This window comes from Equus przewalskii, chromosome 25 (genome assembly GCF_037783145.1).
Source record: "Equus przewalskii isolate Varuska chromosome 25, EquPr2, whole genome shotgun sequence".
In the NCBI taxonomy this organism is placed as follows: Eukaryota; Metazoa; Chordata; class Mammalia; order Perissodactyla; family Equidae; genus Equus; species Equus przewalskii.
This window is the reverse complement of record NC_091855.1, coordinates 2246236-2750272: the sequence shown is the minus strand read 5'-3', so window position 1 is coordinate 2750272 and position 504037 is coordinate 2246236. Positions and strand designations below refer to the sequence as shown.

Here is a 504037-nt window from a genome sequence, read left to right as displayed (position 1 = left end):
GGGAACCAAAAAATCTGTGTGACTTACTTTATTGCAATAAGTGAGCCCACAATATCTCTGAGGTATGCCTGTAATTTAAAATTTTCTAGTAGCCACATTAAACAAGAAACAGGTGACATTAAATCTAACAATATATTTTATTTAACTCAATATAACTAAAATACTATCATTTCAACATGTAATCAATATAAAGATTGTTGATGAGTTCAGTGACAAAGAAAAAACTTTAGGACTGCAAGGCAGAAGAAAATAACCTGCAAAGGAACCCTTATCAAGCTTTCAGTGGACTTCTCTGCAGAAACCTTACAGGCTAGGAGAGAGTGCAATGATATATTCAAAATCCTGAAAGACAAAAACTTTCAGCCAAGAATATTCTATCCAGTGAAAATCTCCTTCAGATATGACAGAGAAATAAAAACTTTCCCAGATAAACAAAAGCTAAGGGAATTCACTGCCACAAGATCTCCCCTACAAGAAATCCTCAAGAAGGACCTCATACTTGAAAGGAAAAAAAAAAAGCAAACAGGAAAGGGGCTGCAAAGCCCTGAGCAAGGAGATGAATAGGTAGGCAATAATCAGAAAACAGCAGCTCTCTATCAGATTAGGTCGATAAACACTTAACTCTTACACCAAGGATAAAGAAAAGGAAAAGACTGAAATAAAAATTATATCATCGTGTTAACCACAAACTCACAACACAAGATGGAATAAGATATGATAAAAATAACTTAGAAGGGGAAGCAGAAAGGGATGGAATCAGTATAGTCTAAGGAAATAAGAGACAACCAGAAAATGGACTATCTCAGCTATGAGACTTTTTATACAAACCTAATGGTAACCACTAAACAAATAGAACAGAGAATATAAGATAAACAAGGAGAAAATGAAGAAAAATGTAGGAAACTACCTAATCATATTGGTAGCCCAATATACATGGGACAAAAAACAAAGGATATGCATAAGAACCAGAAATCATGTGATAAGATGGCAGTATTAAGCCCTCATATATCAATAACGACTCTAAATGTAAATGGACTGAATTCTCCAATCAAAAGACACAGAGTGGCAGGATGGATTGAAGAACAAGACCCAACAATATGCTGCCTCCAGGAAGCACATCTCAGTTCTAAAGACAAACACAGGCTTAGAGTGAAGGGATGGAAGATGATACTCCAAGCTAATGGCAGCTTAAGAAAGGAGGCGTTGCCATACTTATATCAGACAAAGTAGACTTCAAGATAAAACAGGTAAAGAGAGACACAGAGGGGCAGTCTATAATGAGAAAAGAGACTCTCCACAGAAGAGGTAACACTTATAAACATATATACACCCAACACAGGAGCATCAAAGTACATAAAGCATCTATTAAGAAACCTAAAAGGAGATATTACCAACAACACAATAATAGTAGGGGACCTCAACACCCCACTTACTTCAATGGATAGATCATCCAGACAAAAGGTCAACAAGGAGATAGTGGAATTAAATGAAAAACTATACCAGATGAACTTAATAGATACATATAGAATACTCCATCCAAAAACAGAAGAATACACTTTCTTCTCAAGTGCACATGGAACATTCTCAAGGATAGACCATATCTTAGGAAACAAAGCAAACCTCAATAAATTTAAGAAGACTGAAATCATATCTACTATCTTCTCTTACCATAATGCTATGAAACTAGAAATCAACTACAAGAAAAAAGCAGGGAAATGAACAAAAATGTGGAGACTAAACAACATGCTACTGAACAACCAATGGGTCATTGAAGAAATAAAAGGAGAAATCAAAAAATATTTGGAGACAAATGAGAATGAAAACACACCATACCAACTCATATGGGATGCAGCAAAAGTGGTCCTAAGAGGGAAATTTATAGCAATACAGGCCCACATTAACAAACAGGAAAAAGCTCAAAAAAAATTCTTAAACTATGCCTAACAGAATTAGAAAAAGAAGAACAAATAAAGCCCAAACTCAGCAGAAGGAGGGAAATAATAAAAATTACAGCAGAAATAAATGAAATTGAAACAAAAAAGACTGTAGAAACGATCAATGAAACAAGGAGCTGGTTCTTTGAGAAGATAAACAAAATTGACAAACCCTCAGCTAGATTCCCTAAGAAAAAGAGAGAAGGCTCAAATAAATAAAATTAGAAATGAAAGAGGAGAAATTACAACAGATACCACAGAAATGCAAAAGATTATAAGAGAATATTATGAAAAACCATATGCTAAGAATCTAGAAGAAATGGATAAATTCTTAGACTCTTACAACCTCCCAAAACTGAATCAACTGAAGATAGAGAATCTGAATAGACCAATCACAAGTAAAGATATTGAAACAGTAGTAAAAAACCTCCCCCCAAATAAAAGTACAGGACCAGACGGCTTCTCTGGAGAATTCTACCAAACATTCAAAGATTTATTACCTTTTCTTCTCAAACTATTCCAAAAAATTGAGGAAGATGGAAATATTCCTAACACATTCTATGAAGCCAACATCACCCTGATCCCAAAGCCAGATAAAAACAACATAAAGAAGGAAAATTACAGGCCAATATCGCTGATGAACATAGATGCAAAAATCCTGAACAAAATATTGGCAAACTGAACACAGCAATACATTAGAAAGATCATACACCATGATCAAGTGGGTTCATACCAGGGACACAGGAATGGTTCAATCAACATGATATACCACATTAACAAAATGAGGAACAAAAACCACTTGATAATCTCCATAGATGCAGAGAAAGCATTTGACAAGATCTAACATCCATTCATGACAAAAACTCTCAATAGAATGGGTATAGAAGGAAAGTACCTCAACATAATAAAGGCCATATATGACAAACCCATAGCCAACATCATACTCAGTGGGGATAAACTGAAAGCCATCCCTCTGAGAACAGGAACAAGACAAGGGTGCCCACTCTCACCACTCTTATTCCACATAGTACTGGAGGTTTTGGCCAGAGCAATCAGGCAAGAAAAAGAAATAAAAGGAATCCAAATAGGCACTAAAGAAGTAAAACTCTCACTGTTTGCAGATGACATGACTTTATATATAGAAAACCCTAAAGAATCCATCAGAAAACTATTAGAAATAATCAACAACTACAGCAAAGTTGCAGGGTACAAAGTCAATTTACAAAAATCAGTAGCATTTCTATATTCTAACAACAAACTAACAGAACAAGAACTCAAGAATACAATCCCATTTACAATATCAACAAAAAGAATAAACTATCTAGGAATAAATTTAACCAAGGAGGCAAAAGACCTATACAAAGAAAACTGTAAGACTTTACTGAAAGAAATTGATGACGACATAAAGAACTGGAAAGAGATTCCATGGACATGGATTGGAAGAATAAACATAGTTAAAATGTCCATACTACCTAAAGCAATCTACAGATTCAATGCAATCCCAATCAGAATCCCAATGACATTCTTCACAGAAATAGAACAAAGAATCTTAAAATTCATATGGGGCAACACAAGACCCCGAATAGCCAAAGCAATCCTGAGAAACAAGAACAAACCTGGTGGCATCACAATCCCTGACTTGAAAATATATTACAAAGCTATAGTAATCAAAACAGCATGGTACTGGTACAAGAACAGACACACAGATCAGTTGAACAGAACTGAAAGCCCAGAAGTAAAACCACACATCTATGGACAGATAATCTTTGACAAAGAAGCCAAGAATGTACATTGGAGAAAGGAAAGCCTCTTCAATAAATGGTGCTGGGAAAACTGGACAGCCACATGCAAATGAATGAAAGTAGACCATTATCTTTCCCCATGCACAAAAATAGACTCAAAACAGACCAAAGACTTGAATGTAAGACCTGAAACCATAAAACTTCTAGAAGAGAATATAGGCAGGACACTCTTTGACATCAGACTGAAAAGGATGTTTTTGAATACCATGTCTGCTCAAACAAGGGAAACAAAAGAAAAAGAAACAAGTGGGACTTCATCAGACTAAAGAGCTTCTAGAAGGCAAAGGAAATCAAGATCAAAATGAAAAAACAACCCACCAACTGGAGAAAATATTTGCAAATCATATATCCGATAAGGGGTTAATATCCATAATATACAAAGAACTCATAGAACTGAACTACAAAAAAACAAACAACCCTCATCCACTGCTGGTGGGAATGCAAACTAGTGCAGCCACTATGGAAAACAGCATGGAGATTTCTCAAAAAATTAAAAATAGAAGTACCATATGATCCAGCTGTCTCACTACTGGGCATTTACCCAAAGAACTTGAAATCAACAATTCAAAAAGACTTATGCACCCCTATGTTCATTGCAGCATTATTCACAATAGCTAAGACATGGAAGAAAACGAAGTGCCCATCAACTGATGATTGGATAAAGAAGATGTGGTATAGATATACAATGGAATACTACTCAGCCATGAAAAACGTGAAATCGTCCCATTCACAACCATATGGATGGACCTTGAGGGCATCATGTTAAGCGAAATAAACCAGACAGAGACAGACAAACACCAGATGATTTCACTCATATGTGGAATATAAACAAACTTCCAGACAAAGAGAACAAATTAGTAGTTACTGGGGGAAAGAGGGTGGAGGGTGGGCACAAGGGGTGAAGGGCATACTTTTATGCTGTATGACAAATAATAATGTACAACTGAAATCTCACTATGTTATAAGCTATTATGACCACAATAAAAAAATAAGTAAAAAAATAAAATAAAATATTGTGAGGTCCTCATACAAGATGACCCAGCAACTCAAAAAAAAAAAAAAAAAAAAAGATTATTGGTGAGATATTTTACATCATTATTTTTTTAACTACCAAGTTTTGAACTCTGGTCTGTATTTTACACCTATAGCACTTATATCTTATTTGGACTAACCATACTTCAGGTGCTCAAGAGCCACAAGTGGCTAGTGGCGACCATACTGCACAGTACAGGTCAAGGGGAAGTGAGGTCTGATTCTGTCACTTGAGCTTCCAAATCCCACAGTGGTTGTCGCCAAACGTTTTCGCTCAAGTAGCTGCAAGAGAATTTTGGAAATCTGTGTGTCCCTCTACCTCCCCCCGCCTCACACACACGTTGTTAGATTGATAACTAAAAGCTCCCTAAGATTAAATAGTTGTAAAGGATACAACTCACAGTGTATTTTAAACATTGACTTTAAAACACAACTGTGACAGCATTCTTAGAGCATCAATACTCCAGCACATTGTCGCCCACCACCCTAAGTTAGACAAATGGTTGAACAAGCCCTTCCTTCTCTTCATTTTTCTTCCTAAACTGATATTCTGTTCCTCTTCCCTCTACACGACCGTACCCAGCTTTCATATTTGATAGTCTCTCAGGGACCCCCCAGCAAGTCTCTCTGCAAATAGCATTTGTGAATAAATTTACATTAAAAACAATTCCTGTGACCATAGGGTTCTAGATGTTTTTCAAGCTATTCTGGAGTGAGTTATCTTTCCATATTAGTAGTATGTAATGTGGCACAAGAAAATAAATGTCACAGAGTTGGATAAGTATTAACAACACAGTTTTATTGGAAATCTATTTCTTAATGAAAGAACTGGTTCCCCCACTTGGTTAATTTACGTAGCGGGGATGAATATTATTTACTGCTAAAATGGGACAAGATGCAGAACCAATTCTATTCCAATTTCTATCTGTATAGATTTAAGCCCTGAATAGATGGCAATAGTAAAAGTTTTGTTTTAACAACAACTCTAGATTATTTACCTTGCCTCCAAATTATACATGAAAACTTCATAACGATTTATCACAAATTATCTTAAGTGATCTATTAACTGACAACATGATTAGATCCTCCTTTAATTTTGATGAAAGCAAATAATTGAGAGCCACTTCACTTGCAGAAGTCGTTAGAATTACTCGTTCTCTCTGTACATATGCCAACATTCTGAGTTGCCCCTTTGCAGGGTGCCTGGGGGGGTGTGTCATAGAAAGATATACCAAAGTCTGAGGCCGGTTAATTTCTTTTGGCACAGTCAGAGTAGGGCAGTTGTGAAAGAGGAGGTGGGAGAGGAGACGTGTCACAGGCAGATCACTATGGACAAAAGTCCTGGTGGACGTTGACAATATGGAAATTGGTGTGATCCCACTGGAATTTGACTTGATGCTGGGGTCTTAGGGTAAGGCGACAGGTGGTAGACACAGATGTGTGAAGGGAGGTGTCCAGGTGAGCATCTGGGCTCGTGGTTCTCAATCTTGGGTCTTCCGGAGCCAATCAGAAGTCAGAGGGAGCTCCTCCATTCTTTTTATACTGAGGCAGGTACTATATCTGGAAAGAGAAATTGCTGAGGACTTAACCGTCCTTTTTTCCCCTGGGGCCTGGAACAGTAGGTTGGTCCAGTTGTGGCTTTAGGATACTCTCCATCAGCTGAACAAATTACTAACATTCTGCAATTAAAAACCACTTTCTTCCTCTGTAAAATGGGAATAACAATCCTTGCCTCTTAAGGATTTGGGGACAGTTCCATGAAACCATGAATATAAAGTACTGTTTCCTGCTAAATTTCTCAGGTCCTTTTCCCCACTAATCACTCCTGTTTATTTCTTTAAATTTGGCGGCCTATTTTGATCTGTTCTTTTCAGCTGATAGCAATCAGATCCTACTTTTTCCCTAGGGTGTGGGTCAAGCCCAATTAAGCTAATTTTCAGATCTTGTTTAAAGATATATTTTGCTCCTCATAACTGTCTTCTCTTTTTTTTTTATATAGCCAACGATTAATGTTGTAGTTTAATTTTGACGCATCAGAAGGCGTCAATCTGGGGGACAGGGATCTGGCGGGTGGAGGGGGAGGTGGGTGGTTAGGAGTCAAGGGTGAGTATATTATGAAAATGAGGATTTCATTTTAAATGTCTTCTTCTGTGGGTTGCAAGAAACAGGGCCACTAATCAGGGTTCGATTAGATCAACAGGGCTTTGTTAGTCTCAGCTTTTCAATGGGAAAGTATGGAGGTCTTATTAGTGGAAACAATTTTAATCTAAAGTGGACACATGCAGACGTAAACGGTGAATGGGCCGCAGACCAGAGAGAAAGATTTCGGGGCATCTCTCGTGGGACACAGGAACTAGGGGACGTGCTCTGTAACAGCAAAACGGATCCTCCTCTACATGCAGTCAGATGTGGTTTTTTACACTTCCAGTTACTTCCTTCTCTGATGCTAATAACAGTATTTCTTAAATTCCCATGTGGGCTGTTAATGACATATAGAAGCTCAAAGCATTGGAACTTTTAAAATTGGGCTTCATTCTTACTCATTTCTCAATTACGTATCTTTCAACAGGGTTTAACATCTAAAATAGACAACAAATAACTGATGCACTAAGCACCTAGAATCTTTCAGGCACAGTACTAGGCCCTTTCGGGTGTTATTTCTTTCAATTTTAGCAAAATCCAAATATACGTATATACAGAAAAGTGCCCAAAACATAACCGTAAAGCTCACTGGATTGTCCCAAAGTGAATACCTGTTTAATCGCCTCGCAAGTCGTGCCCACACCCCAGAAGCCTGCACCGTGCCCTCTCCCAATCCAGACCCTCCCCTCTCCTCAAAGGCCGCCAATATCCTACTTTCTAACATCTCTCACGAGTTCTCCCTGTTTGTGGAACGTACATCATTGGAATCATATATGATAATATGTTATATTTTTAAAAATCATTTGAGCATCTTTGCAAGGAGGATATTGTCAGTCTCATTTCCAGAAGATGCAAATGAAGTACAGAGTGGTTAGGGACCTGCCCAAGGTTACAGAGCTTCTAACAAGTGGCTAAACTGGGGGGCTGGCCCCGTGGCCGAGTGGTTAAGTTCGCGCGCTCCGCTGCAGGCGGCCCAGTGTTTCGTTGGTTCGAATCCTGGGCGCGGACATGGCACTGTTCATCAGACCACACTGAGGCAGCGTCCCACATGCCACAACTAGAAGAACCCACAACGAAGAATATACAACTATGTACCGGGGGGCTTTGGGGAGAAAAAGGAAAAAATAAAATCTTTAAAAAAAAAAACAAAAACAAGTGGCTAAACTGGGATTCCACACAGGCCTGTCTAAATGCCAAACCGTGCTCTTTCCCTAGACGATTGCCAAAACCAGAGGCTCTTCACAAAGGACCCCCATCCTTTCAGTCTCTGCCACTGCTCACGGCTTCCACGTGAAGGCACGGTGAGCCTGGGCTCAGCTGGGACCTCCTCCCTTGGCTTGAAGGAGTGTGGTGAGGGGACAAGGGGTGAGCCTTGAGTTTGCCTGCATTCTGGTCATTTCTTGATTTCTGTCTGATTCTTGTTAATTTGGATACCACCTGCAGCCTGGTCACAAAAGGGCCTGCTCTCTTTCACGGTTTGAATCTATGTAAGGTTGGTGAGTATAACACACAAGGCTAAGAGCATTTTTGTGCTCCCCTCCAAGTTTTTGATTATATGAGGTAAAGCCTGGAGCTTTTAAAATATCCTGAGAAATAGGGGCAATCATGAGAACCACATGGTACTTGACCGATTGAATCTTGGAATATACTGTTTAAACAAGTGCTCCTATCATGGTAACATTCCGCAAAGTCTCACTGGTCTTCCAATTAAACTATGTCTCGCAAACCCATTCATAAATTTTACAACTTCCTACACCTATGTAATTCTGTGTAGATTTCAATAGGAATACATATATATATATATATATATATATATATATACACACACACACATACAAGGCACCTTGGAGAGGAAAGGTTACACAATTGTCCTTTTAGATTCTCCAGAACTTCGAGAATATACAGGCACACCGGATGCTTCTTCCCGAGCCCGGGGCTCGCTGCTGTTGCTAGGATACCCTCCTCGGCTCAGTCCAGCCTCTGGCTCCGCTGCACTCTCACGTAGCACATGGAAGCTGAAGACAGCTCTGTTCAGAGGCTGGAGGTGGGGGCTTCCCATGTGTTGGAAACTGAGGCACCGAGGCTGTCCTGCTCAAATATACCTCCCTACCAGGCTAAAAAGCAAGCACTTTTGTCTCTAGCATTCCTTGTGAAAGTCTCATGTAAGCCTGATCCCTGACCAGGACTGCACATTAACTCAGAATTTTTTCTGGGACATGATGGGTATAAACAAACACAAAAGACATTAGTATTAATTATCATATTCCTTAGATTTAGAAAAGCAATTGATATCATGCTGATTGAGCGTTGAGAAGTTGTTAGGGCTTTGGATTGTTAAATTAATTAAACGAGGAGGCCATTAGACAGAGGGGGCTTTAACGTGTTAGCAGCCTAAGTAAGCAAACCAAATGCTAAGCCTAGAAATGCCTCGAGGCTGAGAAATCCAAACTCAAGGACAACCAGTCACACAGTGAGCAAGGCTTTCCCAGGGAAGGCAACTGCTGCACGGCCGCCAATCAAAGCGTCGCCCTGTGGGGCCCCTGCCCTTCTCCGACTGCCCTCCTCTCAGGGGAGCCTCCTAACCACTTCCTGCCTCGTGCTGTCCCACTGGAATGGATTTTTGCTCAGATAAACTCAGAAAAATTTAACACGCCTCAGTTTATCTTTTAACAGAATAAACTCAATTCACACACTTTTGGTCAGGAGTTTCCTTTGTGGACCAAGCTTTTCCATGGATAGTAAACGATACAGAACTTCCACAAATTGCTGAAAGTTGGTTGTGGAAGCTTCCAGATTTTGAGATAATATATGTAGTGGAGGGAAAATGTAGTTTGAATTAATATAGAATTCTTTTTAGGGGAGAACATTGTCTATGATAAGCAAAATATCCTTTGGGAGCAGAAAGCACATGATCATGAAGGCTGAGCTGAGCTGACGCCTGGAGTAACAGACAAACTAACTCACATAATGAATGGACAGGAACATGGCCGTCGAGGTGGTGGACAAGGAGCTCACCTTGAGAAGAGAGGAAATTGTTGGAGGGACTCAGCATCTGGTGGGAGACAGGAGCCCATGTGGGGGTGAAGTGGAATATGGCTAAAGGTTGTCTGATATTTAATTTTCAATTATTTACAATGATGTTTGCATATTTTGTGCTATGTCAGGGAATTCTTACTCAAACTATCATAGTAGGTGGGGTGTATGACTGCTAATACAATAGTGTTATCACTAAAAATTTGACATGTTAATTATATCCATTGTGGTTAGGTTTAACTCATATAACCCAAACCCCTAAATAGCAATGGTATAAATATATTATACAAAAGATTAGTTCCTCCCTTGTAAAAGTCCTGAGGTGGACAGTCCAGGACTCCTGTGGTTGCTCTACAGTTATCAGGGGCCAGGTTCCTTCTATCTTTCTGATCTGCCATCATTAATGCACACATTCTCAAAGTTGCCTCATGGTCCAAGAGGGCTGTAGGAGTGCCAGTCATCACCTCTGAATTCCAGGAAAAGAAGTAGGAAATGGCAAAAGTGCTTGCCCCTGCTTCCTGTCCCTTTTCAGTCTTCCCATCCATCCAACAACTTCTGTTTGCATTTCTTTAACCAGAACTACTGCAACATGTTTCTGGGTGGGAGAAAGAGTCACATAAAAATTTCAGAAAAAGATAAGAAATTATGAGTAATTAGCATCCATTTCTTGGATTTGTCTTGTACTAAACTTCTATTCCACATAAGCCCCATTATCAAGGGAAGACTAAGAGGAAGTGAAGCCCAGGATCTGAGGGTTACTGTAAATATTCAACAAGAGCATCACGACCCTTCACCATTGTTCCCAAAACAGACACAAATGAAAAGAAGTTAATCTTGTTAATTTGCTGTTTTCTTGTTTAACCTGAGGGGTGACTCAAGGGTCACAAGGATTTATGAGTTTGTTTTGCAGAAGAACACCTTCAATGAGGTTACATCACCAGATAACCAGCCCCCAGCTGCCACGAGGCCCAGAAGTCTGATTGCCCAACGGCTCATCTGGAGGGAAAGAAACATGGATCTCCCTTTGTTCGTCAGAAACTCTTCCTTCCACATCCCTTAGCTCTATAAAGACCCCCTGCTTTCTCCTTTCATTAAGGCAGATTGGAGAGAGCCTATCCTCCGCCTTCTCACTTGGCCAATTCGAATAAACCTCCCTCCATCTCCAAGCAGCATGCCTCAGTGATGGGCTCACTGCACTGGCACATGAACTTGAGATCAAGAGGTTCGGCACTAGAAGAGTATAAAAGGAAGGGTAAGAAGCAACTGCTTAGCAACTTCTCTGGGTGATGAACACGTCATCATCTTTAAGATGCAGATCAAGTGCCTCTCCTCCAGAAGCCCTTTCCTAACTCATCCAGTACTTCAAATTACTTCTTCTTCCGTGCTCCCAAATAATTCACACTGACCTCTGTAACTGTATCTATTACACTGTATTGTACTGGGAAGCCTGGAGGGAGATGGTCCAGGGGTGGAGGCTTTGCTGTGTCATCAGGGACTCAAGATCTTATTTTTCTGCTCAGTTATCCTGAGCACATGCTATGGTCTCCTGGCTCAAGATGGCTATGCCACTTCTGCCATGGCCTCTGCATTCCTGGGAAAGAGAAAGAATGTGAAGGGAATAAGGCACCTATCAGCTCTGCCTCCTTTTAAAGGCTTTTCCCAGAAGCAGCACCAATTATAGCTCATTGGACAGAACTATGTCACATGACTATTGTGGCTGTAGGGAACTTGGAAGATGCGTATTTTTTGACAAGTCCAGGCACATTGCCTCTCTGAACTAAGTTGGAGATCTTTCAGTAGAAAAAAGGAAGAGAGAAAGAATGTTGGATAGGCATGCAGCAGTAACTGCCAGAAACTAATGGCCATCCAGCACAGGACTTCATCGCACTATATGGCACGTGTCTGATGGGAGATTGTGGCTGGCCTGGAAGGTGCGATCCTGCAAAGGACCAACCACGGTACTGAAAACATTAGATCATTACACATTCGCATGTATATTCCTAGACACGTCTTCTAGTAATAAAGATATATCCAATTTATATAGAATTCTTTCTCTGGTTATTTAACAAGTCAGTGGGATTAAAAATGTATTAAAATTGCTTTGGATCCATCACTGTCATGAACGATGTCAGGAAATATTTGCCAGAAGCCAAACATTGGAACATCTTTAACCTGGCATCAGAAAAACTACAATTACATTCAGGAAAGAACTGCTTGATGTGCGACATTAAAATGCAGTTTCCCCGGCAACTGACAGGGAGATACATTCAATAACAAGGCACTTCCATGAATTGCTGAGGTTTTACAGAATTTGCAACACCTTTTATTTATTTTTCATTGACAGTTAAATTACCACTTGAAAGCATCTGCTGACTAGAAAACAAGTCCTCTGCTCTGGGTGAACTAGACATCCTCCAGGAATAAGCGTCACGCTAATGGAGGGAGGAGGTTTGGGAGAAGGTGTGGCAGCGGCCGTGTGCGGCTGGGGCAGATGGACTGGCCGGGCGCGGCTGCACTGGAGGCAGGGCTCTTTGCAGATGTGTGCTGGTCAGTGTTCAGATCTTCTTTGTCTCACGACAAAGCGCCGTCCCAGTGTTCTGATCATACATGAGTGTGACCACCTTTCTTGTTGAATTGTTCCATTTCACAATGCCTGGCTGGGACCTCAACATATGGGCATTTAATAAGAAATGTTATTTGGGGGCTGGCCCCATGGCTGAGTAGTTAAGTTCGCGCACTTCGCTGCAGGCGGCCCAGTGTTTTGTCAGTTCGAATCCTGGGCGCAGACATGGCACTGCTCATCAAATCACGCTGAGGCAGCATCCCGCATGCCACAACTAGAAGGAGCCACAACTGAAAATACACAACTATGTACCGGGGACTTTGGGGAGAAAAAAGGAAAAAATAAAATCTTTAAAAAAAAAAGAAATGTTATTTAATGAAATGCGTCATCTGTGGTATAATTCTGTACTTCCACAATCAGAAGTTGCACAAAGGGAATTTAAAAAACACCAGACTCACAGGGCCAGCTCCAGTGGCCCAGTGGTTAAGTTCAGTGTGCTCCACTTTGGTGGTCCGGGCCCAGTTCCCGGGGGTGGACCTATCCTACTTCTCTGTCAGTGGCCATGCTGCAGCCGTGACCCACATACAAAACAGAGGAAGATTGGCACAGATGTTAGCTTAGGGCCAATCTTCCACAGCAAAACAAAAACAAAACAGAATACCAAACTCACAATATTTACAGTACAGTTTTACCTCACTTAACACAACCCATTACTGAAAAACTTGAAGCAAATCATATCCTTACTGACTTACGTTATAATTTCTGAAATATCTTATTTCAACATCAGATTTATTTTCAGTTAACAATAAAAGAAAACACTTTAAGTTTCTCTGGTCTGTACTTAAATACTCATTTTTCAAGGGATCTTTCTATAATTAAAATTTTTTTTGTATTATAAACATCTTTGCTATTAATAATGGCTAATATTTATCGCTCGGTTGTTATATGTTTAGTAGTGTTGCTAAGCTCTCTACCTAGATTATCTCAAACCCTCACAACAAGCCTAGAGGAAGATCCTATTATTGTAATATTCATTTTACAAATGAGGAAACTGAGGCTTAAAGAAGTTAGGAAACCTGCTGGTAACTGATGGAGCCAAGGTGTGAACTTGGAGAGCGTGACACCACAGGTTGTTTCTTTTTTTTAATTGAGATATAATTGACATATAACATTGTAGTAATTTTAGGTGTACACATAATGATTTGATATATGTATATATTGCGAAATGATCACCACAGTAAGTCTGGTTAACATGCGTTAGCATACATAGTTACAAATTTGTTTTTCTTGTGATGAGAACTTTTAAGATCTGCTTTCTTAGAAACTTTCAAATACACAATACGGTATTGTTAACTACAGTCACTATGTGTACATTGCATCCCCAGGACTTATACCTGGAAGTTTGTACCTTTTGATCACCTTCACCCGTTTTGCCAAGCCCCCACCCCCCGCCTCTGGCAACCGCCAATCCGTTCTCCGTATTTAGGAGGTTGGGTTTTTTCTTTGTGAGCTTCCACATCTAAGTGAGATTGCACATGTCGTCTTCCTCTGTCTGACGTTGCACTTAGCACAATGCCTTCAAGGTCCACGTGTGTTGTTTTGCACACAGGTGGTTTCTCAACTACCACATGACATGGCCCTTATTTTTTCTAATTTGTGAGCTTACATAGTTTTACTTTTCAAGTGGCAATAAAGTCTCCAGAATTTTTCTAAAATTAGTGAAATAAAAAGCACATACGCCTTAGAAGTGGCCACATCAAAGAACTTGTTGAATGAATGAGTGTACGCTTGAGAGCAGGGAGGTTTTGTTCCTTTGTGTTGTTCCCTGTGCCTCCCATAGAGCCTGTAGCAGAGACTTGCGCTAAAGATTTTTGAATGAACGAATGACACCTGATCCGGACAGCATCATGGGGCCAACCCTCCTCCATGGCAATGGAGCCCCCTTGAAGTTTACTAACTCTGATAGAACAGATTACAAGCTTAATTTTTGTTAATCTCTAAAACCACAAATATTTTGCACATTGTAGGTTACAGACTGAAAGTGGCCCCCTAAAATACAGCTGACTCAGGCATTGACTGAAATCCTAGAAAGAATCAGCTCAAAGTGAAAGCATTTGAACAACTACATGAAACTTTAAATTCCTCCTTCTTGGCTCAGATTTCCAACCTTAAGGTTCACATCTGACTTTGGATACAGTACAGAATGGGGGAAATTGTCTCCAGAGGGTCTTCTCTCAGTGTCTACTGACACGGACAATGTCAGATGGAACACGGGTGAGAGAGGCTCGTTGCCTTTATAGTGGGTGTGCAGGCGGTTCTGAGCCAGGGCAGACACCGAAGGAAGGGCTCCCAGGACCGGGCCCAACCCCTACACCTCATCGTCAGGCAGACTGAAGAATGCTTCACATCTAGCTCCGCGGATGACTTCAGCAAGCTGAGTGCAACTTAGGGTGGTGACAGCATGTGTTGCCTCACCTTTTTTTATAGATAACCAGGAAACAGACTTGCATTTTGCCCTCTGACCGTATTTCCTGTGCTGCAATTAACATGGCTCACGGCTTAGAAAAGAATCATGGCTCAATCAGCCTGCCCAGAGCGGCAGTGACCTGATTGCTGACTCTGGGCATCAAAACTCAGTCTCAGTTGGGGTTCCACATGGCTTATTCCCTACTTGGGACTTTAATGTGATTTGTAACTGAGCGTACCCTACAGAATGAGAACCACACACAGTTTACTGGATTGGGGACTATAAATGCCAAGCAATGGCATTCCAAAGTAAAATTCCAGTTCTCCATTAAAAGCTGTTTGAAACCCTTTGCTAAATGGCATCATATGAGAAATGTTGTCTTTAATAGAAACACTTAAATTCATTTTATTTGAATTTAATAGAAGAAAAAGGATCTGAAGCAAATCTGAAGGAATTGATTTTGAACAAAACTGTATTAGGGTTCTCCAGAGAGACAGAACCAAGAAGATATCTAGAGATAGACATATAAGAGGAAATTTATTATAGGAATTGGATCACAGGGCCACAGAGGCTGAGAAGTTCCACCATTGGCCATGTGCCAGCTAGAGGACCATGAACGCCGATGGTGTAATTCAGCCTGAGTCCAAAGACCTGGGAAGTGGGAGCGAGTGTGGGTGAAAAAGTGGGAGAGGCTGATGGCATTAAGTCCTGATTTGAGTCAGAAAGCTCAAGAACCAAGACCTGCATGTGCGACATCAGAAGGCAGACGAAGAAGGATGTCTCAGCTTAAGCAGAGAGAGGGAACGTGCCCTTCCTCCAGCTTCTTGTTCTATTCCGGCCTTAATGGATTGGGTGATGCCCACCTGCATTGGGGAGGGCAATTTTCTTTACTCACTTCACCAATTCAAATGCTAGTCTATTCCAGAAACACCTTCAGAGATGCACCCAGAAATAACATTTTACCAGCTATCTAGGCATCACTTAGCCCAGTCAAGTTGACACATAAAATTAACCATCACAAGAAATATTTGTTTTTTCAGCACCAGTGATAATTCTTTTTCTTTTTTGATGAGGAAGATTGTCCCTGAGCTAACATCTGTGCCAGTCTTCCTCTATGTTATATGTGGGATGCTGCCACAGCATGGCTTGACGAGCAGTGTGTAGGTCCACACCGGGGATCCGAACCGGCGAACCCTGGGCTGCTGAAGCAGAGAGCACACACTTAACCACTACACCATCAGGCCAGCCCTACCAATGATATTTCTTTAACAATTCCACTAAAGTTAAAAAAAGAAATTACAAAAACCATGAAGAGGTTTGAGTCGTTGTTTGATTTTTTTTAACTGCTATGTTTCAGTTTAAATAATATTACTGACTCCCTTTTATGAAAGATGAAAACTGTGCCCATCTCCCTTTCCCTAATTCTTGGTTTTGGTGAATTGTATTATGCTTCTTATACTGCCTAGGTTAATACTGTTCATGTACTGCTTTGTAACAATGATTCTTAAAGTTATTTAGTATTGGCTTTATACTTAGTATTGTTTTTACATTTAAATATTCAAAATTGGCTTTATATTTAGATGTTTACTATAGCATCTTCATTCCTGAGATATTTTGATTATGTCTTAATTAGCAGGATCTCATGTCAAGTGGTTTTCTTAAAAAGGACTGAAAGGAGGTATGTTTTCTGAGTTCATACATGTTTGAAACAGTGTACCCTTAAACTTGAATGCTTACTTGAGTGAGTATAACGTATTTTCTTTTTTTAAATTTTTAAATTTTTAAAAATTTTTTTGAGGAAGATTAGCTCTGAACTAACATCTGCTGCCAATCCTCCTCTTTTTGCTGAGGAAGACTGGCCCTGAGCTAACATCTGTGCCCATCTTCTTCTATTGTATATGTGGGACTCTTGCCACAGCATGGCTTGACAAGCGGTGCCATAGGTCTGCACCTGGGATCCGAACTGGCGAACCTCAGGCTGCTGAAGCGGAACGTGCAAACGTAACTGCTGTGCCCCAATAAATTGGCTGGCCCCAATAACTTACTTTCCTTAAAGCTATAAAGTTATCTCCTTCCAAAAATTTGTTTTTTTGGCAATGAATGTTGCTATGAAAAAATTGGAGGCTATGTCTTTACTCCTAACCCCTTTTAGGCAATTCATTGTTTTGTTTTTTGCCTGGATGCTTGCAAAACTCTATCCTTGAAGCTGTCTTTATCCTTGAAGTTTATCTAACTTGGGGTTAAGCATTCTGCCTCAAATTTTTCTAGAACATACTGTTCTAGAAAACTCTACATATATTTTGCAAACTATATTTTTAATTTTTAAGAGAAATATTCTTTATTGAGAGAGAATTTATACGCCATAAAACTCATCCTGTTAAATTGTACAGTTCAATAGTTTTTAGTATATTCACAAAGTTGTACAACCATCACCACTATCTAATTCCAGAAAATTTTCAACATCCCGAAAAGAAACCCCATACTTATTAGTGGTCACTCCCTATTTCCCATTGCCCCCAGGCCCTGGTAGTCACTAATCTACTTTCTGTCTCTATGCACATTTGCTTGTTCTGGACATTTCATATAACAGAATCATACAATATGTGGACTTTTACATCTGACTTGTTTCACTTAGTATAATGTTTTCAAGGTTCATCCATGTTATAGGATACATCAGTATTTCATTTTTATGGTTGAATAATATTCCAGTATACGTATATATCATGCCTATTTATCCAGTCATCAGTTGATGGACATTTGGCTTGTTTCCACTTTTTGGCTATGATGAATAATGGTGCTGTGAACATTCATGTTCAAGTTTTTGTGTGGACATGCGTTTTCATTACTCTTGGGTTTATACCTGCTGTAGAATTGCTGGGTCATATGGGAACTCTATGGTTAACCTTTTAAGGAACTGCCAGACTATTTTCTAAGGCAGCTGCACTATTTCATATTCCTATAGCAGTGTATGAGGATTTCAATTGTTTTCACATCCTCAGAAACACCTGTTATTATCTATTTTTTTGAATATAGCCATTCTAGTGGGTGTGTGGTAGTGTTCACTCATACCCTGACTTGCATTTCCCTGATGATTAATGATGTTGAGCATCTTTTCATGTGCTTATTGGCCATGTGTATATCTTCTTTGGAGAAATGACTATTTAAGTCCTTTGCCCATTTTTAAATTAGGTTAGGGGTCTTTTTATTATTGGGTCATAAGAGTACTTTATATATTCTAGATTCTCATCCCATACCAGATATATGATTTGCAAATATTTTCTTCCATTCTCTGGGCTGTCTTTTCCCTCTCTTGATAGCGTCCTTTGAAACTCAAAAATTTTTAATTTGGATGAGGTCTAGTTTATCTTTTTTTGCTGTCATTGCTCCCACTTTTGGTGTTATTTCTAAGAAATCTAATTGCTTAGTTCAAAGCCATGAAGATTTATGCCTATGTTTTCTTCTAAGAGGCTTATAACTTTTCTCTTACATTTAGGTCTTTGATCTATTTTGCGTTAATTTTTGTGCATGGTATGGGATAGAGATCCAACTTCTTTCTTTTGCATGTAGATGTTCAGTTGTCCCACTCTCATCTGTTGAGAAGACTTCTCTTTATCCCATTGAATCGTCCTGGCACCCTTGTTGAAAATCAATTGGACATAAATATAAGAGCTTTATATCTGGCAGACAAGCATGCTTACATTACATCTTTGACCACATTCTCTCATTTGTTGAGTTCTCTACCTCAGGAGCCCTAGATATTCTTATGCCAGATCATATTTGTCTTCTCTAGTAACTTCCATCCCCATCTTTTATTCTGCACTCATTCTCGTGCCATTCTTCAGGTCAGTAATTACATTTTCAATGGTGTCTATTTTGTCCATGATTCTTTCTAATTAATTCCATAACAATGATGGTCCTTAAGTTCCTTAGATATGCAACTACTGTTTTTCAATTCTATTATTTTATTATCTTGGCTTTTGTCTCAACGAATTCATGTTTTTATTAATTTGTTCTGTAGCATAACATCTGTGAGGAACTTTCTTCTGTTCCACGAATTTTATTTTCTTCTCAGTTGCGTTCTTTGTCTTTACGTCTTCCACATACTGTGTTTCGTTTTCTTTTGTTTGGCTGTTTATGCTTGCAGTTGTCGTGCTGTTTCTCTGCCTCCTGACCATGCCTGAGACTACTGAGGGTGATTTCTTTGTGTTTCCCGTTAGAGCGGAAGCCCTTTGTCTTCTTGACGCTGCTACAGTTTATAGCTTGAGGAGTTTGTGGTACATCCCTTCTCCCGTGAAGGACTGTGAAGTTTGGGACAATGCTAAGCTCTGGTAGTTTATGCTCTCTATCAATACCCCTCTTTTTAGCATCTGCTTGTTCTTCTGAGATGGTATTAAAGATCCTTTACCATGGACATGTGACTATTTGGGGTCTGTCTATTCTTCCCTTGTGAGGTAGCTTTGGGCTTTGGATAGTTTCCTCAACACAGTGTGGAGCCCTCAAGCCTTCCCTTTCATCTCAGAGAATCGGCTCAGCATTCATCTTCTCCCATTTCTCTCCCTTTCATCTCAGAGAATCAGCTCAGCATTCATCTTCTCCCATTTCTCTCCCTTTCCTCGCAGAGAATCAGCTCAGCGTTCATCTTCTCCCATTTCTCTCCAGAAGTTGGTCCATTGCTCTCCAGTCAGAAGAGAAGAAAGGTCAAAGCTCCACTCAGTTTGCTTTTCCCCATATTTGGGGGATTTACTGAGATATCTCAGGATTTCAGCGACTCCACTGTCATGCTTCTGGAAGTTAGGAGTGGGATAAGGACACTTCTCTCATGTAACTTTCCACCTTGATCCAGAATCTCCTCCAAAGTTTGAGCAACCTTCATCAAGTACACTTAAGGCAATTTGCTTTTTTCCAATTACCATTGCCAAATGCTTAATGTTAGTTTACCTGTTACCCTTGATAAGTGACTGCATATTTCTGTAGCCCCGTAGTGTTCAATTTTTGATGCTATGTATCTCACTCATCTGCCTCTCGGTTCTGTTACTGCCCTAGAAACAGGAGAATTAAAAAAAAATAATTCCTTGGCTTCTTGGTAGAAAGTAATTCTCAGTTTGGGTCCAAGGTGAAAATGGGTCCCTTACTGGGTTAGAAACATGGATGCTGTTACAATTCCTGGCTGGGAGTGCTCATAGTTTTACTGTTGAACCATTTTATGCTAATAAATTCTGTGGGACATAGCCCTCCTTTTTTAGTTTATTCCTCCTTTTTCTCCCATTTCTACTTATAACCACCTTTGCCAACTACATACATTACTGTTTATATAACGTTGGCAATTTTAAAGCTTTCTTGTATTACCTTTGGGCAATTGGCTGAAAGGCATTGCCTCCACTTTACAAGTAAATAGATCACAGAACAAATCCAGAGACTTTGTACTGGTAACTGACAACAAAAGTTCTGATGCCTCACTGGCAGTGCTCATAAGAAAATGTTAATTTTTAGGGTAACAATTTCATTAGAAATGGTCTCTAGGGAATATGATTTTTGTTAATGTTTATAAATGTTTTTAAAGAAAGGCAGAAGATTGCCACTAAAAAAATCTTACTGAAACCATTTCCATTGAGTCCCTCTGTTTTTAAAGTACCTCACTTGGTATCTTTGTTTTCATTTGTTAAACAAAAGGCCACCCTTTAATGTTGCCTCCAACTGTGCTTGAAACAGTTTGAGACCCAGTGGATAATTCGGACCAGGAAGTATCAGCAAACAGTGAGCAGTGCAGTTAGAGGGAAAAAATGTTGCAGGACCTTGCCGATGGGAAAAAAAAAACCCTTAAAGACAGTAAATCAATAAATATTAGGAGAGTAACAAAGAAGCTTTCCAAGGGATGTTTATATTTCTATGATTTATGTAATTTGGTATTTAATGTACAGAGAAACTCAATAACTATCTTTTAAAAAAAGATTGACATGAGGGGCTGGCCCCGTGGCCGAGTGGTTAAGTTCGCGCACTCTGCTGCAGGTGGCCCAGTGTTTCGTTGGTTCGAATCCTGGGCGTGGACATGGTACTGCTCATCAAACCACGCTGAGGCAGCATCCCACATGCCACAACCAGAAGGACCCACAACGAAGAATATACAACTATGTACCAGGGGGCTTTGGGGAGAAAAAGGAAAAAAATAAAATCTTTAAAAAAAAAAAAGATTGACATGAATATTCCTTCTAATTTAGACTAAGGGTGCCTAGGACGCCAGGCAATTTCCACATTTCTTTCCTGAATGTTTAGAACCGGGCTACACCTGGAGCAGACATCCAATAAACACTAATCACTAATTAAAATGACTGAGCTGTTTTACTAGTATAGATTCATTCCAGGTGCTTCCCTCCTGGTTTGTCTGACCCCAAGCCTACTAAAACTTGTTTATATGTCAGAAAACAAGCATTAGAAACTCTCTAGAGAAAATTATAAGGTATTAATTTGATACATGTTTTAAAACTCACCTTTGGCATTATGATATAACAATTCCTCAAGTGAGGAAAAAAGTCCATTTTTTAATCTTAAAGAAAACAATCAAGGGGCTGCCCATGTCTAATGGTGAAGTTCACTTGCTCAGCTTTGGCGGCCCAGGGTTCTCAGGTTCAGATCCAGCCCTGGACCTAGGACTGCTCATCAGGCCACGCTGTGGTGGCGTCCCACATAAAATAGAGGAAGACTGACACATATGCTGTTAGCTCAGCAACAATCTTCCTCAAGGAAAAAGAGGAGGCTTGGCAACAGATGTAGGCTCAGGGCCAGTCTTCCTCACACACACACACACACACACAAAGTCAGAGCAGATGTCGCTGGTTGAGTCCAGTCGATCAATAACATTTCACAATTTGTACCAAAGCCTGGGGAAAGGAGCTTAGCACGTCACTCTAAAACGATTGAGCACCAAATTTTCACAATTGCGTTTCCACAAAACGCACATGGGTTTTTAATGAAAGCTCTCACTTTTCTTCGCTTGTCAATCAATTTCTCCAGGGTCAAAGTTCTGGCCACCACAAATACCACCCCCTTAGATAGAGGGATTCACATAGGGCCGCTTGGAGTAACACTCGCCCTGACAGCGGCTGGGGTATTCTCTACGTGGCAGGTGCGCTGGCCATATTTTTAACTAACGAAGCAAGCGTTCCAAGGCATATAATTCTCTTGCCTTAAAAGCATAAGAGGTGGTTGCCTTTCCACCGGCTTAACCCTCTCTCCCCGGCGAGGCCACCTGTTTGCTCATCTTTCACAGGACGAGGGAACCGGAGCACGGCTGATGCAGCGCCCTCTTTGCGCCAAGAGAAGACGGCTGCCCGGGCGCCCAGACCGTGCCTCCCTCCGGATTCCATTCATCCCGCAACAACCCAGAGGGCCAGCGCACTCCTCCAGTGGCTCAGGAAGGGCCTCGAGCCGGGTCCGCGGCACCAGCCGGGCCGGCCGCCACTCTCGAGCGCCCAGCCGAGCCTGCCGCTCTCCGCCGCAGCCCGGCTCCCTCCTGGGCGCCCCGGGGAGGGCGGGGCGAGGGGCGGGGCGGACGCGTGACGCGAGCGGCTCCGGCCAATGGGAGCGCCCCCGGCGCCGGCCGAGCCGCCTGCCTATAAAAAGCGGGCGCCGCGGCGCGTTCCAGCCCTGGCGGTCCCTGGCTGGGAGGGTCTCTGCCGAGTCGCCTGCCGTCGTCGGGTGGCTCCGGCTACAGCCTCTTGCCTGCGGCCGCCGACGAACTTCCTTGCAGCCCCTGAAGCGCCCCAGGTCCCTCCCGAGCGGCAGCGGCGGGCCGATGGAGAAGGGCCCGGTGCGGGCGCCCGCCAAGCCGCGGGGCGCCAGGTGCAGCAATGGGTTCCCCGAGGGGGAGCCGCGGCCCGGGCCGAGCGGGCCGGCCGAGAAGCCGCCGCGGCCGGAGACCAGGAGCGCCCAGCCGGCGGACGGCTGGAAGGGCGAGCGGCCCCGCAGCGAGGAGGACAACGAGCTGAACCTGCCCAACCTGGCGGCCGCCTACTCGTCCATCCTGCGCTCGCTGGGCGAGGACCCCCAGCGGCAGGGGCTGCTCAAGACGCCCTGGAGGGCGGCCACGGCCATGCAGTTCTTCACCAAGGGCTACCAGGAGACCATCTCAGGTCAGTGCGCCCCGGCGGCGCGGCGCGGCGCGGGCGGGGGCCGCGGGAAGTTCCCGGAGTTGCCTCACTCTTGGCAGAGGGAGCGGAGCGCTGTCACCTTCCGGCCCCGCCGCCCCGCCAAGGCGAGGCCCTGAGCGGGCGCGTTTCGGGTGCCCCGGGAGGCCGCGGCGTCTCCACCCCGCTTCCCGCGCGCGGCCCCTCCCCGCGCGTCGTGTTGGCGCCGCGGTCGCTGAGCTCCCCGCGGGCCCCGCCTGCACCCGCTGTCATCGGAGCGGCCCGGGCCGCGTGCTGTGCCCGTGGTGAGGGTCACCTGGGCGCTGGTGGAAGGGGCGGCTTCCTAGGTCGTCCCTTCCCCCGAGGTCTCAATTTTTTGGCAGGTCTGGAGTGAAGCCTTGGTTTCGTGTGCTTCAAGCTCCCCGGGTGATCCTTCGCCCAAACTCGGGGACCCGCACTGTCTGGCTTGCTGGGGGACCTGGGTCTTCAGAGAGTTGTAATTCTCTTTTGTCCACATCAAGTTCACTCCAGCTCAGGGCTTTTTTAGAATCTGGCACAGTTCTGGGCACCGGCTTTCTCTGGAGTTTGGGGTGTGATGTTTTTAGGTTAGTTTGCTGCTTGGAGCCTTCTCCCCCTACTCTCCCCGACTGCAGGAAACCCCAAAGCAGTAAAGTGACCCCTTGGGAATCGGCGAGGTTCGCTGGGCTCTTGGAGCCCGGAGCTGAGTCCCTCTCTCGCTCGTCCCCCACCCCCGCGCCGCATCCGGGATAAGCCGGGCTGGTCCAGTGCAGTTGGCGCAGGAGACAAGTCAGGCTTTCCCCCAGAGGCAGGGGAGGGTCTGTGGGGCGGGGGTAGTAGGGGAGTGGAAAATGGCTGAGGACTTGGCTGGGTGAGCACGTTGATCTTTAAGAAAAGAGAGAGAGAAAGAAAACCTTCTGACTTCCACAGCTAGGACCAAGGACGTTGTTTTCCAGTTCATGTCTATGTCTCTTGGTGACATTTATTTCTTCGGCGTAAGAAGCCTTCTGCTATCACCATTTCTCAAAGAATAACAGTGCTGCTTCCCATGCTAACCTCCCTGCCCCTGTTATTTCTCTGATAGAATATCTGTTACTCCCTGAGTAGACCTAGGGAAGAACAAAGTTATTTTCACCCAGTCTTCCACACACCGAAGGAAGGGTGGGTAATGAGTGTGTGAGAGGGATGGGGCCCAAAAAGGAAATGATGCTACATCCTAAAACCAAGACACGGACCTCTAGTTCTCTGTCCAAGTTCACTTGTTACCCCTTGATGGTAAAAGTTTGGGGCCTCAAAAGCAGGATTTCAAATGAAAGACAGTAGAATCAGCGTTCTTCATTTGGTGAGTATTCTGTCATTTGGTGACATTCCACAGTGTAACAAGGAAACGTCTTCGTAGGGCCTTGCTCATTCTGCTTCTTGAGGACACAGAAAGTGGTCTCCACAGCACTGGTCAGCTTTGGGAGTCTTGCACTAATGGAATTCACGGGAGAGAAAGGGATTTCTGACCCAAGACAGGTCACAGAATTACCTAAAGTGGCTCACGAGATTTGCTTAACAAATGGTTAGCAGACGTTTGTCTCAGGAGCCGTAGGACTAATGACTGCAAAGCTGTTCTAGTCAAGTGTCAATTTATTGTTTAAAGAGTCCACAGGCCTAGAGACAGACAGCAGGTTAGGGATTGCCAGCGTGTGGAGCGGAGGTGGAATGGGAAATGACTGCTCAGTGGGTGAGGGATTTCCTTTTGGGGTGATGAAAATGTTCTGGAACTAGACCGTGGTGATGGTTGCACAAGATTGTGAGTGTACTAAATGCCACTGAATTGTACACTTTAAAATGGTTAAAATGATGAATTTATGTATATTTTACCATAATAAAAAGTCCACAGGCCATTTAAACATTAATAGCCATTTTTGAATACTGTTTATGCTCTAAGTGCTTTATGTGGATGGTCTTGGTTAATCCTCAGTTTTGAGGTAAACACTATTCTCTTTCCCTGTGACAAAGAAACTGAGGCAGAGCGGTTGACTGCTTACAAGTGGTAACGCTGGTGTTTGAACGCAGGCAGCCTGAATGCAGAACTCTTAGCTACTTCCTTATATTGCTGCTTAAGGAGAGAAATGAGTGTATTTTATCTACTAAGTGTTTTAAACTGTGAGTCATGACCTAATAGTTGGGCCCCCAGCACAAAAAAATAGTGGAGTAGATGGAGAAGATCAGTCAGCTACATGTAGTAACGGTAAAGGCTCTGAGGAACTTCTGTGTGGGTTTTACAGGTAGGATTTTTTTGTGTACGGGCTCCAGATGTAAAATTTATTTTTTACTGTGAGTTGTGGTCAAATGTTTGAAAGCCTCTGTCTAGAGGATCGTACTTAGGGACTTACTTATATTGATTATTATTTTTTCAGTTCCTCCTGAGTGGATTGATGCTAACCTCTGGTGTTTGGGGGAATTTCTCAATTCTCCCTGCACTGCAGCTTCCCTCTGTGAGCCTTGCCTGCTGCTCCTTTTCCCTGCTTTCCAAAGCGCACCTCTCTATAGGGCATCAGTGGTCACCTGTGATGGGGCTGTGTCAGGATTGTGCAAGTCTGCTGGTTACTGTTCACCCCTGCGCTGTAGCTTGTAGGCCAGGAGGGAGGGCTGGAAGAGACGCTGTCACCTCTCCTAGGAACTGGCGAGCCTTTGAATCTGGCTTCACAGGGTGATCCTTAGACCCGCATATCTTTATCTATTGCTGTCTCTTTTCTGTTTAACCACATCCTGGTTTTCTTACACATTCAACATTTTACTTCAATGAGGTCTCCTTTCTACACACGGAGACTTTCTTGCATTTCCATTCTTCTTTTATTCAGAACCTTAATTAAATTGGAGGGTCTGCCGTTCCCTCAGATCCGTGGTCTTCATGTCCCTGCGTCTGACCCTTCCCGTTCCCTGTCCTCTCCTGGGTGTAAATGGGAACAACCTCTTAGATGGTGTTGTCTACCAAAGGTTAAATGTGTATAACTTGGCCCATCAATGGATCTTTTTATGAGTTTATGGGAATACGTGAGTCTTGACTCTTCTGTCAAATTTCTAGTTAAAGTAGGTTTAGCTTGTTTTATCCAGGCTGCCAACCATTTCGTAAATCACGTTGACAGTGTCCCAGATGTTGGGAAGCCTGTGAGCTTGTATGTAGCGCAGCATGAAGAGACAACATGGACTCCTTGACTGTCTTCCTACAGGCTTGAGGAGGGATGTCCTTGCCTCAACCATTTTCACTGCAAGGTGGTATCTATTTTCTAAAGATAATACAAGGCAATTAGATATTTATTTATGCAAAAGAATCTCTTAACCACTTCACACTGAAATGTGCTAGCACTCACAACAGTTTTCTTTTACTCTTTGAATTGCAAGCCTCTTTGATTTACCAAGTCAGACTGCTATGGTGAACTAAGAATTGTGACAATTTCCAAGGTTTGAAGGGACAAAGAGTCAAATTATTTACTATTTCCTTCCATATTGTGGGTGAAAGTGGAGTTTATGTCCCGAGTTTTAAAGTATTTTATAGAAAAGTTAATTCATCCTGGAGAGGTGCCATTTTGGATGTTTGTAGATCATTTAAATCTTGATTCACGGGCTGGCCCCGTGGCCGAGTGGTTAAGTTCACATGCTCCACTTCGGGGGCTGAGGGTTTCACTGGTTCAGATCCTGGGCGCGGACATGGCACCGCTCAGTCGGCCGCGTTCAGGCAGTGTCCCACATGGCACAACTAGAAGGACCCACAACTGAAACATACAACTATGTACTTGGGGGATTTGGGGAGAAAAAAAAAAAGAAGATTGGCAACAGTTGTTAGCTCAGGTGCCAATCTTTTAAAAAAAAAATCTTGATTCACTAACAATTTTTGTTTTAATTTTATTTTGTTAGTGAATGCTTGGGTAGGGCTTAGTTCTGTTTATTGCCAGAAAGAGTACTGTGAATAAAGAAGATATAACAAGGCTGTGAAGTGTTATATGACTGGAATTTGGGAATAGTCAAAGTTGATTAAAGGTATTAAGAAGTTATTGAGAATGGAGGAGAAAAGCTAGTCCTAATAGTTTCTTTTAAAGATGTATTATCTATAAACAATTTTTGAGGCATAGGAGGAAAAGTCACTACATATCACTTTGAATTACCAAACACAGCCATTGAATTGGTGTTTGGATTAGTTTCATTAGGCTGCCGTAACAAAGTGCCAGAACCTGGCTGTGTAAACAGTAGAAATCTATTGTCTCCCAGTTCTGGAGGTAGAAGTCCAGAACCAAGGTGTTGGTAGAACCATATTCCTCTGAAGCTGTGGGGGCCCTTCCTTCCCTCTCCCGGCTTCTGGTGGTGGCCCGCCGTCCTTGGTGTTCCTTAGCTCGCAGCTGCGTTACACTGATCTCTGCCTTTGTCAGTATCCAGATTTCCCTCTTAGAAGGCACCAGTCGCATAGGATTAAGAGTCTGCTTTAATCCGGTCTGTCTCATCTTAACTGAGCTGATTACATCAGCAATGACTATTTCCAAATAAGGTCGCATTGTGAGGCGCTGGGGTCTAGGACTTCAACATATCTTTTTGGGGAGCGAACGCAATTCAGCCTATACCAGTGTTAAATATTATTATTGATAAGACTGATATATTATTGATAAGAATTGATATATTATTGCTATATATTATTGCTATATAATTGATATATTAATGATAAGACTGATATGTTATTGATAAGAATTGATATTACCATTTCATTCAACAAATTCACTAAGTGCTAGGCACTGCACTGAATGCTGGGAACACAGGATAAGCAAAACCAGATCTGGTTCCTGCCCTCATGGAACTTACAATCCAGCAGATAAAAACATATGTTCCTCAGAATCACACGAATGAGTGTATGATCATAGGTTGAGAAATTTAGTTATAAAAAGGACACAGCTCAATGGAAGCATTTAGCAAAGGAACTTGATCTGTGCTGGGAGATGGGGACTGCAGATGCTGGAGCCGATGTCTGAAGAACGAACACCGCCGATTCCTTACCCTGTGCTGAGCACTCTTCTGAGTTCTTGACATACATCGCTTCATTTGATCTTCACAGTACCCTATGGGGTAGGTAATACTATCCAGTTTTTATAGAAAAGGAAACTGAGGTACAGAGAGAACTTGCCCAAGATCATACCTTGAAAGTAGCTGCTTTGGGAGAATGATAGGAAATCAGAATCATCGTTATCTCTGACATTCTGTTTAATTTTAATCATAATATTTTACTGACTTATTTGAATTCCCTCCCATTCTCCTATGCTTTTTGTATTTTCTCTACTGTTTCCTTGTCCAGCTCCAGAAATTCTTCCATGCTTGGGCATTCCCCTACTGACTCATTTGCAGTATACTTCTGTGTTTGGACTAAGTTTAACTAAATTAAACTGAGTCAGACTGCAGTATTAAAATTTGCCAGGAGAGGGCAACTGTCTAATCTTTGGAGAATCCTAGATTATGAATCCTGGATTATATGCACAATTCTTAATTCCAGGTTATGCAAATAAATATGTTCCATACAGTTATACATTCTGTATTGAGTTTATGGCAATTAGATTGGGGGGGAATTTGGATTGGGTTTATCAAAGAGTATCTGAACAGAGGTAGATTGTTATGCTTAAGGTGGAGAGGACATTCGCTCTGTAGAATTTTGTCCTATTATAACCAGTGGCGGTTTTTTAGACCCTTTTTGGAGAATCTGTATTCATCTTCATATCCCTAGCAAAGTGCCCACCCAGCACACGTGCGTAACTTGGTGAATGTCTGAGTTAATTTCTTACAGACAAGGACACTTCTTAACTCTTGTCTTTCTCCTGCCTCAGTGCTCTGTGTGTAGGAGCTCAATAAATGCTGATGGTTTTATACACTAAAGAAAAACGTAGGGCATTTAGCTTTAAGAAAAAGCCACACAAGTTATTCCTACTGGATCTCCTGAACACTTCTAGCCAGAGGACATCCTTTAGACGCCCTTGTATCCGTCATAGGGCCTGCACCTGTGAAACTCACCTGTCTGGTAAGACAGCTCCCTCTATATCCAGCCAGCATATTATTCCAAGGTATCATCTGAAGCGACTGGCCTGTTTCCCTGGCACATCAAAATTCTCATGAGGAAGAATCTCTAGAAAACCTGTCAGGATTGCGATCAATTTTTAAACTATCGAAGAAATGTTCAAATGTACGCAAAATTAGGATAGTATAACAAGCTTCTGTGTGCCTGTCACACAGCCTCAAGTTAACGTAAACAGATCTATTGTGCTGCATCCTTCCTGCCTCACACACTTTCCCCACTGAATTATTCCATTCATAAATACTTCACTATATCTCTAAAATATAAAGATTTAAAAAAATCATCACACCTGAAATTAACAGTAATTCCTGAATATCAAATATCTAACCGGTGTTTACATCTTTCTTATTTTCTCAGAGGTTGGTATCTCTTTACCAATTGGTTTGTTGAATAAGTATTCAAACAAGATTCACACAATATATTTGATAAATGTCTTTAAGTTTCTTTTAATTTGTTAGTTTGCTGTTCCTTTTTTTTTTTGGTGAGGAAGATTGGCCTGGAGCTAACACCTGTTGTCAATCTTCCTCTTTTTGCTTGAGGAGGATTGTCGCTGTGCTAGTCTTCCTCTGTTTTGTGTGTAGGTCGCTGCTACAGCATGGCTTGGTGAGAGGTGTGTAGGTCCATGACCCGGATCCAAACCTGTGAACCCCAGGCCGCTGAAGCAGAGCACGCCAAACTTAACCAGTGTGCCACTGGGCCGGCCCTAGTTTGCTATTCCTTTTTTCCCCCTAACAATTTGTTGAAGAAACAGGGTCATTTGTCCTATAGAATTTCCCACATTCTGGACTTTGCTCGTTATTTCCTCATAATGTAGTTTAACATGTTCCTTTGCTCCTGTATTGCTTATGCACTAGCAGTTAGTTAGATTTCGAGGCTTGCCTCTCCCCCTCACACCCCCTAACCAAATAGATTTAGTCAAGAATAATTCATAGGCGGTGGCACATGCTTCCGGGAGGAAGCAGCTAAATATCCAGGTGTCTCTTTGTTTGTGACGGTAACATCCCTCAGCTTGAGGTGTTATCAGCCCATTTGTCCGTTACAAAGTTCCCTACCAGCCGTTCATCTGTAGGTTTTAGCAGTCATTGGTGATTGCCTAGATCCAGTTTTATTTAAGTTGCCAAATAGTGATGTTTGGTTCTTTAATTCCTTCTGAATTTATTAGCTTGAGTTCTTCTATAAAGAAGTATACAGGAACTCTTTAGGCTATCTTTGCAGCTTTTTAATAAGTTCAAAACTATTTAAAGCTTAAAAATATAAGGTTGTTAATTTCTGTAATACATTTCTTTAATTTTGCAGTGGAGATCTCCCTAATTATGACTCAATCTAGAAGCCATAAAAGAAAATAATTGTAACTTTAATTACATAAAAACTAAGAATTTTCATATACCAACCAGATACCAACACAAAGTCAAATGACAAACTGGGAAGAAATAATTACAACTTATGTTGTAGACAACGGTAATATAGACACACTAATTTAAAAAGAGATGCTAGACGGGGTGGCCCCGTGGCCGAGTGGTTAAGTTCGTGCGCTCCACTGCAGGCGGCCCAGTGTTTCGTTGGTTCGAATCCTGGGTGCGGACATGGCACTGCTCATCAAACCACGCTTAGGCAGCGTCCCCCATGCCACAACTAGAAGGACCCACAACGAAGAATATACAACTATGTACCGGGGGGCTTTGGGGAGAAAAAGGAAAAAAATAAAATCTTTAAAAAAAGAAAAAAAAGAGATGCTAGAAATTAACGTGAGAGAAAGGGCAAAAACACAGTTGAAAAATTGGCAAGACACATCAACAGACAGTTCACAGGAAAGGAAACACGGATGACTCTTAAGCACTTGGAAAGATGCTTGATCTTGATCTTAAAAATAAAACAGCGAGTTTATTTTACCAGCAAAATGAGTTTATTTGGGAGAAAACATAGAATTGAATTTGGGACCCACATGCTGTGACAAAAGCCATAGGCAAGTCCAACAGTCAAAGGAGAGGAACAATATTTTATAGGGAAAAAGGAGGAAATTGGGAGAGGTTGTTTGGAACAAAAGTGCATTGGAGAAAAGCAAGAGTTCAGGGTGGTGATGATTTCTCATTGGCTAAATTGCTGGGGTAGAAGATTTCTGTTTGGGACGCAATATACATTTCTTCTTGTAACTGCCAATTCTTTCCTATTGACTTCTTTCTGTTGGGGTCTGTAATTGACTATCTTTCCTATAATTGACCTCCAGTGATACTCCCTGGGAGCTCTGCCTTCAGGCCTTCTGACTCCATTTTAAATGAGCTTTCCCTTTATTAATTTTCATAACTTCATGCTCGAGAAATTCACACAGAGTAACCTAAGACATTTTTTCCTTGTTAGATTGGCACAAGTCCAGAAATTTGATACTGTATTATGTTATTGAAGTTATAGGGAAACAAATATTACTGCTGAGAGTGTAACTGTCCTTATGGAGGATAATTTGGCAAGATCTATCAAATACAAATGTATATATCTTACTTGAAAACCCTGCCTCTGGGAGTTGATCTTACATAGATACTTGCATATACGAAATCATGTGTGCTCGAGGTTAGTCACTGCAGCCTTGTATGGAAGAACTCTAAATGTCTAGTCCCTTAGAATGGCTAAATGATGCAGAGGAGTTATATTTGGTAGGAAAAAGGTGGGCAGGGGGAGACAATAAAATGTTGTTTGTATTGGCATTAAGAATTGGAGGATACACAAGCAGTTAATCAGGGCTTTGAACTGGGAAGATGGCAAACAGGAGCAGAAGCAAGACTTCTCACTCTATTTTCAGGTTATGATTTTGAAGTATGTGCATGCATTTTCAAATAGATAAATTTAAAATATTGTGACAAAGTTGTTTCAACTCTAGGAGTAAAAGAAATACAACTTTTCCTAATGGCTAGCTAACGAGAAAAATCTGGTTACTGAAAACCTTTACCCTGAAATCAGGGAAAAATAGATGTACATGTTTGCAGCCTTGATCTTCATTGTGATCTTTAATACATATAGAAAGAGCCTGAGTTTGAGTGTCAAACACTCAAACAGATGTTGCTTAACTATCTGTATAATTACTGGCATGTCGCTGAACTCAGTTGTCATCTTTCCCTTTTTGTCAAAGGTGGTAACGTCACCAGCTAACTGCCTGGAGTTGCTCAAAGGAAGTTTCAATAGCATTTAACAGTTGCTCAGAGTTGTTTTGTAGGAGGATGAAGAGCCACCGACTGGCTTATACCAGGTTAAGCTGGTCCAAACCACACCGCAAGAGTGACTCCTGTGTGGATGGACGGAAAAAGAGTACAAGAGTAACCTTTGCTTAATTTTAATGCTAAAATCTCCATCCCAGCAGGAACCCAAGTCTTATTAGCATAACATGCGATGCATGTGAAAGCATGATTTAAAACTACACCTGGGCGAGCTTATATTTGCCTCCATGTGTAATGACACAACTTCTTCCCTTTTGAATGTTCGTGCTCCACCGCTTGCTCGAGGAGCCACAGCTTTGTGAAATTATTCCCTGTGGTCGCTTGTTTGCTGCATGCTGCAAATAAAATGCTTTGTGTGACAACTGCTTCTGGTGAAGACTTTGTTTTCAACTCACCAACGGAGGACCCACTTTGGCCTGGTAACAGTAATACCTGCTTTGCCTGGGCTTTTATAAGAATTAAGAAGGTATGCAAATGGCGCTTGATGCTTAATATATTCCTTCCTTTATGGTGAGGAAGAAATGTGGGATTGGATTCAGTGGAGAGTGTTTTAAGAATGTGGGACACTTTTGAGCCCTGAGACACCATGTAAAAAGTCCACTTACTCTGAGGCTGCCATGTTGTGAGGAAGTCGTGCTACATGGGGAGGCCACAAGTGGGTGTTCTGGCTGACGGCTCTAGCTGTGGTCCCACCCAATGGGTAGCATCAAACACTAGACATGTGAGTAAAGACTCTTCCAGGTGCTTCTAGCCCCCAGCTGACTAGTTGTCTCCACTGGGGCCCCAGACATTGTGGAGTACAGACCAGTCATCTCCTCTGTGCCCTGTCTGAATTCCTGACCCACAGAATCCAGGAACATAATAAAATAGTTGTACACCACTAAATTCTAGAGTGTTTTTGTTGTTCACTAAAAGCAACCAGATTTTGAGATGAAGGTGGTTAGAATTTGCATTTATACAAAAGAAAAGGGAGTGACTTAAACAGGCCAAGAGATGGCATGATAGTTTAAGGCTCAAGATTTAAATTTGTGAATTATTGGAATAAGGCTAGGAGAGTACCAGAGCTCCTCAGAGGGGAGTCAGAGGAGGAGATGGGTACCCTAAACTTTAGGAGATGACTACATTCAGATAGCGAGAAGAGTGAGACAAGAACCAGCAGAGACAGCCCTACAGGGAGGCATCAGAGCCAGGACATCTGAGAGTACAAGTGTTGGCAGAAAACAGTTTTAAAAAGAACAAGGAACAAAAGGACGAGGTCATGAGACATAGACTCGAGCCAGATTGCCTAGCTTCAAATCCTGTTATTTACCAGCTGTACCCCAATCGCCTCATCTGTAAAATGGGGCTGTTAATAGTACCCATCCATCTGACAGGGGTATTGCGAGGAGTCAATGAGTTAGTACACATAAAGTGCTAAGAGAAATGTCTGACTTACATGAAGTGCTATAGATATTTGTTCGTGTTAGCAGTGAGTCCTGAGATTTGATTTGAGGGTGATGTTAGTAGTTTCAATAGCTTAATGTGGTCAGAAGGAAGTAATTTGATAAATTATAGAAAAGAAGAAATTTTTTGAAGTATTTTTTCCTGACTGGCAGGAGCAAGTGAATTTCCCTTTGGTGTGTATCAGTGCAGCAAAGTGCTGGGTGCTGGGTGCTGGCAGATGAAAGCCTTAGGTGTGGAAGAGAGGAGCATAGGAACCAAAACCCTGGGAGGGGAGGCCAGGTCAGGCACACGTGACCTCATATGGTCCTCCTGTCAAGTTGGAGGTCATACTCATTTCAAAGAGGTGAAAACTGAGGAGGCTCAGATTAAGTCACTTGCCAGAGGCCACGGAGCAGAATCCAGGCGTGTGTGACTACAACCCTCATGTTCTAATCGACATCATGCCCCCTCAGGTTTTAAGTGCCTATGTTACAATTTCACATGAAGGTCCATTTAATATTTGAGAATCATTATTCATAAGAATTCTGCTTTTCTTCCTGAATTCTAGCAAAGAGAAAGCTAAGTAGTTTTAGTTTTGAGGCATTTCTTAATATCCTGATTTAAAGATATTTAATGAATATCATGACTAATTGCAAAAGTTTTAGCTAAATTACATTCAATTCTAAGGTGGATTAATAACAAAGTTTCCCCTACTTAACCTTTTTTCTTTTTCTTCTTCCTGCTTTTTCCCTTCTCCTGCTTCTTCCTCCTCCTCCTCCTCCTTCTTTGCTGAGGAAGATGAGCCCTGAGCTAACGTCTGTGCCAGTCTTCCTCTATTTTTGTATGTGGGATGCTGCCACAGCGTGGTTGATGAGTGGAGCAGTTCTATGCCTGGGATCTGAGCCCACAAATCCAGGCTGCCAACGCAGGGCACATGGAACTTCAACCATTGGCCATAGGGGCAGCCCCCTTCCCAATTAATCCTTGAGGGAGACATTTGAAAACCAAAATTTTATATATTTTGTCTAAAGCACATTTAATTATATTGTGATCATTTGTACTTTATAAATATGAGTCTGTTTTGATGGTTTTACTGTTTGGAAACTTTTCAGTTCTGTTTTAAGTATTTGTTTTTAGGGCTTATATTTGTTAAATGCAGTTAAATTCTTAATGTTTCATTTAAAGTAGTTTTGTCTACAATTACAATGGTATATAAATTTCAGAGATAAAAATTTATCTCAACTCCTTTTTGAACAATTAGGCAAACATCATACAACATAATTATGTTCCATCTGTACTTAACATATCCACATTGTGTTCCCTACTGTATATTTGCACCTGTGTTGAAGTGCATACCCTTGAATGTTATATACATCCATATATTTTTGTTTGTTTGTTTCCTTCTTACTGTGGTAAAATATACATAACATAAAATTTACAATTTTAACCATTTTTAAGTGTTTAGTTCAGTGGCGTTAAGTACATTCACATTGTTGTGCAACCATCATCACTATCTCCAGAACTTTTTCATCTTCCCAAACTGAAATTCTACTCATTAACCAATAGCTCTCTAGTCCCCTTTCCTCGCAGCCCTTGGTAATCCTGTTCTGCTTTGTGTATGCATTTGAGTATTCTAGGTACCTCACATGCATAGAATCATACAATGTTTGTCCTTCATGTCTGGCTTATTTCACTTAGCATAATCTCTTCAAGGTTCATGTTAAGAACATCATTTTAAAATTAGAAAAGACCCATTTGGACCTTTTTTGAGCCAGTAACCCATTCTGTAGGATGCTGTATATTCTTAAGTTTATAAGTATTATATTTTTATTTCCTTATTTTAAGAAATTCTTAGAATTGAAGATACATTACCTGTGTGTGTATGTTTGTTTGTCAAACAGCAGCCCTCTGAAGGACCCTGTGCTAGCTGTTAAAGGGGAGGCAGAAACAGCTGGGCTGGCACGGGCCCTCAAGGAGCCAGTGGTCTGTGCTAAGCAGGGACCAGACACTGAGTTCCTGGGGAGAGGAGTAAATGGGAGTCTGTGTGGTCAGAAGGAAGATGGGTGCTTCTGCTGGAGAGACTTGAAACCACAGATGGCTATGGAGCAGGAAGCTTTTGAGCTGAACCTAGAAAGAAATTCATTTTGAGTATTACCTTTTTTTAACAGAAATAGTCTGTGCTGGTTTAGAGAAGATTATGGTCCAATTGTTTTGGAATAAAAAGAATACAGTGATATTCATAGTTGTCTTTACCATAGAGTTAAAATTACATGAAGCTTTCAGAGTAATTAGGTTTATTTTAGACTTTTTAAAGATCAGCATGGAAGACCATAGGGCTCCTTTCTCTGATGGGTTTTTTTGTTTGTTTTTTGAGGAAGATTAGCTCTGAGCTAACATCTGCTGCCAATCCTCCTCTTTTTGCTGAGAAGACTGGCCCTGAGCTAACATCCGTGCCCATCTTCCTCTACTTTACATGTGGGATGCCTGCTACAGCATGGCTTGACAAGTGGTACCATGTTCACACCTGGATCCGAACTGGCGAACCCTGGGCTGCCGAAGCGGAACGTGTGCACTTAAGTGCTGCGCCACCGGGCAGGCGCCTCTGATGGTTTTAAAGTCCGTTTTGGCCAGTCAGCCCTTCTAATGGACTTTATCGGAACACACCTTGCCACTTGGTCTAGTCTTTCTAATCTGGTCATTCATTTTATGTGTGATTCTTCCTTCTCATCAGTCCCTGTGGTTCCCCATGCTCCACGTCCTGACTCTCGGACTTCCTGAGTGTCTCTGGACTCAGTCTTCTCTTCCCTTGTTCTCTTAGTCATCTCTCACCTGAAGTGCAGGAGCTTCTTAACTGGTGCCTGGCCTCGGAGCTTGTCCTGCTCACATCCATTAGTACCAACGTGACTTCATGAAATCGAGTACATCTCTTTCTCTGAAAACACTTGACTGATTTTCTCTTGTCTTTCCTCACAATAACTGTGAGGGTCGTTTTGTTCCAGTGTCTTGCCTGCGCTTTTTTCTTAGTTTCCATCTCCTCATGAGGAGCAGTTTGGTATTTTAGTTTAGTGTGTAGTTATCTGTCTTGAAAAACTGTCACTGTACCAAAATGAGTCCTTTCCTTGGCTAGTTAAACCAGACTACACTAGAAGTAGTCGTCACACAGAGCACAAATTTTATTTACAGCATGCAGCAACTACAGTGGAGACCATAGGGAAGAATCTCACAAAGCTATGGCTCCCTGAGCACGGGGAGTGGGTGCCTTTTACTTGGGGTAGGAGATGAATATGCAAGAGGGAAGCCTTGTCATTCCATGTAGAGGCAGGCATGGCCTGGCACACATGCAGTTCAGACACACGCCTCCACATACATCGTGTGTTATGTTGACAGGACTTTAGCTCCTCCTGGGATGGTGCTTGTAGAGTTCTAATGAGGCGAAGGTTTCTTCTGTACATTTTCCCATTCTTCTGCACAGGCGTCGTTACTGCAGTGTGGTTTGGACTGGTCTGAGACAGTTCAAGCCAGTGGGTGGCTGTTCATTCTCCTGAAAAACAACTTTGAGGAACTGTTGACTGCTGATGGCACTTGTTACGCAGCTCTTTAAGCAACCAAGCAGCAAGCAACCCTTTAAGCCTACATACGTCTTTAAGCAACTTGGGCAGGTACTGGTGACAAAATCCCTCCTCTAGTTTTATCCTGATCCTCATCCTTGAGGGGCATGGGCAAAAGTCTGTTTTCTGTAACTACTTCCTATTGAGCATGGGTGTTATTATAGGGGTTAGCAGAGGAGCAGAATTTTCCCCTAACTAGTCTAAGATAGGTTTGTGAGTCACCAGGCATAGTTCGGAGCTGTTGGTATCCCTGTGTGACAACCATCTGTAATTTTATAGCCTCAATGAATTTAGTTGCAAAATGTACTAAACAATTAAGTATGCAGGGTCCAAAGAGTAAAAGGAGGGGAGGATAGCTACCAAGGGGCCCAAGAGTGGGAGGAACCAAGTTAGGCTGGGAGGGCTTGTTTGACTTTATTCCAGCGAGATGTATTTGTTAAGGCACAGACTCTGTCCTGGTTTGCCAGAAGGTCTAAAGAGTTAATGGGCTTTTGCAATATCTTAAAGTCTTAAACCTGATTTGCTAGCCATCATGGCCACTGTGGCAGGCCACTGTGGCAGGGACTTCTTTGATAGGGACCGTATTACAGTGGCACCTCCCATTAATGCCACCAGTGACCCAATTAGGGCAATTATCCCTGCCACCATTAGGCCCATTGGAATCAGGGAATAGGGTAACTGGGCTTAGGGTCTGACAGGGGATACCCTAAATTGTCCACATTGTCATAGGTTGGCCCATAGTCAGTTTTTCTGCATCTTTGATTAATAGGCAAGTGGCAGCTACAGGTCTCAAGCATGGGGGCCGTCCTTTCACCACGATGTTTAGTTGTTTTGAGAAACAGGCTGCCACTCTTTTTAAGAGTCCCAACATTTGGGTTAATACTCCTAGAGCTATTCCTGTCTTTCATGAATGTATTGGTCAAATGATTTATTCATATCTGGTAAGGCCAGTGCGGGTGCCTCCCTTAATAAGTTTTAAAGTTTTTAAGCTTATTAAAAGCTTGGTCACACAACTTGTCCCATTCAAAGGGGTCTGTTTCTGGCCCCTGTAATTTGTTTTAGAGAGGCTTAGCAATCAGTCCAAAATTAGGGATGCGTAAGTGGCAGAAGCCAGTCATCCCCAAGAATCCTCGTAGCTCCCTACATGTTCTTGGTGGAGCGAGAGCCTTCCTCTTGAGGGAGTCCACACTGCCCCCAATACTTGACATCTCTTTAGATATCTGTGCTTTTCCCTTAGGTACTCGGTATCCCTTACTAGCTAAGAAGTTGAACGTGGTTACAGTGTTTTCATCGGATTTCCGTAGCAGGGCTGGCTGTTAGGATGTCATTCACATACTATCACAGTCCTCTGTTTTCATTTTAATTCCCTTAAATCTCGGCCCAGGATTTCTCCAAAAATTGCAGGGGAATTTTTAAATCCTTGGGGTAAAACAGTCTAGCAGTACTGTTTCTGGTGGGAGTCTGGGTCCTCCCATTCAAAGGCAAAAGCCTCCTAGGACTTAGGGTCCAATGGGATGCAAAAGAAAGCATCCTTTAAATCTAGTACTGTATAAAACGTGCTCTCCCCAGGAAGATTAGCCAGCAGGGTGTAAGGATTAGGTGTTATAGGATGTATGTCTTGGACTGCTTCGTTGACGGCCCTAAGGTCTTGGACAAATTGTATTACCCTGGTCCTGGTTTTCTAAGGGGTAAAATGGCGGTGTCACATGGGGATCTACAAGGTCCGATCAGTCCTTATTCTAAAAGTTTGTTCATTACAGGAAGGACTCCTTTTACGGCTTCTGGCTTTAGGGGGTATTGTTTTACTCCAGGCCAGTGGTCCCCTTGTTTTAATTCCACCTTTACAGGTATGGCACTGGCTGCCTAGCCCACCTGTCCTTGTGCTCAGACCTCCAAGTTGACTTAGCTCAGAATGTTTTGGAGAATTTTTTTTCTTTTCAGGTGCCAGCATGTCTTGTAATAAGGCCATGAGCTCGACTTGCAATCTCTGGGAACTTCGATTTCTATTTACCTTGTTCCCAGTTTTTGAGTACCCTATTTCTTTTTTAATATGTCCCTCCTGAGGAGAGGAACAGGGCACTCTGGCACATAGAGAAAAGAATGTCTTAACGTTTTTGATCCTGTTTCACAGGTCAGGGGCTCCAGAAACCTCTGGGTCTCTCCTCTACTTGATACTCCTTTTATATCACTTTTTTCTTTTGAAAGGGTTCCTTTTTTGGGTATTCAACAATAGAATGTAACTCCAGTATTGAGCAAAAATTCACCCTGCTCTCCTCCCACTGCTAGGTTACCTAGGGCTCCTCAGAGAAGATGAGGATCTGGTTGCCTGGAGCCAACCGGGGAGCCCATGGCCTCGTCACATCTCACCTGTAGTCGAGCGAAGTTGCCATGGCTTGGTCTCGTCCAATCCCTTCCCTCTCCGGGATGGTTTGGACAGTTCTGCTGCCAGTGCCATTCCTGCTTGCGGTATGCATGCTGATTAGGTCCCAACTTCATTAGTGGCCTTTTGATCCCATGATGGAGGCTGGGCTCACGCACCCATGGCATTCTCTTCCTCTCCTTCAGGTTACCTTGAGCAGACTGGAGGGCTGCTGCAAGCAGGCCACTTGTCTTTGCATCTTTTTATTTTTTATTTATTTTTTTATTTATATTTTTTTTTATTAATGTTATGATAGATTACAAGCTTGTGAGATTTCAGTTGTACATTTTTGTTAGTCATGTTGTGGGTACACCACTTCCCCCTTCGTACCCTCCCCCCACCCCCCCTTTTCCATGGTAACCACCGATCAGATCTCCTTCTCAATATACTAATTTCCACCTATGAGTGGAGTCATATAGAGATCGTCTTTCTCTGACTGACTTATTTCGCTTAACATAATGCCCTCGAGGTCCATCCACGTTGTTGTGAATGGGCCAATTTCGTCTTTTTTATGGCTGAGTAGTATTCCATTGTGTATATATACCACATCTTCTTTATCCAGTCATCAGTTTCTGGGCATGTAGGCTGGTTCCACGTCTTGGCTATTGTAAATAATGCTGCGATGAACATAGGGGTGCAACGGACTCTTGAGATTTCTGATTTCAGGTTCTTAGGATAGATACCCAGTAGTGGGATGGCTGGGTCATAGGGTATTTCTATTTTTAACTTTTTGAGAAATCTCCATACTGTTTTCCATAGTGGCTGTACCAGTTTGCATTCCCACCAACAGTGTATGAGGGTTCCTCTTTCTCCACAACCTCTCCAACATTTGTCGTTCTTGGTTTTGGATGTTTTTGCCAATCTAACGGGTGTAAGGTGATATCTTAGTGTAGTTTTGATTTGCATTTCCCTGATGATTAGCGATGATGAACATCTTTTCATGTGTCTATTGGCCATATTCATATCTTCTTTTGAGAAATGTCTGTTCATGTCCTCTGCCCATTTTTTGATCGGGTTGTTTGTTTTTTTGTTGTTAAGCAGTGTGAGTTCTTTGTATATTATGGAGATTAACCCTTTGTCGGATAAGTGGCTTGTAAATATTTTTTCCCAATTAGTGAGCTGTTTTTTTGTTTCAATCCTGTTTTCCCTTGCCTTGAAGAAGCTCTTTAGTCTGATGAAGTCCCATTTGTTTATTCTTTCTATTGTTTCCCTCAACTGAGGAGTTACAGTGTCCAAAAAGATTCTTTTGAAACTGATGTCAAAGAGTGTACTGCCTATATTCTCTTCCAAAAGACTTATTGTCTCAGGCCTAATCTTTAGGTCTTTGATCCATTTTGAGTTTATTTTGGTGTGTGGTGAAAAAGAATGGTCAATTTTCAATCTTTTGCATGTGGCTGTCCAGTTTTCCCAGCACCATTTGTTGAAGAGACTTTCTTTTCTCCATTGTAGGCCCTCTGCTCCTTTGTTGAAGATTAGCTGTCCATAGATGTGTGGTTTTATCTCTGGGCTTTCAATTCTGTTCCATTGATCTGTGGACCTGTTTTTGTACCAGTACCATGCTGTTTTGATCACTGTAGCTTTGTAGTATGTTTTGAAATCGGGGATTGTGATTCCGCCGGCTTTGTTTTTCTTGCTCAGGATTGCTTTAGCAATTCGTGGTCTTTTGTTCCCCCATATGAATTTTAGGATTGTTTGTTCAATTTCTGTGAAGAATGTTCCTGGGATTCTGATTGGGATAGCATTGAATCTGTATATTGCTTTAGGTAGTATGGACATTTTAACTATGTTTATTCTTCCAATCCATGTACAAGGAATGTTTTTCCATCTCTTTATATCATCGCCTATTTCTTTCAAGAAAGTCTTGTAGTTTTCATTGTATAGATCCTTCACTTCCTTGGTTAAGTTTATCCCAAGGTATTTTATTCTTTTCGTTGCGATTGTGAATGGGATAGAGTTCTTGAGTTCTTTTTCTGTTAGTTTATTGTTAGTGTATAGAAATGCTACTGATTTATGCACGTTAATTTTATACCCTGCTACTTTGCTGTAGTTGTTGATTATTTCTAATAGTTTTTCTGTGGATTCTTTGGGGTTTTCTATGTATAAGATCATGTCGTCTGCAAACAATGAGAGTTTTACTTCTTCGTTACCTATTTGGATTCCTTTTATTTCTTTTTCCTGCCGAATTGCTCTGGCCAGCACCTCCAGTACTATGTTGAATAGGAGTGGTGAAAGTGGGCACCCTTGTCTTGTTCCTGTCCTCAGAGGGATGGCTTTCAGCTTTTGTCCATTGAGTATGATGTTGGCTGTGGGTCTATCATATATGGCCTTTATTATGTTGAGGTACTTTCCTTCTATACCCATTTTACTGAGGGTTTTTATCATAAATGGGTGTTGGATCTTGTCGAATGCTTTCTCTGCATCTATTGAGATGATCATGTGGTTTTTGTTTTTCATTTTGTTGATGTAGTGTATCACGTTGATTGACTTGCGGATGTTGAACCATCCCTGTGTCCCTGGTATAAATCCCACTTGATCATGGTGTATAATCTTTTTGATGTATTGCTGTAATCGGTTTGCCAAAATTTTGTTGAGGATTTTGTCTTTGCATCTTTTTAGCATCCTACTTCTCTTCTGCCTCATCCCGGTTGTTGAACACCCTAAAGGCTGTCTCCAGTGACTGTGTAGAACTGGTATTAGGCCCTATTGTTAATTTTTGGAGTTTCCTACAGATATCTGGAGCACTTTAAGATATGAAATCGGTATTAAGAACTGCTTATATTAATAACATTTACCCACACAATATAACTTAAGAAGGGTTTATCATCATTTGTTTGATAATATTTTCCATGTAATTTAACACACCAAACAAGTCTAATTAGTTTAATATCTTCCTCTTTATAGAAAGAACAAATTATTTTTAGAAGCCTCAGGGCCCCATTGGAAACCCCCCAAAAGAAAGACTTTACTTGGTGTTTGAACCTTAGGGAAATTTGTCAAAAATATCAAAAGGTTTTAAAACACTTGGCCAAATAGGAAATAATGTTTAGGCATCCATTTAATCAAGGTGACAACAGAAAATGTCAAGGGCAAGCAGAGAGAGTAAAACAGTCTAAAAAACGAAAACCCCAGTAGATGGACCTCAGCCTCTGTGAGCACAGGAAATTATTTTAACAAAACATAGATTTCTTTTTCTTTTAGATATACTCACTCAAAGGTCAAGAAAAAAACCTTTTATAATCTCTTTGTCAAAAGTAGACCAAAAGTTTAAGAAGGTTACCCTTTTAAGAGAGGGAGAAAGCCAAACTTTAACATTTTTTTTTTTAAAGATTTTATTTTTTCCTTCTTCTCCCCAAAGCCCCCTGGTACATAGTTGTATATTCTTTGTTGTGGGTCCTTCTAGTTGTGGCATGTGGGATGCTGCCTCAGCGTGGTTTGATGAGCAGTGCTGTTTCCGTGCCCAGGATTCGAACTAACAAAACACTGGGCCGCCTGCAGCAGAGCACGCGAACTTAACCACTCGGCCACGGGGCCAGCCCCAAACTTTAACATTTTTTTAACTTACTTTTGATATTGAAACTCATTAATTTAATTGAATTTATTTTAATCTTAGTCACCTTTACCATGTACGAAACCCTTTTTTTCCCTCTGGGTTTTACTTCCACAAACTTCCTGTCACTTGCTTTTTTTTACATTTAGAATTCGTCCCATGACTGACTTCCTTTTTCCTTTCCTGGTACTTTAGGACAAGTTTATTTATAATTAACAAAACAAACGAAAGTATCTCTAGTCTTTATGCCTCTTTTACTGAAAATGTGCATTTTATTTACCTTAAATACAAAGATTTTTTTATTAACTCTTATTAGTTCTAATTACATATATTAATCAGAATTTTTAACCCTTACAGACCTTAATTTTTATTGAAAACTAAGAAGTAAGCAATTATAAACTGTCTTTTTACATTAGCATTCTGTGGCTTAGCAAATTTATAAGTACTTTTTATACTTTCTAGAAACATGTTACTTCATAGCGCAGTCTTTCAGTAAAACATAAGATATGTTTACTAATAGACCTAAATAGCTTTTAGTTTCTCTGTCATAAGCCAAAAGTAGATAAACTTAGACATATTTATTAATGATGTTTCAGTATTTGTTTGTATTTGAAAATGACCTAGATATTTAATAAATTTTCTTATTTAATTTTACCTAGTGAAACTTTAAAGTTTCAAGTTAATAAAGAGATTTTGAAAGTTATTTTAAATTATATGTCATAGAATATAATTATTGTTAAAAGTTTATCCATAAACTGTTATTTCACTTATATCTAAACCATTTGTTTTAAATAATCATGTTTAGATTACTCACAAAAGCCTTGTCACACTAAAGCAGCAGCCATCATCTTAAGTTGCTTTAAGTACATACATCAGAACACATGATTTTTGTTAAAAAGTTCTCCCAAAAACTTTTACCTTTTTACATTTACCTTTTCTTACATCTATTTAGTTTACCTATTTCCAGTAATTAGATTGTCTAGAAACCTTATGAGACATCAGACACAATCAGCTATTATTCTAAGTTGTTATTCTTGTCCACAAATTTTGTAACAGAGATAATATGAGTTTATTTGACTTATAAAGGCTGTATGTTTACATCTTGTTGATAACTATGTTGCTATCTCTGAGGACATGTCTATTTTAATTAAACCAACAAACTTAAGCAAGTTTTTATTTACTAAAGATCATTTTATATCATGCTAACTTGAAAGACATCTGGTCTAGTTTTTATTACATTTAAAAATAATTTATATAAGCGCTTATTTTAAGTCAATTAAATAGAGCTCTCTTTAGAAATATGTCATCTGGACGCACATACCTAGACATGTAGACAGTCACAAACAGGAGCCTTAAAGTTTCAGCCGGGTCCAGGCACAACATTCAAAAGAACGCTGGGTCCAAATTAGGACCTGTTCACATGGCTAAAGATTGTTGTTAAAGATTTTTTTCTTTTTGCTGTAAGGATCTTTTTTAACAGCTGGTTTTAAAGTCATTTTATCTTTTAGAAGCGTCGGTATTTTGATCAAAGAATGCATTCCGTTTAAGAGGTTTCGAATTCTCTCTTTTTTAAGGTGGACTTACCTGAAACAAAAGTTCCCCAAAATGGCCATTACAATTTTAAAATATCTCAAAAGTTTGCTGATTTCCACTTGTTTAGTTTTAGATTTGGAACTTTGGAGAAGCTGAAGTCGGGAGCTCAGCAAGAGAGGCGTGAGGGGCAGGGCTGGTTTCCTTTCACTAGCACAGTCTCTGCTGCTGCTGCTTTTATTTAATTATTTTTTTCTTAAAGAGGCAGTATGGGATTCCTGATCTTGTTTAGAAGCCTCAAAAGTTAAAATAGGCCTCCTATTGGTTGTTAATTTTTTATAGCTGACTTTTTCCAATTGCATATGCAAATACACCAGTTTGGATAAACTGAAATGGCCCCATTTTGCCTATTTTAAAGTGAGATCTCCTTTAGCATGTTTAATTAACATTGCCTGAAGGGTGGATTTCTATGTTCTCACGATCCCCACAATATAATTAAAAATATAATTAGGCAAAATGATGTAGTCTTTTTACATAAAGTCCATCATTCCTGGCCAGTCCTGTTGAAAAAGGTTAGCACAACGACAAAACCAAAAAACTGTCAGATCTAATATCCAGGGCCGGCCCGTGGCTGAGTGGTTAAGTTTACGCGCTCCGCTTCGGTGGCCCGGGGTTTCACTGGTTCCAATCCTGGGCGTGGACATGGCACTGCTCGTCAGGCCACGCTGAGGCAGCATCCCACATGTCACAACTAGAAGGACCCACAGCTAAATTATACAACTAGGTACTGGAGGGGTTTGGGGAGAAAAAGCAGAAAGAAAAAAAAAAGATTGGCAACAGTTGTTAGCTCAGGTGCCAATCTTAAAAAATAAATAAATAAAAAGATCTAATATCCAGTAAAAGAAAAAAGTGCTTAGGGGTTGAGTACCTTGGCACCGTTGTGCACAAGTTCTGTTACTCACCAAAGACGTCTTCCCAAGGTCCTACCCTAGTTTCTTCCACCACCAAAAGCAAAAGTGGGATCTTGAAGGTGGATGATTAACTAAATGACCCCAGGAAGATCTAATCTGGTAGAGGAGAGGTCGATGGAAATTCCCTAGCAGAAAGTAAGAGGGGAACAACAACAGGAGGACCACGGGAAAGAACTTGAGGAACAGAAAGAGATCTGAGAGGCCTAGAAGCAAGTCTGTTAAGGAAATGGAAAAAAAATGCCAAGATAAAGTTTCTATTACGTTAAGGCAAAAGCTTCTGTCAGGCGTCCTCGACCAGCACCCACACAGATCACAGACATTCAAACCTCAGCCTGCAGGGGCCTGACCTCGCCTTTTACCACAGTTGCAAGACAAGACTCAGAGACAGACTAACCTCGGAGAGAATTAACCCCAACCATGGGAGATCAGCTTCTTCTGTCACAGACACTGCACAAACATACACATTCAGGGACTTCCGGGGGGACTCGAGCCCACCTCTGGTCACTTTCACAATACAAAAACAAAAGGGCCCTTAAAAGGGGCTTCAAGCCCCAGCAGTGACAAACTCAAACCCTCTCCGCCCAAAGACTAGTCAACAGGGATTGCTCCTGTTCGCCAGAGCCAAGCGTTGGTTCTTCTGGAGTGGCAGAGTTGTGCAGTCCTTTTAACCAAGGGAGACTCAAGCTTCCCTGAGCTAGGATACCTCTGGATGGGGACTTGAACCCCAAAGCCAGCCTCCAACAAGTAAACCCTGGGACTCGGACCCAACAAATAAACACTGGCACTCAAAACCAAGGCTAGGGCAGCCTTAAACCCAAGGTTTGGGCAGCCTGACTTTGTGAGACGACTTACAGGACTCTTATAGTGGTGCCATGGCGTCGGCATCACTTTCTTCTGCTGAGAGATCCTTTGAGCAAAATGCTCAGTGTGGCCACAAGGTCTCCTGATGAGAAAGTGACGTCAAGCTGGCAGCACCAACACCAAGAAGGAAATCCATCCCCATGAGGTTCACCCCTCAACCTCCCGTAGCGTGAACAGGTTAGCGCGGGTCACGCTGCTGCTGTCCACTGCTTGTCCATTGGGAACTGGATGGTTGGAAGAATAGACCCTCAGAGGGACAAGGGTCCCATCTGGGTTGCCAGATTTGTCACTGGACCAAAGTGAGTCTTCTCCTTAGCGAGTTAATCAAACAACACCAGAAGTAGTTGTCACACAAAGCAGAAATTTTATTTACTGTAATTTGTCATTTACAGTTTATTTACTGTAACTATCATTTGATTAACTCGACAAGGAGAGGACTCTCTTTGGTTTGGTGACAAAACCACTCTCTCTTCTTTGCACACAGAAGCTGGGGGCCGTGGGAAAAGTCCTCACTGAGGCTGTGCTGCTGCGGATTTTGCCCCTATTATCGGCTCTCTTCCACTAATTTTTCTTCACTTCTTTTTTTGTTTTTGGTCACTAACCCTGAGGATCCTCCTCCCCAGCCCCCCAAGTTTATCAGCAGCTGTTGCCTGTCTAAAGGTCTGAAGAAATACCCGGGTTTAGGTGCGGAGATCGGCTGTTGCTGAGATCTGGGTTGAGTTTTTTGCGGTCCGGTGGATCCAGGGCTGCTTCAGTGAAGTCCTCCGTCAAGAGCACACGGCTTCTGCTGTGAGCCATGTGTTTTATTGGCACTCTGTAGCTTTCATTTGTTTTAAGTAGGAATTAGATTCCAGTTCAACAGAGGCCGTTGACAAACATCCCAAACAAGGAATTTCTCGTTAAAATAGCTTAGAGTACAATTAAATCTATTGTATAATTTCTGCACTTGTGGTAAGACGTTCATGCGCAGTGATGCAGGCGCTGCCTGCCAGAGTTCAGCTGAGAGGCTGTTCGCCCCGTGAGGACTTTGCCAAACTCTAGATGGCTTTGCGGGAGAGCTGCTGCAGATCACACTTGCCTCACTGACCACCCCTTTCAAAATAGAAGTGCTTCTGTTGGATCAGGTGTGCCGCTCTGATTGCCCATCAGAAACGATTTGCCTTCCAGCCGCCAGCTGTTAGCACCTTCAGGCTTTGCCTCAGTCGAGGCGGTGCTCATCCCCTGCTCCTTTGTTTTTATTTTAATATCCATCTCTTTCTTCCTGCCTATCCTTCCCTCCACTGCGATAAACTGGTTTTTTTTTTTTGAGGGTGATGCCGTTTATAAGAGAAGTTGTTTATAAGAGGGAGATGCAAATCTTTCAGCTTCATGTTTAGTGTGTTAGAAACTCTGTTCACTAATATAATCTCAAGGTCCGTTTGGTGTTTCTTAAACCATTTTAGTGTGTCGACAAAGACTCGTCTTGATGTAATGGGAAGAACAGTTAGTCTGGACTAGTCACTGCACCCCCACTATTTTATCACCCTAGACAAGTCACTTGACTATTCTGGATCCGGTCTACAGGGAGAGGCAGTTGGACTAGGAGTCATTGTCTCGCCAGGATGTCTGTGGTATGGGCGCACCTGTCACTATTGTCTCACTGCTCACTCTGTTGACTTCCAGCAGCTGACAGGTGAGGTCCTAGCGAGGAGCTCAGGCTCCTTCCAGAGCTAGAGGTGCTGTTTTCCTTTGAAATCTTCAAACCACCCAGGTAGTTTCTATGGTAACAGGTCTGGTTGTTTTTTTTCTTGTGGTACAGATTTTTTCAAAGGTTCTTGGTCTGTATGCTCTTGAGCCTGTGGTCTTCTAACCTGTAGCTTCTTTGATTGGACAGAGCCTTTATTTCAAGACTTCCCCGCAGGCAGGAGGGTTGGAGACACTCCGACGAGGAGAATAAGCAGTGCTAGTCGTGCCAGCACTCAGGTTTAGTCTATTAATACGGCTTCGTACCATCTAGAAGAGGAACTGTTGGATCAGTTGGCAGAACAGTAATACCAAGAAAACTAATATTCTGTTAGGATCGTCACATTTTATTTTACTTTTAGTTTTTATTATGTAAAATTTTCAAACACAAAAGTAGACAAAGTTGTATAACGGAAGCTGTATGCCTCCTACCTAGATTCACAATGAACATTTTGCCATATTGGCATCGTCTGTTCTTTCACTGAGAGCAGATCAGAGATGAGCATTTAGTGTGACGTGTCTCCCTAGAAAGTCTTTACCTTCCTAACCACTTAAACCCTATTCTTACGAAAATTAACTATTAACTCCTTAATATCATTTAATACTTAATCTGTATTCGACTTTCCCCAGTTGTCTCAAATGTCTTTACTCGTGATTTGTTCAAATCAGGACCCGCTCGACATCACACGTCTGCATTGATTGCCGGGCTGTAATCCGGGGACTTGCCGCCGCTCCTCCCGCGCACTGATCTCTCGCAGGTGGCCGCTCGTCCTGTAGGATGGTCCACCTTTAGAGTTCGTCTGATGGTTTTCTTCTTGTCTTCATTTGACCTGTTTCTCTATCCCTCATGTTCCTGGAAACTGGACGTTAGGTCTAAAGACTTGATTATATTAAGGGAAAACATTTTTGGCAGGAATACTGTTTTCCTCATATGGTATCACAACCAGGCGACACAAAATAGTTGAATGTGGAAGATTTAAAAACTCTAGTTGGTTTGAAGACGATTTTTTACAGGTTTCTTAGGATAAACTTCTACAGAGAAGTTCCTTTTTTTAAAAAGGTCTTTTTATTAGTTTGAAGATTTAACGGATTCTCCTTTCCCCTGAAACTGTTTCAGTTTGATTTCAGAAAGTAAAGGTCAAAGTAGCATTAAATTACTGTTTCCCCTCATGTAAGCCAAGTAAATAGTTGATAGAACCTTGTGACCCGTGTGCCCCAGCTCGGGGCTGCAGCAGCCTCTGTCTTCTCTCTGGGCTGGCTGTTAGCTTGACCATCTCCTCTCCTTCAACTCCCTGTTTATAACTAATTTTACTTAAAAAGCGAATCAGCTTTGCTCTCTTCGTTTCCTTTGCTGTCATTTACTTCAGGCCTTGTCAATTCATTCGTGGCTGACTGTGAACTGCAGCCACTCCTGCTGTGGGCTTCCTGCCCCTGGGCTCTCCCCCTTCGGTCCGTCCTTCGGGGTTCCTGCCCCTGGGCTCTCCCCATTCGGTCCATCCTTCGGGGTTCCTGTCCCTGGGCTCTCCCGCTTCGGTCCGTCCTTCGGGGTTCCTGCCCCTGGGCTCTCCCCCTTCGGTCCGTCCTTCGGGGTTCCTGTCCCTGGGCTCTCCCCCTTCGCTCCGTCCTTCGGGGTTCCTGTCCCTGGGCTCTCCCCCTTCGGTCCGTCCTTCGGGGTTCCTGTCCCTGGGCTCTCCCCCTTCGGTCCGTCCTTCGGGGTTCCTGTCCCTGGGCTCTCCCCCTTCGCTCCGTCCTTCGGGGTTCCTGTCCCTGGGCTCTCCCCCTTCGGTCCGTCCTTCGGGGTTCCTGCCCCGGGCTCTCCCCATTCGGTCCATCCTTTGGGGTTCCTGTCCCTGGGCTCTCCCCCTTCTGTCCATCCTTCAGGTTTCCTGTCCCTGGGCTCTCCCCCTTCGGTCCGTCCTTCGGGGTTCCTGCCCCGGGCTCTCCCCATTCGGTCCATCCTTCGGGGTTCCTGTCTCTGGGCTCTCCCCCTTCAGTCCATCCTTCGGTTCAGAACCTTCTAGGCCAGGCTGACTTCTGGTGGCTGGTGATCAGGGCTCTCCTCTGGGAGTCAGAGAACAGGGGTCAGAAATGCAGCTCCCGCACTAATTAGTTGGCTCTACTTCAGCAGGTAACTTGGTGTTTCCAAATAGAGCATCGGTTTTCTCATCTGTAAATGGGGATGATAACTGTTTGGGCTAATGTGGAGTGTGGCAGGGCTTGAAAGAAGATATGCACTAAATGTAAAATTTAATTTGAAAATGCTCTAAAATAGGGGGGAGTCTGGTTTCTGCCCCATGTGTGCACGCACTCAGGCAGTCCATTTAACCTCTTATTGTTTCTCACTGTGTATTCCATCTCGTGTGGTAACTCTCTGCCTTACCCCTCTAGAAAACCTTCCCTCTTCCTTTTCTCCTAGCTATCGTTAAGGCCTGGCACAAATCTTCAATATAGCCATATTTTTCCTCCCAGCCCATAATTTTTCCTTTATGCAGACTATTGCCTTTGTGATTTAGCTTCTAGTCATTCTGCAAATGTTTTTTATGCTTAAGCCTCTTATTTCCTCAGATCTTAAGTTTCTTGAGGTCATGGTGGGATATATTTGTGTCCAGCTCAGGAACTCTAGTATAGGACCTTCTATGAAAACTTGATCATGTTATCCTTGAAACAGACTTCTAGTGAGTTGGCTGTAGGACCTAACTGGTTTCTGAAGTGGCTACTGTCTTCCAGGATGTGGGTGCCGAAAGTTCTTACGTGAGGCCCTCCTTCCTTTACCTTCTCTGGACCATGTGGTCATTTCTGCCGCCTGCTCTAGATAAAGTTAGCTCCAGCCTTTTTCCCTTGTCTTCGCCCCCTGTCATCTGTCCTCAATCTCAGTGTCTGCTCCAAGCTGCCTTTCCTGGCTGATGTGCAGACCTCACAGGGTTCCACAGGAGTTGTCACCCTCTGACTTGGTGACTTTAGTCAACAAGGGTTCATGGTGAGGAATCATATTGCCCATTGTTCAGCCTTGCTTTGCTGCAGATGAGGCCAGAAGTGGGTCCATTTTCACCCCTCGTCCTCTCTCACCCTCGAAAGCCTGTACTGCCAGCCTGACAACTGCTTGGGTTTTTTAAAGACATAATCCTGGGTTCACCCCTGCTCCTAGTGAATCTGACTTTCTCAGGGTGGCTTGGGAAGCTGTGTTTTCAAAGGCTCCCTGTGATTGGCCATATTTGAGAACCGCTGTTCTAAAAGATGATTCATTATCCCTTAATCATTTGTCACTGATCGTGGTGGCTTGCCCACCCTGCTGCTGCTTATTTGTCAGATAGCATTACAGATGGGTCCATAACATGCATCTGTATGAAGTCTCATGGTATAAGTGAATGTAGGATGAGAAGAGAGAAGCTTGTTAAGGCTTTTGAAGCAAATGCATGGTTTATGAGATTGGTGTGTCCTTTCTTTAGAACTGCTGTGAACCAGACCTTTTTACTACCATCTCTTTTGTAAATTCCATTTTCAGTTTAACAGCTGGATTGTGAAAGATATACAAAACTATCCAATTAGGAAACTAAATTTGGCAAATGTGCATCTTTTTTTTTTTTTTTTTTTTAATGACTCCTTAAACACACTGTGTTCTTTTCCTTCTAAGGCTCTAATTTTGGTCTACCAGAAGTTTTTGGAGTAGTAAACTAAGACCAGAATGAGAGTTCTTTGGCTTGGATGACTTCAAGAGTTAATAATGTATATGATTGGCAGCCTTCAGTTTTATCCACAAATAAATCTGAATAGTTTAAAACAGGTGCTTTTCTCTATCTCAGTACAGAAAGCTGCTGGCCATCACCATGCACATCTCAAAAGCTGACCCCTGGGGGCAGAGGCTGACTCTGTTGTAAGTTGGCATGGAGTTCCAGCACCCCCAGAGCTGTGTAAGCTGGGACCCTGGAGTTATGTTACACTCCTCCTCCAAAACCATCCGCTTACCTGTGAGGACCTTGACACCCAGGTCACAGTCCGTACAAAGCTTGATCTAGGACTCAGGTCTCTGGTCTCTTTTAATTCATTGCTTCTATTTCACCATTGTACTTCTTGAACCGTTGTGCATGTGGTTCCCTAAGAGCCAGTTAAGTAATTGCATCTGGGTGGAGAAATTATATGTGCTTTTATTTTCTCATTTCAGTATTTCTATATCTTATAAATAAACTACAACCAACATTACTGTAGTAATCAGGAAAATAGTCTTAGTTAGTAAAAATGACTGTATATGTGAAAACGAGTCCCTCACCAGTAGATGTAGTGTTCACAACAAGGCCAGCTGAGAGGGTGGGAATAGCTCACCCTTCCTGTGTTTGCTGAATGAAACATGCATATCAATACTGTTTTGAAGGCAGCCAGTACATTTATTTCACTAGCCTTGGTTAAATGTATTTTTTCCAGCTTCATTGAGATGTAATTGACATACAACATTGTATAAGTTTAAGGTGTACAGCGTGTTGATTTGGCACATATATTGCAATATCATGATCATAGTAGCATTAGCTGACACCTCCATCACATCACATAATTACCATTTCTTTTTTGTGGTGAGAAATTTAAGATCTACTCCCTTAGCAACTTTCAAGTACGTAACGGTATTGTTAACTATAATTGGAAGCTGTCCATCACTCCCCAGGACTTCTTTCTCTTCTGGCTGGAAGTTTGTCCTCTGACCAGCGTCTCCCCATCCCCCTGCCCCCATCTCCTGATAACCACCATTCTACTCTCTATTTCTCCCAGTTCAGCTTTTTAGTTTCCCAATATATGTGACACAGTATTGTCTTTCTCTGTCTGTCTTATTTCACTGAGCATAATGCTCTCAAGGTCCATCCATGTTGTCTTGGCTATATTTTAAATGCTTAAAAGCAATATAGGAGTGTATCTCTGCCAAGGATGACAGAAATGAAAATCTCCAAGATAACCAAACGTTTACCTTCTTTGCAACGCATTGGATCTCTCCTGCTGACAAACTTGTGGTTTATGGAATGAGTTCCTAGAGGGTAGGAAAGCGAGCAGCAGCCCTCCCTGCTCCAGCAGGCGCTGTGAACGGTTGGCTAAAGTCATCTTAGCTTCTGCCATTATATCAGTCTGTGGAATGTTTGGCTTAATACTTATTTCGGCCAAGTTTTACAAATGTTAGCTCTGTCTTGTTAAGTGCAAAAAGCTGTGAATGCTGGAAGCGTTAGCAGGAGGTGTACATCATGACAGAAATGAAAACAGAGATAGTGATTTTCTTCCTCTTTTAGTTTGTTTTAACATTGCTCTTACTCGTAGGACAAACTTTTCAAATAGGAGGTAGAAAGCGAAAAGTTTTAATGCCGTGCTTAGGGCAAAAGCCTTTGTTTGAATCCGGAGTGTGATTTGGGGCAGTTTCTGAAGGGGTTTGCGGCACTGCGTGAAGCGCCTGTCTTCCCTGTGTGAGCCTCCCCCGGCCCGGGCCACAGCCCGTGTGCAAAGGTAATCTCAGTTTCTTGATTTTGTTTTTCAGGAAAAAAATAGCAGCATGTGCATAAACACCTCAATTAACAATCTTTTTATTAATGAAATGTCTCAAGTATACAAGAAAAGTAGAAAGAACTAGTTTAACATCCAGTTTTAACAAATCTTAACACTTTACTATGATTGCTTTAAAAATGCAGATGTGGTTTAAGCTTCATAGTTCTCTCTTTCTGATCCTGTTGCCCTCCCTCCACAGAGTGACCCACTATCCTGAATTCTCCTACTTTCAGGCCTGTTTTTCTGCTTTTATTTTATATGTACGTCCACAAGAATGTGTAACAATGTGTAGTATTGTTTCTACTTCATTTAAATGGATCATATGATGTATACCTGCTGCTCCTTCTGATACTTGCTTTGTTCACTGAACATTGTTTCAGGAATTTACCAGTGCAGCTCAGATTGACTCACTTGCGCTGCTGGGTCGTACTTTATTGTATAATCGACCCAAACTGTGTAACTGTTCTTCTGATGTACGTCTAAAATTTCCAGCTTTTGCTGTTACCAATAATGCTGCAGTGAGAACTCTGATGTTCCCTTGGCCACATGAGTTTTCTTTGGAGTCCCTTAGTTTAAAGTCTGTTTTAAGGAAGTAAATCACAGGGTAAAGACTGACGTTAATTGGCTAAAATGGAAGATCTGTGTTTAACTCTGGCTCTGTGTGTAGTATATGGCGCACTGTATGGAGACGCCAAAGCCTTAAGCTACAGTGCCGACCCCTGAGGGTGGGGGAAGTGGGCTGTGGCCCCAGGAGGCATGGTGAAAGAGTGCTGTTTGCTGGTAGAGGCAGCTCCGATCTGACAGGACTGGGCCAGTGAGCCAACGTTTCTCCACTGATCAGGGTGTTAGCACCTTGAGTTGATTTAGTTCCAGTCAGGAGCAAAGGTACTGGATGGCTCTTTGCTCTTGCTTTCTCTCAGTTCTGAAACCCGTTCTCTCTTTCTTAGCCCTTAGGATGGAAGCACACTCAGTGTTCCGAGTCCTCTTCCTTTGTCTTTTGACAGTGTCCTCCCAGGAAGAGGCATCAGATGTGAAATTCTGGCTTCCTCAGAGATCTCTAATTTTTGGTGCTCATCACCAAACGTTCTAGATAGTGCTAATTCCTGTTATCACTCAATCAAAAGGAACTCCATAGAGAGAATTTTCCTCTTGTGGAGACTCTCTCCCAGGAATTTCCTTTTAGCTCCCCCGCCCCCCCCCCCCCCCCCGCTTTACTGCAGCATAAACAGGTCTATGTTTGTCCTTAAATGTATATCCATATGTTTGAGTAGGAGCATTTCGAAGGTGTGAAGATTCTCTGTGCAGCACACAACATGGAATACTGCAAAACGGGGACTCTCAGAGTGTGGTTCTCGGAGCAGAGTATTAGCATCCTCTGGGAACTTGTCAGAAATGTGAGTTCTCACGCCCACCCAGACCGATGAGAGTAGAAGCTCTGGGGATGGGATCCAGTGATTTGTGGTTTTGTTTTTGTTTTATTGAACTATAATTGACATACAACATTATATTAATTTCAGATGTACAACATAATGGTTCGATATTTGTATATATTGTGAAATGATCACCACAATAAGTCTAGTTAACATCCATCACCATACATAGTTAGAAAATTTTTTTCTTGTGATGAGAACTTTTAGGATCTACTCTGTTAGCAACTTCCAAATGTGCATTAGAGTATTATTAACTGTAGTCACCATGCTGTACGTTACATCCCCAGGACTTCTGTATCTTATAACTGGAAGTTTGTGCCTTTTGACTCCCTTCACTCATTTTGCCCACCCCCCGCTCCCCTGCTTCTGGCAACTACCAACCTGTTCTCTGTATCTATGGCTTGTTTTTGTGTTCTTTTAGATTGTACATATAAGTGAGATCATACAGTATATCATAAGTCTTTCTCTGACTTATTTCACTTAGCATAATGTCCTCAAGATCCATCCGTGTTGTCCTGAATAGCAGGATTTCATTCTTTTTAATGGCTGAATAATATTTCATTACATGTATGTATGTATATGTATATGGATATATATACACACACATACATCACATTTTCTTTATCCACTTATCTATCAATGGACACTTAGGTTGTTTCCTATTTTGGCTATTGTAAATAATGCTGTAGTGAACATGGGGGTGCATATGTCTTTTCAAGTTAGTGTTTTCATTTTCTTCAGATAAATACCCAGAAGTCAAATTGCTGGATCATACGGTACTTCTATTTTTTTTTTTTTTTTTGATGTTTTGAGGAACCTCTGTACTGTTTTCCATAGTGGCTATACATACAGTTTATATTCCACCAACAGTGCACAAGGGTTCCCTCAGCTATTTGTGTTTTAGCAAGCCCTCTGGGGAGTTCTGAGAACCCTTGCTTCAAAGGGCACTTAAATAGGTCCTTGGGATCATGTTGTGGGCCTGCCTTCTGTATTTCGGGAAGGGACTGAATATTTTAGGGAGGGCTACCCAGCAGGGGTCTTTGTTGTCATTGCTTAATCATTAACAACACAAGAAAGATGTACTTTAGAATTGACATTGTATGGCGTTGTTGTAGGCAAACCTTTAACTTTTGGAGGCTGCTTTGGTTTCCTTTGTTGCTTATGACCAACAGTAGGAAGTAGAATGCCATAAATCCTCGTTTCCAGGGTTACTTTCTTGCTGCTGATAACAGGCAGGAAATTAAAACAATCAGTGGTGGTGTTTTGTTCTTATTAGCTGCAGATGGTAGCTTTCAGATATGTTGGAGCAAAACATAAATCAATATAGCAGGGAAGGTTCATTATTGAAGAAATAGGATTTGGCTCGTTCAAGTTTATAGTCTGGGTTCATTTTAATGAAGTGGGATGTAGGCAACATATTAGTGTTCCATTGCCACACGAGGCGTTAAGATGTGTGAGGGTCTCTAGGTTTTTTCTTTTTGGTTTAATTTTGAGTATGTATAACATTTACATGGTTTCAAAGTCAAAACTATGTAACAAATTATATTCAAAGGTGTCTCACTTCTATCCATATCCCCTCTCTCCTTTTCTCTTAGGCCTTTATGGGTAATTGCTTTTATTAACTTTTTGATTTATTCTTCTGTTTCTCTTTGAAAATAAGCATACATATGTGTGTATATGTTTGTTTCCCCTTTTCACTGTTTTACAAAAAGGGTTGCATACTGCATGACAGTTTTTTAAAAATAAATATTTTTAATAGTTAGCTCTATTAAGGTATAACTTAAATTTTATAAAATTCAACTTTATGCGTACAATTTGAGTTTTGACAAATACATGTGGTTGTACAACAATCAGTACAGTGAAGGGGTAGATTGTTTCCATCACCCAAAGAAGTTTCTTCCTACCCTCTTGCAGCTAATCCTCTCTCTCACCCCTCTGGTCCCTCGTAAACCACCTGTCTGCTTTCTTTCGCTATATTTGCCTCTCCTAGAATCTCATACACAGTTTTTTTGTGTGTGTATATGTGGCTTCTTTCACTTCATATCATTCTCTGGCAATTCAGCACGTTAGTACAGGTATCAGTGGTTGTTCCATTTTGTTTCTGGGCAGCGCTCCGTTGTCGACACATTCCAGTTGATGGACGTTATCTTGTTGCTTTTTTCTTCGCTTTTTATCTTGAGATAATGTTAGAATAATTGCAGAGGTAGTAGAGAGAATCACTATATGCCCTTTCCCCCGCTTCCTCTAATGTGAACATCTCACACAGCTGTGGTACCGTTGTCAATCCTTAAGAAATTCCTGTGGGTACAATACTGTTAACTAAACTGCGGACTTTATTTGGATTTCAGTTTTTCCATTGCATTTAGTTGTCGTGTTTCTTTAGTCTCCTCTAATCCGTGGCAGTTCCTCAGTCTTTCCACGTCTTTTTAAAAGAACACTTGTTTAGATATTTTCTAGACTGTCCCTCAACTCGTCTGGTGACTAGACTGCAGTTAGGTTTTTTGGGAAAGAATACCACAGAGGTGGTATGCCCTTCTCATCCTCTTGTATCAGGAGCTGCCTGTCATCAATATGTCTAATTACTGATAACGTTAACCTTGATCACTCGGTTAAGGTAGTGTCTGCCAGGTTTCTTCACCGTAAAGTTACTATATTTCCCAGTCTGTTTCTTAGAAGCAAATCATTGCTTTTTTTTTTTAAAGATTGGCACCTGAGCTAATAAATGTTGCCAGTCTTTTTTTTTTTCTTTCTGCTTTTTCTCCCCAAACTCCCCCGGCACGTAGTTGTGTATTTTTGGTTGTGGATCCTTCTAGTTGTGGCATGTGGGACGCCGCCTCAGTGGGGCCTGATGACTGGTGCCATGTCCTCGCCCCGGATCTGAACCAGCGAAACCCTGGGCCGCCGAAGCAGAGCGCGTGAACTTAACCCCTCGGCCACGGCCGGCCCAAATTATTGCCTTTTGAATTCTGATATGCATCCGTGTGCATGGCACATAGTTTACAACCTCCTCAGCTTTAATTATTATAACAGTAATAGTGACAACTCCACCTTCACAGTTCTAAACACAGGTGGATTATCTCATTTAATTCTCATGGTACCCTGGTGAAGGAGGCATTTTTTTCATGCCCATTTTGCAACTGAGAAGACAGAGACACAGAGTGCTTTGCCCAAGGTCTAACAGCTAGTTAGTGATGGAGCCAGATACTATCTTAGACTAACTCGAGGGACAGCTTTTAACACACATGCTGTGGTTGTTGTCAGAGCTTAGAATGGGGATGCTCTCATTCTTTGCCAGAGAAAATGAATGAAGGCTTCCTACATGTCACAATTACCTTTTGTTCTTTAAGAAATATTTTTTGTTGTTCTTACTTTCAGGAAGTTTCCTGAAAGATTTTAGTAAGCAGCACATGGCAATAATACATTAACATTGTGGAGAAATCCAGGATACTCTAGGGAGCACTAAGAATCCACTTTTGGACTTGTTTCAGAAATGTGACTGAAGGTTAGGGCAGAGGATTCAGAATAGAAAACTACTTTTGGAGAAGGAGCATTTACTTAACGGATGGCACTGAACTCTCCTCCCTGGGTTTTATCAGCCTCTCCTGACAGGGGTGTCCTTTTTGTCTGTGCGGCTAAACTCCGCCTGTTCACTTTTGTTGACTACACTAATGACTTTTCTACTGCACAGCCTGACTCAGGGGATGATGACTGTGGTTAAATGATGACTCAGTATCGGTGAGCCTCTGTTCTAGTGGCAGCAGAGCCACTGAAGGTCCGGTGGTGTGGGTGGACGTGTGTACATCTTCTCTGTGACTCACTCAGCAGCCTGCCTTTCTGAAACAGCTGTAGGTGACTGCGAAGCTGTGTTCATCTCCTCCCTTCTCAGCGTCATCGTACTCTGTAATTGGGTAGCCCCAAATCCTTGAAATCATGCAGCTAGGTATCTTGAATGTATCTAGTCTGCCAAGCTGTCCAGAAATCAGTGCAGTTTTTAAAAATAAAGTTTTTTTGTTTCTAAATGTCTCTTGTGTGCCTAGCTGTGTGTGCCAGAGTCCACAGGTTAGACAAGACAGTGCTCCTCACCCAGAGCAGGTCTGGACAGGTGTACACATAAACACCGTAGTGTTTATTTCCTGAGGAAGGGAGGAAGGCAACTGTTTAGGTCTGATGTCGCATGCAATAACGCCAACATTTTACAAAGGTAGAAAATTACTTGGGGAATTGGTAACAGAGGTCAAGTTTACGGGTGTCTAGATCGGCCCTCAGAAATCAGAGGGCTAAGGATTAGTTTTTTTCTCAGATATGGTTTTCTACACATCCATGATAGAGAAAGTATTAGGTGCAAGAAAATGTAAGGAAGAAAGTGAAAGCAGCCCGTTTCTCCCATCAGAACTAGCCACTCTTTTGTTTTGCATAAATTCTTCCTCCCTTTCTCATGCTGCAAATATATTTATAATCCTGCATTTTTATGTAATACTATACCATAAGGCTTTTTCCCATCATTTAAAGAAAAACACTTTGCTAATTTGGTGGGAGAAAAATAACTAGTTTTAATTTGCATTCCCTTAATATTTTAGTAAGGATTAATGTTCTTTCTTATGTCGACTGTTAATTTGTATTTACCCATAGAGATTGTTAGCTTTTCTGCTTTGTGTCTTTCTATAAATTTGGAAATGTTACTAAAGCAAGCGTCTTATTTCAGATGTCCTAAATGATGCTGTATTTGATGAAGATCATGACGAGATGGTAATCGTAAAGGACATAGATATGTTTTCCATGTGTGAACATCATCTAGTTCCATTTGTTGGAAAGGTAAGGCTTTCTCTGTCGTTTCATAACAATTTACAAAAGCACAATCAAAGTTTTAAAATTAGGATAATTCTATTTAAAATTCTCTCCTGCTAATACCTAACGTCTCAGATATTTAGAATTACACATAAATGTTTACTCTTTATTAACTTGACTAGTAGCTTCAACTTAACAAAGCAGAAACAAAGTAGTAGAAGGCCCTGGGGCAAGCATTTCATAGTAAATACCATATTCATGAGTTAAAATAATGAGATTAAAATCACATTTTTTTCTTGGGTAGCTGCCTTGGGCTCTGAAAACCTTTGACCTTTATTTTGACTAAACAATGTTTGATCCAAGATATACTTTTGTATAATACAACATAAGCTGTAATGATTGCAGAATTTCTTGTGGAAGAGGTTATAGTATGAGTAGATTTAGTTTGTTTCCAACTCTTTCTTTATGAGGAAAAATGACTCTATTGCAAGCTAAATAATATTATCTAGCTTGTTGTAGTTAAACGTACCTTTAAGAACATGCGGGTTTAGGGCCAAGAGCTGTCCTGTTCTCTTCCCCTCCCCGCATATCATAATTTTATTTTATTTTGACTTTTTATTAATAATTTTCAAACATAAGACTTATAGAAATAGTGTTATATACCCATCACCTAAATTTAATGTGTTAATATTTGCTTCACATTTTTTGTTAAAGTATTTAATTTTTTATAAAGGAAAACAGACAGAAGAATGTACAAGTCGTAAGGGTATTCCTTACCACCTCTCAGATCAAGAGCTAGAACATTGTTAATATCCTGGAAGCTCACCTCATGCCCCTTCTTAATCCCCAGCCCGTTCCCTGTCCCCATTGGTAGCCAGTATATTGATTTCTAACACTATAGATTAGTTTTGCTTGTTTTTCAACTATATATAAATGGAAAGAATCTACAGCATATTCTGTTTTGTGTCTGGCTTCTTTTGTTCCACATCATAAGAGTTGTTGACGTTATTGCCTGTCATTGTAGTTTGTTTATTTTTCATTGCTGTGTATTATTCCATTGGACACACATACCACAGTTTATTTATCTGTTCTGTTCTTGGTGGATATTTGTGTTGTCTTCTCTCTCTCTCTCTCAGTTTTGTTTTGTTTTGCAATTACAAACAGTACTGCTACCAGCGTTCTTCTGGTGCACATATGCATGCATTTCTTTTAGAGATGTATTCGAGGAGTGGAATTGCAGGGTCCTGGGGGTATACCCATGTGCAACTTATTAGATATTGACCTTTAGTTTTCCCAAGTGGTTGTACTGATTTGCACTTCATATACTCTCACATGAATCCCAGTCTCTTCACATCCCTGCCAACACTTGGCACTTTCAGTCTTAACTTAAAAATTGAGCATTCTGATATGTGTGTAGTGGTATCTATATCTCTTTCTTAAACCTTTTACTGTAGAAAATTTCACACATATATACAAATAAAAAGACTGATATAATAAAGTTCCATGTTCCCATCAACTAGCTTCAGCAGTTATCAGTAAAGGACCAACCTTGTGATATATAGGCCCCCACTAGACTATTTTGAAGCAAACCCTAGATATCATGTATTTTTTCCATGCTTTCTTCTAGTATGTCTCTCTGAGAGATAAGGATTTTTTAAGAAACATAACTCCGGTTCGATTATCAGCCTAAAAACGTTAGCAGTAAATCCTTCAACATGTTAAAAAATATAAAGTATGTTATAGACAGCATGACTCTTCATCAGTAATTAATATGCATTCTAAAATAATATTTTATTATCCACAGTAGCACTACCATCAACAAAATTATCGGTAATTCCCAAATAGCATCTAATAACTAACCCAGATTTACATTTCTCCATCTGTCTCAACTCTTACTGTCGGCTTGGTTAAGCCAGAATCCAAATAAGGGTCTCATATTTGTATTTGCATTGCATTTGGTTGTTATGTCTGTTAAGTTTTTGATTCTAAAATAGTGTCCTACCCTCCCCCAATGGCATTCTCTCATTAAAGAGACTGGCCCAGTTATGCTATAGAGAGTGTCCCACCTTCTGGACTTGTTCCATTCAACTTCTAGATTTCCTATAAACTAGATTATATCTAAAACTTTCTAAAATTAAGGCTAAACATTTTTGAGAAGAGTATTTCATAGGAGTACTTGCAGACTCCGTATTTCATCACCTCAGGAGGCATGCGCTGCCTGGCAGTGCCACAGTTAATGACACTGGGCTTGTGATAGCAGGGCTCAGGACTTTTAAGAATGAAGGAACCTTTGAACTCATCACTGCCTTTTATTGTAAGTGACGAAATTAGGTCTAGAAAGCCTTTCACTTATCTAAGAAGCCACAGGGAGTTAGTGACTTGGCTGGGCCAGAGCCAAGAGCTTGATCCTATGCTCAGCTTCTCACGACTCTATCCTGTTGCCTTCTGCTATGATTACCTCTTTGTCTGTGTTCTTGCTAACTCTGTTTTTAAATATATTATTCAGGGATGATTTCCTAAAAATGGACATTTAAATGACTTAGGATCTTCAGGAAGATCAAAATTAGTACAAACAATGAACAAATTATAACTCTGCATATAAATATAAAAATTTCAAGTGGTACAGAGGACCTTGGTTCTATGGGAAAGTTTTAACTCTGGTTTTTCTTTGAGATACCCAACATTCGGGTGCAAATTTACTTTCTCCTTCTGCTGACCAGGAAGGCAATGAGTTGGTGTTCTCAAACTCCCAAAGCATAGTGCTAACAGGTGAAAAATCACTAATTACTACTAGGTCAGTTATTCCAGTGTACAGTAAATATTAGGTGAACAGATGCAGCCAATTCTGGCAAACCGTGATGCAAAGGAAGTTTTAATTTTACATTAGGTTAATTGATTGCTTACACATGACCATTTACTTTATTAGCCTTTTTGGAGAACTGGTATTTTTCTCATACTTAGTACTTGGTTAAAAGAGAGGTAACATTTACGTATTAGATGTTAATCAGTGCCTTTTAAAAATTAAAGAAATGGCTTTGCCTTCTAGCGGGTCCTGTAAGAACTTATGTCTGAAGATCCAGGTTCTTGCTGAGCCACATTTGTGGCTGTGTCTGTCTTCTCCTGTCAGGAGAATGGTGCTCTCCAGCAGCTTAGAAATGGGGCTGCCACACCAACACAGGGCATGGAGACCCTCTTTCAGTGCAGTGGGCCTCCGCACCAGGTGGAATTTTTAAGGTCGCCATGATGTGTGGAGTGGCAATATTTACAGTTACAGTTTCGGCCATTTAAAGGAGGTTTTCCTGGCTGCATTTTAATGTTGCTACAGAATAATTTGCCCTTTCTGGAGAATGTGTCCCCTCAGCAGAGGAAAGACTTTTAAGAATCGTATCGAGAGTTTAACCTCACCAGGAAATACCTTGACTGTACTTCAAACTTGCCATTTTATTAATTGAATCATTCTTATATATTTTCTTTTTACTGCATTTATGTACATTTTTAAATGCTTATATAATTGCTTCATTTTCTAAATCATAAAGCTTCTAGATATTTTAAGGATACATTTTCATTGTGTTGAATTACGTAGTAAGTGTACTGTATAATATTTACTTATTTCCTTATTTTGTCACAAAGAAGCACTATATTTTCACTTAGCTTATGATTTCTGTCTCGTCTCTGAAGGTCCATATCGGTTATCTTCCTAACAAGCAAGTCCTTGGCCTCAGCAAACTTGCGAGGTAAGTATGACTGTGTGGTGAATAGGAAAACAGGTTTCTAGGACCTGCCCCTATTCGGTGAGAGTCTCACCAGCGTTTTTCTCTTGACCAGTGTGGATCTAACCTGGAAGTCATATTGCAATTTAAAATTTATAGTTGCAGAGACAAACAGACTTAGAGGACCTGAAGCACAATGACCTTATCTTCCTGCTCCTCCACTGTCTGCTCTCCTCTCCTACCTCCCCCCTCTTCCTCCACCGACACATCCTTGAAGTCTTAGGTCACACCTTCCTCTGTAGACTTCCCTGACTGGAGAGGCCCCGAGAGTGTATTCAGGCAAGTCCCTGACCTTTAAGGGTGGTTTAGCCAGCAGGGAGGGGTGGGAGAGGACACCTGGGCAGGGGTCTAACTGCTCTGCACCGTTTTCAGACTTTTAATCAAACTGCCATTTGGGGCCTCAGCCCTGCCCTCTGCTGTCCCTGCGTACCTCCAGGCATTTCTCTGGCATTCTGCAGGGCCAGTCAGGTCACTTCTGCTTTCTTTGCCTCTGCAGACACAAGACTGTGCCTTCCTTGGCTTTCTCAGCTCTGTTCAGAGACAATGTTTGTTCTCGTCTCACCTAGTTCTCTCCTTTCTGCTACAGTCATCTTTTCCATTCTTTAGCCTTTTAAAAAATTCCTTTGCTACCATTTTTATTTTGGTTTTAGGAAGGAGAGGTGATATATAGGCGTGCTCATCTGTGTTTAACTGGAAGTCAATTTAAGGGTTAGTGTTCATATATCTCTGATAGACCCAACCACCAATACTTTATTGCTTCTAAATATCCTTTTCTGTAATTTCTTTGTATAGGGTTAATGAGTCTTGGGTGATGCGGAAATACTGGGAAGTGTGTATGTGTGTGTGTGTGTGTCTGTGTTGAGAGAGAGTTAAGAATAAAATGAAGGAACAGGTAATGAACATACAGTCACGTGTCTTACACCTTTTTTAAATAAAAAGCTAAGTTTGGATAACTCGATCGAAGTTTTTTAGTGGCCCTATAAAAATTGGAATAGAAGAATCTTTGTGACCATCTGACTGTTCTGTGGCTCTGATGTGTTCCGGCTTCTCCGCTTGGGCACTGGGATTCACCACAACCCTGAAGTGGTAGTCCAGACCTTTTCCAATTCCATGTTGGAATCTGCAACCACCACTCCAGCAATCTGACAGCTGCTCTCCACAGCTCTTCTTTTTACTTTGTTTTCACTTCCTCTTTCTTACTCATTTCCTCTAGGGATTAAAGAGAAAGTAGGTAGAAGAGAGAAATTTAACTTCCCTAATTTATGACCTCATTCCTGCTAAGCAGTCTTGCCACCAAACAGGGTACTTGGCACCGTGGAAGGAGGTTATTATGTCATAGCTGTAATCGCTTCACTGCAGCGAGGCACTTAACACAAATCTGGAAACATCTTGCTGCTTTTCAGTGATCTGTACCCAGTGGCAGTGCCGAGGGGTGGCTGAAAAAGGGTATTGGTGGAGACGGGGGTAATTAAATTCCTGTAGTTTCTAATAGTAGCCCACACCCCACTAACTTACTCTCAAATAATAAAGTCATGTCAACTGTGAATAAAACTGTCTTTACTAAAATTGTGTATCTTTATCATTTTAGAATGCATAGTCTGGGTGAAATCGGCGTGCTTGCTGTGCAGACGTAGCTGTAGGCCCCGTCTCCTGCTGCCCCCACTTCCAGCAAGATCGCCAACCCTACTCCTTTCCCATACAGAAATTCTGGCAGTGCTGATGCCTGTAACAGAATGTCCATATGTGGAAGGTGTGTAGTGGGTAGTTTTCACCTATGTAAAAGCGTGGCAGACCACACTAGGCCCGTCTTAATGTCAGTGGCCTTCTCTAGAAGACCACACTGTGTAGACCGTGAGTAACACCTTGTAGAAATAGATTCCGGAGTGAACCAGTGAGATCTTGAAATAAATCGTAACTTGGAGGTAGAAGAGAATAATCCCTGGTTGTTTCCTTTACTAGTGAAAGGAAAAGATCTCAGTAAGTAAGCTTTTATGAAACGATACAAAGGAGTTTATTAATGTAGGGATTTGTCCTTTCACTAATAGGATTAAAGCTTTAGAAAAAAATGGAACACTACACGAGAGAACTGAGTGTATGTTACTTTCAGATAGTTTGTAAAAAGATGTTTTTTATTGTAGTAACATTGGTTTATAACATTATATAAATTTCAGGTATACATCATAATATATTTCGAATTCTGGGTAGATTACATCATGTTCACCACCCAAAGACTAATTACCATCCATCACCGCACACATATGCCTAATGATTCCTTTCACCATCCTCCCCGCCGCCTTCCCCTCTGGTAACCACCAATCCAATCTCTGTTGCTGTGTGTGTGTTTGTTGTTGTTTTTATCTTCTACTTGGGAGCGAGGTCCTATGGTATTTGACTTTCTCCCTCTGAACTAATTTCAGTCAGCATAATACCCTCAAGGTCCATCCACGGTGTCATAAATGGCTGTCATTTCTTATGGTTGAGTAGTAATCCATTGTGTGTATATACTACATCTTCTTTATCCATTTGTCCCTTAATAGGCACCTAGGTTGCTTTCTCCTCTTGGCTATTTTGAATAATGCTGTGATGAACGTAGGGGTGCATGTATCTTTATGCATTCGTGTTTTCAAGTTCTTTGGATAAATACCCAGCAGTGGAATCATATGGTAGATCTATTCTTAATTTTCTGAGGAATCTCCGTTCTGTTTTCTATAGTGGCTGCACCAGTTTGCATTCCCACCAGCAGTGTACAAGGGTTGTCTTCTCTCCACATCCTCTCCAACACTTATTGTTTCCTGTCTTGTCAATTATAGCCATTCTGACAGGAGTGAGGTGATATCTCATTCTGGTTTTGATTTTCATTTCCCTGATAATTAATGATGTTGAACATCTTTTCATATGCCTGTTGGCCATCCATATATCTGCTTTGGAGAAATGTCTGTGCAGATCTTTTGCCCATTTTTTAATTGAGTTGTTAGTTTTTTGTTGTTGAGATGTTTGAGTTCTTTGTATATTTTGGATATTAACCCCTTATCTGATATATGGTTTGCAAGTATCTTCTCCCAGTTGTTAGGCTGTGTTTTCGTTTTGTTGATGGTTTCCTTTGCTGTGCAGAAGCTTTTTAGTTTGATATAGTCCCATTTGTTTATTTATTCCTTTGTTTCCCTTGCCCAGTCAGACTTGGTATTTGAAAAAATACTGCTAAGACAGATGTCAAACAGCATGCTGCCTATGTTTTCTTCTAGAAGTTTCATGGTTTCAGATCTTATGTTCAAGTCTTTATTCCATTTTGAGTTGATTTTGGTGCATGGTGTAAGATAATGGTCTACTTTCTTTCTTTTGCATGTGGCTGTCCAGTTTCCCCAACACCACTTATTAAAGAGACTGTCCTTTCCCCATTGTATGATCTTGGCTCCCTTGTCGAAAATTAGTTGTCCATAGATGTGTGGGTTTATTTCTGGGCTCTCGATTCTGTTCCATTGACCTTGTCTGTTTTTGTGCCAGTACCATGGTGTTTTAGTTACTTTAGCTTTGTAGTAGGGTTTGAAATCAGGGAGTGTGATACCTCCAGCTTTGTTCTTTTTTCTCAGGATTCCTTTGGATATTGGGGGTCTTTTGTTGTTCCATATAAATTTTAGGATTCTTTGTTCTATTTCTGTGAAAAATGTCATTGGAACTTAGATGAGGATTGCATTTAATCTATAGATTGCTTTAGGAAGTATGGACATTTTAACTAATGTTAATTCTTCCAATCTAAGAGCATGGAATATCTTTCTATTCTTTGTATCCTCTTCAATTTCTTTCAACAATGTTTTATAGTTTTCAGCTCACAGATGTTTCACCTCTTTAGTTAAATTTATTCCTAGGTATTTTATTTTTTTGTCGTTGCAATTGTAAATGGGATTGTATTCTTACTTTCTTTTTCTATTGCTTCTTTGTTAGTGTATAGAAATACAACTGATTTTTGTATGTTGATTTTGTATCCTGCAACTTTACTGTATTTGTTTATTATTTCTAAAAGTTTTTCAGTGGATTCTTCAGTGTTTTCCATATATAAAATCATATCATCTGCAAATAGTGACAGTTTCACTTCTTCTTTTCCAATTTGGATCCCTTTTACTTCTTTTTCTCGCCTGATTGCTCTGGTTAGGACTTCCAATACTATGTTAAATAAGAGTGGTGACAGTGGGCATCGTTGTCTTGTTCCTGTTCTTAGAGGGATAGCTTTCAGATTTTCTCCAGTGAAAATGATATTAGCTGTGGGTTTGTCATATATGACCTTTATTATGTTGAGGTACTTTCCTTCTATACACATTTTGTTCAGAGTTTTTATCATAAATGGATGCTCTGTCTTGTCAAATGCTTTCTCTGCATCTATTGAGATGATCATGTGATTTTTATTCTTCATTTTGTTAATGCAGTGTATCATATTGATTGATTTGCAGATGTTGAACCATCCCTGCATCCCTGGAATAAATCCCTCTTGATCATGATGTATGATCTTTTTAATGTATTGTTGTATTTGATTTGCTAGTATTTTGTTGAGGATTTTTGCATCGATGTTCATCAGTGACATTGGGCTGTAATTTTCTTTTTTGTGTTGTCCTTGTCTGGTTTAGGTATCAAGATAATGTTGTCTTCGTAGAATGAGTTAGGAAGCCTCCCCTCTTCTTCAGTTTTTTGGAAGAGTTTGAGAAGGATAGGTATTAAGTCTTCTTTGAATGTTTGGTAGAATTCACCAGGGAAGTCATCTGGTCCTGGACTTTTATTTTGGGGAAGTTTTTGATTACTGTTTCAATTTCCTTATTGGTGATTGGTCTATTCAAATTCTCTATTTCTTCTTGATTCACTTTCGGAAGGTTGTATGATTCTAAGAATTTATCCGTTTCTTCTAGATAATCCAGTTTGTTGGCATATAGCTTTTCATAGTCTTCTCTTATCATCTTTTGTATTTCTGAGGTGTCCATTTTAATTTCTCCTCTTTCATTTTTGATTTTATTTAAGCCATCTGTCTTTTTTTCTTGGTGAGTCTAGCTAAAGGTTTGTCGATTTTGTTTATCCTTTCAAAGAACCAGCTCTCGATTTCATTGATTTTTTCTATTGTTTTTTAAGTCTCTAATTCATTTATTTCTGCTCTTATTTTTATTATTTCCTTTCTTCTACTGATTTTGGGCTTTGTTTGTTCTTCTTTTTCTGGTTCCTTTAGATGCACTGTTAGATTGTTTATTTGGGATTTTTCTTGCTTGTTGAGGTGGACCTGAATTGCTATAAAATTCTGACTTAGAACTGCTTTTGCTGTATCCCATATATTTTGGCATGTCATATTTTCATTTTCATTTGTTGCCAGGTGTTTTTTGATTTCTCCTTTGATTTCTTCATTGACCCGGTAATGCAAAATTCAGTAGCATTTTGTGTAATCTCCACATATTTGTGGCTTTTCTGATTTTCTTCCTGTAGTTGATTTCTAGTTTCATACCTTTGTGGTCAGAAAAGATGTTTGGTATTATTTCTGTCTTCTTAAATGTATTGAGATTTGTTTGATGGCCTAATGTGTGATCTATCCTGGAGAATATTCCATGAGCATTTGAAAAGAATGTATATTCTGCAGTTTTTTGGATGGAATGTTCTGTTTATATCTTCTAAGTCCATCCGGTCTAACATGTCAGTTAAGGCCACTGTTTCCTTATTGATCTTCTGTTTGGATGATCTGTCCATTGGTGTAAGTGGAGTGTTAAAGTCCCCTACTATTATTATGTTACTGTCTACTTCTCCTTTTATGTCTGTGTAATAATTGCTTTATATATTTAGGTGCTCCTATGTTAGGTGCATAGATACTTACAGTGTTGTATCCTCTTGTTGGATTGTTCCCTTTATCATTATGTAGTGCCATTCTTTGTCCCTTGTTACAATTTTGTTTTAAAATTTACTTTGTGTGATAGGAGTATTCCTACCCCAGCTTTCCTTTCTTTGCCATCTACATTGAATATCTTTTTCTATCTGTTCACTGTCAGTTTGTGAGTGTCTTTAGGTCTGAAGTGTGTCTCTTGTATGCAGCATGTATATATATATGGGTCTTGTTTTTTTATCCAATCAGCCACCCTAAGCCTTTTGATTGGAGTATTTAGTCCATTGACATTTAAAGTAACTATTGATAAATATGTATGTATTGTCATTTTGTTACTTTTTTCTGCATGTTTTAGTAGTTCTTCTCTGTTCCTTTCTTCTTCTCTTGCTCTCTTCCCTTGTGGTCTGATGCCTTTCTTTAGTAATACGTTTGATTTCCTTTCTCTTACTTATTTGCTTATTTATTATATGTTTCTGGTTTGTGATTGCCATGAGGTTCATATATAATATTCTACATATGTAGCAATCTATATTAAGTTGATAGTCTCTTTAGTTTGACCTCTTTCTAAAAGCTATACTCTTTTACTCCCTTCCTCCCCCATTTTAAGTTTTTGAAATCATATCTAATCTCTTATTTTGTGTGTGTCTATCCATTACCCTCTTATCATCGAAATAGGTCATTTTAGTCTTTCGTCTTTTAACCTTCATATTATCTTCATAGGTGGTTGATCTGTACCTTTATGGTATTTTTGCCTTTACCAGTGATTTTATTACCAAGTTTTTTTTTTGTTTTTATATAATTTTCTTATTCCTATTTGTGGTCTTCTCTTTCCCCGTTAAATAAGTCCCTTCAGCATTTCTTGTAAAACTGGTTTCTTGGTGGTAAACTCCTTTAATTTTTGCTTGTCTGGGAAATTCTTTGTCTCTCCTTCCATTCTGAATGATAATCTTGCCAGGTAGAGTATTCTTGGCTGTAGGTTTATTCCTTTCAGCACTTTAAATATGTCGTGCCCATCTCTTCTAGCCTGTAGGATTTCAGCTGAGAAGTCAGCTGATAGCCTTATGGGGTTTCCTTTGTATGTCACTTGTTGCCTTTCTTTTGAAGCTTTTAGGATTCTCTCTTTATGTTTTATGTGGCCGTTTTAGTTATAATGTGTCTTGGTGTGGGCCTCTTTGGGTGTGTCTTGTTTGGTGCTCTCTGTTCTTCCTGTACTTGGATGTCTGTTTCCTTCCTTAGGTTATGAAAGTTTTTGGCTATTCATTCTTCAAATAGATTCTCTGCCTCTTTTTCTCATTCGTCTCCTTCTGGGACACCCATAATAAGAATGTTAATCTGCCTCATATTGTCTCAGAGTTCTCTTAGACTGTTCTTGTTGTGTATAATTCTTTTTTCTTTTATCTGTTCAGCTTGGGTGATTTCCTCTAGTCTTTTGTCCAGGTTGCTCATCTGTTCTTCTATATCATCTACTCTGCTATTGAGTCCCTCTAGTGAATTTTTCATTTCCAGTATTGTATTCTTCATTTCTGATTGGTTCTTTCTTTTTTTTTTTTTTTAAAGATTGGCACCTGAGCTAACATCTGTTGCCAATCTTCTTTTTCTTCTCAAAGCCCCCAAATACGTAGTTGTATATTCTATTTGTTGGTCCTTCTGGTTGTGCTATGTGGGATGCTGCCTCAGCATGGCCTGATGAGCAGTGGCATGTCTGCGCCCAGCATCTGAACCAGTGAAACCCTGGGCCTCCAAAGCAGAGCACATGAACTTAACCACTTGGCCATGGGGCTGGCCCCTGATTGGTTCTTTTTTATATTTTCCAATTGTTTGTTGATGTTCTCACAGTGTTCACCCAGTCTTCTCCCAAGATCAGTGAGCATCTTTGTCAAATTGTTTATTTCTCTTTCATTTTGTTCTTTTTCTGGGGTTTTGTCCTGTTCCCTTGCTTGGCACATATTCCTTTGCTCCTCATTTTGCCTCTTTCTCTGTGCTTATATCTATGTTTTAGGTGAATCAACTAAGTCTCCTGATCTTGGAGAAGTGACCTTTGGTAAGAGACACCTTTTGAGGCCCAGCAGTGTGCTTCCCTCTCATCAGCAGTCCAAATGTTCCCGGAGTGACCCCTGTGTGGGCTACTTGTGTCCATCTGCTGCGGCAGGGTTGCTCTTACTGCAGGTACCCAGAGAGTCTAGGCTTTCCCTCCCTGGCCGAGTGTTTGTGAATTGGGTTTGGGGAGCCTCAGCACCGTTGGCTACAAAGTCTATCAGCACACTTCTATGGCAGTTTTTCTTCTAAGTGAGTAGGCACCCAGTGGGGCTTATTGTTAGGCTCACGTGCTTACAATTGCTATAGGCCTCAGGCCTGCAAGGCTGTTGTCAGCTATATCACCTTGCAGCTGAGTGGGGCTGGCCCCAGGCACAGGAACACCCAATTGTTTCAGGTTTTGCAAGGGGCCGATCCCTTTTGTGGCTGTTCCTGAAGCACAGGTCTGCTGCTGCTGCTGAGCCCCACCCCCCACAGGTCCTCACACACCATCAACATGGTCCTGGCCCACGCACACTTCCCAACCCCTGGAGCGTACCCAAGCACCCCACTGCAGAAGCCACCACACTCTCCACCAATGCCCCCTACACTTCACCTGCTCTTCACGCAGGCCCTGCCCCACAGAGGCAGACACACCTGCCTGCCTGCAGAGGATCGAGGCACCCAGTTTATGCAGGCTGACGCTTAGCCTGAGGGCTTGCTATTGAATGGGGCCAGTCCCTAGGGTGGGCTTCCTGCCCTGGCTGAGCTGGATTAAATCAGTGCTCTAGTGGATGCAGCAGACCCCTGGGCTAACAGACCAAGAGAAGAACTTCAATGGCACCTGCCAGTGTCTTTATCAGCATACCTGCACTAGTTAAACAATGCTGCCGCCAATGTCTCAGACCTCAGAGAAGTCTCACCTCTTACCAAGATGTACCCATAGCCTACCAGGTGAGTCTCTTCACCAAAGGACTGTGCACCTTACTTTCTGGTGATTTTAGGTTGCTTTCTGAGATGGGTGAATTTGTGCATGAGCCCTTTAAGAGCCGGGTTTTTCTGCTTATGTCTGATAGCTTTTCTGGGGGTATTCCCCACTGCAGTTAATAGCCAGCCAAACCAGATAGTATGAGACTTGTCTCAGTTGTGCTGAGTTCAAAGGATGCTTGTAGTGGTAACAGAGGTCCCCACTCAGGTCCCCATTTCTCCAGGGAAGGCCGCATATCTTAGGGTGGCTCCCGCTGTGCTGTGAAGCTCCACGGCTTGCAAAGGTGGCTTTTTTTCTTTCCAGAAGGAATTTCTGCCTCTTCCACCTCAGTCGGGGCTGTCCCTTGTTATGGGGGTTGTTTCTATCCAGTTTTCAGTTCTGTCTCTGGGGTAGTTTTTCCAAGAATGGTTGTAACCTGGTTGTATTCATGGGAGGAGGTGAGTTCAGAGTCCGCCTATGCCACCCTCTTGACGAGATCCCCTAAAAAATTTGAATAGAGGATCTATTAAATGGGAAAGAAGACTAAGATTTTATCCAACTGATTATTCCTTATAAGAAGTAGCAATATTTAGCAAGTCAAGAGTAATAAAGAAAACTGAATGTCTTAGCAAAACTTCACTGCTCATTTTAATCTTGTATGTGAGGTTTGTTATATGCTTGCCTTTAAACGAATGACCTTTCAGTGCCAGGGAAGTCAAATATCAAACAGTAAAGCCTTAAGGAACAAGAAAATGCCAGAAGTGAGTTGATCTGGTTTAACTATAGTAAAATTCTAGAGTAAACTTAGGTTTGAATAGAAATTCCTTTTGTTGCTGAAAGTCCAGTGAATATGTATTAGTTTTCTTGCCTTCGAATAATTGAATGAACATAATTCTATCTTGAATATAGAATTGTAGTGCCTTGGGGTAGCCATTGCTGAATCTGTTTATTGAGCACTTGCTGTGAAGGGACGCTGTGCCAGCGATTGTGGTTGCTAGGGAGAGGTAGGACACAGCCCCTGCCTTCAAGGGCAGGGACAGTCTGAGGCAGCAGGTGCCACAGAAGTGCCTGATTAGGAGCTCCCAGTTCAGAGGAGCATCTCAGTTCAGAGGAGCCACAGATGCCTGTGGCCTGGCAGGGTTGGAGACGCCCAGAGGGGGAGGGCTGAGAGACTTGTAAATGGAAGAGTTCCTCTAGGTGTAGTTAGTGCATAAGCAAAGGCCAATCCAAGGGTAGGAGCAAGGCGTATTCTGGTGGATAGGGAGCAGGTTGATTGACAGACATAAGAGATTTGGGCAGGGGTGACTGGGAGATAGTGACAAAGGCAGAGTGGGCATTAGATTACAGAGGCAACATTCTTTTTGCCTCTTTCTCTCTATTATAAAAGTAACACACTTACCAGTTAAATACAAATGAGTGGGAAGGCAAAGCTTTCCTAGTTCCATTCCCCAGAGTTAAAACTGGAGATTTCTTTCACTATCCTTCTGGAAAATTTCTATGCAAACACAAACATATAGCTCTTTAAAACTAGCAAAACAAAGCAAAAAAAAGGGAGATCGTACCCCACATTCTGTACTACAACTTTTCTTTTCTTTTTTTTTTTTAATTAAAAATATTCTGAAATCCCTTGGACATTTTTTAGTCCAAAAAGTCCAAGTTCCTTTTAATGACTATATAGTATTTCTTTGATTAATATAATCCATTATCCAGTCTTTAATATAGATAAGAATAGTCTACAGTTTGAGACTATTTTCAAAAAAGGAGAAAAAATGCTTTGGTGAATGTATTTTTGTATATTTGCATACTTTGAGTCTGCCTGTGAGAGGAATTGCTAGTGTAAAATTTGCTGGGTTAAAGGTAGCTGAATTTTTGATATTACCAAATTGCTCTCCAAAAAACATCATACCAATTTATACTCTTAATAATAGATAAATGGTGTATGTTTCTCTACACTTTTGCCAACGTTGGCTTACATCATTCTTTTCAACCTCTGCCAAACAGAGAAGTGAAAATTGGTACCTTTTGTTTTAATTGGCATTTCTTTAATGCAAGAGTGATGTTGAATCTTTTCAGAAACTTCCCGCTCTTAGCCTTTGCTAATTTTTCCATTGGGTCATTTGTCTTTTTAGGACTGATTTGTATGAGCTCTCTGAATGTGAAAGCAGTTAAGTCAGGTGCTGCAAATAATTTTTCCCAGCTTGTCAGTTGTGTTTTGATTTATTTTATAGTATTATTTTTCCATATAGAAGTTTAAACCTTTTATGCAGTAATAAACTCATGTTTTTTTGTGGCCTTATTTTATATTTACGTCTTTGTTCCATTTGGAATCTATTTTAGGGTAAGGAGGGAGGAGGACCCACTCATCGCTGTTTGCTCACCAGCCTCCTGCAGCAGCCCCCTTTGCCCCATTACCATGCTGGCTTCTTGCTTCTTGTCCTTGCTGCCGGTCTGCTAGGCCTTTCTTATGTTCCTCCTGCATTATCGTTAAACTTCTACCTCCTCCCTGCCTTTAATCTCTTTGGGTCCTTAAATCTGCTCTCAAGTGCTGCTAGGATATTCTTTCTAAAGTGTGGATTTCCTGCTGCTGCTCTCCGTAACTCTCCATAACATTTAAGCTGACTTTAGCTGACAAGTCCCACTCTGAGCTAGTTCCATCTCCTGCTGCTCTTTTGCTCTTTGCTCTGGCCACATTTGAGAATTTGCAGCCTGGTGTCAAGTCAAGCTTGTCAAGTCACGTTATATGAAGTCATCCAAAATACTCTTTAGGATTTGCAAGGGTTAAATTGTACCATCATGCATTCTTCCTGCAAAAGTGTCACCAGATGACTTTTTCAGTTGCCAGAGGAGGAGAGAAAGCATAATACAAAAGAGAAAACAGGGGACCTAGCACAGGTATTATAAGACCAGTAAGTGGACTATTTAAATAAGATGTCCATTGGTTATGTCTAGTACTCAACTATGTCCCCTTTATTTTAATAATCAAAGCAGTATGGCACTGGCATATAAACAGATGCATCGACCAATGGAGCAGAATAGAGAGCTCAGAAGTAAACCCATGCATATATGGTCAATTAATTTACAACAAAGGAGCCAAGAGTATACAATGGGGAAAGGATAGTCTCCTCAATAAATGGTGTTAGGAAAACTGGACCCCTGTCTTACACCATATATAAAATCCACTCAAAATGGATTGAAGATTTGAACATAAGACCTGAAACCATAAAACTCCTAGAAGAAAACCTAGGGGATAAGCTCCTTGACATCAGTCTTGGTGATGATTTTTTGGACTTGACACCAAAAGCAAAGGCAGCAAAAGCAAAAATAAAAAAATGGGACTAGGTCAAACTAAAAAGCTTCTGCACAGCAAAGGAAACCATCAACAAAACGAAAAGGCAACCTACTGAATGAAAGAAAATATTTGCAAATTATATATCTTATAAGGGTTAATATCCAAAATATGTAAAGAATTCTTACAACTCACTGCTGAAGAAACAGACGATCCAATTAAAAAATGGGCAGAAAAATGGATAGACGTCTTTCCAAAAAAGACACACAGATGGCCAACAAATATATGAAAAGGCGCTCGTCATCACTAATCATCAGGGAAATGCAAATCAAAACCACAATGAAATACCACCTCACATCTGTTAGAATGCCTGTTATCAAAAAGACAAGAGATGAGTGTTGCCGCAGATGTGGAGAGAAGGGAGCACTTGTGCGCTGTTGGCGGGAAGGTAAATTGGTGCAGCCACTATGGGGACAGTATGGAGGTTCCTCAAAAAGTTAAAAATAGAACTACCATATCCAGCAATCCTACTTCTGGGTATATATCCAAAGGAAATGAAGACAGGATATCAAAGAGATATCTGTACTCCTATGTTCATTGTTCTTACCAAAAAAAATGGGGCTATGGATGTGTTAATTAACTAGATGGAGGAATCATTTCTCAGTGTCTTTGCATATCAAATCACGTGATGTACACTTTAAATCATCCGTTGCCGGTCTTCCTCTTTTTGCTTGAGGAAAATTGTCCCCAAGCTGACATCTGTGCCAATCTTCGTCTCTTTTGTATGTGTGATGCTGCCACAGCATGGTCTGATGGGCGTGTGTAGGTCCACACCAGGGATCCGAACCCGTGAACCCCAGGCCGCCAAAGTGGAGCACGCAGACTTCAGCACCACACCACCAGGCCAGCCCTAAATATCTTAAAATTTTTGTGTCAGTTGTACCTAAGTAAAGCTGAAATTTTTTTAAAAGCTGCACTTTGGAATTAAATTTATAGCCATAAATACTTTCATCATTAAATACAGACAACAAATAAATTAAGCATTCAATATTTTTTTAAAGAAAAAGAATTATAAAGCAAGTTTAAAGAACAAATGGGAAAGAAAAAATATTTAGAAAAATCAGAAAAGAATAGAAATCATAAATCGAAGTTGAAAATCTTGTATCATAGATTGCTTGGATGTATAATTGAGAGGATACATACTAGTATCTAGGAATGAGAGGCTATGTAACTAAAAATATGCTTTAAAAACTTTAAATCTTTGTGAATAAGTTTAAAAAAAAGCTGGAGAGAGAAGGGAATAAACGAAAAGTTAGAAAACTTGGATAAACTAGTAACCATTAGAAAAGTCAAATTAATGCTGGGAGTCGGGTGGGAGGTGGGGCTGGGCTCAGTCAGTTTAACAGCATTCTCTCAAACTTCCAAGTGACCACGAATTCCCATGTTATATAAGGCAGTCCAGAGCATGGGAAAACCTGAAAAGCTACACAAGTAACTGACAAAGCTGACAATCCCTTATAACAGAGCCTGATAAAGCTGGCTTTAGAAAAATTATAGACTGATCTCAGCTACAAATGTGGTTGTAAAAATCCTAAATGTCGAAAAAAGCTACTTTAGGGGGCCGAGCCAGTAGCGCAGTGGTTAAGTTTACACATTCTGCTTCGGCGGGCCGGGGTTCACCAATTCAGATTGCAGGTGTGGACCTACCTGCTGCTTGTCAAGCCATGCTGTGGCAGGTGTCCCACATATAAAGTAGAGGAAGAGGGGCATGGATGTTAGCTCAGGGCCAGTCTTCCTTAGCAAAAAAGAGGAAGATTGGCAGCAGATGTTAGCTCAGGGCTAATCTTCCTCAAAAAAAATAAATAATAAAGCTATTTTAACAGGCTACAAGGGGCTGGCCCTGTGGCCAAGTGGTTAAGTTCTTGCGCTCTGCTTCGGCGGCCCAGGGTTTCACCAGTTCGAATCCTGGGCGTGGACATGGCACCGCTCATGAAGCCATGCAGAGGCATCATCCCATATGCCACAACTAGAAGGACACACACTAAAAATACACAACTATGTACTGGGGGGCTTTGGGAGAAAAAGGAAAAATAAAATCTTTAAAAAAAAAAAAAAAAAAGTCTACAAGTACTGTTTTCATCGTGACCCAGGGAGGTTTACTCCAAGAATACAGAAAGTATGGAGCCAAAGTCCTGGTGCTGTCGTCTGAGGTCTGACAGGCCCTTAGTTGAAGTTCCTGGAGATGACAGGCAGGGGGAGGTTCGATATTAGAGGAGGTAACGCCTGAAAACATTTCCGGAGCACGCTGAGTATCAGTCTTCAGATTCAGGAAGCCTAATAAAGTCCAAACAGGACAAAATAGTGATACAACCTAGAAACCTGCAGAGTACATGTCCTCAGATATCATCAAAGCAGCCACAGAGAAGACTACTGCCTACGAGGTAACAGCATGTAGACTGATAGGGCAGAGAAATTGCAGTATCAAACTAGGCTTCTGTTCCCAACAAACACCTCTCAAGAAATTATCTTCAAGAGTAAGGGGGAAAATAAAGGTTTTTTTTAGGGGCTGGCCCCGTGGCTGAGTGCTTAAGTTTGCACACTCCGCTGCAGGCGGCCCAGGGTTTCGTCGGTTCGAATCCTGGGCGCGGACATGGCACCACTCATCGAGTCATGCTGAGGCGGCGTCCCACATACCACAACTAGAAGGACCCACAACTAAGAATATACAACTATGTACCTGGGAGCTTTGGGGAGAAAAAGGAAAAAAATAAAATCTTTAAGGATTTTTTTTTAATTCAGGGAAGCTATATGATTATCTTGAATGCTGAGAAGACAAATTTAACATCTACTCCTTACTTGAAAAAGAAAAATGCATAAGCTAGGAATAAGCCATTATAAACTGAGCTTAGGGACCCGGTTCACCACGTAATCATATTGTCATCAGTGCTCAATGACGGTTGCAGGAACCACCCTCCTTTGGCAGTAAGGGCTCTCTGCCAGAAACAGGCAGGCACCATGGGTAACGGTAAATGTTAGAGACCCTCCTATTAAAGTGTGGAGCACAGTATGGATGCCCAGTATTGCCGCTGTCATCTGATGTTGTCCCTGAAATTTTATTCGAGAAGAAGAAATGACGACTATGAGAAGTCATAACTAATTTTTAAATCAATGGCATCTCCTACTTATACAACAGAAATTAATCACCTGGTAAACTATCAGAAGTAACATATATAGAAATTCGACCCAGTAAGAAAGAGGACATATTTCCTATCTAGGAGCTGAAAAGGCCATAATGTGGATAAAGGCGCACGTTGTCAGTTCCATCTGAGCAGCTTAATGGGGAGAAGAGTCATAAAATGCCTCGTAGGTGAGGTGATCCTTAAACAGAGTCCAAATTCCTGACTAAAAGGCCGAATTTTAAAGAAAAGATCCTTGATGTGAATTGTTTTCCTCAAATGGGTAATTCGAGTGACCATCTTTACGTTTCACAGCTTGAGTAAAAGATGCTGAATGGGGAGAATTCGGCGCTGACAGGCAGTGTGATAAGCTAAGATCTGGGCTTTCGTGTGGGGTTGACGGTACTGAGTGCGTCGATGGACCGTCTTACAGAGAGATACCTCAACAAGTCTGTTCGTTCTAAGCTGATTGTCCTAATAGGTTTGGTTCTGTAGTGGTTATGATGGTCTGCTATTAACAAATAGTCTTTTTATTTTGAACTTGCAGCGTAAGCTCTGATTAGATGATGTGATTGATTAGAACTTGAGACGTGGCCTCAAATTGATGACTTGGGGGCTTTAAAACTCCCTCTCATTCTGCTCTATCTGAGAGCGGTTGCAGGTCACTCTCTCCTCTTTGGGGCCATGAGGAAGCGCATGTGTTGTGATGGTGGTCTCCTTTAGACCCTCCCTCTTCTCATTTCCCTGTGGTTTTTGTATCTTTCATCCTCCCCTGGTAAGCGTGACCCCTCTGCCCGCACCCGGCAATTCCTTCAATGAAGTCCTTTTAGTCTTAGGAGGAAGCTTTACCAATTCACCTCTAACAATTTATGGTTAACTAAAACAACTCATTCTTTTCTAGGATTGTAGAAATCTACAGTAGAAGATTACAAGGTAAACTTTTAAACTATTTTATTTACAGAAAAACATTTTTTCTTAAGAAAGAAGTATTTTTTGTTATTACAAATATAATACATATGACGTAAAAATCAAAACCTCATAGGAATATCAAACAGAAGGAGAAAGCGTGCTGTGTTTCCAGTCTGCAGAAGAGGTCCCTGTTGGTTTGCACATTCCTTCCCACAGTTATGCATCTACTGACATTTTATGGCCTCACACTGTATATAATGGGCTTCATTTTCTTTTTACCCTACTTTGTTTTCACTTAACAAACCTTAGCCTTTTTCCTGCATACGTGTGCCTATCGCATTCATTCTGCCGGCTGTTTAGCACCATGTACGGCTGTGTGGTGGCTTCGTTTGACTGACACCTGCTCTGAGGGATATTTGGAGATTTTGTCAGTTTTCAAATAGATGCAGTGCTGCAATGAACACTCTTGGATGTTTTCAAAGAGTTGTTTATTCAGCACAGGAGCTGCATTATTTAGGTTAAATGATTGGTTTTCAAAATTGCTCTAAGTACAATCTGATAATTGGACTGTGACCCCTTTGTTAATCCTGTTGCGAGCTGCTTATTCACTCGCTGCACTCCGCCTCCGTGGAGGTGCATGTTGTCGATAAACTGTGGCTCTCACTGCACACCCGAGACAGTCGCCATTCTGATCTGTTTCCTCCAGTGGTACTGGAAGGCGCCAGGGCTTCCCGAGCTCTCTCCAGCACCTGTACTGCAGGTGATGGAATTGCACAGGGCCTCCTGTGGCCCAGGCAGCAGACGCAGCAGACGGGTGACAGCTGGTAGCTCTCAGCTCTTAACCCTCATAGAAGTCTGCTCCTTAGATTTCAGATGTAGAAACCTAGAGACAGCAAAAGCTTCCAGCTATCTGTTTGTGTCAGACTCTTAATCTGAGCTCTTTGTCACACCCACAGTTCAAGAGCGCCTTACGAAACAGATTGCTGTGGCAATCACAGAAGCCTTGTGCCCTGCCGGAGTTGGGGTTGTGGTTGAAGCCACGTAAGTCTGTGTTTGCCTTTAACGCTGTCGTCATAGTGCATGAAAATGATACTCAGTGCTGCCCGGTATTTCTAGTACCAGGTGATGCCACACGATTGACACTGTCCCGTTCTCCATCTCCGAGCCTAAAGCCCTTTTACCTCTTTCACTTACTGCGTTGCCGTTCCAGGAACCAGGGTTTGGGAGACGGGTTTGGTTTGGTTTGTGGTGGGGGTTGTGGAGGTGTGGGGAGGCATAGCGTAAGTGCAGAGATGTGTACGGTCAGCAGCGTTTGCTGTCTCCCTTTGATGCCTTCTGTAGCGCTTTGTTGCTCTAAGCAGAGTTTTCCTAATATTTCGTCACACACTTAAAAAATAGAGCTAAGAATGATACAAAGCCCAGCTGAAGACACTTCTTTGAGTTAGAATGGATTGTGAGAACTGCACACATCTTGTGGCAGAGTTTCCATGCGTTCTTCTGGTATGGTGTGAGCTCGGTACTGTGTGTGCTGTCCGGCTTCCCCAGGGCGCTTAGACTCACTGTGGTCAGCGTTCGCTGGGTCCTGCCTGGCGAGACCAGCATACTTCGTATTTCTCTGAACACCTAAGCTAGCATAGTGCTGTCTTGGTCCTGAAGATGGATCAAGTAAGAATTCTGAATTTCTTTTTATCTAGAAGTTGTTGTCTCTCTGTAGACCCCCTTGTATCATTTTCACCTACGAAGAAAATTCCGTTCTTTCCCCTTCTGTTGGATGCATTAAGGACTTTACCACTGATAAGAATAAAAGCTCTAAGACTAAGCAACTTAAAAAAGAAGTTTTAGATCAAATTTGTCTAAGAAGTGATATTTGGACACACTTGGTAACTGTGAACTCAGTTTAATTCCATTTAATTTTTTGGCATGCTTTTTATTTCAAAAACCAAACCAGCAATTGTCTACTCCTTTAAACTCCTTGTTATCTTGTTTTGTAGACACATGTGCATGGTAATGCGAGGGGTACAGAAAATGAACAGCAAAACTGTGACCAGCACAATGTTGGGTGTGTTCCGGGAAGATCCGAAGACCCGGGAGGAGTTTCTGACCCTCATTAAAAGCTGAACGCCAGCGTGTGGTGTGCGGTCTGCAGATTGTGCCTCTAGGAAGGTTGTTCGTCTGGTCTTCACTGTACATTCCATTTTCAGTTGTTACAGATGCGAACTTTATTCCTCAGCACTAATTATGTTTACTAATTATTTATAGCAAGTCAAATAAAAATAATTAATAAAGGGGTGAGCCCCCTACTTTCTTCTTGCCACCTTTTAGTGGCAGCATTCAAGCAAACTGCCAATTGTATAAGTTACATGCACAAAACCACTGCCATTCAGAGAACCTGAAGGTGCTGGGAAGGGAGAAGAATTCGTGTGTTTCGTTCAAATAGTACAGTAATTTGGTTCATAAGAACAGCAGTGTCGGGAACGGGTGAGAACTATAACCAATGTGCTGTTTTTCTCTCCCCAAACAAAAATGGTATAGTGCTTAAGATAATTTATGGACAGTATGCAGGTTTGTTCTGCAAATTGAAAATCAGGCTCCACTTTAATCATGTGGATTAAACCACCAGTGACACTTTATTTTTTATATATTTATTCTTTAACTATCCAATTGTAACGCGAGTCACCAAGAGAAGGTGGTGGAATATCTATGTTTTTGGTTTTATGGTGAGTCAAAAGGCACGTTTCTACCTTCCAGTCTCTTTTAAATTTCATCACAGGGAGTTAGCTCCTGGAGTTGTTTACGAGTGTATTCTCATGTCGACATACGGGGATTTAGACATTTAACTCTCTGTGCCTTGATGAGAATATCACACCATTCAGAGTGTAGATACTTTTGCCTTTTTTAAAAAAGCTGTTATTTTATAAGACTTAGTACCAACCCTGCAAATACCCAGTCCTCCCAGTTTTACTTTTAGAATTTTCTTGGGAGCTTACTTTGTGTATCCCTTGTAGTTGCCTCAGAACTTTTTTTTGTCTTATCGAATATTTTTCTACATATTTCCGGAAACTTTTCAGAGTGTCCATCATTTTCAGGTTTGCAGAACCATAGCTTCCATGAGCCCAGAAGAATGCAGCACGAGCTGACTGTGGGCTGTTAGGAGCGACGTCCAGTGTCGAAGGAAAGCTGTATTGCTGGTGTCTGTGAAAATGTACCCTAATTTTCTGGAATTACCAGGAATTATTGGAAAATACTGGAAGCCCCTTCCTGGTTTCCCTTGTGATACAAGTGGGTCTTGTCTTCAGTGTATCTGTGCTAGTGGCGTAGATCTTTTAGTCCAGGAAGTTGTTGCCTTATTAACGATTATCTTAAAATTTCCTCCACAGGGGCAGTGTGGGCCAAATTAAAACAAACAAAACCCTCAACCCCCCCCCCCGCCCCCCGCCAAAACATAAACACAGTTATTCTGTGGGGAGTCCCTCATCTGAAATGTTACCATAGTGCTCTTCAAATTTATCCCAGTACCTTAAGAAGAATTAACTACAGTGTTTGCTTTAGCTTCGGGAGCTCTGTCTCTGCCACTGTGATGCCGTTTGACTTACAGTGGGGCAAGATGGCAGAAGGGCTTTCTTAAAAAATTCTTCCCTACTTCTGTTTCCTTCATTTTTCTGTATTTGGAGTTTCTGAAGTACTGAGTTTCTGAAGTGGTAATTGATTTTGAGTTCCTTTTAAAGTGTGACCTGATATAACCATCATCCTGCTTAATATTTAGACATCTAGAGGTAGAATTGCGCACTCAACATGTCTGGTATTTTAAAGTAAAAACAGATGTGACTTGGAGGACCAAAGAAATCCATAGCTATGAATTCGTCTTTCTCAGATCGATTGTATGCCTTTGCAATGACTCTTTGTTCTGGCCTTTCCCAGAAGTGTTCCCATAAAGGTCTGTGTGTCCACTGGTCTGTGCAAAGTGATTACCTTCTTGTTTTACTCTGCTCTGTAGTACTTCAAGATTACTGTTTCGTATCCATGGTCTTGAGTCCTTTTTGGGGATTTTAAAGAATTTGATGCATTTAAATACACTGTTCAATGAAATTGTTTGAATTTTTTGTATGTGTGTGTGTGTTACTAAATTTAGTTCTATTTAAATTATTAAAGTGTTACAACTTTGTTCTTGTGAAAGTAAGTTCTTTTTGAACCACTATTGTGGATATATCAATAAATTCAGTTACTTTAATGGTATTCTGTTTTAGCAGATACCCCTTCTAAGGGCTTCTCTCAACCATCAAGCTATTAGAGTCCAAATTTGCCTCGGGCTGTTTCCCTTGGGTGTTTGGTTTGGTATTACTGGCCTCACCCTCCTGTGGTGATGAGAAGCGCGGATCTGGGGTAGGATGGGGGAATTTGAATGGCACTCATGTCCCTGTTGTCCTAAGCCTAAGTTTGGGTACCTGCAACCTCCTGAGAACTGGCCCTACTCTCGTGTGGGAGCAGCTGGGGCAGGAAGAGAGGGCTGGGGCGGGGAGGGGCAGAGAGTTTTCTTTCCTCTTCTAGGGAGCAGCCCGCCCTGGGCAAAGCTTCCAAGTAGGTGCGAAGGTTTTGCTGCCTCTTTCCTGTCCGTGCCTGGAGACCTCATCATTCCCGCTTCGGGAAGGTCTTCCTCCTTCCTGCTCCACCTGGGCAGAGGCCCCTGCCCTCACGGGCTGTCAGCGTGTCCAGGTGCTGGGGCACTGGAGTGGCCTGCTGCTCCTTGAAGGACCCCCTAGACTGCTGGGTAGTGAATCCAGTCACCCAGACTAGGAATACTTGCTGGCCTAAAGCATTCCTAAAACCGCCACTCACAGGTGTCACAACAATGAGCTGCTCAACGAAGCCCATGTTGCTACTCTGTGGCTTCTCACTCAAGAGTGATTGTCTGCGTTCCCTGTTTTGTCGCTTCAGTGGAAGAGCAATTGTGGGCGCTAAAGGTTTTAGAGAAGGCATTCCGTCAACACAGCACACGCGGATTCACCATGCTGGGCCTAGGTCCTCCTGCTGATGGGGGCTGGGTGGAGAGGGAGTCTCCATAGATGAGTTTGAGAGCGAAGTGTAAATACCTGACAGCCCCAACCCTCCCAGAGGCACTTTAGTTTAGTCCTTATTGTGGAGAAGAAACGTCCAACAGTAGGCAACACATGAGTCCATGACACCCATGTACCCATCACCCAGATTCAGTAAGTCTCAACTCATGGCCGTCGATTTCTCCATATCTCCCATTCCAACTGCATCAATTCAAAACAAATCCCAGACACATTTCATCAATAAATATTTCAGATTATCTAAAAGAAGAGGAATCACGTGAAAAAATTAAAATACCAGATATTATCACACCAAAAAGTCAATGCTTTAATATCGAATACCTAGTCAGCATTCCATTTTTCCCTTTTGTCTCAATTTTTTTTTTTATAGTTTTCTTGAGTCAAGGTACAAATGAGGTCCATTCATTGCAACTGGTTGATCTGGGTTTTTTTTAATTGTGGTAAAAAAACCATGTAAAATTTACCATCTTAACTATCTTTAACTGTACAGTACAATAGTAATTGTGTGCACACTGTTGTGTAACAGAGCTCTTGAAATTTTTCATCTTGCAAAACTGAAACCCTATATGCATTGAACAACGCCCCTTTTCCCCTCCCTCCAGCCCTTGGTAACCACCATTCTACTTTCTGTTTCAGAATTTGACTACTTTAGATACCTCGTATAAGTAGAATCATGCAGTATTTGTATTTTTGTGACTAGCTTATGTCACTTAGCATAATGTCCTTAAGGTTCATCCATGAAATGGCATATGACAGGGTTTCCTTCTTTGAAAGGTTGAAAACTGTTCTGCTGTGTATCCTGCATTTTCTTTATCCCTTTTTTGTCGGTGGACATTTGGTCTGCTTCTCCCTTGTGCCTGTTGTGAATGATGCTGCAATAGACGTGTTCGTGCAAATGCCTCCTCCAGATCCGGTTTGCACTTCTTTTGAATGTACACTCAGAAGAGGAATTGCTTTATCATGTGGTAATTCTTTTAAAAAATTTTTTGAGAAACCTCCATATTGTTTTCCACAGCAGCTGTACGATTTTACATTCCTACCAACAGTGCGCAAGGGCTCCAATTTCTCCACATCCTTGCCAAAACATTTTCCAGCTTTTTGATAGTGGCCATCCTGACAGGTATGAGGCAATATCTCATTGTGGTTTTGATTTGCATTTCCCTAATGATGGTGACATATTGACCATTCGTATATCTTCTTTGGAGGAAAGTCTGTTCAAGTCCTTTGCCCATTTTTTAATCAGGTTATTTGTTTTTTGTTGAGTTGTAGTTCCTCATACATTAACCCCTTATCAGATAAATAATTTGCAAATATTTTCTCCCATTTCATAGATTGCCTTTTCACTCTGTTGAGTTTGATGTAGTCCCATTTGTCTATTTTCGCTTTTGTTGTCTATGCTTTTGGTGTCATATCCAAGAAATCATTGCCCAGTCCAATGTCATGAAGCCCCTATGTTTTCTTCTAGGAGTTTTATAGTTTCGGTTCTTATGTTAGGTCTTTGATCCATCTTGAGTTAGTTTTTGTATATGGTGTAAGATAAGGGTCCAACTTCATTTGTTTGCACGTGGCTATCCAGTTTTCCCAACACCATTTGTTGAAGAGACTGTCTGTACCCCGTTGTGTAACCTTGGCGCCCTTGTCAAAGATCGTTTGATCATATACATGAGGACTGGTTTCTGGGCTCTCTGTTCTTTTCCATTGGTTTATATGTCTGACTTTCTGCTAGTACCTCATTGATTTTCTTTATTGTAGCTTCGTAATGTTTTGAAATCAGAAAGTGTGAGGCATCCAGCCTTGTTTTTCTTTCTCAAGATTGTTTTGCCTATTCAGGACCCTTTGAGATTCCGTATGAATTTTAGGATGGTTTTTTTCTATTTCTGCAAAAATGTCATTGGGATTTTGATAGGGATTGCAGTGAACGTGTAGATTCCTTTGGGTAGTATAAATATCTTTTTTTTTTATGAGGTTTTTTTTTTTTTTTTTGAGGGAGATTGGCCCTGAGCTAACATCTGCTGCCAATCCTCCTCTTTTTTGTTTTTTTCCACCAAGGAAGACTGGCCCATCTTCCTCTTCTTTATATGTGGGACACCTGCCAAAGCATGGCTTGACAAGCAGTGTGTAGGTCCATGCCGGGAATCTGAACCGGCAAACCCTGGGCTGCCAAAGCAGAATGTGCTAACTTAACTGCTGTGCCACCGGGCCAGCCCCTAGTATAAATATCTTAACAATATTAAGTCCTCTAATCCATGAACATGGGATATCTTTCCAGTTATTTGTGTGTTCTTTAATTACTTTCATCAGTGTTTTGTAATTTTCAGTGTACAAGTCTTTCACCTCCTTAGTTAAGCTTATTCCTGGATATTTTACTCTTTTTTTTTTAATAAACTTTGGTGTTTTTTGAGCAGTTTCAGGTTCACAGTGAAACTGAGTAGAAGATACAGAGATTTCTCATATACTTCCCGCCCCTACTCTTGCATAGACTCCCTCATTATCAACATCCTCACCAGAGCACTACATTTGTCACAATTGATGAACCTACACTGACACATCATAATCACCAAAGTCTATAGTTTACCTTAGGTTTTGTTCTTGGTGGTGTACATTCTATAGATTTGGGCAAATGTATAATGACATGTATCCACCATTATAGCATCAGATAGAGCAACTTGACGGCCCTAAAAATCCTCTATGTTCCACCTATTCATCACCAATTTTTTTCTTTTTGATGCTATTGTAAATGGAATTGTTTTCTTAATTTCCTCTTTGGATTGTTCATCGGTTGATAACTTTCTTAAGTTTCTTTCAGGCTGTAGATTCACCTCTCACTCCCTCTCTCCTATGTTTTCCTACAATTTATTTGGTCATTTGCTTTTGGAGAAGCCCTACGTTCACCCCAAGGAATGTCAACTGCCAGAATGTGTGTGGCTGGCTGAATGAAGTGAAACTTCAGCTAAGCAGAAGAAAAAAGAGTTGTTCTCTGCTACAACACTTCTCCGTGTCCTTAAACTCCTGTTTTTGAGGCAGCCCAGGTCAGCCTGTTGCCGCTCAGCCCTTGTTTTATAACTCAGAGTCACCCTCCCAGTTATGGAATAGAGTTTCTTCTCCTTCTGGAGGGGTCTGTCCTCTCTGGACAGGCTTCAGTTTTAAAACATCTGCCGCACGGCTCCCTTGGCTTCAGTGTGGGGGGCTCCTGGGCTGCCCAGATTTGGGTTGAGGTGAAAGGATTATTATAGCACTGGAAATAGTGACTCCTACGAGACATAACATCACTTTGAAGGCCTGTCCCTGGGAAATTCCAAGGTTTGGGTTGGACTGTGGGAGGGCTTCGGTGTGTGACTTCTTCAGTTACGTTTCCGTGGCCTTCTGAGTGAGAATCCTAGTCTCTAGCTGACCTGGGGTGGGGAGGGAAGTGACACACCAAGTCTTGTATTTGAGCAGTTTCTTTCATCCTCTCCCTAATGGTGTAGTGATGACTCACTCGCAAGCCCTGTTGGGATAACTCCTAGTACATGCATTACACAGCCCTAATACATCCATCCATGTTTCCTCTTATTTCTACATTCTCCTGTTTAGCTTAAGCAATGTGTCCACGACTTTGACCTTTTGAGAAATCCTTTAACTTCTGGAACTGGCTGTGCTGCCCAGGGAAACATGGCTCGACTGTTGGTCAGCGTTGAGAAAACTGTGTTGAGGAAGTCCTGTGATGCAATGCCTAGGCGTGTAGGAAAGCCTTCTGTGAGACTGCTGCACTTAAGCTTTCTTGCTTTTCTCCTGATTTTAGGATGAGTTTCTTCTTCTCCCCTCTTTTTCTGGATCTTTTCATGTTTGAAAATGTGATGAATGAGTAGACAAATGAGATAGTTTTCTTTCTCATTTGTCTTTGTGGGGTTTCCCATTATATGTGTGATGATACTAATTTTTACAGTCATATTCTGTCTTGACTGGTAAATGTCTTTATGGAGATTTTTCTCTTTAAAAGGCCATTTCACGTCTAAAACCAAGGGGTAAATTGAATACAAAACACAAAAGCTAGGAAATAAAACTCAGTTTACAACGACTAGCAGGGACAACAGGACAATTTCATGTTGGTCATTTGGAAAGCACTTTAACCAAGGACAACTAATCTCAGAGCAAAATTTCTCAATTCTCATTTCTGGGTATTTCTGAAAGCTGGTTTGCCTGAAAGCAGGGAGCACGTGAACTGGAAGTCCTGATCTGAAGCTGACCTGACCTCTTGCGCAGCAGCTGTCAAAATCACCTTGTAATGAAGAGGTGGGAGGAGATTGACTTCTTATGTCAATGCTGGAATATTTTGTTAGCAGAATTTCCATATAAATTTAATATTTAGAAAACAGTCATAAAATAAAGTGTCTTGCACTTGAAGTATAGATAACTCAACAATGAGTTCTCATGGCCTTTTAAACTAGAACACTAAAATAGAGATGAAAATCACAGTGAAACCCCAAGTCCTGAGAACTGATAATTTATGTTTGCTGCATTTTAGTTTCTTGGGAATGGAAGAGAAGTCTTCTGGATTTAACATGTGTGAGCGTGTGTGTGTTTGTACCCAATGTTCAATCTGGAAAAGTTGTTCTAGGGGGCTACCTTTTTTTGTGTGGTATATTAAACTTTTAATAGTACTTTACACAAGTGTTATTTTCTCAACAGCTTTCTTAAGTAAGGACAATTTCCAGTTTATCAGTGATCAAGTTGGGGCTCAGGGAGGATTAAATAACTTGCACCACTGCCACTGGGTTAAAGAGCAGAGTTCCAGTGCTGGCTCTGCATCTGTTGGTCTTTTTGTTAACCAGCGGCCCAGGCCATTAGCTCACCACCGCAGCTGGCTGATCCTTCCAGTTGACCTCTGTGACTCTGAGCCCTCACTCTTTTGAACTGGAATCCGATTTTTGAAGACTTATGCCATCAGCCCTCCCCCTTGCCCTCGAAAGTGCTGCTGGAAGTGACTTAAGATAGGAGTGTGAGTCGCCACGGGCAGTGCCACCTGGTCACACAGGCTGACATGCTCACTTTTTTTTTAAATTTTTTTAAAACTGGTAATACACGTACTCAGCACAAAATTCAAACAGCGTGAAAGTTTATTAAGGAAGAGCTTACCTCCACCTCTGCCCTCGAGTGAGCCAGGCAACCGCTATCGTCAGGGACATTTCATGAAATACTTTATTTACTATTATTGCAAAACAAAAACCCTTCTCTCCTCCATCAAGGCTGACTGTATGTCCTTCCTAACAGAAGGCTGTGTGGCTCTAAGGTAGGGTGTGGCGTCTGTAACTATCGGAATGCAAGTTCCTGTGTGATTATTATCTCGTGTTCTTTTTAAGTCAATGGTAGATGCTCTCTCGGAAAAATTGTTAGTGAAAATTTCTGCCAAGAAATGTGTCCACTTACAGAACTTTGACCACCTTGCCAAAAGAAAAGTACTTCCAGCTGAGTGTCTAAAGCAAAGGCTCTTTTAAAATTTGGTTTTCTTTCACTTTTCACCCTTTTTGAATAGGTAATACATTCGTTTGCATAAAATATAAAGTGCACAAAAGGATGTTCAATGAAAAGTCTCTCTGTCCCCAGCCACCCAGGTCTCCTCCCCAAAGTCACTGTTTTTTACCATCTTCTTATGTATACTTCCAAAAATATTTAAGGCATATACAAGCAAATTTGTATACACACACGATTATTTATATATTCTATATAATATAAATCTGTCTGCTTATTTAAATCAGAGATTCTTGACCATGTGTGCCCAGCAGAATCACCTGGGGCACTTTTAGACAATTCATGTGCCTACATCCTATGAAGACCTATTCAGTATTTGTAATTGTATTTTGAAAAAAATTGCCCTTGGTTATTCTGGTGGGCTCCCTCCACTTGAGAACTGCTAGCCTAAGATACAAGATTCAGACCTGTGGACCCCTCAGGAAGCCGCTGGGCTCAAGTCCCGGGGCTCAGGCCAGAGAACAGCGGCGTGGATCACTCCCCGTAAACAATCTTTCTGTCCTCCACTGTGCAGGGCGTCTGCAAGCACTCAACTGATAAGTCTAAAGGTAAATTGTCCCTTAAAAGGGACTGTCTCCAGCTTAATGTAATCAGTGCTGCAATTACCTGTGTATAAATAACTTATTCTCTGGTCTGATTTTTCTAAACGTATCCTGCTTTTTCCCCCCGATTTTTATAGTTGTTCATCTTGGAAACAGAAAATATAGTGAGGCACAAAGAAAAAGACTAGGTACCCATAATTATAGAGCCCAGAGATAACTACTGTTAACATTTGTTTTATTTTAATTACTTTTTGAATTGTGCAAATAATATGTGGACACTTCTGGAATATTTAAAGCAAACTGTTCCGACATTATATCATTTTGTCTGTATTTACTTCAGTATTATCATGAATGAATAAAGGATAATGAAGGACTTAGCTTGGGTGCGCGCGCACACACACACACACACAATTACATCCAACAAAAATTTACAGTGATTATTTAATATCACACCCATTGTGCATTGACCCTTTCCCAGACTGTCGCAAATTTCTTTTTAGAGTTCATTGTTAACACTCTGGTGTGTACTCGGCCAGTCTTTGCCCCCCTTTTCCGCATGTAACTGTCTGTAATACTTTGGGTCCTGTAAAGTACACTATCCTTTCCCTCTCTTATCTTGGTATCTTATACTGGTTTATCTTATCTCATAGTTTTGTTTAAGTGGTTACATGACATTCCATGGTAGAAATGTCATAATGTATTGATCATTTTCATAATGACGGGCTTCTAGGTTGTTTCCAGTTTTTTGTTATAAATAATGCTACAGTAAATGTCTCTGTTTCCCAAGGATAGAGTTCTAGTCATGGATTTACATCCTCCTTTCCTTCTTCCCCTCCCCCAAGTGACAAGAATGCGTGGCCGCAGATGAACCATGCACCCTCCAGCCCCTGAAATGTGTAGATATCCTCTTATATTGAACTGTCTTGTAGCTAAAATTTTTATAGCACCCAAATTAATTCCTTCTTTTACCTAGGGGTACTTTTGCACCTGGTTTATCTAAGCAGGTTCACATTTTTAAACAGAAAATTTTATTGAGACAGTTGTAGTTTACATGCAGTTGTAAGAAACACTACACAGAGATTCCTTGTACTCTTTGCGGGGTTTCCCTTATTGCTAACATTTAGCAAAACTATCATGTAATATCACAACCAGTATATTGACATGGATGAAATTCACTAATCTTATTTAGATTTCCCCAGTTTTACTTATACTCGTGTGTGTGTGTGTGTATTAAGTTTTATACAATGTTATCACACGTGCTTTGGTGTGTCCGCCACACAGTCGGGGTAGTGGACAGTTCCCACACCACAAGGATCTATTGTGTTGCTTTATTATCATCACACTTCCCTCCCTTCACATTTTAGAAAGATTCTTGAGGTCTGAGTTCTGCCTTCTGATGTTCCTGTTGTCTTTTGCCCTTTCTAATAACAGTACAAGAAAACACAGGTCATCTCATTAAAATAAATAATAATAAAAAAGACTAGGACACTGTAAAAAAGACCTTGCATTATGTATGGCTTTACTGAGACTAGCTAATAAATAAATGAGAATGCTTTGTGATTAGTGTATCAGTTGTTTGTAAACGAAAGGGTATGTTTTGAGGTTATTTGAAGGAGGAGGTTCTTCGGAGGGGCTTTAAGCACACACATACACCACACACAAACAGACTTGATAAATATTTCAAATTGCTTCCTGACGGGATTACCAGCACTGAGTATCATTTTAAAAATGTAACATATTATTAGGGGACAATATTTTCACTGTCTTACCTTTATGTTAAAGTCTTGTAATACTTTATTATCAAATTGGATCTCAAAGAGTTTTGCCGATATTCCCCTAGAGGCTATGGGGCAGACATTTCTTTCCTTTCCCTGGTTGTCCAATACTTTAGAACATTATTTTCAGCACAAGTCAAATATGAAGCTGCCACATGTAGTATGCATACAGACTTGTATCTCTAACACGGCCGATCCTGACTTTACAGAAACCTCCCTCCCGGTCCTGACTTTGCAGAAACACTCCTCGTAGGCTGGAGGCAATGGTACTTTGCTTAAGGGGGTTTTTGGGCTAAGGGCAGACCTGAAGACTTTTGCTAAAATTATTTCTAAAAGGGACTTGCTCTAAATTAAAGGATACTTACCTTTTCTAAGTACAGCTTAATGAAAAATAATTTTATTTTCTTCAAGTGAAGGCGATCTCTGGGCGGAGGGCCTCTCAGTCTCTCTCTGAGAAATGGGCATATTCTTTCTGCTTGTCACTGGTCCAGGCTCTCCAAGTCATTGTGCATGCACCATGGCAGGCTGTCTTCTTTTGTAGGATCAGAACTTTTGCGAGTCAACGTGAATTGGGGCTGATCGACCTTTTATTATAAGGTGTCATTTCTGCTAAAGGCAGAGCATTCCTGAACCTGGAATTACGGGATGATACACAACAATATAGGAATGAGCTTGGAATAGACGGGATGTAGAGAGCAGTGGGAGGGGTAGAGCGATAGATGATGGGTGGAATTAGAAGGGACTGTCCTCAGGCAAATGTAGCAGGGGGAGTTACTTGGGCCAGAAGTGTAATTTATGATAAATCATTGCCCGATTAGCCTGGAAAAGTTAACACAGGCAAAGCGTAGAAGATGCAATTTAATCGTAGCTGTTTTCATGCACGTTTTAGATCTAGAAATCACGTGTGGAGGATAAGCAAAGAAAATCAGATTCTGAAAGACCATATGGTAATTGCCATTTAAAACAATAATAGATGCATATATCCTTTGCACCAACAGTTCTCCTTTTGGGAATTTACCTTCTATGTGTGTTTGTATATGTGTGAAAGTGACAATTGTGTACAAGGTTGTTCACTGCAGCATTGTTTACAATAAGAAGCTCTTGTTTTTTTTTTAATTTTTGTTTTTGCGGATGTACATTATATTTCAAATTCTGTACACATTACATCATGTTCACCACCGAGCACTAATTATAGTGCCTCCCCTCACATGTGAACCTAATCATCCCTTTTGCTCTCCCCCCTCCCCCCTTCCCCAATGGTAACTACCAGTCCAATCTCCAATGCTATGTGGTGGTTTTTTTTTGTCGTTTTTATCTTCTACTTATGAGTGAGATCATATGGTATTTGACTTTCTCCCTCTGACTTATTTCACTCAGCATAATACCCTCAAGGTCCATCCATGTTGTCACAAATGGCCGGATTTCGTCATTTCTTATCGCTGAGTAGTAGTCCATCGTGTATAAATACTACATCTTTATCCATTCATCCCTTGATGGGCACCTAGGTTGCTTCCAAGTCTTGGCTATTGTGTATAATGCTGCAATGAACATAGGGGTGCAAGTATCTTTATGCCTTTGTGTTTTCAAGTTCTTTGGATAAACACCCAGCAGTGGGATAGCTGGATCATATGGTAGATCTATCCTTAATTTTCTGAGGCTACTCCATACTGCTTTCCATAGTGGCTGCACCCAGTTTGCACTCCTACCAGCAGTGAACAAGGGTTCCCTTCTCTCCACACCCTCTCCAGAAGCTCTTGTTTTTAAGTCAGTTTTAAAGGCAAAGTGTGTGAGGTTTGGGTTGCGATTTTGAGAGTCCTTCCACCTGGACGTAGATCAGATTCTGACCCACGCTCCACCTTTATCTCTTGGGCTCACACTGAGCAAAGTGCTGAGGTTGGGCAGGACTCTTGGTTGGTTCTTGAGAACCCTTCAAGGCTTTAGTTAGCATCTCATTCTTTTTTTTTACTGAGGTAACACTGGGTTATAACTTACGTACATTTCAGATGTACATCATTATATTTCAATATCTGTGAAGACTACATTGTGTTCACCACCCATAGTCTAGTTGCCATACATCGCTACATATGTGCCCTTTTACCCCTTCTGCCCTCCCCCGTCCTGGCTTCCCCTCGGGTTCCCACCAATCTAATCTCTGTATCTATGTGTTTATTGTTGATTTTATCTTCCACACATGAGTGAAATCATATGGTATTTGGCTTTCTCCATCTGACTTATTTCACTTAACATAATACCCTGAAGATCCATCCATGTTGTCACGAATGGCAAGGTCACATCTTTTTTATGACTGAGTAGTATTGTATATATATGTCACATCTTCTTTATCCATTCATCTGTTGATGGGCACTAAGCTTGCTTCCAAGTCTTGGCTATTGTGAATAGTGCTGCAATGAACATAGGGTACAAATATCTTTTTGAATTAGCGTTTTTATGGTCTTTGGATAAATACTGACAAGTGGTATAGCTGCATCATATGATATTTCTATTTTTAATTTTTTAAAAACGTTTTCTTTTTTTTTTAAAGATTTAATTTTTTCCTTTTTCTCCCCAAAGCCCCCCAGTACATAGTTGCATATTCTTTGTCGTGGGTCCTTCTAGTTGTGGCATGTGGGACACCACCTCAGCATGGTTTGATGAGCAGTGCCATGTCCGCGCCCGGGATTCGAACCAACGAAACACTGGGCCACCTGCAGCAGAGCAAGGGAACTTAACCACTCGGCCACGGGGCCAGCCCCTATTTTTAATTTTTTGAGTAGTCTCCATACTGTTTTCCATAGTGGCTGCACCAGTTTGCATTCCCACCAGCAGTGTATGAAGGTTCCCTTTTCTCCACAGCCTCTCCGACACATGCTATTTCTTATCTTTTTATCATAGCCATTCTGATGGGTGTGAGGTGATGTCTCGTTGTTTGATTTGCATTTCCCTAGTAATTAGTGATGTTGAACATCTTTTCATGTGCCTGTTGGACATCTGTATATCTTCTTTGGAAAAATATCTGTTCAGAGCCTCTGCCCATTTTTTAATTGGGTTATTTGTTTTGTGTTGTTGAGTTGTATGAGTTCTTTATACATTTTGAATATCAACCCCTTGTCAGATATATGATTTGCAAATATCTTCTCCCAATTGCTAGGTTGTCTTTTCATTTTATTGACAGTTTCCTTTGCTGTGCAGAAGCTTTTTAGTTTGATGTAGTCCCATTTGTTTATTTTTTCTTTTGTTTCCCTTGCCTGAGGAGATGTGATGTTCCAAAAGATACTGCTGAGACCAATGTCGAAAGATGGACTGCTCATGTTATCTCCTAGGAGTTTTATGGTTTCAGGTCTTACATTCAAGTCTTTAATCCATTTTAAGTTAATTTTTGTGTACAGTGTAAAATGGTCTACTTTCATTTTTTTGCACGTGGCTGTCCAGTTTTCTCAACACCATTTATTGAAGAGACTGTCCTTTCCCCATTGTGTGTTCTTGGCTCCTTTGTTGAAAATTAGTTGTCCATATATGTGTGGGTTTATTTCTGGGCTCTTGATTCTGTTCTATTGATCTGTGCATCTGTTTTTGTGCCAGTACTGTGCTGTTTTGATTACTACGGTTTTGTAGGATAGTTTGAAATCAGGAAGTGTGATACCTCCCGCTTTGTTCTTTCTTCTCAGGATTGCTTTGGCTATTTGGGGATCTTTGTCGTTCTGTATAAATTTTAGGATTCTTTGTTCTATTGCCATGAAAAATGTCATCAGGACTTTGATAGGGATTGCATTAATCTATAGATTGCTTTAGGAAGTATGGACATTTTAACAATATTAATTTTTCCAATCCCTGAGCATGGAATATCCTTCCATTTCTTTGTGTCGTCTTCAATTTCTTTCAACGTTTTATAGTTTTCAGTGTACAGATCTTTCACCCCTTTGGTTAAATTTATTCCTAGATATTTTATTCTTTTTGTTGCAATTGTAAATAGGATTGTATTCTTGATTTCTCTTTTTGCTATTTCTTTGTTAATGTATAGAAGCACAACTAATTTTTGTATGTTGATTTTGTACTTTGCAACTTTACTGTATTTATTATTTCTAATCGTTTTTTGTGAATTCTTTAGGATTATCTATATATAAAGTCACGTCATCTGCAGATAGTGACAGGTTTACTTCTTCTTTTCCATTTTGGATCCCTTTTACTTCTTTTTCTCACCTGATTGCTCTGGCTAGGACTTCCAATACTATCTTAAATAAGAGTGGCAAAAGTGGGCAGCGTTGTCTTGTTCCTGTTCTTAGAGGGATAGCTTTCAGTGTTTCACCATTGAGTATGATGTTAGCTATGGTTTGTCATATATGACCTTTATTGTGTTGAGGTACTTTCCTTCTATACCCACTTTATTCAGAGCTTTTATCATAAATGAATGTTGGATCTTATCAACTGCTTTCTCTGCATCTATTGAGATGATCATGTGATGTTTAATCCTCATTTTGTTAATGTGATGTATCACATTGATTGATTTGCAAATGTTGAACCATCCCTGCATCCCTGGAATAAATCTCACTTGATCATGGTGTATGATTCTTTTAACGTATTGTTGTATTTGATTTGCTAATATTTTGTTGAGGATTTTTGCATCTATGTTCAGTTATATTGGCCTATAATTTTCTTTTTTTGTGTTGTCCTTGTCTGGTTTTGGTATCAGGGTAACATTGGCCTTGTAGAATGAGTTAGGAAGCATCCCTTTCTCTTTAGTTTTTCAAGAGTTTGAGAAGGATAGGTATTAAGTCTTTGAATGTTTGGTAGAATTCACTGGGGGAGCTGTCTGGTCCTGAACTTGTGTTTTTTTGGAGGTTTCTGATTACTGTTTCAATCTTCTTACTAGTGTTCAGACTATTCAGATTCTCTATTTCTTCTTGATTCAGTTTTGGAAGGTTGTATGATTCTGAGAATTTATCCATTTCTTCTAGATTATCCAGTTTGTTGGCTTATAGCTTTTTGTAGTATTCTCTTTTAATCCTTTGTATTTCTGTGGTGTCTGTTGTAATTTCTCCTCTTTCATTACTGATTTTATTTATTTGAGCCTTCTTTTTTTTTTTGGTGAGCCTAGCTAAAATTTGTCAATTTTGTTTAACTTTTCAAAGAACCAGCTCTTAGTTCCATTGATCTTTTCTATTGTCTTTTTATCTCTATTTCATTTATTTCTGCTCTGATTTTTATTATTTCCTTCCTTCTACTGATGTTGGACTTCATTTGTTCTTCTTTTTCTAGTTCCTTTAGGTATATTGTTAGATGGTTTATTTGAGATTTTTCTTCTTTTTTGAAGTAGGCCTGTATTACCATAAACTTCCCTTTTAGTACCGCTTTTGCTGCATCACATGAATTTTGGCATGTCGTATTTTCATTTTCATTTGTCCCTAGGTATTTTTTGATTTCTCCTTTACTTTCTTCATTGACTCAATAGTTGTTCAATAGCATTTTGTTTAATCTCCACATACTTGTGAATTTTCCTGTTTTCTTCCTGTAGCTGATTTTACGTTTCATACTATTGTAGTCAGAAATGATGCTTGGTATTATTTCAATCTTCTTGAATTTATTAAGACTTGTTTTGTGGCCTAATATGTGATCTATCCTGGAGAATGTTCCTTGTGCATTCAAAAAGAATGTGCATTCTGTAGTTTTGGGATAGAATGTTCTGTATATATTTACTAAGTCCATCTGGTCTAATGTGTCACTTAAGGTCAATGTTTCCTTGTTGGCCTTCTATCTGGGTGATCTATCTATTGGTGTAAATGGAGTGTTAAAGTCCCTTACTATTATTGTGTTACTGTCAATTTCTCCTTTTATGTCTGTTAATATTTGCTTTATGTTGGTGCTCCTATGTTAGGTGCATAGATATATACATGTATTATGTCCTCTTGTTGGATTGTTCCCTTTATCATTACATAACACCTTCTTTGTCTCTTGTTACAGTCTTTGTTTTAGTGTATTAAATACTGATATAAGTATTGCTACCCCAGCTTTCTTTTCATTTCCATTTGCATGGGATGTCTCTTTCCATCCCTTCACTTTCAGTTTGTGAGTGTCTTTAGTCTGAAATGTGTCTCTTGTATGCAGCATATGTGAGTCTTGTTTTTATATTCATTCAGCTACTCTATGTCTTTTGATTGGAGCAATTAGTCCATTGACATTTAAAGTTACTATTGATAAGTATGTACTTACTGCCATTTGGTTATTTTTTTAATGGATGTTTTAGTAGTTCTTCTCTGTTCCTTTCTTCTCTTGCTCTCTTCCCTTGTGATTTGATGACTTTATTTAGTGTTATGGTTGTGTTCCTTTCTCTTTATGTTTAGTGTATTTACTATAGGTTTTTGTTTTTTGATTACCATGAGATTTGCATATAATAACCTATTTAAATAACAATCTATATTAAGTTGATGGTCTCTTTTAAGTTTGACCTCTTACTGAAAGCTCTACACTTTTACTCTCCCCTCACCACTTTGTATGTTTCCAATATCATATTTAAACTGTTTTATTTTCATGTATCCCTTAACATCTTATCATAGATATAGATGATTTCCATACTTTTGTCTTTTGACCTTCATACTAGCATTCTAGGTGGTTGATGTAGTACCTTACCTGTATATCTGCCTTTACCAGTGATATTTTTTCTTTGATAATTTTCTCATTCCTATTTGTGGTCTTTTCTTTTCCAGTTAAATAAGTCCCTTTAACATTTCTTGTAAGGCTGGTGGTGATGAACTCCTTTAGTTGTTGCTTATTTGGAAAGTTCTTTATCTCTTCTTCCATCCTGCATGATAACCTTGCCAGGTAGACTCTTCTTGGTTGTGGGTTTTTTCTTTTCAGTGCTTTGAGTATATTGTGCCACTCCTTCTAGCCTGTAAGGTTTCTGCTGAGAAGTCGGCTGATAGCCTTATGGGCTATCAAAGCAACAAAGAAACTTGTTGCTTTTCTCCTGCAGCTTTTAGGATTCTCTCTTTATCTTTTTGTTAAATATTTATTTATTTTTGGATGTACATCATATTTTGAATCCTGTGTACATTACATCATGTTTACCACCTGAAAACTAATTATAGTCCATGCCCTCACATGTGAACCTAATCACCCCTTTTACCCTCTCCCCTCCTCCCTCTCTTTATCTTTAATTCTTGATATTTTAATTATAAAGTGTCTTGGTGTGGGCCTCTTTGGGTTCATTTTGTTTGGGACTCTCTGTGCTCCTATACCTGGATGTCTGTTCCATCCTCAGGTTAGGGAAATTTTCTGCTATTATTTCTTCAGATAAGTTCTCTGCCCTTTTGTCTCTCTGTTCACCTTCTGAGACACCTATAATGTGGATGTTAGTATACTTGATGTTGTCTCAGAGGTCCCTTAGACTGTCCTCATTTTTTTTCATTCTTTTTACCCTTTTCTGTTCAGCTTGGGTGATTTCCTCTTCTCTTTCATCTAGATCACTGATCTGTTCTTCTGTATCATCTCCTCTGCTGTTGATTCCTTCTAGTGAATTTTTCATTTCCATTACTGTATTCTTGAGCTTTGATTGGTTCTTTTTTTATATTTTCTAATTCTTTGTTGAAGTTCTCGCTGTATTCATCTATTCTTCTCCCAAGATGAGGGTGCATCCTTATGACTATTAGTTTGTGCTCTTTATCTGGTAGATTGTTTATCTCTGTTTTTTCTAGTTCTTTTTCTGAGGATTTGTCCTGTTCCCTTATTTGGAACATATTCCTTTGTCTCCTCATTTTTTCCACTTCTCTGTGCTTATTTTTATGTATCAGAGAGATTGGCTATGACTCCTCAACTTGGAAATCTGGCCTTACATAAGAGATGCTTTACGGGGCCCAGAAGATTGCTCTTGTCTCATCACCCATTCCAGATGTTCCAGGGGTGTCCCCTATATGAGCTGTGTGTGTCCTTCTGTTGTGGTGGGGTTGCTATTGCTGCAGGTGCACGGGTAGGCTAGGCTGGCACCTGGGCTGGCTGGTTGTGAGGCTCAGCCATGCGTAGTTGTTATGGGCACATTATTGTGTTAGGCAAGCCCCTGGCATGACTTGCTGCCTGTTTGCTGGCACACAACTACTGCAGTTTTGCTGGTAAGTGAATCAGGCCCCCCGATGTGGCTGGTTGCTAGGCCCTGTCGCACACAAATGTTGCAGGCCCCCAGCACAGCTCCCTGTGGTGCTCAGCTGTCTCTATTTTGGTGGGTGGGGGTGGAGCAGGCTTCAGAGGAGGCTTGCTGCCTGGAGCACATGGCTGTTGTCAGCTAGCATTCAGGTGGGGCAGGCCCCTGGCAAGAACTGACTGATGGGCGGGACAGGCCCCAGGTGCAGCAGTGCACAATGTTTTCAGGTGTTGGAAAGCAGGGCAGATCCCCATGTGTCTGTTTGTGACTGCTGGCAGCACAAATCTGTCATGGAACCACGAGGCCACTGCAGGTCCACCCGGGTGGCTGTCACGGGTTTGCTGGTGGGTGGTGCTAGTCCCTGGGGTGGACTGCCTGCTGCCTGGCAGCACTCCATTGCCTTGGGTGCTCTAGTGGCAGAGTAGACCCCTGTGCTATCAAACTGAAGGGAGGATTCCAATGGCACCTGCCAGCTTCTGTGTCAGCAAGATTGAACTAGGTGAACAAGATTGAACAATAATGGCTGCCTCCAATGTCTCAGTCCCTGGGGGGTGGGCCCAGCCGCCTCCTGCCTCTCTGTGAGGGATGCGTTCCTACCTGAGTAAGTGAGTCTCTTTTACCGATGGACCATGCACTTTTCTATCTGGTATTTTTGAACTGGTTTCTAGGTTGAGTGAGTCTGTGTATGGGCCCTTTAGGAGCAGGTTTTTCTTTCCCTGAAGTTCTGTAGTTTCCCTGGGCATGTTCCCCACAGGTTTTCAAAGCCAGGTATTATAGGATCTCTTCTCTCTTGTGCTGGATCTAAGGGCTGGGGTGTCTAATGTGGACTCAAAACCCCCACTCCTCTGGGACCAGCTCTGTACGTTTGAGATCGCTCCCGGCCATGAAGTGCCATGGCCAGGGCATGTGTTTTTTCCTTAGCAGGGCTGTTTCTCTGCCTCTTCCACCCCTGTCCGTGTTGTTGCTTGTTGTGGGAGTTCTTTTTATCCAGCTCCAAGATCTCTCTCAAGGGAAATGTTTCCGCAGGTAGTGGTAGATTTGTTGTGTCTGCGGGAGGATGTGAGTTCAGGACCCTCCCATGCTGCCATCTTCCCTATTCCCAGCATCTCATCCTAAGAGTAGCACATGGACCAGGAGTCATGGCGTTCTTGGTTCTTTCACTTTTAGAGATTGGAAGAGGGAGGTTTTGGGGAGTTTGTTCTCTGATGAAGTGTCCTGTAAGCAGACGAAATGAGGGATGTGGAAGTGTCCCCCTCACTCTTTTATTCTTCCTCTTTCCCCTTAGGATTGGAAGCCAAAGGCCCAAACTCTACCTTATGTAAAAGCCACAGGAGCTAGTACGACTTGGAAGGGAAGTTCAGATCTGAGTTCCTGTAATTCTGAACAGACTGTTTATTTTTAAAGCAACATCTATGTTTCATAATCTGTTTTATAAAAATGTAATTGCTCTGATAATCTGCAGTGTACTGAGTTTGGGAAAGATCATTATTGGAGACCTGGAACTTCTGATAGTTTTGGCACACAGAGTTTCCCCTTCTTAGGTTTTAAATACATGGAAGAAAACAAAAAGAAATGTAAGCTGGAAATGTTACCATGGAATACTGCTTGTCTCTGTGGTGAGGACTCTTTACATGGTCATGTAAACGCTGATTACCGAGGTAACTAGAAATTGAGAGACAACCTCTATCTTGGGAGGAAGAAGTGTGAGTTAAATCCTCTTCTGTCGTGACACAGTTAGGGTAACATCTAAATTAACAATCAAGAAAGAGCAAGTAAGCACAATTTTTAGTTAAGTAACTACAAGGAGAAACAGCTAAATGACTTTTAAGGAGATTTGTCTTTAAGTGGGGAGGAGGGTAGACTCTTGCTAAAATTATAAGCCTTCTGTCACTACTGGACTTTTTAGAAAATCATGTGCCTGTACTTACTCTGTTGAAAGTTAAAAATATATCTCTGTCTTTATTTACGTAGATGCAGCCAAGAGAACAAGGGTAAGTAGGGCATCTGTAATGATTATTTGAAGTGTCTTTGAATGTTACAACTAAAGTAATATTTGGGGAAAAAGGAGAAAAGGGAAGTATGTGCATTCTTGGACGAAACAAAGGCATTATTGCTCTCACCTAAGCTTGTTTGGCCTGAACTTTTGCATCTTTATTTCTCTGTATTCACAGGCCCTGTGGTGCGCTAGATCAGGGGTTAACACACTTTTTCTGTAAAGGGCCTGATAGAATACTTTTGATTTGGCAAATCACATGGTTTCTGTTGCGACTACTCAACTTTGTCATTGTCACATGAAAGCCACCATAGACAATATGTAAATGAACAAGTGTGGCTATGTTCCAATATAACTTTATTTATGGACACTGAAATTTGAATCTCATATAATTTTTATGTGTCATGAAATATTCTTTTTATCTTTTTCAATCATTAAAAAATGTAAAAGCCATTCTTAATTCGTGGACCTTACAAAAGCCGGTAGTGGGCAGGATTTGGCCAGCAAGCCACAATTTGTGGACCTCTACTCTAGATCTAACACATTTGTGTGGTTCCCTTCCATGCGTAGCAAAGAGCAGTGGCCATTTGGGCCGCAAAGAGGAATCTACATGGCATCAGTTCCCTAGCATTCCCAACTATGGAAATGGTCTCCTAGAGGCCTTCAAAGTCCTCATGGCCCTAAAGAGTTAAACTCAGTTCCTCCTCTCTCTCTCCCCTACTCTCATTTATTTTTACTGTTTAATTCTAGAAACATCCCTGTGAACGAAGCTATATTTCAGTGAGTACTTAGTTGTTGGAAATTTCATTACCTGAGATAGAAATAATAAGGAGGTCACAGATGTAGACACTTGGGTTCTCGTTGCTCCAGGAGAGCTGGATTGGGGCATCCTGGCTCCAGCAGCTTCTGAGGGGTTTGGCATAAAGGGGACTTCATGGATGTCAGACCTTGTCTCTACTTACAGGTGACCTGACCAGGTGAGTCCTGGGAGTGAGGTCCTGCCTGCCCTGAGAAGCCTGCCCTGGAGACAGCACCACAGCCCCCTTCCTTGTCTCCAATAGTAGCCATTACTGGGGAGGACACAGATCTTCCCTTACGTACTCTGTTCCCTTCAGTTTAACCATGTTGCACATTGGAATAGAAGATGAATGAGACCTCTCTGTCCTTAAGTCTAGGGAGGGATACATGTAGAGAAGTATTTGAAGCACACTGGATAAACAGCTCTAACATATGTGGAGGCCACAGTGGAGAGGGGAGTAGTGGAGAAAGAGGATCGAAGAGGTAGGCAGAGGCCAGATCCCTGAAGACCCTGTCTACGCCCTGCCCAGGAACTGATCCTGAGGCTGTGGAAAGCTGGTGGAAGGATTCCAAGCAGGGAAGTGTGGGTTGTAATCAGAGCTGGAGGACAGACAGCTTAGGGGGCTGTTGCATTAATTCCAGAGGGATGTGAGGCCTGAACTAGATCAGTGGCCGTGGAGGCTGAGAAGCGGGGACTGCAGAGAGGCTTAGGAGGTGGAACCCGAAGAGCGTGTCTGCGAATGGCTGAAGACAGTTAACTCAGGATGATCCCCAGTTTGGGGGCTTGGGTGTCCGGGACCCACAGCAGTGCTGTTCACTGAGGTCATGATAACAAGGAGAATGGCACTGGGGATGCTCCGCTGGGGAAGTGTGCACAATGGAGCCTTCAGTTAGACATGTTCATCGAGACCCCTGTGGGACACCCAAGCGCCAATGCCTAGTGGTGAAACTTTAGGAGTGAGGTCTGGGCTGGAGGCAGAGACGTCAAGGTCAAGTTTAGACCAGTTGCTGCTCAAGTTGTGCCTGGAGCAGAGGTCAGCCAGAGAGAGGGGACAGAGTAAGGAGATCAGAGAAAGGAGAACCCCCTAAAGACTATCCACAGTTAGGACTCAGGAACCATGAGAGACGGGTGTGCCTAATGTCAAGGATAGTGTTTCCAGAAAGAGAGAATGTGAGGATATCGAAGTGGATGTGTGCACAAATATGTATCTACGAGGATGTTTATTCGGGAGTTCATAGAAGTGGATGTGTGCACAAATATGTATCTACGAGGATGTTTATTCGGGAGTTCATAATATTAAAGAGTTGAAATAACAAATACATAACAGGGACTAAATCATGGCATGATCATATGATGGAATACCATGCAATTGTTAAAATAAGAAAAATATTGAGAGAAAATACATCAAAATATTTGAGTAATACAAAATACTATTCTAGTGCTCATTTACTATTTATTTAGAAATCATTTAAGTTTTCTTATTTGCCTTCTCTCTTTTCCAAATTGTGTACAATGAACTTGTATTACATTGGTAAGCAAACCCGTCTAAGTGGGCAGGACCATCCCCGAGAAGAGCCCATTGGATTTAGTGATGCGGAAATCATCAGCCTGGTGGTGCCCACGCTGCCTGAGAAGTGGAGGGGAGGAGAGGAAGGAGAAGCTGCAGGTTTAGACTCCTCTTTGAGGAGGAGGCTGTCAAGGGAATGGGAGACAAGAGGGGCCATGTCTGGACTGGATGGGGAGCTGAGGGAGTTACTTTCTGAGGCCAAGCTCCTGTGTTAAAGAAAAGAATCCGTCTGGGGGGAGAGGTTGTGGGTTCCAGGTATGTGAGGGGTTACTGATGGGCAGGGGCCCAAGGAGAAGGAAGAAAGGTCTGGAAGGTCTTTTAGGGATGACCTGTGGGCAACACATGGGAAAGAGGATGGAAGGAACGCAGAGAAAATCAGTGCTGCATGGGGAGGGGGAGGGCCCGGGATGGAGTAGCGTGCCTACTGAAGCATTTTTGGGTGAGGTGACTTCGTGTCTGGGATTTGCTTTCAGATTCTCTGTTGTGGGTGGAGAGAGTGTGGGGATGGGAGGGAGGGGTTGGAAGAGATGAAACAAGGTCAGCAAAATGTTGATATTGTTAAAGTTGGGTAATGGAGTTTGGTCACTCGGAATGGAGGTTCTGCATACTCTTTTGAACTTCCAAAAATTTCCGAGATTAATTTTAAAAGGAGCCTATTCTTACAGCTGAGTCTGATCTGCACCCTCCTACCTGGGGCTGCAAACCCAACTACTTTGATTTACTTACCCCGCGTCCCAAACAGTAGACCCTGTCTTCCTAGCTGCCTTATTCTCGTCCGAGGCCCTCTAGGGAATGTGCCCAGGGCAAGTCCCTGCTACAGATGGCTATTTCTGCAGCAAGGGTTCAGTGGCCAGAAAAGTCACCATGGAAAAGAACAGACTCTTGAATGCAGAACCCCCAAATAATCCCGGGCCCAAACCTGCAATAAGCGGTGAGTGGGCTGTAGCTGCACTCCAAGCCCCCGCCCGCCTCGCGCCCCCCCCCCCCACACCGTATTGTGTAGCCCAGAGGTTCTGTGGGCTGAGGGGTCTCTGGGCTTGCACTCACAGGGGAACAACAATTTGGGAACACATAATTGGTTTTGTACTTTGCTCAGGTTCTAATTCCAGCCCAGGAGCCAGGAATCACTCTTAGAGAATTTCATCTCCTCATGGGATTATGGTGCCCAGAATACAAACTTCTGGGCTTTTTTGAAATGGTGCTTTTAAAGATTTTGGCACATAGTGACTGTTCAGTAAATGCTAAGTCATCATCATCATCCCTGGATAGCTAGACTAGAACTTCAAACATCATAACATTTTAAGGCTGACCCTGACCTCAGAGCTCGTTCCCTCCAAGTCACTCATTGTGTAGATGGAGAAACTCAGTGACCTGTCCCAGGTCACACAGCTCTTAGTGACGGGGTAGATGACAAGCCTTTCTCCTTGAACGTCCCAGAGTGAGGATCTAAATCTGCTTGTAAACTTCTCAAAGCCTGGGCCCAAGTGGAGGCTGATACAGTAAAAGAAATATTGTCCAGGAGGCAGAGGCAATTTAAAAGGAGCTCAAGCCCATTTCTTAGCCTTCTTTAAAACTGTGAAGATTCCATAAATGACAGACACAGCGATAAAACCTCTTGCCTTGTCTACCACTTCCATCATTCCTCCAACTGCCCAGAACATCCTTCTCCATCATTCAAGCTCTCCCCCAATACTGCCTCCCCGCACCCCCGACCCAGAAGAAGGGACCCTCCCTCTTTCGGAGGAGGAGGCAGAGGGGAAGTCACCTGGCAGTTGCAGGTTTGGTTTTGGCAGGCTGGCAGAGGAGGCAAGGCTGCAGACACTCCCATGATAATATCCTGTCGCATCCTCAGAAGGGTAGCTGGGGGTGAGAGGGAGGTAATGTTTGTTGGGGCATATATGCCAAAGTGGGACCTCCTCAGCAAACACTCAAGGAAATACATTGACTTGAGAGTTCTGAGACAATTAGGAAAAGATGTTGAAAGAGTGAGACTCTAGGGGATACGGAGAAGGTAGTCAAGTGGAGATGCCTTTTTCATGTGCTGGGTCCCTCAACAAATGACAAGTGGTCGAATTGCATCCCCACCCAAGGCTTAGAACTGGGCTAGACCTCTGTACACCCTCCTGGATCCTCTTGCCTTAGTTTAGTGTCAGAACTGCTAGATGAAGCTTCCCCTCGCATGCTTGTGTGTGTCTTGTTGATTTCTTGGCTATGCTTCCTTTCAGAGTAAGCTTCAGCTTGGGGAGGGTCATCCTGACATCCTGGCTTACCCTCTTGTGCTGGGGCATTTAGGGGCCAAGGAAGGACGAGTATCCAGCCCAACACCAGTGCCTAATCAGGGTGGGCACTGCCGTAGAGGGAGGGGCGTTTGGATCCTGCAGAGAGTTGACTGTGCCCTGCTTGGGGCAGGCGAGCCACCGAGGTCCATGGAGGGAACCTGTGCCAATCATTGCTGCTCTGTCTAGACTTTCCAGGGGATCTGGATGGAGTGGGAATCATTCAGCGTATATATCTCTTTTCTTGTCTATGTGAAAGAAATATTAAGGACTGAACCGTATCCACCTGCCTAGGATATATGGGCTTTCAAGTAAATACAGTAATAAAAATAAGGCCAACAAATAAATACACAAATTCTGTAGATAAATGAATAAAAACCTTTTATCTAGTCTTGTCATCAAGGATTAAAATGTCCCACCCTCACACAAAACCTGCTGTGTCTCATCCAGACTAACTATAAGATTCATCGCCATCATGACAGCTGTCGCTCCTTGCATCCAGGGCAAGATGCTCACGGACCCCAAGTTACTATTCCACACAGCAGGTGTCGTTATAGCCAGTTATCAGTCCACATCTTATTGAGCTCGTATTGTTAAGGAGCGGCCATTGTGGAAGTGTGGGAGGTGATAATAGCCAGTGGGGAGGCCTTCTGTCCCCCAGGTGCATACAGAGTGAAGAGAAGACGAGGCCAAGGCACGAGCAGCAATTTGTGAATGGAGCCATCTATCACAAGGCCCGTTGTGTGGACTGTCCATTTCTTCCTGCACTCGACAAGTATTTGATAATTTCTGCTATGTACCAAACACATTTCTAGACACCAGGAATAGAGCAGAGAAGAAAGCAAATTCCCTACGTTTATGGAGGGTACATTCCAGTAGGAAAGAGAGCACAAACAGCTAAATACATGGCGTGTTGTAGTACTAAGTGATAAGGACCGGAGGTGGGGGCATGTAGAGTGGTGGGGGATTGCTAGTTTGGCTAAGTCGTCCAGGAAGATCTTTCTAACTAGGTGGCAATTGAACAGAGCAAGGAGAGGGCAAGAGCCAAGAGGATCCCTGGGGGAGAGACTCTGAGGGAGCAGGAGTGTCCGGGCCTGAGGTAGGAGCACATTTGGTGTCTGAGCAACCACAGGGAGGAAGCAGTGTGTCTGCAGAGCAGGGGGTGCAAGAGAGAGTTGGGAGGTGGGGTTGGTCTGAAGGGCCTTGAGGGCCATTTGCTGAGTGAGATGGGAGCCACTGGAGGTATTGAGCGGAGAAGTGGCAGGATCTAACTTAGGTTTTAAGGAGCACTTGGGCTGTCCTGGCGAGAATGCACTAAGTGGGGAAAGCTGGGTGTAGCTGGTGGCTCATGATATCCAGTAAGAGATGGTGGTGGCTTGGGCCAGGATGGTCATGGTGGGGACGTGAGAAGTAGACAGATCTGGATACATTTTAAAGTAGAGCCAAAAGGATCTGGTGACAGATTGCACGTGAGGTCTGAGAGAAGGGAAGGAGGCAAGGATGACACTAAAACTATTAGCCTGAGCAACTGGAAGAATGGAGCTACCATTGAGGCTCCAGAAGGGACACAGCTGGAGGGACGGACGATCAAAGGGCTGGGACATCAACAGCTCGTTGAAGCAAAGATAAAAAACCTGGAGCGTATTAATTGGTGTCTATGCCTACTTGTTCTAATTAGGAAGTGGTTGCAAACTGGTGGCACATGGGCTGAATCTGGCGGCAGACGTGTTTGGTTTGGTTCTCACAGTAGTTATTTAACAACTGAGTTAGTTGCTGATGTTCAAAACTCATGGGATTTTATATAAAAATCCGGATTTCCTGCTACTTTTAGAAAAGTGGAAGATCTGGCAACTGAGGTCAGGGCTGGTTGGATCTGAATGACAGCCAGCCCTTTGGCTGCCACCTGTCATCCCACAGCTGCTGCTACCCTCTCTGTCCCCTGTCTCCTAGGATCAAAATAGTTGTAATAACAGGACCTACCTCCTGGTGGTGTTGGGAATATTAACGGAGACAACTCGTCTAAAGCAACTAGAATAAACTGTCTACTAACTGTTCAAAATATCAGCAGTTATTGTTGTTATTATTATCACCTGTGTGTCTGGGTTGGCAGGGCTCGGAGTCTGCAGCTTGTGCAATGAGCATTTCAGAGAGCTGGAAGGTGATTCGAACAGGGCTTGAGAGATGAGTGAAGCTTCCCTTAATAAGCGATGCCTCCAAACCAGAACACACGGGGCAGGAAGCACAGCTCCCAGACACTGAGAAAACCGTGTCTGCCCGAGTGGTATCAGCCCCACAGATCAGGGCTCATTTCTTTTCTTCCGCAGAGGGCGGCATAGTGGCCTGGATCATCCAGTGACTCATCTAATAGCCCGTGAGTTTGCCTAGCTTGGGGCATCTCAAATCACATCTGCAGCCTCCTTATCAGGCAAGCTAGGAAATTAAACCTAAACGGCTATGGTGTTGCTAAGTAATATGGCTGCGTACACAGACACTCGAGGCTGAGACCATCACAGCCCCATTAAAGCATCATTTCCCACTTTGGCTAATAAGGTTTGAAACCTTCAAAGGAAACCTACTGTTCTTTTTTAAGGTCATAAAACTGGATAATTTGGTTATAAGAAAGTTATTTCCCTTCCAAATGCTACGTATGTGTGTGTGTATGCACGTGTTTGTAAATGGGTTTATGATGGAAATCTACAGCCTCATGGCTAACAGAAGTGGGAGCAAGAGGGGATCAGAGACAGCGATCCTGTCCTCCTGGGCCCTTTGCCCTGGGCCATGAGGGCCTGATCAAACCCACCTCTGTGTCTGGCACCTGATCCTCAGGAGGTGTTTGCTAAATGAATGTTGGCTTCACTCTGCCTAGGAATGCTTCTTGGAGATATGCGGTACCAAGAGATGTAGGCATTCCTGGTGATTTCTTCCTCAGGGCCCTTTTTTCTTTCTTTCTTTCTTTTTTTTTTGAGGAAGATTAGCCCTGAGCTAATATCTGCCAATCCTCCTCTTTTTGCTGAGGAAGCCTGGCCCTGAGCTAACATCCATGCCCATCTTCCTCTACTTTATATGTGGGACGCCTACCACAGCATGGCCTGCCAAGCGGTGCCATGTCCACACCCGGGATCCGAACCGGCAAACCCCGGGCTGCCAAAGCGGAACGTGCGAAGTTAACCGCTGCACCAGTGGGCTGGCCGCAAGCCTTTTTTTCTTTAGAGAGCTTCTTTCTTTCTACAATAGGGCCCCCAAACCATGAGATGGGCTCCTGGCCCATGGGATGCTGGGGAAGCTGAGCTGGACTGAGAAATGAGCTTCCTTTTCCCCTTTTTCTCTAGTCAGACCATGTGTCCATTTCAGGGTTGGCTCCTCACAGACCTCCAGTGTAGAACTCAGAGGCCTCCAGAACTCCAGAGAGTGAGGCCGTGGCTCTAGGGCCCCAGTTCACGCAGGTAGGGACTTGGCATGTGTATCGTCACCCCACTGCAGCTCTTCTGTGACCCCATAGCTATGCTGGGCGGTGAGGCACGTTCAGTGAATTTGGGCCATGTGGCCAGGGGGTGGGGTATCTGGAGCCCACCAGCCTTCCCAGCTCCTGTCTCTGAAAGGACTCCTCCTCTTTTCTGAGCTGTGCTCTCGGGATGGTGTGGGGGTGAAATCCCTCCTCTTTAATTAGCGTCTCTAATCCCATCTTCTCCACAATGCTGAGGGTTACTTTCTTAAGACTCGTTCAGGTGGGTTGGGCCTCATATCACTTCTGGTTGGTGAGAAGAGTGTGGGACTTCGAGGCCAGGTGGAGGGAGAGGCACCCACAAGCGCAGTGGGTGTGTGTCCTGTCCAGTCTGGAATCAGGCCTGAGCTCCATCCTCTGGTAGCTCTTGGTAATCTGGCCAAGTCAGTCCTAATCTTCACAACAGAAGAATGTGGGAGAGAATTCCTCCTGGCATTGTTGTGTGACGTGAGACATGGCTGTGCCCAGGGCGGACAAAGACTTTCAGATAAGGGATATCTCCAAATCAGACCCTCCTTAAGAGTGCGTTCATCTTGTTGTCTGCCGCAGGCTTGGCCCCATCCGCTGGGGAGGAGCTATGCTCTGCTGGAACCACACTGGCCTGTGGGGCAGGCTGGGCTGGCTGTTGGTCTGACTGTGTTTCCAAACCCCTGTACACCACCTGCACAGGAGACACTTAGCCAAGCAGGGGTCAGATTTCAGTCCAGTCTTCTGTTCTAACAAATAGCTGAGTTTAGATAGCGATGTTTAGTTGTTAACCACCAACACATCCATTTGTACTGCTTTGCAAACCTTGTGAGCTGTGAGCTGTGACTTTCATGTGAATATGCCAAGACTTGGGTCTTACTAGTTAGTTTTCATATAACTGTTTTTGCCAAGTATTCTCTCTACTAATTGGTTGCTTAATAACTTAAATCAAGAGGTGCATTATTTCTATCCCCCCCCCGCCCCCCACTATTTCCACAGAAGGAAATGCTGGCCATGTTTAAACAGCACCCGTTTTATTCTTCTGGAAGGCTGTCACTTGCTTGGTTGAGTATGTGTGTTTCCTTGGATGGCTCCTTTATGATTCTTGTTGTCCTGCTGCCGGAAAGACTTCTAAAGTGTGAGTTGGCTCCAAGCTGAGTGTTTCCACAGCTCCATTGACTTTCTTCGGCTTGATTGGTGGGTTGCTAAGCACATACATCTGCACATCTATGTACTTGTCCATTTCTGAGACCCTCGACTCCAGCGGAATTTCCTGGGCTGGTATAGAGACAAGGAGAAGGGAGACCACTGCCCCCACTGGCAGGGTCCCAGGACAGGGCAAGAACAGCTGCAGGGCATCCTTCTTTCCTGAGGGCCTCAGAAGACACCACTAGCACTCAGGATAGCAGCGTGTTGGTGGGGCAGCCTCGTGCTCTTCTGACAGTCCCACCTCGTTCACAATTGTTTCCATCTCTACCTCTGTTGAAACATCCTGGCCAAGTCTAGAGAACCCCTGGCCTTCCTTTCCTTCACGGTGAAGACTGGTACAAACCCTGGAGATGGTGAGGCAGCTTCAAACAGGGATAGCCTTTTACACAATTCTGATCATAAACTGTTGCATATTCATGGTGGAAAACGCTGAAGATATAGAAAAGCACTATAAAGGAGATAAAAATCACCCATAACCCACTGTTAACCCGTAGATAACCACTACTAACCTTTTGAAACATCTATTTCAGGATTTTATATATATATATATAAAACATGTATATATGAATGATTTTTAAAAATTGGATCAAACTATTTTGCAACATGCTTTTCCCATTTAACATTTTATTATAAACATTTTCCCATGTGATTAAATTACTCTACATCATCATTTTGATTGCCTTTCATTCATGATATGAACACATTCTGGTTTATTTACCCAATTCCCTATTATGAAAACTTTAGGCTGAGTCTGATATTTCTTTTGTCATTATAATTATCGCTGTAATGAACATCTGTGAGATTCCTCTTTATGTTAAAGTTTGGCACATTTTTAAAGACTTCGATTGATAGTGCTAAATTATTCTCCTGAAAGCACATATTCCTGACTAGCTGTGTATAGATGCTTTTTATTGCAATTTAAAATTTGTCAATTTTATAGGTGAAAAATGAGCCTCTCTTTATTAATTTTTTTTCTAAGGAAGAGTAGCCCTGAGCTAACCTCTGTGCCAGTCTTCCTCTATTTCGTGCGCGGGACGCCGGCACAGCCTGGCTGATGAGCGCTGCAGGTCTGCACTTGGTCTGAACCAGTGAACCTGGGCCCAAAAAGCAGAGTGCGCCAACTTAATCACTACGCCACTGGGCTGGCCCCTCTCCTTATTAATTTTAATATCTTGGATTACGAGAGGTTGATGTTCTTCTTGCAGGTCACTGACTGGCAGGGATGGCCCAGGCTCCCTTGCTTCCAGACGATGCAGGTGAAGCGTCGTTAGTTATCACTTAGGAAGATGAAGTCGGGGCATGCTGCCAGGGAGCTGAGGGCAGTCACCGTGGTTGGCATTAGCCTTCAGAGCCTAAAACCAATCTTCCTAAGTGTCTGCTTTCAATCACCCCTGAATGGGCCTTCTAATCTGAGAGTGTCTGCTCCCGCAGGCCTCCGTCAGGGCAGACCTGGATGGAGCGGGCCGTGGGGCACAAGAGGCGTGGGATGCACGTGAGATGCCTGACCAACTAACGGATTGATCTTTTCCACCTCCAGTCTTTCCTCTCTCTCTTCCCCTTATTCACGCAGATAATCAGATATCAAATGTCTTTCCCTGTGTTTTGTGGTGTCTGTTCCCTTAACTGATGGGGTCACGACAGTTTTTAATGCCACTTTTGATATTTTGAGTCTGCGGTTGGTGAATAACCTGCTGAGCAGGTCGTTTAGGACCAGCTGTGTATGGATGCCAGGCTTCTCCTTCCAGGGAGGCAGGTCTGCAGGACGAGGTGAGCAGAGAGGTGAGAGCACGGAAGCCAGATCTGAGCAGTGGTCACTGTGGGCATGGGATGTGCTCGGAATCAGACCTGTAATCTGTAACATGCATGGTGCTGGGAGAACAGCAGTCCTGGGGGTGCGTGGCTGGGCTCTGAGGAAAAGCTGATGTTCTGTGCTCCTTTCATCACAAAACGACTTTACAAAAGTGACTTGAGTGCAACTCATCCCAATTAGAAGGTCCAGGGATGGATCTGAAAGACAAAATCATAAAGTGTTTGCCAGTTTCGATAACCGAGTTTATGAGGAGAAAAGCAATGGCTGGGGTGCGGGCCTGGGAGGCGGGAAGTCCGGGGCGCCGCGGGGCCCCTCGGCAGCAGCAGGTGGTGGCAGCTCTCCCGTGAAGGCCGGGCTGGAGCGGCCCCTGCAGCCTCCCGACCTGGCAGGGGCCCCCAGGGGAGCGCAGAGGCCCGAGAGAAACTGCATGATTACCTGGAACGAGGGAAAGAGAGGGGCGCTGGTCGTGCTGCCTCCTTCCTCAGAATCTACTCTGGGCACAAAGCAGCTCCGAGAGGCACCGGGCAGGAGAGCGCGACAGGAACGCCCATTGTCTCCGAGGCCCTGGAAACTGAGAGGAATTCACATTGCATCTCCCACTTTGGGTTTTGAATCTGTAGTAACTTGGCCAAAAGGTGACAGAAAGGTGGCACTTAGCCAGGGCATGGAGACTTTCTCAGTGGGGAAAGCAAGTTTGGCCTAGGTGAGCTCTGACTGCGCGCACTCGGAGAGGCGGAGGCGAGGATGTCACAGTGGTGACAGGGCGGGCGCCAGCCCTCTCTGCTGCCCAGGGACGCGGCGTCGCTGGTGCCAAGCGCGCAGAGGGGACGATTTGGGAGGGTCGGGGACACACCGTTGGCTGCCGTGGAGGGAACCGCTTCTTGGAAGAATCCGAGGCGTTGGGCGCAGCTCAGCGGTGGGCCAGCACTTATTCTTGACCGCCGCGAAACCGCTTTGGGTTTGTCACCGTGCTTTCCTGTAGGTCTGACTTGATCTTCTAACATGAAATATTTCCCACAGGTTGGCGGGATTTCAGGCCTTCTACAGCGTTTGCACAGCGCTCAGCTCCTGGAGGGGCAGCCTTGGTGGGTGTGCGGAGGGCGCTGAGCGCGCTGCCCAGCCGCGGGGCCGCGGGGGCGAGTCGGCCAGGCAGCTGGCAGCAGCCTGCGGGGCCCCGCGGCGCCCTACCTCCCGGGACCTGTGCCTGACTGCGGGCGAGACCCTGTCACCCAGAGCTGTTTTCTTTGCTGCACGAGACAGGTTACTTCAGCTCTCCGGGCCTTAGTTCTCGTTTGTAAAATAAGACGATAATAGTATCCGTCTGGAGGAATTGTGGGAAGGTTGAGTCAGTACCTTTGAAAAAGAGCACTGAGAGTAGAGAGTTAGCACTCGGTGCGTGTTGACGACTATGAGGCCACGCAGTGATGACCGCGCATCTGGGATCTCACAGGGAGGCAGCCTCGGAGGGTTAGACAGTTGCCCCGTCTCCCAGCAAGGCTCCGGCTTTACACCTTCATGGCCTTGCCAGGGACATGGGAAGAGCATAGAGGAAGGCCTGTTGTTCTATCTACTTCTGGAAGGGGCTGATGCAAAAGTAACCAGGCCTGTGAGTTTATGAAATAATAACATTCAAAATGGGAAACTTAACCTTGGGAATCGCATTAGTCTCTTCAACACACTGAAGGCAGAAGAGAAGAGACTTCTCACATGGGACGCCAAGACCTGAAAGAGCAAGCGCTGTCCTCTAACTCTTGGCCCTGCCACTTATCAGCTGTGTGACCTCGGGCCAGCTACTTAACCTCTCTGAGCTTCAGTTTCCCCATTTGCAAAATGGGAATAATACTTTAATGGGTTATTGGCATTCCTAAATCAGATGCTATCTGTAGAGTTCTTAGTGAGTTAAGTTCTTGGAACCTGGTGAGGGCTCCCTAAAAGCCCTTCACCACACCCATTATTATGTTTATTGTAAATGCTTCTTATTACAAGTACTCACAACTTACAGTTTACCACTCAGAGAACAGGTTACTTTCACAGCAGGGCTTGTCCTTTTCTCTTCCTCATCTTGAACGGTATTAACGCTCATGGGAATTCCCCCACCTTGGCTTCATGTCCTCCTGCCTCTGCATGTGTCAGGAAGAGGGAATGGCGCTGGCCTGGTGGCCCAGCAGCTAAGTTGAGGTGCTACAATTCAGCTGGCAAGGGATTTCCCGGTTGGACTCCCAGGTGCAGACCTATGCAGAGCTTATCAGCCACGCTATAAGATACAGGAAGATGGGCACAAATGTTAGCTCAGGGCCAATCTTCCTCAAAAAAAAAAAAAAAAAAAAGGGAATGGCTCATGGCTCCTATTGGATGATCAGGGCTTTTGAGGGGTCCAGACTCAAACCCTCCTCATCCTTGACTCCTTCCGCTGGGTAACTACTAGGAGTAGAATGGTAGGACTTTATGGTGGGTGTGTGCTTAACTTTTTAAGAGACTGCCAACTGGTTTCCAGCATGGTGTACCATTTTACCTTCTCACCAGTTCCAGTTGTACAATCTCCTCAGTCACTTTTCTGCTCTGCCCCATATATCAAAATCAGTTCTTTTCAAACTTTAAAAAATATTTTTATTAAGAAGCAGAACCTTGGGCCAGCCCGGTGGCCTAGTGGTTAAGTTGGGTGCACCTGGCTTTGGGGGCCAGATTCGGTTCCTGGGCACAGACCTACACTACTGCCAGGCAGAAGCCATGCTGGGGCAGCGACCCACCACAGAAAGAGGAAGATTGGCAGCAGATGTTAACTTAGGGCGGATCTTCCTCACCAAAAAGGAAAAAGAAGCAGAACCTTACAAAATACAAAAGGTCGTGCCTAGACCCCGTGAATAAAGCAAAGAGATGGATGCTTTGGTTGAAGGATTGGCAGGCGCAGAGCCCGCAGCCCCGAGGCGCCCCTACCCGCGCCCCCGGGGAAGGTTCCCGGGTACCAGGCGGGGCGGGGGTCGCCGCACCCTCCAGCTGGGGCCTGGCCGCCGAGGGCTGCGCCGGCCGCCCTGCAGCGGTCTCCCCGACAGCCTCCGACGCCGCCGCGAGCAAAGGGCCGGCCGCGCGCGCTGCGCCAACCCTGGTGGTGATGGCGACGCGCCGCTCGGCCGCGGGTGCACCCCTCCTCCTGCGGTCCCGACCCGCACGCGGGACGTGCTCTTGGCGCTGCCCGCCGGGTGTAGCCCGGACGCTGGCCGATGACAGGCAGAGGAGCCTTTGCAGGGGGCTTCAGGGGACCCGCCACGCTAGCGGGCCGCCCCCAGCCCGGCCGGCTCGGGAGGGACGCTCAGGGAGCCACGTGCTGGGCGGGCTCGGCACGCCCCGCCCCGCTGCTGCTGGTGTCACGGAGGAACTTCAACTGTACGAGGGGGACAGATGGCACCGTGGACCCCTGGGTGTCCGCAGCCCAGCTTCCTCAGTTACCAATAGGGACAGCCTGTCCCATCTCCACCCCCACTCTCGCCCCCATGTAATTTTGAATCGAATCCCAGACACCATGTCAGTTCATCCTCAGACAGGTCCGTAGTTCGGCTAAGAGAGAAGCGCTTTTTCAGACATGACCGCAGTGTCGTTGTCCCACCTGAAAGAGTGCGTCGGGTTTGCAGGTGTCGCTTGTGCAGCGTCAAGCGTGCGGAGCGCGCCTGAAGCTCTCGTCCACCCGGAGGCCACCTCCTTTGGGATCAGGAGGCCCCTGACGCTGTTGGAGGAGGGGGTGCATGTTTAAAGAAAGCTGGCAGGAGCTCCCCTTCTGGAAATCCACACTCACAAGGGCAAAACAGCACGAAGTTGGGCTGAAAACGTGTGTTGCAAAAGGGTCCCTGGCTCGTAGGCCCGGGACTCCTCCAATCTCGTAGGAGAAGCTTCTACTTATCGTCCAAAGGGACTGTGCATTGTAACCTAAAGGGCGGCGGGAAGGGCGGCTGAGTTCCCTGGGGAGGCGACTCTGCGGGCCGCCCGTGCGATGTCACCCTCCGGGCTCCCTGACAGGAACCTGGGTCCGCGCGTGAAGTCGGAGAGCGGGGCGGCCGCAGCCTCCATGCCCTCAGCTCGCTGGTGTCTGCCCGAAACCCAGGCGGCGGCTGGCCTGGCCGAGCGGGGCGGGGGGCGTGGCCGGGGGCCGAGCGGGGGCGGGGGGCGTGGCCGGGGCCGTGCGGGGCGGGGGGCGTGGCCGGGGGCCGAGCGGGGCGGGGGCGTGGCCGGGGGCCGAGCGGGGCAGGGGGCGTGGCCGGGGGCCGTGCGGGGCAGGGGGCGTGGCCGGGGGCCGTGCGGGGCGGGGGGCGTGCCCGGGCACCGTGCGGGGCGGCTGCGTGCCCGTCGGGCCCTCAACCCCAGACACCGTTTCTCCTGCAGCCGAGCAGGCGGCGGTCGGGCTTCCCGGACGCCCAGAGCCCCGCGACTGGCGGGCAGCGCCGGCCCTGCCGAAACTCTGGCCCAGGTGCCCCCTTCCAGAACCCCCTACGGCGCGCGGGGGGGATCCCCGCTACCTGTCCGGCCCACCGCTGAGGGCTCCTTGCCCGCACGTTGCAGTCGGCTCAGAGTTAGAGCGCCTCGGGTGGCGACCCGGCAGCCCTGGAGCCCAGCGGGACAGCGGCAGAGGCGAGGGACTCGGCGGGGCCTGGACGCGCGGGGGCGCGGCAAGCAGGGCTCTCCCCTCTCCGCCTCTGCTCGGAGGCGCCGGGGGCTCTGTAGGAAGCGGCCGGCGAGACGGGCTCCGTGTAGAACTCGGGGCAGTGGGGCCAGAGTCTCAAAGGCTCCCTGACGACAGAGTCCTTTGCTCTCAGCAGAGGCCAGAGTGTGTGCAGATCCTTGGAGAGTGACCAAAAGAGGGGCTGGTGGCTTTGAAGGCCTGGGGACAGAGGGCACTTGTCCGCCTGCTTTTAGATGCTTGGGGAGGCCAAGGTGCGTCCCCGAGGGCCTCGTCCGTCCACGAGCTACTGCTTACTGGCTGGCGGGACAGTCCACGCCTGGAGCCAGGAAGACTCCTTTCCTCACCAAAGCCGGGGCTCCGGCCTTCGCGGCGGCTCTGAGCACCTCCTGGCGCAGCTCCGCGAGGGTGTCTGGCACCTGCCTGGTGAATCCGCCTCGTGACTGAGGATTTGTCGAGGACCGTGCCCGCCGTAGGGCGACAGGCCTGGCTTTGAAGTCAGGAGGTTCCAGGTTCCATTCCTGCGGATGGTGGGGGGCGGGGCGGGGGGGTCAGCGGTATGACCATAGCAGAGGAAAGTTGGGGACGTCTCTCAAAATCACAAACGCACGTGTCCTTTGACCTAGCAATTACACTTGTGAAAATGGACGTCCGGACAAGGGGGTTCGTGGCGGTATGTGAAACAGCAGGAGAGTGGCAGCACCTAAATTCCCATCAGTCGTGGGCAAAGTGGATGACCTGTGGCTATTCCCTACAACAGACCTTAGAAAGAAGGAGGCGTGGACTGCGACAGAGCCCTCTTCAGTGATATTGTTGGGTGAAAAGGCAAGGTTGAGATTTTGTGCTTTTAAAAAAAGATGACTCCCTTTCTATGCACAAAATATGTATGGACAAGTTGCAAGGCTGTCCCTGGGGTGGTGACCTGGAGGGACAGTTGTAGGAGGGAGATGTTTTTCCTGTAAGCTCCTTTGTAAAATCTGTTTTGTGCCATTTTTATATAAAATATATAAAATAAATGAAGTAAATTTAAATAAAATCCCTGTCCTTGATGGGCTGTGTGACTTTGGGCAAGCCACTTACCTGCTCTGAGCCTCATCTGTGAAATCAGAGAAGGCTTCTGCCACAGCGAGAACCAGTGGATAAGAAGTGTGTTGTGCAGGACGTGGACGGACCGGGGACGGGGGAGTGGAGCTCCTGACCGTTCACTGATGTCGTTTGTCACCATCCAGAAGCCAGGGTGGGGAGATCAGCCCCAGCCGAGAGAGAGTGATCGGGAGACAGCACCGCCAGAGCAAGGACAGCCCTGCTCCCCTCGTGCCCTCGTGGCCCCCCAGGCACAGCACGCCAGGCTGGCTGGAGTTTGCTGATCCAGAGTTGCCGTCCCCCGCAGACGTGAGAATAGCTGAGACGACACTGTCCGCCAGAGGGCGTTGGCTGCTGCGTTACTTCCCTCTCATTTCTGGAAACTCTGCTTGGCCTGCCGGAACAGGACGGATCTGCCAGGGGAAATGTTTAAGATGACCTTTTCTTCCTTGCTATGGCCACATCTCTTATTGGTTGCTGTTAGGTCTGGGGGATTCCTACTCACCAGAGGTGCTGCAGGAACCTGGGGTGGGGGTTGTGTTTGTGTGTGCTTGTGTGTGCATGCATGGGCTTGCATGATGTACATGCACGCACACATGCATGGGTGTGGGGTGTATGCGTCTGAATGTCAGGGTGTGTGGTGTGTCTGTGCAAGCATGGACATGCATGGTGTATGTATGCATGCAAGTGTGCAGGACCCTGGGGGTGAGTTCCAGGTCAGTTAGCCTCTGCCTGGCGAGTAACTGCCCTGATATGGACCGGGCTGCCCCAGGCTTCTCTGCCCTGAGCAGTCAGGCTGTAGGTCCTATAACTGACATTTGCAGAATGTTTTACATTCCCAAATTCCTCCATCCCGCCCTGGACTACTGCCTCTCGCTGGTCCTGTTCCTCTGTCATTTCTCACCTCCCTGTGGCTTTATTAACCACCTCTCTCTAGACAGGAGAAGGAAGGAATCCCCAAGAGAATTACATGTCCCAAGTTCACCTGCACTAAATGCTCTTCCCTGCAGGATGACGTCCCCAGCCCCCAGTGGCTGGGACGCTTGATACGTTGTCAGTGCCCTCCGCCTCCACCTCCCCACTTATAGTGAACACAGGGGCTGGAGGACACGTTCTCTCGGCAGCCCTCGGTGGCTCATGGGAGCTCACGGCTCCTGACTCTTGGCTCACATCTCCACGTCTGCAGCAACGCTGGTAGATTCCGAGGGGGACGAGAAGTGGTCTGTCCGCAGGATGCCTGGGTTTGCGGGTGTTTCTAGGCTGGGGAGAGTGCTGAGAATGGCCCCAAGTTCCGACGCTTCAGCATATGACTCTTGCCATTGGCTGATGAGGAGTGGACTGGACAGCATTTAGGGTTTGAAAAAATGACAATAATGATATTAGCCACTCACACTCCGAGGCACATCCTGTGTCAGGCACTGTTCTGGGGGTTTGCATACATTAACTCAGTTAATCCCCTGACTACAGAAGGTTAAATACCTCACTGGATATTACCTCTGTTTCACAGGTGGGGGAACCAAGGCACAGAGAGAAGTAATTCCCCCAAGGACACAGCGCTGGTAAGTGGCATAACTGGGAACAGAACTCAAGAAATTGCGCTCTGAAGCCCCAGGGGTTTGAAGCCAGTCTATTCAGGCTCGCAGCCGGATGGGAGAAATCCCATTTTAAAGGTGAAGGAAGCTAGATTCCAAAATGGTCACAAAGCTTCCAGTTTCCTAGGATCTTTTCCAGAGTCCTGGTCAAGGAATGCCCCATTCAGAATAAGTATGAAAAGCAAAGCCCCTTGAATGTGTGCCCGAGTCGGGGTTTGGGGGCACATCTGGAGGGTGCATGGCCCCTTCCTGCTCAGGGGCCTGGGTCCCTGGGTAGTTTCTCTACAGGTGCACCTGAGACCACGGGAAGCCTCGGAGGCCTGCTGCACCTCTGTCAGCAGGAGAGGGGACAGCAGGAGGGGGCCTCGCTCGTCCCCCTGGGGCCTCCACTGCTGCAGGGGAGGGTTTGGCACAGCCAGCGGAAGCAGGCGGGAGGCCGCTGCAGCTCTTCTGGGACCCTGGCACCTGTTCCTTTTTATTTTATTATTGTTGTTATTTTTGAGGAAGATTGGCCCCAAGCTAACAACTGTGCCCATCTTCCTCTATTTTATACATGGGACACACATCATGGCTTGATGAGCGGTGCCATCTCAGTGCCTGGGATCCGAACCCGCAAACCTCGGGCCGCCAAAATGGAGTATGTGAACTTAACTGCTCCGTCACCCGGCCGGCTCCATTTTAGTCAGTCCCTCAAACAGTCAGGTTTGCCAGCTTCCTGCTGTTTTTCCACTGAACTCTGCCTTTGGACGGGAGACGTAGAGCAGCCTCCAGCACACCCTGATGGTGAGAACCACTGCCCATAAAAGCACCTTTCACAGCAGTAAATGCCCCTGCTTCTGAGGCTTCGAACCTGGAGTGATCCACAGGTTGCACCAGGTGGAGATGCGGGATAAAAGAAATTGGCCTGCTCAGAGCCCAGGGGGAGCTGACAGAGGAGACTTTGACAAAGGTGAGACTGGGCCCGGTTCTGAGACCCTGATGATTCCACAGCATGCCGTGGGTGGGACAGGAGGTCACCTGGCCATCCAGGACACCACCTCATCCGATGATACCACTTCAAGCTCCTCCAGACACTGAGAGCCTAAAGAGAGGCAGCGAACCCTGATAAAGTGACTAGAGTTTGTCTTTGTAGTAGCTCCAGTTTCCCCAACAGTGGGGATGGACATTGCCCAGACAGGGACCCCAGGATCTTACCCCTCTGGGCAAAGGATAGGACTGGAATTCCTAGCTCCCTTGAAGTTCGAGGGAGCCGTGCAACTTGCTTTGACCCGTGAAGTGTGAGCAGAAGGGACACGCTTCACTTTTGGTGGAAGCCACCTTCCTTTCCTCTGTTGTGGCAAACATCAATGCTCTAGTTGGTGGCAGCTGTGCCAGCCTGGGTTCCAGAGCGAGCTGTGGGGAGCAGAGGCCCCCACTGACCTGATGGATGGGCAGCCCAGTGAGAAATAAGCCTTTGTGGTTTTAAGCCATTGAAATTTTGGGGGTGTCTGTTAATGGGGAATAATCTAACTTATGCTGACAGATTGATAAATTCTGGCTCATGCATCACTCGGCTAATGTGTTACCTCCCAAGCAAGAAAATTCATTAAGCTGATTAAAGTATACATAATTTCCAAAACTGGGTCTTGTGGCAGCCATTGCAAGCACCATTGCAAGCCAGTCGGGGGAGAAATTTGGGAAGTGGCTCTGAGCCTGATGAAACTCCATTGCCTATTCTGTCTGACTTAGAGGATTCCAGTAGGGAGGGGACCCAAGGACTGTGATGGGTCAGGTGCTTGTTCTTAGTTCTCTAACGAGTTGATGGAAACAGCTGCCTTTCACCCTCATCAATCAAAGAGGCGGAAACACGTAACATCATAGACCACTTCAGTAAAAGGGGAGAAGCATGTCCCCTTAGTGTGTGGTTCTCACAGTTGGCTGCGCGTTAGAATCACCTGGGAGCTTATGCCCGGGCCATGCACCGCACTCCCCAAGTCAGAGTCTTGGGGGTGGGCCAGCATCAGCACTGGTAAAGCTCCCCGTGTGATCAACGTGCAGCCAAGCCGAGAACCACAGCCCTGAGGGCTCCTTTTCCTCCATGTTTCAGCCGATGTCTCGATGTGGTCATTCTGTAGAATGCTACTGCCTGCATATAACCTTGGGTGTTGCTGGAGCAGTTGTTGGAAAGACAAGGCCTGGAGAGTCACTGCGGTCTCCTAGTAGTCTCACGTGGGGGGTCTTGGAGCCTTAGACAGCCAGCCATGGTCCCCTCCAGCAGGATTTGGGGGTAGACAGATCTGGATTTGAGCCCCTGCCCTGCCTGTCCCTGTAACCATTCTGTGACCTGGGACAAGTTGCTTGACATCTCTCAGCCTCAGTTTCCCCATCTGCAGAGTGGGAATAATCTAATACCAACCTTACAGGCTTAGCACAATAGTCCCTGCATAACTGCTAGCTGTTTATTGTTTCTCCCGGTGACTTATCTTGAATGATGAGGTAGGTCAAGTAAGATAAATTTCATCTGCTGCTCTTACCCCAAGCCTACTCCTTCCCTGATGAATGGGACCCCAACTTCCCAAGCCAGAAACGTGGGGGACATTCTAGACTCTTCAGGCTCTCCCTTAATGCCCCGGTCCTGTCCATCACTAATCATGGTGCTGTTTCCCGCTAAGAATCTTGTCGCTCTGTCCAGTCCTCCCTATCCTCCTGCCATTCCCTTGAGCTCATGGGTTGTCTGAACTAACGCAGCAGCCCCTGGGAGGGACGGGGTCTCCCTAGCTCCACTTTGGCTCTTCTCTAACCCATTCCCCAAAATGTGGCCAAAGTGATCTTTCTAAAATATAAATGTCCCTACTAGACATTAAAACAAAATTTTAAGTTATAATAATTAAAACAGTGGGGGTGCTAGTACGTGACTAGACAGGTATATCAATGGAAAGAAAATAGGAAGGCCAGTAATAGACCTAAATACATAGAGGAAGATGGTATGTTAAAAAAGTGGCATTTCAAATCAATGGAGGAAAGATAGATTATTCAGTAAACAGCAGAGGTACAACTGCATAGCCATCTTTGCACAGAGATAAAACTGGATCCATAGCTCATACTTTACACAAGGAATGATTCAAAGATATAAATGTAAAAATGTGAATCCATAAAAGTACTAGAGGAAAACATAGTCTCTCTAAGGTGGAGAGGGTCTTTTTTTTTTTTTTTTTAAAGATTTTATTTGTTCCTTTTTCTCCCCAAAGCCCCCCAGTACATAGTTGTATATTCTTCGTTGTGGGTCCTTCTAGTTGTGGCATGTGGGACGCAGCCTCAGCGTGGTCTGACAAGCAGTGCCATGTCCGCGCCCAGGATTCGAACCAACGAAACACTGGGCCGCCTGCAGCGGAGCGCGCGAACTTAACCACTCGGCCACGGGGCCAGCCCCTGGAGAGGGTCTTTTAAAGTATGATTCCAAACCCAGAAGCCAAAGAAGAAAAGATCAAGAAATTCAACTACGTTAAAAAAATTCTCTATGGCAACAATCACCAGATGCAAAATCAAAAGACAAACTGGGAAAAATATTTGTGCCTCTTATCACAGACCAAGGTTAATTTCTTCTACAAATTATTAGGAAAAGACCAAGAACCTAGTAGTAAAATGGGCAAATACATGGTCAGACAGTTCAAAGGAAACGACAAAAGACCACTAAGCATGTAAAACTCTGCTCCACCTCACGTAAGTACCACAAATGCAAGTGAAAAGGACACACAGTGTCTTTCACTTACTAGATTGGAAAATGTAAAAAATTGGAGGATATAGGAATTGCTGAGAGTGTAGGAGATAAAGCACCCGCATCCGCTGCTGCTGGAAGGGAACCTGGTGGACGGTGACTCGGGAAAACTAGCAAACGGCTAGTGATGTCTGTGGGGGTCCCTGTCACATGTCCACTTGACAAGGCTGCAGGACCCAGTTTTTCATCAAACTCTAATCTAGGTGTTGCTGTGGAGGTCTTTTGTGATGTGGCTACATCTATAATCTGCTGGCATCAAGTAAATGGTAATGGTAAATGGCATGGTATGGGGGGGGGCCTCACCCAATCAGTGTGAAGGTCTTTAGAGCAAAAGCTGAGATTTCTGGGAGAAGGAGACATTCTGCGTCAAGACTGAAGCATCAGCTGGTGCCTGAGTCTCCTGCCTGCTGACCTGCCTGCGGGTGTCAGACTTGTCCGCCCCCACGACTAAGTCTTTAAAGTAAGTCTCTCTCTCGTATCTCTATCTCTGTCTCTGTCTCTGTCTCTGTTTTGTCTCTGTCTCTATACCTAGATCTACATCTACAGCTTCCTGATGTTTCTCTGCAGGACGCTGACTGACACACTTCCCTTTACTCCAGCGCCCCACTTTCCCGCTTGGGGAACCCTGGCACCCATGTGCGATGGCCCCTGTACAACTTATTTCATCGTGGGCCTTGTCTGTAATCGAAAGAGTGAGGCAGTCGGGGCTGGATGAGAAGTCCCGTCAATTCCCACGGGAGCGCTGCGTAGCCGGGAGAAGTATGTGGCAGTGAGAGAGGGTGGTTTCCAAAACGGACTCAGTGAGAAAAGGAAAATAACATAGTGATGGGCAGTGTGCATAGGACGCTCTTTGGTGTGTGAAAAGGGAGAAAATATGTCAGTGTTTGTAAATGCATAAAATGTCTCTTGATGGGCACACAAGAAACTACCACTGAAGGCCTCCGGGCAGGGGCCTGGGGTGGAGGGAGACTTCCCTCTTACGCCGTTTTGTTTCACAAAATAACCTTGTTTTTGGCCATATTGCTCGCAGCAAGGGCAGCTATGGTCCTTAAGGTGGAGTCCACGTTTTTTATCATGGTTTCCAAGGTCCTTTCTGACCCTGCCACTGCCTCCATCCTGTCCCTGCCCCTACCCCACCACTCCCCTTTCTCTGCATTCTCCATTCCAGTCGTAGATGTACTTCTTTCAGTTCTTCAAATTCACGTGCTCTCTCTGCCTCCCAATCTGGAATGCCCCTGAGGCTCCCTCCAAGAGTTCCTGCTTTTCCTGGGTGCTCCCCTTCTTCTGAGGGACCGGGGTGGCTTGGCTGGTGTTTGACTTCCCTCTGCTGTGAGCACGGCTTCCCCGGGGAACCCAAGGACCAGGGCCGCACTCTGCCCCGTGGCTTCCTCTGGGCTCTGGGGGCCAGGAGGAGTGCAGCAGTCCCTGTCACCCCTCCTGCCCTCCTGTGAATGCCCTGACCCCTGGGCTCAGAGCATTCAGGCTGAGAGACTCGAAGGCCCCCCAGGGGGCCTGCTGGGCAGCTCGGGTTTTCTCAGGTGGGCATAGGGAAGAGGCCTCGCTGTAGCTGGACTTCACTGACTGCCTCTGGAAGGAACTTGGCGCTGGCGCCCTGCAGGGCGGCCTCCGTCTCCAGACATCCAGCTGGTCAGCACCTGGTCCTCTGGAAATCCTTTTGTGCGAGCAAGACAGCAAATGTGGGCCTGGCCCCTGAAGTCCTTTTTGGGGAGATGAGTTGGATGTGCACATTTTAGATGCATGCCTGGATCAGCGCAGTGACTGCAGGCGAACGGGGGTTTGGATTCTGTGTCTTAGGAGAGCAGAGGGGAGCAGGTCAGGAGGTGAAGCCGTCTGGACCCCAGGGCACAGGGACTGGAGAAGCATGGATGGTGTGTGCTCTCTGCTCCGGGACTGGATATGTGCATTTGGTGCCAGATGGAGGGAAACAATTTGTCATGTGTGTATTTTATTTCTCTCATCCACATTTGCTCTCTTTGTACATATTCCATCTTGGATGAGTAACAGGGTCATAGGTCGATGCCAAAAGGGATTCAGTCAGGTACAGGTACAGGAAATCCATGTCTAGCCTCTTCCCCGTGAACAGATCTGGGATAAGCGTAACAGAAAGCCAAGTGCTGAGGTCCGACTGGACAGATTTGACTTGGGGCTTTTGTAGGTTCATCTGACTTCACTCCTGAGCCTGTTAGAATTTTGTGGTATGGAAACGTGGAACCACCTCCCAAGGACACTGGAGCAAACAGGGACACCCAGTCCTGGCTGTGGTCCCCACGGGGGGTTTAACGGCAACCTCTTGGCCATCTCGAGTTCCAATAGCTCTGATGGGACCATCTCAGTCACCAAAGCTCCAATTTTGTTTCTCCTGGATTGAACTTAAAAAATTAAAACCTCAAAAAACTGTAGAACGCAGTATTTAAAAACAGGCACTCTGAGTCAGGTGTAAACACAAAGCTGTCTTTTTTTATAGAGTCTGAGTTTTATAAGGTTGCCAAAATGTTTCTCTATTGGTTTTAAAAATTGAAGCAGAAACCACTTCAGAGGGAAAAATATTCTGTGGAGGAAATTCTCAGACATTGAATCCCCTGGTTGACATCACAGAGAAGTCAGTGTCTGTGCACAAGAGCCCCTGAGCGAGGCTGGCTGGAGGGAGCTGCTGGGCCAGGTTGACGCCTGGGGGGACACTGTGGAAGAGCATTCGCTCCAGTGGAGCTCCTCAGTAATAACTGAGATGTCATTGCTTAAATTTTGCCCAAGTTTGCCATTTCCCAGTCACCCCCATTTCCTGCTTTCTGTCCCTGTGTCTCATGTGTGGACGGACGCACAAGCAGAGGAGCTCCCCATCCATCTGGGCCAGAAGCTGCGAGTGGGGAGTGCGGAGACCATGGCCTCAGGGCGCACTGGAAACAGTGCTCTATCGCTTGACCCTTGACCCCTTCCCAAAGACCAACCAGTCCCATTACCTTCTGGACTCTCCTCTTCCCTCCCTTCCAATGTGTCCCCTTTCTCAGCTACTTTTGTTTTCAGTTCTTAGAAGTGACTAGTGAACCAAGCACTTGCCATTCTTGGGCCAACTTCTAGGCATTCCTCAGACCCGATGGTCACTTTTCTGCTGTGTCACAGACGTTGTTGGCCTGCGTGAGCAGAGATCTTGGCATCAGGATTTGCATCGTCGCATCCTGAGGGCATCCTGCAGACAGATTTCACAGGCTGCCCCACAGCTTAGGGAGCCAGAACAGGCTACTTCAGTGTGACAGAATCATTTTGTCTGTTGAATCTAGTACAATATTGGGGCTTGTAATTTTTTAATTTTTATTGTATTTTACAAAAGAATTTGACTATATGGCTTGGAAATAAACAGCCTCCACTACAAGTGAAATTCACAGATGGTTTGAGCAGCACTGTGTGAGCGAGGGCGTTCCAGAGCTAGTGTTGGGGATGCAGAGGCTGAAGTGCCCAGGGAAGGGGCGCTTTCCAAGCATTGCGATGTGTGGCTGGAAAGCAGAAGATGGAAGTGCTTGTAGAAGCCCGTGGGACGCTGTCTGTGAGATTGGTGCTGGGGTGCGATGTGCTAGCACTGCCCACTGGGAAAGGGGAAACGGACAAAGTGTGGGCTGCCGCCCTGTGCTTCTGGCTCCGCTGGGTCCACACTGACCACTCTGCATCTTTCTAGAGAAGGATTGGGTTCTAGTTATGGACGAGATTTCCACTGCCCCCAGCCATCCCCTCAAGCTCTGGGGACAGTCGGTCTCAGGCTGATTGGGAGTCAGGGCCACCGACAGACGCAGTGACTGTTTGAGGGACAAAGCCAAGGTCTTTCACACGAGTTTGGATCCTTTCTGTGTTGCCCCCTGGGCACCTTCTCACCAGCGTTGAGAGTATGAGTTGACAGTACCCATCTGTGCCCCTTCTGGACCCGAGTCAAACCCATTGCAGCCTCTTCCAAGGGTAGACTATCTGGGTGTTAATTATCCCCCTTTAATAAAGGAAATTAAGTCTCTTTTCGGGAGGGGACTGTTAGGGGAGTCGTAAAAGCTTCACTATATGAGTAACCTTCTCTCCAAGACCGAACATTCTACTACAAAGTTTGCTGGCAAAGAGCGACAGCTTTGCTGATGAAAATTGCTAACAGCCCAGCTTCAGGCCCCATGCCCAGCCCATTACGTTCCCTCTCTTTAACCTCACAGCTCTCACACTCACCCTCATTCCGCACATTCCGAACTTTTGTCTTGTGCACTTATCCCCTCCCCTTAGAATACTCTGAGTCACACACTGAGAGATAGCTCATTTGGGTTATGAGAATTTAACTTTAGGAGGAATTTCATTTAACATCTCAGCTTGCAAGGCATTTCTTCCTGTTTCCAGGGACCATTTTGGCCTCTGCGTGTCTTTTGAACAGCTTGAGCCTGGTGAAGGAGAGTCGCCATGTGGTCATTGTTGCACTATCAAGTTGTGGTTGCCTCAGAGAAATCTTGGGTTCCCTATGTTTTGGTGGCAATAACCTCTGTATCCTATGTTTTCTTTTGTCTTCACTTTTTTTTTTTGGATTAGAGGTTTAATTTTATAAACTTTGAGTATCATAGGCCAAAAGACAAAACCAACCCACGGCTCAGAGAGGTTAAGTAACTTGCCCAACATCACATAGCCAGAGAACGCTGGAGCCAGAATTCAAACCCAGGTTGGTCTCTCCAGCCATATGCTTAACTGACATTATTTAGAATTTCTATTAATATATATTATATATCATACTGGAATTAGCAGTATTAGAATGAGATTCAAGCCATGTGTAGTTAAAACCCCAAAGCTCCAAGGAGGCTGCTGTCTCTTTAGCCATGGTTAAGGAGTGAAATATGATTTCGGAGGTACTTAGGTTGGAGAGCAAGCTATAACCGATATCGCCTGTAAGGTTAGCGTTGTATTTAGAAACATGCACCCAAGTCAGGTGACGCATTTATTGGCGACTCTGGACACACATCAAACTGTATCAATATTTACACCTCTCGCCCTTTCTGGCTCATGGTTGAAGACAGTCTGCATAGAGTGGTTGGGTGGGACTCGTTTACGGGGGTGTCAGCCTCGCTATTCCTCGCAGGCTTGCTTCTAAGATTCAGTTCCTTTTTTCTAATCGATCATATTGACAAAAAGAAAAAAAGACACACACACCAGTGTTACAAAACCTTGTATTAATCATTTCCCTTCACTTTCAATATAACGTTGATATGAAATATAGCCATGATTTAGTTACATGGGAGGAAATGAGTAATAAATACACTGTAGCAAGTTTAAACCACAAGGGTGTTTCACTGGTAACAACATTTGAAAACTGTACACTTGCAAAGAAGAGCATGTTCAAACATCAGCGTGTCCGGATATCAGGAAGGCTTTTACATGTAACAAACATGCTATTTCCATATTGTGACAAATTTAAAAAATATGCATTGCTTGGCAACATGAACTAGGCAAAAATAGCTCTCTGTTCACTAACTTTATACAGGAAACAGGACTAAAGGCATGCATGTACGTAGGGGTGCCTGCACGGGGCATGCAACAAAAGGAAGCTTTTTAAAAGTCAGCTTACAGTAGGCATAAATACATGAGGGTTATATATTAATAAGGGAGGAAGTCTTCTGTTTGACATTATTAACATTTCTGTTTTCTTCCTATTCCTCCCAGAGGAATACACATTCACCTTTAAGGAAAGATAAAGGAATTACAAAAAAATAAAACTCACTTTGCAAACATCTCTGATGACTTGTAAAATAAAAAAACCCAACATTATTAGTGTTATCACAGCCCCATGTGCAAATTATCCTTCCGCAGGTCCTTCCTGTCGCAGGCACAGCCAAGCGCCTGGGTCAGGCTGCTTCCCTGCACCCAGGCTGGAGCCGCCTGCTGCAGACAACTCCAGAAGGCGAGCGAGGCGGGCGCCGGCTTCTCCGCCCCTTGCTGCCCTTCTGCTTGCACGCCCAGGCATTCAGCCCAGCGCAGGCCCGCAGCCCCGCTCGCGGTGAAATCTGGGTCAGGTGGGGGAATGGGCATCTACATACCCTGCCCGGGCATTAGCTGCAAGAGGTGCAGGACAACAAGGACCCGGCGAAGGCTCCCGTTCCGTAAAAGGCAGCCAACGACACCTCAAAAGGAAACGTCGTTTCCCTCAGTGTCTCTTCAAACAAATGGGAGAGGGGCCCAGCTGTAGCTCCAATCCTGAGTACCAAAAAGGGAGCAGGGCTGCACGGGATTCGAGAGCTTGCTGCCACGGCCGCCTTCTGCAGGCAGACCCAGCAGCATCTATTTTGCTTGCTGGCCCTTGTTTAAAAAGTGAAACTTAAAAAGCATGTGGAAAAAAAATCTTATCAGCAGCAATGTTTCATTTCTTGCACACAGTTCATGTGTGTCTTCCTACTGTTTCCGGTAAGAAACCACTATGAATAAAAAGCACCAATAAAACATCATACATGATAACAATATCGTAGAGCACTCTGTCCCTGGGACGGGGTAGAGGTGCCAGATACACACGGCTTAAATCAGAACAAGTGGGAAAACACATGTAGTGAAATATATTGTACTCTGAGATCTTTAACGTTTACTAGTTACTTAATATAAAACAGCTGCATCTGGGGTCGATGGGCAAATACAAAAAAAGGCACTGCTGCTCTATTTCTAACTACCCGACCGCACAGCCTCACGCATGCAACTGTTTGATTCTTTCATAAAGAAAGTTCTTTTGCTTTAGGATTTTTCAATTGAGCTGTATACCTGCAGTCAACACAGGACTCAAAACAAGGTGGGGACAAGCTCCTAAAATTTATCAGAACACTCAACTTAAAAAAAAATTAAAGCACTAAGAGCAAAACACAACTAAGTAGATAAATCTATACACGGTCAATGAAAAATAAGCTTTTCTTTTGTTTTAAAAAAAGAATTATGTTGTTATTAATAACAGACTTTATCATGGTTACCAGCCATAGCAAGTTAATAAGTAACATATCCAAAATAATCTCTCTAATAATCAGATAACCATTGTTTCTATATTCAATGAAGGAATAAATAGAAATTCAGATTTGCAAATACTTTAAGGTATTCGTCCTTTTAAAGGATTCATGCTAACGTGATTGTGTTCACAATCTGTTTTGAACAGCCCGAGTCTTTGTGGACATATCTATTTTGCGTTCTCATCTCTCTGTGAGATATGTAACACCATTGCTTTTTCTTCTATTAACTTTCTCAGCATCCAAAAAACACCTTCGCAAACCCTCTGCTCTTACCTTTGCCCTTCAACCTCTTTGTCCCGTTCTTCCCGCCTCATAGGTGATCGTCCATCCCAACACATTCCCCAAGTAACACTCAGCTGGTTTAGAGAAAGGGTGTGGACAGTGAATGTTAATGGCACTTGGTTAAAAAAAAATCAACTAAAAACTGCTGCCTCTTTCTGCACGTGGATTTGCATCTTTAGAATGCAGGCGCCCAGAGAGGCCTCTTTATGCGATGCCTGGCACCGCGGGCTCCAGTCTTCCCTGCTTGCTAACGGCTCTCTGCAGTGAGACGCACCCAGCTCTTTAGACCTTAAAGAAACTTCAAAAGCCTTGTTACAACGTCCAGTGCTGCGTTGGGTGTACATTTTTAATCTTCAAGGTAAAAGAAAGTTCCTTGGATTTCATTAAGGCCTTTTAAATCTGTATTTACTTCATAAAACAAAAAAAAATAAGTGTGCGGTGATTTTCATGGTCTGATCTCTTCAATTTCGACTCTGTCTTCACTAAACAAAAAAATGGCACTAGATTCACCCATTTAATAAACAGACCTTATACCATCTCCCTGCTCTCGCCTCTGACAGAGCATTCACGCAACCCAATTCTCCAGTGCAGTGCACAACTCCTCTTTGATTTCCTCTAAACCCTCCATTGTGTCTAATTCTGAAACATAATCTTTCTTGCCCTTAAGAAACAGAGCTGTTACTTTGTGGTAGCGAAGTCTGTGAATCTCTCACTATGTAAATAGGGTTACATCCCTTCCGTGTGGATGGATGGATCAGCCAACACCACAGCCAATCCCCGACAATACCATGTGGACAGAACCGTCCTTTCCATCCTGAACTTGACCCTTCACACATCTTCTTTCGCTGCCCACCTGGGCCGCGCATCTCCTCGCAGCTCTCTCTGCCACTTGCTGATGTGTTTATACACCATTGCTGGGCCCTGCTCTCCTCCTCGTCCTCGGCAGGGAGCCAGCCAAGGGGGTACAGCCCCCAGGCTCAGGTTCCCACAGCAACTGCACTGCGTGTTTTGAGCTCCTTCTCTGAAGGGTATTAAGGCCTCTTGCAAGGGAAAAACGTGGGTCCTTGCCTTTCTCCTCCTGCGGTCCTTATCCCAGCTGTGCGTGGGGGCGAGGCTGTGGCGGCTGGGATGAAGCCCATGGTAGGCGAGGAGGAGGGGAGGCCTCTGGGTGAGAAGCACATCCAGCACAGAAAGGGGCTGTGGCATTCTCTTAGGATCTCTAGGTGACCAGAGAGCAAACCCCTAACTGACTACACGGTGCTGTCTCCTTGTGCCCTCACCAGTGCTCTGCCCGTCCAGCCACATCCTTGTCCTTCAAGTCCACCTGCACGCTCCCCCCCCCCCCCCCCCGAGGTGAACGCCGGTCGGCCTGCGTCTCCCCGGGAAGCAGAGCTTGGCAGCCATTTGGAAAGACAACCCTGCTGCTAGTAGAAAAATAGAAGAAAAAAAGAATCCATATCAACAAATCCTTTACAAAAACCATAGTAGGAAGAGAAGTTCTATCCAAACTCTTTAGACATTATGTACCCTTTAAAATTGTTTTGTAAACAATACACAAATCAAAGTTTATCCGAAATTGTGTCAGAGGGACTTTCTCCCCTCTCCCCTGTTGCCACATGGCCTCTCGTGCGCTCGGCTCCAGGCAGGGGCCTCTAGGAAACCCAACTGGGGGGCAGAAGAGGGGAGCCGCCATCTTGCTTTGGTCGCACGTATCCATGACTTCCTCCTGGGGCCTGACTGCAGGTGGAGCGGTCTAGAAGGCTCCAGGGCTGGGCTCTGCTTCTCTGCTGTGTCTCTCTCTCCTCGTTCACGGTAGTAGTCTGTTTTTGCCTCTTTCCATCCAGGAAGCCACCTGCATCCCCTCCACCCCCTCCCAGTCTCAGGTTTCCTTAGAGACCCCACCCCACCCCACACCAAGCCATCCCACAACAGAAACAAATGACAAAATAACCAAGCCCAGGTCTACTGATATGTTTACAAGGACGACCTACGCTCTCACAAAATCAAAATGGGAGAGGGACCAGGGAAAAGGCTGCGAAGTATCTGGAGGACTCCGCGCAGCCCCGCAGACAGCTGGCACTGGGCCCACAGCAGTCGATTTCACGGCCAGCGCGGTCGCTCGCATCTTCAGCTTCTAGATTGTGGAGGTCCGGTCAACCCCGTCTGTGAGAGAAAGAAGCACATGTGGGCACGGGGGAGTAAAAAGCTCCGTTCGTGCCTACCTACCCCAATGCCACGCAGCTGGGCCTTCCAGTCTCAGAGGACAGGTTGGGGCTAAATCCATTCATTCATTCATTCATTTGTTCACTCGTTCACTTCTACCCCTACCCACTCAACATCTGGGGAATAGCTATTTCTGCCAGGAGCCACAATGAGCCTGGGAACCAAGATTTAAAGACCTAATCCTCACCCACTAAGCACTCACATCATAGTCAGGACACAGACATGGTAACCACCATGACAGAGGAGTGATAATTCTATAATGGAGTATGTACCAGGCACAGCAGGAATATGGAGAAAGGAATGTTTAAGTCACCCCTGGAAGTCAAGGACAGTTTCACAGAGAAAGAAAAAGAGCTTTGTAAGATGGTGCTGTAGGAGAAGAGAGGTGGCATGAAAGCATGAGCGTGGGGAGCGCACACAGCTCACGCATGGGTGTGGTGCTGGTCATCAGCGGTGGGGCTGGCATTGGGCTGGAAGTTTAGGGTGAAGGATGGAGGAATAGAGGAGTGGTAGCAGACGTGGCTCAAGAGCCGGGGGGGGGGGCTGCAATAGACATGCAGGTGGATGTGTCTAGCTCACATCCCCTTCTTTGTGAGCATCTCCCCCTCACCCTGAGTCCCCGCTGAAAGACTGGGGATGAGGTACCTATGACTTGGATCCATGGTTCCCACTGATCAGACCAGGAGGATGCATCCAACCCAAATTGATCCAGATTCTCTGTCTCAAGAATTTGACTGGGGGCAGTGACACCATAGTTAGATGTTGTGGGCGTTTGGAACTGAAAGATACTGCAGAAGTGGGAGAGTGCTGAGGCCACCCAGGCTATGCCATGTCTATATTATGGGGAGTCAGCGAAACCAGGCTATAGAGAAAGTGGGGGGCATGCATATCAGAGGCCATGAGTGAGACAGACAGCAGGGGGAGCTGATGGTTGCCCAGCCCCTTTGGTTGTCTGCTGACCATAGGAGAGCCCTCAGGACCAGACCACAAGAGTCCTGTGTACCGTGGACGGGAGCTTGGACACAGGCACCTGGGGAACTAAGAGCAGTAGACTAACCAGATCTGATTCTGGAACTGTTTCTCTGCCAGGTGTGTCACATGACCTGAGGAAGGATAAGGCTGGTGGCAAGAGGACCCCTACAGTGGTCCATGCTAGGGCTGACAAGGGCTTATCCCATCAGCAGAGCGGGGCACGGATTAGCCAGCGTAGGAGGGAGAAGTAACTGTGTTCACTGACTACTAAATGAAGGCCAGGGAGAGATGCAGCATGCCTCCTTGGTTTTGCTGATATCCAGATGTGCCCCGATGGGTCCTGTCTAAGCCTGGATGTCACTGACCTGCTCTAACACAGAGCGTCTCCATTCAGTAGGCAGAACTCAGGGATGAGAAGGGAGTGGCAGAGTGTTGGGGGGGGGGCAGGAGGACCTAGGTGACATGGAGCAGTGCTGAGTCCACTGCCGTGTCCCCTGGCCTCCTCATGGGCGGGGCCCGGCCAGCGTCTCACCAGCAGGGACTTGGAGGAGAAATGTTTCTTTCACTGAAATTTTTACTGAGATCATTGTAGATTCACAGGAAGTTGTAGGAAATAGCACCAGGTTTCCCCCAATGTAACATTTTGCAAAACTATAATCTTACCACCAAGATACTGATGTTGATACAATCCCCTGATCTTATGTGGATTTCCCCAGTTTTACGTGCGCGTGCGGGAGTGTGTGTAAAGTTCTACTCAATTTTTGGAGAGGTTCTAAAGTAGGGAAGCAGATGGGCCCTGAGCGCGTTTCTGGTATCCGATCATCAATCCTAGCGGCCCCCAGATGTGAATTTACAATCCATAACCTCTCCCCGAGCTCCGCGGGTGTCAGCCTGAGCCTCCCGGGGGCTCTGCAGTGGTAACTGGCTGTGGGAACAGTGAGCTGTGTGCGCGTGCACACAGGGGCGCGCGTGGCGGGAGAACAGCGAACTGCGTGCGCGTGCACACAGGGGCGCGCGTGGGGGGAGAACAGCGAGCTGTGTGTGTGTGGGGGGGGGGCTGTAGAAGAGCAGTGCACACTCTTGCTGGGACTCACGGGCCCACTCATTGATGTCAACCCTTCGTAGCCGCGGAAGTGGGGAGCTGGAAACATGAAAATCTCAACTAAGGCAACCCCAAGTCACATTTTCACAGACTCCTAACCCCATACCTCATCCTCCAAGTGTGATGGTATTCATCTGCAGGGAAATGACCAATAGATAAGTCCAGACTGATCATTTACAGTTGTGCAAGCTGTGCACTGCACAACTCCAGAGGGTGCCAATCACATGCAGCCATCATAGGTTCTATAGTTATTAGGACAAATTTCAAATAAATTGCAGAACAGCATCTTGAGAAAGTGGAGCCTTTTTCTAATTTGCACAAAGTCTCCATGTTGGCTAGAAGTGGGGCTGTAAGTCGTGAGAAAGACTAAAGAGAACAGGTGAGAAGGAATGGTAAGGGGATCGTGTGAAACGTGACCCCAGAACGGCCGAGAGTGGGCCGTGCGTCCCTCTTCACGGTGCGGCTCACTGCAGACTCCGTTCTGCTGGGAGGAGCCTCGCTTGTGTAGCCAGGGGTCTTTCTGCACGTTTAACGCTCCGCAGGAGGAGGATGACGGCCAGGCTTGGTGCTGGGTTTTCCTGAACACCCGGGGCTGCCGGTCAGGAGCAAGCCCAGCTGAGCCAGAGGAAAGCCGTAAATAAGGGCTCACAAACCAAGATGGCAGAGGCAGCCCAGCCCCTGGCTTCCGGTGGGTCTGTCAGGGGGCCGGGGCGACCGGGAGGAGAGGTGGCAAGGGAAGGCCAGAGAGAAAAGGAGCTGAGACGCGCAGGAGGAGGCGGCGGCAGACTGAGCAGACACTGAGAGGGCCGGGGGCCCGACCAGCCGCCTGGAATGGCCACACTGGGCCCTGGTGTCCCGGGACCTCGGACGGCTCCCCGTGCTGCCCTGAGGCCCAGGCGGACGGGCCTCTTCTACTCTGCTTCCCCCTCCCGAGTCCTCGTCCTCCTGCAGGATGGCTTAACTCATGGGCATTCCGTCCCCAGCAGGACCATCTTCCCTGGCACCCGGAAGGGGTCAGCCAGCAAAGAGGTGCTGTCCTAGTGGGAGGGCACCGCCAGGGTGCCCAACCCGGCCACCCTCAACTTAATCTGCATTCTCTGCACGGGAACTGCTTCGAGGCTTCACTCCAGAGGGGCTTGCTGAGAAAAACACAGCAAACAAGGGTGTAGCAGAGTAGCAAGATGAGAACGTTAGCAAAAACATCAGTTCAGAGAGGTTTTCTGTAAAAATAGAAGAATGAGCTAAAAAACGGTCTTTTCAATGAAAACCTCCCTTTAAAAAAGAGCATTTGGCATTCCTGCTGCTAGTGACGATAATGTTAGTACTTGACAGTTGGTAGGCGCGTGCACTGCGCCCACTGTCCGAGCTTTATGGAGCCTGGGGCAAAGAGCAGCTCTCCTGGCTCACTTTCCTCCCACAACCACTGGCAGCGGGAGGGCACCGGGGCTGCCTGCAGCGGGCGGAGCTCGGCCTGAGGACTCAGGGTCTGGGGGCTTCCCTTTTAAAAAATTGAGACATAATTCACATACACAAATTTCACCATTCAGTGGTTTTAGGAAATTCACAGAGTGTGCAACCATCGCCACTATCTAATTCTAGAATATTTTCATCACCCCCAAAAGAAATATGGTTCCCAGCGGCAGCCACCCTCCACGCCCCGCCCTCACCTATACCTTCTGCTCGACAGGCTTGCCTCTTCTGGACAATTCTCAAGCTCATGATTGGATCATACACTGCCTGGTCTTAAAGTCTGGCTTCTTTCACTTACTATAATGTTTTCAAGGTTCATCCGTCTTGTAGCACGCGTCAGTATTTCCTTCCTTTTTAAGGCTGACTGACATTCCAGTGCACAGCTATAGTACGTTTTGTTCATCCGTAGATGGATCTTTGGGTTGTTTCCCATTATGCATCAGGTTATGGGTGTGCTGACCCAATCTCCTCAGTTAGCTGGAGAAGAGCAGCTGGTAGCACCTGGCCCCGGAGTACTAAGGATGGCGCAATGATGCTGCGAAGCTTTTAGGATCTGAGTGGCCAAAGGAGAGGGCAGTGTTTGTAAATGGGGTTCCTGGAACCCCAGGGAGGTCATGGAAGGAGCTGGGCGCTCCTGCCACCATTTGGTCAGCAGGCCCGGGACGCCCTGGCTCGCTCCCTTCTGTACCGAGGTGTGGAGAATGCTGCACATGAGGTCAGCGGGTACCGCCCTGGCTCTCCACTCTGCTCCATGAAGAGCACTGACCTGTCTCATATTTGCTTTCAGGATAAGACTGTGTTTCAGAGACTAAAACCCTACAAGTCCCTGGTCAGGAGGACAGAGCCCTCTGGAGCAGCAGTGGGCGGCCATTCCCCCAGGCGGCCAGAGCTCCAGGGGTGTGGGGGCCTCTCTGGAGGGTGAGCGTGCCCAGCCTGGAGATGGCTGCCGGCTCCCGGGATGGGGCACAGGAGGCCTCTCTGGGTGCCCGGGACTCAGCCTCCTGGAGGTTGGCAGGAAGGGATGGACCTCTCTCCTCCATCAGCCAAACTTCCCAGGGCCGGCGGTGAGTCCAACCTGGAGGGAGGTGCCCGCGGGCTGCTGTGCCCACACCAGCCACCAGGCTCCAGGCCCGAGGGAGCCATCTGGAGCAGGGAGACAGAAAAACAAGCGGGGATCTTTGTTTCAAAAATTCTGTTTGGAGAGCATGCTGGGATACGACGCTTGGACCAGGTTGGGAACTCGGGTGCCGAGAAGGAAGGAACCCAGCGCGGTGGGGGATGTGTCCACAGCTCCCGGCTCGGGCTCCTGACTCCCGGCCTCAGCTCCAGGTCCCTGACCACCCAGGAGCCGGTGCTGTGGGTCCCCCAGGGTGGGGTGGTGGGATGAGGGTCCACCAGCACCCGAGTGTCACCTGCCCACTCCTCCTTGTGCCCTTCTCACCCCCCCGAGTGTAGACAGCAGATGGCCAGTAGTCCTCCCGGGTGTGCAGTAACGCACTGGAGGACACACTCACCTCCCAGGGCATGCTCGGTCATACTGAGGCACAAGGACTCCAGCCTGTTGTTGATGTCAGGTTCAGTCACGGGAAGCTGGAATTCTGCAGGGGACAAAGGGTTATATTGGTGACAGGGTCTCTAAGAACAAGGAGAAAGTCTGCTTGGTGCCACCTGGCCCCACCTGCCAGGGTGGGAGGACTCAGGGGACCTGTCAGGCCAGCACAGAGGGTTACACTCAGGTTCAGCTAACCTCTGAGGTCTGTTAGACACACAGAGGCTGCTGTGAACATGGGTAGCTGGAAGAAAACCCAGTGACTAAAAATAGCTGGTCATAGTCATAGTCTGTCAGCCCTCTGCTCAGAACCCTCCAGCAGCTTCCCATCAGAGTAAAAGCCACCCCTGCCATGGTCTGCAAAGGCCCCACATGATCTGGCCTCTTGCTACGTCTCTGTCCTTGTACAGCTGTGCCCTCCCTTCACTCTATCCCAGGGCCTCTGCTACCCTAGGGCCTTTGCACTGCTGCTCCCTCTGTCCAGAATGCTGGTCCCTAGACGTTTCCATGGCTTGCTCTCTCCCTGCCTGCATGTCTCTGGCTCTACTGTCTCCTTATAAAGGACTTTCTGTTCACTGTATGTGAACAGAACCTCTCCCCCATGCCTTTCCTCTGCTTTCTCTTTCTTCGTAGCTGTCACCAACAGCTGACGTATTATGTATTTATCTGCTGCCTCCTGCATTGAGCGTCTGCTTCACTGGAGCAGGACGTGGCTCTGTTCCTGTGCCTAGAACCGGGCCTGGCGCAGGAACCACAGCACGGCAAGCGCCTCTTCTGAGTCCAAGACTGTGTTGGGTGCCCCGTTCCCAAGCGGGGCTCAGATAGGCTCAGTGACTCGTCAAGGTCTGCCGGCTAACAGGGAGCTGAGACAAGAGCCCACAATGCTGACTCCAGGGGCACTGCTTGCCCGCAGTGCAGGCGGGTGCCAGTTGACCCTCTCAGCCCCAGGCGCTCAGAAGGAAGGGCCAAGGCGCCTGCTCTGCATGTTCCACTGCCCATGGCAGTGCTGTGTGCATTCTAACCTTGATGCCCTCTACCAGCTGACCTCCCTCTCTCTCCAGGCTCCAGCCCCGCCTCCTGTGAGTGGGATGCAGCCCTGGACCTCCTCCTCTGCTCTGCTGGGCCCTCACAGTCAGCACCCCCTTGTCCCTCGCCCTGTGGGGCTCCTGAACATCCGTAAGAGCCTGGAAGCACCTTGCAGACAGCAGCAGTGCTTGCATACACTGCTGAGTCTCCAGGAGACCTGGCCACGGCCTTCTGCACACCTCACACATGTCCACTGAGGGATGGAAACGACAGAGCAAGAACTAGGAGGATATCTGACAGCTGAGAATCTGAACCCCTACATGGGCAGCAGAAGAAGACTCAGTGCCGAGTGCCTGGGTGCTCCCAGCGTCGCCGTGGTCTTCGTGGTGACCCTGGGGAGCTGCAGCCTTTGTTGGCCTCAGCTCTTCCACCTGTCAAGCGGTGAAAGGGCTGTGGCCCAGACTCAGGCCACTTCCTTGCTCCTTCGCGTCTCCCCGGGGGGCACTGTGGCCAGAGTGGGGAGGGCATTAAAAATGCAGTTGGCGGTTTGGTGGGATAGGAAGTTGAAACCAATGGCTAAACCACAGTATTTGTTTCCCTTGGTTAGCTATGCATTTAGGTCTCTGCAGTCTGTGTCCCCATTACAGCTAATTCAGAGGCAGATGTTGTTTCCGTTACTTAAAATTCTCAAAGAAAAGGTTGGCAAGTGGATCAATATGAAAAGTGCTGGGGAGCAGATAGGGTTCTTTCTGACCCAAGTTCTGGCATCGATGGATCTGGAAGACACCTGCACCAACTCCTGAGAGGGCAGAGGCCAGTCAGGCCTCTAGGAGCTGGAGCCAGGCAGAAAGGAAGGGTCTCGCCCACCCCACCCACTGTTTCCCTCAGAGTAGGGTCGGAGCAATTAGACAATCCAGAGAGAAGAGTATTTTAGTATTTTCATCCATTCATGTGAAAATCATATGCATGCAAAAATTAGCAGCCTTCAGGGTGTGAAATCTGTAAAATAGAAACACAATTTTATATATAGCTAGTTAGCAAATATGAAAAAAAAAAAAACCCTCAGCAATTATAGCCATCCATATGCTCATTGTAAAATTTAGTTTACTCTCTAGCACTCTCCTTTAAACAAACACTGTGGAGAGATTTGGATAAATAAAGATGCTCGACATTTGGAGAGAGAAGTGTTTCAGCTGCAGGATTTCTTGCCAACACGCAGCAAAAAGCCATTTTCCAAGCCTGGGATTGCATGTTCCAAAAAGGGGGCTGCAAAAGGCGGGGCTCTCCACTCCAGAATCACCAACCTCCGTGGCTGCTCTTTTAGGGTGAAAGTTGGCGTGCTTGCTTTTGATCCTCCAGCTCTTCTCTCGGGTGCAACGGGGAGTCGTAACCCCCACCACTCTCAGAGCGGCACTGAGAAATTCTAGTCTTGCGAGAAGCCCATATGTTCACACTCCAGAGTTTCCTAATAGTGTGACTTTTTAATTGTGTATTTGATAAAAACAGATCTGTGGCATCTCCCCCACACACAAGACAGAGGGAGACCAGCTGGATGGATAACAGCTTCCATCTCAGCCGAGAAGCCCTCAGCCACGTGTAGCTTGGTGGGCAGAGCTCTTAAAGCCTCAGAGAGGCACTTGGGCAGCTCCTGCTATGGCTGCTGCTGACCACAGGGCTCCCTGCGTTCATCTGGGGCCCCAGCTGTAACTGGCCAGGCAGATGTAGTTTCGAATCTTCAGTGAGGCAAAAAGGAAAGACTCGGAGATTCTCTGCTGTTGCTTAAAGCAGGCTCATTCCTTAGCTCAGACGACATCTCTGAGTACAAGAAATCCCCCCACTATCAGACCCTCCCAGTGATCTCTGAGTACTAGAAACACCCCCACGAGCAGGTCATCCCAGTGATCTCTGAGTACTCGCAATCTCCCACTACCGGACCATCCCAGTGATCTCTGAGTACTAGAAATCCCCCACTACCTGACCGTCCCAGTGATCTCTGAGTACTAGAAATCCCCCACTACCTGACCGTCCCAGTGATCTCTGAGTACTAGAAATCCCCCACTACCTGACCGTCCCAGTGATCTCTGAGTACTAGAAATCCCCCACTAGCAGACCCTCCCAGTGATCTCTGAGTACTAGAAACGCCCCCACGAGCAGGTCATCCCAGTGATCTCTGAGTACTAGAAATGCCTCCATGAGCAGGTCATCCCAGTGATCTCTGAGTACTAGAAATCCCCCACTACCTGACCATCCCAGTGATCTCTGAGTACTAGAAATGCCTCCATGAGCAGGTCATCCCAGTGATCTCTGAGTACTAGCAATCCCCCTACTAGCAGGTCACCCCAGTGATCTCTGAGTACTAGACATCCCCCACTACCTGACCATCCCAGTGATCTCTGAGTACTAGACATCCCCCACTACCTGACCATCCCAGTGATCTCTGAGTACTAGACATCCCCCACTACCTGACCATCCCAGTGATCTCTGAGTACTAGAAATCCCCCACTACCTGACCATCCCAGTGATCTCTGAGTACTAGAAATCCCCCATGACCAGACCATCCCAGTGATCTCTGAATACTAGCAATCCCCCACTACCCGACCGTCCCAGTGTTTAGTGGGTTGCCCAGGGCCTAGGCTTCTTAATTCTGGCTTTCAGAAGTCACACACAAGTGCAGAGCCTAGTGCTCAGACTCAGGGTCAAGAAGATTCTGGAAGGGACAGCTGCCACCCCTAATAAGTTGCTGCTGCAGGGTCTACCTGGGGCCCCCAAGTAGCTTTTCCTTGGCAGAAACCAGCCATCCCAGCGGAGTCTCCCATCTGTGGCCCTAGGTGCAGTTCTGCAGCTTTCTCCGAGTCACTGAAGCTGAGGCAAGAGGTCATGTCTGTAGGACTTTAGAATCAGGTCAAGTCAGGGCACTCTAGGAGAAATCTTTAGAATCCCACTTTGCCAGAGTCCTGAGGCTACCCTGCTGAATAAGTAGGAAGACTCTGAGTCCATTAAGTGAGAAGCAGGGTTGGATGGACAGAAATCAGGAACGATGGGCTGGCGAGGGAGCGACAGACGATGGCGGAGTGGGAGCTGGAGTGCTGTGCTGAGGGGAGTAAGGAAGAAAGGCAGCCTAGAAGAAAGGGTGAGGTGGTCACAAAAGGAGAAGCCGTCAGTGTGGGCAGGGAAATGAGCCGACACGGCAGGTGAGATATCTCGGCGGGCACAGAGGACTGTGAGCGATGAGTCGCCCGTATCCGCTGTGGGGAACACAGCCTTTCTCTGGTGGCCTCATTCCTAACCTGCAGAGGCAAGTGCTGTGGAAATCCTCCTGGTCCCACACGTGCAGGAAAAATGACAAGGAGAATTTGGTACAAGACAATATTGTACCCTCTTGCCCCAAGCTGGTCTCCATGTGTGTGTCTCAGAAGCAGAGGCACACAGGCCCGTTGAGTTCTTGGCTGTGATGGGATGCATTCAGTGACCACCCTCCCTGCCCACGATCTGCCAGTCCTAGGCAGGGCTGTTTGCCTCCGCTTCCTAGAAGGAGGGCAGCACATGTTTATCAAGTACTTAAAGTCGGTCCCTATTTCGGTCAGTGCCTCTGCCTGGCAGCCCCTTCCATTCCCCTAAGGGACCCCGTGCACTGACGGCACTCTTCTTCTCTCCACTCTTTCTAAGAGCAGTTGTTCTCTGGAAGGAATCTGAAACTCACTCACACTAAGGAGGAAATGCATGACGACAGCCTTGTGTGCTGTGCTCCCAGGTACGCAGCATTCTCATGGTAGAAGAATTCCAATCGTGAGCCAGTGCATAGGGGAGGTTTGCTGTGGTGAACAGACATGTCACACCATGAAATGCTGCCATGTAAGGCAGCGTCTTATCCATCTCACATCTGAGCTGTCTCAGTTTGCACTTGGTTTTATGCAAGGGAAGGATGAGACCTCCCTAATGCAGCCCTGGGAGGCTGCCAGCCTACCCTTCCCTATGCTTTCCCTTTGAAGCCTGCTTCTGGCCCTCTGCCCTTTCCTTGGTAGGCCCTTCAGGTGGCAAGGAGCCTCCAGGACCTCCTAGTGTCACCCTAGGGCCACAATGAGATCCTCTTTGACTAGATCCCAAGGGTGGCTGAGCCCAGGTCAACAGGAGCAGATCTGCTTCCAAGAAAAGGTATCATTCCGCACGCAGTTTCCAAACTAATATGGCCCTCGGAGGAACGCCACCATTCTCACTGGGCGCCACCCTTGTTTTGAGCTTGTCACCTCCCTAGTGAGTGTATTAGACCGTTGTCCCCCTGGCTCTGGGAGGACCAGCTTAGTGTTTCTCACTCATCCAGAGCCCAGCAGGAGGCGACAATCACCCGGGGGCTCTCCTGGCTTGTCCTGGGAGACATCTATGGCCTGTCCATGTGAGAGTACAGGGAAATCCACCCCGACACGGTCCCCAGGCCCCACAAATCTGCAGACCCAGGGAAGGAGGAAGCAGCTTGCAAATCCAGAGAGGTGACTGGTCAGCTGAGACATAGCTGGCAGGCTGCCAGGCTTTCCTGTGTTCTTTGGTGACATGTAGAGTCTTCCATCATCTTCATGGAATTATTTTAAGTTAATGGAATCACAGCTTCCTGCGAACTGCACTGTGGTCTTCAAAGTTTGCCCACGTGGTTTCAGATGGATGCTCTGGATGGCCGGGAGGAAACGCCACATCATATGTAGCACAGCTTTCTCAGGACGCACTTTTGGGTCAGCCACACATCTCTATTCCATTTTGTGTCAGCATCACTACTGCTCGTGTGAAGAGGAAAGCCGCTTCCTGCCTCCCTGATGGGATCCCTAGAGTCTAGTCCTGCCCACTGGCCAGCAGACCCCCGACGCCTGCCCAGCAGACCAGGATGTGCGGGCCTGAGTGGAAGGGCCATCTGCGGAGGAGACGAGCCCAGCCCACCTCTAGGAGACCCTGGCTCTCGAGGATGAGCCTCCGTCTGGGCCGGTGGTGGCCATTCGAGAGGCTGCCCTGGGAACAGGCTGCCTCCTCAGGAGGAAGGAAGAGTTCTGACGCAACTCGAGGCCTTAAACACCAATGCCTGCTCTGCAGGGGCCCGGGATGCCCTCCAGCCTCGGGCAGCCTGCGTGGGGCCTCCTTGCGCCTGTGGTCGAGACCCACGGCGCCAGGTTCCCTCCGCCAGGGAGCCTGGCCATGGCTGTGCTCGGCCTTGCCCTTCACGACCAGGTCCCAGGAAGAGCCCCCCAGCATGGGCCAAGCGTGCCGGGCAGGACTAGGAGCGGCCACTGCTGAGCGCTCGCCAGGGTGCCGGCAACGAGGAAGTGTGGACCAGCCCCGTGCCGGAGCGGTGGCTGCCTTCGGAAGCGCTGCCCTTCGCCAGGGCCCTGCTGAAAGCGGGTTCCTAATCTTGGGCAGAGGCTAAATAAAAACAAACCAACGAACGAACCTCGAGCGTCTCAGAGTTCTGAGTCCCGTACACAAAGAACATTATTTAGACACTTGCATGGAACTACCAGGAAAACCAAGAGCAGTGGTGAGAGGTTGCCTCTGGGAGGGGAGCAGAGGGGACAGTCACTTTTCCTCATGGGCCCTTCTGTATTACTTGATTCTTTAACTTTGGGAACAAGAGGCTTCCTGGGAAGAGGGTGGAAATGACCTTTGGGTCATAGCTGTGCTGGGCATGAGGCCACCACGCAGTGCTGCTGTGGACTGCGGAGGGGAAACACAGGAGCGGAGGGAGGACCTGTGTCAACAGGCCCAGCGGCCCTCCTCCCGGGTATGGCCGGCTTTTCCCCAGGCCTGGCGTTCTCAACGGAGACGGAGACCGTGGGGAAGGTACGGCAAGAACAAGGAGGACTGAGGACTTGCAGAGAGCTGCAGGAAGGGAAAAAGAGGTTAGAGAGAAGAGAGAAGGCTGCAGACGTGCTAGGACTGAAGGAGAGCAGTCAGCTGTGCTGGGCCCTGTGAGGCTCCAGGTGCTGGGCTACAGGCCCGGGACCGAGGTCAGGGTGCAATGTTCATTCAAGGTGAACGAGCTCCTCGTGCCCAGGACGTCTTCAAATCTTGTCCAGATTCTGTTTTTATTGGGAATGGATTACACATAATTCTGCATGAAAACAGAGGCTGGAACTACCAAGGGAGAAGGCCTCTGCAACCCCCAAATTTCATTGAGTATTTCTTCCCAGGAAGAAAAACAGCTATAAGTATCAAACTGGAGAAAAGGAGCTTTAAAACAAAGTGTGCAATAGGAAGGTTCTAGAAGTCAAGAGGCAACTTTAAACAAGCATCTGGACGTGCAGATGACCTCTCCTTTCTGGATACACTTTACCTTGTGGCGGCAGCTCCTTGCAGTCAGTGTCCTCCCCGTCCTCCGTGGGCCCCAACCTCCATCCTGCCTCCTCTCCCTCCTCTGTGCACACTCCTGCCTGACCCCTCAGCTCAAAATCTTCCACAGATTCCCCACTGAGAGTGGCCAGGTCTGAGCTCCTTGGCCTTGGATTCGGAGTCCCTGCCACTGGCCGCCATCTTCCCAGCTCCCTTGGTCTATGAGCTGCTTCTGCAGCCCGACCCTTGGGCCCGGCCACAGCTGGGACGCACTGAGGCCCTCTGCAGTGTTGCTTCCTACAGCTCCGCTCTCCTCTTTCCAGTTCTCCCCGCTCTGTCCCTTGAAGCTCAGCTTAATTCCGAGAAGCTTCCTTGCACCCCCCAGGCCACAGTGACATTTTCCTTCCTTAAACTCTGGTAAGACGTGTCCAGAGTGCGTCTACTCTCCAGGGTGGGCATTTTCCTACAGGTACAACACATGTCTGCTTTACCCACCTAGAAGGTCATCTCAGTTGCCGTGGTGATGGCTTGCGTGGCCTTGTACTACTTGTGGAGTCTAAGAGGTTACCGTCTGTCTAGGCAAAGGGTGCGAGCATTGGTTGGCAGCATGTAATTCTGGCTACTCTGTGTCAGGAGGCGTGCTGAAAGGAGAGGTGGACTGGAGGTGCACTGAGCTGCTCTTTAACCAAGGAAAGATGACTGGTCCCACAGCCATGTCTGCAAGGCCTCTTAAACCAGGGGCGGGTCTCTCAGCGTCAACATCGTCAAGTTTTCTCTTTCTCTGTCTCACTCTCTACATATCCCCCCACATACACAACCACCACACACATACACTACACAGGGAACCCTTCCCACCTCCCCCCAAAAGCCCTCCAGGGATATCTCTGGTTTAACCAATGTAGAAATATGACTAGTATCAAAAATATCCCCCATCAGATTGCAATTGACTCTGGGGGCTCCATGTGCTGGCCCCCAGCCAACCTGCCGCTATGCACACTGGCAAGGCACAGTTTAAAAAAGGAAAGGCTTCTATAAGCTCAAAGGAATGCGTGGCCACAGCTGAGCCTAAGCACTTTCCGGCTGGGTTCGCCGGGGCATCTGTTTTGGCATCCTGGCTTCCCCTCTGTCTAGGGGAGGGGGCGGTGAGGCGCGCGGGCCTACCTGGCTGCTGGAACATCAGCATGCTCTGCGGAGAAGTGTGCACGGGCAGCGAGCGGGTCCTCTGCACTGAGCTGTGGCTGCGGCTTGGCATGCTGTTGCTGCCCCCGGGGTTGGCAAACCAGAGGTTCTAGTGAGAAACACCAAGGGGGAACCAGTTAGTCCAGACACATGGGGTGGGGGTGGGAGTGGGAGCAGGGCCCCTGCCAGAATTCAGGAGGCAGACACCCCTGAGGACTCTCTGCTAACTTCTGGAAGAGGGCTTGCAGGCCAGTGCTGCCTATCTGCATATCTGCAGAGAGGGGCTTTAGTCCCCCATTCCATCACGGCCCCCGCCCACTCCAGCCCGGCCCTGCTCTGAGCTGCAGCTCCGCCTGGACACCCATCTCCCTCGCTGTCTCCAAGCTCTTCTTGCTCCTTTGTTGCCTTTGCTTTTCCTGTCACTTTTCTTGGAAATGGGGGGACTTCTATAAATGTTCGCAGTGAAGAGCACAGACTATTTCAGGGTTCTCATTTGATTTTCTTTTTGAGATTCTTACAATTTACTACAAAGCAAGAAGGAGAAAAAAAAGATCTCAGCTGGCAACGAGCTGGCACGACTCGGCTTGCATGTTTATTACTAGTCGGGGGTCCTAGCAGTGACTTCCTCTTGAACCAATCCGGGGGCTTCCCACAATGGTCCGAAAGCGGGGCTTTCCCATCTGGGGCTGCTTCCCCTGGGGAGGGGGTCCCGGCCTGTCTTGCCTGGAGCTGTTTTCCTGTTTTTAATCCAATCTGTCATTGCTTAGTTTCCCTTGACAACCCAGAACCTCAGACCCCCTTGTGCCCCTCCAGTCCCAGCCCCTGCCTGCAGAGCCCCCAGTGCTGCGGGGTCCCCAATCCTACGGAGCCACCAGTGCTGCAGGCCCCCAATCCTATAGAGCCCCCAGTGCTGCGGGGCCCCCAATCCTACGGAGCCCCCAATGCTGCGGGGCCCCCAGTGCTTGGGCTCACCAGTGGAAGGTGTCAGGTGGGTTGGGGAGGACGAGTGGGGTTCTAAATCACACAGGGACAACCCCCGGGCAGCTGGCCTTGACTGGCTGAGAATGTTTCATCCTCCCTCTGACAGCCTCTCCCAGGCTCCTTCCTGTGGATTCTCTGCCACAGCTGGGAGCATGGCAAAGGAGCTCTTTGCCTCGGATAAAAGGCTAGGAAAGCTCCACAAATGCTCAGGCTCCCCTGGCAGCCAGAGCTGGGAGACGGTGAGATCTGCTGGGGCAGGTCACAGATCAAGGCAAATAAGAAATAGGTCTTGCCTTTCTTCCTCAAGGCCCCCATGTGCAGGGCCCCCAAGATTAAAGCAGTCGTGGGGCATCCTAAGCAAATGCCCCAGAAGCCAGGTGCAGCCCCAGAGAAACAACGCTGGTCACCTCTGAGCACAAGGACAGCTCTCCCTCACTTTAGGCCCCCTCGGCCTCTCCCCTCACCTTGGGGTCATCAGGGGACTTCCTGAAGCCTCAGGCCCTGCACTTGGCTGCCCATCCTCCTCCCTGGGGTGCAACAAACCTGTCTTCCTTGCTTCATGATGGTGGGGTTGGCTGCGGTGCTGCGCGGGGTGGAGCTGACGAATCCACTGGTGCCCAGGAGGCCGATGCGGGCGGAAGGCATGCTCCGCGAGGGGATCTGGTACTGGCGTGGGTTCCGTCTGCCCATGCCGCCACCCACAGAGCCGGCCGTCGGGAGGGAGTTGGACTGCCCGAAGCCGCGGCTGGCAGGGGAACAGAGCAGAACCGAGGTACTGTGAGCCACCCTCAGCCCTGCCTGCCCCCGGGCTGCCAGCAGGACGCCTCCTGGGGGTCCGCTCACATTGTGACAGTTATGATGCCTAGGGGGGTGGGGGTCTATGCCAGGAAAGGGCTATGATTAAAATGAGAGCTACTCCCTGAGAGCAAATATCACGTGTACCGCCCTGGGACGTCTACACTGATTATTCAGTACTCATGACAACCCCATGAGGGAGGTGCTCTGTCCCTTTGTACAGCTGGAGAAGTAAAACAGAGAGCCTAATAATTTCATGAAGGTCACACAGCCATTAGGGGGCAGCGGTGGCATATGAGCCCAGAAGGTTAACCAGTGAGCTCTTCAGTCTTCTCCATGCGGCGTCCCAGGCCCTGAGCACTCACATGCCGTCAGGAGGCCACACAGCAAGAAGGTGGCCAAGCCACGGGAAGTGCTGCTTCCCTCATCCCACAGTCCGCTTCTGACGTCTGTCTGTGCAGCACGCTTGGAGAAAATGGCCTGGGAGCCCCAGTAGGACGTAAGCTCCATGAGAAAAAAGATGATATCTGTCCTGACCAATCCTGCATGGCCCACGGCTGGATCAGCTCCTGGCACAGTAAACGCAGGCTGAACGAATGAATGAGCGAATGAGTCAGTCTCTGCCATCGTGATGCCTCTCCAGATGACCCCATGTCTGGGGCTCTGACTCCCGGTTGAGAGGAGGGATATGGGGACAAAGATGATGTTTGCAAGTGCTCTGGACCTAGGGCCCTGACTGCTCCCCACTCTACAGGCCCTTCCTGCAGAAAGCCCTGGAGGTCACGTGCTTTGCCTGGGTCCATGCAGGAGGCTGCTGGGGACCCTTGGCAGTGAACTCAGACGCCGTGCTCCCTTCGGTCCGGTGACCTCAGCGCCAAAGAACTCGTCCTCCCCAACACGCGGCAGGCTCTACGCGGGTGCGCAGAGGCCAGCAGGGCTGCAGGAACCAGCACATTCTTTCCAGGAAGAGTCAGCTTTAGTCATTCACTGACGTTTAAGCCGAAATGCTTTACCTCCAATGGCCACAAGATGGAACAGACTGCTCTCCCAGCCACACAGGGGAGGTCTGCAAGGAGCCAGCGAGGAGACTCCGGGAGACGGGCTGACGTCGTCTGAGCAGCTGAGGATGAAGGGGGCTGCAAAGCAGTCATTTCCTGAGAAAGAGAGGGCTGTGTGTAGGAGGAGGGGCGGCTAAGCCATAGGCACAGCTGATCTTGGAAAATGTTTCTCTTCTCTCCAGAATGCCTCCATTTCCCAGGGAGAGAGGGGGCAGGGAAGAGAACTCCACAGTGGGCTGGCTGCAGCTGGATTCTGGGCTTGTCTCCACTTCCAGGCTTCTGTGGTCAAGGAAAAGGTTCCCGATTCCAGGCCGGTGCTCATCTCCACGCGGGGGTAGGCGGGCGCTCACGGGTCTAGGTCTCTCTGTCTGTCTCATCCTGTCTCCCTTTTTACCCCTCTCCCGTCCTTTACTAAGGCAACATTTTTGGTTTGAGAGAAGAAATTCAGAGCAGGAGGGGTAGAGCCATCCTCGTGATGGGAGAGACCTCCTCTGGAGGAAGGACTATCTGAGATGCATGACAGCTGGAGACAAGGGTCAGTGGTTGTTTTTCTGCAATTATGAAAACTAGTTCTTTGGTTCCTGGAGTCAGAATTTTGGCCACCTGGTAGATGATTCGGTGTTCTGCGAAGACACTCCTAACTCAGTGTGGAGAGCTCTTTTGCTTGTTTTCCTTTTCTGTTGGATTTTTAAAAACTTATTTCGTATGCAAAATACAATAGTCAATGATTGATGCTAAACTGATTTGTGCTTCCAGGAAGGCAAGACTATTTTCTTAAGCAATATAATGTGAGCAGAGAATTCTGGTAGGGGACACTTAGTCACTGGAGAGTGAGGGCTGTGGGAGCACCTGAAGCCAGGACTCACGGAGCTGGGCTGTCTCCAGTGGGTAGAGCCCAGAACATGTTGGGGACAGGATGGATGGGGAGTAGAATTTGGCCAGGCTATCTTTCTAATGAGGGTGGGGCCCTACTGTGGTGACCTTAGTTGGTGTTACAAAGCCAGACTTGAGGGCTGCCACTGCTGGCAGCCAGAGATAACACTTAGGTTACTTAAGATCACTAGGCTTAATGAAATAATCATTCTTTCTGGGGAGAGAATGAAGTGATGAGTCAAGTTTTCATTTTTCATTCTCTTGCTCAGCTCATCTGTGTCTCTCTTTCTCTGCTTTCTTAAATCTAACTAACTGATTTCATTACCTTGAAATGCGTGAAAAGATTGATAAATTAACATGAATAAGAACCAATTAATTTGGGATTTGTGATAATTCAAGCAGAGACTGGGCTGCAGTTACCTTTGTAATGTCAGAGAAATAGGTCTTCAAAGCAAACTAATAGCATAAAAAGGTCTCAGAGGTAATAATTATGAGAACAATTATTTTCTAAAGCTTAACAACTTCCAGTTGAACATCCACGATCAATGACTGAATTCATTCTTACGGAATCAATAAAAAGCAGTCCATCAGGACTCCAATCTGCCAAACCGTGGGTTAGCCCAATACAAGCGCTAGTTTATAACAATCTAGAGAGGTCAAGGTCACTGCCCCCTGCGCCACTCTAAGTGGGCAACTCTGACGCGGACCAAGGACAAAGCGGGGCAGACAGAGGCGGGGGATGACACTTCTGGGAGGAGGAGCAAAGAGCTCAAAAGCTCCATCTTCATCTTCAACCTCTAAATTCCTTCTTCCTCTTGGAACTTGTCTCCCAGGGCCCGGTGTTGCAAGAAGGGTCTGGGACCTCCTCCTCACTTGGGAGAGGCACTGCTGCCCTCACAAGAAGACAGAGAGCCTGGGAAGGGGGTAGCTCCAGGGGAGGAGGCTGAGGAGCAGGCCTGGCCTTTCATCTGGGCCCCCAGGAATCCTCAGAGTGCACAGGTAGTGCAGCCCAACCCAGGGAGGCCAACCTCAGAGGGCTTGGGGCCAGGGAACTGGCAACAAAGAGTGTGGCTTTGCCTGATCGTCTTTTCTATACATCACCGGAGACCATGAAAGCTGCCTGGTATCCAGAGAGGCTGAGACACTGACTCTGCAGCTGGCGCTGACCTGCCTGGTCCAAATCCCGGATGCCTCTGCCTACCAACTCCTCTGTAAACTGAGGTTAATAATAGCACCTCTACCTCATGTGGTTGTTGCAAGGATTAAATGCATTAATATTCTTCAAGTGCTTGGATACCACTTGACGCATAGGAAGTGCTACATGTTTGTTTAATAAATAACAATGTTAATATATGCTGAAATATGATAACACTGTAATTTTTACATTAATCTTCAATGAAGACTGTTCACAAATTCCAACTGGCCTTATCTCCCTTAAATAATATAAAACAGTAATGTTTTAAGGCACACTTATGCAAATAAATACCAAAAATTTTAACAACACAGACAGAGCTTCTATATATGCACTGAGAAATGAATTTAGAGCTTTATAGGTACAGGTGAAAAACTGTTGTTTATATGCTCATGTTTAAAAATGTAAAATAGAATGTTGATTTCTCAGGACGTTGCATCATCGTTCCCTTGTCTCCCTGAAACTCTCCGTCATTGTTCAAGGCTGAACACCACCCCTCCCCGCAATTCCTCCCCCATTGCCACTGTAATTCACCTTTAATATGCAACTGGATTCCTCAATTTAAAACCAGATTAAGGTAACAGTTCCAAAGTACAAGCAGGCTTCATTTAACTGCATCCAAGAAGCTGAAGTACTATGAAAAATCAAGAATGGTACTGCTCCACTCTTAGATTGCAGCTCAGACCAAAATAGACTAGCACTGGGCTCTTCACCCTGCCACCAACTATAATTAGCTTGTCTGCAGCTAGAAGGGAGAAAGAAAAATCACACTACCACTTAAGGTGCTGATAGAACAACACATTTTTGTCCTTTCAGAGCCCCCTTTTGTGGATAAACCACCAAGCATTTTGCTGGCATTCATTAAATCACACCACTTTCCCCTTGGTGCCCATCTGGACTGATACCGATGTCATTTTGACAATATAAACTGAGTTACAGAAGATCACACTCAGCTCTTCCTCTGGGAATGCTCTCTCTACAGCCTTTTCCCAACCCCATCTGCTTAAGGAATGTGATTTGCAGTTCAACAGGGCATCCTGTTGAACAAGGAATGATGTCCTGCCCTAGTCCTGCCCCAGGCACCCGGGCATCCCAACAGGAAATGAGACCCTGCAGAATCACCATGCGTGGCAAACAATGAAATCTCAACATACTTTCTCTGCTGTCGATATCCTGATATGTCTAGAAGGGTTTTCCGAGGGAAAGACCGGAAGAGCTTCTGCACCTGCTGTTTCCATGACAACAACCTTTTTTTCTGTGTCTCTGTAAATGCCTGCAAAAACAAACACGACTTTTTAATGGATGACGCAGCCTGGCATTAGAGGGAGAAACATGAAATTAATAGGGGAACATCAGAGTCTCTGCATCTGTCTGTTTCCAACCTGGTCCAAACAGCAGTCAGTTGCAGCTAGGAGCTGTCCGTACTGAAAATTCAAGTTATTTGACATTGGAGGTGCCTGGGAAGGTACACGCATTAAGCTTTTGACAACACTCGTTTTTGGGTGCATTTCTGGCAGATCCATTCCCACCTTCCCTTTCCTCCTGTCTCCACTCTGGACTCTATTTACTAACCAAGAATGAATTGCAAAACAGATTGTTGAGTACTCAAGCTTTGGCAGGGCCCTGCATTTTCATAATCAACGGAAATGCTAAACTACTCCAAAAATCAATCCACTGGATGGTGTGTGGTCACCCCGGAGTGGTCTGCGGGCCTTTAGAAAATGGAGTATAGTCTCTGTGTTTCAGGGCTTTGTTGAGAAATCTCCAGTTAAGGGGGCTCCATGCCCTTATCCTGACCTAAACTTTGTTTAAAGTTTAGGAAAATGGGTAGATCTGACTACTTTTCAAGTCTTGACTAGTAAAATGGGTGTTTGGGGGATATTTTGCTTACACTGTCATCTGTATCATGTGTCCTGTGGCCACCATGGCCCAGGGAAGGACTTTCTGGGAGTTATGAGTTCCCAAAGCAGAGCATCTCAAATTCATGATCTATTAGAACCCACCAAGGAGACTGTTAAAGGCAGATTCCGGGCCCTGCTCCCCCACACCCGGAGCCCCATTAACAGACCTGGAGGGGAGTCTAGGGAGCCTGTGCTTGGAGCAGGTGCCCTGGCAATTCTGCTGCGTGCAGAAAATGGACATGTGGTACTCTAGACGGGGAAACTGCGCCTGCAGTACAGAGCCCTGGCAAGGGCCTGGCACTGTGGCCCACATGCCGTGGGAACTCCATCAAATTTGACTGCATAGTTTTGTCAATAAGGCATGAAATCCTTGAAGAAGCAATAAACTATTACTTAGAGTAACAGACTACATGACTATTTCCCATGAAGGAAACAGAGAAAAAAATGACAGCTTAATTTTCTCCTGATGACATTTAATCTTCAAGGACCTAAACAAAGGAGAGCTATGCGAACAAAAGCAAAAAGATGTTAGTTGTATTGTAGAAAACTAATTGATTTGCAAATCCCTTCCTCCTAGGTGACCTTAGCCAGATGCCATTAAGGATATTTATCAAGGAGGGCTACCAACCCAGGGACTCAGTGCTCCATGGAGAAAGAGGTGCAGACCCCCCATTAAGGTACGTGGTGGGATGGTCTCAAGGCTAAAAGGTGAAGATGTGGATCCCTCCGTGGTCCCTCTCATTTGCTAGTGATGCTCGGTGAGTGTCCAACTCTACATGAGTCCCTCTGAAAACTGCAAAGGCATGCGTTTCTGCTGGACTAATAAAGAGAGGGATGGACAGATTCTGCTTTTGACCAGCTTATTCAGCCAAACGTTGAGTGAGGACACAAGGTGCAGGTGTGCTGGTCAAGATGACTTGGAAAGGAGGGTCCAGCCCAGTGGTCAGAGGAGGGCTCTGGATGCATATGGGCAGGGCTTGAGTACCTGTACACCCTCATGCAAGTTCCTCTCCTGAGACTCAATTCCTTCTAAAAACTGAGGATAATAATCCCTCCCTCAAAGGGACAATGTAAGGACTAAACGAGATAACACGTGACAAGCACTCAGAATACTCTAAACATGACTAGCTCTCAGCAATGGTTCAACATGAGCTGCCCACAGATCCTCCCTCCGGCGGCATAGACCAAACCTTTGGTGGTGGTATATGAGTGTTCATCTCACTTGGTATTCAACAATCACCTTGAGCCCCAGGAAAGGACTTCAAGGTTTCAACACTACAATACTGAACTGGTCTGACGCCAGCCCAAAGGACAACTGGCCTGAGTTGCAAGTGACAAAGGAGTGAATGGCTCACTTTACAGATGTGCATTCAAAGTGCTTCCAAGGACACCAGTTCATACATGACATCTGCCATGGTGGCAAAGAGCATCCAAAGGTGGAGATGTTTACTCCCCTCCTGCCCCCCACCCCAGAGGGCAGCTCATTCACTCGACACGGGAGCATCAGGCTCATTTAGCTCTGGGGTGCAGCGCTGAGCGAGTGTGGCAGCCGGTTCTTTGCAGGCCAGGAAGCTGCAGCTGGGAAGCTCGGGCAGCAGCTAGGTCATGGCTGGCTCCGAGTGATTTCTGAAAGCTGGTTCCTGGGTGCGCCCGCAGAGTAGCAGTCTGTGGTGGGAGCTCTGCTCTTGGCTGGAAGGGCTGATATCTCACCTCGGCCCCTCCACTAGCAGCTCTGGGCTACGGTGCAGCAGCTTCCTCAGGGGCTGGAGGGGAGGGAAGATTCCACACTACAGCTTGCTCAGACACAGCCAGGCAGCCACTCCCATAGTCCTCTGTCCCCGTCAGGCCAAAACCAATAAGTCTATCTGGAGGAAGATGTGTCCTACAGCTTTTGTGGTTGGATTAAAGGCTCATAAAGGGGGCAAGAGCTCATCTTTCCAGAACCTTCTCAAGATGGTGAGGCAGGTAGCCTGGGATTATAATCCAGGAGACAAAGCAGTTGGTCTCAGATACAAAACGCAGACTTCCCCGCCTGTCTGTTCCCTGCTTTAGGGAGTCAGCCCCTCCACCTCTGGAAGGAAGGAAGGCGTCTGGGCTCAGTCAACACCCTCCCCTTCGAGTCGGCTAAAGAACAGCACGCTCAGGCTGTGAAAGGGAGTCCTGTCTCTCCCGGCCCAGGCCAACCTTCAGCCAGGACGGAGACCGTGCGCCTCTGCGGGGCCTCACGGGGAGGGTGTGTGCTGCACACAGAATAACCCGAGGCTGTGGAAAATTATTCAGACGCGTTTCCTCCTTTTCGAACTAAAATAATAAAGTCTTGAACAACACTTTCCTTTCCAAAGCAGAGCGCAGGCCCCTCCATCCTGACATGAACTCAGGCAAGCAGACACGGCACGAGCTCCTCCCTGCATGATGCCCATTTGCGAGAGCCCCTGGCCCCCAAGCAGCCGGGCCCCTGCCAGCAGGGCGCCATCCTCACATTGAATCACTTGGGGCCGCCAGGGAGGAAAAGGGGAAAGAAAGAGAAAACTGGAGGGAGAGCTGGGGTGCTCAGAGAGGGCAGGAATGCGAGAAGCCACAGGCCAAAGCTCCAGGGCTGGCGGAGGCCGTGTGTTCTGTCTCGGGGGCTCAGCAGCCCGAGGCGAGGTGGAAGCTTCTGTCCTCCCAGCTCTTGAAGGCCCAGAGTGAGAGCAGGCGTGGGAGAGGGAGCGGAGCTCCGATTTGCTTTCTCAGATGTCTAAATCCTCCCCTGTGCAGCGCCCTGAAACCCACTGCAGGCGTCTTTCTCCCCAGCAAGACAGAGCGCCCCCCCGCCGCCCGCCTTCCCTCCTAGGCTCCAGCTGGCCTTCAGCTCTAGCGTGGAGGCAGCTCCCGGGAGGCAGTGCCGCTCCCTCGGGGCTCCGTGGCACGTGGGACGGCCCTCTCAGAGGCTGTGTCATTACATATGTGATGCCCTGTTTCCTTTCGTCTCACCCACCACTCCACACCAGAGGCTACCTAGCCAGGGACAGGGCCTAGGCACTTGATAAATATCTACGGGATGAATGAGTTCTAGAATTCGTCAATGTACTCTTGCCTTCTCTTCTGTTGTCACTTTTTGCTGGTCAAGACAAGGGCAGCGTCCGGACTGGAAACAGGAAAGGTTAGTCTACGATTGGTAGAAGGGACACACAAGAATTCAGCTACTGTGAGAGGAAATAGCAAAAATGAGGGTTTAGAGGATAGGGGAGAGGTGGCTGTGCTGGACACCCAGAGGGAGACTGTCCACCTGGGGGAGGGCGGGCAGAGTCAGGCTGCAGGAGGGTGGAGGGCTAAGAACCGAGCCAGCCCGTCAGCAGCAGACATGCCTATGAGGGAGCTGGGAGGGTGGGTGAGGCCAGACCTCTGTGCAGACTGTCTCCCTTCACTGGGACCCACTGGACTCCTGGGGTTGTGGATGCCAACACGGCCAAGGTGAGGAGACCTGGAGGCCTTTACCATCTTACTCTCATGTCAAAATCCCACAAAAAGACCCCGGGACCCTAGGTTTATTGGGTCCTAAGTTTTCTGAAACCTAGACCTCGTCTCTGTATCTCTTTGTGGGGGGGTGGGGGGGTATTGCACACAAGAAGCCACTGGAGTCCTAGATTTGAGGCACAACCCTGCCCGCACGTGTCCCTCGGGGCAGCCACCAGGGTATAGGGCTGTCCCAGCCCATCCATGCCATTGCTCGAGGTGAAGATGGTGCACTCTCTGAGAGCCTGGGAGGCACAGCTCCAGCCTGCCTAGTCCTTCAAAAGGACATATGGCTAAATACAATTCCAATAAAAATCACAAATCAAAACAGTGGAACAGCCATCAAACCACACACAACATACACACAAACACGCATGTTGCGTACCCTCTCTTTCTTTCTCCCTCAAATTTCCCTGAGCCAAAAGGCAAAATGTTTCAACACAAAATTTTAAACATACTTGACAATGCCAAGGGCTAGAGGGCAGGGCTGTGTGTTAACCACCCAGGGTGGTCACTCAGGAATTCTTCTGGAGTCAGAAGTTTCTCTCAGGCTTTCACCCTCACATCAGAACTCAGTCTAAAGAATCTTTGGACACCAAAGTAATATACAAGCTGTGTTTAGGGTTGAAGCCACCATAGCTGAGTTCTGCCTGAATTACTATTCGTGACCGTCCCCCCCTCAAGAACAAGCTGTCAGAAACCCAAATGATCACATCACAGACGCTCTGAGAACCATTTCTAAGCAATGAGAAAAAGTTTTGTGAAACCTGTCACTACTCACCTCATGAATTAGACATTTGTCTATGAGCTGTAAATAAGAACTTATATTCTCCTCATCAGGTCTGGAGACCAAGAGCTGTGTGCACACTGTGAATTTAAAAAAAAAAGGGAGATGAATTAGAAAAATGCACGCTCATTTTAACCTCTGAGATCTGCCTCTGATTTTCTTTCAGGACCAGTATTTTGAGAAGTATGTGGCCTGTGGCTTTACGTAAGGGTCACAAAAAAAGGCCAGGAGGTTCCTCATTCCACGGAAGTCAAAGGCTCGGTCACCACGGGAGCCCTCGCCTCGAGAAGCCCCTTCGGTTCATTCCAGGCATGCCATTCTATATTAAGCCTTCCGCGATCCAGCCTGACAGACATTCTGGGAGAGAAGAACGCAGCAGTGTCCTGAGCTCTATCTTTGAAAGACGCTCCTTTTGAGAGGAAATTCAAAAACAGTCAAGACCACTGACGTTATCAGAGAGCTGTCTCCATAATTTTATGAATGAACTGGTACCTTGTTTGGAGAAATGAGGCTGACGCATCTTTTAGGATGCAAGGTGTGTGGGCGCGCACACGAGCGGGAAGCCTGCTACTCAGACCCTGGAGGGTTGTTTTCTCAAAAGCGCACATGCATCTATACACACACAGGTTTGCCTGCACACTCAAGTAAGTGCTAACAGAGACACAGCAAAGTTAGTCTGCGGGCAGAGCACATCCCCACTGGATTTCTCATGGCACATTGGTGTAGCCCATTCTACTGTTATCCTGGAGGTCTCGGTGCTCTGATTTTGATGGTAATGTTTAGAAAGCCACAGTGGAGATTGTTGCACAAAAGACATCAAGTAGAAGTGAAAATGCCTTGTGCTCAAGTAGCACAAGCTTGAAGCCTGGGCATTAGACTTCCCTGATCCTTTGGAACCAGCCTGTCACAGACCCCCATTCATACCATGTCCTTGCAGACAGATTGCAGTATAGCATTGTTTCTAACAACAAAGGCTTGGATACCACCTTGATGTCCATTAATTGGGGCCCTGCTAAATAAATTATGGTTTATGCAAACAGTGGAATAGTATGCAACCTTAAAAAGAACAAGGTAGTGCCATTATATTGATAGAAATATTCAAAGTATGTAATGTAAAAAAAACATGTAAACAAGACCTTTTTGAGTGTGAAAGGATACTCACGTGCATGTATATGATTAGAAACTTTTGAAGGGGTAGTCCAAACTTGTTTCTAGTGGTCACCTCTGGGGAGGAAGATGGTGTGGCTTGGGGTAGGGGTCTATTTTTTACCTTCTGCCATTTTGTTTAGTTTTGATTTTTTTATGTTGAGAATGAATTTATTTTGTAATTTATTTGAAAGTAGTTAAACTTTAAAGAAAGGCCGTGCCAGAGGAGTGTGGGTCTTCTGAGGGGTGAGCCCACCATGGGTCTCATCACATGGAAGGGGGGCAACCACTCCCATGGATATCTTCACCCAGAGGGTCACAGAGCGGAAAGCCCAGCTGGGGGTGGGGGAGCGAGGAGGTGAATGAGAGGAGGCCATGGACCAGGGTGGCCTGGCCATCAGGCTGCTGGCATTTCAGCTCCAAGGGATGGTACACGTCATCTCCTCTGCACCAGATTTCTATGGATTTGTCCTTTTTAGGTTATGTACCATGGGGAGTTTCAAGACTCAAGTGTCCATTTCTTTTGGTAAAAACTTGGGTCTTTAAAATGATTTGAAATATTGTACAATAAAGAAAAAAATGTTTCCCTTTCCCAAAGGAAAAGTACTGGCATTCACTACATTTTTTAAATAATCAAGATTTTTAGCAAAACATCCCATAAACACAAATTATTCTAGCACTGGACATCGTCAAGGACATGTGGATAAAGCTCTGACCCGGGGCACAGGGCGGGCCAGGTGGAAAGGACACTCTTTCCCAGACGACGCACGGGAATTCTGTCCTGTCCGACAGCACGCACGCAGCCTGGCTGTGGGACCTGGAGTGGTCCGTGGTAAGGATGGACTTTAGCCTGAGGTCCAAAGGCCCAGTGAGTGCTCTACCAGGAGGGCCCGGGGCACCCTGGTCTGAAGGAGTGGGAGAGGAAGGAGACAAAGCCAAGGAAGAGGCTTTCTGGGGTCAGAGAGATCCGAGTTCAGACCCAAACGCCTGGACCCCTCTGCACCGTACTTTCCTCCTCTGTACAGTGGGCTAATGACATCCACTCTGGCAGACAGCTTATCCACACATGGGGAGCCCCGCAGGCACTGGCAGCTCTGGTTAATGGTGTGGAGAGAAGAAAAGGGGGGGCGGGAGAATCAGGCTGTACCTTTCCCCATGACACGTGTGAACTGCCCGGGGAGATCCCCCTCCGGCAGGGGAGCGACGGCCAGCTCCCCCTCACAGCTGCTCAGCGGGTGTGGCTGGAGCCCGCCGCTGGCCCCAGCTGAGGTGGTGGCGGTGGCGCCAGTGGCCACGGCACTGTCTTTGCAGTCGGGGCTCTGGCTCTCGGGGCCCATGAGCGAGGCCCGGGTCTCCCGGTGGCGTGCCTCGGGGGTGGCACTCGGGGAGCTGTAGGCCTTGATGGGAGTCAGGATCATCTGGTGCAGTTCCTGGAGCGGGATGCGCAGGTTGCCCCCCTCGATGATGTCCTGGACAGTCAGAGGGAGAAGACCTGCATTAGGGTAAGGAACGGGTGGCCTGCCTCGATGCCTCCCCTCTCCGGCAGGACTTGCGGCTGCTGGCCCTTCATCAGAAGGTTCTTTGAAAAGCAAACATTTTAATGTTATCATTCTAATATGAGCCCAGGTAGAAAACTTGGAAAATACAGATATGTATAGAGAGGAGAAGATCCCACTGTGGAGAGATGAGCACTGACACGGTCTTGGACGCCTCCTCCCTGGCTGCCTGCGTGCCTCCTATGAGACGTGCTTCCATCGCTCACACTCACACACTTCAGAGGTGGTGTGGCGGCAGGGGGTGTGTGGTGGCTTCCGGTCCTGGGGGTGATTCGTTTTGGGTGAAGGACCCTGCTCAGTCACACCTCTGCTCAGCCCACAGCACAGGCAGTACAGGGCAGTGGTTGAAAGCACAGACTCTAGGACAGACAGTGGGATTCAAATTCTGGCACTGCTGTGTGACCTTGGGTAAACAGCCCCTCTATGCCTCAGTTTCCCTGTGGATAAAATGAGAGTAACAACAGTACCTGCCTTAATAAGTAGCTGTGGCGATGTTAGTATTTGTAAAGCTGCAGGTCAGTGTCTGTGACCGCATCCTGTGCTGCTTTCTTAAATTAATAAGCATGTGCTGAGGGCTCTGACTTGCCAGGCACTGGGCCAGGCACGGGGACACGGTGAGAAGGGCCTTTACGGCTCCCTCAGGGGGTGTACAGCCTCTGTGAGATGAACATCCGTCCTGCCAGGGTCTGAGGTGCAGGCCGGCTGCTGAGAGGGTGGCTCTCTGAGGGCTGACCCTGGATGGGGGCCCCAGGAAGTGGGGGCATGAGGATCCGGGAAGGAGTGCACCCGGCAGAGGGCACAGCAAGGGCAAAGGCATCAGGGCGGGGTGCCCAGAGTGTCTGAGGAGCAGCAAGGATGCCCGAGGGAGCACAGGGAGGCGACGGGCGAGGGGCCGGAAATGGGATCCAAGGAGCCAGGCAGGTGGAGCGGGGAGGCCTGTGGGCCGGGGCGGGGTGGGGGGAAGAATTTCTTCTAAATGAGACGGGAAATCAGGGAAGGTTTTGAGCAGGAGAGTGACGTGTTTTAGAAGGATCATTCTAGACAGAAATATGTATCATACATTTGTACACTATAATGTATAAAATATATACCTGACTTTATATATTTTATAATAAAATTGGGTCCTTCTGTATACATAGTTTCATATAGTGGGCATTATCTATTAGAAAAAGGAATGAAAGTTGATTCTGATCGACATTTATCTATGTGCCAGACGATCACAGAGGCGCAGAACGGGCTCAGAGGCTTGTGCTGCAAGTCTGGGCCTGGGGGCGCTTTCCTGGCATGGGAGGGGGGGCCCCGGCCCTCAGCCCCAGGGCCGCCCCGGGGCTTAAGCAGCAAACCTCTCCCCAGGACCCAGGAAGGACACTACAATCAGGGCCCTGATTACCAGAGAAGTGTTTAATCTTCTGAGAGCCCAGAATAGCAAGGACATAATTTTACAAGCCTGAAGCATGAGTACCAGCCCATCCCTGGGATCCTCGCTTACCAAGAAAAACTGCTTGGTGATGTCAAGGAACACAAGCACGTGCGATGTGATCATTTCTGCTCCCAGACTGTCCAATCAATTAATTAGAAAAAGGACACCCGAGGACAGCAGCCTTGGACAGGCGGGTTTCACCTCCAGGGAGCAAAAGGCCAGCAGCCCCACCGACCGGGTAGGGAAACAGCTCTGTTCAGGGGTCGGGAGCAGAGCCTGAAGTGGGCCTTCGCCTGGAGGGCAGCCAGGGCTCAGGAGGGAGTGAAATGCTAAGCAGCCCCCAGACCTGTCTTGCTCCTGGCCAGGGTCATGTCCGGCCTATTTGAGGGGAGAGAGTCCATTTTCCCTTTCCCGAGGAGGGCTCAGATCGCCCACCGCCTGCCTCCTGAGCCTGGTGGGTCTGGCGGTAGAGGGATGACTGCAGCTGTGGGCAGACCTGCTGCAGGGTCGGCACTCCTGATCAGGCATGGGCTCCCCGCTGCCCGGACCAGTGCCTGAGGCCGTCATGTGACGGGTCCTTTGACTTGGACCTGGTGACCTAATGGGACAGGGCAGATGGCTTGACTCTGCCACCTTTCCTGACCCCACTACGTGCCAACTGGGGGACCCCTGCTTCGAGGTCCTCCAGTTCCTGCCAACCACCCAACCTGCACCCGGGGCGTGGGGGCTCCGACCTCCTCATCCTGCCCTGACTGAGCCGGGAGGACAGGAGACAGAAGGACGACGCTCCCAGACAGAGGGGCTGGGCAGGCAGAGCTGGCAGGCCTATCTGGGTGACCACAGGCAGGCTGTCATGTCCTTCCATGTGGCGGCTACCGCTGAGGTGAGCATGTGCATGCCTGTGACACTGTCAACCACCACCAAACCCGTGCCTGTTCTTGTCATGTGCAAGAAGGCTTCTAGAGTTACTCCGTGGTGGGGGAGGGGGTTTTGGTTATGGAGAATGCTGAACTCCTTCAAACAGGAAACATACACTTGCCCCAAGTTCAAATCTTATCTTCCTCTTTTACTGGGGCAACCATACCACAAAGGAAACCATAAACATGACGAATACTGTTGGACACTTGCCGTGAAATACAGCTTCTCAGGAATCATGTAGAGTTTGCTTTGGTTTTGTCTTGTTTGCCCCAGAGACTTCAAGCCACTGTCTCAAAGATAACACTGGACTTACAGCCAGTTAGCAATGCCCCTGCCTGTGCCAGCCTGTCGGCTGGTGCCACGACCTGCAGATTACATTCCTGACTCTGCAAAATGAATTCCAGACTCAACACTGAGTCCCAAGTTGAGAAGGAAGCTGAATGGAGACTAGCTGTGGGGATAAATTCTCCCTGCTGACACAAATAGGGGATCAACCCAAGGGTCTACCGATCCTCACATCACCCACATTATAAACACAAAGAGGCAAAAGGAAGCTGTCCATTAACTTATGTGCCAGGACAAAGCCGCAGAGCTGAGGCGCTCAGGTGCAGCACTGGAAAGGCTGGTCCACTGCCATGTGGTCATCTCAGCTCGGGCGGGCACAACTCAGGGAGGACAAGCAGGAAGGGGCACCTTTCCAATCATGTCAGCCTTTTCTGGCCTTGCTTTCTCAGGTCATGGAGGAAGACTGGTGCAGAGTCTTCTGTGGGGCCTGTAACAGCAACGAGATGCAAATATCTGGAGCAGACAGCTTTAGCAGCCAAAGGGTCCCCAGCACTTACCAACTGTCTGTGGCCCCGTTCTTCCCCGTGTGTGAGAAGAATATGGGCTTCTCACACAGTAGACAGGGCTCCTGCATCTACTTCATTCCATTCCCTCTCTTGTCATTTCCCAAACGTCAGCTGAGCCCTACCGTGAGCCTGGCACTGTTAGGGATTGGTGATCTTAACACAAAGTCGACACAGTCCTCACCCTAAGATGCTGACAGTTCCTGGGGCTCAGGAGTGTTAGGATGCTGCCCGGACAGGGAGCTGTGGGAACACAGAACAGGACACCTGACTGCCTCTGTGTGTGTGTGTGTGTGTGTGTGTGTGTATCTCTTTTCTCCATGCCAGGTTCCCAGGCTCAGAGAATAGTTCAGCTTCAGAGTTTGGGAGTCCATTGGAAAAGAAGGATGGTGAATAAAAGCATGTGGAAACATTTTCAATATTAAAGATGAACGTTGAAAAATCTGCCCAGTGACCATTCTAATCTTCCTTTTTCCTTTTCTACCAAATATCTTGAGAAGTCTACACATCCTCACCCCATGGTCTCATCACCCACTCAGACTCCCCCATTGATGGGCTTCTGCTCTTGTCCCCTCCCAGTCCCCTGAAACCCTTCTCATCATGGCTACCAGTTTCCTGCCAACGCCAATTCCAGGGGGCGGTGTTCAGTCTTCCTCACGTGTGACACATCCATGGCACCCGATAGGGTTCCCTCCGTCGAACACTCTCTCCGACCCTCTGGGCAGGCTCAGCCTCTGTCATCATGCAGTCCCTCCATATCTTCTGGTGTTCCTCAGGGTCTGTCCTCAGCTCCTATCACCTGATGCACACTTCAAGGAGGGGTACACAGGAGGTACCAACTACCATTTATACACAGATGACCCACAACTGAGTCCTTCAAACCCTTGTGGATTATAGACTTACCATATCTTTCTTTCTTTCTTTCTTTTTTGTTTTGGTGAGGAAGATTGGCTCTGAGTGTATATCTGTTGTCAATCTTCCTCTATTTTGTATGTGGGATGCCACCACAGCATGGCTTGATGAGCGGTGTGTAGGTCTGCCCCTGGTATCCAAACCCATGAACACTGGGCCACTGAAGCGGAGAGTGCAAACTTCAACCACTACACCACCAGGCTGGCCCCTAGACTTGCCATTTCTGCCTGGGTATCCCACAGGCACCTCAGATTCAACCTGTCAAAATAAACTCCATTTCTCCCACACTAGTAACTCCTCCTATATTTTCTGTCCTTAAATGGCATGACACCCAAGCCCAAACTGCCTGTGAATGCCTGGACACCCACTAAACGACCTCTTATCCCTCTCCACACTCATGGACCCTACCTTGACTCAAGGGTCCACCAAGACTGGCCATAGGCTCCTAATGAGTCTTCAAGCCATCTTGGGCCCCTCCAAGGTTTTCTCGTTGCCACTGCAGATAGTCTGTTTCATCCCAGGAAAAATTCTCCCTCCCTGCCTTGGGGATGACATGGATCACACTGGATTCTCAGAGCACTGGCTCATACGTCTGTCACAATGAGAGTCCCGGGCCCCCCGAGGGCAGGAACCTGTGTGACTCACCGTCAGCCTCCAATGGACGGGGTAAGTCTGGTCCAAGGCGGCTGCTTGGTAAGTGTTCAGTAACTGAGTGGGAGAGCTCCAGATGGAGAGCTTAACTGCAGTGTCTACTGGCTGTGAACTAACCATGGGCGGGGTCCTAGCCATCTCCTTAGAGATCTCTGGGTTCCATGTGAGGTAAGAATGCTGTGGGCAAGCAAGGGCACGACGACAGCACTTCCAACAGCACGATCAACTGGGGACACCTGGAGTGCCAGAGAAGTGGCTGAGTGGAGTCTATCACTGGTGGCCTGTGTGGTACAGGTTACGGACAACGCCCTCCCTTGAAGAGCAGGAGAGACAGGGTCCCAGAGAAAAGAGAACAGAGCCAGCAGCTGAGTCCTGAGCAGAAGCTGAGGAAAGGGTGCCCCATCCCCAGGCCATCAGCTCCTGAAGAGACGAGCACACAGGTGTCTGGACTCAGGAGTTCTGAAGCAAGCTCAGTGTGACGGTCTGACAGACACAAGCTTTCCTCCTCAAAGAAGTCAAACTGAACAAACTCATTATTGCTTTCCTCTTGGCCATTAGCTGCTCTCAGACTTTGTATTACATTTGCCATTTTTTTTACACTCTCATTCCAGTGAACCAGGGAAAAAGTATTTTTGTGGAGTAAATATTATTCTAGGTATGAAATCTGGGACACAGAAAGTGTCACTGACTTATTCAAAGGTTAGATAGAAAGTCAGTGGATGTCAGGACCACCAGTGCCACCTTGCTGTCCTGTGTTTCCACACAGTGATTGGGCCCAAGGCCACAGGGAGTAGAGCTGACAGCAGTTCCATCTCTGTCTCTCAGGTGGGCGCGTTTCCTCAGTGACAGGACATGAATGAGTTCCTGAAACATGCTCCAGAAATAAGGGGGGGAGGGTCACTCTTTCACCGTTAACGCTTAGCAATCAAATTTTATACAAAACATTTTCTGTGCTTTCTAACAGATAAGGAGAAAACTGGCCTTTTGAATGCCTCCCAAAAGGGAACGGTTTCTTATATTAGAAATGGCAATAATCACTGTTAGAGAAGCTGCTTGGTAAAGGGGAGCTAGCGTAAAACTAAGAACAGCAGCAATTACTGTGGTTGAGGTGGATGGGTCACTTGTGGTTTGTGACATGCTTTCATTAAGAACAGGCCTCTCAACATGGATGAGCATGTGAGCTGCCTCTGTCTGTCTATCCATCCAGAGATTTTTAAAGGCAATCTTCCTTATAAAGTATATATGCATGTTCTATAAATATATACTCCTTTACATTTTGTGTGATTTTCATTAAATATAACTTTATACATTGTATGTAAAGTTATACACACACACATCTTTGTGAAAAAGAAAAAAACCTCCCACTGTGTTAAAACGTTTACGTGCTCACAGAACTTGCTCTGGTCCTACCCACCTCCATTCTTTGTTCCCTTCCAAAGGCACACTAGGATTACTAGACAAGGCTACCACTCAAGCTCTGCAGGCAGCACATATCTACAGAACGTCCCCCCCCACCCCACCCGCCTCCCAAGAGTGACACACAAGAGTCCCAACTCTGGGCAGAGGCAGCACGGGCTCCTGGTGTGTGGAACAAGGCTTGCTCTCCTTTGGACTTTAGGTGAACTCATAAAGTCACCAAGTTCTAGAAATGACGTCACTACCAGGGTGATGTTGGGTACAGAGAGGAAGAAACACGTTTAGGCAGCAAACAGTAGGGCAGTAGTGGCTGATAACTGCTCGACACTGGAATAGACTCTTTTTCAGCATTTAGCATTTTTGAGATGGTTCCTATCAGAGTGATGGGGACCCATTCTACTGTTAAGTTAATGGAATTATTCTCTAGAAAGCCAAGTATGTCCATCCGCCAGATGATTTTGATCCTCTCTACTGAAACGCAAAGCATACCTGTTGGCGCGTGCGTCTCTGGGGGCAGCTTTTCTCAAAACCAGATGCTCCCCTGGGTGGACAGCAGGAACGAAGCACATCTGGGCATTCCCTACACTGTTTTGCCAAGATTTCAGCCTTTGATTATGAGTTGAACACTTCATTCATCTCCACAAATGCATGAAAGGCAGAGGGGAATGCACATGAAATATGTGCATTCGACAGCACTGCCTCAGAGCTCTGGATGGCCAGTCACAGGCTGCCGGGGTCCAGGGGAAAAGTACATTTCAGCGGCCAGGTTGCATAGAAGTAGGAATAACCAGGAAACTTTGCCTCCAAATCATTTCCTTTTCTTCTGACTTTGGTAAGGAAACAGTATGAGGCACTCTGTAAGGTCTGCTGGTGACACTGTCACCTGAGAATTTCCCTTTGTGCGTTCTCCCATGGTGAAGGCGGAAGTGTGCCTCGCCCAGCGATAACTTACCCTTTCCAAAGACTTCAGGAGGTTTTGTCTTTCTTTGAGCTTCTGAATACTGATGACAATTTTGTGTCTTGCACCTTTGGTAACATTCTGTAATTAAATAAAAGCTATATTTAGAAACATAGTTTTAGGAACCAGCTTGGAGACCCTTGGAGGCTGTTTAGCACTTTACTGTCTGCTTTGTTCCTACACGGCTGCAGACCAGTAGACATCCATGTGTCCCTCTCTTTCGTACCATTATCATAACCCTCTCCTCACTAAGTATTCTAACTCCATCTGGCTACACATCTGCCTGTGTCTCTTGGCTGTGACATTTAGGGAGGGAGAGAGACCTGGTACAGCCAGTTACCACACCCAGCAGGAGATTTCTTCATAGTCTTAAAGGGTCATTCTTAAGTCAGACACTCCTCTTCTCCAGGTGTTATCATTTCAGTCACTCCCACTTTCTCCGAAGCTTCCAACCCCATACAGATATTCATTGCTTCCTCACACTTCCCCTTGTTTCCCGTCTCGAGAAGAAGGGAAGTGCAGTGCAGGTCACCTGCTGTCACACCACACAGGCAACTTTGGTCAGTTCACTGCCCTTCTTGGGCCTCCATAAGGAAAACCAGAATACAAATAACTTAAACTTATAACTCAGTCATCACTTCAGGTAAATGATCAGGATTCACAGTGAGGGTGTGCATTTTACCTTCTTAACGTGTAGCAATGATGAGTCTCTGGATTTAATTAAACCCTTGTCGAGTACAGATACTGCAAATTCCCAAACAGGAAGTCCTTTCTCAAATGAGGTCTCTAATACAAACTTCTGGTGACTGCTTGCAACTATTCACAGAAATCCTCTTAAAAAGGAAAAGATGGGAACACCAGTGACACTTCCTTTACTTAGAAAAATCAAGACTCAAGTGACAACGGATGCCACTCTCTAAAATGAACCACTGAGGACACATTTCTGTTTAGCCTCAACTTTGATTTCAAGCGAGTTGAATTCTTTTACTCCGAAAAGTTTGTGCTGGCCTCTGGTTTTGCCCCCCGTGTCAATTATTTCTTGTTTTCTCTTAAGTCAAACAACTGATGACTGAGATTTTTTTTTATCAACTCTGACCCAAACACAAAAATGCTCTTAGAAGCAGTTCTCATCAGTTCCCAGGTTCTCAAGGAGCAATCTAGATCCAAAAAGCAGTGGGAGGTGTGTTAGGCAGCTGAAACTAGTGCCTTTTGCCCTCTGAGAAGGTGCGGTGACCTCAGGCTTTATGGTGCCTCTCAATACTGGTATTCAGCAGGCCTGCAGAGGTGACCGGAGGGAGCCAAATATGCAGTGGGAAGTCAGCACCTGCTGGGAGGGATGTGTCCAGGCCAGACAGCCATGCCCCAAATGGTACACTCTCCTCGTCTTGCAGGGGAAATGCTATTAGCCTGTTCAGACCATTAATTCTTTTAAATCGCTGCTCAAGGGAAACTGAGGTCAATGTGAAACATGCAAATAGCATTTTAAACAAGGGAGACAAAGGCATCACTCATATCTATTTACTCAGCACAGCATGGTAGGAAACATGCCTAGTTTCAGGGGTTCTGTTGACTGGTCTGGATTTTGTCATCCACACTTGGGGAAGGAGGCCTTAGAAGGAAGGAGGAACTCTGTGCTTTACGGCACACAAAAGGGAAATGAAATCTGAGGCCTGGGGTAATCCCATTCTTAATGATTGTCTCATGTTATTCAAGGTGGTTAGAAGAAAAAAATATTTTGCACAATTTACTCCAATCTCCATTAAGTCCAGTCTGAACATGTTTTTAGAAAAGTGTTGGGGAAGGTCTGAGGCATGACCTGGTGCTTCTTAACTGCAAGAGGTTATCTGTTTTGTAACTGGACTGGACAGCAGACAGAGTCATTCCCCAAACAAGGCTGGTTGGGCAGAGGGAGGGAGAGGGCAAGCAAAGCAGAAGCAGGGGCACAGAGTCTTTGAGGCCTTGGTAAAACTTTCCTTCTTCTAGGAGACACCACTGATGCCCCCAGCACCTCGATCTTAGAGCGTGCACTCAGGTTATACCTTTTTCATAACACTCTCTCTCACCCTCATTTGCCCTGTGGTTCTCTGCTCGTCTTCCATCTCCTACTGGATCCTGAAGGCAAGAACCCAGCCTTACTCACCATGTAACTTTGGCCAGCACCTGGCAGTTCCTAGAATAACGCAAGCTACTGGGTGGGTATAGGTATGGGTCCAAATAAGGTCTGTCTTGGACTCGAACTTCAGGTTCCACCTGGGGCACCTTCTCAGGGAATGGTCACCTGGAGCACATACCTGAGCCTCCAGCTGGCACTCAGTGAGGGCCATCATTTCCTCATAGGTCATCTGGGAGAAAAGGGCAGCGTACTTGTGCAGGCGGAGGCTTTTTAACCAGGCTGGAACATCTGTGGTGCAAGATGTGCAAGAGATGGGGAGAGAAATTGAGAGGGAACGAGAAGAGATGACAAAAGATGTGGGAAAAGGGAAAGGAAAAGAGGGTGATGGTCAGAAGAAAAAAAGAAAAGAAATCTTAATGTTACTACTTGTTTACTTTTGGCAGCAAATGATGGAATTAGAAGTCCTGATCTAGCCCTGACCTTCCTACTCTTGGGCTCCCTTATTCTGCTTTATTCCAGGAGCTTGCTAACTTGGGGTCCATGGGCCTCAGCGCATACAGGAATTACCTGAAATTATATCCCAATTTGTGAATATATTCACAGTAGTCTTCTTGGCAGAGGGTCATCCATAGCTTCCATAAGATTCTCAAAGGGGTTCATGACCAAAAAAATGTCAAGGAACCACTGCTTTAAAGATTTTTTATTTTTTCCTTTTTCTCCCCAAAGCCCCCCCGGTACATAGTTGTGTATTCTTCGTTGTGGGTTCTTCTAGTTGTGGCATGTGGGATGCTGCCTCAGCGTGGTCTGATGAGCAGTGCCATGTCCGCGCCCAGGATTGGAACTAACGAAACACTGGGCCGCCTGCAGCGGAGCGCGCGAACTTAACCACTCGGCCACGGGGCCAGCCCCAAGAAACCACTGCTTTAGCTGGATGACTCCACTATTGACTTGGAAAGAACTGACTTAGAACGTTAAAACTACATATGATGCGTTTTCGTCCTCAAGATGATTTCTTTCTAGGTTCAGTGCAGATCTCCACATTGCTGTTTCGGCCACTGCCACAGTGATAGGAAAACCAGGCAACAGCTGTACCCTACGGGTAGAGCCGCAGTCATTCTCAGCCTGATCTCTCTTCTGTCTTCCTATGCGTGGGAATAAGGGCATCCAGGGCTCCAAAACTTTCACTGTAGCATGTGTGTGTCTGCTGACCATTTCTCCAAGCTATGGAATGTATCTGCATGTGTCTTTGACCTTTTCTTTGAATGTCAACTACAAATACATCAGGATTTGAAAGGTCCAAAGACTGGCTAGACCATAGGATAATGGAAATTCAAAGCATATATGAAATAAGCCCCAAGTTTGGGATTCCAGAATTAGGAAAATTAAATAGTAACTGTACTGAAAATCCACACGAGAATTATTACAGTCATGCATCGCTTAATGACGGGGATATATTCTGAGAAACGCCTTGTTAGGTGATTTTGTTGTTGTGCAAACATCATAGATGTGCTGTACTTACACAAACCTAGACAGTATAGCCTACTACACACCTAGGCTACATGGTACTAATATGCAACCACTGTTGTATACACGGTCCATCATTGACTGAAACGTCGTTATGCAGTGCATGACTGTAACTTGCTAAGTACAACCAAAAAAAAAACTTGCCCATGGTTTTTTAAGTCAGAGTTTCTGAGCTTATAGAATCTTCAGGAAATCTCTAGAATCATGCTCTCCCACCCTGGCTCATTCTACAGATGGCAAAATTAAGTCATTAAGTCTAAATCACAGAGCAAGTACGCGGTGAAATGGGGACTAGAACCAGGTCTCCTGATTCCCAGCTTTCTCCTACATTTTGTCAACTACTTGTAAAATGAAGACCAAACAGCCTGTCTGTGGGAGGGCTGAATAAAACAATGACTACAAAGTACTCTGAAATGCTAAGCATTGGGTAAATGTTATTCATGCTTTCTACGAATTATTATTCATTACTAACCATGTTGGTTGTAAGATACTGTCTGTCGCTGTGCTTTATTCTGAGGCACTGACAGAGACCATGAACACTACAAAATAAGTGGGAACCTTCCAATTGTTCAATGTTTGTAGTAGTTAACTGGGACTGATTAAAGAGACTTGGCCTACTCTGAAATCAGGCCCTGCCTCCTGGGTAAGCCAAACCCAGGTGTAGGGCACGAGGGTACGGGACGATCTGAAACTCAAAGATCTAGGAGGGAAGGGTGGGCCTGGGGAGGTGACTTCTTCATTTGCGGTAATGTGAAGGCCAAAGAAGGGGAATTTCTGGAGAACAGAATTGGATATCCAATGGCATTTTAAGAAGAGACTCAGTCATCTCAGGCAAGAAATCACTTGATTCTGTGCTTGGAGGCCCTTCATTCTACTGTGACAAGTGAAGAGTCCTTCTGCAACCAACCATCATGAACCACAAAGAGACAGGGCTTCCACAGGTACACAGTACCAATTACTTACATCCTCCTCAACTCAAACTGTGGTTAGATAGAGAGTCCAGGACATCCACTTTCCTCCCTGCAACATCTTGGAGCTATTTTACCAGACTTTCTTCTCCACCAGGTTTTTGTTGCTGTTAAAACAATGCTAACACTTCTGCAGAGCAAGGAGCAAATAAATACAGCTCTGGTTTTTAGGTCAATGATGTGTTACCACTTTGTCACCAGATTTCATGTTTGCCATTTACATCTCTGAGAAGCTCCAAGTCACTGCTCAGAAAACTCAATGACCATGATTCAAAGAAGCCTGGGTAATCCCATGCCACACTTGGGCACAATTCATCACAAGAGTATAGAGTGACCTCATGGGCCACATTTTCACTGGGGGCCCTGCAGTTTCATCATGCAACATCCAATGATGATAAACAAACAGAATCCTGAACTACTAAATTATGTTGCAAACTGGGTACTTTATAAGGCAAGCTGACAATATGGTGTTTTAAGAGTTGGAGAGAATGGGGTACAAATCTTGGCCTGGTAAGTCTCAGTCCCATCAGCGCTAGTCCCTTTCTATAAAAGTATTGTGACAACTGGACTTGCCCTGGCTAGAGGTATGGAAGAGTCAGCCTCACTTGTTTAGTCCAAATACAGGTCACTGGGAGTTGTTTTCCTAGAAAAGGTTCCTATACAACTTGAAAACACGGCAAGTTAGGCCTTCCTGAAGAGTTATTTCTGGACATGTTCCTGGGAAACGTAAGGTCCAATTGACCATATGTTCCTTGAGGCAGGCATGTGTCAACTGTGCGTGTGGAGCAAGCCGTCTCAGGGCCTGCTTCAGTGCTGGGGGCCTAAAGAGCTCTCCTTCCCGCAACGGGAACTGAGGAACAAAGAAGAGAGAATCCAGTTCTAAGAACATAGCTTACTCACCCCTATTTGGTGGTGAGGCACCTTCCTTCGCCAAGGCTTAAAACAAAATGTCATTAAATAAAAGGGAAACAAACCAGAGAACTGAGCACCTTGACCGTTTCATTCCTCCCAAGCCACGAATTCCAATGACTTGGATGCTAGATTCTGTAAGACGTTGGCCAGGGAAAAATTCTAACTAAAAGCTCAGGTCCTTTCCCATGGTCCAGATGCTACACGGTTGGATGCAAAGCTGAGAACCACCTAAAATAACTCCAGACCTTCCTTTCTCATTTTGCAAAGCTGTGGCTATGGGTGGAAGACACAGACAAGCAGGGGTGTTTCCTGGAGCAGTGGTACGTGACTGAAGGCACGAATGCCTCCTGGGTTCCCATGTCTGGCTGGCCCACAGCCGTTTAGCTTCATCTGTGCCACTTCTGATGAACATGACAATGGAGGTCACAGATTAGAAAATCACTCTCTTATGCAGTGTGAGAAAGATAAAGATGCTTTCCTATGTGCTGGACTGACTTAGACTGACTTTCTTGCCAACTGTGGGCATCCTGATATTTGCTACTCAACATTTATTGAATGCTTACCATGGTGGCCAGGCTCTGTGAAGACATGTCCCTGCCATCAAGGAACTTTTAATCCCGAGAGAATGGCTGACTCACAGAAAAATGATACTAACTACAGGATAAGTGCTAAGTGTATTCAAAGTTCTAGGGGCCACAGAACAATGAGCATTTAGGTTTGCCTTGGGGCGTGAGAGAGAGTTTCACAGTAGTGGCAGACCTGGAGACATTGGGCAGACTATATTGACAAAGCCATCTCAGGAAGCAGGAAGAGCATATAAACAAAGCACAGAGCCAAGAGAGCATTGTGGGTCAAGTAAATGCTTAGGTGAATGATAAAGAATGACTAGAAATAGGGTGGGGCAAATAGGCAGGGGTCAGATGATTGAGACCTGTAATGTTGAGATAAAGCGAGTGGACTTCATCTTGTGGGTGATGGGAAGCTGTTGAAATCTGAGGGGTAGAGGCACAATCAGAGGAGTATGTTAGAAGGATGATGGCTGTCAAGGTAAAGGCTAGACTGGAGGATGGTGAGAGTGGAGGCCAGGAGAGGAATTCAAGCCCTTGGAGATGGCTGGGAAGGCAGTGGCAGAAGAGAAGGAAAGGATATAAACTGACAGTAATTGAAGATCAGGGAAGAAGAAGGAGTAAGAGAGAGAAAGGAGCCTAAGATGGCTTGTCTGATGCAAGTTTGATGAGACAGAAAATACAGGGGAGCAGTAGGTTTGGGGTGAGAAGAGAGAGATGGTGAACTCCACTTTAGATCAGTTGAGTGTCACTGACTTTGTGCCATCCAGGTGGAGAAGTCAACTGGTCAAGATCTCTGAAGAGAGGTCTGAGCCAGAAAACCACTTTCCTTGTCAGTAGCACATGGTGGTTGTTTTAGCCATGGAAGTGGGTGAGATCACGCAGGGAAAGAGCATGGAGTAAGAATAGGGGAGGGCCAGGTGGAGCCCTGGGAGCGCCAGGCTTTTAGGGGAAGGTGTGGGAAGAGAAGCCCACGAAGGAAACTGAAAAGAGAAGGCTAAAGGGTAGGAAGTTTCTTGGTTTCTGGGAGAAAGCACCACCATTCATGTGCAGACAGTGTTCCTCCAAGCCACAGTGTCCATGCTTCCTGAAATTCTTTCCAGATCTTTCTTAGGTCCACAATTATCTTCTCATGGCCATTGTTTTTCTGTTTGTTTTTTTGCTGAGGAAGGCTGGCCCTGAGCTAACATCCATGCCCATCCTCCCCTACTTTATACGTGGGATGCCTGCCACAGCACGGCTTGACAAGCAGTGCGTAGGTCTGCACCCAGGATCCAAACTGGTGAACCCTGGGCCGCTGAAGTAGAACGTGGGAACTTAACTGCTACGCCACTGGGCTGGCCCCTGGCCATTTTTGATAATAGTGTTACATTCATCTTTTAGATGCTCTATAGTTACCTGCTGGTCTCTATCAATGGGATCACATTTCCAACTATGCTGATTGCTATTTCCCTTTTAGAATTTGGATAAATCAGCCACAGAAAGGCTTTGTGGTGGGTACAACAGCTCACACAGAAGCTTTAAAACTTGGGTCGCTTTCCTCAAATGCCTGCTATGGGCATGGCTGCAAATACTAGTCAGGTCAACAGGCCATATAGCACCTGCCCCACTAGAGAGAAAGATGGGACCGACATTTCTGAAGGGCCCAAGATGGGGGCAATGTAAAGGGCAGGGAGCAAGCTAGCCCTGGAAAAAGAAACATGAACAGCCTTGTTTTCCCCAAGAAGCCCGTCGTGGTCCTGGTACTTGCAGGCAGAAGAGCAACTCCCATTCACCACAGAGAGCCAGGCTAATCTCAAACAACTCTCTCTCTCCAAGATCTGACTGCATCCTTGCTCTCTGCAGGTGAGAAAAGGAAAGCCAGCTGAAGGGTAAGAGGGGACTCAACTCTTTAATGGTGAAGCGAGATGGAAAACATTCCTTTCAAATACGAAGAGCAGAAGTCTAGCAACACGATCAAGATTTCAGAAAACTGCCTTTATTTCTGGCCGGAGCAGGATAGGCAGCCCAATTCCGTTCCAGCCTCTGAGCAAAGGAAAGGAGGAACCTTGACCTTTGGTCCCCGTGGAGCTATGAGTGTGCTCCTCGATCCTGGGACACATCATGGTGGCTTTGAGAGAGTTCCATGTTCATAGGGAGCATGTGTGGGTCTCGGAAGGCACAGAGATGGCTTTCTTTGAGGTAAAGTATCCACTTAGAAGAGTTACATACAAACAGAGGGACTACATTTCTCCTCGTCATTTCCATTAGCTATGACTTAATAAATCATGTTCTACATGCAGCTTGCTTTATGTTGTTGAAGCGCGGCTGGGTTCCACATGAAAAGCTGCCCTCTGCATGCCTGCACCGTCCTTAAAGCATGTCATGTGCTTGGTAAAGGATGGTGGCTAAACGTCTCATGACCTTTTCAATTAGGGGAACCCTGGGGATTTGCTTTTCCCAGACATCAGGGCTCTCAGCCGATCTGAGAAGAGGCAGCACAAGTCTGAGCCCATAAGGGTCTGTCTGTGCAGGTCATCTGTTGGCAGTTGGGAATAGAAAGTGAAACAAATTTTGTAAATGCTGGCCTTTAAATTAGATGAATTCAAGACAGGGCCTACAAAGTCAACACAGAAAACAGTGACTCATTCCCATGACAGCCATGCTCACTAGTGCCCCTGCCACACATGGAGCTGTGTCACTCCCACTCTGTCACTCCTACCTTTATCACCCTCAGAAATGCTGTATTCACAGCTTTTCTTACAAAGGTTTCTGACGGGTTTCTTTTTCTTAGAAAAGTTCACACTTTTCAATAATTTTTCTAATCTCATTCTAGGATAGGCAGAGGCCCAAAATATACACATTTTGAAAACAACTCACAACCCTAAACAGGCTATTTCAGAATAGGTAATATATTTCCTTTGCTATGGAGAAAAGAAATTTACCTAAGTTTCATCTAAGAAAGACTCCTCAGAAAAGGCAAACCACATATTTACTAGTCACTGGTCTCCTCTACTCTTAACTGCTATGTTTCCATCAAGGTTACCAGAGCCAAAGCTTTCTCTTTTACCTTTATCGTGTCTAAAGACAAACAGCACAACACTCTGAATTACCTCTCGGTTTTTGTGCTAACATAATGCCACACATCATAAGTATACCCAGTTATGTTAGTTCGTAATGGTGAGGCTCAAGCTCATATCAAGAGAAACACTCCCCCAATCTCTACCCCTTTCACACTGACAACTGCAACAAGAAAGTCATAGAGCATCTTACTCTCCGGAGCCCAAATCTATGGGCTTTACTAGCCAGAAATCTGGAATGGAGTCCCCCAAACGCACTTTACTACAGGTAAGCAGGATGTTTCAACTGTGCAGGTGAGGGGAGGAGCCCAGCTCTCAGGAGGCTGGGCCAGGGAAGAGCACAGAGCACTGTGGTCCTGGCTCACACACCTCCCCTGGAATGCTCCACAAGTTCCCACACTTACCCTGCCCCATGCTGTCCCCCCAGTCTGTTTCTTCTCCTATATACTCTTTGCTATAGATGACAGCATGGGCTATCCAGACGTCCCAGGCAGAAACCTGGGCATCGTCCCAAATTCTTCCCACTCCATTACTGTCTACATTCAACTAGTGTACAGTCAATTCAGAGCTCTCTTAATTCTATCTCACCAAGATCCTACAAACACATTTTGCTCCTCAATTACTGAAATATCCTCCAACTCAGCTGGCCCCTGTCCCCTCCTCACTTTGGTATATTCTCCATGCTGTTGCTAAGGGTCCTATTTCTAATATGCAAAATCTAAGCAGGTCATTCTGCTGCTGAAATTCCTTCAAGAGCTTCTACTAACATTAAGATACAGGCCAAAATCCTACAAGAAGCCTAGTGTCTGGCTTTTCCCTCTCTAAACCTCTTTTCCATGTGCCGTTAACACTCAAGCCATGGGATCTACGTGGTCAAGCTGTCTCGTCACCAGGCTTTCACACATGCTGTTCCCTCTATACAGAATGCTCTTCTCTCACCTTATGTATTTGGCTAACTTGTAATCAGGCTCCAGGACTCAGCTCTAGGCCTCTCCTGCTCCAGGAGCTTTCCTTGACTTCTCTCCACTTTGACTTAGGGCCCTCCTTGGTACTGGCCCTGACCCAGGGCAAGTCTTCAAGACAAGATATCCTCACAGCTGTGTACCTGTTTGTTGCTCATGTGACAGTGAGTCCCTTGAGGCAGAAACAATCTTTTCCACCTCTGCTTCTCCAGTAGCTAGTCCAAGGCCTCTTTCAACAGGTGCTCAAACAGTCAATTGACTTGAATGAGGACAAAATTGAAACCTGTTTATCAGTCTTTCTTCCTTCTCTCTGCTCCCATGTAACATGACCACACCACTCATCAACAGCCCTGGCCTTTTGATAAGTCTTTAGGTGCTGAGTTTCTACATCATTTCTGAAGACGTGATGCTGATATGAGGGGCAAAGGTGCTTCTTCTACCAACAAACTTCTGCTCTTCTGTATTTTCTCTTCTTTCTAAGAAATTATGAGAATGTCCTTTTTTTCCCCTCTTGGCCACATGAAGGCCTTGTATGAGAGAAGGGTACAGCATGTTCCACTCATGCGATGCTGAGGGAAAGAAGGATAATACAATTGAGTACCGACTCAGAATCAAGATTTTTCCCCCTGGGATAAGTCACAGAGAAGTTTTTGAAAAGAACAAGGACAAGTGAATTTAGAAACCACAACCAGCATATTTAGTCCAAACATGTTAAAGAAGGAACTTTCATATTCCTGTTCAGTTCCCACTCCCGTTGAGTAATTTCTAGTTGGGTATACGACCCCATTCTTCCCTGAGCCTGAGATATTAGTCCGAGATCCTGACCCCAAGGGACATCCAATCTGCTGCAGAGCGGACTGAAACCTTCAGGATGGTATTTACTATAAAAGGAAAAACAAAGCAAAGCAGACAGATGATGTCAATCCTCGGAGAGCAGGAGTTAGTCGCTTGGGAGAACTTAGTGACAATGCCTGGCAGGGAGTGCTGACACCAAGACAAAAAGAGGGCGAGATGGATGTCGGTGAAAAACAAAAAGAGCAAGAATGCTGGACTGCAAGCTTTTTTTCACACTCTTGACCCAAGAGGTACATTCCTAAGGTACAATTTGTGGCCAAAACTGGCTCGTCTGTCTAGATGAAAAGGAAGGAATGGATGAACACAGTGTTTCAGCAAGGTATGCACAGCTGTGGGCAAGAAAGATGAATTCACACTAAATTAAGCTCAATTATGGTAGCTTTTTAGTTTTTTCCCAAGGTGCAGGGTGAGGGCTGACATGCATCCCCTGGAGATTCGGAATGCCTCCAAATTCTACTACAGATTGCTTGTTGTTTTCATTAACCAGGCATTTAAAAATTAGAAAAAGAGCAATTAGACGATGGCATCCTGAGGTGGACAAGCAAGTAGCTTAAAAGGGCTGACACTCCTGGCAGAGGGCCTGGTCACAGGAGGAAAGAGATGTGGATCCAAGAGGAAGAGCTGGCTCTTTTTAAAAGCTCTTCACTTGATTTCATATTTCCTTTCTCAGAAAGTATGAATTAACTTGGAAATTTAAACCAGCACCTGCTCTTGCACATGGGGATCAAACGACAACCTCCTGGGACAGGCTTGTTAAGGGCTGCTTCTTCGGCGCTCTCCCGGGAGGCCGCCCTGAATAATCTTGGGAGGCAGGAGTTCAACGGGGGTGCTGGCCTTCTCGTGAAGACGTGGCCGGGCGTGGCTGGGCGAGGGGCTTGCAGGTTTAATAAACCCTGGCTCTGGTGCGCGGGCACGCTCCTGCTCTTGGGTATGGGCATTGCTACTACTTGGCCTGTCAGCTGAACTGCAGATACACTTTTCTCAGAACAGAATTGTTCACCGTCTCGCATGTTCCTTCCTTCAAAAATGTTGTGCCCTTTAAAATTTGCTAAGGACTTTACACTTTTGAACCCACATCCAATTCTCTGGGAGAAGGACAGGTGACAGGTCAGCAGAAGGTGGGTATACATAGAAGACAGACCTCTGTTTCATCTAGTCACCAAATAGCCTATCTTCTGACCACAAGCTTTGCGCCTATAAAGAAAATCTCGAGTATAAGAGCTTGTCTTTATAATTTTCTCATTGAAGAAGCTTTGAGGAGACAATTCTCATCAATTCTAAAGGAAGGAATTGAAGAAGCTCATATACAGGCTATTCCTTGAACTTTGGAATATTTTGGCTTTTATTCTAAAATAGGGATAAGACATTAATTCCATTTTTCTCTCATTCATTTGTCCTTAAAAACATGCTCTTGTTACTCATTTCTCACCTCAAAATGCCAGCATGCAATGAGCACAACTTTACCAACTTTGGGAAGATGTCTAATGTGTACATTAAGACAGAAAAAAACAGGAATGAAAACAAGGAAAAGAAAGTAAAAGGAAAAAAGAAAGAAAAACAAACCAAACAGACCTCCGAGAAGCAGACAGTGGCACCAGCGTTTCTCTCTGGGGGAGGCCTGTACCCCGGAGAATGCCTTCCCCAGGAGTCCCCTTGCCCTTCAACAGAAGGCTGAGGCCTCCTTCCCACAGTTACCAGTTAGAACTGCACATACACTTTCCTGGAAACATGCCACCCAGACACTCCACCTGGCCAGGAAAGAAGCTGCTCCAAAGCAACAGCTGTCTCCGCTCCCTTGGTCCCTCAGGGACTTTGATGCTCCAGTGAGAGATGTCCTGCAGGCTTACCTAAAGCACAGCTGAGCCTCACCTGCTACCCAGGTGAGGGAGTAGTTGGGTAGCCGATGGGGCTCATCTGGGGCTCTGCTGCTTGAGCACATAACGGTGCAGCATAAACTTAGAAATGGGTTTTGCTAGGTCTCCAAAATCATGGCACATTCCCCCAAAAACTGTGAAAGAGAAAGAGGACACACACCTCCTCCATTCCAAAATGAGCCATTGTTTTTGTTGCCTGTTAAACACCTTTAAAGACCCCTTTGTATCACCAGAGGAAACATCAAGACACAGCCCCTTCACTCTGGCGCTCAGCACAGGACCCCCACAGGAGGGGGAAGAAGAAAATGCAGGCCAAGCAGCTCAGAGGAAGGCTCATGCAACGGACCAGGGAGCAGCTCCACACCCGCAGCTGACAGGCTCCACTTTTCAGCCTGGTCCTCTCTCACGACTGGCACCTGGGCAATCATGGGCATCTTTCTGTGCCAGGCTTCTGTGGTGGGGAGGGCACTTGGTACAGAGCCTCCTATGTCAACACTGATCCTTTTCAAGGAAAAGACCAGAAATAGCAAACCTCGGGACTATTTTCTTTTATGTATCTTTTTTTGGGGTGAGGCAGATTGGCCCTGAGCCAGCATCTGTTGAGCATCTTGCTCTTCTTTCTTCTCCCCAGAGCCCTCCAGGACAAAGCTGTAGATTCTAGTTGTAGGCTCCTCTGGTTGTGCTGTGTGGGACGTCACCTCAGCATGGCCTGATGAGTAGTGTGTAGGTCCACGCCCGGGATCTGAACCGGCGAAACCGTGGGCCGCCGAAGTGGAACACGCGAACTTAACCACTCGGTCCCAGGCCCCACCTCAGGACTATTGATGCCAGCAAAGGGGGCCCTTTCAGCGCCTCCCCTCAGCACTATAGTCCCAGAAGCATGACTAGTTACTGTTTCTCCATCTAAAATTGTTATGTGTGTTACGCATCAGTGTGTCTCTGATGAGCAGCTTTCCCTAAGGACTTCCCAGGCTTGAACAACTGGCGTCTAAAAATATAGAATGCACGCATCTTCTCTGAACCTATCATGGGTAATTTGGAATTCTCTATCTCCTGAAGAGTATCTTTAGAAGAGGGTAGATTTACAGGGCAATGGAGGGACATTTATTTATGCTGCACAAAAGGCCTCTATCACTTGTATGCAAATTTATTATCAGGCTTAAAACACTGTCAGAGCTTCTCGGTGGTATTTTCATGTCCCTTAAACAGATGCAGAGGAAAGGGTTTAAAGGTTTCTTTGGATATCAAAGGAAAAGGGAGAGAGAAAGGAAGCACTTCCACAATTCTGCACTAGAAGAGATTTAAGAGAAGATTCTGTGGTTTGTTTGCTAAGTTATTGACTGTCCTCTGGCCACGGCAACAAGGTAGAAGACTGGAGCAGCTCAGTGTCTTTACCAACAGGGCAGACTGAGGAAGCTATGTGCAAACAGTAGATCCTATCACCCTCAACTGTCACCCATTTAATTGTGTGCAAGTCACTGCATTAAAAAAAAAAGAGGGTCTTGACCTCTCTTGCTCTGGTTCCTGGTTCCCAGATTCTGGCAAGAAGCCCTGGAAGGGGACTCGGAGCCCTTTCCATCGCAGTCAACCCTGGAGCTCTGCTGGGATGGGTCAAGCGCACGAGCCTGGGGGCGGGGCTGGGGGGTGGGCCCTTCTCTCTTGCTGACTACCTCTCTTTTTACCCTTCTGACTCCAAATAAGGGACAGACTCTGTTCCCAGTGGTTTCTCATTTAAGCACTCACCTTTCATACCACTACCTTCTTCTTGGAATGTGTTACGAGCAGTGGTCTGATCTTCTAAGTGTTCACTCCCACCACTTCCTGAAGAGGCTACACTGCTTTGTGGAGACAGGGGGGCATGATCGGATGGGAGGCACTGGGGTCCTCTAGCTCGTAAGTCCTCATGAGACATCCATCCATGTCCTAGAGGCTGGTTTGGCACATTCATGGGTGGGGTAAGGGAAACAGATCGTTTCAAAGGGCTGTGGTGTGCCTGGCCTGAGAGAACTGGAAAAAAAAAAATAAAATGAAATAGGTTATTCCCCCCCCTTTAGTCTGGGCCACGGAAGAACCCACAATACCTTTTAACCCTGAGAGATGTCCCTAACTGTCTTACAACTCCATCAGTGGTCACAGCACATTGATACAGGCCTGGCATGGTCCTTCCCTTCCAAGTGGTTAAAAAGGATGCTGTCTGTACCTCTTGGTTGGGTTCCTCCAAGGAGGCTACACCCACAGTGCCCACGCATCAGGCCTTAGCCTTTGTGGGTCAGGAGCTGCTTTTAGCTCTAACTCTAGAAATCAGGATTTGCAGCAGTAGGCCCATAAATCAGGTGAGGCTTGACAGCCTAGCACAGTGGCCGTCTACCAAGAGTGAAAAGAACGTGTGCTGGACAGTTTCTTTAAACACACAAAAACCGGCATTACCCACGTTGTTAGGGAAGAATTCTTGAAGGGCAGGCAGGCTGGTCACATTTGGGATCTTTGCTTGGCTGAACTCCAAGAAGGTGGACTAGTTCTTCCAACTGGGAATCAGAGGCGCTATCGCCTCTGAAGGGGGTGCAGGCTCAGAGAGGGTCCCGGTGCTAACGTGGACCTCCCGCAGCGGGACACCGGCAGCTGTGTGTGAAAGGGCCAATTCTTTCCCTTGGCTTCACAGGTTAGTGCCAAGCTTTATACTGAAAACACTCCCAGGTAACAAGGCTTCCACTCAGAAGCCAGGGGGTGTGCTCAGTGAGCAGGCGATGATGGTTCTACCAGCACGTCCAGCCCCTCCACACAGTGTGGCACAGCGGGCCACATCTGTGGAGCCCTCACTTTTAATTTCTTTTCCAGAAAACTAGGAAGAAGAAACAAAACTCACATAACTAGCCAAATTAAACTGAGGTCATTCAAGGGAGGGATTTAACCAAAATCAACGCCGAGGGAGCAGACGTTACCCTTGGTTGGTTTTTCTGGGCGTTTGAAGTGACAACTTTACAAAATAAGTCTATTCATAACATTCTCTCAGCACTGGCTCCTGACAGGTCCAGTTTATTTTGATTGCTGCAGTACTAACATGGAATTGAGACACATGCATTTTAAAACATTTTTCAGGGAAGCCATTAAGTTCCACCTCAGGCTCTATCCTTTCCAATAAGGTATTTCTCTCCCAAGTCCTGGCAAGCGCTTCCTTGCTGCGCTGATCTTCCTGCGGTTTCCAGCAAACAGATCTGACATCCCAACGTAAGGTCTGCTTTTTGTTAAACTGCATTTCTGGTGGGGCAGCACCCACATAAGGATCAGGGCAGCAGATTACCTTGCCCCCACTTAAAAAGATAAAGACCAGGGCCCAAACGCTGGGTGTTTCCAGAAAGTGTGTTTGGGGGTAGTAGTGGTGTGGGTAGGCTGCTCCGGTCAGCCGGCATCAACCAGGCCTGAGAGCAATGGGGCTCACACACCTCTGGTCAATGTTTCCATTTGGCTTCATGTGGCCAGAAGAGCAGCCTTGCATGTGAAAGGGGCACAATCAGAAGGGCCAGAAACTTCTTTATTAATAAAAAAGGGAGGAAAAAAGTAAGCTGCCAAGTTTAGTTATTTGTAACCTGAGAAATGTCTAATTTGGGTAGCTTCTATCAAAGGCAAGGAATTATCATCTAACTTAAAAATATGCAAGGGACATTGTTTAAAAAAAAAATTGACCCTAACAGGCTGAAACAGCTTGCATTTCCACTAAATAGACTAGGGAAGAAACTATTATAAAAGGCTCCCTGGAAAATGCATTGTTACCTTGTTGGATCAGAATTAGCAAGAGAAAAATTTTTTTAAAAAGCAGAAAAATAAAAAGGAAGCAGCAGGAAAAATGAAGAGAAAAGCCAACAGGAAGAAAAGCCAGACACCCAGAAAATGCATTTCATGACTGTCTAAGTATTTATGTAAAATCGGGCAGATGTGTTTAGGGCTGAGAGCCCCGAGCATCGGGGCATTCCAGCTTAGACGTCTTTGCTTTCTGGTCTCTCTGCAACCATTTCAGAATATCTGGTGGATGCCATGTGCGGGGCCAGCCAGGTGTGCCCCAAGTGGAAATGGGGGCTCCTTGCAAGGTCAGGATGAGAGTGGGCCCGAAACCATAACAACAGGCCTTGCCAAAGAGAGACACACAGCTCAGAGTGGGTGGAAGCCTCAGCACTTAGCCTGGTTAGAGCTGGTAAATGAATCCCTAACCAACGGGCGGTCAGCCCACTAAGAGCATGCCTGTCTTCGGATGCTGAGCACAATACCACACATATAGAGCAGCTGAATTCCATTACTGGATGCAGACAATTTGCTTCTTTCCACATAAAGTGTTCTTAAAATCCATGCTCTCTCTCCACTGATGGGCATCCCTGGGGAGGCTGTTCCTATGCAAGGAATCCACTAATTATTGAGAATGGAACTAAATATTTCCCTAACTTAATGGGACTTACAGGGATTTATTCATAGAAACCTACACCATTTCTTCATATATTCCTGAGGTTGACTGAAGTCACAGGTGGTATGGCATGACCTTGGCCTTTGACTCTAATAAATCAATTATACTTGAGGTGCCAGGGCCTTTTCCCAATGACTTTCCACCAAATGCCCCAGCCTGTCTGTATCACAAAGACTCCCACAGCTGGCAGCAAACTCAGAAATGTCTCCTTAGGAGTCCACTGCCATGGCAACCAAGCAGAATGCCTCCCAGTAAGCTTCTGATCTGCAGAGGCTGTGGGTTGAGAGCTAGGCTGAACGCCACACCTAAACCAAAGCAAGGCCATGCTGGGCAACTCTCGTTCCTCCAACGAGACTGAAGCTGGAGGACAGACAGCTCGGCGGCCTGTGGGAAGGAGACTGAAGCAGGTGATAGGTGACCTGCGAACAGGGCCCTTCAAGGCGAGGACAAATCTTCAGGTAGAGGTGACAGTGACTACAAAGCCCATTTTGGTGTTACTTTGTGTGCTGGGGTACTTTAGCATAAAGTGGCAGAGGAAATCATAAATGCCATGGGCAGAGAGAGGGCAGGGAATGGGCCACACAGCTGTGGAATTAGTGAGGTGGCCAGAGGCAGGGGATCAATAGCTGTCCCACTGCTCCATTTTATTTTTTTAACCAAAAGAACTCATCTGAAGTGATGATAAATAGAGGGAGACTGGATATTCAGGCCGAAATAACTAACTAAATGAATAAAATTCTTTCTCCTACGAGGCAGGAGGGTGAGCGGTGGAGACAGACTCCCGAGAAGCTTTCACACCGTGTCAGCTGCCCGTGAGTGACAGCGGTTAGAGGCAGGCCTCCCGCATGTTCCCGCGTGCTGATTGCTGTACAGCAGACGGCGCGAATGCTCCACGCAGACTTAAGCTGCCCCCGAATCATGTTCAAATGCTGCAGAATCATGTGCACCTTGAAAACAATCTCAAGACAGATTAGGATTGGGCTAGTGCCAGCAGAATCAAGGGCCTAAACTTACATGCAGATGTGACTTTAAAACAATGAGAGTGGAGAGACAGCAGGTTTCAGGGGAGTTCATTATATCGAAAATCATACGAAAAGTTCCCAGGGAGCAAAATTGTGCCTCTTTTGCTCTTGAAAAACTGAAGCTAAAACTTAATATTGTGTACAGTATAGATTCAATATTGCTTATATTTTTTAAAAATCCCTACAGAAAATTTCAGGTGTGTACACGTACGTATGTACGCACATATGTATGTGTACTATGTCAACACAATATTGTAATTATTGGAACATTTATAAATTCAAGTGAACCAAAAATAAATAATAAATATTGAGTAAGTCCAGTTGAAATAGGGAAAAAGCAGCTAAAAATCATCTTGCTACAGCAGGGGAGCAGTGCAATGGGAGCACACAGGGTCCTGCAATCTGGCAATAAACTCTTGTCACACCTTCAGGGCCAGCTAGCTTCTCTGACCTCATCTAACCTTATAATTTCTTTTTCACCCCCAAGCATCTTTAATAAGACTCCTTTCAATGCCTTTTTAGGGGAAAATACGATACCTGTCTCTGGGTTCTGTTCTCAAGTATTTTCTTGAAAGCCTGGAAATCAGATTTCTTTCCCCCTTCCTTTGGCCAACCTTGACTTCGTCTCAATTTTTAGTTATTAAAATAAGATTCAGGATAAGACTTTTCAGGATAGTTAGACTCTTTTAAGAAAATTAGGTATAACTACTTTTTCTGCCTTCTAATATGACAAATAGCAGGATTTGTGGAAAGAGCAAGGTTTGGGATACTGGGGCCATTGTCTCCTTGGCTCACTGTGCAGGAGAGAAATGATCCCATTATATAAGCAAACAGTCCAGACAGCTGAAGATCGACTCTTACACCAAAACTTCATCCTAACAAACTTTAAAGGAGATCTTTCTAAATGCATTCCATACTTCTCTGGTCCTAAATTTATACATTGATGCAACTTATACTTTAAAAATTATTGTTATGAGCATAGATTCATAACGTTTCAGAGCTGGAAGCCCGTGAAAGGCAATATAATTCAATAATCCCTAAGTTATGAGCCGTAGGCCTCTGGGTAGTAGAAGGATCTGAGAACTCCTATGTGCACCAAGCCCTGTTAGTAGATGAAATACTGCATTATAAATGATTTTTATATGTATGTAGAGAGTATTAAAATTAATAAAATAAAAACTAATTTAAATGTTGCTGAATTCATAGCTCTTTTTGTCATTTTTTTTCCATCAGCAGATTCAAAGCACAATTATTGTTTTATCGGGATCCCAATTTTTTTATTTGTTAAAAACTGAGGCCTGAACTCAATAAATGATAGAGATGGTTGCTGCTCTCTGCTGTCTTTGTTGAGTGCGGCTTCCATGGGCAATGTAGGTGCGTTAGGAGCTCACATGCTTAAAGTCTGCAGTATGCCTTTCACAGTGACATCCTCCTCAGAGTCAACCAACCGCGGCTTCTCAGTGCTACCCCTGTGCGTTTCCACCTACTTCCAGGCTAATATTTTGTCCAGAGTCTAGAATCTAGACTGCTGAAGCTGACTTCCTTTTGAATTAAGTATTTCCATACTCCTAATGTCATCCTCTTTCCTCAAACCAAACAACCTATCTTCTCAGACCAAGGTTGGGCGCTGCACCCTCATCAGGCCCTTAAGAGTTCAGCCACATGGACATGATTTGCAATTTTAATCTTTCTTCTTCCTAAGTCAGTCTCTCCATTTCTAATTCAAGAAGCTGTCCCTTTCACAGAAGACTTGTGCTTCATTAATTTTTCAAATTCTAGATGCTCATATGATAAAACTCAATCCAATTGCTAGCACAACTAAACTTTTCAAAAGTAACTCACTCTAATTTAGAGATTTTAAAAAGTAGAAGGAGACTAAGTGTTTGTATATTATTTAAAAATATTACCTTAGAATTTCTTTCCTGAATTACAAGGTCTTGGTCATTCCCTACTCCGGTGATACATGCTGCGTGTGTCAACATACTAGGAAAAAGGGCTTATTCTACAGAGACGTTGCTCATGGTGTACTTTAACAATATTTTCTAGACCTACTCCCAAAAGAAATTCAGAAGTATCAGGAGAACCTTTGTTAAATACACCAATTTGAGGGCTCACAACATACAATTCTTAAGTTTAGCTGCAGGAGATGGTTTGATACTTGTCAAGTTTGAAGGACAAAAAGCTCAGCCCACTGCCAGCTACAACAAGGTTGTTGTTTAGAGCTACTGGAGAGTGAGTGCTCCAGTCTACCCGCTCAGGTCTGGGCCTGCTCATCAGGCGTGTTCAGGTGCCATCCCCAGGATTTCTTCTGAGAGCACTGATTTCAGAGCATCTAAGGAGCTGCTACTAAAGGCTTTCCATTTTCAAAGAGTAGAGTTCTGCTAACACGACTTGTATGAATAATTCAGGCATTTGGTTAAAAAAAAAAGGTCAACTAAATAGCAAAGCTCAGTGGTGAAATAACATTAGACCTCGTATTCCTCTTCTTTACTTGGTTTTGTGGTGCCACACCAGTAATCTGAGGCCCTGTGGTGGGAATCTTTGGGGAAGAAAAGATTAATAGTACTGCAAGAATACATTTAAAAAAAAACAACAAAAACAAAACCAGAGTATTTGATCAGTGACATCATGCAAAAAAAGACAAAATAACACCAGTCACATTTATGTCCAAGTACATATTTGTGTAAGGAGGGATGGGGGAGTATCAATTACTAAGGTTAAAATTAACATGCTCTGCCATCATTGCTTCAGGGAACAAATTAAAAGCAAATCTGGGAGGTTATATGTCTCAACTCTGCATGCGTGCTTTCTGCTTCTTGTCCAAAGGTTTGGAAAACCAGCGCTCACAACATCCGGACACCAGAAGACGATTCCCCCAAACAGCTCCAGACTCCACCTCATTCTAGGGGAAGAAAAGAGAACAGGCTACGAAGCAGAGATGTGGTTGGTGGACAGGGTGTTCTCGACAAGCCCAAGGAGGAAGCCACATGCTCTCTGGGAAGAGAAAGTGTACGCTTGCCTATGCAGCAAAACAAAACAAATGAAGACTCTAGAAGAAGAGAACGCTGCAAAGAACATCACAACAAGGTTGACAAATAGACACAGCTAAATCTCCTTCTCCCCAATAAATCTCATTTTCATACAGTATTGAAGTGAAGGCATTCGGATGCAGGGGAAGCGCCTGGAGAGGCTTTTCCAATAACGAGAGTCCTCATCACTGGTGTCAGGTCTTATTACTTTCCAGGCAGCTCAGTCTTTGGGCAGAGTGAAGATGTATACTTCTGCCTTCACATTATCACTTAAGCATTTGAGCTTTAAGAAGTCAATTAGAATGTTTCTGGCAGACTTTTATTGCTGCACATTATTTTAATCTTTGGTACATTTCATATGTCCTCTTTTGTCAGTTTCTATAATGGCAAAACTGGGTGTTATCCAGTAGAAAATCTATTTTAGATAACTGATGTTTGACTTTACATTGTCATTATTTATAAGTTAGACAAGAAGCCAATATACACATTTTATAGAAATCAGTAGACTCTTACTCACAAGTTTAACTTCAAATCAAGCAGACCTAAAAGGAAACTGTCCCAGTCCCCTCCCTGCATTCTATCCAAACCGTGAAGTCTGCCATGGAAGTCATTCGACACCACTGACACAGCCATCTAAGCCAATTCAAGGGACTGCGGGAAGAACCCAGTCATGTCTAATGTTCTAAAGTATACTGGGTTAACTTCTACTTTCCTGCACTATTTTTCTTTTCATATCTATAGTTACATCTATGTGTACCTAACCTTAGGTTTGTCCTTGGAATTTGTACCCACATCGAGAGTGAAGAGAGGTCTAGAAATGAGTGTAGACAGAACTGCAGAATTTGAATTATTTTGTTTATGACGCAAAGGAAATAATTGAGTCAAGCAAGTGGCCAGGACTGGATTTAGGCAGATATTTCCTTTTTCCTTTTCCAACGTATCCATAAAAATGCTCAGTCATTGTGTTTAAGGAAGAGAGACAGTGGAGAAACTCAAAAAGATAAACGTTTGAGGACAAAACTTCCCTCCCACCCCTTTCTTAAAAGATAACTGCAATTGTAACTGCTGTTCCCCCAGCTCGCACGCCAGTTCAGCAAGTGCTTCCTAGGGCTTACACAAGACGATGTTGGCCTGTGTTTTACAACTCCCTGCTGCTAACTGAGTGTGGGGACCAGCAAAGCAATCCAAGTCTGGAACTCAAATAGCCAGGGTTTCAGGATCAAGCAACCAAGCCCCCCTCCGAGCATCAGTCCTCAAACCATCGCCAGAGTTGCTGGACGAATCATCAGCGTATCTTTTTATACCTTGACACCACTAGCAACACTTTCCAGAGGAGAAGTGGGTCAATCCCTTGAAAGGGGCTAACAAGGATATTTTACAACCTTGTCTACCAGCTCATGTGTCGAGCTGAACTACAGGCAAAGTCTTCACTGCAGCTGGAGCTCAAAGCCTCCTGGATAAGAGGGCAAGGTGGCTCTTAAATGCAACAGCCCTGATTAGGCAAGGACGGGCATCATTAGGAGATGCTTAAATCCTACTGCCATCAGGGTCTCAACTCAGCACCAGCCAAAGGCACGACCGGTGCCAGGGCTCCTCTGAGTGTGAAACTCTCAACTTCGCCTTGATCAAACAACCGTTTTTCTTTTCTTTCTAGTGTTGGAAGTGTTATAAGTAATTAGAAACGTATTATGTAGTCCTGACTAAATCTTAACTTAGCTCCTTGATTAAAAAAATGAGCCCTGGAGACTCTCCGCATTGTGACTGGCAGGGCAAGGTACTGATTAGGGGATTGGTTCTGGCTTTCATTAAAGCATTCAATCCAAACGTCCAATGTAACAATACACACAAATGACCATTCAAAAAACCCACAAATTGAGCTTATACTGCTAATTAGATGATTTTTTGGTTAATTAGGAGAAATTGGAGGGTTTAGGCTCTCCTGGCTTCTTAATTATCTTTGATTGAATCACCATGTGATTCAAGAGGGGCTACACGTCCCAATTTCCATTTTCGCTTCACCTTCTGCCTCTTCTCGAATTCTAGGCTGTCACAACCTGACCCTGTGGGTGCTGGAACATGGTGAGATTGGTACTGTGTTTGTAAAGTTGATTTACAGCGGTCTGTAATTACACATAATGGTTTGAATTTTTGACTTGGCACTGCATTTTTCATTTAAACCATACCGTTCTTCTTTACCCCAGAGAAACAGTGTTTACGTAATTGCTTTCAACTCATCTACGTGGGTATTATAAATCAGTCCTGCAATAAAAGACTTCCAGAGACACTGCAAGCTTGAGGTTCCTGGCATAATTCAGCCCCCAGGACTGTTCTAGTTTAAGGACAAGAACCGAACAGCATTCATAGCTGTCTGGAGACTTTGGATCCCGGCAGCAAAGAGAGCAGGCCATAGGGTGGTCAGAAGGGCTGGGTTGAGCCCAGACGCCAGCTCAGATCCACAGATCGGCTCCCTCTGCAACTTGTCTACTTCTGGGTCCCCTTCACCGGTCATACAAACTGTAGAGTGTGTTTACTTTCCTCTGTTAGGTCTTCTCTATCGTTGATCTCATTATTCACAGATTCTGCATTTCGAATTCACCTACTTGCTAAGAATTTATTTGTAAGCCCAAAATCATGGTTATTCATAAATATATTCAGAGTGGCAAAAAATTTGAGTCCCTGATGTACCTGTTCTTAGCTGAGGTCGAACAGGCATTGCTCTGCCTTCCTGTGTCAGCTCTCATGCTGTAAACAGGAGTCCTTTTTGAGGTCTGGTTAGTGCCACGTTTTTCTAACTTTGGTGTTTTTCACTGGTGATTTTGCTGTTAAAAATGGCCCCCAAGTGCTGAGGTGCTGGTTAGCGTTCCTAAGTGCAGAAAGGCTGTGATGTGCCTTATGGAGAAAAATAGATGTTATTAGACAAGCATTGTTCAAGTGTGAGTTATAGTGCTGTGGCCTGGAGTTCAGTGTTAATGCATCAACAATACAAAGTCATGTGTTGATCAGTAGATGAAAATATTGTGAGGCTGGCAGGAACCTAACCCTGTACTTGCCCTAGGAGCAACGGGTCAGTATTTGCTAATTCAGTGTTCACAGTGACTTTATAGAACATTAAGTACTACAAATAACGAGCATCGACCATACATATATATTGATACAAAAATCTTCATTTCACCTCCCATTCTGTGACATTTTGGTCACATTGGCCACATTTTTGTCTTAGGCTAGTGGTTTTCAACCTTGGCTGCATATTCAACCCCCCTGGAGCCTTAAAAAAGAATCCTGATGCCCAGGTCCCATCCCAGACCAAGAACAGATATCTTCCTCCACTTAGGAAGGGGTTATGTCCCAATGGACCCATCATAAGTTGAACGTATGATTAAGTTGAAAATGCATTTAATACACCTAACCTACTGAACATCCTAGCTTAGCCTCGCCTACCATGCTCAGAACACTTACACTAGCCTACAGTTGGGCAAAATCATCTAACACAAAGCCTATTTTATAATAAAGTGTTGAATATCTCATGTACTTTATTGAATACCATACTGACAGTGAACAACAGAATGGTTGTCTAGGTACACAATGGTTGTTAAGTGTACTGGTGGTTCACCCTCGTGATTGCAGGGCTGACTGGGAGCAGCGCTCACTGCCGCTGTCCGGCATCAAGGAAGAGGATCTGACCACGCATCGCTAGCCCAGGAAAAGACCACAATTCAAACTTCTCGAAGTATGGTTTCTACTGAATGCATATTGCTTTAACACCATTGTAAAGTGTAAAAATCCTAAGTGGAACCACTGCAAGTTAGGGACTGTCTGTGATTACAAATCCCTGGTGGGGTCAGAGCATCTGTCCTTTGAGATGCGCCTGGGTGGATTAATAGCCAGCCAGGGCTGAGAACCACTGTCTTCAGCTGTCTTCTTGCCTCAGTGTTCCACCCAAACTCTGTCCCACATCCTGGACATCACAAACCTCCCCAGGCTGCTGCTTCTGCCTGGTTTTAATCAGATGTCCCAAACAATGGGCATCTTGTTTACTTATCAAGAGGCTTTTAAAAGACAAAATACAAATCATTGCTTCTCCCACCAATATTTTGTTTGCTTTGGGTTCACATGCAGAATCCTGCTCAGGCTCTTCAGCCCAGGATTTTATCACTCTTGCCGTGCCCTCAAGGTAAAATAAATGATATTTTGGTACCAGAATTCTGACCCAAATGACACCTGGGCAGAAATTTCTCCCCAGACAAATGTTTTGTCTCCTGGGCAAGAGCGCCTGCCCTTTGCTGCGGTCATTCTGCTCTTATTAAGCAGGAAGAGAGGAGGTCATGGGTCAGCCTCAGGCCCTCTCTGAATATGAATCAGCTGAGAAAGCTCTGAGCTTATTTTCTCTCAGTCTGGAAATTCAGCTGCGAGAGCATAACTGATTCACCAACAGCAAACACTTGTGCCCTAAATGCACGCACAGCAGCACTGGTATCACCTGGGGGCTTGTTGGAAAGGCTGGACCATCAGGCCTCACCCAAGACCTGCTGAGCCAGGAGCTGCACTTTAAGATCCCAAGAGATCTGTGTGCACATTCAAGGATAAGATGCACTGGCTGCACACCGAGGTCTGACTTGCCGGAAACTTGTTCTCTTGATGTTGGGGTAGGCATCAACCACAACAAAAGCAGCCTGCTGAAGTGAGAGGAATGCGGGATTTGGGTTGGAAGTCATATGGCCTTTCTGTGCCTCGGGTTTCCCCATTAATAGATATCAAAGGCTACATCATGGGATTGTTGGAAAAAATCAAATCATTTAATGCACATGAAAATGTTCTGCAAACTGTAAAGTGCTATAGAAATATTAGTTGTCAGAGTCAGACTTATCCAATATAAACCAACACTGTTAATGGAAAAATCAACTCAAAGTACCAGCCAATCGAATGACATTCATGGAGCATTTTCAGTATATTAACTGTGGTAGGAAAAGTGTCTCCGATTACTTGAAAATGTTTCCCAGACTTACAAGAGATGAATTTCCCACCAGTCTGTGTCTTCCTTGCCCTTGCAGAATCCTTATCTATATGGATGAACTTTTCTCTGCCCCAATCAGAATCTTCTTCCTTTGATTCAGACTCAACTTGGTCTTTCCCTTCCTCCCACACATTTTAAGTGTTCACATTTCATTTCTATTTTCTGGAGGGTCAGGGCCTGTGACTCATCTTCTTTTCCATTAAATTTTGGCGCCCAGAACTCCTCATGAGAACTTCTCTTTGTCCCGACATTGGTAAGCAACACGAATTGCCTGAAGTCCTTATTGAAGATTCTAAGTACCTCCATTATATTTAGAAATTCAAGCTAAGAACCCATTAAGTGGCTGGGTGACATTGGGTTCTTCATACGCAAAACAAGGGGGTTGGACTAAATGAATTCATTCATTCATTCAGCAGACATTTGTTGAGTGCCCACCAGGTGCCAGAATCTAAAAGCTGAGGGGACAATGTTGAAAAAGCCATGATCTCTCAGGTCCTCCGTGAGCCAAACTTCTATGATGTTATTAGCATACTTATGCAGTGCTGTTCTCATTTGGACAAGATATTCTCCTCACATTATTTATTTCTCCATATTTTTAAAAAGTCTGCCTTATATTACCAATAGAACAACCAGCCAAGGTGTCAGGGCAAAGGAGCTATCAGCTGCTCACCACAGGCTAGATTCTGGAGGAGGGAAGGTGCTAAATGATATCATTCCTCCCCCTTCCTGGCTAGTCCCAAGGCTCTCATTTCTCCTGCACATTTTAGGCTCTCATGAAAGAGTGACTGACTAAACGAGTGCTCTGTCTCTCTAAGTGCCTTGAGCTAGGGATACTGTACTGTCATCTCCCCAAAGGCAACCCCAAAAATTCATCCTCAAAAACAACCTTTCCTTGTCCTTCATCCTCTGAAGAGAAGGCCACATGGGGCTAAGCACAACACCACCACCTACCATTTGCCAAAGCAGAGTGAGCATCAGGTACTCGGCCAAACATGTATATGCATTGTTCCATATAATCCTTCCTCATTTAATGCCTTATGAGGTAGGGTCTATCATTACTCCTCCCACCCCCATCCCCCCAGCCCACCCCCTACATTTCACAGATGGGAAGCTTAGTGCAGAGGGTGAGGGACTTGTCAAAAATCGAACAGCTAGGAAGGGGCAAGAGCCAGGTTCAAGGTCCAAGGTTCTCTAACTTGCAAGCCTGCATTCTTCAGCACAACACCACACTGCTTCTCATGGCAGAAAGAACTGCCGGCTCAGACTCTTGGCGCTGACACTGAGCACTCAATATCCTAAACCCTGAGCCAGGCCATTGGCTCCTCAAGGTCTCAGGGTCTCAACTGGAAGACAGATACAATGATAATACCTCTTCTACCTACCTCCCAAGGTTGCTGTGGGATCACATGCTGCCTTCATCATCCATCCATCCATTTATCCATCCATTTATCCATCTTCCATCCATCCATCCATCCATCCATCCATCCATCCATCCAATATTTTCTGAGCATCTGCCCTCTGCTGGACATATGTTGGGCACTAGAAGGATGATGATGAAGTTCCACTAAGATGATGTATGGGAAGATGCTTTCTTTTTTTTTATTGAGGTTATGATAGTTTAAAACATTATAAAATTACAGTTGTACATTACTATTTGTCAGTCATCTTACAGGTGTGCCCCTTCGCCCTTTGTGCCCAGCCCCCAACCCCTTACCCCTGGTAATCACTAAATAGATCTCTTTGTCCATGTGTTTATGGGGAGATGCTTCTGAAATGAAAAAATACGAATTGTAACTTTCCTGGAAAAAGAGTTTAAGCTAACTTCCTTATTCATTCGCTCATTCAACAAACACTTAGTGAGTATCTCTATGCATAGGACAATGTGCTAGTCACTAGGGATACAGATGCCAAAAAGAGTATAATAAAAGACAGAGCTGCACAGATGCAAACAGCATCTTCTGTCACTTATTAAGCCCCCCCCTTCCATCACTTAGAAGCACACAGCAGTTAGGAGCCATAAGGCAGTGTTACACTTTGCATGAAGGTGAAGAATTGCTAAAGGAAGTAAAAATATCTTTAGGTGATTTCACTTTCAATTAATTTGCCACAGTATCTCAAAGACTAATGAAAGTTTCTGAGGAAGTGGTAGTGCACCAGGACCAAGATGCCTCTTGAATCCTGGCCCTCCATTTTAGAATGATAGTATAAGGGGAAATACATGAAAGTCAAAAAAGCTCTTCTCTCTTGCTTCTATAGAATATGTGCATATTGTTTCCTTGGATGCAAGTTGGCTATTCCATGAAATCATTTAAAAATCCATGGCTCTGAGTAGCATGAAGATTCCCCATAACTGAATTAGAAATCACCTGCTCAACCACATGGAAAGCATCTCTTTTCCATTTGTGTTTTCCCCAAATGGCTCACAAAGCTTATGGTTTTGGTCTTGTGTGGGTGTTCTGAGGGCAGTCAGGCAAGCATCTGTATAAAAAACCCAAACCAGGATCATTTCACTTTAAATTAAACGCTGGAGGAGTCACAGACTTAAGAGAAATAACCTATTTTTTTTTCTTCAAAGATGTAAGAAAACCATGACGTTTACCTAAACGAGGAGCTGTGCTTCAAGAACGGTTCCCTGAAATGAACACTGACTCACCAGGTCCCCAGTGGGGTGGGGACAGAGTTTTTCATTCCTGAGTCAAGCCCTCAAGAGAACTGGTAGAGAGCAAGACCAGCGTTTTATTGAAAAGTAGATGTTGCTGTTGTTTAGGTGCCCAATTGAGTTGGTCCTGAAGGAATTTTAATGATGGTGCCACATTCCCTATTTATTTTCCTAAAGATTGGCACCTGAGCTAACAACTGTTGCCAATCTTCCTTTTTTTATTTTGCCTTTTCTCCCCAAATCCCCCCAGTACATAGTTGTATATTTTAGTTGTGGGTCCTTCTAGTTGTGACACGTGGGATGCTGCCTCAACATGGCTTGATGAGCCGTTCCATGTCCGAGCACCTTCCTCTTAAATGAAAGGACTCTTGCTTGAGAGACAGGATCCAAAAGAAACTCCAAGGAAGCAAATGTTGGGAGCAAAAAATGACTCCAGAAATCAACTATAATGTCTTCAGAGATATTAGAAAAGATTTTGCACACATGAAACAAGAACAGAATGCAATACAAAAAGGAACATTCAAAGAACAAGAAAGAAATCTAGCAATTTGAAAATATGATAGCAGAGATTGAAATTATATAGTAGGTTTGGAAGATAAAGTAGAATAAAAGGACTGAAAGTAGAACAAAAGGACTGAAAATAGGAGATGAAAAGTTAAAGGAATTAGAGGATCAATAGAGAAGAGCTACTGTGTGATTAAAAGGAGTTCCTGGAAGAGAGAAGACAGAAAATGAGCAAGAGGAAATTATTTTTTAAATTCGAGAAAATTCCCTAGAACTGAAGGGACACACGTTTTTAGAGTAGGAGGGCTAGACTGACGGTAACAGGAGCAGACTGGAGAAGGAAGATAGAAGGCTCCCAAAAGGCTATTTTCAAGAAAAAGAAAGTCCTTCCAGAGAGTACTTTCACTATGACTCATGGGTGGCAATTGTTAGCCCCTTGTTAACATGAGAAAATCAAAGCTGAGCGGTGAAGGCATTTCTCCAGGTCACACAGCTAGTGACCTTAGGGGCTGGGACTCAACCCCATCGGTCTGACTCCAAAGCATGTGCTCAGAACCACAACGTGATATTGCCTGAGATGTTTCTGGACTCTGATTCCGCCATTCAGTGTAATGAGCGACCCTGACAGATCCATGCCCATAGCACATGTACTCGAATTAGCCAGAGTATAACAAAGGAGGGGATGTTGAGAAGCATGAGGTCATTTGCCCCAACTCTCCCTTCAATTCTCGAAACTAGGCCACCTCCATTGCTCTATTTGGAAATTGAATGAAAGTTGCAATCCTGGAGAGTCAGACTCATCTTTGAACTATAGGACTTAAGGAAAAATAAACTTCTTTAGCACCAAAGGAAGATCCCAACTCTGTTCTGTGACGAGCTTAGAGACAAGGACTCCCAGCAGCATCCTCATGACCATCATGGACTCGTTTGAGATAGAAATTATATCAAAGTTCCAACTGGATAGACTTGGCATTGAGATTCTATAGATTCTTTCGGTTGAAGATAAATCTAGGTATCAAGCAGGCTTCTTTTGGAGTTCCAACAGGTCAGCCAAGGATCCGTTCAAATCTTTGCCAATCTGGATGACTCCGGGGGCTGAGTGTAAGCTGACTGATGTAAAAGAGGGAGGGGCAGAGAGGAAAGTAGTTTGTCTGCACCCTTCTCTCCTGAAGTTGGGAGTCTTAAATGAACCAGACTGGTAAACGCTCCTTTCTCTCAGTGCTTGCCCTTTAGGGTGGCAGAGTAGTCTCATAGGGTTAACATCCCCAGAAGTAAACCATTCACCCAATGTGATGAGGTGGAGTTGAAAAAACTGAACTGCAGGCAAAAGCACTCTTCTGGGTCAAGGAGTTTCAGCAGCCCTTTTGCTGGGAGTCACACCAGTTTGAGGATTTGACTCTCAGTGTATAGAGCTTCTTGCTGCTAAGCCATGGCTGGGGCAGCCAAAACTACAAAGCCTCAGTTAAGGAAAGGAATGTATCTTTTTTCTTGACCACTTTGTGGCTCTTTTTCCAGTGTGAAGATCCAAGAAGTAAACATGAAATCCTTTACTTGCTCTATCCTTTAAGAAAAAGCATTTATTTCTTGTGTTGGCTTTTCTACAAAGTTTGTTCTTGCAACTGCAAAAGTATGGAAGGCAGCTCACACCAGATGCGTGGACGTGAATGAGGAGATGGTCTTGAGCATGACCCCAGCATTGAGCTACCCCAGTCGAGTGCTTAAAGAGCTTTTCTATGAGCAACTGCTTCTCCAGTACCCCATAATTAGCCTGCTCTCTGAACTGCATACAGATGGAGTGGCTGGGGAAGAGGAGCAAGAGAATAACTCTAGAGGCAAATAAAACTTCGCAGCTGTCTCTAGCTAGAGAAAGAGAGCAGATCACCAACAGAAAATTCAGGAAAGAACTGTGACCATACAAAACTTGAACTTCTTTTTCACATATCTCATGGATCGAAAAGAAAGCCTTCAAGCAATACATCATTTGCTTGCAAGACATCTACCTTCTCTGAGTGTGGACAAGACTCGCTCCTGAACAACAGTGAGTTATGCAACAAGGCTTACCTTGAATTTAGGATGTGCAGCTCAGATCTAGACATAGGGACAGGCTGGCCTCAATCACACTGTCAGCCTCACACTCAAAGTAGAGACACCCTCAGGAATCAAAAAGTCTCAGACTTTGAAGTGGAGCACACGATGATTTGAGATTCCAGATGAATTTGGAGCTACATTGCCAAAAGTAAACAAATGTACAAATGTGGTCGTTTTTGCCCAAAGATGCCATTACTGTACTTGTAGTGAGCTATGACTTTTAGAATAATACTTACACATAACATTCAGCTGGGATATTAAAATTATCCTGCTAAACCTAGCAGACATGAGTAACAATATCACAGGCACAAAATCATTTCTTGAATAATGATGAACATACGTGAACAATTCCCTGTCTCACAACCTATCTCCCTGAGGCCTAAGGACTACTCCAAAATTCTTCGGCCTTTCCAAGCATCCTGCAGTCTTGAGTCTCCCAAGCACTCCGTGGCTGCAGAGCCAGGCACCGTTCCGGCCCAGCCCTCTCATCCACTCATCTCCTCAGCAAGTCCTCCCTCCAGCTGCCGCAGGTCTCTGGGCAGACTGCACCCTCTGCAGTCAGAACCGCAGCCCAAGGCGGGAATTAGATCCGCCACCTGTGCTGCCCACCCAACGCCACACAATGTGGCTTGTTCAAAACAGCAAACCCGACCCAAAAAAGTCACCTGAAGAATTCCAACTTACTAATCGGAGAAGAGGACTGTTATACACATTGAAAAAAAATCACCCAATGAAATCCTTTAAATATTTGTTATTTTAAAATACTTTATAGATTATTAACTTTGATAGAGAATCTCAGGAACTGAGGACCTTAACTTGATTTTAAGAGTTCCTGCCAATGAAGATTAATTAGAAACCAAGACAATATATATCCCAAATCATAGTTTAGTCCATAGGAAAGTAATCTGATTCAGAAAGAGGTCATTTCAGGCAACTTTTTAAGAATACACCCACTGTATAGACTCCTCTACAGTATATGTTCTCTTCCAAATGCTTCCCCTTGATACCAATGATATATTAGGAGAGTACGCTCAGTTTCTTAGTCCTTGCAACCATCATCCCTTTTCCACTGAGAAAAGCTGAATTTCCAGGCTCTGTAAGAGAGTGCTGGGTGCTGTAGCTATCCATTGACACCACTCAGAGACTACCTCTCAGGAAACTGCAACTGAGGGATACACGCCTAACTTTATTTTGACTTGGGTATAGCTAAAGTTGTTATGTGTGTGTTTTTTAAATCCCAAATGGGTAGTAGCTTTTGAGACAGAGCCCGAAAGCTGCATGACCCTGCTCCAACTATGGAAATGTTTGACTTGATGGCACATGAATGAAACTAGAAACATGCCAAATGTTTATCAGTCTCTTAAAACAAAGAACCTTCAAACAGTCCACTTTTCTTCCAAAAGGATCCCATCATGACGATGCCACAATCACAGAACTAGAGTGGTTTCAGGCAGCCTGCGATCCAGGCTCCAGGCAACCAAAGCCGGTGATCATCTGATTTTCTTTTTGTTCTTTCAGCTCAGAAAGGACAGAGAAGCAACATTTGTAATTGTAACATGCCCTGGAGTTTCACCATCACCAAGATATTTACCTGTAATTTTTGCCAATCTTCTTTCCTTTCTGTATGGCACAGACCAAGGAACGCATGATAGTGCCATTCCTATTAATAAACTTTAAGGTTTCTAAGTGTTCAAATCACCCCTTATTTAGCATTATTATTCCAGGCTAAATTACTCCATCCCTTTTTTTAGGATACCTTTTTACTCTCTCCTCTTCACTAACATCTTCGTATCTTTTTCATTTTACATATTTTTTATTTTAAACAGGTAATACATGGCATTAACATGGTACTAACTTCAAAAGGCAGAGTGAAAAGTAATTCCCCCACAGCCCCTGTCTGCCAAGACTTCCCAGTTCCACGTGACAGGAGGCAGTTACTGGTCTTCACATTCCTTTAAAGATGAGGGGAACCTAAATTGTATCAGATTCTCCGAGTGTGTAGTTAATGGTGAATATAGCAGGAGGATCTCTTCCTGGCTTTGGCAGGTGCCACTTCTCTAAGACGAGCCCAGCACATCAGCTGGCATTTCACCCTCCTCCTCCTGCTCATTCCCATATAATAGCACTGTACACTCATCATCAGTGCTCTCGGAGTCCGAGATTTTTCTACCTTGGAAGTATAGAATGAAAGCACTAAGAATGGTCATTAGGGGGTCATCCAACCCCATGCCTTCATAAAGAAGTAGGAGTCCCTGAGAGTGTAGGATCACACACTGAGTTAGAAGGGCAGTGACTCTCTAATCCATTGTTCTTTTCACCATGGCACCTTATTTTTCTTACAGACATTGCATTCTTGGGACTGGCCGCACTTCCCTGGCCTGCATCTGTGTGCATAGCATCACTTATCTTTATTAAATCCTATTCTGTTACTTAAGGATCATTTTAATAAATGTGAATAACATCCTTACACTTATTATTAATTTAAAAAATTATTCCTGTTAGCAATGGATCCCAAAGAAGCAACCTTAACAAATTTTTACCTTACTCTTTACTCTTCTTTTTTTTCTGGTCTCTTTTAAGGTATTTAGTAAGATTTATCACTGGAACAATCCTTAAGGAGATAGTGGTATTTGTGGAAGGCTGGCTTTTTGTAGAGCTGAGTCAAAGTGTCTTGATTTCAATTTAGCATGTTGGAATAGCTTTGTCTTAGGACTCCCCCAGGAGCCTATTCCACCCTAGTTTACTGTGGAGCCTGGGCTGGTGGAAGAAGCACCTCTCACTACATCAGCACCAACGACAAGTGCAGAAATAACAATAATGAGGGCCATCATTTGTTAAGTGTCTCCTACTAGCAAGCGCTTTATACACATTTCTCATTTAATCCTCACAACAACCCTCACCTTCACTTAACCAACTGCTGGATTGACCAGTACTCTCCACGTCCTTTGACTACTTGCTGATGCCAAAGGCTCATCGACTCCTTAAGGACTGTAATTTACTTGTGCCTTTCTGTACCCATCTGCTGACTTGCAGGTGTACCAAAAGTCTGTTGAATTTGTTCCCAAACCTGTTTATGCCAGTTGTACTTATTATTGTACATATGTAACTTAAAAAAGTATTACAAGAATGAAAATACGAGTTATAAAAAAGTCAACTGCACAAAAACTTTGTTAAACGCTATAGAAATATTCATTGTTTGGCTTAAAAATCTACTGTTGAATTTAATGTGAGCAAGAAAACTATAAGCTAAATTATGAGAAGAAAAAAACCAGAATCTAGAGATTCTGTGCTCTGATTGTTTTTGCAAATCTCTTCAAATTCCTGTTCCATTTTAAAGAAATCACATACAATAATGCATCAAGGGTGTGATTTATGCAGAAAAGACAAAGAGCAGCTCTGTCAGGAACCCTAACCTCAAAAAAAGGGGCATCATGTTGTACAAAAAGTGGCACATGAATGTATGCATTTATGCTTTAAGTTAAAATAATATGTTTAAAGTCGTATGCTTTTTTTTTTTTTTAAACAATTCCCTCCTTTAAACGGCTATTGCGATTAATATATCAACTAGCCACCCTGATCAAGTCAATGAAGAGGCCTTCCACTGAAGCGAATTCCCATTCCATAGATGAGGAAAGGTTTGGAGGTCAAGTAACTTGTCCACAGTCACACAGCTTATTAGTGGAGCTGGAATTTAAAACCAAATCATCTGAATTCAAAGCTATGTTCTTGATCTTGATCAAGACTGCCTCGTCATTTAACACCCCAAACTTGAAGAGCTAAAACGCCACTCAAAGCCTTATAATTTCCTTTTGCATTGCAGTGAAGAAGACTAAAGTATGAAATAATCTGTTATAAATCTTTTAGCTCCATATGGGTTTTGCTGGGCTCTCCTAAAAGGATCATCTCAGCAAGGTTGGCTGTGAAACAAATCTCTAAAGCAAACTCTGTGCTCTCATTGACTCCACTCTCTAATAAAGGCATGGAATTCGTCTATGGAAATGGTCCAAACTTTTGGCGAGGAATGAATATCCCAGAATATGTTCGGAGTTTTAGCCCTTTCTCCAATCCACAAAAATCTTTGATAGCATTTTCCAGATTTTGGAACCCCCTGCCTACTTCATTTCCTCATCTCCATACCTTTCTCTTACTTAACTTATAGCTGAGATTTCCAAATACTATATTTTGCCTAAGAGAATGTTGAGGACTTGGTTAGAGGTAAGGGGATGGCAGGAATGATATTTACAACTTAGAAAATACACTGCAAATTGACAGTAATTATTGCCACTAAGATTTCCCCTCACCTGAAACCACGAAATTCAATGGTTTAATTTGCTTGATATTAAAGATATCAAAGATATATATAAGCTACAATCATGATACATCTTTCTTCAGTGTAACCTGAGTTTGTCCCTGGAAATCTTAAAAGTGAGAAAAGAAAAAAAATAAGTAAATGCAATATTAAAAGTTTTCTCGTCTAATTGTTTGTGGAGCAGACTTTGTTAGAGTATGACTCTAAATCTTGTGAAATAATGGAAATCATAAGACTACAGGGCTCAAAAAGAGTCTTATAGCAGGCCAGCCTGGTGGCGCAGAGGTTAAGTTCGTACATCCCACTTCGGCGGCCTGGGGTTTGCTGGTTCGGATCCTGGGTGTGGACATAGCACTGCTCATTAAGCCATGCTGTGGCAGGCGTCCCACATATAAAGTAGTGGAAGATGGGCATGTATGTTAGCTCAGGGCCAGTCTTTCTCAGCAAAAAGAGGAGGATTGGCAGTAGTCAGCTCAGGGCTAATCTTCCTCAAAAAAAAATTAATTGAAAAAAAAAAAGAGAGTCTTACAGAAGCCATCTTCCTCATCTCCCCCTTCTTCCTCCCCTCTTCCAGGCTAATCCAATTTAAGCTGTTTATTCCAGCCAGAAACCATCCTATTTTTGAAGTATAGTGGAGAATTAGGACACAACTGCCTTTCTCTGTACCTCAACTAGAGTTTAATAACCCTCACTGTCATTAGAGTCTAAAAACATCCTCCTGGTTGGGGATGGATGGCACAGCCTCATGACCCCAGGTGCATGTAGGCCATGGAGGTCTGTGACTTTTCCCAAGCACTGCGATCCTGGACTCACAAAAAATGAGCAGACTTCTTGCTTACTATAGTGATTTTCTGATTGTTCTTCCCTGAGCTCTAGAAAACAAAAGCTAGATGAGGAAAAGCACAGTCCTGTAAAACCTCTGGGCCCTTGAAAAGGGGAGAAGGATTAGGCAGTGGCAATATTGGGTCCTCTGAGATATCACTGAACTATCTTCACAATGCAGGATCGGGAAGGCCAGGGCTACGCTTAAAAAAAGTTTCCCCCAAAGGGGAAGGAAACTGTGGCTAAAAATATTTCATGCCAGCTGTTATAAGTGCTCCTCAAAGGAAGCAAAGCAACTTGAGTTACTTCTTTGAAGAGCAGACAAAGGGTTAAGGAAATAGCATTTTTCGCTTACATGCCAGGTTGGCTAGGTTTTGGGAAAGAAGGAATTTTCCACCAAGAAAGAAAGTCTGTTGGTAAAAGACAAAATAATTCCATGAAAATTTAAAAGGAACTCCAAACGATGCCAGTGGCTCCAAAGGCTTAGGACAGGGATGACCCGCAGCCTGTGAGACGGAATCAGGGTCTCCAGGCCTTGTCCTTCCTGTTCAGTTTCCAAGGGGCCACCGCAAAGACTTCTCTTCCCCTCAGGCCTGCCTAGAGCTGTGCGGTCTCCCTCCATCCCCACAGCATCTGTTTTGCTGGTATTTTTCAGGCTGACTGGAATGAAATTGAAGCAGCTGGTGGCCTCAGAAGACAGTGTGAAGGGCAGAGGGAAAAGGAAGGACTTCTTGAGCCAAGTCCCTCTGGCCTGAAGGAGCTGGCCCTGGCCTAGGGACCAGTGGATGTGGCGGGGTTTCTTCAGCTTAGACTTGGTTTCCTTGGAAAGGGTTTCCTGAAGGAGCCCCTTTCGCTGAGATCCATGTCACCCCGCTCTTCACCTCACCTGCTGAAGTGGTTCTGTTTCAGATGCTGGCTCCCTAGGGCCTAGTAGCCGTCCTTTCCATGAACGGAAGGACGCCCCACCCCTAGGAAGGCCAAGAAACAAGGACCAAAGCCCAAGACATATCTGGGCATAGGGTGCCTCAAGAGTTTTTACTTTTTAACTTTAACTTTTGAAATCATTACAGATTTACAAGAAATTGCAAAGATACTACACAGAGAAGTCTCATGAAGCCATTCCCCCGCTTTCCCCCAGGTGGCATTTTACGTGACTACAGCGCATCATCAAAACGGGGAAACCGACCTGAACATGGTACAGTTAATGAGATGACTGCACTCAGATCTCAGCAGTTTTTGCACACACTAGTATTTTTGGTATGAATTTGCATATAACTCTGTGGCATTTTATCACATATATAAATTCATATAACTATCTCCACAATCAAGATCACAGTATGTTATTAAAAATCTGTTAGTATTAAGACCGAGTTGGTAAAATGTCACAAAAAAAGCAAGAGTAATGATAAATGTCACTATGAGGTTTATGACAGAAAGCTAAACGATCAACATTATCACCAAATATTTAGTGAATTCCCAAGGACATCTTCTTGTTTTGGAAATTCGTTAACTTCATGAACATCTGCCTAGTGAGCCCAGAATTTCTTAAATCCCTACTGTTCAGCAAACCTTGATGGTGAGGTGGCAGACAGGCTTCAGTGCACAGGCCATCTCTCACCGAATGAGAGCAGCTGCCTCGAGCAAGGGGCACGTTGAGGAGCATCTGGAGGCCACATCTGGCCTAGTGGGAGACAGCCATTGTCTAACCAAGACGCTCTGCCATGGGAGAGTGGCAGCTGAATGCATCCCAGGAATTGCCGTCTTCAAAATTTCTGTGACTTTGTGAGCCACACAGGGCTGGGAAAGAGGGATAAGGAAGACACAACCCCTGTCCCCAAGGAGTTTGTAATCAGGAAGGGGAGGCAAACATGCCGACCAAAAGCTGACACAGAATGCTAAGGCTGACACCAAAATACATGGGGCAGTGCAAAGCGAGCACGTTGCGGGCAGGCCTTAGAAGTGTTCTGTGGAGAACACCAATGTTACAGGTGGCTGGTCCACATGGGGGCAAATTCAGCGTCAGAGACAAACAAGGATCTATTAGCTACTAATTGAGTCAATCTCTGAGGACAGGATTAGGAGGGAGAAGCACATAACCTTGGGTTAAGAGCCATACCCTGGAGCCTGACTGCCTGGGTTCAAACCCCAGTTCATCAACTTAGTTGGTCTGTGACATTGGTCAAACTACTTAGCCTCTCTGTGCCTCAGTGTCCTCATCTGTCAAACTGGGATAACAATAACACCCACATCATGGGGTATAGGATTAAACCAGTTAATATTTATGTAAAGGGTTTTGAACAGTACCCAGCATGTAGTAAACACTATGTAGTTGTGTGCTATCACTATTAATTTACTTTTTATGATCTATGGAACCAAAATTTTTTAAATGTATTGTTTTTATCATCAAAAAAATCAATCAAGATTAATAAAAGAAATATTAAGGTTCCAAGCTGTACCATGAGATTGTAGAAGAAGGGAGCAGTTCAAATGGAGCATTTTGGAATAATTTTTGTTACCCAAAGTTTCTGAGTTCTTGCTTCATACTAGGCTAGCAAAGGGCAGTATGTTTTCAAATCCAAATGTAAAGAATGCTAAGAAAAATCAAACATTGCAATGATTTGAATAGAAACAAGTTCCTTTCATTTATAACTGTAGCACACAGTTTTCTTCCATGTCAAAGTCCGCCAGTGAAGAGTAGACAATAGTTAGGAAGGCTGTCATTGACCTCACACAAGGGAATTCTGTGGGCTCTTAAGAAAACCACAAGCAATTTGCTCTTTTTCTGAGTGGTTTACTTTTTCTACAGCCAACTTCAGAGAGGAAGCAAAGCTAGAGATGCTAAGCCAGGTACTAGGCCCCTTCTGTTTGGAATTGCTTGTGATGGCTGAAACAAGCTTGACCAAAACTTGTGTACAGTTTGCGACAGCCAATACCTGTCCTTTCTGGTCCCACAGGCTCATGAAGAATCTGCACATTCTTGACCTCAGTCATTAGACCCCTGAGTAGCCTTAAAGGAGAGCAACGTACTGAAAATACATTCTTCCCTCCCTTTTGAAGCACCTTGAGGCTATCCATACTGTTGCTTAATAGACTTCTCAACTGTCCCAACCCACTCTTCTCTTATCTCATGGAAGAAGAGGCCCAGCTCAAGGTCCTATGAAATCTCACTTGATTTAACTTTCACAATCAATCAAAGGTATTCTTACCTCTGTCTAAATGGATGAAAATAGGTTGATTCCTGTTAGATTAGGACTTAGTTTTTGCCTGCTACTCTTAGCCTCATCCTAAGCCCTTCCTTTAAAAACATGGCTCCATCATCTAATTCTAAATATCATTTTTCTCCATTTCAATGTCAAAATGTCATCTTCTCAAAATCAAAAACATCCAAAATCAAGCTTTTAGTTAGTTTCTCTCCGTATCCTGCCTCTCAGTAACTCAACTTTCTTCATCCCTTAAATGCCTATTATGTGTGAAGCACTCCTGATTTATCTCTAACATCTCTCCTTGATAAATCCAGTGGTTAATTCTTTGTCCTCATCTTATTGGACCCATCAGTAGAATTTTACTCAGTTGATCACTTTTTCCTACTTGAAACCTTTTCTCCATTTGCCTTGCAAGACACACACACACTTAAGTTTTCTCCAATTTCAATGGTTTCGCCCTAGAAACCAGGCTCGGTCCTTGGTCTTCTTTCCTATCAACATCTTTGCCTTGGTGTATTCATTTAGTTTTATGACTTTAAGTACTACCCATGGGCTGGTAACTCCCAAATGTCTATGTCAGATCAGTCCCCTCTCCCAAACTGCATACTCATATATCCAACTGCCTACTGGACATCTCTGATTGTCTACCAGATATGCAAACTCATCATACATGACACTGAACTCCCAATATTACCCTAAAACCTACCAATAAATACTTTCTCCATCTCAACTGATGGCAACACCATGCTTCCAGTTGCATAAGCAAAAAACCTGGAGTCATTCTTGAATTCTTTCTTTCACATTCCTCATTTATTCTGCAGGAAATCCTGTTGGCTGTACTTTCAAAACATATCTAGACTCTGACCACTTCTCCCCCTTCTACTGCAGCCATCCTGGTCCGAGTCATCAGTGTCTTGCCTGGATTAATTTGTCTTTCTGTTTCTGTCCTTGCGCTGGTACAATCTATTCTTAAAGTGATCTCTTTAAAATGTGAGTCAGATCATGTCACTCATCTGCCAAAAATCCTCCAAGGGCTTCCTAGTTTACTGAAAGCAAAAGTCAAAGTCCTCGCAATGGCCTACAATGCCCTGTAGGATCTGTCCCTCCCAATTACCTCTGCCACCTCCCCTACCACTGTCCACCTCACTCACTCCCTTTCAGCCACTGGCCTTCTTGCTTTCCCCCAAACCATCTGGCATTCTTCTACCTTGGGAGCTCTGCTCTGGCTTTTTCTCTGCCTGGGATACTCTTCCCCCAGACCCCCACATGGCTAACCCCTTGACCTCCTTCAAGTTTTTGTTCACACATTACCTTCTCAATGAGGTCTACCCTGACCACCCTATTTAATACCATAACCATCCCACCACCTAGGCCTGATCCTCCTGGCCCTACTGTTTTTCTTATTTCCACGCCACTCATCAATCTCTAACACACTACATAATTGACTCATATACTATAATTTATCTACACTTAAGACTACAAGCTCCAGAGGGAGGGCATCTTTGTCTTGTCCATGGACATATCTGAGTACCCTGAGTAGACTAGGCATCAGAGTAGGTGTCAATAAACATGTTCCAGGTGAATGAATGGACAAATAAATGAATCAACAATGTACATCCAAGTCAACACTGAATCCCAATCCTAATAATTCCACTTAGGAACACTGCTAGGATCCATTCCTTCTGCTCCACATCTGTTTTTGTCCTAATGCTACTTTTGTTACCTCACAACCAAGGCTTTGAAACTCAGAGTCTGCACTCGTCACTTGCTATCCATCTAGTTTGCTCGCAGCAGACCAGTCCCCCTCACGTCACTGCCACTCCCCCCCCCCCCCGCCCCGGGTATTATGCGTGGCCTCCAGAGGGCTCTTGGATCCCTTCCCTCAGTCTACTCTTCTTGCCTTCTCTCACTACCCTTTCCTTTGTGGACCTTACCTTCCTCCCTACTGTCTTCCAACCCTGCCTGCACACTATAACCTCCACCCCTTTGCTCACAATGCATATCCCTCCCTTCAGTGCCCTCCCCTCTCCTGCTCTCTGTATTTCCATCCTAGCTCACTTCCCATTTCCTCTGCAAAAGCTTTCTTGACCCTCCAGTCACAAAGATCTCTCAATTTTGGACATTCACAGTGCTTCCAGTATGGACCCCCGATTCAGGTGACAAAATCCTATATTGCCTCACGGCAGATCTTAGAGGGTTTGTGTGTGGTTTTTTTTTTAACTGTACTTTTATGTAAGTTATGGATTGTTATGTAAAATTTTTGTGGATTAGTCTGGCAAAAAGGAAGATTTAAGTTTTAGTTGTGAGGCTGATTGATATATCTTCTCTCTCCACTTATGTTATAAGCTCCCTGAAAGTGGAGACACTTTCCTTAAGCTCCCTTGTATTTCTCACGGACTCGGACACAGTGCTCAGCCCCCAGTAGGAGGGCAGTAAGTGTTTGCAGGGCAGTTCACTGATTCAGCACCCACACAGAGAGGAGGCCATGAGTGCTAAGGCACAACGACCAAGGGAATAAAATATTACTGGAATAAACCAAGGTTAAAAACAGAAACTGTGCAAGGGAGCGGTCTTCTAGTTAGTTTCTTTTCATAAACTGTCATTAATGTGGCTGATAACATGGAAATGTGAAGACTAGTTGACCTCAGTTCTTAATTTAGAATCATATTGTTTTGCACGGGTATATTTTCTACTTTGTAGGAAGTTCGGTGCAGTAGAAGAGGTCCTGAAGCCTTAATCCAACCCATTCTCTATTGCAATGAAATGGCCAAAAGTCACAAGCAGATTCAAGCCCTTCCCCACCCCCTCTGACCACTCTGCATGGCCCAGGCTCAGGAAAGGTGCTTTTATCAAGTGAGCATCAGAAGATGCAAATGAGGGCACAGTCCATATTAGCACTGTGCTCCTCACTGTCTTGCCAGTCTCTCTCACTTATTCGCTTAGCAGACACTGACTGAGTGCTTGCTGTTGCCAGTTCTGGCCAAGGCTGGCCATTTACAGACATGATCTCATGTTCACCACAGGCCTGGAAGGTAGATATCGTGAATGTTCCCATCTTACAAGTGGGGACCTTGCTCAGAGAGGTTAAGTAACTTGGCCGAGCTGTAGTCAGCAAATTGTAGATCTGAGATTTGGACCTAGGAGGTTGACACCAAAGTCCTTGTTCTTTCCACTTTGTCAAGCTGCTTCCTAGGTGCTCAGGATACATTTGATAGAGACACAAATGAATGAATGCCCCAAAGGTTTGCAGTTTTGACAAATATAATTCAACCACCATAGACAATGCAAAGGACTAAAGCAATGGCATTAATCTTTTGTTAGAGAGATATTATTGAAATACAAGTGTTGACATGGCCTTAGTGTTTGAATGAAACTTTCTGGAGGAGAGATCCAGACTCTTAGACTGAGCTCTTCTTTGCTGATGCTCTGAAACAGGGCTCCAGTCCCTTTCTTCTTCCTGAAACATGTCATCTAGTTATCTTATTAAACCTTCGAGTCCTCTTCTGTCCAAGTACTGCACAGAGACCCAAAGATCTGGGCGCCATTGCAGCCACCTCAGCATTTCCTCCCCTCTGTTGGGCTGGGTGGCCTCAGTGAAAAACAGAAGGGCCTGTTGGCTACAATCTGATAGCCATCTTGAATGTACTAATCCTGTCAAGACTGACCCTGAATGAGTAAATCAGTAGAGATGGAAATGTGACGACCCAAGACTAATTTCAAGACAAATGACATAAAACTCAACCTCTAAAAATACAAAAGACCAAGTTGTGAGAGGGCAGGCGGCTGGGAGTTTGAATCTCTCCCAACCATCAAAGAGTTTTGTAACAATCACTAGATTCTGTGGCTGACCCAGGCAACTTGGGCCAAGAAGCTCTGTCATCCCAGCCTGCATGTGTCTGCTTTAATAGTCCCAGCCGTCACTCTCCATCCACACAGGCTAGTGAAACAATTCTCTGGATTACTAGTCTGTGAGAGAGACCGACTGTCACCAGAACCTCTTATACAATAAATTAATGATGCAATAATCACCTAATTCCCAAAATGTGCACTTTATTGATATCTAAATGTAAAAATAGAAAAAAGAATTAAAAATCTCACGTTGTAGATTTATAAATGCAGTATCTTAAGTATTTCCTTGGTTATTCCACTAAGGTACTGTTTCAATTAATGTAGTTATAATTCAACACACCTCTACGTATTTGAGAAAGCCATTTAAAAAGTCCCATTCACCAAAAGATCCAAATGAAGGTAGAGGCCAAGAAGCTGTCACTGCCAATTCTTAATACTCTCATATTTAATTGGGAGTTCCTGCATGTTGACAGGCACATAAGATCTAACCACAAAAGCTTTCCCCCAAGAAAGTTATCTTGGCACTGGCACTGTATTCACAGACACATGCAAACTAGCATCAAGGAATTCTGTTTACCGATGGGCCACCCTCCCACATTGCCATTTTATAGAAGCACCAATGGCATGTTTGTCCCTTTGCTCAGCCCAAGTAGGGAGCCACAGAGAGGAGTCCCAGCTGTAGGCAGCGTACTTTGCTTTAGTGATCAAAAGAGCAGAAGGCTGGCCTCTGCTTTCCTTTCCCCCAAAGCAGTTCCTCACCTGCCTCTCCTAAAGGGTTAGACTGAGCGAGATGGCCCCCACATTCACCCCAGGCCACAGTACAGAGCAGCATTCTCAGTTAGCAAACCTGTTCCCCTGGTCAGGAGGAAAGTGCCCCCAACAGCTGGGGATTAAAACAGGAAATGCAAGGGAGGGAACATTCCAGGGTGAAATTAATACAAAAAAAAAAGAAAAATAGAAAAAAAAAGAAAGTGCACAGAGCCCATGAGGCTGTCTGGTTAACCCTGGATTAGAATCAAGTCCAGAGGATCACACACCACTCAGTGCTGGGCAAATCCACAACCCTGGGGAGAGACGGGGCCGGGGCAGTTCTCTCTCCTTCTCTCACCACTTATTCTCTCTTATTTTATTTTATATTTTTTGGTCTATTTGTAACCCAAATTTGGACCGGTCATTTTATCTGCCCAGCATTTTCATCCTTCCAGAGTCAAAGGAGCAACAAGGATGGGGTCCAAAGACCCCTTTCCCACCGCCAATCCCGGTCAGCCCTTCTCTCCCAGGGTTACGGGGTGCTCGGAGCAGACATTCCCAGTGGGACATGCCACACACAGCAAGTCGCCAAAGTGGCTGAGCAGAAGGGTTTCCAGGGCACTTACTTGTACTGGTGCTGGTTCCAATGGTGTTGATTGTGGTGGGGACGGATGAGGAGGAATAGAGAGGCACATGGCCATTCTCACATCCCAGGCTTTTGTCCTGCCAGTTGGAGGCGTTGATGCAAATCCCAGAATCTCGAGAGTTCTGCCACCCATTGAGCTTGTCGTCGGAGTTCTGTCTTTGGTGATAGTAGTGTGTCTGCCCATAATCCACAGAGTCTGAGCGGCCTCGGCTCTGGCCGCCAAAGCTGGTCGACGTGCGGTCCTCCAAGTGATTCAGCCACATGGCTAAAGCACCGCGGTCTTCCAGAGACGTGGCCGGGTGGATCAGAGCATAGGACAGCAGCTGCCTGCTCTCCTCAATGTGCTGGTTGTGCTCAATAGAGTGCGCCAGGATTTTGGGCAGCAGTTTCATATACTCTACTTTAGCGTCGAGGTTTCCTGGCTTCAGCAAAGGCAGGTGAGTTAACAGGAGGGAAATCACTTTATCCTTGGACTCCTGTTGCCATTGGTTAATGATTCCTGAAAAGGAAAATACACAGGCAAATAAGCAAACACACCCACAATGATACGAAACAGCACACTGTGAAGAGAACTCCTGTGGATTAGAGTCCCAATCTATTTACCCCAGCTAAATTTTCTCAAAGTAGCCCACGCGTCAGACGAGATAACCCACCTCAGGGGGTGAGGGGGCAGTGCCCTCAACGAAACACGGAACAAGCATTCTCGGATGTTTGGGTGCTGGATCGAACTCACTCAGGTCACCAGAGAGGGTACAACCATTTTGGTACAAGTTTCCCTTCCTGGAAAAGTCTAGCCACACTCCCAGACAGACGGGGCATGGGAAGAAGAAAATCTCCACCCCTGGCAATCGCCATCCTACCTTCCGTTTCTATGAATTCGACTCCTCTAGGGACCTCGCATAAGTGGAAGCACAGTGTTTGTCCTCACGTGACTGGCTTACTTCACTCAGCACAATGTCTTCAAGTTTCCCCCACGTGAAGATCCATTTTTAACACACTCACAAGGATCCCTTCCTGTTCCCTTCTGACCAAAACACAACTTGTTGCCTTTAGGTAAACATCGGTAAACAACGCACTTTGCTTGACTGGCCTTTGAGAAGTAGCTTGTTCTGGACACTGGTAGTTATCCACAGGACCCAGGCCACAGGAAAGAACACTCCCTTCCAGAAAAGTCATTCCTGATGTCTGGAGACCTCAACTCTGGCCCACTGATGACCCCACAGGGACAGGCAGTCCTACTAGCTTTCATGCGGTATCAGCAGGGTTGAAAAGGGGTTTCTGGAATTTAGCAGAAGGGCTTCACAATTCTAGTAAGGCATAAACATATCAGAACAAGCTCGAGTCCTCTCTGACCATAAGTTACAAACGCATCAGCCACGTACTAGAGGCCTCTCAGGACCACAGGGCATACGTATTCAGAGAAAAGCATCAGGCGAAGAAGGCATGGTGTGTAACGAGAGAAGGCGGGCTTTGGAGTGAGGCAAACCTGGGCCTGAATTCCAGATCTGCCGCTTAATTTGCAAGAGAAACTTGGTGAGTTACTTAACCTCTCTGAGCCTCAACTCCCTCATCAGTCAAGAGTTACTAACAGCACCTGCCCCTCCTTGTGTGGTAGGATTAAATGAGGAAATGTATCAAAAGGACTGATCACGTACTTGATGGTGGAAGTAATTCCTTCTACTTGTCTCTGCATTACTTAGGCCCACATTAGAGCCATGTGGGTGGTTTCTCATACTAAATTTTAAACATAACACAATAGTCCCCCTTATCTGCGGTTCCGCTTTCCGTGTTTTCAGTTACCTGCAGTCAACTGCTGTTGGAAAATATTAAAGGAAAATTCCAGAAATAAACCATTCATACGTTTTAAATCACACACTGTTCTGAGTAGCATGATGAAATCTCATGCTGACTGGCTCTATTCTGCCTGGGACGTCAATCATCCCTTTGTCCAGCGGATCCACACCATATACGCTACCCACCTGTTAGTCACTTAGTAGCCACCTTGGTTATCAGATAACTGTCGACGTATCCCAATGCTTGCGTCCAAGTAACCCTTATTTTACTTAATAAAGGCCCAAGCACAAGAGTAGTGATGCTGGCAATTTGGGTATGCCAAAGAGAAACTGTAAAGTGCTTCCTTTAAGTGAAAAGGTGAAACTTCTCTACTTAACAAGGAAAGAAAAAAAATCATATGTCGAGGTTGCTAAGAACTCCAGTAACTTTTATTAAAATATACTGTTATAAATGTTCTATTTTACTATTAGTTAATATTGTTAATCTCTTACTGTGCCTAATTTATAAGTGGACTTTATCATAGGCATGTCTGTATAGGAAAAAAAACATAGTCTCTATAGGGGTTGGTACTATCCGTGGTTTCAGGCATCCACTGGGGGTCTTGGAACATATCCCCCATGGATAAGGGGGTACTTCTGTATAGAGAAACCAGAGATGATCCAGAGGAGGTCATTAAAAAATATTAGAGTTGGGAAAGAGGTAGAATGTCAAAAGGTGAAAGAAAATGGGGTTATTGAGCTGACAATTGAATAATATGAAGAGATGCTTGAGGATTTCATTAAGTGGGGATGTCATAAGGAGATGAACAGTCAACTGTTTGAAGTAGAAGAGATCAAGATTGAATGTGGAGAAGAAGTGCAGTGTCAGAATGACGAAAGACTCAGAGGAGTCACCAAGGTAGGCTCTACCGTCTCTGTCCTGGAGGCCTGAAGAACAGAGCTGGATGGGCTCGAGGAGCACTGTTGGATGGGAATACAATGTGAGCCACATACGGAAGTCAAATTTTCTAGTTTTAAAAGGAAAGTAAAAACAAGGAGGTAAAATTCATTTTAATGATATGTTTTATTTAATTCAATATATCAAAATATTATTTTTTCAACTTTTAATCAATATAAAATTATTGATGAAACATTTTACACTCTTTTCTTTGTATTAAGTCTTCAAAATCCAGGGTGTCTTTCACCACCAACAGCACATCTCACCTTCGACTAGCCGCATCTGAAGTGCTCAGAAGCCCTATGTGGCTGGTGGCTACTGAACGGGCTAGCACAAGGCTCGAGACACTCACATGGGGAAGGCAGGTGGGAGGGCACAGATGACCTCGGCAGGTCCCTCCCAGCTCCCTGACTCTATATTTAGCTAACTGCCACCTGACACAAGACAACCCAGTGCATTCCATGAGGTACGCAGCCTCCCTTTTAAGGTAGATCTGGGAGATGAAGAAAGCGACCATCCTAACTCTCTCATCAGTGCATTTTCAGCAAACACCCTGCTTGTTTTAAATTATGAACATGCTAGGGATGTAGATAAAATCTACTCATTAAGCCCAAATTGCTAAACAGGCACTAGCAAGAAGCAAAAGGCCTGAGACAAAGATGAATCTCCGTCTGACGCCAACAGTGAGCAGAGCCAGCTAGTGCACACCCTGGAAAATGTACGTTTAAAAATAAAATTTGGGCACAACTTTTTAAAAAAAGGCATGAGGCTGAGGAAGCCCCTGGCTTTCTGCTAGGTCACTTCTCTGTGTGGATACTCTGCTCTTTCGCAAAAGGTCAGCCTGAAAAAAACCATCAGGAACAAAAATAAAATGTGAATAGAACTCAGAGTGCAAACTAAACCGTTATCTGCTTGTAAGCGCTCTCTGCCAGGGATCAACCTGGGGTCTAGAGGAGGGACGAGCACAGCAAAGAGGAAAGGAAAACAGGAGGCCCTGGCCCCGGGCCCTGCCAGGCAAAAAGGGTTCTTTCTTTATCCTCCAGATGAGCTTGGGTGTGTGGGGCTGTGGTGTGGCCCGGAGGACAACCATGACTTTTGCTTACTGCCACTGGGAACATGGCAGGAAGCCTGCCTTCAGAGCGCTAACTCCACTGACTGGATCAGGCGATCTCTGCTACCGCTCCAGCGGCCATGCTGGCGGCTAACTACTGAAATGCTTGCCACAAGCCAGGCATTTTTCTAAGTGCTGTGCATATAATTACTCATTTAATCCTCACAGGAAGCTTATGAAGTAGGTCTTATTACCAGTTTTATTTTACAGATGGGCACACAGAGGCACAGAGAGGTCAAGTAACTTGCCCCAGGTGCCCTGGCAGGATGGGAGTATGCAAATTAGCATAAAGATGCATAAGGGCTATGAGGCTAGAAGAGCTTGGCCACAGGCTAATACATTAACATTTATAATATACATAACCTATAACTATATAACACATAAAATATATTATAATATACATAACCTATAACTATATAACACATAAAATATATAATTATACATTCATATAGAATTACATATAAAGCATATGTACATATGTTATATTTAAAAACATATTAGTAGAGTACATGGATCAGCAGAAGAGTTGGTCAGCTGCAGGCATGTAGAAAAAAAGGAGTTACAGAGACAAAGTAGGTGACACCTACTGTGGCTTTAAAATATGTCCACAATTTCTTTGACACTCCTCTCTCTTTAAAAGGTGGGGTCTAATTAACTTCCTTCCCTTGAGTGCAGGCTGGACTTAATAAGTCACCTCGAGCAAAGAGAACGTAGGGCAGTGTCAGTGTGCGACCCTGTGACTAGGTTATAAAGGCACAGCAGTTCGCACCTTGCTCCCTCACTCTGGGGGGAAGCCAGATGCCATGTGGTGAGGACACTCCAGCAGCCTGACAGGAGGTCCTGATGGTGAGGACCTGAGCCTCCTGCCACACCATGGGAGGGACCATCCCGGAAGCAGCTTGCCCAGCCCCAGTTAAGCCTTCAGACCACTGCCCTCCAGACAACATTCCGAGGGACCACCCATATTCCAGGTCGGCAGAAACCGTGGGATATCATGTTTATTGTTGTTTTAAGTTGCTACATTTTGGGCAATTTGTTATGTGGCCAAAGATAACTAACACACCTCTCCAAGTGCCTCTCCAGGAAAAAGGAAGTTTTAGCCATTTGGCTTTGAGAAGTTCAGTCCTTCGGGAAAAGTCATTCCCACACTGAGATGGACTCATGAAGCTAAGCTGTTGCCACTAAACACGCACTTCACTTAGCTGCCCACATGCTGACTACTCACTCAGCAAACCACCTTTGGACTGTGATTCAGCTCCCCAGACATACCTTCAGGGAGAGAATGAACTGATCATACAGACTCGAGGTATTTCTAGATTCCACGACGATGATTTTTCAGGGCAACTCAATAAACGGCTTCTGATTATGATTTGGCTCCCTGCGGAGGCCTTCCCGTGCTGATTGTATGGACTTTGGGTACACCTGGTCCCTCTGATGATGGCTCCTCATGGCAAATTAATAAGCCAGGATTGTAGGGTATACTTCCCCACTTTCTAGTTAGTGTGAGTCAGTCTCTCAGGGTGACCATCCCCAGGGCACGGACGAGTGAGAATCTCCATCCTCAAACAGAAGCCAGGTCCTGCAGTGGTACATGATGGCTAGGTCCTGCCCAGCTGCCCACTGGCTTCCTTTGTGGCATCCACACCACCTTCCAGAGAGCATGTGTAGTCAATAGAGTCTCCTTACTAGGGAAGACCCAGGAATCCTCAAAGTTTTCACTTCATTGATCACTCTGTAATGCCATTTCTATTCTTATCCCCAATGTCACTCTATTCAGTAGGCAGTCTGGAAAACAGAAGTCCGAGAACAGCAAGGTTCAGTGATGCCAACTCACCTCTATTACTTTCTCTGAATATTTTCTCTACGATTTCCCTGAACGAGGAGCAGAGATTTAAGGGTTTGCTGGATGTTTTATGTGGGTAAAATTTAATGATTTATAATTGATAAACCAGTAACATAGGAGCAGTGAGAAAAATTTTACAGAGCTATAGTTAAAGACCATGAGGATTAGGAAACTCTCCCAATGATTCTTGGAGTGACACAGAGTGTGTTTAAACACCAAGTCTGGTATTATTACTACACAGTGGTATGTCAATGTTTAAGGGCTCCAGTTGTTAGTAAATTACTCTTAAATTGCTATTTTATTATATCCTTGTTTTCAGTTTAATAACATTTACCATAAAAGGATTTCTCACAAGTGTATTTAGGCAATTTGCTCATGCAAGAAATGGCTGGAAATTAAGTGCACACATACAAGAAGAACTGGTTAAATAAATGTGCTAAAAGGCAGGAACACTAGTGGGTATGAAACGGTCAAATGCTCTTGGAAGAACTTATATTACAAACTCAATCCTAGACGCATCACATAATAAAGGCTTCTAAATTAGTGCAACTCTGCACAATGCAAGGATAGACAGCTAGTGGTAACACCACACACCATGCCTTTGGTAGGGATGTGAGCTGACACAGGGCACCTGAAAACCAGGGGGGGAAATGGCAAACACCAACGTGGCAAAGGGTGGGATTCTTGTGTTGGCACCTGCACTTGCCTATTGTCTCCCAAGGTGCCGTCTTGAACTAAAGGTGACTAGAGAAGCACCTGCATCACTTGGGGGAGCCCTGCAAGTGACGTGGATTAGACCAGTTATGATGGCAGACCCAGGTAATATGGGGTTACTGATCCCTACAGCTGCAAGCAGTGCTTTGAGAAGATACAAAGGATTGAGAAGATAGAAACTTTCTCCTATCTTCAAGAAGTGTGATCATGGCTTCCAGGATAGCCTGACAGATCCTTGCCTCCTGTACTCACACCCTTGTGCACTCCTTTACCACACTGCATCCGAACAGCTCCATGTGCAACAGACGTGATGGAGGTGTCCTGAGATCAGGTCATAAATGGCACTGCAGCTTCATGTCACTCTCTTGGTCAGCTCACTTGGGGGAAAGCTAGCACCCCAATCACAAAGACACTCAAAAGAGGCAGCCCTGGAAGAGGCCTGTCTGGGAGGAGCTCAGGCCTCCTACTGACAGCCAGCATCAACTTGACAGCCGTCTGAGAGAGCCATCTTGAAAGTGGAGTCTCCGGCTCTAGTCAATATCGTAACTGTATCTTTGCAAGAGACCTCCAGCCAGAACAACCCAGCTAGGCTGTTCCAAATTCCTGACCCTCAGACGGCTGTGAGATAAACATTGTTGTGTGAAGCCATTAAGTTTGGGGTAACTTGTTACACAGCAATAGTTAACTGATACAAGGAGCTTCACGTTACTTGGCCAAAATCACTCAAAAATGCTACTGCCCCTTGAATTCACTAGAAATGGCAGAGATCTATATAGTGGTTTCCATAGCCCATTATAACCACTAGAACTTTCTCTGAGAGCCTGAAGGTCATTAGATGCTGGTCATTCTTAGGCACCTGACTGTCCTCAGAGGGCAAGAACCAGGTACCTCTGGCCCCAACAAACACCAATAGTGACCTACCTAACACTCCAGAGTGATCTGGTCATCTCTTCAATGGGAACTTTCCATCTTAGTCACTCTTTTCCAGGGTACTGGCATGGATGAATGCTCCAGGAGGGCTCCTTTGCTCCTGAAGGACCCAGGCCAGGAGTGAACTAGTGCTGAGATCTCAGCCAAGGGCTCAAGAGTTGGGATTCACCTTCAGGCTTCTGACACCTCCACCTGGCTCTGACCAATTCTTACGAGTATGCAGACAACCCCCACATTTGTATCACCAGCCCAGGTCTCTCCCTGAGTTTCACACTCCCATATCCAACTGCATCCTCTACATCTCCACTCAGATGATCTCAAAAAGTTAACATGTCCAAAGCTGACCTCTTGCTCTCGCTCTCACTAGATCTGCTCTTTGGCTCTTCTTCTCTATCTCAGCAAACGGCTTTTCCACCTTTCTAGTAGCTCAGGTCAAAACCTTGGAGTATCCTTGACTCCGTTCTCTTACATCCCATATTTAATGTGTCAGCAAATCCCGTGCACCGAATCTTCAAAATATATCCAGAATCTAACTACCTCTCACCATGCTTCTGCATTCCACCCCCCTCCCAACAGTCTATTATCAACAGAACAACCAGAATAATCTTCCTGTACTAGAAGCTATAAGCCATGTCACTTCTGTGATCAAACATTCCAGTGGTTTCCCATCTTACTTTGAGTAGAAGCCATACAATTAGCCCCTCTGTGATCTAGCCCCAACCCCTACTACTGTCCCCATTTAGTTCAGTCCATACTGGCTTCCTTGCTGGTCCTTTAACACGCCTACCTCCCAAACTTTCCACTTGCTATTTCCTCTGCCTGGAATACTTTCCCCCTAGACCCACAGTTAGCTTCCCACAGTTCTGTCTTTGCTCCAATGTTACCTTCTTAGTGAGACCTTCTCTGTCCATGCAATGTTAAATTACCCACGTCACCCCCTCACCCTACACTCCCTACCCCCCTGCCCTGCTTTATTTTTCTCCATAGCACTTACCCTGTGATGTGCTGTGTATTACACTTACTTTCTGTCTTTCTCGACTAGACCATAAGCTCCACGAGGTAGTGTTGTCTCCACTTTCCCATGCATTATCATTTCCTTAATCACATTTTTTAATGGCTAGACAAAGTTGTCCCCAGGCATTTTTTTTGATAGTGGTTTAACAGACTGTGTGATTTCTTACTCAAAATCTTAGGTACTTCCTAGAAATTTCCTTTAAATTAAGACTGATGGAATGGGTGACTTGCAAACAAAAGTAGATACCAACTGTCACCCGAAAACTGTTCAGTCACCTCTTTCTCATATGATGCTGCAGAATTTTGATTACTTTTAGCTTTAATATCAAATAAAAACAGGAACATGTAAAAAAGGGAAACACAATAATTAGCTCAATTTTCAAAATCTTTAGTACATCCCCTTTCTCTATTGTCTATTTAGGATGAAAAATTTCCCCACATGCTTGAAAACAAAAGCATAATGTATGCCTTTCCTGATTGTAACTGACACCAATTAAAGTAATCTTCATGATAAAGATTTGAGAGGCTGAGACAGCAGAATTAAATGTATTTAATACGACTCTTTTGCAAACATCTGTTGAAGAAAGAAAACCAATGCCAATAGGATTGTGTTAAGACTGTCGTATGTCCAAGTTTTTTTGGCCATAAGTGATTATGTTCTAATAAAATCTCATAGGAACGGGTCTCCTAAGAGTCATATAAATTAGAGATGAAGAAAATGTTACCTTACTCTTGACAAATGCAAGATAAATCCTGGCAAACCACATTCAGCTAGTTTTTTATACCAAAATCCCCTCAGGGGAGAGGCTGTAAAATGTCCCACGAGCAGGAAGCTTCCCATTCGCTAATCTCTGGGGCCACTCTCACACTCCCAGACCACCGCTGACAAAACCCCATCCCACAAAGTGACTCTCCAATAGTATTTCAAAATAATGAATTAGCAGTCCTCAAGCCAACCTTGCAAAGGAGAACGATATGCTTTGAACTATACACTTAGAGTCAAGCCTTGTTTCACAAGAAGCACTAGACACGAGGACCTTGAAAGAAGCACCCCCTGGTCCAGGTAGCCTAACAGCTATACTATTTGTTAACGAACTCTAAGACCAAAATCCTTGGCAATGTCCAGACAGAGTCAACAAAGGAGTGTCTTGGGAGCAATATAAACAGGTCAAATCACAAAAGAATAGTTCCTACTTCATCCAACAGACCACACTGAACAAGAGCCACTTCACACAATAGGTTTATAAACCTCAGGAGTCCAGGAACGGCCAGAGTGAACAAGTGTCACCTCTGACATTAGGGAGCCACTCGATGTCTTTAAATGAGTCTGGACTGTTAAGTCACTGGGTCTTACGCTTTCTAAAATAATTAGGAAGTTGCTTGACAATTTATAGACAAAATTTCTCATTTTGACATATAGGAATCCAAAGTATAAGTATGGAAGTAAGACCCTGCGATGTGTGTAACTTTGTAAATACTGTCACCAAGGAACTGCACATATATATTCCCAAAATATACATGTTAGCAAAGGTGATAGTAAAATTTATGTATCACTCATTTAGGCATGAAATCTGAATTACATGTACAAGTTATTCTACAGAGGAGAGAATGAACAACTTTGTGGAGGCAGGCTATTCAAATCCATGGTCACAAATGAACTGTTACTATATTTGAAAAGAAGAGCCTAGTCAACTGCACAAGGACGGAGCTGGGCGACCGACCCTAGAACATAACCAATCCTGCTCTAGTCCTCATGAGGCACGGCCCTGTAGAGGGAGCTAGAGGCACGCCTCCCTTTCCAGTTCTCTTGAGCTATCAGCCAACTCCAAGATTTACGCAAAGGTAAGCAGAGAAGGCAGCTTAATTTCACCTGTTACTTGTGCACTAAACTCATTTTTAGATTAGTAGGTCTGTCGGTGCCATCAGAACAAGACTTTTTAGATCTTTTGATCTTTTTAAATTCTAAAGTCCCCCGGGGTAGTGGGGTAAGAAGGAGAAAAGGCAGGAAGGACGATGGTAAAGGATGAAGTTCTCTACTCAGGAATGAGAATGGCCAAGGCTGTTTCCCTCCTTCTGGGCACCCCGCCGTGAAATTAAATAGACCCAGAGGTCAGTGGCTGCAGCAGAATTAGGAGGATTGACCAGATGAGGACCCCTGGCTTTACTAGACTTTGTGGGAATGCTGCAGGAGCAGAAGGAGACAAGGGCTCAGAGCCCACAGCTACAAGGTCTGTGGACAAGGGCCTCTTGCTCATCCTTCCTGAGTCTCAAACACACTGTCTAGAATTCTAACCCAAAGGAGCATGGAGCCAGCCAGAGGACGTAGGCCACTCTGGTCCAGAGTCGGCAGTGATAGCAGTGGCCTGTTTTGTTTTCATCTAGGTTTACACCACCACCTTTGCAGGTGGAGGTATTTTGCTAGGATCAGTCCTTTTCAGTGGGGTGTCACTTCAGATATAGCCATGGGTAAAGCTTTGTACCCCATAGAAATGTCTGGAGTACAAAGAATTTGGAGAGAATCATACCAGAGGGGTAGGGAAGTACTTTAAGAAGGTCTCCAATTATAGAACCAACAGGCAACTCTGTAAGGAGAGAATCCATTTTCTAAAGTAACCCCAGAACCTCCTGCAGACCTCCAGCCAGTATCTAACACAGTATTTACTGGAAAAACATAAAGGGCTTAACTGATTATCACTATGCCAGGGGAGACTTGACCTGTGGCTATTAAAGCTTAAAAGAGAAGGTTATTTATCACCATGCTCTCTGCTGTAGGGGCTCCCTGTATACATCCAAACCCTCTCCCTCCCGCCCCCATCGTCATCCACGATGTAGTTTAAGAAATTGCCTTTCTCCCTGAGCCCTGTGGTCCATGCTGGCCCTCACTGCCTCCCACGCCACTGTTAGCTCAGCGATGTGCACACTGGTACGACGCTCCTTCTGCTCAGTCAGACCGCTGGCTCCTGGAGGGCAGCGACCATGCCTCCCGTTCTGTGTCTCCTATTCGCTTGCCTAGGTTGGTGCTGATGACGCAGGCTTGCTGGACCAAACTGGACAAGAGATACATGCACTTTCCTATGACGGATGCAACACGGCAGATCTGTTTCTTCTCAGCTTTGTCTGTCTCTCATTAAGTTTCTGGTTAGGTTAAGGGTCAACAATGGAAACCTCTGGACCAGGGCAGAACGGTGGGGGACACTGGGCCCCAGCAAAGGGAGAGCTCTGGTCTCTTCACAGGTAGATGCCCCCTAGCGTCTTCACATCAGCCCCCTCCTGAGTCCCTCCTGAGGCCCTGTCCACTCTCTAAGGCCACCTCCCCCACTCCACTCACACACACACAGGTGGGAAAGCCAAGCCATCCTGAGACCTGGACCCCAAGACACAGCTTACAACCACCTAAGATGGGCTCGGTTGTCTTGGGGCTCTGTTCCGAGGTATTTACTTCCAAGAACTGTAGGAGTATCAGGTGCTCTAAGTGACTTGAAGGAAGAGAAAAGAAAGATAATAAAGCATAGTGATTGAGAGCACAGATTCTAGCTGTATTTTCTGGGTTTGAATCCAGATCTTCCATTTAGTTAGCTGTGTGACCTTGGGCAATTCACTTAACCACTCTGTACATTTCAGTTTCCTCATCTGGAAATGGGATACCTCACAGGATTATTGTGATGTTTGAATTATTTAATCTGTGTGAAGCTTGGGGACCACTGTCTGGCCTATAGTGAATGCTATATAATTGTTAGTGACAGTCACCATCATCTAAGAGACCAGGATGATGCTCCATGGGACCCTTTCCTAGAGACTGGGGGAGGGAAGGAGGGGAGAATGCGAGAGCCAAAAGGGCCTAAGGCACTCGTTCTCAAAGTGTATGCAGTTGGTACACTTGGGAACTTGTTAGAAATGCCAATTCTGCAACCCCTAGCTACATCTACTGAGTCAGAGACTCTGTGTTTAAAAATCCCTTCAAATCATTTGGATCCAGGCTTAAGTTTGAGAACCACTGGTCTTTCCAGCTTTGGGATGATCAGCTGGTTAAGGCTAATGTGAAATCAGGAGGGAAAAATAAATTTCCTACCAGGAGAAAGGCTAAGGGGATCACTTCAAAGGGTGGCAAGGACCTGCTTTTAAGAGGAAGTTGTTGGATTAAAAAACATAACAAGCAAGCAAAATGTCATAATAATTCTAGGACAGGACTGATCTCTCAAGTTTTCCATTCACAGCAATATAGCCAGTTAAAAGGAGTGAGAGGGCCTTCTGGGGCTGGACTTGGGCACAGCTGGGTTTGAAGAGTGCCATCAGAACATTAGACAAAGCTGACCAGGCCTGGGGCGGCTCGTGAATAAAACGAAGGTGAGAATTTCCATTTTAAAGCATCTTCGCCATAGAAGCACACCCTCACAAGCCACCCCACATCATCCCCAGAGTTTTGGGCTGCTCTCAGGAGGCCCAGAGGAGCCTGGACCACAGAGCCAGAGCATTACCTCTAAATGGCTGCTCTGGAGAGCGTTTGGTGAAGAAGTATCAACTCACGGGTCTGACGATGAACCACGAAACATGCAGCAACAGGAGCAAAATCTCTTGATTAGAGGACCATACTATTTTGCTGAGTCTGAGGGGGAGGGCACAGACGCTGTACAGGTTATGTGGAGCTGAACACATTACAGTTGAACGAGATGTTAGGTGAAAATGTTGTGAGTTGATGGAATTATCACATACGGGATTGCTCCATCTCCTCCCTCTCCACTTTGTCCTCCTTTTCTTCCCCTCCTCTGGTGTCCACTGGCCACAGCTCATCATTATTGAGTGTCCAGCTGGGTATTGTGATGTCAGAGGCATCACCCTCCCTGCAATGATGCCTGAGGAGAGACTAGCAGCCCAGCCCTGTGTGGGGACATATGGCTCTGATTTGTGCTCTCGTGACAACACATGACACCATGCTCCCTCCACCTACCTGATAACATCTCACATCTCATACATCTCCAGGAGCCCTCATCCTCCCCTCCCAAAACCAACATGGTCTTCAGGGAAACTGAGACACAGAGAAACTCGCCCAAGTTCACATGGCAATGCCCTGGGACAGCTGTAAACAGTGCCAGAGCTTCCTGACCACTTGTCCACACCAATCCAAGGGATCCAGCAGCCTTTTATAGAAAGTTTCCACATACCTTCTATTCCTAACCCGATCACAAGCAATGCTGGTCTGCGTGCTTCGGAAGCACCAGCAGACTCTGTGTCACAGGCTTAGTAATGTGCCCCATTTAGGACCATGAGCACAACTTGATTGCAGGGACACTAATTCTAGATATTCTTCTTGGGCTGCTTTTTTGTTTTTATTTCAAACACAGCTAACTAATCAGAGCTTTATACATCAAGAAAGCCAACTTTGACTCTCCAAGAAAAATCAGCAGCTTACCACATGCAACCCTTTCTGGTCATCCCCACGATGCCAAGAATGGCAAGTCTGCAGTTTTGGGGTAGGAAGAACACTTTGTTCCTAACTGCCCATCGTGGGGCAGGACTCATCTTTTTTTTGTTTTTATTTTGCAAGCTGACAGTAACTGTACTGAGAAAATGAAAGATAATCTAATAAACAGAGATCATCACTTACTTAGATAATATATATACATATATATTTCTAAAGTTATCAGAATGTTTTGACCTTGAGATCTAAAATGGGTAGAGCCTTTGGAAGAAAAGGAAGCAGGCCCCTTGGAATCAGATCTGAAGGTGAAGGTGAAGAATAGAAAAATAACCTTTAGCACATGGCTTGCTCCACTAATCACTGAACAAATTCCAGTGCCTAAATAAAGCACACATATCGGAAGAACTGGCTCATTTATAAGACAACTGACGGGCCAAGACAGAGAGCACTCGGCAGCCAATAAGGCGATTCGGTTTCTCAACATGACAGAAGTACATTTCAACCGTGTAGTAAATAAAATAAAACTTCATTGTAGAAGAGCCCCAACTTAGTCCCCCATGTGATCGCCTTTGCTGCCTCCTCATGTGACTGGCCTCCTAATTTAGAGTGTAACCAACTCCCAATGACCTGTAATAACACCATTCCCAAATTAGAGCTCTCAATTTGACTTGGCCTCAGTCCCTTCCTCAAAGCAAAATAAAGCATCCGTTTTCTTTTTTTCACATTCATAATACTCTCCTTTTTGAGTTGCCAACTCAAACCCTGCTCCAGTCAGATTGAGCCCTTCTTCTATTTTTTTTTTTTCTGGTTAGCCAAAGAGCCTGATGGAAAAACACCAAGAGACAAAAACAAAAACAAAATCAGACGAAAATTCCAAGTAAGTGACATTCAGCTGGAAAAGCTATGATTCACATGCAAATAAAAATCTCCTGAATTCACTGTTATATGACGCAAGTCCCTGGCTTCGACATAAAAAAGGCAGAATGAAATCACCCACAATTAAACTCACTCTGGAATACTGGAATTCTCTGGCTAGGCCTCCCCAACTAATGATAAGAAAACCCCCCTACTGTACCAGAAGGAAGCTAATTGTATTGGATCCCAGGGCATCCCCACCTCAGCTGACTCTCACTCCTGAACACTCCCCAGTCCAGCATTCTCCACCTGCCCTCACTCCCCACCCGGACTCCAGACCTGCTCTGGGATGGGGCTCAGACGGGTCTCCCAGGGGGCAGCCCTCTTTCCAGCAGACATGAGGGGACTGTGCCGAGAACCCCGGACCTCAACCCCACCCCACTCTAGGATGCTAGTGTGGAGGAAAGCTTTCTATGGAGCTCTGGCAAGATCTCTGCCAGACTATGCAGGGCCTCTGTTTAAGCTTCATAGCATCACCAGCCTCTGATCTCAAGTCCAGGCCCAAGATAGTTTCACAAGTCACCTCTTCTGACTGGTAGGTAATTTGCCATTCCACTTCCCCTTTTTCTCCTCAGGGGAAAGTTGACCAGACACCACTTTCTTTTTCTCCAGATGGTTCACTTAGGACGCACACTCCACCTGCCTGAGACTCACAGAATTCTGGAGATGGAAGGGCTCTCAGAGACCCTCTGGCCCTGCCTTTGCTAGCTGTGGGAGCCCCACCACACAATTCCTCCCTGATGGGTCTCCCAGGCTGAGCTACTCCCCAGCCATAGGGAGCCTACCTCTACCATCAATGAGAGCCAGGAGGGCTGAGGCCAGAACTGGCCTCTCTGCAACTTCTTCCCATTCAACAGATGCCGATTTTTCTGAAACCACAAAGAATGAATCTACATATACTTGTACAGCCATGTTCATAGCAGCAATATTCACAACAACCAAAAGCAACCCAAATGTCCATCAACAGATGAATGGATAAACAAATGTGGTCTATACATACAATAGAATATTATTGTCTCTAAAAACAATGAAATTCTGACACATGCTACAACACAGACGAACCTTGACAACATTGTGCTAAGTGAAAGAAGGCAAACACAAAAGGATGAATATGGTATGATTCCACTCACATGAGGTACCCAGAACAGGCAATCACAGGGACAGAGAGTAGAATAGAGGTTGCCAGGGCTTGAGAGGAGGAGGCAGTTATTGTTTAATGTGTAAAGAGTTTCTGCTTGGAATGATGAAAAAGTTCTGGAAATAAATAGTGGTGACAGTAGCACAACATTGTGAATATAATTAATATAACAGAACTGTACACTTAAAAATGATTAAAATGGCAAATTTTACATATAATTTTATGTATAACAAAATACAAAAAAAAAAATCTACTTCTCCTTTCACAAGATGGCCATCCCCCTAAATTTTTTCAGGATAAAAATCTCCAGTTGCTTATAATCCTGAAAGAATGCAATGTAAAGACCCCCACAGCCTGCTGGCCACCCTCCTCTGGGTCCACTCAATGTCTCTTTGAAAACCTGGCACCCAGAACTGAACAGCAGACTGCGCTCGGTCACCTCCTCCCCAGTGTCACCCTCCGAGGCACCCAGCTTAACCCACAGTCAAAAGCAGCACAGCGTGGGCCTCCTGACTCCCTGTTGCGGCTACCAGGGCAAAAGGGGCCACGTGCGAAAAACATACCGAATTCCACCCCATGCCCCTGCTGCTGCTTCCTCAGGCCCAGATCCATTTCCCAGTCAGCTGTGGGCAGCTGCAGCTGAGCAGTGGAAACGAGCAGAGACAATTCAAGGGGGCATGGGGTGGGGCAGCCTCTCAGCTGAGCACACCCTGGCCTCTCCACAGATCGCCCTTGTTTCTTGTGGGCGTTTGGCAAATGCAAATGGGGCGGGCACAGGAGGCAGCTCTCTCCAGGCACTCAAGGATGCCTCATCTCAGCCACCCAGCACGAGCCTGTGGCCACCATCACGGTGCTCAGCCACCAAGCTGGACCAACCTCCCTGGGCTCCATGCACTCGCCCCTCTTGGTCCATCTGGAAAAGGTTTGAAAGTTTGAGGTAGGAAAGTTTCCATTTGCATTTTAAAGTGTGTTGAAACTGAGCAGCGTGGGTGTTGATCTGATTGCACAAGTGAGTAACCCACTTCCTGAAAGTCAATTGCTCATCCTGGAAGTGGACCAGTGATTTTGGGGTGCCATCTGAAGAGTCACTAACTGGGTAAATATTCACTGGCACAAGTCATGGAGCTTTTCTAGGAATGTCAGTTAATTTGCTAAATTAATGACCCTTAAGGTGGCACCCTCAAAGAAAAGTTACTTCGTCTTTAACAGGTGAGTAATTTATGCCTGGGCCAGGGTATTGGGGAGAGAGCCTCTCTGACCAGTTAGAATAACCACACGTAAATTGAAACCAAGCCTGACTTTAAAATCTCTACCTATTAACTTTACTTGACTCTTGATTTTCTATTAACATCTGAACCAATGATGGGTTGACTGTGGAAATCTCTGTTTTCTATGCCAATATTTAGCCTGGAGTCTGAAATGACAAGATTTGACAAACCCCTTCTCTGTGAGTCTGCCGGCCCCAGGAATTCCATACAGAAGATCTCATATATGCGCCACTCACTAAAAGACTGTGCCCACCTGGATACACCTGGAGACATGCCTCCCGTTCCCCTCAGTGGAACAATTTAGACTCCAATCAGCTGGCCTGAAAAAGCCTTTGCCTTGAAGAATAAAAAGGTGATTTCTTTTTGGCTCAATCAATCACTTAAAACAATCCTTTCAAAAAGACTACTGTGCCATCTTCTCCTCCTCCTTCAAGAAACAGGCAGTCTGCAGGAAGTAATCCAAATTTTCTGATTAAAAACATGCAGATAGATGAATGTTTTCAGAGCTCTGCTGGAAAGAGCATGAGTTTGCGTGTGTGGTGGGCTCTGATGTAAAAATAAATCAAGCTGAGAAGTGATTCTCAATGGAAGAATTGATGGAATTTATTCTTCTCATGGAAGCTAAGGAATTTAATAGAGAAAAGGTCATTCTGAATTCCCAATCTCATGCTCAGCCTCCCTCCAGCAATCTTCTCAACCTCCCTCGAATAAGCCCTCTCAGCAAAGAACTTAGGAATTATAGGTGACTGTGTTGGGCTCAGGCATCACCACCACCCACGTGGGTCTTCCTAGACAGAAACGTGGCTTCCTTGACCCTCCATGAAGCCTGGCGTGGTCCTGTGCCTTGGACTCTGTCCTACTTCACAACCACATGTGTCTGGGTTTTAGGCCAACCCTACAAGATATCCTGGCATCAGATGCCATCTACCTGCTATTCCATCCCCATCAGGGGTACCCCAGAAAGGAGATGACTGTGACTCCAAGAGATGACAGCCCTCCCCAGTGTTCTGGAGCCTCAGACCATGAAGGCCAGAGCATCAGTGCACATCTTGGGAACTTGATTATGTGCCGAGAAACTCCATCTTAAATACTTTTTGAAACAAAAGCAAATGCTTAAAATATAACTGATGATCAGTAAGCATTAACATCAGCAGGGTTACCAGGGTTACCAGGACTCAGGACATGTCAGGGGTTCTGAGGATGAGCCCTCAGCGGGATGTGTGCTGGGAGGGGCGCTGGCTGAGAGGTGGCCCAAGTATGGTGGGTGTTTGTCACTTGGCTACGGTTGGCACCAGCGCTCAACAGCCTCCAGGAAACCACCTTATTTTATTTTTCTCCGACTCTGAAGATGCCACAGAGGACAGCAAATGGAATGAAACAGTACAGACAGGAGGCCAACATGGAACCGAGCGAGTCCCAGCTACTTCTGCTGCTTTCTGAGTCTTGGGACTAAGTACAACTTATGGACTTTTCCTCTGTAAACTCATAGGAAGAATAATCAAGATTCTTCCATGCATGCAGCAGACTCCATGCCCTGAGCATTAAAGGCCATTTTGTGGGATGAGGAGAGGGCTCCTTCTTCACCCAGGGATTCCTGAACCAAACAGCCCTTTAATGGAATACCCACCTCAGGCGTGTTCATGACATTCATCCTACACTCCCTGTAAGGCCAGTCCTGTAACCAACCCTGTATGTTACAATAGCTCTCTTCAACGGCTCTGTGTTTCTTCTTAAAGCGGGTATTGCATTGGTCATACATCTTTCCATCATCTGGAGAAGTGGTCTGTCACAGCTTATTTCTGCTTATCCTTTGGGAGATTTCCAATTCTCACTTTGTTTAAACTTAACGAAACTGCTGAACTGGTCTCTCTGCATTTGGGGTCCTATCAAGAAGAGACTAAAAACTTTTCCAAAATTACCAGTGTTCCCCACACATAATGATCGATAACACACATAATTACGTTTACCTACTCAACCTCTGTTTTAGTTTCTAACTTATTAATATCTAACATCTGAGGAGTACTTTTTTAAAAAGCTTGCAAAATCTCTTTCTAAACATTATCACATCTAATTTTCAAAACAAGCATGACTGGGCAAGTGGTGAGGAAAGGAAGCTGGTGCAGGTGAAGCGATGTGCCCTAGGCCATCCACACAGCCCCAAGTCCCACTCCCCGGCCCGGCGCCGTGTCCACCGTCCTTGCTGTGAGGCTATGCAAAGGCTCGCTGCAGAAAGGTCTCTATGGCGCAGCCTCACCAGTGCCCTTAAGTTTTCTTGGTTCTTCTTACAAATGAATCTAAACCTGGGTAGAAATTTTTTTTTTAACTTTTATTGAGATTATGATAGGTTACAACCTTGTGAAATTTCAGTTGTACATTATTGTTTTTCAGTCGTGTTGTAGGTGCACCACTTCACCCTTTGTGCCCACCCCCCACCTCCCCTTTCTCCTGGTAACCACTAATCTGTTCTCTTTGTCTACACGTTTAACTTCTACAAATGAGTGGAGTCGTACAGAGATTGTCTTTCTCTGTCTGGCTTATTTCACTTAACATAATACCCTCAAGGTCCATCCATGCTGTTGTGAATGGGATGATTTCATCCTTTTTTATGGTTGAGTAGTATTCCATTGTATATATACACCATATCTTCTTTATCCAGTCATCAGTTGATGGGCACCAAGGTTGCTTCCACGTCTTGGCTATTGTAGATAATGCTGCAATGAACATAGGGGTGCATGGGACTTTTGGAATTGCTGATTTCAAGTTCTTTGGATAGATACCCAGTAGTGGGATGGCTGGGTCATATGGTATTTCTATTTTTAATTTTTTGAGAAATCTCCATACTGTTTTCCATAGTGGCTGCACCAGTTTGCATTCCCACCAGCAGTGTATGAGGGTTCCTTTTTCTCCACAACCTCTCCCAACATTTGTTACATTTTGTTTTGGTTATTTTTGCCATTCTCACGGGTATAAAGCGATATCTTAGTGTAGTTTTGATTTGCATTTCCCTGACGATCAGTGATGATGAGCATCTTTTCATGTGCCTATTGGCCCTCTGTATATCTTCTTTGGAGAAATGTCTGTTCAGGACACTAGAAATTTAATAACAATTTAAGAGCAAATCCCAGCATGTCTCCAAAGCAATAGAGAATCAAATTCTGAAAGCAAATAAGATGTTGCTTTATTCTTCTTTCTCTGGCTGTGCTGGCAGGGTATGAGTGCATTGGGTGTGTCGGATGAGGGGAGAAGAGCCTCCAGAACATACCATTATGATTATCTAACAATAACAACATTCACACTGGCAACGTCAACAAGAAAGATTAGAAGCATGAGTTTCTTTTACTCTATACGGCAACAGCTTCTCAAATTAAAAAAAAAAAGTAAAAATATGAACTGGTTCATCAGGTCTCAGAGATGCTAGGTACTTTAAGTTTTCTTCAAATCTTAACATTATAAACTGAAGAACATGCTGAAAAAAAGTTTCTGAATCTTGTTTTAACTAAGTCACTTTTCAATTTTCCAGAAAAGAATATTTAAGAAATGTGGCTAAATTTAAGCAACTTAAGTTGAGTTAACTTTCCCTTAAAATAACCATATCAAAAAGTAATCATACACTAAAAGGTTCTCAGCACCCACATTACAACCTTAAACATTATCTCTGCCAGTAGTCCAGAGACATCCACAATCCAGGCCTCTCACTCACACACCTGAAAACACACCACATCAGCCAGACGGAACCCACAGCAGCTGCGGGAACGAGAACCCAACTCACCAGGAATGTCTTATTATTTTTTATTTTCTGAAAAGTAACGTTTTTTAAAAAGAGAAAATCTATCAGGTGTATTAAGACTTACATAGTTCTTACTCCACCACTTCATGAAACTTAAGAAAAGATTTCTGTATAAAGAAATATGCAGTGACCTCAGACATGCTGGTGAGATTTCCCGGCAGACACAACACAGGAGCGAAGGATGGCAGAGGACTGGACGTGAGCCATCTGTGACCAGAAGATAAAGGAGTGGGACCCCAGTGGGAACGTGAACACACACGCTCCGTCTTCTCTGGACACGCACACCTGTCCCACCATCACTTTGCCTCCAAACCCTCCAGGTCACTATCCTATCCTGTCCCCTCTATCTCAGCTCCCAGACTAGATCCTTTCTTCAAATCTTGAAGGCTATCACAGAGAAGTATCTCCCTTCGCACGTTCTGAGAGACGGGCCTGGCAAGGATAAGCAGATGGAAGGGTTCCCATGGGGAAACCAGCAATGCCAAACAGTTTGGTGCCGAGCTGTCTTCCAACTGCAGACCAGACCTCAGGGACACACCCCTAGGTTCTAAGTCTGGGAATGTAACCTCTTGTGGCTCAGTTTCCTCATAAGAAAAAAATTCACATAATCCATTTCCATCACCAGCCGCTTCCCAAGACAGACACGGAAAACAATGGTCTCTGCACCTAAAGACTCAGCACTAGCTTCCTAACAAGGCGTTCCCTTTGAACGTCCTTGTCTAAAGACCTTTACTCCTATAAGCTGAATCTCCACTCTTGCCCTGGCCTGAGTGTCCTCTGAAATCTAGTCTTTGCCTAGAATCCTGCATCATCTGAAAAGGGAAGAAAGTTTAAAAGTTCCTGGTTGCAGATTGGTATTTTTAGCACTTTTAGAAAAGATTAGACTGTTTTTCCTATAATTTATTTCTCATAATATTAGCACTAGTGTTTTAAGAGCATGCAGCAGGGAGCTATTGTTAGAGAAGACAGGATCAGAATAAAGTGGCTGAGTTAGAAGGTTTATTGCTCCTTCTCTTCTTTAGCTGAAAATAGCGACTTTCCAACTAGCAGCTCCAAAATATTCCTGGTCCAACAGACTGCAGACATATAAGAATCACCAAAAGCCAACTTCAAATCTCTGACCTTCTGTCCCACCCAATCTCCAAGAATGATGGGAAACTGGCTGGTCTGTGAGGTTCCACAAAGTCCTACCAGTCTGTCAGACACAAAATTCAAACCTGAGTCAATAAAAAATAAGCATTTGCAATATCTCTCTTCCTTGTTTCCGCCACTTCTTCCTGCTGTTTATTTCTTGGCTATTTTACCACTTTTACATCTTATATAGGACAAAGAAAGGAATGTCACTTGAAAGAAGTCTGGGTCAAGCAGAAGGTAAAATAAAAGACTGGGGTCATCCAGGGTTTCAGTTACCCATGCTCTCCCAATAGACTATCTATCTATCTATCTATCTATTGCACATACACACAATTACAGATAGGTAGGTAGAAAGAGAGAGAGAGAATGAATGAATGAATGAGAATTGGCTGCAGGTCATTAGACTATTTAAAAAGCATTCAGATACTAGTATAAACCCCAGGAGACTAATTCCATAGACAAAAATGCCCTTTTAACCAAACAGTTCCAACATATGAGAGAATTTCCTCCTTTCACCAAGCCAAATATTTTACTGTGCTTTAAAAGACTAATTAAAACAATATTATGGTATTCAAGCATGTGTGGGTTATGGAGAGGAACATTTACTCCATAAGCAGACACTGAATCTATGGTGAGAGTTATGCAAGAGCCCCGGAGACTCTGCTTTGTTTCATTAATATTCACATATCCACGGTAAGAACTGAGGCTTGGAACTATGATTTCCATTACAAAGCCCCTGAAACGCCAGGAATGAGTCACGGCCCTGTGCCTGAGCATTGCGCTCATTTTCTCCATTAACCAGGCTCTGTACTGACAACTTCCAGGAGAAAAGCTGAATGAGTCAGGTTCAGGAATAAACCACAGTAGAATACTATGCGTGGAGGAGGCAGGGGAATAGGAATTGGGGTTTTTGTTATTGTTTTGTTCTCTTTAAATAGAGACATTCATAAGATAGCAAAAAGCATAGATCCATCCGATTATAAGGATTCTAAGGCCACAAGCAAATTAGTTACTCAAACACTATGTAGTGTGGTACAACTCCTAGGATCAATAACAGCCTTTCAAGGGGAATGTCACAGCCCCCTAACACAACAGAGCGCTACCTTTGGACCACTTCCAAACAATTTCTCTTGCCCTGACTTTCTTCTTTAGGTGTCTTCCACTAGCTGACTTTCCCAGAGAAATGGGAAGTCACCAGTAGATAACAAGTCAGATAACAAAATGAGGGGACCACGTGGCCAGAATTCAGGCAGAGCATGCACGGTGTTTCAGCAGGTACAGCAAACTCGACTGTACAACAGGGTCTCTGGCTTCAGTGGGAAGCAAGTGTGTAATGCAAGGCTCTAGGCTGTGGGGACCTCTTTTGCATCCTGTCGTGTTCCCTTCTGCCATTTTAGTTACGAAAATTGGAGTCCAAATCTCTTTAGCCCTCCTCTTTCTTGAGATTTGCTTCCTATGTTTAAGTGATGATGGCCCAGAACATTGTCATCCTGGCCATCTATTAAAAAAGTTCTTATTTGAGCATACTTTGGGAATCCAAGCAAGGTGGAAATACTGAAAGTACTAAAAGTATCAACAGCTAACATCTTTTCAGAACTTCTTATCTGAAGTTTGAAACCTGGACCATAAAATGATTTGAAAATTGAGAAGAATTATCATAAATGGAGAAATCTGAACATGCCAAAGGCACTTGCAAAGTCAAAGCATGAGGTAAATTAATGAGCGTGGTTGTGAGGAGCGGGCATCTCTAACGTGGACCCGCTGTGGCGTGCAGTGGCGCCTCTGTCCAGGATCACTCTCAGTGATTCTACATCTTTCCTAGGATTGAGCCACCGGCTTGCTTTTTCTTTTTTTGGATTTGGCCTCCAATGTTTAGGCACGAGTCAGCACACACAGATGAATAGATTAGCTGAGCTAATTTAAGGGAGCCCTACCATGGAAGGATTCTTTTTTAGCCCTCTATATTTAGGTTAAGGTTTGTTCCTGTGCGAGACACTTACTGGAGGACTGAATTTTCTAAACCTTGCAGGCAAGGAATCTTTACCAGGCGATCTTCCTCCCAACAGGCTACTAGTTTACTCCTTGGGGCTCTGATGTCCCCATAGCCACACAGCATTAAAGCAGGCCAATTAAGGTGACCTCATTTCTATTACAGGGTGACTCCAGCCTCACTCTCATAAACGCAGTGAGCACACGCTGTGTTGGGATCCAGGCTGGTGAATATCCCTATCACACGAAACTTGATAAAACTTAATTTGATATGACAACTCTATTGAATTCCTACCAGAAGCAATCATTTTGATTAATTCACAGAGATCCTAAATCTTACGTTTAGTAACAAACTAAAGACTTTGAAGCTCTCCACTGCTGAAACACGGCTTCTCATGTTCTATCACCACTGCATAGCCAGACCTAGACCTGAGGCGTGGCTAAGGAATAAGTTTAAAGTTTAGCCGTCAAGCAAAAATTTCAGAAAGATTCCTTGGCTTCCTGGCTTTAAAATAAGCTGCTCTCCATGGTAGGGGATTTTCTGCCTTCTTTTAAAAATCTCTCCCCGCCCCACTGATTTGAGTGTCATTTGGGGCATGGCTACATGGCTGCTAAGGGATATATTGCGTTGTCACAATGACAAGAGTGTCAATGGATTTCCTTCTCATGTTTTTGACATTCAAAGACATCTGCAGAAAGGGAGAGACCATCTGTGTTCTCCTGCTGGCAGAGACTAAACCCCTGTATGGCAAGAGACCAAGCCAGGGTCTGCTGAGCGTCAGGACAGGCCTTGGGAGAACAGGATCAATTATCCACTGCCTTCTCTTTTGTTTCTCAAATTCTTAGGCATGCTGAAGAGGTCACATTTAAACAAGCTGTTGTTGTGTTACTTTTTTAGAGAAATTCGTGCAGAAATTTATGTCTAAAAAGCAACTTAAAGGAGCAGCAAAACTCCTGCCCTTTTCTCCCTAAAAATGGAATAAATTTACTTGGCAGCATCTTTGTTGCCACTGAATACATTTACTTCTTAAATGAGACAAATCTCTTGCTAGGTTTCTCATCCCCTCTGCAGGGACACAGGCCTCCTTTGCATAACCTCTTCTTCCCATCCAAAAGCACAAGAACATCAGGCTTTAATAATTTGGCATTTCTTGTGGGATGCTAAAATGGCTTTAGGTCCCTGGGGGGAGAAGTGAAAGAATTTTCTTCCCTCCCATCCCCCCTTAATTCTATGGCCCAAGCATGGCTCCTTAAGACTCAGAGAGTAGGCTGCAGGCTCAGATAGAGGTATCGGAGGCTTCAGAGAGCAGGGAAGAGTGGCCCTCAGAGTTAAGGTCTGAAAAAGAAACCAGTCCAGATCCATGGGCTGAGGTCTGAAGTCTAAGACTAATGGCCATGACTGTTTACACAGAGAGAAGACAGTTATTTAAGGGGGAAATCTGATCTACCTTTAGCTCAGCCAAAATGATGATCTGAGAGAAGTGTTATGCTATTTCTTCTTAGACTCAGCTGCTGAAGGGTGCTGCAGAGTGGCAGGGCTGCAGGGTGGGGTCACTGCTCCCTCCCAAGGGCTGCAGTGCCACCCTGCCCAGGGCCCAGCACCCAGAGGCCTGCTGCAGAGCTTCCCCCCCAAGGATGCTTGGGCACCCCGACAGTAGATGGAGATTCAGTGGACTTCGAGAATGTTCCTTCTGAGCAGGCTGAGCGAGTAAATGAAACCAAGCCAGACTTCAAGTGCTCACAGCAGCCAGCAGCCTGCTTTGCTGACATGGTCAAAAACCCATGGTGGAGAACAAGGCAGCCATGGTTTCTTCACCAACCCCAAGAAAGCTTCTATTGCCTGTATTGTTTTCTAACTTTGGAAGCATCAAATGAGGATGACTTTTGGTTCAAGGTGGGAGCCATGACTATTTATATGACCTGACTCTTTCTCACATAACATATTAAACAGGCCCTTTAGGCCTACATTTGAAAGAGCCAAATTCTGCCTCTGGACACACATGTGCAGCTCCTACTGAAGCTGGTGGGACTTGGCTGTCAGACAGCTGGGGGCAAACTTCACTCTTCAGAAAGATGAGATGGATAAGTAACAGTTTCCAAGACCAGTATTATGCTTTGATACAGAGCCACTGGAGGAGTATGGAAAAAATGCCTTTCAAGCCCAAATCAGCAAATACTTCCCATCGTTTACAAACGTGCCTGTCTACCTTCCTAGATTGCGAGGTAACCTTTGAGAAAGGGCCCCAGGCACCCCTCATTCAAGACCATTTAAGATCTCTTCTGGGGAACCTCAACTGCAGGCGAAATGCAGCCTGGGCCAGAGGATCAGTCTCCCACAGTGAACGCAGGGATATTGCACTCCGTCACTTCGTGGGAAGATGCATAGTAGTTTTCAGGGCAACAAATTACTTTACAGTTGCACTTTATCATTTCATTGTTCCCACGTTACCGACAGAGACTTTACGGTAATTGATCTTGATTTGGAACATACATAGAGTTATTACATACTACCTTGTTCCAAAAAGAATTTTAAATGACTTACATGTGGTGTTAGGAACTGCCCCACGTCCCATAACACTTAAAAAACAATATTATCCTCTTGCAATAACTTGGATGATTTTTTAAAAATTAAACGTACCCTTTACATAGCTAAAGTTGAAAGCAAATCAAGCCTAAGGCATTCCACCCCTCCAATTTTTCATCTAAAAACAAACCCCACGGTGATGGGCATCCTCTCAAGGGCCTGTGAACCCTGTGCAGCCTTTTCTGAAGTCCTACTAGATCCAGCTGTAGATGCACAGAGGACAGGCTGAGAGTGACAAAGCGCCATGTCCATAAATGCTGCAAGCCAAGTCTCCTGGGATAGGTTTTCCTCATCCCTAACCCCACCCTAGCACAGAGGGTAAAGAGGACGGCATCTACCTGGAGGCTCAAAAGAAAGATGAAAACAAAACCAAAGCAGCTGACTGTAACCTAAAGAAAACGATCTATAATCTGAAAAGGAAGCTGTGGATGGGGTAAGGGTGTGACGTATCTTGCCCCCCACTCCCTCCCCGCTGCCCCCCCCACCCCCACCCCAGGCCTCTGCATCCCCCTCCTTTTGCCCCTGCAGTTTAACTTCCTGCTTGGGATCTGCTGCGCATCTTCCCTGAGGCGTCAGTTCAGGCCCACGTGTTGAGCCTGGATAATCCCAGCTTCGATTTCATGCCCACGGGCATCTGGTTCATTGCCACATTCATTTGAAACGAGATGTAGACAGCTACCTTGAGACAGGTTCAGATTCTGGCTTCACACACATTGACTGAGGACTTCTAGAAGACTGAGTTCCTTTCACATGCTCAATAAAGTCCAAGACTCCTGGCCTGACACTCAAGAGCCTCAACAATCTTGTCCCAAGCTGCCTTTCCCCTCTCTCACCTTCCCGAGCCTATTACACCTCAGCAGATTCTGCCGCGGCTCATGCTACCCCTCCATCTGGAAGAACAGTGCCCACCTTTGCTTGTGGGTCCATCCATGCCTGTCCTTTGGCAAATTCATCTAACAAACACTAACACAGCACTCGCTGTGTGCTGGGCTCTGTTCTAGGCACTTACAGACCTCATGAATCCTTACAACAACCCTGAGGGGTAGGTACTGTGATCACCCCCGTTGTACAGATGAGGAAGCAGAGGCACAGAGATGTGGCCCAGCCTGTTCAAGGAGCCACGTGTAAGTAGCAAGGCCAAGGCTCAACCTTGGTGGTCCAACCCGCATCTCTGTTCTTAATGACAATGCTAGCCTGCCTCTTTCATAAAACCTGCATGTTTCAACTCCAGCTAAAATTTCTCCATCACCCTAATGCCATAGCCCTTTGGTGGTCTCCCTCTCTTATGATCTTACCATTCCCTACCTAATTTTTGAGATGTGTCCAGGCACTCCCCCTTTCCTGGTAGATGGTAAGCTCCTTAAGGATGGAACCTATGTCTGATTCAGCCGCGGCCCCTGTGGCTCAGCTCCGAGCCATGTATGTTCTTGGCAGTGCCTGTCAATATTTGTGGATGGGAGGAAGCAAACAAGGAAGGAAGAAGGAATCCCTCAGCTAAGAGACCCCTGCTGGAGTGCGGGAACCCTTCAGTCTTTGTTTTCATCCTTGTGTGGTGGCAATTTTTACGTTTACTTGTTGTTTTAGGAACAATTTTGGCTGCTACAGTAAGGAAAGCAGGTAGTATTGAAGATTAAAGCGCGTCCTGTGTGCATGGGAGGCCACAGTGGTCAAGTTCCCCTTTGCTCTTCCCGTACACAAGAGCTACCTGGAGATGTGGTGGTAGCAACAGTGACAACAACAGCAGCAGTAACAACAAAAACCACTATCAATTATTGCACACCAGCTGGGCACTTTACGCCCAGGGTTTGCGGTCCTTTCAATAACCCTGCAAGCTAGGCTTATCCTCCTTTTTTTACAGATGGGAACTGAGATCAGACAGGCTAATTCATTTGGTCAAGGTCACAAACCGCTAAAACACAGCACAGAGGCGTGTACCCAGTTCTGCTTTGCTCAGGGTCCATCTGGGCTGCATCCACTACACAAGGCCTACAATCGCGTAGGAGCCAAGAAATGCAAGTCACCTGGCCCATTCATCCTGTACTTCGCAGACTCTCTCTGTGGGTTAGTCTTTCAGATAAAAAGCTACACTCACACACGCACAGTTCTTCCAAGAAACCACAACAACAGTAACCTACTTTCACACAGCTCAGACTCCTTGATTACGTGAACAGACAAGATGGCGGCCACAAAAGCGCACCGTGAGCCAGGAGGGCGGTGCGGCTGGGGGCGGGGCAAGGGATGGAGCTGGGCCGATTTGCTTGAGTTACACCGGCAGAGAGAGCACTACATGTCACTTCTCATTAATCTATACCGTTGTCTTAGTTGGGCCACAACAAACACTCGGGGTTCACAGCATCGCCACGGAAGCGTTTCAGCCGTCTGGGGTGTAAACGACGACGCCTTTTTACACAGGAAGAGCAGTGCTTTCCGCCCGCAGGGGCGGGGGGCAGAGGGGAGCCGTCAGAAGGCAGCCGGCGCTCGGACCTGCTGCAGCCTTGACTCACCCTGTCCCGAAGCGCGTCCCCACGCTCCGGGCCTCGGCGCAGGCCTTTCCCGCGCTCCGGGCCTCGGCGCAGGCGTTCCCGCGCACCGGCGGGGTTTGCTGCAGGCGTTTCCCGCGCTCCGGGCCTCGGCGCAGGCGTTCCCGCGCTCCGGGCCTCGGCGCAGGCCTTTCCCGCGCTCCGGGCCTCTGCGCCGGCGGGGTTTGCTGCAGGCGTTTCCCGCGCTCCGGGCCTCAGGGCAGGCGTCCCCGCGCTCCGGGCCTCGGCGCAGGCCTTTCCCGCGCGCCGGCGGGGCCGCCTCTCCACGCGCCCGAGGGCTGCCTCCCTGAGAGCGGGCGGCGCCGCCACGTCAGAGACGCCGGCAGCCCCGCGAACCGCGAGCTAAGTAGGAGCCACACTTCTGAGGCGAAGAGCGCCCATTAAACACCCCGTATCGGCGGGCTTCCGCGGGACGGGACCCGGCACTCGCTCCTGTTTCCAGCGGACGGTGACTTCCAGCCGGCGACGCTTCCTCCAGGGAGCCGGGCGCTCAAGGCTTCGCCTCAGTTTGAATTAAAAGAAGAAAAAACGCGGCAGTCTAGTCCGAATTTCCCCGGCTCTGTCGCCTCGGGCACCGTAGACGGCACTCCCTCTCCTTGTCCTGCAGGCCCTGCCTGAACACGGCGGAAGGAGGGCACCGCCGCAGGGGCCAGGCGCCCGGGGTCGGGTCCCACCGCTGGCACTCACCCGCTCTGTGACCTTGGGCAACTTACTTCGCCTCTCTTGCCTCAGTCTCCTCACGTATACGATGGAGATGGCGGCAATGGCCCCTCTCTCAGAGGGATGTTCTAGCGAGTCAACTAGAAAGGGGATTGAATTAGAACAGCAGTGCCATATAAGCGTTAGCTATTACTATTTTTACTTTTCCCTTCCTATCTTCTTTCCTTTGCTTTCTTTCAACAAAGATTTATTGAATATCGCCTGGGTACGTGACTACACTGGATGCTATCTCAACTTCAAGTGTAGACAGGGCATAGTCCTGGTCTGTCAAGGAAGGACAGAAGGTAAAAGGCCAGAGTAGAAAAAGCCACCCATCTGGGATTTGGGGAAATGGACTCTGGCCCCAGCATTGTCAAACTTCTTTGTGGCTTTCTCACCTGTAAACACCAAGATCCTTCTGGAGATCTGTGACAACAGAAAATAACAGTACACGACCAGGCCCCACACACCTAATGCCATCTGAGCGCTTCTACAAAAAGTACCACCCAGACTCAGAGGGGAGAGAAACGGTTTCTAGTTGGGCTAGTGAAGGAGGGCACGCAGGCCCTGAAGGACGGGGGACACTGGGAGCTGGAGACGAGGGGGCTGTTCCAAGTGGAGGAGGGATGAGGCGCAGGGGCACAGGAGTAGTTAGGGACTAGTAAGTGGGACATTTGGGTTGTAGCTGAGAACTGGTTTGGGGGAAGCAGGAGGGGAAACACACAAGGTCCGCCTGGAGAGAGCTGGTGTGCAGTGGAAATCTGGGCAGCTTTTGAGGAAGAAACAATATCAGAATGGAGTATGGGGAGATACATCTGGTGGTGGCCTGTGGGAGGGACCCGGGCGAAGGGAGAACAGTTGGAAGACAACTGCACGAGGAAGGCATGAAGACAGCACCTACGGGAGTCTGCAGGCTGGGAGGGAGGCGGGCCTCAGCACGGAACAGCTGTCTGGTCTGGGGTGCTCTCTCAACCTCTCTTATCCACAGTTCTCTTGAGTTAACAAAAGAATAACAGAGCAGAGAGCAAGTACAGTGCCTGCACATGGTAGGGGCTCAGGAAACATTACCTAGAACATTACCTAGAAAATAAAGTAACGGATATCAGCAAAGTTGTGAATGAAGAATTACCATACCTAGAAGTCAGTTATTGGTGAAACAAATAGCAGGGGACAGCAACAGAGTGGGTGGCCACGGAGACTTCCCCTAAGTCACTGGACCCGTGGGGCAGGGGGAAGACAGAGAGCTGGTGATCGGGAGGATGTCAGGATGTGGAGGAAGGGCGTTCACTTCTCCTCGACTCTTCAATCAGAATGACCCAGGGTAAGTTGCACACTGCAGTTGCTGTCTTCAACAAAGGCGTAGCCTTTTAGGGAGAGACTACAGCCACTGCCCTCCTGGGACCTGGAACCCTGACCTACACATGCGGAGTCCCTGAGAAGAGAGGAGAGCTTATAGTCTCAGACTCTCAGCCCCAGGTCCCCAGGGGTGCCGATCATGGATATCATTGCATCCCATGGAAGGACAGTAGGCATGACTGTTTCCATCTTCAAGATGAGGAAATTGGGCTGAGGACACTGGTGAGTAGGGAACAGCTGAACCCATCTGAGGACTCTGTCTCAGACTTGGCAGGCTGTTCCCCGCCCAGCTGTCTCTCAGGGCTGTTTTCACCCCAATCAGCCTTCACAACCAGATCTAAAACCACAGTACAAAATACAAGAGCATGAAATTGGAAATAAAATAGATGCTTATACATCTCTTTCAATCCCATTCATTTTTAATAACTACTCAGGTTAGGCTTTGCAATGAAAGGTGAGAAGTTGGTTTAAACCGTGGTTTATCTCTTGGGTGACTAGTAAAATATTGTCATTCTGCTTAAGTGAAGAAAAGGCCCATTGAAAACGTCACACTTATTTAGCTTTCCTTAAAACTAAGTGCACACCTCCTGGGCACTTTCTTCCAGGGTCTTAAGCACCTGTGATTTGCCAGTGTTTAGTTGGCTGGTATGTTCCGTCCCCCAACACGTGGGTACGTATATGTCTGTGGGCCGGTGACTACCAAAGGGTAATGCTCGCTCTGTCGATCATAAAAATTCTCATCTTAAGTGGGAATCATTTGTCCTCTTAGTTAAGTGTCTCTGCCAACATATACTATTTATAAACCCAAGGCATCTGCCTCAGAATGAGGACTAATACGACAATCACAATAAAAAAAATAATAATAATAACACACACTGGTTAGCAGGAGAGTCTCCAGCATGAGCAAAAACAACTATGTCAAGAAGCCTACCCTAATGCGGAAGTAAATCAGAATACCAGGCCTTTGGTCAAGAAGCTCCACAGGCACTGTTTTAATTAAACCCACAAAGCGCTGTTGCCCTAGGACTTCCCATGGGTCCCTCCTTCCATTGATCTTGGGGTCCCCTCTTCATCCCAGTGCCCGGAACAATGCTTCTGGGGTTTTCCCACAATCACTGCTGCTTCTTATGCCTCATTCCAGAACTGAGGGGGGACCCCTAACTATCAGTCTTGCTTAGTCATGAGTGGCTACAAGTCTCTCATCAGAATTAATCTAAGAACCAAAAAGTCTCTCTTTTACTCAGTTTTACCCGAAGAACAGTGTAAGCAATCTGTCTCTTAAACTCTCTCCCTGAGCTTTAGCGCTCACACCCTGCCCAGTTGTGTGTCCTTCTAAGGTGAGTAGTTCTTTCAATCTGTTCAGAGTGTAGTCAGCACATTTTGGTTATTCTAGACCCAGAAAATCTGCAGAAATCAGGGTTCATTATGTAGGGTCAAAGAGATGGAGATGTATGATGATCAACCAGGAATTAATGAGGACTGAGGAAATCCAACCAATTTCACCTGGAGATCTCGGTGCCCATCCATCTTTTCCGCCATCTGCTTCAAATTTGGACCTATGCCCTGAGAGGCAAAAGACAAATCCATTCATGCCAAAGTCCACTCAAGTGAAATGCTGTGAAATTGCATTATTGTCCACAACTACAGAGAGAAACATTTCTTTGCTAGTTAATCTGGCAGCCATCAGTTGTTCCCCATTAACTGGAGAGAAGCATCTGGTTTATGCTCTAGAATAAAATACCTCATAATCTATCAAAATTAAACCACTAAGACCTATTACTGAAATGAAGGGGATGTCTCTTATTTGTTGGAGGTGTGTGGACTTGCTTTCCCACGAAATTCATGTTCTGGCACGCTTATCTTTGGGATCTGCATTCTCTGGTTGAATAGGAACCCAATAATCATACCTGTTTTATGATTTCAAGCATTCCCCGTTAGCATAATTTAAAGCACATTCATATGGCTATTATTGTTAAAGACAACAACCATCTCACTGTGAACTATTCTCCTTCCTGAGGGTCCTCAGATGCCTCTGTTAACACGTCCACTACCCACAGGCATCCTCACCTTCCTTGCAGTTGTCTGTGCTCTGACACAGAGTCTAGACCGAGTACAGAAACAGAGGAAGGTCCTTCCAAAAGGTTTTTCAACCAAAGAGGAGAGAGGATGACCTAAAACACATAGGATTTTAGGATACTTCAAATAAGATTTCTTTCACTGTATCTTCATCTCACTTCATGAGAAACAGATATATTTCTGAACTATTTAATGTTAAGTCACGTTTTAATAAAATCAAAGCTCATTTAAAGGAATTTCTGTGTGTGTGTGTGTGTGCGTGTGTGTGTTGGGTGTGTTTGGTTCGCATTAAAAACCATTTATTGGGGCTGGCCCAGTGGCATAGCAGTTGGGTTCATGCCCTCTGCTTCAGCGGCCTGGGGTTCACCAGTTTGGATCCTGGGTGCGGACCTACACACTGCTCATCAAGCCATACTGTGGCAGGCGTCCCAAATATAAAGTTGAGGAAGACAGGCACGGATGTTAGCTCAGGGCTAACTTGCCTCACCAAAAAACCCCCAAACAAACAAAAATACATATATTCCCAAACTTTTTAAGCCAAAGAGCATATCTTTCCTGGAACAAGTACTTTGAAATATATTGTTGTTCACCTCCAAATGGTTTCTCCCTTGTTTGTTTCACAGTTCTTTGAATTAAACTACATTGCTTAGGGAGAAAGAGGTAGAGAGAAAAAGAGGAGGTGGGAGAGAGGAAAGAGGAAGAGGAGGAAGAGAGAGGGTGGGAGAGAGAAAGTGGGCACGCTTGTGGGAGCTCCCGCAGATGGTTCTGTCCCCAGTTCCCTCAGTTAGCATGTGTCCTTGATGAGCAGGATGAGCTGGATGTGTGTCTGCTGTCCGTCAGCCTGTCAGTTCTCTTGTAACTTGCATGGTATAAGCATCTTGACATGTTCAGTAGACGAGTATATTTTACACAGCATACTGCCACTACAAAAGAAACTTCCTAATCCCACACGATTGGGTTGACAGTCAGTTAATTAAAAAAAAGTTGGTTAAAGCATGGATTCATAAAAGTGACACTCTCAGTATATATGTATATATATATACACACACACACACACATTAATTGATATTTATAATATATAAAAATTGATATTTATTATATATATTCATAGATATTTAAATATATGAGTGTCCAGTCCGCTCATTCACAAACTTGGCACAGGAACAATGCCTCATCTTTGAAGATGGGTCCACTGTCTGGAATTCCCAACTGTCTTTCCTGTATAAACCAGGAATCTGCTATGATTTTCAGGTTCAGTTTCTTTAAAGAAGAGAAAAAACCCAAAGTCAGCTGAAAAGCAATTTGCCTGCAGAATCTACCTAGCTTTTTATGCCTTTCCCCCAATCTTTTAGAGTTATCGTGTTTATACCTAATTTGGCCACAATTTTTTTTTAAGTAAATTCATCATTGACAAGTCTTCCCAAGACAACAGTACAGTTTTTATGGAAACACCTCTACTTTTCACACTCATGCATCATCTGTTTACAAACACTTAGTTACATTTCTCAAATGGAAAAAGTACAATCAGCATAAACAGATTTGGGAACAAAATACTCTCAAGTGACTCCAAATGAACTGACTGGAGGAGTGGGCGGGCCCCCTGGAGAGCAGCTGACTGAGTACCCAGCATGCCATAGACATCTGGTACACCTGCCAGGGCAAGAGGGCCAGATCGTTGAGCAGATCAGGCGAGCTTCTCTGTACCTCAGCTGAGGTGCAACAGAAGAAACAGCGAATGATCTAGTCCACAGCCAGAGGGGAGAAGTAACCCGGCTGGACGCGGCAGGGACTGTAGGTTGCTCTCTAACGTGATGCCTTTGTAAGGCTTTGAGGGGTAATTTTGTGTGCTCAATTTTCATCTTACAGATTATTGGATAAACCTCCTCATAAGATGCAGTAAGTAACACCGCTGTAAACAGGACAGAAAGAAAAAGTAGTCATGCTTTTGGCTAAACAGAGAGAAAAACTAAAAGGCAGAATATATATTATATAAGTATAAATTATAGAAATATATAAGTATATATGTATATATTGTAGAAGTATATATACTTCAAAACATAATATGTATATTTTATATTTATAAAATATATAATATATACTTATATATTATAAAATATATTTTTATATTTATAAAATATATAATATATTTTAAAGTATATATATAAAATATGCATAAAAGTATATATATTTTACAGTCTATATATACTTCTATAAATATCATATATATTCTGTTTTTAGTTATATATATGTGTATATATATATATATATATGCATATATGTAAATGTGTACACATATGTCTATGGCATATGTGTGTGTGTGTATATATTTATCTGATGGTGTTCATGAGGTGTGGAGGTTTACATTGTATCTTAAGATCCTTTGACTAAAAACTTTAATCCTTAAAATTCCAGCTGGATTGAAAAATTGGCTTAGTTGCCTTGGTTTGATACTTTAGGTCTCAGTCCATCACTTTACTCATCATTGCTACTATACAGGATTTAGATAAAATATTTTGGATGAAAAGTATCTGAGGCCGAATCCAGTCTCAGTGTCAAGGGGCGAAAGCCCACACTGGTGCACACCAGCTAATTCCACTTGTAACACTTGCAGCTGTGAGGGATGACATATTTAAAGGGACTTTATTTAGCTCTTGAGTTTTATTTATTTATGATTTATCATTTACATCCTGCCTACTTCCATGAAGGATTTGAGGGAGCTAAGCTCTTCAGTTAAGCTCATTCTTCAACAGTTCAGTCACTTCTCCCTCATCCTGCTCTGTCCAACTTCAATCGGGTAGTTTTCCCAGTGCGATCAATTAACTCAGACCCCTGCGGTCCAGGCCTTCCATGAGCAACAAAGGCCGTGCGTTTGCAGAGTCTGTGACCTTTGGTTTGCTGCCCAGTGCAGGCAGCTGCCCCAGCAGCACAGGAAATCCTGGCGGAACTTCCCAGGGCATCCCCTTCGGTGTCCCACACCTCTCTGGGGGATGGCGTGGGGTCGTCAGCAGCAGAACATCCTGTGCTGAGGGAGTGAAGAGTGGTGACAAGCACCCTCCCTGGGGAGGACGTAGGGCATCAGTAAATGTCCCACCCAGTAGAGGTCTCCACCAATACGTCCAGTAATCATATACCCTCTTGTGCAAAACAAGAGAAAGGGCAAAGGCTCGACCTCGGCTCCTGTGGATCTCCACCCCCGCCAAGTCTCTGACTAAACGGAGCAAAGTACCCACAGGCGTCACTTCCATCTGCTATTGATCTCTCCGGGCTGAAGAGGTCACCTCATTCTCCTCTGCTTGGTCTGTCCATCTACACCTTTGTGATGAAAACAGCGGTCAGAGGCACGCTTGAAGAACCTCAGGGCGAGAGCTGCCACATGTGGCAGCAGCAAAAGCTCCTGAGTGTCCTTGTGTCTGACCAAACCTGACAACCTTCTCGGGCTCCCAATCCCTTGCTCTTGGCTTTTCCTTGTGGGAATGGCAGCTGCCATTCTCAACGTCTACTACTTTTCCCAGATGGTGGATAAAGTCCTGCATTCAATCATATGTATACACTCCTGTAAGCTAGCCTCACTCCTGGTAATTCTCTTCTCTGAGAGGATAAACAGCATTCAGCTCCTGGTACACTGCTGTTAACAGAAAGGACCATCCTCAGACCAAACAGAGATGCTTCAGACCCTCTAAAGATGTTTTTCCACTAGTGGGGATAGATTTGGGGTACGTCATCCACACACTCACACCAGCCTTTTTTCAACCAATAGCAGGTATGTGGGAACAGAGGGCTGAGTCTTTGGGTGCGATCTGTGGTCACGGAATAGTATGAAGCACACTCGCTCACATAAGGAATGAATCCGTGACCCACATTAGCAAATTCGCTCAGGATTGAGGTCAACGCAGAGACAGAAGATCCAAATGCTGGATTTGACTAGGATGGAACTATCTTCACAGAATAGGAAACTCTGAGCTTGACTCCCCAAAGGTCCACCTCGGAGGTCTGCTTTTATCTGCTAATTAACACTCAGGAGGGGCAGGGCTTTGAACTCTTCAGGAATAAAATGGCAACAAAAAAACCTATGGACTCCACATTATGCATCTTTAGAACACATAAAAATTTTTATTCTATATTATTTTAATCTAATATGTCAAGGCAAGTAAATGTATATCCTTGCCCTAGGTATAAAAATGCATGTAGACCAAAAGATAAGATTTGAATCACACTCTTCTATTTACAAAGCACTTTCATTGCTTGACAGATGAGGAAACTGAGGCTCAGATAAAAAACAAGGGATTGGCCTGAGGTTTAGAACGCCAGTGTTTTGACTTGAAGTCGGCTGTGCCTCTCGCTCTACCATATTCCCACTGTTCGTGAGACAGGAGCTTTCTGATCAAGTCCATGGGGGGAAAGACCTTTCAGAGAACTAAAAAGACCTATGAATAGTGTGTCACTGATTGGCTTACCTGAGCTCTCAATGTCTGCCCAGAGAAATTCAGATTTTAATAGGCAAGCAATTCCATAGCTAAAAGGACCGGAGGTCTATGCTTGGATTTCAAGCCTAATACAAGCCATCTAAAGTTGCTGGTGAAAAACTGTGCAAAGAACTCATTTTATAAATGGCTATATAAATGTGTTTCAAGGGGATGTTGTTAAAAGACATCATGAGATTCTAAACTTTTTAAAAAACGGGTAAGTTGATGTTTTATCCAGTCATTCCGTCTAGAGCACACGAGTGTCTACATTAGCCAAGATGGAAAATGAGTCATGGTTGCTGGATTGTTCTCACCACCCGCAGCATCCGGGGGGTCTGCCTCCTCCCTGTGCTGAGCTGCCGTCCTCCTGAGCAGAGCTACTGCAGTCCTGGAGACGTACAGACCCCGCCCTCCTGCTCCCACAAACTTCTGGGGACATTCTTCAGCATTAGAAAGAACTTTATCCTGTACTTTGCAAACAGAGGACACTTGTGGCAAAACTTGTGCTGGGGCAGATGTACCTAGAAAGAAGTGAATGATCGAATGACAGCTGCCTGGGCTTATGTCCGCAGCCCACCGCCTCCTGGGAACAAGTTATCCAGCATCTCAGAGGACTCTTGGTTTCCTCCACTAAAATATGGAAAAATAAAAATAATGTCTACTTCCCAAGTTCCTGTGAGGATACAAGGAAATAAGGTGATCTGGGAGCAACACAGCACCGTACAAAGGAGAGTTTAGACATCACTGAAGTCTGGGAAAGGAGATTTGCCAAGATCCTAGGAAAAGGGGAGAGAGACTGACGAGGGACCTCTAGAGTGGGCTTGGCTTGCCTCCCCACTCCTTTCCAGCCCCAAGCACACCCCCAGCGATGACACTGGGCCCCTAAGCTCTGTCCAGCATGCTCTGCTGTGCAGGCTCTGGCGTGGTCCGAAGTGCAGCCCCAGGCCTGACACCGCACAGGGGGTTTCCAGAGCGAACATCCAGAGCTGCAAGTCAGGCAGCACGCCAGCAGCGGGCTCCCTGACTCTTTCTGTGTTTGCTTGTTTTTAGGTGTCCTTTTCTACCTCATGACAACTCCCCCCGAGGTTAGGTGGAGGGCGATGTGTATCCACCTTCACTTCCTCAAAACACCAAGTAGAGCATCCCCAGGAAATGTCTGCTTAAGAATGAGAACAGGAATAGGGATTCATCAATTGATTGCTCATGGTCCAGATGAAGGACGGGCTATGAAAGAGACAAACGACTCCTCCCCCCAAAAAACCCATGCACACAACATGTTTAAATAGCCCTGATAAGAATGGCTATCCTCAGGGAAGATGGCAGGTCTCTTGTGACCTGTGAGACTGAGTTCCCAACCATGACACATCTCGAATGAATCATGGGCCTGTGCATATGTTGATCCCCTCAGCCCTCAAGCAGCCAGACACGGCCCAGGGTAGCTAGGTGACCCCAGTGTGCAGAACAAATGTTAGCACTTTTCCATGTGCCCAGGGAATGTAAGGGACCGAGAAGCATCATAGCAATGTGGAACCTCAGTCCTAAATGCCTCCTCTCTATGTTACAGAGAGCCAGAGATCAAAGCAATGCTTGGTTCTCAAGGTCCATTTACGTCCTTGCCTGATTCCTCACTTACGACTTCAGGCCCCAACAAGTCTCTGTGAGCGACGCATCCCCAATTTACAGGTATGTAAACCGAGCCTCAGAGAAGCCAAGCGATTTGCCCAGGGTCATCCCTTTCTAAGCACCAGACTGGCCCCAATCTGCTCATGCTCTACCTCCCACACAGGTCAGACTGAGTGCATCTCAGTCTCACCTCTCTTCTAATGAATTTAAGAAACTTTAGAAGGTTTGAGAGTGAGAGTCAAAAGTGCAAAGGGAGGACATGATGATGGGAAAGGAGTAGAGAGGCTTGGAGGAACCCTGTGAAGATGGAAGGAAGCTCATTTGAAGACTGAGTGGACACCACGGTGGAAATACCACAAATAGGGGGAGAGGTCAGGCCTTAGGCAATGGCTGGGTGAGGAAGAGACTCTGTTGTTGGGCGAGTTGACTGGGACAGGCCAGATGGCTACCCAGAGCAGGATGTCAAACAAGCTTTTGGAAATGTGGGTCTGGGGCTCAGAATGGGGGCTACCTGGAGATGGGACCTGGCAATCATTTGCCCAGAGAAGAAGGCCAAAACTTTGGGGCTGGCTGAGAACCTGTGGGAGAACACAGCCCAGATCGGGAGCATGAGGAGGCTGGCTGAGTCTCTGTGAGGAGGTCCGGGAGCTCTGTGGCCCTAGGCTAACATTTACAATTAACTGGAAAGCCAATAGTTATTATACTTTCCCTTTAAGCTCTTCTCATGTCCACATCATATGATTCATCTACAGAATGTTCTTGACTCCAGGGTCCTAGAACCAAAAGTTGAGCTGTGCTGTTAAAGGGATTTTCACCCTGCAGAGCCTCAGCTCCTGGGATAAACGAGATCTCTCCACTGTACAATCTTTAGACTATCCAGATCTACAGAACTGCAAGTTAGAACCCAAAGAGGACACTCATCTCAAGGGATGGCTGGAAAGAGGACTGGCTCTTCATTGCTGATTTCGACGGTTCTCATGTGAAGTTTCCTGAAATTGTCACTCAGTGCAGCTGACCTGTCATACTAACACAGTTGGCCCCTAGGAAAGAGCCCGGCGGTCACTTTACATGGACTGTATCACTGAACAGGACAGACACACCTTAGCACACCTTAGCAGTGAACCCAGCACAACCTTGACAGCAGGCTGCAACACTCTCAACAGAAAACTTTGCCTACAAAACTAGAGATAGTACCTCCAGGTGACCTCTCCGCTTACCCTCTGAAAACCTAGCATCTTTCTGACTTCTTGACTGGCAATGAACAAACAAGACCAACAAACAGCCCAATCACATTGTTAATTCCAGCTGCCTTGGAAAGTGAGAAAGGAGTCAGAGAGGAAGCCTGCACTTAAAGGGATGGACACACAACAGAGCAGTGAGGAAGGGTCTTCACATATGAACTGATAGTGTTACTCACAGAAGGAAAGTTAGCTGATGATCAGTTTCACTTTCTCATTACACCACAGATAGGTGGTGGGTGGACTAATTTGCTTTAGTGCCCAATGTATGTACCCAGAATATTTTATAGTAAAATATATGTATATATATTTTGTGTGTGTGTGTGAGGAAGATTGGCCCTGCGCTAACATCTGTTGCCTATCTTCTTCTTTTTGCTTGAGGTAGATTGTTGGTGAACCAACATCTGTGCCAATCTTCCCCTATTTTGTATGTGGAATGCTGCCACAGCATGGCTTTGATGAGCAGTGTGTAGGTCTACACCTGGGATCTGAACCCGGGAACCCTGGGCCACCAAAGCGTAGCATGCAAACTTAACCATGACACCACTGGGCCAGCCTCCATAGTAAAATATTTTAATGGCCAATATCAACTATAATTTATCACTGTAAGTTTAGCGAGGAAATTGAGAAATGATCACACTACAGGTGTTAAATACATCTGTAGATTAGATGGAATGCCTGCATTCCTATAAAAGGCATCCTGAATACCAGTCAATTTGACATTGGCTTCCACTGGAAAATAGTTGTTAAACTTCTCCAGGGGATGGAGAAATGGGAAAAAAAATCAGTATTTGTCACCTTGCCCTGTGGGCTTGGCAAAGCATGAGGAAGCACATAAAAAGCTAGTCACAGAATCAGTTTTACTGTTATCCTTGCTTCTTATTTTAAAGGACATCTGTGCACGCACCTCAGCATCTCTCAGTACCTCAGCAGACAGCTGTGTGCCTGTCTATCAGGAGCCAGGGGCATCTCCTACCACCAGCAAGTAAATCAAAGTCCATACTTGAGAGGGAAAAGCCAAGGAGTGGTGACCCAGGGAAGAGACCCTTCAGGGACTGTCACACCCAGAACAGAGGCCTCTCCAAAGGGGCCCCCTGGGGAGAGAAGACTCTGACAGCTTCAGACCAAAGTATCTCACCACATGTCAACAGAGAATAGCCAACCCAAAATGTAGCCAGTGAAAAACAATCTAGACAGAGTGACATGATACGAAAATCTATTGAAATGACAAAGGGTGAAAACAGAAGCCAGAAATTATTGGAGAGCTGAATTCTACAGTAACGAAAGTTAAAAAGTAAAAATCTAACAAATTCTGCCCATCTGATTTTTATTCATTTTTCCATGTCTACCGCAAAACTAGCTTCCTCAGTAATATTATTAATAATAATAAATACTTGATCATTTATTATACGCCAGACACTCTTAAGCACTTTAGATGTATCAACCCCTTTCCTTATCAAAACAAACCTGTGTGACAAATTCTATTATTATCTCCATTTTACAGATGACAAAACTAAAGCACAGAGAGGTCCAATAGATTGCTCAATGTCACAGACTAGTAGGAGGTAAAGTCTAGATTCCCACCCAGGCATTTCTGTCTCCAGGGCCTCTGCTCTTAACCACTATGCTTTACTGTCTCTCAAGGAAGAGGAATGTCCAATGGAAAGAGAGAGAAAGCAATGCCAGTGAAATAAAATGGGCTCTACCTTACTCTTGCTGGAATAAACTCAGTCAACCAATTCCTATGCTTTGATTCTGTGTTCTCCAAGGAAAGTAGACATCGTGACTGCCACCCCAGCAACCATCCCACCTCTCCCCCACTGTGGGGAGGATATGGGATTTGGAAGACCAAGCCATTGATGTGGTCTTTGAAAACCATATCTTTTATCCACAAAATAATAAGCTGGCATTTTTCCTTATAGATTAGCATCCTGTGAACTTGGGCAGTGTAAGTCTTTACAGACCATCCATGAGGTAGCTGATCAAATCAAATTTCAGATCTGCAAAGCTGAAGATCAGACCCTAGTCTACAATGAAAAAAGCCAAAGAAGAGCAGTGTCCCTTGAAGTCCAACCTGAAATAGACATCCAGCCTAATTTACTTCTCCAGGAGAGAATAAAAATAAGCATCATTTACTGAGCATTTACTATGTATGTGCCAGACAGTGATGAGAGGCTCTATATGCCATCCTCCTCACGTGTCCTCTGTACTCTCCCTGGAGAGAGGGACAGGGGATTACCAGCCATGGAGTGAAGGCTTGTGGTTCCCAAGTATCACAGATCAGCACTGCTTCTGGGGCAAAATTTATGCTGGCTTGTGGCTAAATATGAAAAATCTGAACAATACAATATGAATTTTTCCAGAAGCTATATGTGTGTGGTATAGAGAACTATCCCATATTCTGAGACTATATTCTTCCTACTTCTGGTGTTGAATATCTTTTCTTTTATGAAAGGATTATAACATTATAAGGCAATTTTATTATTACTGTTTTTAATATCCTTTCTTCCCAAGATAAAAGCTAACAACCCTATGTTGATCCTCCTCAATTAAAAAAATTGTTGTTAGATTATAAAGTCCCAAAGTGTAGGGTCACTGGCCCAGGAGACTGACATCCTGGGTTTTGCCTCAATCACAGTGAAAATTTAGAAAACAAAGAGACCATCTCAGTGGCTGAAAAGTATCCTGTGCTGCTGACCTCCTTGCTAAGCTCTCACCTGACCTCCAGTTACTCCCTTAGTCCCCAAGTGGCTGCCATGAGTAGGAATTCCCTATCCTTCCTGGCTGAGCTGATACGCTGGGCAGAGTTCAGGACACAGCTTAAATGTGGTTTCCTGAGTAATAGGGAGACTCCAGTTAGGCAGGAAGGAGTTCAAGCTCGAATATTATGTGTCGTAGTCATCTACCGGTTCTTAGGAATGAATACATCAACAGAAAGGACCTGGAGCAAAATACTAATCCTGAGAAAATCCCCAAAAACCCAGCGAGACTCTTATCACTGCACTTCACCCTTTGTGTCTTCTTTTGACAAGAAAGTGACACACCTAAGGCTCAGTTACTCTAAAATACATTTGAACCTAACAAATCTGGGAAGGCTAAGAGTGATCGAGAAAAATGAGCACTGAAAGAAACCAGACACAACATCTACATGACTTCCTAGCGAAGAAAGAGAGTGCTGAGAAGAGAACCCCAAAACAGGAGGCGGGAGATGTATGTTGACTCAGTTCTGCCAGTAAGTTGCCTTAAAATCTCAGGAGATACCATTCTCATATCTTCTGCTTCCCCACCTGCAAAATGAGATGGTCAGTCACTCTAAATCCTAAGATTCTCTGTTTCTATTCATTGTCAGGAGAAAAGTGCAAGGTACCTTCATGTGTCAAGAAGGATGGTGAAAAATGATATTAAAAGAAAACCTTGAGGGAAACTGCAAAGTTCCCAGGGGTCCCAAGGCCCTGGTCAGACACTGAGGAAAGACTTGCTGATGAACAGAGCCCCAGGAATATCTCCAGTGGGGTTCTCCCAGAGCGAGCTTCCAGCCAGAGCAGAGAAATGAAGAAATGGGCCTATATTGCTGACAGCAAGAAAGCGAAGGGAAGGAAGAGGGCAGTAAGAAAAGAGCAGGGAAAGAAACATCGACAAGACAAAGACCTGAAATAAGTAGGGTCTCACAAAGAGCATGTGAGAGAGAGCATGCGTGAGTACAGATCTGTATGAGGGTTACAGCATAGGAGAGAGGGTTGGGGAGTAAAGAAGAGAACACTGGGAAAAAGAGAAAGGGCAGAAGAGCAGAGAAAGAGCAAAGAAAGAGGAGGAAGAAAAGAGAATCCAGACCTCTGCTTATCATTTGAATAGAAAGAGAATTTCTTAACTCTCTCTCCACCCATTTACCAAAAAAAAGTCACCAGATGTGAGGTCCCATGGCATCCTGCCAAATTAAATAGAGAAAGGCCACACTCTTAACAGGAACAATATGGTAGCATTTTCTATAATACAGTGAACACAGAGGCAGACCATCCATATGCAGATATGGAAGAAAAAAAAACTCCACCAAGGGTCTGTAACCTTTTAAGAAAAGATTCTGGGCGAAGCTATCCAAAAATAGAACATTTTGATTACAAAATAAAAAGTAGGTCAATAAGATAATGGACGTGATTTAAATGAAAATCACAGTATCTGTAATGGGCTAAAAATGGTATCAATATTACTGCAGAGAAGGAATATAATTAAATGTATTTTTAAACAGCAGCTCCCCGCCCTAGCCCTACAAATCCCAGCCCGGCCACCAGTATTCCTCCACCTCATCGGAGAGGAATGTGCTGGCATGCCACAAGTTGGTCTGAAGAATGCAGAGTTTCCGCACTACTTTAGAAGATCCCAAATGACACTGGTTAGCTACATTCTTTCACTAGTAGATCACTGTTATTCATTTATAAAGCAAAGAAATGGAAAGGTTAGGGATCTGACCACTTCATTCTTTTACCATTTTTATTATATGGCCAGGAAACATGCAAATGGAGGTATAACAGCCACAGTTCTCTCCAGTCCACTGAAACAAGCAGAATTCTGGCTCATCATATGAGGTGGACATAGATCCTAAGAGGTTTAGCACAGGCCAGGAATTAAGATAAAGGTAAAGATAATTAAGTTAAATTAAAGATAGGAAGTGCAACTTTCTGGTTTTCTTTCTACAGCTTGTGGCGTGACCTTACGGAGAAACTCTAACTCTTGAGTGTAATTTATCTTCTAAACCTTCAAATGGAAAAGAGAGGAAAAGAGGACCAAGGTGAATTAGCCATAAGGAATAATGTTCTGGATGGTGAACACAGTTACCGCGACGGGCACAGGAAGGTTGCCATGGTGTTTCCTCGGATGTCTACACAAGAGCCAAGGCCTAGGACTCTGTTTATGAGGAAATACCAATGGCCCTTCCAAACTTGGGATGCCTTCAGTGGTCAAATAAAGATTAAGCAGAATACTCTATGATGAATATATTACCACTTTAGAATATATATGTATATATACATATACACAGAGATATATGTATACATATGTATAAAGTATTCTTTATTAAAGGAAAATGCATCAATATACATACTATGGAAATCTCAGAATAAGATATCCCAGGACTACATATACATATTAATCACTCAGAAGAGATTATTTTTAAAATCTCGTTGTGAGTAGTGCATATTTATTAGTAAGTTTTAAAAAAGAATGAATCCTTTAATATGCTTAAATTCCAACATACCAACCATTAATTGCAAGGCATTCATTCATCCTTAGAAAGCATAAGCTCACATCCCATCGAGAAAATTGGTTAAATGACGACTGAATGTGTCAAACCAAATAGAAGTAGAGAACTAGTCATTTTACGTCATGACTCATGTCACGCTGAACTCCTTGAGTGCGAATACGAGCGATTGTGAAATCTCATCAAGTTAGTGTCCACTTCACCCCCTCTTTACTCTGAACATCATAATAAAAGGCATTTCCATAAGCAGCAAGTTGATAGACACCATAACCATTTGTCCCTTCTGTAAGTGACTTAAGGAGCTCCAAACCACTGGTATTCTGAGTCAAGTGAAATAAGTCACTATAATAGTCTTGAGGAATTCTAAACCAAGAGAAAGGCCAAAAAGTTACGGATCATCTGAGCTCATCTGCCATTCTCGGGTTGTTCTTCTTTACAGCTCCTCCCCATCCCCAGGGCCTCGAAACATTGAAATGAAAACAGCAAAGCAAATGTGTGGCAAGGGTCACTTCAGACAGGGTAAAACTTCTGCGGATGTCGAGATAGCACGGTGCTTGGTTTTCTGATGAAATAGATTCAGTCAATACCGTTTTTAACTCCGACCTTCCATGACCTCAGCTTGGAGATCCTGATAGGGATGAGAGCAAAGAACTAAAAGGTCAAGCAAGTAAAAACACCGAGAGAATGCCCAGTGCACACATATGACATGAGCACGCCTCTGTTCTATGAATCTGGTGGGGAAAAATGGATTATTTATAGGGAAAGGAAGCAAGATGACAAAATAAGCTCTTGACAAAGAGGATGAAAGCTTACGTTGGGAAAAGCTTGAGGGCAGAAAAGGCATGGGAGTCATTTGCACTGTCACAGGATAAACTTGGTCTCGCAGTGACTTTGGCATATTTTGGCCTCTCAGCAGGGAGGAACCAGCAGGGGGCTGGGGAAACTGGCGTTTTTGGAGAAAGAGAAACAGCTGCTTGAGCACAAGTGTCAGAAGGAAGTCCTCTTCCCCACTGCCAACCCACAAGACATAAGTAATCCAGTCGCAGGAGCCACTGTAATGAGACAAAGAGGACAAGATTGAGTCACTGACAACTAATGCCCCCAGATCTTCGACAATGGGGCCATTCCAACAAATGCGAGAAGGGAAAAAACACTAGCCAATAACATGAGGATCCTTGTCCATAAACAGGATCATGGAAGGAATTCTAATTTTACCTATTTAAGCAATTATTAATTACTCATACAGCTTCAGGAACAGGATGCACTGGTGAATCAATAAACGATGTAAAGGTTTTTCTAGAAACAATATGTAAACCCCTGTTCCAAGCCTTTTGTCTGATAAAGTTGTGAGTCTGACTGACTTAATTCACTCTCGTTCACTTCTCTTCTGTCGACCTTGTCAGGTGAGGATCAGTGAAGACGAGAGACTTCTCTCTGGAATAAGCATTCCCTAAGCAAACAGTCCCCAGGCCCCCTTCCATGGCCCTACTGGTGCATTGTAAGTCAGCAACTATGACAGAAAACCTTGGGGTTTTTTATAGTAATCATTCTAACGGGTAAAAGTCTAAATAGATGAGGAACGAATACTGAATATATCAACACTGGTCATTTTAATGGGAAAAAATACGAAATACTTATTTTTATGTAAATGGAAATCCTACATTTATAAAAGCAGGCAAAATGATTATGTGTGACAAATACTCATAGGCAAACGAGGACAAGTAGAAAAAAAGTTCCCTCTTCTAAAATAATCTTTTTTCAGCATACAATTCTCTAAATTCTGACATTTATGCTTGCTTGAAAAAACAATTTAAGTCAACACTTCCCACTCTGTTATTCAACCCTGAGGCATAAAAATTTGATTAAATAGCCCAAAAATGCTTTCATGCACAAGGAGCTGGCAACAACTCACTTACACCGTGACAAAGTCATGCTTTAGCTTGACTTCTAGCCAGTTGCCATGTTGGCACTCGACTAAATCTTAAATTCTACATCTCCCATTCTTCCTCGCCCCACCTTCTCCCTTCTTTGAGAACTATACCAAAGCCTCCCAGCGAGGACTTTCTCCCAGCGATCACCACCACACTACTCTGGTCCCTTTGGAAACCACCGTTTCTGTTTCAACAGCACCATAACCAGACTGGCATGTTCCTCCCCTGGGTCAAAGCCTCCACTCCAAAACAGGATCCTGTGACTTCCCATTTCCTAAAACCTCTGTCCCACTCTTGAATACTCTTGTCACTCAGCTTCTTTGTCTCTTCTGGCTCCTTCCTTCCCCTAAAAACCTTAATAACCACAACTCATCTAATCATGAGACAACTCTAGAATCACATGTTCAACTGCCTACTTGATAGCCCCACTAGGAGGTCTAATAGGCATCTCTGGCTTAATATGCCCAAAACTCAATTCTTGATTTTGGTTGTAACCTGGTACTTCTTCAAGTGTTTCCCGTCTCAGTAAACGATACCAATCAGTTGCATAGGGCAAATGCTTGGAATCATCCCTGAATCCTCTATCTTTCACACCACACATCTCATCCAACAACAAATCCTGTCGACTCACCTTGAAAATATATTTCCAGAATCCAACCACTTGTCTCCACATCCACTGTTGCTATCCTGGTCCAAGCCATCACCGTCCTCACCTGAAATACTGGATTAACCTGAGCGAGTGCCTGGCTTCCACTATTACTCTTTCACTAAAGTCTATTCTCTGTACCTCATTCAGAGCTGTTATTTACAAAGTCCAATGAAATTCTTGCATTACAAAGTCCAATGAAATTCTTTCATTCTCCTTCTAAAACTTTCCAAAGGATTCCCATCACACTTAGAACATAATCCAAAGTTTTACATGGACTGTACGGCTCCTGGGAGCCCAGTAGCCTATAAGGCTACCCCTCCAACTTCATTTCCTACCACGATTGGCTTGCTCACCCCACTCCAGTCACACTGACTTTCCTGCTATTTTTTAAACACACAACAACTCTGAATATTACCTGTGCACACGGATTAAATATTACCTCTATGCAATGTTAAATCTATTTATCCATCTACCAACCTGGTTCTCTGATGTAGCCTCAGGATACGCACTCTGTCTATAAGACACCTCCAGCTAGATGTCCCTATACCTACACAAATTAGACACTGCAAAAAGGAGCTATTCTCCCATCACCGGGCTGGAAGCCTTGACGTAGCTGCCACTCTCCACTGTACTTCAACCCACAGTCAGTCAGCTGCCAAATCCTGCCATGTTCCCCACCACAGAAGTCTCAATTTGCCCTTTCCTCTTCCTCCCTCTATTCAGTCTTGCGTCTGTCCTGGTCGTCTCATGTCTGAAACTCCACACCTCCTCTGGTTGTCCCTCAGCTTCCTCATATTGCTGTAACAAGTGTCCTTCCAGAGGGCTGACAAGGGCTTCTTTCTACACCCAAGCGCAGGTCCATGTGTGTGAACCTCCATTCCTGCTTCCTACTACTTAATCCTCCTGTTGCCTTCTACTGTCCCGATGCTGTCCGATATGATAGCCACTAGCCACATGTGGCTCTTTAAATCTCAATTCGTTAAAATTTGCTCAAACTAGAAATTCAGTTCCTCAGCTGCATTTAAAGTGCTTGATGCCAACATGTGGCTGGTGGGCACCAAGTGACCAGCACAGCTACCAGAACATTTCCATCATCATAGAAAGTCTTAGTAGACAGTGCTGGAGCCTATTCCCTGTGGAAAACACTCAACTCTCACAACGAAATCTTCTGCAAGAATAAGTGCCATACCCAACAAGCCCTTTCAACCTACTGTTTACCAAGACCTCATGTTTCAATTTTAGGGAGCTCCTGAGACATTCTTCCCTGAGATCAACCAAATTTTGAGGGAAAAATAAATTACATACCCTTTGCCCTGTCCCACATACACATGACTTTCCTAAAACTTCTTTTCTGTGCAGAGTATTTACATATTAATATTCAATTTATACATTTTCTCAATGCTTGCTCAGCTGTTGTGTCTCTACTGTCTGTTCAGTAAGGCTATTTTAGACTGAACGCTCTTGAGGGCAGGACCAATATTTACCGGTGCCAAGTACAGAAAGTTCTTTAAAAAGTATGTTTTAATAGGTGTGATCGCCTCACGGGAGAGCACTTGGGCTCTGGAATTGCTCTGTACCTGAGTTTCTGTCCTGCCACTTGCTAGCTGGGACCTTGGGAGAGTCATTTAATCCCTAATCATTCTAGTTTTAAGCGTCTGTGAAACAGAGAAAATGATAATTCTTAGGGTAGTTGTGATAGTTAAATGGGATCACACCTGTAAATCACATAGCAATAGTCGGTACATGATAACCACCCATTAATGTTAGCTGCTGATAATGATATCAATTATTTTAAAGAGCTGTAAACAAAATAAATTTAAATAATACTTGAGGAGCTTAAAAGCAAGATGAAAAGAAATCCTGAATGCAATTGCTCATCTTACAGAGTCAAATGGATGTCTTCAGATACAATGTGATGGATATTACTTAAATATCAAACCGTGGAAAATATCTATCAGAGTAACATAAATTTGAACGTTTCCATTCTGCTTCTTGTATGCAAGCTGCACAGTTTCCAGTTCTTCGGAAAATTTATCTCAGGGACGGTGGAACCTTGCTTGGCAAGTTGAATAACTTTCCATTAGTTAAATGCAAGAAGGATGATTTCACTTGAAAAGTGAAATGCGAAAAGTGGTTAAATGGGCAGGATATAACTAATCATAATAATCTTCTAAAAAATCTGAAAAACAAAACAATAGTAGAGAGAAGAGAGACTTATAACTCAAAGCCCGTGGGGACACTATTTTGCATTGAGTGCTTAAAGGCCCATCATCCCACTGAACAAATAAAACAGGGATACTCATTCCACACATTGGGGGCCTGACATGCCTCTCCCTGCTGTCAGCAGTGGAAACTCAGAAGTGGCTGTATGTACTCAAGAGACAAAGCTAGCACACTAGCTCTGCCGAACCATCATCCATTCTTCTTTGGCTAGGGCTTCCGGAGGTGCTAGGCCAGTGGTTCTCAAAGTGCGTGACTTGGACCAAGGGCAGCAGCATCTCCTGGGAACTTGCAAATTCCTGGGCCCTACAAAGGACCCACTGCGTCGGAAACTCCGGGGGTGGGGCCCACTTATGTGTTTGAACAAGCCCTCCAGGTGTTTCTCGCGCCAGAGCATGGGGGGTACACCTGGGCTGCACCAGGGCCCTCTATTTGGGCAGCTCCGGCAGAGAAGCCTCTAAGCCTCCTCTTGGACAGGTAGTGTTGAAAACGTCTTCAACTGGCTCTCCCCTGTACTGACGCACGATATAGATTCAGCCTCCCTCACTAAGAGCTGATTCCCTGATGTGAAAATTAATGGAACCATTAATAATGCTAAGCAGAGCCCAGGAAGGGGGGGACCCCGGAGGCTCTAAGGCACCAACAAGTCAGATCATGTGGAGAAAGCTAATCCTGGAGTCATGCATTTTGTCTACTATGTAGAATCAGTCAAAATCATATACCCCAAAACCATACACTTTAATTTACTTGGCCTTTATAGAAGGAGTTACTGATCTAAAATGAGACACAGAGTAACAATACAAAGGATGGAGAATTTCGGCTAATTTGGGAAAGCCCCTAACACTTCTTTATTTTTAAATTCATTTTGGAAAACAAAAGAATCACAGTATTATATAACAAAATTCCACCAACTATATGAAAAACAAAAGAAGGAAAGAAACAGGAAACCCTCTTCAGAGGTTTTTCAAAACACAGCACTTCTGAAGACTCAAGACTCGGGGGAAATGGAGAAGTATTCTGGACCTCAGAACTTGAATCATCAAATGAAAGCACTTTTAAGCAAGAATGCCTTAAATGTTTTGCTGGCATTTTTAAAGAGATCTAAAACAAAATGAAAGCTTATTTTAATACTTTGATGCTTTTATAACATTGAGTTATATTTCCTCAATTCAGATATATTCTCCAGCAGAGTGCCTTATTCATTTTTCAGTGGAAGGAAATAAAATTCAATATGCATAAATCTAAAGTCTTGTGCTTTTTTTTTTTTTTTAAAGATTTTATTTTTTCCTTTTTCTCCCCAAAGCCCCCCGGTACATAGTTGTATATTCTTCGTTGTGGGTCCTTCTAGTTGTGGCATGTGGGACGCTGCCTCAGCGTGGTTTGATGAGCAGTGCCATGTCCGCGCCCAGGATTCGAACCAACGAAACACTGGGCCGCCTGCAGCGGAGCGCGAACTTAACCACTCGGCCACGGGGCCAGCCCGTCTTGTGCTTTTTTTTTAAAAACAGATTTTGCTTGAAGATTTTTTACAAGGTGTATATTGTTTTTGTAATTAAGATAATTTAAAGAAACTGGCCAAGTCTTTCAAAAATTCATATAAAAGATGTATTGTATTGAATAGTTGTATATGTATAGCCAATTTCTGAAAGGATAAAATTTAGTAGTTATATCTGGGCAGTGGGACTCGTGTGGGGCAGAGAATTAAGACTTTCACTTTTTCACTTTAAATCCTTGAGTCCTATTCAAATTTATTGTTGTATATATTTTGTCTAATTCTCATAACTACACTAGTTAGAAATAAAATAAGCTAACTTAAAATTAATACATCCATATTGTTGGACCACTAACCTTGGGTATTGGTTTCATGGAATGTCAATAACTTTAGGGAGCAGTTTCAGCTCAGCTCCCCACAAGCTGAGTATGCTTTCACAGTGGAGCCCCGCTTTTCCCCTGTCCGCTGCTGGAGAGGCCTCGCTTCTCTAAGCGAAAAGTGCAAACAACCCCTGTGACTAATTTCTTTTTCAACCTGGAGAAGAGAGTTTTCCACTACACTTTTCAGTCAAGCAGAAGTCAGTCAAATCCCTGTGACCTTCTTAACAAAACATTCTTTGACGGCACAACAGAATAAGCAATAAATGATGATTTAAACATACCTGGAATATTTCGCCACACGTATTTCTCAAGTGTCTTATAACACCACGAAACTTCAAACAGCATACCAACCCCTGCCCCTGCTTAAATGGAAATTAAAATATCTAAGCCTATTGTCAAGGCATTTCAGGGCTATTTTAAAATGTTTACTACAAATGATAACAACCACCTATCGAGAGCTCACGCTGTAATCTTTGGGCCCAGGAGACTTCCTAGCTCAAGGCTGGCACTTCCATAAAAGGGCCGACGGGCCAATGTCTGGTTTAGTGACAAAGTCAGAAGAACAGCTTTGGATTTTGAAACTAAACCATCAAGGTGGTGAGGCCCGCACTTGCTGTCACCAACCCCAGGGTCAAGAAGGTCCACGGTCAGTTCACGTGCAGTTAGAGCAACGAGGGCCTCCTCAGTGAGTCTCACGTTAGGGCGAACAATGCTGAAGGGTACTTTCCTGTTTCTCCCCTTCCTATTGTTCTTCTTTTTCAAAATCAGGTCTGTTGAAGAGGAGCAGAAGTGAGCAGAGCAGGGGATGGAGTTCTTTTCCTTTAACTGAAAAATAACAGATATATAACATAGTAGTTGTTTCAGGGGTACCACATAACGATTTGATCTTTGTATACATAACGAAATGGTCACCATAATAAGTCTAGTTGACATCTGTCACCACAAATACTTAAAAATTTGTTTTTCTTCTGAGAACTGTTAAGAACTACTCTCTTAGCATCTTTCCAATATGCAATACAGTATTGTTAACTAAGTCACTATGCTGTACATGACATCCCAACTAAGTCCGTAACAAAGACTCATTTATCTTATAACGAAGTGTGTACCTTTTGACCACTTTGACCCATTTCACCCACTCTTCCCACCCCCTCTCCATCTGGAAACTACCAATCTGTTCTCTGTATCTATGTGTTTGGGGTTTTTTTAGAGTCCACATATAAGTGAGACCATACAGTATTTGTCTTTCTCTGTCTGACTTATTTCACTTAGCATAATGCCCTCAAGGTCCGTCCATGTTGTCACAAACGGCAAGGTTTCCTTTTTTATGGCTGAATGACATTCCACTGTTTATATATACCACATCTTCTTTAAGGGATGGAGTTCTTGGACCAGGGTTCTAACTCCCCTGTTCTTGCCTATTGTCTTAATGATTTTTACCAAGTTTCTTGCTGATTTATGCTTTATTCTTATTGAACATCTGTCTTCCTCTCCAGATGTCAGAGGAGCTAAAGACGCAGCTGAATCAGGAAACTGTCTTGAGACCTTCTTGAAAAGGGAGTTGCTTTTCTTTACAGTCCAGGGTTTTCCAACCACATGTTGGCCTCTGCAGAGTTCTCCATCATTCAGAGGTTCTGGAAGGCCAGTGACACTGTGTGGCACATCTCCCAACGTTTATTAATGCTCACAGGCTTATGGTACCATGTTCAGAAGTGCAGGATTTGGAGGTTTGGTTAAAGCAGACTTGCTCCCCTTCGATTCAGAATGCTTTTCTTTCATCTGACTTTCCATCCCTCCCCCTCCTCCCCCACCTCCCAACCAGCAGCCAGAAACCAGGAAGCTGGACCAGCCACTGAGCAGGGTCTTTAATCCCTGTGACCTCAGTGACTAACACAGCACACAGCTGGTACTAAGTGAGCGGTCTGCTGAACGAGTGAATGAATAAACTCTGCGCCCACTGTCACTCTACTCAGGTAGTAGAGCGAAGATTTGCCTGAATTTGGGCCAGAGGGACTCAAGAAGGGTTCTTCTGGGGACAGCCGATGCCAGACCTACTCGAGGGTAGCATGTTTGCAACACCAGCCCATTTTGCGTCATCTCTGCCTACCTCCAATTCCCCGGGTGCACCTGGTGCCCCTTGTTGAATGGAGTCCTCTTGTACTGTACTTTTCCAGCCTAGACAAAGCCTCATCCATATTATCATGACCTTAGTCCTCTGCCCTCAGGGAGATGTCAGGAAAGAGACCCGGTAAATAAGTTCAAGTGACAGTGCTGGGAGAAGCTAGATACATGCATTTTAGAGAGAAACTTAGAACTAATATCCACCTTCCAAGAGCTTAAAATTTATTGACTTCTTCATAAAAGCTCAGATAGGAAATTAAAGGTCATTTGTCCTCCTCACTCAAAAAATGGCTCCACATAGAAACTACACTGCACTCGGAGTCAGAAGACTTGGGTTTGAGTCCTGGGTCTGCCTCCTATTGGCTGGTTACCTTAAGCAAAACCTGTACTCTCTCTGATCTGAAATGTTATGTATAAAATGGAGAGTACAGTGCCTCCGTCTCACAGTGCTATTATCTGGATTAAATTCAACAACATTTATAATACTGCTTTGTCAAATATAAATATAGTAGATGAATGAGTGTAGCAGAACAGTACAGAAAAGAAGGGCAAGAAGAAGACTATTCCTTGAAAATCCAGAATGTAAGATAGAAGGGAAAATTGAAATGAAATGAGTTTCAGAGGCGACGTGGGTTGTGATCTGCAGGCCCTAACACATAATCATATATCAAAAGTATACATGGTTGGAGCTGGCCCCAGGGCATAGTGGTTAAAATTCTCCCCACTCTGCTTTGGCAGCCCAGGTTCGTGGGTTCGGATCCTGGGCACGGATCTACACACAACTCATCAGCCATGTTGTGGAGGCATCCCACATACAAAACAGAAGATGACTGGCACAGATGTTAGCTCAGGGCTAACCTTCCTCAAGCAAAAAAGAAAAAAAAAAAAGAGGAACATTGGCAACAGATGTTAGCTCAGGGCAAATCTTCCTCACCAAAAAAAAAAAAAAGTACACGTGATCCCTGCCTACAGGCCCAGTGTTTTCCCAGAGATGTTGGTGATAAAGAGATGGCAATGATGATGCCTTTATTGCTTGATGGCCATATACCTGGCACTTTTCTGAGCACTTTGTATGTTTTATCTTGTTCAATCTGACAATAACTCCATGAGATAAGTAATAATATTATCCCCATTTTACAGATAAGAAAACAAACTAAGACCCAGAGAGTTTAATTCATGATTAAGTGCAATTCCCTCCAAGCCCATACTTTTCTTTTCAACAGACTGTTGAATGAAAGGATAAAGGCATCAGGAAGTCAAAGCTGAGCTTTTATTCAGCAGGATTGAAAGGGTGAAGCAGAGAAAGGTAAAGCCAGAGAGCAGCAGTGGGATGAAGTTAGAGACACTGAGAAAAACCCTACAAGATTCCTAGCGGGAAAGACCAAAAGGAAACTCTTTCTAATGGAAGAAAAACGTAGTGTGTGTGTAAGAGAAAGGCCAGTAGGAAGCCAGGAGAACGTAATTGTTGGGAAATCAACAGAGATCATGCCACAGCATTTTCCCCACAGCCTGCCCCGTGCACCAGGCACGCCAATCAGCAATGCTCTCATTCTCAGAGGCACGACCTGCTGCGGCGACAACTGACGGCTGCAGTGAGGGCACACTGACGAAGCTGCCGCCATCCCCAAACCCTCGTGCCACCTCTGAGTGTTCAGCACCGTTCCTGTGAGCAAGGACAGGAGGAGACAGCTAAAACTGGCTGTCACCACCAGACTGCTAACGAAAACCAGAAAGTCTACCAACAAAACTGCCTGCTTCTTCACAACTACAGGACCACCCAGCATAGTACAAATTCGGAAAAGGAGCTCCTTCCACTGGGAACAGGCTTCCTCAGTGGGGAGTCACAAACAGGTTTGTCCAAGAGACAGTCAACCAAAATGAGATCTATAAATCCTGACAATATCTTTGCCATTCTGCATTTTTCTTCTTCTAAATAAATAAATAATTGATTCTGTGTCAGGTGGGACCTCTTACATCCAAACATAGATATGAGACTTCAGAGACTAGCTACATATCTTTATAGTCATGAAACAAATTTACAAAACCAGAGGAAAACATGGAAATCCCATGGCACAAAACCTGTCAGCTATCATTACGGGAAAAAGAGAGAGAAGGAGACACAGAGAGGCAGAGAGAGAGAGAGAGAAAGGGAGAGAGAGAGAGAGACGGAAGGAGAAAGGGAAACAGGGAAGGAGAAAGGGAGAGAGAGAAGGAGACAACATTTCCCAGGAGAGGGGCCAGGCAGTGGTCCTACGCTTTGTTTTCTGGGGGAAGGTCAGAGGAAGCCACTCTCTCCTTGACGTGCTTGGGGTGACAGGTTTGCAGGTGATAATTTGAAGACGCACGGAAAACAAAATACCAAGGTTATTTTTTATCAAACACAAATATTTTGCTTTAATTAACCAACTCATGTAGACTTTTTAGTCAAACAGATCCTATCGAAAATAAGCAGAATTGCAAGGATTTGGCATTTTAAAAGGGAGTAGTTTGTCAATAGCAGAATGTTAGACCTCTTACATTCTCACCAATGAGCCAGATGTATTAGAACTAGTAACTGGTAGCATGCAAGTGTGTGTGCACGTGTGCATGTGGATGTGTCTGTGTGTTTTATTCCACACCAACTTGACATTCAAAACATCTACCCAAGGTAGGCAAGGAGCTGGCTCCACCAGCATCCAGAGCGGATATGGGCTGGCTTGTTTGAAATCCCAAAGCAAAGGAAAAACAATGTAAAAACCCAGAGTCAAACATGGGGAAGCGGACTCTGCCCAGAAGCACAGAGAGATTTCAAGCATGAGAGAGCCCTCCCATAGGGAAGTGAAGGCAACCACTGACACTGCCCCAGCAGGCCACCTTAGCTGCCACTGCTTCATGTGGCCCAACTGGTGGTGGCTGTGAGAAGCAGTCCCCATGGTGAGGCTGGCTACCCCTACCTAACTACCTACACCTACATGCCCTACTCCAACGTGATGCCTCCGCTGAGACAGAGGCAGGTAGAGGAGGGTAAGCTATCTTAGATACAGGTGCAGCACGCACATGAGAAGCAGAGATGCTGAGACAGCGCACCAAAGCTCCACCACCACGTTCCTTTCTGACATCATCAAGACCGCAGGCCAGAGGAGATCACAGCAGCAGCAACAACAGTAACAGCAGCCCCTTCTTCCAAACCCCCAGGCATCAGGCACTGAGCTAAGAACGTCACATAAGACATTTTGCTTAATTCTCACGATCACCTGTGATTCAGGTTACTTCCCATGACAGAGAGGAAGCAACAAGGCTCAGCGAGGTTCGAGTGACCTGCTGGAGTCAGCGAGCCCCCTCCCTCTACTGTGCCAACCTTGCTCAGGCGTCTAGAGGGACAGACGGGATTTTGCACCCTAAGGTTAATAAACCTAAACTTAGTCCAATTTAAAAAACATAATAAATGACAAAAGGTAAACCAACCCTGTTGAATTTAGGGAGGAACGTTTTGTCAACAGCATTTAAAATAGAACTGCCATATGTCCAGTCTCCTAAAACATCAGTAGACACTAGATCCAGATAATAAAACTAACTTTTGAATTTCTAGTCTGGCTAGAAATTAAAATAAATAGTTTCCAAGATAATAGAAATTACTTTTGAGACTCTATTCTAACTCAGAGTATAACCTATCCTGAAACAACACAGTAAGTGACTGGCTTAGTCTCCTGGGGAAACCTCTTGTTGCTCAAAGAATAATAACGGAAACTGTTACTGATGGATGAATCTGCTTTTGAACCCAGCACTTATAGATGAAAATGCTTTCAGATCAGGGAATTGAACAAATAGCCTCTTTGATAATTTATTATGCCTTCTCTTTTTCTTTCACATCTGTTCTGGTTAAGACAGAAGACGTTTAATGCTAAAAGGTTATAATATCTGTTAGAATGCCAATATTCTAGAATTCTATTGACCGGGTTCAAGGTAAAATATTAATGCACACAGAGACCGTACGGCACTAGCAGAGCCAACTCAGCATGACAAATGGGGCAAATTCCACGCACAGCATCATGGGAAACGTCAGATCAGTGTGCTCCTAAGACCAGCTGCTCCGTGCTGCAGCTCTGATACGGTCCCCGGGAATCATGAGGATTTCGCAGACGCCCTAAGCCTGTGGCATTCACCAAGTGGCTTGCTTAAGCAAAGACAAGACTTTTCTTCTGTTTCTGGAGAGTGAAGACTCCATATGTTGTGCCATAATTTCCTTGAGCAAAAATAGCCTTTGGAGATTCATATCACTTCCAGGAAGGAAGGACGTATGGACAGTGACCATTTGGCAAGGTTGGGTCTTGGTGCAATAATTGACCCGTTTTGTTGTCTGAGACCTTCCTTAAAGGTAAGAGCAACATGTTAGCAGAGAAGCTATGTGGTCTGGCATAGCTGTCGGTGTCTGAGGAATTCCTAATAAAAATTTCAAGAATTCAAGAGATCCTGAGTGGCACATGAAACAAAAGGGAAAGAAATTTCATCTGATGGGGATCCTAAAAGGCTGTTTAGAACCAATTAAACATTACCAGTGTCAAAAGAAGGGTCAAGAAGTACATCACTGTGTCACTTACAAAACTACCTTCCACGCCTTCTCCTTTCTCTCCTTCTTGAGAAGCCAGAATTGCTGGAGGAAGATGCTTCCTTTTCCTTCTGAGGATGCTGTTGACAGCTCTCATCTGCTAGGCGTCTTTTTCACTATTCCTCTGAGCTGAGACGCAGTGCTGTCCCCTAGATCTCTTCTCCAGGAGAAAGGAGGTAAGACTCTTCTTACTGGACGCATCAGCAGCTTTGGACACGGTTCATCGTTTCTCCTCCTTGTTGCTCCTTCTGTACCTGGCTGCTAGGGATCCAGGCTCTCCTGCCTTCCAGCAACCCGCACTGACGGCTCCTATTCATCTTTTTTGCACGTTCCTATACTTCTCCCTGCCTCTTAACGCTGCAATGACTCAGTTCTTAGTCCTTGCCTCTTCTGTAGCCACCCTCACTCCCTTGGTGATCTCATGCAGTCTCATGCCATACAGATGGCATTTAAAGCAAACAATTCCCAAATTTACACCCCCGCCCCTGATCGAACTGCTTATTCAACATTGGACCTGGAGATATAATAAGCATCTCAAACTGAACATGTCCCAAACTAAAACATTTTACATATATTGTCATGTATTCATAAACATCATAGGAGAATGATGAAATTATTCTCCTCATTTTATAAAGGACAGTGAAGCAAAGAGAGGTGAGATTATTGCCCAAGGGCATACCTCTAGTGAGTGATAGAACCAAGAGGGCACCATCATCCTTGAGTCCTCTCTCTCTCTCTGTCCTCCTCTTCTCCCTACCCCCAACCCCTGCCCCTCAGCCCTTTGTTTTCAATCTATCAGCAAAGCCTGCAGGCTCCACCTCTTCCGTCTCTGCTACCACCCCAGGCACACAAGCTCCATGCTCTCTCTCCCATGGGTCACTGCGGTAGCTCCTAACCTGACCACCCAACCTAAAGCAACCCCTGCCTCCATTCCCCACACCCACCCTCACCCGCTGCAGTGAGGACCGCAGCTTGGTACAGCCTCTTCAGACAGCCAGTTGGCAACATCCATCAAAACCTAAACGCACATACGTAGCCATCTGAGCAGCAACTCTACTTCTAAGAATTCATGCTAAATATAAACTTGTACATGTGTGAAATGATATATGTTACAGGATTATTTATTACTGTGTCGCTTCTAATAGCAAAATGCTGGCAACAACCTAAATGTCCAATAATAGGAACTCCTTAAATAAATTATCATACATAGAGGCAGAAAAATGCATTGGGTACCTTATGAGCTAAGTACTATTATAAGCCCTGCCTCAGAGGAGAAAGCTCAGGCACAGAGAGCTTAGATAATCAACCCAAGACGCAGAGCCAATAAGTAGTAAGGTAGGGATTCAGACTTCAGGTTCTTGGTCTCTTTACTATAATGCCTCCCAATACTCATTCCCATGGTGATATACTATGCAGCCATCAAAAGGAGGAGGCGTTATAAATATACTGATATGGACTGATCTCCAAGACATTCTGTTAAGTGAAAGAAGTATAGACAGTGGGTAGAGCTTAGCCTCTTGGAGTTTTCTCCTTTGTAGGGAATGCAAATACCTGTTTGTACACATCTATACAAAGTCACAGGTGAGAGAGCGGCTACTCTAGAAAGGGAAACTCGGTGGCTGTGGCACTGGTGGGAAGAGACTTCGTTTCACTGCACACTTTTGTGCCTTTTGATTTGTGTTGTGTATGCACAATCATACACACACACTGCTTATTCAAAGAACTAAATAATTACAAACAAACAGATTGCTGGGTTGAGATTTTTCCAAAAACAGAGTATAGCCAAGTCACTCTATCATATCATCTGTTGTATTTTCTTTCTATATCTACTATTAAATGGTTTATTTGTAAATGTATGTTTATCTTGTGACTTCACTAGGGTCACTATCTAAAGTTACTGGTTTTCTTTGTGGTGGGGCGGGGGGTGTGTTTATCATGCCAGGTATACAAGCTCACCAGACCCCGTTAGAGTGTCAGCTCCACGGAGGAGGGGCCGTGAGTGTGGTTCAGTGCCACAGCCCCAACATTCAGCACTCTGCCTCATGTGCAGTAAGTCTGAATGAATGACAATTACGGCCAAGAGTCTAGGGCTTAGACAATGAGAGTCAAATAGTAAGACTCTGCTTTGCCTAAAATGCACAAAAGTTTTTAATGCTTTAGATCAACAGTAAGTTCCTTGGTATGAAAAATTAATATATTGGTTCAAAGAATCTACTATACTATCAACACCAATACTCAAAGTAGAGGTTCTAATAAGCAGTACTCACAATGAGAAACCCTAGGTCCCATGGGATTTCACCTGGGCTCCTGTAGGGTCAGACAATGCTGATAATGAGCAAGAAGTGGTAAGGTTATGAAAGAAAAAGAAAATGGTTCAAGCCTTATAAAACAGAAATGATTTAGAAAAGCTATATGGGCATCAACAAAGCTTCAGTCATTATTTAAATAATTTGGGCTATAAAAATTACTGTTGATTCAGAGCCAGCCCTGATAGCCTCATGGTTAAAGTTTGGTGCGCTCTGTTTTGGTGGCTTGAGTTTGGTTTCTGGGCACGGAACCACACCACTCATCTGTCAGGAGCCATGCTGTGGCGGTGGCTCACATAGAAGAACCAGAAGAACTTACAACTAGAATATAGAACTATGTACTAAGGCCTTGGGGAGGAAAAAGGAAAAAAAAAATGGAAAAAGTAAGGAAGATTGGCAACAGATGTTAGCTCAGGGCAAATCTTTCCCAGAAAAAAAAAAAAAAAAAAAATACTGTTGATTCGATAAAGGGAAAACACCCTGTATGAGGCTGCACAATGCTAAGGAGAACATCTTCCCTAGAACAACCTGCATGAGCCCTTCAGAGATGCCCTGTCTAGTCACATCTTCAAATGCAAAGGAAGGAACTGAGTAACAGATCTGAACCACAAAACCTACAGGAAAATGATGACCTGAGAATGTTCTTCATTTTCAAACTAATTAGCAAGGCAGAGGAAGAGAACATGATTTATCAGCGCTGTCAATTTTATGTGTCAACTTGACTGGACCATGGGGTGCCCGATATTTGGTCAAATATTATTCTGGGTGCTTCTGGAAGGATGTTTCTGGATGAGATTAACATTTAAATTGGTAGCCTGAGTAAAGCAGACTGCTCTCCCTAATGTAGGTGAGCCTCATCTAATCAGTTGAAGCCCTAACTAGAACAAAAGGCAGACCCTCCCCTGAGTAAGGGAGAATTCCTCTTGCCTGACTGCCTTCAAGCTGGAACATCAGCTTCTTCCCGCCTTTGGACTTGGAAACATCAGCTCTTCTGGTCCTCAGGCCTTCGGACTTGGACTAGAACTAAATCATTGGCCCCCTTGGGTCTCAAGCTTGTTGACTCACCCTGCAGATCTTGGGACTTATCAATCTCCATCATAATGTGAATCAATTCCTTACAGTAAGTATAATATGCATATTGGTTCTGTTTGTCTGGAGAACGCCGACTAACACATGCCGCTTCCTGTGTCAGGAAACATGCTGGAGGGAAACACCGGGGGCTTGATACACCCCTCACTAGAAGCCTGAGCTGCGAATACAATGTTTTCCTCGCACCCTGTTCATGAGAATGCACAGATACATTCTCAGCTGGTGGAGAGAGAACCAAGAGTTTCAAAGCTAAAGACTTATACATATATACCCAATAAGGGATTGATATCCCAGAATATATAAAGAACTACCAAAACTCAACACAAAAACAAACAACCTCAAAGGACTGGAACAGACAATTTTCCAGAGAATACATACAAATGGCCAAGAGACACATGAAAAGATGTTCAACATCACTAACCATTAGGGAAATGCAAATCCAGACCACAATGAGATACCATCTCATATCCATTAAGATGGGTACTGTAAAGAAAAATAACAAGTGTTGGCAAGGATGTGGAGATGTTGGAATACTTGTAGACTGCTGGTAGGAAGGTAAAATGATGCAGCTGCTGTGGAAGAAGTATGGCAAGTCCTTAAGAAATTAAAAATAGAATACCAGATGATCTAGCAATTCCACTTCTGGCTATACACCCAAAAGAACTGAAAGCAAGATCTCAAAGAGATATCCGTATATCCATGTTCATAGCAGCATTAGTCACAACAGCCAAAAGGTGGAAGCAACCCAAGTGTCCACTGACAGATGAATGGACAAATAACATGTGGTCTATACATAAAGGGAGGAAATCTGGATACCTGCTACAACATGGATGAACCCTGAGAACATGTTAAGTGAAATAAGCCAGTCACAAAAAGACAAATACTATACGATTCTACTTATATGAGGTCCCTAGAGTATTCAAATCCATAGAGACAGGAAGTAGAGTGGTAGTTGCCCAGGGCTGGGCGAGGTTTGTTTAATGGATTTAGAGTTCCAGTTTTATAAGATAAAAAGAGTTCTGTAGACGAATGGCGGTGACAGCTGCATAACAATATAAACGTACTCAGTACCATGGAACTGTACACTTAAAATTGGTTAAGATGGTAAATTTTATGCTATACGTATTTTACAATTAAAAACAGGTAAAGACTTAAGAGATCTCCAAGATACACGTCAGCTTTCAAAAAAAATTTTTGCACAAAATGCATTTAATACAGGCCCATTATATAAAAACTAATGCAAATATATATTCCTAGGAAGGAGAGAAACTGTCATGAGCAGTTAGCAGTGAGATGGGAAGGGGGAGATGAAGCAGAATGGAAGTGTCACCTACCACACTGTCTGCCTCTGCACTGGTGGAACCTGCTACAGTGAGAACATATTTGTATTAGCTTCCTAGGGTGGCGCCACAAACCGGGTGGCGTATCCAACAGGACTTATTCTCTCCCAGTGCTGGAGGCTGGAAGTCCGGGATCCAGGTGTCAGCAGGGCCACACTCGCTTTGAGACCCTGGGCAGAATCGTCCCTTGCTTCTCCCCAGCTTCCGGTGGTGGCCGTCCCTCCTCGGTGTCCTTGGCTTGCAGCTGCATCACTCCAATCTCTGCCTCTGTCGTCACATGGTTCTCCCTGTGTGTCTCATCACTTGGCATTTTCCTCTTCTTATAAGGACAACAGTCACAGCGGATTAGGGCCCACCCAAATGACCACATCCTAACTTGATTACACTGCAAAGACCCTGTTTCCAAATCAGGTCACATCCACAGCCACTGGGGGGGAGGACTTCAGCATTTTTGAGGAGACACAGTTCAACCTATTGCAATATTCGTGTTTAAAAAAAACAACTGCTACAGCTAAGGTTCCTTGAACACTCCACTCACAAGCCCTCAGGAGGATAAGATCCTTCAGAGAGAGAGTTGTGAGAAGAGCCTGAATTCAGGAGTCACATTGCAAAGCTCCCAGTGGCGGTCTGCCTCTTACCAACCCCACGGCCTTGGGGGAGTTCATTAACTTCTCCCTGCCTCCGCGCCCTCGTCTTTAAAACAACAGCCCCTAGCTCAGAGATATTATGAGGATTAAACAGTGACAAAGTGCTCAGCCCGCAGCAAGTGCTCCATCCACCAAGGAACTGTTGTGATTGTCGCCACACACAGGATCCCTGAGGCTCCCCAGAAAGCATTCTTGGGGACAGAGCGCTTTTATTTCTGCAGCGCCTACTCAACGCCTTTCTCCATAGTCCGTGCTGACAGTCTCATGCTTGACATTCAGAGCCCCAGCCATGGCGTTCCACATAGGCACACCCGGCACCAAACACTCCTCAGGAGCCACCTTCCCGGGGGCACTCCCATCTGCAGCGGGGCCGATGGGGGCTCTGAGCACTCCCCCTGACGGATGCGGAGAGATGCAGGGCAGTCCCCGGCCTCAGAACTCCCGCTTGAAGTGATCAGTGCCCTAAATCTGGAGTTTGATCTTGGCTTCACTTGCTGCTAAATCTGTATCCAGTTAATCTGACACAGTTGTGGGGGAGGAGCCATGTTGCTATGGCAACCCAACAACTCTGGGCAGAAGGACAGAAGAAATCGAATTTCAGAACGGAGACCACCAAAGGACTCAGAAACTCCCACTTCTGCCTGTGTTTCACAGAAATGAATCTAAAACAAACAGACCTCTCTTCTCTTTCTTACAAGTTTCCAGCCATTGACAAAATAAAAGCCTGCTTACACAAGTATTCTATTCACATGTCATTTCCTAACAGGATAGAAACTAAAACTCACACTTCGTTCAGCCAGTCAGGAAGTCAGCTGATTTCCCTTAAAGCGCTCTCTGCATGAAACGAGCAATTGTCCAGTCTGAATTTTATACATAATATTACTTTTTGACCTGCAGTTTACAAATAAACTAACAGAAGGACACAAACAGAACCTCGGCCCTCTCCTCTCCCAGTGTTTAGAGGAGCTGGAGGGGCAGAGAAAGATGAGAGAAACTGCCTGGGTAACCCACAGACCTCGTCTTCCACGGTGACTCCCCTCCACCGTCATAGAGCCCCTCACACGGCAGAGCTGACGTGAGGGCTTCATGTCTGTTGTCCTGCCTACGTTCTGGTGGAGCTTCCAAGGAATCCTAAATGATCTAAAAGGGAAATCACAGTCAAACAAACATGCAAACACAAACCAGGGGTTAACAGTGCGTACCAGACATGCAGGTGCTAAATAATCTAAAATGGACCAAAGAAAGTTCTGGTAGGCTAGGCCAGGCGAGGACCAGCCAGGCGGCAGCAAGCGCAACTGACAGGCTTCGTCTGTGAAAAAGCACTCCGGGTTCAACTTAGAACTGACATCTTAGGGCGGCAGTTGAAATTTTCTTTAAAAGAAAAAAGAGGTCAGAAGCACTCCCTGACCTGATACTCTTTACTTTCCATTCTTTTCACCTCTTTTCCCAACACAGTTTTTCGGAGCTCGAGCTCGGACAAAGTACTGGGGTAGTATTTGTTAACTCAAGGGTCTGAGAGTGAGGGGGGTAAAAAGGCGATGAATTAGTTGGGTTATGCAATTTTTCTGAATTTTTAAGGGAACAGCAGTTGCTTAGACTTACACAATAGGATTATATGGATAAACAGGTCGGAGAAGCAGGATGTGATCAGGGAAAAAGCTCTGGGGCAGGAGTCAGAGGATTCGAGTCCTTGGCTGGCCTCTACCACTTAACCAGCCACGCAGTCACAGACAAGTTATTTAAACTCCTGAAACTTGTTTTTTTTCAACTATAAAATGGGTGTAATAATACCTGCCCTGACCTCAATTATCGTGAGGATCAAATGAAGACATACACATGAAAGCCTCTATAAACGGCGTAGCATGCTCAGGGCCGGATGGCTATTTCTACTAGAACCTAGATTTACTGACGTGGGGAACGAATGTTCTGGTGTGCACATCCTTCAGCCTCCACAGGAGCCCTTTATCCAGGAGGAAAAACCAAGGCAGCTGAAAACACAAACGTGCCAACCAAACATGCATATAGGTTTCTAGGCCAATTTCCCAAAAGTTGGGATAAGGGAGAGTTGTTGGACTTGGAAAATCAAAGCAATTGGCCTTCACCGAGCCGTCAGGGCAACATCCACAAGGTAGAGCCCACCCGCAGGCAAAACAGCTCTGCTCCTCGATGGTGTCTCCATAAAGAGCTCGCTCACTGCTGTGCAAGACCTAAGAAGTTTTAGTTCATAAATTCGAGTCGGTAGCATGCCATGTCAGTGAGCTTCTTACCCTATGTTCACAGCATTAACACTAAATTAGAACTAATTACCCTCTCAATTGACAATTTAGAGGCCATTAAAATATAGATTAGCATGAAATTCTAATCTGTGGAAAGTGAAATTCCGATGGAAAGGAGACAAACTCTACCCTCTAACACGTGGTGTGTTAATGACCCCGCATCTCGTGCTAAAATGGTATGTTAACTGGCGTACAGCTACTACTTTCCTGCCATTCCGGAACCTAGGGTCAAAAGGACAAGGAGACTCAGACACACACACACCTGGCAGGAGAGCTGCTATGGGCATGACACACAGTCAGTACCAAACCTTGGTCAGGTGTGAAACAGACCTTGCTTAGCAGGCACATGTTTTTAAGCAGAGGTCAAAGACAGATCAGATGGGAATGGGAGCATTTAGAGGTGCAATGTATGGAGGGAAGAAGTAGGGAAGAAAGTAGGGAAAGAAAGGGAGACCACAGGTCACAAGCTGAACTGGCCCAGTGAACAAAGCTACACAGGGGGATTCAGAGAATTTAATTTTTAAAATTATAATGTTCTATTCCTTAGGTACTTCCTGAGTACTTTATATTTCAAACTGGCAAACCCTTAATGATGGGGGCCCTTTCTCCAAGAAGACTTGCAAATATGAGAACACATGTTTTTTTTTTCTTTTTGGGGGGAGGAAGATTCACCCTGAGCTAACATCTGTGCCAGTCTTCCTCTATTTTGTAGTTGGGACCCCTCCACAGCATGGCTGATGAGTAGAGCAGGTCCATACCTGGGATCTGAACCCGTGAACCTGGCTGGAAGCTGAGTGCACTGAAATTTAACCACTCCATAATGGGGCGGCCCTGAGAGCAGATTTTTAAAGAGGTGTGAAGGTCTTAACGGCCCACTGTGTAAACATCACCTGGTGATCAGAAGAATGCCAGTTTGTCAATAAACAAGCTCCACCTGGGTTCACAAACAAATCAAAATGGCTTCTCCAGGTTCTGGAAGGAAACTTGCTGTCGCCACTGCTGGACTCTGGGGCAGCTCATCTCAGAACGGCAGTTTACATCATGTTCCCTACAACCCCACGCCCAGTGCCGGGAAGACTAACGATGGTGTCTCGAGGCAGAGATGTGTCAGGAACTGCTGCGACCTGGACGTACGCTACTCCAATCCCCAGTCACCGAAATTCTGTCTCACTGGAGTCGAGTACGCAGAAATGTTTACAGATTTAACAAACACTGTCCTCGGCAGTGTCTTTGGGTTGCCTAATCTTCCAAAAGCCTTTTTTTTTTTAGTGGGGAGGGCTGGGAAAGGAGGAACAGGGAAGCCATCCACCAAAAAATGCTAAGTGTTAAAAAAGAAATGATTGGGCTTTTTGCCATAGTAGCGTAGTGTTTAGAGAAAACATGGGAAACCAAACCGGTCATAACTCATCCTAAAGAACAAAGAGACTGACTCCTGCTGTCAGCTCCAGATATGTGTTCCAAAGACTACTCTTAGCCAACAAAATCCTTACATCTGGAAAGCACCCTGAAAAGTTCTATTTTTCTGATACTTTTTAAAAAAATTACTGTATATCTTTGCTGTATCCTTCATGTTTTAGTCATTTATGGTCACTTTCCCCACACAAAAAAAGTATCTTTTCCCAGGTTACCGTTTATATTCCAAAGCGATTGTGGTGCTCATCAGTTGAACTTAGTAATGGAGAATAATCGTATAGTCGTATGAATAAAACTATTTGCTTTCTTGGCAGTTCTGTCAGGACTCAGTCTATCAAGTCATAAGTGACTCAGGAGGAAGACAGCATTTGCTTTTCAGGGCTCCACTGCAGGCTTTTTACCAAACCTCGGTGAGCACATCATTTGCCCTCAGTTAAACTGGTTGTTTCTGAAATTTCCGGCTAGCATCGGAATAGACGTCAAAGCAGGTGGTCTCCGATGCGTCTCAGATGAGTAATGCCTGGGCTCCCTGGCTCCCTGAGGGTTTGTGTAACGAGAGCCGATGCAAGTGGTTCCAGAAGAGAAGCCCAGAGTCATTCAGTGATGTGTGATGTCTTTCTCCTCCCCACATTGCACACTGACATGTAAGTTATCACGTGATTGGAGAGGACACGGTGGAAATGAAGTAGGAGCGGAGGAAATCAAATGAGTTTCTCTTGATACCATCCATTAGACTGTCTCCTCACACTAAGTTCTTATAAAAACAGAAATATCCTCCTCGTTTTCTTCCTGGTTGTTAAGTTAGAGGAGAAGGGCCCTGGGCAGCCATAGTCCATTTCCTTTCAACATTTCAGAGAGAGTGGAAAGAATGAGAACATTCCAGATCAAGAGATTCTAAAGGAGGTTACGCAGTACCATCCAGGACCTCGCATGTTCTTATCCCCAACTGTGTGGAGTACATTTCTACATTGATACCCACCCTTACCTCAAACTCAGCAAGTCCAAATCCAGCTCATCCTTGTACCCGTCAAAACAGATCCGCATTTTGGTTCTTCAATTTCTGCCAATGGAATTAGCCCTCATTTTTCCAGTCAATAAAAGGCCAAGGATTAACACTTTGGAACCATCTTTTACACATCTCCTCCTTTTTCACCGATCTCCAAGCTATTTCTTAACAGGGTTGTCATCACGATAATCAGTTCTAGCAACAGACCTGTGCTCCAGTATTCACTGATATGGACTAGACTCAGCTGTGAATATAAATGCTCTCTCAACTGCTCAGGGTCTAAAACATAGAAGTGGGCTTTATGATACTAAAAACAATTTAGAAAGGACATGAGAAGCACACTGAGGTCCTGCTGAGAAGCCGGACACAGGAGAAGTAAGACGGCCCTCTGAGAAAGAAAACAGGAGGGGCACCTGGGACAAGTGCACAGACCGGCAAAGACATCTAATGGGACTACAGAGCAACAAGGTCATCAGGACCTGGACAACCATGGGTACAGAGCAAGGCGGAAGCCATGCAACACCCATCTGGGCCCGCGCGCTCCTGGGAGCTGGGAGGAGAGCAGGGAACGGCGCCAGTCTCTGCCCTCACGGGACAATGGTCTAGTGGAGGGGACGGAAAAGCAAACCCGGAACATGGCCATTTCCATCCACCCAACTCCCCCTGTTCTCATCCCACACTCACCAAGGGACCTTCAGGTAAGGATTCACCCTCATCTAGGTCTGCCTGCAGGAAGAGAAAGCGCTGCCCTCTGGCACTCACATTTCTCACCGTAGGTTCTCCATGGCTTGTTTCTACACTTGAGTCTCAAGAGATTGGACACTGCCCCTGCCCCTAAGAGACAGGTCTTCTCCAGGTGTGTTGACAAATCAGACCAAGGACTGGAGCCAGGAGCACGGTCCATCCATGGCGGCTTCTTGGCGTGTCTTCATCTGACCTTGCAGAGTTCTGAAACCACCAGAGTCACGTGGTTCCCAGTGATCCTAACTGTGCTCAACAAATTCCGCCTTTATAGAAACGACCCCAGCAGCAGTGACGCTTTTGTTTTCAAAACAACAAAATCTATTCCAGACACTATCCAATGGGCTCCAGCAGTTTCTGAATCAATTAATTCATTATTCAGCTACAAAACTAAGGCACTTCAGGTGATATTTGACCAGTTCAGCCTGGGTAAGCTATAAAAAGTGCTTCTCAGGCCTGAATGTACATACCTGGGGCTCTTGCTGAAATGCAGAATCTGATTCAGTAGTGCTGGGGTGGGGCCTGAGATTCTGATGTGTAACAAGCTCCCCGGCGATGCAGATGCTGCTGATCCACAGAGCCCACTTTGAGGAGCAAAGATCCCCACACCCAGGCTGCGTGACAGACCAGTGAGATCAGAGTCTCAGGGACTGAGACCAAGAATTAGAATGCTTAAAGTTCTGTGATGATCCCATAGGATCCATCCAAGGTTGAGACCCACTGACCTAGCTGCTTTTCCAGGGCCAGGAGCCCAGATCGTTGCCCTTTGCACCAAGGAGCAAATCAGCAAAGCTGTGCCTGCAGAGTCCTGAGCTACCTCCATGTTTTGAAGTTTCCCCATGCCAAGGCAGAATTACCTAAAATGTGGCATACGTTAAGTGTTTGCATTTATCAAGCCAATGCTTTTAAAACAAAGTCAACTCTACATCTAAGCTCACTGGAAGCTAACACGATGAGCATATGTCAGAGGCCCAGCACACTCCTACACCCCGCCTCCCTTCATAGGCCCTGAACAGCGCCTCCAACCACTGCCCGGTTATTCAAGAAAATTTTTCTCTGAGAAGAATGAGATAATGAGAATGCAAAATGAAAGAGAGACATTATAACTACTGCTTTCTCTGTTAAACATCAAAATGAATGTAACAAATAACAAACCCTAAACAATTAATTTCTAATTTAAACAAAAACATCATATTATTATAAAGAAAAATATTTTCCCCCATTAACATGCCATATCCTACTGTCACTACCACAAAACTATTCCCATTCAAGAAAATTCGTTTTTTAAATCAAAATCACAGATTTTTATACATGAAAAATCAGTGAAATACTTCCCTTCCTCCTGAGAAAAATTCCTATAGAGGAAATATTCATTATTCTATTCCTAAATTTCATATATTATGAGTAACACAAAAGAACCAATTAGTAAAAATCATTCTTAAAAGATTAATTGCTCCTCTCCAAAAACCTGTCCTCGTCTGCTTCACTGGCATATCAGAAATGAGGCTGGTTGTACGTGGACATTTCAAAGTCAGAAGACTGTCCTTTGTCCTCTTAGCAATGCATTAGAAGGCATCAGTGACTGTAAACTTTTAGGTGGTAGATTTGTTTTCTTTGGGTAGAGGAGACCAGAAAGAAAGGACCTGGCCTAGAATCAAGGAATGCTTATGTGCTTCAAAAAGGAGATGCAGGAAGCAGCCTGGTGGTGCAGTGGTTAAGTTTGCACACTCTACTTCCATGGCCCAGTGTTCACCAGTTCAGATCCCGGGCGCAGACTTATACAGTACTCATCAAGTCATGCTGTGGCAGCATCCCACCTACAAAATAGAGGAAGATTGGCACAGAAGTTTGCTCAGGGCCAGTCTTCCTCACCAAAAAAAAAAAAAAAAAAAAAAGGAGAGCTGAATATAAACACAACTGCATGGTCTTCCATCCAGCATTTTCAGCATTGCTTCATGACAGCCTTCTTGGGCTCACTGTGGTGAGTGCTAGCAAGAAAAGACTAGTCTGTGATGGTGCTGCCAGAGTTCAAGAGTTGCTATTTAAAAAATTCAAACAGGAAATCTGGGAGTTAAAATGAGCCAAATCTTCGCCCAGAGGTCACACCTTCCAAACGACTCTCAGATGTCAGCTCTGTCTTTCTCCTTTGTCACCTGATCTGATAGGAAACTTCAGTTGCACATAAGGAAAAAGAAATGGAACAATCATTTTTTTTTTAGGTTCAATTTTAAAATTATACCTAAGTTTGCTCAGAAAACACCATAGTTTAGTGTGTATTCCTTAAGACTTCTTTCCTACCTGGTTTATTTCCAGTTTAAAGAAAAAGAGTTCAGACCTAAAAACAGTCAAACACACCCCGCCTTATACCCAGAGAAACTGTTTCTAACCTGGGAAGGCAGAGCTAGCACCACATAAATACGCACCGTTGGTGACCCTCTGGGTAGACCACAGCCATGTGAAGGGAGGGAGCGTCCATGGTCCAGCCACCTGGCCTTTGAGGCAGGGCTGTTAGCACTCACTTGGAGATCAGGTTGATCTAGTCACGAGGATGAGGATGAGGATGATGGCAGCTGAGACTTCCCCAGGGCCTACTGTAGTTTCAGGCACTGTTCTAAGCAGTTTTCATGTGCTAACTCTTTTGGTCCCCAAACAACCCTACGGGATGGACACTGACATCAGGGCCCTTTGCAGATGACCTTTGGTTGCACAGATGCTGTGAGACCTAAGGCAAGTCAGTTAACCTCTCGAACCCTTCATTTCAACCTCTGAAAAATGAGGACTATAATAATGCCAACCTCCTGACAGGCTGTATGTAAGGCTCCCCACACAGGCCGGGCATATATTTAGCGCCCACCAAAGGGTAGCGTCAGTATTAGTTGGATGCCTGGTGCAAAAGGTGCTCACTATGGTCTCACGATGAACCATCGCCTCCGTTCACAGCTGTGGCTGATTAGGGCGACGCTGGCAGCAGTTAGTGTGACTAAACGTAAGCCATCCGGATGACTGAGGTTCTCCTGAGATCAAGCAAAAAAGACAAACATCTCCCAAGGCCAAAGGAGAACACATTTTTAAAAATTAACTGACTTGCCTGCCTTTACGTTTATCTTCCAGCTAAAAGAAAAAGATTATCCCTGGCCACAGGCATGATCCCTTCCTGATTTCTTAACACGCTCGATATTAAATTTGTTCTAGTCATTTCTCCAAGTGCATGTTACGCAGGGAAACAACACCTGTTAGTAAAAGGCACTGAGTGTGAAGACTCGTCTTATGGACGTAGCAAGAAAAGAAAAATGTCAATGAGAAGGCAGGAACTCAAGATCACTCTCCTGCCCCAGAGGGATTAAGGAATTTTCAGTGTAATTTAGGATACAGTGGGAAGAAAGTTATTTTCAAAGTCTTGATAACAACTATATCTGAACACCAAAAACTGATCATGGCTTAGTAACATTTTTACTTGAAATAATCACCTATTAGTTATATCAATAAGTGGATTATCATTCTTAGCAATTTTCCCATTTATAATTCACTCTATTTTAACGCATTGTTAAGAACGTGTTTGATGACAGCTGTATTCATGTTGGAAATGTTTCCACAAATCTACTTTTAAAACATATTTAAAGTGACATATTGATCCATAAAGGGGCTCTTTCTTATCTTTCGATATGAAAACTATGTATTTTTTTAAAGACATGACTTTTTTATAGGATGCTAGCCCTATTACATAGTCAGCCTCAGGAAAATGTACACTGCTTTATATAAGTAATTTTCCAAAAGACGGGTGTTAGCTTAAAAATAAAACAAACAAAAGAAAAAGGGCTGGGGGAAGGAAAGGACAGCGTCTTGTCAGTGACTCGCCAGCTTCCCTGAGCACCAGGCAAGAGGCGCAGCGCTGAGGGAAGGCCCCCTCGTAGCTGGACCCGGCTCTCTCCAAACCCGAGAAGGACCTATTAAATCAAACCAACATTTAAAAATATATTTGAAGCTGTATTTATCTGTTCTAACATAGGCTGAAATCCTCTTGTTCATCCTCCAGCCTGAAGGGAGGTGAAGTTTGATAAACGCTTGGGTGGCGGTAGTCTAGCTGAGCCTGTGATTTCTCAACGTCAGAGCCTTATTTGATGTGTCCTTTGTGATCAATCTGTGGTAGATGCCGTTTAAAAATCTCAAAACTGCAAATTTAATCTCTCTTGGTTTTGAAGAAGTAGTATGGTGGGAAATAATTTAACAACTGGTTGGGGTGGGGGGTGGAGGGGGGTTAGCAGGCGCCAATTTCCTTGGTGTAAACACTCCCAACATGGCTGATTTCAGACTACCTAGGTGACACATTGAAAGCGGAGCTGGAAAGAGCTGTGCACAATCGGCGTGTGGGAGCTGGCGGGAGCGGGCTCCAGCACGCCGCTGAAAATGAAGGACATCGGCAAGGTCTCACAGCTCTAGGCCAGCCCTAACCTCTGAGCTGCACCAGGAGCCACCTCATCCAAACTGAAAGCATTTAATTGTTTATTTTTACGATGTTGCCAAAAGGCTAGTAAGATTCGGGCACAATCAACTGCAAACCCCTTGAAAAAAGAAAACAGAATAACGAATGGAAAGGCTCCTTTAAGAACAAATCCTCTCATACTGATCTCCTGCAATATCTCAGGGCCACGGCTAAAAGGCATCTGCCTTCATGTCAGGAAGGCTTTGAGCCTTTCCCACACGGTGTAGTCCTCAACAAACTTGTGAAAACACAGTTTACATCGTGGTAAAATCAGGTACCCAACTTTCAAAAAATTTATAAGCTGGGCATAGCTACGAATTGCAGAGAAAGGATGCCCTGGGCACACTTGTTGAATGTTGACCCAGGTCCAGTTTGCAGTTGCCATCAGTAGGGCCTGACTATTATTCTGTAGATGACGTGTGAGGAGTGGTAGTCAGAACTCTGATAGAAAAAGAGGTTGAATGACTTCTTAAATTTAATCATGAAATCGAATGACTCATCAGAATGACTGCATGCAGTATGGAATGCCAGACATTTGTTCATTTTCTCCACTTCAAAGAAGACAAAAATTTGAAGTCACTAGGGAACTGGCTGAACCTAAAATATCTTCCTCCACCACTTTTCTCTGAATTGTGAGGTTCTTCTCAAATAATTCTAACAAACCAAGCCTGAACTCACATCTCTCAGTGAAGAAAATGCTTTATCACTTTCAGTGAAATTATTGACATAGTCATCCATGTTTGCATGCTCTTATAATACAACTTACTGATCATTTGTGTATTTTAATGCAGAGTTGTATTTATTTTTTTGCTGAAAGAGCTCATTGTGTTTGGGGAGCCACAAGCTTTTCACGTACAGCTGGGAAAGAAATACCATATATATCCTATGGGACATATTATCTCAAGAAAACGAATGACCCTTTCATCTTCCCTCCTTTATTCTTACAGAATTGCAAAGAATGGTACCATATCTAAACACCTCCACATTTATTAAACATTTAATTTAAGCACCTTTAAAAATCCTATGGTTTGTAAATATATATATTTGTTATTCATCAGGATATTGAATAAACTATTTGACACATAAATAAAACAAGGATAAATTCTATTCAAAGGTAAGTTGACTGGAAACAAATTGCAGTTCTGGCTTCACCTTTCACTAGCTCACATTCAGAATTCTCCTTTTGCAATTAAAGGACATTATTTCTCTACTGCTATCTTATAAAATGAAATTTCACATCTTTTTGAAAATTCAGAATTCTTGAAAGGTACATTTTTATTTCAGAAAAAAATAAAAAAACTCAAGGTTTGTGACAAGATAGGCATTAAAAGACTCTGATTTTGTCATAACAAAATAATGACATCAATTCAGCAGTAATAAATCAACAACAGGAAGTTGAATTCTATAAAAGCTTAGCTTAACCAAAGGAATTTACAATAGTCAAGTTTCCATATTACTAAATTCTGGAATGAACTAACCAGAGAGATTATGTTGACTATATCTGGTTATCTAAAGACAGGGCAGTTTGTTGTGGATGATTTGGGAGATCGCCTTGCCAGGAACCTGGGTCTCAAGCAGCAGGGACCCTTCCCACGCTCAGACCTAGGCTTTACAGAGCACTGACGCATACCAAGACAGCCGCAGCCGCACACCACGACACGGAGCCCTGACCGGCACAATAGGCTTCTCACATAATAAGAAAAGCAAATGAAAGTGAGATATTAGTCTGGGATCTTTTTTGCAGGTATGCCTGTTCATGAAAGAGTTAAGAAGCTCTAAAGAATCGAAAAGAAAAAAATAGGCATTGTCACATAATTCAACAGAGAGTTATAGAAAGATTTTTCCCCCAGAATATAAGAAAGTGCGGAGTAATTCCGAAAAGCTTTAAAGAGAACAATAAAGACAGATTAAGATGTGGACGAGCAGGGGAGCAAGGCAACTGATCGTCTTCCCCGTGGGAAGGTCTGTGCCTTCACTCTCTCTGTGGGACACACTTCAACAGAGGCGGCTCCTGGCCTGTAGCGAACTTGTCTGGAAATAGTGTGTGGTTTATACAGCATCGAATGGGATATGCCATAAATTGTACAGTCAGTTATAAATACAAATAAATTTAATTTAAAAGAGGATGAAGTATAACAAAATTTTATTTGTATATAGGAAAATTCTGATAAAAGAATTTTTTGCCCACTCGCTTCTATTATATAACTAAATCTGCCTTCTGGGGGGGAGGGGAGGCTCCCTCTATATAATAAAATAATGCAGTAAAACTTTTTAAAATTGTATACTTTTAAAACTACCACTTTCAGATAAAATGTTCTTACTAGTAATACCACATGATAATTTCAAATAAGTCACAAAACAAAAATGATAAACATTAAAATAGAGAACAGACAGTACCCAACTATAGTATGCTTTGTGTTCTAAAAGCTCATTTACATATAGGTCATTTACATATGGGAGGTGCAACACCTTCTTCAAGAAACAATGCTATAAGAGGTGATTATGGGCCTGGGTCAATCCACAAATATCTTCTCAGCCCATGGTGTTCCTGAAATGCAGGACTTATAGTACCCAGTTCTGAAGAACCACAGGTAACAATATTTCTATATGAAATAATTCAGAGTTCCAACTTGAGGAGTCAAATACATCTCCTGTACTCTCAACAAGTATTTCTCAAAGGCCAAGCGACTGATTCGTGTAAACCCTGGCACAGGTTTTGTACTGTTAGAAAAAAGAATAGAATTGTCATCACTTAGTAATCACATAACCACAGGTATTTCCTCGACTGCAAAATGGAAGTAATGATACCTGCCCTGGTTACTTTAGAGGTTTGCTGTAAGCATTCAATGAGATAGAGTACAAAAAAATTACATTATAAACTATAAAGGTGCCTCCCACCTCTCTAGGCAGGTGAGTCTTCATCTGACAGATGACCCAGAAGCACTGGGGAGGTTGGGTGACTTGTCCAAGACCACGAGGGGAGCTTGAGAGAAGCTAAGAGGAGAAGCCAGGGCCCTTGACTTCTGGTCCATCTGCCTCGACACTAGATTAGTATCTAACATATTCTTTCCATAGTTAATCTTTATCGAACACATGCTGGGCAGAGGACCAAAGAAAAGTGACAGTAATAATGGCTCATTTTGAGATAACTGAGCTGAATGCAAGTGAACCAGGTCCCAGCCCTGACCCTCACCTCTGATTCTAGGCCTTTATTAGGCAGTCACATGGCTACTTTCAATTTCACAAGCTCTCCCTCCTTAAAGTGAGAGAGATGATGCGGCTTCTCCGCTCTTCCACTTAGGAAGCTGCCCTTTGGCGTTTATTCTAACGGATGAATAACTGAGAATCAATGAGATTTTGTTGTAAAAGCTGTGTCCCTTAGGCAAAAAGGGCAAGACTGCTTGCTTTTATTAAAGTGTTAATGGCAACTTGAAAGATTTTACAAAAAGAGAATAAATAGTAACTAAATGTTTCCCACTTATTTATACAAGGCTTACATCAGGTTTTACAGTTACAGGGGTTCAACTGGTGTGTAAACGGAAGAAAGAAGAGGGAAATCTACTAACTGCTGGCACAGAAGACAGGAGAAACCTAACCAAGTGCTTTTTAAAAGTCGCTCTTGTTATCAATGTCTGATTTTATGGTATACCTTTCTGCCATTAAACGACCAAATTTTCGCATTACCCCAACAAATCCTTACTTTAAAGCTGTGGTTCTCAAACCTTTTAGTCTTAGGATCCATTTCCACTCTTAAAAATTATTGAGAACCCCAAATAACGTTTGTTTATGTGGATTACATCTATCCAGATTAACCATATTACAAATTAAAACAAATTAACTTTTAAAATACTTATTCCTTAATCTTAAAATAACAACAAATCAATTATATGTTAACATAAGCAACGTATTTTTATGAAAAAAACTATGTCCCAGAATAAAGTTGAGACCCATAGATTTTACATTTTTGCAAATCTCTTTAACATCTGAATTGAAGTCAGCTAGATTTTCATATCTTCTTCTGCATTCAATCTGTTGTAATATGCTCTTTCAATAAAAGTATATGACGAAAATCTAGTCTTACAGAAATGTAGTTGGAAAACAAAGGAGTATTTTAATAGCCTTTACAGATAACTATGATATTCTTCTTTGATATACACTAAAGCTCGACAACTGGTCGTTTCTGTAAAGGTGCCTTGCGACATGGGATCTGAATCCTTAGTGATGAACTTGTACTCTGTACAGTCATGAGATAATGGGAGCAAAAAAGGCAAACACTGTCTTAGTATTATTGTGAAAATGGGTTTGAGCTTGCAGATTCTCTGAAAGGGTCTTAGAGACCTCTGGTTCCCCAGACTGCACTTGGAGAACCTCTGCTTTAAAGACACAAATTGTCTTATGATATAAAATTGGTAGGGTGAGGGAGATAGCATGTGAAACTTCAGGAACAAGGTGAAACCTTACAAAGGACTGAAAGAAAGAGCGAGTGCAAACAAATCATTCATCCCATGACCCAGCTCCTTCTGGACATGGGAACCGGAAATCAGGCAGGAGCACAGAAAAATGGCCCCAACGGGAGCCCCGCAATAGTCCACAACGGTCCAAACATCTCAGAGAGGGGGACTCTTTCAACAATATGCGAGAACCCCTGAGTTCATTGTAAAGAAATTTTTGTTGCATCCTGACCGTTCACAACCAGCTCTAGCCCTTTAAACCAGCCTAGCATGCACACGCCATGAACTCACCCAACAGAGGCAAGCCAGGGACACCCAGTTCTGGTTGTGGCAATGCCTGCCACCTGCTTCATTTCATCCCAACCTGGTTCCCCCTCCCTCCCACGGCCTCGCAGCTCCTGACCCAGGCCTTCTGCTCCTGGATGCATCCCCGGCGTTGTTGGAATCAGTGAGTCTATTCACTTCCCTCGGTTTCTCCTCTTGCTGGGGACTATGGCTCTTTCTGCTACTGACTGCCTCAGGTAGCCTCCCACCACTCCACCCTCCACACCAGCTTTAGCCCCTCACACTCAAGTCCTGACATCCAGGTAGATGAGGGCAGGTGGAGCTCCTCTGAATGGGCCATTCAAGAAAACTGATGTTTTCCAGTCTTCTTGTATACGTTTTCTTATCATAGCACGACAGAGAACATGGCCATAAGTCATCTTCATGCTATTAGCACATTTGGGAAGCAGCCTTCCACAGTAATTAACCTAATGAAGATGACCCTAGACTGAAGAGACAGCAATTAGCGTTGCCTGAACAGGCATTAGGGGAAATGAAGGCATTCACATTCAAAGAAAGATAAGACTTTTAAATGACGTAAAATTAGTAACAGCTGAAGCTCTTATGGAGCAGAAAATAGCTTCTAATGACTCAAAGAAGACTTGGTGACACACAGATTAGTCCATCAAACTCAAGTGAGTATAAAAATGATGGTATCCCAGCATGAAAATATGGACATTAAGAGATAGGCTAAAAGAAATGGAAAAATTAGGAGAAACTGGTTAACTATGTGCAACCTCAACCAAAATGGAAAAGCTTTTCTTTGAATAAAAATGTTTTCCTGGTAAATCTTCAGTTATTATTCTCCAAACATAAATAAACAACTTTTAAAGTAATAATTCAAATCCTGTGCTATTCAGAGATACAACTTGGAAATGCACAGAAACCCTGCTCCAGGGGAACAAGGTATCCGCTCCCAGCCAGCCAGCTCCCCCAACAACAGGGTGTGCACATTTGGTCGATCAAGGGAGGGCCCCGCCTGAGGGTTCTCTTCACAGATTGGGTAGATCTGTCTACACTAATCATTAGCAACGATGACAGTTATTACTGGTTTATTTCCCATCAAACTCAGTTTATGACCAGAATCTAGTATGTCAGATTCTCCTTAACCTAGGGGCCAAAGCCAGAGGGGAAAAGGCTAGCACAAGGAAGAGCTGCTTTAAACGGCTTCTCTCGGCTATGATTTCCATGTAAAGCTTGGTCAAATGATTCGCTAGGACCTGGGGCTGCCCAGAGAAGTTCTTCCCACTCTGGGAGGCAAGTGGTGTTCTGTGTCCCTCACTCACCAAGCAGAACGGAGAGCTCTGTGAGACCTTGAAGGCCACTTGTAGGGCAAAGGAAGAATACGCTCATTATTGCTAATGCTGTTACTATTAATAAACGGGGCTTTATGGATGAAAAGGGAAGTGAGCTATGACATTACTAACATTAATTCTTCTTTGAACTTTTTAGTTTCTTTCCTTTAAGATCTATATGCCCAGCCAAGATTCAAAGGCTTCCCTTTATAAACTGAAGTACTGTTTTTTTATGCCATTATTATATATAGCCTGGAGTAATCACAATTAATATGATTTTTAATGTACAAATTAAATGTGCTATAAACTCTAGTTATCATCATGCTGGTTTTTAATCATTATTATTAGGTGAAACTCTAGAAAAAATTTAAACCTACCATGGACTCTAACAGATTCTTATTTTAATTTGACATATTTGGGTATATCTGCTGTTCAGAGAAAGAGAGAGAACCAAAACTTTCTCTTTTTCCATCTGGCTACAAGTGCTTTTCATAGCTTATTTTTTTTCCACATTCATCCCTAAAAAATTCACTGGAGCTGAGCTATTGTCAGCTGTGTCAGAGTCAAACTACTGTATCACTGACTATCAGCTATCTCACAGGAGAGCTGAACTGTCTGACCTTTAAAAAACTCAGAATGGACTTTTATAGTAGTAAGACTTGGTCAACACTGACTGTTCCATGCAACTCGGCTCAGAAAAAAATTGAAAGCTTCAGAAATTAACCTTCTTACAGAAAACATTTAACTGTAAGCAATATTCAGCAGTAGAAGGACAGCACCAAAGATCAGAGAAATGTGCTAAAAAAAATAAATATTTTTCCGACGCCGGGTGGAGAGAATAGTAAGAGCTGGTGTTCGCCCGCTGCGGTGCCAGGCCGAGCCGGCGGGGAGGCTCCCGGGGAAGAAACGCTTCTCTGGGATGACCATAATGGGCACTCTGTGAGCCGCGGGGCCGGCACTTGCTTTTCTATAGATGACTTTGTTCGTTCTTTACACTGTAAAGTTCAGTTTATATTTTGTAGAAATACATGCTTGTCATTTCAAATAAAGGTGCTGATCTGGCCACATTTCAGTTTCATTCTCATTTGAAGACACGCACCCTAGCTTGTCTGGAAAAGAAAATGCTACAAAAACTTGTTTGCTTTTGAAACTTTTATTAACTATTCAGAACAGCATGAAAGTGAGCTAGTTCTGGAAGTGATGGGTCATATTTACAGTTAAAAACAAAAACCATGTTGTAGAAAAGATCAAAAGACAAAAGGAATTCACTAACGAGATGAAAGTTAGAAACACAGCAAACACAGTTGAGTCCCCTGAGATGCCCCCTTACTATCAGCAGTGCCAAGGAAAGGAAAAGGTTTCAAGGTCATAACGGGCTCCCATTTTTCAGAGAGCAAATAAATCCCTTACTGGGAAGAGAAAACCACAAAGAGATGGTGATTTTACTTTTATTTCAAAGACTAAATAATGCCTCAGATCCCGCGAGCAAGTGTAAACACTGCAACAAGGTGTTCTGAATGATTTTGCTAACTTTTGCTGTCAGGCTGACTCGTGAAGGATTTAACTGACTTTACTTTCTCTGATAGGCAAGAAGGGTCCACTCAGAATACTCATGTGGCAGAAGAGAGAAGTGCAGTGTGGCCCAGAGGAACCCGCAATGATCTGCTAGTGAATTACAGCTACTATGTCTTTCAAACCTGTGTCTCACTAAGTTCACTTTCCTCTCCAGATGCATAAATCAGCCCTCCACAAAAGCATGTGGATGCCAAAAAGCATACTGTTCTTCAGAGATGAAGCATCAGGAGCAGACAGAGCCTCCCTTTGGTAACCATATGGAAACTGTATTAGTTTCCTATTGGCTGCTGTAACAAAGTACCATAAACTTAGTGGCTTAAAACAACACACATTTATTATCTTATAGTTCTGGAGGTCAGAACCATACTCCCTGCCCTTATGGGCTTAGCTTAGCATTCTCCAATATTTCCTTGAGGGATACAAAGGAAAGCTATTTTCTACTATTTATGCCCCAATTCTCTTCAACACACATTTGAGAACATATGATAAAAAACACATGTGTAATGGGAATCTTTAAAATTAGACAGCAAGTAACAAAAATTAATAGTTGTCATGACAGGTAATGACCTGGATTAAGACACTGAGACTCAAAGCCAATTTTCTCAGCTTTGTATGGGACATCCCAGTGTGCTAAGTGCTTTCCAATACATTATCTCCTTTGATTGACACTATGTCTTGCTCAAGTATGGGAAGTTTTATAATCATCCTCAATTTTCAGGTGAGAAATTCAAGTCCAGAAAGTTTTAGTAACTCGACTAAGACCACACACACTATAAATGATAAAGTCCAGGACTTAAATTCAGGTCTTAATTCAAATGATTCGCTCTCTTCACTTTTGTCACTTTCATGCTATTGAATGAGAGTCCTTCTCCTTTCCTGGCTTCCAAGATACCGTGCTACTTCTCCTAACTTCCTGACTCCTCTTTCTTCCTTGACCCTCCTTACCATCTCCTGACCACAGGCATTGCCCAATACTCCACTCTCTTCTCATAGCCTGAACCAGCCCTGCCTCTTAAATAGAAACCATGTCTACCTCCCATGATTGCACATCCCTGTGAAGAACTTCCCTCTAAAATGGAGCTCTCTGAGCTCCAGTCCCAGCTCTTCCCAGCCGCCTCTCAGGAATGTCCACCTGGATGATGTAACCCATGCTCTTGGCTCCATTCCCTGACCTTAGCTCTATTCCCTATTTCCATCACTGGCACCACTTTCCAACCTGATAACCTTGAAATCTCTAAACTCCTGTCTCTCCTTTATATCTTGTTCTATCAAGGCCTCATGTTCCCAGTTCCAGTGGTAACCCAGCTCTGATAAGAGTCACTCCTTTGGGCCCTGTGGAATCTCCACTGACCAGGCTACACTCTGTCCTCCACGTGCCCCCAGGCAAGAAGGATTACATAGCCCAGAGATGAATTTCCCTCTAAAGTAGACTCAGGTCCTTTCTCCTCTTGGGTAGCACCAAAGACAGTGTTGCAAATACGTGAAGATGTCTTGACCACTCATATACCTTCTGCAGCATTTCCACGGTGAAGAAAAAAGCCCACTCACAGATTCTCTTCAGCCATCAAACTAAAGGACTAAAGGAGCGGGTATCAAAAACATGGCTCCAGGTACCACGTGGCTTGCTGAATTAAGAACTTTCTGAGTCACTAAATTTCTCCAGACTTGGAAAACTAAACCTTTAAAACAGACACTATGAAAAGACATTTCACAGAAAACCCCAAAGAAATGTGCTGACTACTGCTGACAGTCTAATGATGATTTCTAGAACACAAAAGACCAAACAGGGCCTGTGCCCTTCGCCTTTCCTAGGCTGCTGTGCCTGCCTCAGAGAAGCAGCCTCACACCCTGCCTGACTGTGCAGGGGGCACCCTCCCTGCCTGGGCCCAGCTCTGCCCCCACAAAGGGACGTGTGAGAAGCAGGCACAGGCCACAGATTAAACAGCACCAACAACATTCGCAAACAGCTTGTAAACATCAATGTCACATGAATATGGGACGGCCGATCAAGATGGCAAGGTGCTCTCCAGTGTCGAGCTCATGAGTGGAAACCACATGAAGTGAGCCTGAGGTGTGCAAGCCTTGCAAAAGCGTGTGCAAGCACACATATACACACGCACACTCCAGAACAAAGGCATCCAGATGTCCAAGCTTTTTCCTTACAGAAGAAAGGACATGCTTCCTATGTCCTAAAAGGTGGACAAGCTGACCTTAAACTTATTCGTAGAACTTCCTCACCTTCCTAGCACTCGGAACAGTCCTAAGGTAAAAACGGGCACCTAAGGAATACTGCCGAAAATGAGTTCACTGTTACTTTATTCTAAGTTAAGCTCTGGTCTTTCTCCACCAGAGTGGTCTGAGGAATGAAGACAACTTGCTTTTAACTATTTAACAAGGATGTTGTAAAGACACGGATTCCTTAAAAAGCCTGCACATGTAAAGTCAGTCATAGTCGAAAGTGATTATTCTATAAACTAGATTTTAAAGTGCTATATTTATGTGTGTGCTTAATGACCTGATCGATTTTAAACAAATACAGTTTATTCAAAAAGATGATTATGAAAACATTATGATAGACAAATACAAAACAATGGAGCAACATAGAAATTATAGCCATTAAAGTTATTTTTATAAGATATTACAATGATAATACTCATATCATCATTATATCATCATTTTAAGTGTCAAAGGATGCAAAACTGTTTATATAGTATGATTATGGTCATAACGATATTATAAACAGCACGGAAGAACAAAATATTAACAGATATTATGTTACATAGTGCGATAAAGTTTTTTTCCCATTTTATTTCTACATATTTCCCAACTGCTCTATAACAAACATCATTGCTTTTATAATAAAAAGTAAATTATTTTCTAAAATATTAAAATATCTGAGTAGTCTCAGACTTAGAGAACTGCTCAACACTGACTGTGTGCTTTCTGCAGATTAGCTCATCTTTCCTAAGCGTGTGCTAGACACCAGGCACTGACTAAGCACTCGACACTCATTACCTCTTAAACCCGAACACTACCCTAAGAGGAAGGCAATGTTATTACCCCATTTTACAGATGAGGAAACCGAGGCACACAGAGGTTAAGTCAACTTGCTCAAGGTCACAGAGTCTAGTAAGTGGCTGAGTGTGACACAAAGCCAAATGGTCTGCACCAGCGCTCGTCCTCTGAACCACCGTGCGATGCTCTCTCTACCCGACGCCAGCAGAGATAGAGATTAAAGTAATGCAACCCTGGAAAGTCACCTTAGCTGCCTGGGGCCTCAGTTTCCTCATTTATAATGGCACCTAATCAACAGAGTGTGTGAGACGATACATGTAAACACAGTGCTTAACACAATGATTGGCACACAGCAAGCACACACTCAATGTCAACTCCGGTCACTTCTAAACAAGAGCCAATGTCTTTGGCCCTGCGCCCAAACCTCCAGCAAGATGAGCATTCCATGGGGCCTCCTGAGAACTGTCATACTGGGCAGCTGCATCGCTGTGAGGTTTCCCTGCCCATTGTAAATGATGCGATCTGATGGGTATTCCACATCCTTCACTCTCTTTTTCAAAACTCTGATTTTCACAAAAGCACATATTTTTTAAATGTATGCATCCAATCTTGGTTCTTTAGAATTGTAGATGGCAACAGAAAATCCACATTAGAAATGAAAGGGTAGAACTTCAATGCCCCATCCCGCCCCTAGGGAATAACGCCCCCTTTAAAGATGGCTTCCAGTAGTCACGCTCTACTGTTCTTCTGTTTTCTCCTGGGCCGGGGCGGATTTTCAGCTGACAGACATCTCATCTTTTCTCCGGCAGAACCTCAAGCTGAAAGATACTCATCCTGTGCTCAGGAAGCTACCACTGCCGTAATTGGCATGCAAACAGGAAAATTAAAACCACGAACAACGCTACTATTTTTCAGCAGGATAATTAGCTTGTTAAAGACCAGTTTCTAAGTGGTAAAATTTATCTGTTCTTCTATCCAGTATCACACCAATCAGAAATCTGGAAAGAGTTTGGGATGAGGTGACAATGGCTGAGCCACTCTACTTGTATTCACCGACACTCGTGCTCACAAATAAAACACTGGAGGGCACGAACGTAACACACTGAAGCCGTGTGGAAATGCAGAGGAGCGGGGACAGCTTCAGACACTGGGAACGTTCTGGTTCTCAGTCTGGGTGGTCGGCACAGGGGTGTTCATCTTATCAATCTTTAACGGTACACAAATGTGATATCCTCTTTTGTCTGTGTGGTAGATGTCATAATTTAAAAAGGATCAGAAGTGCAATGGAAACTCAAATTTTAAAACTGCATATTAGATAGAACATAAATTCAAAGCACAGAGCCTGTTTTCTCGTCATTTAGGATTTATAAACAACATTTATAAGAGTTCATAAAATTTTAGACTATAAAAGATTGAAGACCATCTAATCTAATGGGTTTCCACCGATGCTCCAGAAATAAAATTCTGTCTTGCATGGACACACCATCAACCCCTTACTCAGAGCTGGGAGTCCTCCTCGCACTGGAAGCTCGTGTGAACATAAGCAGAGAGGCCCTACGTCTCTCCATGTCTGACATCACCCCTGGTTCTTCCTTTATTCTCGATTCAAAAGCCTCTTTTTCATCACCCGAATTGCTTCAGGAAAGATACAGATTTAATTTGCGTGCCTTCAATAAATTCAGAGAGAAACTCACAATGTGTCTTAAAGAGACATGTTCTATTTAAAAGGCATTGCGGAAATCCACCATTCTTGCTGGAATGGCTACTAAGTGGGGAGAGATCAGCACCTTGAAATACCAAAAACTAGACCAGCCAAGCAAGGAGCAAATGGCTCATCACACCCAAACATCCATGGTCAGCAAGAGCGAGCCACAGGAAGGAAGCACTCAAGTAAGGCATGGGTGTGGGAGGTCAGGGCATATGAGAAATCTCTGTGCCTTCCCCACTACTTTCCTGGGAACCTTAAACTGCTCTAAAAATATATAAATAAATAAAATAAAACAAAAGAATTCTTTAACTAAAATAAAATAATGGAGGCAGAAAAGTTTTCCCTTTTTAAAAACGCCTTCTGGGGTGCGGAATGTAGCGAATTGTGAAAGAACCTCTGTGTCCCTGGGAATGACAGATGCACACAGCAGTCCTCGACTGGTCTACCTACCTACTCATAGCTGTGAAAACAGCACTCACTTGCTCAACCATATAGTTGGCTAGAGGCCAAATGCTTGTACAACCATTAAAAAAATCAATGTCACAGGCTAATGGGCATGATGGGAGCCAGAGCTGTGCACACTGGACTCCAGACAGAGCTGGGCACCACAAGCTTTGTAAATGCTGCTCTGACCACTTTCTGCTAGCCTGATGCAAGAGGCAGCCATGGTTAAGTCACCAGAAAGCTCATTTGTGTCAGACTTAAAAACTCATATTCACACAACTGCCTACATTATACATACTCTACAGTGTTTTCAGGTTTAATTATTTCTGGGCTAATGAAAAGTAAGATATAAATAAAACAATGACATTTTAAAGTACTAATGGCACTACTACCAGTTTTATTTATTTTTAAACAAGTGACTAGATTTCTCTATCAACTTTGTCTTAGCAATTGGGAGCCATCATGGGCCTGACAGCAATGCTACAAGGTAAAGGAAAGCCTGACGGTCTTAAGCAACGTGGAGGGTGTGCCTGGCCTGCCGTCCCCCCAACAGCCCCAGTAGCATTCATGCCTGTCCCTGGGCCTGCCCACCCCTCATCCACTGGGGTGGGCACCTCAGTGAGAGGAACAACTGTATAAGTAGCCAGGGACCTACACCATGTTCCTCAAATCATATTGTGCAAATGAATCACCACCGGCTCTTATAAAAACGCAGATTTAGGGACTAGCCCTGTGGCGTAGTGGCTAAGTTCGCTCACTCTGCTTTGGCATCCCAGGTTTGCAGGTTTGGATCCCAGGCACGGACCTCCACACCACACCACTCATCAAGCTGTGCTATGGCGGTGTCCCACATACAAAGCAGACGAAGATGGGTACGGATGTTAGCTCAGTGACAATCTTCCTCAAGCAAAATAGAGGAAGATTGGCAACAGATGTTAGCTCATCCCAGCCTACCTCACCAAAAAAAAAAAAAAAAAAAGGCAGATTCAGATGGGGGGCTGAGATTTCTAACAAGATTGCAGGTGATGTCCATGCTGCTGGTCCCCAGGGTGCACTTGAAGTAACAAGGACCTAGACATTTAGCCTGACAGACAGGATGAACTGAGAGGGAAAGTGAGAAAGTAGCTGTCTTGAGTCCCCAAAGCGTGCCAATTCCAGCTCCCCGAGGCTGGGAAGGTTCCATCCATGGGAGTCTCACGTCACTCCCACGAGAACACATTTGTATACTTGTAATAAGCCCTCATTTCCTTAAGCTAGCTCATGCTAATGTCTGTTCCATGCCACCAGAAGAGGCTTGACTAGAACAGACACAAAGGGAAGGATCTTCATCCCTAGCAGCCACTGTCTGTGCCATTCTGGTTTAAGAAAAACAAAGGCAGGCAATCTTCTACAATAGACAAGCACAGTATTTCAGCATTAAAATAAAGCAGCAGCACATGGATGCGCTTCCTCTTCGAACCGGGATCTTCCACTTAATCCTAAGGGAATGGTCCAGATCCAGAAAGATGTTCCAAGTAAAGGGGGCACTGATTCCAAGGTTATCCACTCCACCCCCTTCTAAATCACAAGCCCTCCCTGGGTCCAGCTGAGGTTCAGTGGGAGAAGAGAGGCAGTCTCTGCCACCACCTGGACCCCAGGATCCTGCCTTCTCTGTCTTGCTCTCCCTTTTGTGTCTATATTATTTCCCTCGATATTCTCTCCACCAGTCTTGCCAGATGCCTTTGAATTTCCTTTTTTATCCAAAGACCTAGACCCATCACCTATCCTAAAGTCTTTAAATTACTCTAGCCAGACTGTGACTTTACAGCCCTAGTACCCGTATTAGTTTGAACGGATAGTGACTTCAAAGTGTCTGAGACGTCAGTCTTTTCTCCAAGTCATCAGCCTTGGTTTCTGCCTAGAACAGCAACTCTATATCCAGACACAGATTCAACTGAAGCCTCGAGGGGAGACCTCGGCCAAGAAGTCCACTACTTAACCCCAACCAAGTCCACTAACCAATTACTCTAAGCCTTACACGTATCTAAGACAAGTGACAGCTCTTTGATTCACATGAAAATATTTGTACAGTAGCCTTTAGAACTTTGTATTTTCTAAGAATGTTGCTGGGTTTCTGTTGAGGATCATATTCTTTTTTGGCTCATACTCCAGTTTTTCATCCTCATCCAAATATGAATGCATCAAAAAGCATAAAGGAGAAGTTCAGAGGGAAGCAGGAGACTAACACCAAAGATAAATCAATAATGTGACTGTGACAATAACACAAGTGATACCATTGTATTTATAAACTGAACTCTGCCTACTTCCATAAAGGATTTAAAATGGATTAAAATAAACACATGTACAGGATAATCGAAATAAAGAAAAGAAGAGGTAATCCACATGGAAGAAGGGGAGATAACCAGGGAACAGAGATGAGAGTCGCTGTAACGAAGCACTAATTTTGGCTCTGAGCTTAGGAAACCAAAGCTAAAAAGGAAGCATGACAGGTCACGAATTCTCAACATCGTAAATGTGGAAGCAGATGGATTTGTCGGAAGAAGCCGTCCATTTTTTCATTGCTGAGCTCAGAGAGGAATCTATGGCATAGTCCCTCCATGAAGTAAGTTAAGAAACAAGGAGTGGCGACTTCAGCTGAAGCCAGGTGGCCGCCTCTTCCCTCACCTGTCGGCAGCCGCCCAAGCCCAGGTGCTGAAGGGTGGCCCTGTGGGGTCCACGCTGGGCTGAGGGAACGCAGCCCCGGCAGGCCGTGTTCTCGCACTAATACGGTAAAATGGTAGCTCTTGGAGAACCCGGAGTAACTGAGGACTGATCTGCCCTGCAAATCGTCTTCCCCAAGGAAGGACTAAGGCTGCTGGTGAGCATTTCAACACAGCATGCAGGTATTGTTCACTGATGTTCTGTTAGGAAAACCAAGAACCCGCCATGAGTTCTCACCAGGAAAGGCCTCTGCAATGGCTCCCATAGGCAAGATCTATGTTAGTTTTGAATAGCAAGTTTTTAATACGCTTTACATGCTGAACAGTTACTTGAGAGATGCCAGCCCAAAGTTCTGGACAACAGAGAAACCATTTTAGTCTAGAAAGCTAAAGGCAGAGGTTATCTGGTGGCAAACTCAATCACAAAGACACTGCAGCTGTACTCCAGTGGAATGACAAATTCTGAGAGAAATTATATCCTGTTGACAGTTCATGGAATTCCAAGCGGTTGGGTCAATGGAAATTACTGGATGAACTTAATAAAGATCTTTTAGAAACAAACAGAAAAAAGAAGACAAAACCAGCAACAAAACCCTGCAAAATGTCTTCCAAAGATCCTAATTGCAGGTGTGGGGCATTTAATGTGAACCAATATTTCAGAAGTAGCTGCCTCACCAGACTGCCTTGGTTTATGACAGTGACACGCACACAGGAGGGCCTGGCAGAAACCAGGCATCTAACTGGCCTAAAAACAGAAAAGCAACATTTAGCTATAATTTAAAAAGAAGACAGTCCAGGACACGGCTCTGCTTCCTGGATTTTAAAATTGAAATTTGATCTGCCAAAAGGTTGTTATTACTCACTCCAATCCGGCAGTAGGAAATGATGCGGTACAAGATTTGGAGCAGAATTAAAAGCAGGATTAATGATCAAGGAGGGTACAGGAATCCGTGTCTCTTCTCTCCAGCTCCAAGACTGCCAGGCCACCAATTCTCCCGAAGCTTCCATCTCAGAGAGAGAAATTCCAGCGTTTTAAGAAGAAAAGAATCACAGAGTTTAAGAGGATGTCCACTCAACTAATTAATCTGGAATCTGAGGAGTAATAGAAGGAGCAATACCAGACAAACGTAGGAATAGTATTACTACTGATTACTAATGATATCAGCATATTTGTATGTTGCTTTGTAGTTTTCAAAGTACTCTATATTTTCACCTACAGTATTATCTCATTTAATTCTTACACTAATACTATGAGTCAATTTTGGTATTTTTCCCACTGAGCAGATGAGAAGGTTAAGTCAAGGCAAGTGACCATCCAAGATCATACAGACAGAGAAACAGCTGGACCAGAATTAGAGCTCAGCTCTTCTAACTCGACATCTCTGATCACAGAGATTACGGCCCATTTCTCTTGATACAACCCAAGCAGTACAGTACTTTTTTAAAAAAATCTTCTCATACTGCAGAGAAAAACAATGTTTTTTCAAGTTCCACTCCTGGCTGTACCCTTTTCTAGCTGTATAATCTTAAGCATTTTAGCCTTGTCTGTGCTTCCCTTTTCTCATGTATAATGAGAATAACAGACCCTGCCTTAGGGCCATTATGAAGACCAAACAGGGAAAGCCTTATTTAGCAGAGTGCCTGGCACACAGGGAGGGCCACATACACGCTGTCATCATCATCATCATCCTTGAAGCAAGGGTCAGCCAGCGTATGTTTGTTTGTTTAGTCTGTATCTTCCAAGTTTTTTACGGTTTGTGTGGATTTTACATGGATTACTTATATAATATTTAAAAATAACCGAGAGCAAGGACTTGAACAGATTCTGTACACCTCCCTTCCCAGCAGCCTTATTCACAATGGCCAAAAGGTGGAAACAACCCACATATCCACCAACTATTGAGTGGATAAGCAAACTGTGGTCTGTACATACAATGGAATGTTATTCAGCCTTAAAAGGGAAGGAAATCCTGAGACCTGCGACAACATGGGTACATCCCGAAAATATTATGCTAAATAAAATGTCAGACACAAAAGGACAAATATTGTATGGTTCCACTGACATGAGGCGCCTAGAGTAGTCAAATTCATAGAGACAGAGTAAACGCTGGCTGCTGAGGGCTGCAGGAGGGGAAATGTGGAGCGCGCGTTTAATGCACACAGAGCTTCAGTTTGGGAAGGTGAAGAGAGTTCTAAGATGGATGGTGCTGACAACTGCACAAATTCGAATATACTTCATGCCACTAAACCGCACACTTAAAAATGGTTAACATGGTAAACTTCATGTTATATATATTCTGCCACAATTAAAAATAACTTAGAGCCAGACAAGCTTTAAGGACAGAAGACTTCCGGGGCCATTCATTCAGGCCCCAGCTTGTATTCAGCCCTCACGAAGGAACAGAGCAGTTTGGAGAAAGGGGACCAAAGAGCGAAAAACCTCCTCTCCCCAGGCTAGAGTCTCCTCATCTCCCCGCTGGCTAAAGTCCCTTCGACCCACTTCAGCCTTTCTCTTTCTCTAGATGCTCCTGCGCTAAACTAAGGAATAAGCCGGGAACGTAGTCCATTCAGCTATGTTTGTTCTACAGGAAGAATTAAAAGTCTACAGGCAAACTTAGAGACGAAAGAAATCACACTGAACTGCACCTGTCCATGCAAAACCTTCTCCGCGTCAGTCTAACCAACACTCCAACTGCGTCCCCAGGAGTAGGATTAGTCTCCCTGTCTCTTTATCCCCTTTGTAGAGAAGTGTGTCTTCCAAGACGGAGCTCACTCTCTTTCGAGGATAAGTGTGACTCATCCGTCCTTCCTTCTCTGAAGTGCTTTGTTGAGGACAGGGGTCACAAACTCCAATGTCTACGGGGATCAGGCAGAAGCAACGTGGGTTTGAGACCACAGTGGGCGGGTGGGGACTGAGGCAAAGGGAAGCGCTCCTGCCTGTCCAAAGGGGCACTCCTACCATGCGCAGCAGATTTTGCCCACATAGGAATGCATGTTCAGTGCTGCCAAAGTTTCCACTTGTCAAAAGAAGTAGGAAACTCAGATGGATTGATTGATTTATGTATTGGTGAGGAAGATTGGCCCTGAGCTAACATCCGGCTTGATGAGTGATGCGTAGGGTCCACGTCCAGGATCCAAACCGGCGACCCCAGGCCACTGAAGCAGACGGAGGGTGAGAACTTAACCACTATGCCACCCGGCCGTCCCCTGAAACTCAGATTTTGACGTGAACTTCCCCAAAGACAATACAGGTTGGGTTTTTGTTGTTTTTTTTTTTAAGAAAATGCTGTGTGAGCCAAACAAAACACTTCTGCATGGGGCCCCCTTTCACAACATCTGATTTGGAGTTTAGTCTGCAAGCAGTAAAACCCTAATGAACAAGGCACTGAGTTAGCCCTTCAAATGCACACAGGAATGCTATGAACAGGGAAGGACACTTTCCATAACGTGAAGATTCTCCCTCCTGGCTGGAATCCTCCATCTGCCCCCAGACCGGCTCTCCCCACTTCTCCCCTGCTCTGTGCCCAGGAGGCCATCTTTGTCAGATGGCATCTCTCGGCTCCTTGCTCTCTGGGGTTCATTTGGGTCATCCAATGGGATGGCCAGCAGGAAACCAAGGGGAGGAAAGAGAGAAAGGCTGGGGTATTTATCCCCCTGGCTCTCACCCTTTTGAGCTGCTTTGGCAGTGACTGCAATCTCCCCCTGGAGGCACACCTCCCATCAGGCGGACCTTTCCTACAGCTAAACCTCTTACAAGGTTCCAAGAGAGTCTCCCTTTCATTGTCTCCTTAGGACTAGCGGAGGAGACGGCTTTCTGCTGATGTGAACTTTAGGATGCTTTGCCAATTCTTGTTGATTTCCCTGACTCCTGCCTACATCTTTTTTAGTAGTCCTTTTATTTCCTCCATTCTCCCTTTTGAAGGAGACATATCTTTCCTGCCAGGACGTGATTGATCCATCTTCCCCTGTCACAAAGCATGGTCTAGTCCCGATACTAAAGAGACAAGATCGAGACCCCCCTCCTCCCAGACCCAGGAGTCTCATTCGAGGAGGAAAGAGCTGACCAAGGCCAGGCTACCTTGCTCTGTTTTCTCTAGGTTGAAAAGATACTATTTCTTGAAGCTTACATGAACTCTGATTTCTAATTCACAGTTCTGAATTACTAAAATCCTTAGATTAGCAGCCCCTCTCTGGAGCAGCTAACATGGAAGGCAAAAAAACAGTATCATCCCACTAAAAATGCAATTTGGAAATCATGTATGCTCCATGGGACAAAGATCTTTTTCTTCTATTTTCCCAAAATGCCCACATAAGACAGTTAACAATTTTTTAATAATTTTGAATGAGATGTGCCATTAAAATATGCTATATTGAAGCTTTTCCTCCCATTAAACACTTTTAGGTGCCCTGCTTAATCCAATTATCCAAATAGCCAAGTATCGCACACTAAAAATCCATATTAAGAGTGACACTACACTGTCCCTCTGCTTCTCTTAAGACTGTTCCTTCACTCCTTGTGCTGTACTTAGGAGTGTAAAGATTTTCAACAACATTACTAGAGTTATTAGTTGACTTAATCATTTATTTAAAAAACACATGTCTTTCTATTTGATATCTATATTTAGCACCAACTATGCACCTCTTTTGACTGTGGGGCTCTGAAGATATGAGGACCCTGACCTCAAGGAATTCAACATCTATGTTACTGTGTACTTCTAAGACAACGAGATAATGCTGTAGTGGAGATGTCTTCCAATGTGAGAAGAACGTCAATGTGGGATCTGCTAAATCAGTTGCTGGAGCTAAAAAGGCTGGACACGAGAAGTGACCTTTGTGTTGAGACATGAAAGATGAGAGACACGTTGTCAGGTGAAAAAGACAAGGATATTCCAGACGGATGGGAAAGCGTGTGCAAAACACCAAAGAGTGACAGGGGCAAGTTTTACAAGTTATATCTCTAATACTGCGTATAGCTCATGGCACAGAGTAGGTGTTTTTAATGAATGAACCAAGTGGGATTTCACAGGCAAAAATTCTACTGTCTTCATTATTTAAACACCTGTTACAGCAACAATATAATTAATCATTCATGGTTGGCTCTAAACTGGAAATAGACCTTGTGAACTGCATTATTTGCAATGCTCCCAAAATTAAAAGAACAAGTCCTAATGTTAGCGATACATATTCCTGTCACTTAAATTCCAATCCAAAAATTAAGCTCCAACAAGTTGTTGATACGTTAGTATGGCTGAAACTAGTTTAAAATTTTAAGTTCATTCATGATTTAGTCATCTTGTCATAGTGACTATTCTAACGTGTTTCCAGGGGGAAAAGTATAACCACCAATTAAATCTGATTCAGCAATAAAAATCTAACCTCTGAATAATATAAAAATTTGAGCTCTTACTCCTTCCTTTTCTTAAGCTTTCCCTTCTGCTATAGTTTTCCATACCTCACAGGTTCTGTCCTGTTGTTTGTATTTACCATCTTACCTCCAACCAGAAGCAATTGCATGTGGCCTCTATACTTCAAAGGTCTGAGCAGTCACTGATTACCTAATCAACTAGCATTTTAAAAAGCAGCATTTTTGTTCCGTATGTTATGTGGATAACACAAGCTAATAAAGGCGTAGAGAAAAATCAAGATGAGCACATACAGCACTGCTCACAGTGGTCATCCGGTGAGGACAGGTGTGGGTTATGGGAGACTTTTACTTTCTACATCTCTATATGAAATTGTGAAAAATTACTTTTTTTGGGTTTTTTACAGCAACTATATTTTACTATGCAATAGAAGAAACAAAGACATTTTCTTGGAGTAGGTAAGCGCGTGAGTCATCTTCCTGTATATGATCTGGTCTAGAAATCTCAGCAGATACTGCAGAAGAAATTCCATCAGGACCAGAGCAACAGCCATCCTTTCTTCATCTTCACAGGGAGCCTGCAATCCCACCGCCCACCCAATTCTCCCCCACTTGCTCCTCCTCCCATGGCTCCCAATGGGCCAGGTCTAAGGAAACCATCTCTCTCCACTGCCTGAGAAAGTACTTCTTTAACAGAGAAGCTGTAGGGGGACCTCTCCATTTAAAGATGCTGGGTTTTAAAAAATGCCAAATATACTTGTTAAGATATAAGTTTAAATCAGCCGGAGAAAAACACTTACACATATTGGTTCAAATGCACCTTAGTTTAGATGGTCACTATTTCAGCCCTTAAAAGGGGACCATTTTTGGGTCAAAATTAAGCATTTGTAAAATAATTTTCCATTGGGCAAAGGTTATAATTTACCAGATATTGTTTCCCCTGAAACCATTTTCTTTCTCCTTCTTGTGCTTGCCCCTTAAATTATGCAGAAGTAAGTACCATCCTCTTACATTGCTAGTTTTCATGCTTTTTTCCTCCAAAAATTGAATGGAAAAACAGAACTTGTTATTGTAATTAATTTGAGACCCATTCTGGCTAATACAAGAATTACTTGATGGATGGAGAAAAGAAAAATTACAATAAAACCAGCCACAAATATAAAATAGCATAAAAATCCCAGAATACAAAACAAATAATAATCAGAGTTACTTAATCATGAAGAAATTAATTAGGTTTTCAGGAAGCAAGAATAATAATTATGACCAGAAGGACAAAAGTATTAGCATCTATAATTGTAGAAAACTAGAAATCATCTAAATTTTCAATAACAGAGAAATGGTTAAATAAATTATGTACAATCCAAACAATGGAATGGTATAAACCATTACAAACTACATATTCGGAATGGCAGGATACTGATAATTATTAAAGTTGAATGTTGGGTATCTAGGAGTTTATTATATTATTCTATTTTTTGTATGTGTAAAATTTTCCATAAAACATGTTTTATATAAGTATGTTTTCTAAGACTATTTAAAGATCTAGGAAAACACCCATGACATAACATTAAGCGCAATGTGGGGGGCGGAGGGGAAGCAAAATATAATCTACTAAAGCAGATGATTCTAATTTTGTTTAAAACACACATATACAGAAGACAGAAGAGCCTGGACAGAAAGGCTCTAAAATGACAGGCATGAGTGGCTCTGGGTGGCAGATCAATGAGGATTATTATGTTCTTCTTTTACTTTTCCATATTTAAAAATGTCTTAACAATGAACATATTTTACTTTTGTAATCAGCAAAAGGGCAGACAGGAGAGAATTCCTATTTGGCAAAGTAAAGAAGACAAGAGAGTGTAGCCCATGAGAGTGAGCTGGCTATACATCAAGCTTTCCTAGACGCAGCCTGGCCGGAAAAGAAGACCAAATCAAGCTGATCATCTGAAAGGCGCTTACAAGCTATCTAAGGAGGTAACTTAAACATAAAAAAGATAGTCAGTGCTTCCAGGCTATAGACCAGTATTGAATGCGGAGTGCTTACAAGTGCAACTATAGTTCAAAAAAAAAAAAAGTCAAAAAAAAAAAAGAAAGTCACAGAGTGGCGGTAGTGGGGGAATGATGAGCTCAGTAGGCTGCACGGGGTGGGCTCTGCTGGATGGGTGGGGTTTACAGAGGAACCTGGAGGAGGAGGGGCAGCGTGAGTTTAACGCACTCATGGAGGAAAAGAAACGTGGGACAGAGAGCAAATCACTTTGAATGAAACAGGGTTCACACAGAAGAGTGGTGAGAAATATAGCTGCCAAGTTAGGTTAGAGTGAAGGGTTTCAATCTCATCAGACTCCATGCCCCTTTACAATCTTGTAATGAAAATCACAGTTAATATACCCTAATCTATATACAATTCTAATAAATCAGTGTTATGACTTAGCTGTGATACAAAGGAGAAAGAAAAGGAAAATAACTTGTAATGGTGTATTATATATTACAATATGTACATTCTCAGTGACGAGATCTCTAGAAGACACAATAAAATGGTCAGATCCTTGTCCCCTATTGCAACCACCAAGACTACAACAGCCACACATGCAGACTGATACACCAATTATAAACCACAAGTCATGGTGACTTGTGGGAAGCAACCCTTGGTAAAGTTCCAAAGAACACAAAACATACCCTTCCATCCATTTAAATTGTGCAAAAAATATTTTTGCTTATAGAGTTGGTTGTAGGCTTTGATAATTATCAGTAGGGTTTGTCACATCTCTGTTGACCGGTAGACATTTGAAAGCCGAGTGGAATGTGGGGTAATTCCCGCAGTGGGTAACTGCCCCAAGCATTGCAAGACCTCTAGCATCATTGGCCCCCTGAGAACGACTGGGATAGAATCGGCATTTCTTGCTGGGGGCACCACTAGCATTCCGGGCAGGACAACTTCTCTCCGACACAACTGTCTCAAGTATGGCAGCATGTTGAGTATCTCTATCATCAGATGCCAAATCCAGGTTTGGTGATAACCAAAAAGCAGCCCTCATCCACCCACTTGGGCTCTACCACTCTGCCTTTGACAGACACTGACCGAGATCTTGGAAGGTTTCGATGACAAGTTACTGAAGCAACAAAGGGAAGGAGAAGGTCTGAGTAAGGAACTCTCATTCTTAAAGCTTTTCCATCCCTCTAGGATGCATCTCTTAGAGAACTAGAGTTCAGAATCATGCGATGGTTGAAGCAGAAAATGGAAACTACAATAAAAGTAGCTTTGAACACTTGGTAACATTTGATACCTCTCAAATCCTAAGGTGGCCTCTGGCTACTTCCAGAAGGAGCTAGCTGCTGCAAAACACGTAGCCTGGGAAATACAAAGCTCGAGTTGGCCACATTTGGGTTTTCGTGCCACTCCAGTGGGAAGGTCAACTTGGAGTGAGGCATGAAAAGAACGCAACGTCACTCCTTAAACAGACTCAGCACAACTGACAGTGTGGCCAACACAGGGCTAGGAGAGAGAGGCGAGCGGAGGAGTCAAAGACACTTGTGAGAAAGAAAAAGGAAAATCAGGCTGCCTAATCAGTGTCTTCCCACCTTTTATAACCCAGGCCCTTTTAAGACAGACATTTTTAAGAAAACTCTGTCTCCTTAACCTGGTTCATTTTTCTTCATAGCACTTATCACCACCTACAGTGACAGCCACACCATAGGCATGGAAATATTCAGTGAATTAATTCATTCAACAAATCCTATTGCATGCCTGCCATATTCCACGTTCTGTTGCTGATGCCGGGGGTGGGGGAGGAGGAGTCTACAAAACTGACAACAGCCTTCTTTCACCGACCTTACATTCCAGTGGGGGGTTCAGATGACAAATACGTAAGGTAATATGTCATCCGGTGATGAACACCATGAATAAAATAAATCAGGGTAAGGTGGTTGGGAAGGCTTCTCTGAGGAGACGTATGAAGACCTGAAGTACGTGAAGAGGGAGCCAAACAGACATCTGGGGAAAGAGCAGTCCATCAGAGGGAACTCCTGCCTTATTTGAAAATTAAAGTTAAGATATCATGACCCAAACAAATCAAAGCAATGGACTTTGCTTTCAAATTAAGGAAGGGGCTATGTCACGTATACAACTGGATCTTCAACTTCTAACACAGCCTGTGCTCCTTCTTACAAAAAACGTAGTCCTGAATAGGCACGAAATAAAAATCAGTGAATGAATGAATGACACAAGCCCCCTTACTACCTCCTGGAAGGACATCGAGAATCACTGGCTCCAGCTGATGTTAATATCACGTGGCTTCCTGAATAATTTTGCTTACAGTTGAGTTTTGCTACTTACATTGGTAACATAAATTTGATGCAGAATGGGCCAGAAAAATATCAACATGGAAAGTCCAAGCAAAGTATCTATACCACATACGGCTATAAAATCCCGACACACTGGAATGAAAACATGAGGCTTTTTGACCAAGTAGGTGTCTATGAATGGAGAACCATCAGTCTGACAGGTCTATAGCAGTCACTGCTTCCATCCCCGTCTCCAGGCATTCCTGACAGATGAGTGTGTAAATGACTGTGTCTTTAGAAAATTTCAAACACAGTGAATCATTTGTCCCTTTTAACTCTTGTCCCACCTCTGATGTGTCTTAAGTTGGTATGAAATAGACCAACTCCAAAATGAGAACTTTCTAGGATAAAAGTACTAATTTGAGCTCTTTGACAAACTGTTCAGATAACACAAATACGCAAATGTCTTGATTCTTAATATATAAGTTGTGTAAGTTTTAATAACTTAAAACTCCACTGAGAGGATTAAACTAAAACTGAGCAGTTATCTCTTCCTTCCTCCTAGAAAACTAAATGATACCACACAGAGGGAGAGAAAAAAAGCTTTTGATAGAAATATCACTTGCTCTCAAAAATCTTTTCCCTACTAATAGACTACATCAAAATTTAAAACTTCCAGACGTCAAATCACACTACACAAAAATGGAAAGAAAAAAACCACATATGTGATACAGAGTGCTCATAAATTACTAAGGAAAAACAAATGCTCCAATGGAAAAGCAGACAGAAGAAAAGGATGAAAACTACAACTGGACCATAAATACCGGGAAAAGTCCATCAAAGAAATGCACCTAAAAATTATAAGAACCCATCAAACAAAGGTCTCTTTTGTTTGTGCTTAATAATACCATTGTAGAAAAGAGTGTACAAGAAGCAAATACTTAAACCTTCGCAGGAACAACATTGGCCCAAACTTTCAGAAGGACAACATGGTTAACATACGATATGCAAAATTTTAAGGATCTGTGGCCCAGAAATTGCACTTACAGGCATAGATCCCAAAGTAATAACGATATTTTAAAGGATATTTATCACAGCATTGCAAAAAACTGGAAATAAGCTAAATGACCAAGTATAAGAATTTGGTTTAATCAATTATGGCACAGCCGTACCATGAAATGACTGTATAGTCATTAAAAATACTGTTGTAAAAGACGTCATGGTGATACATTAAACTATTAATGACATATTAAGTTTAAAAAGGCAATTTAATATATTTTTCACATAAGAATATGTTCACATGATCCTAATGTTGTGTATTTGTGTAAAAAAATTTATTCATGTATTTATGGTAGGAAAAAAGACTCTAAATATATTCAATAAAATGAGAAATAGGATTATAGGTGTTATTTATGTGATTTTCTCTTTTTCCATTTTTCTACAGTAGAAATGTAATTCTTAAAAGAATGTTGTCTTTTTAAAAACTCTTCTACCTAATTGCCAGGACCCGATATGCACAACTTGATACATCTTTTCAGACACGGGAGAAAGTATATTTAATAAAATAGATTTCTCAGAAATAGCTTTCGTGTCAAATTCCATCTCATCCATTGAATGCTTCTACTTCTTTATGTTATAATCTTATCTAGAGTAAAGTTAGATTGGAACATTTATTTTAATCAGAAAACATGTTAACAATTGTGTTGCCAAGCAATTGGGTAAAGGGCAGTAACTGAAAGATCTTCTATTTCAAGCAATTAAATCATATCAAAAGTTAAATAATAACCCAAACATAATTATCTAGTTCATTCCATTGAAAAAATTTAACTTTGAGTGCCTACTATGTGCTAAGCACTATACTGATCATGAATTTGGCAGAGCCCTCTTCAATACTTTGGATCTGAGATAAAAGAAAATTCAAGTCTAAAGGGTTAATCTGAACAGTTGCCCCTAAACCTAAAGCCCAGGAGAACAACAGCTCCTCTGGTAAAAATTCCTCTGCGGCATCAAGAAGACCCTGGGTACTTTATCCCTCAGCTGCTATGTCTTATCTGTGAGCTCTCCAATTCCTGCACATGCAAGACACCTTCCCTAAACCCAGACCTCAACCCCGAAACGCAATTTGCCAAAAATGAAGTCAGCCTAGCACATAATCACAATTCCAATGGTAAAATAATGCAATGCTTTATTTGAATCAAATTTCAGGGAAAGCAGGCCAACTAAAGCCACCTGTTACTTGCAGCTCAACAACAAAGTACTATAAATATTCATTCTTCACGAAATTGCTCAAAGGTCACTTGTAAAGGGAAGGTTATCAATGGGACAGCTGGCAATAGACTAGTTGTATTTAAAGACCCTACACCTGCATTTTAAAAGGCACTGGGAATTGAGAACATTTGATGTACTATTACTCCACTGGTGGAGAACATTAATGGAAAATATACTAAGTGTATAATTCCGAAGAGCATTACATTTGATGGTTTAACGGTGAACACCAAGATCATTTAAACTCAGAAAATACCATTTGCCTGAACAGGGTGAACATCTTTTCAAAAGGTTCACTGAGCAATACTAGTGTTACAAATAACTTCTTTAACCTGCTGTAGCGACAGCCTAGATTTTCAACAGCTGTCAAAATAGATTCCAGTATCCATTCTACTCAAGTGTTTTAGAAGAAGATCTTAAAACCGTCAAGAGTGTCAGGATGTGGGTAACAGTATAAAATGGAACCCAGCTGACTCCACCAACTACAGAGAAATGAGAAAGCTCAAATCAGCTCAAAGAGAAAAGATCAACCAAAGGGAGAAGGACGAGGAGGGGATCATGTCCAAAAAAAGGGACAGTCCCAGCTCCACGCTCAGACTTGAGGGGTTTTATCTAACAGCAGGCTACAGAACAGAGTTCTGAAAAGCCACGTCCTTCATTTCCCACAGAAGAGGGGCACCTCTCCCTCTGCTGCTACCAGGGGCACTGCCATGTCTGGGCTAGGGAGCCAAGATCAACAAATAAAAATACAGGACCCCCAGTTAACTGTGAATTGCAGCTACACCACAAATAGTTTGTAGTGTAAGTGATATAAGTGTGTCCCATCATTCATGGTGTATCTGCAATTCGGTTAACTGGGCGTCCTGCATTTTATCTGGCAACCTACACGAGGGTGATAAACATATCCCTCCCTCCTGGAGCAGATGTTCCAGAGCAGGACATGGATAGCTAAAAAGGTAAACACTTTGAGGGCTGGCCTGGTGGTGCAGCAGTTAAGTTCACGTGTTCTGCCTCAGCAGCCCAGGTTCACCAGTTCAGATCCCAGGTGTGGACTTATGCACCGCTTGTCAAGCCATGGTGTGGCAGGCGTCCCACATATAAAGCAGAGGCAGATGAGCATGGATGTTAGCTTAGGGCCAATCTTCCTCAAAAAAAAAAAAAAAAGGTAAACACTTTGAACTCTTTATTTTAAAAAATGTGTTCTCATATACATTTCACCAAGATTCACCAATTCTTAATCTTGTCACCTTACATATAACCATTTGAGAGTAAGTTGCAGATGTCATATCCCTCTCATCTCTAAAGACCAGCACACATCTCCTAAGAATAAGGACATTTTTTGATGTGACCAAGGCATAACTATAGTATTAAGGAAATTTTAAATTGATATAATATTTTCCCCTATAGTGGATATAGTCCACACTTAAATTTCAGCAGGTGTCCCAATACTGTCCTTTATGGCAATTTTTTTTCCCCAATCCAGGGTGCAATCCAGAAGCCCATGTTGCATTTCGTTGTCATCTCTCTCTGGTCTCCTTTATTCTGGAACTGTTCCTCAGCTAAAACAGTAGCTGCAATCCAGCGTGCTAGGTACTGAGCTGGTGGCGTGCAGAGGGGGCATGGGAGCACAGGGGACCGCAAAGCGCCTCCTTATTTGTCTTCACACCCACACATCTGCTCTATCCAAGGGCTGAACAACAGCTGACGAACACCTCATCATGTTAACTCTGGTGGAATTCAACAAAAATACCCAAGCATTTCCTATTTTAACTCCGGGAAACTTTCTCTCTCTCAATGAGAATCGGGGAGAGTCTTAAAGAAAACCAGCAGCAGCAGCCATTCTTACCCAAACTACTCCTGTCTAAAATACTGTTAACTAAACACACAGGCACCGCTATTATTTCCATGTAAGCCACCAGCACCTTGATAGCAGAATCACACATGAGGTTCAAGTTTGACCTCACAGCTCACAATTTCAGTATTTTCACTATTCTCAGTTCACCTGCAAACACCACAATGATCCGGAAAATTTGCTAACACAGCTCATTTTACCACAAAAACAAAATGGGAGAATAGAGAAGTTTTGTTTAAAAGAAACAACAAACAAGCACAATGACAAGAAATTGTTCTCATTTTCTAACAAACACTTTTTCAAGGAAAGGTAAAGGTGGAAATAATATCAAAGAATAAAAAGCAAAGTGTAATTATTTTCTCGTTTAGCTGAGGTATACAGAAATACTCAAAAAAATACCCAATGAATGGTTTTAAGTTGGATAATAACTTTTATGAAGTTACCTCTTTAATAATAAAACTTTAAAAAAACCGTAATTATCAAATTTTTAAAGAATCCAGATCTGCCAGTTCCCGTCTAGACTCCCTATGGCACGCTTTCCCGGGCTCAGACTAGGCTATCTGCAGGCAGGGGCACCGTGGTCACAGCTCAGCATTTTATGTAACTTTCCCAAAAGAAATTCTTCAGCACTGACATCTGAGTCCTTCATACTGGAAGTGAGTGCACTCAATGATCTAATCAATTAAAAGGACAAAAGTGAACACAAGCTGAACTTTGCCAGGTTACAACTAGGCCAGCCTGCGGGGGCTCTGGGCCACACGGCCGCAAGTCCAGGCCCAGAGCAGCGGCGTTCATCACCAAAACCACCTGCGGATTTCAGCTCTTGCTAACAAGCAAAAGCTCTGAAAAAGGACCCACGGTTATCTTTTCTCAGACTTTTAAACACCCACATTCCTGAATTCTTTATCCCATTGTTTCCATTGGTCATTTGAGAATAACGTCACCCCGTTTTTATATAACATGATGCAGCTTAGAAAGTACTTTAGGCATATGTGATCCCACTCCAGCTGGCGTTGTGTACTACGTGTTAGTGGCTTCAGTAATTAGGTCTTTGGAGTAGAAGCCTGGTAATAGCCCTGTGACTTTCATAGGGATAACTCCATTTCACAGATGAGGAAACTGAGGCTCACAGAGTGTAAATACCTTTTACAAGGTGACACACTTCTAAGTGATGATGCCAAGACCTCAACCCAGGTCTTCTATAAGGGACTGGAAAGTAACAGCATCTATTTCTCTCATCTGACTTTAGCACACCTCTTGGTAAGAGCACTAGGATTATCATCCCGTCCTGTCTTATTATTAAATCGTTATACTCTTAGGGTTTTCTCAGAACCGAGATATAAGCCTCTTGTGGACTAGGGCTATGGAGTCAAATTTCCTTGTATTCATTCATCCATTCTTTCAACGAAAACATACTGAGACCACCTATGTGCCAGGAACAATATTAGGTGCTAGAGGACAAAAGTGACTGAGTCACAGGCTCGTCTGGAAGGCAGCCAATGACGATGCCCTGTAGGTGGTGCCTTGTGACAATGCCCTGCCCTGTGGCTGTCCCTGCAGGCCGCCCAGGTGCTCCATCACACCACTATGCAAATAAGCACCAGTAGGGAATTGCTTCACCAACCGAACACCAACCAACGGACTCCTTCCCACTGTCGTGGGGCGGTCACGAACAGGAGTCAGGGTAACTCCAGAGTGACTGAGTCAGATTCTGCATAAACCAAGAGTACATCACTGGAACTGTGATTAAATCATGCTAAATCAATGCCAGACCTGCCTACACTATACGCAATTTCAAAATAAGAGTGCTAATCATCTTTCAATAAACAAATTCAAGCGTTATTGTGAGTAAAGAAACAAAAAAGGGGTCTGGGGGTCTGGAAACAACTTCAAGGAGACAAGCCTGATGAATGCTGTCTGACATTGGGGCACACAGAGCATCTCCCAAGCCCAGCACACACAGCCATTCACCGTGGTGACTGAGGAGCCAAGTCAGCCACGGGAGACTTGTGAAATACCAAGGTCTGGTCACAGGTGGTCGGGAAGCAACTGGGTGTTAACACCGGGCCTCCCCTACTAGCAGGTCCCCTTAGCCGACCTCGGTCCTCTCAACTCTTCAGCAGAGGGGCTGGGAGTAGATAAGGTCTCTTCTACCGCCTTAATTTTATGTTGCTAGAAAATGAAATAAGTGGAATTCACTCTTACACCAACTATAACATAGTTTTCCTAGACGAATATTCAGAAATGTTCCCCCCGCTTCACAAACAATGAGAGCACTTGTTTTAATTTACAGCCCTGAAGTCGGTGCTTTGCCCAATTCTAGATCCTAAGGAGGTCCTGACCCAGCTCATCAATCGCTAGTATGTGGAAGTCAAGGATGCCATGAGCTATTAGATAACACACCCACGTTCTTTCCTCTCTGCAGCTGGCAGAGCCTGTTTCCTTCCCTGAGTCCTGCCCGTTCCTGCAGGGGTGGCAGAAGCCTCGGTTCCGTGAGTTTTCCTTACAGGAGGGGAAATGTTTGAACCAATGCCTTCTACTTAATTAAAAAAAAAAAAATGCCAGTGGGGAAAAGAAGCCAAGCCATATCAAGCTACATAGGATTAAAATGTGACAGATCAGAGGGACATTAAAATGGACAGGCTTTTCAGAATTCTTCCAAGATCAAATTTATAACATGTTAGAGTGAAGCATATTGCAACTACCATTGAGCGTCCTTAAGTACTTTTCTTTTAAACACTGAGGTTTTCATTTACCTAAGCTCTGGAAGAGATCTGCAGCATCCGCACAGTGGCGAGGATGCAACACGGGCTCTTGGATCAGAAAGACCTTGGCGACCTGAGCGCATTTCCAACTGCTCTCAACCTCAGTTTCCTCATCCGAAAAATGGACATAATATCTACTTGGTGGGATGTATGTAATTTAGAAGCCAGTCATTAAACACTTACTGTGTGCTAGACTCTGGGTTATAACAAACACATCATCTAATTATTGCGACATATTGCATTTAATTTTCACAACCATTAGTTCTGCATCTTTGTATCATTCATCTATTCAATAACTGGAGACAGCGGGTGTGTGTATGTGCAGCTATCTGCACAGTGCCTGACACATAGAAAGTGCTAAAAAAAAAAAAAAGGAAAAGAAAAAGAAAGAAAGAAAAGATAGCTATTACCAAACAAAGACTATCCTACGGTCACTTTGAGAACTATATGGAGAGAACAAAAAAGATCTGGAGACATAGACTGCAATTATTAGTTACCTCTGCTGATAAACGGCTGACACACTCAGGGCTTATCACTGCTGTTGTGACCCCAAACAAACAAGATTCAACTCAGTTCGTTACATTTTTTCTTAAGCGGCTCATCACGGTGGCCTAGCCTCTCCTCACTGCCTGCTTCAACAAAGAACAGAAAATCACTCTATAGGTGTATTTCTTAAACAAAAAGCCACAAATCTGTGGCCCAAACATACAGGGAGAATACACTGGAAATAATTTCAGGAAGACTTTTCAGAGCACCCTTACTCATTCACTCACTCATATTGTCACTCTCTTTCTCCTCTGCTCCCAACAGTTTTGTTTTCTTATCTTTATTCCTGATTCACAGAAGTCATAGAATCTTAAGGCTAGAAAGGACTTTGGAAGTCATCCAAGAGGTCACAGATTCTGTTCTAAAGACACATGCTGATCCCTCCAGGAGAGGCACATAGAGCAGTTCTCAAGTCAGACTGCTTGTTTCTTCCCTGATCAATGGAATAATGACAGTTCCCACCTTATCTCATAGGGCATTTGGGATGAATAAATGAGGTAACATATGCAAAGAATTCAGTAAGATGCCTGGCACAAAGCAGGCACTCAATAAATAGGAGCCAGTCTCACTTAGAAGTATTATTCTGTGCCCCACACAGTGCTAACTGCTTGTCCGCCTCTGGTGAAACCTAAGCCACTGCCTCCAGAGTTGCTTACCCATTGTTTGGGAGCTCCCATCGCAACAAAGTTTGCCTTTACTTTGAGCTAAATGAACTGCCGCTTCCACATACTGTCCCTACACGGATACTGAACTGAACTCCTCAGTTCCAAGGAAGCAACGACAGTTGTCGTGTTCTCTGTTCATCATTTCCTCCAGCCTAAATGTTCCCCCTGGTTCTCAAGCGCCCCACCACCTTCGCTCCTCTGGCCACATCCTGACTTGTCTGTCTCCCTCAAAGTGTATACCCGGACCTGCTCCCCAAACTCAAAGGACAGTGTGGCTGGCAGAGGAGACCTGCTCTGAATACAATATTATACACAAGGTTTATTAAAGATTTAATGGTTTGGGGGCAACCACAAATGACATGATCCATACTAAGCTAGAAGCCAGAGGTCTGTTTCAAGCATGCTTCCGCTGGACCACGCCTCCTCTAGCTGAGGTTTAGGGGCTGCAAACGCGCGGGCTATGCTTTTAGCGGTTTAATAATCATCTTGTTATAGTCAAATATTTTGCATCATGAGTCTGTCATCAAGCCCTCAGCTCTCCTCTCTTTCGGTTCATCCACACACTTGGTAGCTGCACCTTCTCAGCCCGGCTCACACTGCAGCCCCTGCCCCGGCCACCGGCTTCAGGCGAGTATAACCTGACAGTACCCTGCCTCAGTTGTCCCACTTCTCCTTAGCTTTCTGCTGTGAGGCTTCTCTGACGCCATGGCCCGGGACACTGTGGGAAGGCTCGGCACCTGTGCATGTGCGAACCTGAAGTCAGGGACTTAGCACCCTCAGCAAGTGCTGACCAAGCCGAGAGGGGGGCCAGTGGATAAATGCCCACCGCACCTGCCCCTTCTGAAGCACAGCCCGCAAGGCTCCTCAGAGGGTCCCCTGGGACTGAGCCTGAGTTGCCCACAGCAGTGACCAGCTTGATAACGCAGGCTTGTGTTGCCTTTCCCTCCTTCTCTGTTTCTCTCCTCCCAGCTCCCTTTCCTATTCCCCGGGTCAGTGCCCAAAATAAGCTACGTGCACCCCAGCCCTTGCCGCAGGTTCTGCTTTCTTGGGGACCCCAAGCTAAGTCACACATCAACATGAACAATGATGTAGAACATGTGAGCCCCAAGGCACAACACCAAAGACCTCCCTTAAGGCTGACAGCAGCAGGAGCCAGGCCTGTCAGTCCCCGAAGCCACTCTAATGCCACACAATCAGACTCTCTTGGCCCCCATGTCTCCATTTTATTCATCAGGAAATACGGGGCTTTGTCAAAGCCTGTGCTGAAACTTAGATATGAGACGCCTACCAGAATTCCTGTGATCTCTGTAAATTCTACTTCCCTTTCTTTCCCACTCCCCGATCAAAAAGGAAACAACTTGAGTTCTGCATGACCCATTCTTGCCATTCTTAGGAAAACCAGGCTGCTTCCTATTTCCTCATCCAAAGTCGCGAAAATCAACTTTTAAATACTCTTGTGGTGTCTTGCACAGGATCAGCGTTAACCTCACGGATCCCTATAAGGCACAGAATCCTTTCACCCTCTTCTTTCTTTTTCAAACTGAGACAAAGTTATTTATCGAGGCTTCTGATGATTCTCCATTCCTTTACACTCTTCAGAAATTCAAAAGTGGTTCAGCATCGTCATTTTAGTCATGCATTTAAATCACATACTTGGTGCACATACTCACACAGAAACGTATACAATGAAAGACAATGTTCTCTATGTATTTATGCTGCACACACACTTGGATTCTACTGACATATCAGGACAAGCTGCTCCAGAAATTCCAATGTTGAGCTTTATGGGCGTGTGCTGGGGAAGCAGGAAGAGATCGCACCCAACCAGTCTCTGGAATTAACATTCCTGCCCTTTCTAGCTCAACTTTACAGTCCACAGCATCAGCAGAAAAGCAATCTTTCCTGGATCCTCATTTTCCACGCGACACTGACCATTAGAACGCCTGGAAATGCCAGCAGGGGCACGTCCAAAAATCTCGGGAAGATGCTGCCACAGAGCCCAGCTCCGCCGCCCTCAAGCCCAGAGGTAGCTGGGGCTGTGAGAGACAGTTCGAATGTCTCTGAGCCTGGGGAAGTCACAGAGAGTTTCAAACTGCTCTCCTTGGAGAGTTAGTGTTGGGGGGTGGAGATGGGGTGGGGGGCACCATCCACTCCCCATAAGCTTTCATGTAAGTTTTCATCTGCAAACAAAAATCTTCTGATACACATCCGCGAAACCTAAAGCCAAGGTACCAACCACCTCTAAACCACCCTCCACCTCCAACAGTCTGTGACCTTTCTACTTGCAGTCTGGTCCACAGACCTGCAGCAGCAGCAGCACCTTGGGGGTGATAGGAAACGCAGGAGCTCTGCCCTGCCCCAGAGACCCCTCACCAAGAAATTTCAGCTGAATAAGACTCCCAAGTGATTTGTATGCACATCAAATGTTGAAAACTGGTCTGAGATACTTTTATCTTTTCCTATAAGCGTTTAAGATGTTTCTTCGTAACACTAGTTCTAATCAAAGTAATACACGGAAGTCTTCTACTGGGAAGAACCAAGAGAATGATTACTAAGCCTCATCATTTTATGGACCATTCTAGGGATAAAAGTATTGGGTGAGCAGATGTTTTGTTTCCTATCTTTAAGTATGCTAGAAATCAGAAGTGTTTGGGTTTCTCCTTCTTCCATTCAAGACATCATTCCTGACGGACAACATGCATTATGTTCACCTCTCTCTGATGCACTCAGACGCAGCCTTCAAAGGCCCAGGAGGCTGCCCCTTTACATGGGCCCTGCAGAGTCCCCCATTGTGTGGTTTCCTTCAGGAAGCTCACATTAAAGGGACTAAAAAGGCAAGAATCTCGTGAGTCCTAAAGCACGTGTTTCAAATGACCCACGTAGGTTCACTTCTTCCACTCATTACTTCCTGGACTTCCCAACCTATCCTGTCCTCTCGCTTCCCTCAACTCCAGTGCTGTTCACTCATCAGAACCAGAACCTTCAGCAATTGCTGACGGTCTAATTACTATACAGTCATGTACTGAGTAACAACGTTTCGGTCAACGACCGACCAAGTATACGACAGTGGTCCCATAAGATCAGGACCATACAGCCTAGGTGTGTAGTAGTCTATACCATCTAGGTTTGTGTAAGTACACGCTATAAAGTTCGCACAACGACAAAATCACGTAAGGACACATCTCTCACAACATATCCCCATAGTTAAGCGACACGACTCTACAGATAGGTAATAGATAGATAGAGATGTTTGTTTTACCTCCATCACTCGAGTGTAAGCTCCTTGAGAGGAAACATTACACCTACTTCACCTGGTGACACGGCACCCAGCTCTCCGCTGCAGTACTTGGTGAATTAACAGGTACTGAGGAACGTGGTCCCACAGTTTCTAACTGGATACCCTTTGCCAGGTAACTTTGACGGTATTATTCATTGTGTAAAAGAAAACACTGAATCATGTGCTTGATTTTTTTTCCTAGTAAACCAAGACAAAGAAAACTGTATTAAAATGTTGATACACAGAGTGGGAACAAAAGCCTAGATCTAGCTTATGAGGCCCAAGGAGTGACATGCTCCTACGTAAAAGCAGGCTCATTCCTCCAAACTCCAAGCCAGCTCTCGGGGGGCAGGCTTCAGAGCAAGGCCCAGGCCCTGACTGGCTAACTGAGAGAAAGCTTGGCTCCTGCTCTGAAATTTCTGCTTTCCGAGGGAGATTCCCGCCTCAGGCGGCTCCACAGGAGCAAAGAGCAGCTCAGAGGAGACTCCTGACTCTGCATCTTAACCTAGGTGAATTGGATGAACGCAGTATGGCCTTGGAAGGAAGGATGAGGAGGGATGGAAAGGAAGGAACAGGCTAAAAACTCAAAGTAGCAATTATATTTTAAAAAGAAAAAAGATTTACATGAGCACCACATCTTCCCTAGCAAATGATTTACACTCAGGGAGGAAAACCTCCCAACTTCTCAGGTCAACGAGGAGTGGTATTTTCTCTCGTCTGCTGTTGTCAGTTCTCTTCAGAAGGATGAGAAGGATCCTACACTTCCGCAGGATGCACGGGAGCTTGCCGTTACTTCTCAGCCCTTCCGAGCCTCATCTCACCCTCCTTGGTTTGTTTAAACATAAACAAGCCCACTTGACAGCTGTCGAGTGTGTCTGCCTTTTACCTGCTTTCATGGGACCTGTTTATAACACCTACTCAGAGGCTGAAGGCCGTGAGCACCCAAGCTAAGCAACCAAACCCACCTTATTCCTAACAAAGAGCACCAGCGTCTGTGACCCGCTACCCGTCCTCCCAGAACCACCCGAAGAAAATTACGTCACCTACGGGAAACGTGCTTCAGACATAAAGCTCCTGTATATTTCATTCGACAAGATCATTTCTTCTTTTCACATGCACCAAATGAAGGGAAAAAAGTGTTGACAAGTTATTTGGGGAAACTGGGTCAGTGCCACATTTTCTTAGGACCCAACCTAACAGACAGTAGAACAAAAAGCCAAATGTAGAAGGTGCAGCAAAGTAGACACAGATCTTTTCAGGCTTCCAAGTCATCTCCAATCTCTTCTTGATAATCCTTTAAATAAAAAGATTTCATATCATTTAGCAAAACACTATTTGTATAAATTCCCTATTAATCAGAGGCAAATTCAAACCTGGTGGATAGAATAGGTCCTCACTGGATTATTAAGAAGTAGCTTCTGGACAATAACGAGGTTTTATTAGCTCCATTTTACAGATGACAAAACTGAGGCTCAGAAATTAACTGACTGGCCCAATCTGACTGATTTCAAAATCTGTACTCTAGGGGCGGGCCCTGTGGCCAAGTGGTTGCATTTGTGCACTCCATGTCGGCAGCCCAGGGTTTTGCTGGTTCAGATCCTGAGCACAGACCTAGCACCACTCACAAGCCATGCTGAGGCGGCGTCCCACACAGCACAACCAGAGGGACCTACAACTATGTACCAGGGGCGGGGGGGGGGCGGGGGGGGCGGGGGGGAGGGGAAGGGTCGGGGAGAAGAAGAAATAAAAAACAAAGATTGGAAATCTATACTCTAAAAATCCTCTATGACATATACCCTCTCATGGATGTAAATAAATGGTCACCTGGACAATACCTTCTTTTCCTCTCTTTCTCAATCCTCTTTTCTCCCCTATATAGCAATGCTGACAGCAACAAAGCTGCCCTGAGCTGATGATGACACCAGGTGGCCAAAATGGAAACTGTCTGAACCAAACTGCCTGACCTCCTATTTTTGCTTCTCAGAGGAGCATGCATATATTGGAAAGCTCTTTCCCCAAAGCATACAAACACACACAACTTTCATCTTCCCCCCGCTTCTTTTTGGTGAGGAAGAGTGGCCCTGAGCTAACATCTGGGCCCATCTTCCTCTATTTTGTATGTGGGACGCTGCTACAGCATGGCTTGATAAGCAGTGTAGGTCTGCGCCGGGGATCCAAACCTGTGAACCTGGCCGCCGAAGTGGAGCATGCTGAACACAGGGCTGGCCCCATACCTTTCATCTTTTAATTCCTTTCCCAAAAGTCTTATTGGGTTTTCTATCACCTCTGCAGGATTAAGTCCAAATGCCTTAGCTGGCCAAGTCCTGCAGACCCATAGCTTCTGTTTCAACTTATGCCTCTTAGAGCTCAACATTCTACACTCTTCCCGTCACTCTGAACTCACTATTTCCTGCACACAACTAGGCCTTCCCAGAGGCAACATTTTTATAAATGCTATCCTGTCTGCTTAGAAAATGTCTTCATGCCTGCTCTCTACAATCCTTTTTACATATTGAACCAACTCCTACTCATCCTTCAAAACTCAACTCGAAACATATCTCCTCTTCAGTGAAGTCCTCCCTGACTCCCCCAGGCAATTAGCTGCTAGGTTCACAGTGCTCCTGGAACCCCTCCTCTGACCCTTCTTTCCCCCATATCTATGCTTCAGTACCTATGATATTGTATTAGTCATTTACCCAACACTGAGTATCTATGAACCAGACACTGGAACATAAGAAGTTACCTTTGTATTCCCACTGCCTAACACAGGGCCAGGAAAATAGCAGGCAGTCAGAGAATGTACGTTGAATGAATAAATGAAAGAAAGAACTACAAACAAGATCTTAGCCAGTATCATCAGGAAAACCTCTATCCTTCTGCTTTCCTTTCACGCCATTTGTGATCTAAAAAAGCATCTCGGGGTATAGCACACCTACACTATGGAAACCTAAAGACCATAACAATCACAGAACCAAAATCCTTACCCTCCGATGAGAATAAATACGCCCACAAGTCTTTTTCAATTTCCACAATTAGTTTTGTGTCAAGCACCACCATTTCCAATAATCCTTTCTCTTGTATTTAATTATAAGTAAAGCAACAATCTTTCTGCCCTTTATTTACTACAAACATATGCAATTTCCCCACAGAATACACACTGTTTTGTGAGTTAATAAGTCTTTGTGGATTCACTTGCAAATCTCCACTTATTACACTGTTTCCATTGGAAAATATATTTCAAGTCCACATGACAAACATCATAAATAAACAATGCCACACAACCTATTTTTCTTTGGGGAACTGCAGGTAAAGTCAGTGGGTTCCATTTTTGCCATTTTTAAGTATTACATGACCTGCAAGCCCTAGAAACAGTCATCGACAAACTGAGACTGGCCCCAAGTCTCAACGTTAACCTGGGCTGTGGCTGAAGGGCACCTATCTAAGGTTACGAAGGTTCTGGAAACCAGCCTCCACTTAGAGAGCTGGTCACGACCAAACCTGGAGGGAAACAAACAGGCGATAAATCCACAGGGACTGACTCAACTGTTTTCTCTGGATTTCAGATGACCATGAACCTGGGGCAAAGGATGAACCAGTGACCCACCAGGTTCTCAATAAACGCTAAATTCATTCAAGAGAATGAAAAGAAAGAACGTCAGAAAGTACCAAATACATCCCACGGATCTGAAAGAAACCATGTTTAATGTGAAGAATTCTCTCTCCATCTAAAGTTAGTACCAGAGAAAACAGAGCCACGTTCATACTAATACTAATTATATTTTTTATTATACTGAGATCAAACTCCAGATACGAATTTGGTTCCCACTTACCAAGATTTAAAATCTCTCAACACCAGAAGAAATACATGTGTTAGTTTAATTGGTGATGACAAAATAAAGGAGACACGCTGATTTGGATGTGGGCAACCTCAGCAGCCAGCGGGCGTCACCCCACACAGCCCAGGTTTCCGAGGCAGTGGGGCTTCACACCAGAACAGCTGTGGCGGTCAGTGATCTCGAGGTCAACATTTCCAAAGTTTATGGCATCTTTCCTTCTCTTTGCAAAGAGCATATTTAAAACCGTATAATTCAGGGCAGTTCACTCTCATTGATGGTAAACAGCCGTCATTGCTTTATGTTGTTATAAAGTAACACCTGTGGGCTCAACTGAGGGTTCCTACCCTAACATTTCCAAACCCTCATGGGTTTTACTCCCAATTTTTCTGTCTAAAGTCACGATTTTTCTGTCTCTTTCCTGGTTGTCAAGCCGTCATCGGTGACTTTTCGCTACTGGTGACAGCAGCCCCTCCCCCCATTCTGAATGTGCTCTTCCTCATATGCTGTGGATTATTTTTCAAACTAAAAATACGTTAGGATTGTTGTCTGCAATAAGAGTGAGTATGTTCTGAGAGCCGGTCTGAAGTGTTCTCCCAGACTTTATGCCACCTATTCAGGTTGCTGAGCGGGCATTTCCGCCCCTTTCCGGGTTCTCGGCTTAGGTTCCAGACACACAGGAGAGCAGCGCTGCAGGCTCAGGCAGGCTCGGACGCCTTGAGCTCTTTAGGATCCCCATACGGCAGAAGGAAACCAAACCATCACACGACCTCACTAATGAATTTCTGTCCTGGCCACACAACAAAACAAGCACAAAGGTTTCCAAGGAAGCAAATGTCCAGGTTGAAAGACTGAAACGGTCCGTACCTTTCTTTCACAGTGGTTCTGGATTTCGTACATCTACAGCATTTAGCAGCACGAACGGGTAGGTATCTTACGCAAGTAAGAAAATTTTGGGGGGGAAAAAATTACCAAATGACTTTTAAAAACATACAGAAGTGCGGTTTTTTTCTTGATTTACTAAATTACAAGATCTTTAAAGTAAACAACGTGTTTTTAACACCATACATTTAATTTCTTCACTTACTAAACTGCTGCCATACTGGGAAAAGTCTTCTCCTTTACTCACAGTGAAAAAACGCTGCTCTAACATTTGAGTAACCTAAAGATTAGTCATCATTATTTTAAACAATCCCTACAAGCGCTGAAGTCAAGCATTCAACATAAACTACTGTACTTAAGTCCTCTGCATTCTATAAAATGCAAACATTTATATAAACCTTGTTTGTCAAACCTGAGAAGGCAAAATGAAGCAGGTGAACCAGGCTACGCCGTCACATTAAGGACGGAAGTAAGAAGGTGGACCATCGGTCATCCCAGTTACGCTTCCGCACTCTTATGAAGGAGGCTGGCCCTTCAGCTATAAAGGTAGAAATGAAGGCAAAGGGCCCTTTAAGTAAGGAAGTGAGCTTTCAGGCTCCGACTGACTCCCCGTGGGCCTGTGGGATTCCCTCAGCACGGCCTTCCATACTTGGCAGCACAGGATCCTCTGGGTGCAGTCCTGTCTGGTCAGGAAAAGGACTGCGAGGATTTCCAGCGGTCACTTCCAGCCAATGATGCTATATATGGGAACATCCCATCCTAGTGTTTTCAGCATCATGAGCACCACTCCAGGGAGAAGTGAGCAGGCCAGCTTTCCTCTCGCTGCCCTCATGGCACACTCACTTCGTGTCTCCAGGCCCTGCTGCCCTGGACGGGACCTTGCCATCAAACACCAGGGCAGACCTCTGCTGAGCCTTGCAGGCTGGCGGCTCTACCAGGAAACAGCTGGAGGGGACCGGGCGATCTTTTCTCTGCGTAAACGCTGGGGGCTCTGTTCACCCTCCCGCTGCAGCACGAAATAAGAATTTCCCCCATCCAAAATTACAACCAACAGGCCCTCCCCCCAGCCCCCATCCTCACCCCACCCCCTGCAACCCCAGGACATTCTCTCAGTCTGTCACCAGCCATGCTGGCCAATAGCAAACTGCTGAACCTTTTGCGTCTGTTCCCTTTCTACACTAGTCGACGTGTCTGTAAACGCTAGCACGGTAATGTGAAACAATTCTGTTATATTCAGTGAAGTTTCCTAACAAAAAGCATGAAGGACCCCCATTCATGCCTGCTCTCTAGGACACCCTTTCTACAAGATGCATATCAACACGAATCACGTCGTGACAGACAAGGACAACCACGGAGTCTCGGAACCGCAAATACCCCTTCAGTAGTCTGTAGCGTCACCTACATATTATTCTAAAACTGGATTATCCGTGGGGAAAAACGAATAATAGATGGATTTTCATGTATTCTTCCCACAGCCTAATCAAAGCTTGGCTTCTGAAAGGCAGACCTGGGCTGCTTCACGTGTAGCTGAAATTCAGAGAGCCACGATGCCCAAATGAAGAAAAAGCAAAAGCCCAGAAAAATCCAGACTCTACGTGACCTGACTGACTTATTCCCCAGGAAACTGCATGAGAGAAAATCAATCATTCAGGCTACCGTAGTTACCACACGGAACGGCCCGAAGGAGGTGACAGTGGGCAAAACACCGAGGCGGCCCGCGGGGTGGGCGGCGGCGGGCGCGGGGCGGGGCGCTGGGGCTGCCCAGGGCCGGTCCCCGGGCGGCGGCGGCGGGGCCGGCCGGGCAGGGCGGCGGGGGGGGGGGGGGGGGGGGGGGAGGCGGGACTTACCGGGGCTGTTGGCCTCGCCCTCGAGGACGTGCAGCTCGGCGCAGTCGGCCAGCGAGTGCTCCAGGCAGAGCTGGAGGAAGCGGGCCTGGGTCTGGCTCACGCGCTTGAGCAGCGACAGCAGCGCCACGGTCTGCTCGCACTCGTTCCAGCCCTTAAACCAGCCCGCCAGCACCCCGACCTGGTCGCGAAACATCATGGTTAGGGGGCGGCCCTCGGTCTACGGAGCCCCTCTCGCCCGGCCTGGCCCGCCCTCCCCAAAGTTCGGCGGCGCCGCAGCCCCAGGCGGCCCGGCGCCGCGCGCTGCAGGTTCGGCCTCGGCTCCTGCCCCTGCCGTCCGTTCAGTTACGGTCCCGCGGTTCTGGCTGATTTCCCCAGAGGCGATGACAGACAGTAGCGCGGAAATGTTTCTTTCTTAAAAAATAACGATTTTTTTAAAACTCCCCAGAAGCCACACAAACTGAATCGAGAATGCTCTTCCCCCTTCTCGGCTTCGGGATGGTGATTTCCGGCGTCCCGGGTCTCTTCCTTCACACCCGCATTCCCGAGGGCGATCACCACTGGAAGGAGAGAGAGGCTGCAGTGAGACCTCGGCTACGAGGTAGCGCGCCGGAGACGGGCGCATCCCAAGGGCGGGGGGCTGGGCCCCCCAATTCCGGCCGCCCCCTCTGCACCTGGATGCCGGAGAGGAGCTATTCCTGTTCTGGGAATGGCAAGAAGTCTCCTTCCCAGGTGCTGGAGGAGACCCCACGGCTTCCTGTTGCTGCCGCCGCGAACGGCTGATACTCCCCACACCCCCAACCCGGGGTGGCCTCAGGGGCTGTGCCGAGAACGCCAGCGCCAGCAACAAATCCCGCGCAGAAAACTTGCAATGCGGCTGCGGGGGGCGCGGGGGTGGGGGTGGGGGCTAATGCAAAGCAGAGGCGGAGGCAGCGGCAGCCTCAGTTCCTTCCTCCTCCTCCTCCTCCTCCTCCCGGAGAAGCAGCCGAGTGGCTGCAGCTCCATCTACAGCAACAGCCAGCATCTCCACCGCCAGGCGCCCCTCTGGATTTAGGCCGTGAGCAGCCGCGGCAGCAGATCGAGACAAAAATAAACTCTCCCCACCCAAAGCTCCGCGCCCAGCGGGCGGAGGCGCAGCGGAGCCCCGGCTCCCCCGCGCCGCGCCGCTCCAGCCCACCCCGGGCGGTCTCGGAAGGCCTGCTCCGCCTGAGCGATCAGATGTGTGCGTGCGTGTGCGTGCGTGTGTGTGTGTGTGTGTGTGTGAGGCGCATGTGTGCTCTAGGCATCCTGCCCCCGCTGCCGCCGCCTACGGACGGGTCTGTCCGGCCCAGCGCCTGCGAGTCCCAGGCCGAGGGCGGCGCGGCCCCGGCGCACGCCGAGCGCAGAGACAGCCCGAGCCCGCGGCACCGCTTCCCCGGCGGACAGGGCGGCTCTGCTGGGACTGCGCCGCGGGCACACGCCCCCCAACGACCGCAAAGAAGAAAGTTCGGCTTCAGGGGCTCCCCCCGTCCTATCCCTGTCCCGATGGCCGCCCGCGGCCGAGAGGAGAGCCCGGTCAGCCCTCGAGGAGCGGCTCGCTCCCAGCATCGCGCTTCCCGGCTCCCAGAACTTCTCGAGAGAAGGGGGAAGTCCTCGGGAAGGGGACCCAGTGGCCCGCAGGTCCCCTGCGGGGGGCGGAAGGGAAGGGAGCTCACCTCGACGCGGCTCATCCTGGCGGCTGGGGGCCCCGCGCGCGGCTCGGGGCCGCGGCGGCTCTCAGCGAGGTTGGGGGCGCCCGGAGCGCGGGCCGCGGGCCATGCCGTCGGGGCGGGCGGCGCGGAGGGAGTGCGGCGCTGCGGGTCCGGGCCGCCGCTGCGGCCGCCTCCCGTGTCGGCTCGCGGAGGACTGAGCCGCCCGAGCCGGAGCTCCCCACATGCTACTGATTAACATACACCATTACATCATGGGCTTGGCAGGGAGCGCCCGAGCGGGGGGAGAGGAACCCGGGCGGCGGCGGCGGCACGCGGGGGGAGTCGGGGGAGGATCCCCGACCCGGCTGGCGGAGGGGGTGGGGGTGGGGGGGCGGATTCCTAAGTGGGGACCAGAAAAGGGGAGGGGAGTCGAGAGGGAGGAGCCGGATGGCGCAGAGGGGTCGGGTTGGAGGAACCTCCCAGCGGAGGCAAGAAGTTTGGGGAAGGGGAGGGGTCCGAGTGAGTTCCTCCCGCTGCTGCCTGCGTGTCCTGGAGGGGCTGGGGCGCTCTAGCGCCGGAGCTCCGGCAGGAGGGGAGCTGGAGGACGCTGGAGCGGGGCGGTGCTGCCACGGCCGCGCGCCCTTGGGAATGGGTTCGCCGACTCGGGTGACCCCTTGGCCCTACTGGGACCGGGGAGTGGCAGAGTGGCTTAGCCCGCGGGCGCTGGAGACATGGGGTCACTGCCGCTGGGAGCGTGGACGGGTACCGGGGGTCGCGGACGCGAAGGGCGGAGGCGGCCGAGGGGCGGTGCGCAGAGCTGGACGTGCCAAGGCGGCGGGCGTCTGGCTGCGCTGGACCGAGGAGCGCGAGAAGTGCCCGGCCGGATCACCGCACGCCCGGGTCGGGCCTGGGACGCCCTTTGCTCCTGTCGGCGGCCTCCCGCGGGCCCCGCGCCCCTCGCTGTCCCCGGGGAAGCCGCCTGACTTCGGGGGCCAGCCTCGGAGCTATGTCTGGCGCGCGGGCTGCGGCTCGGGCCCGGAGCGGAGGCGGGCGAGGCCACCTGTCGGCGCGTCTGAGCGCTGGGCCGGGCCGCCTGGTCCTGGACCTGGAGCTGCGCGAGGCCGGGCCGGGCCGGGCCGGGCAGGGGCTGCAGCGGCGCGCGCGGCGCGGGAGACGAGAGGAGAGGGGCGTGCGGCGCCGGCGCCGAGCGGGACGAGCTGGGCCGGGAAGGTGCCCCGGCTGGTCTCGAAAGGAGAGGGGTGGTTTAAAATGCCCTAAACCCTAAAAATCACTGCACCTTCTAACAATAGTTAAATATTCACAGGCGGACTTGACCAAATCCAGGCAATCGCCGTGTTTTCAGTGAAAACACTGAGCCTTCGAACATTTTCTCCAGCAACTCGAGGAGTTATTTATGAAAGTACTTCTGAGAAATCGGTGAAACGCGTGCCTCAGACCCAGCTTTCCCTACTCTCGCTAAGGCAGTATTTTTGAAGATAAAGTATCTGAGATATTATTCCACTAATTAACGCTTCCGTCTTTCAACTCCAGCATATGTCCCTGGAATTTCAATCCTCGCTTCCTTCCTTCCTCAAAACTAGTTTCTGCACCGTTTAGTTGGTGTCAGACATGTGACAGCACCTAAGCATCTGTTGGGGAATTGAAAGGTCTTGTGGAGGTGCAAAAACTTAAGTGTTACCATTAAAATAGGGTGTGTGAATGACTTTTTAAAAATTCATTATTAGCCAGCCAGGAAAGACACCTGCAAAATTTAATGAATATTTTGGCCTAAAAGCAAGAATTCTAGACTCAGTGTTTGATTTTTGTTTTGTTTTGTTTTTATGGAGGCAGAGAAGCTTGACATATTTTCTCCAAGACACTGCTGTCAATTAGCTTGTCCTGAGTCACAACTTCCGTCAGGAAGAGGGGAGAGGGTTCGGGCACGCCTGCCACGCTTGCAAGTGTGTGCCTTGCGATCAACTGCAGCCAAAGCAGAAGCTCCCAAGAGCGATTTCTTTTTAAGAAAGTGAAAGAAAGGTCGGTTTCATTAACTTGTTTATTGTCACCTGCACTTCACTAAACGAATAGTAAAAGTAAAAAAAAAAAAACAAATCTGAAGGCAAATCTTCAAGAATCGTACTTATGCTGAGGAAAAGAAATACTGCCACCTACTGGAAGATTGTAGTTCTTACAGCAGCGCTTGACCTAGAGAAAGGTCTTGACTGAGCTCATTTTTGAGCTATTTTTAAGAAATACGAAGATGAGCATGACATGAGTGACCAGTCCCCTTGTTTTTGTGGGTTTACAATACTCGTGATTTCCCTTGCCTCTAGGCTTTTCTCTGATGGGAAAGGAAGTGAAGGGAAAACCCAGCTGGGGGCTGCTCCACTGTTCCTCACAGAGAGTGAAGTCAGGACTCGGAAGGAGGAAAAGCAATGCCATCAGCTAAATAGATGTTTTTGTATTGTGTGGAGTTTTTTGTGAACCTGTACCCAGTTCTTATGGATAGCTAAGAAGTGTTGTAGGGTCTGGGCTGTGCCTGAGTGGTTAAGTTCGCGCACTCTGCTTCCAGGGGTCACACGGTTTCCGCATTCGGATCCCGGACTCGGAACAGGCACCGCTCATCAGGCCACGCTGAGGCGGCGTCCCAAAATGCAGAACCAGAGGCACTCACAACTAGAGTATGCAACTATGTACTGGGGGGCTTTGGGGAGAAGAAGAAGGAAAAAAAGAAGATTGGCAACAGATGTTAGCTCAGGGCCAATCTTTAAGAAAAAACGAAAAAAGTGGCTAACAAGCACTAAATATCCACATCGATTGGAAAAGGAATTTAAAAATGGGAGAAAGGAGATTATTAATATGTCTATGTTCACTATATTCCTATTTACTCACTTGAAAAACACCTATTGTTCCCCGCCTACTTGGTGCCAGGCTCCGGGGTAGGCAGCAAGTACACAGAGGGCAGGGACTGCGTCTGCAATGGTGCCTCCACCAAGACTCCTGTGTGAATAAAAGATCAGATCAAATTATCAAGCCAGTTAACATTCTCAACATTATTTGCTTTTCTCTTCCCTGGAATCTGGGAAGGGAAGAAATTGGTGTCTGCTCAGTGAATAATACTTTTGGTCAAATAACTCAAATGTTTCAACGATGACTAATTCCAGATAAATCAGTGTCATGTTTATAAATCACTGCTTAAGAAGATGTCTAGGTGTTGTCTGTATCAATAAGGCGTCTCAAGGAGCCCATGACTGTGTGTTTTAAATTCATATTTCTTCTAGCAGTAGTAAGAAACCAAGAAAAAGAGATGCATTGGATATAGACACATGAGAGTAAGTGATCTTTAGTTATGTGCCATATGAATTAGTAAAAGATGTAGAATCTCCACACAAAGGTAAATGACAGTGAATAATTATCATTCATTCAATCATTCCATAAGTATATTTTGAGTGTTTATTCTGTGTCACGTCATCAGGATACAATGTCAAAGATAGACGGTGCTTCCTATCTAACATAAAAGCCCATACATATATAATTTATAAGGAAAATTTAATATACAGTTATATTAAATTTAATATAAAAGAAATTTATAAATTTTCATATATCCATTATACATTAAAATATAGATTTTATTATATATGTGCATAGGAAAAGGTGTAAAAATATTTACACCCAAATGGTAACTACTGTTGATTTTCCCTGTATGGTAGAAGATAATAATCCTCCGTAATTATTATCTCATTTGTCTATATTTTCTAATTTTTCTACCATAAGTGAAAAAGTTAAAACAAAACACTGCATGAGCTCAGAACCACTAACTAAAATTAAATTTAGAAAGTATCCTAAAGAAACTGTTCTGTAAAACTGAAGTCTTCGACTCCCAAGAACTGCTCATGAATCTGTTTTGCTTCCTCCCTGGGTCTTGTCCTGGCCTCATCACCGCCTCTCCCCACCTCAGTGATAGTCTTTCCTCTTCCCAGCTCAGACACTTTCTGTGGTTTCTGAATCAACGTTGAATATGTTCCAGGCTCTTTGGCCTGAAATACAGAAGGTCCAGCATTTGGCCACTATCTGCTGCTCTGGACTTCTCTCCCACATTTCATTCCCTAATTCATTCAACAAGAAGTATTTACCGAGGGTAAGTCACTGTACCAGGCAAACAGAGGATATAGAGGTGGCAGAGGAAGCAGGGTCTCCTCAGTGTCTGGTGGGGAGCACAAAGGATGCTGGTGGCACACACGCACTGCATGAAAAGGCACAATACGTGGTGAGTCTAGGGGATGGCCACACAGTGTTGAGAGAGACCATAAGAGGCAGAAATTCTGCCAGAAAATTCAGAAAGACGCTATGTATCTGGTCCTTCTGATTTGGTGCTCATGGGATGAATAGTTTCAACAGAGATGAGCAAAATTTTAAACACTGATAGCATCCACTTGGGGCCAGGAGGTCTAGATATTGTTTGTGTCAGTAAAGCGTCCTGAGAACTTCAGGTCGGAGTATTTTCAGTCCATCTTTCTCCTTGCAGTCATAAGATAAAGCAAGAAGAAATGCAGGCCTTCCCAGACTTTGCTAGTGGCAGTATGCTAGTGAAAAGAGATCCCACAGTACCTATTAAATTAGTCATATCCTTAAGCTGGTAATCCCATTTCTAGGACTCTATCCTACTGACATAAAAGCATCATTACTATAAAGTATACTGCAGTACAAGCATAAATACAAGAATGTTAACTTCAGCGTTGTTTGTAGTAGAAAACAGTAGAATACAAGGGGCTGGCCCCGTGGCCGAGTGGTTAAGTTTGCGCGCTCCGCTGCAGGCGGCCCAGTGTTTCGTTAGTTCCAATCCTGGGCGTGGACATGGCACTGCTCATCAGACCACGCTGAGGCAGCGTCCCACATGCCACAACTAGAAGAACCCACAACGAAGAATACACAACTATGTACCGGGGGGCTTTGGGGAGAAAAAGGAAAAAATAAAATCTTTAAAAAAAAAAAAACACTAGAATACTTAACCTGTACAGGAATGGGTGAGTAAATTATCAAACCTCCATACCATCAATCTTATACATATTTTTTAAATATGACATACTTGGAAAAACTGCATCAAAAATATGACAGATGATGGATGGATAGAGGGATACGTAAGTAAAGTAATATGTGATAAGATAAATATGGCGGAACGCTAATTGTAGAATCTAGATGGTGAGTATGTAGGTGGTCACTATTCACTTCTTCCAACTTTTCTGTATGTTGATGTTTACAATAAATTGTTGAGGTTAAAAAGGATGAGTCAAATTTATATGTATTGGCCTAGAAATAAGCCTTTTTTAAAAAGTCAGAGAATAACGTGTGTGCTCTGATTCCATTTTTGTGGTTAAGAAAGCCAGTTCCAGAGCAAGACTCTTGGAACCCAGCCCATCCTTGCTTGCCCTTTGACCTTTTACTGATGAATTCCCACTCTCTGCCTCAGTTTCATCAGCAACAAACGTACCTCATTGTTGTGAGGCGTCAATAAGTTAATACATTTAAATTTCTTAAAGAAGTGCCAGGCATATAGTCTAAGTGTTCAATAAATGTTCTATTAACTAGAACATTTTGATAGTTTGAGAGGGAAAAAGAGGTTATGTGGGGTGGGAGAGAGCAAACCTGTGTCTCTCTATAAATATACTGTAAATACAGACATACGTGTATTTGTATGGGAATGTTTGAATGTTCAGTGCAACCCCATGAGGAAACAATCAGACAAATCCAGAAAGAGAGACGTTCGCCAAGACAACTGGCCTGGAAAAAATGGTGGGAGGACTGTTTCAGATTCAAAGAGACAAAAGGCACATAGCCATACCCAGTGCATCCTCCCTGATCACATCCAGGTTTGGAAAAAATAGCCATAAAAGAAGTTTGGGGGGCGATTGGGGAAATTTTGAAGGAAGGCTTGGAATTAGCTGATATCAGGCGATTATTGTTAGTTTGTTAGATGTGATCATGGTGTTGTGGTTACGGAGGAGAATCCTTTTTTGTTGTTTCTCAAGGATATTCACAGGAGGTGTTTGGGTGAGAGGTCAAGATGTCTGCAAGTTTCTTTGAAATCCTTCAGTAAAAACCACCTGCACAGACATGCAGGTAAAGCAAACGGGGCAGACGATGCATCAGGTGGTGAGTGTAATGGCTGTACAGTGGGCTAGCCTTTCACATTCTCTGTATGTTTAAGAAAAATTTGAAAAACAAAGTTAGGTAGAAAAGTTTTAAAACACAGAGATGGGATTTGTGAACAGCCTTTGCAAAGGTAGGGAGATGTGCAAGTTCATTCGTAAATGCTGTCAACACTTTGGCATTAAGAACAAAGGTTTGAATTGTAATATCAAACTTTAATGTTTCTCAAAGTGAGTTCCGTGAACCTGGAATGTCAGAATCACCTGGGGGCTTGTTTTAAAACACAGAGCCCCAAGTTCCTCTGTCGATGTACTCAATCAGAGCCTTAAAGGGCCCAGGTGAACTTCCCCGTCCCAAGACACACCTGGAGTGTTTAGTAAACATCCAGATTCCCTGGCCCCCTGCCCAGTAATTTTGATTCACTTGGGCTGAGGCTTGAGAATCTGTATACTTTGAAAACGGTCTAGGTTATTTTGTGCTTGGGCTGGTTTGGAAAACACTGAGTTGGAAAACTCTGAAAAGCCTCAATGTAGAGTTTCCTAAACACTGTTGAGAAGAATCCACTGGACTGCTGGGAGAAGCCACCCATCTTTGCACACCTCACCCAAATCTTCCACAGAGAATCTTCTGGAGGTCGGCCTGGAAGTCTGTATTTTTATCAAGAGCTTCTGGTGATTCTCGACCTCGGAAGAGTTGGGCAAGCACGAGGGCACAGGTGTGCAAAGCCATGCGAAAGGATGGCCTGTGGAAGCAGCGGAGTCAGCCACAGCAAGAGTGGAGGGGGTGCCTCTGCAGTGCCCGCGGAGCCCTCTCCACACGGAAGACAGCACCTTTCTCTTCTCGGTGGCACTCGGGTACAACCCCAGCGTGTCCTTGTCCCCACATTCCAGTCCTGAGAATTTGATTGGAAGATGCCTTCCCACAAGGAGTGTCTGCAGATGGAAATGTGCTGGCGGGAGTGTGCATGCGTTGGGCGCCCTGGCAGTGTGAGTTCTCGCTGTAAATTAATCCTGTAGCGTGCTGGATGGATGCCAAAACCTCATAAGCTTGCTGAAAGTATGTCAGCCCCTGAAAGATGGACTAATTCTTTTTTCTTTACTTTTTTTAGCCTGCAAAAAGGAGAGCCCTGGTGAATTTGCTAGGGTAAGTCTGTCACTTCGGATGTTTCTGGGGAAACACCCAGACGCCTCTCTCCAAACAACCTCCCCCTCTGTTTCCCTGTGAGCTGCTGCAGCAGTTAGACAAGCGGTCTCTGTCACCGAGATAAGGGTGTCGCAGTGGTACAGTGGACGCCCACCCAGACACACTGGAAATAGGCCCTGCCTGCCTGCGGCCCCTTGCAGTCTCATTGGCATGCTGCAGCCCCCTGGCCTGCATTCAGTTCCTCAAGTGCGCCAAGCTCCTTCCTTTCTCAAGGCCTTTACACTTACTATTCCTGGAGGATTGTGTCTTTCCGGCTCCGCATGTAGCCCTTCAAAAGGCTGACTCCTCCCTTAGGTCTTAGCTCAAATGTCACCTTCTCAGAGGAGCCTTTTTAGACCACACTCTTGCCAGTAGTGGCCCTTTCTTTATGGTAGCACTTAACACAAACAGAAATTACATCGTTTATTCATCTATTTACTTCTTTGCTATCTGTCTGCCCATAACAGATTTCAAGCTCTACAAGTACAGGACTGGGGCTGGGTCTGCCTTAGTCACACTTAGAACCTCCGTATCTTCAAAGACCTACCACACAGAAATTCACAGTCAGTACCTGTGAGCGGAAGGAATGAGTCTCAGGGTTGGAAGGGGCCACAAAAGACCCCAGGCCCAGTGCCCCGACCTGTACTTAAACACTCTCCAGCAGAGTTGGAGACCCAGTCCATGGCCTGGTGCCCAGTCCATGAGCGTGTTTTCACCCAAACTGCAGCAAAGCCAGATGAGCAAGAAGAGTTTTTTTTTCACTGCTCTAAACGTATTCAACTTAAAGGACTTCACTCTGAGATTATGCTCTTCCTATTTTAGGGGTATTAAAGTGTCTTATATTAAATCACTGTGGTAGTAAGTGGTATTTGGCTATTTATGTCTTTATTTGGAAAAATAAAAACAAAAACTTGGCGACTTTAGTTGATCTCCTGGTTTTTCTGGCCCCTGAAATTCAGAAGTCTGGAGGTCACAGCCACATCCATGCCTCTTAGCGGCTGTTTAGATGAGGCTCGATTGGCCATTGCATCCCTGGTTAGCATGACGATTAAGATGTGCTTTCCGTGAGCCTTTGGTCTGTCTCTCCGTCCCTCCCGCCCATGGCAGCCATGGATGGAAGCGCACCCTCAGCTCTCCTTTAAGAGCCTGCTGCAGGCTGCTGCTGCCAACTCCAGCTGCTACCTCTTTGCTCAGGGACATGCCATCCACTTACTAGAGATTTTCTCAGAACTGTGCTTTGGTCTGAGGCTTTTCCTACCCAATCTTTCTTCCTTCTCTCCTTTCACAGTCCTAGTCTGAAGGCTCTCCTTGCCTAGTCCTGCTCCCTTCCCATTTCACCTGCACAGGCATTTACCCCAATGAATAGTGTGCGCATCCAACCTTGTCTTGGCATCTGCTTCTGGGAACAGACATACTACCCATTGGCTTAAAGTGGGCCTGGGAATTGGACAAGGGATTCCAAACGTGATCTGACCATCTGTACGACCATGGATAGTTTACTTAATCTCTTCGTCATCTGTAAGTTGCAGATACTACTACTCATCTCACAGAGTCTTGCGACTTGAGGGCAGAGCATGTGAAGTGCCTTACAGAACCTGCCCCTCAAATGGTAATGGCCTGTCCCCACTCGTTACCACTGTGAGAAAACCGAAATGTCTACACAGAAGCTGTTCTGATCTATGAAAAAGCACTTTATAGCTTCAAGGAAAAAGTGAACAAAAGCATAGATTTTTTTGAAAGTTGCATATTTTAAAGGACCTGAAGCCTCCTAGGGTTATCAGTGTGTAATACCAGACAATCTCCTGTAAACTGAGTTTAGTGAAAGAGCAGATGGTGGGGCAGTAATCTGAGAGGAACGGGATTTAGGAGAGCTGGAAGCATGGCTGGCAGGCTGAGAACCGTTGAAGGAGAGCAGCCCAGGTGCTTCTCTGTGCTCCGCACTCAGGAAGGGCACAGAGCCCTGACATGTGTGCAGGCACGTGCAGACTGCTCAGGTCAAAAGGTAAATAAGTAATTGACTATTAGAAGAGCAGACTTGGATGGCTGAGCAGAAGTACCCAGGACTGAGGAAGTTTGAAGACCGATTTAAAGTGAGCCAAGTTGGCATCTGCATCAGATGGAGCTCTATATTTGCCCCTAGGATCTAGGGTGTTTCCTGGAGAATGGGCACAGCTATGGTAAAGTAGCTTCTGCATTAAAAATATTATTTAAAAATCGTTATAATGCTGGCTCTCATAATCTTGTTAGGAGGTCTGAGAATAACTAACTAGCACGTTGCTTGGCACATAGCAGGTACTTGATAAATATGAATTTGCCTTCTTTGTATGAACAAATTAGAGCGTGTTAATTTGGCTAATTTTTTTTTCTTTTTTTGAGGAAGATTAGCCCTGAGCTAACATCTGCTGCCAATCCTCCTCTTTTTGCTGAGGAAGACCGGCCCTGAGCTAACATCCGTACCCATCTTCCTCTACTTTTTTTATATGTGGGATGCCTGCCACAGCATGGCTTACTAAGTGGTGCCATGTTGGCACCCGGGATCTGAACCGGCGAACCCCAGACCGCCAAAGCAGAACGTGCGCACTTAACCGCTGCACCACTGGGCGGCCCCAAATTTAGCTAATTTACACCTTGGGTCTGCCTCACATGGGAACATGCTTTAACACTCTTCAAAGACATGCTCTCTCAAAAGCCTCGGACGGGATTGCCAGGACTTCAGTGAGGATTTGAGGGGGTGAAGAGAGAGATGTGGAGGAAGGCACTGCAGAACTGGTGACAGATGGAATGTGGGGATGCTAAATCAGGAGCTGGGCCTGCAAAGATAGCAGCAGTGAAAGGCAAGCTGGGGAAGGCCCAGGAGCGCCGTGAGGGAGAGAAACTAGAGGTCAGATCTCCTTAGAAGGAGCTGAGAACTAGCTCAGTGTTGGCAGGGGCATCCATTCAGATAGAAAGCCAGGTTCTATTAGCCCAGGGCAGAATGGTCATTGCCTGCATCAATCCCCTGTCTTCCCAGCACATTCTTACAGGATGGGATCATGGCCAAATCCCAGCCCAAAGCCTAGCTGCGGGCTGGCACGGGGACACGGGGCGCGCCAGTCTCACAGAAAGCACTTCGACTCCTGTGGAATCTGCTTTCACTTTTCACTCAAGTTCTCACCGCTGTCAAATTTTCAAGCTGTCAACTTTTCTTCACTGCCTCAATTTAGAGAATTCTTCCAGAGAAAAGACTTCTACAACTCACTTTCAGGTAAATAGAATGCCACTACCCACAGGCCGTGAGCGGCTGGGATTAGTTATGCTTCAAGAGCGAAACTGGAATGGGAATTGGACAAGTGTGTTGACTCCATCAAGAAAATGGAGTTTTTGTTGTTGCTGTTTTGGTGAGGAAGGGTGGCCCTGAGCTAACGTCTGTGCCAGTCTTCCGCTCTTTTGTATATGGGACGCCACCACAGTGTGGCTTGATGAGCGGTATATAGGTCTGTGCCCTGGATCTGAACTTGCGAACCTGGCCACCAAAGCAGAGCGTGCAAACTTAACCACTATGCCACCTGGCTGGCCCCCAAAACGGTTTTTTAATTGTGGTAAAATATACATACATAACATTAAATTTACCCTTTTAACCATTCTTAAGTGTAAAACTCAGTGGCATGAAGTACATTCACATTGTTTGTGCAACCACCACCACTAACCATTTCCAGAACTTTTTCTTCATCCCAAACTGAAGCTCTGTGCCCATTAACCAATAAATCCCACTCCCAGTCCCCTCAGTGTCCTGACCACAGCTCTTCTCTCGGCCTCTGTGCATCTGCCTGCTCTAGGTCCCTCAGATAAGTGGAACCATACAATACTGTTCTTTTGTGACGGGCTTCTTTCACTTAGCATAATGTTTTCAAGATTCATTCATGTTGTGGTATGTATTGGAATCTCATTCCTTTCTAAGGTTGACTATTATTCCATGAAGAAAACTTTTGAGACAGCTTTCTCTGGAATGGAGTTGGATAAAGAAGGGTTAACTGTAGTTTTTAGAACACTTAGTCAGGTACACTGTCTTTCTGACTGTTTTCTAAACAGTATAATCCAAAACAATTAACTGGTACAGTTATTTAAATAAAGTATAAATACAAGCAAATGAGCCACAATTTCAAACACAAATGCAGATGGGTTCACACTTCTTAAAAATAAACAAATATGTGAAGCAATGTAAGTGCCTATCAACTGATAACTGCATAAAGAAGATATGGTGTATATATATATATATAATGGAATACTACTCAGCCATAAAAAAGGATAAAATAGCCCCATTCACAACAACATGGATGGACCTTGAGGGTATTATGTTGAGTGAAATAAGCCAGAGAGAGAAAGACGAACTCTGTATGACTCCACTCATAGGCGGAAGTTAACATAGAGACAAAGAGAACTGACCGGTGGTTACCAGGGGAAAGGGTGGGTGGGGGGAGGGTACAAAGGGTGAAGTGGTGCACCTACAACATGACTAACGATAATGTACAACTGACATTTCACAAGGTTGTAAACCATCATAATCTTAATAAAAAGTAAAAAAATAAAGAAATCTGGAATTTTTATATAAAATGCTTTTTCCACTTAAGAAAATATTAGCAACCAAATCTAAAAAGAAATAAAAATAAATAAATAAATATGTGAAATGTTAATTAAAAATTTTTACAGTAAAACATCTCATAAGGTATCATAGATAAATTTTCAAATAAACCCAGTCAGAAGGTTAAATACAATCATTGTAAAACTACTCCTACTTACAGGATTTATATAGATCGGGATTACAAAAGTGGGACCTTAGATGTTTTGGAGGGATAACTTGTGCCAGATTGGCATGAAAGCAAGTAAAAATTACTTGTTCTAGAAGTCATCAAATCTTTATTTTCATCTTGATAATTGATTCAAGAACTGCCAATATCTTTTTCAACCACAAGTGCAATTGAAACGTGTCCGCAGGTTTAAATGGTTGAAATTTTAAAATGTACAGAACGAAGGTCATATTTCTATAACCTAAACAAAGGTCAGACTCTTCTTCTCCAATGTTCTTTAAAGCACCTCTGTACAATGAGACTATCCCACGATTACTGGCGTCAACAACTTTCTCCTAACCAGGTCCTACCTATTGTTGCAGGGGACACATCAGACTAGACAGTGATTAAGCCCACATTTTCCACATCCTTGGATTGTTCCCAGGCAGAAAACTTATGAGAAACTGCCTAGTTACATATTTAAATTGTATTGCAAGATTTCTCAGACCCTTTATTATGCTAATTTTCATTGTGCCTCTTCTGGAAAGTATCTTGCATGGCAGGTCCTACACTTACTTGAGCCCAGAACCCATTCTTCACAGGTCGAGTAGTAGAGTGTTGCCTGGGATATGTTTTTGGAAATGCTGATAATAGTCTTGAGAAAAGCAATAAAAATGATGAAAGAGAGCCAGCCCTGATGGTCTGGTGGTTAAGTTCAGCGCACTCCGCTTTGGTGGCCCAGGTTTGGTTCCCAGTTGCAGAACCACACCACTGGTCTGTCAGTTGCCATGCTGTGGTGGCAGCTCAGACAGAAGAACTAGAAGAACTTACAGCTAGGATATACACCCACGCAGTGGGGCTTTGGGGAGGAAAAAGAAAAAAGAGGAAGCTTAGCAAGAGATAGCTCAGGGCAAATCCTTCTCTGCAAGAAAAACAAAGGTGAAAGAATTTTAAAATTGTACCTACAGTTCAATGTTGAAAAACCATGGGTTTTTCAGACAATGCAGGAAGGAGACCAGTGATTAAGAACCCAAGCTTCATGCAAAACTGGGTTCAAATCCCAACTCTGCCACCTCGCAGTTGTGTCACATGGGCTGTTTATCTTTAATTGGTCTCGGTTTTCTGTCTACTTTAGTGAATTGAGACAGCTTATAGGAGATAATATCTAATTGTATCAATTAGAGCCCAGTCAGGAGACAGAAAACATAACGACTATTTTTGTCAGAGATTATTAATATAAAGAGTTGTTAACTGAAAAGTCAAAAGGAGAACATGAACATGTCTCAGAGGTATCCACTACAGGAAGCAGCTACCATGCACAGGGCTGGGGCAAAAGCAAAGAAGTTGGAATTACAAAAACATGGAAATTTGGAAGAGGGACCCCACAGAGTGGAACCGCCCAGAGCTCTGAGGAGGGGCGCTCTGTCAGGCTGGGGCTGGTTGGTGTCCTGAGTGGGAGGGGTGAGGAAGCAGGTTTGGCACAAGTTGGAGGAAGTGCGAGCTGGATTCAGCTGCTGCTCCTGGAATCAACCACCACTGCCAAGGTGAAGAAGCGATCTTCCAGTCCCCCTCTATTCCTCTGATTTGCAAAGCCTCATAGGGAGCCCATGGCAAAGCACAAATGTGGTCTGCAGCGTCTGCCCCAGCATCACAAAGCAGAGCATAGAGGGGTGGGCTTGGAGCTGAGGGGCAACAGCTTAATCACTGGCACAAACACCAAGTGCTTGGAGCATAGAAAGTACATGAGAGCTATTCCTCCTCCTCCTGCTCACCTGGCTAATCGACTCAGTCTATGCCTGGTCCGGATTCGAAGAGCTTCTGAGGACCTAGCTATGATAAAGACAGAAGAGATGACATGCCGGAGCTTCACCTACTGAAATAAAACAAACAAGGCAGGCTTAACATCACATCTCAAATTTGAAATGTCTAAAACAGAACTCTTGATCTGCACTTCACGCCTACCCCCGGTCCCGGAATGCATTCCTCCCTTCCCCCTCTGTCTTCTAAAAGTGCCGCGTGGACAAGGCCACCTCTCTGCTTCGACTCTCCAATGACGCCCCACTGCAGAGAAGACAATCCTGACTCCTGCCCACGGCCAAAAAGACCTGACCCCCTCCAGCCCCATCCACGTGTCTCCTCCTCGTTATTCAGTTCCAGTCACACAGGCCTTTCTCTGTTCCTCTAACACCCAAGCTCTTTTTCACTTTGTACTTTCTGTTCTTTCCACCAAAATGCTGTGCCCAGGCTCTTGACAAGGCTGGTTCCCTCTTAACCCTCAGGGCTCAGCTCAATTGTAGGCTCTTCAGAGAGAGCTTCCTGACACCATCCTATCTACAATTTCATCCTAACTTGTTTGTTTTCTTTGTAGTATGTAGCAAAAGCAGTATCGTCTTATTTTTTTATTTACTGTTCATTGTTAGTGCCCCCACGCATCCAAGTGAGTTCCATGAGGGCAAAGACCTTGAGTATCTTGTTCATCCTCTCTCTCTAGCACGAAGAACAGCAGCCAATTCAAAGAAGACCCTCTAAGCAGTTGTTGAATAAAAGAATGGTGTTCTGAGGGGGTACAAGCATGAATAAGACAGAGTCCGGCCTCCAGGGAACAACAATCCAATGGAGAAAGTAGACACATGCTCCCAGTTCCACTAACTGTTATCGTTCACTTTACCCAAGCCAGAAGCGTAAGAGCTATCCTAGAGTCCTCATCTCTACGATCAAAATTTTATCAAGTCCTGGAGCCAGCTCCGTGGCCGAGTGGTTAAGTTCTCACGCTCCGCTGCAGCGGCCCAGGGTTTGGATCCTGGGCTCAGACATGGCACCACTCGTCAGGCCACGTTGAGGCGGCGTCCCACATCCCACAACTAGAAGGACCTGCAACTAAGATATACAACTGTGTGCAGGGGGGGTTTGGGGAGATAAAGCAGAGGGAAAAAAAAAGATTGACAACAGTTGTTAGCCCAGGTGCCAGTCTTTAAAAAAAAAAAAAAATTTTATCAAGTCCTTAGGTCCTTATTGTTTCTCAACTGGAGTACTGTGATAGTATCCGATCCTGATTTTCCCACCTTTAGTCTTCCCCCAGTTCCAACTCTAAATCATCCTCCAAACTCACATATTTATTTATAAGTGATTGACATGTTCTGCAGCTAACCCAAGATTAGTAAAATTTCATTTCCTATGCAGGTAAAAATAAAACTGAGTTCCAATATTTTCCCCACATCTACTTTGCAGATTGCTACACTTCAAACCACCTCCAATCCTGGTACTTCTCAAATTTGAGGCTGAAGTAAGTTAGTCTGAAAATGCAGAGAAAGGAGCTGTGCTGGTGTTCTTTTGCCTTGTCAAGGACATCACTCCAGCAATCGTTACTATGATCCCCAGCATCATCAATTTTTCCCTCTCTATTGGATCATTCTCAAGGGCATTCAAACATGCTGCTATTTTCTCCCATCTCAAAATTAAACGCCAGTAAACCCCTATCCTCCTACAGTTACCACAGCGTTTCCCTGCTCTTTATAACAAAATTCTCGAGAATTGTTTCTATGCGCTGCCTGCAATTCTTCTCCAACCATATTCTTCTACTTTTTTTTTTAGTGAAAGGATCCCTGCCATCTAGTTAACACATCCGTTACTTTACATATTTGTCCTTTTTTTTTTTGGTGAGAACATTTAAGTTCTGCTCTCTTAGCAAATTTCAATTGTACAATACAGTGTTATCAACTATAGTCACCATGTTGTACATTAGCTCCTCAGACCTTATTCACCTTAGAGCTGAAAGCTTGTACCCTTTTGCCAACCTCTCCCTATTTCCCCCACCCCCGAGCCCCTGGCAACTGTTTTTCTACTCTCTGTGTCTATGAGTTTGCCCTTTTTTCTTTTTAAGATTCCACATATAAGTGATATCATGCAGAATTTGTCTTTTTTTTTTCAAAGATTTTATTTTTCCTTTTTCTCCCCAAAGCCCCCGGTACATAGTTGTACATTTTTAGTTGTGGATCCTTCTAGCTGTGGCATGTGGGCTGCCACCTCAGCATGGCCTGATGAGCGGTGCCATGTCCGCGCCCAGGATTCAAACTGGTGAAACACTGGGCTGCCGCAGCAGAGCGCGTGAACTTAACCACTCGGCCACGGGACCGGCCCCAGTATTTGTCTTTTTCTGTCTGACTTATTTCACTTAGCATAATGTCCTCGAGGTCCATCCATGTTGCCACAAATGGCAGGATTTCCTTCTTTCTCGTGACTGAATAATATTCCGTGTGTGTGTGTGTGTGTGTGTATCACATCTTTATCCCGTCCTCTGTCAATGGACACTTCGGCTGTTTCCATGTCTTAACTATTTTAAATTATGCTGCAATGAACAAGGGGGTGCAGGTATCTGTTTGAGACAGTGATTTTATTTCATTCTAGATATATACCCAGAAGTGGAATTGCTGTATCATATGGTAGTTCTATTTTTAATGTTTTGAGGAAACTCCATACTGTTTTCCACAGTGGCTGCACCAATTTACATTCCCACCAACACTGCACAAGTGTTCTCTTTTCTCCATATCCTTGTCAACCCTTGTTATCTCTTATCTTTTTTGTAATAACCATTCTAACAAGTGTGAGGTGATATCTCATTGTGGTTTCGGTTTGCATTTCCCTGATGATTAGTGATGTTGAGCACCTTTTCATGTACCTGTCAGCCATTTGAATATCCTCTTAAGAGAAATGTCTGTTCAAGTCCCTTGCCCACTTTTTTTTTTTTAAATAATTACTTTTTTTTTTAAGATTTTATTTTTTTCCTTTTTCTCCCCAAAGCCCCCCGGTACATAGTTGTATATTCTTTGTTGTGGGTCCTTCTAGTTGTGGCATGTGAGATGCTGCCTCAGCATGGCTTGATGAGCAGTGCCATGTCTGCGCCCAGGATCCGAACCAACAAAACACTGGGCCACTGCAGCAGAGCGCGCGAACTTCACCACTCAGCCACCGGGCCAGCACCCCTTGCCCACTTTTTAATTGGATTATTTGTCTTTTTGCTATTGAGTTGTATGAGTTCCATACGTATTTTGGATATTAATTCCTTATCAGATATGTGATTTGCAAATATTTTCTCCCAATATATAGATTGCCTTTTCATTTTGTTGATGGTTTCCTTTGCTGTGCAGAAGCTTTTAGTTTGATGTAGTCTCGCTTGTTTATTTTTGCTTTTGTTGCCTTTACTTTTTTTGTGAAATCCAAAAAATCATTACCAAGCCCAATGTGAAGGAGCTTACCCCCTAGGTTTTCTTCTAGGAGTTTTACAGTTTCAGGTCTTATGTTCAAGACTTTAACCCATTTTGAGTTGATTTTTGTGTCTGGTGCAAGACAGTGGTCTAGGGTCATTCTTTTGCATGTGGCTGTCCAGTTTTTCCAACACCATTTATTGAAGAGACTGTCCTTTCCCCATTGCATATTCTTGGCTCCTTTGTCGTAAATTAATTGACCATATATGCATGGGTTCATTTCTGGGCTCTCTGTTCTGCTCCATTGATCCATATGCCAATACTACTCTGTTTCAATTACTACAGCTTTGTAATATATTTCGAAATGATGAAGTGTGATGCCTCCAGCTTTGTTCTTCTTTCTCAAGATTGCTTTGGCTTTTGGGGGTCTTTTGTTGTTCCATACAAATTTTAGGATTGTATTTCCTATTTCTGTGAAAAATGCCATTGGAATTTTGATAGGGATTGCACTGAATCTGCAGGATTGCTTGGGGTAGTATGAACATTGTAACAAGGTTAATTCTTCCAATCCATGAGCATGGAATATCTTTCCATTTATTTGTGTCTTCTTCAATTTCTTTCAACAATGTCATAGTTTTCAGATGCAGATCTTGGTTAAATTTATTCCTATGTATTTTATTCTTTCTGATGCAACTGTAAGTGGGATTGCTTTCTAATTTCTCTTTCTGATAGTTTGTTGTTAGTGTATAGAAATGCAACCGATTTCTGTATGTTGATTTTGTATCCCGCAGCTTTACTGAATTTGCTTATTAGTTCTAACAGTTGTGTGTGTGTGTGTGTGTGTGTGTGTGTGAGGAAGATTGGCCCTGAGCTAACATCTGTTGCCAATCTTCCTCTTTTTGCTTGAGGAAGATTGCTGCTGAGCTAACATCTGTGCCAGTCTTCCTCTGCTTTATATGGGAGGCCACCAGAGCATGGCTTGATGAGCAGAGCTAGGTCTGCACCTGGGATCCGAACCTGTGAACCCCAGGCTGCCAAAGTAGAGTGCCTGAACTTAACCACTACGCCACCAGGCCAGCCCCAGTTCTAACAGTTTTTTGGTGGTGCTTTTAGGGTTCTCTCTACATAATATCACATCATCTGCAAAAAGAGACACTTTTGCCTCTTCCTTTCCGGTTTGGATGCCTTTCTTTCTCTTTCTTGCTTAAGTGATCTGGCTGGGACTTCCAGTACAATGAATAAAAGTAGTGAGAGTGAGTGCCTTTGTCTTATTACTGATCTTAGAGGAAAAGCTTTCAGCATTTCACTGCTGAGAATGATGTTGGCTGTGGGCTTGTCAGATATGGCCTTTACTGTGTTGAGGCACGTTCCCTCTATACACAATTTGTTCGGAGTTTTCATCATGAATCTATGTTGAATTTTGTCAAATGCTTTTTCTGCATCTACTGAAATGTTTGTATGATTTTTATCCTTCATTTTGTTAATGTGGTGTATTATATTGATTCATTTGCATATGTTGAATCATCCTTGCATGCCTGGAATAAATTCCACTTGATTATGGTATATGATTCTTTTAACGTATTGTTGAATTCAGGTTTGCTAATATTTTGTTGAGGATTTCTACATGCAGAAGAATGAAGGTGAATCCCCTTCCTTGTACCAATACAAAATTTAACTCAAAACTGATCACAGACCTAAATGATAAAACCGTTAGAAGAAAATCTATGAGCAAATCTTCGTGACTTAAGTTAGGCAAAGCCTTCACAGATATGACACCAAAAGCACAAGTAACAAAAGAAAAAAATAGATAAGTTGGACTTATCAAAACTTAAGACATCAAAATTTAAGGCTTTTGCACTTCAAAGAATGCCATTAAGAAAGGGAAAAGACGACCCACAGAATGGGAGAAAATGTTTGTAAATCAAATATCTGATGAACTTGTACATAGAATACAAATTTTTATGTCAATAATAAAAAGTCACCCCAATTTAAAAATGGGCAAAAGATCTGACCAGATATACAAATGGCTAATAAGCACACAAAAAGATGCTCAACATCATTAGCCACTAGGGAAATGCATTCAAAACCACAAATATACTGCAGAATGGTGGTTGCCAGGGGCTGGGGTGAAGCAGAAATGGAGAGTTATTGTTTAACAGATATAGAGTTTCAGTTTTGGAAGATGCAAATGTTCTGGAGATCCATTGGACAAGAATGCGAATATATTTAACACTACTAAACTGCAACACTTAAAAACGGTTAGGATGGTAAATTTTGTTATGTATTTTTTTTACCACAATTACATTTTTAAAAATTATTTTAAAACTCCCACAGTCATGCCATTACTACACACTAGGATGGCAATAACCAAAAAGCTAATAACAAGTGTTGATGAGGATGTGGAGAAATTGGAACCCTTATACATTGCTGGTAAGAACATAAAATGGTGCAGCTACTTTGAAAAACAGTTGGGAAGTTCCTCAAAATGTTCAACATAGAGTTATGACATGACCCAGCACTTCCGCTTGTAGGTATATACACAAGAGAAATTAAAACATACGTCCACACAAAGACTTATAATCAATGTTCACAGCAGCATTATTCATAATAGCCAAAGAGTGGGAAAATCCAAATGTCCATCAACTGATGAATGGATAAACAGAAAGTGGTATATCTATACAATGGAATGTTACTTGGCAATAAAAAGGAATAAAATACTAACTCATGCTATAACATGGATGAACCTTAAAATCATTATGCTAAGTGAGATTTTGTGGCCAGTCACAAAAGGCCACATATTGTATGATTCCACTTGTGGTTCTACATGTGACTCCACTCCATGAAATGTCCAGAATAGGCAAACCTATAGAGACAGAAAGTAGGTTGGTGGTTGCCTAGGTTGGGGGAAGATGGCAGTGATTGGGGATGACTGCTAATGTGCACAAGGTTTCTTTTCGGGGGTAATTAAACTGTTCTGAAATTGACTGTAGTAGTGATTGAAAAACTCTGGGTACATGAATACTATTTAACAGTACATTTTTAGTGGGGGAATTGTATAGTACGTAGACTATATCTCCATTAAGCTATTAAAGAGAAAAAGACAAAACAAAAAAGGCATGCAGCTTTTGCCTTGTTCTCTAGGAAAACCGCTCTTGGAATCCAGAGCCCTCATTTATGAAATCTGGCTACGTGAGACCACGAGGCTGTGACAGAGTCCAAGCCACATGGAGAAGCCACATGTTGTCCTGGTTCAGCCCAGCTTTCGAGTCATCACAGCCCAGGCACCAAATACGTGAGTGAAGAAGCCCCTCAGCTCATTTTGAGTCAGCCCAAGTCATGTGAGTCTTCCCAACTAAGGCCCCAGGCAGGCCCATCCATGCCTGCTATGTCCTGTCCCAATACCTGACCCCGGAATCTGTGAGCATAATAAAATGGTGGTGTGATACCACTCCCTTTGGGAATGGTTTGTGAAGACCACTCTTCCAGTTTCCTCCCACCTCACCGTCTGCTCCTTCTCAGTCTACTGGTTCCTCCCTAACCTCCCTGAACGTTGGAGAACCCACTGAGTCCGTGGGCCACTTCCATTCTTGCGCTCTCCCCCTTGGCCATCTCATGCAGACTCATGCCTTTAAATACCACGATAATGACCCCCAAATTTCTATCTTCAGCCCAACCTCTCCCCTGAACTTCAGAGTACTAAATTCACCTGTTAATTTGACATTCCTACTTGGATTTCCAACTGGCATCTAAAACCAAACAAAAGCAAAATTGCTCTTTTCCTCCAAACCTACTGGTTTTCCAGTCATTCCGTTCTCAGTACATTGCAACTCTCAGCCTTGTAGTTGTTAGGGCCTCTTTGCCCAGAGATTCACACGGCTCACTTCCTGGCCTCCTTCAGGTCTCTACTAAAATTCCCGATGAGCCCTTCCCTGCCCATCGTGTCTGAGCAGTAACCCCGCCCGTCCTTCCTATCCCCTACTCACTCATCCCAGCCTTGATTTTCTTCAGAGCACTGACCTCCACCTGATATATTTTCCTACCAATTTGTCAGTCTCTCTCTAGAATCTAAGCTCCACGAGAGACAAGGGGCTTTGCCTATTTTTTTCACTGCTATATCCTCATGCCCAAATAATCTGTAATGTCTTTGGCACTCAATAATTAATTATCGAATGAATAATCAAGTGAGTTCAGGGAGCAGAGATTAGATCAAGAACACTAGTACAGTGTTGGCCTCAAAAGTAGATATAATACACCTCCTCTTTGGGGGAAGAAATAAAAGAATGTCTACAGGCTTTGAATAACTAAACAAAGTAGTAATACCTGTCACACATAGGGCTATGTGCTATGCACAGGTCTAAGCACTTCACACCTATTAACTGGTGTAATCCTCTCAACTGCCCAAAGGTAGAGGTTCTATTATCACCATTTTTATAAATGAAGAAAGTGAAGCAGAGTGGGGTTAAGCAATTTGTCCAAAGGACAAGTGGCAGAGCTGGGGTAAAAACCCAAGACATCTGATTTCGGCATCTATCATCTTAACCTCCATACCACATCATACTGCTCTCGAAGGTTCTTTGCTAAAGTGACGCAGCAGTGGTGGGGAACAGAATTGAGAAGAGTGGAAGAGAAACAGCTATCGGGAGTTTGCTATGGGGTCCACTAGGAGAAAAAATAAAAGGATTGTTGACCAGCAGTGAAGGCCTGTACGCAACTAAACAACATGGCTTGGAGGTGAACTCCCTGAATTGGTTAGGCCACTTGACCTTCTGTGGCAACAGCAGTAAAGACATAAAGTTAAGCCAAGTTTGTGGGTTGGTGGGGGCAGGTAGAGTGGAGAGGTCAAGAAAGCAAGATAAGACAAAAACACATTTGAAATAGTTGAGCAGGGAACCCAGGGGGAAGTTAATGAATTATTCAATACACTCAAGGACCCAGGAACTAGAAATCATGATGACAAGGAAGAAAAGATTCAAGAGGAAAATATAGAGAGAGAGAGAGAGATGGAGAGAGCGCGAGGGGGATTCGGTGTTCAAAATCTGGGAAATGGAGTTGAGGAATTATTCAGAGGTCTAGGACCTGTCTGAGGCAGGACTGAGAGAGAGTACAGGGTCCTTCTACCCTGCCCAAACCCCAGCTTGTCCATGCTGATGCTTCAAATTCCCACAAGCCAAGACAGAGCTCTTCACTCCACAATCAATGGGAAGACACCAAAAATACGATAGCCCCATGGGAGATAATTCAATGACTTATGTTGTAGTCTCTAAGTAACCGTTTTTAAGTTCCTCCCCCAGAGCCGCTTTAGACCTTAAGAACTCTCACAGGCACCAAGTTGGGAAGAAAGCATCACAGAAGGAGGAGATGGCTAGTCACCTGTCAAGTCTGCTTAATGGAGCCCTGATTGGGATTTTTGGAAAGCAGCAACTAATCTATACAAACCAAATATTTTATCCAATAATCTATTCAAATAAAATGCTTTTATAGACGTTCTCACAAAACGTCACTTATTCACTGCTGTCAGCAAATTCTGACATAAGCCTCTTGTTTTTACTTGATTACCTACCAAATTCCTCATATTATTACCCCTGAGGGCAGGAAAGAATTACTTTCACAGCAGGACAAATCATCTTTAAGAGTTATGAAAAACGATGGTTGAATGGATAAACAAAATGTGGTACGTACATAAAATGGAGTATCATTCAGCCTTAAAAAGGAAGGAAATTCTGATGCATGCTACAAAACAGATGAACCTTTAAAACATACTCAGTGAAATAAGCCAGCAAATATTGTTGATTCCACATATATGAAGTACCTAAAGTAGTCATATTCACAGACACAGAATGCAGAACGGTGGGTACCAGGGCTGCAGGGAGGGGATGGGGTGTCAGCGTTTGATGGGTAGAGTTTCAGTCTGGGATGATGGAAAGTTCTGAAGCTGAATACTGGTGATGGTACAATAACAGAACAATGTGAATGTACTTAGTATCACTGAATTGTACACTAAAGAATGGTTAAATGCTGAATTTTATGTTATGAACCTTTTACTACAATAAAAAGCTATGAAAAATGGAGTAAGACTGCAGGTGGAATGTATCTCAGATGAGAAAGCAACTATGTGTCTAGGGCAGTTTAGGTGCAAACGGATCTGTAAAGGGAAGCAGGTGGACTAGGACCGGGGAAATGATCTGAGCATCTCCCACACTGACACCACAGAGTGGGTTTCCCAGAGAACTGCTGGCTGACGGCAGCAGGCACGGGAGCTGTGGACGCCCCGCTTCCCATGGCAGGGTCAGCACATGGCCTTAGGAATTTCTGAGGTGAGCATGTGCTTCTGGCATGGATACTATGAGGTCAGGAGGCCTGCCTGATTCTTTGTAACCCAGACTCCCAAAAGGTATCTGCCCCTACAAGATATTTATTACATAGCTGTTAAATGCAGATCAAAGTTTGATTTGGTTTATAAAATGAAAATAGGTAATGTCTTTTTCAGAGTGCTATATTTGATTGGAATGAAATGGTATTACATGAAAACACTGACACAAGGACAAGGCATCATTCTTAATATAAACAGGACAAAAAAGGCTTGAAAATCTCCCTGGATGTCATAGTTTATTTACTGTGATCTAGTTTCTTGGTGAGTTGAAGGTAATTCCACTGAAGACACAGGAAGTTCTGATTCACTTTCTTCTCAGTCACCTTGGAAAGAGTTGGGGATGGGGCTTTTTCCTATCAGCTTCCTCCACTCTTATGAGGATGTCACAAGAGATAACGAGGTAGGTTACACTCGGAAGGATATGGGTTTATTTGGAATAAAAACACACTAGAAAAAAAGCTGTTTCTTTCAACAATTTTTCTGGTTCCAAAACCCCTCCAGTGTTGGATGGATCCACCGTGCAGGAGGAAACGTGAGGGAAGGCCTCGAGAGTCTCACAAATTTCCCCTGGTAGGTCCCATGCTGGTCATCTAATCACAGCTGACAATAAATTTAATTATCCAAGAAATTTTATTATCCATGTTTTATATATCTGCTTCCTATAAATGAGTATCATTTTAATCTGACAAACTGAGAGCAGTCAAGAATTGTTTCTTGCATTTATGATTTAATAAGCTATATTTAAAAATTAAGATGAGTTTATGTGACTATGATTATAAGGAAAATTAGAAGCCAAATAGATGGATATTTATAAAAACTGATATTTCAGGAAAGGATTTAAAGTTAGAAGCCCTTTTCAACTCCTTTGTAAAGTGAGGAACATACAATTACTTTAAGAAGAATTCAGTTTTTTCTCAACTGCACTCCAGATTACATCTAAGGAAAACATTCAGAAATCTTAAGACTTTTACCTCCTCAGAAATTTTTGATGGATTGCTTTTCAGAATTTTTCTAATCAACCTTATACAAAACCCTCTAGCTGATAAAAGGCTAAACATTTACATTCTTCTCAAGAGTTGAATGAATTTTATGTATTAACACAGATAGTATTCCAGTATTCACCATACTGAACAAGAAGAAATAATTAATTGCCACCATCCATACAAACAGGAAGTTAAAATAGAATTTTTGTTGATGGTCAACACTGTAGATTCCATGTTATGATGAATTCCAAGAACACAAATTTCTGCATCTTCAGTGGAAAGTGTACTTCTCAACTTGAGGATGTAATGACATCCTCAAAGAGTTTTTTTCAGTTTGTCTTTATCTTGCTCCTTTTGACTACCAAGTGCAAAGGATTCCTGAACAAGCTGCCTGCACATGGGGCACTGCTGGAAGTGCCTGACGCAGCCGTCGCACAGGCACGCGTGCCGACACGGCAGCAGCACCCAGTTCACAGCCCCGTTCTGGCACACGACACAGTCCCTGCTGCTCTCCTCAGGAGGCTCCAGCTCGCCTTCAGACAGTCCAGCCTTTTCCAACAGACTTCGGTCTGCACTTTTGTCTTCCGGAGAGGAATTACTGGAGGGAGCGGAATTATTATTTGCAGACATGAAAAGTTGCTGAAAATCAAAGAAACAAGTTTAATGACAATTACTCTTAAATCGGGGGTCATAAGAGCTGCTCAAAATTTATGAGCTCGCAAATCTAATGGCAAATAATAGTTAACTTATATGATAACTAACTGAAAACTACTATTCTTTCTTTACAAACGTTCATTCTTCAAAACTCTTAAAACAAAAGGGACAGAGATAAGACTATAGGGTACAACTTACCTTAAGATCATGAAATTGACCTTGAGCCAGGAGTAAATACTGATATAATATTCTACAGGAAAGTTTATAAGTCTTATCAGGAATATGAATTACTGACACCATGGAAATCTAAAATAAAAATTGAACACTGGTCAGTACTTAACTTCCTTATATTATTTCATAGATATGTGAAAAATGCTTAAATAAAAAGAAGAGGTTGATAAATTGGAAAAGTTACACTAATTTTTTTAAAATCATAGTCACTAAAGAGGAACCAGTTACTGATAGGTTTTTGCCAGAATTATTTTAATTATACTCAAATTTACAAATTTAATATGATCCCAACAAAAATACTAATGAGCTTTCTTACAGAGCTATGAGTTGACTCTACAATTCTCATATGGAAAAATAACACATAATAATAGCTAGGAAAATAGTGAAAAGAAACCCATGAGGGGGACTAAGCGTAGTCAGATATTAACACACAGGGGCAGGCTCTGTGGCTGAGTGGTTAAGTTTGTGTGTTCCAATTTGGTGACCTGGGGTTCACCAGTTTGGATCCTGGGTGCGGACCTACGCATGGCTCATCAAGCCATGCTGTGACGGCATCCCACATAGAAGAACCAGACTAGGTAGTGAGGCTTTGAGGAGCAAAAAAAACAAAGAGAGAAAGAGGAAGATTGGCAACAGATGTTAGCTCAGGGACAATCTGCCTAAAAAAAAAAAGATGAGTTAGATATTAAAATATATTACAAAGCCTCTAAAATTAAAACACTGTGGTACTGGAACATGAATAGATGGATGGAACAGAATAAACAGTCTAGAAACAGACCCAAATATGACAAAGATGGCATTTCAAATCAATGGGCAAAGGAGACTTTTTAATAATAGAAACTATTGGGACAAAAAGACAGCTATTTGGAAAAATATAAAATTAGATGTATTCCTCATATCATACATAAGAATAAACTCCAAAGCACAAGAGATCTAATTGTAAAAAATAAAACTACACAAGTACTAGCAGAAAACATGTGAATTCCTTTTTAGTGTCAGTGTAGGGAAAGACTTTCTAACTATTACTCAAACCCAGAGGTAGACAAATTTGACAAATGTGACTACAAAAAATTTAAAACTTGCATGACAAAAAGCACCATAGGCAAAGTCAAAAGACATATGACAACCGAATAAAAAGTTCACCATGGGGGCCGGCCCCATGGCCGTGTGGTTAGTTTCGTGCGCTCTGCTTCGGCGGCCCAGGGTTTCACCGGTTCGGATCCTGGGCGTGGACATGGCACCGCTCATCAGGCTGTGCTGGGGCAGCGTCCCACATGCCACAACCAGAAGGACCCACAACTAAAAATACACAACTATGTACCAGGGGGCTTTGGGGAGAAGAAGGAAAAATAAAATCGTTAAAAAAAAAAGTTCACCATGTATATCACAGGCTATGGGGTAATATTCTTAATTTATGAAGAACATTTACAAATTTAAGAAAAAGTGACAAAAGTCCTGTAGAAAAATGGGCAAAAGACATGAACAGACAATTCACAAAAAGATAAAAACATGGTCCTTGGCAATATTAAAAGATGTTTAATTTCACTCAGAATATGCTAAGTGCAAATTAAAACTTCACTGAGATAGCATTTCTCACTTACCAGATTAACAAAAACTCAAAAGCTTGTCAACACACTCTATGGAGAAGTAGGTCACTCTCATATATTGCTGGTGGAAATGTGTTAAAAAAACAAAAGGCACAACCCCAAAGGTGCCAGCCCAGTGGAGGGGAATTTGGCAATATGTAACAGAAGGACATGCATCTACCCTTCAACCACACAACCTCAACAATACTAAAATACATACGCACAGATTATTCAGCGAAAGATTATTTGTTATTGGAGAATACTGGAAACTCCCTGAATCTCCAACCACAGGAGACTGGCTGACTAACCATGGTGCCCGCACCCTACACACAATGGAGCGCTGTGCGGCTGGAAAAGTGAGGAGGAGCTCCAGGGCGAATTCGGAGGGATTTCCAGGAGATGTTATAGAGTGAAAAAAGCAAGAACATGTATAGTGTGCTACCTTTTACGTAAGAAAGAGAGAAAACAAGAAGAAATATATATATTATATATACAAAGAATATATATATGATATAAATATAAGCACTTATAAATCTATGTATCTCTATCTATCGATATCTGCATCTTCTTATCATTACAATAAGAAACATAAGAAGTATAAATGAGAAACAATGAACCTGGTTATCTCTAAGGACTGGGGTGTGTAAGAACCAGGGGAGGAGATATGGAAGCGAGTGACATATGAGTACGCTTCTTTAGATAGTTTTTGGACTTTTGGGAGAACGAATCCAAGTAATTTATGGACACGGTATTTGCTAACAAACTCTCGGTCTTGGGCAGGAAGTAGGGAGAGGGCAGTTTGAGCAAAAATAATTAAATTCAGTAATGAATTATAAACCACTGGGAAAAAAAGGAATTCCTAAGGCTTTATGGATAACAATAAATAAACTAAGAAATAAAAGGGAGGTCTCTTACCTCTAGCAGAATGCTGAGGGCTGATTGGAGGGCTGGAGTTGGAAAAATAACCATTTTGTAACCATCACAGTAAAGATACATCTGGTAAGAATCATCAGTGGACAGGAATTTTTGATAGAGAGTGGGATATCTGCGTGATCTTCAAGGGCCTTCCCAGAGACTGCTTATTATTTGCAAGGGATGGAAAAAAAGGAAGAGTGGAGAAACTAGACAGCATCTTGACCGAGAGACCACAACTGACATCACCAATGAGGGAAGAGACTCCCACACGCCTGGAGAGGCGATGCCCTGAAAGCCCACATCACCACCTGCGCACACACGGGCTGCCAGTGCAGAGCTCCAACCTCATCCTGACAGCCGTGCGACAGACAAAACAAAGGAACGTTCTACTCTACAACGCATATGCAACTGCGTTCTGCAAAAATGCTGACACCATGAAGGACAAAGGAAAGCTGTGAAATGTTCCAGATTAAAGGAGGCTAAAGAGACACGACAAATACAGTATCTGACTCCAGACTGGTCTGTACCAGAAGGAAAAGTTGTAAGAACACCGTGAGAGGTGATAGACTGGATACAATATTACCTCAATGCTGGATTTACAATGTGGATAACTATACTGTGCTTAGAACATCCCTATTAGGAAATACACACTGAAGTATGCAGGGATAAAGAATCATCGTGTATACAATTTACTCTCAAATCATTCATTAAAAAAATATATATATATGTGACACACATACATATATGGGCAAATGATGATGCAAATGTTAACAATTAACAATAAGAGATCTGGGTAAACGGTATATGAGTGTTCTTTTGCTTTTTTATCTTTGCAAGTTTTTGAAATCATGTCCAAGTTAAAAAACAAAACCTACTATGGTTGTAAACATACAATATTCTTTACAGCTTTATAAAGATTTATTAATTTGGTAATGGCTTTAGAGGCTTTTAATACTAAATCAAAATGATAGGACTGGCAAGAAACAGCAATGTTATCACCTCATACTCACAACCCTGTCATCTGATTTAATATTAAAAGCCTCTGAAGCTACTATCATGCTAGTTATAAATATATATGTAGTTGTAGATACATAGTTGATATGGAAAAGATCTTTAAAATATACTATCAAATGAAAGCAGGCCACAAAACAGTATGTACAATTTGATCCCATTTTTGTTTAAAAATTACGTATATAGGAGCCGGCCCAGTGGCATAGTGGTTAAGTTTGTGCATTCCGTTTAGTCAGCCCAGGGTTTGTAGGTTCGGATCCCGGGCGCAGACCTAGCACCGCTCATCAAGCCACACTGTGGCAGTGTAAAATAGAGGAAGATTGGCACAGATGTTAGCTCAGCAACAATCTTCCTCAAGCAAAAAGAGGAAGACTGGCAACAGATGTTAGCTCAGGGCCAATCTTCCTTACAAAAAAAAAAATTACATATATAAACGTCTGGAAAGATACAAATATTCATAGTGGTTATCTTTGTATGATAGAATATAGGTGATTATACTTTTTTCCCTTTGGCTTATCTAGATTTTCTAATTTTACTGCCTGCCAAAAACATATTATTTGAATAATACAGAAAATAAACTAATGTAATTAAATAAAAGTGAAAAAATTTTTAAAGTCAAAATCTTGGAACAATAATCCCTGCCTTCCCTTATCTAACTAAAATAACAAACTGGGTCCTAATTGCACTATATAAATGTAATTTTTACTGTTACAATAGGAATGGGAGAGTTTAATTTTTAGATTCAGCATTTCTGACCCCAAGATAAAATATTGAAAAACCACATATGAAAAAGAACTATGAAATGCTCAGTTTGCTTCTAAAATTAAGACCAGAGAACATTAATACAAAATATACTAATAAATATGCTTTAGTTCCAATATTAGGCCCAATCTGAGAGAGAAGAGATGGAGAAGCCAGGATTAACAGGAAAATAGGGAGGGAGTCTGCCGATAAGAAGAATAAGACACAGACCCAGCTGTAAAATAACTAAGTCCTGGGGATGTAAGGTACAGCACGGCGACTGTAGGCAGTAATAACGTACTGCATATTTGAAAGCTGCTGAGAGAGGAGATCTTAAAAGTCCTTATCACAAGAAAGAAAAATTTTTGTAACTATGTGGTGATGGATGTTGACTAGACTTATTGTGGTGATCCTTTTGCAACATATACAAATATTGAATCATTATGTTGTACACCTGAAACTAACATAATGCTATCTATCAATTATACTTCAATAAAATAAGTAAATAAATTAAAAACAAAACAAAACCAAACCCTGACACAGACGAAGAGCCAGGCAGGGAGAAGTATTCAAAGGAAAGGAGGACATGACTGCTCCCCCGAGGGCCCCGCGCCCAGGCCCTCCGTGGGAACAAGCCTGCACGGCTACACTGGAGACAGGCAGTCTTCACTTCTGGCGGCTCAGGGCCTGAGAGCACGTTTTCCCGTTTACAACGCCACTAAACTGTACGCTGCAAGGCGGTGACAGCGCTGAAGTTTATGTTATGTAAATTTACCGCACACACAAAATCCCTCTCTGGCTAGAGGGAGGAATACAGAAGACAAAGACCCTGAGCACCTCAAGTCAACAGAGAGGACCAGCAGTGAGGGGACAGAACGCAGAGGCGGGGCTGGAAGCAAGGGCACAGTTCTGACCCTTTTTGTTTTGAAGGAAAGCAAAGAAGCAGGAGAGCTCAGAAGAGATGGCGACACGGCGGTGAGAGAAGGGCTGCGGTGCCTGGGTAGGCAGCACGAGGAACGGAGAGGCTGCAAGTATGGAACACCAACTTCACAGGGCTTACCCATCCTCACCTGAGGAGGGCTCTCCTGCACACCACTTCACAGGGCTTACCCATCCTCACCTGAGGAGGGCTCTCCTGCACACTACTTCACAGGGCTTACCCATCCTCACCTGAGGAGGGCTCTCCTGCACTACTTCATGCACACGCAACCCAGGAGTTCTGCTGCCAGCTCGGAGGCTCGCCAACATGGCTATGACTTTTTTTCCACTTATCAAATTTATTGAGCACCTACGGTGTCCCAGGCACTGTGCTAGGTTCTGGATACACAGTGCCATTGATAAGACTTTTATTCGGGAAAAAACAAGCTGACTTCAGCTCAATAGAACTTCAATTTGATAAGATTAAAAACCTAAAACACAGAGAGGCTTAAGTGCACAGGAGCAGGGCCTAGATTTCCCAGTATGGGTCTGCACTTTCCAAAGCTCAGTGCAGGCTTGTTTCAGGGAGACACGCATTCCCATCTAAAACAAAAAGGACCACAAAGGCTCAGAGTCAAGCTCATCTCTTCCTGAATGACTGAGATTCTTCTGACTCTGTTTCAATCTGTATAAGAAAGATGTTTGCCTTAACACACAAGGTTAACGTTAGCGAATGTACTTTGCATATTACAGAGTGTCATAAAAAATGTTACCATATCTTTATTAACGAATATAACTAACCCACACACTTTAGAAAAGTAGTAAATTGTGTATAAGTGCATTCTTACCATGATACAATTTCACCAAAAGTTTATTTCATATACAAGCTTTTACCATACTTAGAGGATTGTCAGGGCTCAAATCTCTGAGATGCTTTTAACTTCCTAACAGGGATAAACCACCAGACTAAAGAAATAATTAGCACATAATGAGAAAAGTAATTATTACTATAATTACTGAAAATATAGAGACCAAACATATATAAGATGTAGGTGCAGCAGGGATTATAATGGAAACAAGACGACTGCAAGCACACAAAGAAAAAAGTGGATAATGTCTTCATTTTGAGCACTTTAGATAACTACACTTGTTTATTCAGTGCTAAAAATGTTAAGAATAAACATGCTTCCAACAGACTTCCTCTATGTAGTAAACATGATAGAATACGGAATAATGAAATTAACTTATATCTTTTATTTTCTCAATAAAATCATATTCTTGCAACTCATACGGAAAAAATAAGTTACACTCTGAAGGCACTGTTACACATATAAAAATCATACAGGTATACTTCCCATGTATTCATTTTTCAAAAATAAAGTGTCCAGGCCAAATGTATATCCTCAGAAATTAAAATAAAACTTTTTCTATTTCACCAAATAATTAAGACCCATCATCCAAATCACTTAAAATTAATGCTTCTAGAATTTTTAAATTACTTACAATATCATAAATTTCTCGGTTATCCTCATCAGCTAGAGTCAACAGTGCTACCAATGGATAGCGAGATCTAGGCACTGTACCAAAGTCTTCAATTTTAGTATCTCTTGGTAACTGGCAATATATTTCTTCTTTGCTGTCCTTTTTAATACTTTTGAAGATGTAAAGGTAAATTGCCACTATAACCAAAAATACAGTAATATACCAAAGGTGATCAATAATAACTTACAATACTTTCTTTTCTCCATAAAAGGTCTAATATCTAAAAGGATACAAGTACTGCTCTTGATGGAGATACTCGCTGTACAGAGCATCTTCCAGTGCTTGGGGCGTGCTTATTCGGAAGCAATAAAAGTGCTTCTGCAGAGCTTCATATAATTTCTGAACGCTGCAGCCCCAGTAGCATGTAAGGAGGCTATCTTCAAGGCAATCTGTTGTCAAAGTTATGCCAGCTGTAGAAAACAAATGAGACAAAGAGAAGAAAATTACCTATTGCAGCTTCTAATACAATTATACATGAGGAGTAACAAAAGCTTCTATTTGGATTCTGGCCAGGCTGACAGTAGTTAAAGAAACTCATTAAAGGGTATGCAACTATAAATGAAGGAACTGGTCTCTAGAACAAGAGACATAGAAACCTCATTGTCAGGGTTGGCATGGCCGAGTGGTTGAGTTCACGTGCTCCACCTGGGTAGCCCAGGGTTTTGCCGGTTCGGATCCTGGGTGCAGACATGGCACTGCACATCAAGCCATGCTGCGGCAGTGTCCCACACAGCACAACCAGAAGGACCTATACCTAGAACATATAATAACATACTAGAGGGCTTTGGGGAGAAGAAGAGGAAGAAGAAGAAAAGAAGATTGGCAACAGATGTTAGCTGAGCTGCCAATCTTTAAAAAAAAACAAAACACCTCAATGTCTGGCCAACCCCGGTGGCCTAGTGGTTAAGTTCAGCACACTCTGCTTCAGCAGCCTAGGTTCAGTTCCCAGGTGTAGACCTACACTGCTTGTCTATCAGTGGCCATGCTGTGGTGGTGGCTCACACACAAAACAGAGGAAGATTGGCACAGATGTTAACTCAGGACAAATCTTCCTCAGGAAGAAAAAAAAACCCTCAATGTCTATATAATTTTCAAGCACTATCAGTAAACTCTTTCTTATTATTTATATATTTAACCTTGTAAATTAATGATTTAAGTTTTTTTGGTGACCTTAAGACTTTTCCCACATAGATTTTAAAAACTGAACTACAGGAGCCAACCCTGTGGCCTAAGTTCAGCGTGCTCTGTTTTGGCGGCCTGGGTTCAGTTCCCAGGCATGGACCCACACCACTGATCGGTGGCCATGCTATGGCAGCAACCCACTTACAGAGGAAGACTGACACAGATGTGAGCTCAGGGCGAATCTTCCTCAGAAAAACAAAATCAAAAACAAAAACAAACCCTGAACTACAGTTCACTATTGATAACCTACCACTCTAATTGTGCCTATAATCCTAACTACAAGAAACAGCAGAGCTGTCTCCAACAGCAGATACACCCAACCCAGGGGGTCCACAAGATGATCACTGGAGTAGAAAAAATATTAAAAAGCTTTACTAACATTAATATACACATTGATATACCCTCTTGTCACACAGTTAATGTCCCATGTAATATGCAAAATATCCTGAGGAAAGAGTGGGGATTTCAAAACAGGAGGGTTTAATGGCGATAGCTTCATTCATCTGCTTGCTGTCAGCTTAACAAAAGCTGTTACAATTGGAGTAAAGCTGATGAAGTGGGTAAATAAATTATAAGTGGATACACAAATTATCTTATGTAGTTTTACCTATTTATTTAACACTTCCACAGGACTTACTATGTGCCACCTACATGATTTTTTTCCCTCGTGAAAAAAAGTTGCAGCAACATTAGGTTCAAGGGCAGCAACACCCAGTGTCTCATACCGCTGGCAGTGCAGGCCGCAACATCTCGTGCTCAGTGGCAACAGTGTACTTCTTAGGCCAAAAGGGCACTGTTCCTAGCTGCACAGCCTTGGTCTCTGATTCTGGGTCTCCAAACCTACTGGCAATTCTGTAAGCTACCTAACTTCCTTTTATTGGAGTTGTTTCAGCCGCTTGCTAATAAGAGTTCTGACTGATACAATAAGTGTTTTTCAAAAGGTGATCAAAAGTATGTGCTGGAAGGAGATACACCAACACAAGCAGATGCTCTACAGGATAGCAAAAGCTGACTGAGTTCTCCACGTTTCTTCTCAGCATTCAGTGGTACGGATGCAGTCTCAGATTCGGACAGGTATAGTAGCAGTGACATAGGGAAATTTCTAATCACAGGTAAGCAAAACTTTTAATTGGCAGCAACTTTGCATAGGTAATCGGAACAGAATTTGATTTCAACTTTTTTATGAGTCCATGCATCAGGTATTAATTCAAGAATAGAAAATTCAATTAGCTATTTTTTTCAGTTAGCTATTAAACAGCTGAAGAAAAACACTCCATTAACACAAATTTAAAAATGTATATATATTTTTAAAAACCACACTTTTCTCTATATCCCTAAGAAGCACATGACATAAGGCAATAAAAAAAAGTTAGAAGTAGACAGGAAAGGGAAAAATAGTAAAAGTACATAAAAATTGTAGAGAAAGAAAAAAAGGAACCCAGAAAATGATTTCTTAATATTACTGGCAAAAATGTGAAAAATGTGAAAAGATGTATGTATGGAGCACTAGTTATATCAAAATGCTGGAATCCACCCAAATGTCTATCAACAGGGGATTAAATGAATAAAATATGGAACACTGTATAATGAAGTACCAGGCAGTTTTTAAAAAAGAATTGAGGCATATATGAATTATATACTACTGTGGAATGATCACGAGAATATGTCGTTAAATGAAAAAAGCAAGGTGGAGAAAAGTATATACAGTGTGCTACTGTTTATCTCCCAGGATAGGATATCTATATATATGTGTCTGTTTACACTATAAAAGAACAATGGAAAGATAAGCCTTAAAAAAAAAAACCTCTACTTGCAGAACATATAAAACTACCAGTTTATCTGCTTTGTACAAAGAACCAGAGATCCAGAGACTCAGAGCTGCATCAAAGCCTTGTTTACAGACTTTGTATACTTGACTAAATGGGGAGAGCATGAGAGACCACTGACATTTGGATATTAATCAGCCTCTAACATAATATGTCTCTGAAATTAATAGGTTAATGAAAAAGAACTATGGACTCTATAAAATTCTGCTCTCCACAATCTTTCATAAACTTGTCCATTACACAGACTGAGAAAAGAAGGTACTGATTTACGTTCTTGTAAATCAAGTACATACATGTACTTGTATAATACATGTACAATACAAGTACATACATGTACAAGCACATAGTGATGATAGTTCAAATGCCCCTATGCAAAACTATTCTCCCTTTAGTTTTTCCCACTTCTGCAAAGAAAGTTCCCATTCTTCTATTTTCTTAGTCTTCTAAAATTCAGTGCACATACAAGGCCATCTTAGATCAACAGCATTAACAGAACCAGGATGCAGTCATAAACGAGAAAATTCAGAATCCGAAGTCCATGAGGCAGCAGGGGTGTGCGTTCTCCCAACCGCCCTCACCAACCTAGCTGGAACAGCCAAATGCAACACAGCATAAGAGACAGCCCTGCAAAAGCTGAAAAAAATAGGGACTACGGTCCAATGAGTTGAGCCATTAAAAAAGGAGAAACGATGAGGCAGAAAAGCCACATACCTTCTTGAAGAAGAACGCCTGCAAGAGAAGGACGAAGATACAAGGAGACCATGCATGAAGATGATAAAACTGGAGCATTGGGGGATGAACAGTTTAGGGAGTACGAGAGACACAGAGCTTTGTAAATTCCTCCTAAAATGCTATGAGTCATTTCACCTAAATCTTTTGCTTTCAGCTTTTACCAGGGTGAACGTTAGCTTTTATCAGGGTGAATAAGCCAAAATATAAGGAAGTTGTTTACAAAAGGACAGCAGAATTCCTGAACAAAATTAATTCAACTCAACTAATATATCCTGAGTAGCTATGAAGCTGGTACCTGAGGGTTACTGTAAATATTCAATAAGATTACCTTTCGACCTTATTATGAAAAGAAGTTAATCTTGTCAATTTGCTGTTTTCGTGTTTAACCTGAGGGGTAACTCAAGGGTCACAAGGATTTATGAGTTTCTTTTACAGAAGAAAAGGAATGCCTTTAAGGACAACCAAATAACCAGCCCCCAGCTGCCCCTGACACCTGAACTCAGATTGCCCAAGGGCTCATCTGGAGTGAAAGGAATACGGATCACCTCTTTGTTTCTCTGAAACTCCTCCTGCCAACCCCCTTAGCTCTATAAACCCCCTGCCTTCCTCTCCTGTTAAGGTGGATTTGAGAGAACCTAACCTCTCGACTTCTTGTTTTGGCCAATTCAAATAAACCTCTCTCCATCTCCAAGTCTCAGAGATGGGCTTACTGCACATCGGGCATACGAACTTGACATTAAGAGGCTCAGTATCTCCATAATACATAAAGAACTCATACAACTGAACTACAAAAAAACAAACAACCCAATCACAAAATGGGCAGAGGTTATGAACAGACATTTTTCCAAAGAAGGTATACAGAGGGCCAACAGGCACATGAAAAGATGTTCAACATCACTAATCATCAGGGAGACGCAAATCAAAACGACACTTAGAGATCATCTTAGGCACATTAGAATGGCTATAATCACCAAGACAAAAAATAACAAATGTTGGAGATGTTGTAGAGAAAATTCACTGCTGGTGGGAATGCAAAATGGTGCAGCCACTATGGAAAACAGTATGGAGATTTCCCAAAAAGTTAAAAGTAGAAATATCACATAATCCAGCCATTCCACTACTGGGTATTTATCCAAAGAACTTGAAATCAACAGTTCAAAGAGACTTATGCACCCCTATGTTCATTGCAGCATTATTCACTATAGCCAAGAAGTGGAAGCAACCCAACCGCACATCTACCAATGATTGGATAAAGAAGATGTGGTGTATATATGTATATACAATGGAATACAACTCAGCCATTAAAAAGACATAATCATCCCAATCACAGCCACATGGATGGACCTTGAGGGTATGATGTTAAGTGAAATAAGCAGACAGAGAAAGACAAACATCGTATGATTTCACTCATATGTGGAAGATAAACTTACGGACAAAGAGAACAATTTAGTGGTTACCAGGGGGAAGGGGGGTGGGGGGTGGGCACAAGGCGTGAAAGGGCACACTTATATAGTGTCTGACAAAGAATAATGTACAATTGAAATTTCACAATCTTACCATTACGACTGCAAAAAAAATTTTTTTTTTTAAAAGATGCTCAATATCACCTACTTTCAATTTCACTAAAGCCTCTATATTGGGGACATGGAAACATCATAAATCCAAATACAGCCTCATTACATAACAACAAAAAAATCTCAACAACCCATCCCTAATAAACAGAACTAAATGACTAAGATTAAAGCTGATTCTCTGGTTTATTTTCAAGTAAATCAGGTCTCCAGATGTTCCCTCCCTCCCCTATGTCAAGGCATCTTGGATACAGTGATGAAAAAAACCCTGGATTTTTAAATTAGCTACACATCAAATGAAATAAACACCTTAAAATGTCACAATTATTGCTCAGAATATTATTTCAATGTCCTGGTTAGACATCTTTAGTGACACCCATCATTTCAGTTTATTCTGCTGAGTACAATTCCCACCAAAATCCTTCTCCTTATTTCCCTATAGAAAACAAATAATGATATGTATTGGTATTTTAAAAATTAAAATACTTCAATGAGTATGCCTTAAGTTCACATATTTTAAATTTTTTTTTTTGGCCAAGGAAGATTCGCCCTGAGCTAACATCTGGCCCCAATCTTCCTCTTTTTGTATCTGAGCCGCCACCATAGCATGGCCACTGACAGATGAGTGGTGTAGGTCCGTGCCTGGGAACTGAACATGGTCCACCAAAGCAGAATGTGCTGAACTTAACCACCAGGCCACTGGGGCTGGCCCCCAAATTTGTTCATGTACTCAGTAATGCTACTGTTGGTTAGCACCTAGTGTGCTGGGCATAGCTGAGAGGTCTTCTGCTTACCGGTATCTTTCCACTTGCTGCTAACATTTACGGGGTGGGCTTCATTTGAGACTATTTCTGCCCAAAAGGCAGACTGATGGATTTACTCACACCTTGTGGCTCACGAGTGTCCTGTGTGTGTCTGCTCACAAGGTATCAGTTCTTACTTTTTCAGTGTGTTTCCAGGCTTGCGGGAAGGATGGCTTTGGACTGGTAGGTATTTCTATTGGCAGTCCCGCTCAAGAGCCAGATGTGATATTATAGCAGGTCCCAGTGCGTGGCCATGGAGGTCAGGGGTCACTGAACCACCACATTTTAATCAGGCATGTTTTCTAAACAAGTTAGTTTTCTCTGTCATATCTTGAAATTTGATCTTCCCAAGTGAAAAATGTCAGAATGAAACCCTTATCAACCATTAGGGGAAAAAAGTCCTTAGTTCCCTTCAGTTTATAGAGCTATGCTATAGTATTTATAGCTTAAGAAGAATAAGAAATTTTGTACGTTTTCCTTGTCAATCAAGATTACTTAGGTTGATAATCCCTATTGACTAAATACACTGATTTTTGACAAGTGATTCTGGAAGTTAGAGGCAGGAAGATGACTAGATAAGAATGGTCACAGAAACCAAGGGAACAGTGTGTCAAGAAGGAAAGACTGGTCGACTCAGTTAAATACAGCAGAGAGAGCACCAACTCAGGCCTGAAAAGCGTCCACTGGATTGTATGACTGCTGGGGGTTGGAGGTGGAGGGCAGACGTGGTCATCAGTGACCTTGGAGAAAAGCATTTCAGTAGAGGGATACAGGCAAAGTCAGAGTGCACGGCTCTGAGGAGTGACAGGGAAGCAGGCTCGGAGGAGAAGGAAAATGCAAACTGGTTTTAAGCAGTCTGGCTGTGAAGGGAAGAGGAGAAATAGGACAGTAGCTAGAGTAAGATAAGGAGTTGAGAAAGTTTTGGTTATTTTTAAGATGTCAGAAACGTGAGCAAGTGTAAAAGGCAATAGGTCTCTGCTCAGAAATCTTTGTAGAGCTCAGAACTGTATCCAGACCTGCCTACTCTATATCTCTATCTAACGGTCACAAAAGCATTTCAAAGTCCAGAAACTGAATTCACTGCCTTTTTTCCAAAACTTGTTTTTCCTGTACTCCTTGTCTCTGTAATAGGAATTGTCTATGGAGGACCCATGCAAAGAACCTGAGTCTTCCTGACTCTTCTCTTACCTGTCCCACCATATGTTTAATCCACAACAAATTATTCATTGTTTCTCTAACATGTGGTTCTGTTCTATCCTGGGGCTTTGCTCACACTTCTCCTTCTACTTACAATTTTTCCCAATCCCAAGAGATACACACCTACTTATCTTTCAAGACTCTAGTCAAAAAAAAAATGGAAGAAAGAAAAAAATAAGATAGTGAGAGAGACTCAGCACATTCTTCCTTCATGAAGATTTCCCTGACTATGCCTCCCCTTAGCAAACTTAACTCTTCCTTCCTTCTCTCCTTCCTTCCTCTCTTTCTTTCTACTGGTTCCTAGATAGTCTTGCAATTATTTTTCCAAGTACAGAAACAAACAACTACCATCTACTATTACCATCTACCAAAATGCCACTTTATACCTAAATAATTTATACCAAAAATAGCATAATTTCAGATTAAGAGAGAATTGTCCTCCAGAAGGTTGGCAGCCGTACCGTACACTAATTGTACTGATACTATGCCATCGTCACATTTCTCACTGCAGTGTCCTAAGAGACTTCTCTTATTAACGCCTGTGATATTTTACTTCTCTCATCCAAGTGCCTCTGTTTACTACTTGGTAAGTTCTTTAGGATCGAGCTTGGTGAATTACTAATCTTTGTATCTGTAATATGTAGTACAGCTCCTGGAACAAAACAGGTGCTCAGTAAGTGTCTGTTAAGCCTAATGAAGAGAAAGTCATAGAGAAAGAAAATCAAAGGGCTAGGAAAGGGGTACACAAAGGAGAAAATCTTTGGAAAATAGCCACCAACTTGTAATTGAAGCTGAAGACGGATTAGTGATCTCTAAGCCAAAAGGATTCTTGACTTGTCTCATTTGCTTTTTGAAAACTCTTGCGTTGAACTGGGCCTCTTCTGAATTTCTCAGAATTACTGGAACATCCCAACCAAACCTGAAGAAGGGTAAAAATAAAATAAAACATAATTTGTTATATGTAAACTACGTAACGCTTCTCTTAGTTATTCCTTTTAATATAAGTATCAGAAAAAGAGATTAAGTTACTCAATTTACATTAAATTGAAGAATTAATCTAGAATTAAGAGAGATTAGAGGTTTCATAGATTTACAATATATTGCTCATGGGCCAGTCCAGTGGCGCAGCAGTTAAGTGCGCACATTCCACTTCGGAGGCCCAGGGTTCGCTGGTTCAGATCCCGGGTGTGGACATGGCACCAATCGTTAAGCCATGCTGTGGCATGCGTCCCACATATAAAGTAGAGGAAGATGGGCATGGATGTGAGCTCAGGGCCAGCTTTCCTCAGCAAAAAGAGGAGGATTGGCAGCAGTTAGCTCAGGGTCAATCTTCCTTGAAAAATAAAAAAAATTAAAAATAAATAAATAAAAGATGTACAATATATTGTTCAGATGGGTAAAGTGACATACTCTTTTTCTTTTTTTTAAAGATTGGCACCTGCGCTAACATCTGTTGCCAATCTTTGTTTTTTCCTTCTCCCCAAAGTCCCCCAGTACATAGTTGTATACTCTAGTTGTGAGTGCCTCTGGTTGTGCTGTGTGGGACGCTGCCTCAGCATGGCCTGATGAGCCATGTCCTTGCCCAGGATCTGAACTTGTGAAACCCTGGGCCACCGAAGCAGAACGCGCAAACTCAACCACTCGGCCACGGGGCCAGCCCTGATACACTCTTAAAAACAAAGAGGTCTATTGTTAATATTATTGTTGATAATAAAGGAGCACAGTGATTATAGATAAACTGTACCTAACAGTAAAAACATGATAGAATTATCAAATTTTTAAATGATATGAAAAATACACATGTAATATGTAGACTATCTGCCATTATTTATGAAACAAAACTTTTGAGCACCAAAAACAGCCCTTCATTTATATATTTTCTATTTTAAAATTTCATGTAAAAATGTGACATGAAAAGGACTATAACTCCATTCCTTATAAAATTAGAAAGTAGCTGGGGCCACCCTGTGGCTGAGTGGTTAAGTTTGCGCTTCTGCTTTGGCAGCCCGGGGTTTCGCCAGTTCGGGTCCTGAGCGCCGACATGGCACTGATCATCAGGCCACGCTGAGGCAGTGAACCACATAGCACAACTAGAAGGATCTAAAGCTAGAATATACAGCTATGTACTTCGGGGCTTTGGGGAGGGCGGCGGGGGAGGGGCAGGGGGAGGAGAAGGAGGAGGAGAAGAAGAAAAAACATTGGCAACAGATGTTAGCTCAGGTGCCAATCTTAAAAATTAATTAATTAACTAATTAACTTAAAATGAATACACATTAGTTAAACTAAGGGACTTTAAGTTAAGGTGGCAGAGTCAGGTTCAAACTTTGATGTACTCTCTTCTCTGCAAACCCGTAGCAGATAAAAAACAAAAAGAGAAATCAAACAGACCCCACTGAAATGAGTAAACAAACTGCAACGTGTTTAAACAAAGTAATAGTGTACTCAGCAATGACAAGGAATAAATTATTCCTACAACTACATGGATAAATCTCAAAATCAACATGCTGTGCAAAAGAAGGCTTACACAAAAGAGTACATGCCATATGATTCTATAATATGAAATTCTAGAGCAGGCAAAACTTATCTATAGTACACATAAAAAATAGAACAGTGGTTGCTTCTGGGGGTGTAGGAATACAGACTGACGGAAAGGGCATAAGGAGACTTTCTCTGGTGATGGTAAAGTTCTGAATCTCGATAGACGTTTGAGTTGTATAGATGATGTGTTTGAAAACACTTAAAATTTGTACATTTCACTGTACGTAAATATTACTTCAAAAGAAAAAATGAACTATAAACAAAAATAAATACTGAACTCTAGCTAATAATATGCAATGCTTGAGTACTTACAGGTGAAGAGTACAGCTTACTTGGAAGTGATCAAGAAATAAGGCGTACTGATGGATAGATAGAAGGACGGATGGATCTACAGATATGTAATAAAGATATTACAGCAAAATGATGATTGTAGAACCTAAGTGATGGTCATATGTGTGTTCACTGTAGAATTCTTTCAAGTTTTCCGTATGTTTGAAAATTTTTATAATAAAATGTTGGGAAAAAGAGACATAACTGGGTTCAAAGACAAATGTTTATGAATCTGACAAGGGAAAGAAATATAAAGCTGATGCCATGGTTTGACGGGTTCTGAGTCAGGCAGCAGGTAGTGGTAACAAAGCCTTCACATAGTTAAGAGAGACTTATAGGTTGTCCACTCAAGACAAGGGCTGGAGCCAGGTTCACAACTTGAAACCAGGAGCTGGGTTAGACCAATATAAATATGGGGCAGAACTGTCCTTATAAGACTTGGTCCTTGACTGAGGGTGGGGGAGGGGTCTAGGAATCTGGGTAAATGTAATTATAAAATAGTTAAACAGCAAGGGTGAGGACAAACGGAGGGGTGAAAAACCCTCCCACTAAAATTTAGCTGGCAATTAAAATTTCAAAACACATGAATAAACCTAACACCAAGATAAAGCCAATAAAATTAACAAATGGAATAAAACTTTACTCTAGATTAATTTAATTTTATACAACAATTGAATAAGTCTGCTCTGGTCCTCCCTGAAAAAGCTGAAAAGCAAGCCTCTAACAGATCAAACCGTTTCCAAGTAAGTTAACTGCATCCCAAAACAAAGCTCAAGAGTATTTACATGAATACAAAAACATCCAGCGCCCAATAAGGTGAAACTGACAACGCAGCATCTAATAAAGAATTAACAGGCATGCAAAAAAGCAGGAAAATATAACTCATAATGAGAAGAGAAACTAATCAATAGAAACAGACCCCAGAAATGATACAGATAATAGAATTAGTAGACAAGGGCATCAGAAATAATTGTTATAACTACACTCCATATTTTCAAACAGGTATGTAAAGATTGAGGATATTGTACAGAGAATGGAAGATATAAAAAAGACCCAAATCTACTTTTCAAGATGAAAATACGTTTGAGATGAAAAATACAGTGGACGGGATTAATAGCAGATTAGCCATTGCAGAACAAAAGATTAGTAAATTCGAAGACATAGCAACAGAAAGTATCCAAAATGAAACAGAGAGGGGAAAAAAGGCTGAACAAAAATAAAGACAACATCAGTGAGCTGGGGGCAACTTCAGGTAGGTTTATATACATGTAACTGAAGTCTGCAGAGGAGGGGCAGAGACAGTACAAGAAAACTAACAGACTAATATCACTCAGGAACACAGATGCAAAAATTCTTAACAAAATTTTAGCATCTTAAATCCAACAACATATAAAAAGGTTAATACATCAGGACCTAGTAAGGTTTATCTCAGGAGTGCAAGGTTGGCATACAACATTAAAAATTCAATGTAATTCATCCTATTAACAGACTAAAAAAGGAAAAGCATAAGATCATCTCAATACATGCACAAAAAGCACTTGCTAACATCCAATGTCTATGCCTGATAAGAATCATCAGCAAACTAGGAATGTAAAGGAACTTAACCTGATAAAGAGTAGCAATAAAAAATGTATAGGTAACATCATACTTAATGAAAGACTGAAGGCTTTCCTCCTAAAATCAGAAACAAGACCCTTAATAGCCATGTGTCCTTAAGCAATCACTCAACCTCTGTGTGACTGTTTCCCCACCTGTAAATGTTATTAACAGGGCTTGGCACTAGGTAAGTGCTAGCAATGATAATGATGACTTAGGGGTCAGCAGAAGAAGGGCGAGAGAGAGAAAACAAATCCAGTAACTTCTCCTCTTTGATCCTCAAAATCAATCAGCCCACTGCTTCTATCTCCACTGCTCATCACTGCCCCAGTGCCTTTTAGAGGTTACGTTCTGAAATAGGGAGTGGTAGGACCCAAGATATAACCTTCCTATGACAGCCAGAGGCTAGCTACCTTCCCCCACTTTCTTTCTTTCCTTCATCCTTTGGAGTGCAAAAAAAAAAAACCCACCTTTCTATACATACTCTTCATTCTATCCCCCAGCCTCTTTCTCATCACTTTAATTCTCCCTACCTTCCTACCTCCTCCCACCAACTACACCATCTAGGTTTGTCTAAGTACACTTGACAACGTTTGCACAACGATGAAATCACCTAACAATGAATTTCTCAGAGTGTATCCCTGTCATTAATGCAATTATCAACTACTTACCTATTTTCCTCAACAGAGGAAAATTACATTTAAGAGAATACCACTAATATTATAGTCATTAAAAAATCCTGTGTTAAGACTGTTTTTCTCACTTGGGCAACAACTTCCTAATTCCAATCACAAACTTTGTTGAAATGAACAATAGCAACAAAATCTGATGGATCAAGAACAACAAACTGTTAAGATTGGTCTTAATCTTCCCCCACCCACAAACAAGGAATTTTATACCCTATGGAGGGCAGGATGGGGAGCAGTGTGGAAACGTTAAAGCTATTTAGTCCCTAAAGATGGCATATGTTTTCAGAAACTGACAAGGGCTTGAGTCCTTCCTTTAAGGTAATCACATATATGTGATCCGAGGGTATTTTTAAACTCATTTTACACAGCCTGTTCTATTCACTAACACGTCTCCTCTGCCTGTCGGCTCATGTTGTGTTCTCGGAAACACCTTCGATTCTCTAGTACACACATTTAACTCCATTTATTTTCCAAAATACTCATTCTTCAAAAGCCAGCTCGTGTCTGTCTCCTCAGCGGATGGACTAGTAAGATGGTTTCGACTAGCTGAATTTATAAGGCTTCTCTAAACATGATACAACGGCATCTCCACAAGAGAGAAATTTTAGACTCTCTGGGCTAGAAGAACTGCTCAGGGATTATCTAACAGTCCATTCTCCTTGTCTCCAAAAGGTAAACTGCCTCTGCCTCTTAGCGTAACTAATCTCTAAGGTCTCTTCCATCTCTAAAATTATGACTTTGAACTTTATAATCCTACCGACTAAATATTACTTCCAAAGGTGTGGAATGTGCGTAGAAACCATTAAATTCTCAACCGGTAACAGAGTTCAGTTATAAATTACACTGGAAGCTCTGAGGCCAAGCGCTCAGCTCAGTCAGAGGAACAACAATCGCCCTTGTTTACTGTCCACGTCCGCGCACCGTCCCGCAGGTGACCGACTCACTCTGGGCACACAGTAGGCCCCAATCCGGGACAGAAGCCTGACTGCCACGCTCTCTATCCCGACACCCCAACCAAGCCCTTCCCGGCTGCTTTACCCCCTAGAAACAAAGCTGGATAACACACCTCCATCCGGCACCACCCCAGACGCCCGCAGCCACGGTGACACAAGGCAGCGACGCAGGTGCGGCGTCCACCCCGCACCCCTCCCGGAGCCGAGGAGCCCTCAGCCCGGCTCCCGAGAGCCCCGGGCGCCCAGCCCCCCAGCCCCCGCCGCTCGCCGCGACCCCGCTCCCCGGCTGTCCGCCCTCCGTCCCTCGCCCGCAGCCCTGGGGCACTTACCATCCTAATACCAGGCCGGTGGTCACGATGAAGCAGGTGAAGACCACCGCGATGTAGAAAAGCGGCGAGTACTCGTAGAGCGTTACTAGAAACACCGCAGCCATCAAGGACCCCTACACGGAGGCGAGCTCCGCCGTCCAGCCCGGCCCGGCCGCTCAGCCGGGGTAAAGCAACTACGGTGCCCCGGAGCGGACAAACTTTGTGGAGCCTCACTTGCCCGGGCTTCTCGGGAGCAGGACAGCGGGGTAGCCTAGTGGACAGAGCGAGCCGGCAAGCCAATCACGACGTCGGCAACAGGGCTCGCCCCGCCCCTCCCGCGCCCGCCGCAGCTACTGGCTGCGCAGAGGGGCGGGGCCCCGGGTCACCCCGCCCCCGACTTACGGGATTGGTCCCCAGCGAGCGTCTTCTCGGCCCGTCTGTCCTAGTGGTCCTCACTTTCATGCGGCAAATTCCAAAAAGATGTGGGGCCACCTCTGTCCAAGGTTTTCTGATGCCGCAGACAGGAGGCACACTCCGAAATCCACGTCACAGAATGTAAATCCTGAGATCTTGCATATTAGATCCGAGGCAAATTTGGGAGGAGGGGGAGGGCCGGCATCTTGGGTTCTACAAAGTGAAATAACCCCGCTCCTGCTCTTGTTTTTCTAGAGGACTTACAAATAGGCTCTGTACGACGCACCAAAAGGAGTCTCACAAGCAGTTTATACGAGCCTTGCCAGCCTTTTCTAGTGGGATTTAATAATACAGGAAGGTTATCATTGCGTATCAAGATTCTCATAGAAGTCAGTCAGTGTTCTCCCACATTCCCTTCTTTTTCTCCTCCCCCTACACCCCTCCGATTACAATTAGATATTTGAACGTTTTTGTATTTTCACTTTAATAAGAATTTTAAATGTGTTATATGTGTGTGTGTGTGTGTATATGTATATATTTCCCCCCCCCCCCCCCCCACCGAGCAGAAGCCTTTAAGTACAAGAAAGGAGCGAAATACTCACCTCCCATCTCCTCATCCTCATTCATCTCCATCAGGAGTCTCCATCCCCAGAAGTCTATCAGCACTTTCACTGACATCTCGTTGGTTCTGTTTAATCTTAAGGCCACACCTAGGTACCACAGAGACAGGGAAATGTAGTCTTTTATTTTATTCTGAGCAGCGACATCCCCTGCTACAAATCAGGGTTTTGTTACCAAGGAAGAAAGGCACAAAGGATGCTGGGATAGAGAGTAGTGTCTCCACACTCCCAAATCACCAGTAACTAGTGCTGGAGGAAGGTGAGCTAGATTTGTTCTACAGCTTCACGTGTGCCTTGGCAAAAGACCATGTATGCGTATTCTCTGGAGTAGTGCTATGTGACGAACTTGGTTCAACAACATAATTTTTAATGACCACATATATAATTTGTGAAGGAGCCTAGTTTATTTACTCAGCCCTTAATCGTCGGACAGTTTTTCAATATTATAAACAACACTGCAATGAACTTAAAGCTAATCATTTCCTTAGGATAAATTCCAACATGTGGAACTTTTGGTTCAAATAGTAAGTATATTTTAAGCCTTTGGGGAAACACTACTCTCCAGGAATGTTGTACCACTTTATACTCCCACTCTTTCATCCTCAGTTTTGCCATCATTTGATATTGTCACTTAAAAAAAAATCTTGGCCAATGTGAAAGGCAATTTTCTTGCAATAAGCAATAAAGAATTTTTATAATGAAACAAAAATGTTGGGAGTTCCAAGTGAAAGTGGTATATTAAACGTATGCCTATAATTTTGCCCCCCCAAACTCTACTAAAACTATAGTAAAGGGATTTCAAAAATAAATCAACAAAAACAAGAAGAACAGGAAATACAATAACAGCAGCAACATACTGGAAGATGGAAAACAGATGAACAAAGATAATTCACTAACCAGGCGGCAAAAGCCAAATCCCAAACCAGCAGGGGAGGAAACTGAGACCCAATGTGATTTACGCTGAAGAATTCTCAGAAAGAACGGGACTAACACAAATTTAACTCAAGCCTTTATTTTCCACATGGATATCTGCTACAACCTTTGAAACTTGTCACTTTAATGACAACATAGGTTTTTCTAACACATTCTTCACAGTGCTGGCAAAAATGATTTTTTAAAACACCTATCTTATTTTTTTTTAATATCTATTTTATTTCACTTCACTGCCAAAAATCCTTGAGTGCCATGCTATATATCATTGAGGATGAAGCCCCAACTCCTTGTTTGGCATACCTACTTCTACATGACCTAACTCCCACTTAGCTCTCACTTATTCGTTCAGAAAATGTTTGTTGAGAATCAGATATGTGCCAGATACTGTAGAAGGCACACAATAAGAAAAATAATAATAAGCAAAAAGTGACATATCCCTATTCTCATGGAGTTTATCATCTAATGGAAAAGACAAACATTAACCAAAGAATCTTGATCAAAATATAAAGGCAAAATTATGATAAGTGCTATTAAAAAGAGGTGCATGGAGCTATGAGAACATATAATGGAGGAATGGGGATTAAAAACTAGATCTGAGACAGCTTCCCTGAAGATCAGATGACTGACCTGAGAGCTGATGGAGAGAGGTTTACCGAGCAAAAGGACAGAAGGGGAGGAAGAGCATTTAGGACAGAAACTACAGCATGTGCAAAGGCCCTGAGGTGGAAGAAATCATGCACACCTGAGAAAATGAAAGGCCAGTGCAGCTAAAGCATGGGGAATGAGGAGAAGCATGCCATGAGATAAAAATAGGGCCCAAACCATACAAGAGTGTTGCCATTTTAACTGCTGAATTTTACCCTAAAAGCAATAAGAAGTCACTGATATTATTGAATAAGGGTAGTGTTAAGAACTGAATTGTGTCCCTTCCAAAGTTCACATGTTGGAGCCCTAACCCCCAATGTGACTGTATTTGAAGATAGGGCCGTTAAGGAGGTAATTAAGGTTAAATGAGGTCATAAGGATGAGACTCTAATCTAATAGGACTGGTATCCTTGTAAAAAGAGGAAGAGACACCAGAGACCACTCTGTCTCTGTGCACATGCATACATGCACACAGAGAAAAGGCCATGTGAAGACACAGCAGGAAGGTGCTGTCTGCAAACCAAGGAGAGAGCTCTCTCCAGAGAGCCTGCCACACTTTGATCTTGGCCTTCCAACCTTCGGAACTATGAGAAAATAAATTTCTTTTGTTTTGGCCACCCAGTTTGGGGTACTCTATTACGGCAGCCTGGTCAGACCAACACAGGGGCTGACGGTCTATTTGCATTATGAATCAATCGCTTTGGCTATTACATAGAAAATTCATTGGAAGGAGGCTGGGATGGATATGAGTGAATCTGGAGGTATCAATTAACAGATTCTTTCAAAAGTCCAAGCAAGAAATATTGGTAACTCTGATTAGGATAGTGATGAGAACTTTCAGTGACGTGGATTATTAGCTAGAAATGATTTCAACTGTAAGTGACAAAACAAACAAACAAACAAACAGTATCTTACTTGAAACAGAAGTTTTTTTCTCTTTCAGGTGAAAGTTCATACGTAGATAATGTAAGACTGATATAATGCTCCACAGTGCAAGGGACCTCGGCTTCCATTTTGCTCCATCATGTCTAGCCCCCATTCCTAAAGTCACCTCATGGTCCAAGACTCCTGCTGAAGCTCCGGCAATCACGTCCACATTCCTGGTATCAGGACCAAAGAAAGAGGGAGAATGAGAGACTACTTCAATTTAAGGAAACTCTCAAGATACACTACACATTCCCTTGGCCAAAATTCAGCTTCGTGTCCACATTTAACTAGAAGGGAGGCTGGAAAATGCAGTCTTTGTTCAGGGTGGTCATGCGTCTGGTTAAAACTAGAGGGTTCTATGCCTTATGGAAGGAAGAAACAGAGTTTGAAGGAGAAGTAGGAGTCTCTATCACAGGAGAAGTATACAGGACATAATGATGGATTGCACATGGGGCAGGAGAGAGAGGCAGGAGTTGAGGTCTCTGGCTTCTTCCACCAGATGAAAGAATGTAGCTGTCATTCACTGAAATTAGATCCTAAACCTCCAGTCTCTCACCACTCATGTCTTCCCTCATCCCCTCTCCTTCTTCCCCTACAAATACTAATCTTAGACCTATCGAATTACCAATCTTCTAAAACACATTAGAGGTGGATGCAGGCATGTGAGGCCCAAGGCTCATACCATTTAGTGCACCCATTCTAAGAGGGTAAACCCAAAATTAAGTACAAAGCTTTGGAAGGGGCCCATGCAAACAAGGGGCCCCGTAACTTAAATTACTTAAATTCCATTCACTTTAGGGTGCTTTAAGCCTTACTTTTATCAGTCACCAAGAACAAAATTGTAGGATGCCATGGATGGTTAGCTGCATCCTGATTTCAGAGAAGTTAAAATGTGGGGGAACATGAATTTTTATGATCAGTGAAATAAGCTAATTGCAGATCTCAGAATTGGCCATTGTATGAGATGAGTTCTCCAGAGAACCAGAAACACAGAAAGAGAGAGAGACAGACTGAGATTCATTTACTGCGAGGAATTGGCTCACAAGATTGTGGAGGCTGGGGGTCCTATATTTGGCCATCTACAAGCGGGAGGGGCAGGGGAGCCAGTGGTGCAGTTCCAGTCGGACTCTGAAGGCCTGAGGACCAGGAGAGCCAGTCGTGTAAGTCCCATCCAAGAGCAGGAGCAGACCTATGTTCCAGCCTGAGCAGGTAGGCAGGAAGCTACAGGGGTGGGGAAGGGGCACATTCCTCCTTCCTGTGCCTTCTGTTCTTTTCAGGCCCTCAATTGATTGAATGATGCCCAATGACATTGAGGAGGCCCATCTACTTTGCCAGGTGCACTATTTCAAATGTCAATCCCATTCAGAAACATCGTCACAGACACACCCAGAAAAAAATGTTTGATCTAGCACCCAGTGGAGAAGTTGTCACATAAAATTAATTATTACAGCTATGTGCATATGCTCTTCCCTTTGCCTCAGAAGCCTTTCTTCTTTCCTCCTCCTTCTTCTCCTGGCAAACTTCTAGTTATCCTTAAGGAGTCCGCTCTGAAGCTCCCTTCTCTGGGAAGGCTTCCTGGACTTCCCAACCCTTGGGGAGCTGCCTCTTGCGTAGCACCCAGCGTGGATCTGTATGGGCTCCCGACCCTGGTGAAAGCATCTGCTCACTAGTCTATCTAGCCTACTAGGTACCCAGCTCCCTGAGTGCAGGAATGACACCCGATTTATGTGTACCACTTGTACCTAGTGTATGTCTGACAGCCGCTCAATGTGTTTACTGAAGGGAGGGAGGAAGAAAGAAAGGAAAGGAGGAAAGGAAGTTAGTTCTCTATGAGATAACTTGGCAACACAAAGTATCTATGTTATGCTAAAAAACGCATAACTCTCAGATGAACAGGAAGAATGGCTCTTCTTTATCATCTACAACTGATCTGGTTTTGCTCTTGAACCCTCACCCCAGTAGTAGAAGGGGAAAAAGAAAGAGAGGCCAATGGGAGCTCAAATTTATCTTAAAGGTTAAAGGCATCTTAGTCTCTTCAAGTTAATTGCGGGTCTCTTTCAGGAAAATTATTAGTCTCTCCTCTCCCTCCTCCCGCTTCCCTTGCTCATTCCTAGGGTGGAATCCAATTGTACGGGGTATTCATATGATCTTGTGGTAGGCTCAGAGGAGAAGGAGGGAGCTGGACACCTATGAGTCCTCAATGAGGTGAAACAGGTTTCATCTGGCCTTTTGTGGTGCTGGGCCAGCAGCACTGCTGCCATCCAGGGTGGCAGCCATTTACCTCTGGTAGTACAGCTCTCATGCACTATGCCCTCTTAGCTCTGCTGGTTCACCAGACTATTCACCATTTCCACTTTTACTTCCTGAGGGAGTGTAAGAATATGTGGGTTCTCCCACATGTCACCTGCAGGCCACTGAGAGCCAGTAGTTATCTCAGGATACCAAATGAAGCCACCTCTGCCATTGAACACTATTGCTCCTGAGTCAGGTTCCAGGTGGTGCAGAGCCAAATGCAAGACCTCACCTCCTTTCTTAGAGGGAAAGTGGTCTACCAATTCCATCTCTTCAGGTTCTCTGATACCACAGCTCTCCGGATGCTTTCCTGCAACCCCGGCCTGCCCGTTCTGAGACGCCCCAGCACAGGTTGGGGATGATTGCCTGCCGCACTCACTTGAGCCCCTTCTTTCAATGCTCCCCCAGATCAGAAGGCAAAGACTTTCCCGCCTTCTCAGTTGGCAGGTCTTTTCCTTATGTCATAGCCTCAGTTTCTCTATCATATGGTATATATTAAATGCCACTTTTAATTTTGCCAAGGTCTGCATTTTGAAATGTTAATGGAACTTTAAAATTTTATAAAACCTTTCTCTCTTAGTCTGGCTTTTTCAAGACTACTGTGTTTCTTGGGATTCAAAAATCCTATTTTGGTAGTCAAAAGCTGCTTTCTTTCTTTTGCATTCCTGACATTACAGTTCTGTTTATCCTTTGAGGCTGATAGCAGCTTCTGACTGACCAAGGAGAAAGTCTCATAAGAGAAATGCAAAAAATATTAACATGTTTTTAAAAATTATCTCCCTTAAATATTTTTCTTGGAGCTGCCAACTCTTTCATTCATTTTATATCACCTTCCTATATCCCACGTTGTTTCCTGGAAAGGCAAATTTATCTCTGTTTTGGAGACACCAATAGGAATATAATAAGCATTATAACTTTGAGTTTCAAACTGAAACAATCAGTGCACAATACAATTGAATGAATGTGCTATTTGGGTATGATCCCATACATCACAGGAATTGTGAACAATCTTTTAGTACCTTGGTAAAACCTAACAGCTTAACCCTTTGTAGCCCATTGAACTTCCAAGTCCCTCTGGAGAACACTCTCCTGGTCTTAGACATAGGGCTTCTGTCATCTATATGCACTACATGGCAGGAGGCTACTTGAAGCATGCTCCAAATGAGCTGACACTAATGATTAATGAGGTACTTAGTTTGTGGCCCAAAGCTTAGGACATTCATCTACAACACTGGGGGTGAGTCCCAGCCCCCACCTTCCCACCTTCACCCTGGCAACATTTGACAATGTCTAGACAGATTTTTAGTTGTCGCAGCTGGGGAGGTGCTACTAGCCTCTAATGAGTAGAGGCCAGGGATGCTGCTAGACACCCTATGATGTACAGCACAGCCCACTCACAACAGACAATTGTCTGACTCCAAAAGTCAATGTGGCTGAAGTTGAGAAACCCTGATACAGATAATTCTAATGGCACTGGGCACTTCTCACCAAATCACTGTTTCCAGTTTGGTCCGGCCCATGTCTTCCCTGATTACTGCCATAGCCTCCTAAATGGTTTCCTTACTTCTGCCCCTACCCCTCACAGTCAATTCCTTCTTTTCTTGTACTTTTAAAAAATTTGATTTTTAATTTATATACAGTAAAATTCATCATGTCTGGGGTATAGTTCTACGAGTTTTAACAAATGTATAGAGGTCACAGAACAGCACCACAATCAAGATACAGAATGGCAGCTCAGTTTTCAAGTCTTTACTATGCTGTTTGGGTTTGTCCCTCACAGGAGCCACTCTGGGGTTAACGTGAGTCCCGGCAGTGGCTTAGATGGTCGTTAAGTTCTCTAAGTCTCTGCTCTGCTTCTGTGGGTGTGTTCTGCACAGGTGGACTCGGGTATGTGCCCGCGTCAGTTCCAGTCTCTCCTCTTCAGGATTTCTCCTGCCCCTCTGGCTCCCAGAGGCCCCTTTTCCCTGTTCATCTGAAAGATGGGGATCTCTCAGAGGATTAGCCCTCTTCATTGCTGTGCAGTTCTGTGTGCCCGAGCCTGTCCTGCAGGTGAAGTGACAAGAGAAAAGGAGAGGAAAAAATAACTGGGATAGCTCCTTCAGCCTTTGCACAGCAGGGGCCCCTTTTCCAAATTCCTCTGTGCAGAGATGGATTTCCTCTCAGGGTTTTAGGTACCTGTGCGTCTTCCCTGCTGTGACTGTGTCAGCATGATTGCTGTTGCCCTCAGGGCAGGGCTAGGAGAGAAAAAAGGAAAAGGGGGAGATTCCTTCCCCACTCTCCTGTTCCCAGGGGCCCCTTTTCCCCACACCCTGGCTGAAAGAAACGGCTTCTCTTGGAGGCTCTGCTCTCCCTGCTTCTCTGATTCAGCCTGCTCTCCTGTCAGGCAGTAAAGGAGGAGAAAGAACTAGAAAACTCATCAGTGCCATACCAGACATTCTTCAAGATTTGACTTCCTGCTGTGTAAGGCCTAAAATTAAGGTCTGCTATTATGTGTTGCCTTGGCCTCTGGTGAAATTGGGAATGACCTAAGTGCAGGTTCCTCTCCCCACTCTGCTGCCAAGGATAAAGTCCCTCCTTATTATGGGGACCAGGCAGAGTGCCTGCTTATCCATGAGCAGCTGGTTTCAGTTCCCTGCCAGCCTGTGGAGTTATTCAAATAAGCCAGCCATATCCTCCTGCAGGACCCAGGGGACATCCTCTCGATGCTACAAAGCCTGCCTCCCACAGCCTCTGGTAGTTCCCTCTGTTGCCAAGTACAGCCCCTATGTGGCTCTGCCTGGTGTCCTCCTCCCCTAGGCTGTGAGTATATGTGACTAATAAGCTGCTGTCAATCTGACCTGTCCAGGGTTGGGTGTTGTGGGATCAGCCATCCCAATCATTTACAAGGCTATACAGGATCCAGCCCTCCAACCCCTCTATGATTTCATGTACAACTCACTCCAGCTCATCCACTCCAGTCATTTGACTGCTTTTTTGTCTCTGAAACAATATGCATGCTTTTGCCTCAGGGCTTTAGCAGTGCTGTTCCCCCTGTGTGAGGTGTTCCTGCGGACATCCACATGACTAACCCCGGAGCTTCAAACCTTTGTTCAGACACGACCTTCACAGTGAGGACTAGGACAACTACCCTATTTAAAATCACAGGGGCCGGTCCTGTGGCCGAGTGGTTAAGTTTGCGTGCTCCGCTTCGGCGGCCCAGGATTTCGCTGGTTCAGATCCTGGGCATGGACAGGGCACTGCTCATCAGGCCACGCTGAGGTGGCGTCCCACATGCCACAACTTGAAGGACCCACAACTAAAATATACAGCTATGTACTGGGGGGCTTTGGGGAGAAAAAGCAGGGGAAAAAAAAAAAGATTGGCAACAGTTGTTAGCTCAGCTGCCAATCTTGAAATCACAAATCTCGGATCCTCTGCACTCCCAATCTCCCTTCCCCTATTCTTTCCCCCAGCAATAATCACCTTCTAACACTAAGGTTCACTAATTTACTACGGTTATTGTCCTCCCTCTTAGAACGTGGGTTCCAGGATGGCAAGGATTTTAGTCTGTTTTGGAACTTCGCACCCAGGACACAGCCATACACAATGGGCCTTCAATAACTCTTTGTTGAATGAATGCATGCGTGCGAATATGTAACTAATACAAATTTACTTTAGCAAGGCTAACACAGAGAATGGATTAGACGAGAAAAGATTATTCTAATTCTGATCTTAATTTTTAATTAGAATACTTCTTTCCTGTCGACTCTGATCACGTCTTGATGTCAAATTCTTCCCTGAGATAAAACATAGTTCAGTGACTTCAACACAGCTTAGTATTGATAGGTTCTTGAGTTTTTTATAGGGGCTAGCCAGGCAGAAAAGTGCTGGAAAACATTCTGGAACTTTTCTCCCTGAATAACCCAAGCCAGAATGGCATTCCCAAACCTCATTTAAAATAGATATAGTAGTTTTTTTCTGGTTAAAAACATATTCTATAGACTGAGTTTGAATAAAATTTCTGTACACGGTCTATATTCATTTTACACCCCCATATAATAAAATAAATCACATTTTCATTAGTGTCCTTTCTTGTCAGTTCACCACCCTGCCCAGCCTCTCTTTGGTCTGATATGAGGCCAGCCTATTTGATAGCCAATAACATTTGAGAAACATTAAAAGAACAGAATAAAAGGGAAAAGCAATGGATTTACTGTTTATCAGGTGTGATGTCATGTAGCCAAACGTTAATTTTCTCACTTTTTTCTCTAATGCCTCCCATAGATGGATAGAGGAGATGGGAAAAATGGGGGTGGGGGGACAATGTATGCTAAAGTCAAATACAATTGCTCATGGCCCAGTACCAATCAGTTTCTCTCCATTTCTTACACAGTACTATGTGTCAAACTTACCAGTTCCCTTCTCATAGTAAAAACTATTATGGGAGCAAATCACTATGAGAATGTAGTTGAGCTGTGGAATTTCTTATAGCTAATACTTTTATTTTTTTAATTTATGAGAAAACGTAGGTATTCTATCAAATTAGTTTATATTATTTGGACCCTAATTTAATGTTATTTATTAACATGCTAACCCTCCATTACATTTAACTACAAACTTTAAAAATGCTAATAATTCGGTCTAATACTAATGAAGAAGGATGGCAGCGGGAGCAAGATCTGGAATTTTCTTTTTCTTCGGTTCTTTCACTCATTCAGCAATACTAACTGAGCACCTATTGTGGACCAGACACATGCTAGCAGTTCGGGATAAGCTGTAAACACCGTGAGATCCTGCCCTAGGCAGCTTCTTTTATTGAAGACACCTGTATGAATTACAGAGCTCACTCTTTACGTCTTCCAAATCACTTTCCTCCCCACATTCAAAAGTAAACTTGTTCCAGTAAATCTGCACCTCCTACAGAAGCTTCTTAATAATGCTCGATTAGGCAGTGGCTCATGAGAGCATTCATCTGAACATAAACCGCACTTCAGTAAACAAGTACCATCGGGAAAAGAAATGTATCAACCAAGGCCTGGAAGGCGGTGGGGGTCGGGGGAAAGGCAGGGGTGTCCAGGTTTGAGGCCAACGCACATATTTGCCCCATGAAATCGCTCACTTAATCACGTCCCCATGAAATTCCTCAAGTTTGAGGAAAGTTATAAGGAAGCAAGAGCTGGCTGGAATTTTAAGAGTGCACGTTGCCACAGCTGTCCGCTCCGGGTCAGAGAGAGCACACCCTGGAGGGAGCAGGCAGGCGCTCGCGTTCCGCCGAAGTTTGAGCCGCGCCTCCCGCCGTCCGCCGTCACGTGCCGGCGCCGCGGCGCGGGGCGCGGCGGGGGCGGCTCTGCCAGGCGCCGGGCCGGAAGGGAGGCGCCGCGGTGCCATTCTTAAAGGGGCCAGCGGGAAGGAGAGAGGCTGCCGACGGCCGGAAGGAAAATGGTGAGCGGCTGCCGGGGAGGGCGGGGGCCAGAGGGCTGGGTTAGCCCGCCAGGCTTTCCTGTCTGCCGGAGCCGGCCGGTGGCGGCGGCGCCCGGGGTGGGTCGGCGGCCGCTTCCGCTCCGGCTGCCGGTCAGTGCCCACAGCCAGACTCGGCCTCTGCCCCCGGCCGCTGCCCCGCCTGCGGGCAGCGTCCTCCGGGCGGCCCGGGGTCTACCGCGCAGGGGCCCTGGACCAGGCTGCGGCCTGCGGGGGTGCGTGTCCTCGCCGGGCCTTCTGGGTGGAGGTTCCAGCTCCGGAGCGAAGGGTCGGGGGGGCCGCTGCTCTGGCGAACGGAGGGCTGCCCCGGACGCCGCGTTCTCTGCCAGGGCCGCGGCCGGGCCCCAAGCGCCCAGCGCTTTCCGCCTGGTGGCCCCTGCGGGGAGGGCGCGAATTCAGACTCCGCGCTCTCGTCGTGGCCTTAGCTTCTGTCTCCTCCTTCCCCGCCTGGCGCTAAGGATTTCTCCTCATCCTTGCTTTGTTCGAGTTACGGCGGTTGGAAACCTTTTGACCCAAGGCTTTGGCTTGGCGCCTGGCCTTAAGGTGACGGTCAAAAGCATTAGTTTTGCTTGGTCTGGGGGCTTTAGCTTCCGTTGTCTTATGGGTTGGACCCCCACGCTCAAAAATAAAGTGGAGAATTAAATCAATTCCCCAAGAAGGATCTGCTAGATTTTTCCCATAGGGTTTTTAAATACGCTGGTTTCCTTAATTAGAAGCAAAACACAAGTCCCACCCTACCCTGTCTTATTTCTGATCTCCTACTCGTTTGTCAACCCATGTCCATCGAATAGAGCTTGTCATGGTCACTAAATCCAAGCGACTCTCTTCAGTTCTCATCTGTCCTGACCTTTCCGCTGCATTTCGGGGTGTGGACCGCTCTGCTTTTTGGAGCATTCTCTTTCCTCATGCTTTCTCCTTGGCTTCTGAGGTACAAACTCCTTGGTTTCCCTCCTCCTCCCGTTGGTCCGTCCGTGTCCTATGCAGACTCTTCTTCCCTGGACATCGCACGTAGGAGTCCTAAACTCCATCCTAATCCTTCGTTTTCCATTCTATATTTTCCCCTCCATCCTTTCTTACACTCATAGCTTCAATTCCCACCTATCTGTACGCAGATGACGTGTGAATTTGTATCAGCGACCTTGCTTCTGAGATCCACTTCAGGTCTGTATTTCCACCACTTAGTTAACATCCCCTGGGAAGCTTTTCTCCACTTGGGTGGCTTAAGCCACCTCAGTTTGTACAAAATAGAACTCATGCTCTTTCCTCTCAAAGCTAGTCTTCCTCAGTGTTCCTTAATTTAGGGAAAGTCAACACTGTTTAGTCTGTTACACAGATGAAATGCCTAGGAGTCATCTTGGTAACCCTTTTTCCTAACCCACCTACCCCTCTCCCGGTATCCAATCTGTTGCCAGCTCCTTTGTAGTGATTAAGAGAGTGGGCTCGAGGTCAGGCTGCCTAGTTTGAATCTTGGCTCCACAAGTTGCATAAATTCGGGCAGGATACTAACTTCTCTAAGCCTTAGTTTCTTGCAAAATAGGGATAATAGTTTCCATCTTATGGGATTGTTTGAGGCTGAAGGGTAATCTGTGAAAAGGACATAGCACAGTGTTTTTCTCATAGTGTTTAGTACATGTTAGCTATTACTAGCGGTATTCACCTGTTTCTGTTTATCCTCATCAACCTGTCTAAGCTACTTTGCATATCTCACTTGGACTCATGTTTCTCATGAGCACCCTGTATAAAACACTTTAGTGGCTTTCTTTTGCTCATAGGCTAGAGATTAAAATACTTAATATGACCCACCGGGCCCTATGTGGTCCAGCCCCTGCCATCCCCCTGTTGTACCATGTTCCTGCTTATTCTCTGTGCTTGAGTCACACTACCCTTTCATTATCTTGGATGTGCTGTGCTCACTTTAGTCAAAGGATCTTTGCACAGGCAATTTTGGTGCCTTAAGATGCCTTTTCCAGGGATGCCTCCTGTGACCATGCCGTGCTTCACTAGTCGTAAGTTCTTATAGCATCTTGTGTCTCTCCTTCCCAGCTCTTACCACAGGTACAAGTGTACATTTTTTTTTTGCCTAATCCTTTTGATGTAGGTCTGTTCTCTATAAGCTCCTTGAGGGCAGGCCTATATTTGTTTGTTTATTTTATCTGATTGTATCTTTAGCGCTTAGCATGGTGTTGAGGCTCATTAAATGTTCATGGTATGGACATACCAGTAAATGAACACTTGAGCTCAACTCTCCACTTAACTCTGTGTCTTAACATTTAGCTTATAGAGTTGTTTTCAGGGTGCTATACTCATTCTTAAATGTTTCTACTAACTGTATGCAATTATAGAGTTGGCTGAGCCTGAGTCCCTTTTCTTGTAGGGAGGAATTTTTGGCTTTATTATGGTATTGGGAGGGGTGAAAATGCAAAAAAAGAGCTGTATAAGTTAAATCAGCATATTTTTCACTTAGTTTCTGATTCTTAGTATGTCAGGATTGCACGATACTCAGCTGTGATACTCAGAGCTGTGAGATAAGACTTTCATGATAGGTCTTGGCCTAAAAAGAAATCTAAAATATTTATTAGTTTCACTAATATGTTATACCTTTCTTCAAAGACACAATGGAAATTCTAGTTTTCTAACTTCTGTCTTTTTTGAAAGATAGAAAAAATGGACTAGGGTTGAATTCTAGCTTCAGGAAGCTCCGTATGACTTAACATGTCTTTCTTTAAAGAAAACTAAAAGGATAGATGTGCTGGACTCCTATAGGAGGCTTATTTTTTGGATAGAACCTATTGGTGGGATGTACTTCCTATTTGTATAATAGCATATCCTATGGTATCTCGCACCTTAAATATTACCAGTGTTCTGAATTTAAAGGACAATTTAAAATTGATGGCTGTTTCCTACTTTAATATATGCTCTCATTAACCCAACACAGGGTCAAAAAAGCAGTCTTTTATTAAATTTTTATTTTAACATAAGACTGGAAGCCTTAATCCTTTTGGGTTATAATGAAACATATTTATTAGCATTGGTCTCAGAACTGTTCTAATTTTCTTGAAAAAGGAGAGGGAAACATATATATGAAGAGACCAAAGAATGTGTACCATGTTTGGAACCTGACTCAGTCAAACCAACTGTAAAAATAAATTAATTAAATAAAACGGTGAGGGAAGTTTGAGCTCTGTTTGAATATTTGAGACTGGAATTGTTAGTTTTTTTAGGTGAGATGTTATTGTCCTTATATTTTTAATGGCACATACTGTCATTTTAACGATGCATACTAAAATATTTTCAGTTGAAATGATTTCTGGCCCTTGTTGTGTGACAGTCCATGGGGCAGTTTTGAGGGTGTTGGATGAAATAGGATTGGCTATGTGTTGATAATAGTTGATGCTGAGTGATAGGGTATTACTGTACTATTCTCTACATTTGTGTTTAAAGTTTTACACATTAAAAAAATAAGAAAAAGAGATTTCCATCCTCTTGCTTGCAATCAGTAATACATTTGCACCACTGGAAAAAAAGAGTGCCTTTGATCATTTCCTTGCCAGATTTCTGGGGACGAGTCTCTAATATTTTTTCATAATTTGTAAAAGATTCTTTTAGTTTTTATAATTGTTTTATCTGGTTTTGTCTTCATAATTCTTGATAGCTCCTTTTTTTTAATCCCCGTAGTCATTTAATTAAGATATAAAATGTTAGTGCTCTTAATTCTTTAGTTTGTTTTTCATACTTTCATTTATTTGTACTTTTTTTTAAACTATATAGTTTTTATTTATTTATTTAATTTTTGTTTTTGTTTTTGAGGAAGATTAGCCCTGAGCTAATATCTGCCGCCAACCCTCCTCTTTTTGCTGAGGAAGATTGGCCCTGAGCTTGCATCTGTGCCCATCTTCCTCTAGTTTATATGTGGGACACCTACCACAGCATGGCTTGACAAGTGGTGCCACGTCTGCACTGGTGATCTGAACTGGCAGACCCCAGGCCGCCGAAGCTGAATGTGTGCACTTAACTGCTGTGCCACCAGGCTGGCCCAATTTGTACTGTTTTCCATAGTTATGAGACCCAAAAATGAACCAAGGTCTTATTAGTTCTGAATATAATTCGATAATTCTTCTGTTCTTCCTACATTGTGTAAAAATATGCTTTCTAATAAACAGTGATCCTTGTCTGTTCCTATATCTTCCCTTTCTCTCCAGTTCTCATGAAACTGCACGTTTTCTGTGTCTCCTTCTTTGAAATATTTATTAGCCAAAGAGAAGGTATACCCTACATATAAGATGAACAAATGTGTATCATTAAACAGTGTAGATATAATGGTTGGTAGATTTAAAAGCTCTTTAAGTGTGCATGTGTTTCATGTTAATGCTCGCACGTAACTGTGACATTTATAGATGTCAGTGTACCTTTCTAAAGGTATTAGGTTTTATAATTTGTACATATATTGAAGTCATGGCATTTTATATGTGATTTTTAAATTTTCTTTTCTAGAGTGAGTCTTTGGTGGTTTGTGATGTCGCTGAAGATCTAGTGGAAAAGCTGAGAAAGTTTCGTTTTCGCAAAGAAACGAACAATGCTGCCATTATAAGTAAGCTAAATGATTGGCTCAGTTACGTGGTCTTAGTTTGTTTTTATCTTACAGTTATATTGAATAAATGTTAGAACGTTTAGAAGTAATTTGCTCCTCCTCTTTTAACCCCTTCTTTAGATCACTTAAAAATAAGTAACAAGTAATATCAGAGAATGCACGTAGAGTGTCCCACCTCCCTGATAGTCCTTCTCTCAGCTGCCCTCACAGCTCTGGAGAAGACCGTCTTCTTGGTCGTTGGTAGGGACCCATCCAGCTCCATCCTTTCACTTCTCAGGGGACTAAATATAGTCTGGCCATTCATCCTACAACAGAAACCTTTGCCTACACCTAAAATGGTAAAAGTTCAGCACTGTGTTCAAATGATTTGGGGTCTTATTTCAACTCTAGACTTGAACTCTAGTTTCATGGAGGGTACTTTTTAAGTGTTACTTCTGACAGTGGAAAGAATGGTTTGCTTGTTGTTTCTTCCACTGTGAGTTGTATCTGATGTTATGCAGATTTCTTTTATATTTGTAGGTGATAGGTAATATGTGGGTAGTGATTTAGGAAGATGAAGGAAGGGTGAGGGGGTGAAAATGTCAAACTCTATAGACTATGCTTAACAGAGATGCATGTGGCAGGTGTGAATTAATGAGATGGTGACAACGTGTGAATTCTGGTTCTATTACAAATAAAGACTCCAGCGTAGGCATACAGTTCTTAAAAGTGAAAGTGTGTGTCAGTGCCATTTTGTCACAAAAGGTGAATCAGAGGATTTACTATGAAGTTAGTGCAAAATCAAAAATGACCAACTTTTCAGAGTAATGGAAAAGAATAGAGGCCTAGATTATCTAAACATATTTCGATTTGGCTTTGGGTTATGTTACGTATATTTGAATATAGATATCACTGCTATTTGGTAATTCAGTTTCTCAGAATAATCATACTGTCCCATGAAATCCCGGCTCTGGGGAAACTGGGACTCTGGCGGTTGTTGTGTCCTGACCCCTGGCGCACTTTTCCCTTGCAGTTCTCACCATTGTATATAGACCAGTCTCAATCGCAGTCACCCTTTCAGACTTCTCTTATTATCTAGGAAGTTGCATTTGAGTGACAAAGTTCTTCATATACACAGTAAATATAAGGAGTTGACATAGAGTTCTAAATAGCACATTAGGTGCCTGGAATTGTGGGTAAAAGCTTGTAAATGCTGACTGCTTGAAAAGCACAGCTAGCTAATAGACTGTCAACTAAAACTGCGAATGAGTTTGATGCTTGTGTTTCTGATGGTTTAATTTTAGATGCCATAAGAAGAGCTGAAACTGTGGGTTGGGTAGATCAGAGTCATATTACAATCACGGTTTACTCAGATTATGTTTTTATTTTAGTGAAGATTGATAAGGATAAACGCCTGGTGGTACTGGATGAAGAGCTTGAGGTTTGTTTGATCAACTAAATACGGCTTTATAGTTAAGCAATTATTATTGCCCAAGATGCTATATTAGTTACATGGACTTCTAAAATGAGTTCTAAATCTTTCAGTAGCTGCTCATTATGCATGAAAAGCATGTGCTAATTATCGTGTGATGCACTGTCTTGCTAATTGAATCACCTTCTTTAAATAATTAATTAAATCCAGTGTAATAAGTCGTAGAAGGTAGGGTTAATGTGTCCAGTAAAAACTGAGTTGACTTTGTAACTTGCTTCTAAATTGCTTGGCCAGTAATTAAAAACTAAAACCCTATAACCTAAGTATTTAGTTTGTCAATTAGACAAGTTACTAATTACTAGTTACAAATTACTAGTTACTAATTTAGAGTGAAAAGAAATTAACTTTTTTCCCCTAAATCAGACGTTGTTTCCTCCGAGGTGTTGGCTTTTCTCACTTAGTGTTCTTGACACTTGGAACGTGAGCAGAGACTACTGTGGCTGTCAGCCCCATGTTTAGTTAATAAATGGAACTAACCTGAGTGGGCCGGAGTGGGCTTTCAGTGGGTTGAAGGTTTAGTACCTCAGCTTATGTACAATTTAGTAAAATAAAATTTTATGTTGTGATGTGTGGTTATGAGTTTAGGCCTGTCACTAGAATGGGTGCTCAGTGTCTCTTTTCAGGATTTATGAGGAAGAAAATGTGTTAAAAGTTGTTTTTCTTTATGGTGCCAGGGCATTTCACCAGATGAACTTAAAGATGAACTACCTGAACGACAGCCTCGATATCCTTTTCTTAGTGCTTTAAAAAGATTTAGGGGCCGGCCTCGTGGCATAGTGGTTGGGTTCGCGTGCTCCACTTCCCAGGGCTCGCTGGTTCGGAGCCTGGGCGCAGACTTGTGCACCGCTCATCAGGCCACACTGTGGTGGCATCCCGCATACAAAATAGAGGAAGGTGGACACAGATGTTAGCTCAGGGACAATCTTCGTCACCAAAAATAAAAAAGATTTGTTTTCTTTAGTGGTCAGAATTTTATTTATGAATTTCCTTTGTTCAACTTTTAAAAGACATATTTTATAAAAATTTTTTCTACACCATGATCACAACCAAGTTAAAATAGGTATGCACATATTGGACTAAGAAAAATGAAAGTTGATATATTAGTGGGATGAATTATTTCCTTTTTAAAACATTCCTTTTATTTGTTTATAATAAAAATTGAGAAAGAAAAAATCCATATTAAATCCCTACTTTTAATAAATTTATTTTTGTGAGATACTATGATTTTGTAACTTATCTTTGGGGCCCGTTTATAAATTTGTGGAAAGATAATGAATAATGAAGGTGTGACCTAAATGGATAGGTTAGAAATTTACCACTCACTAACTCCCAGGTGTGTATTTTCTTTCAGAACTTTATTGGTAAGTACTCGTCTCAAATAGAGGAGTAATTTTAGTTTCTTTAACTTGAGAAAAACCTTCATTGTGTATAGTTATAAATATCAACATGATGATGGAAGAGTTTCATATCCTCTGTGCTTTATTTTCTCCAGTCCTGTTGGTAAGTGAACTTCTTTAAATAGTGCAAATTTGGTTCTAAACTAATTTAATTAAGCCATTTTTATACTAGACAAATTTTATACTTGTTTTAAGATGAAAAGTGTTGAATAAACTTCACTCGAGGTCTGTGTGCACATGCATGCACAGCTGAACACATCCCTAGAAATAAGTTTCTATGAAGCACCATCTCAGAATTGGCTTATGTTCTTAGGGTAAATCCCCAAAAGTGTAATTGTTAGGTCAGATCAAACACACATTTTAAGAAATTTGAAATGTAATGACATTTTAAAATAGCAAAAGTACATTTTCTGCTATATTTTAATTTTGTTTATAAGAATGTGAACTTTGTGTATAATCATTTTATATTTGTGTTTATCTTTAAAATAGTAATTACTAATGATATGCCTATAATGTTGAGAATTGTCCCTGAGTAGCATACATTGGATATGAAAGTGGCTTATTGGTATTTAAGATATCTGTCATCAGAACTCCTATTACCACCACCGTTTGAGCCCACAGTAAAGTCTCTACTCACTGAACTCTTCTCTAAATTTTATTATTCGTATCATTTACTTAACACAAACTATACTGCAGTATGTTTTTAACTTAACGTATAAGCAGACTGTAACTTTTATCCAAGGCGGATCTCCCTGCCCCACTGGCCACCATCTCAAAACCTTACATGTGTTAGGCATCCATAAAATTGATTTTGATATTTAGTGTCAGAATTAAGATAACATTGAAAAGTTTTTGAGTGTTTGCAAGGCTGTAAAAGTCAAGATCTGCAGAGGTCTAGCTTCGTTTATTTTTGCTGACCTAAGACTCATTTGTTTGAAACTTAGCTGTATCTCTTTGTGCAGACAGTATGTAATATAAGACTCAAAATACAGCCCACACACATTGACTGAAGTTTTTGTAAACTCGATAGCATTGGAAATCCTAAATGTGTCATTTTTTAAAATAGTGCAAGCCCATAGCTTTTTCAAAATCTAAGTCTCATTTTTACACTAATCTCTCTTTTCCAGGATGTAAGCCTGAACAACAGATGATGTACGCTGGGAGTAAGAATAAGCTAGTGCAAACAGCTGAACTAACCAAGGTAGTATTTGCATTTGACCTGCTTGTTGAGACGGTATTTTCCCTTAGTATATAGAGCAATAACTAAAATAATATGAAGATTTAAGTGTTTTTTATGCAGGTGAGAGTTATTTGGAACAGAGCAGTAAATTAGTCAAAGCTTTTCATTAGTTGGAAATGGAATGATAGAAGTCTTTAACCAAAAGTGTATTTTTTGAATGGGCATTACTTTGATTAGAAGAAATCACATTAAGAATGTAAGTAGCTTTAGAAAAGCATTGTAACTATTTAATCTATTGAGAGTTCTTCATCTTCCATAATGTGATTTCTAATAAATAAAAGTCACCATTGAAGCTTCTCTGAGCCCTTTACCACAGGCTAAGGGAGCCAGAGTCTGTGCAGGAATTCCATATTATGCAGTTAACTGTATTTTTCCAGTTATCTAAAATTAAGTTGTTAAGAATACTTATTAGTATTAACTTTATACACTAGAACATTCTGTTTTATGTGAGACCCTTGCTTTAAGATTTAACATGTCCCCATTTTATGGCATTTTTGGAGGTTAAAGGTAGGAGGGGTACTTGCTCTCAAACTTTACTTAATATCCGCATATTAGTTTGAAGTGAAAAAGAACATAAATTTAAGGTTTTGAAATAGAATTTTACATTACTGAAGTGATATTAAATAATATTTCCTTTAAGGTTTTATTTTAAGGACAGCATTGGTGTTTTCCCCTTAGATGCTTAATTATCAACCCAGAGGAGGTCTTTAATTGCCCCCTGCTTTTTCTTTAGCCCATATGATTGTCAGTGACACCACCAACTTGTAGACATGACTTTTTCTCGTTTGTACCATAGGTACACCCTGGAGTTGCTCTGAGGGTTTGAGTGGTTAAGAATGAATTCTGTTCACAGCCTCATGTCTGTTCTACTCCTGGGCGCACTCTGAAGTGCTGGAATTAAGGCTTTACAATTTACAAGTAACTTTTACAAATAATCCAGTTGAATCCTCATCACAACCCTGTGAGGTTGATGGTGGCATTCTTCTTCTATAGGTGGGGAAACTGAGGTTCAGAGGATGAGTGCCATGCCCAGGGTTGCCTACTAGTAAATGGCAGAGCGAGGATTCAAATGCACATCTGATCTCCAGGCCCATCCTTTCTATCGTATTACATTTTCTCTCTGTAGCCCTTATACTTTGTGGGCCTGTGTGTGTGCATATTCTGGCTGGAGAGATGTGTGGCTGTGGACCTCTGAGTCCATCCTAATTAAAACAATCGACAGGTGATAATTCCTCCAACTATGGAGGACCGCTATATGTTCTTCCAGTTCCTAACTAACTAGATTGATTTTAGTTATGTATATTTGGGGTGTCTCTTTTAGTGGGTAGGATTTACAGAACTGGTCTTTTTAGCATATTTGTAGATTTGTAGATTTAATGCCTTCTTGATTGCTAAACTTTGGAAACTGAGTACTTAACATTTGAAAAAGTAAACTCCCACCCAAAAGGTATATCTGATTTACACAGATAAGTCATGACAATATGAAAGGAGGGAGAATTTGGTGTTTAATACACAAATGTATAATTTGTTTGATTTTTTTTTTGGGAGTATCAGTATGACCTAAGTTTTTTTCTTAAGGTATTTGAGATAAGAAATACCGAAGACCTAACTGAAGAATGGTTACGTGAGAAACTTGGATTTTTCCACTAATGTGAACTTCTGTGTTTCTAAAGTATTTATGTATTAGCCTGACTGTACTGGAACCAGACATAAATACTTATTTATGCCTAAAAATGCACTGTTACTTACAGTTTATTTCCTGCAGTAAAGAAAAATTCTCCGTTTGTTCAAAGTTTGAACAAAGAGGAAATCATCTTCATAGTAATGAAACTTTGTAAAGTGTTTCCTTATATTTGTATTTGTTAGGTGGACTGCTTCTCTCCAGGGACTTTTGCACTCTTGTGACTAATTTCTATAACTTACGGTTCAGAATTTGTTACTATTTACAGACACCATTGGAAAGTGGGTGTTAGATTGTGATAGACAAGTTGCCTCCTTTTGACAAATATTGGATATTAGCAGTTTATATATGAAAATAGCATATTCTCACTTGTCAAATCTTTGAAATTAATTTGGGTAAAAGACTTGAGTGACCCAATTTTGAGCCAGGAATAATAATTTACTGTAGTGTAACCTGCATTACAACCACGTCTCTCATCAATTCCTTGCCTTCTTTGGTTTCCTGTATCTTTTTGATCAACTCCAGAAACTGTTCATCAGTTGTTCGTTCTTAAGGTCTGGGAGTTAGATTTTATAATAAAGTTATGATTATTAGGTTTTCTTCTTATGGAAAGTAGCATCTTAGTCTTAGAAATGGATGGGTTGTAACTGATCAAGGGCTTCATTCCTGGTGTGTCATCTCTAGATAGTTTTGAATCTAGGTTAATAACACTTTATTTATAAAGCACCTCTTAATGTTGTCCTGTGAACACTAATTATTTTAAATGTGTTAATACTGTGCCTTTGATTTGTTAGCTTTAAAGTTAGTTTAAGACTACACTGCCAGTATTCCAGATTTGGTGACATTAACACTTTTGTAAAGGGTCCAAATAAAACCATTTTCTAATGTGTATATCTGAAATTTGTAATAAAACCAGCTTCATATTTTTAAGATTCCAACTATCTGCTTGCATTGGTGAATATATGGCAGTCGAGAGTTATAATTTTGGGTATGTTTGTGATTAGTTTTGTACTGTAGGAAAAATTACTTATCTTAAAACCTTGGCCATAGCTAATAACATTAACACAATAGAAATGGCATCTTATATCCTAAATTTCAGAAGATATTCTAAACTGGATACCTGTCTTATTACATGATGGCATCCTTGGCATAAAGCAAGGAGTCTACTATATAGTGTACTTTAAAGCATATAACTAACTGTTTAACATTAGTTTGACAAAATGTCTTGAGACTTTAAAGACTAACCAGATTTGGTGAGTGAATTCTTATATTAAGAATATCTTAGTCATTTCAAAACAAGCAAAGGCATCTTTTATCTTGGCATTCATATGTTCTTTGCATTTTTTTGAGATTTTTGTGCCAACTTTAAAGAAAAGGTAAAAATGGTTGGAATTTTTGTGGCATTGAATAGAGCATCTTCTGTTCTCAACACTGTTTGGCTTCACTAATCTAGAAAACAGGAAGGAATAGGAAGTTAGTTGGAGATGCGTAAGTGCTAGAGTGGGTATTTGTTTTGGTTAGTGAATGGGAAGGATCCTTTATTCTAATTTCCAGAGAGAGAAAATGCTTCACCCAGGAAGTTGAAGAATTAAACAGCTATTTTGATAGTGAAGAATGACACACGTTCTGCAGAAATGCAGATGTGATCTAAATGAATGGAGAGTTTTTTTAATGTTTTTGAATGAAGGAAATGAGATTTTGTTTTACCTGGTTCGCAGCAATAAGAGAAACTAGTGCTGCGAGAATGTGTTTTTTAAAGAGGTTCCTTCCTTCTTTTGTCTTACTCATTTTATGTTCTTTTTTTTAATCTGAAAGTCCTCCATAATGTCAGATAATATTGACCTCCATATACGAAACTCTTAGTTTCCCTGTTCTCTAACGGGCACAGGGCTGTGATACACCATGCTTTTTTGAGCTTGTCTTCGCCTTCTCAGTAACGTCTGTTTTGCAAGACAATAGATTGAGGTTAAGGGATCAGAACGTTTTTTACTCCCTCTGTCCTGTAGGGAGATGTACAAACCCCATGCTCTAGATGGCTCTCGGACTTTTATATAAAATTACCTTCTAATGAAATTGTGAATTTGGTGAGACAGGTACATTTCCTATTTGATCTCTGTTTCTGCCTTCTCTCAGATGATAACTCCAGATTTCATGATTCCAATTTTTACCTTCCATATCTTTCTGGTACAACCATTCCTATTCAGCCTTAAATCTTAATCTTTCCTTTTTGGCAGCAGCTTTTTTCCTGGGAACCTCCTTCGTGATCTAAGTCAGCATTAGTTTTGAAATTGTTGGTCTTGCATAAGTTTTCTATAGCATCTAATGTTCTCAAAATAGAACCAACTAGTAATCACAGCATGTTTTTAGTACCATTTTGGTGGCAACGTAAATAAGATGAGGAAAACTGTGCTCAGGTCACTGTGCTGGAATTCCAAAATCTCAGAGTTTTTAATAGTATTCACTTTGTTCTGGTGTTGAAGCAGTTAGGTGAAGAAAAAAGTTGGTTGAATGACTGTTTTTGTTGAATTGACTTCTGAAATCAATGTTCAAATTGTCTATTTCTAAAAAGTTTACTAAATGCCTAGTGCAGTTGAACATGCTCTTGTTTAAGAGGGTGTTGCTAAATTTTTTATTGTCATTAGTAAATAATTTTTGTAGCAAAATATTTGTCAGTACTTTTCTCTCCCTTTTTATCTCCTATTTTCAGGAGTCAAACATAGCCATAAATTGTATCCTGGTGTGACAGTTTAACCTAAAAATTTCCAGTTAGAGGAGTTTATTGCCAAATTAAATTTGGCTGTCATTATTCTCCACCCATATAGATAGTAAGGAAGGCATACTTAAAAAGATGTTTGGACTACTTTCAAACCTGAGCAGTGTCATTAATCCATAATGTGGACTAGTGATGAATAGATATTTTCAGAAGAGTTTAAATGCTGATATTTGGTGGAAGTAGAGAGTAACTCGTATTCTATCAATTCAAATGTTCTCAGTATGATTGCTTTCCCTATTTGTTTACTATGCTGATAATACTGGAATCTACGGAATTTGAGCCTTTACAACTTATGTGAAGAAGTGTCTCAAACATTTCTGGACAAATCTTATTTTGTATTTCTGAAAGAATGTAAATCCTCAAGGCCACTTTAACACCATGGTCCCAAGTTGAATAGTCTTGAGATATTTGTTTTCTGTTATGCCATTTGACATTTCAAATCAGTGATCATGTTCTTGTAATGTTTAAAACAACTACATTAAGGTTGTGATGGAAACTGTGTTTTCTTGCTTTTTGGAATATAGTGCATTCATACATATTGCTTGAATGTTGTTGGAGATCACTAACATGTCAGGGCAGTTCCCACTGATTTAGATGGTCCAATATAAGCTCATTCAGGAGGCTTGAAACATTAATGATCTGGTCTCATGAATTTTAACAGTTCCCTGTCATCATTTAACAAAATCAACAACTGGCACAGCTTCTTAAGCTGTGGTTTCAGTCTGCTGTATTCATATTGCATGTTTATTTTGGACAGTCTTCTGTTAAGCATGGTGCTTGTACTGGTTTAAATAAAATGTTAACATGAAAGGACTTCTGGCTTTTCATTTTTTGTTCGCCTCCTCTCCCCTTTGGAGTTACTGTTACCTGCCTGGCTCAATTGTGGCATTTGTGTGAGCCACACAGAGTCAGCAGTTTACTTTATCTGGAAAAACTGAGAGGCAAAATAAACAGGAATCACTTGGCAATATAGGATTAGGGGAGGGGGAGTATGACGAGATTATAAAAATTTCTAAAACTTGGTCCAGTTCTAAAATGACTTGTTTATAGCAGCAGAAGTATTATTTCAAATGCCGAACCCTCGCTCTCAAAGGAAAAACCAGAAGTTAGAGGGGCTGTGTACTTCCTTAGAAATCAAATTGAAGATTCTTTTAGTGAATATAGTTTATCACTATTTATTAAACATCAATTGAAGGTCCATCCTGTCTCTATTATAGACTGTTCTACATGGTGTGTGTTTCATAGGTATCTATTGAATGGATACAAATCAGCGATACTTACATAGTTTTCAGAGTTTACCATACACTTCTTGTGATTGAATATGTAGTAGGAGCCACGGTTTGTTTATGCTTGTGAAAGGAGTAGTTTATGCCTTCCTATCTTCAAGAATCCCACAAGGAGAATTGGCCAGAGGGTGGAAACATGTCTCCCTTAGGTCTCAAGTTTGGCCATTTAGCTACTCAGCCAGCTCCTAAATTTTTTAACCTTCATCTTTTTGTCCTTTTCACTTTTCAGCAGCAAAAAGTATTTGTAACCCCTTAACCTCATGGCATGGGCCCACTCTGATTTGCCTGAGGCCACACCCTGAGTGGATAGCATATCCTTGTACATGTATTTTTAGCTACGTGAAGATAGTCTTGCGAATCTGGGAGGTTTCACACAGTTCTCTTATCCTTGAGATCTGCCCCTAGGCTACATGAACTCTCCCTACTGAGGTAAGATTCTTTCCCACTTATAGGAAAGAAAAAGCAGAATGCTTAGGTTGCATCCAAAAACCACCCTGTAGTGCCTGGACAAAGCAGAGGGAGGGTGTGTATGTGTGTCACTAGTCACGGTTACCTACACAACTAAATACGGATTCTCTTACCCTGGAATTGAAGGCCCATTCCTTACCTGTGGACAGCCAAGCCCAAATGAGCCACAGCCCTTTGTTAGATAGAAATGCCCCAGCCCCGTGCTCCTTGCTGAAGGGGCAAGCCGGCAGACAACCGGGATTTGTCCTATACAGCTGTGCCTTCCTGTCCTCGGCCCCCTCCCACCCTTAATAGACACAAGATCTCCAGGCCCCACTGGCTGAACCCAAGGGTAACCAGCCTGTATGATGTTGCCTGATTGGTACCAAAAGTGAGCCGGGCCTGCCTTTCTCTCCGAGTACTCTTGGTACTCTATAGTTAATTCCTGACATTGGGAAGATGATCTCGTTCTCTTGAATGAGGCAGTTAGTGCGAGCTGAACTTGAAAGGATGCTGTTAGATGGAGATGAGGCCATGTGCTCTCTAGAGAGCAAAGGGAAAGTGAACGCTGGCTGGGGCAGTCTGCAATGAAGCAGGCACACGGAGCACATTAAAGATGGAGCCCCAACCCTGCCTGTTAGGTTCCTAGAGCTTCCTCTGATCTAGCGCCACATTTCAGTGGCACCTCTTTGTGCGGCCCAGTTGGTCAGCTTTCTCTGGGTACCTCTGCACGTCTGTTCTTACCAGAAACCCTCCGTTAGGTAAGTTAATATGGATGTGTCTGTCTACTTGCAAACAAAAGTGCCTTACTATTGTGCTACCCCCAGTTCCATCTGCCGCTATTGCCCACAGTGACCCTAATTCCAGCCACGCTGAAGAACCTTCTGTACCGACGTACCCTGGGCTCATCCCCATCAGCAGAAACCTGTCCAGCAATTCTCCGAAAGTCTTCAACACAGAAGAAAATCTGTCAGTTCCTTTTTGCGGCCTGGAGCCCTTCTTCCTCACCTTCCATCGTCCCTCTAAAATCTGTACTGGATGCTCTATAGGCATGAGGCACAACTGTCGTCCTGAAGCTTCTCTCGCTTGCTTCTTAGTTGGAGCCCCTGGGTTGGATCCTATCTCGTCAACTCATTTTGCTGAAGCTCATGGTATGTGGGAGGAGAGTTTTTGTCTTTCTGAAAATGATTGTACTCAGAACTCACAGTCGATTGGTGATTTGGCTGCTGTGCCAGGTATTTTCGGTTGCCTCTCCAGAACCCTTCTCCACCGTTCTCCACCCTGGTCTCTGCCCTCGGGATGCTGACCTTTAGGAACTACATCAACTGGCTCCCCTGCCCTCTGGTTTCGGCTTGAGTTCAGCCAATCTCTAGGGAGGAGGGAGAGTGGGGACAGGGTATTTATTCCCCCAATCCCTCCATTAGGGCTTCCTTGGCAGGCTATGGCCCTCCATTGAAAGTCATGGCTCCACTCAAGACAGCTCTCTCTACATAGCCTGCTCCTTCTGAGTCTTGATGACCATCATCTCCCTCCAGTGAGTTCGCTTCCCTCCGGAGACACCCTAAAGGGTACTGAGGCTATTCTCATGCTCTCTTTTTTTTTTTTTTCCTGAAATTCCCTTATTATCTTAAGCCCAAGAACCAAGGGTTGGTGGCTCAGTCTAGTGGCCTCCTCATTTAATTACTTTATCATTCCTTAATAGTGGCTTTGTCATGCCAAATTAAATGAGATTTAGGTGGACAGATTTTTGTTGCCTCATTGAAAATGACATAGATATGCTCTAAGACCAGATTTTTAAAAACAGTTTTATTGAGTTACAATTCACATGCTATAGAATTTACTTACTTAAAATGTGTATAGTAAAAATGATCATGTACACTAAGAACGGTTCAGTGGCTTTGAGTATGTTTATAGAGTTGTGCAACCATTACAACTGTGATATTGCGATTAAAAATAAGAAACATGTATTTTGGTCTTCATCCACAGTTCCTAACTCACAGCTCCCTAAATCCTTGTAATTCCTAAGTAATTAGAGTAACAGGGGCATCTTTTGTTATACTATTTGTTTTTTGTTCTCAATTCCTTAACATAGTTCCAGAGCATAAAGATGAAAGGGATGTATTTTGTTATTTATAACATAGTACTGAAAGTCCTAGCCAGAGCAATTAGGCAAGAAAAAGAAAAGGCATCCAAATTGTTAAAGGAAGAAGTAAAAATGTCTGTGCTTGCAGATAAGATGGTCTTACATTAAGAAAATCCTAAAGATTCCACCAAAAAATGTTAGAACTAATAAATGAATTCAGTTAATTTGCAGGATACAAAATCAATATACAAAAATCAGTTGCATTTCTGTATACTCATAACAAACTATCTGAAAAGAAATAAAGAAAACCTCTTTTATGATAGCACCAAAATAATAAGCTACTTAGGAACAAACTTAACCAAGGATGTGAAGGATCTGTACACTGAAAACTCTAAGACATTGATGAAAGAAATTGAAGAAGACACAAATAAATGGAAAAATATCCTGTGTTCATGGATCAGAATAATTAATGTTGCTAAAATGTCTGAGCTACCCAAAGCCGTTTATAGATTGAATGCAATCTTTATAAAAATTCCAATGATATTTTTCACAGAAACAGAAAAAAACCCTAAAATTTGTATAAGACCACAAAAGATCTCAAATAGCCAATGCAATAATCAGAAAGAAGAACAAAGCTGGTGGCATCATACTTCCTGATTTTAAACTTCCTTACAAAGCGATAGTAATCAAAGCAGTATAATACTGCCATAAAAACAGACATATAGATCAATGGAACAGAACTGAGATCCCATAAATAAACCTATGCATATACGGCCAACTTGTAATTGACAAGGTAGTCAAGAATACTTAATGGGGTAAGGATAGTCTTTTCAATAAATAGTGTTGGGAAAACTGGATATCCACATGCAAAAGTATGAAATTGGACCCCTATCTTACACTATACACAAAAATTAACTTAAAATGGATAAAAGACTTAAACATAAGACCTAAAACCATAAAACTCCCAGAAGAAAACACAGGGAAAAAGCTCCTTGATGCTGGTCTTGGCAAGAATTTTTTGGATATGACACGGAAAGCATGAGCAACAAAAGCAAAAATAAGTGGGACTACATCAAACTAAAAGCTTTTGCACAGCACTGGAAACCATCAGCAAAATGAAAAGGCAATCTACAGATTAAGAGAGAATATTTGCAAACCATATATCCGATTATCTGATAAGGGGTTAATATCCAAAATATCTAAGGAACTCATACAACTCAATAGCAAAAAAAATTCCCCAAAACCAAAAAAAACAAAGAATCCGATTAAAATATGGGCAAAGGACTTGAATAGGCATTTTTTCAAAGAAAACATACAAATGGCCAATAGGTACATGAAAAGGTGCTCAACATCACAATCATCAGGGAAATGCAAATCAAGACCACAATGAGATATCATCTCATGCCTGTTAGGAAGGTTATTATCAAAAAGACAAGAAATAAGTGATGGTGAGGGTGTGGAAAAAAGGGAACCCTTGTGCACTGTTGGTGGGAATAAAAACTGTTTTGGCTACTGTGGGAAACAGTATGGAGGTTCCCCCCAAAATTAAAAATAGAACTACATATGATCCAGCAATTCCACTTCTGGGTATATTTGAGGGCAAAGAAATCACTGTCCCAAAGATATCTATGTGCACTCCCATGTTCACTACAGCACTATTTACAATAGCTGTGACATATAAACAACCTATGTGTCCATTGATGGATCGATAGATAAACATATATATATATATACACACACACACGTGTGTGCATGCGCGCACACACACAAACACAGTGGAATATTATCCAGCCATACAAAGAAAGACATCCTGTCTTTTGTGACAATATGGATGGAACTTGAGGGCGTTATGCTAAATCAAGTAAGTCAGACAGAGAAAGACAAATACTGTATATTCTCCAGCTGCACAGCCTGAGTTTTCTGGTTTTCACCTCAAATGCGAAAGTTTGTTGATCCTCTGCCATTAGGGTAATAAAGCACCTGCCTGTCTAGTTCCATTGTTCCTGCAGTTGAACCACCTGGCCGTGTACTCTGTTAATCTCCTCTCAATTTGACTGCTTTGGCTTGCTTAAAACCAATTTGACTTCCCATCACTCCTGGTCTATCAGCCCTTCCTGTCTCATAGCCACTCTCACCTGAATTCCAATTCAGTTCCCTTTAAAACCCTTTAGGCCTAGGAGTGGTAGTGGCTCCTGAATATTGCTGGCCACGGGGTGCTGCACTTTCCCTGTTAGTTTTCTTTAGCCTTGCCCACACCATTGCAAACAGTCTTGTGCATTGTAATGTGGTACACAGCTGGACTGGTACCCGCCACAGGCCTGGCCTGGCCAGAGTACGGCCCAGCCTCCGAAGGTGAGAGTCCTTGTAATGCTGGAGGTGAGAGGTGGAATCTTGTTACTGTTCTAGCCTGTGGCCCTCTCTGTGAAACAGAAAAAGAGCTAGTCCAATGGAACCAGAAGGAATTTTTTTTTTTTATTGAGTTAATGATAGGTTACAATCTTGTGAAATTTCAGTTGTACATTATTGTTTGTCAGTCGTGTTGTAGGTGCACCCCTTCACTCTTTGTGCCCACCCCCCACCCCACCATTCCCCTGGTAGCCACTAATCTGTTCTCTTTGTCCACATTTTTAAATTCCTCATATGAGTGGAGTCATACAGAGATTGTCCTTCTCTAACTGGCTTATTTCACTTAACATAATTCCCTCAAGGTCCATCCATGTTGTTGCAAATGGGACGATTTTGTTCTTTTTTACGGCTGAGCAGTATTCATTTTATATATATACCACATCTTCTTTATCCCTTCCTCTGTTGATGGGCACTTAGGTTGCTTCCATGTCTTGGCTATTGTAAATAATGCCGCAATAAACATTGGGGTGCATAGGACTTTTGGAATTGCTGACTTCAAGCTTTTTGGATAGATACCCAGTAGTGGGATAGCTGGGTCGTATGGTAGTTCTATTTTTAATTTTTTGAGGAATCTCCATACTGTTTTCCATAGTGGCTGCACCAGTTTGCATTCCCACCAGCAATGTATGAGGGTTCCTTTTTCTCCACAACCTTTCCAACATTTGTTACTATTAGTTTTAGTTATTTTTGTCATTCTAATGGGTGTAAGATAATATCTTAGTGTAGTTTTGATTTGCATTTCCCTGATGATCAGTGATGATGAGCATCTTTTCATGTGCCTATTGGCCATCCGTATATCTTCTTTGCGGAAATGTCTGTTCATGTCTCCAGCCCATTTTTTGATCGGGTTGTTTGATTTTTTGTTGTTGAGTTGTGAGAGTTCTTTAAGTATTATGGCTATTAAGCCTTTGTCAGATAGATGACTTACAAAAATTTTTTCCCAGTTAGTGGGTTGTTTTTTTGTTTCAATCCTGTTTTCATTCGCCTTGAAGAAGCTCTTTAGTCTGATGAAGTCCCATTTGTTTATTCTTTCTATTGTTTCCCTTGTCTGAGAAGACATGGTGTCCGAAAAGATCCTTTTAATACTGATGTCAAAGAGTGTACTGCCTACGTTTTCTTCCAGAAGCCTTATGGTTTCAGGTCTCAGCTTTAGGTCTTTGATCCATTTTGAGTTTATTTTGGTGAATGGTGAAAAAGAATGGTCAATTTTCATTCTTTTACATGTGGCTGTCCAGTTTTCCCAGCACCATTTGTTGAAAAGACTTTCTTTTCTCCATTGTATGCCCTCAGTTCCTTTGTCGAAGATAAGCTGCCCATAGATGTGTGGTTTTATTTCTGGGCTTTCAATTCTGTTCCATTGATCTGTGCACCTGTTTTTGTACCAGTACCATGCTGTTTTGATTACTGTAGCTTTGTAGTATGTTTTGAAGTCAGGGATTGTGATGCCTCCCGTTTTGTTCTTTTTTCTCAGGATTGCTTTAGAAATTCGGGGTCTTTTGTTGTCACATATAAATTTTAGGATTCTTTGTTCTAATTCTGTAAAGAATGTCATTGGGATTCTGATTGGGATAGCGTTGAATCTGTAGATTGCTTTAGGTAGAACGGACATTTTAACTATGTTTATTCTTCCAATCCATGTACGTGGAATGTCTTTCCATCTCTTTATGTCATCATCCAATTCTTTCAGAAAGGCCTTGTAATTTTCATTATATAGGTCCTTCACTTCCTTAGTTAAATTCACCCCAAGGTATTTTATTCTTTTTGTTGCGGTTGTGAATGGTATTGTGTTCTTGAGTTCTTTTTCTGTTAGTTTGTTATTAGAATATAGAAATGCTACTGATTTATGCAAATTGATTTTATACCCTGCAACTTTGCTGTAGTTGTTGATTACTTCTAAAAGTTTTCCAATGGATTCTTTGGGGTTTTCTATATATAAGATCATGTCGTCTGCAAATAGTGAGAGTTTCACTTCTTCCCTCCCTATTTGGATTCCTTTTATTCCTTTTTCTTGCCTGATTGCTCTGGCCAGGACCTCCAGTACTATGTTAAATAAGAGTGGTGAGAGAGGGCATCCTTGTCTCGTTCCTTTTTTCAGGGGGATGGCATTCAGTTTTTGCCCATTGAGTGTGATGTTGGCTGTGGGTTTGTCATATATGGCCTTTATTATGTTGAGGTAGTTCCCTTCTATCCCCATTTTGTTCAGAGTTTTTATCATAAATGGCTGTTGGATCTTGTCAAATGCTTTCTCTGCATCTATTGAGATGATCATGTGGTTTTTATTCCTCAGTTTGTTGATGTGGTGTATCACATTGATTGATTTGCGGATGTTGAACCATCCCTGTGTCCCTGGTATGAATCCCACTTGATCATGATGTATGATCCTTTTGATGAATTGCTGAATTCTGGTTGCCAAAATTTTGTTTAGAATTTTTGCATCTATGTTCATCAGTGATATTGGCCTGTAGTTCTCTTTTTTCGTGGTGTCCTTGTCAGGCTTTGGTATCAGTGTGATGTTGGCCTTGTAGAATGTGTTAGGAAGTGTTGCATCCTCCCTAATTTTTTGGAATAGCTTGAAAAGGATAGGTATTAAATCCTCTCTGAAAGTTTGGTAGAATTCCCCAAGAAAGCCATCTGGTCCTTGGGTTTTATTCTTTGGGATGTTTTTGATTGCTGTTTCAACCTCTTTCCTTGTGATTGGTCTGTTCAAATTGTCTGCTTCTTCTTGAGTGAGCTTTGGGAGATTGTAGGAGTCCAAGAATTTATCCATTTCCAGAGGGAATTTTTTTTATTGTAAATTTTTACTTAAAAAGTTACAAAATGTTTCTAATAACAAAATGTATAAAACTTTTTAAAGTGTACAATTTAAAGATTAACCACAAAAGAGTGTAAAATTCAAAGATGAACAAATGATAAAACAGATACACATGCACTCATCATCCAGCCTCATCACCACATGTAGAAGCACTGGGAGTGGTGCTCAGCACCAGCCAAATGCCACCTCCATGCACCAGACTCCCCATGTTATATCTGCAAAAGTTTGCTCCTTTTTTCAGGTTCTCTGAGCCAGTGGAGTTACTAGACTCCCAATGTCAGGTTCTGTGATGTGTCAGGGTCTAATGAGGTTGTCCTAGGATGATATGAACAGTAGATGCACATAGCAACCGAGCAGTGAACATATGGAACTTTTGACTATTATTGAGTTTGAATAACTTCCACTCTTGGTTAGGAAGAGGAGCAGACTCTTGGGGGGGAAGTGGCTACTCTGTCTCTGCTCAGACATGGTTTTGATCTCCTCATAACTTGTGTTATTTATGGTTTCAACTTACTTTGGGATTCCACTTACTCCTAGGTTCTGTTGACTGCTTTCTCTTTAACATCTCTCTACTTGTGGTCTTGCTCTCTGTTGCTGAGTGTCCTTGTATATCTCACATTCAAACTCCCAGAGAGACAAAGAATCTGTGTGGTCTCCTTGGGGACGTTGTCCTGGTTAGGAGGAGCGTTGCCCAGGTGGCCACCTCCTCAGTACCAAGCTCTTCTACTTCCCAGTCTACCCTTATGATAAATTTCCATAACCCCATGCAACCTGGGTATGACTCTGTTCCTTGCAACTCCAATGGGCCTGAATAACCCACACGCAGATAAAATTGGTAGAATCTCCAATAAAGGAAATTTCATAGCAGGATGTCCCATAGAGAGAATGAAATACAGAGGACATTCAGATTACAGCTTCAGAAAATCAAATGTCCAAAACTATCATAAAGCAGGTTAAGCACTCCTTGGTGCTTAAAAGGTGGCTCAATAATTTCTTGAAGTAATTATTGGTGTTTTTGTCTTGTATTCCCTTCTCACTCCACACCCTGAAGGTGGCTGGGCCCTTTAGGCTTCCTTCCTTTGACGATTTTTGTAGACAGGACAGAAAGAAGCCATCTGAAATCAATAGCTCACCTCGCTTTTTGTGAAAGCCCTAATTGCACTGAAGAGACTCTGCTAGGAGTCCCAGAGGGGGCGGGTGGTGAGTGAAGCCTTTTGGGGTCCAGGAGAAAAAGAAGAGAGAGTAGCTAGTCTCCTAAACTGGAAAAGGATCAGAAGTCTGGGGGTCTTTCAGGCAGTGGAGACCTGTGCCCTGTTCTGTGGGCCCTGGACAAGTGGTGACATAATAGGGTGACCCTGGGGTAACTGGAGGGACTAGAGTTTCTAACCTTGGCAATATTTCTAATACCTGCCAGTTCTGCTGCTGTGACCACACACATATTCATGCCTCTAGTGTGATTCCGGGAAGACAGATCTGCAATAATGCCTGATAAAGAATCTTGTACTAATCCAGTCAAAGGGGAATTGGAGTTGAAACTAAGTTATTTAAAGACAATAAAAACATTGCACCCTCACTATGGCCCAGCAATTTGATTCTTAAGTATTTACCCAAGAGAAATGAAAATATATGCTCACAAGAGACTTATGGAAGAATGTATGTAGCAGATTTATCCATAATAGCCCTAGATTGGAAATAACCCAGGTGTCCATCAATAGGTGAATGGATAAATTGTGATGTATTCACACAATGGAATATTACCGAACAATACATAGAATGAACTATGAATACAACAACAATATGGATGAGTCTCAGAATCATGCCGAGTGAAAGAATCCAGACATAAGAGTACATACTATATAATTTCGCAGACAGGATGCTCCAGAAAAGACCAGTCTCATCTGTAATGATAGAAAGCAGGTCAGCAGTGGGCTTGGGCTGGGGTGGGGTGGGAAGAGGCACAGTAGGCCTTCTGCAGAGCATTGCAAATGTTGAACACTTTGATTACGGGTGGTTACCTGAGTGTATAGTTGTGTCTTAATTCAGTGTGCACTTAAAATGGGTACATTTTATGTAAATTATACTTTAATAAAGTTGATTTAAAAAATGAACTACTGATGCATGGAGCAGTGTGGAAGAATCTTTAAGAGAAAACAAAACATTATGCTGAGCCAAAAAAGCCAGACACAAAGACCGTGTACCCTATGATTCCACTAATGAAGTTCCAGGACAGGTGAACCTAAGCTGTGGCGCTCGACAGCAGAGCAGTCCCTGCCGCTGGGGTGAGCCACAAGGAAGCTATGGGGTGATGGCCATGTTTTCCATCTTGTTTGCGGGTGGTGGTTACACGGGTGTAGACATGTTTGAAACTCCATATACACTTAAAATCTACGTTTTTCGCCATCTTTAAATTTTACCTTTATCTGATTTTATGAAAAAAAGACACGTATAGAAAAAGAACAATAACAATAGACATATATTGTGCACATGAGATTGCTGAGTGAGTCATTTCTGTAAATCAATTCCTCTTACAATGGTTGTGCCAGGCACTCCTAGAGCAAAGGGCAAAGTGGATCACACAGCCACCTGGTATTGAGAAACCACACCCTGCTGGACAGTGCTCTCAACTGCACGCAGCCTTCACCCCATGTTCTAGAAATAGATATAGTGAGCACAAGATAACACGAACAGTCCTCAGCTCCGCCACATACAGAGAGTGGCTGGGAGTCGCATATCACTCTGGAGGGGCAGGAGGGGCAGAAGCTGCCCTTCCTCAAAACCTTGGGCTGGGGAAGGCTCCTCCTCTGAGCACGTGGCATGGGGGTCATGAACCCGCCAACAATCTCTGAGCCTTGCCAACAGGAAAGAAGTGGGGGTGGCTCTGGTGGCAACTGATACTTTCTGCTACATCTCCTATTCTTCCCAGCTCCATAGCTATTCCTTCTAAGGCTTATGTCTCAGTTATATGTCCAGATCCATGTACCACCCACAACCACCAGGTGAAACTGTTTTTCCCCCAAATATACAGGCATCTGCTGGAAGATTGGGACCTGCTGGCTTACAATTTTCTGTGCTTGTGTTCTTTCCTCTTGGAAGTGCCTCATAATTTAAGGCAAGGACCCAGGTCCTCCCAAAGCATTGTGGGTTCCATATGGTATATATACCTGGGATGACACATTCTCCTGTTGTCCCACATCTGTGGGAGACCTCCATTTGTTTGAGGGCAAAATCACAATAGTGCAAGGGGCTGTCTCTTTTATGTCACCACCTCGTCTTTAGGTATCCTACTCACGCCCACCCCATGGAAGAGGGTGCGATTTATGAGCCTCCTGGGCCAAAGAACGAGAACTGTCTCCTTGCTGTGGACCGGATGGGGTGCTGAGCAGAGTGGCAGCATCATTCCCACTTGGATGACGGATATGTGAAGATAGCCTGCCGTCAGACTGAAGTCCTCAACAGACACCAATGACAAGGAAAACCGTGCTCAGCTACCAAGCTGTTCCCTGAGTCTGGCAAATCGGTGCTTGTTCCCGTGGAGGCTTGCAGCTCTTCTGTGCTCACATTTTCCTAACTGCTCAGCACCCCCTGTTCTGCTTTCCTCACTACTGGCTTTCTGTATCGAGACTAGGGGGCTGGAAAGTACTCTCAGGTGTGTCTCCATTTTTTTGTGTCTCCATTTTTTTGGTCCTGTTCTTTTTTTTTAAAAGAATTTTTTTATCGTTTTAATTTTTCCTTCTCTCCAAAGCCCCCCAGTACACAGCTGTATATTTTAGTTGTGGGTCCTTGTAGCTGTGGCATGTGGGATGCCACCTCAGCATGGCCTGATGAGCGGTGCCATGTCCACGCCCAGGATCCAAACCGCGAAACCCTGAGCTTCTGAAGGGGAGCGCACGAACTTAACCACTCGCCCACGGGGCCAGCTCCTTTTTGGTCCTATTCTTGGAATGCAAGCTTTGTGTTTGCAGGCTTTGTTTCCAGTTCTCCAGTGGCTGACCCGTACTTAGCTGTCTGGTTGGGGGAGGGCAGGGGGTGGAATGGATGCATAGTGATGGAAAGACAAGTTGAACAAGGGAAATTTGAGTGGGGGAAGGAGATGGGGGAAGAGAGAGAGAGCATAAGACTAATGCTTCTTTGCAATATCATCCAGCCCTATCCATATTTACCAGTAGAAGCAGGAAATTAATTCAGTATGTACTAAAAAATTACTCCCATGGGCTAAAAGGGTTAATGCAATTTCCAAAGAATCCTGCGAACTGTCTGAAAGAAGAGGGTATATATAGATTGCTCACTGCTCATAACGGTCTGCCGCAACGTCAACTAAACCCAGTATTTTCCTCACCAACTGCCTTTTCTATGGTTGGTTGATCTAATTAGCCCTTTGCCCTCATTAAAATGGTGTGTTCTCTCACTGATTACAGCTGTTAATGCCGTCTAAAGCAGTGCTGTGCAGTAGAACTTCTGTGATGATGGAAACATTCTACGTCTCTATTGTCCAATGTGGTAGCCGCCAGCCACAAGAGACTACAGAGTACTTGCATATGGCTAGAGTAGCTGAGGAACTGAATTTTTAGTTTTATTTAACTTTAATCAATTTAAATTTAAATACCCACATGTGACTAATGGCTCCTGTATCAGACAATGCAGGTTTAAAATTTACCTGTGTGCTCTCACCAAATGTGAGGGGGCTTCATACTGCCCCAGCTCCTGAGCGAATCAGTCAGTGTTCTACCTGACATAGAATGAGTGCTCAGCAAACCTTTGTTGAAATACCTAAAATGTTATCCTTGAATAAAGTGGACGGACTTGGGCAACAGCAGTAATGGGGTTTGGGGCAGAGAAAACTTCTCTTGTTAATTTCCTCCACCTCCTAGGTGAAATGTGGACCGCCCCTTCTGGAACTAAGGGTGGGTCCTTGGCTGGCAGTTCCATTTTGTGAGATAAGGTGCTAGACGTAGTTACTAGGCAAGGGAAAGACATATTTCAAGTGAAGCTGGAGAATAGCTTGTTGCCAAAACGCAGACCCTTGAGGTTTATGGTGGACGAAACATCACTTCCCAAAGTGTAGATAAGATTCATTTATAAGGGGGCTGGACCTCATGGTTTGGCTTGGACTATACCCTGAAAGCTCTGTTTCCCCCAAGACCAGGAAACTGCATCTGCCCCGCAGTAGATTCTCAGTTCTCCTGGACAGACATTGCCTGGGGCTATATTTTGCTACGCTTCTGTGGCCTGTAGTCCTGAGTAAGTCTTCTTTGATGCCTTCCTTTCTCCCACCACTGCATCCAGTCACTCAAGTCCTGCTGAGCTGTTCTCCCAAGTACTATCAACTATGTTCATTCATTTCTCTTCCAGTTTCCACTGTTTTGGTCAGAGCCACAGCAACTTGTGCCTGGACCTTTGCTGGGGCCTCCTTGCTTTCAGTCTCACACTCCTCTAATCAGGGTCATAGTGCACAGCTGGCCAGGTTGTATACTGCACACAGGTGGCTGGCCAAGGAGGTGAGCGGGGCTAAAGTATAGCCTGCATTCCTGTGCCCTGGTGTGGACCTCTGTTTATTTGAGAGAGTACCTTTGTAATTTGCACAAAGGTGCCACATAATCCTGGTGGTGTGGACCTGCACAGTGCAAGACAGTAGCCACTAGCCATATGTGGGCATTTAGATTTTAATTAATTAAAACAAGCAAAATTTAAAGTTCAATTCCTCAGTCATACGAGCCACATCGCAAGTGCTCAACAGCCACATGTGGCTAGTGGCTTCTGTATTGGACTGTGCAGATAAAGAAAATTCCACCATTGCAGAAGGCTCTGTTGGGCAGCACTGGACACTCTGCTTCTAAACCATTCTCTATACAATCTGCTGCTGTGAGCGATCTGTACCGCAAATCTAAACATGGCCCTCTCTTGTTAAAAGCCTTCAACGATTTCCACTTCCATCAGCAGCGAACAGTTGGCAGGGGGTGAATCAGTTTTGTGGGTCACAACCAGCATTAAAAACAAAACAGCGAAAAAGACAGGAAGGGAAAGCACTCAAGAAGCTTTAGCACTGTTTGTGATAGTTTTGTTTCAGCTCTATCTATAGTTGCGTCTATATCCAGTCGTCCATCTCCGAGTAATTCAAGGTCTGTGATGCTCCGCTGGGTTGCAATGAAAGTCTCCCCATTGCGTGTGGTGAGCCAAACGGTTTGCAAAGCATGGGCTTATGGGATGTGAAGTCTGAGCTCCCTCACCAGGCACAGCGGGCCCTCTGCGGTCTAAACCCTTTCGAAGCCCCCTAACGCTCGCAGTCTCGGCTCTGTCCTGCTGATGGAGCGCCGCTGGCGGGTTCACCTAGGACGCCGAGCTTTTCTTCTTTCTTTCACCTCTCTGCGTTGCTCGTGCTGAACCCTCTCCTTGCACCGCTGAATCTGCCTTCTCTGTGCCCGGACAGCTACTCGCCCCGGAAGCCTCAGCCTACGTCTCCCGCAGGGTCCCGCCCCGAGCGGGCCGGGCGCCCCCGACGCTTCCCAGAGGCCGCAGGCTCCGGGGACAGGGCGATCGCGCCGTCAGGACACACTCAGGGGGTCGTGTCCAGCACGAGTTGTTCCAGCGCAAGTGCTAGCTTACTCATCTTCGTATCTCAAAGGAGCAGCACAGTCCCTGGTACATCCTAGGCACTCACGAAAGAATATTCGTCCAGAGAATCAACCAGGGAAGGGAGGCGAGGCCGACCGGCGGCAGCACGGACCACGAAGGCGCGCGCCGCCTCCGGCCACTAGAGGGCGCCGGCCGGTGCGCAGGCGCGCTGGGCGGGCGGCGGCGGGCGCGGCGGGCCGAGGAAGCGAATGGTTTTACCCAGCGGGCTGTGCGCCGCCGCTCCCCGCCGCCGGCGCTGCTCGCTCCGCGGCCATGGCGTTCACGTTCGCGGCCTTCTGCTACATGCTGGCGCTGCTGCTCACCGCCGCGCTCATCTTCTTCGCCATCTGGCACGTGAGTACGGCCGAGGGGCGGAGGGCAAGGCGGCGGCGCGGCCCCTTCCCGGCCCGGGCCCCCAAGGGCCGCGCCCCGGGGCGCGCCGGGCCGGGCCGCGCGGCAAGGGGCGCCGCCTCCGTCTCAGGCCGGGCCGCGGGCCAGGGCGCGGGGGCGGCGGCTGACGGACGCGGCTCCTCGCCGCCGGTGGGCGCGGGCCTGCTGGCAGCCCCGCGGCGCGGCCCTGGGGGCCCGGGGAGGGGTCGCGGGCACAGAGGCGGCCGGGCGCCGGGCGGGAGCGGTGGCCCGGATGCGTTGTTGAGCACGGCCGCCGTTCTCTCGGGCTTCCGCAGCATCCTGCCCCGGTGAGATCGTCAGGACCTGTGGCAGAGGAGGTCCCCCCTGCCTCCCAGCCCTTCTTGGGTGCTCTTCAAGTGGAATCGGGTTCTGGTTTCCGTGTGAGCTCCGAGGTAGACTGGATCGATGACTTTGTTGACCGCATCTCCCAACTTTCCCCCGAAGTCCTGCTTTGACCACCCGAGTTGCTCAAGAGACAGTCCTCCCAGCCGCCCCTGTGTGCTGGGAGCCTGACTTAGAGGCAGTTTTGGTTTGATTTGGAAATGCTCAGCTTAAGCTTCTCTAGAGCAGTGCTTTTCTTTCACTCGCATCATGCTGCAGGATAGAAGCAAGCACGTCGTTGCTGATCCCTGTAAGGAACAAGTTCGTTCCCTGAGAAACGGTGCTCCAAGAGGTTTTTGAGGATTCCTGTTTCTCAGCGCAAAATTAGAAGCAGCCTTCTGGAAATCAGCATTCCTTAAAACTTTGTCTTAGATTTGCTTCTCCCCTCTCCATGTTCTAGTCCCTTCTGGAATATTGATCCTACTATGAATGATGGGGCCCGTTCACTCATGTAAGCTTTGAGTCAGTTTTCATCATGGATTTGTTATGAACATAGAGGGCAGAGTGATTTAAAGGGCAGCAGTGTCTTGTGCAAAAAACTCAAAAGTAGAGTGATATCAAAAATCCGTTCCCTTCTGCCAAAGAGCGTGGTTACGTTTATAATTATTTTAGAACCCGCCTGCTGGTGTAGTGCGGGGTGCTTGTGTAAGCTGTGAAGTAACTGCTCCCTCGAAATGCTCGTCAGTAGGAACCAGTAACTTGAAAAGTATTTTAGGCTCTTCTTTGGTGGAAGAACAATAAATAAAGATAATTTGGGATGCAAACCAGCTCCCCTTTAGTAAGCCTCTGATGAAACTGGAATGTTGGTTCCCTTCTGTCTGTAGATGTGATTTAATCCGCTTCTGTGTGACCGGTGCTTTCTGTTTTCTGAGATGATGAGGAGTCTTGGAGCTGTGGGTGCCTTTTCACATCTTGAACCAGGTTGGGTTTGGCTTAAGGAAAACCTTAACTGCACTTCTAAAAACTGGGTGATTTAGTATCCGCTTTCAAATGAATATGTGTCTGGTGAAGTAGATGATTTTAAGTCCTCTTATAGAATTTTTAAAAAGTTTTACTCCACAGATTAGTAGAGAGCTTTTATCCTTAGGGGTTTCTTAGTAGTTCAGAGGATTATGCATCCTTTGGGAACAAATTGGAAATTCTAAATAAATAGTTTAAATTTTTCTATTGACTATGTAACCTTCGGTTTATTTTCGTTTAGTGTCTGTCAGGAGACTCGTTTGGAAATTTCAAGTATAAATTCAAAAAGTCCTGTTTACATTAATTGTTGTAAAGGATTTTTTATGCTGATGGTTCTGTCAGTTTAGCCCTAATTCATGTGGTTTAGCTCTGTGGAAAATACAGTTGGGGCAGAGGTTGGTTTGAAAGCTAAAAGTGCAGAAGTCATTCCCTAACGACGTGCGTCAAGTTGGAAGGTATCCTGAATTGTGTAGTTTGGTGTCTTTAGGGATTTATCTGTTTTATCGCTTTTGCATTTCTGTGGAAATTGTTGTGAACATCTTTGTCCAGATGCGCAGTTGCAGGAAATTTGAAAACCACTGGTTTAAGAATCTTTTCAGAAGTTTTGTAAACTCTACCTTATAGCACTCAAACAGAAGCCTGTTCAGCAACCTATTCATTAAAAGATCCCTTGAAATCACCTGAAGAGTATCGACTGGACGCTTACAGACGTGCCAGCGTTGTCTGCGCCCTGGGACGGAGCAGTGAGCACAGCGAGAATGTTTGCTCTCACGCAGTTCACATTTTAACATGTATTTTCCTTCTATTCTTGTTTTAGTTATAATTTTTATTAGGTCAGATTAGTGAATTTTATAAAATTCTAGAAATTTTAAAAACCCATCTTTTCATGAAGCCAGGAACTGTAACAGGGAAATAAACCAGCATGTTAAAAACTAGACATATGATTCCATTGATTGCTGATAATATTGAGTAACGCTGTCTCATGTATAAAGATCCTATTCCTAAGCCACCAGAGGAACGGCAGATTAAGTTCTCTGTCCCTTGGGTGACCATGGCAGCAACTAAAATAGCTCCCCCACAAACTTGGTGCCTTTGGCTTATTTTGACACCTGACAATACCACATAGTGGCGCATTGCCTCTATTTGATTTTTAGTGCATTTTGACTTTGAAGTTCTGCGTTTAGTGACCCTAAATGTTAAAGCCATATTTCTCCAGAGTGAGGACAAAAACATTCTTGCAACGTATTTTATAAATGGCTGAGAGCTTTCTCGCCTTATCACATTTGTAGCTTTCACTATCACTCCACGAGAAGCTGGCCTTACCTGGGCTACCCTTCTTCAGTCTTTAGTTTTGCCAACAAATGAAATGACCTGAATGCAATAGGAATATGCATAGGACCCCAAAGGAGGTCAGATTGATCACTTTTATAGTGGCATTGAACAGGGCTACTCTTGCCGATGTGGTCCCTTTAGCACAGGATGCCTCTAGGGGCAGAAGAATTAGAAAAATCCTCCGTCCTGAACAGACGCAGGCCCTGGGCGCAGAGCCTGGTGCACGGCCCTTGGCAGCGTGAGCGCGGGCCAGCTCTGAGGCCCCATCCTTCGTCCTGTGTAGAGACTGCACTACTGGACGTGGCTGTCCTGGCCAGGAAGTTTAACAATCCCTTCTTGTTTCTCTGTTCTGAGGCCATTTCTTGCATTTCCAAATCGAAGCTGGACTTTCAATGTATGTGTTTGGGCACAAATGGGAACAAATTGAAGCATGTGAGTCCATCCCTAGTGTCCCCTGAACACTGTGACAAAGGAGGGATGTGCACAGATGGTTAAAAACACTTCACACTGAGGGGACCAGTCACACTTCACACAGTCTCCTGGGGGACACAAACCTGGACATAAATCTCTGCTTCAGTGTGAGAAATGCCGTGTGGGCAGCATTTTGAAGCCCTGTGCTCTGTGGAGATGAGACAGGCGTGCAGGTATTTTGACCAAGGGAGTCAGGAGAACCCTCCAGAGAGGAGTTGACATAGGCAGAGAGTTTTTTAGGATAAAGAAGAGTTTCAGTAAATTGTTGTGGGTGAGGGGAAGAGCATTTGAAGTAGAGAAAATAACTTGAAGAGATGCATTGAAAGATTGAAAATTAGGATATTTATCACGGTATCAGATCATTTTGGTGACAATAATAAAATGTTTTCAGTTCTTTCAATCTGATTCTAGTTATTTATTAGCACATTGAGTTTACTCTAAATTTGTATATGTAATGTTGGTACACTTTTTCTTTTGTTAACGTCATTCAATTATTATTTGATAATGGGGCAGGTTTGTTGCTGCTTTTTATTAAAGTGAGAGATCCTAACTATTTTAATTTTATTTTAGATTATAGCATTTGATGAGCTGAAGACTGATTACAAGAATCCTATAGACCAGTGTAATACCCTGAATCCTGTAAGTTATAATAGAGGGCTTTTCTTTAGATTTTTAAACGCTTTTTGCTTTTAACTTGATATAATTTGAAAATGGCCAATATTCTCAGTAGCATGATATATTTGTACTTTTTGAAGTAGGCAGAATTTTAAAAAATATTCTTTTTCCTGTCCTGCGTGTCTATTCTGACTATTATTAATCTGCTGGTGATCTTGTCAGCTGTCGTACTAACATTCTTCCAATCTGCTTTTTACATTGTCGGCCAAAGACAGTTGAAAAGGTCAAAAAGATTAAAAGAGTCAAAATTGCATTAAAGGTGTGTACTGCTCTTTAGTTTAATGTTTTAATGCTACATTTCATGGGGAGGGCTAGGGCATTTGTATTTGTAAAATGTTCTGTTCAGTGTGCTTGTTCATATGCCTGTTGAGGGTTATGATTTCATGAAATTTCATATTTTATGCAAATGTTTGCTTGCTGGCCCAGTCAAGTAGGGAAAGCTGTTAAATGCTTATGCATCTTTAAAAATGTTATAGCCATAGGCACTTCTATATTTATATTAAATTATTTGGTGCAGTGTTTGAAAGTTGGTTAATGTAAAATGAATGTAACAGATGGTGAGATGATTCTCCTGCTGTGACCTACTGTGAGGTGGTCTGCAAGTGGAGTCTTTAGTACCATATCTAGTTTATCTTTAGTTATGGCTGTTCTGGAATTAATTCACTCTTTCAGCTGATGTTTGTTCAGATCCTTTTAGGAGGATAGCTCTGTTTTTAGGCTCTGGAATCTTGCAGTAATGCTGACCTTTGGACTCATGCTGCCAAAGTTTTGTAGATAGCAATTTGTATACAAATGTCTACATAGTTGTTTCTAATGTATATCCACTCTAAATTTCTAAAACCAACCTGGCTGACGTTCTGAGCTCCGAGGGATTTAATTATAATGTGGCTCCATTGTGCTTAGGGGGTTTATGTGTATTTTGGACTTCATTTAGTGTACTTCTTTAGGGAGATTCTCCTTTAGCCTGTAGGATTGATTTTGCCTAATTGGTCAGAAACTGAAAGGTTGTAAGAGAGCACTGGGTGTATCTTCAAGAAATAGAATACAATAATTTATCTTGAAAAATTACTTAATGAAGTTGAGAACTTGTGTAGACTTTAGTTGTGTAAAACTATAATGCACTAGCATGCTAGAGGGATTTTATTTGGAATAGGGCCTCTAAAGTTAGTTTGCTCCTTTATCATTGTTTCCTGGATGAATCTGAATGATGGAGCAGATTCCTAGTCGTTAAAGAGCTGTTACAGTAAGACTTGATGTAGGTACAGTTAAAAGTATTAACTTACTATCTGTTTCTCTGCTCTTTTGAGACAAAATATGAATTGACTCTGCTTTCTCATGGGAAAGTAATTATGTTCCTTGTAAAACATCTTAAACTACTATTGAAACTAATTGTTACCAAGAAATTAAGAAACTGAAATTTCTTTGGACAGCTGTTTAATAGTATTCTATCCTGTTTGGCTTTTCCTTATCTGAAATAACCAATGATGATGAGGATGATCATAGTTGAAATCAGAGGAGGGCTTTCCTGTCTGCCAGGCTCTGAGCTAAGCATCTTCACCTGGGTTTTTCCATTTGGTTCTCCTGACCATCCTAAGAGGGAGGTGGATTGCTCTTCTCTTGCATAGGAGAGTAAACTGAGGCTTAGTGAGGTTAGAGCACTCAGCCTGAGGTCACCCAGCTAAGGGAGGGCCAGAATTTGAACCCACATAGCCTGAGTTTTAAGCTCAAGCGCTTGTATTTTGCTAATTTACTTTAAATTTGAGAGAGACTAATTTCATTTTAACATATAATGTGTGATTTCTGGCTATTCTTAATGGAAAGAAATCCTTGCTTAGAAAAGATGTGCTTGGGACATCCTCATCTTGCAACAGGTTGGAAGGCAGTTTTTATACCAGCACAAGTTGTGTTTTGATAGGGTGCCGACGATTGGCTTAATAGCAGTGCATCTGACAGTTTTCCCTATTTAAGATTGATTTTGACAATTCTGCCAAAGTATGGGGGAGGACACATATCATTATTTTTTAAAATGTGAACCTTAACTAGAGAATATTATGATTTGCATGTTTAAGTACCATCATTTCAGCTGTATTTGCATGAGGTATTTTTTGTGGATACAAGTTTTTGCATAAATGTTGGTTCCTAAATGGAATAATTTTTATGCCACTTATGGGCAAATTCTGTCATTAATGAATGATTGGAAAGGACTGGTTTCTATTAGAGATGCATAGTAAAAGTTTCTGGACCTTTTTTGTGGAGAAAAGAGATTGTGGCATTTGTTTCATATTAGAACTGGTAGAGTTTCAGATTATCATCACTCTCACTAAAGTACATTGTTTAAGAGCAGTAAGGGGTCATGCTCTCAAAATCGTTTTTTCCCCATACCTTAGTCTGTAAGTGTAGCATGGAAACTTGGATGATAATTTATATTGTTAGATATCAGTTGGCTTTAGAGGGCTAAAATAGGCTTACTATATATATATATATATATATATATATATATTTTTTTTTTTTTTTTTTGAGGATGGTTAGCCCTGAGCTCACATCTGTTGCCAATCCTCCTCTTTTTGCTGAGGAAGACTGGCCCTGACCTAACATCCATGCCCATCTTCCTCTACTAGGCTTACTATATTTTAAAGAAAAATCCTGTAATTTAAACAGCAGCTCTAGTGGTGTACTTCTAATGAAATGTATGTTTTTCTTGGTTTGTACTGGTTGTAGTCAACTGAGTTTGAAAGATTTCCTACGGACATTTTCTTGTTTTTTGACAGATAGTTAACTTTGATCTTAATTAAATGCTGGCTTAAAGGTTCATATTATTTACAAGTTTATATATATGCAGAGTTTATCTTTTGTTATTTATTATATTAAGTTTGTTGAAAAATCTGTTTAGTAGTATAGATTAGTTGGTTTTACTGGGATTTCATTTAAAATAGGATTCATTAAAAACTTTGCTTCAGGGGCCGGCCCAGTGGCACAGTGGTTAAGTTCTCACGTTCTGCTTCTCGGTGGCCCGGGGTTCGCCAGTTCGGATCCCAGGTGCGGACATGGCACTGCTTGGCATGCCATGCTGTGGTAGGTGTCCCACATATAAAGCAGAGGAAGATGGGCATGGATGTTAGCTCAGGGCCAGTCTTCCTCAGCAAAAAGAGGAGGACTGGCAGTAGTTAGCTCAGGGCTAGTCTTCCTCAAAAAAAAAAAAAAAACTTTGCTCCATACTTTTTCAATTTAAGAAGTAATTTGGCAGTATTAGAAAATGGGCTTGCATATGTAGTATATGTATTGTATATTATTATATTCCACAGCTATGGTTTCCCCTGAGGAAAGCTCTGACAGTGTTGAGGATTCATATAATTTTAGTTTGGTATAATGCAGACATTTGAGAAACTGGCTTTGCAGCTGTGACTTACAGGAACTTCTTTGGCTGAAACTTGCAATGAAAGGTTTTGGTATTTTTATTTAACAAAGTCTTTGGGCTGAAATCTTTAGAATGAGAAAGATAATTTAAGGCGTTAACTCCTGGTCAGTTTATAAAAAGCGCTTTGCTTGAATTAATTTTTCCTTACTTAATACTACCTACTATCAGGCTTACTTTGTTTTTGAGTTCTGAGCTTCTCCTGGTCTGCCTGTCTGCAACATTTCATTGGAAAGCAAGCATAAAGAAACAGGAAGGCCATATAGGAATGAGCTCAGGAACCGGGAAAATTCCAATTTCATGGTTGAGAACTCAGTCTTTTCCCTCCTACGTTGCAGAAAGCACATCATTTGCATTTGTGCATATTAGTGTTCTTTCCCCCCAACTGTGCTGAGATTATTGGCTGTTGGCTTTTCATTGAAAAATTACTTTTGTGGTAATGTGATGTGGTTTGCTAAATATTGTATATGTAGCATTCTTGGTTTCTGTTAAAGGCTTAAAATCCCTAATGTGTAAACTTCCAAAGGGGAGTTTTGTTTTTTTTGGGTCTTTTTATATCTTGCATGTGATTAGATACCTTATTTTTGTATTTTTATCATTGTTGAATGGTAGAAAGAAAAAGTATTCCAGTTGATCAGCAAATAACTGTTCAAACAGTCTGGGTGGTAACTTTGTAATGTAACCTGTTGCTCTAATAATTTGAGTTTAAATTTTAAGTTTTATCTTATTCTTTTAGTATCCTCTGGTCAGTTTGCTTGTAATAGTGCTTTTGGTAAAAAATTAAATATGGAAATAAAATTCAGTAGCGTCTTTCATCTCTAATTCTAAGAAAACAGTGATTTTTCATTATGGAAACTTGGTTGCCACCTGCTTTCCAAATTAGCAGTTGACTTAATGCCAAAGCATTTGGATAACTGGCGTGTCTTTTCCTTCCAGCTTGTACTTCCAGAGTACCTCATCCATGCTTTCTTCTGTGTCATGTTTCTTTGTGCAGCAGAGTGGCTTACACTGGGTCTCAATATGCCCCTCTTGGCATATCATATTTGGAGGTAATATTTAGATGTACTTCTAATATTTTCCTAATTAAATTTTAATTTATACTATGGTTGACATGGTTATTTTTCATGCTAGTCACCTAAATGAAAACTGAAAGTTAGTTGGCATTTATTTTAAAAATCAAGTGGGTGAACAAATAACTGTATTAATACCTCTTACGGGGCTTGCTTTACTACCCTTCAAAGAGTTTTTTTCCCTTAAAAATGAAGTGTAACTTACATACAATAATGTGTGCAGGTCTGAAGCATACAGCTCAGTGAATTTTTACATATGTATACACCCATGAAACAACCATCCAGATCAAGGTATACAACAGGTCCAGCCCCAAAAGATCCCCTTGTGTCCCATCCCAGTCACTTACCCCTCCATTCCCAAGGAGAACCAGTGACCTCTAAAATCTTATTAATTTTGACATCTTTGAACTTCATGTAAATCAAAATGTATAGTGTGTGTTTAACTTCTTTCTCCATGTTTACTGTGTGACACTAAATTCGGTTATTTATGCAAGATGTTCATATTTCATAACTTCTAAAAGTTATGTCTGATCTATACAGGCATGTCAAAATCTCATTGCCCTCGATTTTAGGAAATATACTGAAGAAGTGTTTAGGGATAAAGTGGTATCACATCTGTAACTGACTCTAAAATGGTTCAGAAAAAATGTACACATATTTAGAGATGGAATGAGAAAGAGAAGGGTAAAGCCAGTGTGGTGAATGTGAACCTTTGGAATATCTGGGTGAAGTGTTCTTGTACCTTTTCTGAAAGTCTAAAAATATGTTAAAAAGTTAAAAAAATCTTATTTCCTTTCTACAGTTATTCTTATTTTGCTTGGATTTCTAAAGTGTAGAGGAGACCAGATGTGACTTGTTTAACTGTCTTGTTCTGATTTAGGGGCTCTAGTTTTAAAATTAAGATGATAAAAAAAAGAACTCCACCTAGAACTGAAAGCATGCATCCTTGCGTGGACACCTCTCATTGGAACAAATACTGTTTGAGAAGAAAAACCCTCCTTCCCATCCTGAAGGTTTGCTTCCCTTTCTGAGTGGCTAACAGACTGTGTTTATTTCAGGTATATGAGTAGACCAGTGATGAGTGGACCGGGACTCTATGACCCCACAACCATCATGAATGCAGATATTCTAGCATATTGTCAGAAAGAAGGATGGTGCAAATTAGCTTTTTATCTTCTAGCATTTTTTTACTACCTATACGGGTAAGTTTAAAAAGTAAAATGAAAATATGATTTCACTTTGCTGCCTAAAATGTTTGTAGGCATTATGGTCTTAATACTTTAAAATCCACTTAAAGAACAACTCAGTGTCTTGGAGGTGGTAACGATAATGGCACAGTGCACACCAGCAAATTCCCACACATTGAAGATGAATATGGATGTGAAGGGCCAGGGTTGGTACTTGTCAAGACAGCCAACAGTGAAGGGGCAGAAAGCTTAGTCAGGGTACTGCTTCCTAAGTTATCAGACACATTCAGTGAGTAAAGGACAATCCTCATTCTCCATGGCGAAGTGATGGCATTGGGAGTATATGGCTGGATGAGTTTGCAAAACAATTTTTGCTTAACTTCAGTCTCAAGATTGTCTTTAATTTTTTCCGTATCATTCTTCATAAACTATGTGCTCTGTCTTTTATTTTCTGGTTTGCTTGATCCAAATGGGATGACTGAAAGAAACAAACAGTTCTATCTTACAAGATGGTGCAGTTATTGGTTTTTCTCCCTTTACACTGTGATAGACTCATATCATTGTTCCCCTACATCAGAGTTTCTCAGCCTCAGCACTGTTGACATTTTGGGCTGGATTAATCATTGTTGTGGGGGCTCTTCTGTGCATTGTAGGACGGTTAGCGGCATCCCTGGCCTCTGCCCACTAGATGCCAGTAGCATCTTCCTGCCCCAGTTGTAACAATCAAAAATGTCTCTCGACACTGCCAGATGCCCCAAGTCGGGCAACGTCAGCCCTGCTTGAGAACCACTGCTCCAAGTGTACTGTTGGTGGAATAACATGGCTGCTTGTTACAGCTGGAAAAGGACACTGTCAGGTGTGGAATTAGAATTTTTCTTTAAGCTATATGAATACACTTTTCCCATCTTTTATTGATGTGTATTCAACTAGAGAGGGCTTTCTGATTTTCAAAATCTAAAGAAAATGAGCTGTATAAGGTGAAAATGTTGTAATAAGCTTCCATTTCCTTTTCTTTTTGTTACTTGAAAACTTGCTAAGTATTAGATGACAGGCTTATATTTGTATTTCTCCTTACATCATATAAATTTCCGTTATAGACAAGGATAAATGAAGGGCTGGATTGAAATTTAGGAAAAAGATATTTTTGTGCTTTTAGAGGGTATAATTGTGAACGTGAGCATCCTTTACTGCATCTACAAATGTTGTTCCTTCATATATGAAACACAGATAGTGAATCCAAGTTCTGAAAAGTGAAATTCCATGTGTCCTTCTAATGTCCTGTTAATTTTCATTTTAAATTAATTTACATTTTATAACATACCTGAAACAGTGCTGGTGTATAGTAGGCACTTAAAACATATTTGTTGAAAGAAAGAAAAGAAATGAATGATTGAATAAATGATAAAATTGGAGATGTACAGTTGTGGGAAAATGTTCACCCAGAGATAGTGGCACCAGGATGTTCATTGCTGCTTTCACTTGTCCATTGAGTTTGTTCCCCTCCTTGCTTTGTATTTCCATTTAGATACACATGCCTTTGAACCATGACGGTTCCACATGGCTTTTTCTGTAGAATGTCTCCTTTAGGCCATAAGCCTAAATCAAATGGCTATTGTTTTTTATTTTGCTCCTTTGTCCCCTTTTCTTGTTTAACTCTGTTGCTGTTGCCTAGAGCCTTTCTCCAGTGGGAAAGTTCCTTAATTGACCATTCCCGTCTGTGAAATGGGGATGATGATGACACCTACCTCCTAGGACTGCTTGGAGGTTTCAGTGAGGTCCTGTATATAGAAGACCTCACGGGGCCTGGTGTGAAGTGAGCCCTCGGGAGATGCTTGCCTTTATTATTAGACACAACTCCAGAGCAGCGTGCTGTTTGGATTGCTTCTCTAAGCTCTGATCCCCCATTAAGCTTTCAGCTGTGCTGTTCTATTTGCTAAAATTGGAAAGGAAGTACGGGACAACCACAGCACATGCACTGAGTCAAACTCCCACCTTAGGCAAAGTCCATATATGTAGATTGAAATTGTGTTGTGAACTTGTCATTGGTCTTTTCCTTTCTGTGATGATGTGATAGCACAAACTAGTTTGCTACATAAAGCAGACTCAACTTTTTGGTGCTTTAGTTGTTATAATTAGGAATGTTTGAATTAACAGCTTTTTTCTTCTTTTCAGCATGATCTATGTTTTGGTAAGCTCTTAGAACAGCGCTCAGAAGAATCGGGCCAGTTCAGTGCATGCACAAAGCCACCACGTGGAGGGCTTCTATCCAGCAAGACCCTGTTTCCAAGAGTAGCCTATGGAATCTGATCAGTTACTTTAAAAAATGACTCATTATTTTTTAAATGTTTCCACATTTTTTGCTTGTGGAAAGACTGTTTTCATATGTTATACTCGGATAAAGAATTTAAATGGAATTACGTATACATTAATATCAAATGATTACCTCTGGTGTTGACAGGTTGGACTTGCACTCCTTAAGGAACAGCCATAATCCCTTGAATGATTGTATTAATTATTGACTGTCCTTACTCCATTGGAAGCTCGTGTTTATAGGAACTTGTAGGGCTCATTGGTTTTACTGAAATTCCATCTAATTATAAATTAGCTGTAGATACCAGGTGCTTCTGATGAACTGAAAATAGATATCTAGCCTGTGGGAACCATCATGGTTTCCTCATCTATCATGTAGAAGATTATATATGGATACATTAAAAACATAAGAGTGGGATGTTTTCCCTTTGACTTGAATATTATCCCTGTATATTGCATGAATGAGAGATTTCCCATATTTCAACCAGAGTAATAACTTGCTTTAATTCTTAAGCATAAGTGAACATGATATAAAAATATATGCTGAATTACTTGCAAAGAATGCATTTAAAGCTATTTTAAATGTGTTTTAATTTGTAAGACATTACTTATTAAGAAATTGGTTATTATACTTACTGCTTTAATCTGGTGGTAAAGGTATTCTTAAGAATTTGCAAGTACTTTAGATTTTCAAAACTGAATGAGAGAGAACATTGTATAACCGCCCTGCTGTTCCTTTAGTGCAATACAATAAAACTCTGAAATTAAGGCTTATTTTCAGTGCATTGTTTTAAAGGCTACAAATAGCTATTTCTTAAACTTGCTTAATCCATAATAAAGATATGTTACTGTCCGTTTTTTAAGCAGATAGTAGAGTATTACATTGTGTGTGTGTTTTTTTAAATACCATGCTTGAATCTAGAAAGGAAGATTTTTAAATGGCTAAGCACATTACCCTCTCTAGTCAGTTGACAAGATTCATAAGCATCGACGGCACAGCATTGTCATTTTTCTTACCAATTTAAAAAATTGTGACGCTTAACATGTTTTAAGTATTCTTTTTCCTTTTTGAAGCAGCAGGTGTTTAGGTAAAGTGACTTGTAAGTCTGTTCTTCGCTGCTGCTTGTGAGGTGGGTAAATTGCGACTTGCATGCTTTCGTAAGCATCCTTGTGCTTTACTTGGGATGAGGAAGTTAAAGGGATTGAAAATAGTTTTCAGTGGTTCAGAAGTTAAAATGAAGGATCAAAGAAAGAAAACCAAGTTATAGAAATGCCATGTAATAATCAAGGGAGTGTATGGGTGTGTTTGTGGAAGTCTTGCTATAAGAACCCCTTGAATTAGAGGCTGTTTTATTCTCTACTGGTGAAAAAACGCTCCCCCACCTTTGGGAGAGTGGCTGTACTGTTTGGGATTGGGTAATGAGGATGAACGTGTTGGAGAGGATGTAGAACCAGAAGAGTGAGGAGAGTCAAACCATTTCCCAACGAGAGAAGCTTTAGAGACCTTGTATTTTATAGTCTGGAGAACAGCTCGAGGGATCTGACTGTTCACCAGTTCACGCAGTAAACTGTTTATTGAGCACTTGCTGGACGTTGGAGTGTCGTGCTCTGAGTCTCAGCAGTCATTCAGTTTCCAATCCACTCAATTCGATCAGCACCTACTCCTCATTTTTCTTTCTTGTCCACAAGTACTTTTGATCATGAGAGACCTGGTCAAGTCTTGTATACTCCTGATAGGTTTCCTGGGGCTATTACTTTAGTATTCCTGGGTAAGTATTTTCATGAGCCCTTATTGTCTCTTAGCAAATACTACTTTCCTTTATAAGTTTTACCAAACACCCTTTTAATAATGTATACGGGAATATTCTCCGGGATTAATACAAGGCTACTCGTGGCAATTTGTGGAAGCCACCTTCTTATGCTTCAAAAATTAGATATGTAGTCCTTAGCAGATTCCCCAAAGATGATTGACAATGAGCTTCACCCATCTCAGTGGTAGGTTGTTAGTTCCTAAGCATGTGATTAGAAGATTGAGAACCTGGATGTTCTCATATCTACCCATCTACCTTTTCCAGTGTTTTATGAAATTAAGTCACTTACCAAGAGAAAGCAGGAACATATTACTTGCATTGACAGTCTCCCACTGGCTCTTTTCCTTGCTCTGAATTTAATTTGTTCTCCCCATTAATCTGTTTTGCGTGGCCCTGGCCTTACATCTGTTATTCCTGCAAGTCCAGCTGAAGCGTAGTTAGCTTGGGTTTGTAATCCCTTCCGGCTTTTATCAAATTGCTCCCTGTGCACGATAGCCGTTTAGGTATGCTTTTTGTCCTTGTTATAATTACTTTGATACTGTATGCTTTGATTTATCCTTAAGAGCTTTCCAACTCTGAAACAGTAGTATAACACACTATAGTTTATAAGTATACCAGCCACTCTGTTGCTATGGATACTACAGATGCTCATGAGTTAAAAATCTTACGTAACAAATGTAGTCTGTTCAGCAGTTACTCTATTGAGTAATGTTGTATCATGGCGTGTGCCCCTTTAGTACTAAGAGTGTAGGGGTAAAAGCTTATTTGAGTGCCTGTATCTGAATTTTATTAATGATGTCTGATGATTTTCACAGTGCTTAACTGATATTCCCCACTCCCTCTCCCAGGGTAGAGAAGTGTTTGGTCCCAGGCTATAGCCAAATTGCTAATTTGTTTGAAGTTTAAATTATTTTTCATAGGAAGGGGGAAGTGATTGGAAATGACCAATCTACTTTTGACACATATCAGGTATTACTAAAGCATTTGAGAAGCCTCATGGGTTATACCATGAACTGCCAGACCCACCAGTTAAGTCCAGATACCCAGGTGATGGTCTTTCACACAGCAACAAAGTACACAGCAATTTGCAGTATTAGTCTTTCAAAGCCAGCTCAGTGTTTTTCAGCTTGAGGACCACTCATGCTAGTAACTCTCACAGAGCTCTTCTCTGCTCCCCAGATCAACATATCTTGAAGATATGTCAGATATTTGCAGAGAAAGTGTTGAGGAAAATAATCCATAACCAACCTATAGATCAAAATTGGGGTGAGTTTATTATGTGCCAGATGTGAGGACCAGCTTAGCCTGGGGCCTTCCTTCCCCGAGGAGGGAAGGGGCACCAAAGAAGTGGGGTTTGCAGAGTGGTTATATACTGTCAAAGAGCATGTATCACATATGATTGAAATGTCCCTTTTACAGTAGTCACAAGATTGCTCTGTCAGCACAGTGATTGATGGACACAGCATGTAGCAGATCTGCAGTCTCGATGGACACAGCAGGTAGCCTGTCTGTTGTCTCCAGCTGGGTGGTCACAGGGTGAGCGCAGCAGTCAATCCCTACCCTAGGGAGAGATGCTTATCCTTAAGGAAATGCCACTGTGGGGGAAGTTGCATCTTTATCTTAAGGCCATTTGTTCTTGTCTTTGGGACAGCAAATGCTTAAAGCAGATGTATGATGCATGCTCAGCGGCTACGTCAGACCCTTTTGAAAGAACGAGGTCAGGCTGAATCGGGTTTATACCAAGTGGCTTCCTTACATACTGCAGTATATCCTATGGCTTGCCATTTGTTTGTGAAAAGGAAATGGAGATGTAGATACACATTGAAACTAGCAAAATATTTTCCTTGGTGCAACACTTCTTTTTTCCTCCAATTTTATGTTTATGAATAGTGTTCATGGAATATTATTGCCATGGTACAAATAAGGACTTACGTGTGTATCTCTTATAGCCTGCAGGGGTGGGCTTTTAAGTATGGCTGGCTATATCATAGCAGGGTGATATTGTGAGCCCATTCAAATAACGATCTATATTTAAAAGTATACATTTAGTTTACTTATATCATTTAACACTCAGAAATGTGCATCTCTTAATAATCAGTTGTACAATATAATTGTCAAGCAGAAATTGACAGCAAAATATTTTAAAATAGTACTTTTCAAAAGGAAAAGATAATATTGAGACCTTGTCTAGCATTGTTCTTAAGTACACATATTCATCCTTTTGGGAAACTGAATAATGCTAGTCTCAAATAATTTTAAGGTCTTTTGCTCAAACCAATCATTGATCTGTGGTCAGTCTAGCAGCCAATGAGTGTCTGGAACTAGTAATATAACTCAGAAGATGGTTCTGAACTAATACTGCAGGGTGATGCCAAGAGCAAAAATGTTCTATTTCTGGATACGTTGAATAGCTTTCTTAGAACAATTTTGCTTTAAAATTCAGAGTTCTCAAACTAAATGTCCGCCAGGGGTACACAGCTCTGCTGCTCGTTCTTGGTTTTGGAAAGCAGTAGTAGCCTTCTAAGGTGATTGACCTGTGAGACTGGAGAGAAGGTGTTAGCCCACATGAACTTTATTACTGCACCTTGTGCAAGTGACGATGTAGAGGACGTTTGGATATGGAAAAGAATGAGTAAGTTAATTTTATTGTTCACTGCTTTTTCTAAACATTTAAATTTCTTTGGTTACTATGTTCATGTATTCTGGAGAAGAAAATCTTAAATAATAAATTGATGACTGGGTAGACCCTAAAACTACTAAGAACATAGAATGTAGTTAGCCGTTTGCTCATGGCTTGTTAAAGTCTAAGTTAACCTTAATGGTGCTTGCCACTGTCCAAAGAAAATGTCATAAGTCTCTTACCTTCTTTGAGCTTGCTGGATTAGTTTGCTTTTGTATGTTTAATAAAAACCATCTCCAGTGTTTCCCTGTGTAGTCTGTGGGTAGTGGCTGAGTCTGTGTGGACTCAGTTTCAGCGGCTCACTCGGGCATGTGGGACCAGGACTGCAGATTGTCTCTCCGACTCCCCCCACCCTGCCCACAGTTTGAGGGCCATCCCACAGAGAAAACAGTTTTCCAAGAATGTTGGAGTTACATGTAATTAAACTTAATCGGACAATTATAGTTGAGTAGTGATATTCTATGTTTTTCTGTTATGGAATCATGAGGTTCTTCCTTATACCTAGTATTAAAGTAGTTTGGTCAGGCGTTTTAAACGTGGAAAGCTGAACTAGCACTTGCAGTGGAAATTGAGAGATGAATGCATTTTGAAAATTCAGTTGATTATTAAAGGATTTAATTAACCTATGCCAATATTTTTTCCTCGATTTCCTTAAATATTCACGAATAAGCTATATATTTATATTGGGAGAAAGCTAACAGAAAGTTTGGTAATGTCAATTTCAGTGACTGCCTAAAGTTTAATAGAATATTGTGATTTTAAATTGTATGTGGTTGTAATACCAAAATCATAAGGAAGGTCAATCTATATTGCAGCCTGTACTTTAAAAAAAATAACTTTCTTGCCATAACTTTGGCATTTATTATCTTAGATAAGAAATCCCTAGGGATATGTGATTCTCCCATCTTCCTTAGTATTCTTGTAAAATCTTCAGTTCTAGAAGCAGTCCATATATATAAAAGTATTAACATACTGATTTTATATTATGGCACATACTGGCTCTCTGGTCTGAAGTTCCCAAACGGGACTTGTCATTGTTTTAAAGTATTCCCTAATGAAATTGCCATAGTTCATCAGCAGCAAGAGGAGTTGGAGACAAAATAAGACTTTCAGTAATTATAATGATTATTTAAAATCTAAGTTTTGATGTGAAATTTACTATGTCTTGTGTGGAAGTGCTTGTGACCATTGGTTCACACCTGTGATTAGCAATAGCCAAGAGAGCCCCGGGACCACCGTGTGCAACACTGAATCCATGATGTCTGTTGAAACGGTGGCTCTGACTCTTCACGTGACCTTGTCTGCGCTCCAGAGGACTGCTCTCGCCAGCTCAGCATTGAGTTAAGGACGGAAAGACATGCTCAGTAGCATAGGGTGCAGTGAAGCAGTGAGAACTGGAGGTGGCTCATCTGGAGAGAAGTGCTTTCTAAAGTCAATGTGAAAGAGGGGTTACATTCACTCCTTGTAGTTCCTAGGCTGAAAAAATGAATGCTCTGAAAACAGCAGCTCTGAACCGGCGAATTCCTCACCTCAGAAAATACTCCTGCACATGCTGGATAAACACTTGTTGGGGACGATCCAGTATTGGGAGGGAGGTGACTAAATGATTCATAGGATCCCTCACAACTCTGCATGGCTATGAATTATAAAAGACAATGGGAGAAATTTTGGGAGTAATAGAGGGTGAAAAGTTATTGGAATAATTTTAGCTTGGGTGCTAATACCAATTTGCATACTTGTTGCTATGTCATATGCCACCCAGAAGTTACAAATATTAAAATGAGGTAAAGTGTGGTCAATAAAAATACGCAGTTAAATACTTTTCCATATGCTTTTTTCAGTGTTACCTCCAGGTAAAATATACCAGAGCAGCCAGTGCATTTCTAAAAAGGAAAATTGTATAGCAGTTTTTCTCTGTCCTTTAAGAGATGAAAGAGACACAGTGAAATTTGTCAATAAAAGCTTTAGGAATGTCTGCACATACACATTTACATTCAAGGTGATAACACTAGTAGTTTCATTTCAATACAGATTATGTTAGAAGACTTAAATTTCAGACATGGTCATATATATATGCTATTTGGAATTCTTTTTTTATCTAGATACAGATCTTGATCGTGAGTCTCTTGATGATAGATGTGCAGCTAGTTTCTCCCGGAACTCATGAAGATAATTATATTGCTGAAAAAAGTAAAGACACATTGAAATACATGGTAGAAAACCAGGTACCAGAGTCCTCACAATACTACTAGGTATCAGGAATCAGTATTTGGTCAGAACAGTTCTACATCCTTCTGGGTAAGGAAGCATTTGCGTCAGGGAAGTTTTCTCAATAAAGCTCCATATAGTGTGAAAAACTATTGCTTTAAAAATCTCTAGAAATCAGAAGGTAGCATGAAATACAGGTGAATGTTTTATAAATCGGCAAAATCCTTTCTCCCTTTACTGGCAGGAGCAAATAAGATGAAAAATAACTACATGAATGGGGCCGCCCCGGTGGCGCAGCAGTTAAGTTTGCACACTCCACTTTGGCGGCCCAGGGTTCGCTGGTGCGGACCTACGCACCGCTTGTCAAGCCATGCTGTGGCAGGCATCCCACATATAAAGTAGAGGAAGACGGGCATGGCTGTTAGCTCAGGGCCAGTCTTCCTCAGCAAAAAGAGGAGGATTGGCAGCAGATGTTGCTTGGGGCTAATCTTCCTCAAAAAAAAAAACCCTAAATGATGGCATTCTTCTTGCTAATGTATTTTCCCCTGGGGGGTAAGTGGGAAAGGAGAGGGCACTTTCTGTAGCAGTTAACGGTGGTACATTCAAGAAAACCTATTTCTTAGATTATAGAAGCCCACTTTTGTGTTTTTTGTGATGACATCCATTTGGAACAATTTTCATAGTAGATAATATTAAAATAAAATCACTAATCTTAACAGATAAGCAAAAATTAAAAAAAGCTTTAAGTAATTCCTTTGGAGTTTTAATAGGTTCCCAGAGAATATTCTTACTCTGCCAGTAATCTCATTTCATATCATCATTGAGAAGTTGAAATTGCATACTGCATCAGGACAGAGATGGGAAAAGCCTGTTTGCCACAGAATGCTGAGGTGACAAATTGACAGCCCACATTAATGTAGGCTTAATTCTCTCAAGATTAAAGATGTAAAACATGCATATACATACATATATACATATGTTTGACCATGTGTTTGTTTCAAAGAGAGCCTCGAGAACATCATGATTTTAAAGCATCATTTGATTTTAACAGATAATAAGGGGAGCTCTCTGTTTCCAGAACCCGTACCATGAAGTGGATCCTGTATGGATGGTTTTGTGAATGACTTTATTTAACCCTGAGAATCAGGCTGCTTGGTGAGTTTATCAGTTATAATTCAGGTACATGACACTTGGTTAGACCCCGAACTCTGGGAAGATGGACTTAACCGTAGGGAGCTGCCTAAAGGCCAGGATTCTTGAGTGCCCACCCCTCTGAGTCAGTCCTGAAGGTAAGACAGGTGCTTGGGGAAGGGAGGCATGTTAGAGCCACAAATAAGTAAAATCTGCAGTCTTTTCGGTAACATGATTAATACACAATGACATCCTTAGGGCCTTGCTGTGCAGCGTTTTTAAGTGTTAAGGGGAAAGTAAATATGGAAGGCGTCACTGGTTATGTACAGCTAAGGATAATTGGCATTGCTTTACTTTTTTTTTTTGAGGAAGATTAGCCCTGAGCTAACTACTGCCAGTCCTCCTCTTTTTTTGCTGAGGAAGCCTGGCCCTGAGCGAACATCCATGCCCATCTTCTTCTACTTTATACATGGGACGCCTACCACAGCATGGCGTGCCAAGCAGTGCCATGTCCACACCCAGGATCCGAACCAGTGACCCCCGGGCCACTGAGAAGTGGAACATGTGAACTTAACTGCTGCGCCACTGGGCCGGCCCCAACTTTACATTTTTTTTGTATGACAGTCATTCATCTATCTTTATTAAATATTTTGGTGATATAGGATATTTATTAGATATTTTTGGCCAAAAATCTACCCAAGAAATGCGGCTGGCCCCGTGGCCGAGTGGTTAAGTTCGCGCGCTCCGCTGCAGGCGGCCCAGTGTTTCGTCGGTTCGAATCCTGGGCGCGGACATGGCACTGCTCGTCAGACCACGCTGAGGCAGCGTCCCACATGCCACAACTAGAGGAACCCACAACGAAGAATACACAACTATGTACCGGGGGGCTTTGGGGAGAAAAAGGAAAAAATAAAAAAAAAAAAAAAAAAAAAAAAAAAAAAACTTAAGTTTAAAAAAAAAAAAAAAAAAAATCTACCCAAGAAACTACCAAGTTTTTAGTAACCATCTCACTTTTCCAAGTGAGAGGATCCATTCCAAGAACCGAATGGGAGAAATCTGAACATTCGTAGATCTGGAAGAGGAAACCGGAAAGTTGCAATTTTTTTCATTATTTTGTTTGAAACACTGAAATTTTTCAGACATCCAGGTTATATTTAAATGTAAACTAAAAAAAATCAAAATATAGACAGGTGATCTATGAATAATAGAACGCTCTGGACTTTCACCGTCCTCTCGATGATGTATCACTGTATTTGTGACGGTCTGCCCCTCACAACCACGCGAGAACAGTCAGCCCCCTCACCTTTATGGTCTGTATCGCTCCAGATCCTCTCAGGCCCCTCAGGCTGTCTATGGCTTGCTGCGGTGACACTGTGTCAGACAGGTAAAGTAGGAGACAAGCGGCTACTAATAGAACGTGACAGGAAAACAGGATATTAATAAATAATGATAGGGGAGAGCATTTTATATTTATTTAGACTTCTTTGGTGCAGAAGATGAGTTTGGTGTAATTGTTCAAAATGAATTAAAAGACAGGCCTTTTAGTATGTTTTTCACAGTTAAATTATGATTTTAAATGTCTGTAGTTGATTGAAAGTTTAACACTGGCTTCATTGTTTTAAACAGCTTTATTGAGTTATAATTCATATACCATACCATTCATTCATTTAAAGCGTACAATTCAGTGGCTTCTGGTGTATTTACAGACACGTGCAGCCATCACCAGTTTTAGAACATTTTCCTCACCTCAGAAAGGAACCGTGTGTTTCCTAGCACCCCATCACCCTCCCTAGGCAGCCACTAATCTACTTTCTGTCTCTGTGGACTTGCCTGTCCTGGACATTTCATCTAAGTGGAATCACATGTGGTCTTGTGACTGGCTTCTTTCACTCAGTAAATGTGTTCAAGATTCATAGATATTGTGGCACATATGTGTACTTCATTCTTTTTTATGGATGAATACTATTCCATTGTATGGATACACATTTTGTTAATCCATTTGTCAGTCGATGGACATTAAGCGTGTTTCCATTGTTTGGCTATTATGAATAGTGCTGCTATACACATTTGTGTACAAGTTTTTGTGTGGACATTTTCATTTCTTTTCAGTGTATACCTAGGAGTGAAATTGTCGGTCAAATGGGACGTCCGCGTGTAACTGTTTGAAGTGCTGCCAGACTGTTTTTCACAGCGGCGGCACCAGTTTGCACTCCCACCAGCAGTGTCTGAGGGTTCGTTTCTCCCCATCCTCACCAACACTTATTTTCCATTTTTTGGATAGTAGCCATCCTAATGGGTGGTAGGTGGTTTCTCATTGTGATTTTGATTTGCATTTCCCTGATGGCTAATGTTGAGCGTCTTTTCATGTGCTTATTGGTCATTTGCATATTTTGTTTGGAGAAACATCTATTCAGATCCTTTGCCCATGTTTTAATTGGGTTTTTGTCTTTGTATTATTGAGTGGTAAATGATCTTTGTATATTCTAGATGAGCCCCCATGTTTTGTAAATATTTTTCACACGCTGTGGGTTGTCTTTTCACTTTGATAGTGCCCTTTGAAACACAAAAGTGTTTAATTTCACTGCTGGCTAACACTAAAAAGAATAATTGTTACTTCAGTGTCCCATTTCATTAACTGTTTTTTTTCCTAACACATCTTTTAAAAAAAGTTAGCATTTGGTCATTAAACTTTGGTTTTCATACTTCTGTTACCCATGAATATTATTCAGAAGTTACTGTCAGTGTCATAACACCTGCATCTGGAGAATATTAGAAAACAAAACACAAGAATGCAGGTGCTAAGACTTGTAAATTGTGTTTTCCAGAACCCCCCAAAATAATGCTGAAAATACCTCCCACTCCCACCCAAGTTTTCTAAGGAACAGTAAATTTAGGGCCTTTAGTAATTCTTGGTTCTTAGCAGACTTATGTTGTGTTTTGTTTCATTTTCATACAAGGTGAGCATATGGCCCAGAAACAGGAATTGGCCTACTTCGAGGTTAAAAAAAAATACTGAATAATGAAAATATATTTCTTACCAAGACAGGATCTCCCAAGTCCTCCATAGCAGCTGCAAGGGAAGAAGAGTTCTGAAGTTTGTGCATTTTCATTCCATCCTGACATTGCAACTAAAGACTTGCTCTTTCTGCCATCTATTTCTAACTCTAGTGCTGAGCACAGTGCCTCGCACACGGAGATTAATAAGGATTTCCGAATCAGTCAAGAGCAGAGTGTGCTGACTTCCTCGCTGGGAGGTATCCAGGCGCCTCTAGGGTGAGGTAGCGGGGCCTTTTCACTGACCTCTTTAAACGCCAGGATCCACACCTGAGAAGTGGAACGTGTTACTAAATACACAGAAATCAGACTCTTTTTACCATCTGCCAACTTTGATGACTTTCCTCTGCCTAAACAAAATGGTGGTGGTTATGAGACAAGTGCTGTCTTAGAACTCGATTTATCCAGAAAGAGTACAGAGGCAGCGTGTCACAGAGGTTCAGGGCCTCGGCTCTGGAGCCCCACTACCTGGGTTGAATCCTGGATCTGTCATTGTTAGATGTGGAAACCTAAGCAAGTTGTTTAACCTTTTCAACTATGAATGGTGACAGCAACAAGACCTGCATGCTAGGGAGGTCTGAGTGAGGTAACATTCGCCAAGGGCCTAGGGCTTGGCCTGGAGTAAGAGGTAAATGAACGTTAGCTGCTATCATCGTGAAATTAGCAGTTCTGCATAGCTGAATTTTCCTGAAGAATGAAGCAGCAAAGCCATTCATTTTAATCATTTTCAAAGATCCTAAAAAATTGTATTACACACTTCCTAACTTTCTTTGAGGGTATACTGAACCTAACTTGGTGCTGTCACGTATCGTGAACACCAATTACTGTCTGGTAGATGAAGCTGCAGATACTGTCTTGTGATAGGATGTGAGACAGAGGACCAAACTGGTACTGACTCCTGGAGTGTTCGTGAACTTGCTTTCTACAGTGTCCCAGATGTAGGCCTGTTTCAGAGCTGAGGACCTACCGCATAAGGGCAGAGAAGGCAGAATACTTCAGTGGCTTCTGCAAGATTCGTACTGCCTTACACCTTTTGCCACTCGTATCTTTCCTCCTCTGTCTGATTGATTCCTACTTGTCTTTCAAAACTCAGCTCAAATTTCATTCCCTGAGATGCCTTTGTGCATGCACAGACACTTGCTGTCCTGTGTGCTGCCTCGTGCACACCCTGTGCGAGTCTTACTGCACTTACATGAGTGTCAGCTGTGGGTTCCTTGAGGGTGGGGACTGAGCCTCAGAGTGTGTGTTCTGTATTTACTGTTGGGTACACAGTAGGTGTTATGGATTGAGTTCTGTCCCCAAAAGACATGCTGAAGTCCTCCCCCCCAGTGGCTGTGGATGTGACCTGATTTGGAAACAGCGTCTTTGCAGTGTAATCAAGTTAGGATGCGGTCATTCGGGTGGGCCCTAATCCGCTGTGACTGTTGTCCTTATAAGAAGAGGAAAATGCCAAGTGAAGAGACACACAGGGAGAACCATGTGACGACAGAGGCAGAGACTGGAGTGATGCAGCTGCAAGCCAAGGACACCGAGGAGGGACGGCCACCACCGGAAGCTGGGGAGAAGCAAGGGACGATTCTGCCCAGAGTCTCAAAGCGAGTGTGGCCCTGCTGACACCTGGATCTCGGACTTCCAGCCTCCAGCACTGGGAGAGAATAAGTCCTGTTGGATAAGCCACCCGGTTTGTGGTGCTCTGGTACAGCAGCCCTGGGAAATGGTCTAACACAGGAGGTGAGCAGTGCCCACCGATTTCATAAAGGAGACAGCAGCGGGAGACAATAGGACAGGGCAAAAATTTACCAGACCCCATTTCTGAGGGATAAACTCTAGAGCTTCCAGCAATGTGGGCATCAAAGGTGGCAGAATGGATAGAAAACTGTGTCCACACAAACATTCGTCACTGTAGGGACACTCTTGGAAGCTCTAGGATAATGAACATTTCCAGTCCTCAGATGCTTTATTTTATGGGACCCTGAAGCATTCGACATACGCAAGGCCGCTCATCCACCTTTGATCCTGTTTGTATTCTGTTCAAACATCAGAGCATTGGTTTGCTAGAACTTACTAGAACCTGCTACAGTAGAATTTGTTAAGCTTCACTAAACTGAGCTTGTTTAATCTCTAGAAACTTTTCAGTAGAGACTGCTTTCAAAGATTTATTTGGAAAAATAATCTCAGAATTGGTTAGAAAAATGGGTCTAAAAAACTGGAAAATATTTTTTGTTAGTTGCATCTATCTACCGAATGCTGTTTTTCTTAGACTTATCAGAAAATTTAGCATAGGCAACTGTATGTATTTTAAAATTTTGCTTTTACAATTAGTACTAGATGAGAGATCATGTTTTTCTGTAAAGTTGGAAACTAGCATGTAGGATGGCTTCTAGCTCTTTATTCCCAACTCTGCAGGCTGCAGATCTCTGTTATCTGAGTTCGGTTTGGCCACAAACAGGTGTCCCCAGAAACCCCTGTATTAGGTGGTTGGTTCTCTGAACAGCAGCTACTGGCATGAGGCCTCTGAGCTGTAGGATGCAGGAGAGAAGCTGGCTGGGCTTCCCTTTCCCCTGGTGCCCTGAGACACTTGGTTATTGGTACAGTTTGCACGTTCTAGCTCAAAGCAATGACCTTAGGGACCTTAGAGCTTTTGCGGTATCAAACTGTATAATACTCCATCTTGTTCCGGAACGGATTAAGCAGCTTACTAGTATACAGAAGTGCAAGAAGCACAGAGGACTACCTTTCTCCCTGTGGCTGGCTCTCTGCTGTGCGCCTCACCCCAGCAGAGCATCTACTGCGATTTCCACAGCACCGCTTCTCATCTTTGCATTGCTCCTGTCTACTGCTGACTGTACTCTCTTCTTCCTTTTTCTAAGCTACTTTTCTCTTTCCTCATTTTTCTGCCTTCAGTCATTTTCTTTTGTTTTACACTTTCATACCAGCAGCTGTGTATAGCCATTGATAAACAATAAGAGTCCCTCTTTCATTCTGGTAGCAAATTCATATCATCAAATATAATTTTCAAGTCATGTTTTAAGGATTGCTCATTGCTTGCGGATGATCTTTTTGCTGCTAATTTTTAAAAAGTTGACTTTCTTGCTGTTGGAAGCAACTAAGCCCCTTAGAGACTGACCAGTAAGTCAGGCGTTGTTATAACAAGAACGATGCTTCCACCTTTTTGGGAGGGAGAGGGTCCCAAAATTATTAGTAAAGATCTAAGACAACAGCAAAGAAGACAAAGCCTGGTACTCTTTTCTAGAAATTTCCACATCTACTCATGTGTTGTTCTTACTCTTCAAAGTCCTAGCGGCAAGTCTCTGAGTGCTTGCCCTGCGCCAGGCATCACACTAGTACTTTTTACGCATTATCTCCTTTAATCCTCACAACAGACTGTGAGGTAGGTCATACGTGAATAAGGAGGCAACAATTCGAGAAATCACTTTGGGACATTGCTCATGTAATCTGTGGAGAAAAGGAGCACGTACTGTATTAAGGTTTTTCGGTTATTTTTAAGGCAGATCGCAAGCTCCTCCATTATTGCACAGCAGCTGGCTACGTCAGGAGTCCCTCCATGTGGGATTGGATGATGATGAGTGATAATTCCGTACTGATGGTAGAGGTCCAAAAGGTTTGGAACTCTATACTTTGATAGTTCTCCTCTGGTGCAGAAGACAAATATGTCTTGTATACCATGGCTCTTTAGTTCTTCTGCCAAGAGACCAAGATACACACGGACACACACACACAAAACATTACAAATTTAAATATGGTCAAGAGGGAGAATATGGAGTTAAACTTCTTAAATTAAGTAAATAACAAATGATAATCTATAAATTTAAAGTGCCTATTGATAATCTAAAATAGTACTGATCTGTCTTCAAACTAGGGCAAAAGCCAAGTCACTAAGTACAAAACAGGAATTAGAAACACCTGTGGGCCAGCCCAGTAGTGTCGTGGTTAAGTTGCATGCTCCGCTTCAGCGGCCCAGGGTTCGTGGGTTTGGATCCCGGGTGTGGACCTGCTCCACTCATCAAGCCATGCTGTGGCAGCCATCCCACATACAAAATAGAGGAAGATGGGCACAGATGTTAGCTCAGGGCCAATCTTCTTCAAGCAAAAAGAGGAAGACTGGCAAAGATGTTAGCTCAGGGCCAATCTTCCTCACACACAAAAAAAGAAAAAACAGAAGAAAAAAAAGAAACATCTGAATCAAACGGTGGTTAAAATTAAACCTGACTTTATAAGTCAAAATGCTTTTTATTGAATTTTAAGAGGAGTCAATTATATTGCTGTTCTTGAAAAAAATTTTTTTTACAATAAATACTCCTTTAAAATAAATTTAAAAACACCTAATATTTCAAAATAAACTCTTGAGAAGCAATGATAACACATTTTTTCTGTTTTCTTCTCAAGAATCAAGCATGTCGCTGTGGTCCTCCCTCTGCTGCCTCGGGTTCCCCAAGCACTGCCCGTGACATGCGCAGCCCGCCCGCGCTGCCAGAGCTCGCGCTCCCCCTCGTGTCTGTACTGCATCACACCATGACGTACTCAACTTAACGGACTAGGTTTCTAGGAAATAGAGCATTAACTGTCTCAATGACGTGACAGCTAATTTCACTGTGCTGAGGTGAACCAAGCAATAGTTCTACAGACCATTCTATGCGCTGGAACTTCCTGGTGGCAAGATTCACTATGGAGCATTTGGTGCCAAATGAGTAACTAATTTGGGCTGATCTGAGGCCCCTTCTTCCCCATCCTTTAGATCTGAGGACATTTAGCTATTTGTGTATAAAGCGCCTTTTACCAGGAATCTCTAGACCCGCAGTTGAAATCTGGCTGGTCCGCACTGAGAGGTATTGTAAGTGTAAAATACATGTATGATTTCAAAGACTAAGTATCAAAAAACCCCTATCTTATTAATAATTTGTTTTACACTTAAAACCTGTTGAAATGATACTATTTAGGCTATATTAGGTTAAATAAGATACATTATTAAAATTAATTTTACCTGTTTTTACTTTTTTAATGTGGCAACTAGAAAATGTAAAATTATACATATGGCTTCTATTTTTGGCTCCCAATGTCCTTCTGTTGGATAGTGCTGCTCCAGATAATACTGTTATATTTTCGTACTTGTAAAAGGATTTAACCTGTAGTTAACATACTTGACCATTTTTAAGAGAGTAGGTAATTTTCTATTAGCCTCTCGTACACACTGGATAACTTCTATTACAGAGTAGATTTCAGCGTCCTTAGCAAGGGCTCTGCGGAACCACAGGAAGTGCCGCAGGGGGATTCTAGTGCCCCCATCAAACATTCTCATCTGTTTTGTATACTGGTTTCCATTTAAGATTTCAATGGAAGAAAAGCTTTGGTAGAAAATTGGGACCCCCTTTTATAGAAGATACTAACTGAATAGGGCTTTCCAAAATACACGAGACTGGTTCTTGAACCAGTGCTTTCAATTATATTTTGCTTATGACTTAAATGTTATCCAAATGGAAATTTCCTACCATGGTGGGTATCTCTAAAGCAGAAAATCTTTACAAATACTGCAAGGGTCAACTAATCTATTAGCTTCTTTAAGTCTTTTTTGGTAGGTAAGAAATAAATTAAAGAAACTACATTAGCAAATAAGTATTCCAGAACAACCAGGAAAAAACATTAAGACTTACAAAATCCGTACTGGTCAGAATCAAGCAATATGTACATTTTTATTTTGGTGTATTATAAGGACATTGGTAGGACTATTAGGCTTGAGATAATCCAGGCCAAGCAGAATAAAATATTTTGAAAATCCAAATTTGTTGGCATTATGCAATCTGTAAATTCTAAATGGAGGTGGATTATCAGGGTATTTGTAGGATGATTAGACTTGAGGCGACAGTCGTATGAGCATCCTTGGGCATGTGAGGTCAGACCCTATTCCACCTTTCCCACCTAGAAGCTGGCTTTCTAAATTTTCTATCCAGGATGGACAATTTCACTACTACCTCTGGGCTCCCAGCTCAGTGAATTTCTACTACCACCGTCAAGTCTGTAAAGAACAGTATCTTCAAAGATCTGGGCAGCGCAATGTCAGTTTTCTATTTTTCTCCCTCCAACTTAATCAGTGAAAAGCTGTGCCATGTTCAGTAAATGATGAGTTCTCTGGGCACTTGACAAATACCTCTTCACATGTGAGAATAAGTCTATAGTGTGAAGCTTTATGAAATATCGAATATTTATTTGGAAAATTGAGACAAGACTACAGTTTGTTCTTTTTGACAAAGAGATTTTAAGTATTATTTTTAAAAAATCTTAATATGGTTGTCTCATATTGTACCTACCTGTATCTTTTTGGATATTTCTTCTAACATCTTTAAATTTACAACCTGTAAGTAGTGAGGCAAGTGAAAAGGTCAGTTTTTGGTCATAGATAACAAGTATATTTAATCATATATATAGTACTGTAGAAACTTGTTCCACATGATCATTTATATGCTTCAATTCCATTTTGAATGTGAATTTCAATTTCTTATCTTCTAAGAATATAATTCTAGGGCTTCATAGATCCCAGCTGAAGAAACTCCTAAGCAAGGATTCTTTCTTCCGTTTCCTTTCTGTAACCAGTACCTGGCTGTGGTCCTGAGCCTCGCACTGAGCCCGTGGTCACGTTTTATGAAGAGAGGTCAAAGTACAGAACTGTGCATGCGGATGTTGGGGGGAGAGCGGAGTTATGCTCCTCTACCGAGAGCCCTCCAGGGGGGGCTTCCAAAAGTGAGCTCCCCAGTGCTGACGGTCTACGAAATTCTCTTGCTGCTCAGTACAGAGAATGATGTGTGAGCTACAAAAAGTGATTTCAAATATATCAAGAGGAAGCCGACTGTAGTGGTACCCACCTGGAAGAGCGCATAAACCAAGAAACTGAGAGCAATTCACTCGTGACAGGGGCAGCCTGAAAAGAAAATCACTTTATCAAGTTTGGTTCAGTTTGAAAAGAGTTATAAATGGAAATTCAATTTAACCAAATGTGCACTTGCCACTGAATAGGGTGTTTTAAAGTTTTACAGTAGTGATAAAACAAAAATTCATAGTTAAATATCAATGTGTTGGTCACAAAAAGGCCTAGAAAGACTGAAAGTTTTAAAACAGGGACTTACGTGCATTGTTACAATTGAAGTCTTAAAAATGGCAAGTTAATTTATTCTGCCCTTAAACATCATGATGCCTAGATTGCCTAGAGCTAGTATAAATTGTACTTAAGGTACCCTGTGGTATGTCCTGAGATATTTGTATTAGTAACCTTAGGTAAATAAGCTGGAAAATGACCAACTGACAATTTCATCCCCAGCATTCATTCTACATTACTATTTTAAGATTTCTTTGTAGGACTTTCCTACACAAATATAAATTTCATATAATAAAAAGCACAGGCCATCCATTCTTTGCTGTAATGGATTTTGGCTAAAAAGAAGTAATTTCAAGAAATCCAGGCCCTTTGCGGTACTCAGGGACAGAGGGGCAGAGGCTCACCTTGTGTGCAGGACAGAGATGAGCGCAGAGGAGAACAGGGACGTCGCATGCGCACCAGCTGACTGAGAATTAGATGCATTTTTCAGTTTAAAAGGGAGGGTGAGAAGGGGAAATGAAAGAAAACTGCTATTTGATGGCAAAACAAAAGAACTTTAGGGACAAGAACACTTCCGCTCTTTTTTCTCTGCCTACAGTAGGGAATGGTGCTTTGTTAAAGAGAGAGATTATTTATAGGGGTAAGAGAAAGCATTTGATTGCTGGTTGCAGAGACTCCAGTGTAGCCATAAGTCACTGCCAAGATGTGCAAGTTGATTTTATATAGAAACTTCTGTTTTTGTGATTGTATCTATGGTAATGTGGCTTTTATCTTAAACAGGCTCTGCGGGTAAATGCATTCCTGTGGTAAGTCGCTCTAGGATTTGACTTGATAAATGATTAAACGTCTCATGCTATGTTTGGTACACAATTCTTTTGTTGGAAAAGAATAAGGACATTTTAGTACTAAATGGGAGATTATTCCAATCCTATCTCAACTTCTCAACTCCTTACGCACTTGTGTCTACTACGGTTTTCTCAATGGAGTTAGATCCTTTAAAGATTAGAATTATATAATCAATGGAGATTCCTCAAAAAACTAAAAATAGAACTACCATACGATCCAGCCATCCCACTACTGGGTATTTATCCAAAGAGCCTGAAGTCAGCAATCCCAAAAGTCCTGTGCACCCCAATGTTTATTGCAGCACTGTTTACAATAGCCAAGACGTGGAAGCAACCTAAGTGCCCATCAACAGACGAATGGATAAAGAAGATGTGGTACATATATACAATGGAATACTACTCAGCTGCAAAACAGAACAAAATCATTCCATTTGCAATAACATGGATGGACCTTGAGAGAATTATGTTAAGTGAAATAAGCCAGCAAGAGAAAGATAATCTGTGTATGACTCCACTCACATGAGGAATTCAAAACTATGGACCAAGAACAGTTTAGTGGATACCAGGGGAAAGGTGGGGTGGGGGGTGGGCACAAAGGGTGAAGTGGTGCACCTACAACATGACTGACAAACATTAATGTACAATTGAAATTTCACAAGATTGTAACCTATCAATAACTCAATAAAAAAAAAAAGAATTATATAATCAGCAGAAGAGAATCACTAAGTATTTTCAGTATGTGGACTATATAAAGATTATTATGTACACATCAAATATTTTAGCTCCTGCTTGATCAGAAATGTTAACATACCATGATATCTGAATTGGAGTCTGTTCATCTTCGATAGGCTCTTCATCTGATGAGTCAAACTCACTTCTTTGCATTGAACTAGGCTTCAAAAGAAATCAGTTATGTTAAATAACTGTAAAGAAGAATATTCACTTATACTCTTAGTATAGCTGATCCTTGCTTAAACATACCCTGAATGCATGGCTGCAATTTAGTCAGCCTGGAATATCAGAGATCAGCAATATCCATAATCAATGACTGCTATTGACCATCCTATTAATAGAGCACTAGGAAGGGGACAGTGAGTTGGACTGGGAACCAGGAAACTTGGCTTCTGGTCTTGACTCTGCCACTTACCGTATAGTCTTGGATTAATTACTTGAGTTTATTCTACATCTCAGTTTTCCACAACTATAAAGTGAGGAGATTTATTCATTCATTCACAAACATTTCTGGGACACCTTCATTTGCCAAACTCTGGAGACGCGAAAATCCATAAGATAAATAGCTTGCCTTCAGCACAGTTGGAGAGATGTGTGCATGGATGACAGAAGAGATACAAGTGCTAAAATGGAAGCATAAGCTGTGCACTTTAGAGCAGAGAAGGCAGCGACTGACTGCTTAGGGAGCTGGAGAAAGCTTCCCAGAGGAGACGCAGTAGCTGGATTTGGGAGGATGAGCAGGAGGTTTTTAGGCAGATAGGGAAGAATTTAAGGCAAATAAGGCACGAGGAGAAAGGCTTGTATATTCACAACTGGGATATCAGAACAGAGGAGACGAAGCTAGAGAAGTCATTTTACCTATCCTATTTCTCAAAAAAAAACCACAGACAGCCACGTAGCTTGCTTGAGGGGATGGAGTATAGGTGAAAGACCTGCCTCCAGCTCTGTGACTCATCAGACAGGGAGATGGAGATGGAATATGTATGTTCATCTAAGCAGGAGGAACTCAGTCCTGCATGTGGGCAGCACTTTTACCTGGAAGACTGTTGGACCAATAAAACTAGGACAAAGAAAAAGCACATCTTTCTTCTACTCCCTAGTTGGAACCAAGTGAAAGAGAAGACAGTGGAGAGGCAAAAGGAGATCAACACGTTAGTTTTATTACTGAGCGTTGAATGGAGGATGTGGCTTGAAAGTTGTGGTCAAGTGGGCTTGTCAGTTCTTCACTCCAGGATTGGACCTATCCATCCAGTCCCAGGCTGGACAACCCAGCTCTCCAGGGTGGCAGAGAGCCCCCGGAAAGTACTCTCTGCAGAGAGAAGGGAAGAAAGGGTTGAGCTACTGTGTGATCAGATCACTCACTCTTCCCCTTCTGTGGACAAGTGGAGAAGGAGGCCAAGAGTGAGGACAGCTGATGTCCCTCCACATGGAAGCATGGGGATTAGCAAGTGTAACCCCCTACTGTCCTTTCTAGCTCTGCAGCTATATTCTATAATGGTCTTGTTTGTTACAAGATCACATTACAGAGCCAATTTAGGCGATGGATTTGAGTGGCTTCAGATCTGTTTGTATTGTTATCAACTCAAGAGAAGGCTCTTCAACAGGTTGTCAGCCCGGGTGGTAGGTGATGTGAGTTAGGTGGGACTTCAGCCCCTCGCTTCTGTTTTTTTCTTTCTCTTTAAAGCAGTTTTTAAAGATTTTCAGTTTGTGTGGCCTATTCCCTCAGGCTCTCCCAGCCAGGTGTGCAAGTCCTAACAGGCTGGACGTTTCCGCTCCCAGGCCCAGGGATTCTGAACCCCAAGGAAAGGGAAGCAGGGCTAGGTGGCCCTGGGTGATGGCGATAGCGGTGTCACACCCACAGGCAGGGACTGGCAATCGTCTTTCGTGAAGTTTTCCCGTCGGCGGTGAGGACTGCTCCCAAGGGGGCGCAGGGACCCCGCGCATCCTCTGGGACTGGGGTATCAGGCAGATACCTAAGCTCTCTTTGTCTCAGTTTCCTCCGTAGAACGGGCCTCAGCCCGCTCTGGCAGGGCTGTAACGAGGCGCAAGGGACCCTGCAGGCGACAGCTCCAGCGCACGACAGGCGCACAGCGAGCGTCCATCTCCCCCCATCTGCCACTGACCCTGCCCTCCGCAGCCGGCGCCCTCGCCCATCCCGGGAAGCGCCACCTCCCGACTCACGGCGGTTACTCGGGAGTCACGGCCCACCAGGCCCACGCTGTCCCCGGGCCCACGAGCTGGCCTCGGCGCCGCTCCCGCCTCTGCCGCTCCGCCCCTCCAAGCCTCGGCCGACTCACCGGCTTCATCGCTATCCGCCTCGCGTCTGACCGGCCACCTCCTCCCTGAGCAGCACCCGCGTCTCAGCCTCCGCCGGTGCCGAGCCCACCCCGCAGCTCAGCTCATTGGTTCATCCTTCCGCGAGGTGGGCGTGGCGTCTCCTAGGAACCAATCAGACCCTCTCCCTGGTTTTACCCCAACCCCGGGCTCCGACTCGGCCTCTAACCGCTCATTGGTTGCTAGGAGGCCTTTGAAAGACGCGCGGAGGCGGGCCTGTTGAACGTTGATTGGCTGGGAGGGCGCCCTCCTCCCGCCGGTTGGGAGCGTGGAGGGCAGGGAGGCGGACGGGCAAAAGCGCTTTGGGGACGCTGGAAAGCAGTGCTTTCTAACGGCAGGATTTCGAAGTGGTAGCAGGGTAGGGAAATTTGTTTTCTCAAATTGTTTTTATATTTTAAGGCATGGGAGGAGCACTGTCCTGGAGCGTCTTATGAAAACACACCACATCATACAGACTTTATAATTATGGTCAAATCTAGTCAAGCAAATGCTATGGAAACGGCTGAAAATCCAGAATATAAACATACCTTGTATGTTTGCCATTTTATGTTTTTACCATTCCGGGATCTAGACAGGTTGGATGTAGATCAGCCTTCCTAGTCACTAAATATGAACACAATAGGTGTGTGAAGGGAAGAGAAAAGTCTCTAGACGGTTCTAAGTGCCAGTGTTTCCACGTAATTGTCTATAATCTTTAAAAAATGTATTTATTTTCTCCCCCATTCTCCAGTCCCCATTAGGCAGGCCATGGGGAAGGAGGTTAGAGCAACATTACCTGCAGATCTGACGGAAGTCTGCAGAAGTCTCAGCTCCCTGACTCACATTGTGAAAACCAGTGGGTATAGAGCTCTTAGGAAGAATTCCTTACTAAAGAAGATGGCACAGTTTGACTTGAGACTATTAATCAGGGTTCTCCAGAGAAACAGAAAGAATATGATATATACATGAAGAGATCTATTTTAAGGAATTGGCTTCCTTAATTGCCGAGGCTTAGTGAGTCCAAACTCTGATGGTGCGAGGGCCTGGGGATTCAGGAAAGAGCTGCCGTTGGAGTTCTGCTGTAGAACTGGGATGAGCCGATGCTGAAAGTGACGGTTGAAGGCCATGGGCAGCCAAATGCCCTCTTGCCTTTTGTCCTATCCAGGCCTTGGACTGAGTGCATGAGGCCCACTCACGTTATGGAGGGGAGTCTGCTTTACTCAAAGCCCACTGATTTAAAAGTTACTCTCATCGAAAAGCACCCTCACAGAAACATCCAGAATAACATTTGACTAAACATCTGGGCACCATAGTCCAGCCAGTTTGACATATAAAATTAGCCATCACAAACACATCGGACTTGATTCATCCATTCATTCAGTAAATATGTGTTGAACATCATCTGTGACCCAGGTACTATTCAAGGTGTTGGGAATACTGGCATGAACTAAACAAAGTCCCTGCCTTTATGGGGCTCACATACTGCTGGGGTAGACAGGTAGTGATACAAGCTGTGAAGAAAACTTAGGTGGAGCCTGTTGATTCTATTCTAGATTCTAGATAGAAAAGTCAAGGAAGGCATCTTTGAAGAGACATCATTTGTGAAACATCCAAATGAAGAGCGTGAACCTTTGAATATTTATGGGAAGAGTTTTCAGTCTGCAGAGTAAGGAGGTGCAAAGGCCCTGAGGTGGGAATGTGTTGGTGTGTTCAAGGAGGCCAGTGTGAGGCTGATTGAGTGAAGCAGAGAGTGGTGGGAAATGAAGCAGGGTCTTGTGGGAGGCTTAAGAGCTTCTTTTCTGAAGGATTTGAGAGAGGGTCCAGAGAAAGATTGGGCTCTAGGTGAGCTAATTCCTACCTCTGTATGACACAGGGGAACAAGTCCTCTCCAGGTGGGCTTCAGGATGTGTGACGCTCCCTCATTCCCTAACTCTCGCCGTCTTTCCCCTGTTCCCAGTGTTGTCTGCACACATCTCTTCAATCTGCAGCACCAGGTGTCCCTTCCATTTCCTCAGGACGTACCTTCCCCCTCAGAACAATGCCATCCCAGCCCCGTCTTGCAGATCCTGCCCCACCCCCCAGCCTCAGCGGGATGTGCGCACATTCTCCACAGAGAGGGGAGGCCGTGCTCCAGTCCTGTTGTGGGAAGGAGGTGAAGGGCTGGGGGAAACTGGGAGCATTGTTCTCTCCACCAGCAGGGCTGTGTCCTGGCTTTCTCTTTAACTCCCCAAGACACAGGCGTCTCACCTCTGTGAGGCAGGCTTTTTTTTGGTCCAGTCCCCGGGTCGGCAGACTAGGGCTTGTGGGCGCAATCCCACAGGGTTGTTTCTGCCCAGTTTTATTGGAACACAGCCACACTCGTTTCTGTGAGTGTTGCTGGAGGCTGCGTTTGCTCTCCAGTGGTAGAGTGGAGTTGTTGTCACAGAGGCTGTGGGCCTGCAGAGCCTAAAAACTTACTATCTGGCCCTTCCCAGAAAAAGGGTGCCCATCCCTGATATACAGTCTATGAGAGAAATGTCTATTTCTTTTAATAACACGATGTTAAGTCTACTTCTTACAAAGGAAGAGTCCTGGCCTCATCATGCTAAAACGTTCTCCTTTGCTTGGCCTGGTCCCTTCATTATGGACGGTCTCAGGTAGACTGACAAGGCCTCTGGCCGAGCCAGCTGGTTAAATGGCGTCATAGTAACCTGGTTTCTCTCTAATCCCCAAGATCCTCCCCTGAGAGGAGGCGTGGGGGCTTAAATTGAGCCTGCCACACCTGTAGTCTTCAGTTAATTCTTTGGTGTGTGACTCATGGCTGGTAACAGAAATGAATGTGGTCAAAACAATGTGGAGACTCACCCAAACTACAAGAGGGAAAAGTATTAACACGTGTTCACAGACACATGCGTATTCTGAGAGACGCTCAAAGAGAAATGAAACACGACTGCCATCGGGAGTTGCACTTAGATGTATGTTTTACAACTAGACCCACGTTTAAAAATACTAATGGGTTTGACGTGTGTGTTGGGAGAGAACACTGGAATCTTAGAGTTGGATGCAACTTGGAGAGGACGTAGTTGCTCGTCCCTGACATGCGAGTTTGAGAATTTCTCTTGTGATGACCATCAGATACAGTATGTGACATCTGCAGCAGGCATGTGTGTGGTTCCCACTGCTTCTCCCTTTGGTGGTTACCCCTTTCCCTTTGATGGGGTCTTGCTGGGCATGTAACTGGGACTGAGCCATAAATGTACCTGTTCCTCTGATCAGTTACTGGTCTGGGAAGGAACAGGGCCCAACCTAGAGCATCTTCCTTGTCCAGTTTGCTTTGCTTGCTGGTGCTCAGAGTTTCTTCTTTACCTTCCTAAGCTTTCTGTTTTACCCCAGAATGAGGCTGAGTTCTAATTTGCACTGGATAATTGGAGTATATTGTAAAATTTGTTAAATTTATTTAAAATTTAAAATGCTGCTGTATTTTATGATTGAGAAGGATATAAAAATTTCACTCATCCCAATGGTCCAGGCTGGTGGCACAGCGGTTAAGTGCGCATGTTCTGCTTCAGTGGCCCCGGATTCGCCTGTTCGGATCCCAGGTGTGGACATGGCACTGCTTGGCACGCCATGCTGTGGTAGGCATCCCACATATAAAGTAGAGGAAGATGGGCATGGATGTTAGCTCAGGGCCAGTCTTCCTCAGTGAAAAGAGGAGGATTGGCAGCAGGTGTTAGCTGAGGGCTGGTCTTCCTCAAAAAAAAAAAAATTTCACTCATCCCACATGCTCCTCTTGAGTATGGTCAGGCCTTACCAGTTTAACTAGTAGAATGTGTCAGAAGTGACAAATGATAAGCTCAATAAAATTTGATACCCACGTAACCAGCACCCAGATCAAGAAATGGAACATTACCAGCCTCCAGAAGCCTCCTTTGTGTCTCCAACCACGAGCCCCCACCCTCCAGGGTTACCTCTGTCTGACTTCTGATGCTGTTGCCTGATTTCGCATGCTTGTGAATTGTATATAAATGGAATCTTTTGTGTCTGGCTTATTTTGCTCAACTTTATGTTTGTGAGATTCATTCATGTTGTTGTGTGTGGTTGACTTGTCCATTCTCATGGTGGTGTTCTAGTGTCTGAATATACTATAATTTATTTATCCCATCTACTGTTGATAGCCAGTGGGTAGTTTGCAGTGCTGGGCTGTTTGGAGTAGTGCTGCTGTGAACATTCTTGTCCACGTCTTTTGGTAAACACCCATGTGCACTGCTGTTGGGTCTATTTGAGGATTGGAAGTACGTGTGTTCATCCCTAGTCGATGCTGCCAAACAGTTTTCCAAAGAAGCTGTACAAATTCCTGCTCCCGCTGGCACTGTGTTGGGATTCTGGGTCAACATCTTCGCCAGCATTTGGTATTGCCTGTCTTTTTCATTTTAGCCATTTGCTGAGTGAGTCGTTTTATTTCAAAGCAGCATCTAAGTTCAAATTCTTGAAAGACTCACACCAATCAGTTGGATATCAGAGAGAATCAGTAGATGCTGTTCTTTAAGAGGTAACATAAGTTCACAATTTTAGGAATTTTTGGGAAATGTTTCTATATTATGTATTAATTACCATGTGTAAATATTTTTCTGCATAACTTTATGAATGTACGTGTCATTGCAATGTGTATATTTTGGGGCATATGCCTACTTTAGACCATAAAACTACTGATATGAAATGAGTGGCCCCAAATTAAGAAGGTCCCCCAGTTTAGATGACATTAGTGAGCACTTCACGCTGTGATGGAAGCAACATTACTGAAGTTCCCCAGGCGCCACCAACTTGGGCTAAATTAAAATCACAATAACTACCCTTTACGGAATAATCTTTCTCTGGTTCTTTCTCTATCCACTATGTGAAATGGCACCCACCTCCATTCCTCAGGTAGGTCAGTGAGTTCTCACGGCTGACCTCCTGTATGCTCTGAGATCCAAGAGCAAGACACGTGCTGTCTTTGGTTCTCCTTGCTGGGGTAATGTCTCAGGTCTCTGCCAAAGCCTGGAGCAGCAGCAGTGCCGATGACCCTGGGGGTGCTGACACCCTCCCTGACAGCAGGGCCCCAGTTCTCTGTCGCTGCTGAAGCTGCCGGCACAGGATTTTGCTAACCCTTGCATCTTCAATGTCCCATTGAAATTCTAATGAAACAGCTTTTAGTTGTACTGGCTTTTTAAAGTCCTGGATCCCAGGACATTGCGTGTGGCCAACACTGGGCACTTCAGAGAACCATCCCTCCTTTCTGGGTCTGTCTTGGTGATGCTGAACCCAGTTTGTGTCCTTTGACTTTCTCTTCCCTTAGGGTAAGTTACTTCCCACGAGTGTTCTGGCCTCTCCTGTAAACAGTTCTGGCGAGAGTAACTCACCCTCCGGCCAGCTGTGCCCAGACATGTCTGAGTCCTGAGTGCTTGGGCTCAAGCTATGGTGACTGCACGTCCAGGTTGGCCTGAGTTGGCCCTGGTTTATCACTGTTGTACTGGCATAATTATTAACAGCTCTCTTTTACTTTCAAAAGTGTCCAGGTTTGAGTGTTAAATTATATAGTCACCCTCTCTCAAGCAATCTTTAGGAAAGTTTTCCAGAGGTAGAACAGAATCAACAACACATTTTAGAACAGTCAAGAAATAGAATATGTAGGAAAGCATTTTGGCCTCTGGAGGCTGGTGTTGGCCTTGCCGTGACCTGTGGAGTTCGCTGCCCCTGCTTTTCCTCTCATCCCCGCGGCTGGTAGCCGCTTGGCTCCACCTACAGACTGGTCTGTGCTCTGGTCCTAGCTGGTTTCTTCCTTTCACAGGGACATGGAAAGAGCTGGAGTAGGGTGCCCTAAAACTCGGTTGGAGGTTAACACGTGAGGTGGTGGGCCCAGCCGACATGCCCTGTGCCCAGTTTTCCTAATCTGGCTTCTGCCCTGTTCCTGAGAGTTTCTGTTTCGTTCATATCTTAGTTCTGAATGGGGCCTTAAGGATCTCTCACTGGTTCCCCCGTCCCTGGCCTGCCTTGGAACTGGACTCTGGCTCGCACCCTCAGTCACACGGGTTCTGCTGTCCCCTGCCAGCTTTCTCCACGCGGCGTGTGCCCCACTGTTGCCTGCCCTGCCCCTCCGTCAGTGCACTCTGCTCCTTGGAAGCTGCTGTGTCGCCTCCTGTTGCCCTTGCATGCCGGGGCCCCACCAGGAGGTGGCGATGCTCTAGCAGAAAGAGCAAGGGCTTTGAAGTCAGAAGACCTGGATTCAAGTCCTAGTTCTGCAGTTAGCCCAGGCGTCTAGGATTAGTCACCTAAGCACCTCACCAGAATTCCAGTCTCCTCGTCTGCAGCATGTGGAATGAAATTGCTACTTGAAAGTGAATGAATTGCCTTCTGAGCTCAAATAATTTCCTAGTGAGTTTGTTTGGTATGAAACAGTTATCTGGAGCTGGATCAATTTTGGGGAAAATCAGATTTCTGAACTTAGGAATCCAGGCTCTACATAAAAGAATCTGAGGAAGAGAGCCTGAACAGCTGGCTCGTTTCCATCTTCGTGTTGGGAGAGAGTCTGGCCGGCTTCTCAAGGGGCTCCTCACCCGTCCCGGTTGCTGAGAGCCCAGAGCCTGGGGTCAGGCAGCCTCTCACAGACACCTCTTCCCTGTCTCATCTCATTGGTTTTGGGGAAGCCAACTTGAGAAATTTGCCAGGAATGGAGAGGAGTCTGATACTCTTAAATCTCTATCTTTCAGTAATACTTAGTTCATTTACAATATAGTCCAAAATAAGGAGAAATAGCATTATTTTTATCACTTTATACTGAAGTGAATTCAGAATGAATTCGAAACATGTATGTTATAAGCACCCATATTAATGACCTAGAATATAAAACAGAAACTGGCAAGGACAACCAGTTCATAGTTCTCTTCTTCCTGGAATGAGAGATGGCCATGGAAAAAAATGGGATTTCAGTAAACATCTTCCCCCTGTGCAGAAATCCCCACTGTGGGACTCAGATCTGATTAAATGAGCCAGGCTTACGCTTATTACGGTATATTACAAACATTTTTCAGCCTTCAGAAGTGACTGGTGTCCCTGTGGATTTGGCCAGTTCCTGGCAATTATGTATTTGGCTGCTAATATAAACCAGCGTGCCAAATGCCTGGAGTGATGATCCGTGTCTGAGTGGCTTTTAGTCTGGGAAGGATGTTGTTCAAATGCCACGTTCCTTCCAAAGGTGGCCAAATCCTGGTTACAGTTCTGTCCTTTAAATCTGTTTATCCTGAAACTTGACCAGAAAGGATGTGGCCACATCCCTTTGCCCCTTTCAGCTTCCGCAGCAAACACCTGGGGGACCTTGCATGGGTTTTAGAGCAGCTGTCTGCCTCTTAGTCCAGAAGTAGTTTTGTGCCCCGTTGGAAAATCGCATTCTGAATATAATGTGTCGCCTGGATTATTAGAAACACTAATTCTTTCAGAGACTGTTAAATCTGGAGGCCAGGCCAAATCCCAAACTGAGTGATGGCATTCTTTTTCTGAGACGTCCTTCCAGTTTCATCTGAATGAGTGTTAACCAGCCTGTCCTCGGGTGTAGGTAGTTCACACTTGCTCTTCGTGCTTCAGCTCTTTTTTAGGAAGAGAGGCTGTTGCTGGTACATTTTGTATAGCAGTGGAAGCTTGTAAAAACAACCAAACACCTTTTAGAAATCTGAGCAAGTACTATCTTGGCAAACGTGGAGAGAACTAGGGGGTGTGTGCTCTGTGAGGCAGAACTTTGTCTGTTTCGTTAATCACCGTTAGCAGTATCTAGACCAGCACCTGGCTCATAACAGCCACTCAGGAAATATTTGTTGAATGAATGATTAAGTCAATGAATAATTATAAGCCCACCCTCTTCTTAACTGGACAGTAAATATCATTTTGGCCATTCCTTATTCTCTTTTATTTTTCTCCTTTTGTTTTTATTCAATGTAGAGAGAAGGTAGTTAAAAGCTTTTCTCTTAAATGGGGCAAGTTGAAGGTAAATATGGCTGCCTCGATGGGCCTTGTGTGCACTTGTCAGTCTTTTCTTTTACCCCTCTCTCTCTTCCTCCCCTCCCCTCCCCACTCTCCTCAAGAAGTAGTCCTCGTGCCCTGGCTCAGCCTGTGGCCTGGCCTTCCTCACAGAGGAGAATCTGTCTACACCTATCACATTATGTGGCCTTGACAAGACAGACCCTTCCCTTCTGTGGAATCTGCAGCATCCAGTATTTCTCTCTCTTCTGTCTCGTCTTCACTCCTGGCTTCTTCAGAGCCCGAAGAAAAGCTCCACTCTCTCTGATATTAAAACATACACACACACACATACACATACTCCAAAATAATAGCCCCCCCAACCCCCAAAACCAGCCCCATATCACTTTCACCCTCACAGCCTAGTTTTTCAGTGGAAAGGTCTGCATTCAGGAATTCTACTTTCTCAGGTTTTCATCCTATTATCCTTTGCAAAATTAAACAAGAAAAAAATGTTCTTTCAGAAGGAAAATATAAAATCAGAAAATATGTCTCTCCTTTAAGAATAGAACCAGATTTTTTTCTTCCTTGCTGGCTAGATTTCTAAGAATAAGAATGTAAATCCCAAATCAAATTGCATTTTGTTTCACAGAACTTTCTTTGCAACAAAAGAGAGAAATATAAGAATCTTTTACTGTAAAACTTGTTTATAATCCAAGAAGAAATACACTTTTGGACTCCTTATACTGGAGTTTGTTTTTAGGTTGATGGTCTGAGGAGGTGAAAATAAATGGTGGTTCTTAAACTGAACCAATTGGTGTAAATGAACCAGCAGGATGTTAGCTAATCTTCTTTTTTAAGGTGTGTTGTTGAAAAAGGTATAAAAGGGCTGTATAAACTCCTCTTGGTTAAAAGGATCAATTCTAAAGCCTCTCTTCCTCCCGTGGTAGCGTCCTTTATGAAATACTTTCTGATATTTTTTTCCTTAATCCTAAATACAACACAATGTCTTTTGTTTGGCTGTTATCTTCCACATCGATCACACACAGAATTCTAGCCTGTACCTCTGGCATTCTTCTGATATGCTCTGTGAAGGACGCCTTCTGACGACATCCTCCTGTCACACGCAGGGCACATCTCAGGCGACCGCTCTGTGGTCTTTGATTCTGATGACTGATTCCTCCTTGAAATCTCTCCTCCCTCAGTTCTTAAGGAGCGGGCTCTCCTCTCTCCTCTTCCTCTTTTCCTCCTCCCCTGACTGTCCTGGAAATTCAGCATTCCTCAGGGCCCTTTCCTCAGCTCTCTTCTAACTCCCCATGCTCTTGCTTGGCTGTCTTATTGATTCTGTGGCTTCAACTGCCAGTAAGCCAGTGAATTCCTAATCTCCACCTCTGGCTCTCACCTCTCTTCTGAGTTCCAGACCCGTGTACACACTGCCTCCCACCTTGCTGAGCCTCAAGCAGTAGAACTCAACATGGACAAGGCTGGAGTTGTGATCTCTTCCTTAAACTTGCTCTTCTTCAATATCACTGTAGCCTCACACCTGAGAGTCATCGGCTCTCTTCCCTCCACCCCCTCTACTCTCCATATTTAACTGGTGACATTTTCAACTCCTTAATACTTTTTGTTTTGGCCCCCTTCACTCCATCCCCTCTGCCACTGCCCCAGATCAGACTTTACCAGTACTCACCTGGAAGATTGGAAGAGTTTTCCACCTGCCTGATTGCTTCTGTTCATGGTTCTCAGGGCATTCTCCATGTGAATCTTTTATTGACGGTCAGATTTGGAAGATGCAGATCTGATCATGTCACTTCCCTATTGAATACACTTCACTAGCACCCCCGTGTGAGACGATGAAGTTCAAACCTTAAGCATAAACCTCAATCAAACCTTAATCAAAGATTGTCAGTTGCCCCCCTGCCTCAACTATGCATCTTAGCTTTCTTGAGGAGGGTGTGTGTCTCAGACTCAAAGGCCTACAGTGGAGGGAACAGTGGGGACCAGATGGAGGTGTTGTGGATTGGAGAGTTCATAAGCCCTCTAAAGGGGACATTCTTTGGCTCCAGCCAGTTGTTGTCAGGTAGGAATCTGGGCCCAGTACAGCCAAATTAACCTTTTTTTTATGTTAAACTTTCTGTTTGTTAAATGTTGGAAACTAATTTAAAAAATTAAAAACATTGTGTGATAGTTCATTATGAAGGTAAAAAAGAAAAACAAACATGATCTGTGGATCACAGTAAACACATCTGTGTGGGATAGTGCACAAGGGAGGCCTGTGTCTATAAGCCCCCCGTGAATTCTGCATCTTAGCCACTTGGCACTGCCTCCAGCATCTTGCACATGTGGTGTGCCTCTGTCACCAGACCAACGTGAGTCTTGTCCTTAGTGAGTTAATCAAACTACACTAGAAGTAGTTGTCACACAGAGCAGAAATTTTATTTACAGCATGCAGCAACTACAGTGAAGACCATAGGAAAGAATCTCACAAAGCTACAGCTCCCTGAGCACGGGGAGTGAGTGCCTTTTACTTGGGGTAGGAGATGAATATGCAAGAGGGAAGCCTTGTCATTCCATGTAGAGATGGGCATGGGCTGACACATGCAGTTCAGACACACGCCTCCACATACATTGTGTGTTATGTTGACAGGACTTTAGCTCCTCCTGGGATGGTGCTTGTAGAGTTCTAATGAGGCGAAAGTTTCTTCTGTACATTTTCCCGTTCTTCTGCACAGGCGTCGTTACTGCAGTGTGGTTTGGACTGGTCTGAGACAGTTCAAGCCAGTGGGTGGCTGTTATTCTCCTGAAAAACAACTTTGAGGAACTGTTGACTGCTGATGGCACTTGTTACGCAGCTCTTTAAGCAACCAAGCAACAAGCAACCCTTTAAGCCTACGTACATCTTTAAGCAACTCGGGCAGGTACTGGTGACACCTCCTCACCTTTGTTTTGCTGGCTTGCTCTGTTTGGAATGCCCTCTTTGTTCCTCACGCTCCTCCCACCCCACCCTCACTCTTCTTCCAAATAAATGCTAAGGACTTTGGAATTTATACTTATTTGTCAAGATTCTCCTCACAAGTCCCTTCTCTCTGAAGCATTTCCTGACATTCCTTCACCCCACGTTAGGGAGAACGAACTCTCTTCCTTTTGCACTCCAACAGGTTCTATGGAATTTTTTTGTGTTTGATTTTTTATTTGTTTCTACACTGCAATCTCTAGACTTTAAGTTCTAGGGGTACAGGTCCATGTCTAATTTATCCCTGTATCCTTAAGACCTAGCACAGTGTTTGGCACATAGTAGGCACTTAATCAATGAGTAAACTAGACAGTAGTTTGTTGCTTTCTGAAGATGTATACTTTCTAAAATTGACATTCACTTTAATTTTTATCAAAAAAGCCAAAGTGTTATTTATAGTTGAAAACTTAATATCATCCCAAAATCCTCATAAATATTGATGCCCCTTTTGGAAGCCAATCTCCACAGATGCCCTCCAACGGACATGCTTCCTAGTATTCATGCCCTTGTGTGGTCCTCTCCCCAGAATCTGGGCTGGCCCTGCAGCTTGCTTTTTGACCAATAGAGTGAGGTGGAAGGTACACTGTCTGACTTCAAGGCTGGGTCAGAAGAGGTCTTACTACTTCTGCCTGAATTTCTTGGAATGCTTGCTCTTTTCCACTCTCTCTGGGAATGCAGCTGCTGTGCTGTGTGGAGCTCAAGTCACATGGAAAGGCCACATGTAGGCAACATAGAGACCCCTGCTGGGATCCCAGTCAATAGCTCCTATCAACTGCCGGCATGGGAATGGGGCACACCGACGTGACAACCTGACTGAGCCTCAAGCTGACGCCATAGCCAACTTGGCACTGCAGCTACGCGACCCCCCTGGGGGAACTGTCCAGCCAAGCCCATTCAACCCCAAAAACTGGGGGAAATAATAATAAAACTATGTTTTAAGCCAACTAAGTTTGGGAATGGTTTATTATGCAGCAATGGATAGCCAGACACCTTGGAAATGAGTAAAATACTATGCTTGAAATTATCATGTCAAGAATAGTTTCACCTGTCCTGCTACAATTGACCTTGGAGTACTGTGCTACATTATTTTACAAATAACCTACCAGACCTTGTGCTTCCATGAGAGTTTTAAAAAGCAGTTTCCTTCATTTAGAGAGTTATCTACTACTGATCTATTTACATATTGATCAAAAAACAACCTTAGTTAAGTTCTCTAACAGGTGCACACACATCAAGTCCTTATACAGTGAATAACCTGATGATGAAAAACTTCCCTCCCATAGTGGCCAGTGTATGTTTCATGTCATTGGAATGAAATTATAGAAAATATTTTCTATGGTCTTTTCTATGGAGCAGTCATTCTCTAGCAAAATAATCTATGGCAGATTTTAGTCGGCTACATTTACTTACGTTCTATATGTTGGATACTTCCCCCACTTAAAAATTAAACTATAATTTATATACAGTAAAACACACCCTTTTTGTATACAGTTCTGCAAGTTTTGACAAATGTAGACAGCTGTGTACCCACCACCACAGTCAAGGCACAGAACAGTTCCATTGCCCCCCAAATCTCCCTCCACCTGGACTACTGATTTTGTGTGTGTGTGAGGAAGATTGGCCCTGAGTTGACATCTGTGCCACTCTTCCTCTGTTTTATGTGGGATGCTGCCACAGCGTGGCTTGACGAGCAGTGCTAGGTTGGTAATTGGGATCTGAACCTGCAAACCCTGGGCCCCTGAAATGGAGTGTGCAAACCTTAACCACTATGCCACTGGGCAGACCCTCTGATCATTTTTTAAAACAATAATTTATTGAGGTGAAATACATATAACATAAAATTAACTATTTTAAGGTGAACAATTAAGTGGCATTTAATATATTTGTAATATTGTACACCCACCACCTCTGTCTAGTTACAAAACATTTCCAATACTGCAGAGCATAACTACTTAAGAGTTTTCTCTCCCAGTCTCTCCTCCCCTGAGCCCTGGCAACCACCAGTCTACATGGATTTATCTATTCTAGACGTTTCATGTAAATGGAATCATGTGGTATGTGACCTTTTGTGTCTGGCTTCTTTCACTTAGCATCATGTTTTGGGGTTTATGCCCTTTGTAGCATGTATCAGCACTTCATTCCTTTTTTATGGCTAAATAATATTCTACTGTATGGCTGTGATCTGTTTCTTTGTCCCTATAGTTTTGCCTTTGCAAGAATGTCATGTAAATGAAATCATGTGATCTGTAGCCTTTTGAGTTGAATATTTTGATCTTTGCTTTTAGAGTATATGGATGCCTTCAAAAGTCCCTACCACTTATTAACCTTTTTCCTAATGTTTCTGTGGGGCATGATACCTGGGGTCGTAACTTGTGTACCCTCTGCCCCTATGCTTATTGGCCTGCCTCATTTCTACAGTGAGGAAGCCGAGGCTCACTGCTGAGAGCCTGGGCATGCGACATTAACCACCATCGCTTTAGGGACATGTGGTTGGTGTGAAATCAGAGAACACAAGCATCTGATCGTTCACTTTAAATTCTAAAGCCATTTTAGGAGTATAAGTAATATTTGTGGAGAATACTTAAAGAGTCAGGTTTTTTCCCCCATGAGCCACAGAAATGAAAAACTACGGGCTAGAGTAGAGAGGTGAGGTAGGTAGAGGCAGAAGTAAGAGTATCAGATGCTGCTGTGTTCCTGGAAAAAGGAGCCGCTGCTCCCCCCTCCCCCTTCTGGAGAGCATGTGTTGGGGGAGGGGCAGCATTCTGGGACATTCAGATGTGTAAGGGGATAGAGGACAGACGGAGCTTGTGATTCTGTCCCGGGGGCGTCTGGGAAAGCACGGCAGGCTCTGGCGCTTCCCTCCTGCTCTGGTGAGATGTCCCTGAAGAAGTGCAGACAAGGCAGTGGAATATGTCAACAGAGAGGACCTCAACAGCCCGCCTGGTTTCCTGGCCCAGCAGGCCGTGGTAGAGCGGACACAGTTTCTCATCACTTGAGACGGGCTTGGAAGTTAGCCAAGAGGCAGAACCAGAGCAGGTGGGCCTGGAGGGGTCTCTTGGTAGGGAGACCAGGCCTGATGAAAGTATGTACTGTGTGACTGGAGACCAGAAGGGAATTCGGCCACCTCAGCAGATGCTGGCCTGAGAGCTCATCCGTCAGGCCTGAGGACTAACAGGGACGGACACCTCAGCAGAAGTGAGTGTAGGGTAGATGATGGCAACGGCGGACGAGATACCGTCTCCAGGTGTCATGATGCTACTCGGGCTGCAGCGCTTGGAAATGACCCAGGGAAAAGGAGGGGGAGGAGAAGCCCCAGAACTGATTTTAGACTTGCAATGGCTAAAGGTGCGTGGAATTAGCTAGGAGGGTAATCTCTGCGAGCAGGTGGAGTTGGAGCTCGAGAGAGAATATGAGTAGTAGACCCACTAACCTCTCTGCAAAGAGAGGGGGCCCTCACAGCACCTCCTTCACAGGAGTATTGTGAGGGTTAAGCGAGTTAATCTGTGCACAGCATTTAGGACAGTGCCTGGCCCACGGCATACGCTTGGTAAATGTTAGCTCTCGTTATCTGCAAAATGCATACATGCATACATACCACCAGCAAATAAGTTAAAAAGCAGAAGGTGACAGGAAAATAAAGACTTGCTTGAAAACCTTCTCGCTGGGCTCTGCACTTTGTGCAAGGGAACCAGGCCATCAGAGATCCTGCCCTTTGGAGCCTTCGATTTAAGACGGCATCAAACTTCTGACGGTCCCTGCTGCTGTTGCGAGAGCTGCATTGTTGGGTAATATTGCCTGCTTGCTACGTAAATTAAGATGACGATGACCACAAGCCTGGCTGGGTATTTCAGGCCTGGCTTTTGGGGTCTTTGCATCCGGGGAGTCCCTTGGATCTTGCCCTGAACTTGGTGCCTTTATGGACTTAACTTTATCCTTTTACCCATAGTGTGTATTCTTCCTATGACCCTTTCTCTCTCTGTCTCTGTTTCTCTCTCTATATTACACGTAAAAATGTTTTCTCTTCAAACTTTTTAGTAGTTTAAAAGTTTAATTAGTCAATTTGATGATAGCACATCATTGTAAGTGTGATTGCTGGGAATTAGTAGCCAAAACATACTTTGTGACGTAGTTTTCCTCGCTCATTCTTACTTTGCGCATCCGAACACTTTTACGATTGTTGACCACGTTGGTTTTTTGGTCCTTCACAATTCTGAAGTTACGGTTGGGTCTGTGGATGTCCATTAGAATCCGGCACTGTGGCCTTTCAGCCGCTGCCTTTGCGTTGGCTGGTCTTTCAGAGGCTCGGCCGCCTTCGGGGGCCCGGCTGCAGCCCCTGCGGCGGCGCCTCTGTCCTTCCTGCTCTCTTCGCGGTCCGCTCCTCGGATTCCACACCCGTTACGCGAAGGTTCACGCCTGAGTCTTGTGGAAAGCGCTGAATGCCTGGTTTGATTTCCTGGCACCAAAACCAAGTAAACACAAAGCCCATTTTTAAAAACCCACATTACTTTGGGAGGAAGCTTCTTCTCTGATAGGAAGCCTTCTCCGGCGATCCCTGGGGCTGAGGCCCTGCGGAGCCTGCTCTAGACCCTGTTCCTTCCAGCGGCATCTCATCGATTTGGGCGCGTACCTTCCAGAGCTCGGAGGCTGCTGCTTTCTGTTTTAGCAGGGGGAGAAAAGGTTGCCTTTCCTTCCAAAATACTCACGTCTTTCTAACATGTTGAAAGTCATTTGTGATGAGATCGTTACAGTGAAGCACTTGCAAAGCTGTTGTCTTGGACAGTTCTGGTTGCGAACGCAGCCTACGGGGCGTGACCACCGGGCCGCGTGTCCGCCGAGGGAGGACGACGAGCTGGCAGCAGCCCAGACAGCAGCTCCGGCGGGCAGGCTGTGTCAGCCAAGACAGAGACAAAGGCGAGGACACCAAAGACTCCCAAAGGCCGCAGCGGGTTGCTTTCAGGAAAAGAGAATCAGCAATGCATTTTGAAGCAATTTATTAGCCAGCCTCTGCAAGAGTCGCTTTTTCTCCCCGCCCCACACCCCCGGCTGTATGGAGATAGAATTGCACTTTTTCTGTGAAGCTTCCCCTGCAGCCTCAGCGCTGTGCGTTGAAGTGTGGGCTGCAAATGTCCAGTTTCAGCAGACAATGGAAGTGAGACTCGATGAGGAGACGGTAACGTGCTGTTGCCGTGCTTGCCTCCGTGCCTCCGAGACGGCTGTCGCCCAGGCGGGAGAGCCGGCGTGAGCGGGCCGGGCGGGCCGGCCGCGGACCGCGGCGCCGCGGGGACCCCGAGCCGAGCGCGGGCCGAGCGAGGCCCAGCCGCGCCGAGTTACTGCTCCGTCGGCGGCCAGCAGCCGGGGCCAGGTGACAGCGAGTGGAAGAGCCCTGGACGCCAATGTGGGCCGAGGGGACCAAAACAAACACGAAGAAGACAGGCCAGTGTCTCACTCTGCCTATAGGATGGAGCCTGCAGGAAAGGTTGACTGTATTTGTCTAGGGAACAGATTTAACTTTTTAACTGCCGTGTTACAGTGGAAAGCAGACAGCAGGATGGAATCTGTTTCTCTACCCCTCCCCCTCACCTCTTAAGGCTCGAAGGGACCTTTCTCGCATTCTTGGTATTTAAGGTGGTCTGAAAGTTTTCCCGGGAGACTCGTTCTGAGCTCGCATGCCTTCGTTAGATGCCCAGGACATCTCCCCTTTCACCCTCCTTCCCAAGTAAACTTTGCCTAAGAGTATCGGGGGCAAGGAGTAGACCGCAAGGGGTAGACCACGGAAGGAGCAATCAAAGCACTTGACAAATTCTGACTTCCCATTGCCCAGGCTGCTTCGCTCTGGCGGAGCAGCGTTGAGCTGGACACGGAGCCCTTCCTCATCCCATTGCAGCTGCTGCCGAGCTGCCTTTCCGGATGGTCTTTTTATATCCTTGCCTTGGAGAGTCTTATTTTTTACCACCTCACCCAGATTTGCATATTTCCATGCATCTCCCCACTTTTTCACTCAAGGCCACCCTCCCACGAGTCCGTTTTCAAACATATCCATACCATTGTTCAACTGGTGGTTTCCAATTCTGGCCTCGTGCCGCTGTCACTGGCCAGGAGAAGCCAGTCCCTCACCTTGTTGCTCTGTTGTTTTATGGCCAGTACTTTTCACTGACTTGATACCAAGTGTTTGGTGAACATGAGACGATCACCCGCGTGTTCTATCCTTTCAATTACGTAATGACGTAGATTGTTGGTTAGTAGTGAGAATATATGTGTATATGTGCACACACACAGACACATGCATGCACATACAGACACACACACGCACGCACACACAGACGCACACGCACACAAATGCACGCACACACACCTTTTGGTCTATGGAGGAAGCATAATACCCAAAAGGGCAAATGGATGAATCCCTGTTTTCATTATAACTGTCACTTCCTTTTTTCCAATTTCCCTTCCTTTTTGTACTTTTCTCTAGTTTTCAGGAAAGAGTTGGAGGGCTAGCTTACCATGGGTGGCGTCGCCTTGAGGGATGGTAATTTTTTGGTCACACTATTAATAAAAGCAGACATTTTCCAACATCTATATTCAACAGAGAGGCACGATCTAGACTTAGAACTGCAGAGGGCGCTGCTGTCTTAATAATAGCTCTGCTGTTGTCCCTGGAAAAACGCTGGCGGTGGGGAGAGGGCACCCTTTTATTGCTGGATGTTTTATGGGAAAGGAGGAAAGGTGCATTTTGGAATAGACATTAAATCTGCATTGTTTTCATATTACCTTTTACACGTTTTCTTATGAATAAACTCATCTTCTAATTTGTATCCTTTGCTAAGTTTGTTAAAAGTGCGCAAAACCCACCGGGTGAGAATTCCCGTCTTTAGCGTCTTATCCCTCGTGCTGGTCCTGCCCCTTGGTAACTGATGTGGTGTGTGCAGGGAGCTGTAAGTGACCTTTCAAAACTGGCAGTTGGAGCAGGGCAGCCCTTCTCCTAACAGCCGTCAGAGGTTCTGGATTCCAGGGAGAAAGAATCCCTCCTCCTTCCTGCGCTCACCAAGGCCTTCGAAGCTAGAGCCTGTCCCGAGCCGGCAGCCTCTTCTGTTTCTCTCTTCCCAGCCGTCCTGGAGGCTAGGACAGCTCATTGACCTTGTCGAGCGGGCCGCACTCGGTGCTCCTTTATCTACCCCGTGAGCCTGTGCACGTGTCTTCCTGTGGCCGGCTTCTTCCCATTTTCACACACACGTTCCTCAGAGGAGCTTTCTTCTGTGTCTTCCCTATGTAAAACAGGCCTCTCCACCCCAGTATTATTTATTACAAAAATTTAAATTGCGTTATGACTCACATAACATTTTGCATAACGTAGAATTTACCATTTTAAAGTGTACAGTTCAGTGGTTTTTAGTGTATTCACAAGATTGTACAATTATCATCACTACCTATCTTCAGAACATTTCCGTTACCCAAAAAGAAACCCCATGCCATAAGGAGCCACTCCTCACGCCGTTTTCCCCCAGCCCCTGGCATCCACTAACCTACCTTCTGTCTATGGACTCGCTCATTCGGGGCGTTTCACACCTACCTCTTTCGAACTGTTCAAGAGCCCTGTTTGATTCCCTCCTGGCACACAGGCATCTGTTCCTTTACTTGTTTATTGTTTATGCTCACACTCCGTGAGTAACCTGTAGATTTTCTTTCAGTTCATCTTCCCATTCATTACATTTCCAGTAACAGTTCTTTGGGGCTCCAGGTCTTCCTAAATATTTTCTGTTCTTCACTTGCAACCCACAGAGTCATAACTGATTTAATCCCATTCAACAAAGTGCCGCACTGGGCTTCTAGAAGACTCTTTAAGGGCTGGGAGCATGCTGTAACAGTCATAACAGTAACATTCAGGAAACACAGGCCACCGGCCAGGCATAGGGATGTGTGTGCTGCTTGCATTTTTTTTCACCGATTATAACAGTCTTATTCCAACCTTGCGAGACCAGTACTACTGTCATCATCCCATTCTGAAGATGGGCGCACAGGAGCTGAGGGAATGGACACATTTTACTCAGCCGGTTCATGGCAGGTTGGGCTGGAGTCCTGGCAGTCTGACTTCAGGGCCCACTTTCTTACCCACTTTCCTCTCTATGTGGCTTCTTATGTTTCAGCCATGTGTTTTGCTCAAAGTGCCCATATCACCTTTGCGTGCAGTACAGGAATTAACACTATCGGCCTGGTAAGATTTTCATGACAGTGACATCATGGACAGAGAGCCAGCCTTGCGGTTTGCAGCCGAGCAGCAGGCTTGTTATACAGGACTCTTTGCTGCCCTCAGAGCTGGGAAAGTGACCACCTAGTGCCCCCTGGGATGCCTAGGGGCTGGGTAAGCATTTGTGCATGGACGGAGGGAAGCATTGCTGTCAGTGACGGCAGCTCATGCTTCCAGAACAGTTGGCATTGGGAAGAGCGTGGTTCCCTGCAGGAGGGCTGATCCCCAGGAGAACTGCCTGAAAGGCTTCGGTGCTGTATTGTCAGGGTCTCCAGAGAAACAGGACCAGTCGGATGTGTGTATATATGTGTATAAAATTAAGCATATATATACATAGATATATATAAAGAAATTTATTCTCTTTTTATAAAATCTGCAGGGCAGACTGGCAGGCTGGAGACCCAGGTGGGAGCCGAGACTGCAGTTCAAGTCTGAAGGCAAATTCCCTCTTGCTCAGGGTGGGTCAGTCTTTTGTTCTAGTCAGGCCTTCAACTGATTGGATGAGGCTCACCCACATTAGAGAGAGTAATCTGCTTTACTTAAATCCATCAATTTGAATGTTAATCTCACCCAAAAACCCCCCTCACAGACACACCCAACAATGTTTGACCACAGGTCTGAGCCCTGGGGCCCAGCTGAGCTGACACATAAAATTAACCATCAAAGCTGGGTACCGTGGTGCTTGGGATTGACCTGCCCAGAGTCTGGGCTGGAATGCATGGGGGACTGTATTTTTGGAGAACTTTCTGCCTCCCACATGGGGAGGGGAGTCCAGCTTTCGACTACCCTAAGGTTCTACCAATCACATCTCCAAGGGCAGTCCTCATGGGTAAGGATGTGTCTCAGCGACTTTGAGCTTTGCCCAGAGAACAAGCAGTTGCCCGAGACCCATCTTGGGGTTGGGGATCCATGACCAGATGTTTCCTGCTCTTTCTAGCTGGGTGGGCCTCAGGGACCTAGTAATCACTCGCCCCAAGAGGGCCCATGTAGTACTGGTGGGAGCCATCCCTGGATTGCATTTATTCGCTCACTTATTCAACAACCATTTGTTGAATGTCTGTTAGGTGCCAGGCTCTTTCTAGATGCTGAGGATACAGCAGTGAACAAACAGACAAAAATCACTGTTTTCAAGAAATTTACATTTTGGGAAGTGAGGAGAGACAAACATTTAAAGAAAATCAATAAATGAAATACAGATCGTAGACCAGATGGATAAGTGCCATGGCGAAAAATAAAGGTGAGAAGGGAAATAGGAAACCCTATGGTCGGAGGGTGGGCGGGTGCTGGTGCTTTGCATTATGGAGTAGAGTGGACAGGGAAAGCCTCACTGGGAGAAAAGGTGCCTTTTGAGTAAAGAGCGAGTCATGCCAGCAACAGGAGGAAGAGAACTCCGGGCAGAGGGAACAGCAAGTGCAGTGGCCCTGAGGAGGGAGTGTGCCTGGAATAGCGCGAGAGCAGGGAGAGCAGTGGGAGATGCGGTAAAGCAGTAAGAGGAGGCCAGAGGCTGTGGGCCCTGAGGGCGGCTGAGGGCTCTGCCTCTACTCTGAGAGAGCTGGAAGCCCCCTGGGGGCTTCTCGGAGAGGAGTCACATGATCTGGCAGCTTTGTTGAGAACAGTCTGTGGGGTGGGTGTGTATGGGCAGGAGTGTGTTAGTCCCGTTTTGGCTGCTTTAACAAAATAGCAGAGACTGGGTGGCTGATGAGCTGCGGAAGTTTGTTTCTCACCGTTCTAGAGGCTGGGAAATGCAAGATGAGGCCCTGGAAGATTTGGTGTCTGGTGAGGCCCACTTTCTGGTTCATACATGGCCAACTTCTGGCTGTGTCCTCTCATGGCGGAAGGGGTGGGGGAGCTCTCTGGGGTCTCTTTTATAAGGGCACCAATCCCAATCACGGCAGCTCTACCCTCAGGACCTAATCACCTCCCAAAGGCCCATCTCCAAATACCATCACCTTAGGGGTTAGCATCGCAACATAGGAATTTTGGGGGAACACAAACGTCCAGACCACAGCAGGGGTTGTGAGGCAAAAGCCAGGAGATTCTCGCCAGAATTCAGGGAGAGACGGTGCTGCTGTGGACCCGGTGGTGGGGAGAGGTGGCTGGGTTCTAGCTCTGTTTGGAAGGCTGGGTCGACGGGACTGCACACAGCGAGGCCTCTGTGAGCGTGTGTGGGAGGCTTCACGCTTACTCCCTTCAGCCCTCCCTGGCACATTTACAATCAAGGCAGAAAGAAGACGGCCTTCAGAGTTTCAGGCTCCCTCTGCTCGAGTGTCTGAGGACTGCCTTTAGGCTGTTTCGCATGTGTGATGGGTTTGGTGTGAATGGAAGAGAAACTTCTGGGACTAGCTGCTGTGGCCGAGTGGGTTTACTGACCGCCTGTCTCCCCGTCCTCGTGCGCTGTAGACGTACATGGCCCAGTGGCTATTCAAAGGAAGTGACCTCCGCAGTGTGCCTTTCAAGCCACACAGGATGGATCCTTGTGCGACATTCAGCCGTCGCTCTGGTTTACACCAAATTCAACAACTTGTGGCCTGCAGATACTCAGTAGAAATAGCTGGAAAAGCCTGACCTTGACAACCTCATTTCTCATTCCTTTCTTGTTACAGGTAATAGAGCTGAAAATGTGGTTTTAATTATAGCACTAATGAAAACTGAAAATCCAGACAGACACTTGACGGACTCTGCGGTGCTTTATATTACATTTGTGCTAACTACAAAGTGCCCAGCTGGGTGTAACATTATCCCCCTTTCCCCGAGCATCCGCCTGACTGAAGCTGTATAATTGATGTGTACTTTGGCAGGAGGTCAGCTTAAAGAGTTTTTTTAAAGATTAAAAAAAAAAATATCTTTAATGGTATTTGGGGAAAGGAACACGTTTATTACCTGAGCTGGGAGGACATTTCTCTGGGTTGCCCAACACTCCCCCACCCCCATTCCAAACTTCTAGAGCATTCCACACAATACCTCCAGGAAACTCTGCGGCCAGAAGTGAGCTTGGAGACCGACTGTTAACTTGGAGCCACGTTCGTCTTTGCCAGTGTCACTGCCTGGGCAAATCTATGCCTTACCAAGAAAACCTGTTCAGCTCTCTATTCTTCCCTGTCAGAACGGTGTGTTCAGTGTCTGTGAAAGGGAGAGTGATGGTGGCCGTGAGCAGAGGCCACATCCACATCTGCGTGGGCCTGTTTGTCCCCACCTGCCAGCCCACGGCTGCAACGTGGCCTCTAAAGGAGTTCCTTAGAGGGAGGTTGTCAAAGAAAAAGCAGAACGCCCAGTTAAATTTGAATTTCAGATAAGTAGCAATAATTAAACATTAAAAAGTATTTGCTGTATTAAAAAAATCTTAGTTTTAAATTATTGTTTATTTTCTGAAATTCAAATTTAAACTGGGTGTCCTGTAGTTTTGTTTGTTGAATCTGGCAACCCTACTTACAGGGTGTCTGAGACTGGCCAAGGTTTCTGCAAGGACTTCTAAAGAATCCTCGCCTTGGCTTAAAGGAAATATCAATCCTCGTTTGAATACAGTGTATGGTTGGCTCTGTTCTAGCTCACCAGAGACTTCCATTCACATCCCACCTGACTCTGAAATCACTCTCTCATCCTGCTCCTTAGGTCACACAGAACACCACGAACCCACCCCCATGGTTCTGGAATGATTGGAATTCACAGCATTGCCTACCTCAAAAATAATGAAAGGTTCTGCAGAGACCCACTGACGGTAATGGCATCTTTACTGACTTGGCGGGTGAGCCCGGTCAAGCTACATAATCTCTTCCTTGTTTAATTTATAATCTTTTTGTTTTTATTTAAATTTTGGAATAGGTAACCTATTCATATTACATATACTGATTTCAACAAAACATAAAAGCGATATAGCAAGAAGTTTCCCTTTGCTTCTAAGATCCAGCCATCTAGTTCTCTTCCCCATAGGCAACAAATCCTACTAGTTTCTTCTTGATTCTTCCAGACGTATTAATGCATACATATGCAAATAAGTATGTATTTTCCCTCCTCTCCATTTCTATGTAATTGTTAGCATACTGGACCCACTGTACTTAATATTCTAAAAGCATCTTCCTTTTTTCATGTACTATATCTTGGAGGTCTTGTTATCATGACATAAAGAACTTTCTTATTCATTTTTTATGACTGAATAATATTACATTGTGTGGATGCAGCATATCATTTAACCAACGTCTTTTAATGGGTATTTACATAGGTTCCAACTGTTTGCTGTTACAAACGACAATGCAGAACAGGCATCGTGTTCCATGTATATGAATAATTTATCTTCGGTTAAATTCCTAGATGTGGAATTGTTGGGTCAAAGAGTATATGCATTTATAGTTTGCCAAATTGCTCTATTAGTTTCCTATTGCTGCTGTTACAAATTACCACAAACATAGTGGCTTAAAACAACACAAAATCATTGTTTTATAGTTCTGGAGGTCAGAAGTCTTAAAATCAAGGTCTCGGCAGGACTCTGTTCCTACTGTAGGCTCCATGGGAGAATCCATTTCCTTGCCTTTTCCAGCTTCTAGAGGCTGCCTGCATTCCTTGGCTCGTGGTCCCTTCCTCCATCTTCAAAGCGACAACTATAACATCTTCAAATCTCTCTTTCTCTGACCTCTGCTTCCGTTATCACATCTTCTCTGATTCTGACTTTCCTGCCTCCCTTTTATAAGAACTCTTGTGATTATATTAGGCCCACCTGGATAATCCAGGCTAATCTCCCCATTTCAAGACCCTTAACTTAATCACATCCACAAAGTCCCTTTTGCCATGTGAGGTAACATATTCACAGGTTCTGGGTTAGCATGTGGACATCTTTGTGGGGTCATTATTCAGTCTACACACTCATAGAATTTGTAGCAATTTAAACTCCCATCACAGCCTCACTCACAGAATGTGCATTCAAATTTTTTGAAACCTTAGCAATCTGATAGGTTAAATAAATAATATCTCTGTGTTAAATTTTAAATTGCATTTCTCTCATTCTGGGTTGGGGGAAAGGAATCTACCTAAGAGCCATCTCTTTTTTTTCCTTTTCTTTTTAAACTGTCTGTTCAAATCACTACTTATTTTTCTGTCAGGTTGTCAGTTTGGAAATGACTATGTTAGAGTAGATGATGTTTCTGAGAAACAGATTGTGTATATTTTTTTCCAGTCTGTTGTGTCTATTTCAACTTTGCTTATGAAAGCATTTTTTTTTGTTTTATTTTTGCCATGCAAAAGGTTTTATTTTTATGCAGTTAAATTTATCAAATTTGTTTAAGACTTCTAGGTTTGTATTGTGGTCACAAAGATCTCCACTTCAAGGTAATGGAAGAAACATGATTTCTTTTTAAATTTAAATAAGTAAAAAATGACACAAGAAACATATGGTCTTTGTTGAAAAGGTAGAAAACATAGTCAACAAGAAGAAAATTAAAAAGCACCTAAAACATACATTCTATTGTTTATTTTGTAGCAGAGGGGCCCGCAGATTCCAGTCTGTCTGCAGACAGGCCGGGCACTGGGCACTGAGCTGGCTCAGGTGGGTCTGTGAGAGCCGCAGGGCCTGGCGTGCGCATCTCTGCCCAACACTGCATTCAGCAACATCAGGTCGGAGCTGGTGACGTGGAGAGTATTTACGCCATGGAAACTGGCAAATGGCAAAAATCAAGCCCTTCCCCCTGGAGAACCAGTTGTTGAACATTTACCTGCACACCACTAGAGAACTTGTCCAAAAGCCTTTAAAAAAAACCCAAGAACTGACTTTACGTAGATTCTTTTGTTTATTTGGGAGTAGCTGAAGTAGAGGGAGGGCTCATGGGGATTGTCTCAGTGTGTAGGGTAGCTTTGGGTGGGTGGTTCGTCTGCATACACTCGCATGCACACACACACGCAATTCACACGTTTACCAAAACATCACATTGTATACTAAATCTGATAACCTGCTTTTTTGTCTCCTTATTGGTATATTGTTGTATCTTTTCATCCCAATAAACAACTATCCAAATGATGATTGGGTGGTTGCATAGTGCACCACTGGGTGATTTACTGCACTTGGCCAACCCTCTGTTACGAGGCGTCTGTGAGGCTCCTGTATGCTTGGTCGCCCCTCCAGTTGATATGACATTAGGCTGCTCAACTCTCTCTCAAGGATGTTGGGATTATCAGAGAGCAAACTTTCAAGAAGTGCCTTGACACCTTCAGAGATACGAGACCTTCACAATATTGGCATCACTACTCTAATTCCCTCCAACCAGGCAGGCCTTTTGGGAGATGCCCTGGTTTCTTTGGGTCTAACTTGCTGAGACCCCTTAGAAATATAAATTCTGGAGATATTTTTGTGGCAACAGCAGCTCTGGAAGGAAGAATGCTGGCGCTAGAGATGTGGCCTGGCTGTGGGGCAGACAGGGAAGGTGACACGTAAGGTGCTGGCTAAATAATGGGGGTGGATCTCATCAGGTCGCTGAGAGGTTTCAGACAGGCCAGCAGGAATGGAGGGTTCAGAGTGAAGGATAAATAGAGAACATGCTTTTGAGCTAAGAGACTTAAAATGAGAGTGACATTTCCTGGTTAGCACAGACTTTAAGAAAGTGCAACACAATAATTATTTCCAAAGTATCCAGAATGTCCTTAATACTGTGTTAGGCATTTTGGAGAACTGAAGAGAAGTATAGGAAAGGAATGGGTGGACTGGTTTTAATCAGGGGAAAACTGGAATTTTTATGAATTCATAAGTACCTTTGACCAACCACTTTGCAAGCATCGGTTTGATTTTGCCGTGTCTGGAACCACTGGCTACTGAGGGTGCTTTTGATGATGAGACACAGGATGGCCGCAGCAAGTGAGTTCAGAGTTATCCTGTGAGGTTATCTGAATAGCGTAATCGCTCTGAGTAGGATTCCCATCTGCAAAAGGGAGGTATGTGCTCTGAATTTTTTAAACAAGTACCAAGAAAGAGTATTACTAATAGTGGAATTTTAACTAGTGCCTACACCAAAGTGTTGAAAATAATTTTTGGTGTTTCCTTGAGCCTAAGGGCAAAAGACACCACCTAATTGAAATACTATATACACTCTGAGGTTTCTGACTCTTAAAACTTACTGTATTGTTGCCACTGGAAGGCAGTGTTGCCCAGTCACTGTGTTCAGCCAAAAGGTTGGGTGGATCTGAAGATTTGGCCTGAATTTGCAAGAAATCCAAATGAGCCCAAGCAGTTGTTTGATCTCTGCCTCTTTTTCTGACTCCGGCCGAGGTCCTGGGCTGCCCATGGTCGTGCCATGTCTGTTGCACGTTTCGCTGGGCCAGGTGTGTGGGCGTTAATTACGTGGAATCAGCTGGTGTGTGTTAAGGTGCTGAGACTGGATTCCCTTTGGTCCCCACTTTCCTTAAACATAAAATGAGACCATCAGCCCTTGCAATCTCATAGCTTAATTTTAAAAAAGCACATGATGGGATTTCCAGACAGACAGATAAAAATAAGCTGATCAATGAGTTACAAAGGTACTTCTTTGGAAATCTCACTTTGACTATTAACTTTGTTAGACCAGATTATTTCGTGATTTCCCTATTTTTTTTTTTTCTATCACTCATTGCACCTGGTAGAATTCTAGGTCAATCATGACTTCTCAAAGAAAATTGGTTCAACAATTAAATAGTCTTTCTACATTTTTTTCTTCTTATCAACAAATATTCAGGTAATGTTCTGATTTTGAAGTGCACTTCAGGAGTGAAGTTAGAGAGTATTCTCTGTTGACTTTTTAACGATAGACGTCTGCTCTTTAGACTCAATAATAATCTCTTATGTTTGTGCAGTGCTTTAAAAATGTAAAGCCTCTGTATGTCTTTTCTCTTGGGATTCTCATAACAGTGTGGTGAATCTGGTAAAGGAGGAATCGTGATTTCCACGTCGACGGTTAGGAGACTAGTTGATGTTGAGTCATCTCCCAAAACAACTTAGTCACCTTCTGGTCTAAACCGTTCTCTCCCTTCCTCAAACGCACTGCTTCTAGGACAAGGCCCCTCACCCGGCGGGCTGTGACAGTAAGGCTGAATTGTCGCCTTTTATTCACGGCATTTTTGGTCCCATCGTTCCTCCCTCGGCTAGTAGATAAACATACCTCTTTTTGGTTACATCAATAAATACACAGTGCAGCACGATTTTGCGTGGACTTAGGGGGAATAAGGGCCTCTAGACATTAAAAGCCTTTCTGCTTCTTAGGGGGCTTTATTCTAAAGAGTGTTTCTGTAGAAACGTATTTTCCTTGAAAGGCTATGGATCACTTTTCAAACGCAGAATTGTCTTCTCTGAAATACATTCCTACCCGTGCTGAGAGACACGGCTCTAATCAATGCCTTGATCGGATGGACAATCTTTATCAAAAGTGCCTCAGATCCTGAAGAGCCTGAGGGGACGAGAGAGCCGGCCTTTGCTGGTGTGAGAATGTGGCCAGGCGCTCAGCCCCGCTGCGGCCCAGGCACGAAGCAGGGTTTCAGCGCACCGCCTCGGGAGCCCTCTAATCCCGGCCGAGTTTTCAGCATCAGACAATTAACATATTTCCAGATGCAAGTCACTTTAGTTCAGCTGAAGTCTTTATGTCCTGCAACATCTTAGGTTTAGTGTCATTTTGAAAATTGAAAGCTAGAATGTACCAGGCAGTAAATTAGTTAATGAAGATTCTTTTATCTATTATACTGGCTATCAAGATGGATTGAAAATTAAATGTGCCTTCCTCACTGCCCTCTGGCAAGATTTATCAATGAGGAATAGTCCCTCACAAGCTAGAAAAATCACCATCAGATTTCCCAGTGGAATTCAGACATCTGTAAGTACCATAAGGTAGTGTCCTCGTGTCCTTGAAGAATCCGGCTCCGGGCGAGGTCATGCAAGGTGGGTTTCTGGGGAGACCGGGAGGAGCACAGCAGGAGCCCACCTTTTATGTTAACATCGTGCATGATGGTGAAGTCGCACATTGTGCCCATATCGTTTAAGAACAGATCACAAACACATAACTTTTAATTTAAAATTGAAAATTTATTTTTATTTTTTAATTGAAGTATAGTTGACATACAATATCGTATTAGTTTTAAGTGTACAACATAGTGATTCGACGTTTATTTATATTACAAAGTGAACACTCTGATAAGACCACCTGTCATCATACCAAGTTATTAGAATGTTGTTGACTATATTCCCTATGCTATAAAAAATGAGATAATTGTAGATTCACTTGCATTGGTAAGAAATAGCACAGAGAGATCCCCTGTTCCCTTTGCCCAGTTTCCCCCAGTGGTAACATTTTGAAAAAACCCAGTGCAATATCACAACCAGGATATTGACGTTGATACGATCCACTGATCTTGTTCAGATCTCCCCAGTTTTACTTGTACTGGTACTTGTGTGTGTGTGCATGTGTGTGTGTGCATGCACGCTTGGCTCACGTGTGCGCATGTATTTTTCTCTGTACAGTTCTGTCACTTGTGTAGGTTCACGTATCTACCACCAGAGTCAAGACCCTGAGCAGTTCCGTCACCACCAGGACCCTTCGCAAGGCTCTCTCATAGCCATACCCATCTCCCTCCCCCAACCCTCTTCCCTATAGCCCCGGCAGCCATTAATCTGTCCTCCTTTCTAAAATTCTCTCATTTCAAAATGTAATCACACAGTGCGTAAGCTTTTATGACCGCCTTTTATCACTCAGCATAATTCCCTGGATATTCACCCAAGCTGTTTCATGTATCAATAGTTCATTCTTCTTTATTGCTGAGTCCTATTCCATGGTATCGATGAACCATAGTCTGTTTAACTCTTCACTAGTTGAAAGACATCTCGATTGTTTCTGGATTTTGACAATTATGGATAAAGCTTTTCTGAACATTTGTGCACAGATTTTGTGTGAACATAAATTTTTCATATCTCTGGAATAAATGCCCAACACATATAACTTTTGTGTGTGTGTGTGTGTGAGGAAGATTGGCCCTGAGCTGACATCTATTGCCAATCTTCCTCTTTTTGCTTGAGGAAGATTGTTGCTGAGCTAACATCTGTGCCAGTCTTCCTCTATTTTGTGTGGGATGCCGCCACAGTGCGGCTTGATGAACGGTGCTAGGTCCATGCCTGGGATCCGAACCCATGAACCCTGGGCCGCGGAAGCAGAGCACACAAAGTTAACCAGTACGCCACAGGGCCAGCCCCACATATAACTTTTTAAAGAGTAACAGGAATAGAATTTTCATGCTGCCTTCCAGGATATATTCTTCTAAAAGATGATCCATTTCAGCTTGTATAGAGACTCCAGACTTGCAAACATGTCTTGTAGATTATTTTCATCTTGTCCTAGGTAAATGGAGTGTCTTTTTGCATGAAAATAATTTGAATTTTTGTTCATTATATGCCTATTTCATGGGGAGATGAGGTATAAGTACTTTAAAAAAAAAAGGGCTCTACAGGCATAGTTATCACTTCTTGCTTTGCCTTCCCGCCTCTCCGTCTCCCAGTCATCTGAAGAGCCTCTGCTGTTGCCATGTTACATTGTAATCATCTGTTTACACACCAGACGTCCCCCACCCCCCGTGGGCTCTCAGTTCCTTGAGAGCTGGGCTCTTGTCTTAATCATCTCAGGATGAAGGGTAGATATTTAATAAATGTTTCTGAAAGAATGCATTTCTTTTTCGCATGGAACAGTTTATAAGTCATCTAACATGTTTAATTTTTATACCGTTAATTTGATAAAAATAGCAAAAGTGTACCTTAATATCTTCCAATTACATAGTTATAATCTTATATAGAGAAGAAACTCCTGATCATTGGAAGCACATTGGAGAGTGGCTTAATGTTTGTTACTATGAAGGGAATTTATCAAGGACAAAAGTAATATAATCCAGTATTTCACATGAGAAAAAATAGATTATGAATTCAACTCTTCCCTGGGTAATGTCAAAATATTACCTAATCCAGCATCAAGGCCAAACCTGCATTCTGTAGTGGCACTGGCGCGTGTGACACTTTTCAACACTCCACATTTTGAGAGTTGGAAGATATTCCATGTGACTGTAATTCAGGCTCGTCTGAGCGGAGAGTTCAGCCATCTCTTTGGAGGCTATGGCCATCATGGCAGAAAGAGTATCAGAAGTCTAGGATAATTTTATTTTTACTATCAGTGGTTTGAATTTGGTATTTTATTTTGAACTTCATGATGGATATTGCGTTTCTGGTGGTAAGACCACAACATTTGTATATGACATTGCTTTGGTCCTTACTCAAGATGGTAAGGCCCAATGGTCCTGGAGCCGAGAGTTGGGCTTTATTTATAGAAATAAATGTAACTTTAAAATATCCATAAGATAAGGAAAATATTAACACAGACCAATGAAATGTAAAAGTGATTACATAACTCTTTTAAAATTATAAATGTGAACTTCTCTCATTAATCTTTTACAGCAATTTCTAAAGTAACTATTTAATAATTGTCTTGTGAGCTCTCCTTTCGTTGTCTCTACTAGGCATACGGATACAACTGCTGCCAAATGACATGTGGAAAGATTAGAAAAATTAGGTTTTGAATGATATAAAAATTTAATTATCTGAAGTAGCGCATTTACTCTTATGTGATCTGATATGAAATGTCCTTTTCTTTTAAATTTGACAAATTTTATATCAAGAGATTATAGATATCCTTATATGAAGACTAGAAAAAAATGAGAAACTCTTCGCTTCTTGACGTCGTTTCCATTATGTTTTGGAGGGCTTACACTCACACACTAGTAGTGAGATTGTTTTAGAAGCAGCAGCAATTTATAGTTTGTTTGCAGCCAGTTCTTGTAATAATGACAGGCGGGGTCCAGCACTAATCCATGGGGATCTGTGCAACATGGCGAACAATACACTTTCTAAGACGTGTGTGAGTTATGAAGCCACTGGTGGGCGGTCTCTCAGTTCTGTGCAGAATGGCTTTGGTGTGAGTTGATGGAGCATTTTGTACCTGGGATTCAGAACTTTTATGAAGGCCAATACCCTGAAACTCATTCAAGCAATAAATCCACTTGTCTTTGAGTTTACAAGGCAATAAACAGTGAAGGCCTTTGACCTTAACATTTACTGAATACATTTGCAGCAGTTGTGTTTATTGACAACTATTTATAGGGAAGCGTTGGGTGCTGAAGTTTTTAAAGGAAGGGGAAAACCAACTTTGCAGGTCTTTTTTAAAAAATAAAAATTCTGAGTTTAATTTTTGGTCATAAGACAGATTTTCAGTTTTGGAGTTGGGATTTGATTCTTACTGTGTACAAATCATGCTTCAAGAATTTCTTTCCTTAATGATAAAACAAAAGAAGACTCATACGGGGCAGGACTAACCCTGGAGTAAATACTTGCCCATTCAGTTCAGTGGGCACTCTACACTTTGAGAGTAGGACAGAAGTGAATGGTAAAGAGATTTTTAGCTTTTTTCCGGGGATTCGTTGTATATCATGGAGTAAATCACTTCTTTTCTGTGTAAACATCGAGCTGTATGAAACGATAATACCATGTCTCCCAAAGATGTTGAGGGAATTTATTAATCCCAAGTACATTATGCATTTTGAGTTTCATGAGTTAAAAACATGAAAGTAAAAGAGGAATCTTCATTATTGAAATAATTGCTCTGTCATGAAAAGGGCAGCCTGCAGCTCTTCTTTATTTCTGAAAGTTGGGAGGCATGACCATTGCTCCACATTGCTCATGGGGAACTTGGGTGCAAGGCGATCCAGAGTTTTGTTTCAGTTTGAGCGTGAGTCCTTGGTGATGGCTGAATTAGAAAAGATGCTGAGACACCCGGGGTATGGAGCAAGCAGCAACCGTAACGGGAAGGGTCATTTTACTCAAGGAGTTTCCTCTGAGCCAAGTTTTCACTAGAGACCCAGCCCACAGTTACTTCCCACCATGAGGAAGCACGTACCTACGGTGGCCGCGGAAAGCAGGGAGCCCCTTCTGATTACTATCGGAGCAGGTTTGAACCAGGGAGGAATCCCTTGCTGATTTTGGTGGGGCTCATGCCTTGGAGAACAAGACGTGCTGATCATTGTCTTAACATCTGGTGATGGTGGGAGTACTTGAGGGGCAGTTAACAAAATCCCTTCCTCCTGGGTTCTACAGTTACACGGATACCACACTCTCAGTAGCGGAATTCGGCAATGACAGGGTTTGGCTGCCCTGCAGTTGGCTTAAAAAACTTTGGCTCACAAAATTCTTTGCAGGATTTCTTCTCACAGAAAGAGCAAACTGCAAACAAAACAAGAAAATTATGTATTTTTTTGGGTTGTGTTGTCACTTTTTATGTGACAGTGTGTGTCTGTGGACCCACTCTATTGAGGCTCAGACTGTATTTTTGCCCATTAGCTTGAATCTGGGCTTGTTTACGTGTCTGTTTTAAGAGGTTGTGAGAGAAAGGTATGTCTCATTTGCTTGTTGACGGGAGTGGGGTGGGGTCTGATTCGGTTGGTTTAGCTGGGTAAGTCTGGTGTTATGTGCAGTGGTTAGTGGTTCTAGTTAGCTCTGCCTAGAGAAAAGTACGTTTCAATTGCACAAGCTACCCTCTTACAAATGTGGTCGTTGTTCTGTGGCGTGGAGGAATGGTGAGTGTCCCAGGACAATTCAGTTATTAAGACCGCAGGAGTGATCCCTAGAGCAGATGCTCCTGTTAGGTGTCAGTTGGTGAGGTTAAGGACCAATACCTGGAATCACTTATTTCATAGAATACAGAGTTTTGCAGTATACTTTTCATAATTATCCTATGCTTGTTAAGTGTTTGATAATTATATATGACAACTTTGTAGTCATACCCAGTGTAACATTTCAATATGGTCACGTCCCATTGAAATTAATTTCACCTCACTTTAGCCATTTTACTGGCATGCTTCTGGCCTGTCACTGAAGACAACGCTCCACACGAACTCATGCTTTTGTGCAATAACATTAGTTGGGCAGAGCAAGTAGCTGCTTTCTAAGGTTATCGTGTGTAATTCCTTTTTCCAGTTCAGGAGCATATCTTGTTTTAAACAACTTTTTGAAAGGCAGCCAAAGAAAAGGTTGGCTCAGATATGCCCTTACCAGCCCTGTTTATGAGATACAGTGTTCCACTTCTTGGAGGAAGATGATAAAGTAAAGCTGGCTTTGGGAAGTGTGTAGGAATATGTGTTGGTGTGTTTAAATTCCACATGTAAGAGTGGAGCCCAGAGGGAAAGAATAAAATAGAAAACCATTGCAATAGGACGATTGGTTACTCTCTCACAGTCACAGGCGCTGAGGTGAGTACAGTTCTGAGCTGTCAGCGAGGGGATCACATTAGGACGAGCTCTCTAATAGGAGACTAGTTGGCATTACTTTTGCTGGACTGAAGTTGGGGCAGGAGTATGAACAATAGTATGAAGAGGATTTGGAGGATTTGTCTTTTCTTTCCTGTTCACTCTTATCAAACATACGGGCAAATGATGAAATTTTCTTTGAAAGTCAGTTTCTCTAGGGAGGCAGAACTGTTTTTATGATTCAGCTGGACTCAGATTAACTTTAGGGCAGTCACCTCGAAAAACGGGAAGCTTAACTCCCTGAAAAAACTAGGAACTTCCTGAAACAACTAGGAACTTCCCAGAAAGTGGCGCGCTCAGCCTTGAGTAGGAAACAAACAAAAACACGCCTAAAGGCTGCGGAAATCTGTTTGTTAAGCAGCGAGGGGAAATGCCCTCAGCCAGACAGTCTAAACGCAGGAATGTCGGGCGGGAGATCCGATCCACAATCGGAAGGGGAGAAGGGGCTGATAAGGCTGCAGAAAGCAGGGCCAGTCACCAAAACTGGTTCCAGAGGTAAAGTGAGGAGGGCAGGATGTTTATGATACGGTCACGTGGTGCCGCTAACTCCGGCACACCCCACGGGAGCCCGCCTAGGAGGCACTAGTTAAATCACCGCGCATGCGCAAATGTGGAGCCCACCAAACTGCGCTTGGGGGCGAAATGAAGTCCGTGTGGTTTCCTAGGAGCCGTCGTCCTCAGTGCAGCAGGGCGGCGCTTCTGTAGTCAGCCCTCTGTTTTAGCTGTCTAACTAGGGTTGCCAATGATCCATGTTTTGAATCTAGGACTCAAGACATGGGAGGCTCATTTCCATATGTTAATAGGGGGATTATTTTTGTGAAATGAGGATTTTATATGGCATTACTCACGCTTTCAGCAAACATTGGCGTACTTCACTTAGCTTCAAGAGAAGACATTTCCTTGCTTTCTCCTTTTGGTTTCTTGGAAGTGTAAACTTTCTGGGGAAGATGGCAGCTTGGATCATTTCCTTTGTATTTATAAGTTTCTGGGATTTCAGTTTACGGCTCCCATTCCTACAGTGGCCATAATGTTGGTGACAATTGGAGAGTCTCCAAACGTGCCCGAGCAGTCGGTGTGCGAGCGTCGTCGCCCCGGGCAGCGACATTGGAGACTCTCCTTTCCTCACTTCTGATTCTGCCCACGGAGAACACAGATGCGGAAAACCTCATGCAGGGGATTGCGACGCGGTGAAGATGGGTTTCAGGGCGTTCCCAGGCTTGTTTGTGGCCCACGTGAGCTGGTGCTGCAGACGCGGAGGTGTTCAGGCGTCCGCGGGCGGGAGCGGAAGCTTGCTGCCGAGCGGGAATCGTCAGGAGGTGGGAATCAGTGGCGGAGCTCCTTCGCCTGCCTTCTTGTTCAACGCTAATCTCAGGACTACTTTTATAGGCTGATTCCAGATGTGCTTGTCTCTAAGGGCGAATTTTCCGAGGTGACGGGTGGTGTGTTTACCTCAGCATAAAGGAGGTTAACGTGCGTTACAGGTCTCAGGGCAGATGTCTGACTACCCCATGGGAGTCCCTGATGGATCGTTTGGCTGCAGTCTGGCCCAGAAGGTGGAGGAGAGTGCTTACTCCAGGGAGTAGGGAAGAGATGTCATTCTCCATGGCTGCGATAGAGGTCGCAGCTTGAAAGGAAAGTGCTACTTAGGGGAGTGAAATAGGAGCTTTTAACTGGGTGTCCCCCGGGTCATTCCTCTCCTCAAACCACTCTAAGCTGCTGGCTGGCTCTGGGTGGTGTTATTCTGCAGCCACGGTGTTTAGTGAGCTCTGTTTTTAGGAACACTTAATTGGTTTGACCTGCCCCACTGCTTCTTATACGAGGGGGAGCATTCCAGGAATAGAGCTCGCCTCTGACGTGAGAAATGTACAGACCTCTTTTCAAGGGACAACATTGTCTTCGTGCATCCTTGGTGTTGACTTACCTTCTTTTTATTATTAGTCTCTGTCCACGCATACAATATGCTTACAAAACCAATACTGTTCAAAATAACAATATTAATCGAATAGGTTGGGTGATGTCATTTTGCTCAAGCCCAAACCCCTGATTCATAGTAGAAACACGAACTTGAGATCCAGTCCTATATGTAATTCACGTTTTTAACTTCGGTGGTGCTAGTTCAGAGAATTTCTGTACATGCAAGTGAGTTGTAGGAAAAAGATAAATGACTTCAAGCCTTTGTTTGTTGGTTTAGGAAAGTCAGACCTCATATTAAATCTAAGATTTGCTGAAAATCAGTTTTTCAAATACCAATTGCAATGAGGCATCAGTTAGTTGTGTGAAGGTGTCTTTTGCACTGCAAAGTAGGATTAGCATTACCGTGCATTGAAATCTGCATCAAATAGGTGTCTGATTTAATGATCATCGCAGTTGGGACTAGAAATATTCTCTATTGGTTACTTGTTATTATACTTATGGTAACAAACTGGTGCAAATAGTTATGTACAAAGGTGGCGGCTACCCGATACAGTAGCTCACGTCATAAATGGAATACAGACTGTTATGGCAAAAGTTTTTGAGCACTGTATGCTTATATTACCACGTGCCTTGTGAGGACTCAGTTCCTCCACCAGGGTTTTGAGTGTGAAGTACCACGAGACTGTCACACGTGGCTCACATCCTGTGGAGAGGCAGAAGCAGGCGTGGTCCTCCCAGAGCAGGGTCAGTTGTAAGGCACCAGCAAAGTGATTCCAAGTTTGCTTATGTCACATATTTGAGATTATTATCATGTGAAAGAAATGTTAAAAATTCTAATAGAGCACAATAACCAAAAGATAGAAGCAACCCACATGTCCATCAGTGGATGAACGAATAAACAAAATGAGGTATATCCATACAATGCAATATTATTCAGTCTTAAAAAGGAAGTTTTGACACATGCTACAACATGGATGAGCCTTGAAGACATGCTGCGTGAAATAAACCAGTCACAAAAGGACAAATATTATATGATTCCACTTATATGAGGTACCTGGAGTAGTCAAATTCATGGAGATAGGAAGTAGAATGATGGTTGCCCAGGGCTGAAGGAGAGAAGAATGGGGAATTAGTGTTTCACGGGTACAGACTTTCAGTTTTGCAAGATGAAAAGAGTGCTAGAGATGGATGGTGGCGCAACAATGTGAACGTAGCTAATGCCATGAACTGTGCACTTAAAAACGGGTAAAATGGTAAATTTTATGCTATGTATATTTTACCACAATAAAAAATTCCAGAGAGTAATTTCAGACACCAAAGAACACTGCAGTCTGAGAAACACGGTTCTGGACTGTGGTTGCCCAACGTGAGCCAGGGCTCTGGGGCCAGCCCGCTGTCCTTGGAGAAGTGAGGAAGGACGGGCTGTTGTGCCAGGTTTTCACATAGCTCAGTTTATCCACTTAAAAGGTTTTCTTCTCTTCTAGGCTTATGTTTACGCCACTTGTTTTCGCAAGGGAGCTTAAGGTCTTCCTTCTGTGACGCGAAGAGAGGAGTGTTGACGGTGCCTGTTTTTCTGTAATGGACCTACTTGGCAAAGTGAGTAGTTGGGAACACCATGTTACTAATCCCAATTAAAAGGTTATTTTAAAAACTGATTAGTGAAATCGAAAAGTCTTGGAACTGCTGCTTTTTAAAACCGGCATGTGGTCCTGTTACTCCTTCCCATTTTGATGGCCAGACTTGTCCAAGGTGCATTGAACAGAAGAAAAATTATAACTTAGCATTCTCGAGCCAGATTCCACCCTTTCCCTCAGCGGTCTTTGGAAAACATGAGGACTCCACAGATGACAGCTGCTGCTCCCTCTCTTTCAGTATTTATTGAACACCTATGGTAGGCTTGGGAACCAGAGATGAATAGTTTTGTCCCTGCCCCAGAGGAGCCCAGGGCCCAGCAGGGGAGGCAGTCACATAACCAACATAACACACTGTGATAAATTCTGTCACAAAGAGATGGGCAAGTGCTCCAGGAGCACAGAGGAGAGGGCGGTAAAACTGTAACCTTATCCCAATGTTTTACAGCTTTTACAGTAAGGAAATATATTGTCTAAGACTTGAAGTCAAACCTTTCTGGCTGAGACGTGGGCCCATTCCCCTCATTTCCCCTCACTTTGACCCCAGGGTAGAAAACAAATCCTCCCACCAGGACGTGGGCAGCAGTGGGTTGTGAATCCAGGGTGAGGGTCTGTGTCAGAAGGCAAATTTGGGGAAGGTGGCATTTATCAAGGCTCGAGTATGTCAGAGGGAAGAGTTAGGGCCTCATGAGCTGGGCGGGTCAGATGAGAACCAGGGTGGCCCAGACCCCAGAGAACAGAGCCAGCAGGAGGGCTACACGCCAAGCCCAGACAAGGACCCCAGGGACAAAGGGGCAGGAGGACAGCAAAGGTACGGACCACTGAAACGAGAAGATCGGCTCCATAGGAAAACTGACACTAGGTGGCATTTGTTGAAGGCTGACTGTGTTCTAGGCACTGTGCTAACGTCCATTCCTTCATTTAAGCTTCACAACAGTGCTGGGGATGTTAATACTGCTGTTGCCCCCATTTTTCAGATGAGATAACCGAGACTTGCCCCAAATCATATAAGTAGAGGTAGAGCCAGGGCTTGACCCCAGGCCGGCAGGACTCCAGTGCTCGTTGTCTCCAGTGCAGCCCCTTGCACAAGTGCCAGCATTCTCCCAACTTCCAGCTGACCATCTCCGGCTGTAAGTTCCACCAGCACCTCGAATTTAATATGTGAAAGCAAAATTCATGCCTCCTCTGTCTGCTCCGGTTAGCATCCCTGTTCTTCCTCTCTCAGGCTTAAAACCTCCACTTGTTCTTTTCTCTTCCCACTCCTTTCTTGCCCCATCCAGAAGGTTGCCTGGCCTCATCGACGTCCGACCCAGACTTCCCATTCCTGTGGCTGCGTGGCAGGCGAGCCCATGCGGCCTCTCCCCTGTGAGCCTGTCCCAGGCTGCTGGTCTCCATCATCTCCAATGGACGAGAATTCTGCTGCCAGAGAAAGCTTCTGTTAGAGCCTAGCTCTGATTTCCTCACTCTCTGCTCAAAACTTAATGTCATACTAACAATAACAATGGATTTCTTCCTGTGGACTCAAAAGAATGTTCACCCTCCTTAGTTTGTCATTCAAGGCCTTCAACGATATTCCTCAGCCCAAATTTCCAGAGTTAAACCGCTTGATGTTGCCTTCATACCCCTTTTTGCCTCTTCCTATCCTTTTATTCCAAGCAAACCCCTCCTGTCGCCTCGCCCTTTCCCCCTGCGTCTTTCTCTGTCTGGTACTGTTTGCTGAAACGGGCTCTCCATCGCCTCTCCCTGCTCGCATCCTAACTGTCGCTCCAGGTGGGTTTCAGGTGCCACTCCTTCCCTGGAGCCTTCCTGCTCTGCTGGAAGGGGCCTCCGCTTCCCGAGGCTGCTGGCGGCATGTGGTACAGCGGCAGGCGGTGGTCACCCGGCCCGCACTCCTCCTCAGACTCCTCCTTGGACTTCCTGAAGACAGGGATCTGGTCTTCACATTTTGGTTCCCCTTAGGGCCTAGCCCAGGAACTCAAACATTCACTGAAGGAGTGGATGAGGCTGGAAGAGGATTGCAGAAGGAAGCGTGAGGTTGCTGACAGAAAACTGGGCTCTATTTGCATCCTCCATCCTTTAGACGCCCCTAGAATTTCTCCTGAAGAAGTCAGTCCCACTTCATCCACGTGGTTTTATCTGAGGCTTTGCTTTGCTGCTCCCCTGTCACGTGGTCTACTCTTTCTTCATCAAATCATTTTGTTTTCACTCTCTTTTAGTCTATCAGAAATGGTTCCACCTTTTAGGATTGAAACAGCTCTCTTCGATCACTCCAAAAACCCATTTATACTTATTTCAGGGATTTGTCTTTTGTGTATTCTAAAAATATTCTTACAGCCTTCTGTCATTTACACTTTGGGCAATTTAAATTTGTGGCTATTTGTCCTTGTCCTAGAACCCCTATTTATCTCTTTGCTGAGGGCAGGGCCATTGTGTGGCACAGTATCAGGGCCATAACGTTGGTAGCCTATATGGATGGGGTTCTCCTGAGTTGAGCAGTGCTTGGCTTGTTCAACAGTATGTGGCAGCCCTGACTGTGGACCCATAAAAGTCAGGTGTACACTTGGCTGATTTCTGGTCAGTTTGTAAGTCATCATGGGTTCATTTGGACCCTGGGTATCTCCAGGAGGGTTGAATGGGAAGTCAGCTGCATGCGGTTTCTTTAGTCACTCAGAGTTTCAGGAAAACAGGCTCCTATCTGGCCATCCAGCCCTTGTCCGGTCTGTCACTGCACATGCAGAGACTCCACAGGCTGCCAGTGTGAAAGCTGGGAGCCTCAGAAAGCACTTGTAGGTGTTAAATTTCACATTTGGGTATTCCGATTGGCACCAGAGGAAAAAATACTTGGAATCCAACAGCATTGCCAATTATGACAAGTTAGTGTGGCCCTTTGTGTCAGAAGTATGTGCTTGGTTAAGCCCTGGGTTAAACAAGGGTGGTGGGTCCTATGTAAACACAAAGAGAAATCACACTTTATATTAGTCTACACCTGTGCTTGACCAGCTCCTCAGCGGCCCTGCTTCTCGTGGAGTGAATGTGGCAGGCAGTGCAATGATGCCTCCCCTTCAGGGATTGGGGCTGCTTCCTCCCGCCTGGGATGCCCAGCCCTCTGAACACGACGGCAAGGCGGGATGAAGGCTTTCCTGCAGAGAAGCCACCGTCTGCAATTTTCTTGGAACTTGATGTGAGTTTGGAAGGAAAAATGACCCAGAGGAGGACAAGCAAGGAGAGACAGCCCATTAGCACCTGAACCATATGACAAAGCAAAACGCAACTTCAGAGCTGTCAGCGAGACAGCTGGGGGAACATGCCAAGAAGCCAGATACTGCTGTTGAAAGACTATTTTCCACAAAGTTTGGGCCTGTGATGTTCATCTCAGCGCCATGTGTGGCCCTAGGCACAGGCTTTATTGCTGGATAAAAGAACAAAAGCAGGGAGGGGGGCAATTGTGTGCATGCCGGGGGCTGACTTATAAAATTAAAGCAGATGATGAGTGGAAATCCTGTTCGCTATAACCTACCAACATTATTAAGAATCTGAACTCTATACCTGTCTCCTCTATAAGGGATGTATTTGGAAAACTCCCCAACAAGTGGCATGTTTTAACTGGAAGCTAGATATTAGGTTGGTGAGATCCCACTGCCAGCTCATCCTGTCAGACTTTCTAGCTTCATTCTGTGGTCCCAGGAATATTCATATATGTGAAGTCTTCTGGTATTTTTCTTTGTTCCAGATCAGTGGAATTTGTTCTCATTTTACAGATGAAGGAACTGAAAAGAATCTTACAGACTTAAAGAAGTGTGAAAGGGTTTGCTTCAAGTCCTTCCCTTTGACGTCTCTGGGCATAGAAACTCCTGGGTGCACAGCCTTTTCCCAACTCCCACCACTGGACTACACTGTCCTGCTCTTGGCTCTCCCCGTCTCACTCCCCCAGACCCGCCTATTTCCATTACCTACTCTCTCCTCTCCCCCCACCACTCCGGACTCATGATATAAGAGACCAAAATCTTTTCTCTCATGCCCAAAAGGGTGCTGGGGGAATCATGTCTTGACTTTTTGGAAGAGAAAAGCATTTTTTAAAAAAGGTTATTTGTACTGGAGAGAATTTCTGGAAACAGGCTGGATAGATACGTTAAAAAATCTTGAGGTGTGAGAAAATGATTCTTTCTGCGTCATGCAAACAGAGCAGTCAGCAGATAAATTGTAGACATCAAGACCTCACGCGTTTCCTGAGGACACTGGGGAGGAGAGTGCTTTGCCTTCACACCACGAGAGCTGGGTGGAAGCAGTTTCTAGCGTGTCCACTCTTGGTTTACCCCCTTGAAGAAAAGAGAGCAGACATGGGGCTAACATAAAGTATTGGGTCACCTAAAGCTCAGATGCCTTGTAGCTGCTGTGGACTGTGGTTCTGCCTTGACACGCTTTTATGCGGATGGGGCAAGTTGGAAGACTCTGGAGTTTGCTGGCCAGGTCACTGAGCACCCGGGGTTTGGACTTCAAACAGGCGGGAGAAGGAGGCTTTCCTCACTGCTTTTTCTTCCCTTTCTGACTTGTCTTCTGTTACGGAGCAACAAGGAGTTCTCACTGCCTGTCTTAGCTTGGGTTCTTTCCAGAAAGCAGAGCCAGAGAGAAGGGCTTGTGTGTAGATAGTTTATTTCATGGAGTATCTCAAGGGAATAAGAGAGTGTGTGTAGAGTGTGTGTGTGTGTGGGGGGTGTGTGTGTGTGTAGTGTGTGGGGGTGTCTGTGGGGTGGGGTGTGTGTGTGAGGTGTGTGTGGGTGTGTGTGTGTGTAGTGTGTGGGGGTGTCTGTGGGGTGGGGTGTGCTTGTGAGGTGTGTGTGGGGGAGGTGGGGTGTGTGGGGGGTGTAGTGTATGGGGTGTGCGTGTATGTGTGTGTGGTGTGTGGTGTGTGTGTGTGGTGTTGGTGTGTGTGATGTGTGTGTGTAGCAGGTTGGGAATAGTGAAACAGGGAAAGCCAAAGCAAAGGTGCGTCATTGAACTGGTCACCACTGTGGATGACTGGGACTCAGTCCCACTGAGAACTGCCTGAGGAGCCATGGAAAACGCACCTCAGAATTATCCGCCCAAGGGAGAGAAGAAAGGAGCATTTGTCCCCTGGCTCCCATGCTCCACAGGTCAAAGGTTGCCCGTGGGATTAACTTAGTCACACTTCCAGGTTTGTGCGTTTGTGAGAGCTGCAGTGTCCCACACCACCGTGTCAGAGAAGCCCGGGGCAGAACATGAGATCCTGGCTGCAGCTGAGGCAAGGTTTCTGCTGGGTGCACCTGTGTGCAGGTGGTTGCCACAACAACGATGAACAGGAGGAAGATATGGGCTGGGAGGACCTGAGGTAGAGCACAGAGGTATCTGACAGTCATGTGTCCATCTTGGTGTGGCCCCCAGCATCTCAGGTGGCCTTGAGATTAGGGCAAAGTGCAGTTTTTAGGCAGGTAGTAGGCCCTCCGCATGATTCTGTCAAATTTGTTTCATCGGTGTCATTGATTTTTCTCTAAAGTTCTACTGTTGTAGGAGTACAGGATGCTCTGTTTTCCTCCCATCGGCTTTAGACACAGGAAGAAATGGGAACATGACTTGGTGTTCAGCCAGTCATTTCCTGCATTGCCTGGTGTATGAGTCAGGGTCGCAGTAGAAACCGATGCCGGCACACTCAAGAGGGCGAGCCAAGAGAAGGGATTCATTCCATGGTCTGAGTACAGTTAAGGGGAACCAGTGATGATGGGAAGTTTCTCCACCTTCAGCCTGTGGGAGCCAGAGGAGGAAGCAGTTACCGAGCCCTGGAGCTGTCGTTGTAGCTGGAGCGGAGGGCCACAGGCGAGGAGCAGTGGCCCTCAGGAGAAAGACGTGTCCAGTCCATGGAGACCCACAGGAAAGGAGCTAGGGGAATAAATACTCTGACCTCACTCTTCTCTTGCCTTCTGATCTCCTGCTGGCGCTCCCACTGGCTGACCTCAATTAGAAGCCAGAGGGCAAGGGAGCCCAAGACGAAATCCATGCTGGTCAGCCTTCCCGGGCACAGAGCAGAGGGGAGAGGGGTGGTGAGTGGATCTGGAGGGGCAAATAAAAGACATCCAGCAAGGCTGGTGCACAATTTGTATGGGCAGTTTATGGGCCAGTTCTGTCTTATTGGGTATTGGGTGCTAGTCATACCTCCTTGGAAGTGGTGTGCTTTAGCACAAATAAGGAATCTTTAGGCTTAAAAATGACTCGCTTAGTGTGGATCCAACTGGGAGGATGTGGCTCAGAGTGTGGCTAGACTGATCACTGTGAGATTATAATATATTTGAAGTTACTTGGAAAATATTTTTTAACAAGCAGATTAGAGAGACATGTATTTGCTATGTAAGAATCTTGTTGGTCCACTGTCAAGGAAGAGAGAGGAAAAATGAGATTGAAAGCAAGTTCACGGTCTGTGGTGGGAGTGGGGGAAATTTTCTTTTTCTAATTTCCTTTGTTGCTATTTTAATGCAGTTTTTTGCAATAAATTAAAAATAAAGAGAAGCCACTAGTCACCTACATGAGCTTGTTGGGCTTCTGGACAACCGTACTGGCAAAACAAGTATCTTGGATAAGGAAAGCTTTAAACATGACTATTTCTTGCTCGAGTCTTGGAAACTTAAACTAGAATCCATATGACGTTCATTTTAATACAGCCTTCTAGGTTTTTAAGCATTTTTTCCCATAATTACTTCTGTTTTCTTTATAAGCAGTTTTATGGGGAGTGGAGGGGAAGTATTTTCCTTTACCTCTTCAGGTGGCTTTGTGCCAGTTCCCAGGTCACTGCGGATGCAGAGAGTGAGTGAGATCCAGTCTCTGACACAGCTTCAGTTAAGGGAGACCTCGAATGTTCTGGGACCCGTCCTTTTTGTGGGAGGCCCGGGGAGGAAGCGTGAGCTCACCGGGTGTGGGGGGAGCCGGGCTTTGCCAGGACCTGTGAGGGGCATGGGCTCCCAGTGCCTCTTCCCTGTCGGGGAGGATGCGGCACTCCAGTCCCGCCTGGCATCACTGATGTTCACCCACGGACACAGACCAAATGCCAGATCCTGTCCCCAGCACACGACCCTGACGGCGGGAGGTGGAGGCTTGACTGCTTCTCTTTCTAACCACAACTGCAAACCTGGCTCCAATGTCTTCGGGCAGTCATGAGGATTCACCCTGAGAAAAATGCTTGAGTTGAAAGGTGTTGTCTCTGACCTCACAGGCCATGACCAGTTGACAAGTTATGTGAGCTGAATTGGTTCAGGGGCCTGGCTTCTAGATGTGAAGTGGGAGTTTGATTTTCCATTCTCTTCTCACCCCCATCTGCTCAAGAAGGACAAAAATATTTTTTTTTGAGGGGAAATAAGGGGCTGGCTGATTCCTGGCACGTGTCCAATGTCATCAGGTGGGGCTGCATCTAGAGAGCATTTTGTTTGTATGGAGTAGAGAGGCCTCGTCTTTGACGTGAGCTGTGACAAGACGGTTTCTGTATTAGCTGGATGCAGGGAACCAGTGGAGGCTGACTGCAGGATGTACCAGCAGCTGCTTATGCCTCCGGAGTTACAGCAAATTAAGAAATAAAAGGACTACCTGGTAAAGTTTCATTGCCTAAGCATGCTCGCTTGATATTCCTGTCCTTGGTAAGAACTTTAATTTTGAGTTGTCGGAAACATCTGGAATATCAGCTGTGCATTTGGGGTGGAGTCTCATGAGACAAAGGCCGGGCCTGCCCCCAGGGCGAGGGAGAGTGATGGCAAGTGAAACCACGGGGCCTGGGTTTGGAGTCAGAGCTTTTCATGGGTTCTCTAAACCAGTTCACAGACTGTGGATGAGTCCCTTTTGCTTCTGCGCCAGTTTCCTTTCCACAACTGGGGTTTTGTCTGTGTGTATATGCTCCAAGCGGCAGGCCAGGGGTCAGAGTGGAAATCTTGCTGGCTTCGGAGCCACACGGCTTCAGTCCAAAGCTTTACCTGCTGACAGTCCAGCAAAGTTAAGGCAAGACAACGGACTCTTCTGTGCCTCCTTTTCTCAATTTACAAAAGAGAATACGAATTGTTTACCTTTTAGGATTCCTGTAAGGCCAACATGAAGTAGCGTGTCTAATTGTCTTTACACGCTCTATTTTAAACTAGATCTTTTCATGCCCCAATCTTGTCTCACTTCCTGAACCTTCAAATACAAAAAAATGTGAAATAGGGGAGGGGAAGTGCTAAACCCCAAAGAGACAGTGTGTGAGGCTGATGATCAGGAAGGAGTACGACTCAACATCCCGACTGGTAGATGGATGTGCCAGGTGTGTCTGCAAATGTCATTTTACTGGCAGAGACAGAGCTTCACGCTGTTTTCAGGGAGCTCCTGAAGCTCCAACGTCAGAGGTGGAAGTCCAATTTCCCAAGGGTTTCTATCCACCCTCAGGCCAGAGCCAGCGGACAGGTGACCCCAGAGCTTGCCTGTTCTCAGGTCCCAGTCTGACCGAGTGCTCCCTCTGGCTCTGCCTTGTAACCATAGCTGCGCCACGTGCACGAGACCCAGTGCAAGGACAAGACGGAAACATTAAGAATTATTTCAAAATTGGAGACAAATGTAAACTAGTATAAAATCATAGTACTCCCTTGACCCTGTAGCTTTGAGGTTTTGGGGGCCTCAGCGCTCTCTAATGTATTATTTCATGACTTAATCTGCTTTGCATTTCTCTGGATTTAGTGACGCTGGGAGAGCAGAGTACAGGACTCTAGGAACTGAAACAGAGAACAGAAAAACAAAGAATGCTTGGCAACATGAAATTTTTAAAATATTTTTTGTTCTCTTCTGAGAATGTACCCCATCACACTCTGGAAAAAAATTCACACAGAAAAGTTTCTAAAAGAAATCAGTATGTGTGTGTGTGTATATAAAATACATGTGTATTTGTATCTATCTATTTATTTACAGTTGTCACTGGTAGGTTTTGCTGATCACATTAGAATAATAAAGAAAATATTAGCCAAGAACAACCAGGGACTTAAGTGCTTCCTCCCCACACACCCTTCCTTCCTCCCTCTTTCTTTGAAAATTTCTAAAATAAATCTGCAAGATAAAACTCAGGGATGGTAAAAAAAAAAAATCACGTTTTAACTATTTATGCTTCACAATTTTGAAATGAGATATTTGTTGTAACTTTAAAATTCAACTCATTGTATTTATCAAGCCCCTGCTAAGTGCCTAGAAAAAATAAGTACCCAAGCTAGTTCTCATTTCTCAGAAGCTGACAGTTTTGTCTGGGGGAGCCGGAGTGGGGAGGAGGCGTAGGGCCTGGACACACAATGAAGAGAGACACCAGGAGAAGCAGACAGAGGAACGTTACATAACATGAATGCGTGTGCACACATGCTAACCTGCGAGGCGTCAAGACAAAATGACCCAGTGATGGCTGGGAGGCGAGGGATGCTGGGGGTGGAGGCGGAGATGGAACATAGGGGCTTTTGAGAGATTTTCTTCTTCTTACAAAAAGGCCTCATAAAGCAATTGTTTGTGTCCATTGCTACATTTGGCACTTACGGAGGCCAAAGAGTGAAGCAAACGATACGTGCTACGTTTCCTTCCGCCCCTGAGCAGAGGATGGAAGCAACTGGAAAGCCTTTATCACTGTGCTCCAGGAGACAACAGCCTCACTGATTTTCAGTGAACACAGTGTGAAGCCAGGAACAGAGACCAGGTCTCGGGCTCCCCAGCCTGGGTGGTTCAGCGAGACTGAAAGCTCTGGAGCTCAGCAGCTCAGCAGCTCAGCATTCTGTTTATCCTCCCAGGATGCCCAGAGTGGGGCTTTTGTGCGTCATGGTCTGTGCCTGATTTTGGCCGGTTGAATTGTATTAGTTCTGTTGCTGCGTTTTAATTTGAGGTCGCTGTGATCCTTCCTGTCTTCCAGTTTAAACGTCACCAGTCAAGGAGGTCTGCCTGGATTGCCCTACCTAAGTGGTCACAGCCTCTATTACTCTTCAGCACAGCATCCTGTTTATTTCATTTGAGGCACTTTCACAAACTAATTATTTGCTTATGAGTTTCGATGAAGAGAGCAGTCCTCCATACTAAGACGGCACTGTCTGCCAGTAGTTTTAGAGAAAGAAAGGGTAAAGTGTCCACAGGCCTTTAGCTCTCCTTTCAGATAGCCTTCTGGTAGCTTACTGATGACAGCAGGTCTGCCTCCCTGCCTTTCTGAGCAACACAAGGTTTTCTCTTTTCCATCTGAGTGTCACGACGCCAAGTCCTCCCTCTGAGAGGTGCGTAGGACCCCTGGAGAAATTTGGAGGCAGCTGGACAGCAGGAATGGTGGGCCCAGTCTTTGGGTGGTAGACACATTTGTCCGTCCATGCAATGTACTTCTTATCAATGACAAAAACGTATTTCAGGTTCTTTCTCCATGGTCTCTTTCTTTCCCCTCCTCTTTAAGTCTCTCCCCCCTACTGATTATTCACACTGCGAGGAGAAGGACCATGTCTGTCTGGTTGTTTACTGTACATTCCTAGGGTGTAGCACTGTGTCTGATCCATACTGGGATCTCAGTCAAGGTTGATCTTTGCCTCTTCCCAGGCCTTCTAGCCACATGGTACCTCCGAAGTGCCCACCATCTCCCAACATCTGTCCACCTAGCTCACCTGAGCCACTCAAATCTGGTGCTTCCACTAATTGTTATCAAGCTCTCTTCTTGGGGGGTGTGGGGAAGGAGTGGAGAAACACAGAGGGTCCCAAGAAATTCCCCCACCGCCCCCGACCCTCCCAATCCAACTTTTGGATTCACCCTGGTGGCAGTTTGTTTTTCATCGGCCCTGCCTCTTCTCTCCTCTTGCAGTCTCTCTGCTGGCTCCCTATGTGGGCCCTGCCTCTCCTCTCCTCTTGCAGTCTCTCTGCTGGCTCCCTATGTGGGCCCTGCCTCTTCTCTCCTCTTGCAGTCTCTCCGCTGGCTCCCTATGTGGGCCCTGCCTCTCCTCTCCTCTTGCAGTCTCTCCGCTGGCTCCCTATGTGGGCCCTGCCTCTCCTCTCCTCTTGCAGTCTCTCCGCTGGCTCCCTATGTGGGCCCTGCCTCTCCTCTCCTCTTGCAGTCTCTCCGCTGGCTCCCTATGTGGGCCCTGCCTCTTGTTCTTGGATGCTTGGATTGCTCTTTATCTACTCGCCATCTGTGTAAGGGGATCCTGCCAAGATGCTCAGATATGAACTCAGCTCCAGAAACATTTTAATTAATTTATGTTGATAAAATGTGAAAAGAAAACCACTGAAGAAAGCCTGGGCCAAAGAAAATCAAACATAAGAGGAAACAAAGAAACTACAGCCACGTGTCCTTGGAAGGAAGGGCCTGGTTGGCACAGGAGCCAGCAAACACTTTCTCTCTCTTGCCCTCCTCACTTTTTTAGTAACACCCAAGTGGAAAAGCCACAGAGGCCCCGGGTCCTGGAGGAGGCAAGGGAGAAAACTGAGCAGCCTGCGCATGGCCTTGACTTCTTGATTGGAGCAGCTGAAGGCAGCGTGCCTGGAGGCTTGCGAGGTTCCCAGGGGAGCGGAAGAGGCGCGTCTCCAGTGCAGTGCTGGGCAACGCCAGCAGAGGAGGAGGATGGCGGTTACCGGGCGTGGGGCTGGGGGATAGGACTGACGCTGCTGAAGGTACAAGCTTGCAACGAGTGGTAAATCAGCCCTGCAGACCTAATGCACAGTATAGTGAATATAGACAACAATATTATACTAAAATTGTGTAATGTGATAAATATCGCGACAAAGGCAATCATATTACAATGTATAAATGTGTCAAAGTAAAAGAAAATCTTCAGGGGCCACTGGTGGCGCAGCGGTGAAGCACGCACGTTCCGTTTTGGCGGCCTGGGGTTCACTGGTTCGGATCCTGGGTGCGGACGTGGCACTGCTTGGCACACCATGCTGTGGGAGGCGTCCCACGTATAAAGTAGAGGAAGATGGGCACAGGTGTTAGCTCAGGGCCAGTCTTCCTCAGTAAAAAGAGGAGGATTGGCAGCAGTTAGCTCAGGGCTAATCTCCTCAAAAAACAAGAAATAAACAAACAAAAACCTTCAGCAGGTGTTTAAAGAAGTCAACATTTAAAGTAAGGATGGCTTCATTGCAACCAGGCAAACAGTCCTTGTGCAGGGCACTGCCCACATTGGGAAAATACTAAAGAAAACCAGTATTAGCTAGCATTCTCCTTCCTGAGACAAAGCCAGGCCAGCAGTGTTTATCTGTAGGCTGCTGGGTCATTTGACTTGTGTGCCAGGTTGATTTGATATAGTTTGTCTTCCTTTTCCCTCTTTTTTATGTGCAACACCTATGGAGTAAAGACAAATTTTTCAGTCGCTCCTTCCAACTGAAGTTTAGATGAAGACAAGAAAAATACCTGTGAACCAGCACACAGGAATTCTATCAAAGTAAAAAATTGCTTGGTTTCTAATTTATTTGGATATTATATCTTTATAGATTTGATGGTCTTAATCCAACTGGTGTAACGCAAGGAAAATAGTAGCCTCTCAAAAGCAACTGGGAGAGGAACAGAGCAGCGAAGGGAAAGAGCAGGACGCGCTAGCCGAAGTCAGGGCAAGAAACCAGACTCGCCCGCGATCTGACGGGATCCAGGGCGCATATTGCCGAGATGTCCTAATTAAGAGGGAACTCTATAAAGTTGAATAAATAAATTTATGTTGAACTTAGAAATGGATTATTTATACAGCTGATTTAATAGAATAATAGAATTTCAGAGCTGTAAGTGACTTCATACTATGGGTCTGATTCAGAGCTGCCTAGAGAGGTTTTTTTCCTTCCTTTTTTTTCTTAAAGATTGGCACCTGAGCTAACATCTGTTGCCAATCTTCTTTTTTTTCTTCTCCCCAAAGCCCCCCAGTACACAGTTGCATATTCTACTTGTGAGTGCCTCTGGTTGTGTTTTTTTCTTTCTTTTTATGAAGGAAATATGATCGGGCTCCAC

The 504037-nt window shown here is 44.0% G+C and overlaps 6 protein-coding genes and 5 long non-coding RNA genes across 52 annotated transcripts; 7 read left to right on the top strand and 4 right to left on the bottom strand.

Annotated features, from left to right (window-relative positions):
• Window positions 1-22593: 22593 nt before the first annotated feature.
• On the top strand, window positions 22594-123278 carry GCH1 (GTP cyclohydrolase 1). Of its 4 annotated transcripts, none has more exons than XM_008524964.2 (6): window positions 22596-23099; window positions 60132-60241; window positions 63893-63948; window positions 80170-80201; window positions 81134-81218; window positions 82441-82710. In XM_008524964.2, exons 1-6 carry the CDS (start codon window positions 22763-22765, stop codon window positions 82568-82570), a joined length of 750 nt encoding a protein of 249 aa, XP_008523186.1. In that variant the 5' UTR covers window positions 22596-22762; the 3' UTR covers window positions 82571-82710. The 4 variants fall into 4 exon arrangements, with proteins under 4 accessions (XP_070450343.1, XP_070450341.1, XP_008523186.1 ...); XM_008524963.2 differs by having other exon boundaries at window positions 22598-23099; window positions 82169-84339; XM_070594242.1 differs by lacking the exons at window positions 80170-80201; window positions 81134-81218; window positions 82441-82710 and adding an exon at window positions 121576-123278 and having other exon boundaries at window positions 22594-23099.
• A 7317-nt stretch (window positions 123279-130595) lies between these two features.
• On the bottom strand, window positions 130596-334023 carry SAMD4A (sterile alpha motif domain containing 4A). 31 transcript variants are annotated; one of them, XR_011533018.1, is made up of 14 exons: window positions 333292-333357; window positions 332191-332747; window positions 214593-215111; window positions 184014-184277; window positions 171729-171838; window positions 169432-169518; window positions 161906-162227; window positions 159607-159692; window positions 154584-154702; window positions 150055-150256; window positions 148513-148639; window positions 139985-140068; window positions 138769-139023; window positions 130596-134866 (listed from the first exon to the last, which is right to left on the bottom strand). XR_011533018.1 is itself a non-coding variant. In XM_070594220.1 (13 exons), the coding sequence occupies exons 2-13, from the start codon at window positions 332384-332386 to the stop codon at window positions 134838-134840; spliced, it is 2145 nt and encodes a 714-aa protein (XP_070450321.1). In that variant the 5' UTR covers window positions 332387-332747; window positions 333882-334023; the 3' UTR covers window positions 130596-134837. The 31 variants fall into 31 exon arrangements, 25 of the variants coding, with proteins under 25 accessions (XP_070450321.1, XP_070450323.1, XP_070450322.1 ...); XR_011533017.1 differs by lacking the exon at window positions 333292-333357 and adding an exon at window positions 333882-334023 and having other exon boundaries at window positions 134660-134866; XM_070594220.1 differs by lacking the exons at window positions 138769-139023; window positions 333292-333357 and adding an exon at window positions 333882-334023.
• Window positions 332636-342107, top strand: LOC139079408 (uncharacterized). Its single transcript, XR_011533026.1, has 3 exons — window positions 332636-332788; window positions 341113-341147; window positions 341654-342107. It is a non-coding gene; the product is annotated as an uncharacterized lncRNA (long non-coding RNA).
• A 2045-nt stretch (window positions 342108-344152) lies between these two features.
• On the top strand, window positions 344153-356656 carry LOC139079405 (uncharacterized). Its single transcript, XR_011533016.1, has 3 exons — window positions 344153-344430; window positions 354292-354442; window positions 356442-356656. It is a non-coding gene; the product is annotated as an uncharacterized lncRNA (long non-coding RNA).
• A 1081-nt stretch (window positions 356657-357737) lies between these two features.
• CGRRF1 (cell growth regulator with ring finger domain 1) lies at window positions 357738-383538 on the bottom strand. Of its 2 annotated transcripts, XM_070594190.1 has the most exons (8): window positions 383354-383538; window positions 380229-380950; window positions 379848-380097; window positions 374192-374331; window positions 366334-366511; window positions 366063-366210; window positions 359356-359463; window positions 357738-359142 (listed from the first exon to the last, which is right to left on the bottom strand). In XM_070594190.1, the coding sequence occupies exons 3-8, from the start codon at window positions 379949-379951 to the stop codon at window positions 358819-358821; spliced, it is 1002 nt and encodes a 333-aa protein (XP_070450291.1). In that variant the 5' UTR covers window positions 379952-380097; window positions 380229-380950; window positions 383354-383538; the 3' UTR covers window positions 357738-358818. The 2 variants fall into 2 exon arrangements, with proteins under 2 accessions (XP_070450291.1, XP_070450292.1); XM_070594191.1 differs by lacking the exons at window positions 359356-359463; window positions 380229-380950; window positions 383354-383538.
• A 7142-nt stretch (window positions 383539-390680) lies between these two features.
• GMFB (glia maturation factor beta) lies at window positions 390681-405077 on the top strand. 4 transcript variants are annotated; one of them, XM_070594188.1, is made up of 7 exons: window positions 390681-391078; window positions 395606-395702; window positions 397073-397122; window positions 397848-397897; window positions 398591-398673; window positions 399698-399771; window positions 401389-405077. In XM_070594188.1, exons 1-7 carry the CDS (start codon window positions 391076-391078, stop codon window positions 401458-401460), a joined length of 429 nt encoding a protein of 142 aa, XP_070450289.1. In that variant the 5' UTR covers window positions 390681-391075; the 3' UTR covers window positions 401461-405077. The 4 variants fall into 4 exon arrangements, with proteins under 4 accessions (XP_070450289.1, XP_070450290.1, XP_070450288.1 ...); XM_070594189.1 differs by having other exon boundaries at window positions 391070-391329; XM_070594187.1 differs by having other exon boundaries at window positions 391076-391207.
• A 14681-nt stretch (window positions 405078-419758) lies between these two features.
• On the top strand, window positions 419759-432994 carry CNIH1 (cornichon family member 1). 2 transcript variants are annotated; one of them, XM_070594183.1, is made up of 6 exons: window positions 420079-420261; window positions 424033-424101; window positions 424349-424396; window positions 428486-428598; window positions 429678-429821; window positions 431979-432994. In XM_070594183.1, the coding sequence occupies exons 1-6, from the start codon at window positions 420181-420183 to the stop codon at window positions 432004-432006; spliced, it is 483 nt and encodes a 160-aa protein (XP_070450284.1). In that variant the 5' UTR covers window positions 420079-420180; the 3' UTR covers window positions 432007-432994. The 2 variants fall into 2 exon arrangements, with proteins under 2 accessions (XP_070450285.1, XP_070450284.1); XM_070594184.1 differs by lacking the exon at window positions 424349-424396 and having other exon boundaries at window positions 419759-420261.
• Window positions 432995-438555: 5561 nt separating this feature from the next.
• CDKN3 (cyclin dependent kinase inhibitor 3) lies at window positions 438556-455062 on the bottom strand. Of its 4 annotated transcripts, XM_070594181.1 has the most exons (10): window positions 454792-455062; window positions 453980-454619; window positions 451762-451844; window positions 450510-450571; window positions 449876-449931; window positions 449324-449368; window positions 446480-446702; window positions 442985-443016; window positions 441250-441353; window positions 438556-438788 (listed from the first exon to the last, which is right to left on the bottom strand). In XM_070594181.1, exons 3-10 carry the CDS (start codon window positions 451762-451764, stop codon window positions 438702-438704), a joined length of 612 nt encoding a protein of 203 aa, XP_070450282.1. In that variant the 5' UTR covers window positions 451765-451844; window positions 453980-454619; window positions 454792-455062; the 3' UTR covers window positions 438556-438701. The 4 variants fall into 4 exon arrangements, with proteins under 4 accessions (XP_070450282.1, XP_070450283.1, XP_008523167.1 ...); XM_070594182.1 differs by lacking the exons at window positions 453980-454619; window positions 454792-455062 and adding an exon at window positions 453864-453977; XM_008524945.2 differs by lacking the exons at window positions 450510-450571; window positions 454792-455062 and having other exon boundaries at window positions 453980-454248.
• On the top strand, window positions 454251-465921 carry LOC103554096 (uncharacterized). Its single transcript, XR_545628.2, has 3 exons — window positions 454251-454374; window positions 464693-464878; window positions 465652-465921. It is a non-coding gene; the product is annotated as an uncharacterized lncRNA (long non-coding RNA).
• Window positions 465922-476823: 10902 nt separating this feature from the next.
• On the top strand, window positions 476824-503766 carry LOC139079402 (uncharacterized). Its single transcript, XR_011533013.1, has 3 exons — window positions 476824-476930; window positions 490942-491053; window positions 502467-503766. It is a non-coding gene; the product is annotated as an uncharacterized lncRNA (long non-coding RNA).
• LOC139079404 (uncharacterized) lies at window positions 482237-489086 on the bottom strand. Its single transcript, XR_011533015.1, has 2 exons — window positions 488392-489086; window positions 482237-486461 (listed from the first exon to the last, which is right to left on the bottom strand). It is a non-coding gene; the product is annotated as an uncharacterized lncRNA (long non-coding RNA).
• Window positions 503767-504037: the final 271 nt, after the last annotated feature.

Excerpts from the sequence above, each read along its gene's own strand:
- CGRRF1 (XM_070594190.1), bottom strand. The coding sequence starts at position 379,951 with ATGGCTGCGGTGTTTCTAGTAACGCTCTACGAGTACTCGCCGCTTTTC. Across the intron at positions 366,512-374,191 it reads GTCTTCAGCTTCAATTACAA|CTGGCATAACTTTGACAACA; the intron begins GTTGGTGGCTAT and ends TGTTTTCTACAG. Across the intron at positions 366,211-366,333 it reads CTCCATCAAGAGCAGTACTT|TATTAAAAAGGACAGCAAAG; the intron begins GTATCCTTTTAG and ends CATCTTCAAAAG.
- SAMD4A (XM_070594216.1), bottom strand. The coding sequence starts at position 332,386 with ATGATGTTTCGCGACCAGGTCGGGGTGCTGGCGGGCTGGTTTAAGGGC. Across the intron at positions 184,278-214,592 it reads TGGAACCAGCACCAGTACAA|TTCTCTCAGGCCAGGCACAC; the intron begins GTAAGTGCCCTG and ends TTTTTTTTCCAG. Across the intron at positions 171,839-184,013 it reads AGAAGGTAGTGGTATGAAAG|ATGTTCCAGCCTGGTTAAAA; the intron begins GTGAGTGCTTAA and ends CTTGCACCACAG.
- GCH1 (XM_008524964.2), top strand. The coding sequence starts at position 22,763 with ATGGAGAAGGGCCCGGTGCGGGCGCCCGCCAAGCCGCGGGGCGCCAGG. Across the intron at positions 60,242-63,892 it reads TAGTTCCATTTGTTGGAAAG|GTCCATATCGGTTATCTTCC; the intron begins GTAAGGCTTTCT and ends TCGTCTCTGAAG. Across the intron at positions 81,219-82,440 it reads GGGGTTGTGGTTGAAGCCAC|TCAAATAAAAATAATTAATA; the intron begins GTAAGTCTGTGT and ends ATTTATAGCAAG.
- CNIH1 (XM_070594183.1), top strand. The coding sequence starts at position 420,181 with ATGGCGTTCACGTTCGCGGCCTTCTGCTACATGCTGGCGCTGCTGCTC. Across the intron at positions 424,397-428,485 it reads GAGTCAAAATTGCATTAAAG|CTTGTACTTCCAGAGTACCT; the intron begins GTGTGTACTGCT and ends TTTTCCTTCCAG. Across the intron at positions 428,599-429,677 it reads TTGGCATATCATATTTGGAG|GTATATGAGTAGACCAGTGA; the intron begins GTAATATTTAGA and ends TGTTTATTTCAG.
- CDKN3 (XM_008524945.2), bottom strand. Across the intron at positions 449,369-449,875 it reads TGGTTTATGCGCTCTTCCAG|GTTGTAAATTTAAAGATGTT; the intron begins GTGGGTACCACT and ends CACTACTTACAG. Across the intron at positions 441,354-442,984 it reads ACTTGGGAGATCCTGTCTTG|TAGCCGCTTGTCTCCTACTT; the intron begins GTAAGAAATATA and ends ACGTTCTATTAG.
- GMFB (XM_070594186.1), top strand. The coding sequence starts at position 391,076 with ATGGTGAGCGGCTGCCGGGGAGGGCGGGGGCCAGAGGGCTGGGTTAGC. Across the intron at positions 391,658-395,605 it reads GCTTGGCGCCTGGCCTTAAG|AGTGAGTCTTTGGTGGTTTG; the intron begins GTGACGGTCAAA and ends TTTCTTTTCTAG. Across the intron at positions 397,898-398,590 it reads CTACCTGAACGACAGCCTCG|CTTCATTGTGTATAGTTATA; the intron begins ATATCCTTTTCT and ends CTTGAGAAAAAC.